Here is a 531,469-nt window from a genome sequence, read left to right as displayed (position 1 = left end):
CATTCAACAAATTACACATAATTGGAAAAATTGGAATAGATTAAATTATAATTTTTGGTGGAACTCCTTATGTCATATTTATAAAATGGAGAGACTTATTGCAATACAACAGGGTTGTTTCAGGAAATTTCAAGATATTTGGGAGCCATTAACAAAGTATTGTAATGATTAGAAAAATCTTGTTTCCCTTAAATTTACAAGTTCAATTATGGGGTGGGAGGGAGGGTATTTTTATTGTTACATGTTGTATAAGTATTGATTATATGATAGATAAGGGTGGGGAGGGGGGAGATAAAAGAATATTATATGTATCATTGTTGATTATTAAGTGATATATTTATGGTTATTTGTATGGATATGTTATCATACTTCTTATAAGTTTAAAAATGAATAAAGATTTAAAAAAAAAAAAAAAGAAAGGCAGTAAAACAAATTTAATAAACCATAAGCACAAAATTTAGCAGCACTGGAAGATAGTCTCATATATATAATTTGAAGTGATGGCTGGCTGATTACGCCTTCTGGAAGCATCAGAGTTTCTAGTTTGCTCATTTTTCTTTTGCTCATAATCTACGTGAGAACCCGCAGGGACTGAATGCTGGGGACATCTCTCATCGCATCTATAGACCATCACATAGGAAAACAAAATCAGAACATACTGCTACTGGCAGGCAACCAGCTGCTGTCACTAGACGGATGAATCAAATTTAAGCTTGTTAGCCAGAATCAATCAGTCATACAGGGCTTAATTTTGTAACTGTGCTTATGTGGAATATCAAAAAAGGTGCGTATTTTATAAAGATTAAGTAGCACCTCTATGCCTTTATCAAATATATCACAAAAAATGTATTATATATAAGACAGACTCAAAAGTATATATATATACAGTCAAACCTTGGTTTGCGAGCATAATTCGTTCCAGAAGCATGCTTGTAATCCAAAACACTCGTATATCAAAGCGAATTTCCTCATAAGAAATAATGGAAACTCAGACGATTCGTTCCACAACCCAAAAACTTTAATACAAAATACTATTTGTACTTGTATTGCAAGACCTCGCTCATTTAGAACAGTCACTACACTCCTGCAGCGTCAGAGAGAGAAGAACCATTGGTTCAGTTGTGATGTGTGTATACTGTATGTACTTGTATTGCAAGACATTGCTTATATATCAAGTCAAAATTTAATAAAATGTTTTGCTTGTCTTGCAAAACACTTGCAAACCAAGTTACTTGCAATCCAAGGTTTTACTGTACTTTGTAAATAAGGAAGGGATTTTCTATAAGTTAGTTGAGCCTCAACTCATGAACTTAAAGTACTGTATATGAATTTCTCAAAAAATCACCTGCTCATAACAGCTCACCAACATCATGTAACCTCCCCCCTTCCATGCTCCAAAGTGAAAAACACTAATCAAGTATTTATGGTGAAATCCAAAAGTATCTTCTTTTATATACTTTTCCATCCATCACCCAAATGTTAGTGTAAAAACCCATAAACATATTTGAACTTCTCCAATTAATTATTTCACAACTGTTCAAAGCCACTTTTCTGTTCAGTCTTGGCATTGGAATGACCCAGCACAGTATCCTATTTCAGCTTTTCCTTCTTCTGGGGCTATTAACCTGCCAGACCACTTTTCCTTAAATTGATGGCATCTTGTTCAAATATCAAAAACGGTAGTGGGGGGGGGGGAGCATTAGAAAATAGGCACATAGAACCAGCCCTTATAGCGCACAAATTTCATCAAACAAATTTTATTACACCTGCTGTAATGTACGCAGTGGCATGGTAAGGGGGGTTGCAGTCTGTCCCGTGCGCAGCCTTCCTAAGGGCACGACAGCAGTCCTCCTCCTCTCCACCCGCCCGCCTGCTCCTGGCTCCTCTCCTTGCTGCGTGCACCCCTTGCCTTCCCCTGTATCTTTTTTACTTCCCCGGTGCGAGGTTGCTGCCGGCATCGGCATTGGTGCTGTCCCTGATGTCACTTCCGGGACCATCACCTAAGAAGTGACGTCAAAGGGCTTGTTGACACTGAATTCATAGCGCATATGTTACCCAGTTAAGTCATCAATTGCACGGTCTCCTTCTCCCTTTTTATTTTTTGGTTTTCTCTGTTGCTTTATTTGTTTTATTTAGTAGCTCACTTTGTTTAATTATCTTTAATAATTTTTATTGATCTTTATTTAATCTTATTTTTGATTTATATTGATTTATATTGACTCCCTGGTAAAAAAATGCTTCTTTAGCCTCCATATGTTGAGGAAAGTAAGATCCTACTTTCACCATTCTCATTTCGCCATCCTCGTTCAATCCACCATCCTCTCCAGACTGGACTACTGCAACTCCCTCTATATATGCCTAACTAAGAAAAACCTCCACAGACTTCAACTAATTCAGAACGCTGCGGCCAAGCTTATTTTCACAAAGGGCAAGTTTGATCACGTCTCCCCTCTCCTCTCCAAGCTTCACTGGCTCCCAGTATACTCCAGAGTCCTCTACAAATGTGCCTGCTTATCCTTCAAGATTCTACATGGCATCCTACCCCCCGTTATCCCACTCCTTTGGAATTCCTCTAACCCACTCTCCTCTAGATCCTCCCAAAAACTGAAACTATCTTTCCCATCTACAAAAGGTATATCCCGCGCGGGAAAACTTGGAACATCCCTCCCTTTTAGAACCACAGAACTCTGGAACAACCTCCCATCCCCGCTCAGAAATGTTAGCTCCTTCCAATCCTTCCGTAAACATCTGAAAACTTGGCTTTTTTCAAAAATATAATCACCCCTCGTTCTCTAGTACCCTGTTCCCTCCCTATCTTCTTATTCCCTCTCCCATATCCATCTTTGTAGTTTCCTTTTCCTCCTAACCTCTGTAAACCGTGCCGAGCTCTGCGCTTGCGGAGATGATGCGGTATACAAACCTAAGGTTTAGTTTAGTTTAGTTTAGTTTATATTGCTTAAGACTCCACTCGTGAATTCTAGTCTGAAAGCTACTGATTTGACCCTTGGTTTCTGGTCTAACAATTTGAAATGCCTACATCCTACCTGTTATTCCTTGCACTTCAAGCAGGTTTAAGTTGAACCTGGCAGCTGAGCCATTGCAAGTAATACTGATGTTGGAGAGACACAAGGGGAGCAGCGCTAAGGTCAGCGGGGGTGGTTGAGACTTCGTGAAGTGGTTGGCTATTTAAGATCTGGAGGCGCCATATCTGAAGTGATCTGCATGAACACTGAAGTCGGCGAGGATGCAGCTTCACATTTTTCTACTGACAGAGTGACACCATCAGGATGGGAGGTCCGCTGAGCCATTATGTTTATCTGAAATTTCACCACGACCGATTCCTCGCCAACCATAGGAGTGGTGTGGTGAGAGGTGGTGTCGGCAGCTGCGAGGGCTGGCAGAGAGGAGCGATGCCGTACCTAGGAGCGGAGAATTGAGGTCGGCGAGATCTGTGTGAAAGCTGAACTGTCCAGCGCACTGGTCGTCGACCTGGAAACCGAAAGATGTTTTCTTTTTCATCGGAGGAGGCATCCTGTGGTTGGTGTACATTGGATGAAAACAGCGGCTGATCGTGTATAACGGTGAAGTGCTTGGGACAGTGATTTTGTTAGTCTGACTGAAGTGATTCTGTGTCCCTCTTGACTCTTATATCATCATGTTTACTATATCTTTATTTTTACTGTTTTTTATTTATTTGTTTTATATCTTTATTTTAAATTTTCTTCAGAATTCCATTGCTCAACGGTTTTGTCTTCCACTCATATTCCCTTGTTATTCATTCTTTACACATTTATTATGTCCATATATTTTCTTTTAAATTTTTCCATATTTAGTTTTAATTCAAAAAAATTTAATTTTTATTTTGTTTAACCATTTAATTTATTACTGAGTTGTACACTTTACTTTAAATAGAATTATGACCTTAGAGAGATCAGTGTACTCTTGTTAGGATGTTTCATATCTTGTTTATTATCTCTGTCTTTATTTTTACTCCTATTGCTCAGTAACTGTCTTCTAGGTACTTTAGTTAGATTGTGAGCCTTCGGGACAGTAAGGGAATTCCAAGTACCCATTCTTTATTTATCTTATTTTTATTGTATCCTTTAATGTATATTTCTCTGTAAACCGCTTCAAACCTAACGGATTTAGCGGTATATAAGAAATAAATTACATTACAATTACAACTTCAGCATTTGGAACCTAGGACAATGCCAGACGTTATAGTCTATGGCCCAGAAATATCAAAGAAGAGACAAGTTAATTTAATCATGTATTTTTAGTGGGTATAACTAATGGGCAGACTGGATGGATTGTTCAGGTCATTATTTGCCGTCATTTACTATGTTACTTGGCAGAAACCCAAAGAGTAGCAACATTCCAGAGCTGAGATTGTGATGTCATAATGCCTCATTCCACCAATGCCTAAGAGCCAACCTCAGCAGTGATGTCATAATGGCTTGATTAGATGGCAACTTCAGCATTTGGAACCTAGGACAATACCAGACTTTACAGTCTATGGTCCAGAAATATCAAAGAAGAGACAAGTTAATTTAATCATGTATTTTTAGTGGGTATAACTAATGGGCAGACTGGATGGACCGTTCAGGTCTTTATCTGCCGTCATTTACTATGGGGTCCTTTTACTAAGGCGCGCTAGCCGTTTTAGCGTGCGCTTAACGCTAACGCGTCCATGGACTACCATGGACGCATTAGCATTTAGCACGCCTTAGTAAAAGGACCCCTATGTTACTATTACCACGACTTCCATGCAGTATAGCACACATACCTGTAGATGGCAGATATGAATGAACAGAAGATCAGTGACAGTGACATAAGAAGCACCAAGGCCACCTTCTCTGCAAAAGACATGTCTCGACTGACCTCTTTGTAAAAGGGATGATTCTATCTTTACAGACATAAATTGTAACTGCCTGGCACTTCACTAACAGCTAAACAATTCAGATATACCCTTTCAATAAACTACTTAGGCTCCTCTTGAAGTACTACCAAAATAAATAATGGTAAAAAGTCCCCAATGTTTTACAACCAAGCAAACTCGGACTTGCTGAGGATCGAGTCGGTTCAGCGAACGGCCACCAGGATGGTCTTGGGGCTCAAGGATCTCACGTATGAAGAAAGATTTAAAAAAATTGCGGCTGTACTCACTTGAGGAAAGAAGAGAACGGGGAGATATGATTGAAACATATAAGTACATCACGGGACGCATCGAGTCAGAAGATGATATCTTCTGGCTCATGGGACCCTCGACCACCAGAGGGCATCCACTGAAAGTCAGGGGAGGGAAGTTTCATGGCGACTCCAGGAAGTATTTCTTCACCGAAAGAGTAGTGGATCATTGGAACAGACTCCCACTCCAGGTGATAAAGGCCAGCAGCGTGACGGATTTTAAGAGAAAATGGGATACTCACGTGGGATCTTTAAGGGAGTAAATTCAGGGGAGGGGATACTTGGAATGGGCAGACTTGGTGGGCTATAGCACTTTTCTGCTGCTTTTTTCTATGTTTCTATGTTTCTATGTTTTGCACACGATTGTCTACAATGCAGAGTGTGTCTCTATGGTGTGAAGCTCTCAGATTCCTGCGCTGTTCAATATAAATTGATACAACAATTGGCAGGCTTAGCAAGCTCATTCATTGAGCTTTCCACAACCAACTATTCTGCCAAATGTGTCAAAATTTTCTAAAAAAAAAAAAATTGAATCACACTCGATAACTTCTTATTGAAAAGAATACTAAATGTAATAGCGACACTTATCTTAGAGCTGAAGTATGTCATACAAAGCACTTTTTAGTAAACCCTGATTCCAATTTTCTACTCAAAATCACTTGAATAGTCCTAGTCACTAAGGTAATTTTCTTTTCCTTTTAGTCTGTGATAGCTCTCCTTCCTTCTTTTTGCACTTCAAGACCCATCAGTGGTGGTATCTTATAACACCGTTAGCTGGTCAGGGACTACTCGACAGCTTCTCTCGAAATATAATTGCTCTCTTTTCAATATGATGAACTTCTGGAAATACCTACTGTGCCTTGAACTACTATTGAAGAGGTGTGAACTAAATCCTTATATTAAAATGACTAATAAAATAAAAAAAGTTAAAGTTGTATCTGGATTTAGGTAATTAAAATTGAGCTTAGTTAAGAAGCACATAGGATATTCTTATTAGAGAATGACACGGTGACAAAATTCATCACCGTTCCCGTCCCTGCGGATAACCGCGGAAAACCATCTTCATGTCATTCTTTAAGGAGAGAGGGAAGAATCAGAGTATGAATGGCCACAACCACTGACCCGCAAGCTTTGCTTTGAAGAATGCTGGTGTAGAAGGATTGAAGTTGAGATAGACACTATAGAATGACAGTCTCTGATATCCAGAGCAGATATTGTGATGTCATAATGCCTCATTCCACCAGTGCCTAAGAGCCAATCACATCAGTGATGTCACAATGGCTTCATTATCCTTGGCTCCCATAAGAATCAGAGTATGAATGGCCACAACCACTGACCCACAAGCTTTGCTTTGAAGAATGCTGGTGTAGAAGGACCGAGTTCGAAATAGACACTAGAAAATGACATGAGATTATTTCCCGCAGGTATCCGCGGGGACGGGAACGGTGATGAATTTTGTCACCATGTCATTCTCTAATTCTTATCTCAGGCCTAATATACCAACTGCCTGATATTTTAAACTACTACTACTATTTATAATTTCTAAACCGCTGAAAGGCATATGCAACATTGTACACATGCATTTAACATGTTAGATGGTTCATTCTCTGAAGAGCTTACAGTCTAATTTAGATAAACAAACAGGACATATAGGGGTTGGGGAGTTTCTCACACAGAGAATAGTAAGATGGGCGTAGGTATCTTAGGTTGAGTGGGAGTTAGCAATACAAGCAGCCTTGAAAAAGTGAGCTTTAGCTTGGATTTGAATACTGCTAGCGATGGAGCCTCTCATAATTTCTCAGGCAGTCTGTTCCAGGCATATGGCGCAGCAAGATAGTAGGGATGGAGTCTGGAGCTGGTAGTGGGGGAGAAGGGTACGGATAGGAGGGACTTACCCGATTAACGGAGCAAAATCAATCATGAACATAGTTGTACATCTGTTTCCCTACCAAAACCTCTAGGATTACTACCATTCAGTGGCGTACCTAGGGGGGGGGGCGGGGGGTGGCGGGCCGCCCCGGGTACCAGCCCTGAGGGGGTGTTCCCGGCCTTGCCGCTCAGTCCCCCCCCACGCCCGAAGGACCGCTCGCCCCACTGACCTTCCAGCACACCTATGAAGCAGCCCGCAGCAGGATCGCGACGTAAGCAATCCCTCAGCTGCTTGGGCGCTGCTTCCTGCGCCGCGGTCCAGTCCCTCCTCTGACGTCAGAGGAGGGGGCGGGACCGCGACGCAGGAAGCAGCTCCTAAGTAGCGCAAATATAGCTGACGTCGCGATCCTGCTGCGGCTGCTTCATAGGTAGTGCGGGGAGGCCAGGGGGGCGAATGGTCCTTCGGGGTGGGTAGGTGATCTGACCCAGTTCTAATACCTCTCCGTCTCCGTGCCGACCGACCCCCTCAAGGACCGACCCTTGGAAACATGTTTTCAGGCTTGGAATCCAGTTAAAAGGCAATAGACGCTCTGTCTATACCTGGGACCAAACTGAAAGAAATTTGTCCAGCCCTGGCAAGTTCAAACCCAACTCAAACCAAATTCTGCACTCCTGGGGAAGGGGGAGGTTTTGCTTCTGAGAAAGTGCTCCTTAGTACATCAGAATCTCTGTCTGCTTCTTGGCACCAGCACTGGAGAAATAATGAGACGCCCTACTTTCTTTCTGCATGTGAAGCCATCTGGAGGGGGGGGGGGTGTGTTTGTGAGTACCAGAAGGCACTGCGAGGAAGGAACGGGGTATATTAGTAGATCTGTGTGTGATGGAGGGCACTAGGGCCAGCAGGAGTGAGGTACATAGTTAGAGCTGTAGAGGGGGGGGGGGGAGAAGGAGGGTGTCCCTATTGCAAGGGAGGAGTGAGGTTTTCCCTCGCCTTTTCTTCAGTCCTAAAGTTCACATTTTCTGGCTTTGGCTGCCTTCAGCAGTCATGCGACCGGGTAACAAAGCCCCCCTGACCCTGCACGCTGTCTGATTCGGCTGCTGTTGAACAGTTTGCGTGCCGGAACCCTTCTCAGGCTGAGTGGAATTTGGGTTATGAGCTGCAGGGAGTGGTTGTGAATTTCTCCGTGAGAACCTTGTGCATCCTCCTCCAGCTTGAGTCCGCACTAGACGTCCCCACGTAGACGTCCGCAATAGACGTCCCCACTAGACGTCCGCAATAGACGTCCCCACTAGACGCCCGCACTAGACGTCCGCAATAGACGTCCGCACTAGACGTCCCCACTAGACGCCCGCACTAGACGTCCCCACTAGACGTCCGCAATAGACGTCCCCACTAGACGCCCGCAATAGACGTCCCCACTAGACGTCCGCAATAGACGTCCGCAATAGACGTCCCCACTAGACGTCCGCAATAGACGTCCCCACTAGACGTCCGCAATAGACGTCCGCAATAGACGTCCGCAATAGACGTCCCCACTAGACGCCCGCACTAGACGTCCCCACTAGACGTCCGCAATAGACGTCCCCACTAGACGCCCGCAATAGACGTCCCCACTAGACGTCCGCAATAGACGTCCGCAATAGACGTCCCCACTAGACGTCCGCAATAGACGTCCGCAATAGACGTCCCCACGTAGACGTCCGCACTAGACGCCCGCACTAGACGTCTAGTGCGGACGTCTACGTGGGGACGTCTAGTGCGGACGTCTACGTGGGGACGTCTAGTGCGGACGTCTAGTGCGGACGGCTACGTGGGGACGTCTAGTGCGGACGTCTACGTGGGGACGTCTAGTGCGGACGTCTACGTGGGGACGTCTAGTGCGGGCGTCTACGTGCGGACGTCTACGCGTGCGCGTCCTCGTGCGCGCGTCTTACATTCAGCACCAAGTGGCAGAAACCTAAACCCCAAACTCAGATAAATGCATTCCCAGGCCTTGTTCTCCCCTCCTCCAGGTCAGATTGCTGTTGAAAGCTGAGGCAACAGGAAATACGTCAGCCTCGGGGAGGATCGGAACTCAAGCTGGAGGAGTAGGATGCACACAAGGTTCTCACGGAGAAATTCACAACCACTCCCTGCAGCTCATAACCCAAATTCCACTCAGCCTGAGAAGGGTTCCGGCACGCAAACTGTTCAACAGCAGCCGAATCAGACAGCGTGCAGGGTCAGGGGGCTTTGTTACCCGGTCGCATGACTGCTGAAGGCAGCCAAAGCCAGAAAATGTGAACTTTAGGACTGAAGAAAAGGCGAGGGAAAACCTCACTCCTCCCTTGCAATAGGGACACCCTCCTTCTCCCCCCCCCCCCCCCTCTACAGCTCTAACTATGTACCTCACTCCTGCTGGCCCTAGTGCCCTCCATCACACACAGATCTACTAATATACCCCGTTCCTTCCTCGCAGTGCCTTCTGGTACTCACAAACACACACCCCCCCCCCTCCAGATGGCTTCACATGCAGAAAGAAAGTAGGGCGTCTCATTATTTCTCCAGTGCTGGTGCCAAGAAGCAGACAGAGATTCTGATGTACTAAGGAGCACTTTCTCAGAAGCAAAACCTCCCCCTTCCCCAGGAGTGCAGAATTTGGTTTGAGTTGGGTTTGAACTTGCCAGGGCTGGACAAATTTCTTTCAGTTTGGTCCCAGGTATAGACAGAGCGTCTATTGCCTTTTAACTGGATTCCAAGCCTGAAAACATGTTTCCAAGGGTCGGTCCTTGAGGGGGTCGGTCGGCACGGAGACGGAGAGGTATTAGAACTGGGTCAGATCCCTGAAGAAGCTCATTCTCCTTCTATCAGTTTGGTTCGGTGCAGTGGCGTACCTAGGGGGGTGCGGGGGGGGCGGGCCGCCCCGGGTACCAGCCCTGAGGGGGTGTTCCCGGCCTTGCCGCTCAGTCCCCCCCCACGCCCGAAGGACCGCTCGCCCCACTGACCTTCCAGCACACCTATGAAGCAGCCCGCAGCAGGATCGCGACGTCAGCAATCCCTCAGCTGCTTGGGCGCTGCTTCCTGCGCCGCGGTCCCGTCCCTCCTCTGACGTCAGAGGAGGGGGTGGGACCGCGACGCAGGAAGCAGCTCCTAAGTAGCGCAAATATAGCTGACGTCGCGATCCTGCTGCGGCTGCTTCATAGGTAGTGCGGGGAGGCCAGGGGGGCGAATGGTCCTTCGGGGTGGGTCGGGGCATCAGGCCTTCAGGGTGGGGCGGGCGGGCGGGCAGGCAGACTTTCAAGGGGGAGGGGGGTGACAGGCAGGCAGGCAGGCCTTCAAGGGGGGGTGCAGGTCTTCGGGGGGGGGGGGTGCAGACCTTCAAGGGGGTGCAGGCCTTCAAGGGGGGGACAGGCAGGCAGGCCTACAAGGGGGGGGGACAGGCCTACAGGGGGGGGGGGACAGGCCTACAAGGGGGTGCAGGCCTACAAGGGGGGGGACAGGCCTTCAAGGGGGGACAGGCCTTCAGGGGGGGTGCATGCCTTCAGGGGGGGTGCCGACCTTCAAGGGGGTGCAGGCCTTCAAGGGGGTGCAGGCCTTTGGGGGGGTGCCAACCTTCAAGGGGGGGTGCAGGCCTTCAAGGGGGGGGACAGGCCTTCAAGGGGGGACAAGCAGGCAGGCCTTCAAGGGGGGGACAGGCCTACAAGGGGGTGCAGGCCTTTGGGGGGGTGCCAACCTTCAAGGGGGGGACAGGCCTTCAAGGGGGGACAAGCAGGCAGGCCTTCAAGGGGGGGTCAGGCCTTCAAGGGGGGACAGGCCTACAAGGGGGTGGGACAGGCAGACCTTTAAGGGGGGACAGGCCTACAAGGGGGTGGGACAGGCAGACCTTTAAGGGGGGATAGGCCTTCAAGGGGGGGGACAGGCCTTCGGGGGTGCAGGCCTTCGGGGTGGGTGCAGGCCTTCGGGGTGGGTGCAGGCATTCGGGGTGGGTGCAGGCCTTCGGGATGGGTGCAGGCCTTCAGGGAGGGACAGACCTTCGGGTGGGGGGTACAATCCTTCGGGGAGGGTGCAGGCCTTCAGGGGTGGGGTTTAGGCCTTCAGAGGGGGACAGACCTTCGGGTGGGAGGTAAAGTCCTTCGGGGGGTGCAGGTCTTCAGGGGTGGGGTGTAGCCCTTCGGAGGGGGGACAGACCTTCGGGGGAGGGGGGTCCTGGTGTAAAAGTACACAGAGGGAGAGAGGGAAGGGGGGGTTCAAAGATACGTGCATATGCCAGACTTTGGGGGTTAGAAATAATGGGTCTAAAAACAGAGGAGTGGGAGAGAGATGGTGCATAATGGGATTTAGGGAGGGAAGGAACAGAAAGGGAGAGAACTTGGAAACAGGGGATGGTGTGGAGGGGGGATAGAGCTACTGGATAGGAGGATAGTTGGGAACAGAAAGGGAGAGATGGTGGATCCTGGGGTGGTGGGGAGTTGAGAAAAGGTGAATCTGTGGATGGAGACAAAAAAAAGGAAAGATGCCAGATCTCCGGGAGAGGGAAGGGAAACGGAAGGGGAGAACAGAGATGGCAGACGGATGGTTAGCACGGAGAAAGGAGACCCTGGCAAGCAAGACAACAAGAGCCTGGGACCAACAAGATTTGAATATTGATCAGAGAACAAAAGGTAGAAAAAATAATTTTATTTTCTGTTTTGTGATTACAATATGTTAGATTTGAAAAGTGTACATGAGACAGCTTGAAATGGGAACTTTTCTATTTTTGTGAATGGCAAGGCTGAGTTCAGTTAAAATATATGCTTTATAAGAAAATATAATAATGTGTTTTATAAAGTTTATAAGCATTGCTGGCATACTCGGTGAGGTGTTCCTAGTGTTGGTGGTGGTGGTAGCATGTCAGTGTGTTGAGAGGAAGAGGTAGTCTGGGAAATTCTGCTGAGCAAACTCTGGGCCCATTTCCACCCCCAGTTAGTCCACTCCACTCAACTGGTTCACACACTGAGTGGGTCTTTGGGTGTTATTTCTGGGTAGTTGTTTTAGAATCTCTTCCAGTGGTTTGTCAGTATCTCCTTCTGGTCCAAGGAAGGAAACTTTGTCAACCTTAGCATTGACCTTCAGAATATGTTTGTAACAGCGCTGCTTGTGTGGCATTAGGCTATGTAGTGATCGAAAGAAAAAAACAGACCTTTGCACATTTTTGCACTATATGGTGGGTGTATGAGGAGATTCATTTCCTGCACAGTTAAGTCCATGTGAAGTTACCTTGTGCTGTATTTGACATCTAGCAAGGTCTCTGTTTGGAAGGAAAGATCTAAGCTTAAAAATGAAGTGGCCAGAAGTTATGTTAAAAGTAGATAGCGTAGCTGGTTTTAAGAAAGGTTTGGACAAATTCCTGGAGGAAAAGTCCATTTTCTGTTATTAAGACATGGGGGAAGCGTCTGCTTGCCCTGGATTGGTGCACTCAGTTGTTCCCACTTGGAGAACCTATTGACTTTTACTGCTTTTCTGTGTGGCTTTAACATTTTTGCTATTCAGTATACCTAAACTATTATTCAGTAGAAAAAATTTGTTTGTTCAATCAAATCCTGTGTGGACATTGGACTTCTATGAGTGAATGTTCTGCTTGATTGAACAAACTAAATTTTTTCTACTGAATAATAGTCTAGGTACAATGAAAGTAAATAGCAAAAATGTTTGAGTAGATAATTAAGGAAATCTTTTTCATATTGCTTGCTTATGGACTGGGAAAAAAGACTGTTCAAGCAAATGTCTCCAGAACTGCTTTAATGGAAAAATGTGATTTTTTTTTTTTAAAGTACTTTGTGAAATTTATTGTTGTTGTGAAATTTATTGTTATACTTTGTTTAAACTTAAAAAGCGGTGTCATTAACAGTGAATCTAATCGAAAAATCGATTCAACAGGGTGAATCGGATCGAATGAAATATTTTTCTCTGAATCGGGCAGCACTATTGGCTACCATGAGAATGGGCTACTGGGCATGATGGACCATTGGTGTGACCCAGTTAGGCTATTCTTATGTTATGTTCTCATCTGTAGGGGCCTTTGTTTTCACTTCTTATTTTAATGTATTTTTTTCCTGGGAACTTATCAGTGTTTTTTTATAATGGGAACAAAAATGGAAGAGAATTAATGTGTGTGGAATGGGGGGGGGGAACTAATTTCTTCAGCTAAATAATTCAATCCACTTCAAACAGACATAGGAGAACTCACGCACCATTCACACACCCTCCAACCAAAAACGTCAAAAGAAAAAAACTGTTCGACAACCTCCTAGCCATTCGAGCTGCAACACTTGACCCCCAACTCTACAACCTATTGACCTCGACCACAAACTACTAAAACCTTAAAAAAAGAAATAAAAACCCTTCTATTAAAAAAACACATAAAACCAAACTAACATAATCAGAACTGTCCCAAGCATCACCTGCAACTACTCCATATGTACTTCTGATGTCATGACAATTCAGACATAATTTATGTTATGTTATGTTTGGAATAATGGTTACATAAATGAGGTTCAATAAAAGAAAATTTTCTGTGGGAGCATTTGTTGGAACTTCTGTTATCCTGATTTCTTCTATCTGTGGGCTTTCTTTAGCTAACCTACTTATCTGGGGCTTTCCACTTCTGCAGCTGCCCTTTTCACGGTCCACTTTGCGCTTGCACTCTCTGGGGAGGGGGGGTTGGGTCTGGGCTTGGTGGGGTAGGTGTGTCTGGTAGTTTTGTCTGGGTGGTGGCTGGGTGTTTCTTGGGTGCTTGTTGTGCGGATTGGTGTGTCTGGTGAGCGGTCTGGGTGTTGTTGCTTGTGGGGGTTTTTTTCATTATAAAATATGGCTGAGGGTCTAGTCCGGCTTATTATTCTTGTGGGTTCTGGGGTGGGATTTGTTTGCTTGCCCCAAGTTTTGGCCTTTTGTTGTGTATTGCTATGCCTCTCATTGGCAATTTTCTCTTGGGAGAGGCTTGTTCATGCTTGTTGTTGCTGTTACTCTCATTCTGTGTTCTTTTTGATAATGTATAAGTTTCTGTACAGACCATGGTTGCTTGTCTGGACCTTTTGCCATTCTCAATAAAAATACTTTGAAAAAAAAAAAAGAAAATTTTCACTGCCTGTTTCTATTCTGACCATTTATTCCATTTCATGGTTATTGCAAAAAAAAAAAAAAAAAAAAATTTACATGAGGGGGGGGGGGGGGGGTGTCAAAAAATGATGGGCCCCGGGTGCCACATACCCTAGGTACGCCACTGCTACCATTTCTGTGCCAATGTTTCCTAAATAACATCCCTCAACTTCCAAAAGTTCCATAACAAACATGCTTTCACACAAAGAAAACAACTTGTTGTAAGGTTGATTAGAAAGGTTTCCCCCAAAATTGGCCAACTCCGCTTCTTTATCAATTCCCTCCTGGGTCAGCTGTGCTATGAATTTTCACTCTAGATTAGTGGTTCCCAAACCTGTACTGGGGGACCCCCAGCCAGTCAGGTTTTCAAGATATCCCTAATGAATATGCATGAGAGAGATTTGCATATAATGGAAGTGCAAATCTCTCTCATGCATATTCATTAGGAATATCTTGAAAACCTGACTGGCTGGGGGTCCCCCGTCCTGGGGAACCACTGCTCTAGACAGAGTGGATGAAATTTCTTAATCTGTTCTAATGACCCTGCATGCATCTATGGAGAACAGAGACGTCTCAGAATGTGGCTGACATTCACATCCTTCCCTTGACATTTCCAGAGTGTGAGCATGTCACTGGAACTCTTCCTGACATCCCATCAGCCTTAATATGGCTGCTTAAAGGCCATCAGAAAATGTCTTGCTTTTTAAAATTGTGTCTAAGGATTCTATTTCCCCCCATTAACTCCAGAATTATATTATCACAAAGATTAAATACTTAGAGGTTCATCCAATACCATAGACACAAAAGCAAACAATTATAAGGCCTGGGGGGGGGGGTGTCTATATTGTGTCTAAAGCAGGGGTAGGGAACTCCAGTCCTTGAGAGCCGTATTCCAGTCAGGTTTTCAGGATTTCCCCAATAAATTTGCATTGATAGCAGGGCATGCAAATAGATCTCATGCATATTCATTGGGGAAATCCTGAAAACCCAACTGGAATACAGCTCTTGAGGACCGGAGTTCCCTACCCCTAGTCTAATGCTTGCAACCTAGAAGCTAAGATTTCTAACCCCTTTGTTAGGTACTCTGGTTTACTGAGGGACCACAAATGAATTTTATGGAGCATTAGTGTTACAGCGCCTTTTCTACCCATGGTGAAGGCACCTGCTCTTTTTCGTTGAGATATTTATCATCTAAAAATTTAATTTATTCTTTTTAAAAATAACAGCAGAACTGCAAGTTTTCTGCACACAATGTAGAAACATAGAAACATAGAAATTTGACGGCAGAAAAGGGCTATAGCCCATCAAGCCTGCCCACTCTTCTGACCCACCCCATTAAGTTTGAGTACTAATGACCTAGTTCCTTAACTCTACCCTCGTAGGGATCCCACGTGTATGTCCCATTTATTCTTAAAGTCAAGCACGCTGGTGGCCTTGATCACCTGCATTGGAAGTTTGTTCCAGTGATCTACCACCCTTTCTGTGAAGAAATACTTCCTGGTGTCACCATTAAATTTCCCTCCTCTGAGTTTGAGCGGATGCCCCCTTGTGACCGAGGGTCCTTTGGGAAAGAAGATGTCGTCTTCCACCTCGACACGTCCTGTGATATATTTAAATGTCTCAATCATGTCCCCCCTTTCCCTGCGTTCCTCTAGAGTGTAGAGCTGCAATTTGTTTAGTCTTTCTTCGTACGGGAGACCTTTAAGCCCGGAGATCATCCTAGTGGCCATCCGTTGAACCGACTCAACTCTAAGCACGTCTTTATGGTAATGTGGCCTCCAGAATTGCACACAGTATTCCAGATGAGGTCTGACCATGGTTCTGTATAGTGGCATTATGACTTCAGGTTTGCGGCTGATGAAGCTTCTACTGATACATCCCATCATTTGCCTTGCCTTGGATGAGGCCTTCTCTACTTGTCTGGCAGCCTTCATGTCTGCACTGATGATTACTCCCAAGTCTCGTTCTTCTGAAGTCCTAGCTAATGTTTCTCCATTTAAGGTGTAAGTTTTGCATGGATTTCCGCTGCCGAGATGCATGACCTTACATTTCTTAGCGTTGAAGCCTAGCTGCCATGTCGAGGACCAGTTTTCCAACGTAAGCAGATCCTGCGTCATACTATCCTGCCGATTGCTTTCACTTACTATATTATATATTTTGGCGTCATCAGCGAATAGTGTTACTTTACCCTGAAGCCCTTGGGTCAAGTCCCTTATGAATATGTTAAAAAGGAATGGACCCAGGACTGAGCCCTGTGGCACTCCGCTGGTCACATCCGATGTCTCAGAAAGGGTGCCGTTGACCACCACCCTCTGAAGTCTACCACTCAGCCAATCATTAACCCATGCAATTAGTGTCTCACCTAACCCCATCGATTTCATCTTGCTTAACAGTCTACGGTGTGGGACGCTGTCAAAAGCTTTACTGAAATCCAAGTACACTATGTCCAGAGATTCTCCCGAGTCTAGCTTCCCTGTTACCCAATCAAAGAAGCTGATAAGATTGGATTGGCATGACCTACCCTTAGTGAATCCATGTTGACTGGGATCCCTTAGATTCCCCTCGTCCAAAATCGTGTCTAATTTTCCTTTAAGTAGTGTTTCCATGAGTTTACACACTATTGATGTGAGACTCACTGGTCTGTAATTCGCAGCCTCTGCTCTGCATCCCTTTTTGTGCAGAGGAACGACGTTGGCTGTTTTCAAGTCCAGGGGGACTCTCCCCTTACTTAGGGAGAGATTGAAGAGCATGGCCAATGGTTCCGCCAGTACATCACACAGCTCTCTGAGCACTCTTGGATGCAATTTGTCCGGTCCCATGGCTTTGCTCACCTTGAGTCTTAACAGTTCGCTGTAAACCTCAGCTGGCGTGAATTCAAAATTCTTAAATGGGTCTTTCTTGCTTGGCTTTGCTTCCAGCTGTGGCCCGTGCCCTGGTGCCTCGCAGGTATAGACTGAGCAGAAGTAATCATTCAGTAGTCTGGCTTTATCGGAATCTGTTTCCACATAATTCCCGTCTGGCGTTCTAAGACGTACTATCCCGTTTGTGTTCTTTTTCCTGTCACTAATATACCTGAAGAAGGATTTGTCCCCTTTCTTAATGTTCTTTGCTAGAGTTTCTTCCACTTGAACTTTGGCCTCCCTGACTGCTGTTTTGACCACTGCAGACCTTGTCCTGTATTCGATGTTAGCTTCTTTTTCCCCGGTTCGTTTGTATGAAAGAAACGCTCTTTTCTTCTCCTTGACGAGGTACGAGACCTCATCAGTAAACCATCGGGGTTTCTTTTTCCTTTGTTGTTTATTTGCCGATTTTATGTAGCGGACAGTTGCCTCGTGAAGGGTCGATTTTAGGGTTGACCACATGGCTTCCACATTATCAGTTGCTTCTTGGGCCTGCAGCGTCTGTTGGACGAAACCTCCCATACGTGCAAAGTCAGTGCCCCGGAAATTGAGTACCCTCGTTTTTGTTTGTGATCTAGGGAATCCTTTCCTAAGGTTGAACCATACCATGTTATGGTCACTGGTGGCCAACGTTTCTCCCACCGAGACCTCCGAGACGCTTTCCCCGTTCGTAAGTACCAGGTCCAGGATGGCCTGGGCCCTAGTGGGCTCTAGTACCATTTGTTTGAGCCGTACTCCCTTCATGGACGTTAATATCCTCCTGCTACCACAAGTCGTCGCTGAGAGTGTGTTCCAGTCTACATCAGGCATGTTGAAGTCCCCTAGCAGAACAACATCCCCCCGTAAGGTGATATTCTCAATGTCTTCAATTAATTCTGCGTCCTTGTCCTCCGATTGTCTTGGAGGTCTGTATACCACACCAAGATACAGGCATTTTTCTCCGCCTCTGGCCAGGTTTACCCAGATGGATTCCCCAGTGTATTTGACATCTATGATCCTGGTTGTCTTGATGTTCTCTTTGATGTAAAGTGCTACCCCTCCTCCTAGCTTACCCTCTTTGTCTTGGCGAAGCAGGTTGTATCCTGGTATAGTTATATCCCACCCATGAGAGTCTGTGAACCATGTTTCAGATATTGCTACCACGTCTAGGTCTGCATTTACTATTTCTGTTTCTAGCTCTAGAAATTTATTCCCTAGGCTGTGTGCGTTAACATACATAGCTCTCCACTCTTTGTGTTTACTAAACTCCTGTAGAGAGTTACCCATCTGAGTTGAAGTGTCTCCTATCGAATCTTTAGCAGTAAGGGTACTTACCTCGAACTTAAAATTGGAGTTTTGGTTCACCTCGTCAGGATTGTTACTTACTGCTCCGGTACATAAATGGATACCCTCCCCCAACTTACCTAGTTTAAAGCCCTTCGAAGCAGACGGGCTAGTCGATGTCCGAAGACGTTCTTACCTCTGTTGGTCAGGTGGAGTCCGTCTGGTCCCTGTAGTCCCTGTAGTGCCTCTCCGTGATTCAGGAATCCGAAGTTCATTTCCCGACACCATGGAGCAGGGGTAGGCAATTCTGGTCCTCGAGAACCGGAGCCAGGTCAGGTTTTCAGGATCTCCACCATGAATATGTATGAGATGGATTTGCATGCACTGCCTCCTTGAGATGCAAATCTATCCCATGCATATTTATTGTGGATATCCTGTAAACCTGACCTGGTTCCGGCTCTCGAGGACCGGAATTGCCTACCCCTGTACTAGAGTGAAATGCCTTGGGGAATTTTATGACTGTTCGGTCATTAGCCCCTGTGGTTAGACAGCAAAATTGGATGCCTGATAGAGGAAATGGTGAGTGGTTTGTTTTTTCCTGATACAAGCACACCATCAATTATAAGCGGATTGATACTACAGTATACCTTCTAGCCCCCCAACCAGACTAGGAGGGTTCATACAGGATTAGAGTCTGCTCTGAAAACTTAAACAGGGATGAGAATAGAAAACAATTGAAACTGTTTTAATCTTATTTTCCACGTCATAATGGGCTTGGAAAATTAACAACATGGCTCCAAATCTTGACTAACGAAACAGTAAACGGCCCGTATCGAGGTGGAAGATGATATCTTCTTTCTTAAAGATCCCACGGCCACAAGAGGGCATCCGCTGAAAATCAGGGGCGGGAAATTTCATGGTGACATCAGGAAGTATTTCTTCACTGAAAGGGTGGTTGATCATTGGAATGAACTTCCACTGCAGGTGATCGAGGCCAGCAGCATACCAGATTTTAAGAGAAGATGGGATAGGCATGTGGGATCTCTTGGGGGGGTGAAGTTGGGGGATGGGTAATTAGAGTGTGCAGACTTGATGGGCCGAGGCCCTTTTCTGCCATCATTTTCTATGCTTCTATGTTAAAGGACAGTCTGAAACGGAAGGTGGTAATACAGTACTTGTAAATTTATTGTTAAACGTTTCCTGGATTTAACATCCAATCCTCTTAAAGGCATACTGTTATTGAAACTTGGGAATTTTTAATACTATAATCCCATTTATTCAGGCGTTAGAAGTTAAGCAGCCGTTTCAAATGCATCTAGCCAATTCTTTTCACAGTATAGTACTATCTTGCAGGATAAAAACCTGGCCTGAGTCAGCTAACTTTGTATCATTGCTATGATTTACTAATGAAATCTTTGATAACTATTTATTTCACATCACAGTATTGAATTTTCAATTGTTTATCTATAGATGCCCAGCTGAGGGTATTTCATATGGAAGGAATTTTGCCACACTTTCAGTTCCTCACCGAAACAACCCCCCTTTCTCCCCAATACTCATGTTTAATAGTCGATATCTTAAATCAGGGGTCCCCAAAGTCCCTCCTTGAGGGCCGCAATCCAGTCGGGTTTTCAGGATTTCCCCAATGAATATGCATTGAAAGCAGTGCATGCACATAGGATCTCGTGCATATTCATTGGGGGAAATCCTGAAAACCCCACTGGATTCGGCCCTCAAGGAGGGACTTTGGGGACCCCTGCCTTAAATCCAGGTACATCCTGTTTTAAAATCCATTTCATCCCACTCACAATCCTACCTAATTCCACCTACAATCATCTAGTCTAGAGTCTATGAATGATGGAGTAGAAAACGGTCCTTTTGCAATGGCTTCTCTCAAGGTCCCCTTTTAGAAGTCGGTCTGGAAAAGGCAGGGGGCATGAGATTTTCCGTGATGTAGGCCACCAATAAGCAAATGATTACTAGCATGACACATATGGAACCCCCGACTGCAGTCATGGCAATGACAATGTCCTGCATTCCGGCCGGCTCCACCGCAAATTCCACGCACTCGCCCGCAGCGCTCCCGTTCGCGTAGAGAGTCTGCAAGCAGATCCTGTACTTGACATTGTCATGGACGTTGGCCAACAGGTAGTCCCTGCAACTGGCCCCGAGCTGCACGCTGTCGCACTGGAAACGGGTGTAAGCGCCCTTCCAGGAGCAGTTCAGGGCAAAGCCTTTGATGGGGCGGGTCTGGACCTCCGGAGGCTGCCACTGCAAAAGCGCGCTGCCGTTCCTCAACACGCTGGCCCGCAGCACCTCGCCCGAGCGGTAGGCGCGGCAGTCCCTTCGGTGGCAGAAGAAGTCGCTGTCCGAGGTCCTGAAACAGAGGCGGCCGCCCGCGTCGCCCTCTCCCGTCACTTTGTAAGGGCACAGCAAGTCCTCGGCTTGCGCGCCGGAAAGGTTTCGAGCCGCAGCCCCCCTCCGGTCTCGCTGAGCGAGGGGATGCGCTCCCGTGTCGCCAGCTGCGGGAGAGCGGTTGCCCCCTGACGGTTCCCCGGGATCGTCCCACGTCCCCTCTCCCTGCAGCCCTGGGAAACTTCTTCTCCACCTCCCCCCAACAGGAGCAGGTCTCCATTCACACAGCCCAAGGAAAACCAGTGACTGCAGCGTCCCCCAAATCAAACGGATCATGTCGGTTGGAGGTAGAACCAAAAATGCAAGGCTGATTGTAATGCAAAGAGAGGCAAAATCAAGGTCATTCAGCCACAGATCTGAAGCAAAACTGATGCGTCCTAGAGTTCAGTCTCTTCTAAGGGCTTGCTTGCAACAGCATCCTCTCAGGTAGCGGTAGTGCTTTCATAAAATGCCTTTACTGTAATGCGAACTTTGGGCAGCCCCTGTTGAAGTTTTTCTCCTGGAGCCAAATCCCTTTCTTTCAGAAACCGAGGGAATAGCAAGATGCACATTTCAAAATAAAAAAAAAAAAGCCCAACTGGAGATAGAAGGGCTACATCATCTCTAGGCTGCTTGCAAGCACATTCTGTGCAGCTCTTACAGGCTGCCAATAGGGAGCCAGAAACATTTTAACCAGTTAATGACTGTTTACAAAACGGTTGTTGGGACTGCCATGAATGCAAAAGAAAAAGTTTTGATATTTTTAGGGCCTACTGACATAGGATTTAAAATCCTTTATTATCTACCTCCTCCCTCCCCCCCTTAGAGTCCAAAAGGTCACTCAGATCTATAAAATCAATGCTGTAAATATTTCAGTCCCAGTGGGAAGTATCTTATTTAAAGGTATAAGGATGAATGAAATCCTTCCGATCGAATTTACTTTTATTTGCCTTTAAAAAAAAAAAAAAATCACTGAATGAATGGGGAAGGGTTATGAATTTGATATACCGTCTTTCAGTAGTATGACCAAAGTTTTAACGTCACCTTTGATTGAAGGAAGTAGCTGTGAAGGGATTTGCATCTTTTAATATACTGCTCTTTCACAAGACTTTCAAAAATGCATCTTTCAGACAGAATATTTAGGGATAATTCGTCCAGCTTATTTTACATGAGGAAAGGGACTTTTATAAAATTACTAGCTGATTACCCGGCAAGGCCCGGATATTTATTTATCCCAATCATCTGTCATTTTTGAGAATTTTTACATCACCCCCTTCCCACCCCCACAGCATTTTTCCCCAGATAGTAAGTCATATGTATACCAAGTTTGGTTGAAATCTCTGCATGCGTTCCAGAGTTATGCTGGAACTTCATCTCAGTGAGGCCGAAAACTATGGGGTAGACAATAAAATCTGTCTTTTTCGATAGTTTTTACATGTCAGTTCCTCTCTCTGTCTGACTCTGTAAGTGGAACCTACCATGGCAGGCGCCCAGAAAACTGGCACCTGCTGCATGTCAATCACGGACAGATGCTGCTTCCAGAATCAGGGACACTGGCACCTAGCAAGGTCCCTGGCACCAGAAATGTAGTTCTAAAATATTTTTTTCCCAAAAAATTGTCTATCAGCGAACTGTCAAGGCTCAAGGTGAGCAAATCTATGGGACCGGACAAATTGCACCCAAGAGTGCTCAGAGAGCTGCGCGATGTAATGTAATGTAATGTAATTTATTTCTTATATACCGCTACATCCGTTAGGTTCGAAGCGGTTTACAGAAAATATACATTAAGATTAGAAATAAGAAAGGTACTTGAAAAATTCCCTTACTGTCCCGAAGGCTCACAATCTAACTAAAGTACCTGGAGGGTAATAGAGAAGTGAAAAGTAGAGTTAGAGGAAAAATAAAAATAAAATAAACATTTTAACAAGACAGCATTGATCTAAATACTTTGGAAGGTAGAAGAGAGGAGAGAAAGGAATAGAAGCAGAAGGGGGAGCCGTTGAACAGTAGAATTCTGGAGAAATTTAAATGATAGAAATAGAACAAAACAAAGACAAAAGGCAAAACAATAGATAAGATTAAAGATAAATCATAAGCTGGAAAGAAAAATAAAATAAAACTTTGTACTGGCGGAACTGTTAGCCATGCTCTTCAATCTCTCCCTAAGTAAGGGGAGAGTCCCCCTGGACTGGAAAACGACTAACGTCGTTCCTCTGCACAAAAAGGGTTGCAGAGCAGAGGCTGCGAATTACAGACCAGTGAGTCTCACATCAATAGTGTGCAAACTCATGGAAACTCTACTTAAAGGTAAATTAGACACGATTTTGGATGAGGGGAACCTAAGGGATCCCTGTCAACATGGATTCACTAGGGGTAGGTCATGCCAATCCAATCTTATCAGCTTCTTTGATTGGGTGACAGGAAAGCTAGACTCGGGAGAGTCTCTGGACATAGTGTACTTGGATTTCAGTAAAGCTTTTGACAGTGTCCCACACCGTAGACTATTAAACAAGATGAAATCAATGGGGTTAGTTTCTCACCTAACTGCATGGATCAATGATTGGCTGAGTGGAAGACTTCAAAGGGTGATGGTCAATGGCACCCTATCTGAGACATCGGAGGTGACTAGTGGAGTGCCGCAGGGCTCAGTCCTGGGACCATCCCTTTTCAACATATTCATAAGGGCCTTGACCCGAGGGCTTCAGGGTAAAGTAGCACTATTCACCGACGACGCCAAAATATGTAATATAGTAAGTGAAAGCAATCGGCAGGATAGTATGACGCGGGATCTGATCACGTTGGAAAACTGGTCCTCGACATGGCAGCTAGGCTTCAACGCTACAAAATGTAAGGTCATGCATCTCGGCAGCAAAAATCCATGCAGAACTTACACCTTGAATGGAGAAACACTAGCTAGGACTTCGGAAGAACGGGACTTGGGAGTAATCATCAGTGCAGACATGAAGGCTGCCAAACAAGTAGAGAAGGCCTCATCCAAGGCAAGGCAAATGTTGGGATGTATCAACAGAAGCTTCGTCAGCCGCAAACCTGAAGTCATAATGCCACTTTACAGAACCATGGTGAGACCTCACCTGGAATACTGTGTGCAATTCTGGAGGCCACATTACCGTAAAGATGTGCTTCGAGCTGAGTCGGTCCAGCGGATGGCCACCAGGATGGTCTCCAGACTCAAGGGTCTCTCATACGAAGAAAGACTGTGCAAATTGCAGCTCTACACTCTAGAGGAGCGCAGGGAAAGGGGAGACATGATTGAGAAATTTAAATACATCACAGGTCGTGCCGAGGTGGAAAAAACATTTTCTTTCCCAAGGGACCCTCGATCACAAGGGGGCATCCGCTCAAACTCTGAGGAGGAAAATTTTACGGTGACACCAGGAAGTATTTCTTCACAGAAAGGGTGGTGGATCACTGGAACAAACTTCCGGAGCAGGTGGTCAAGGCCACCAGCGTTCTCGACTTTAAGAATAAATGGGACATCCACGTGGGGTCCCTATGAGGGCTGAGTTAAAGTACTAGCATTAACACTCAGACCTCATGGGGTGGGTCAGTAGAGTGGGCAGACTTGGTGGGCTGTGACCCTTTTCTGCCGTCATCTTTCTATGTTTCTATGTTTCTATCTGTACGTCCAGGCATTTGATCGTCCAGACCACCATTACATCTCTTTCTATACCACATTATCGACCAAAAATTTATCCAAGTCTGAAATGTCCAGAACAAGACCATTTGGACGTGGGAACGGCCAGCATTGTGATAGTCTGGCCACCCAGACATGGCAACAGAGCAGTGGGGCACCTTACAGGGCACTGCTCTGAACTTCACAAATAGGGTGTCACATAAACATCTCACCAGCACTGCCTTATAGATTATGGTGAGCCCCCTAAAACACTCCCCAAACCCACTACACCTACCTGTCTACAACCCCAAGAGCCCTTATGGCATCAGGTGGCACCTATGTGGCAATAGAGTATGGTTTGGGTTTATTTTGGTGGGCTCACATTTTCCACCATGTATGTAGTGATTAGAGTAGCTTATGGGCCTGGGTCATTCTTTCTATGGTTCACTAGCCCCCCACCCAGGCTACTTAAGCCACTTCTGTGCAGCTCTAGTAGGCTTTCCTATGCCAGGTGCTGATGTTCCAGAAACAGGTATGTACATTTTTATTCTGAACTTTGTGGGGTGCAACAGGGTCAGTAAAGACAGGGGAGGGGTCTTTACCTTGTCCCTGCAGTTGTTATCTGGACACTTTGGATACCTTTTGGGTACTTATATGTGTCTTTACATCATCTAACTCAGCGTTCTTCAACTTTTTGACATCTATAGACCGGTGGAAATAAAATAATTATTTTGTGGACCGGCACCGGTCCACAGACCGGCAGTTGAATATCATTGGCTAAGTCGTGCCCGTCTCCACTCAAGCTCCACCCCAGACCCCGCCCCCACAATAGTACTAATTGTAACACCATTTTTTCCATTCATTTTTCATATATACACACACAATAAAATTATATTAACAACACAGCTGAAGAACGCTGTCATGGGCCCGATGGACGTGCCGGCCCTGTGGACTGGCAGAAAATTTCTGTGGACTGGCACTGGTCCACGGACTGGCGATTGAAGAACACTGGTCTAACTCACAACGTATAAGTTCCATCTAGGCAGTCTCGTCAAACATTCGATTATTCCTGCAGGATGACTAAGTCTAGGTCGGCCCACATCCCGCCCTAATCACTCCTCCAAATACACCCCTTTCAGCTCTGGTCGCACAGCAGGATTCAGATGCCCAAAAAGTCCCTGGATACATCTATAAAGCTGTTTTGATTATCGGCACTTGGAAAACCTGTCTTTTAGATCGTCCAAATGCCGAATTTGGCTGATTTTTAGACGTATTTTTTTAAAAGCTTCGATTATGAGCCTCATAATGACTATTAATAAGCTAGATTTCTGTACAGCTGGTCTCAGTGGCAGAAAACTTGCACATTTTTAGTTATTTCGAAAACCAGACCTGGTTGAGATTGCTATTAGCACACAATTGATGGTTCCCAGTATGCTAGTGTAATTTGTACACTAAGTCAAAACAAAAGTGTGCAGGGGTAATTTTTGCACAATAAAGGTTACTTGAGTGACTCAAGGAATCGGTAGCACAAAAAATAAAGTCACCACATACAGCAATATGTGTAGTAAGCTTAATTCTTACTTAGAACTCTGCTCAGAGACATGAAGGCTGATTACTCGGCCTCACCTACCAATCATTGCAGTGTTCAAAAAGAAAGCTTTTTATCTTTAATACTTTTTTAATTGCGCTAGCTTAACTGCTATGCTAGAAATAATGATATTTTCATAAGTTCTTATAAACTGTACCAAAAGTACTTATCTTTAAACAGTGACTGGTTCAGTGACTTTTGGTACAGTTTATAAGAACTTATGAAAATATCATTATTTCTAGCATAGCAGTTAAGCTAGCGCAATTAAAAAAGTATTAAAGATAAAAAGCTTTCTTTTTGAACACTGCAATGATTGGTAGGTGAGGCCGAGTAATCAGCCTTCATGTCTCTGAGCAGAGTTCTAAGTAAGAATTAAGCTTACTACACATATTGCTGTATGTGGTGACTTTATTTTTTGTGCAGTGTAATTTGTACAGCACAGATTGTACTATCCTGCTCAGCCAGTCAATGATGTCTCTGATTGCATCTCTTGCTCCTTTGCCGTCTGTCTCTCTGTAACTAATACAGAAAAGGCATCTATCTAGTTTGCCTGACTGGGAAGAAGGGTGATGTCACAGACTTCGAAGAATGAGCATCAGACCGAGGGAGGCAAGTTGCTATAGTTTCTCCCAGAGCCTCCTGTTACTCATCTCACCTATAACGTACTATAAAGACTTCTCTTACATGACAGTCGCTCCATCCATCTCTGGAGAATGATCACCCACGCTAGGAGTCTGGAACTGGCAGGAAAGGCTGAAGACCGCAGTTCATTTCCCTCTGCTTGTCAGTTTTCCAACACCGTGCCAATTCTTCAACCCCCCCTCCCCCCGATTGTTGTCTAGACAGATAAACACTTGCTGGGTCTCCCTGGGTTATTTATTTTCGGAGTGAGCATTGTCGTTAGGGGAAGGGTTGAACTGTACAAACTCGCCATTCATAAAAAAAAAAATTCAAATTCAGACTGAAGAGAAATGGCGGAGAGTGCCAGCTGTGAGCACTGCGCTCTTTCACACAATGCCAAAGAATGAATAGTTCCAATAATTCACCTCTAAAAATGTTTTCATAGAGCCATCATCCAATAAGAGATGATATAAATAAATTATCTTCTGATGTGCCAACCTATGAAAGGACAGAGTCATAGAACCTTTCACTGAACTGGCAGTAATTAACAGGTGAGGCAATATATCTAGGATCTTGCCAGGCACACACTGTTCGCCAATAATTTTCCTGGCTTAGTGCCATGATGATAAAAGTGATAGTTGTGATGAAACAAATGATTTCTTGTTTTCTTATGAATCAGGGCATTCAACATACCCCCTCCCCCTCTTCTATGAAACCGCGCTAGTGATTTTTAGCACAGAGAGCTGAGCTGAATGGCCCGCGCTGCAACCGACGCTCATGGGAACTCAATGAGCATCGGGAGCAGTGCGGCCTTTCAGCGCAGCTCTCTGTGTTACAATCCACTAGCATGGTTTCGTAGAAGAGGGGGATAGTCTGTGTAGCTGAAAAAGGTTTATTAGTGTCTGATTCGTGTAATAAGAGGTGCATACGGTAACACTGGCTGCAGAGCATGCTTTAACATGCTTCACGTTATACAAGATGTGCAGTGGCCTAGCTAGAATGGAATGGGCCATGGGCAGAAAAGTTGAGGTGCCCTCTCCCCGATAATACTATTGCTCTCAAGATAGCTGGGACTGGAGATTGGAGGGGTGGGGATAACATAAGAGCATAAGAATTGCCGCTGTTGGGTCAGACCAGTGGTCTATCGTGCCCAGCTCATGTGGCAGCCATTGGTCAAAGACCAGCGACCTGAGACTAGTTCTGGTTCAGCAGGAACTCGTCTAACTTTGTCTTGAATCGCTGGAGGGTGTTTTCCCCTATAACAGCCTCCGGAAGAGCGTTCCAGTTTTCCCGTCCCGTCTCTGAGTGAAGAACTTCCTTACGTTCGTACAGAATCTATCCCCTTTCAACTTTAGAGAGTGCCCTCTCGTTCTCCCTTCCTTGGAGAGGATGAACAACCTGTCCTTATCTACTAAGTCTATTCCCTTCAGTACTTTGAATGTTTTGATCATGTCCCCTCTCAATCTCCTCTGTTCGAGGAAGCATATTTTCCAAAGCTAACATATTACAATTAATCAATTCAAAGCATTAAAAAAAAATATATACTTGTTTGTCTGAGCCAGTGGCGTAGCGAGGGTAAGAGGTGCCCGGGGTGGTGGCGCCTCTTCCCACCCTCTTCTTCACCCCTCCCATCTCCACATGCTACTTCCCCATCCCCTCCTGCCATGCATGCCACTTCCTGTCCTCCGTACCTCTGTAATGTTCCTGGTACGAGTAGCACCCCCCCCCCCCAAAAAAACTGCTGTTGCGCCAGCGTCAGCTCTTCCTCCGACGTCACCTCCTCGGTGCGGGTCCAGGAAGTGACATCAGAGGAAGAGCCAACGCTGGCGTGACAGCAGGTTGGGGGGTTGCTGCTCACGCCAGGAACGTTACAGAGGTACAGGGAAAGGGAAGTGACAAGCACGCACGGCATTAGGGAGCAGGGAAGGAGTGGGGAGGGTGGAGAGGAGGATGGGTGCCTGTGCCACCACCAAGACAGCCCCCCACCCACTCCACCCCCAACTCCCCCCTTACTACACCACTGGTCTGAGCATTGCTTTGGTCTTAGTTAGAGTTATCAGCTTTGTTCATGAAAAAAAGAGGACACGTGGGTCCGCCCTGTCCTGCCCCCAGCCCCACCCCCACAGAAACCTCGTCTCTTCTTTCCCGAGTCCAGGCCATGTCTGGAGGGCCTCTGAGCGTGCACGGATTCTATAAATAGTGCTGTAAGTTAGGTAGCGGTACATGCCCTACCGCTGCCTAACTTAACTGTTTTAATTGGCACAGTAATTGACCGTGCCATTACAAACTAATTAAAAAGTCATTTAAAAAAAAGTAGGTGCCATAATCGCAACTAAGCATGGTGCCTAGTGGCACCTAAGGTCAAAGTAAGTGTGGTTAGGGGCAGAGATGACCTTAGGCGCCCCTATGTGTGATTGTCCAGCAAACTTAGGCGCTGGTAATATAGGCTTTTAAAACCCTGGCCTACATTATCGGCGCTTAAGTTTTTCAGTAGCTGTAATTTTGTTAATGGCACCTGTGTGGGACTGACATGCAGCTGGCGCCATTTTTGAAGGCGATGGCCAATGTAGGTGACTTTTACAGAATCTGTGACCTATTCAGTAAAGGGTGCTACAAACTAGGTGCCAAAGCTTATTTATTTAATTGTCTATACTGTTCTCCCAAGGGAGCACAGAACTGTTTACATGAATTTGGTCAGGTACTGAAGCATTTTTTCCCTGTCTGTCCTGGTGGGCTCACAATCTATCTAATGTACCTGGGGCAATGGCGAAATTAAGTGACTTGTCCAGGGTCACAGGGAGCAGCATGGGTTTGAACCCAGCACCTCAGGGTGCTGAGGTGCTGAGGCTGTAGCTTTAACCACTGCACCACTCTAGAAACCAATATGTAGCAAAAGTGAGTCAAGTAAAAGGCAATCAAGCCATTGTTACATCACTGATGAGGTTGGCTCTTAGGCATTGGTGGAATGAGATATTATGACATCACAATATCAGCTCTGATTACCAGAGACCAAAATTTTTCACAGGGGAGGGCTTCAATGGCTGGGAGGGTGTAGATGGGCTGGAGTAAGTCTTAACAGAGATTTCGGCAGTTGGAACCCAAGCACAGTAAAGCTTTGGATTCTTGCCCAGAAATAGCTGAGAAGAAAAAAAAAAAATTTTTTTTTTATTGAATCAGGTTGGGCAGACTGGATGGACCATTCGGGTCTTTATCTGCCGTCATCATCATCATCTACTATTTATTTATTTAATTTTCTACACTGTTCTCCCAGGGGAACTCAGAATGGATTATATGAATTTATTCAGGTACTCAAGCATTCTTTCCCTGTCTGTCCTGGCAGGCTCACAATCTATCTAATGTACCTGGGGCAATGGGGAGACTTGCCAGGTCACAGGGAGCAGCATGGGTTTGAACCCACAACCTCAGGATACTGAGGCTGTAGCTTTTAACCACTGTGCCACACTCTCTCCAGTTCTGAAACAGCAATATTATTTGTAGTTGTCATTATAGAATATTAATGCGCGTTTGCATTTTGGCACCTAACTCTATGAGCGTCAGAGCAGATACCGCCGCTGCTGGCCCTAAAACCTGCGCTCTGCGTTCGTAAAAGAGGGGGGCATACTACTTATGTTTATGGCTGTCACTTCATTCTGAGGCTTTTTTTCTCCACCTGCTACCATTGCAGATAGATTGTTATTCACTCTCCCTGTAGTTTCAATCCTTTTCAACAGTAGAGTTAATATTGTTATTCTGTTGAAACCCTTGTTTGCGGTTTCGCACACATTACATTACATTACGGATTTCTATTCCGCCTATACCTTGCAGTTCAAGGCGGATTACAAAAGAATTGACTGGACATTTCCAGAGATGTAAACATTTCAGAGGAGATTACTGGACATTTTCCAGCGAGGATGCAATTTTTTTTTTTTTTTTGGGTAACTGGAATTTTCTGGATGAAGGTGAGAGGTTGGTGAAGTGAGCTGGTGGTAGGTAAGGGGGTTAGGATTTTTGGATGAATTTTTTTGAAGAGCAGGGTTTTGATTTCTTTGCGGAACGTTTTGAAGTCGTCCGATGTTGTCAGCAGGTTGGTGACGGATTGGTTGAGTTTTGCTGCTTGAGTTGCCAGAAGGTTATCGAACATTTTCTTGCGATGTGTGCCCTTGAAAGGGGGGAAGGTGAAAGGGTTAAGGGTTCTTCTGTGTCTTTTTGAGGAGATCTGGTTTAAGCGGTTGGTTAGGTAGGATGGGGAAGAGCCGTGTAATGCTTTGAATAATAGGCAGTAGAATTTGAATTGAATTCGTGCTTGTATGGGTAGCCAGTGGGAGTCTAAGAAGGCAGCTGTTATGTGATCATATTTTCTAAGTGAGTAGATTAGTCTGAGGGCGGTGTTTTGTATGGTCTGGAGTTGCTTTATCATAAAGGCTGGACAAGGGAGATATAGGGAGTTGCAATAGTCCAGTAGACCTAGTACTAAGGATTGTACACGCTAATTTTCCCATCAGTGCGTGGTCATTAGCATCCGAGCCCCTACCAGCACTTATTTTCTAGGTGACAAGAGCTCATACACTAATCCCAGGTTAATTGGTTAGCCCGCAGTGGTGTAGCTACTCTTAGTGCAGTACTCTCTACCCCTGACCTGTTCCCAGCACTGAAAAATAAAATCTATGTTTTAGCATGTGGGAAATGCACAGATGCCCAAATCACCATGGCTTTGTGGCAAGTATTAAATAACAGTCCAAAGCAAACCAGCTATCTTGCCAAATGCAAAGAACTAAACGTTGATATATAGATACTGAGGATATCTCAGAACGCTACTCTGAAAGATATCAGCGTAGCAGCACTCCTCACTGAGTTCACCCTGTGTATATCAAACCTAATATTTTTTTCTTTTTCTACAAAGTAACATAGAAGATGATGGCAGATAAAGACCCGAATGGTCCATCCAGTCTGCCCAACCTGATTCAATTTAAATTTTTTTTATTTTTTCTTCTTAGCTATTTCTGGGCGAGAATCCAAAGCTTTACCCGGTACTATGCTTGGGTTCCAACTGCCGAAATCTCTGTTAAGACTTACTCCAGCCCATCTACACCCTCCCAGCCATTGAAGCCCTCCCCAGCCCATCCTCCACCAAACAGCCATATACAGACACAGACCGTGCAAGTCTGCCCAGTAACTGGCCTAGTTCAATATTTAATATTATTTTCTGATTCTAAATCTTCTGTGTTCATCCCACGCTTCTTTGAACTCAGTCACAGTTTTCCTCTCCACCACCTCTCTCGGGAGCGCATTCCAGGCATCCACCACCCTCTCCATAAAGTAGAATTTCCTAACATTGCCTTTGAATCTACCACCCCTCAACCTCAAATTATGTCCTCTGATTTTACCATTTTCCTTTCTCTGGAAAAGATTTTGTTCTACGTTAATACCCCTTATATTTTATAGTTCAACTCGTAACTTGTCATGAAAATTTTCTTTAAACATATTAATTTTATAAATATTTCTTCATCTTTTTTGCTTATAAAAACTTCATCTTATTATTAAAGCATTCCATTTTCAAAATTTCACTAATGGATAATGCACTTATCTTATATATATCAACTGTGTGGCCGCACTATTCCCCACCAACGCGTTTCGCCTTCTTCTTCAGGATGGGGCTAGTGTTGCAACTACACCAAAAAACAACAGATTACCTTATAGTGTACTTACAAAACTATACCATTCAATAAAAACCAAACACACCAACCTGTTGGCTTACACCATTCCATTCTGCGGCCGTTCTAACATTCCGCGGCTGTATTTCAAATCCATGATTTTTGTTGGCGTACTAACAGCAGAATATACTTGTCTATTTAAAATGTAAATTAACAGTAATTTTCCTAAGAATACTTCCAGCGATTAACTTCATTAAAATAGTTGCTGGCTGTGAATTTTCACTGTCCATCTTATTTTACTGCACCGTGAGAATGTAATACAAATTTCGAGCTAATATGTGCCTGTGCAGAAACAGTCCCTAAAAACACATCCTGGGCTTCACAGTCCATTTTTACCCTGCAGTAGCCAAAATGCATAATAAAGCTACACAGTACATCTCGCAATAAGGCTAATTGCAGGTTCTCTGACAAACTGGTGGACAGAGTGTGGGCTTGAATCAGTAAGGCTGTTTTGCTGTAGACAAGAGAGAATTGGGAAATAAAGGTCCTTAGAAGTGGAAAATGTTTCCTTAAATTCTTCTCTTGCCTTTTGCTCACCCCAAGAACTTTAAAGGTCAGACATAAGACACTATAATCACATTGTAAAGGGCTGGGCCAGATTAAAAGGAACTGGAGGATTATTATGGGTTTTGTTTTTCTCTCAGGAGAGAACAAAAATTCTATTTTAAGGTGGAGATGTAAAAATAGAAGCAGAATACAGCGTGACAGCATTAGGACTGACTCATCAGCAAGAACAAATCCCCTAACCTAAGCCAACAGCCCTTTCCACGTCCAGTTCATGTTTATTAAATTTGATATCCCGCAAAATCTTACCACAGTTCTCAGCGGTTTACATAATAATAAAAATTCAAAAATGTAGAGAAAAGAATGGCATACAAAAATAGGACAGTCCTAAAAGAAACACAGTCCCACAGCAGTTGTGAAGCTAGGTATACATCACCATCTTCTTGGGAGAATGCTAGTGCCATCAGCTGACTCCATTCTCCTCCTCAGAAACTAAGCCAGTCCTGATTTAACACAGCACATGGAGTCACCCTAAGTTCTGAATTAAAAGTTAGGGTTATAAATCCCATAAATGTGATAGAATGCAACCAGGCTTAGATTAACCCCTCCCCTTTTACAAAATCGTGATAGCGGTTTTTTTTAGCGCAGGTATATCAGTGACAGAAATAAGAACTCGGGCGGGATAGTACATCTCAGAAAACCAGACGGAGACTATGTAGAGACGGACTCGGAAAAAGCCCAACTGTTAAATGAATACTTCTGCTCAGTCTTCACCCGCGAGGCGCCGGGAATCGGCGTTGAATCAGTTGACCCGTTTAGTAATTTTAAGTTTACACCCAGCAGCGTCTACTGCAAGCTATCAAAAATCAAGGTTAACAAGGCAATGGGGCCTGACAACCTACACCCCAGGGTGCTCAGGGAGTTGTGTGATGTCTTGGCGGAACCGCTATCCGCGCTCTTCAATCTGTCCCTTAGTACAGGTAACGTCCCGATGGACTGGAAGATGGCTAACGTCATTCCACTCCACAATAAAGGCTCCAGGATGGAGATGGCAAACTACAGACCAGTCTCACATCAATAGTGAGCAAACTAATGGAAACTCTAATCAAACGCCAATTGGATAGGATCATGAATGAGGAGAATCTACAGGATCCCCAACATGGATTTACTAAGGGGAGATCCTGCCAATCCAACCTGATCAGCTTCTTTGACTGGGTGACGAGGAAGCTGGATGTTGGGGAGACCCTGGACATCGTTTACCTGGACTTCAGCAGAGCATTTGATAGCGTACCACACCGCAGGTTGCTGAGCAAGATGAGTTCTATAGGATTGGGCGACACATTGACCAAATGGATTGGGAACTGGCTTGGAGGTAGGCTTCAGAGGGTAGTGGTGAACGGCACCCCCTCCGAAATGTCGGAAGTGATAAGTGGAGTGCTACAGGGCTCCATCCTGGGTCCGATCCTGTTCAACATCTATATAAGTGACTTGGCAGAAGGGCTCCGAGGTAAAATAACATTATTCGCTGATGATGCCAAACTAAGCAATGTAGTGAGCAAAAGCACAACAGACAAAAATTCAATGGCAGACGACATGATGCATGACCTACTTCTACTGGAGCGCTGGTCTAGGTCCTAAGCAATGTAGTGAGCAAAAGCACAACAGACAAAAATTCAATGGCAGACGACATGATGCATGACCTACTTCTACTGGAGCGCTGGTCTAGGTCCTGGCAACTCAGTTTCAATGCCAAAAAATGCAAAATCATGCACCTGGGAAGCCAAAATCCATGCAAGACTTACACCCTAAATGGCAAGATCCTGACAAGAACTGAAGCAGAAAGAGACTTAGGGGTGATTGTCAGTGAAAACATGAAGACTGCAAATCAAGTGGAGCAAGCTTCATCCAAAGCAAGGCAAATCATAGGTTGCATACGCAGGAGTTTCGTCAGCCGTAAACCTGAAGTCATTATGCCACTGTATAGATCCATGGTGAGACCACACCTGGAGTACTGTGTGCAATTCTGGAGGCCGCATTACCGTAAGTTCAAGTTCAAGTTCAATTTTATTTGATGAATCGCCTATAACACTTTCTAAGCGATGTACAGTTTAAAACAACATATAAGATAACAAACACTATTAAAAACAAAAATTTTTAACAATTTTTAAAAAACAAAAATTTTTAACAATTTTTAAAAAACAAAAATTTATAACATACGGTGTTAGAACTTAAGGGGTTACTTCACTAACTAGAATACATTAGGGAAACTCACGCATGCGCGGTGCGGCCAACTAGAACTTTCTAGTTAAAAAGGTCCATACCGGGGCTCCGTCGGTGACGTCACCCATGCGTTAAGAATATGCTGCCTGCTTGTCCTGGGATAACTATATAATTAATCTTCTCCAGATAGAATGGCAGGCTGTAGATAAGTTAGACTTGGCACATGGGTTACTTTAAATTGCATGAGAGCCCTTTTGGAACTCATTACCACATGTAGCACATAGTGAACTATTGAACCTGTAACTTTAATACTGTATATATATTAGAAGCACCAGCTAATGGAACATGTCAGTCTTGCTTTGGATGAGGGGGAGGGGAAACAAATATACAGAAATATATGTCAGGCACTGTGCTAGATATGCATTCCTTTGTATTATTTTGTTCCTATGTATTTCACTTTGAATTGCACAGACTCGGCTTATAAAAATTATTTACTCATTAAAGGATGCACCCTCTGCCCCAAAGGCCTGATCTTGGCTAGCAAACCTCTCAAGACCCTGCCTATCTCAACCCATTGCATTGCTTTCTCCCCAACACCCACTGACTAATCATCATTGGACCACTCCACAGGGTCCCCCCCACCCTCTGTTCCCGAGTGATCTGCTCTTCGCTCCAGGTCATAAGCCAAGCTCAATAATCACTTTGGGGTAAGACGCAGAGGTTGCATATGTTGTCCAGAGCTGAGTGTTGTTTAAGCAATGGCCACTTAGTGCAAATCATAGTGCTACTGTCTTTATTTATTCTTTGTGAATTTGTTTACACTTTTCTTTATGTAAATAAAATCTTTATTATTCCTAGTAGTTCCATTTTGTCAGTTTAATAGTAAATATAGATAAGGATGGTTTATGAGAGGTATGATTTTTATTGTACAAGTTCCAGAGTGCTATCAAAATATAGTATTGCAAATCTCTGCCTACACTGTTCCACAAGGGTCGATGTGTGAATTATTGCCTTACTCCTACATTTTAATTTAAATTGTAAACTTTTTGAATCACTAAGATCATATGATGTGCCACACAGCGTAACACCAAGGTCCACCATGTCTACAGCAATTTGTCCCCAACAGCAGCCAATCCAAGTCATAAGTCTCCCAAAAAACAGAGCTCTTCCTCCTTGTTCAACTCCTGGATCAGTGGTAGCTTTATTGGCCATGTACTGTAAAATTAGTAATGTGACTCTGGGCAAGTCACTTAACCCTTCATTTCCCCCCTATAAACGGCTTTGATTATGTAAACCACACAGAAAAAGTGGTATATCAAGTCCTACCCCTTTATCCCCTCTTTTAAATTCAGCTATGTTAACTGTCTCAGATCCATCTTCTGGCAACAAATGCCACAACTGTATTGAGTGAAAAATACTCTCAGCTTTGTTTTAAATGTACTGCCTATTAGTTTCATAGAGTATCCCCTAGTCAGTACAATTAAAAGGGTAGATTAGGGAATGACATGGGGACACATTTTTGTCTCATCCCGGCAAGTCCTTTTCTTGTCCCTCCCCATTCCTGCAAGCTCCATCCTCATCAGCACATGCCTCAAACACTTTAAAATCATAAGTTTTTGAAGCTTGTGCAGTTAAGGCAGAGCTTACAGAAATGGGGCAGGGGCAGCAACAAAACTCATGGGGACAGAATGGGGAAATTGAATTCCTGTGGGGGACAAATTTCTCCCCGTGTCATTGTTTAGGGTAGATAACACTTCTCTATGAACAGACCTCTCGCATACCTCCTCTTGGCTCTCTCTTCAAACTGAAGAATCTTAACTTCAGCCTTTCTTCTTAAGAGACTCACTCCATTCCCTTTCTCATTTTGACAATACTTCTCTGTATCTCTTCTAATTCTGTCCCACTTTTAAGTGGGACAGTGCAACCAGAGCTGCAGCCAGTATTCAAAGTATGGTTAGGCTGCAGCTCATCATACAGGCATTACAAGATTCTTTTTATTCTCCATTTTCTTTCTGAAAAACTCCTAATATTCTATTTCCTTTTTTGATCACTGGCATGCATATTGTCCAAAATAACTCCCATCCTTACATCTCTGTCTTTAGGGATGAGCTGGATCTTGCTGAAATCCAATATTCAATTCCTAGCTTAGAGTCAACTTCCATCCAGGCCTGCGGACTCAGTTGTCAACATACACAAGGGCCTGGGCCTGGCTTTGACCTAAAGCCTGACTGTGTGTTAGGATAAAGAGGAACAGTAAAATAAAGACAGCTTAGAAAAATCTCTCTTTACTAGATTACAGTGACTAACAGTTTGAGCCAGACAGATACCTTTAGTGTAATATCACGCAAGTATTTGGCAAAGGTCAGTAATAAAAATAATTTTCTTCATATTAAAATTAAAAAAAAATCCCCACAGAGAAAACACATTGGAAGAAAATCTGCACAACAGCTTTCCTGCTCTAGGTAGAATTTGGTTTTTAAAATCACCCCATATACATAGAAACCATCTTTTATTTACACTTGCAAATGTTCTTCCAAGTCCATGGCTTGTGGGCCCAAGTCTGAGCTCTCCAAATATAAATTTTTGGCTTAGAGATGCGAGTACTCAAACTGTCCTGTAAAACAACACTGTCGAGGCATGGTGCACCTACAGGATCCTTACTGGGATGGGTAAGACCCAAAGTTCCTCAGTGGCAGTGGTCAGCACAGCACACACGCTCAGTCATATTCTTCCTTGCTGCGCTTTCTTTCTGGATTGTCACCAGGCTCCTCCTTTCCTTGGATGAGCTCTAGATCTTCTGTATCATCTGTCTCCCCATCGGGATCCTCCTGCCATGTTGAAGAAGAGACATACAGCAGTCGGTACTCAGTAACAGAAAGCGGTACACAGCAGACAGTGACTAGAGAAACTGGGCCTCTCCCCCCTCTAGAAGACTGAGAGGGGACATGATTGAAACATTCAAGATATTGAAGGGAATTGACTTAGTAGAGAAAGAGAGACCGTTCACCCTCAAGGTAAAGAGAACAAGAGGGCACTCACTAAATTAGAGAAGAAAAGATTCCGTACAAACGTAAGGAAGTTCTTCTTCACCCAGAGTGGTAGAAATCTGGAACGCTCTTCGGAAGCTGTTATAGGGGAAAACACCCTTCAGGGATTCAAGACAAGGTTGGATAAGTTCCTACTGGAACAGAACATACGCAAGTAAGGCTAGACTCAAATTGGGCACTGGTCTTTGACCTAAGGGCCGCCGCGTGAGCGGACTGCTGGGCACGATGGACCACTGGTCTGACCCAGCCGTGGCAATTCTTATGTTCTTGTCCAATACACACCTCCTATTGCTCTCTGGGAGACATTTCTGGCTCAAAAGAAATAGCAAACAAAGTCTTTACATAATGAAGGTAATTTTCTAATAAATGCCTGGTTTAAAAGGGCAAATAAGCACTAACTTAAGGCGAAATTCTAAAGAAACATAAGAACCTATATGCCGTTATAAAATACGGGCATTAGCAGCAGAAACTGTGCCTATGCTACACATTTAGATTTAGGTATGCTTGTAAATTAATATAGTCTATAATCCATGCATACACTTATGAACTCTGCCCAAACGCCACCCTGTAAAGTATGAACCATCATATCAACATGTGTACCTCTATGCCAAGTGAAATTTTATAACAGCAAAATGACTTCATAAAAATATCCCCCCTCCCCCAAGGCTAATTTTGTACTAGATGCTCAGGCAACAGAGCAAGGGTGGGCAACCTTTATAAACAGAGGGCTGCAATATTTCATAATGTCGGAACCCTAAATGCTTTATGAGGGGCAGCTGAAAAGTTCTCAGTCCAGCCAACAAAGCTGGGGCAGTTTCCATCGAGGACCTTCTATGACAAATAAGTAAGAGCACATTTAACTAAAAATTATAAAAATAAACTGCTGGAGTGGCTATTTTGAAAATATTTAACATACATTGTTTATAATTGCCAAAACTCTGGCTTGGATAATTTTCTAAAAAAGAAGTCCATAGCCATTAATGAAATGGCTTGGGGAAATCCACTACTTATTCCTAGGATAACCAGCATAAAATCTGTTTTACTACTTGGGATCTAACTAGTGACTTGGGACCTGGATTGGTCACTGTTGGAAAGAAGACACTGGGTTTTGATGGATCTTTGCTCTGTCCCAGTATTGCAATTCTTATGTTCTTATGAATACTACAATAACTTCCCATACATGTGGAGGGGCATTTTTCAATAGGACATCTAAGTCAGAGTTTGGACATTTTGGGAAAGATGTCCAGAAATCCGTTAGAGAAAATGCCCATCTGCAGCATCCACTATCTCATCCTCAGAGATCCCACATTCCTGTCCTATGGTTTATTGAATTCAGTCTTTGTCTCCATCACCTCTACCGGGAGACTATTCCATACATCTATCACCCTTCCTGAGCCTATCACCTCTTAACTTCATTCACAGCTATTTTTTCACTTTTGCAGCAGGCCAGGCAGTGTTTACCTCCAAATATTCAAGTCACACTCAGGCAGCCTATTGTAAAACATCTGACCCCATGTCTTACAAAAACAGTGTCTGTCAGTCCTGGTTTTTTAAATGTCCCTTTGACAGTATTCTAGAATGTATTGATATGAAAATCTTGAAACAGACTTCTTTCTATTCCTAGGTTGTTGTTTTGGGTTTAAAAAAAAAAAAAAATATTTCCATCCTTTCTGGTGGATTGTGGAATTTTTATACCCCTCTCTGTCTATGAGAAATAGTAGCACCCTTATTGAAATGCATCATGAGGGTGAGGAGGAAGAGTGTGTCAGAAAACTACCTCCATGAACACGGTTACTTGGTCGCTGTGTTTCAGTAACAAATTCCAGAGCCTCCTGGGTGATTCGTTCCAGTGTTTAACTTCCCTCACCGTTAAAGTTCTTCACAACATCTAACCTAAGCCTGCTCATTTTTGGCCTATTCCCAGCTGCATAGGAACGCTCTTTTTTGTGTGTGTGTGTGTGTGTGTGAGAGAGGGAGGGGGGGAGGAACCAAGAGCTCTGCCCAGCAGGATCCTATAGCATGTCTCTCCAGCTCCTGACTTTCCAACCCACCTCCTCTCAGTTGATGTAATTTTAAGTCTTTGGGCAGCTGTCATGCAGCATCAACGAGCAGGCCTGCTTCGGAAGTATTCATTCTGCGGCAATGCTCATTGACACTACGCGGCGGCTGCCCAAAGACTGAAAATTACAGTGACTGGAAGGGAGGTTGGTGGGGGAGTAGAGCCGCCCATAACTGAGTTCTGACCACCAATCTTTGGGGAGGCCATGGTCCCTGTAGCCTCCCCCGTTCAGACGCTCATGGCCAACTGAGAGGGAGAACAATCACTGTCCTGTTTTAAAGCTCAACATTCCCAACTGAGTAAGATGTCTTACATTTTCCTGCTGAAGATCTTCCTCATACTCCAGTGGTCCACCTCCTGCTTTATCCGCAACAGTAGAATCCTATCAAGGTAGGAAGGACAGACTCAAGATGCTTGTGAAATACATTAGTTTAAAAACTTCTTTCACCACATTTTCAGCAATGGAATTAGAATTTTAAGAAAAAAAACATCAGCATTTAAATGAATACATATTATATATTCGGCATTACCAAATCCGTTTCTTCCCATATACAATTTAAAATTCTCATGCGCACAACACAATTTTTCAAGGGCTGGCACTGTATTTGCCCTCATTATTAGTTCCTTACAAACCTATCCATTACCTCTGCTCCTTGAACAATTTTCTTCCTCGTTTGCAATGAGCCTGATTAGATTTTACAAGACCAGTGGCGTAGCTAGACCTACTATGTTGGATGGACTTGTAGTTAATTCAGGTGGGTCCTTTCCCTCTGTCTTTTCCAAACCTCCAACCCCCTAAAGACTGGCATCTGACCATTCTTTGAATTCACCCATCTCTCCTTGGTGTACCTCAGCTGTCATCCAAGTGGTCACAGCAAATCATCTTTGCTGCCACAGGCTTCCCTCTGTCTTGTCCTGCCAGTCAGGAAAAAGGAAGTGATGTCAGCTAGGGTGGGACGTGACAAAGAGAAACCTGCGGGGGCTGGCACAGGTGGCCAAGATGAATTGCTGCAGCTGCTAGGATGCCTTTGAGGTACATCGGAGAGGGCCAGGGGATTTAGCGAGGAGTCAGAATCACACCTCCGTAGGTGCTTTAGTTTCAAGCTTATTAAAAAATTTTTATACCGCTCAATCAGACTGAGCGGTGTACAATAAAAAATACAGTTTGTGACAAAGATAGGATTTGCAGTTGACAATTAAAATATACATAACATATTCAGGCAAAGACAAACGGGAACAAATGGAAAAAAGGGTAGGAACTACAATATTTTAAGAAAAGAGTACAATTAGGGAGAAAACAACCGGGAAGGCTGCCTAATGCTACTGTGGGCGTGGCTAATGCCAGAAGTGGTGTTATGCAACCTAAAGCGCCTAGGGAGGCATGATTCACCTCATAAGTAGGCGCTGTAAATGAAGGCGAGGAACATCCTGGCTTACATTTTCAGCGCCCACCTTTGCCAGGGGCACGATTCTGTACCTGGTGCTGTCGTGGGACTGACATGTGGTCAGCAGCCACTTTAAGGCCTAACTGCTCATTTTTAGCAACAATAACCAGTTAAAATGCCACAGAAAATTAGTGGATTGCCCCATACAAGTAATTTAACCGGTCAATCGGCCGTTTCTGGCCTGTTAAATCGTTTTAAATATCGACCCGCTTTAATGCTTATGGCAGTATAGTAAGTATCAAATAAAATTTTTAAAAAGCAAATAAAAGCAACAGTTACATCAATACTCCCAGGTATGACATTGCAAGGTTGGACAATTTTTCCGTCTATTTTTGTGTGAGATTGACAGGTCTGTTCAGAGATTGTCCTTCACACTTTGTAAGAATGTATAATTCATATTGTTCTGTATATTTATTTATTTAAAAAATTTATATACCATTTAAAACTAAACGGTTTACATAATTTACATAAACAAAATTAAAATGGAGACAGATGATGGAACAATTATTTCTTTATAGTTTCCCACCCAGTTTTGTACCTATTGTGGGCCTTGTGTCCTTGTACTGTTGGATTTCTGTACACTCTGTTTTGCAATCTCTAATAAAAATATTATATATATTAAAAAATAATGTTACCAATGCAATGTTGCTCTAATAAAAATATAATTAGAAAATAAAAAGCAAAAGGTCAGAAATTACATTTCCCTTCCTGATTTTCTGTTCATCCTTGAGGCAGTTTGAAAGCTGAGCTATTACTGGGCTATTTATCATCAAAACTACAAACAATACAAAATACAGCCCTAAGACTCATCTACTCATTGAAAAAATATGACCACATCACAGAGGCATAACACGACTAACACTGGCTCCCAATACAAGCAAGAGTACACTTCAAATTCTATTGCCTACAAGGATCCTTAACGCCCCTTCCTTGTTAACCTCACCTTCCCCCCCAATGACCCCTCCCCCGCCCTACCACCCCCCAACTTCAACTTCGTTGTTCACAACTTTAATCAATTCTGGTATAGAATCGCCTGTAACTCTGTTTAATTGATGTGAACCGCCTAGAACACTTCCGGGTATGGCGGTATACAAAAATAAAGTTATTATTATTATTATTCAAAGCTATCAACGGAGACAGCCCAGCCTACTGGAACAAGCGACTAATTCAAGCCACCTCAACCAGACAGAAGAACCCACTCACTATTCACACACCCGCCAACCAAAAACGTCAAACGAAGAAAATTATATGACAACCTAATGGCCACCAGAGCAGCAAAACTAGACAGACAAATCACCAATCTGCTGTCTTCAACCACAGACTACAAAACCTTAAAAAAAAACAAAAAACCCCAAAAAACCCAAACTCTACCCTTCAAAAAAATACATAAAACCTATCTAACACGACCAGTTCCTTCCCAAGCTCCACCTACCACACAGTCTACTCCTATCAAATCTAAAATGTTCTAATTACCCAACACTTTACCTTAATTTCTCCAAATATTCTTTTCACTATATCCTTTAACCTTCATTGGAGTTCCATTCTCTCCCAGCTCTTGTAAACCGTGCCGAGCTCTACGATTGTGGAGAGGATGCGGTATACAAACCTAAGGTTTAGTTTAGTTAATTTCTCGACAATTCTTATGTAATCCACCTATATCTTGTAACTTCATGACAATTCTTATGTAATCCGCCTTGAACCGCAAGGTAATGGCGGAATAGAAATCACTAATGTAATGTAATGTAAAACTGATAACACCCCCCCCCCCCAAATGCAGCTTAATGTGATACAGGTATCTTGGACAAATATTTTATTTCACATTATTTATATTTCTGTGAGGCTCCTTGTAACTAACACCTTAATGGGACATTTTCTGAATTCAGATGATGTAGAGGGAGCATTTTTGATATGACACGGAAATCTGAGTTTAGACATTTTGGCGAAGGTGCACAAAAATCCAGTACCAAACATGCCCATCATCAAAACTGCAAAATGTCTATCTTGGTTTTTCCCAAAATGGATGTGTTTGTGCTCAGTGCATCTATCTTTTTGAACCATTTTCAAAGAAAACATTTCCTAAACAAAAAGGCACAAAACAAGCCATTGGGATATAGGATGGGGCCATGCTTCCTTAAAAAGGAGGAGCAGGACCAACTAAGCACCTTTCAGCAGCAAAGGAGCTGAAAAATGTTGCCAGAAGTTCCAGGACAGTTCAGAGTGCTGTATCATACGTCAGAGAAACTATGTGGGTAAAATTAGACCAAAGCCCACTTGCTACACAGATTTCTATCAATGGAGTGCTGTGATTGGTCACGGTTATCATGTGTCCAAATAGTAACATTACATTAATCATCCAGTCATGTCACTTAAGAAATGACCAGCTGTAGGGATTTTGTGTTAGCCACAACCAGTCATGGTCTATGACCTTCCTGGCGTGCCCCTGGTATTGCTAAAGACTATTCTGCCACATACCTTTGCCTCCTTGTTTTCTTCTCCCTTGAGCAATTTATGACTTCTGTCTGCTCCTCCCACCTTCTCTTCAAAGTCAGGTCTCTCCAGCTCAGCCTCCTCAAACTCATCTTCTCCCTGGTTATTGGGGTCCTGGGCTGGGTCAGCAGCAGCTGCCATCTTAAGCATTTAACAAAGAAAGAGAAAACCTTATCACCCTATCAGCACCTTTATGCGACACACAGCACAGAGAAAGAGAGAGAAGCACCCTCCTTAAGGCAAACTTCACACAGGGAACAGAAATAATTCTCATTCTTCTCAAACTTTACTCCAAAAACATTCTTTCTGAGTTCATGCTATTATGGAAAGAGCTTGGTCCATCAGGCCACGGAATGAAATTCTGAAGCTGTATGGCCTTACCTCTGGTTCCTGTGTAGCAGGATCCCTTGTAAGATGTGAATGTTCTTCTCCTTCAAGCCTTTCAATGCCTGCAGATAGAAGGGCCAGTTACATTTAGAGACTCCCAAGAGAGGAAGGTTATATCCTGAGTACTTCCAGACTTCTGCCACCCCATGTCTTTCTCAGGGCAAGAATCCACAGACAAAATCTGCTAAAGGCCTGTTGCTCTATAACAATGACATTTAGGTTACCCCAACACCCCAACTGCAACTGTAGATGCAGCTTAAGAGAAGGTGCATCATGAAGAGGCTGACCCTTCAGGTTAACATCATAAAAACACAGATTAGATATACTCTAGAGATAATAATGGAATCAACTTAGTAAAATTGTGGACTACTACTTCCAAAACTTTATTTATTTTAAAAATTTCTATACCGTCTAAACCTAGATGGTTTACAAAATATTACATACATAAATTTAAGATAAATTAAAAGACAAATAGACAGCAATAATTAAATCCTCAGGAAATCTTCAAATCAGAAGAAATCAGATTCTATAAAAAGGCATTTCAAACAGTTGCATTTTGAGTAATTTCCTAAATGTATCTCTTTCCACATATTTCCATATCTGCCCTACAAGTGAGTTCCAGTTTCACCCCTGCACAACAGAAAGACATTGTGCTGGTTTTGAAACCGTAGCGCTCCTTCCTTGGGCAAATTGCTCAAGAAGAATATAAAATAAAGAAGTTTTTTAAACAAGCAAAGGCGTTTTGAGTAAGGTGGGTGAGGATTAGAGGATAAATGAATGAAACTTGGAACCTGTCAAGTCTTGGCTAAAAGGTTGATTTACCAAATTCCCAAGCGGGTTTCTGAGATCCTCATTCTCCCTTTATCCACACTCCATACTTTGTATGGTGGGATCTCTTTGTATTATTAGAGAATTTCTCAGAGGGAATGATAAATCAGACACTGGTGAGAGTTAGGAGTTAAAAACAGCCTCATGAAAGGCTAGAGCAGTATTAACCAGCATCACACAGCAGTAAAGAATGCATATATTGTGCATTTTGACCTTTGAATAGTATATGAAGTATTATTGCTTTAAAATATCATAAGCAATAAGGACTGATGAAGAACTTTTACTAATTTTCAAAACTGGATTACATTAACATACATAGATTTTTAATACTTGCATTTCTTGGTTATTTGGGGGAACAATGTTATTATAGAAAAAAAAAAAAGAGCAAATAATGAAGGGTGTATAGGGAGAGGTATGGCCATAGGAAAAAGGAAACATTGATGCCCCTGTATAAGACTCTGGTGAGACCTCATTTAGAATATTGTGTGCAGTTCTGGAGATCGCACCTTCAAAAAAAGATATAAAAAGGATGGAGTTGATCCAGAGGAAAGCTACCAAAATGGTGTGTGGTCTTCATCATAAGGCGTATGGGAACAGACTTAAAGATCTCAATCTGTATACTTTGGACAAAATGCGAGAGAGGAGATATGATAGACACGTTTAAATACCTACGTAATGTAAATGCGAATGAGTTGAGTCTCCTTCATTTGAGGGCATAGGATGAAGTTAAGAGGCGATAGGCTCTGGAATAATCTAAGGAAATAGGTTTTTTTTTTTACAGAAAGGGTGGTAGATGCATGAAATAGTCTCCCGGAAGAGGTAGTGGAGACAGAGACTGTCTGAATTCAAGAAGCATGGGATAGGAATGTAGGATCTCTTAGAGTGAGGAAGAGATAATGGTTACTGTGGATGGACAGACTGGATCAAAATATTCTATAAAAATTAATTTTAGGAAAATAGTTTTGTTTAGTTGGTTTTGACAGAAATTCAAATTCTATATACTTTTCCAAGATAATAAAATATCAGGAATGTTAAAAATGAAATAAAAACACACAGGACAGACAAATCCAGGCACTGGAATGTTAACAGAGATGGTACAACACAATTACAATCTGCTTCTGATCTGCCGGAGGGGAGGGGTGCCAGCAGGTTAAGTTCAATGGAGTACAAAAATATGAAGCCAGGAGTGGTCCAACTCAATGCTTTATTTGGAGACCAGTAATGCAGTCAAACACAGGCAACTCCACTGTTTTCATAGGCTACACTGGAAAACAAATTTTTCCTTAAAAATTTTGCTTCCTTAAAACAAACTGGTGATTATAATAGACCCCTTCAAAAGAAATACAAATATAATTTCCCACTGACTTATCATGTAGGAATTTTGAGAAATATGATGGTATCTATAACATGTTTTAATGCACAAAGTTTCTGATATGCTGTAATAGTTTGCCGTGGCTAAAAGTGTTTTCCTGCTGATTTCCATTTGTACTCAGTGTCCGGTCTATCTTGTTGCAGTGTCCAACAACAGTCAACCAGAAACGATGGATTCCAGCTGTCCCGAGATCTTTTTTCCATAGTGGCAATGTCCTGGTGAAACCTTTCGCCACGTTCGTCACTTGACTGCACCAAGATTTGCAGGGAAGAAATCCAAGTGTGAATGTAGAAAGTGCATCTTCAGTGACATGTTGCACTTCATGGTGTTGTACGCGCTAAGAAGTTTGTCAACCAGTTGAATACAGTTTGGTGCTCTTTAACTGCGACATCCTTGAATGCTTTCCAGGCGATTCTCTCTGGCCCGACTAACAGATCTTCAAATCTCTCGTTGTTGATGACGTGTCTGATCTGTGGACCTACAAAAATGCCTTCCTTAATCTTGGCATCAGTTATTAATTATTAATTCCATTACCCTGAAAGTATAACTAGAAACTGTAAAAATGTACTTTTTTTTTGTTAAAATGGTTCGTGATACGTAATTTTAAACATGATTTTCAGGTTCAGCAGCCAAAAATCTGTAAGATACACCCAAAAGTGTTGAAGAAGCAAAAACTTTGCTGTCCAGTGCTATCGGTGCTGTATAGTAACCAAGAAAAAGTAACTAGTTACTGTACTCACGTAAAAGTTTTCTAAAGAAGCAAGTCAAGAAATTTTTATTTTCGTGATCAGCAGCCAAAAATCTGTAAGATACATCCGAAAGTGTTGAAGAAGCAAAAACTTTGCTGTCCAGTGCTATCAGTGCTGTATAGTAACTAAGAAAAACTAATTATTATACTCACGTAAAAGTTTTGTAAAGAAGAAGTCAAGGAATTTTTAAAGTAGTGAATGGGGAGGAGAGTAGAGAATGCAAAGGGCCTCTAGATGCATCCAAATATTCACCTGTGGCTACGCTACTGTTTGCAACTAGTCTGAAGACTTTCCCGTTTTATAACTCCTCTTCAAGAAATCTAGCCACTGCAATGATAATCCTCAGGAAGAAGCCACAGTTCCCTAAGTCTGACTAGTGAATACTGCCATGGGGGCTAAGAATGCCGTCTCCACAAGATCTTGGACTGGAGAGAACTGGGACATAGAAGACTTGAAACAGGCCCTTTGCAAGGCAGCATCTGGCACCCCCTGACATTTTAGTGACAGGCAGTTCCAGTTGTAAGAACCTAAGCAGTATCTTGTCTCAGAATCACAGGAAATCACCTATCAGATCCTACAGGGGAGAGCACTCCCAAAAGAGACACACTACAAAGTCAATCATTTTAATACATGTGTCCTCAAAAAGTTGTTCAAGCTTCTCTTAAACCCAGCTCTAGGATATCAACCTTGACCCCAACTCTGACACTACATGCACACTTCAGGTATTCATGAGATGGAGGCACTTCATAGTCATCTATTGTATGCAAGACTTTCACATGAATTTTCACTTAGGATATCACAAAAACCTGACAGGTTGGCTGTGTTCTAAGAACTGGACTGAGAACCACTACTACTGTATAAAGTGATTCCCATACTGCGAGGGGGGGGAACCATACAGCTTTGGAGGGAGGGAAAGGCATCTTGACTAGTAAGTTGAATACTGTCAGCGATACATCACGTTATCATCCCCATCATGTTTGGCATGGTGGCGACTTCACAACCAGCATTTAAATATTAGTGACCCAAGTCTACACAGAGTGGTTGGCAAGGCTCTGGTCATCTTTTTGGTCAGGATAGATCACAAGTGTTTTTTTACAGCCATCATTCACTGTGTTACTGTATTACAGCCAACTTCAGACCTCAAGAACCTCAGCCAGGTCTGATTTCCTGAGTAATCAGAAGATCCAAATTAACCCAACATTAAATGTTGATATCCTAAAAGCCATATCCAGTTGCAGGTTTCGAGGCCACTGCGATTCACAATAGCACTCTCCAGATCTAATTTCTCTACACCTAGTTTCCTCTGGCTCCTCCCTTTCGTTAATTTCCCTCCTTTATTGTCCTTAATACATATTGTAACCTTCCCTACCTTTCCTTTTACTTCTGTAAGTCCTATGATGTTGTTTATTTAGGTACTTGTGAACGTGCCTCCTCCCCCTGGCTTTACTTAGTAAACCGCTTAGATTTAACATTGTTTTATATGTGCGGTATATCAAATAAACTGAACTCGGATCCTAAGATTCAGTGCATTGAGGAAGCAGCAAAATGAACCAGGGCTTGACGTAATCAGAGAATCCTAAAGTGATGTATCACCGCACAAACTGTCTGGAAGATCTTACCCATCTCCCCGTCCTCACCATCTGCTCCGCGTTGGGCAGCTTCAGCCTGGACTTGGGTTTCTCTTCCTTGCTCGTGCTGCTCCCTTTTCTGATCTGGGTCATCTGGTGGCTCATGCAGCTGGTCCTCTCCTATCCTGATACTGGCTTTATTCACTACGTCCCGCCAGCTGCAGCCATAGTGAGAGAAAAATAAACAGCAAAGATGTTCACAGGATAAAACAGTAGTTAAGTGTTCCTTTTTACCTTCAAACTTTTCCCAGTTTTCAGAATTTTTTTAGCTGGTTTCACACATAGGCAGGAGATATAAGATTGCACATAAAGCACAGTTACTTACCGTAACAGGTGTTATCCAGGGACAGCAGGCTGCATTCTTGACTGATGGGTGACGGTACCGACGGAGCCCCGGTACGGACAATTTTAGAGTGATTGCACTCTAAGAACTTGGAAAGTTCTAGCAGGCCGCACCGCGCACGCGCGAGTGCCTTCCCGCCCGACGGAGGCGCGTGGTCCCCAGTTAGGATAAGCCAGCTAAGAAGCCAACACGGGGAGGTGGGTGGGACGCAAGAATATCTGCCTGCTGTCCCTGGATAACACCTGTTACGGTAAGTAACTGTGCTTTATCCCAGGACAAGCAGGCAGCATATTCTTGACTGATGGGTGACCTCCAAGCTAACAAAAAGAGGGATGGAGGGAAGGTTGGCCATTAGGAAAACAAATTTTGCAAAACAGATTGACCGAAGTGTCCATCCCGTCTGGAGAATGCATCCAGACAATAATGAGATGTAAAAGTATGAACTGAGGACCAAGTAACAGCCTTGCAGATTTCCTCAATAGGAGTGGATCGGAGGAAAGCCACAGATGCTGCCATAGCTCGAACTCTATGGGCTGAGACAGAACCTTCCAGTGTCAGTCCGGACTGAGCATAACAGAATGAAATGCACGCTGCAAGCCAATTTGACAACGTACTTTTAGAAACAGGACGTCCCAATTTATTCGGATCAAAGGACAGAAAGAGTTGGGGAGATGATCTGTGGGGCTTAGTACGCTCCATATAGTAAGCTAGAGCCCGTTTACAGTCCAAAGTATGCAGAGCCTGTACTCCAGAATGAGAGTGAGGTTTCGGAAAGAAGACAGGCAGAACAATGGATTGGTTGAGATGGAATTCAGAGACAACCTTCGGAAGAAACTTTGGATGGGTACGCAGAACCACCTTGTCATGATGAAAAACTGTAAAAGGTGGATCCGCAACTAGTGCATGTAGCTCACTGACCCTCCTGGCAGAGGTTAGGGCAATAAGAAAGACCACTTTCCAAGTGAGAAATTTGAATGGAGTCGTAGCAAGAGGTTCAAACGGAGGCTTCATTAAGGCGGAAAGAACCACATTGAGATCCCAGACTACAGGGGGTGCTTTAAGAGGTGGTTTCACATTGAAAAGACCCCGCATGAATCTGGACACCAAGGGATGAGCTGAGAGGAGTTTTCCATGGACTGGCTCATGAAAAGCAGCAATAGCACTGAGGTGGACTCTGATGGAAGTAGACTTGAGACCAGAGTCAGACAAAGAAAGAAGGTAATCCAACAAAGTCTCCACAGCAAGGGACGTAGGATTATGATGATGAAGAAGACACCAGGAAGAAAATCTTGTCCACTTCTGATGGTAACATTGCAGAGTGGCAGGTTTCCTGGAGGCATCCAGACAGAACGAACAGACTGAGACAAAAGAGTATCATTTGAAGTCAGCCCGAGAGATACCAGGCTGTCAGGTGCAGAGACTGGAGGTTGGGATGCAGAAGAGTCTCCTGATGCTGGGTAAGCAGAGAAGGAAATTGTGGAAGTAGAATAGGTTCCCTGGAACTGAATTGAAGTAGAAGGGAGAACCAATGTTGCCTGGGCCACCGTGGGGCAATCAGAATCATGGTGGCCTGTTCCCTCTTGAGCTTGAACAAGGTCCGGAGCATGAGAGGCAGAGGAGGGAAAGCATACAGGAAGAGATTGGACCAATCCAGGAGAAATGCATCCGCTGCCAGACGGTGAGGAGAGGAGAGTCTGGAGCAGAAGTGGGGCAGCTGATGATTGTGAGGAGCTGCAAAGAGGTTTATCTGAGGAGTGCCCCACTGAGTGAAGATGGACTGTAGAGTGAAAGGATCGAGTGTCCACTCGTGAGGCTGGAGAATTCTGCTGAGTTTGTCCGCTAAGGAATTCTGTTCTCCCTGAATGTAGATAGCTTTCAGGAATAGATGGTGATCTGTGGCCCAAGCCCAAATCCTCTGGGCTTCCTGGCACAAGAGGTGAGAGCCTGTCCCACTCTGCTTGTTGATGTAGTACATCGCAACTTGATTGTCTGTGCACAGCAGGAGGATCTGAGGAAAGAGAAGATGTTGGAAGGCCTTGAGAGCATAAAACATCGCTCTGAGTTCCAGGAAATTGATGTGATGTTTCATTTCCTGGGCTGTCCAAAGGCCTTGAGTTTGGAATTCGTTCAAAAGAGCTCCCCAGGCATAAGGGGAGGCGTCGGTGGTGATGACAAGTCGATGAGGAGGTAGATGGAACAAAAGACCTCTGGAGAGATTTGAGGATATCAACCACCATTGTAGAGACTGACGAAGAGATGATGTCACAGATATGTGTCGTGAGCAAGGATCCGTCGCTTGGGACCACTGGGTCGCTAGGGTCCATTGAGGAGTGCGCAGGTGGAGACGTGCGAAGGGTGTGACATGAACTGTGGAGGCCATGTGACCCAAGAGTATCATCATTTGCTTGGCAGAGATGAAACGTTGAGGAAGCACCTGCTGACACAGATATTGGAATGTGTGAAGACGGTTGGACGGCAGAAATGCTTTCATGAGGACTGTGTCCAGCACCGCTCCAATGAATTGAAGTCTCTGAGTGGGGATAATATGAGATTTGGGTAGATTGATCTCGAACCCCAGAATTTGTAGAAACAGGATGGTCTGGTTGGTGGCCTGGAGTACTGTCTGAGAAGAATTGGCCTTTATCAACCAATCGTCCAGGTAAGGAAACACCTGAAGGTGGTGGGAGCGTAAAAAGGCAGCCACCACAATCAGACATTTGGTGAACACTCTTGGAGAGGAGGCAAGACCGAAGGGTAGCACCTTGTATTGGTAATGACAATGGTTGATCATGAAGCGGAGGTACTGTCTGGAGGCCAGATTGACCGGTATGTGAGTGTATGCTTCTTTGAGATCTAGGGAACATAGCCAGTCGCCTTGATTGAGAAGAGGATAAAGAGTAGCTAGAGAAAGCATCTTGAATTTCTCTTTTACCAAGCATTTGTTGAGATCGCGAAGATCTAGAATGGGTCTGAGATCTCTTGTTTTTTTGGGAACTAGAAAGTAACGGGAGTAGAATCCCTGCCCCTTTTGATCTAGAGGAACTTCCTCTATGGCGTTCAGGAGGAGGAGGGATTGAACCTCCTGAAGAAGGAGGGAAGACTGAGGAGTGTTCAAAGCAGACTCTCTTGGCAGACTTTGGGCAGGAAGAGTCTGAAAGTTGAGAGAGTAGCCGTGGCGGATGATGTTGAGGACCCACTGATCCGAGGTAATGATTTCCCAACGGCTTATGAAATGAAGAAGGCGTCCTCCTATGGGCTGTGGAAGGTGGACAGAAGGAGGAAGACTGGCTATGTCCTGGAGAACCAAGTCAAAAGGGTTGAGTGGAATTTTGTGAAGGGGGAGGTTTCACCTGTTGCTGTGCTGGTCTAGCAGCCTGCCTTTGTTGTTGCCTCTGACGCCTGGGTTGTTGCGGGGCCTGTGGTAAAGGACAAGCCACAAATCTACGCTGATAGGCTGACTGCTGGCGAAAAGGCCTGGTAGGTGGGGTCTTCTTCTTTGTTTTAAGGAGAGTGTCCCATCGAGTCTCATGAGTTGAGAGCTTTTGAGTAGTGGAGTCCATGGATTCTCCAAACAGCTCATCCCCCAAGCAAGGTGCATTGGCCAGCTGATCTTGGTGATTGACGTAGAGTTCTGAAACTCTGAGCCAGGCCAGTCGCCGCATGGCCACCGACATAGCCGTGGCCCTAGAGGTCAGCTCAAAGGTGTCATAGATTGATCTTACCATGAACTTGCGCAGTTGTAAGAGCGATGAAGAAGTTTGGCGAAAGGCAGATCTTTTACGGTCAGGGAGGTATTTCTCAAAAGATGACAAATTCTGAATGAGATGCTTGAGGTAGAAAGAAAAATGGAAAGCATAGTTCCCTGATCTGTTTGCTAGCATCGCATTCTGATACAACCTCTTGCCAAACTTATCCATGGCTTTACCTTCTCTGCCAGGAGGGACAGAGGCGTACACACTAGCCCCCGTGGATTTCTTTAGAGTGGATTCCACTAATAACGATTCATGGGGGAGTTGTGGTTTGTCAAAACCTGGAATAGGTATGACCTTATATAAGGAGTCCAGTTTGCGAGGTGCTCCTGGGATGGTCAAGGAAGTCTCTAGATTTTTGTAGAAAGTTTCTCGCAAAATATCATGGAGAGGTAATTTGAGAAATTCCCTTGGAGGCTGGTCAAAGTCCAGTGCATCGAGAAATGCCTTGGATTTTTTAGACTCAGCCTCCAAGGGAATAGAGAGAGAGTCACACATCTCTTTGAGAAAAGAGGTAAAAGACGTTGCATCAGGTTTGGAGGACGGATCTAAAACAGAAGGGTCCTCTTCCTCTGACGAACACTCTCCCTCCGAGAGAAGAGGCTCCTCCGAATCACCCCACAGATCAGGGTCCCTCACTTGAAAACTGCGGTTCGGGGACTCCGGTGTGGAGGGTTCTAGGTGTCGAGTTTTATGCATCGACTTACCAGACCTCTGTGAAACGGTACCGGGAGATGTTATAGGCTGTGTCGGAGCCGAAGTCTGCACAGCCTGGTGAAAAGATCTCGGTTCCGGCGCTAAGACCGGCATGGACACCGATGAAGCCGTATGCACCGGTACCGACAAAGTGGATACCGATAAAGGAGGCTGCTCCACTGCCGGTACCGGTGGCTCAGACCGGACCGGGACTGGAAGGCTCGGTGTCAAAAGAGCAGGGAACAGCTACTGTAGTTGTTCTTTAAGCTGCACCTGCAGGACGGCGGCAATGCGCTCGTCCAGTGAAGGCACCGGTACTGCTTTTTTCTTCTGCGGTACCTTGGGTGCCGCTCTACACTCCGAAGAGGAACCCGATGTCGAGGGGCTTACCTCAATCGGAGCGGAGCGCTTCCGCGGGCGCCTCGAGGTCGGCAGGATTGGGCTCGCTGCCACTGAGACCGGAGGGCGCTCCAGTGGGGAAGGCTTCTTAGCCGGCTTACCTGAGGGATGCGACGCCGGCGCGGTGTCGATGAAGCAGGTGCCGACTGCGACGGGGTCGAAGTCAGGACCGGTGCCGCCGAATCCGACATCTCGGTACCAAATAATAATCGCTGTTGGATTTGGCGATTTTTTAAAGTTCTCTTTTTAAGAGTGGCACAGCGGGTGCAGGTGGACGCTTGATGGTCAGGACCAAGACACTGCAGACACCAGTTGTGCGGGTCTGTGAGTGAAATTGGTCGAGCACACTGCTGGCACTTCTTAAACCCGGGTTGAGGGGGCATGAAGGAAAAACGGCTTCTGCCAAATCGAAGGCCGAGTCCTCGATGGTGGCAACAGGCCCCGCTGGGGCGAAACCGAAAAATGAAAAGAAAAACAAAATAAGTTTTTTGTTTTTTTTTTAAATAAATAAAATAAAATAAAATGAGGGAAACAATATTTCCCAACGAGTTTACGCGAGCGGGAAGGCGAAAGAGAAAAAAGTTTTCCAACAACCGTTGAAAAGTGCGTCTTCTTAGTTCCGCGGAAACTAAGAAACTGGGGACCGCGCGCCTCCGTCGGGCGGGAAGGCACTCGCGCGGTGCGACCTGCTAGAACTTTCCAAGTTCTTAGAGTGCAATCACTCTAAAATTGTCCGTACCGGGGCTCCGTCGGTACCGTCACCCATCAGTCAAGAATATGCTGCCTGCTTGTCCTGGGATAACATTTTAATAGCAATATTTTTTTCACATGCGCCATAGCATCATAACATGTACTATTAAAGCACTTTAATTTGTATTTTAGTGTGCATCAAGATCACTTTAGTGCACCCTACATTTTTAAGATGCACTAACAAATAAATACATACCCCTAAGATGTAATCATTTATTTATCAAGAAAAAACTGTTAAGGTTCGGTACATGTGTACATCTTTGAGCTGTATCCCGATGCATCTTAGGGGCCAAATTATTATTGCAAGAATAAAAAAGCAGTTTGCCTCTTAAGTCTGAAGTTACTGGTTTCTTGCTCTGATAGCTAGTATCTGGTGCTCATTGGGGAAGCCTAATATTACAGGCTGACTTTCAGTTTTGGTTTCGGCCATTTCCAACTCCAAAAAGGTGGTTATGGGAAGCCATTTTTTTTAATTTTAAAAGTGCAACCAACAGGAGCAGGAATAACTGGGGATGCTTCTGCCCTAAAGACGCCACTAAACCACCAAGGCCTTTTCAAAGTAGGCCAAAGAAAAGCCTAAGGAAGAAGGAGGGCAGAGAGGTGGGCCACCCTGGGAGTGAAGGACTGCCCAAAGTGGACGTGCTCTCTAACAAGGGGTGAAGGGAGGCTGACTTGTGGTGAGGGGCAAGGCCAGACCATGTCCGGCTAAAGCCGCAAAGAGCCACAGATCTGAGGCCGGATCCAAAAGTGTTCATCTAGGGTTATCTTTTTTTTTTTTTAAAGTAAAAATGAGGATGCATGGCCTCACCCCATTCTTCACACAGCCCCGCCCCATTCCGCCACCCCCACCCTAGCCCCATCACAAACCTCGTCTCTTTGGGGCTGCATATGGAGGGTACCCATGCATGTGCGATTGCCCTCCAGATGCAGCCCCAAGCTCAACAGTTTTCAAAACTCAGACAAAATGTTGAGTTTTGAAACCCCCATTTGGATAGTCCTCTAAAAAGAGGAAATGTCCAGGTAAATCTGGATATCTGGTAACCCAATGTTCTTCACCCAATCACTATCTTATACGTACCTGTGCACCTGTTCAGCTCCTGTTTGCTGGGGCTTTGGTGTCACTGAAAGCAGCACCTGTGTGGAAACTTCTTTTGCTGGTGGTTTATTTTCTACTTTGTTTTTGTCCTTCAAGGCTGGTGGTAGCTTCCAAGCCTATAGACAACAGTCAAAACATCAGCCTATGTCATTTTTTGGAATGTAATCTCTAACATTAGACCCATTGTTATGGCGGAAGAAGTGACTAGCATCTGGGTAACTCACACTCAGAGCACTGTTCTCTCAAAGCCGAGGAGTCCTCCTCCACATACAGTGGAGGGTGCCGTTTCACTGTCACGTTTTCAATTGCAAGGGACAGACGAGATCTGCAGGACTCCAAGGAAGCTGCCAATCTCCAGCAATTAAAAATACAATATTGAAGTACTGCCTCCTGGCAGCAATGTAGCTGGAGAAGTGGCCTGCCCTAAAATTTTCCACTTTTTTCATTCCGTCAGAAAAATACGGAATGAAGAAAGTGTGGGGGGGGGGGGAATATTCAATGGATTGTGTATAGCCCTCGATGGAGGTTGGGCTGAGAGCTTTTCATCAGCCCCTTGTATAGAATATTATCACCTATATGCGTGACTGCAAGTCGCCCCTGCCTATGCACACACCCCCTTCGTAGTTGCAAGCTGCAGCATTTAAATGCTCTGTTTAGTTATACACCTAGCAAAAAATTAGTGACAACTGGCACTGATTTTCGCTTACTACACCGCCACAAAACTGACGTGCAGAACTATGCGGTTTTCAACGTTTAAGGGCTATTATTGGTATTTCAGGCCAATTGGCACCTAATTAAACAATTAAGTTAGGCATACAACTGGCAGTGGTGTAGTAAGGGGAGTGAGGGGGCAGACCACCCTGGGTGCCCCGTTGGTGAGGGCGCCGACACCCTCCTCCTCCTCTTCCCATTCCTCCCCTCCACACAAGCGCCCTCCTTCCCTTCCCTCATACCTCTAGTTGAAGAAGTTGTTTGTGGAGGTCAAGAACGTGCTCTGTGCGATCCCCATCAGCTCTCTCGCAGACATCATTTCCGGGTGCCGCACACAGGAAGCGACGTCAGAAGGAAAGTCAGCAGGGTCTTGAGGAGCACATTGTTGACCGCCAAAAGCAACAACTTCAACTAGGGAAGAGGTACTGGGGAAGGGTGGGGTGGGGAGGCCCGTGCAGCCAGTGGGATTGTGGAAGGAGCGGGGGGAGGGGTACCACTGCCTCGGGCGCCTCTCACCCTCTTTACGCCACTGACAACTGGTATTGCTCTATAATTTGTACATGAAAATTTGCAAGTTAGTCAGAAACTTGGGCATGTAGTTTTACAAAATAAGGAAGTGAATATCGATCATAATCTGTCAAGATACAGCAGCAGCATTTTTATTAAGGCCCATATTCTATAAACGGCACCAGTAAGCGCCCAAGCTTAGGTGAAAACTGCCTTTTAAATAAACAAATTTATATTTTTAGATCATTCCTATTTGGAGAAATTTCTATTGGAACATGAAAAAAAACAACCAAAAAACAGGCTAATTAAAACAGAAAATTGATCTCAATGTTTATAGTTAGGATGCTAACTGGATTTCCATCAGGAATTATTTATTTTTAGTTTATCCTCTCAAATCTCTCCTTGAAGTGGACTTTAGAATTCGTTTTTCTATTTGTAATATTTCTTGTAAACAAATGTTTCACCAATGTTATTCTTTTCTTGTATACAAATGTTTCACCAATGTTATTCTTTTCTTGTATATCTACATTTGATATGTATAATTGAAATTACTAAATTTAAAAAAAGCCATTTAAATGACATTTGAAATTGGATTTTTCAATGCGCCTAAAAAAACCAGTACCAGAATTGATTCACGTCAAAGGTAAGAGTGTGGCGCAATGGTTAAAGCTACAGCCTCAGCACCCTGAGGTTGTGGGTTCAAACCCACGCTACTCCTTGTGACTCTGGGCAAGTCACTTAATTTCCCCAGGTACATTAGATCGATTGTGAGTCCGCTGGGACAGACAGGGAAAAATGCTTGAGTATCTGAATAAATTCATATAAACCGTTCTGAGCTCTCCTGGGAGAACAGTATAGAGAATTGAATAAATAAATAAATAAAAGGTTGACACCGGAATTGTAGGCCTTGAAAGCCCTGGCCTATATTTCCGGTGTGATTCTCTAAACGCTGCCATAGCCCTAAGACTCATCTTCTCATTGAAAAAATATGACCACATCAAAGAAGCATATCATGACTCTCGCTCCCTATACAGGCAAGAGTACACTTCAAATTCTACTGCCTACTACTCAAAGCTATTAACGGAGAAAGCCCAACCTACTGGAATAACCAACTAACTCAATCCTCCTCATCCAGGCACAGGAGAACCCACTCACTTTTCACACACAACCTAATAGCTACCAAAGCAGCTAAACTAGACAGACAAATCACCATTCTGTTGTCATCGACCACAGATTACAAAACCTTCAAGAAAGATACTAAAACCCTACTCTTCAAAAAATACATAAAACCTATCTAATACGACCAGTTCCTACCTAAACCCCACCTACCCACTCTACACCTTTAATATACTCTAATATGCTTCTAACTACCCAACTAATGCTAAAATGTCTCTATTTACCCAACACTTATCACCTTAAGATCTCGACAACTCTTTGGTAATTTTAAACATATTTTTATTAGAAGTGGAAAGGCCCCCGAAGGGCGCAATAACAAGGCAAAGGTGAAAACACAAATACAGTCAAAAGCAAAAGCCAGAAAAGACAAAAAACAGAAAAAACACCTGAGCCCCCCCCTAAAAGGCCCTCACAGGGAACCTCCGCAAGGAGGAACCAATCCAAGATCATCAGGGGACAGGGGCAACAGGCAAAACAAGGCCCTCATGACAAACATGCCCAGACCCCAACCACTAATTTTAAATAAGCCCCCTAACACGCAGACAGCACGCACACCCAACACTCCCATACGCAGACACACCAAATGAAACAAAAGAAAGCCAAGCCAATTTACCAGGTTCCCATCTTGTAGGCTGTTCATAGTTCTCATAAATCTGCCAACGTGGCTCTCGCTTTGCTCTTTCTTTGGCCACACTGGAGAGGCAGTCTGCCGATTGGCATCTTGAGGCTGGGCCTGTGGCCTGAAAACCGAGCCACCTTGCAACTGGTTCCCCGGGTCACTCTGTAAGGGCTGACCCAAGAGATTCAAACTAGGGTTTTCTTGTCCTCCCTTTAAGACCCCCTCCAATTGTTCCCCTCCTCCGATAGGATTCAAAGCTGCACCGGGACCGTTGTCTCGGAAAATCTGTAAAACAGGTAAGACAAAGGATAATCTCCGAGGTATGCCTGCATGTAGAATCTGGGACTCTTCCCAAGAGGCAAATCAGATACAGACATTGGGATCCATATTTAAAGAGCAAAAATTCAACTTTCAACGGGGTTAAATATGTAACTACTTAAAAAGCTTTTTCCTCTTCCCAGAAAAATATCTATTTGCACAAAATTGCACACAGACAGGGATTTGAAGTTGCCAGTTTTCACAAAACAGAGCAAGTCAGATCAATTTATCCTCCTAAATGCAGCTACACAAGTCCCTAACTTGTGTAGCTGGATTTAAGGCATGTCCCTTCCCCACCCCCTCCCCGATATTCACCAGGAAGCACTTTGGCTGCCTACTACCAGCATTAAAACCAGATATTCAAGCCAAGGTTTCCAACAACCAACAATGAATATCCCCTTTTTTTGGCCACTAAACATTGGTTAAGCCAATATTTAGCGGCTGATGGTTAAGTTATAGCGGTTAAAGAAATGAGTTATATATTTCTTCCTTACTTTACATAAGTGTGTTTGTTTACATTGTCTGTTCCCCCTCCCCCAAGTGTCATGCCATCGATCTAGTGCTTTCCACACATATTCATGGCAGATTCAGGATAACACACCTGCTTCTCAGCTATCCCAAACCGTTGCTGCGAGTGCCCTTGAACTGCTCCGGCCACCTTGAAACTCGGTATCCTTTGGAGGGCTTCCTTCAACTGCCTGAACTCGTCCATCTGTGACTGATGAGAGGACAGAGGTATGTCACGTCATGGTGCAGAATGTCCACGTTTCTACATGCTCCTGCACAGCTTTTCCATTTCACAGCAAAGTGTATATACCTGTAGTGCAGCCAGACCTCTTATTTTGGGTGGGCCTTCCTAAACTACAACTGTCACACATACACTTTATCCTCTCTTTCTGACTCTGGATCCACACCTAACTTTAAGCAAGACTATTTGCACCGATGAAATCATGGTGCAGAACCTCAAACTGAGAATGGGACAATTCAGCACGGGACAGTTTATCATGGCCATTTCATCTCTTAATACCAAGACACCCTCTTAAAGTTAACCTTTTACCCCAGAAGTCATCCCTCTGAATAACTTTCTGTTCCAATATAAAGAAAAACCTTACGATGCGCCCAGTTAATCTGTGATAATGCCCCCCCCCCCGCCCTTCAAACCTTGAAGTCACCAGATGATGTGGTGGCAGAAGATGACCGCAGCACTACCGCTAAGCTTCCTCATCAGCTCAACATTGCTTGTAAAATGTTGCTTGAAGTGTTCAGCTAGTAAGGAAGCTTAGCAGCGATGACTCAAACTAACGACATGTAAATTTTAGGATAGCGCACCTAAATTTGCACGTGTAAATTTAAATAAAACAATTAATGCTAATTGCTTGTTATAAAGCAAATCAGGATTAATTGGCTCATTATTCAATTAAGTTGCATATGAAAATTGGGCGCATACGTATACACGCACACACACAACTCAGAAGCGCCATTTATAAAATTAAGGAGATAAAGGGCATTGCCACAGTATAATTATGCATCGACAGTTACTCACCTGTAGTGTGTGTAAAGGATGTGAAAAGTTCCACAAGCAAATACCCTAAATGCATACCAGCAAGAGGAAAGCTCATTAGAAATGACTTCAAATCCCTCTCCCATCGACTCCTTATGTCTCTTTGAGCCAAGGCCTGTATCTTCCCTGTGTCCCTGCAGACTCTAAAAAGAGCAAGGGAGAAAACACGACTGTTGATCTGAGCAGCTACCTCTTACCTGAGCCGTATGGAGCTGTAAGTGGATTTCCTGATGCGCCTTCCTTAGAAGCTTGTTCTCCTCCCTCAATCTGGACACGGCCCCTACAAGGAGCGACAGAGAATTCAGTGTATTTCCTGAGCATCAGACCTCCCTTGTGTTCTCGATGTCCTCTGGTCACAGCCCTGAATTCACACAGCTCTTCAAAAAACTGTTGTCTCCTAAAGAAAGGATACCACATCCTTGTAAAAGGTTTCCCAAAAGCAACTCCTCAAACCCTGCAAAAACAGCACTATAGGGAAAGAAGATTCTTTTCGTAATACAAGGCCATCTGTGTCCACAGAACTGTGCAGAGCCCAAGAAAACAAAAGCCACATTACATCTCTGTTAGTGACTTTACAATGTCAGGTTCAGCAGAAATGAATATCAGGCTTGAGTGTTCCAGCATAACTCTGAAACGCATGGACAGATTTCAACCAAACTTGGTACACATATGACTTATTATCTGGGAAAAAAATACTGTGGAGGTGGGAAGGGGGGTGATGTAAAAAAAAAAAAAAAAAAAAAAAAAAAAAAAAATCGATCCGATACCGGAAGATTGGAATAAATAAATATCCGGGCAATGCCGGGTGATCAGCTAGTAAGTTTATAAATTATGGACAGAGTTGCAGATTCATAGCCCTCAAGGTAATTTTTTTTTTTAATCTTTATTCCTTTTTATTTCTCTCAACAAGTGAACAATATTATTACAATTAATTCACATAACTCACTTGACATTTTTAAACAATATTATTGTACATGTTTTAATTCCCCCCCACCCACCTCCCATCCCTTCCCATATCAATAAAATAATCTATCCAAACATATACATACTTAGACATCCCTCTTCCATAATACAATTAATCATACATTAACCTATCCCTCCCCCCACCCTTACTGGTGCGGGAATTCAGCAAATAACGACTAATTGGAAAGACTGTTCTAGACTGAATTGTAGTTTCTGGTGGAACTCAGTATGCCATATGTATAAGATGGAAAGATTTCTTGCAGTACAGAGGGGGCATTTTAAAAGGTTTCAGGAGGTGTGGAGGCCATTAATTGAATATTATAATGATTAAGGTTTATTCTTTTTCCTTAGGGGATAATTTGTAGAAATGGGGGGGGGGGGGATAGGATAACCCTCAAGATAATTTTATAACTGTTCATACTGGTGGAAAATGTACGAAGACAATTGTACAGCAGTACACCCATACATAAGTGCCTACAGGGCACCTGACTCAGACATACAGTATTCAAAGCAAAGTAGGTGCCTCCTTTCCTTTATAATCAGTTAAGCTGGTATTCTATAAAGCAGAGTTCTTACTCCAGTCAGGTTTTAAGAATACCCCCAATAATTATGCATGAGATAAAATTTGCATACTGTGGAGGTACAGCATGCAAATTTCTCATGTGTTTATTGCGCCTTCTTTAGAAGCCTGTTCTCCTCCCTCAGTCTGGACACGGACCCTATAATGGAGCGACAGTGAGAATTCTCCTAAGGTAATAGCCAGATTAGCAGTATTTAAATGAATTACGTTAGATAGAATTGGTGATCCAAGTAGCAAGGAGTTTGATATGGGTTTATAGGGTTATTTAAAATATGGGATTTTAATATTGTTTTTGTTTGTGAATTGTAGTGGGTGTCCCCCAACAGAAGCTGCCCAAATCAGTGAAACTTGAGTCAGACAGTGCTGCTGCTGGCGGCGTTAAACCTGGAAATTCAATGTTGGGTTATGTCCAGACAATGTTAGGCACCTATTTCGGAGGTGCCTATCCAAATCGATTAACAAGCTCAATTAAGCTTTTTAATCAGCAATAACTGAAACATAGGCGTCTATCAAGAAAGAGCGATTCTGCAACAAGGCACCTCTAAAAATTTAGGCGGCCTCCAAAAAAAATAGGTGCTATGCACATTAGGCGTGGGCGTGGCTACATGTCAGGCGCCGTTGCCGAATCGCTGCTCTTGAGCGCGCTTAAGTGCTCAGCGAGGCGCCCAACTTAGTTGGCCTATGTCTTGGGCGCCTCCAAAATAGGTTCCGCTCAGCGCGATTCATTAAACAGCACCCGATTTTACTTGAATTGCGCTGAACACTAACTTTTGGGCGCTTCTTATAGAATTTTCCCTTTAATTTCTGGGTTTCAGCTAACACAGCCAATATTCTGCACTTAAACGATGGGTTACTGCATAAATATAGGACTTTTATGTGGTATGGAGGACCTCTCATACACTGACAGACTGAAAAAGCTGGGGCTGTTCTCCCTGGAAAAGCGGAGACTTAGAGGAGACATGATAGAAACCTTCAAGATCCTGAAGGGCATAGAAAGAGTAGACAGGGACAGATTTTTCAAATTATGGGGCACCACAAGTACAAGGGGGCACTCGGAGAAATTGAAAGGGGGAGAGGTTTAGAACAAACGCCAGGAAGTTTTTTTTCACCCAGAGGGTGGTGGATACATGGAACGCGCTACCGGAGGATGTGATAAGTAGGAGCACGCTACAGGGCTTCAAAGAAGGTTTGGATAGATACTTGGAGGACAAAGGGATAGAGGGGTACAGATAGGAGTAGAGGTCAGTTATAGGGAGAGGATTAGAGGTCAGTTATAGGGAGAGGAGTAGAGGTCAGTTATAGGGAGAGGAGTAGAGGTCAGTTATAGGGATAGGAGTAGAGGTCAGTTATAGGGAAAGGATTAGAGGCAGTAGAAAAATTAGACAGGGGCACTGTTCGGGCAATTAGGCCTGATGGGCCGCCGCGGGTGCGGAACGCTGGCCAAGATGGACCTCTTCTTGCCTCAGCGGACGCAACTTCTTATGTTCTTATTTATGCAGTTAACCTGGTGGTTAAATGCAGAATATTGGTACAACCTGCCAAGTGCTGGATCTGCCCATGGAATGTCCCCAAAATAGACGGGTCTCACTTTGGCGCTACTAACCATTGATTCTGTTAAGTGCTGCTGATTAGTGATAAGCCCCACAGGTGATTTAACCTACCAGGAGCCATTTCTGGACAGTTAAATCACTTTGAACATTAACCCCCATTGATTTATAACAATTATTTCCTAATGCCGTCACAGGCTCGATTAAATCAGCAACAGAAAGAGAGCATGTGGTGAAGTTTGTATGCAATAACCCGGAGGCTAAAAAAAGTAATTTCAGTCAGTTGCTCAAGCAGAAAGGAGCTGGAAAGTACAGATAAAGTCTCCTCTCCTGCCCGGAAGTTCTCTCAAAGGGATCTTTGCTATGCGAATATGAATAGTGAAACCCAAAGATGCAGGGTTAATGCAGCTGTTGTAAAGTCATTGGCTGGGAGGAGGCAGGGGACAGAATGGCCTGGGGAGCTGGTTAATTAGAGACCATCTTGTTGATTAAGAGATGTCTTTGATTAAGATGGTGATTCTCAAGTTTGATACTCAAGGCTTCCCTTCCCACCAAAAGGTCTACAGTAGTTTGTGGGATAACAACCTGGTAAAAAGGCCAAATACATGCAAGTGTATCTTACGGGCGGGGGGGGGGGGGGGGAGGAGCTAGAGATAAAAATCACCAGGCCTAGGGAAGGCTTCTCAGGTCTCAGACACAAAAAAAAGTGGGGATCACACACCCTGTAAGCTGGAGATATCATTTTCTTTCTCCCTTTGCAACAAGGAGTACTTCTGGTTGTGGCCCTCCAGGGTCTTGCGGTGCTCCAGCTTCAGGCTGTTGTGTTGCATCTGCATGTCCAGCAGCTGTTTCTTCACATCCTCATGCTGGTTCTGGACAGGATGCAAAATGGCACCAATCAGAGAAGCAGAATAAAATTGGTCTCTCTTCTTGGCCAGTCCCATGACTCCCCAGGCCTGCCTTGTAAAGGCTCTGGTAGTTAGTGATGTCTTCAGGGCAGGAGCACCCCAAGTTGCTCCCGCTCCTGTTGGCTGTGCTGTAAAAATGGCAGCCTCGCAAGACTGCTACAGGAGGTCTCTGCCCCATTTTAAAATTTGGAATGGCTTGAACAGCAGTGACTTGCTCCTGCTCAGGCCATTCCCAATTCAAAAATGGGGGCCGAGACATCCCAGGGCAGTCTCACAAGACTGCAACGAGAAGTCATGGCCGCCATTGTTATAGTGCAGCCAACAGGGGCAGGAGAAACTTGGGATGCTCCTGCCCCGAAGACACCAGGGCCTGAGGAGAGGAGAACAAAGTGGTGGGGAAAGTGCTTTCTATCAAGGGTGGGGGGAAAGTCCCCTTCAGGTATGGTTTCAGCTGAAACCAATCTGCAGATTTTAGCCACAGATTTTGTTTCAGCCCAAATCCAAAATGCCACTATTAGTTGGCCTCTGCCCACATACTAAGATCTAATAAACAACCATCTCTTAACAAGGCAGTTGAGGAAACAAATTGTCTACTGCTGGGGCTCTCTGACTGACGAGAAAAAAACTTGACCAAAAAGTAGCGAGACATTTTTGAAACATTTCTTTTCAATGCATGCTGGAACTTGCAGTTCCTTATTTTCTTTGGAAAATCAAAGCTACAAGTCCCAGCATGCATGGTGATGAAATCAGAACAAACCAAAACCAAGGAGAATTGACCCCAAAGTATCCAGTGAAGAAAATCCAGAATAAACCAAAAAAGCACTGTGGAGTGACAATGTTCCTTAATTGGACTTTATTAAGAATATCAAAGTTCCAAATGTACAATAAAAATCATATGCATAGAATGATATCATCCACATTAAAATGATCCACATAAAAAACCATAAAGGACCTAGTCCACTAAGGGCGCAGGACCCAACATGACTTTCGACAAAAAGTCTTCTTCAGGGATCCCCAATGGTCCTATGGTGGTAAATATGTGGAAAAGCTAGTATGTGGAGAATCTCAAAGTGAAGCGCTGGAGTTCGCTTCGTTGGCTACTCCAATAGTCGGTACCTAAGGACATTACTGGGTGGACTTTATGGTCTATGGCCCAGAAATATCAAAGAAAAAAAAAGGACAATTGAGTTTAATCATGAATATATATAATATATAATGCATGTAACTAATAGGCAGACTGGATAGACCGTTCAGGTCTTTACCTGCTGACATTTACTATGTTACTATGAAGAGAGATAAAAAGCAAGTTCTACATTCGAACAGTCTCAAACTTTCCTCCCTCCTCCTTCCAAACATAATTTAAGGAAGCAGCTCGGCAAGGGATCTGGGCTGGCATCTTATTGTGCTGTCAATAAAAAAATAATATGCACTCAGCCTGTCCTACATATATGGAGCCCACCTGTTTCTAGTCACAATAATTGAGATGATTCAAATATATCTGGATGACTCATCAAGTTGTTTGTTCTACACAGAGAATCTGAAACAAGACTACTCGAAGAACGCCAGGAAAAAATTATTCAGTTACAGATTAAGGGGAAGACTACACAAAACTTTCAGCGTCTTTCACTATCTCTTGGGGCACTATCAGATCTATCATTGTAAAATGGAACTAGCTTGCTTCAGAGATCAGTGGCCTAGGCAGGCATCAGAGCCTAAGTGGACCCCAAAAAACAGTGTCCCACAAACATTTTGGCCCGGCGGTACACTAAACCTGGTGCCCCAGCCGGAAGGCACCCGGAAGTGCGCAGACGCCATCCAGCTGTGATCCTGAACCTGTCACTTTGCCAGCGGGGAATCTAGAAAGAGGAGAGGCGCCGGCTATCTGCCTACAAGATGTGCCTCCCACCGCAAGAGGGACATCCTGTAAGCAGTCAGCCGGCACCAGCACTTCCCTTCTTACCAGCGTCTCGTTGGGGCATACAGTTTGAGATACACTGCCATAGAACAAAGATGGGAGGAGTAGGATACTTAACATAAGAATAGCCATACTGCATCAGACCAAAAGAAACGGAAACATGACGGCAAATAAAGCCCAAATGGCCGATCCAGTTTGCCCATCCGCAGCATCCACTATCTCCTCCTCTCCCTATAGGCTAAAGCTCTTTACATCTGCATTGTGATGTCATAGAACATTATTGTTATAAGCTAAGGCTCTTAACACTTGCATTGTGAGGTCATAGAGCTTTATGGTTATAGAAACATGAGGGCAGATAAAAGGCCAGATGCCTTAAAATGTAGGCCTGTAAAATGCTGACTACATTTAAGGTGTCTACAAAAAAAATACATAAATAAATAAATATGCGTTCTGAGTGTGGCACTTATCAGTGATGGACACATGATAGGTGCCCGTTTGGCAGGCGCCGTTTCCAGAATCAGGCCCTGAATGAGCAAAGCATGTTATATAGCTCAGTAAAACTAATTCCTACTTTAAAGCATTTCAAATTTTATTTTTTTAAAACACCAAAACATAAATAAATGACAGTAAATACTTCCTAATAAATAAGGCCCACTGAGTGAAAAGGTACCAAAAGTAAGACACATGACTTATTTATACTACAAGAGAGAGGGATATCAAATGCATAATCTTGCCACCTTGATTCTAAGCACATATCTGGAAAACAGAGTTTACATACCTTCAGAATTTTATGCTGAGAGCTCAGCGCTTCATATCTGTTCATGGCATCTTGCTGTAACACACATCATAAGAGTCGATGAAAAAACATGTGGATACACAGCACACATATAATGAAGATAGGCCAAAGCAGAGCAAAATACGTAAAATCCTGTTATTTTCAGGATCTTTCAATTCTCCAAAACTAGTGCTGGGGCATTTATTTATTTTTTAATTTTGCAGTTCCCTTCAATACAAGGTTTACATCTTAGGAAACTGCCAGACAGCTCCTTTGGCAACCAAGCACCCATCTAATGCCCTTATACAGAAGAAAAGGGATTGAGACTTGTATACTGCCTTTTTGTAGTTTTACAACCACACTCAAAGTGGTTTACACAAAGATATTTCAAGCATTTTCCCTATCTATCCTGGTGGGCTCATAGTCTATCTAATGTACCTGAGGCCGTGGAAGATTAAATGACTTGCCCAGGGTCATAGGGAGAAGTGCGGGGTTTGAATCCACAACCGCAGGGTGCTGAGGCTGTATCTCTAACTACTGCACCACACTCTCCTCCTAGAAGCATGACCCCCTAGCTGTAACACCACGAGTGCCACTATGGAAAAAGATGCTGGAAAGAGCAGGAGCAAACAGGGGATTGCTCCTGATTGTTCCACCAGAAGTCAGGGGTTTACTATGAGGTCGGCTACTATTGTGAGTAGGCAGTCAGCTCAAGCAAGGTTTTCTGATGGGGGGGAAAAGAAGAGATACTATGATCCCCTCTTTTACTGCCAGTTGCTGGCCCCCTTAAAAGACTACCTTGGGAGCACTGTTATACAGCCCAATGGCCCAATGTTTTCAAGTGGAACAATAACACTGCTTGTGAGGTGGTTTCCATGTAGTCAGCAGTCTGTGGTTCTGAGATATTGCAAATTGGTGTTCCCATGGTAAATCAAGATGCAATGAAAGCTTGCCTTTTATTTATTTATTTGTTCATTTTTATAGGAGTCCAGAACGGGTTACAATAAAATAAAAATAAAAATTAGGTACTTGGAACTTCCCTAACTGTCCTGAAGGCTCACAATCTAGCTAAAGTACAATTATTAAAAAGTAAAGATATTACAGAGCAAGGGATTATTTACTGCCCCCTTTAATTTACCTAATCATTAAGCCAATCTTGGTTTTACCTTCTCTTTGTTTAGAGCTAACTGAGCTTCCAACTTGTACACCAAGAAATCTGAAGAGAAAAAGAGCAGGAAAAACACACCCATCATTTTAAGAACAAAAGAATTCAAGTTTACAAAATGCCAGTATTTGAGGAAACTAAAGATGGACTCTAGGAATCAATTTAAGCATATATGGGATAGGCCAGTGTCTCAAACTTTTTTAGTTCTGGCACACTAAATGGGAGGAAATGTTTTTTGTGGCACATTATAATTGAAATAAGATTGCAAAACCGGAAATAATTAACCCCCCCCCCCCCTTTTACAAAACCATACTGCTGGCCATGGCAGTAACAGCTCTAAAATGCTAGGGTGATTTTGTAGAAGGTGAAGTAAATTTGAGTTATTTATTTCAAATTCTTTAAGCTATGTATGGGTAATTGTAACAACAGTCAAACTAAAGTAGATAGGGGAATGCACCAGACCTAAAGCTTTTTTTTTTTTTTTATCTGGCACCGAGTTCTTGGAACCAACTTCCTAATAATATTCGTCTGACTTTCAAAGCTTTCGAGACAGTATTAAAGACTTACTTTTTTTCCAATCTGCCTTTGGGTCTGATATTTCTCAAAATGAGCATATTTATTAAGAAGATATTAACATTATTTTTTATGGAGTGTTTTTCCCCCCCCCCCTCTTGTGTGATTACATAGGCCTTTCCTATATGTCATGGAAATCCTCTCTTACCTCTATTGAATATATATGTTTTAATTGTTAGCTGCAGAAAACTGTTGCAAGCTTCTGCGGGATATCAAAATTTTAATAAACATATCACTACCTAGTTATACATAGAATTATAAATGCTACATACAATATACATGTTCCATAAATTATACATGTAATGTATCTAAAAGAGAAGTAACCACCAACATTGTAATAAATGTTTACACTATAGATTCCATACAAACGTAAGGAAGTTCTTCTTCACCCAGAGAGTGGCAGAAAACTGGAACGCTCTTCCAGAGTCTGTTATAGGGGAAAACACCCTCCAAGGATTCAAGACAAAGTGGACAAGTTCCTGCTAAACCGTAAGGTATGCAGGCAAGGCTGGACTCATTAAGAGCATTGGCCTTTGACCAAAGGGCCGCTGCGTGAGCGGATTGCTGGGCACGATGGACCACTGGTCTGACCCAGCAGCGGCAATTCTTATGTTAGAGAATCAGGGGGGGGGGAGGGCATCTGTTCTTTAGGACAGATACGATTCTGTATTGGATGCCAGTGTGCGATTCCTAGCCGTTCCTTAGTTGGCCCCCAAATCCGGAAGTGACACCAGAGGAAGAGCCGAGGCCAGTGTGAGCGGCAGGTTAAAGATGTTCTCGCTGGTGAAAAAGTAAGAGGGAAGGCGTGCAGAGAAGAGGAGAGGTGCCAACACCCACACCAAGACAGCGCTCGGGGCAAACCGCTCCCCCCTCCCCATTACTACACCACTGGATCTCAGTTTTGATCATTGGTCATAAATCAAAATTTAACTGAATTATTCCATATGTCTTTCAGCAAATTTATCAGAAAAAATATTTTTTTTTGCTTATCAAATTGCACAGTTTAAGAAGTGCAACTGCTTCAATGCAAAAAAAAAAAAAAAAAAATCACTTACCTTGCTAGTGAAGTTCTTTATAAAATACCAACAGAAATCCTTCAGAAATCATGAATATAAAACCACATACATTGTACCTGCTTGGAAGCAGCTATGAATGTACATACATGAAGTATGTGTATATTTTATCAACAATGCACATAAAACGCAACTGTGGCTACACTCCACCCAAGTCATATAAAAGCACATATTCTCATCATTGCATGCATCTTCATGTGGAGAGGAGAGCTTAATTGTATAAGAGGCATTTCACACATTTATAGGCTGAAATACTGTTTTAAACCCATAAAACAGCCATACTAATTCATATTATACTACACAAATCAGAAATGAGGTCCTAAAGAGATGCAGCTTAAGTGAGCAAATTCCTGATGTAACTCAAACTACTACAGAAAAAGGTGCGAGTTAAATCCAAATAAATACATGAAAAGTGATGCGAATGGAAAGTTAACTGGAGGAAGAGAAGGACCTGGATCATAAGAGAATAATTTAACATTCCACCGCAAGAATTTTTATCAGGCTGGAGGAGAAGAGCAGCAGAAGATAGAGAATGCAGAATACTAATTGGAAACAGTCAAGGGATTATAAAAAAAAAAAAAAAAAACAGTGATCCAACAAGATATATCTTACTCGGCCCTTTGAAGAGAAGATACAGAAGAAATCCTGACAGCTGAGAAAGTAACCAGCTACAGAAAGACACCGCCAAGCTCCAAGCACACAATCCATCAGTTCCTCGGAAGATCTCACTCTAGAGAGGAATGCCTCTCTGACGTGGGTCTGCCTTTCTGTCTGTGTGTATGTGTAGAGCAGTGTCTCAAACTTTTTTAGCTCCGGCACACTAAACAGAGCAAATGTTTTTCACGGCACATTGTAATTGAAATTATAAAATTGCAAATCAATAAAAAAAATTAAATTTGACTGTTATTTAAAAGTTCTTTAAGTTATGTATGGGTAATTGTAACAACGGTGAAACTAAAGTGGATAGAACAGAATTGCTATCAATGCGATGGATGTGCTTATTTTGGAGTGCAAATTTAACTCAAAACGTGACTCGATTGACTGCAGATGGTGGATTATGAAATGCGTTGTTTGCTTGACTTTCTCTTTTTATCGATTTAATTTCTGTCAAGAGCTGAAAATCCAACTTTGTAAAGATAAGATCCAAGTGGTAACAAAGCCTTGATTGCTTTGTTGCTTAAGTTAGGATAACTACTGCATAAAAAATAAAATGACTTGCCGTTAGTTTTCAAGGACCAATCACGTCAAAGAATGATGTTTGTCTGGGCGGTTGTATACTGAAGCACAGACGCTCATAACATTGACAGACTCTTGCGTATACGATGTATATGTCATATATTCTAATGAAGGGGATTTTTAAAATAAAGTTAGATTCTGGACTCTCTCATGGCACACCTGGTGTAGAGAGATGGAAATCTTACCTTCCTTTGTCTTTTTATGTTCACCTCTTTCTTTTTGGATGGAGCGTTCCAGCCTGGATCGGTGCTCATACACAACTGTGAAAATACAAAGTAGAAACAGAGATGAAAAGAAGGTGCTAATACAATTTGATGTCCTTTGGCTAAGGAAGAAATACTGTACTACACTTCTCCCTCCGGATTCGCAGGGGATAGGGGCAGAGCCGGACTGCGAATGGCGAAAAACCGCAAATATCCGGCTCTGACCCACCCCCGCCTCCCTCCCGCCTTCCCGGCCTTACCTGGTGGTCTAGCGGGCTTTCGGGGCAGGAGCGATTTTCCTACGCTTCTGCCCCTTGCAGATCGCCATTAGGAAATGGCTGCTGTGAGTTCCTGTAGTCTCTCGAGACTACGACAGGAACTCCCTACAGCTATTTCCTAATGGCTATCTGCACGGGGCAGAAGCGTAGGAAGATCGCTCCTGCCCCGAAAGCCCACTAGACCACCAGGTAAGGCCGGGATGCCGGGGGGAAAACTTAACGATGGGGTTTTTTTTTTCTTTTTCCCCTTCCCCCAAAAAATCACGAATATGTGAAACCGCGATTACCGAAACCACGAATGGGGAGGGGGAAGTGTATTTGGTAAGCCTCTCAAACTAACAAAATGTTACAGTTTGATATGGCCAGTCCATCTCTCCCTCCCTCCCTGCAAGCCTGTCCTCAGTGTTTTCTCTTCTCCCTACCCAATGGAGACCCCAAAGATCTAGATCGAAGGTTTTCAACCCAGTCTTTGGGGCACACCCAACCAGTCAGGGTTTTCAATGGGATACCCAGAAAACACAAACTGGATGGATTTGCCCTGAGGACTGGTTTGAAAACCTCTGATCTAGACTGATAGAGCACAAATCTTGCCTAAATGGAAGGCCCGCCAGTAGCACAATGTATTAGTCAAGCACATCAACTCGAGGGCTTACGGTGCACAGTTAAACGATTTGAACATGGTTGGTTGTCAAAATAGGGATGTGGGCAAATTACAATTAAGACAAGAACACAGGTCAAAAGCACAAGAAATAATAGCCAAAGAAAAGCATCAAGAGCCTCGATGAAATGGGACTAGTCTTTATTGACCCAACACGAGCTGTGTTTCAGCGCCCAGTGCCTGAAACACATTGAGCAATTTCAACCAAACTTGGTAAACAAATGACTTACTATCTGGGAACAAATGCTGTGGGGGTAGGAAGGGGGTGACATGTAAAAATAATCAAAAGAGACACATATTAGTACTAATCCATAGTTTTTGGGGTCTCTGAGATGAATACTGACACTCCAGATGCCGTTTAAGTCCACGTTCAGCCCCATAGAGAGGGCTAATCTTGCTGCTAAAAATTAAGATGTCCATGAAATAAATAAATACCCGGGCAACACTGGGAGATCTGCTAGTGAATGATAAAAATGTACATAAATAAAATATAAATACACTAAGAAACAAAATAATATAAATATACTAATATGAATAGGAACATATTAATTTCATACTTCTATTTCTTGCAATAATAAAAGAAACCGTATAATATTAAAAAGCAGTATTTAAAATTTTTTATTCCGCTTAAAACCTAAGCAGATTACATGAGAAAACATATCTGAAGACTCAAGTAATTGTGCAATGTTATTAAAAATTTTTATTCCGCTTAAAACCTAAGCGGATTACATGAAAAAACATATCTGAAGACTCAAGTAATTGAGTAATGTTATTAAAATTAAACTGGACGTTGCGGATTCATGTTAAAATCCAATGTGAAAATAACATTGGAGGAAGTGTGTATAAGGTGAAGGATTTTTACATGTGTGTGTATTTGAGTGAGATGACATGTGAATGGTGATTTGATATAAATGTCATATAAGATAAAATCAATCAAAGTGAAAAACCCTGAGGAAGAACACCTCAAAGTTAAACTATATGATAGCTCAAGTATGCACTAAGGGGGTCTTTTACTAAGGCGCGCTAGCCGATTTAGTGCACGCTAAATGCTAATGCGTCCATAGAATATAATGGGTGCGTGCACTAAATCGGCTAGTACGCCTTTGTAAAAGATTCCCTGAGATACAGAGTCCACTCATAAAATTATATAATTATTAATAATAATTTTGTGATTTGGAAATCCTTGGTGCGGGTTGCATAAGTCAGATAAATGCAAAGTGTTCGATGCTTATCTCGTGCAGGAGCCCAAGGCTCAATGCAGCACACCATCACAGGATCTTCCGAAGTGCATAAGTAATAATAATGCAGAGTGTAAAAAACACTCAAATGATAGAATGAGAGCAAGCAAATAATAATAGAATGAGTGAAGACCAATCTCCCGAGTGCTAGAAAGTACAATAATCAAAAAACCACCTTATCTTGTGCTGGAAAAAAACGGCCAATATGCTGCCGTATGTGAACTTTTTGTCAGTCGCCCCGGAAAAAGGAAATTTTTGCAGCTCCCGATTCTACTGAGCTCAGTTTTCGGAGCACCCCTTCGTCAGGAACCTCCAAATTGCTGCTGTATTAATAACTCCCAAGATTCGCTCTGCTGAAAATTCTTCTCTTTTATAAAACTCAGTTTATCTATTAGACGCCTATGTGGAATGCTGTCAAAGGCTTTGCTAAAATCTAAATATACCACATCTAGTGCACTCCCTGTATGGTTTGGTTTGATTTATTTATATCTCACCCTTACCCAGGGTGGGTTACAAAATCACATACAAAATTGGCAATAAATTACATAATTACATACAAGAATATATACAAAATCAACAATAAATACACACACAATACAAAACACTATTAACACAAAGCAAAAATAAAAACAATAAAATACATAGGCAACCAGCACCTTAATGTCATCTATCCAATTCTCTGATCACCCATTCAAAGAAGTTGATCAGATTTGTCTGACAAGACCTACCTCCAGTGAATCCATGTTGCTTCCAGTCCTATAATCCACCAGATTCCAGAAACTTCACCATTCTTGGTTTTAAAAATGTTTCCATTAGTTTGCTTACCACAGAAGCCAGAACTTACTGGCCTATAATTCCCTACTTCTTCCTTACTTCCACTTTTATGGAGAGGTACCACATCCACCCTTCTCCAGTCCTCTGGTACCACTCCCAACTCTAGCAAAGCATTGAAAAGGTCAGTCAGCGGAGCCACCAGAACTTCCCTAAGTTTCTTCAGCACTCTTGGATATACACCATCTGGCCCCATCCCTTTGCCTACCTTTAATTTAGCTGGCTCCTCACAAACACAATCCTCTGAAAATCGATCAGGGTCTACCACTCCTCCATTCCTATTCACATTTGTCTTTTGTGGTCCCGCTCCCAGAGCTTAAGCCATGAACACAACAGATATTTGTTAAGCAATAAAGCCTTTTCTTTATCAGCTTTTATATATTTCTCCCCTTCACTTTTCAATCTCACAATGTCACTTTTGCACTTCTTTCTATCACCGATACATAGAAGAAGAAAAAAAAAAAAAAAAGTCTTGTCTACCCGTTTTACCATGTCAGCTAATTTTTCTTCCATTTGTATCTGTGCTTTCCTGTCTACTTGACCAGCCTCTCCTAACTTTTCCAGATATTTTTTCCTGGCTTCCTCTTTCTGCGATCTCTGGAAAAGGAAGTGATAATTAAATCAAGGAAAATTTTTTGTTGTTTACCTGCAATTACATCACTTTCTTTTCCAGAGATAAATAATAAAAAGATTTGACATTGATATGTGAATATTTCTTAAGAAACAACTGAACAGTTCATGGGGTGTCCTAATTTTTTCACATGATTGTAGTCTGATGTCTACTATTACATCTCTGTCCACTTCTTCCGTCTGTGAAGGAGGCCTGTATAACACACTAATATAAATATATTTATTATTCCCTCTTTCCAAATTGATCCAATGAGCCTCTTCCCTGCCCTGCAGATCAGGCAATTGTTGTGGCTTTAATATGATCTTTAACATACAATGCTACTCCCCCCTCCTTTTCCATTCAGAAATCCTACCCATTACAGCTCAGTGCTGAACTGCTGTAATGAGTATGTTTATGTAATGGGTAGGATTTCTGAATGGAAAAGGGAGAAACATGCCTCAAGATTTAGGAATTAACTAAGGACAGTAATTTCCCTCCCATTGAAAGTACAGACAAAAACAAAACAAACCATGAAGTAACATTTCAGCCTCTTTCAGTAAAATAAAGCATGGTAAAACTTTATAAAGATTAATTTAAAAAAAAAAAATAAGAACATAAGAATAGCCACACTGGAGGGGGGTTGGAAGGAGGGAAAGAGACTATAAAGTTATATTGTGTGTGTGTATATGAAGAATGAAATGGAAGAAATGGCATTACAAATTAGTACTAATATTGTGGAGGTGGGGTCTGAAGCAGGTCTATGGCAGAGCTTGGGCAGAGGTCTAGGGTGGGGGTGGGTGGGCGGGGAACAAAGCATGGGCAGGCGGGGGAAGCACTGCTGCTGCCGGTGACTAGGGCTTATTTTTGGGGAAACACAGTTCATACTTTGTACTATAAACACACATTGTCTTGAGTGGTTGAATGCTGGGATTTCACATGCCCAAAGGCATCTGACTTTATACAAGGAAAAGGACTTTGCTTTTCACCCTCTCTGAAAATCCCCCACTACCAGTTATGCAGTGAGGGTAAAAGGTACCCAGGAAGTGATTTCAGAGGGGAGCCAGGCTGGTTATAATTTGCGGGCAGTAGACCGGAGAAGTTGCTCACGCTGGCGAAGATCTAAAGAGATGGGGGGAGGGAGGGCGCAAGTGTGGCATGGGGGATGCAGAGACAGAGAGAGAGGGGCTGGCACCCCCACCAAGATGGCACTTGGGGTGGTGCCCCCCCTTAGTACACCACTGGCTTTCTTCAAATCATGCTGCTAAGGAAGTTTATTGTAATAACTGTCCACCTGCTTTCCTCCCATTCTGTCAGTAAATTAGGCCATAGGTTTGTGTTCTTTCAAACATCAAAACAGAAAATCGCAAATCAAGAATGAGGCAAATTATAATCTGCAACCTGGGTACCTCAGTGCATTTCAGCACTGAAGTCAGCTCTTAGCAGGTTGTTGCTATCTGAAAGCCATTTAGTGAGCCCCGAAGTGGAAAAGTAATCGTTAACATCTTGAACTCGCAGACTCTCAAAGCAACTCAAGTGGCAACTTAAATAGGTCCAGAACTGTATCAGCTTATTGGCTAGGCACATTAGATCGCGACGGGGAAAAATGCTCGAGTACCAAATAAATTCATGTAAACAGTTTTGAGCTCCCCTGGGAGAACGGTATAGAAAACTGAATGAATAAATAAAAGTGGAAAATACTGATGTCTTTCAGACAGGTCCAAAGTTGTCTAGTACCAAGACTTACAATTACTATTGCCAGGGCTGTACCTGGTCTGTGGATAAAGGAGTTTGCAAAAGTATTAAAGACTGACACCTCACCAGGTATATTCGAGTCACATAGTATATTGAATCTAACGTGAAGCAAGATTGGCTCCAACCGATTAACCCTTTCAGGACCATAAGGATCGTAGGCCAATTTTTGTGGTTTTGACGACATTTTTATGGTAAAAAGGGCTTGCAGATGCCAAAAAATTGATTTTTTTTTTGTGAAATATCATTATTTTTATTTTAAAAAAATCACACTTCTGGCTTATGGACAGTGTGGCAAGTGAATCTTCTCGTCAATCTGGCAACGACGCTAATGAATGAATGTCGGAACCAGTTTGTTTACATAAAGGCAGTATCCTATGGAATCCGTACATATCAAATTTAGAACTGTAGACTATCCCAATCAAAATTGATAGGATTTTAAAGTTATGGGACAAATATGTCCCTTGGTCCTGAAAGGGTTAAAGAACAATCTGCCTCCCCTTTTCTTCCATTGAGTACTCAGCCCCTGCAAAGCATTGCAGAGTACAGACTTTGTGAACAGTATCCACAAAGCTCAGTGGGCATCACAGGTACAGGCAGTCCCGGGTTAAGAACACATTACATTTTTAAAGCTGTTCTTAAGTCGGATTTGTATGTTAACTCAGAGCTTGTAGCTCTTAAGATTCTTGCTGCTTACCTCTGCTCCCAGGTGACAAAAGGGCCAACTGTCCCTACCAGTGTTCCCTCTAATGTGGCCATGATCTGCTGCAGAAGAAATGTAGGAGTCTATGCCACTGGAAATATTGCTCAGCAAAATCAAATGAGGCCACAACCGCATTCTTAAGTACGAGTCATACTTAAGTCGGGCGTCTGTAACACGGGGACTGCCTGTATTATCAAGGGATCTTTTCTGACCCTTCCAAATGGCTGAGATACCAAGTGCAAATGTTCAAAAACAGCACAGAGAAACTCTCCCATTCAGAAAGTTGTGATTAGTGTGTGAACCGACATTTTATTTCTTCACTGACCTGATAATAATAATAATAATTTTATTCTTATATACTGCCAAAGCCATGGTAGTTTGAGGCGGTTGACAACAAGAAGAGCTGGACAATCAGCAAAAATAATTACAGTGACATCGTCAAGTACAAGTGGAGAGGGCGAATACAAGTTGAGTGTGAGTAAGTCAGAGTGACAGACACAGAGTAGAGGCGTCACTTAAATGTAGGAAGTGTACATGGTAAGGCATTAAGAGTTCTTGGTTACAAATCGGTTGAACAGGTTTGTTTTAACTAGTTTTCTAAAGTTAAGGAAGGATGAGGCATGCTTAATGATGATACCCAGCCAACCGTTCTGTTGGCCTGCCTGGAAGGCAAGAGTTCTGCCCAGATATCTCTTGAATCGGCAGGCCTTTAATGTTGGGTGGCTAAACATGTGTACCCTGTGAGTAGGCCTGATGGAACAGTCCAAGTTGAAGTGGGAAACCAGACAAAAGGGGGCCAAACCTTGAATGGATTTGAAACAGACAGGCAAATTTGAACAGTACTCTTGCTTCCAGGGGCAGCCAGTTAACTCTCAAAGTTAACGCTCAAAAGCTTGTCAAAAGATACAGAAAAGCTTCCCTACAACCTGATTAAACACTGACTAAGTTTGTCCACTGCTTTCGATGAGATCTGGTCAATTCTATCCAAAGTGGGCCTGGTTTCTGGCCTCTTCAATGTTCTTAAGAGGGCAAGGGGAAAGAAGCCTATGGGATGTTTCTATCGGTGAGAGTTGTTTTCCTCTCCTTCTATGAGACAGAACATAAGAATAGCCTTAATGGGTCAGACCAATGGTCCATCAAGCCCAGTAGCCCGTTCTCACGGTGGTCAATCCATGTCACTAGTACCTGGCCAAAACCCAAGGAGTAGCAATATTTCATACTACCAATCCAGGACAAGCAGTGGCTTCCCTCCCTGACTTTGTCAATAACAGACTATGGACTTTTCCTCCAGGAACTTGTCCAAACCTTTCTTAAAACCAGTTACACTATCCGCTCTTACCGCTGAAAAATTTCATAAGATCCAAGAAATTTGGCTGGGGTACTGTAGTGCCTGCAACTAAGCAGATAAGTGCATTGCCCTTATCAAATGTTTATGCTCATTATTTGTGTGGGGATAAGGGGACTTGGAAGTGTTATGATGGTCCCCAGTAACAATTAGCAGCGGCTTGCATGCAGTTGGAATAGTACTGAACACTTCAAATGTTCAGAAACATAAGGTTGGGTGCTGAAATCTAATATAAAATAATGTTCACTGAAGCATATCCTATACTATATAAAAAAAAATAGAGAGAGACTGAGTGAGTGAATAGGATTCATAAAAATTGGACTCCTGTTTGGCCTAGTCTAGTAGCAACAGGTTCAAATCCCATGCTGCCTGACCGCTAAAATTAGCAGAAAGCTGCTCCACAGGAACGATCAAGTTTTACAAAAAGTTTTCCTTTCACGATTTTACACACAGGATCCCAGCTGCAAGAGCAGTAGTACCCGAGCCAACAAGCAAGGTGCAAATCCCTCAATGCTCTTTATGACTTTGGTCTAGATGCACTAACCTCACGGACCCGATAGGTGGCCGGGTGCCCGATTCACAACGCGTCCGCATGCTAATTAGGCCGAAGGGAGGCACACCCCAAACCGACCACATGGATCACTGAAGAGCGATCCTGACGAATGCATCGACCATCTTCTTTGCCCGTAGATGGTCTGCACATGCCCTCTGTAGCAACTTTTGGTGTTTTTTTTAATTTTTTAAATATGCTTTTTTTTGTTTTGTTTTAACACGGCTGTTCCTGTGGTGGTTTTCTTAAGGCCCTTTCGTAGCTCTTTCTTTATTCCACTTTAAACAGAAAAGCGATGTAATCCCCATCATGGGCTCAATTTGGCGTTTATTAACCACAGTTCTGGCACAGAAGGGGAAGAGGACCACGCCAAAGGATACTGAAACGGCAGCTGACTCAGATGGTCGGTTGTTTTAAAAAGGAGACCGAAATGAAGTCCGTGCCGCCCCGACTCTCCTGCTCTCTGCCGCCTTTCCCCCAAATGCAGCCCCGCTTTAAACCCGCGGGTTAAAATCAGGGGCTGGCACTGCGAGGAAGGGCGGCACAGCGCAGGACAGTGAACAGGCGATGTGCCTCAGCTAGTTGCTTACAGGGGACCATAGGAAAGAATGCTCAAGGGAGTCAGCAGTCGCTTATTTTTTGATCGGCCAGCCCAGTCGGTGTTCCTGAAATTTTTTTAGTGAATCGCTGCCTTCCTCCATTTGCATGCCACTCCCTCCCCATTTGCATGCGCGGATCGGATTGGGAGTAAGGTTAGTGAATCAGGGTGGCAAAGTGAATCCAAGTCGGTGTCCTACTGACAAGTCCCTCAACTCTCATTTGTCTCAGGTATTTGTACCTACGCTGCCCATGGACAGACAAACTGCCAAGAGCTTCACCCAAATAAATGCCTAACCTCTTCTTGGGCAAACTTGTCTCCTCAAGAACCTCTAGGAGCCAACTTTTCCAGATGATTTGGGGGGGTGCTAAACCAAGTGGAAATTGCCTCTGCCTGGACACTGCCAAGAAGTTTGGTTCAACATTTGGGGAGTGGGGAGTGGGCCTCAAGCATCCACAAAGCCATGGCACCATAGAACTAGTAAAGAGAGGAGGGGGCTGGGGGGGGGAAAGAGTACCGACCTTGCAGCTGGCCCGACAGGGCTTCCTGCTGCTGCTTGTATTTCAGCGCCAGCGATTCGGAATTCGTCATCTGCTGCTGCAGGTGGGCGTAGAGGAAAAGGCCGGAGCCGAGGCAGAGCAGAGCCAGGAGGCAGAACGCCGTCTGGACGAGCCCCTTCTGCCGCCTCGGGCACGCGGACGACCCCATGTTCACAGCGCCGCCGGGTTTCCCGCCTTCGCTTTTAGCATCTGCCCCGCCCGCTCCGAAACTCCAGCGAGTCCCCCGGGGAGGGTGGGCGGGGACGGACGGACTGCTTTCGTTCTTCAGGGTCCCGGATCCTCCAAAGCTAAAGGGCGGATTCCATCCACCTACCCTCCCCCCCTGGCTGGAAGAACCTTCCTGGTCCAGTCGATGAGTCGAGCAGAAAGGTTACACAAAACGCTTCAGCTTCCTACGCGCTGTGAGGAAAACGGTCGCGTCGTCGTGTGTTTTTTGACTGCCCGCGCTTGGGGGGAGGTCAATCGGCAGCTGGGGAGGGGGCAGCGCCGGAGCCCCTCCCCATTTCGGCATGTGGCCAAATTGGCGGCGGAACGCTCGACCTAAAATGGGGGGGGGGGGGGAGAGGGGGTAGTGGGCCGCTTACTTTCTCTCGTTTAGTGATAAGATAAGACCGTCCTAAAACCAGGATCGGGGTTTTGAGTTTTGTTTTTTAATCGCATAATGAATCATCAAATTATACTGTTTTGTCACCTTCTCTTCACCCATCCATTTCTTCTTGTTCCTCACCCCCCCCCCCCCGCCTCTTCCTTCGTATCACTTCTGTACTCCAAAAGTTTTCATCTTTGCTCAGAGATTGTTCCGACCGCAGGGAGGTGGTTCTGGCCTTTCAAAGCCAGGCCTAAAGTGCATTAATTCAGTAAAAAGGTCGTTCTTGGGAGGTGGTTCTGGCCTTTCAAAGCCAGGCCTAAAGTGCATTAATTCAGTAAAAAGGTCGTTCTTGGGAGGTGGTTCTGGCCTTTCAAAGCCAGGCCTAAAGTGCATTAATTCAGTAAAAAGGTCGTTCTTGGGAGGTGATTCTGGCCTTTCAAAGCCAGGCCTAAAGTGCATTAATTCAGTAAAAAGGTCGTTCTTGGGAGGTGGTTCTGGCCTTTCAAAGCCAGGCCTAAAGTGCATTAATTCAGTAAAAAGGTCGTTCTTTTTTAATTTATTTATGCATTTTAAACCAAATTTACAAGAATCCCCTTGTGACAGGAAATCGGAGCATTCATATTAACAATAATCAAAGGAAAAACTAGAATCACATGTTAGAACAAAAAGAAAAAACTCATTTTCTTTTAGTCACTTATCTTTTTTAAACTCCTCCTTAGACCACCAAAACACTCCCATGGGAAACAAGTATATTAATGAGACAAGGAGATCTCTATTTTAACTAATAACACTAAAGAAAAGGCTTAACGTGTAGGTCGTTCTTGGTGATTAAGTACTTTATCATCTTTTCAAACATAAATTCCCTCTTTGTATTCGTTACTTATTTTAACCAGGTCGGATTACATTACAAGAGGTTGAGTCAGTTACCCAGGAGGTCACAAAAGTTTGATGCGGAAATTCAATAGAGTTGCTAGTACAGGTAGATCAGTACAGTTATTAACACAGTTAGGTCATAGATACAAAAACATAGGACTCCTTTTACAAAGGTGCGCTAGCGTTTTTAGCGCATGCACAAGATTAGCGCGTGTTATAGCGTGCACTAGCTGAAAAATTACCGCCTGCTTAAAAGGAGGCGGTAGCGGTTAGCGCGTGCTAAAACCGCTAGCGCACCTTTGTAAAAGGAGCCCATAGTTGCAAGTACAAGTAAGTCATCGTTGGTTCTTTGTTGTTTTTTTTCCCATGGCTTGCATTGATTAGACAGTTTAGGAATGGGCTTTTACAATTACCATTTCGGTTACTTCAGGATTGGTTCCTCTTGGTACATAAATGCTTTAAAAAGTTTTCTGAACGTGAGATAATGGTCACAAGATCGTAGTTCATTCCAGCATTTTCCTAATTGTATTTGGATGGATAAGGTAATTTGCCAAATAGACTTTATATTGTTGCCTGCTGGGAATTTTAAGTGGAAAAGATTTCTGATGGAATATCTGTTGGAGGCACCCTGGAGCAGGATAGCCAACTCTGTTAGGTAGCCAGAGGCATTGCCTATCATCAAGGCTGTTCTATAATGAGGCCAACTGAGGTGGCAGCCTCAGGCGGCACTCTTGGAGGAGCGGCATCTTACTGCTGGCCCTCTCTGCCACTCCCCTTTTTGGCATCTAATGCTTTCACCCTTCTCCTCACAATTAGCATTTTTCCCATTCTACCTCCCCCCCCAGCTGCATCTACCTTTGGTTTTCTGTAAAAGTTGCCGGGCAGCGGTAGCGATTTCCTGCCGCCAGTGTCTGCATCTTCTCTCCACTGCAATCTGCCCCAGGATACTGGTTTGGTAGTACAGGTTGGGGTTTGCTTGGTGTCTTTTTGAATAAAGATTAGATCTAGGATGCCATTTTCTCATCTGACTAAGAGGGGTCTGGAGATGTTGGGAGAATGGGGGGCAGTGGAGATGTCAGGGGCTTAACTCAGGTTTCAAAACTCGCTTCTTTTTTTTTTATGGAGAGCAGGAGCACAACTGTACTGAGCTATAGCTGTGCTCTGGGTGATTCACCCACTGGCATCCCCTGCTTTCTTGCCCACAACCCTGCCACCACTAGTGAGTGGAGATTGTGGGCTAGAAACAATTTTGCATCCTTTCATATTTGCCCATAAGCAACTGCACTGCTTGCACAGTCTATGGTACAGCTCTGAGCAGGAGCAGTGTATATAAATGTCTGTGCTTTCTTTTCTATTTTAAAAGAATCAGGTGGCTTGGTGAAAACAGTAAAAGGAAGCCCAGACAAGAGCACTAAACTCTCTTAGATGACCTGTTATCTGACCTTAGCAAACTGGTCATCACATACAGCCACATCATCATACTTGGGAGACTTTTAACTTCTAAACTACCCAAACGAGACCGGATCCCCAGCAGACTTCATCACTTCACTATCAGACCTAGGCTTCAAGCAAATGGTCCCCTTGCCGACTCACTCTGCAGGCCACATCCTAGATCTAATCTTTATTCAAAAAGACACCAAGCAAACCCCAAACCAGTACCCTGGTCTGATCACCAACTGATCACATTCAACCACACTTACACAACAAATCATCCGTCAACCAGGAAGCAACCCCTGCATAAGATAATATACAACAATGACACTATTAACTTAGAGGATCTCTCCACCTTTCAAACCTAGTGGGAACATCAAAACCAAATTCTCAGTCTGTTTACAAGGCTGCCATAGACTGGCACACTGAGGTAAAAATCCTATACGAAGGGCTAGCCCCAGTCAAAGAGATCAAATACTATCCCCATAAATACTCCTCCCCTGGTTTACCGATGACTCAAGAACTAAGGAGAGCAGAAAGGAAATGGTACAAATCCAGGCTTAACAGTGACAGGTCCAAATGGAAGGTACTGCATGAAGAATATAAAAAAGACACCCTAGAGGCTAAAAAGAAGTACTACTCCAAACAACTAACTATTAAGGACCCCCCAACAAATCAAAAAAAATTATCAAACTAACAAGATACATCGCAAGGAGACAACCAATGCCTTAACACCACACTCGACAGCGAAATGCTCGCTAACTACTTTGTGGATAAAGTAAACAAAATAAGGTCTCACCTTGACTCCACCGTGCAACAGTCATCATCCTTCCGCAACTCAGACAAACTACAACTGGGAACCTAACTCACTTCGAAACGGTCTCGCATGACGACATCACCAAGATACTAGACACTATTCGCTCTTCCAACTCCAACCTGAACCCTTGTCCACCTCATCTTCTAGTGGCGGTGAAAAACGCTTTTATAGACTCCATCCTTCCTCTCATCAACACCTCTCTACAAACAGGCATAGTGCCTGCAAACTGGAAGTCAGCGGTCATCAGACCAATCCTGAAAAAAAACACTCTTGACCCTAACGTGCCTGGCAACTTTAGACCTTAACCTAACCTACCGTTTGTCTCCAAGATCCTGGAAAAAACCAGTATTAAACCAATTGCACTCCTTCACTGACAAACAAGGAGCCCTACCCACCTTCCAATCTGGATTCAGGAAATTCCACAGTACTGAAACCGTCCTTCTCAACATCATCGATGACTGCTGGAAACTCAAATAAGAACATAAGAACATAACATAAGAACATAAGAAGCGCCATCTCCGGATCAGACCTTCGGTCCATCAAGTCCGGCGATCCGCACACGCGGAGGCCCTGCCAGGTATACACCTGGTTTATTTTATAGCCAACCATACTTTATATGCCTCTCTCAAGGAGATATGCATCTAGTTTGCTTTTGAAGCCTAGGACTGTCGATTCTGCAATAATCTCCCCTGGGAGAGTATTCCAGATGCCAACCACTCTCTGTGTGAAGCAGAACTTTCTGACATTAGTCCTGAACTTGTCCCCCCTGGTCCTTCTGGTGCTACTCGATCTCAGCACGGCATTCAACACTATTGACCATCCTTGCCTCACTGAACAGCTCTCTCAAGTTAGAATCCAAGACATTCCACTACAGTGGTTCACCTCTTTTCTAACTAACAGATCCCAAAGTGTTCTGCTCAATGACATGCTATTGAAACCAAAACCAATCAAATACGGTGTTCTGCAGAGGGCTCTGCTATCCTCCCTATTATTCAATAAATACGTTAGACCTGTCTTAGACATAGCCCACAAATATCAAATACAGATTCACTTCTTCATGGATGACATCCAACTGTACCTACCACCGTGTCATTCTCTACTACAGACACAATATGGCCCTGGCTGTGGCTTCTCCTCTTGAGTGCAGCCCTACTATTACTACTACTGTATAATTTATCACTTCTATAGCACTGAAAAGCATATGCAGTGCTGTGCATTCAACATGCAACAGACGATCCCTGCTCAGAAGAGCTTACAATCTAATTTGGACAGACAGGACATATAAGGGAGTTGGGGGACTTCTCATACAGATGTCCTGTTATAAAATTCAGGTCCATAAATATCGAAGCTGAGCAGTTCCATAATGAAGAGGACATTTTCCTTACTTCTAGGTCCTATATCTAAGTACATTTCACCTATGTTAAGTTATTAATCTTAGGTAAAAACATACTAAGAATGTGCATGCACCTTGTAAAAAAAACCACTAAAATCTTGGTCCTCTATATCAGTACTGCAGGCCATTTTCTGCCAATATGTCTCTGGCACCAACATGATGTGTGACAGAGGAAACTGGAACAAAATGTGTTATTCAGACCCCAGGCATCTTTAAAATTTATGCACTCAGGGGCTAGCTCAGTGGTAGCACTTCTCTCAAGGAAGACTGTACAGGAAAACAATACTTATGGAAAAAATACAGAAATTAAAGTGAACGTCAGGGCTAGCCCAGTGTAAGTGCTGGGCTCAAAATCATGAGCCTAGTGGTTAAAGCAGCAGCCTGAGAATCAGGGAAGCCGACATTCAGTCCCCACTAATGTCTCTTGTGGCACAGCCTCCATTGAGGACGTCAGTTCAACCAATGAGAAATCCTATATTCATATATATGCCTTCCTCAGGGGACACTTGCAATACAACTCATTCAACGCGCTGAGATGCAAAGCCACAGGTAGTGCCAAGCAGACGCTCTGAGCACTTTTCCACTGCTTGAATTGTATTTGCCAGATGTTAGACCATTCTTCTAACTTTTGCAGATCCTTTTTCATGTTTTCCACTCCCTCTAGAGTGTCCACTCTGTTACAAATCTTGGTATCATCTGCAAAAAGGCTAATCTTACTTTCTAACCCTTCAGCAATGTCGCTCACAATATTCTGTAAAGGTCATTCCATGTAGGTCATCCTTTGCACAATACAGTTTAGTGTGGATCTTTCTGGTGCCTAATTTTGGGCGCTGTTTATAGAATTCTCCCCCATAATACATATTATGCATTAATCAACTGCCCTATATAAAGTCACATAAGTTAATAAAGAAACTAAATCACAGATACAGCAATATAGCTTCCCACCCAAAACCATCTACATCTCAGCAAGCTGTGGAAATATATGGAAAAAAACTGAAGATCTTTTTATCTGTTTGTGTCTCCATCTCTATCCATCCAACTGTTCAGCTTTGGATATATGTATATTTGTATGCATATAGATATATACCCCCTCCCCCCCCCCCCCCCCACAGAACTTTGTATACATGCATACACACCCATACAGATATACAAAACTGAAGGGTTGGGAGAATAGATACAGACAGACAGATATATGGACAGAATACTGAAAAAACTTGATCAGACCCTACGTCTACAACCACCACTGGACTACTGTAACTCTCTCTCCTCACTAATGCGCAAACTTTAATTGATACAGAACACAGCAATAGGACTAATTTGTAATCTAAAATATACGACACCATATCAGATTACTATCGCACACTTCACTGCCTACCAATAAATGCCCAAATAACATTCAAACTATCATGCATAATGTTTCATTCCCTTCCTGCCAACACTTCTGAGTCAATAATCTTCCTCTTTTCCAAATCTTTTTTCTCATCCTTCAGAATCCATGAAAGCCACTAAATGATCATACTATCCTCCAAAGGAGTAAATACAAATGAATATTTAATTCACTATTCACACACACTGTCACCAGGATTATTCAGAAAGACATGAGGGAAGACACTACTTGCCCTGGATTGGTAGTAGAGAATGACACGGTGACAAAATTCATCACCGTTCCCGTCCCCGTGGATAACCACGGGAAACCATCTTCATGTCATTCTTTAAGGAGAGAGGGAAGAATCAGAGTATAATTGGGCACAACCACTGACCCACAAGCTTTGCTTTGAAGAATGCTGGTGTAGAAGGACTGAGGTTGAAATAGACACTAGAAAATGACATGGGATTATTTCCCGCGGTTATCCGCGAGGACGGGAACGGTGATGAATTTAGTCACCGTGTCATTCTCTAATTGGTAGCATGGAATGTTGCTACTCTGAGATTGTGGAATGTTGCTTCTCATTGGCATTCTGGAATGTTGTTTCTCTTTGAGATTCTGGAATGTTGCTACTCATTGGGTTTTTGCAGGTACTAGTAACCTGGATTGGCCACCATGAGAACGGGCTACTGGGCTTGATGGACCATTGGTCTGACCCAGTAAGGCTATTCTTATGTTCTTATGACCTGGAATGACCTACCTACATCTATTAGAACAGAGGCAAACTACCTCAGAATTCAACATAAAACTGAAAACATTCCTATTCGACATATTCCTATCTGATAGATCCCTACAACCAACATCATCTCTCTATTGAACCCCTAAAGAATTCAAACTGCTCAACTCTGTTATTCAACCACTTAAACACTTTACCAAACACTTCAATATTCTTGCAAACCCCTCCTCCGACTATGTATCCTGTTAAGCAACTGTAAAATGTAATTATCATGTTTCTTATTGACTATATCTGCATACTAATATATCTGTAAGTCTTCTCTACTGTCTCTGTACTCACTTGTGCAACTAAAAATGTAATTATCATGTTCTCAACTGTGTAATTCCCCATGTACTGTATGGGTCTCTTTGCTTGTAAATCACCTTGAATCTGTACTGGAAAGGTGATATACAGAAGTTCAGATTTGATTTGATTTGATATGATATAGTTCTAGTATAGTAAACTAAGAACCCATTATACTACCTCTCTATTATCTGTTTGTGGTGGCATTTCCATTATGTATTTCTCTAGCACCTGCATCTATCCATCTTCTGTCTGTACACTGTCATCCACTGTGCTCTGTCTGGAAATTCCTGTCTCTAGCTACAGATTCATCTTGGAATTCAAGAAGCAATCTGTGCGTGCACCGAAGAAATACATAAACTGACTCCCCAGCAAAGGGATAGAATTACAGGTACAGAAGAGTTAATTACAGCAACAGTTCCTGGGTCCTGATCAAGTTCAGACTTGTCCCTGGTCTCGCTTTCCAATTATTATCACTTAGGAGTTAGGGCAGCCACCGCTGCTTGCAGAATGATAGATCACCCTGCTGCACTCAGAAAATATTCCAATTCATCTCTAGAAATGATTTCCATGGTCCTTCAGGGTGCAATGAAAAGAAAAAGCATTCTTTCCTCTGTGCTAGATACTCCATAAGCTAGACAATATGATTCTCTTGTGGGGTCAAGTAACTAATGGCCAGAAGGGTTTGGTAAGGTAAGTCTGATATCAGAATGCATCTTTCCTTATCAGCTCAGGTCGGCTGCGGTTATTCAGAACATTTGCTTGGTTATGAATGGGAAATAATCCCCCTATCTTGTACTCACTGAGTAGAACAAGCATCTCATAGTAACATAGTAGATGACGGCAGATAAAGACCCAAATGGTTCATCCAGTCTGCCCAACCTGATTCAATTTAAATTTATTTATTTATTTTTTTCTTAGCTATATCTGGGCAAAAATCCAAAGCTTTACCCGGTACTGTGCTTGGGTTCCAACTGCCGAAATCTCTGTTAAGACTTACTCCAGCCCATCTACAACCTCCTAGCCATTGAAGCCCTCCCCTGCCCATCCTCCACCAAACGGCCATACACAGACACAAACCGTGCAAGTCTGCCCAGTAACTGGCCTAGTTCAATATTTAATATTATTTTCTGAATCTAAATCTTCTGTGTTCATCCCACGCTTCTTTGAACTCAGTCACAGTTTTACTCTCCACCACCTTTCTCGGGAGCGCATTCCAGGCATCCACTACCCTCTCCGTAAAGTAGAATTTCCCAACATTGCCCCTGAATCTACCACCCCTCAACATCTCATCATTGATGCTATTGTTCTCCAAACCTGTTGCACACATTTGGAGAATGGCAACCATGACAATGCTCAGTATGGCGAAGGGAGACATTTTTAATGGGAGTCTGTCTTGCACCTGTGTCTCCAGACATGAGTCAAAAGCACACGTCGGAAACGCTTTTGAATAAATCAGAACATGGAAATCAGTGGCTGTTTGCTTGGATGCATTTGCCTTTAGGGTGGCTTGAAGCAAATAGCCAGCTGTCTCTATTATTCTGCACTGGGTTACATCAAGTCAAAGGCATTCATACTTAAGGGAAGGAGCCCCTGGCCAGCGCTCCACCCTGACCATGCCATGGAGAAGAAGAAGGGATGCCAAAAGCTGGGCAGATTTATATTTAATAATTTATAAAATCATCAATTACTTAAGGTTTTGTAAAAATTTGAAAAGTTTTTTCTATGACTTGTAATATTCATGTTATGATGATATTTTAATTATTGATTGTTTTTGGATTTTCCTATAGATTTTACAGCTTCTTTGAATGTAAATCGCCTTGAACCTTTTTGGTATAGTGCGATTAATAAGTTGTGTATTAGATTAAATTTTAAAAATTATACCATTATTTTGGCAAAAATTTCATTCAGAATTGTTTACACTAGACATAAATCACTCCTGCACAAATCTCGGGACCTTTGCTCTGTTCTAAAATGTCCTGGTTACATTATTCATAGAGCAAATCCAGCAAGCTTTCCTGTAATGTTCCAAAGATAGGATTTCTTTCATTTAAAATAAAGAGGCACAATTTTCAACAGTCCATCCAGACACCCATTTTCAACATTTTGTAGCTAAATTTTCTGAGAGAAACCCCTTCCCTTTTCATGAATATAATGTACATTCGCTTATAGGACCTGTGCACTTTCCTCCTGTTATTTGCGCCAGCAGCCAATAGCAATAGCAAACCACTGAACAACTCGTAAACTTATTCATCAATTTCTGGTCAACATCAATCAAAAAACTGGAATCGCTTCAACTACTCCTTCCATCTCCCAAAGGAGTTAAATACAGATGCACATTCAACTTGCTTTTCACTTATCTTGGCACCAAGACCTGGAACAACCTCCCAACTGACATCAGGATGGAAACATTCTACAACAGATTCTGGAAAAAAATGAAAAACTCTCTTCTTTGAAAGCATACATACCAAAGACAACTAACTCAAAATACCTAGTGTCTCTAAATTCCATGCTCAACTCAAGTGTTACACCAGTACAGTCATGGAACCTCAATCCTCCCTTCCCCATTACTCTATTCATAACTCTCCTCTCCTTAAACTGCTATAATGTAGCATATACATTCTGTTATTCCTTGTATTGTAAGTCACCTTGAACCTGTTTAGGCATAGCGTGACTCAAGAAATACTAGATTAGATTAGAACATACATTTGAATAACAAATGCATATGTCATTTTCCTACCCCAATCTAAACATACCTCCCAATAGAGCCTCTTTTAAACTTTACTAAATGTATACCTCCTATGAAAATATAGGCTTAAAGTTTAGGGGGTGAAGAACTTTTGTGCTCGAAAGAAGAGCAGGAATTGAGTGCAATAGTATGTCTTAAGGTGGCCAAACAGGTTGAAAAAGATGATGGTGAAAGCTAGAAGGACGTTTGCGTGCAAAGGGAGAGGAATGGCCAGTAGGAAAGAGGAGGTATTGATTAGAGTCACCAGATTTCCTCTATATAAAAAGAGGACACCTGGTCCCACCCCATTCCGCCCTTAGCCTCGCCCCATTCAGCCTCCAGCTCTTTCCCGTTCTGCCCCCAGCCTCGCCCCCACATGAACCTCCCCGAGCTTGGGACCACGTCTGCTCATGCGCGGACGTTGATGCAATGACATCATGCGTGCATATGTATCATGTCATTGTGTCAATGTCCACATATGAGCAGATACCCTCCAGGTCAGGGACTTCCAAAACCCAGACAAACCTCCCCCCTACACCCGCTACAGATATAAATAAATCTCTCTTCCAAAATAGGAAAACATTAAATGACAGAAACTCAAACCTACAATCTAACACTCTACACTCCATTACCACAGCATGGGGAAGAAGACCAACACACACTAAGACTAAACCACACCGGCACCCCAAATCACTTATATAACCAAACACAACTCAAAACTATCACACAGAGATATCCACACTCACATGCACCTACTTAAATATCAGAGCGCTAGGTCCAAAAACAGAGCTTATAAAAACCTGGATAACACACGAAAATCTGGACTGTCTTTTCCTCACAGAAACCTGGCTAACCTCCGACACAGACCCCAGAATAACTGAAGTCTGCCCACAAGGATACAAAATTACAGTGGTCTGCAGAGAATTGAAAAAACATCTAACCCGTACATGGACCTATTAGCTTGCCAACTCTCAAGCACCACAATAAAAGACACACTAAACTGCATGCTCTGCTACATAGCGCCGGGAAACTGGTCTTTAGCAAGAACCGAAGTGGAAGACTTCATATACCAAAACTCACTAATAGCAACCTACAACCTACTCCTAGGAGACCTAAATCTACACCTAGAAGATCAATCATCCAAACAAGTAGACAACTTTCTCTCATTTCTCAAAGCCTTATCCTTCCAAATGCTAAATCCACAAACAACTCATGAAAAAGGCCACCAACTTGATATCGCAGCCTTCATGACCCACCAACCATCCTTTACATCTAACGGAACATAATACTTCCTTGATAATTCTTTTGTAATCCGCCTTGAACTGCAAGGTAATGGTGGAATAGAAATCCCTAATGTAATGTAATGTAATAAAACAACACTCGAAAGGAAATATTGAAAAAATTGAAAAAAGAAACCAATAATCGAGCTATAAATTAATTCCACATTAGTAGCTAAACCTAAAGTCCACACATGAGGAGAGAGAATCAATCACATCCAAGGGAAGTTGGATTCCAGGAAATAATCTAAATTAATTCAGATTACAGAGTGCAGTTGAAGTCCATTAATTAATGGCCTGGTTAGATGATTCCATGGAAGTCTCTGGAATTCTTTTAGTTGCTTTACCCTCAAGGAAAAAGTTCAATTGATCAGGTTCATAAAAAATATTTTTGTTACTCTGATATGTAATGCAACATTTACAAGGAAAACGTAACTGAAAAGTTTCTCCTAAACTCAAAACAGATTGACGATAAGCCAGAAATTTCTTACGTCTGGATTGTGTCCACTTCGATACATCAGGAAAAATCGAAATTTTGAATCCATGAAATTCCACATTATCAGTCCTATAAAATAGACGAAGAATTGCTTCTTTATCTTGAAGTCACCAATAAAGTGGCTCTACCCACAATTTCCTGGGATGTCTCCAGCATACCAGTGAAATCCAATTCTCCTGGTGCTGCTTCTCCTTTTTCTTTATCCTCTTTAGGCAAATTAAGAAAATATAACTTTTGTAACGGTGGCATATTATTTTCATGAAATTTCAAAACTGAATTTAAAAGGGAATGAAGTAAGTCTCTAGGTGATTGAAATTTGGAGACAGGAAAATTTAAGAATCTTAAGTTCAAATTTCTATTTGCATTCTTCAAATTTTCTATTTTCCTAGTGAGCAAAAGTTTTTCCTTCAGTTGTAAATTAGAAGAAACCTTCACTTCTGCCACTGTTTTCTCCAATTTGTCCATTCTATCAGACTGTTTTTGGAATGTCTCTTCAAAAGTTTTAAATTTAAAATTAGTATTCTGTACTGAGGCAACAAACTGGGAGCATACCTTGTGTAGGGTTTCCAAGCCACTCCAGATCGCCTCCATGTCGATCACCGCTGGTCTTATCAGGGGAGCAGGGAGAGATATTCCAGGTGGCTCCCCACATGGTTTCGCCTCCTCCTTCCCTGCTTCATTCCGGGTTTCAGTTCCTCTGAACTCCAATGCCGACTGTGGTAAAGTCGGCAAGCTATAATCCATATCTGGGGTCAGGGGTGAAACTTGCAATGCCGACAAAGACATCAGCTCCAGTGCTTCCTGCGCTGTTGAAGGCATCCCCGACATCGTCCCAGGACGCAGAGAAACTCCAGGCCCCAAAGGGCTAAGCAAAACTTCGCCCTCCAAGATTGAGGTCTGCACACCTCAGTCAGTTGATGCACCCGCTCCAACTGGAACAGCATACGCTGTTATTGCCACCTGTCACATCAAAGAAGTGGAAGAGGAGGCAGGAAGAATGCTCCTCCACTTACCCCTGCGCTTAGGCATGCTAAGAGGTAAAGTTCCTGTGGAAAAGCTAGATTAGCCAGTATAGTGCAGGAGCCACTTGAAAGCGTGACTCACTCGGTCGCCATCTTGATTCCCTCCCCTACGATGGGATATTTTATTGCTTAATCACAGGAGAAACAAAAGGTTGATGGAGGCTGCTATTACACAGTTGTAAACCATCTAGTACAGTGGTTCCCAACCCTGTCCTGGAGGACCACCAGCCAGTCAGGTTTTCAGGATAGCCCTAATGAATATGCATGGGGCAGATCTGCATGCCTGTCACCTCCACTATAAGCAAATCTCTCTCATGCATATTCATTACGGCTATCCTGAAAACCTGACTGGCTGGTAGTCCTCCAGGACAGGGTTGGAAACCACTGGCTTAGTACTACGGATAGTGTGGCACAGAGACTGGCAAATAAATAAATACAGAAAGATGGAAATTGTCATAAGTTATATGTAACAAATAGATTGCTGAGGCCCTCCCACATAAAGGCCGACAGAATTTCACTTATTATGCCAAAATTGGCCCCAAATTTGTTTTCTGCCAGGTTTTGGCTGAAAGGCTATGGCCAAAACTGACTGTACGTGTTTGGTGGAAACCGAAAATTTTTACTTTGTCCTGTTTATCTCCCTCCTCTCCAAATAGGAGTTCCCTCTCTCTCCCGTCCACAGGTAAATGCCCCCCTTGGGCCTATCTTACAATTCCTGGTGGTCTTAGGGCATAGTCAGGGCAGGAGTGATCCCAAGTTGCTCCTGCCCATGCTGGCTCTGCTCTCAAAATGGCTGCTATGACCTCTAGTGGTAATCTCACAAGTCTGCTGCAAGAGGTCATGGGCAGTGGCATAGTAAAGGGAGGGAGGGGGGAGCGGTCTGCCCCGGGCACCGTCTTGGTGAGGGTGCCGGCACCCATTCTCCTCTCCGCCCCCACCCACCCCCACTGCTGCACACGTGCACCCCTTCCCTTCCCCCATACCTCTTTAACATTTTTGGAACGAACAGCAACCACAACCTGCTGCTGAGCCAGCTTTGGCTCTTCCTCTGACATCACTTCCTGGATCCGCACCTAGGAAATGACGTCAGAGGGAGAGCCAACGCGAGCAACAAGTTGGTGATGCTGCTCACACCATGAATTTTACAAGAGATACGGGGGAAGGGAATAGGTGTGGGTGCATGGCAGGATGGGGCGGGGAAAGAGCGGGTGAGGGTGGAAAAGAGGGCAGGGAGGGGCGCCTCTCACCCTCGCTATGTCAATGGTCACGGCAGCTATTTTGAGAGTAGAGCTGACACGAGCAAGAGTAGCTTGGTATAAAGTCTCCTAATACTCTTGCAGGTACCATGCACTAATGGAAAAATTAGCATGGGACCTCCCAAAAGAACAAATAAAAAAAGCACTATTTTAGGACTGCATTAAGACCCCATCTGAAATTCTGTGTACAATTCTGGAGGCCACATTACCACAAAGATGTGCGGAGAGTTGAGTCGGTTCAGAGAATGGCCATCCGGATGATCTCAGAACTCAAGGATCTCCCGTATGAGGAACAGATCGATAAGTTGCAGCTTTACTCACTCGAGGAACGCAGAGAGAGGGGAGACTTGATCGAGACGTTCAAATATGTCACGGGCTGTATCGAGGTGGAGGAAGATATCTTTTTTCTTAAAGGTCCCACGACAACAAGAGGGCACCCGTTGAAACTCAGGGGTGGAAAATTTCATGGTGACACCAGAAAATATTTCTTCACCGAAAGAGTGCTTGATCGCTGGAATAGTCTTCCACTAGAGGTAATTGAGGCCAGCAGCATGCCAGATTTTAAGAAAAAATGGGATTGGCACGTGGGATCTCTTCATGGAGGGAGTTAGGGGGTGGGTCATTGGTATGGGCAGACTAGATGGGCTGTGGCCCTTTTCTGCCGTCAGTTTCTATGTTTCTATGAAATGCTCTAAGCTGATTTCTTAACGTGTTTTAGCAAAAGGGCCCCTAAATTAGGGTTACCAGATTTTACAGGAGTAAAATCTGGACTTATGGCCACACCCCCAGACCTGCCCGCCCCCGCCCTGTTCTGCCCGAGTTACGCCCCAGCCCTGCCCCCTCAAGCTGTTCACTTATTTGGAGCAGCGTCAGGAGGGCATCTGAGCATGCGCAGGTGGTGATGCAACGACATCACCCGCATGCGTGCATGCCTGTGACATCACCGTGATGCATCTGTGCATGCGCAGATGCATTCCTGATGTCGCTCCCAGCTCAAAACTTTTCAAAACCTGGACAAAGTACCGGGTTTTAAAAAGCCGTCCGGACATGTTCTCTACAAAAGAGGAAATCCGGACGTCTGGTAACCCTACCCTAAATGAACTGGAGGGGGGATCACAAAGCACGCTTGCTGCCTCTGCCTGCGTCGCTGGATTTGGGTTAGCTGATGTAGATCTGGAAATAATCTACCATTACAGGTTTAAAAACAATAAAGTAACATTTTGGCAAAAAGTAGCCTGCAGTGATAACAAATGCACTGGTGAGGATGGTCATAATGTAGAGAATAGAACGAGCCTTATCTTTTAGATTGGCGTGAGCAGGGACAAAAATAACCCAGATGACAAGGTACCCCAACATTGAAAAGGTAATATCTCGAGCCAGGTTGTATTTTTTAAGAGGCTTTTGTGCCAGACAAGTACACACAAAGGAAGAAAGACCTAGTAATCCATTATAGCCATACATATAGGCAAAGTTTAGCAAGGGGGTTCTGCCACACATCAGGTATTGTTCCAGAAAAGTGACTGGGGAGTATGCTTCGGACAAAGGAACTATGATGCGCAAATGCCAGATGCAAAGCAGACCCTGACCTACGATGCTCAAGGTGATAATTATCCACGCGCCTCTGCGTTTCAACCAGTCAAGGTAGCAGGGAGGCAGGTTTTTAAAATCTGTGACGACGATGAGCTGGAGGGACTTCACCAGGAAGGTTGCGAGGCAGGTCGTGATGCTGAGAGCCAGAAATGGCATCTGGATCTGGCAGACCAGGTCAGTGGGTTTTCCGATGAAAAGGCTTACGCCACTGCACAGTGCCATCAGGGACAGAAGGATCAGGAAGCTCATCTTACCCCCTGCGGCCTGCACGACTGGCAGGTGCAGATGTTTCAAGAAGAGGATGGCGATGGCCGTGAGCAAGAGCAGGAGCCCAGCAGTGAGAAGCAGAAAGACTATTGCTACTGCACTGCTCCATTCCATGTAAGTAAAAGTTGGCTTGTTGCAGCTAGTGCTCCTGTTACTGGACCACTCACCCTTAGGGCATGGCTTGCAATGGAAATCATCTGGAAGAGATTGGTAAAAATATGTGATTCTGTTTCCAACATGCATCTCCAACATGATCATTCTTTATCAGTTCTATTGGTCAAGACAATTATTAGTGGTTGATACATTCGTGTCAAACTCATGCAAATAATTGTGGATCAGTCTTAAGATTTATTACGTACAATTGATCACATCACCAGCAGTCAATAATATTCAGTATCGACAACTTAAGGTCTATGCTCCTCCTAATCTGACAAAGAGAGAAAATTAAATATTTTGAGGTGTCTGCATCACTTGGAAGTTTTCATGTGACATTATGCCCATCTTAGGTGTAAACCAAACTGCTAATGTGGTCCTCTATAGCTCATAAAATGCTGATCACTTTAGCTATTCACCTTCGGCAGTTTGGAAGGTTCCTTCCAGGCAGTCGATACAGTCAAAGCAGCAGGAATGGAAACCCTTCACAGTTTTAATCTGGCCTTGTTTGCAGGCTTTGGAGCACCGTGATGGAGGGACCTAGAAAAGAGAGAATTCCTTTCTATAGCAGATTCTCACTGCAGTAGGTGAGTACTAGTATCATGGAGAGAGATACAAAGGACTAATAATTAGGGCTGCACATTGATTAATTGCGATTAAAATTTTTAATCGCATAAAGTGTATGTCTCTCCACCCGCATATTTCCTTCTATACTCGTACAGTGGCAATATATATAGCAGAAGTAAATTCTCAGAACCGACATATTGCAATTACTAAAATTATAATAAATCATTTTTCTTACCTTTTGTTGCTTGGTGATCATATTTTTCTAAGCATTTTGTTCCATCTTTTAAATTACCAGGCAATAAAGGTAAGAAAAATGATTTATTTTCATTTTAGTAATCAAAACGTGTTTTTAGTGCCGGCCGTGGCAGTAACAGCTCTACTCTCAAAATAGCTGCCGTGACCATTGACATAGCGAGGGTGAGAGGCGCCCAGGGCAGTGGCGCCCCTCCCTGCCCTCTTTTCCACCCCCACACGCTCTTTCCCCGCTCCCTCCTGCCATGCACGCACCCCCATTCCCTTCCCCCATATCTAAACTAAACTAACTAAACTAAACCTTGGGTTTATATACCGCACCATCTCCACGAATGCGGACCTCGGCACGGTTTACAGGAAGAAGGATGAGAGAGGAACTACAGTGGAGAGATTAAAGAGTTAGGTGTAAAGGGGGAAGGTGAAAGGCCTAAGAGGGAGGAAGTGTTACAGTTTTGAGAATAGCCAGGTTTTTAGGTGTTTGTGGAAGAGTTGGAGGGAGCTTGAGGTTCGGAGTGGGGAGGTGAGGTTATTCCAGATCTCAGTGATTCTAAAGGGGAGGGATGACCCAAGTTTGCCTGCATGGGAAATACCTTTTATGGAAGGGAAGGATAGTTTAAAAATTTGGGAGGATCTGGAGGAAGTAGGGGTTGGGGAGTTCCAGGATAGAGGGATAACGGCAGGAAGGATGCCATGTAGGATCTTGTAGGCCAGACACGCACATTTGAAGTGGATTCTGGGGATTACTGGGAGCCAATGGAGCTTAGACAGGAGTGGTGAGACGTGATCAAATTTGCTTTTCGCGAAAACAAGCTTAGCTGCGGCGTTCTGAATCCGCTGAAGTCTGTGGAGGCTTTTCTTGGTTAGGCTGAGGTAGATAGAATTGCAATAATCCAATCTGGAGAGGATGATGGATTGTACTAGGACTGCGAAGTGTTTTTGGTGAAAATAGGGTCTGACTTTCCTTAGCATGTGAAGGCTGAAGAAGCATTTCTTCACCAGGGATTGGAGATGTTCGTTGAAGGATAGAGAAGAGTCTAAGGTGACACCCAGAACTTTGCTTGAGAACTCGAGCTGTAATGGGGGGCCGGAGGACAATGGGATGGAGGAAGGTAGATGGTCTAATTTTGGGCCGAGCCAAAGGAGTTTTGTTTTGGACTCGTTTAGTTTCATATGCATTGTGAATGCCCAGGATTGGAGGTTCTTTATGCATGAGGATATGTTTGTGGAGAGGTTAGTGAGGTTCGAGTCGGTCTCAAGGAGGACGAGGATGTCATCAGCGTAAGTGTAAAGAGTTTCAAGGGGGGATAGTTGGAGTAGTTTCAGGGAGGACATGTATATGTTAAAGAGGATTGGGGAGAGGGGTGAGCCTTGTGGGACACCACAAGACGGGGTCCAGGGGGAGGATGAGGTGCCGTTCATGTTAACCATGTAAGAGTGGGAGCGCAAGAATTTGGAGAACCAATCAAGAACTATGGAGCTAATGCCTATCTCGGAGAGTTGGAAAATTAGAATGTCGTGGTGGACAACGTCAAAAGCTGCGGAGAGGTCGAATTGTAGAAGGACAGCAAACTTGTTACGAGAATGCAGTTGCTGAACCTTAGAGATTAGAGAGGCCAATAGGGATTCAGTGCAGAAGTTGGGTCTGAAGCCATATTGGTAAGGTAAGAGGATGGAGAATCTTTCTAAGTAGGAAGAGAGCTGGGTAGATATGATAGACTCGAGCAGTTTGGTGAGGAGAGGGATATTTGCTATTGGACGGTAGTTGGATGGTATGGAGGGGTCTAGGTCAGCTTTTTTCAGTAAAGGGGTCAATGCGATGTGTCCCATTTCAGTGGAGAATAGGCCTGATAATAGGGCAGAATTTATGAGTTTGGTAAGAGATGTGATGGCCTGTGCAGGGATTTTCTCAAATAGGTAGGAGGGAAATGGGTCCAGGATGCAGTTGCATGATTTTAACTTGAGGCAGAGTTTAAGGGTCTGAGAATCAGATATGAGCTCGAAGACAGTCTTTTGTAAAGTTCATGGCGTGAGCAGCATCAGAGCTGTTACCGCCACGGCTGTGCTACGGTTTTGTAAAAGGGAAAGGGTAAATTTTATTTATTTAAAAAAAAAAAAAAATCATGCACAGCCTACAACTTAGGTGGTTTCCAAAGAACTGTACATAATTAGAAATCTCTAGGAATTCAGCAATTCCACCCAAGCCCAACTAACCTAATGCAATGCCTAATCCAGTTCAGACAGCTACAAAAAAAAAAAAAAAAGTGCCCCAGAGTGGACACATAATTACATTAAAATATGAAGAGATAAACAGGTTGTATAGCACAAAATGGGACCTTTACCGTGTTCCCCGCTGTCTGCCAGTCGATCAAGCTGCTATTGATGTCATCCAGCGCTTCGCTGTACTGACTAATCTTGTCAACGCTCAGCTCCTTCCCCTTATGTATCCAAGTAACAACGTCATACCCAATGTTGGGGCTGCCATTTTCATCAAAGTAGAAGGTGGTGTTTAATACGGTGAAATTAACTTCTTTAATCCCTTTCAACAACTATAAAAAGCACATAATGCATAGTTAAAGAACAAGCTGGCACCTTCTGTATATTACAAAAAACAACTCTTACGCATGGGGCTTTCTTCTGCTTGTTTGTGCTTCTAGTTTTGTGGTGCCGGGAGGCTTCATTTGCAACTCTCCAAAGTTTTCCCCTATTTCTATATCCTCCTCTGAACACCTCCCAATAGCAGTGATTGGTTAGAATCCACATATGTCTGCTTACTCAACAAATAATTTAAATGAATAAAGGATATGCAGATACTTTCTCTGTCCCTAGTGGGCTCACAATCTGTGTTTTTGTACCTGGGATAATGACGGGTTAAGTTACTTGCCCAGAGTCACAAGGAGCTGCAGTGAGATTTGAACCCCGTTGCCCTGGTTCTTAGCCACTAGGCTACTCCTCTACTCCAAACACAGCTAGCAGGAATCCTAAATCTGTCCACTCTGAGAGTTAGTTTATAATAAGCACATATTTGCGGCACACCGACAAATCCGCTAAAGACAATTGTGCCCCAACAATTGCGTACAGGGACAAGTGCACGCACGACAATTACGCCCCGTCAATTGTGCCCCGTGAAATGCAAACACCAATCTGAATCTGCCATATGTGGATATGTGGAAGGCCCTGATTTGCTCAGACTCCTCAGGCCCCGTCCCTTGGGAGGGGCTTGAGGTGCCTCAGGCACTTAAAGAGCGATTGGACTCCTGACGCAGGCATTATTTTGCTGAAACACAGCCATGTTGAGTTTTCACTTTTCTGCCACATTATATTTTGATGAACTGAAGAAATAAACACCACTAATTGGAAGACTTCATTGGTTCTTTTTCTTTACCTTACTTTTGAAATGTTTTGATGTGTTTGACATGGGATCATTCTCTCTTTTGGTTTTTGCTTCTTTTGTAAATCCTGACATGCAAGTTGGGCATGGATCCCTGGAATTCTGTAACATTGTATGCATTTTTTGAGAATGCCTCGACCAATTCAGGCCCTTCCCATGGGTTGAGCACTATGAGAGTTGGAGGCTCAGGACTATAGAGTAGCATTCAGCAAGATGCATATGCAACCCCTAATTGGTGCCAATTAACGACAATAATTGTTAGCGTTCAATTATTGATGTTAATTGGCTCATTAATCAATTAGATTGCGTGTACATCCTGGTATTGTACCCAAATTTGGGCATCCGTTATAGAATCCAAGGGTTGGCTTCTGCCTTATTATTAAATAAATGCATTATTGTGCATTCACTCTGCAGCCCCTCAATATCTCACCTCACTTATCTAGCCCTATGATTCCCCCCATGAACTCCATTCATCAGGTAAGTCCCTCCTATCTGTATCCTTCTCCTCCACTGCCAACTCCAGACTCCGTCCTTTCTATCTTGCTGTACCGTATGCCTGGAACAAACTGCCTGAGTCAATGTGTCAAGCTCCGTCTCTAGCAGTACACTAGATAGATAGATTGTGAGCCCACCGGGACAGACAGGGAAAAATGCATGAGTACCTGAATAAACCCATGTAAACCGTTCTGAGCTCTCCTAGGAGAACGGTATAGAAAATTGAATAAATAAAAAAAAATAATTAAAAAAAAAAAAATTCAAATCCATGCTAAAAGCCCACCTTTTTGAGGTTGCTTTCAACTCCTAACTCCCACTAATCTTAAAATACCATTCTCTCTGCAAGATACTCTCCAACTCCTATATGTCCTGTCTGTCCAAATTAGTTTGTAAGCTCTTCTGAGCAGTGACTGTCCATTACATTTCAGTGCTGCGTATGCCTTTCAGTGCTATAGAAATGATAAATAGCATTAGTAGTATCACATGAATTTGCCTATGCTTCTGCTTTAAAAAGCAGGCTACTAACATTTAAAAAAGCAAGTTCTTATTACCTGCCAAGAGTACATCTGGGAACATGTTTTCTGGCATCTTCCTGATTGGCATTTGAGCATCTGGTGCAGAGTATGAGCCACACTGTACACTGCGGTATACACACTGTATGCATAGTGTCCTAGCAAAGCATACAGCATCTCTGGCAAATGGTAATTATCCGAGTCTAGAAAGGGATCAGGTCTTTCATAGAAATCAAAGCTCTCTGCTACAGTTGTGGAGAGCCCTGAAGAGGCTTTCTGCCTCATTTTAGCAAGTACGCGGCTTATGTACTGCTGAAATCCGGGGACAACTTCAGTTCTTGGCGAGAATCCAATCACTGTTCCAATAGTATCAATGCCAGGTAGGTATAAAATCTGTTCAGATATTACCCAAGATGCACTGGCAAGCCACACCTTGGTTAACCCTTGTTTGATGACTTCTTGAAAAAGAGCTTTAGCCTGGGAGACAGAGGCAAAGACGACAGTGACATTTACATTAGTCTGCTGGACTCGGCGCAGTGTCTCACGGATCGCCTGAATTGTTTTGGCACTGCTCAGATAGAGCGGTAGGAAGCCTTCGTAGGCAATGCAGATTTCTTTAGAGGCAGCCAGTGCCGAAAACTGTCTGACGCCCCTCCCATAGTCATCATCACTTGCAATCACTGCTATCCAATTCCACTGGAAATGGCTTATGAGCTCAACCATCCCTTCCATCTGCCTTTTATCGTTCGGTACTGTCCGCAGAAAGGATGGGAAGTTTTTCTTATTACTGAACCTTTCTGATGTGACTGCATAGCTAATCTGAAAAATAAAAAGGCAATAAGAGAGATCTAAACTGTGGCCTGCATATGCTATGTAGTGGAATGAAAATTCATGTGTTGTGTCTGTCTCCCTCCTCTCCCCCACCATCTATAACTTTCATCCAAGGGCTAAAATTGTCAGATGGACTAAACTGTCAAAAATAAAAGTAAAATCCAATACACAGACAGAATGTAAAGACGGCTGTGATAGGCCGGAGCACGTTACAAGGCTTCAAAGAAGGTTTGGATAGGTTCCTAGAGGATAAAGGAATTGAAGGGTACAGATAAGAGTAGCGGTAGGTTATAGGGATAGTCTGGGACCATTGCTCAGGCAATGGGCCTGATGGGCCGCCGCGGGAGCGGACCGCTGGGCGAGATGGACCTCTGGTCTGCCTCAGCGGAGGCAACTTCTTATGTTCTTATGTTCTTACAAGAAACAGCAGTATGGTAATGAGCTCTTTACTAGAGCTTATTCATCTGGTGTAAAAGGATCTTACGTTTCAGATGACGCCTGCATCAGGGGCAAACATTAACATCCAAATTTCAGTGGTCATAGTGAAAGAACAAATGCACTTCCCACAGTCATTCATGGAATGTGAATCATCCCTTCAAAGACAGAGAGGACAACTCATATCTCTAGCGTACCACGAGTAGGGGTGTGTGGACTGGTTGTGGGGCCGTGGTTTGCATGCGCGCAGACGTCAGCTCCACCAGCCCTCACCTATTCTGACATCAATTTCCTGTTCTAGGACAGGAAACCATCAGAGCTGATGGCTGCGGGCATGTGGACTGCAATCCTGCGACTGTTCCATGTCCCCGTTTCCCCCCCCCCCCCCCAAGCAGTCTGCCCAGGGTGACCACCAAGCCAGGTATACCACTAATTCATATAGTTGTGTCACACTCTCTCTAACATTAGCTTAAGGCAGCTCTTTTGTAAGCCAGTGCTGGAAAGAGGGTGACACAACTACACAAGCTGTTTTCTCTATCTTTGAACAGATGATATATGAGGGTTCTTCAAAAAGTTTCCGCACTTTCAGATTTTCATGGGAAATGGTTGTGGGAGAAATGGTAAGAGAACGTGTCATGGAATGTCATGTGACTAGTCAGAGAAGCCGATTCACCTTATGTGGAAAAGTGATGTAATTTGCTTTTGAGATATTTAATAAATAGAGGGGTATCATCAAACCACATGTCTAAGTCTGATTGGGATGTTTGGTGCTAGACGCCCAAAATCGGCAGTAGGAAAATGCCCATTACATCTATCTTTATACCACATTCTCAACCAAATATTCATCCAAGTCTCAAATGCCCAGAACAAGACCATTTGGGTGCCAGTATTGTGATGGACTGGCCAACCAGACATGGCAACAGAGCAGGGCACTGGTGTGAACTTCACAAAAAGGGTGCCACATAAATATCTCACCAGAACTCCCTTATAGGTTATGTTGAGCTTCCCAAAAACACCCCCAAAACCCACTATACCCACCTGTCTACAACCCCAATAGCCCTTATGGCTGCAGGTAGCACCTATTTGGCAGTACAGTAGGGTTTGGTGGGATCACATTAGCCATCATGAATGTACTGGTTAAGGTGGCATATGGGTCTGGGTCCTCCTCTCTATGGTTCACTAGCCCACCCATCAGGCTATTTAAGGGACGTATGTGCAGCTCTACTAGGCTTTCCTATACTAGGTGCTGATGTTCTGGAGACAAGTACAGTAAGTACATTTTTATTCCAATCTTTGCGGGGGTTTAAGGAGGTCAGTAAACACTTTGTCTCTGCAGTAGTTATCTGGTCACTTTGGATACTTTTTGAACACTTATACCTGTATCCCTGCAGGACAACTAAGTCTAGGTTGGCCCCCCATCCCGCCTTAACCACTCCTCCAGATACGCCCCTTTTAGCTCTGGGTGTACAGCAGCTTTCAGAGGCCTACAAAGTCCCTAGATATGTCCAAAAAATAGGTTTGATTATATCGACACCTGGATGACCTGTCTTTTAGGTCATCCAAGTGCTGACTTGGGTGGGTTTTTAGAAGTGTTTAATTTTCGATTATGAGCCCCATAGTGTTTAAAAAAATAAAAGTGCAGAAACATTTTGAAGATTCTTTGTACATTCTATAATTGACTGTGGAAAGTGCATTTCTTTTTTCTATGACCATTAATGTTTCCCCCTGGTGCAAGTGGCAGCCAAAACATGACAACACTGGATTCCTTTTTACATCAGATGGACTGAACCTACACACTTCTACCCATCTACCAAATCAATCAATACCTGTGGAATCAGGAAAAAACTGAGCAGTTTCACACTGGCCAAAGCCATCTCAGACGTTGAGGGGCCAATCACTGCCATGACTCGGGTCCGGTACTCTGTGAAGTTGCAAAGCAAATTGATATTCTGAGTTCCATGGCTGGTGATGAAGAACATGGATGAATGTATTGTAGCCACAGACTGCAGGCAGGTGTCATAGATCTCATAGCCAAGTCCTATTTCAGGCAGTAAGGTGCTGGAGTTGTTGATTTCCTCCACTGTGAATTTCATTGCCATGGCTTGTATAAAACCTGCAGAGTTCAAGCTGAGTCAAGAATAATGGGGGGAAGAGTCATGATTTTGGAAATTATTATCATGTGAGAACCTCTGTAGTTTAAAAATCATTGAAATTCACCCCATATCATTTGGGCCTTTGGAGGACTAACATCTAAAACTCCCAAAGAACTGTTATGGGAAATATCCAGAACAATAAATCTTCTAGCCCAGTAGTTCCCAAACCTAGTCCTAGAGGCATTCCAGCTAGTCAGGCATATGTCAATGATTCTTAAATCTGTCCTGGGGGACCCCCAACCAGTTGAGTTGTAAAAATATCCCTAATAAATATGTATGAGGCAGATTTGCATGCCTGTCACCTATTTGCAAATCTCCTCATGCATATTCATTAGGGATATCTTGAAAACCCAACTGGCTGGGGTGCCCCAGGACAGGTTTAAGAACCACTGGAATATGTAACAGGGAAAGAGAGTCATCAGAAATGTCCCCCACACCACAAATCTTTCTAAAAAGAGCAGGCCGCCCATAATCAGCATTCAAAATCTATAGGCCATATGGTCTTTATCTGCCTTCATTTTTCTGTGTTTCTAAGACTGCAGGTTTCTATGAGCTAGGCTGAGAATAGGGTTATCAACTAGACCAGATTTACCAAGGGGGGAGGAGTTGGCTAGCTCTCCTTTGAGTGCCTCCGTTTGGATCAATGATAGCATGCAGTAGCCAAGGGGCCATGGCAGGGGACTGAGCAAGGAGGCAGGCCTACCTTTTACACTTCAGGGGCTCAGGCTTCCAGTGGTTTTCCATGCTGTCTGTTGAGAAGTAGATGGGAAACAAACCTCCTAGAGTACAGTCACCAGCCTGCTGAAAGATCTGATAGGCGACATGCTTCTTAGCTCCTATGTCTTCTGCGATAAATCCACACCCCAGCAAGACAGCTACAGCCTGAGCCATGAGGCAGAAACCCATGTTTTCTTCTTAGGGCTGCTGAGGCTTCAGTAATAGTCTGAGAAAAAGCCCTGAAGGGAATGGAAAAGTTAGTGAGTTGGGAGAATTCTTGGCTGCCTTGTCCAATTAAAGTAATGTAAAATTATAGCAACTAGCACAGCACCTCTCTTGGAATTCCAGAATTTGCAGCATATAAGCAAGTTTAGATAGATAAAGCTTCTGGATTTGCAAACTTAAAGTGTAGCTGAATCTCAGCCAGAAAACAACAATTTTTAAACAGATAAAGAAAAAGCAAGAGAATTTGATTTCTTTCCTCTAAAGGCCGTATTCCAGTACTCACACGCTGTCCCTTGACAAATGGATTAGGGGAAATGTCAATTAAGCTGATAAATGGGAGATCTTTAGCATATTCAAAGCAACTAGAATCCCATTTGGATATTCTCTGATAACCTCACAGTGGTTTCAGCATTGTACTAAGGCAGCTATATTTAAAAAGGTGCAGCAAGAGAGAGAGCATTCAGGCAGGATGTGTGCAGTAAAAGTATGAGGTTGGCAGAGTCTCAACCAAAAGGAAGAACAGGGAAAAATAAATATTTTCTCTTGCATGATTTTCCTGCTGTAGTGATGGCCATATGTTCATTTGGTTGTAGGCTACTTTTATTTATTTAATCTTTGATGCTTCATAATAGGAGACGTTATAGCATAATGCTGCAGTAGAAAAGATGTTGGAAGGCAGAGAAAGGATGCCAGGCCCAGTGGTATACTAAGGGTAGGAGGCGTCCGGGACAATGGTGTGCCCCCTCCTCCCCACTGGGGAGGGAGGAAGGGAGAGCACAAGTGTGGAGTGGGGAACTCCACACTTGCGCTTTCCCTCCCCCCCAATACCTCTAAATCTTCGCCAGTGCAAATGGCTTTTCTCCATGCTCCTTGTGCCAGCTTTGGATTTCCTTCTGACGTCACTTCCTGGCCCCTTGACCCGGAAGTGATTCAGAGGGGACCCAGGCTGGCTCCAGAAAAAGGACAGATAGAGAGACATCCGGGCTTTACTTCTACTGAAAGCAATGGAAGTAAAACCCAGATGTCTCAATCTGTCCTCCTTTTTCTGGAGCCATATGGTAATCCTATCTGACGTCGGAGGGAGGGCTTAAGCAAAGCCTGCCCTCCGACGTCAGCGCTGACATCGGGGAAGACTTCTGGTCGGCTCTGTGTGCGCGGCAGGAAAGGTAGGAGCAGAAGACGAGCCTCGCGGCTCGAGTTATATTTAACCCCGCGGGTCCCCCGTCATCCCCGTTCAGTTCTGTCTTGTGCACCCCCTTGAGGCGTGCACCCAGGGCGGACCCCTCCCCTAGGTACGCCACTGGTTGTTCGAAAACTACAAGAACGAGAGGGTTTTTGGCAAAATTAAAAGGGGACAGATTCAGAACCAATGCTAGAAAGTTCTTCTTCACCCAAAGGGTGGTGGAGACCTGGAATGCGCTTCCAGAGGGGGTGATAGGACAGAGTACGGTATTGGGGTTCAAGAAGGTATTGGATAATTTTCTGAAGGAAAAGGGGATAGAAGGGTATAGATAGAGGATTACTATACAGGTCCTGGACCTGATGGGCCTCCGCGTGAGTGGACTGCTGGGCACGATGGACCTCTGGTCTGACCCAGCAAAGGCACTGCTTATGTTCTTATGGGGAAACAACATGCTCTTCGTTATCCTGTCGGCTCTCCTGCTGACATCACTTTCTGGTGCCACGCATAGGAAGTGATGTCAGGAGAGCCAAATGGGCCATGAGGAGCATATTGTTGAGCGCTGTGAGCAACAACTTCAACTAGAGGTACAAGGGAAGGGAGAAGGGGGCGCGCGGGCAGGCGGGATTGGGGAAGGAGCGGGGAGAGCGGAGACAAGGGCAGGGGAAGGGCCTCTCATCCTCGCTATGCTACAGCTTCCGCACAGTCCTCACAGCTGAAACAGCACTTGTGTGTTCCTTTTGGCTTCTTCTCTTGGCCGGACAGACATTTCCTTGAACAGACTGATGGCGGAACCTCTACTTTACAGGAGAAAGAATAGTTAAAAATTGAGAAGATAATATCCATCCTGCAAAACAAACTCTGGGGGCCTTTTACTAAAGCTGTGGCAAAAGTGGTCTTAATGCGCCCTTACTGCAGGTCTTTCTACAGCAAGACCACTTTTGCCGTGGCCAGAGATAGGCCAATTTTCCTATTTCTGGAATTAATGGTCATGCACTAATTGTGCAATTAGAACACAGCTATTAAAAATATTACTGTGTGAGCCCTTACATTGTAGGCAGTAAAGGCTCGCACGCTAACCCCATGCTAATCAGCCGTCGCAGAAGACTTTTGTTTAAAAGTGTTCTTCTCATTCATGATAATGCACGCCCTCACATGGCCACTGCAACTCTTGACACCATTCGGAGCTTGAGATTTCAGAAATTCAGATCTTACAGCATCCTCCATACAGCCCTCTTCGTACTCCCTTTGATCATGTGTTTGGCCCCTTGAAGGACACTTTGAGAGGACGAAGATTTGGAAGCGATGATGAGGTCAAAGAAGCAGTGCATTCCTGGCTGAAGGCACAACCAAAAATGTTTTTTTTTCTAATGGCATAGAGAAGTTGGTTTAATGGTGTGAGAAGTGTGTTGAAAAGGCAAGTGATTATGAAGAAAAATTACATATAATTTGTATCTGAATTATACGAGCATATTTCAAAATATTCAATTTGCTGTTAACTTTTTGTAGATCAAGGGTTCTCAATATATCCTCAGGACACATCTAGCCAGTCAGGTTTTTCAGGAAATACAATGAATATGCATGAGATAGATTTACATGCAATGGAGGTAGTATATTGACATTTATCACATGCATGTTCATTGTAGGTATCCTGAAATCCTAACTGGGTTGATAACCCTTGGTCTAGATCAGGGGTAGGGAACTCCGGTCCTCGAGAGCTGTATTCCAGTCGGGTTTTCAGGATTTCCACAATGAATATGCATTGAAAGCAGTGCATGCAAATAGATCTCATGCATATTCATTGGGGAAATCCTGAAAACCCGACTGGAATACGACTCTCAAGGACCGGAGTTCCCTATCCCTGGTCTAGATCAAATGTCAGCCCAGGGTCATCTGAGAAGCTCTTCATTACTCAGAATTGCTCCATCAAATGATGATCACAGGACTATAAAATTGTCATTAGCACTCTGAGGTTAATGCTAATACTGTAGCCCAGTGAATTTTAGTGGCAAATAAAACAAGAGTGGTGACATAAAACGCTCTGCTCTGCATCTTGATGCTAAGAATGACAAGCTGTATTTTTTCATCATTCAAATGAAGGAAGGTTTGCCAGATTTTAACAGTGAACTTGATGTACTCAATTCAGGATTCACTCTACATTTCAAGACAGTGTGCTATGCAAGAGTGTGGGCAGTTGTTAAAAGCTTTCTTATTGTCAGTGCATGCCATACCAAGATTTTGATTTTCTTATAGCTGGTCATATCTTTATTCTGGATCAATTATTCCATGTGCTCCTTTTCTGTTGCTCTTCTGTTCATTCATTATATCAGTGATTCCCAACCCTGTCCTGGAGGAACACCAGGCCAATCGGGTTTTCAGGCTAGCCCTAATGAATATGCATGAGAGAGATTTGCATATGATGGAAGTGATAGGCATGCAAATTTGCTTCATGCATATTCATTAGGGCTAGCCTGAAAACCCAATTGGCCTGGTGTTCCTCCAGGACAGGGTTGGGAACCACTGCATTATATTATTAAGAAAATGCTGCAGTCAGGCTGATTTTTAGGTTGAAGAAATACGATCACGTAACACCCTCCTATCGAGTACTGCATTGGCTGCCAATGGAGGCGCAGGTGAAGTTTAAGTTTGGTTGCTACTGTTTTAAGGCTTTGTTTGGTTTAGCTCCCAAATAAATAATTGAGCTTTTCTCTTTTGCAACCAACAGATATAATAATAATAATAAGAGAAACTCACATCTGAATTTTGTTTTTCCACCTGTCGCAGGGGTAGGGAACTCCGTATTCCAGTCGGGTTTTCAGGATTTCCCCAATGACTATGCATTGAAAGCAGTGCATGCAAATAGATCTCATGCATAGTCATTGAGGAAATCCTGAAAACCCGACTGGAATACGGCTCTCGAGGACCGGAGTTCTCTACCCCTGTGTTAGAGGATGTAAACTTAAAAAACATCATCAAAATCTTTTTTCATATCAAGCAGCGTTATGGGGTAAGGATTTAGAACAATTGCTTTTGCTTACTGACACTTATGGGGAATTTAGGAGACATCTAAAAACATATCTGTTTTCGAAGTATTTAGGCAGCTAATTCGTAAAAATTTTATTAAGCACTATTTTGATCATTTTAGTGTCTCTAATTATTGGCTTTTAACTTTTTTAGTTCTATTCAACTTCTTTTCTTTTCTTTTTTTTTAACTATTGTAAACCGCATAGAACTTTACGGCCTTGCGGTATATAAACTGATTATTATTATGGTTCCTGGCTGGCCAAATAACACATAGCCGGCTATCCATTGATATTCAACAGGAGACAGCCAACAAAGAGTTTAAGAAGTATGGAAGGGAAGGGAAGGTATGCGAGCAGTGGTGGGGGTGGGGAAGAAGCGAGGTGCGAAGAAGAGGGCGGGGTGGGAGGGCGGTGAAAATTATAAAAGGGGTGGGATGGCTATAGAACAGACATAGGCAACTCTGGTCCTCAAGGGCCGGAATCCAATCTGGTTTTCAGGATTTCCCCAATGAATATGCATTGAAAGCAGTGCTTGCAAAGAGATCTCATGCATATTCATTGGGGAAATCCTGAAAACCCCAAAGTTGCCCATATCTGCTATAGAAGGTATGGGGGAAGGGAAGCGGCATGTGCACGTAGCAGGAGGAGGCAGGGTAGGAGCATGTGAAGATGGGGGTGGAGAAGGGTGTGGGAGGGGCACCACCACCTCAGGCACCTTTCACCCTTGTTACACCACTGCTTATAGCATAAAGTACGATGTGATACTACATATGCATACTTGATCTTGATTTGTCATTTTCAGGGCACAGACTGTAGAAGTCGGTGACAGGTCAGATGCGTGCAAGATAATAGCGCGCCGACAAAAACGCAAAGACAATAGCGCATGAGACAATTGAGCGCAAGTATAACTCAGCGCAAGACAATTGAGCGCAAGCATAACTCAGCGCAAGACAATTGAGCGCAACGATAACTCAGCGGAATGACAATTCAGCGCGCCTCAACATGGCGCCTAGCGAATGAAGGGCACGCGCACATTCAGCACGTTCAGCACATTAACACGTCATCACACAGTTATCAGTATGGTTCCCTTGCCTCTTTGCGTTTTGAATAAAAGTCAGTTGTCCCGCTCGTGCATATTACAGAAAATAATTTGCGCTGAATTGTCTTGCGCTCAAATGTCTTGCGCTAGGTTGTCTTCGCGCTCAGTTGTCTTTGCGCTCATTTGACTAGCGCTCACTTGTCTTGCGCTAAGTTGTCCGCGCCTCTTTGTCTTGCGCGCAATTGTCTATGAACCATAGAAGTCTGTCTGGCTCTAGCCTTGTTCTCCAACTGAAGAGTCAAAATAGAAGTAGAACTCAAGTATGCATGGAACAGACACGAAAAGGTGATTCTATAAACGAGCACTCAATGTTTGGCACCCAAAATGCATGTGCATCATTAACATGTAACCCAAACCAATATTTCTCAAGGTCATCATGAAGTGATTCCTTACCACGCTGGTTTTCAGGATATCCACAATTAAGATAGATTTCCATACACTGTCTCCATTGTATGCAAACCTCTTTCATGCATATTCATTGTGGATAACCTGTAAGCCAGACAGGGAAAGAAACATAAGAACATAAGACTAGCCTTACTGGGTCCATCAAGCCCAGTAGCCCATTCTCACGGTGGCCAATCCAGGTCACTAGTACCTGGCTCAAACCCAAGGTGTAGCAATATTCCATGCTACCAATACAGGGCAAGCAGTGGCTTCCCCCATGTCTTTCTCAATAACAGACTATGGACTTTTCCTCCAGGAACTTGTCCAAACCTTTCTTAAAACCAGCTACGCTATCCGCTCTTACCACATCCTCTGGCAATGCGTTCCAGAGCTTAACTATTCTCTGAGTGAAATAAAATTTCCTCCTATTGGTTTTAAAAGTATTTCCGTGTAACTTCATCAAGTGTCCCCTAGTCTTTGTCATTTTTGACGGAGTGAAAAATCAATCCACTTGTACCCGTTTTACTCCGTGATCCAATTGAGAAATGCTGGTGTGCAGTTTGAAGAAAAGAATATGAGGACTGGGTGAGAGGGATAACACTGAGTGTTGGATTAAATATGAGTTCTTGTACAGAGGCAGATTGCCCTACTTGGGGACTGGGACTTCTTTGTTGGGCCACTGAGAAACCCAAAACAACTACTGAAATTAGTGAGACTGTTGCTTTCTCTCCCTATAGCTTTAATATGTTACATACTAAGAACTGAGCCCTCTCCCTAGCAGTTCTATAATTCTCACATGAGAAGAGACAGGTCAAACTAGTCTTGGTCTGAACTTAAAAAAAACTCTGCCAAAATGGGATATGCTGGTTCCTTCTCAATGAAAGCTTTGAGAGGTCTTCAGTCTCCATCATGTGGCCAAAGTGCAAGATACATTTATCTTCTATGTAAAAAAAAAATTTGAAAGAAACTGAAGTATTTTTTCAGTGCAATTGACATTTTCAGTTGTTATTTATTTCTCTAGCCCATTTAATCCAAAGTGCTTTGTATGTGGGAAATCTAGCAACCCGCAAGATGTTTAAGATCTGAGGGAGGGATGTTGCTCATCAGTTTAAAAGAAAATGGGAGTCGTTATGTTACATCTAGAATATCTATTTTCTCACTTGCCGGTAAAAATATCTGGAATTCAATTCCAGGTATAATTAGATTATACAAAGATCGTATGTCTTTTATGAAAATGTTAAAAACAATTATTTATGGACGCCTTTCTCTAACTCTGTGGTTATTTGTTTTAGATTTTAAGAATTCTGTATTGAGGAAATTTGTAGGGATGACTTATTTGTTTACTGCATTTTATAATGTTTGTTTGTGCTTGAAATTGTGGATGTAAATGTTTTGTACATCACTTACATTTAAGCAATTCATAGATTTTTAAAATAAATAAATAAAAGCATGAAATGCAGTAAAACATTTCTGCAGATAGGAAAAAAAAGCCAGAGCATAAGTTTGAGAACGAAGATAAACATGAGAGGAGAGGAAGGAAGAGATATGATAGGAAGGGACTGAAGGTAGATTCTTTGGTAAAATCCGACGGACCGCTGTTGCAGCTGTTATTGTAGTGATTTCAAAAAAACAAGTCATTCTAAAAAAAAAAAAAAAGTACATGCAAATGAGGTTTGTGGAGCTTTACAAAGGGTCGCTAAGTTTACATGTAATGAGTCGCTGGTGATAAGTGATCGGCACATACGCAGAATACACCACAAAAAGAGGCTTAAATGTGCGCATGTGCCGGGAAAATCAATGCCGTCATCTCCCCTGCCCCGCAACAATGATAAAACAACTACAAACAGTACAAAACACAGCCCTGAGACTAATCTATTCACTATGAAAACACGACCACATCACCGAGGCAAACCTTGACTCACACTGGCTCCCAATTCAAGCAAGAATACTATTTAAATTCTACTGTCTACTATTTAAATCCATAAATGGTGACAGCCCAGTCTACTTGAACAACCGCCTAATCCAAACTACCACAACCAGACACAGGAGAACCCAGACACCATTCACATACCCTCCAATCAAAACATCAAATGGAAAAAACTGTATGACGGCCTTCTAGCCACACAGGCAGCAAAACTAGACCACCAACTCTCCAATCTACTAATTGTGACCCCAGACTACAAAACTTTCAGAAAAGAAATAAAAACCCTGCTATTCAAGAAATCCATGAAGACTAACTAACTTAGTCTTTCAATCCTCTGAAGCAACCCGCTCTACTCTGTAACACCTCTGGACATGTCCAGAAATCCTCTTCTGTAATCCGCCTTGAACCGCAAGGTAATGGCAGAATAAAAATCACTAATGTAATGTAATCATCTTTAGGTCTCATTGCATATCTTCTCATCAGGACAATATGGAAAGCGCGAGTATAAGAACCACCATCTGTAATGCTGAACGCTATTGAAGCACAAAAACATACGGCTCACAAACTCTTGTAATATATGGACTTTTGAATTTTGTAAATGTCAAATTTTATCATGAGCCACAGCCAGAAACACATGAGACATGCCTATAATATATGCACTCAAGAAGCATGTTTTTGTTCCCCCACCCCCCAAAAAAAACCCTGACTATAATTCATGTGAATCTTGTAAATGTTTTTTTTAATATCAAATTTTATCATGAGCCACAGCCAGAGACACAGGCCTGAAATGCGATTTTCACTACCAGCACCTCCAGAGAAGTTGGTGATTTTGGTCACAAAAAAGTCCGCACCATGGAATCACAGGGCAATGATAGAGAATCACCTGGAGTGCTCCTTTGAATATTGATGAGCCCATTTTAATATTAATGACCTCATTGTACATTTGCAAGGCAGAGTTGTAAACTGCTAGAAAGCTCGGAAAAGACCGTGGTGAGCCATTTTGATAATTGACTGCTACAATAGATGAACGCTAATCCGGCTGGAACAGGTTTAGCAACCACTGTTAAAGGCACGGATAGTTTTGAGAATCTTCCTCTTTGTATTTAGGTCACAACCTTTTTTCAGTAGTGTCGGGAGAGGTGGCATTGATGAAAATTGAGAGCTTACCTCAAAGCTAAGTAGCTATGGTTACTATTAGGACCATGAATTGTAAATGAATTGAAAGAAATTAATCAAAATGAAATGAAAGGATACATAAATGAAATATAATTGAAATTAAGAATGAATTATTGAAGCTAAGAGCTGGTTTTATATATATTAAAAACTTTAGAAATAAACAATAAATTGGACCGACGATGACGTGTTGCAGCTAGTAATAAAATCAATATCTAGCTACATTCTGAAGGTCCATACAAAAATATAAAATATAAAAGGCATACAAAAAGAATCAGCTTCTTATCTATTTATGTGGTGCCGCTGAGAATAAGCTGGTATCATATGGTTTTACATTGAAAATTGGGAGAATAAGAATTCTGGAATTGCAGTTAGTTCTAAGGTTATGAGATTCTCACAACCTATTTCATATACAGTGTTCTCCCAGTCGTTCGCAGTCGGCGGTTCGCGGTCCCGGTCATTCACGGTATTTTCCGACCGCAAACCAATGACAAGGAGAGGGCAGCAGGAGAGGCAGGAGAGAGCAGACAGAGCGCCGTGAGTGCAGGAAATCACTCGCAGCTTTGACACGCAGCTCCTGATTGGATAAGGCCCGACTTAGTGCAGGAAGAGGCTGTCGGAGCGTACCGCAAGTGATTTCCTGCACTCGCGGCGCTCCGGCTGCTCTCCTGCTGCCCTCTCCAGGCTCCCCCATGAAAAACCGTATTCGTGGTTTTTCGAGATTTGCGGGGGTTCCTGGAACGGAACCCCCCGCAAATCTCGGGGGAGTGCTGTATGATATATTTTCAAATAACATTGAAAAATTTAAAATTTAAATATTTTTTTGAAAATTAAACATTCTATAAGAAATTTTAAAGCAAAAAATTCCGCCATCCTAGTGAGAAAGAAAATTGTCTTACCTTCCAGAGTTTTTTGAGCAGTGTTTGATGTGAAGTGCCCAAGGTTTGTCTTGATCTCCAAGAATTATGCTGAAATATGCCTTGTTAGGCAGTGGCATAGTAAAGGAAAGGCAGACCTTCCCGGGCACCATCTTGGTGGGGGCGCCGGTTCTCTCCTGCTTTCTGCCCCTTCCCACTCCTCCCCTGCCGTGCACGTGCTTTCACTTCCCCCCCCCCCCCTCCACTGTACCTCTAGCTCTTCGCCACGCTCCCCTCTGACATTATTTCCAGGTCCCGCAACTAGGAAGTGGCATCAGAGGGAGAGCTGACACCAGTGTGGGCAGCAAGTTGGAGATGCTGCTCATGCCGGAGAAATTAAACAGGTACAGGGGAAGGGAATGGGCTAGCGGGTGGCAGGGGGGATGGGGAAGGAGCAGGGCGTGGGGGGTGAAGAAGAGGGCAAGGGGGAACCACCGCCCTGGACATCTCTAACCCTCGCTATGCCAGTGCATGTAGGCATTGCACATCTTAGCAGATGCTTCTATGGAGCAGTTTCCCTCTTGTCTTGATAAATTGGCATACATAGGAAAATGCATCTGCCAAATGTTTGCAACCTCTGGATGCCATCCAAAACAATGCAGCTATGTTACCACTTAGGCAGCTGGAACTGAACTGATCTGGTAGGCTTATGATCTCTATAGTTATACTGTACTACTATTTATATTGATGGAAAGTTCTAGAAAGTTCCTGAAGTTACTCTACGAGGCCCTTTTACTAAGTAAGGCCTAAGGGCTCCTTTTACAAAGCCGCGTTAGCGGTTTAACGCGCATAATTGCGTGTGCTAATTTTCCGGCCACGCTAGCTGCTACCATCTCCTCTTGAGCAGGCGGTAGTTTTTCGGCTAGCGTGGGGGTTAGCGCGCGCTAAAAATATGCATGCAATAAAGCCGCAGGAAATTACCGAACCGCTACACCACACGCTACGCTTCTAGAACTAATGCCAGTTCAATGCTGGTGTTAAGGTCTAGCGCCCTCGGGGCAATGTAGCTCGCGTTAAAGCCCTAGCGCACCTTAGGGCTCCTTTTATCAAGGTGCGCTATGGGGGTTAGCGCGTCTGACAGTTTATCACGCGCTAACCCCCTCGGCAGCCTAAAATCCTAATGCCTCGTCAATGGAGGCGTTAGGTACAAGTGGGTGGGCAGTTTAATGCACGGTATTCCGCGCATTAAACCGCTACCGTGCCTTTGTAAAAGGACCCCTTAGTAAAAGGAGCCCTAAACGTATGCTCCTAGCTTCTCTAGGTTACTGAATTTAGAATCCTAAAAAGTCAGCAGCCACAGAGGTGGCTTTATGGTAGAGAAAACAAAGTTAGGAACTCAGCACTGATTTTCAGCATTAGATATCCAAGTGATGGTCTTAACTCTAAACAAAAGACTGGCAGGTATAAATTTATCCCCCTTTTTATAAAACCATAGCGTGGTTTTTAGCTCCAGCCGCGACGGTAGCAGGTCCGACACTCATAGGATTTCTATAAGCGTCAGAGCTAAAATCCACACTACGGTTTTATAAAGGAGGGGGGGGATTATTTATTTATTCATTCAGTTTTCTGTACCGTTCTGAATTTATTCAGGTATTCAAGCATTTTTCTCTATCTGTCCCGGTGGGCTCACAATCTATCTAGATACCAGAGGCAGTGGGGGATCAAGTGACCTGCCCATGGCAGCATGTGTCAGAAGGTTATCATGCCGCTGTACCGGGCCATGGTGCGCCCTCACCTGGAGTACTACGTCCAGCACTGGTCACCGTACATGAAGAAGGTCACGGTACTACTCGAAAGGGTCCAGAGAAAAGCGACTAAGATGTTTAAGGGGCTGGAGGACTTGCCGTATAGCAAAAGATTAGAGAAACTGGGCCTCTTCTCCCTCGAGCAGAGGAGATTGAGAGGGGACATGATCGAAACATTCAAGGTACTGAAGGGGATAGACTTAGTAGATAAGGACAGGTTATTCACCCTCTCCATAGTAGGGAGAACGAGAGGGCACTCTCTAAAGTTGAAAGGGGATAGATTCCGTATAAACATAAGGAAGTTCTTCTTCACCAAGAGAGTGGTAGAAAGCTGGAACGCTCTTCCGGAGTCTGTCATAGGTGAAAACACCCTCCAGGGATTCAAGATAAAGTTAGACAAGTTCCTGCTGAACCAGAACGTACGCAGGTAGGGCTGGTCTCAGTTAGGGCGCTAGTCTTTGACCTAAGGGCCGCCGCATGAGCGGACTGCTGGGCACGATGGACCACTTATGTTCTAACCCACAACTTTGGGGTGCTGAGGATGCAGCTCCAACCCCTGTGCCACACTCTCAGACATAGTAAGGTGGAAGATAGCATGGCAAACATTGTCTTACACGGACGTCAAAACATAGTTAACGGTATAGTGAGAAATAGTATGGTGAGCATAGTATTACAAAATATGGATAACATAACCATAAGCTAAATTTTCAGCTAAAAACAGTGGATATGTTTAGGAGTTCAGCTTTTTTTGAATACTGAGCCCTATAAGTCAGACTTAAAAAAAAATTAGCTTATACCTTATCAGTACTAGTTCAAGGCAAGTTACCATAGCAGTTGGCGCTAAAAAACCAAGCGTGGCTTTGTAAAGGAAGGGGGAAGTTAGAAATCAAGATATTCGGCTATGCTGATGATATAACAATCCTGATTCCTACTGAAGTTTCAATTTCCCATTCAAGGTCTTTAGTTGCAGAGGTATTTTTTAATAATTGAACAATGGATGATTGAATTTAAATTGAAACTTAATTCAGAGAAAACTAGACTGTTTTTTGCAACCCATGTCAGAATTGCACTGAGGCTTCCCTGACCTTGAATGCAATAACTTATCCTTTTCACTCCACCATCAAAATATTGGGAGTGATTTTGCATCAGAATTTAACCATGAAAGATCAGGTGGATGCTTTGGTAGAGAAGTGTTTCTATACTTTGTGGAAATTGCGAACTATTAGAGAATATTTTGACGTTTCATCCTTTAGCCACTGGCCTTGAGCCAGTTGGACTATTGTTTACCTTGCTGGTTATCAAAAAAATCTGTGCAGATTGCGCATAGTCCAGAATGCTGCTGTTTGACTGATCTTTAATCTGAAAAAGTTTGATCATGTCACCACTTACTTTCATGAACTGCACTGGTTGCCAGTTGAGGCTCAGGTGAATTTTAAATTTGGTTGTACACTTCCCCCTCCGAATCCGCGGTTTCAACATTCGTGGATTCGGTTATTCACAATTATTTTTTAGGGAGGAAAAATACCCAACAACTTTATTTCGGACCTTCCCCGCCTTCCCCCCGGCATCCCGGCCTTACCTGGTGGTCTAGTGGGCTTTCAGGACAGGAGCGATCTTCCTACGCTCCTGACCCGTGCAGAGCGCCAATAGGAAATGGCTACCGTGAGCTCCCGTCGCAGTCTCGAGAGACTACGTGAGCGTAGGAAGATCGCTCCTTCCCTGAAAGACCACTAGACCACCAGGTAAGGTCTGGGGGTGGGTCAGAGCCGGCACAAAGTTATTCGTGATTTTTCACACTTCGTGGTCCGGCTCTGCCCCTAATCCCCGCGAATACCGAGGGAGAAGTGTATTTGTTATAAAGTTTTGTTTGGCCTTGCTCCTATCTGTCTCATGGATTCGTTCACATTTGTAAATTCAAAGCACTCTTGACGCATGCATAACTGTATTTACCTTTCCTTCAATCAAAGGCTGTCAATATAAAAAATACCATCAACATCTTTTATCGCATCAGGCTGCATTTTGGGACAAAGATTTGAATTCTCTACTAGCGACTTGTTCATATCAGCATTTTAGAAGACAATTGAAAACATACTTATTTGCAAGATTTTTAGGAAAATTAATGTATCATATTCACTGCTTATGTGCAGTTTTCTTATTCTATTTTGTAAACTGCATAGAAATAAACTTTTATGTTATGTTATGTAACCCTTCTTCAGATCAGAAATAAGCAAATGTTGAGAAATATCAGTATATATATAAGGAAAACATGAAAGCATTTCAGGGATAGGAAGAGGGAGGTGTGAGTGGGCAGGAGACAGAGAGGTGACAGAACAGTTTTAAATGTTTTTGTAATGGGAAAGAAAGCCTAGATCTCTGAAAAGTTCTGTCTGGTAGGTGTCAAAATATTTAATCATTTTGATTTCAAAGGTTTTACGATCTTGGATTGTCTTAAACTTCCCTTTTAGTAAACTTACCATAAAATCATTGGTGCAATGGTCAGTTTTTCCAAAGTGTTGTCCGACAAAGGTGACATTCTGGTTAGTATTGCAATTTTTAATATGATATCTATGTAGGTTGATTCTGGTCTTTAGCATTTGGCTTGTTTCACCAATTAACATCCCTCTGTGCACTTTTTGCACTGAATGATGTATACCAGTTTTAGCATGTAATATTTAGAAAACACTGCACGCAGCCATCTTTGGAGTGGATGATCTCTTAGTCACTTATGGTATACTTCTGGTACTGGAACTGCATGAGGACTTATTTATATCCTCTTAGTCATTCCTCCATATTTACATACCTATGTAAGAAGTTTAAATCTGTTAGTGTTCATTTTTAATGCAGTTTATACTGTTGCTTCTTTGACAGATATCAAAATTAGCAACCCAGTCTATACCACGTTTTGTATAATAATATTAAGCTGAAATGGAAGACTCTAATACAATGCTATTTCCCAATCTGTCTTGATGTCCCTACAGCAATCTTACCAATCTTATTTTGACCATTATCCTGTGACTGTAGCGACATAAAATTGAGCAACACCCCTCAAAAGTGCAGAATAATGACACACCTGTGGAAAGCCCACCTACAGTAGGTTGTGACCATAAACAAGGGAATGTTTGCCCTACAGTTTTTTGGTTTTTCAGGATATCCATAGTGCACAAGATACATTTATATACAGGGCCAGAATTCTATATATAGCACTCAAAATTGCACACAGATTTGTGTGTGCAATTTAATTGGCTGACAGAATTAGCACTAATTGGGCCCTAACAACCCATTATTAGCATTAATTGGTACATCTTGCTAAACACGATTCCTTGAAGATGCACACATAGTGCCACGGGTGGGTCAGGAGTGTTCACAAGAGATAGAAAATGATGGCAGATGATGGCCCATCCAGTCTGCCCATCCATATCATCCGCTATCTCTCCTTCCTCCTAAGATGTGCGCATTTTTGAGGGAACCACACCTGATGTACATGCCAGGATTTACACCAGCTTAAAAGTTGGGCTCGGATCTCAGGGGGTGCCAAAAAGTTATCAGCCCAACCAACCAACTTCCTAAATTCTGAGCGTTAATTTGCCACCGTAGCTGAAAAGAGTGTTATCTTATTTCGTTAAGTGCCAATTTGCAGAAATGAAATTCTATGCTTTTTGACATTGTTTCAGATCATTGATTGAACCATACCCATGTCACTCTCTTCTTGGTTGGGCTGAGAACCTTTCAGCACTCCCTGGTAGTGTAAAGAGTTTCAGTCTCTGGTTACCAGAGCTAAGATTGTGATGTCATAATGCCTCATTCCACCAATAAGAGCTAACCTCATCAGTGATGTCACAGTGGCTTGATTGTCCTATACTTGGCTCACTTTTATTACATATGAGGGGTGCTGAAAAGTTCTCTGCCCAATTAACCAACTTCCTAAGTTCTGTGCATTATTTTTGCCACTGTAGCAGAAAAGAGTGTTATCTTATTTCACTGACTGCCAATTTGTTTTGACATTGTTTCAGATCATTGATTGGACCATATTCATGTCATTCTCCTCTTGGTTGGGCTGAGAATTTTTCAGTACCCTCTCGTATGTGCTATTCTATTTGAATTTCAGTGCTGTTATAAGTACATTTCTGAAACTGTTTAATGGTAGTCCTATTATTTTCAATTTGCTGATTTTGAATTTACCTCACTCACTGTATTTGTTTACATTTGGTCTTTTTATTACTCTTACGCTGTTAACAAAATTATATGATAAATTGTACTTGCTTTACACCGCAACAAAAAAGGAAGGAGAGGTCCAACCTTATCTGCACAAAAAAAACCAACCAGGAACAAACAAAAACCAACTGCAGATGTGTACAAGATGCAGGCAGAATTTATTGTGACAAATATAAATTTATAAAAACCTTTTTCCCAAACAAGGGACCCGACACGGTCCGTGTTTCGGACAAACCTTCGTCAGGGGTCCAATATGCAAAAAGATTTGAAAAATATGCCACAAAAAATATGGAATAAAAAATCATAAACCAAAAGGTCCAATGTGCCGAGAATCGCCAACTCCTGTAAAGCGTCTCACTTTGGACGCACATTGGACCTTTTGGTTTATGATTTTTTATTCCATATTTTTCAAACCTTTTTGCATATTGGACTTGCTGTACACCGCCTTGGATGAATCTCTTCATAAAAGCAGTTAATAAATCCAAATAAATAAATATAAACAGCATTCAATTCAGAGCACCATTTATAAGAATAGGGCTGAGTGTGTTTTTTGTGCAGTGCCAAATCTGGGCACCATTTAAAGAATTTCCCCCCTACTATATAGGCAGAGGAATAGGGTGAGTTATTGAGACTATGGCCCAACCAATAGATTGGCCAACATAGCACCAGCATCTAGAGAGCAAATGACAGGGCTAGAGGTTGGTTTGTTGACTCCCTCCATCCAAATATATGAGCCTTGCTGCCACCGATATACTGAGGAGCTCATTTTCAAAGCACCGTAGGAAACACATTGGCGTTTACAGTACTCCCCAGGTATTCCTTATACATAGTCTTGCAGAGAGTGCATGGCTGAATCTGACTCTAGACCACATTGTCAGAATTACTGATCACAGTCCCACAGGTGCCACAAACACAATTCTAGTGAGGTTTGAGCATCTCAAATCCTGAATAAATTCCTTCACAATGTATATGGAAACTTACCTGGTTCTGCCTTTTGTACCACTAATCATTTCAAAATATTGGCCAGACAGGTGTATTTATATGGAGCATTCTATGCAAATCTTCAGCCTTGTCTTCCCCTCCTCCACCCTCACCCCATTAACTTTTAGGTCTAGTAGCCTCCCAGTAATCATGATCACTCCAACATCACCCTTAATAGACTATTTGAAAATTACCTACCCTCCCTGTTATTGTTTCTTTTTAGTTCATGACCTATTGTTTTGGGGCTAATTCCTAACGGTTAGACTGACTCTGGTTGTTGCCCATTGTTTTCAGCATACTTTTCCAGAGATGCCAAGTTACCCAATTGCAAGCTGGAGATTTTGGGCGGTCTTGGATTTCTGACCACCCCATTCTGGTATATTATGCGACTTGCAGCACGGATTTAAATGGGCAGGATCGGGCACTACAAATTCCACACTGTTTGGGGGTTACTATGTAAGTTCCAAAAGCAGGACTGGCCAAAAAGTCTCCAGCCTGGATCCGGGCATCTCCGCTTTTGCCCCCACGCCGCCCCCTTTCCCTCACAGTCGAGCCCGGCGATCGTTGTTGCCCCTTTAATCAAACCCCACCCCCTCCCCCGACCGACTTTCTTGCGCGAGGCACGTCGGGAGCTGTAGTTCCGGCGGCCGCGCTTACCCATAGAGCGAACGCCGGGGCGGGACTACAATTCCCGCTAGCCTCGGGGAGCCGCTGCGTGTGTGACCTCGAGAGGGGAAGAGTGCGAGCGGCAGGACTTTTGGGCCGGTGAGTGAGCGCTCTGGCAGGGCCCGCGCTTGGGTGGCGGGCGCGGGGCTGGCTCTCGGTTTTGGAGGGCTGGTTCCGAGTCTCTTCCTCCTGAAAAGAAGGCGGGGGTTGCCGGGGGGCAGGTGGGGCGCCGCGTTCGTTGCTGCTTCCAGTCAGCGGGTTTCCCGTGTGAAGAGGTTGCCCTGAGGGGGGCAATACGGGGCGTGGGCGTGGCTTGGGCCGCGGGACGCTCGTTCTCCGTTGTCAGCCCCGGATGTCTGTCGGCACGCTTCTTCCCCTTTTTTTATTTCGGGGTCTTCATTTCAGTTTGTAACTTGTGGAAAGAGATAATAGTGCGGGATCCTCTTAGCAAACCTTTAAAAGCCGACTATTGCCTGGTTTGCCTGCAGGACGACATCCACTGTCTGTCTTCAAACTGAAATGTTTCCTTGATTACCCTATATAGCTTTTTTTTTTTTTTTTTAAGGGGGCTTTAGTTAACTTTACATCACTTTCTGTTTTACACCGGAAATCTGCCCATGAACAGAAACTGTGATCAAATGAGAACTTCAGAACGTTGCTGGTTTCTTTGGGGGGTTTTCCTTCTACTTTAAAGGTAAGAGGGTGCTTGCTCTTGACCATTGTATAGCATGTTATCTGATGTTTGTTTGAAGCATTGTGATGAATACCAGTGGCTCCCAACCCTGTCCTGGAGGACCACCAGGCCATTCGGGTTTTCAGGCTAGCCCTAATGAATATGCATGGGAGAGATTTGCATATAATGGAAGTGACAGGCATGCAAATCTGCTTCATGCATATTCATTAGGGCTAGCCTGAAAACCCGATTGGCCTGGGCTGGGAACCACTGATATATACCACCTGTGTAAGGTATACCTGTCTCCTTGCAAAAGAAATACTGATCCACTACAAAGCATGTTAGGTTTTGTTGTCTCTGCCTCTCAGGATTAGGCTGATGAGATGAACATCTGCCAGTAGTTTTCCTCAAACCTCTTTTGTCTTGCAGCAGTTGTACCCTTTTCATTTTGCCCTCCCCTATCTTAATCTGCCTTTTGTTTGTCTAAGCTTCCAAGATCTACAAAGTTTTGTTGAATTGTTTTACAATACCCTGCTTCATGGTCTCCTTGGGCTGTCAGTTTAATATCCTGCAACTTGCAGGCGTCCCAACTTGGCCTAGTAGTGATCCTATGCAGTATTGCCTGTCATGTTTTCAGTATCTTCTCATTGAATACAGTCACACATACTGGAAATATTTGAAAATCTGACTTAAGTACAGTATAAGCAATATTTTTCATGCCCGATTATGGTTGTCCTGAATATCTGATTAGCTATGGGTAAGTAGGGTAGGTTCTGAAAGCTCTTCCTTCATTGCATTTTGGGTCCTGAATTGCCTTACCTGACATTTTTTGTCATCTCTGTACTTTGCCTCTTTTCCCTGCAATAGTCTTTCTTACTGTCTTTGCTAAATATAACATTTTTAGCTTTTTTTCCCCCCAATTTATTCAGAAAGCTCTTTTTTTGTGCCTTGCCATTTTCTAAATTGCCATCAGTAGATTTGTTTCTGTACTTAACTAACTGTAAGTAACGCAAGGCTGCCAAGTTACTTGGTTCCAGGAGAGAGACCTTTTGGCCTACCCATTGAAAATAGAGCTGTAGGTCCCATAGTTCAGAACTGGCCTCAAATATCTCTCCTGGAATTGAGTGACAGAGAAGTATCATAAAGCTTCTTTCCGGTCCTCAAGTATTACTAACTAATCAAATTATGTATTTGCATTCACTGTCTTAGTACATGCAAAATATCATACATAACCTTTATGGACATCCTTAAAAACTTGACCAACATTGCTTATCTCCCTCCATTCATTAGATGCTCAGAAAATAAAGAAACGATAACTCATTTAGAGTCTGCCTAAGTGGGACCCGTAAAGGCACAAGAAGGTAGAAGTTATGCAGATGAAATTTGGGTGGGGAAATTTATTAAAATCCTTTTATCTAAAATGTATAAGTATTTCATTTCCAAAAAGAGTACGGTAATTTACACACCCTTGATAGCGCAATCAATTTGTGAACTATTCTGTCTAATATGAACTAGGAGAACTCTCCCAGCTTGTTCTCAAAGTTCCAAGTTCAATTTAATTGATATACCACAAATATAAAACCAAGGTTAAAATCTAAGCAGTTCATATAATGAAAATATATAAGGGAAAACCAAATCTAAATATGCAGTCATATTAAGAAACAAACAATAAATACGTACATTCAGACGGATTCTGTATTGGTCACCCAAATCTGGGTACAGATCACAGATCTGCACGTAAACTAATTAGATGTTAATAATCAATGGCTTTGGACAGATCAAGTGACTCTGTTACCTAGCCTTTTAGAATGTGTGATGACTGCTCGGTGGAGGGGGTAAGGAAGGGAGGTTGCATAATGTATTGTAATCTTGTTGTCTGTTTTGGTTTTGGGTTAAAAATGCAATAAAGAAAGTTAAAAATCAATGGTTTTAACAAACATTTAATTGGAAGTAATTAGAAGTTACACATAGATCTGCCATACTCCCTAGTCTATAACATGCAATGCAACTCCAAAAGGGGCATTCCCTAGGCTCAATGTTACAGAATACCTGCACTTGCATGTCTAAGTATCATTACTTGGGCACCAGCATTTATACCAGCTTTTGGTAGGCTTAAGTGCTTGCACTCAAAGTTAGGTGCAAAATGCAAACTAAGTTGCTAGTCTTTAAAGGGCACTCGGTGCAGAGCTCCCTTACAGAATACTCACTTAGCAGGGATCATTCTGGTGCTTAACTTCGGGTGCCATTGACGGAATCTACCTCTATAAGGGCACTTCTGTAATCTAGGTGCCCATATTTATGTACTTCTTGTGCACATAAATGTATAAAATCACACGTAACCACAAAAATGCTAGCAGAGGTCCCCAAGTGCTAATATGCAACAATGCGTGTAAGTGGTATAGCATGTAAATGCAAAGGGGACATGTACATAGGTGGGCGCAAAGTGGGGATCTTACTTATGTGCATAACTTACTGAATACTGTAAGCTAACCGCATCAAAGCCACATTTACATGCTGCAGTTACACCAAGTCTATGGCAGGTGTAGCTGCAGATGCATAAATGTTAAGGCTTACTAATGCAGGGTTATGCTAGTATTCTGTAAAGAAATCTGGGTATCCAGATGCCATTCTAAAATAGGCTTTTGCCACACATCCTCAGGAGTGGTTAAATGGAGATGCCCAGTTGTAGAATTGCTCCTCAAGGGGATAACTGAAAAGACATGTCTGTGGGTAAAGGTGTTCTACAGGCAGAAAGCCTTTTTCTAAAGCAGTGGTTCCCAAACCTGTCCTGGAGGACCCCCAGGCCAGTCGGGTTTTCAGGATAGCCCTAATGAATATGCATGGAGCAGATTTGCATGCCTGGCACCTCCATTATATGCAGATCGCTCTCATGCATATTCATTAGGGTTATTCTGAAAATCCGACTGGCCTGGGGGTCCTCCAGGACAGGTTTGGGAACCACTGTTCTAAAGAATATTCAGAAAAATTAGTATGCGCACACACATAAGATTGTGACCTGAGTAGAAGTCCTCCTAGTGGTGGAGTTGGAGGGTTACATATTTGTAAAACGCGTACAGAATAAACTAGCCAATCTGTGCACACTATAGAGTAGGGGTAGGGAACTCCGGTCCTCGAGAGCCGTCTTCCAGTAGGATTTTCAGGATTTCCCCAATGAATATGCATGAGATCTATTTGCATGCACTGCTTTCAATGCATATTCATTGGGGAAATCCTGAAAACCCGACTGGAAGACGCCTCTCGAGGACCGGAGTTCCCTACCCCTGCTATAGAGGGTTGTAATTTTGGGCATGTATTCTCCATGAAGTAATTTTCAAAAGGAAAGTGTGCAGATCCTTTGGGTTAATTTTCAAAAGGAAAGTAAGTACACAGGAGACTGGAAACAGCACTATCAACAGGCTGTTCCTGTATCATGTGGCTGAAGCTGCTGAGAATTCAGCCATTTGGTATAAAAAAAACAGGAAACATTAGCAACAGTAAATAGTGAGGGGAAGAGGGTGACTAAGTGTTCATCAGCCGGCTAAGGCTGGTTACCTGAGTGGGAGTAACAGGCATGAGGGGGCTGAGACTGCTGAGGACCAGCTGGGGTTTGTAAGAAAGACAGGATGAGAGAGAGAGACAGACATGAGGACATAAGGAATGAGTGAGACACTGGCTAAGGACAAGTGGGGGAGGTAGGAGTGAGAGACAGCCTGAGTAAAGACAGAATTGGGGTGGAAAAGGGGATGAGTGACAGAGGCTAGTGGGGTTTGAGCTTCAGGTACAGCTGATGGGAGTATGGGCTCATATGTTGACAGCGTGCTTTGGTTTCTGCTACACAGGGCTCCCAAAACAAGCAAGAGTACACTTCAAATTCTATTGCCTTCTTTTCAAAGCTATAAATGGAGACAGCCCAACCTACTGGAACAACCGACTAACTCAATCCACCTCAAACAGACACAGGAGAACCCACTCATTATTCACACACCCGCCAACCAAAAATGTCAAACGAAGAAAACTGTATGACAACCTAATGGCCACCAGAGCAGCAAAACTAGACAGACAACTCACCAATCTGCTGTCTTCAACCACAGACTACAAAACCTTCAAAAAAGAAACAAAAACCCTACTCTTCAAAAAATACATAAAACCTATTTAACATGACCAGATCCTTCCCAAGCTCCACCTACTATACTATCTACTCCTTATCAAATCTATAATGTTCAAATTACCCATCATGTATTACCTAATCTCACGATAATTCTTATGTAATCCGCCTGTATATTTCGTAACTTCATGACAGCTCTTATGTAATCCGCCTTGAACCACAAGGTAATGGCGGAATAGAAATCACTAATGTAATGTAATATCAATTCCCTTCTTCACTCAAAAAAAAAGGAGTTGAGATGGATAATTTACTAACATTCCATAGTCATGTTCACTGGGTAATATAAAAGAGCTTTTTATACTCTGAAGAAACTATGAACAATTTAAAAAAATACTTCAAGCCAGAGGTGTTTAGAATTTTTGTTCAAGTCAAAGGGTGACGCAAGCCTAAGTCAACCCTTAGTACCCTGGAATATTGGTAAACTTTTACCCCGATCCTCAGCGGCACCACTTGAAGCTCAAACCAATCTCATTGCTCCAAGCTTTACGTGTCAAATCGTCACTGGATCGTTTATGTTATAGTTTTTCATAGATTTTTTCTTAACTATTGTATACTTTAAAAATATTCACATTTTAAAGATAATTTTTAAGCGTGTCACTTAGCTTAATTCTGTGGTCTTTGGCAGGGGATTGACAGGGGGTGCCTTAACCTCACTTTTGATAGGTTGTTAGAGGTCCATGACCCATTTGTAGGCGGTTCTCCTGCCCCTTCAGGAGTCCTGGAAAGTGACATCCTTCCCTCTGGCTGGCTGGCTGCCCGCCCAGTATTACATGTACGCCGCCGCAATCGCAGCGTGCTCCCTCTTCGTTCTCCAGCTAGGCAACATCGAATTTGGAAAAAGAAAATGAAAGAAAAGCTTCTGGGCGAAATCTGCCTCTCAGTTTCCGCTTTATCGGAAAAGAAAGGAGAGGCGTGGCTGTCGCTGGGAGGCTCAGCGGCTGGTGTAAGGGACGGGAGTTCTCCGCTCCATTGCTCGCTTGCTGTTTTATATTCGGAATGATGCGTACGTGCATCGAACGTATTGAGAGAGCGGAATGAAAAGGATCGGTAGGTGCTCGCGGGGGGGGGGGGGGGGGGGGGAGCTAGGTCCAGCTGAGCAGATTCCAGATCTTTGTTTACTAGCAGCGGTTCAGGAGGAACCCACTGGCTTCCTTGACGTACAAATGGAGATTGACCGACTGCTTTTTTTCCTGTGTTGTCGATTCTACCTTAACTGGGAATTCCCCAAATCGTTCGAGGCGAACTGCTGCTTTGTACGCACGTCCTTAATGTTTGGCGCATGATCTGCATTTCGGGGGAGAGACTGAGAGAGCGTTGCCCTTCCTGGAACCAAAGTGTGACAGGTCCCGGTTGGAAACCCCCCCTTTTTCTTTTTGCCACATTCGGCAACAAAGAAACTTGCCAGCGCATGCGGCTGCTCTTTTGAGTACCAAAGGGGGTTTCCCCATTTTGTAACTATGGCGAAATTGGCTTAGCGCATCTGGTCCTAGTGATGAGGTATATTTATGCGTAAAAGCGGTTTCTCTTTAAACAATGGTTGAAATAAAATGAACGGGGAACATTAGCTAAGGCAAGAGGAGATTGTAAAGTTATGTATTTGAAAACTGATGTGAATCCACTGACGAATTGCAAGCGTTTACTCTTTGTGATCAGCTGGTGTCATGTACTAAATACATTTACTTAACCCTTTTGTGTTCATTAAGCCTAACCATGAGGCTTTTACTAAAGGTGCTGAAACCCCTTGTTTTCTGGTATTGGACATTTTTTTTTCTCTTTCCTGAATTTTTGCTGCCATTTGGTCACTCTAACTGAAATTCTGAAGCAAAAATTGTTAACTTAGAAAACTCTACAAATGATTTTTCGCATTTCAGTATTTATTGTACTTGATCAAACAGGCAGTAGTTTTCTGTTTTATATAGAAAGGACAGTTTAATGCCTTCTATATTTTAATGTTATTTGAAAATTGTGTATTTTTATGAACTGCTCCATTATAACATAGCTTGCAATATAAAATCAAGCTTTAGGTCATTTTTGGACCATACAAATGGGGGAAAGACTGTAGATCATGTCTCATGGAGTATTTTCTAACCCCTCTGTGAATGCTTGAAGGAGCAGTTTGCAGGTTGTAGTTGTGTAGTTGCAGAAAAGATGATTTTTGGGCATAGGACCAGTCTGGGGGATGGTGGGGCAGTTGCAGGAGGTAGTTTTTGGGAGGGTGGACAGTTGAAAGGGGTAGTTTGGAAGTGGTGGAGCAGTTTCAGGGGGCTAGTTTTGGGGGATGAGGTCAGTTTGCAAGTCGATGATGCATGGAGATATGTTGTTAGGGGTGGACTAGTTGGGGTTGTGGAAGTTTGTGGGATGGTGGGGGCACTAGTAGCAAAGTAGGCTGTGAGGGTTAGTTTTAGGGTGGGGCAATTGCAGGGGGTAGTTTTTAGAGTTGGAGCAGTTTGAAGAATGGTCTGTAAGTTGCAGGTGGGTAGGTTTTGAGTTTTTTTGTGGTTTTTTTTGAGCTGAGCAATTTACAGGGTGGAAGGTGGTTTTAGGAGGGTGAGAGCAGAATACAAGGTGGTGGGACAGTTGCAGGAGGTAGTTTGGGAGCAATTTGGAAGAGCAGAGCATGGAGCAAGGAAGTTTCTAAAAGGTAAAATTCCATAACTGCTATTTTTTCACTCTTTGTAAGTTTCTATGGTTTTCCTAACAATACACTAGAGCAGTGGTTCCCAACCCTGTCCTAGAGGACCACCAGGCCAATCGGGTTTTCAGGCTAGCCCTAATGAATATGCATGAGAGAGATTTGCATATAATGGAAGTAAGAGGCATGCAAATCTGCTCCATGCATATTCATTAGCTCTATCCTGAAAACCCGATTGGCCTGGTGGTCCTCCAGGACAGGGTTGAGAACCACTGCACTAGAGAATCTGGAACTCCTTCTCCTATAGAAATGGATTTGGCTGGGTTTTTTGGGGGGGAGGGAGAGGGGGATGGCAGTGTTTCCTCTAGACGAGCTTCCAGTTTGATTTAGCCCATTTTTAAATTCAACGTTTGTTTGTTTTTTAATTTTTAACCAATATTTCACTCTTTTCAAGTGTCATCCTATTTCTAGGATGGCCCAACCATTAAGCAAGACTAGGTGGTTGAATAGGACAAAAACATTTTGGGAGCAGCAGCAAACAACTACGATCCAAAGCAAGACAATAAGGCCAGGATTTTCAAAAACCCGCATTATAAAGCAACGGTTTGCTACCGCAGCCGTTTTGATACCGAATCTAAAAACCCGAGATATTCTTTAAAAATCACACATGCAAATAAGATCAGCGGACAGCAGTAAAGATTTCCTACATTTGAATGTCCCCATCGCTGATGGGCACATGCGCAGAAAAATGCCATACTCTCCTGTTGCACTATTGGACAAATGGAAGGGATAGGAGGGGAGAAGCAACGTCGACTTTTTTCAATCGCGCATAAAACATGCCTTTCTCTCCAAAAAGCTATTATAATTCAGGTAAATCTTGTAATTTGTTTTTAATGTAAAATTTATTTAAGACCCACAGCCAGAAAAACACAAAACAAGGGTATTATACACATGCTCAAGAAGAAACGTTGGCTTTTAACAAGTGCGCATAAAACATGCTTGTCTCTCCCAAAAACTCAAAAGAAGCGTGATTTTACTACCCTCCACTAAAAATATGTAGATACACTTTTTTTTTTTTTTTTTTCATTAGCCACAGTCAAAACACAAGTGCTGGCACTGTAACGGCATCCCTGGACCAGTTGCTGCTTTTTGTCGCCAAAAGCTGACGCCGCTCTTAGAAAAAGCCTTGGCGATTTTTAAGACCACCGGTGGGCTCATTAGCGACGGCGTTAATGTTTTGAGAATCTTGCCTTCAATAGATCCTGACAGTCAATCAAACTCAAAAAACCAACAGCACACACTTTTTAATCTGTATTTTTATAGGATCTGTGTGTGATGATCATGATTGTTAAATTTAATTGTCAAAACTGGGGGGAGCTTTGAACCAACTCTGCCCATTCCCTTTTCAGAGTTATTTTGTATTAATCATTGGTTTCAATTAATAAACATCAAAAAAGTAGAGTTTGATTGCTCACAATGTGCCCATGCATTTCAAGATAAGATACCGAGGATAGTAAAAACTTTTGATTTTGAACAATTCCCTAAGACTGATTGAGGTTGAATCATTGTGGTCAGAATTTTAAATGGTTGAGAGCAATCGAGTAATGAAGTGTTTTTAAAACATTAAGGGGGGAATTATCAATGGGGGCTACTGTTGGGTTATTTTATGCAGCGAGACCCTGTGCGAAAATAATTTTATGCAACGAGACCCTGTGCGAAAATAATCCAACAGTCGCCCATGTTGATAATCCCCCACCCCCAATAATTCAACTTGTCCTTTTAAATCATGTTCAACATATGTGTTTAAATCTTTAGATGGGGGTATTACAGGCTCAATATCTGGTTTGGTAAACATCTTTTAGAAAAGGGTACTGTACTGAAGGTTGTGAGAAGGGTGACTGTTCATTCCTTTTTAAAGAATCCCACTTTGAACTGAACGGGCTACAGAGAATTAAGACCAGATTCTGTAAACAGCGCCTACATCAGGCGTTGACTGCAAAAATGGTGCTGTTTGCTTGTCAATCATGTGTAGGCACCTTTAACAGAATTGTAGCTACAGAAAAACTTAACGCCGGTAATGTAGACCTTTAAACCCCTGGCATATGTTACTGATGCCTAAGTTTGATTGAGAATCATGGCTAACTGTGCCGAAGGTTATCTCTGCCCTTAATCATGCCTACTTTGATCTTCAGTGCCGTTAGGCGCTATGCTTAGATGCAATTCCAGCACCTATTTTTTAAATTTTCAACTAGGTTTTAGTTGGTTTTTAATAGTATGGTCAATTACTGCGCCAATTAAAACCAATTAAATCAATTAAGTTAGGCAACCTAACTTATGGCGCCATTTCTAGAATCTGGGCCTAATTTGTTCCTTGGTATTTTTTTAATAAATGGTAATGGAAAATATTTGGTTTTACAACAATGGTTGGAGTTTAAGATTGAAGAAATCATTGACCCCCTTTCAATTTGGATATAGGCTTAAACATGGAGTTGAAACCTTGTCTCTTTCAGTGTTTGATAGAATTCAGTTGGGTTTTGATAGAGGAAGACAATACTTTTTTAGGGTCATTGGATGTTGCTTTGGCATTTGACTTGATAAATGATTTATTAAAATGGCATGACTGAAGATATTAAAGGATTACAGATAAAATATCCTGAACTGATTTCAATCATATTTGTCTGAGAGAGTTTTAAGTTTGTTGTATTGGTGGGTGATCAAATTGGGTGCTGATGTCAGGTGTACTCAGGGTTCAGATTGTTCACTCATTTTATTTGTAACTAGAGCTGCATTTTTATATTTTATTTCCCACTCTGGGCAAGTCACTTATTTATTTATTCATTCAATTTTCTATATTGTTCTCCCAAGGGAGCTCAAAACGGTTTAAATGAATTTGTTCAGGTAATTCAAGCATTTTTCCCTGTCTGTCCTGGCAGGCTCACAATCTATCTAATGTACCTGGGGCAATAGAGGGTTAAGTGACTTGCCCAAGATCACAAGGAGCTGTTGTGGGAATTCAACTCAGTAATAATATTCTATTGGTCCCCAGCAGTGGCCTGCTCTGAAGCTTTCCCTCTGGCCCATCCCACTTTCTCTGACATCACTTCCTGTTTCTGCATGGGCAGAACCAATCAGAGGGAAAGCTTTAGACCAGGCTGCAGGTAGCAAATGTGCAGTACTGCTTCTGCTATGGAGCAACAGAAGACCTTCTTTAAGGTAGACTGGTGCAGGGGGCTGATGAGGTTGAATTGTGGGTGGGGGAAAAGATGCTGGATTGCACCAAGGACAGAGTTTGGGAGTGGAAAAGAGCAGAAGAGATGTTTGGAGGAAACAGGAGATGCTGCAATGTGATTATAAATTAATGCATTAATCACAGAGTTAATTGTTATTAACTTGCTTCCCTATTTGCAGCCAGTATATGTAATGAATTAACAGCATTGGATGTTCACTATCATCCTTATACTGATTTGCAGTTTTTGTTAATGATATATTGAATTTTGAGATGTTATGTATTCAAACCATACAGGCTTGGTTGACTGTAACTCAGTTATCACTGAATAGGGCAAAAACTCAGTTATCGCAGGAAAGGAATGATTATATGATACGATCAGTTACGATAGATGTAGAACTTACTCGTTATTTGTATGTTGATCCTCTCAGGGCTCAGCAGACACAAGGTTTGCATTGTGGATGATACCTGCAAACAAGTGGCTAAAGTGAGGTGAGTGAGCTGTATAAAAGGTGAGGGGGAGCAGGATCAGTGCACAGTTGATGTACAGTATTTTAAAAATTATATATACATATATAAAACCTAACAATTTTAAGAATGAACATCTATAGATGGATAATAGGGATTTTCTTATCAAATTACTATAGCTGGATATATGAAGCATTTTCCCCATAGACTCAAAACGGGAGAATTTTAGTCTATAGACCGCTCAGGATCTGATTCCTAAGACTTTTCTCCTAGTCTGTATCTGTGGAGAAATGAGTTTAGTGATGATAATAACCCTTAACTGTTAGTTATAAGCCCTTTGGGGAAGGGAGGCTCATGTCCTCTTTCTAGTTTGTTGTATTGGTCTCCAAATTTGGAACTTTGCACTTCAGTGGTTGTGCTGTGTTCTTTCTCATCGGTTTCTCTGCCTTTGCTGCTTTGTAGTATTTCGGAAATGTAGCAAGAGCTGCCCATTTATTCGTTTCTCACATTGGATTCACATACCTCACCAGGTAAGTTACAAACTTTATTGTTTTATTGTGTTAACCGTTCTGATGTTTTACTGAAGGGTGGTTTTAAAGTCATTAGACTAATCATAAAACAAAAAAGTTATTCCACGGGGAAGACAGAGTAAGTTGAAATTTTCTAGAGCAGTCACTTTTATGCGATTCAGATAATGAACCTCTGCCCTACACTGTAAGTCCAGCTTCATACATGTGCAGACTTTCACCCTTCAGCTTAGATCTTTTGCCTAGGTGCTAAAGAGCAGAGATGTGTGAACATTTAGTCAGCCAGGTTATAACAAGAGGCAGAATAGCTGCCATGCGTGCAGCCTGTGTGGATGACAGCTGCAAAAGCTGTAGCTCTTTCAGCGGGAACATTCAAGGTAGAAATCCAGTGGCACGGATGGGTAATCAAGTATTACACGAAGGTCATCACGCTTCTTAATAACACACTCTAGGATAAAACTGTAACAGCCTAGCAATTCGTCCAGAAAATTTGAATTCCTCACTAGGATTACAGATTGTGAAAACAGGCCTCGCATACTCTGACTTGCTTTTGAACCAGAGTTGCTATTCAAACATTCTCAGCCAGTGGTAGCATGTTTAATAGATCAGTTACATGGAGAGGTCAGTCATATGCCCACTTTGCAAATCTTAATTGAGTAAAATGGAGAAGACCAGGACAAGGATATTTTTTTATTAGTATTTGCAAGATAAATATTACATAGGGTTACTAACCACTGTACCATGGAGTGGGAAATGAGTGCAAAGCAAGAGAAAGTTAACATCGCTGGCTACTTTGTTTAAGTGCAGGCTCCAAGACACTTAAACAGCAGTAGCCTGAGAGCAGCAGGAGGCAGAGTACAGAATATTTTAAGAGCATTTATCTACTGCATGAAATCTGCGGGTTTCAGTGACCTACTTCAGTCTGCTCAACCAGCAACTGGCACTTTTTCAAAGCAGAAAGCAAAGCATCTGTGCCTTCCTGGGCTCTGCTTGCACAGATACTATCATTTTATAAAATTTGTACCTCGCTTGCCAGTAAAACGTTTGTGTTAGGGTGTCTTTTAGTAACCTTTTCATCACGATGGTACCCTAGAACATTTGAATGTTAAGTTATTGAATCTGTTTGGCTTAGGTTGATTCAATGTAACCCTGCCTTGACGTCTCTCTGACTGTGTGTGCTGTAAAGATAAGTAACATGGGGTTAATGAGTCATCTAGGCCAGAGGTCCACTTCCCAGCCTGGCTTTCAAGATTTCAAAAGTGAGTATGTATGAGACCTGTTTGTATGCAATAAATATTCATTGTGGAAATCTGAAAAACAGGCTGGGTTTTGGACCTTGCAGACTGAATTTGACAGTCCCTGGCCCTCAAACTACCTAATGTGTAGTTAACCAGAATATGGATAACTCCTATATATAAACAACTAGTCTTTAAGCCCGTTACATTAACGGGTGCTAGAATAGATGTTGTGTCTGTCTGTCTGTGTTTCTTTATCTCTCTCTCCTTGGCCGCTGTCTGTATCCTTCTGTTTCCCCCCCCCACCCCGAGCAAAGCTGTCTGCCCCCAGCACACACCTCCCCCCCAAAGCAGCCCCCTTTCCCTCTCCCTAACTGTCTCTCCATGGCCCTCTTCTGTCTTCCTCCCCAGAGCAAAGCTGTCTGTCCCCAGCACACCTCCCCCCAAAGCAGCCCCCTTTCCCTCTCCCTATCTCTCCATGGCCCCTTCTGTCTCCCCCCAGCACACCCCTTCCCCCAAAGCAGCCCCCTTTCCCTCTCCCTGTCTCTCCATGGCCCCTTCTGTCTTCCCCCCAGAGCAAAGCTGTCTGCCCCAGCACACCTCCCCCCTAAAGCAGCCCCCTTTCCCTTTCCCCCTGACTCCCGGTATTGATCCCCTTCTTACCCTCCCTCCATCCCGGCGTCTTCTGGCCTGCTCCTCTTCAAAGCAGCCTGTGATCGTGGTGGCTGGCTTTAGCGAACCTAGCAGGCCGCTCTCCAACTCGGTAGCACATTCCCTCTGACGCGATCCCATGCGTCAGAGAGAGTGTGCTACTGAGGTTGGAGAGCGGCCTGCGAGGTTCTTTAAAGCCAGCCACGATCGCAGGCTGCTCTGAAGAGGAGGATCAGCGGCGGCAGCAGTGGTGGCGGCATGTGAGGGCGGGAGGTGTGTTCCCTGCCGAGGACGCGGGCAGGGAGAGAGCACAGTCGCGCGCCTTCAGCCACCACACGCGCCTCCAGCCTCTGCAAGCGCCATGAGGTGTCAAATAGAATACTGCCACAGAAGCACACCTCACGGCGCCAGGAATCATGAATTTTCAAGAGTGCATTCGCGCTCTAGGGTTTTATTATTATAGATATTTATTAATTGGGACCAGAATCATCTGGGAGGCCAGGCAACACCAATGCTATGTTCTGAAGCAATTGTTTACTAAAGTCACTTCTCTGGCATTCAAGATACAAAATGGCGGAGGCAGCAGTAGTGTTTTCTGAATAAGCTACCATACCAATAATTGTCCAACCCTATTCCCAAACTCAAAATAATCTCTCTTGATTTTCATTAGTAAAAATTCTATTTAGTGTCCCTCTCTCTTGAAAAGGAGCGCCTAAACAGAAAAGGATATTTGGATAAGGTGATCTCAACAGTTTTTGACTTCCCGTGCCTATGTGCACATCTGGTGCCTCTTTGAGGATTGGTATTCTATTTGTGTGGTGTTTCCTCTTTGCGCATCTTTATCTCCCATCTGGATTTTTTGCAGGATGGCTTAGAGAGGAGCCTTGCCTGGTCCTCCTTACGGGTTCATGTTTTGGGCTTGACGTTCTTTAGAGGTTTAGTGCAAGGATGGAAGTTGTCTTTTCTCCCTGCTGTCATCCTTTTCTTAAGAGCAGTGAAGTTGCTTTGGCTGCCGATACGCCCTTCAGTTCCAGCTTGGAATCTCAATTTAATCCTGGCAATGTTGGTTCGTCCTCCGTTTGAGTTCTTGCACAATAAAAGACCTTACTTTGAAGGTGGTTTTTCCTGTAGCCATTACTTCAGCGAGATGTGTCAGAATTGCAAGCTTTTTCTTGTCGAACTCCAGACGTCGGGCCAGGATGGTCTGAAGAAGACACGGATGGCGGCGGAGGGAGCGATCGTAGAGTCCTGCCGTTGAGACGGCCCCTGCCCAGTATGGCCCCTGCACAGTACGACCGAAATTATCATGTTCAAGAGCGTGTCCGCCAGCTGGGATTATAACACCAACCTGACCGCGGAGAACCAGCAGAAGCAGGTAGTTCGGCGCGGAGGGAGACCACAAGTGTTTTGCAGTGGATTTTGTTGTGGGGGAGGGGAAGGCAAGGACGATTGAGTAAGAAAAACGGTAGGGGTGGGGAAGGGGGTTAAACAGATCCTTACAAAATAAGCCTCCAATGGGAAAGTCATTTTTAGATACATATTCAAGGCCAGTTTCCAGTTCTTTCATCTGTGCTCCTCTGTTAATGAAGATATCGTGTATTTTGATGCCTACATAGGAGTAGGGGCAGGGATTGGGGAATGACTACTTCCCTCTTCCTGGCTAATGAGAGCTAGCAGGTGGAAAATAGCTAGCTGGATGGGGAAGTTGCATATGGAGATGAGGTGCTACAAGTATGCATCTGGTGCATCCCCAACCCTATATGTCATGTCTGTATTTCTAAGTTAGATTATAAGCTCTTTGGAGCAGGGACCATCTATAAATGTCAAAATGGCTACATCAGGTCACCAACTTCGGCTTTATTCTTCCCACCGAAAAAGTGACCGTTTTTTTAAAAAAAAGCCCCATACACAGACAAACCGGCTTGAAATCTTTGCGCAGATCAAAACAAAGAGCCAGACAAACAGCAGGCAGGGGGAGGTCTTTGTGGGGGCCGCCGGCACGCCTTCTCCTCTCTGCATACCTCTTTAAATGTTCGCCAGCGCACAGAGCATATTCCGTTCTTCAGATAAGCTACTCTTAGATTTACCCTTCTCCTCCACTGCCAATTCCATAGGGGACATTTTAGGGAAGGAGGCTTTACTAGCATCCGTTAATGTAATGGGCTAAAAAACTAGTAGTTAAATAACTTATCTGTAAATCTTTAACTCAGTGATACCTTTTCCATAACATATAAGTAGTTTTATCCTGATTGACCTCAAGTTGTTTCTGCAAATATGCTATTTGCTCTAGGAGCTCCTGTCTCTTCCTGTGCTGCCTGTTTGCATCAACACTCCCTAAAGATATTCTTTACCCATCACCCAAACCAGGGAACAGCTGTTCAGTATTGAGAACCGATTTTGACTATTACACAAAGCTTTGTGCTATTGCAGGGATCTCAAAGTCCCTCCTTGAGGGCCGCAATCCAGTCGGGTTTTCAGGATTTCCCCATTGAATATGCATTGAAAGCAGTGCATGCACATAGATCTCATGCATATTAATTGGGGAAATCCTGAAAACCCGACTGGATTGCGGCCCTCAAGGAGGGACTTTGCTATAGTATAGGATGGGAGGGTGCTGGGTGTTAACCTAAGTGGGAAATTTTGTACATTCCTTCACCCAGAATGGTTGATTATAGATGAGGATGACAAGAGAAATGGACCTGAATAAGAAGAGATGCTTACAAGTAGTCAAACTATGTGGCTGACAGCTGGGATAAATCCTTACAGTGAAACAGGACTAGCTGAGCAGACTGCGTGGTCCTATTGTTTCTGCTGGCAACTACTGTGTTATAATAGTACTTAACCTGTTTCTGTATAAAATAGTCTTTGCCCTTCTGCTGATAAGTATTAATTGAGCAAAGCTTTACTTTTCTGAGTGCTACCTCTTGCTCAGGATGTAGTATTTACTTTTAGGGTGTAAATTCTTTATTCACTGCACTGCATTTATTTACAAAATGAATGCTTTCATCAGTCTCTTCTGGATTTTTCTTGCATCCTTGATAATAGCTTTGTCAGGTAAAGCTGCTCTTCTAAATATGGAAAAGGGGGTGTCAGACATTTGTGAATATGAAAGAAATTGACTACGAGAGAGGCTTCAGTGAGCCCTAGTTAAAACTAAAACCCAGATAATGAGTGGGAAACCCCAGAATGGCCTTCTGGACTATTTAATTCTCTTATCAGTTATCACAATAAAAGAAGCAGTCCTGACCTTTGGACATTTTGGCCCTGATTCTGCAAAGTGTTCTCGATTGTAGGCAGCTGTAGGCGTCCTACAGCTGTCTAATCAGCCAATTCGGAGGCACTTTTTCTAAAAAAAAAAAAAAAGCTCCCCAGGCAGGCTGCCTATATTGAAGGCGCCTCCAGGGAGCCTAGAGAGGCCCACAAGCCCGCTTAAGCTTGCCTAAGGCTAGGCAGTAGCCTTAAGTGAACCTAGGCGGCCCTCCGCATCTCCCTAGCAGAACGGGAGACGCTTACAATGTAGGCTACCAAAATGCTGGCCTACATGGTAAGTAGATGCGGCCGCTGTACTTAATCGCGGCAAGGATCTCCCTGCCGTGATTAGTATAGCTGCCGCAGCTACAGCTGCAAGTTTCCCCTCCCCCCAGTGATCACGGCAGGAGGGTGCCCAACCCCTCCTGCCAACAGAACCTGCCCCCCCCCCCGATGATCGCCGGCAGGAAGGTACCCAACCCCTCCTGCCGACCTCCCCCAACGGTCCTCCCGAAGATTGCGGCAGGAGGGTACCCAACCCTTCCTGCTGGCCCCCCTAAGATTGCCGGCAGGAGGGTGCCCAACTCCTCCTGCCGGCCCCCCAACAGCTGCCCCTAAGATCGCCGGCAGGAGGGTGCCCAACCCCTCCTGCCAGACCCCCCCCCAACGAACCCCCCACAGCCTGGAACCCCCCTTGGTCTTACTTTCAAGTTGGACTGGACAGCTCCTCACACGTCCGGCCAGCAGGCCCGCCTCCGTCCAAATGAGGCGGGCCTGACCCTCCCCTGCTCAACCCACAGGATCCTAGGGCCTGATTGGTCCAGGCGCCTAAGGCCCCTCCCGCTATAGGAGGGTCTTAGGAGCTTGGGCCAATCAGGCTAATTCTACCTTTCTTTGGGGGACAATTCTATGTAAAACTTATTACTCTTATGAATGAAGGAAAATTGACTTTGTGGACCCCTCATGTAAAAGGGTTATGTGTCTTGTGCTGTCATAAAATAAACACTAGCTGACAGTCTGAGAGTTTCTACTCAGGAGTCCATTCTTACTGTTAAATAACTGAGTCAGTGAAGTTGCGAGGAAAAAAAAATGACTAAACTTCTGTAGATAGCCAGAAGTTCACAAAGCTGTCTCTCTTTTGGACATTCAAGAGGGAGTTCTCTCATTGGGAAGCTGCTTCAACCCTTCCAAACCTGGAGCTATATTCTTAGGTTACTATCTCTACAAATCGTATATGATGATGTAACCTCTAATTACACATTTGAAAGCATATATTAAACCTCTAAGCTGTACCTTCAGAATGTGCTTTCCTTGTGGTTAGTTATTGCACCAACAGGAATCTCACAGTGCAGTCTACATCAACTCTTGTTTAAATTGATATACTGCACTCCTGTAACACCCTCCTGAGGGAGATGGTGGAGAGGAAAACGGTGATGGAATTTAAAAAAACATGGAATGAATACAGAGGATCTCTAATTAGAATATGAACGGATAGATTTTCATGATGTGAATCCCACATATGAAATGGTTTGGATAGGCTGGAGTGAGCTTCAACAGCAGCTCCAACAGTTTAAACCTAAGGACAGAAATAACAAAGAAACAAATACAATTTAATCATCTAATCTAATCTTGCATTTGTGAATCGCACAAACCTCAACAAGCTCAAGGCGACTGAAACAGAGGTCAGGAGGGGAAAGGAGAGGAAAGTGGGGGGATGGGTTGTAGAGGGGCGACCAGGTAATTATAGAGCGGACTGGATGGACTGTTCAGGTCTGTATTTGCTGTCATTTACTATGTTAACCATTTCAAATGCTTTGCTTTCAGATAGGCCACCCGGCACCTACCTGGATTATTTTAGCTCGCATCTGACGGGTGTTGCTGGTGCGTTGAAATGGACTTGGATCCCTATGCCAGTATGCAGGTGGGAATGCGGGTAGTCCGTGGACTGGATTGGAAATGGGGTAACCAGGACAATGGAGAAGGGAACATTGGCACTGTGGTGGAGATTGGTCGTCAAGGCTCCCCAACAACACCAGACAAAACTGTGGTGGTTCAGTGGGATCATGGAACAAGAACCAATTATCGAACTGGATTCCAAGGAGCCTATGACCTCTTGCTATACGATAATGCACAAATCGGTAAAGAGAAGACGGCCCATGTATCGGTCTGTTTTGCTTGTGTACATGTTCCTTGTCTTTGTTTGTGCTACAGAGAATGCTAGCACCATGTTGGTCCCAGAAAAATTAATTTGTTGCAGGTTCAGATGCCCCATATTGACATAGTATAAGAATTATCCAAAGTGGTGATCATGATCTTTCCAGGTCATGTAGAACCCTTCTTCAGAAATGATTCGTACTTGGCTTGAGAGTCATCAGTGATGTGGAAAACTCCTTTGTAGATTAGACCATGAAAGAACTTCTAAAGGTATAAATAAAAGGAGTAAAGTGTATGCTCATATTAGAATTTCAAAATTTTTCTTTTTAGTTACCTTCTATGTGTTTGTTTATTTTTCTGTATTTACTAGAGAATGACACGGGGACAAATTTTTCCCCGTTCCCGTGGGAACTCATTTTCCTGTCCCATCCCTGCGAGTTCTTTTCCTGTCCCTGCCCCATTCTTGCAAGCTCTGGCCTCATCTGCACAAACCTCAAACACTTTAAAGTTGTAAGTATTTGAATCTTGTGTGGTTAAGGCAGAGCTTACAGGAATGGGACAGGGACAGTGACAAAACCTGCGGGGACAGGATGGGAAAATTGAGTAACTATGGGGACACACTTGTCCCCATGTCATTCTCTAATATTTACATAAGAACATAAGATTTGCCATACTAGGACAGATCCTGTTTCCAATAGTGACTAACCCAGGTCACAAGTACCTAGCAAGATCCCAAAAGAGTAAAACAGATTTTTATGCTGCTTATCCTTGGAATAAGCAGTGGATTTTTTACACACACATAAAGTTACTATTGAAATGCTAACCAAATAGTAATGCTCATCCGTGCTGATTTCTGGATATTCAGCATCAGCTAGTATCCATATACCAGGACTAAAGATCTATTGGAAGGGGAGGGGTCCTCACAGCAGCTGGCATTTAAAAAAGGCTTTCAAGTTTCCAATTTATGTGTTAACTAACCTTCTAATGAGCAGTATATGGTTTTTATACAAATAGTTTCAATATAAAATATATGAAAGAAAAAAATAGTGAAATCAAATCCAGGAACTTTATTACAATTCACAAGAATTTGCAAGGACTCAACATGGGCTTGTGTTTTGGCTAGATTGCCTTCATCGGGAGTCTTAAGAATTCTCAATATAAGTCAATAAACTCCAAAACATCTTGTCACCATCAGCACACACTCTATTGAAGACAGCACGCTAATTGTGGCAAAAAGTTTTGGAGTTTGATTTCTACCAGTACGTATTTTTATCGAAGATAAGGGATTGTAGGCAGGGGGGAAGGTAATAATAATTTTATTTTTATATACCGCCTAACCAAAAATGGTTCTAGGTGGTTTACAACGAATAAGCACAAGTCATACAGTGGAGAGCACAATTTAAAAGGAAAAAACAATTCAAAACAAAATACAATAAATAAGAATTGGTCCTACAGTAGAAAATATGATTTAAAAGAAAAATGCAATTAAAAAAAAAATGGTTCTAAGCGGATTACAACAAATAAGAACCTGTGTAGACGGTTAACAGAGGCAGAATAATATTAGGCAATACCTGGGATAGTCTAGAAACCAAGACCTTTGCTTAACGTTTGGCCTCTTTTTTTTATCAAGCCAAATAGTGAAATAGTGTAGGCTGGTGGGGTAAATGTACCAAAGCCTATAGGGATTGAATGGGCTTCAGTGTATTTGCCACGTGGCACTTGCTACCATGACTAGACAAAAGAGGCCCTTTGAAACCAAGCTGTTAGCTAAGAAATTGTTCAATTAAAATTCCAGTAATCCCTAATCCTTCCCAGGCTACAGCAATACAATGATTTGAACATTATTCAACATCTGAACAAGCCTTTCTTGATTAATAAACATATCTGTGAGGGGTGCTACAACCTCCTTTTTCAATAGCTTATAAAATTTACAATGAAAACCATCTAGTCCTGATTCCTTCCCAAGGGGGCTTTGCTTAATAGGCCACGCCGCCATTTCAGAAGCGAGCATTGCATTCTGCATCGCCGGATCTTCCTGAGTTACACTAAGCAAATGCATATTCAAGAAAATATCACTATGCAAAGAGGAGTTTCAGGTGCCAAGTACAGTGTTTTGGAAAAATGTTTAAAATTTTTTATTAATGGCCTGATCAGTATTTGCCAATACCTCTCCCTATCCCATCACCTCAGAGAATAACGATCTTTTTAGGACCTTGCCACTGTCTGGCTAACTTTGCCAACAGTTTACTATTTGGGTTTTTGCCAGGTACTTGTGACCTGGATTGTCTACTGTGGAAACAGGGTACTGGGCAAGGTGGACCATTGGTCTGACCCAGTATGGATATTCTTATGTTCTACCAAATGTTGAGAGCACTGTTGTTTTGACTTATTAAAGCCTGCTGAAGCTTCAAAAGCTGCTTTTTATGTTGCAATGTAGAATTTCTGCTATACAAATGATGCTGCCTAGTAACTTGCTTCTCCAGTTTTCAGAAGCTAAGCTTCTTTTTGTGACTTGCAAAAGCTAAAACATCTACCCTTAAAACTGCTTTGGCTCCTCCCAGGACAAGATGGGTTCAGCCTGGTGAACCTGGTTGCATGCCTTATAAAGATTCCATTTAGTTGCTAAAAACTCATGGAATTGCCCATCCTCCATACAAAGAAACAGGAAGTTTTCCACTGAAAGGTTCTCATTGGGTTGGTTCCCAAATCCAACTCTACCCATTCAGTGGCGTGGTCTGAAAGTGTGATTGGACCAATCTCTGCCAATTTGATGTTAGTGAAAATATTCTGAGATACGAAAATATTGTGTATTCTGGATATAGTAGAGTACACCCTCAAAAAGTGGGTATAGTTCCTTTTCATAGGATACAGCATTCTTCTTATATCCACCATATCTAGCAGATCACACATCAAAAGGAATGCCTCTGGTGAAATCAATAGGCTGTGTTGTTTTACCATAGGATCTACCCATGTACGGATCGTACACGCCATTAAAATCCTCCCTTCCACAATCCCAATAGGTATGTCCCCAAAACCTTGAAGATGTTTTGAGTATTTGCTTATAGAAATTTTGCTGTGCCATTGCTTTTCTTTCTATAATTACTGATCAATAGCAAATCAACTCTTATTTATAACTTTGTGAGTAACTAAATATAATTCCTTTTGTACTAGCATTATTGCTCTTCTATTTTTTTTTCCATTGGCTGAAAACTCAAAAATATTGGCCCACCCATTATATGCACAATTTAGCATGTTCTGCATCAAAATGATTTTCTTTTAGATATGGTTTTATTTTATTTAATATACTGCCCTTCCTTATACAATAACAGAGCAGTTCACATAATTTATAAAAGATACAATAAAATGAGTTACTACTCCAAAAAAGAAAAAAGATATTGAAAATTAAAATTGCAGCTACAGTGCTAGTGAATCTGAACCATATCAGAGCCATCCAACTGAATATCATTGCATATTTATTGTTCAAAACCTGCAAACTTTTCTTGCTTCTTTATGGTGAATTAATACCTCCTAAATACCAGGTTATTACTTTCAACAACATGCTATCATTGGGTTTTGTGTTTTTTTTTTGGGGGGAGGGGGTTAGTAGTAATTAAAAAAAAAAAAATGAAAATACAGAGACAATGTCTCCAGCCATAATCCCCCACTGTCACTTGGCATACATAACTCCAGAAAATCTACTTTTCCAGAATACCATACTTCCCAGCATTCCTTACCATGAAGATCGAGGCTCCAAGGGTTCCCTCTGAGCACCCCATACTTAAAAAAAAAAAAAAATTTATATACCACATATAGCCTAAGTGGTTTTACATTTAGGTACTAAATCATTTTTCCCTATCTGTCCCAGTGAGCTCACACTATCTTGTACCTGTGGTAATGGGGGATTAAATGACTTGCCCAAGGTCACAAGGAGCAGCGTGAGATTTGAACCCACAACTTCATATCCATCTACCCCATCCATTCCTCCTAATCCCCAGTTACCATCCTTCCCCATTATTGCTAATATAATGCATCTAATGGTGCCATCACTCATGGTGCTCCAGCCTTCCCTAGTCTTATAGATATTGTAAATTAAGAACCCCTATTACATCTCTACTAAACTACTTCTTTTCTTCACCCTACCCCCACTGTATCTCTCAAGTAGATATAAAAAAAGAAAACCACCATTTCTGCTTTTCTGATATTAGATAGCAAAGTCCTTTTGCACAGTATGTCCTGTAACTGTGCTCTCAGTCAACTGTTGTTCATCAAGCCAAGCATCAGGATTTCCCACAAAACCCTCAACTTGTGCTCCATTCAAAGCTGCCCAGCACTAGGATGCACGCTTGTTTCTCTGGGAACAATCCAAGCCCTTCATTGTGGCAATTCATATACTGGAATCCTCCAGGTCAAGTCATTCAACACCATCATGAATAGAAATCTGAACAATATCATAACTTGCAAAACTTATGACTTCAAAGTCAACTGGATCAACAACTGGCAAGAACCAATGTGTCTTGCAACTTCTTCACACTTGTACCCTGCCGAGCAAATTATAACACTTTACTGCAGTCTGATTATAGACTTCTCACCCCAAAATCTTTTGCCCTCATTTCCCATATTCAGGAGGTTCCAGCCTGCTGGTCCTGCTCCAGCTTCTCTAGTTTCAAGTTTAATATATCTCTTGATTAATCGCTTAGTCAGATTTCAAAGCAATGAACAATTTAAAATACATTCATTAGCAATTACAAAATAAACAATACAATACAAACTTTGAATAGTAACATCAGGTTAAAAAACTAGGACATCATTTAAATCTGAGCGTATCATTTACCACATTGAAAAATTTTACTAGGCCACTCTTCATCATTTTCGGCTTAACCGGATATATTAAACTGAATCAAACGTGCAATTTTACAAGTTTTGTTCAGTGGCACTGGGTGACCTCCCCATCTAAATTTTAAATAGATCATCCTTTCTTATCCAGCTGAATTTGGGCAGATACCCAGTTTGCGTGAGTAAAATTCCTAAGGTTTACCAAACTAAAACTCCGTTTTAACAACAAAATCTTTTGTAAAGCTGCCTCTGTGTGTGTGTTAAACGCTATTTCACTAGTGTGGGTACACCAGTGGGCACATTGCTTTTCAGTCGTGCACCTTACTGAAGATTTACCCCAGTGGGGATGCCCATGTTCTATCTTAGCTAAAGTAGTGTGGTTGCTGTTTAGTCTACTTTTAACGATATAAAAATAAAGCGGGAAAAGAAGAACATAAACTCCTTTTATTGGCTTACTGAATATATTTTTGACCAGCATTCCTGACTTGAGGAAGAAAGTTCTGGCTGTCACAAGCTAGTCAAAAATGTACTTAGTTAACCAAATAAAGGAGAGATTATCTTCTCTTTGCTTTTGTTAGCCATGATCTAACAGTGAGTGTACCCTGGATAGATATTCTATTAGAGGATTTCCTATTGCCCTACACACACAGTTGAGGTGTCTTTCAAAAGATTAAAAAGTGTAGTTAGTTCATTCATTCATTCACCATTTCCCCCATCCTTCCAAAAGAGCCCAGAATGGGTCACAAATTTACATACATAATATAGGTTGGCGATAAGATAGTTGGAGTAAGGAAGTGTTCTTAAGGGAAACGTGATGCATTGGCTGATTAAAGCAACCATTGTGAATATAATTAATGTATAATGAAGCACAGATGCCATAGCACATGGCTTCCCTGTCAAGATTCTGAAAGCAGAAATTGTGAATGAGATTCTGGAAGGGAAGAAAGTTAGAGAGGGACCCTCTATGGGGTTTATGGAGGAAATACATTACAGAGCCAGGAATCCCATCCACAGGACTATCAGAGGTGAAATTATACAAACTAAACACTCCTATTTTTTTTTCTACTGGATTCCACAACTGTTTCCAAATGCTCGCTAAGAACGAAACCAAAGCACAACATTTTCAACTCTGTGCTTGAAACGCTACCTGGTTTCTGTTAGTTCACGTTCATAGAAATGTCTCCTCCTCCTCCTTTACTGATTCCTCTCTAGAACAGGCAAGTGTGTATCCTTAGAATATTCTCACTTTTTTATGCTGGATGCTTCTCTTGCTTATGCAGGGTTTGTGAGGTGAAATGAATTGTCGCAGGTTACTGAACACCTAAAACTAGCATCACACACATTGTGTCGTGGCAGTAGTCATGCAGCTTGAGGCATCCATATTTTTCTTGGTACTGACTTCCGCCTTCTATGTTCCAGGTGTGCGCCACCCTAACATTATATGTGACTGCTGCAAGAAGCATGGGATCCGGGGCATGCGCTGGAAGTGCAGGATCTGCTTTGACTATGATCTATGCACCCAGTGCTACATGAACAACAAGCATGATGCCTCACATGCCTTTGAGTACTATGAGACTGCACACTCATGCCCGTAAGTACACGTTAGCAGTGACCAAACAGTACCAGGAGGTTTCTGCAGTATTAAACTATCAGTCACGGCTCTTCTGGTGCATTTACCGTAACATATATGGGAATTTTGCCAGTAATGTAGAAGTGAGTGGTAGACAAAAAGACACCTGGGGTTAGACTAGCCACCATTGGGACTGCACAGTCATTTAACGTTCTTCTGCCCTCCCTAAGCTCTATAAGGGTCCTCCACCCACATTCCTGCTAGTGGGGACTAGTGCTTCAATATCACAAGAAATAATCAGGTGATTCTGCAGGACTCCCAGGAGACCTGCCTGTATTTGCAATTGAAAATGCAGTATTGAAGTACTGCCTCCCACTGCAAGGAACATAGATTGAAGACTCCTGCAGGCTTAAAGAGAACTATTGCATATAGGTACACTTAGAATATCTACAGTTTTGTCGATCCACTAAAAGGAGCCAGGGCAATGTCCAGTGGCTCTACACAAATAACAAGGTGAAAACTTAGAAACAAAACAAATAAAAAACCCTTTCCACTGTATTCTGGAAATATGGAATCATCATTCAGAGATGTTGCAAAGTAGTTTTGAGATTATGCTTGTCCCATCTTCAGATATGAGCAGAAAGGGGGAAAGAAGAGAGCTGTTGTAATTACATGTGTCGTCCTGGGTTTCTATCCAGTCTTCTGGTTCTTTGGTTGTGTCATTCATTTGGGAATCTGGAGAGAGGAGAAGGTGCAGGGCAGAAAGCAACGGTAACATGATTTTGGGAAAGCTGTGAAACAGCTTAACTTTCCTTTATAAAAACTGAAACACTTTGAGCATTGGCTGAGTTGTAGTTTTTCTACACGTTTGAGCACAACTAGGACCTGTGGCACATGTGCAGTATACACATGGATTTGCTGTTCAGTGGACATTGGAAAAGTTACCCAGGATGACTTGGGGAGGAAAAACCTATCAACCCAAATTTACAACCTCTAAATGACTGGAAAAAATTTGGAGTCAGACTTCCAGTGATTGGGACTTGCCAGAACCAATAGACATCGATTTCTACTTCCATCGATGGCAAATTAACACTGACTCCGGTTGATGCATGTCTTTCTTTAACCGATGTTTCTACCATGTCAACGCAGATGCATCGTGTTTAAGCATTGGGTCCATTTGATGCATGGCTTCATGGGAGATATAGGTTATCATTTCTGAAGCGCATCGCTTTTTCAGGCATTCATGCTTCGACACCTGTGGCACCTTCAGTACCGCTTGATGTTATATGGTCATGGTGCATCTTCTTCATTAATGATGTCATAGGTCTCAACAGCATCGAGTCCCTTGATGCAGACTGAACAGTGATGCCATCTTTCTCCACCCTTGCAGGTGTCTCTCTACGGTATGCATCCTCATCGAGGTCATCCATTCCAAGACAACCTGCTGCACTAATGATACAGGTACATGTTTTCAGGGAGAATCTCGATGAGTTCTTCCAAGGGGAGTTAAAAAAAAAAGCCAAAAATGAACGACTCCCTCGGTACCGGCCCAGCTAAGCATACTACTATGAAGCTTCAGGGTACCATTTTCAGCTATCCATTGGAGCATCATGCTACTTCTCATGGATTTTCAACGAGATATTATTGCTCTCCTTCTCTGCGATGTTCTATCTCCAGACATCGATCTTTGCATTGATGTTCTAACTCATCTCATCAATGTTCTCCATCGACGCATTGATCCACTACTATGAAGCATCGACGCTCTTCTTCAACAAGGCTTCGATCTCCTGCTTCGACACGAACAGCTCTTCTTCCAGACATCATTGCCATTCATTTCACAGCATCAGTCTGTATCCAGAGGACACCAACACTTGCTGTATCGTCTGTCTGCATTTCCAATGTCTGACTGCTCATCATCTTTTTTTCCTGATGTATGAAGGGACTTTTCCATATCCAACTACCTCTCAAACTGCCTCCAGTGGTTTGACATCTTAAATGAAGGTCTCATCAGACTGATGAAACCTTCATTTGGGCATTGTCTTCTACTCACCTTAAATATATTACTTGGAAGGTTGTAATTTTAATCTCCATCACTTCTGCACATTGAGTCACTGAGATCTGTTTTTTTTAATTTCCAGCAGCTTCCCTACTTCTTTCCTATGGACCCCGCTGTGCAAGCTTGCATATGGACGGAAATTGATGTTCCTCATATTTGTCACATTCACGTCAGTAAATTTTTTCCATTGGGATACCGTGATAGGAATCCACCATGGGTGAGAGCCTGTAAGGTGGTTTGTTTCCTGTGGTCTGGACTCTATCATGCAAAGACTAGTGGAGGAATCTAACATGGATGTAAAGCCTGTTAAGTTAGATTCCTTCCATGTGTTTAGACAATACAAAACCAAATGGTCCTTCAACCAGCATCGCTCCACGTTGAAACTGACTTTCCATACTCCTTCAGGATTCCGCCATGGGTGTAGAGCCTTTAAGGTGGTCTTTCCTGTTGTCTGGATACAAACATGCACAAATAAGTGGCGGAATCTAACCTGGGTATAGAGCCTATTAAGTTAGATTCCTTACCGTGACAAAGTACAAAGATAGGCAGAGTTTCCCTTTGTGCTTTTGCACTATCAATGAACATTCTTTTTCTTAACCATTGCAGCAGAACGGTTCTCTGCTTTATTTTTTAAGCATGATCAACCAGGTTATTTTTGCTGATATACGCCTTCTACTGTTCCACCAGTGTTCATACAGTACTTTCCAGGAGGCACATACAAATATTTTGAAGTATTTTTCCCTACATGTGTTGCTCCTATTGTTAGAAACATAGAAACATGACGGCAGATAAAGGCCAAATGGCCCATCTTGTCTGCCCATCCACAATAACCATTATCTCTTTTTCTCTCTCTGAGAACATTGTTAACGGACATTATCCACAACAACCTTTACTCTAAAGGACTCAGAGATTTTATTCTAAAGGACCCAGAGATATGGGAAGTGGCTGTAGGAGAGGAGGAGGCCACTGCATCCTTTTTAGGGTGTTTTGTTCTTTTTCCTTCCAGTTATCTCAAACAGAGTCTCTGGACTGAAGAATTCATGTCCACAGTCTAAAATTTGAGGGTTGTGCTCTTGAACATCAGTGCGCACTTCCAAAATCCTACTACATTATGATTGTAATTCAAGACCTGTTCCTGCTCAGCATGCTATGCAGGTCACTTTTATATTTTCAGTTTCATTTTTATTCTCTGGACAACGCAAATGGATATGCTCGGAGACCTGTACCATATGCAATTTTATAGCATCTCATAATTCCATTTGAAGTAGTTCCAATACTGATATCAAGCCATACCTTCCTCATAGATCCTTGGTTCTTATATCGATCTTCATTCACTGTGTTGCTGTTCTACTTAATATACGAGGATCTTGTTAATCTGCTTTACATGTTGTGCTCTAGTCTACTCTTAGGTCACTTCTATATTACCTCTTTTATCGAGAGTATATTCATTCTTACTAATGTAATACAGTTTCATCTTTATAAGACTCATTACGTTTTTCGATATTTGTCATGAGAAGACTTAACACCCCTCCATGGTGGTAATGATAGCCTGTAATCTTGATCCACCCTCTGACTCATTCTAAATGACCTGCATTTTAAAAAAAATCACAAGATTTGTCTTAGTTGATGACCTTGTGTACTTTCTTGCTACAACCAGAAGAAAGCATTAGTCTATACAGACGGAGGAAAGCTTTTGTCAGATACAGTCCGTGAGAAGCGGTCTAATTTCGAGTTTGGGACAAACAATTTCAAACAAGAGAATTGAATGACAGAAAACAAAAAAGACCCCTGAGGCAGGCCAAGAGCCGAAACACTGGCATTGTTAGGTCTTTTACTAAAATAAAGAATTACTGATCCCAGTTCTGTAGGCGTTTATACTTCTTTGTGGGCTGTATTGTCTTTTGCTGTGTATTTTGATCTCTTTCTGTCTGTTGTATTATACTCTTTTGCTACAACCATTTTCTAATGGTCTAGCAGTGTTAATTTTCCTCTTTTCTTTACCTGGAACAGAAGTTTCAGGCTGCTGCAGGAGGGCAGAGTGGTTCGTCTGTCGACTTCTTTTTACTATTATGCTTCTGCATTTCTGTAGGAAGTATCCTAGTGTGCATTTCACCCTACTTGTAGTTCCTTCAATGGGGTTGGCTGCGAGAGAGATTCTCGCACGGTTCTCTGGTTTCTATTTCTGAAATTCATTCATAACACCTTGTTCTGAGTCTACGTTGTTTTGTAGTTGGCCCTCTGGGATTCTGCTTATGCATAGGCCACATGTTCACAGTCCATGTTACCCCCATTTGCCTCAATGTTTCAATGATCTCTGGCATCTCAGTGGTCTCCAGCTTTTGACCTCTTATCCGAAAAGATCAGGGTCAATTCACCACTTCAACAGTATCTTTAGTGTTGGCTGTGTACTGTCAACTCTCCATTGCGTATTTCTATGTGCAACACTGAGGTTTTTTTCTCCTGGTTGCCTTTTCCTCTCATGATTTTTGGTACTGTGACCACTTTCCGTGGAGCACATCTGTTGCTTCCCAGGCAAATTCTCAGCACCTCAATGCCTCTTTTCGTTGAATTAGCTCACATCAACTCTCTGGCATCTTCTTACCGTCAGTTGGTACCACTGGTTCAGAAGAACTTTCTTTGCTTGTTTGGATACTACACGGCCAATCTTTTTTACCCATGGTCTCGCTTCTATTGCAAAGTAAGAGAGTACAGGAATTCAATGACAAGGGATTGTTACTTTGTTTTTCCTGATCACCTTCTTGGGTGCAAGTGTTTTCATGTGGTACTTATTTACTACTTTAGGCCAATTATATTTTTTGATTCTCCAGTTTCTAATGTAAATTAGCAAGGGACACTAGTTTGAAGATTTAACTTCTTTCCTTCTAGAAATATGCTTTCATGGGCACAGGTCCCAATTTTACTAATGCACTTTAGTTATGCTCTAATCTTACTAAGCTCCACTTTTTCAGTACTTATGGAGTCTTAATAAACAAAACAAAACCCCAAACATTTGACAAACTTTTTGTTTTTATAAGGATCTTAAACAATTCTGTTCCCTTTTTAAGTGTCTGAGGGGATTTTGTGTTTACTGGCATGTTGCCCGTGTCATATGCTTCCCCTTTCTGTTCTCTGCTGATTTCTCATTTAAGGCTTTCTTACAGTCCTTTCTCAGTCTTCATGAGATAAAAAAAATACTAATCACTCACTCACACACACACACACACACACACACACACACACACACACACACACTCACTCACTCACTCACTCACTCACTCACTCACTCACTCACTTTGTATCAGGAGGTCTCTGTCGTTCTAGTTTTATACTTCATAGCATCATCTTTTCTTTCCTTCTAGGATGGTTATCCTTTTTAGCATCTACGTGTATTCTTTTCATGTGAATCATGCTTTCGTTACTTAGGAAAGCCCATTCCCTTTTTCATTTGTCTCTACTCTGGGACATGACTGGTGTCAACGGCTCATTGGGACTCCTGCTCCATTTGAGTGCATTACCAGTAGTCTTTCTTATTTGATTCTTGAATCTTTTTGGCATCTCCATCGCCTATATTTAGATTCACCTGACTCTAGGAGATCTTTTGTTATTTTATCAACCTTCATACATATACGGTTTCTGGGAATTCTCCTTTTTATCTAGCAGAGCATGGAATTCCCCTACAAATTTTTTTCCGTTAGGTTCCTTCCCTTGCCTTCGCGCTCTCGTATAAGACATTGGGTCTAGGTTTTTGCGAGGCAACTCAAATTTTTCTGAGTACTTGGAACCCAACTCTCCCTCCATCCCCTTTCTAAAGCTAGGGAGTCCCTCATGTGAGAATACGCTGCCTGCTTGTCTAAGGATAAAGCACAGTTACTTACCGTAACAGGTGTTATCCTGGGACAGCAGGCAGATATTCTCACAACCCGCCCACCTCCTCTAGTTGAGTTTATTTGCTTGGGCCTAGAACTGACAACCTTGCGAGCTGGTGTAGGAAGGCACTCGCGCATGCGCAGTGCAGGCTGTCTAAAAGCTTATTAAAGCTTAAAATGATTCCTTAACTGTCCGTACCAGGGCTCCATAGATGACGTCGCCCACATGTGAGAATATCTGCCTGCTGTCCCAGGATAACACCTGTTAGGGTAAGTAACTGTGCTTTCAGAGCACTAGACCATGGTTGGTCATTAGGTATCACTGCAAAAGTAGCTCTGCACTTGGCCACCTTCCAACTGTGAAACCTATCGTATCTCTTTGTCATGAAGAGGGTGAAAAAGTGAGCCATTCATCTATTACCTTTAAAATTTGGGGAAGCTGCTCCTTGTGACCCTGGGTAAGTCACTCAGTCCTCCAGTGCCCACTACTTTGAATATCATCTTTGAATGTCAAAGCCACAAAAGATGGTATACAAGTCCCCATTCTCCTTCCCCCTTGTTTTGAGGAAGAATATGATAAATCTAGATCTGAAACTGTCGGTCTGTCTTATAAAGTTGCAGATACTTGATTCTCCTTTGTCCTACCATAAAGCGCCTCCTGATATTCCAGTATTAAATCCCCATACCACATAGATCTGACATTGCAGTTCACTGGTCTGTCAGTAGTGAAGCCTTTCACACAGCTTTGCCAGTGCATCTCACTCTTGACCAGTAGTATCTCCTGCTATTCCAGTACTGACCCACACAGCTTTGCCAGTGCATCTCACTCCTGACCAGTAGCATCTCTTGCTATTCCAGTTCTGACCCACACAGCTTTGCCAGTGCATCTCACCCCTGATCAGTAGCATCTCCTGCTATTCCAGTACTGACCCATAGAGCTCTGCCAGTGTCTCACTCCTGCCCTGTAGCTTCTCCCATCTGCTCCAGTTCTGAGACCTTTTCTGCAGCCCTGCCAATAGGAGTTCTGTCCTCTAGCACTCTCCTCTGACACTTTGTCCTGAAAAGATAATTCTGATCCTACCAAACTGTGCTGATTATACTTATTTCACACTAAACTCCTGTTGCTGTTGCTGTTTCTGTTTGACTGAAAGCAGTTCATTTCAGGCTTGGGTCTTCCAAGTTTTATTTCTCCTGTCATTATTCTGACCTGGCAGACATGGCCACCAGCTTCTTGTGTCCCCATATCTCATGTCCACGTGTGCAGCATAAGACAGAATGCATTCTCGTCCTGAAAGCGGTATATTATGTTCATGACCCTTTACCTTTATTAAATATTAGCTTTGAAAGCCTTTCACGGGGGGGAGGGGCATTTGTATGACACTTCTGGTTTTTAGTTTATTACCATGGAAAGTGACTGAATATAAAACCTTTTGGGTGTAATTCAATGACCTAGGTGCCAACATTTATGTGCCATCTGTACCTATAAATGATTAGAATGATGGCATATGTATGCATAAACGCCTAAATGCTATTCTGTAAATATCCGCTTAACTTACAATAGTGTATGTTGAACAAGTGACCAAACACATAAATGAAACATGAGTGGGGGCTCATGGGTGTAACAGGTACTAGGGACCACCGTGATAACGGGCTACTGGGCTTGATGAACCATTGGTCTGACCCAGTAAGGCTATTCTTAGAATGTTGTAAATTAGCACCTAAATGACACAAATATGAGCATTACATCAGCTTTGTGCCTGGCATAAATATTTATTTAGCTGGTTACACTAGTATTCTGTAAGAGAAAGTAGGTTCTTATGTTCCTTTATGAAATAGGGTCCTATCAGGTGTCCAGTTTATAGAACTGCCCTCTACATGTGCAGAGAGAAATTCAGATTTCAAGGATCCCCTGCCCCTTCTGGCTTAGTGTTGAACATAATGGATACTGCACATCTGTTTAGGACTGATGAGTGGACAAATGCTTAATTAAGCCTTATTGGAATTCATTTCCTCTGTCTTTGTGTTTCAGAGTCACGCTGAGTCCCCGACAGAACCTGCCCCGAATCACAATCAGAGGGATCTTCCAAGGTGCTAAGGTGGTCCGAGGCCCCGACTGGGAATGGGGAAACCAGGATGGTGAGCAGATCTCATCTAGCACAACAAAGCCATAGCAAAAAAAGTGAATTGACACAGAAATGAACAAGTCCAAGGCAGCTGCACTTCACCGATTTAAGCAGGGTTTGGAGGGGAGGGTGTTGCTATCCCTTATTCTGCAGGTAACAGTAATTAATATAACTGTGTTTGTATACATACGTTGCCCTCAGAGAAACTTATTTCTTATCAATAAATAAATGATGAACTCCAGGACACTAATGTTCCTGATATCTCATCCTTTTGTGATACAAGCTGATGAACCTCAATTTGGAATGCAATGTTCAAAAACAATGCATTAGTAAATCCAGCATTTTAAAATAGTTCTTATTTTCAGTTAGAAAAACATAGGAATCTGTCCAGATTTTTTTGACCTCCAAAGTTTACAGCTGATCCTTGAATCCTTAATTAGGCTACTGATGAGGACTAATTAAATTATAAAAGGAAGCACTGCCAAATGGATTATGGATAAGTTGTTTAATTAAAAAAAACAAACCCTGGGTGAAGTCATTTGATGGCCCCAAATAGAGGACCTAGAAGCCATAGCCAGCTCCCAGCCGGGAACGAGGTCTGACTGGATTCAGGCCTGACACAGCCAGAGTTTGTTCCCATTCCAGAGAACCTTCTTGTTGGGGAAGGCAAAATTTTTATGTAACTTGGCCTAGTTTAAACTTGGACATTTGGTTCTTGGCATAATACAGAACAAGTACAGATTGTTTTTTAGAAACCCCACCAGATTGTCCATCGAGTGTATCATGATCCTTCCATGCCTTGAACCTGTTTAGGCATAGCTCAGCTCATAAATACAAAATTAGATTAGATTAGTTTGAACTGTATGCGAAGGCTGATAGGGAGCCCCTGCTGTACGGTCTCGATGGTCACATGTAAATGATGTCATGGCATTGCATTGGCTGCCTATGACTGACGTAACAAATCTGACACTTGTTTACATTGTTGCTGTATCAACTGGACTATTCTGCGCATGTGTGAGAGTCACTCTCAAAGTGATCAATCGGATGGGATCGAACTGAGATTACAGCTTAACTCCGCATAAATCATTTGCAAGCAAACTTGTTTCGGAATTGGCCAAAAAATTGGCCCATAGCGATCCACACGGTCTTACTGACTGTGCTTAGTGCATCTAAGCCTGGGTGTGGGATTCAAAAGAGCTTTAAGGCAATATGTAACGATATCAACCTTTTTGCCAAAGAGTCATATAAAGGGGACCAAAGCATCAACAACTCTTCCAGCAAATTACAATTGATTATCTCTGCTAAGAAGGTTATTTTGAACACCTGAAATCTAACTCATAGTTACTAATAATTTTCTCTCTTTTTTTTTTTTTCTTTTTTTGTAATCTTAACACAGGTGGAGAAGGGAAGGCTGGGCGGGTGATGGATATCCGTGGATGGGATGTGGAAACAGGTCGTAGCGTGGCCAGTGTGACTTGGTCTGATGGAACTACAAACGTCTACAGAGTAGGACACAAGGGGAAAGTGGATCTTAAATGCATCACTGATGGCTCTGGGGGTTACTACTACAAGGACCACTTACCCAAACTAGGTGTGTGTGTGGAGGAGACAAGAAACTCGGGAGTAGTCTAGCCATTCTCTTGGGTTTATACTGTAGATGGAAACTCTTGTACCCCATCCAGATGAAATCCTTCTGAGGGTTTGTTTTTAGCCGCTACCACGTTGGATAATTAGATTATAAGCCTACTAGGGACAGAGAAAGTAGCTGCAGATTCAGTAATATTTGTAAACCGCTTTGTTGTACCACAGAAAGGTACCGTATTTTCTCGCATATAACGCGCGCGTTATACGTGGTTTTTACAAACCGCGCATACCCTTGCGCGTTATACGCGTGAGCGCGTTGTACAAAAATTTTTTTACATAGTTTCCCCCCCCCCCCGACGCCCGATTCATCACCTGGAAGGAGCGCTCGCACTCCCACCCCGAAGGACCGCTCGCACCCCCACCCGAAGGACCGCTCGCACCCCCACAGCCTCACCCCCCTCCCCCATGGAGAAGCTGTCTACCTTGTTTCCGGATGCCAGCCCAGCTGCTTCCTCTGCCGGCAGTCCTGCCCCTTCTCAGAGCCCTGTGCTGTGCTGCTTCCTCTTCAGGCGGTCCCGCCCTTTCTCTGATGTCAGAGAAAGGGCGGGACCGCCGGAAGAAAAAGCAGCACAGCAGGGCTCAGAGAAGGGGTGGGACCGCTGGCAGAGGAAACAGCTGGGCTCGCTGGCATCCGTAAACAAGGTAGACAGCTTCTCCATGGGGGAGGGGGGTGAGGCTGTGGAGGTGCGAGCGGTTCTTCGGGTGGGGGTGCGAGCGGTCCTTCGGGATGGGAGTGCAAGCGCTCCTTCGGGTGGGGGTGCGAGCGGTCCTTCGGGATGGGAGTGCGAGCGCTCCTTCGGGGTGGGGGTGCGGGTGCGTGCGAGCGGTCCTTCGGGGTGGGGGTGCGAGCGGTCCTGCGGGGGGGGGTGAATCGGACGTCGGGGGGGGCATCAGGCTTTCAGGGTAGGGACAAGACTTCAAGGAGGAAAGGAGAGTCGGGGCGGGCGAAAACAGAGTCAGGGTCTCCAGAGGAGAGTCGGGGCGGGCGAAAGGAGAGTCGGGCAGCATGCGCGGTGTACGGGTGTGCGCGGTATATAAAAATTTATGTACATAAATATGTGTTTTTTTGCGCGCTATACCCATGTGCGCGTTTTACACGGGTGCGCGTTATCTATGTGAAAATACGGTAGTATATCAAATCTCATGACCTTTTACCATTTTATTTGGTTGATTGTGCCAGGGCGTTATCCTTAAAGCAGATTTCAGTACTACCTTGTACAAAACTGATAACTTATTATTTAATTCAGATAGTTTACCTTGTTCTCTATAAGGTTTATATGTTGTGAATGAAAACACAAGATGCATGCATATGGGTGGACAGATTGGTGTGAAGAGCAAACTCTGAGAACCCTGCAGCATTCAAAGGACATGAGTGCACCAGGGGTCCTCAGATAACCATCTGTCAGAGCCACACTCATTGAGATGCGTTCGCATGCATTGCGAACCAAGTATATGCAAGCTACTTTGTGTATATGCATTGTGATACTTAGAGCCTGATATTCAGCCGACAGGTCAGCATTTTATTGCTGCCAATGTTAAGCCTGGGAATTCAGTACCAGGCCATGTCTGGGCTTCGGCATTGAATTTCCATGTTTCTTGAGCCAACTAATACATAGCTGGTTAATTGTGATATTCAGCACTTGACTTTTAACTGAAAAATAGGCCCACATAAATTAGCCAGTTAAATGCTGAATATTGGCACTTAACCAACCAATGACAACTCCACCCCCAGAATGCCCCAACATAGTTGGTTTTTAGTTCAGTACTAACTGGTTATTTTCAGTAGTACTAATTGGTTAAGTGCTGCTGAAAATTAGCAGTTTACAGTGATGTAACAGGCCAGGAGCCATTTTTGGCTGGTTAAATCACTTTGAATATTGACCCATTTAGTGTATGGTGAGGTCAAGTAGGGGTGGAGAGGTTGTTTCTTGAGATGCAGTAGGAGTTAGAGGAGAAAAGTTGCTATTTCTTTAGAAGATGGTCTTGGGAGAGAGGCATTTACAGTAAACTACATTTATGTACCATAAAATTCTTCAAGTTCCATAATGCTTATTCTACTCTTTCTGAAGAGGGGAGTAAGGAAAGCCTTGCAGGACAGGATTGTTTTTTGAAAACTTCCCTCTAATTAAACTGCAGTGCAACTTTTGGATGGATCTTAGGGTGTAACAGGATGATTGCTTTTACTCTTCATTCTCCTATCCCTGCCACATATAGGAAAGCCAGCAGAGATTCAGAGGAAAGAGAGCACCGAATGTCAACCCTTTCAGCCTGGGGACAAGGTGAAATGTCTGCTAGACATGGACATCTTAAGGGAGATGCAGGAGGGGCACGGCGGATGGAACCCCAAAATGGCAGAGGTAGAAAGAATGAACCTTTGGGCGATCCTTTCTGCTCTATGAGCATAGATAGAAAATGATAAGCAACATGACTGTGGAAACTGAATGAATGCCATTTTTAGCTCTGTTTTTTTTTCTCCTCCATCAGTTTTCTCCCCATCCCCTCTCTTCCCTTCTTTCTCAGTAGTGGACATGGTGCCATGCTATATAAAGTTACTGCCATTTTATTTGAAGGCCTAGCATTGAATAACAGTTTATATATTATAAATAATGACATATGTTTCTGTTAGTTACTTTATGAACATGTAGTAGCTGATATGTTACTTCCAGATGCCAGCCAGATCACCATTTTATCCTGAAACTGTGCAGCTACAGTCTTTGTCTACAGTTCTCTGCCTGCATACAGCATCAGAGGACTTACAGATAAAAGTGTCTTGAAAATTTAGTTTGTACTAAAGAATGACACGGGGATAATTTTTTTCCCCGTCCATCCCCACGAGTTTTGTCCTGTAAGCTCTGCCTTAACCACAAATGCCTTGAGCACTTATGATTTGAAAGTATTTGAGGCTTGTGCAGATGAGGACAGAGCTTGCAGGAATGGGGCAGGAACAGGAAAAGAACTTGACGGGAAAATGAGTTCCTGCGGGGATGGAGAAAAATTTGTCCCCATGTCATTCTCTAGCTTGTACTTCAGAATCAATGTTCATACTACAGCAGTGGAAACCTATTAGAATTCTTGAATTTTTCAGGAACCTAGTGAAAATAGCCAAGCAAATTGAATTAAATCAAAACTAGAGGGTTTTATGCTTTGCCAATGATGACTGTCTCTCTCTTTGCCTATTTGCTTGTAAAGTTCATTGGCCAAACAGGAATTGTTCACAGAATCACAGACCGGGGTGATGTGCGAGTGCAGTACAACAGCGAGACCCGCTGGACCTTCCACCCAGGTGCTCTGACCAAGGTACAGGCTGACTGCCTAAAGTCATGAGTCTTGAAAAGTTGAATGTGTTAGAAACATTAAGGGTTTTCTCGAGCATGCCCCACAACCTAACCTTGGAGTTCATAGCTGATAATGAGGCATTTGTGGGACCTTCAGCCATCTTTACCCCTTTCATGAGTATTCGCCAAGCTCACTGCAAGTACGTGTTAAAATCCACTCCCCGTTTCTGCACTAAAGCATTCTTTGTGATACTCCTGAATAAACAGCTATCTGGCCTGAAAAGCTTATGAACGCCCCATCATCACTACATTTGAACAGTTTTATCTTGGTCTGCGTGCTGTTTCCTTCAGGTCTGCTAGAACCCTGGTCTAAGACACCAGCATGTTATCACTATCATCTCTATGGGAGAGTAGGAATGTGCATTAATTTAAAAAAACATTTCTCATGTCATTTTGTATTATAAACCAAAATGACAGAATAAGACTTTTGTATTGCTAAATATCAGAGGGGTTTTTTTTTCCAGTACTGTTAATAGCTCTCAAGCATGAGTGAACCCAAACTAGTGACCCTTGAGGATGAGAGCACATGTCTTCCAGGAAGAGTTATTCTGCCTCCTGGGGATCTGGCTGTAGCCAGCCCATCCCTAGCTGTTTCTTATATTTCTGGTAATTTTAGTTCTCGTTTCCCAATTGGCCCACTGGAGACTAGCCCAGGACAGGCCTAGATATTTCTGCCCTGCCTTTGGACTTATTCCCTGAGCTTCAGTCTTTTTGTCTTGTCCAGTCATATATATATATATATATAAATATATATGGGTAAACAAAGATCACTGAAACCCATATATATATATGGGTAAACAAAGATCACTGAAACCAAACAGCTTAACAAGAAGCTGGAATCTTGAGGCATCATAAAGCATGCATTTGTTGCTTTATGATGCCTCAAGATTCCAGCTTCTTGTTAAGCTGTTTGGTTTCAGTGATCTTTGTTTACCCATATATATATATATATATATATATATATATATATATATATATATATATATATATATATATATATATATATAAATAAAGAAACAAATGCATGACTGGACAAGACAAAAAGACTGAAGCTCAGGGAATAAGTCCAAAGGCAGGGCAGAAATATCTAGGCTGGAATCTTGAGGCATCATAAAGCATGCATTTGTTGCTTTATGATGCCTCAAGATTCCTGCTTCTTGTTAAGCTGTTTGGTTTCAGTGATCTTTGTTTACCCAAATGTTAGAAGCACTTCTTGGAGGTACAGTGACATTAAAACTGTACTCTGACAGAATAAACCAGCCAAAGTAACACAGTCATCTAAATTAAGCTAAATTATCCAGTTTTAGGAGTGAGTATTTATCCCAGGACAAGCAGGCAGCATATTCTTGACTGATGGGTGACGGCACCGACGGAGCCCCGGTACGGACAATTTTAGAGTGATTGCACTCTAAGAACTTGGAAAGTTCTAGCAGGCCGCACCGCGCACGCGCGAGTGCCTTCCCGCCCGACGGAGGCGCGCGGTCCCCAGTTTCTTAGTTTCCGCGGAGCTAAGAAGACGCACTTTTCAACGGCTGTTGAAAACTTTTTTTCTCTTTCGCCTTCCCGCTCGCGTAAACTCGTTGGGAAATATTGTTTCCCTCATTTTATTTTCTTTTCTTTGTTAAAAAAAAAAAACAAAACTTAATTTGTGTTTTCTTTCATTTTTTTCGGTTTCGCCCCAGCGGGGCCTGTTGCCACCATCGAGGCCTCGGCCTTCGATTTGGCTGAAGCCGTTTTTACCTTCATGCCCCCTCAACCCGGGTTTAAGAAGTGCCAGCGGTGCGCTCGACCAATTTCACTCACAGACCCGCACAACTGGTGTCTACAGTGTCTTGGTCCTGACCATCGAGCGTCCACCTGCACCCGCTGTGCCACTCTTAAAAAGAGAACTTTAAAAAATCGCCAAATCCAACAGCAATTATTATTTGGTACCGAGATGTCGGATTCAGCGGCACCGGTTCCGGCTTCGGCCCCGACGCAGTCTGCACCTACTTCATCGATACCGCGCCGGCGTCGCATCCCTCAGGTAAGCCGGCTAAGAAGCCTTCCCCGCTGGAGCGTCCTCCGGTCTCAGTGGCAGCGAGCCCAATCCTGCCGACCTCGAGGCGCCCACGGAAGCGCTCCGCTCCGATTGAGGTTAGCCCCTCGACATCGGGTTCCTCTTCAGAATGTAGAGCGGCACCCAAGGTACCGCAGAAGAAAAAAGCGGTACCGGTGCCTTCATTGGACGAGCGCATTGCCGCCGTCCTGCAGGTCCAGCTCAAAGAACAACTCCAACAGCTGCTCCCTGCTCTTTTGACACCGAGCCTTCCAGTCCCGGTCCGGTCTGAGCCGCCGGTACCGGCAGTGGAGCAGCCTCCTTTATCGGCATCCACCTTGTCGGTACCGAAGCATACCACTTCCTCAGTATCAATGCCGGTCTTAGCGCCGGAACCGAGATCCTTACACCAGGCTGTTCAAACCTCGGCGCCGACTCAGCCTTTAACATCTCCCGGTACCGTTTCACAGAGGTCTGGTAAGTCGATGCATAAAACTCGACACCTTGAACCCTCCACACCGGACTCCCGGGACCGCAGTTTTCAGGTGAGGGACCCTGATCTGTGGGGTGATTCGGAGGACCCTCTCCTCTCGGAGGGAGAGTGTTCATCAGGGGAAGAGGATCCTTCTGGGTTAGATCCCTCCTCTAAACCTGATTCAACTTCTTTTACCTCTTTTCTCAAAGAGATGTGTGACTCTCTCTCTATTCCCTTGGAGGCTGAATCCAAAAAGTCCAAGGCATTTCTAGATGCTCTGGACTTTGACCAGCCTCCAAGGGAATTTCTCAAACTGCCTCTCCATGACATATTAAGAGAGACATTTTACAAAAATCTTGAGACACCCTTGACCATCCCAGGAGCTCCCCGCAAACTGGACTCCTTATATAAGGTCATACCTATTCCAGGCTTTGACAAGCCGCAACTCCCCCATGAGTCTTTACTGGTGGAATCTACTTTAAAGAAATCCACGGGGGCTAGTGTATACGCTTCTGTCCCTCCTGGCAGAGAAGGTAAGGCCATGGATAAGTTTGGCAAGAGGTTGTATCAAAATGCGATGCTAGCAAATAGATCAGGGATCTATGCTTTCCATTTTTCTTTTTACCTTAAGCATCTCATTCAGACTTTGTCATCTTTTGAGAAATACCTCCCTGACCGTAAAAGATCCGCCTTTCGCCAAACTTCTTCATCGCTCTTGCAACTGCGCAAGTTCATGGTCAGATCAATCTATGACACCTTTGAGCTGACCTCTAGGGCCACGGCTATGTCGGTAGCTATGAGACGACTGGCCTGGCTCAGAGTTTCAGAACTCGATGTCAATCATCAAGATCGACTGGCCAATGCACCTTGTTTGGGGGATGAGCTGTTTGGAGAATCCATGGACTCCACTACTCAGAAACTCTCAGCTCATGAGACTCGATGGGATACTCTCCTTAAGACAAAGAAGAAGACCCCACCTACCAGGCCTTTTCGCCAGCAATCGGCCTGGTAAGTGGCACGTCCTTTACCTCAGGCCCATCAACAACCCAGGCGTCAGAGGCAACAACAGAGGCAAGCTGCTAGACCAGCACAGCAGCAACAGCAGGTGAAACCTCCCCCTTCACAGAAATCAACTCAACCCTTTTGACTTGGTTCTCCAGGATATAGCCAGTCTCCCTCCTTCTGCCCATCTTCCGCAGCCCATAGGAGGACGCCTTACTCATTTCATAAGCCGTTGGGAAATCATCACCTCGGATCAGTGGGTCCTCAACATCATCCGCCACGGCTACTCTCTCAATTTCCAGACTCTTCCTGCCCAAAGTCTGCCAAGAGAGTCTGCTTTGAACACTCCTCAGTCTTCCCTCCTTCTTCAAGAGGTTCAATCCCTCCTTCTTCTGAACGCCATAGAGGAAGTTCCTCTAGATCAAAAGGGGCAGGGATTCTACTCCCGTTACTTTCTAGTCCCCCAAAAAACAGGAGATCTCAGACCCATTTTAGATCTTCGCGATCTCAACAAATGCTTGGTAAAAGAGAAATTCAAGATGCTTTCTCTGGCTACTCTTTATCCTCTTCTCAATCAAGGCGACTGGCTATGTTCCCTAGATCTCAAAGAAGCATACACTCACATACCGGTCAATCTGGCCTCCAGACAGTACCTCCGCTTCATGATCAACCATTGTCATTACCAATACCCTTCGGTCTTGCCTCCTCTCCAAGAGTGTTCACCAAATGTCTGATTGTGGTGGCTGCCTTTCTACGTTCCCACCACCTTCAGGTGTTTCCTTACCTGGACGATTGGTTGATAAAGGCCACTTCTTCTCAGACAGTACTCCAGGCCACCAACCAGACCATCTTGTTTCTACAACTTCTGGGGTTCGAGATCAATCTACCCAAATCTCATCTCATCCCCACTCAGAGACTTCAATTCATTGGAGCGGTGCTGGACACAGTCCTCATGAGAGCATTTCTGCCGTCCAACTGTCTTCACACTCTCCAATCTCTGTGTCAGCAGGTGTTTCATCAACGCTCCATCTCTGCCAAGCAAATGATGATACTCTTGGGTCACATGGCCTCCACAGTTCATGTCACACCCTTCGCACGTCTCCACCTGCGCACTCCTCAATGGACTCTAGCGACCCAGTGGTCCCAAGCGACGGATCCTTGCTCACGACACATATCTGTGACATCATCTCTTCGTCAGTCTCTGCAATGGTGGTTGATATCCTCAAATCTCTCCAGAGGTCTTTTGTTCCATCTACCTCCTCATCAACTTGTCATCACCACCGACGCCTCCCCTTATGCCTGGGGAGCTCATTTGAACGAATTCCAAACTCAAGGCCTTTGGACAGCCCAGGAAATGAAACATCACATCAACTTCCTGGAACTCAGAGCGATGTTTTATGCCCTCAAGGCATTCCAACATCTTCTCTTTCCTCAGGTCCTCCTCCTGTGCACAGACAATCAAGTTGCGATGTACTACATCAACAAGCAGGGTGGGACAGGCTCTCGCCTCTTGTGCCAGGAAGCCCAGAGGATTTGGGCTTGGGCCACAGATCACCATCTATTCCTGAAAGCTATCTACATTCAGGGAGAACAGAATTCCTTAGCGGACAAACTCAGCAGAATTCTCCAGCCTCACGAGTGGACACTCGATCCTTTCACTCTACAGTCCATCTTCACTCAGTGGGGCACTCCTCAGATAGACCTCTTTGCAGCTCCTCACAATCATCAGCTGCCCCACTTCTGCTCCAGACTCTACTCTCCTCACCGTCTGGCAGCGGATGCATTTCTCCTGGATTGGTCCAATCTCTTCCTGTATGCTTTCCCTCCTCTGCCTCTCATGCTCCGGACCTTGTTCAAGCTCAAGAGGGAACAGGCCACCATGATTCTGATTGCGCCACGGTGGCCCAGGCAACATTGGTTCTCCCTTCTACTTCAACTCAGTTCCAGGGAACCTATTCTACTTCCACAATTTCCTTCTCTGCTTACACAGCATCAGGAGACCCTTCTGCATCCCAACCTCCAGTCTCTGCACCTGACAGCCTGGTATCTCTCGGGCTGACTTCGAATGATACTCTTTTGTCTCAGTCCGTTCGTTCTATTTTGGATGCCTCCAGGAAACCTGCCACTTTGCAATGTTACCATCAGAAGTGGACACGGTTTTCTTCCTGGTGTCTTCTTCATCATCATAATCCTACGTCCATTGCTGTGGAGACCTTGTTGGATTACCTTCTTTCTTTGTCTGACTCACAGATTCATGCGAGGTCTTTTCAATGTGAAACCACCTCTTAAAGCACCTCCTGTGATCTGGGATCTTAATGTGGTTCTCTCAGCCTTAATGAAGCCTCCGTTTGAACCTTTGGCCACGGCTTCTTTCAAATTTCTCACTTGGAAGGTTCTTTTCCTGATTGCTCTCACCTCTGCCAGGAGGGTCAGTGAGCTCCATGCACTAGTAGCAGGCCCACCTTTTACTGTCTTTCATCATGACAAGGTGGTTCTGCGTACACATCCAAAGTTTCTCCCTAAGGTTGTCTCTGAATTCCATCTCAACCAATCCATTGTTCTGCCTGTCTTCTTTCCGAAACCTCACTCTCATTCTGGAGAACAGGCTCTGCATACTTTGGACTGTAAGCGGACTTTAGCTTACTATTTAGACCGTACTAAGCCCCACAGATCATTCCCTCAACTCTTTCTGTCCTTTGATCCGAATAAATTGGGACATCCTGTTTCTAAACGTACGCTGTCCAATTGGCTCGCAGCGTGCATTTCTTTCTGTTATGCTCAGACCGGACTGACACTGGAAGGTTCTGTCACAGCCCATAGAGTTCGAGCCATGGCAGCATCTGTGGCTTTCCTCCGTTCCACACCTATTGAGGAAATCTGCAAGGCTGCTACTTGGTCCTCAGTTCATACTTTTACATCTCACTATTGTCTGGACGCATTCTCCAGACGGGATGGTCACTTCGGCCAATCTGTTTTGCAAAATTTGTTTTCCTAATGGCCAACCTTCCCACCATCCCTCTTTTTGTTAGCTTGGAGGTCAACCATCAGTCAAGAATATGCTGCCTGCTTGTCCTGGGATAAAGCACAGTTACTTACCATAACAGGTGTTATCCAGGGACAGCAGGCAGATATTCTTGCGTCCCACCCACCTCCCCGGGTTGGCTTCTTAGCTGGCTTATCCTAACTGGGGACCGCGCGCCTCTGTCAGGCGGGAAGGCACTCGCGCGTGCGCGGTGCGGCCTGCTAGAACTTTCCAAGTTCTTAGAGTGCAATCACTCTAAAATTGTCCGTACCGGGGCTCCGTCGGTGCCGTCACCCATCAGTCAAGAATATCTGCCTGCTGTCCCTGGATAACACCTGTTACGGTAAGTAACTGTGCTTTTTGGTCAGTCCTGGGCTTTGAACTTAATATCTTGGGATATGTAGTTATAATTCTATCCATTGAAATCAGTGCTGCAGATCCCATAATGCACCAGGATGAAGTTTTTGGAAATCCAGGACTGGCTGTCTCCTTCCTGGAACTGCTCTAGAGACTTGCTTCTGTAAGTTATGGAGAGAGTACTTTGAAACCCTTGATGAATTTTTGGGCTTACAATCCTGAATTTGTGTGTGAAAGTTCCACATCTTGGCTTTCCAGTTAATGGCCCTTATCTGCCGTCTGTTTCTATGTTTCTAATGACCAACTCAGAAATTTTGAGAAACCATCTCTAAGAAGAAAAAGGCTGCAATTAGCCCCTTTGTCTGGAATGGAACTGCAGCTTGAATTTCAATGGGTAGAATCATGGGGGGAGGGTAAATTCAAAACCAGTACTAGCCAAAAAGTCTCCCTCCAGAAACTGGCTAATGGCGGGTCTTCATTAGAGAGATTCCTTAAGTGTTTCCAAGGTTTCCTGACACATCCAGGTATATTAGTGATAGGAAAAAGAACACAGAAGGGATAGTACGCCTTAGAAAACCAGATGGGAACTGCACAGAATCAGATTCCGATAAAGCAGAACTACTGAATGAATACTTCTGCTCGTTCTTCACCTGCGAGGCACTGGGGCACGGTCCGCAGTTGCAGGCAAGGCCCAGAGTGGAAGACCTGTTTCAGAATTTCGAGTTCACACCTGGCGACGTCTACTACGAACTGGCAAGACTCAAGGTGAACAAAGCCATGGGACTGGACAATCTACACCCCAGGGTGCTCAGTGAGCTGCGTGATGTCCTGGCAGAACCGCTATCGGGACTCTTCAATATCTCCCTAAGTTCGGGGAGAGTCCCCATAGACTGGAAAACAGTTAACGTCGTTCCACTGCACAAAAAGGGTTGCAGGGCAGAGGCTGCAAACTACAGACCGGTGAGTCTCGCATCAATAGTATGCAAACTCATGGAAACACTAATCAAACGTAAATTAGACGCAATCTTGGATGTGGAGAATCTACGGGATCCCAGTCAACACGGATTCACCAAGGGTAGGTCCTGCCAATCCAATCTCATCAGCTTCTTTGACTGGGTAACAAAACAGCTAGACTTGGGAGAATCCGTGGACGTCGTATACCTAGACTTCAGCAAAGCTTTCAATAGTGTCCCGCATCACAGGCTGTTGAGCAAGATGAAATCAATGGGGCTGGGAGAAACACTAACTACATGGGTCAATGACTGGCTGAGTGGCAGACTTCAGAGGGCGGTAGTTAACGGTACCCTCTCTAAAACATCGGAGGTGACTAGTGGAGTACCGCAGGGCTCAGTCTTGGGCCCGCTCCTTTTCAACATATTCATAGGGGACCTAACTCAGGGGCTTCAAGGTAAGATAACGTTATTCGCTGACGACGCCAAACTATGCAATATAGTGAGAGACGGCAATTCACCCTATAGTATGACACAGGACCTACATTTGTTGGAGCTTTGGTCCTCGACCTGGCAGCTGGGCTTCAACGCTAAGAAATGCAAGATCATGCATCTCGGCAGCAGAAATCCGTGCAGAACTTACACCTTGAATGGTGAGACCTTAACTAGAACTTCAACAGAACGAGACTTGGTAGTGATCATCAGCGCAGCCATGAAAACTGCTGATCATGTGGAGAAGGCTTCATCTAAGGCAAGACAGTTGTTAGGTTGCATCCACAGGAGTTTCGTCAGCCGGAAGCCTGAAGTCATAATGTCATTATATAGAACCATGGTGAGACCTCATTTGGAATACTGTGTACAATTCTGGAGGCCACACTACCGAAAAGATGTGCTGAGAGTAGAGTCGGTGCAACGGATGGCCACCAGGATGGTCTCGGGGCTCAAGGATCTATCGTACGAAGAAAGGCTGAAAAATTTGCGGCTGTACTCACTCGAGATACGTAGGGAGAGAGGAGACATGATCGAGACGTTTAAATATATTACCGGCCGAATCGAGATGGAAGAAGAGATTCTCTTTCTCAAAGGACCCTCAGCCACAAGAGGGCATCCGCTCAAACTCAGGGGCGGGAAATTTCATGGCGACACCAGGAAATATTTCTTCACTGAGAGAGTGGTTGATCCTTGGAACGAGCTCCCGGTGCAGGTGATCGAGGCAAACAGCATGCAAGAATTTAAGAGCAAATGGGATGCCCATGTGGGATCCCTTAGAGGGTTAAGCCAAGGGAACCTGTCACCGGAAGTGGGATCCCTAGGATAGTAGACTTGGGGGTGGGTCAGTAGAATGGGCAGACCTGATGGGCTATGGCCCTTATCTGCCGTCATCTTCTATGTTTCTATCCACAGGTGATTTTTATAGAAGATGCTCAGGGGGTTTAATTTGCCTGCTCCTAAAAGAAAACTTATGCCAGGTTAACCTTAACCCCATGCTTATGCAATCCGAAAGACACTGCAACTGCCATGACTTGGGTTTAGGGTGCTTCAAAGCCACATGCTTCAAGACTCTAGTTTTTGGTATTCCAGTCCAGAAGCTATAGCTATCTTTATGTCAGTGCAATGGGGCTGAGAGTGAATGGGGACTGCATCTGCCCAGACACTATACTACTGAATTTCCAGTAAAATATCAGAGGGGTCATCTGCCACTTCAGTGGTTGCCTAGTGCTGATACTAGAGGGAGTTGAGGGTTTTGAGTTGAGTGTTGCTATTAAGGGAGATTCGGGTTGTGTGGGGATGGAGGAGTTGTCATGAGGTTTTTTTTGTTATTTGAGATAACTGGTACATCCACATGCCTTTAAATAAAATTGCCCTAAAAGATAACTGTATAAAACCAAAATGAAAAAAACCTGCAAAGGAGACAGGAACTAAAACAAAACCAACTTTTTTCCCCCTCGCATCCTTTGGGAGAGAAAAGATTGGTAAAATGTGCTGAAGATAGGTGCTTTTGATCAAGGCTGTATTTTTTTTAATTATGGGTGCTTATAAGCAATGAAGGATGGGGGGGAGTGATTCAGAAATAATCAAAGGGTGGGTAAAGGGAACGGGAAATTGACCCTCTAGGCCAGGTCTTCCATTCTTCTCCCCCTCCCCTTAACTCCAAGTTACTCCAGCGTCACTTGCCATGCCGACCCAGCCATAAATTCAGCGCAGGACCTGCAGACTTTTTCATGCTGACTGGCCCTTCAGCACACCCTTCATAGAGGTTCACATGGAACCAAATAAGCAACACAGTGTGTCAGCACGAGAGGCATTACAAGCCTTCTGCCGAATTGTATTGCTTTGAGTTGCTGCTATGATTCAGTACCTCTGCTGTATGGCATGACAAGTGGCGCCACAGTGACAGCACAGATGGAGGCCTGACAGTAGTGGCAGCACTCCAGGACTTATGAAAAGTTGGCACCATAGGCAGTTGCCTGTGTGGCGTTCTAGGCATGCTTCCATTGTAAGAAATTTGGCCACATTAAGACAAATCAAATTTAAAGCAGGTCTTGGGTTTACACCGCACTGTGAAGAGAAGCAGCTCTATGATTTTTGTTTCCCTCAGTTGCACCATTTTTCTCTCCCCCCCCCCCCACTCACCTTTCATGCTTCTCTCTTTTTTTGTTTGCCTTTCATCTTGAACACGTTTTTTCTGATTTTGGAAATTTTCCCCTCCCCTTGTAGCTCAACAGCTTTTGGGTTGGTGATATGGTACGCGTGATGGATAACTTGGAGACAGTGAAGAGGCTGCAGGCTGGCCACGGGGAGTGGACCGATGATATGGCACCTGTGAGTGCTCCCTATTTACTACCCAGTGCTTTTTATCTGCTTCTCTTATTACTGCTACTGTTATTATTAATTATTTCTATAGCACTACCAGTCGCACACAGCGCTGTACAGAGTCACAAGGAAGAAAACAGTCCCTGCTCAAAAGAGCTTACAATCTAAACAGGATGACATGGAACAGTTAAGGGGAACGGTTAATCAGCTGGCTGGGATGGTGGGCAGAGGAGTAGGGCCATATCAAAAAGGTGGGTTTTCAGTCTGCTTTTAAACAAGGGAAGGGAAGGGGCTTGATGGGGACAAACTCAGGTAATTTATTCCAGGCATAGGGGGCAGCTAGATGAAAGGAACAAAGTTATCCATTTAAAGCAGCAGCCCTAATGATAAAGTGATGAAAACTAATTTAATCTGCAGATAACATTGTATTTTCATACTTTCGAATCCGTATCTGAAGAAAAAGCTGCATATTTAAAGCTTGTGAAAATTCCTGAGACTTGATCATACATTACCTTTATGAATGTAAGCAAATTTTGGTGTGCTGGGCTGAAAGAACAAAATGATCCATCTGTTCTGTCCAGAGAAATGCATTATGTCATCAGCCAATGCCCAAAGAACCTTATAGAACCCAACAACTCCCCCATCCCCCCTTCCAGTCTGCAATATCCAAGCCATCACCTGGGCTCAGGTATTCTTTGAGAAGCGAAAGGAAGGGGGATAAAAATGAAAGATGGATCACAACTAAAACAGACTCCACCCCTCCCTCTTCAATGGGTTCAATATAATCAACGCAGCAGTATGCACCCTCTTCATCGTGTTAACCTTGCGTGCCCATTTCTTGTGATGGCCATCCTTTCAGGATGCTTGCATTTTCTATCCAGACATGTTTTCAAAGACAAATTCCCCATAGATCAGGGGTGTCAAAGTCTCTCCTCGAGGTCCGCAATCCAGTCGGGTTTTCAGGATTTCCCCAATGAATATGCATGAGATCTATTTGCATGCACTTCTTTCATTTTATCTAATAGATCTCATGCATATTCATTGGGGAAATCCTGAAAACCTGACTGGATTGTGGCCCTCAAAGAGGGACTTTGACACCCCTGCCATAGAGTCTCCAACTGAAAATCTGGGTCCAGCTGGCATCATGAATACATTAATTTCTTTGAATTTTATAACTGCTTAGCTCAGGAACAAAGTCAGCACAGTAAACCAAGCACAAGGATTTCAAATTAAATCCCTACAAATTGTTGACTGGTTCCATCCTTCTCCAGCTTTTCCCCTTTTCTGACTGGGTGAAAGCAGCATAGACACACTTAGTCAAAAAGGGGGCCAGGCAACAGGAGGAGCAGAACACTTTTTTAATTGGGGAGGCCAAATAATCTAGTCATTAGCCCTGCTCTTATGTTCTCTGGTGGTGGGTTAGACTATGGCCCCATCCCGTTCCACTGTCTATGCAGGGCACTTTTTAACCCTCAGGTTTATCTAGGTTATTTCTTAATGACCCAGGTAAAATAATTTGAAAATTGACTGCTGAGTGATGAGCTGAAATCAGATAATTTAAGATTGCTTATTATACCTGTTTGGCTGTGAGTGTAGTACATATAACTGCAAGCCAAGATTTCAGTCCAACTCGCATAAAAGTAGAATGGAACTGCCACGCTGAAAACAAACAAAATGAAAGTGTTTTCTGTGCAAATGTTAGCATAAAAGATAAAAGCAGCGAATGTCAAAACTGTAAATAAAAGAAGCAAATCTTGCCATAAAAGTAGTACGGTGGAACCTTGGTTTACGAGCATAATTAGTTCCAGAAGCATGCTCGTAAACCAATTTACTCGTATATCAAAGCGAGTTTCCACATAGGAAGTAAGGGAAACTTGCTTGATTCATTCCCCCCAACCCCCGAGGCCACCGGTGCTGCTCTATCTTACACCCCACCGCCGAGGCCACCGGCGCTGTTCCATCTTACACCCCCACCCCCGAGGCCGCCGGTGCTGCTCCACACCCCCTTGCAATCTGGCGGGCCGCCCCCTCCCCCCCCCCACCGCCGCAATCCGGCATCCCCCACTCACCCACCTACCCGGAGAATCTTGGAGAGAGCGAGAACTAGAAGGCCTTGAGCATGCGCAGATGCTCAAGGCCCAGCCCAAGCAAGAGCGAGGATCTTCCGGCACCAGCATATCCTGTGCGTTGGTGCTGGTGCCAGATCAGGGTAAGCGATTGTGTTTGGGTGGGTGGGTGAGTGGGGGATGCTGGATCGCAACGGGGGGGGGGAATGCGAGCAGGGGGGATGCCAGATCGCGGGGGGGCCTCACAAATCGAGTCAAGCTTGGTTTCTGAGGCGCAGATTTAGAAAATGTTTTGCTCGTCTTGCAAAACACTCGCAAACTGCGGCACTCGTAAACCGAGGTTTGACTGTAAATGGAACCGAATGCACTCTCAAAAGCAAAATTAAAGTGCTGCGCTGAAAAGCAAAATTAAGTGGGACATTGCTGAAAAGCCAGCGCTGAAACGGTCAGGAAGGAACGTCTCACAAACTGAATCCTCTCCCTCTGGTGTTGGGTTGATTTTTGATCAGATATACCTTGTGTAGTGGCTTAAGGAATGTCTTTGTTTCAAGTGCACTCCTTGTAATTTCTTCTCAAAGTGCAGTTTTGGAATGTTAGCACCATTCATACATTTCATAGCCATCCAAAGGCATTTCAAACCATTCCTGCCTCTTTTAATAGCCAATTTATAAATAATCTGTCAACACTATTTGTGAGTGACTTTGGGGATTCCTGATAGCTAGTTGTCAAGAGGCAGCATCCTTGTGTTCCGTTTTTCTTTTCCTTTTATACTCTGGTGGCCTTTTTGGAATTTAGTTTTTCCAAACGGTCAGAATCTGAACCAACACTGTCAAAAGCTGTTCAATTGTTTTCTGCTTTCTCTTTCTTGTATTCAAACCATGGCAGGTGCTGGGGCATATTGGGAAAGTAATCAAGGTTTTTGGTGATGGGGATTTGAGAGTGTTGGTCGGAGGTCAGTCCTGGACATTCAATCCTGCCTGTCTGACAGCTTATCAGAGAGAAGAGGACGCAAACCTCATGACTACTGAAAATGCCAAGGAATCTAAAAGTAAGGAAGCTATCATTTATGTCTATTGGATCTTCTGAGATACTGAGGAAGAAGCAGAGTAATGTCCTCAAAGATAGCCTGAAATAAACAGGAGGTCAAGTTGTTTTCAAATGCGCAATCATTCCCTAGAGCAGGAGTTCTCAACCCAGCCCTTGGGACATAGCCAACCAGTCAGATTATCCACAATGAATGCGAGTGAGATAAATTTGCATACCTTATCTCCATTGTATGCAGAGCTGTCTCATGCATATTCATTGTGGGTATCCTGAAACATGACTGGCTGGGTTGAGAACTCCCGCCCTAGATTTAAAGCTTTATATCTGTGGTCTCAAACTCAAACCCTTAGTGGGGCCACATTTTGAATTTGCAGGTACTTGGAGGGCCGCAGAAAAAATAGTTAATGTCTTATTAAAGAAATGACAACTTTGCATGAGGTAAAACTCTTTATAGTTTATAAATCTTTCCTTTAACAGTTAAAGGAAAGATTTATAACCTATAAAGAGTTTTACCTTATGCAAAATTGTCATTAACTATTTTTTCTGCGGCCCTCTCAAGTACCCTATTTTTTCTGCAGCCCTCACATTTAAAGTATAATATCTTTCCTTTCTCAAAACTGACACATTTCAATCACTATATTGAAAATAAAATCATTTTCCCTACCTTTGTTGGCTGGTGACTTTATTTTTCTGTGCTTTTAACTGTTTCCAGGGCCTTCTTGTCCTTTGACTGTTTTTCTCTCCGTCTTCACTTTCTGCCTTGCATCCATCTTTGGCATTAACTTAATATTCAATTTTTCTGCTTTCTTTTCAAAATCTACATTTCCATGTCTTACCTTCCCTTCTATCTCTCTCTTCTTCCGTCCCTATTTCCATGGTCTGACATCTCTTTCTTTCCTTTCTCTCCCTCCCTCCCTTCCTTTCCCCTGGTCTGGCATCTGTCTCCTTCCATCCCCCAACTTTTTATTTCTTTCACCCTGCCCCCTTCTTTCTTTCTCTCTCTCTCCATGCCCCCTTTCTTTCTATATGTCTGTCTTTCTCTCTCTCTCCGTGCCCCCTTTCTTTCTATTTTTCTTTCTCCATGCCCGCCCTTTCTTTCTGTCTTTCTCTCTCCATGCCCCTTTCTGTCTGTATCCCGTCTCCATTCTTTCTTTCTGTCTCCCTGTCCCCCCCTTTCTTTCTTTATTTCTCCCTGCCCTCCCCCAAGCCACCGCCATTGGGGAACAGGCCGCCACCGCTGCAATCGGGGAAAAGGCCAGCGCCGAGGTCTTAGCTCTCCCTGCTTATCTTCCCTAGCGTGGGGCCGACCAATTCTCGCCACCTGACGTCAATTCTAATGTCGGAGAGGAAGTTCCGGGCCAGCCAGACAGTGAATAAATCTTTACTAGTGAATAAATCTTTAAATGAAAAAAAAACCCTTTTAGGATAAAATATATTCTCAGGAGAACTTTTTTTTATTTTCTATTTTTTTAATGTTTATTGGAAGCAATTGTGTGTGTCAGAATGTTACATTTGTGTTGGCTGTTTTGATAGGTCCTGGCAGTGGTTGAGAGATAGATATCTAAAAGAATTTCAATAGTAATAGCTATTTTCACTAGAAATTTACCTTTACTTTATAAATGTACAACTCTTCAACTGAGAGGGATAGGTATGATATTTTGAATCTAAAGCTGTGGTTCAGTCTGGTTAAAAGTTAAGGTTTATTACTATAGTTGTGGAGTCTTTGGTCTTTTCTTTGCAGCTCTCGGGGTTTAGATTTGATTTATGTGGGAGGGGGGGGGATAGGAAAGAGATGTTCCTTGAGTGATTCTGGTAGTAAATCAGCCATTGCACTTCTAACCTGCGGCTGTCTCTTGCTCCCACAGTCAATCTCGTCTCTATACTGGAGAAGCTGCTAGCCCAAAGGCCAGACTCCGAGAATCCAGGCCATCTGGTTATTGAAGCAGCCCATGGCAATGCTGCAAAGGTGTGGGACCTGCTTCAGAAATACCCAGACAAGGCAGGTGGCACCAGTGTTAAAACCTTAGACATTTCAGTAGGCAGCCGCGGAGTATAGCAAATAATAATAATTTTTTTTTTTATACATTAAAAACTTGGTTTGCGAGCATAATTCATTCCGAAAACATTCTTGTAATCCAAAACACTTGTATATCAAAGCGAATTTCCCCATAAGAAATAATGGAAACTCCACAACCCAAAATCCTTAATTCAAAATACTGTATGTACTCGCATTGCAAGACTTTGCTTGTTTAGAACAGTCACTACACTCCTGCAGTGTCGGAGAGAGAGAAGAACCATCGGCTCAGTTGTGATGATGTGACGCGTGTATACTGTATGTACTCACATTGCAAGACCTCGCTCATTTAGAATAGTCACTACACTCCTGCAGCATCGGAAAACAACCATGGGCTCAGTTGTGATGATGTGACGCGTATATACTGTATGTACTCGTATTGCAAGACTTTGCTTGTTTAGAACAGTCACTACACTCCTGCAGTGTCGGAGAGAGAGAAGAACCATCGGCTCAGTTGTGATGATGTGACGCGTGTATACTGTATGTACTTGCATTGCAAGACCTCGCTCATTTAGAACAGTCGCTATATTCCTGCAGTGTCAGAAAACAACCATGGGCTCAGTTGTGATGATGTGATGCATGTATACTGTATGTACTCGTATTGCAAGACCTCGCTCATTTAGAACAGTCGCTACACTCCTGCAGCGTCGGAAAACAACCATCGGCTCAGTTGTGATGATGTGACGCGTGTATACTGTATGTACTTGCATTGCAAGACCTCGCTCATTTAGAACAGTCGCTATATTCCTGCAGTGTCAGAAAACAACCATGGGCTCAGTTGTGATGATGTGATGCATGTATACTGTATGTACTCGTATTGCAAGACCTCGCTCATTTAGAACAGTCGCTACACTCCTGCAGCGTCGGAAAACAACCATCGGCTCAGTTGTGATGATGTGACGCGTGTATACTGTATGTACTTGCATTGCAAGACTTTGCTTGTTTAGAACAGTCACTACACTCCTGCAGCGTCAGAGACAGAAGAACCATCGGTTCAGTTGTGATGTGTGTATACTGTATGTACTTGTATTGCAAGACATTGCTTATATATCAAGTCAAAATTTAATAAAATGTTGTGCTTGTCTTGCAAAACACTTTTAAATGAAGTTACTTGCAATCCAAGGTTTTACTGTATATCATTTTTATTAAGGAGTCAACAAGAGAACAGGAATAACACAATCATCCTTCTTATTACTTAAAAGGCCCTAGAAAGCATGAGCTTACATTACCAGCCTTTAACACATTTGAAAGTTTCAGCTATTAGTTTCACTTTTTCAGGTTGCTTGGTATATCTGTTTGTTGTCTCATATTTGGGCAAAACGAGAACTGCATCTGGTTCATACTAAGGGGGTGAGAGTGTATGTTGTATGAGACACAATAGATAAATAAATACACTGATTTTCCTCCGAGCATGCAGTGGACTGAATAATCAAATCTAAATTTAGCTCTTGGGGAAATGTAAGTTAAACTGTATTGCATAAGGGATTTACTGTTATCTCATATAGAGTTCCCCACAGGAACTCAATTTCCCCGTCCCTGCCTCATTTCTGTAAGCTCTGCTTTAACCACACAAGCCTCAAACACTTATGATTTTAAAGTGTTTGAGGCTTGTGCAGATGAGGACGGAGCTTAGGCATTGGTGGAATGAGACATTATGACATCACAACCTGAGCTCTAGAATGTTGCTACTTATAATTTTAAAGGGTTTGAGGCTTGTGCAGACGAGGACGGAGCTTAGGCATTGGTGGAATGAGACATTATGACATCACAACCTGAGCTCTAGAATGTTGCTACTTATAATTTTAAAGGGTTTGAGGCTTGTGCAGACGAGGACGGAGCTTAGGCATTGGTGGAATGAGACATTATGACATCACAACCTGAGCTCTAGAATGTTGCTACTTATAATTTTAAAGGGTTTGAGGCTTGTGCAGACGAGGACGGAGCTTAGGCATTGGTGGAATGAGACATTATGACATCACAACCTGAGCTCTAGAATGTTGCTACTTATAATTTTAAAGGGTTTGAGGCTTGTGCAGACGAGGACGGAGCTTAGGCATTGGTGGAATGAGACATTATGACATCACAACCTGAGCTCTAGAATGTTGCTACTTATAATTTTAAAGGGTTTGAGGCTTGTGCAGACGAGGACGGAGCTTAGGCATTGGTGGAATGAGGCATTATCACATCACACTCTGAGCTCTAGAATGTTTCTGCTTATGATTTTAAAGTGTTTGAGGCTTGTGCAGACGAGGACAGGGCTTGCAGGGACAGGAAAAGAACTCGCCGGGATAAGAAGGGATAACGAGTTCCTGCAGGGACAGGGAAAAATTTGTCCCTGTGTCATTCTCTAATTATATCTCAATTACATCCCCAGGCAGAGGTAGAAGTTATTTTAAACTCCTCACATATGACCTTAGATTTTGAGCTCATTTTATAGTGAACCCGAATTCTGAAACCTGTGTTTCTGGTATCAGAAACCCAGTGATGGCTTCCTACACTCTTTCTGCAATGTGCTCTTCCCTTGCATGTATCTCATTGTCATGGGTGACTATTGCAGAGAGCGGATCCTGATGGAGAATGTTTTGACTGCAGGTTGATACCAAGAACCAAGGCAGGACGGCTCTGCAAGTGGCTTCCCACCTGGGCCGTGTGGAAGTGGTGAAAGCCCTTTTTCAAGCACAGGCAAATGTGGATCTAAAGGATGAGGAAGGAGATACTGCCCTGCACTATGCTGCCTTTGGGTGAGAGGCAAGGGACACCGTTATTGTTGATTGGGTTCACTAGCTTTAATGGTGCAGGTAGTACTTGGGATCAGTTATCCACTGCACCCTTCGTCCTTCCAAGCTGAAACAAGTTTCATTTACATAACAACACATCTGTAGCGTTAATCTTAAGAGTACAATAATATTTATTAACTCTGTATTTAGCTTTAATGTCTGTTTATTCATCTAACTTGTCCCTTCCCAGAGGCTCAGGATGAGAACATTTTTTATTTTTTTAGTGTAATTAGGAGTTTTTAAACTGTTGAGTCCATATTTAAATACCACTGTCTGCATATTATTTTCTTTTATCATTTTATTTTAATAGCCAATAGTAACAGCCAAACAATCCAATTAACAAGAGAACATCATAAAATAAAAAGAACATTGGGACAAAAATGATGATAAAAACAATTAGTGGCTCATTGTTTTGCATACAAAATATCTTCCCTTTCTCCAGCCTCTATATTACACATCTAAACCCCCCCCCCCCATCACATACTCCCGCCTTCAAAAATAACTATAACAGAGTAACCACTAGTATTGTTTCTTCACTGCAGTCACAAAGTTGGCATGTGTTTTAAATGCTGGCCACAATGTTTACATTATTCATGTATATTCAGGGCCAGAGAGAGAGCAAAGAATGGTCTATGCCATGGCTATATTTGAATAGCAGCAATATTCAGTCTGCTGTTCAAATAGCTATCCTGATAAACGTAGGACAACTTTCCTGCTGACCTAAATTTATCTGGATAACTAAAGGGGAATATTATTGCTGCTCTCCATATTGCTGGATGCAGTGGCCATGTTGTACCCTGGCACTTTCTAAGTAGTAATGCTGAGGTGGTTTTGTAAAGATTTTCCTCTGAATGTTAGCAGATAGGGCACTTACCCACATAGCTGGCTGCCTCTGACTTTTGTCCATGCAAATTCACCACTTTGGTTGAATCTCTTCATAGAGGCAGTTAATAAAGCCCAATTAATATATTTAAATGTTTGTGTTTTAGCTAAATAAGGGTTCTTTGAGGGTATAGGAAATTAATGGCTTTGTGCTACAGGTTCTATTGCTAGGAGCCTTTTCTGGTGGATTTGAATTTGTACAGTACATTTGTTTCACTTAAGATCTATCAGTTTAAAAAGATACAGACAAGTCAAGGGAGAGGAGAAGAGTACCGGGGCCTTTAGCTCTTAACTTCCTTCCTCCTGATGGCTCCTTTTCTTCTGTGTGGGCAGATTTAAATTCTTTGTTCCCTCCCTTACCATGTCGTTCATCTCTTTCCCCAACCTTTTTATTTTTCTTTTAATCCCCGATTCCCTCTTTCCCCATGTTCTTGATCGTTTTCCTTTACGTTTTGTCTTCTTTCTGTTCTTACCCTATTTAATTTGGTTTTTGACTTTTTCAATTTTTAATTTTAAACCGCTTAGATTTGCCTTCTGTTTTTATATTAAATAAATTGAACTTGGAAGTGATGGTTACTGATGTTTATCCAGTCAACACCTACTTCAATATTTTGCACAGGGATGTTTGTTTGGTTCCATCCAAAAATCAGAAGCCCTAAATATGGCAACCCAAAAGGTCGCTGCATTAGGAAATATTTTTCCTCATTACTTCTTTTCTTCTCCGTGGGCACAGTTTTTGATTCTTGTAATCACTGATTAGAATCTTTCTGTTTTGTGGCCTAGAAACCAGGCTGAGGTGGCTAAAGTACTGCTCAGTAAAGGAGCAAATGCTGACTTGCAGAACAACGTCAAGTGTACGGCCTTGTATGTTGCCGTCAGCAAGGGCTTTACAGACGTGGTGAAAGTCCTGTGTGCTCACAACTCGGCTGTCAATGTTCAGGTAGGAGAATCTTAACGTAGATGGGTTTAAAAAAAGGTTTGGACAAGTTCCTGGAGGAGAAGTCCATCGTCTGTTGTTGAAACAGACATGGGGAAGCCATTGCTTGCCCTGGATCGGTACCATGGAATGTTGCTACTATTTGGATTTTTGCCAGGTACTTGTGACCTGGATTTTAGATAGACCATTGGTCTGACCCAGTTTGGCTGTTCTTATGTTGATCAGACTTGACTTACAGCTTGAATCTGAGTTTCTTGTGCATGTTATGGGAAGTGTAGGGTGCCAGGAGATAGGCAAACTCAAGACAGTCCTATCAATCCACTTCACTGCAGTCTCTCCTGCTATTTAAATATTAAGACCTCCATACACTGTTCTGCCAATCCACCTTGTTCCTTCCCTGTAACATCTCCTGCTGTTCTAGTCTGAGATGACAATCCCCCCCTCTTCTTCCGCCCCCATAACTTCTGTGCTGCAGCACCACTGAAACCTACATACAGCGGTATTGTATGGATGGTATAGAGCATGTTTCTTATTCCCCTAAACTCCTCCCATCCTATGGTTATTCCTTTAGGACTCCTCCAGGGACACCCCCCTCCATTATGCCATCACTGCTGACTTCAAAGGCATCATTGAAATCTTGCTAGAGGTCCCGAACATTGACTTCACAGTACAGAACCGACAGGGCTTCAACCTGCTGCACCACTCAGCTCTGAAAGGCAACAAACAGTGAGTAAGAGGCTAAATAGCATTGGGTCATGTTTATAGAGAATAAATATGTTGACTGAAGTTTTCAGAGGGATGACAGCTATCTGGTAGATAAACTGGAGCTGAAGGGTAGCAGGTCAGTAATTTTGCCAGGGCTTGGAACTTTGGCTTCCAGTCCCAGACGCCCGCAATGAAGGGGATATTCCAGGCATGAATAGTTGCTGTTTGTCCCATAGCTGTCTGCAGATTCACGCTGAAAGATAACATCTTGTTGAGAGAAGCGTGGTAATCCCTGGAAGACAGAAGACATACACATTATGAATCTTGGGTGGGGGAGAAATATGGTAATCCCTGGAAGACAGAAGACATATACATTATGAATCTTGGGGGGGGGGAAGAGGGTAGATGCAGTTTAATTTCCTAACTAGTATCTGCACAAATTACATTGCATTTGACTAAGGGGTTTAGCTCATATCTGAAGGTGACTGAAGCCCAGCTTAGGGTTTGACTCTTTATAGCACTTGAGCAAAAGAAAAAAAAAAAAAATTCTCTTTGCTGTCCTGTTGTATTTGACACACAGTACTGGGAAGCTGATCTTAGCTAGTTTTGGTGTTGCCAGAATAGATGACAAAGGAGGCAGTATGAAATATTAGAAATCCTAATGGAAACTCAGGTGGTCATGTGCCTGGGTCTGCCAGGCTGTAATGCTAAAATTCAACAGCAGCTAGGTCTATCTGGCAAGCTGCAGGGATAGGAACATGAAGACCTGGTGACAGCAAGCCTTTGTGTAGCTCGGTCTGCCTGGCAGGTTATCTAGGAGGCCAGATGGTCTGGTAAATGCCCTGCTACTATGAATAGCATTTAGATTATCACAAAGTTTTGAGATTACACAGTGAAGGAGGAGGAGAGGAAAGGAAGGGGTGCTGGGTATGAATTAGTGGGAGATCTTGTATGCTTAAGTGTTTTAAAATGGCAGAGTACAAATGAGAGAGGTGGCAACCAATAAGGAGAGAGATCTCATGAATACAGCGGTCACTTACTGTTGACAGGAAGAACAAGACAGACCAGCTGGCTCATCCAGTATATCTCCTATCATCTAATATGCCATTGTGACAGTCAATACTCACAGGACAATGCCAGTCACTGAAATAGATTTGTCTCTTTTGTGGAAGCTGCCTTGGGCAGTCTTATCTGCCATCAGTGTCTTACATTGGTAATTGCAAGTACAGAGCATGGTCCCTAATTGAATTATAGCAAAGACACCCTTGACAGTTTCGTAATATCAACACATCATGCTCATGCTGCACTGAAGTCCTCAAAATGGGTCTTTGTGCCATGTAGTTTGTAAATGATGTGTTCTCAGGTTTCTACGGTAATAACAGAAATCCCCTGATACAGAGAAGTACTTTGCTGAATGTTTCTGTCTCTTGTTTCCTGTGACATGCTATAATTTTTACCTTGAAGACATTTGTCACCTCCCCCTCCTCCCAAGTTCTTTCTTCTTTTGGTTATTATTATTATAATTTTTTTTTTTTTAATCCCTTTCACTTGCCTCTCTAAGAGCCGTGCAAAGAATAGTAGGACGGGCGCGGCAACTGGTGGACGCTAAGAAGGAGGATGGGTTCACTGCTTTGCATCTGGCTGCTCTTAACAACCACCAGGATGTCGCTGAGATCCTAATTAAAGAGGTATGTGTGAATCTGGAATGGGCCAGTAGGTTCTCTGTTGGAATTTGCCATACCTATACTGTAGGGTACAAACACAGTGCCCTGGTACCTTTACTTCATTTGCTGGCACTGGTTGCCAGAAATACCAGGCTTGAATTAAACTTGCAGAACCCCTTGGATTTACCAAGAGGGAGGAGTTGACTAGTGGTTAGATTACTGGGCTCAGAGTCAGAAGTCCTCTGACTGTGTGACCTTGGATAACTCCTTTTGAGCCTGATGTAATAAAGTGCACCAGACTTCATGTGTGTGTTACCTTCTGTTTTAGTGTGTATTTTTCAGGGCTTATTTTGCAGCCATATTTTAACATAAGTTTTAGTGCTGTGATAAATGCAGGTTCCTGTGTATGGACTTTCTTCCCGTGCAGGCAAACGTGCTAAATTTAAAGCACTTTTTAACTGCTGGTCACTAATGGTGAAGTAGTTCCTAACTTCAAATTCACTTCCTTGGAAATAATTTTTTTTAAAAAGCCAACAAAAATATACTGTGACCTAGGCTCCTCAAGTTGGGAACCCCTGGGCAGGCAATCCCCAATTAGGGCACTTAGAAAAATCACATCTAGGGTCCCCAAGTCAGAAAAACTCTGACCCAGGTTCACAGAATCCCCTAACCCACACATAAATCTACCCCCCAAAAAACCCTCACCCACTCTTCAGGTCACCCCTGTGGTCTCTACTTGCTTACCAGTGCCAGTGTCATCTGGACTGCCATCAATTTCAAAACGGTGCCAGTTCAGTTGAGGTAACTGACTTGAGCTGAACTGCTAGGAACTTGCCTAGGGTCAGTGACCCCAACTGAACTGTCAACATTTAGCAGTGGCAAGTGAAAGAGGCAGTGACAAGTGAAAGAGGAAATATTCATTGTTAATTATATGGAGACCACTGGGGCTGGTGGGGTTTGTATGGTGGGTGGAGTTAGGAGTTTTCTGGTCCTGGTACAGAGTTGTTTAAAAAGCAAAGCAAAGTTAGTGCATTTTTTTAGCATTACTTCCATTTCTAACAAATCATGTGCCCTTTTTGGTTTTTTTAAGCTGTGGCATACTAAACTTGGGGCCGTGGTTGGAAAGCCTCCAGACATGCACAAACGTCGACATCCATGCATGCGCGGAGGCCCTCCAAAAGGGGCCCTGAGCTAGCTAACCCTGGGAAGAGAGGTCCGGCGAGGAGGACAGGTGTCATGCCAGCTGACTGCCTTCAGGAGGTGCCTCTCGCCGGTGTCTCGCAGCACACCCTGAATCTTCCTTCAGCACACAGTTTGCAATACACTGGCTTATGGCATCTGATGATAACACTTTTTTAAAAATTTTAGTCACATGGTTAAAATACAGGCTAAACTGTAGCCTCCTGAGCCTCTGTACCCTGGGAGAGTCACCGTGGTAATTCTGAAAGGTTACCAAAAGTTTGGTGCTTGGATGCTCTGCGCTAAGCCCAAATTCTATATAGACGATTACCTGTGTAATGTCATTATACTGTAAAATACTAGTGTAAAGGGGTCATTTTATTTGCCAATACTGATCACGGCCATTTACACCATGTCAATGGCTGGTGTAAATGACCGTGACTAACTGTTGTAGTTATGCACATAACCGACAGTATTCTAGAATCTTAGAGGATCTGTGCTGGGCATGCTCCTGACCTGCTTATGCCCCTCCCACTTGAACACTTTGCCCCTTTGCATTTACGTGCTGTAGCAATTCTGTGCTAAATTTGTAGAACAGTGAAAGTGTGCTTATGTGTGAAATTGCAAATTGGTAGCAATTAATTCCAGTTATCAGTGATTATTGGTTGTTGGTGCCAGCTAGCTCCTAATTTATCAATTAACTTATATGCATAACTGGCACTATTCTATCATCTGCATACGCCATTTTGCACACTAGGCTCAAATTCTGTATATGGCTTTCTAAGTTGAGTGCCCAAATCGGTGCATATATCTGATTTGTGTGTGCAGCTTAATTGTTTAACAAGTCAATCAGCGCCAATAAGACAATTAATACCTAATTGATGCTAATTAAAAGTCACGCAAACAGCTTTGTAGGCGCGTTCTTTAAAGTGGTGCTTGTCACTTCTAGTACAAGAATTTCAAAAGGGGGTGTGGTCAGGAGAAGAGCATTGGTGGATCGTGGGTATTCTTAAAAGTTAGGCACACTGTAACAGAATTCATTCAATCCACGCACAACCTAGTTTTCCTTGGCCTAAATGCGCACGCCTAAATGTTAGGCCATTTATGACCACTAAGCGCAATTCTATATAGAGTGGAAGGCTTTTATAGAATCGCACTAAGGCTGTTTCGATTGGTGCCATTTTTTTTTTTTTGTATTGTATCGTATGTAGCAAAAATATGTACACTTCTCCCTCGGTATTTGCGGGGGTTAGGGGCGGAGCCGGACCGCGCATTGAGAATATCTTCTCGTCTGGCTCTGACCCACCCCCGCTTCCCTCCTGCCTTCCCCTCCAGCCTTACCTGGTGGTCTAGCAGGCTTTCGGGGCAGGAGCGATCTTCCTACGCTCCTGCCCCGTGCAGATCGCCAATAGGAAATGACTGCCGTGAGTTCCCATAGTCTCTCGAGACTACGACGGGAGCTCATGGCAGCCATTTCCTATTGGCGATCTACACAGGGCAGGAGCATAGGAAGATCGCTCCTGCCCCGAAAACCCGCTAGACCACCAGGTAAGGCCGGGATGCCGGGAGGAAGGCTGGAGAGAAGCGGGAATGTGCTAAACTACCCCCCAAAAAATCACAAATATGTGAAATCGCAATTTGGCTAGTTTGCACCAATTTTCAGTACTATGTGGCTAAATTTGTTTTTTTTAACTTGGGTCACCAAAATGGCAGATTTAAATTAAGGCGGTAAAGCTAAATCACCAAAATATAGGCTGTTATTTCTGTGCCTGAAAATGTTGTTAACTTCAGTGGCTGTTTATAGCTAGTGGATCTTAGGAGTTTGGGAGCCAGTAAAATCATACTGTCTCTCCGTGTGTCTGGAACCCAGATTACAGCAAGGTTCGTTCTTAATCTGACTTTGTGTCCGCAATTTAAAACACTGTAATAAATCTAATATTCCTCAGTTTTGGCGGCTATTAGGACATGCTCTCACCAGTAGTTTGAGCACCAAGAGCTTGTGCAAGTTGAGTATCAGGTTATCATCTGGATATGACTTTAGGTTATATCGTGCAGCCAGCTTTCATATTGTTTTTTTGTTCTTGGTAGGGTCGTTGCGATGTGAACTTGCGAAATAACCGGCTGCAGTCCCCCCTGCACTTGGCAGTGACGCAGGGGCACGCCGGGCTGTTGCAGCTGCTTGTGCGAGAGGGTGCTGACGTGAATGCAGAGGATGAAGACGGAGACACGCCCATGCATATCGCACTGGAGCGCCAGCAGCTGTTCTCTGCTATGGCTGAGAGGGAAGGGGAGGGCTCTTCCCTCCTCGCCAAGGTGAGAGAGCAGGAGGCAGACAGAGCAAAAATCATCCTGAAGTCAGAAGAGAGAGCAATGAAAGATATACACCATGGAAAGACAGAGAGATACACATAGAAAGCAGAGCGTGAAGAATGAGCTGGTGTGGTAGTTTTTACTGAAATTCTATACATGCACAAATCTAATAAGCCTGATGATCATTTTAAGGGGGTGCTGCTAGGATGTGTGAAATAAGAAGCTGAAAACCCCTAGAACACAAACTTATTTATGTTGCTGGCTGTGTAATCTTGTCTTGTGTCTGATGGAATCTTTTGGATATTTTTAAAAATCTTTTTAGGGAAAATATGGGGACATGAGCGTGGCACTGTGCTGCATACTGAAAAAGATCTTTAATTTCAGCTCTGGTGCAGCAGAAGGAATCTGAAAATTTAATACTGTTATTGCCATCGTCATGAGCCAGTCCTCTTGTGTTACTTGGCATCTGCTCGTTGCTGCACCACAGTTCTAAGCATGTGGGGAAAGCACGCAACTTCTTGTTTCTGCATAGGTGGGAATCAGCCAAGGGAAGCTCTGTGATCCAGCCAGAAGCCGCCTAACTGACTCACTGTGATTCCTGAATCTATATCTGTCTGTTAAGGGATATTTTCAGGACCTGGGAGAAGGAGGGAGGGGAGAGAATCCTCGTAATAAGACTGAGGGGAAGAGATACTGGCACTTCTGGGCCACGACATCAAGGACAAACCCCGCCCCCAGCACTCCCTTATCCACTGCACCCAGGGCAGACTGTCCTCAGCACCCCACCCTTGGTACACCACAGTGCGTTCTTTTGCTAACAGACATTATCCTAGGACAAGCAGGCAGCATATTTTCACACGTGGGGTGACGTCATCCACAGAACCAGGCACGGACAGTGTTAAAAGTGAACTGTCACTTTAAGTTTTAAGAAACTTCGCAACTGCCCGTACTGTGCATGCGCCTGTGCCTTCCTGACCAACGTAAGCTTGTGGTTACTCAGTTCTTTGTTTTCCGCAGAGTAAAGAAGTGCTTTCTTCTGGATTTCATCCAGTTGGCATTGCTTTCAACCCATATCGTTTTCTTATATTAAATAAATAAATTTTTTTTCCTCACTAGGGCCTTTCAGCCTTCGTGTGGGGCTTTTCAGCCTTTTTGTTATTCTTCGGCGGCTTTTCTCCTCTATTTAATCATTGAGTTTAATTTTTCTGTCCATGTCGAAACTGTTGACTGGCTTTAAAAAGTGCTGTAGGTGCCAGTGGCCTATTTCAATCACTGACCTGCATAGTTAATGTTTGCAGTGTTTGGGCCCTGAGCATAGTGTTGATACCTGCACATACTGTTCCACCTTACAAAAGCACTCGCTAAAAGCTCATCGCATTCAGCAAGAAAAGCTCTTCGGTTCAGCCATGGACACCGGAAAACACTCTGAGCCTACATTACCGTCAGTACCAGCATCGGCATCCAATGAGATTCCAGCATCAGATAAGCCAGCTAAGAAGCCATCCTCTTCCCAGCAAGCGTTGCAAGCCTCTACACTAGATTATGACGAACCTCCTAAAGAACTTCTCAAGTTACCTCTGCATAATCTTCTTAAGGAGGCCCCCTTTTGAAACAGGGAGAGTCCTCTTTCTGTCACTGCAGCCACAATAAAAATTGATTCACTCTACAGAATAATTTCTTGCCCTGGATTTTACAAACCGCAACTACAACGCCAATCGTTGCTTGTGGAGTTGACCCTTAAAACATCCTCTAATATCAGGGTTTAAGCTTCTGCACCACTGAGATGTGAGGGTCGTACTATGGACAAATTTGGTCACTTGTTGGCCAATGGAATGCTTAATTACAACTTCTACATGTTATTTTATTTTAAACATCTTGTAAAGAAGTTGGCTGACTTCGAGCAGCAAATTGCTCCAGAACATCTTGAGGATTTTCAGCAGACCACACATAGTCTTCTACAAACCAGGAAATATATGGCATCTTTCCAATTCTGACCTAAAAATTACTTTGGTCAGAGTTCACCTCAGTGTTGTTAGTGCTTTTCACGTTCCTGTCAACAATAAATCTCTGGCCTCTCATCCTCTTGTTTCCAGGTTTATGAAGGGACTTTTCAATTCCAAACCTCCACTCAGACCATCTCCAGTTGTCTAGGATCTTAATATAGTCCTAGCCACTTTTATGAAACCACCATTTGAATCAATGGCTTCTACTCACCTCAAGTTTCCTACTTGGAAAGTAGTCTTCTTGATTTCTCTCACCTCTGGCTGTCGAGTGAGTGAACTTCAAGCATTGGTGTCTAACCCGCCATGATTCCATCATGATAAGGTGGTTCTCCACACTCATCCCAAATTCCTCCCGAAAGTGGTCATGGAATTTCACCTCAATCAATCCATTGTTCTACCAGTTTTCTTCCTAAAGCCTCATGCTCATCCTGGAGAAACAGCTCTTCACACGTTAGACTGTAAATGTGCCTTGGCTTACTACATATAATGAACTAAGCCTCTTAGGACTTCACTTCAACTGTTCATCGACTTTGATCCTAACAGATTGGGCAAATCAGTAACCAAAATAACTATTTCCACATGGCTAGCGACCTGTATTTCTTTCTGCTATGTACAGGTTGGGCTGCAACTCAAGGGTTGTGTAACAGCACACAAAGTCGGAGCTATGGCAGCTCCACTCTCATTGATGAAATTTGCAAAGCTGCTACTTGGTCCTCAATTCAAACATTCACATATCACTACTGTCTAGAATCGTTTCGGCCAAGCAGTATTACAGAATTAATTTTCTTCTTTATGGCCAACTCTCCCTCCATCCCATTTCAGTAAGCTAAGGCATCCCATGTGTGAGAATATGTTGACTGCTTGTTCTAGGACAAAGCATAATTATTTACCATAACAGGTGTTATCCGAGGATAGCAGGCAGATATTCTCACATCCCTCCCACCTCCCCTGATTGGCTTCTTAGTTTACTTACGGAACTGAGGAACCGTGAGCCTATGTCGGGCGGTAAGGCACTCGCGTATGTGCGGAGTGGGCAGTTGCAAAGTTTCTCTAAAACTTAGTGAAAGTTCACTTTTAACACTGTCCGTACTGGGTTCCATGGATGATTTCACCCCACATGTGAGAATATCTGCCTTCTGTCCCCGGATAACACCTGTTACGGTAAATAACTGTGCTTTCTTGACCCCTTTATGTATAATTCTTTCCAGCTTCTGCTGGGTTGGAAAGAGTAAGAAAGGTCAGACAGTTATTTGGTTTCTGTTATCTCAGTGTCCTATTAATTCATTTTAACTTTAGCTCTATTAGGACATGACATAACACAGATCACAGATATACATAAGCTTATCAAAGCAATCATAACATAAGATTGCAAAATACAGTTCTCGCAGGTCTTGCCACTATCAGACCTATATCTAAAGGTCAGAATTTTGAGTTTTTATATTTATTTATTTATTATTTATTTATTTATTCAATTTTCTATACCGTTCTCCCAAGAGAGCTCAGAATGGTTTACATGAGATCATCCAGGTACTCAAGCATTTTTCCCTGTCTGTCCTGGTGGGCTCACAATCTAACTAATGTACCTGGGGCAATGGGGGGATTAAGTGACTTGCCCAGGGTCACAAGGAGCAGCATGGGTTTGAACCCACAACCCCAGGATGCTGAGGCTGTAGCTTTAACCACTGCGCCACTCTCCCCCCTGCGCCACTCTCCACTCTTCGCCCTGCTTATTTCTTCTTATTCCAACTTCATCTGGGATTTGAGGTCTACATGGTTCAATATATTATTTTAAATAGAAAATCCTGCCTAATTATTTGATGAATCTGCCTGTTTTGCTTTGTTTAAGGAAAATAGAGGAACCTAGTCAGGGCAGAACAGTTGTGCAAACAGTTCATTCATTCCGTAATCACATCTGTGTCTTAGCCTCCTCTCTCCCTGAACTGGTCGAGGGCTCAGCACCAGGACAGAATCTGCTGCTTCTCATGAGTTTGTCTTCATTTTCAGCTTCAGGCATCCGGTTTGATCGGCAACACAGAGATGAATGTAGGAGCTGCAATGGCGTGTTTCCTGGCACAGGCGGGGGCAGACATCCACTATGCTAATCACCGTGGGAAGAGCCCAATGGACCTTATCAAAGATGGGCGTATTCTACAGATTGTTAAAAACTTCACCCAGAGTTTCAGGTGCAGTAGACATTATATCTTTTCTAGCAATAGTTGTAATGTTAACTAGTGGTGTTCCCCCCATTTTGTATGTGAACATCGGGTTCTTTTTGCACGTGGGGAAAAAGAACCCGATGTTCACATACAAAATGGGGGGAACACCACTAGGGGTCAGTAACCTGGAGAGAGACCTGGGAGTGATGGTAGACGCAACACTGAAGGCATCGGCGCAGTGCGCCACAGCCTCAAAGAAAGCAAACAGAATGTTGGGTATCATTAAGAAGGGTATTACGACCAGGACGAAGGAAGTCATCATGCCGCTGTATCGTGCAATGGTGCGGCCGCATCTGGAGTACTGTGTCCAGTACTGGTCGCCGTACCTCAAGAAGGATATGGCAGTACTTGAGGGAGTACAGAGAAGAGCAACTAAACTGATAAAGGGAATGGAAAATCTCCCATATACCGACAGATTGAAGCAGTTGGGACTTTTCTCCCTGGAAAAGCGGAGACTTAGAGGAGACATGATAGAAACCTTCAAGATCCTGAAGGGCATAGAAAAAGTAGACAGGGACAGATTTTTCAAATTATGGGGCACCACAAGTACAAGGGGGCACTCGGAGAAATTGAAAGGGGACAGGTTTAGAACAAATGCTAGGAAGTTCTTTTTCACTCAGAGGGTGGTGGATACATGGAACGCGCTTCCAGAGGCTGTTGTAGACAAGAATACATTAAATGGTTTCAAAGAAGGTTTGGATAGATTCCTAGAAGAAAAGGGGATTGAAGGGTATAGATAGGTATAGACCACTAATCAGGCAATGGGCCTGATGGGCCGCCGCGGGAGCGGACCACTGGGCAGGATGGACCTATGGTCTGCCTCAGCGGAGGCAACTTCTTATGTTCTTATGTTAAGAATAGAAAGTAAAAGAGAATGACATCATGGGGCAACATTTCAGTGGCAGCCAGTTATCTTGGCAGACAGAGCTAGTATACTAAACAGAGGCAGCTACCTTAACTCCATTATATATGCAGCTGGCATATTTGGTAGACTTTACCTGAATAACTACCGAATATCCAGCTAAAGCTTAAACCTGCCCCTGCTACATCTCCTAATCTTAAACAAATAGGAGGTGATTCTGTATTTGGGTGCATCCATATAGTGCCTCAAGGGTGTGCAACAGTAGCATACTCTATAATGTAACCTAGACATGTAAGCAATGCCGGATTTACCTATAAGCTAAATAAGCTACAACTTAGGGCCTCATAAAAGTTCAGAATTTTGGGCTCAGAAAATTTTATGTGGCTTTTTATCAAACTTATTTCAATGTTTGAAAGGAAGAATTACTTTCATCCGTGCTTTTAAAGTAGCTTCATACGTAATGAATTTAGGTAATATTTTAAGCATAAATTTTTGTCTTCAGGCCAGTGACATAGTGAATGTACGCCCCCGCTCCTTCCCTGATCTCCCCCCTGCCACACACACGCCCACTCCCTCCCCCTCTTACCTCTAGTTGTTCACCGCTGCAAGCAACAAGAACTTCAACCTGCCAGGAATTGCTTCCTCTTCATTTGAGTCTGCTTAGAGACATCAGGAAATATAAGAATTTGTTGGCCACAAAACAGAGCCTGTTTTTTGGTAAAATACAATTTCAAAATAGTTTGTTTCTCTAACTCCATTTTGAAAACTACCAAGAGTGTAGCACGTTTTGCACTTCCTGGCATTTAGGCCTAAAGCCTTAGCAGTGGGTGCAACCTTCTTACTAAAAATTTCCCTGTAAATGCCTTATCTCATATGCAAGTGATAAGTACATCTTTTTAGATCCAGTCCAGTTAGAAGGTTTTCTGAAAAATAAACCGGTTCAAACAAAATCCTAGACTTATAATTTTGGTTAATTTCCAACTAGGGAGGATATTTGAAGAAAAATATAGAAGTAGATGCCACATTTTGCCTGCTTAGTTGTTTTTTCCTTATGCTAAATTTAAGTTGCTAAGGAAAGATACTGTCAGCCAGATAAAGTGGACTAGATCACTGAATGATTTTATTTTTCTTTTTTGTAAATGTCTATGATGATGGTTGTGGATTTTCCTTAGTTTGTTATATAACTTGTAATAAATGAATAAATAAAGAAAGAACTTCAACGTGCTCATGGCGACCCCCATTGGCTTTCCCTCTTACGTCACTTCCTATGAGCGGCATCTGGAAGTGATGGCAGGAGAGACGATGCGGTCACGAGGAGCATGTTGAAGTTGTTGTTCGCAGCGGTGAACAACTAGAGATACAGGGGAAGGGACTGGGGGGGCGTACATATGGCGAGGGGAGGACTGGGAAGAAGCGGGGGGGGAGGAGGGGTGCCTCCCCCTTACTACGCCACTGCTTCAGGCTTATCAGTTTTCTGATTTTTGCAAACTAGTTAATTATTAGTTATACAATGGTACCTCGGTTTACGAGTGCACTGGTTTTGCGAGTGTTTTGCAAGACGAGCAAAATATTTGCAAAATCGGCGCCTTGGAAACCGAGCGAGGCTCGATTTACGAGCACCCCCCCGTGATCCAGCACCCTTTCCCCGCGATCCGGCACATTTCCCCCGCGATCTGGCACCCCCCCTCCCCGACGCGATCTGGCACCCCGCCAACGCGATTGGGCACCCCCTGCCGTGATCGGGCACCCCCCGCCGTGATTGGGCACCCCTCGCCGCTTCTTACCGTCACCCGGGCACTGGCACCGGCATGTCCTGTGCTTGGTGCTGGTGCCCGAAGATCGGCCTCCTCTGCTGGGCCTTGAGCATCTGCGCATGCTCAAGGCCTGCGAGTTCACGTTCCCAGGTGACGGTAAGAAGCGGCTGGGGGTGCCCGATCACGTCGGGGGTTGGTGCCCAATCGCAGGGGGGAGGTGCCGGGTCATAGGGGGGGGCCTTCGGGGGGAGCAATGCCGGTTTTCGTTGGGGGGGGGAACCTATCAAAGCGAGTTTCCATTATTTCCTATGGGGAAACTCGCTTTGATAAACGAGCATTTTGGATTACGAGCATGCTCCTGGAATAGATTATGCTCGTAATCCAAGGTACCACTGTATTAATAAATGTGATCTAAATTACTAATTTTGTCAGTGTATGTATATACAGTCATGTGAAAAAATTAGGACACCCCATTAAACATTCAGTTCTTTCTTAAGAGATGTTTACATATCAATGTCAAATCTTTTTTTTAATTATCTCTGGAAAAGAAAGTGACTTAATTGTGGGTAAATAACAAAAGTTTTCCTTGATTTACTCATGAAACAAAAGATATTCACAAAAATATGTATTCTGAGGAATAAATTAGGACATCCCCACATATCCTCCCACTTTAAGTGGCTCAAATTGCACACAGGTGTATCACATCAGGTGCACGTAATCAGAACATCATTACTCAGCATTTTGAAGGAGGTTTGCCCTACTTAAACCTCAGACATTTAGTTTGGTGTGCTCATGATTGCTGCAGTGAGATCAAAAGAGCTGTCTGATTCCTTCAGAAAGAAGATTGTAGCAGTTTATAAGTCTGGTAAGAAATTTAAAAAGATCTCGAAAGAATTTGACATTAGCCATTCCACGGTCCGGAAAGTAGTGTACAAGTGGAGAACTTTCCAAACAACTGCCAACATGCCCAGAACTGGCCGACCAAGCAAGTTGACCCTCAGAGCAGACTGCAAGATCTAAAATAAGTCTCCAAAAATCCTGAAATGTCATCACAGGACCTACAGAAGGCTCTTGATACTGTTGATGTGAAAGTGCATGCCTCTGCTATCAGAAAGAGTTTGCACAAATTTAACTTGCATGGGAGGTGTGCAAGGAGGAAACCTTTGCTGTCTAAGAGAAACATCAAGGCCAGACTGAAGTTTGCCAGAGAGAACGTAAACAAACACCAGGACTTCTAGAATAGTGTTCTATAGACAGATGAGTCTAAAATTGAATTATTTGGACACCAGAAAAGAGGACATGTTTAGCGTACACCAAATAAATACTTGTCAAACACGTATTGTAGATAATAGTTAGTAGCAGGGAATCATTCAAGCCACATAAACATGAATTGCTGACACAACACAAACTGTATGAAAAATCATAATATGACGGAGAAAAATAAACCTCAATTGTGGAAGGCTGGGACTACACAAGTGCCCAGCCCTCAACACATCATCACGGGTTTATAAAAAAACTCCGTATACATGTAAATAAATAAATAGATAAATCACTTCCATTCATACAGAATCAAATATCTTCAAAAACTTTTTGTAGTGATAGCAGTGTGCACAAAATTCAATGCATTATTCATATCCAAAAAGTGGTGACCAGAATCCCAAACTTAACTCAATTATTAGCGAGGGCTACAGCTCAATTTCACTTATGTAAGCGGTTATGTGGCGGCATGGAGCTAAAAGTCACAATCATAGAGAAAATACACTCATCTGAAGGTGTAGAACTTCAAAAGAGGCTTTAAACACCTAGTCCCTAGTTTTTGAAGATATTCGATTCTGTATGAATGGAAGTAATTTATCTATTTATTTATTTACATGTATACGGAGTTTTTTTATAAACCCGTGATGATGTGTTGAGGGCTGGGCACTTGTGTAGTCCCAGCCTTCCACAATTGAGGTTTATTTTTCTCCGTCATATTATGATTTTTCATACAGTTTGTGTTGTGTCAGCAATTCATGTTTATATGGCTTGAATGATTCCCGGCTACTAACTATTATCTACAATACGTGTTTGACAAGTATTTATTAGCTATTACGATTGTATTCCAGAAACTTTTTAGCGTACACCAAATACAGCATTCCAGAAAAAGAACCTCATACCAACTGTGAAGCATGGAGGTGGAAGTGTCATGGTTTGGGGATGCTTTGCTACAGCAGCACCTGGCCATGTCATCATAGAATCCACCATGAATTCTACCATGTATCAGAGGGTGCTTGAGGAACATGTGAGACCATCTGTAAGAAAATTAAAGCTGAAGCGGAATTGGATCCTGCAACACGACAATGACCCAAAACATACCAGTAAAACCACCAGATTGGCTGAAAACTAGGAAATGTGGAGAGTCCTGGAGTTGCCGAGTCAAAGCCCTGATCTTAATTCCATTGAGATGCTTGAGGTGATTTGAAACGGGCTGTACAAGCAAGAAAGCCCTCAAACATTTCACACCTGAAAGAATTCTGCATTGAGGAGTGGGCCAAATCTTCCTCAGACCGATGACAGAGACTGGTAGATGGCTACAAGAAGCGTCTCCCTGCAGTTGTTTCAGCCAAAGGGCGTAACACATTTTTTGTGGATATCTTTTGCTTCATGAGTAAATCAAGGAAACTTTTTGTTGTTTACCTGCAATTACATCACTTTCTTTTCTAGAGATAAATTTAAAAAAGATTTGACATCGATATATGAACATTTCTTAAGAAAGAACTGAATATTTCATGGGGTGTCCTAATTTTTTCACATGGCTATATATATACATATGTTTAAATTATTTTAAAAAGTCCATTTACGTATTGTTTCTAGGGTAACTTATTAATGAGGGGCCTCCAAGCTTTATATAGCTTAGGGCAAGTCTAAATCTGGTACTGCACGTAAGCTCTGCTATATAATACTAGAGTAACCTGGTATTGACATGCACTTACACTTCCATGGAGTTGGAACAAGAGTGGACACCTAAGATAACTTAGAGCACATAACTTAGAGCTGCCCAGGTAGTCAGTGAAAAGACTGCAATCAAACTGCTATTGAGCAAGAATGCTTCGGTGTGAATGATGACAGGGTGCTGTGAGGTGAATTCCAATGTTCATGCCTTTTTCACCCATTTCCCCCCTCATTTCAGGGAGCAGCAGAACCAGACGGACAGCCCCATGGTGAACTGCAACCTGCGCCGAGTCCATACCACACCCAACACTATGACCAACCTCAGCATTGCAAGCATGACAGCCCCTACTGAGTGCCTGGTCTGCTCTGAGCTGGCTCTGCTGGTGAACTTCTTCCCCTGCCAGCACATCATTGTTTGTGAAGGTGCGTCCTAGGCCTGCCAAAGTGTGATCTGATTGAAGCCCAAGGCATTAAATCCTCCTCTTTTATGATTTATGAATTGAAAATATTCTTATTTGAACAGGCTGGATTGATTTGATACACCGTCATTTACATAAGTGTTAGGCGGTATAAAAAAAAACTTGCAAATAGCATAACAATCTAATCAGATCATACCATAATAACAATTAAAATGTGCTAATTTTATTTAATAATTACATTCAAGCTAAATGTTCCACCTACAAAGCTTTCATTGAATGCAGTCTCACATGAACATTAAAAATGTGCAGGAGAGCCTCAGGTCAGCCAGCACTACCACGGAAGAAGCAAATGGGGATTTTCTGACTCAGGGGAGCCTACCATCTCTCACATTTCAAGGAAAGAAGGAGGAAATCCTATTGCTAGGTGGGAAGGGGTGTGATGTGCTTGAGGGAGGAGAGGTATTAAGGGTAGGGAGACAATTAGAGTTTTTAGCCTTGTGTTAGCTTTCTTTATCAGCCCCTCAGTGAGCAACCACAAGCCAAACCATTTGGTTACTGTGGGATTAATGTGAAAGTTACTGGCTGAGCAGTGCAAAAAGGGGTTGAGCAGAAACTGTGACTTCACACTACATTTTTAAAATGAATGGTAATAAGGATTTTCATTTTTGAAATCCTCAGCAATTATGTGGCACATCTTCAAAATATGCTTGTATTTGCTTTTTTCTAAACTTTAAAACGTTATTTTCCTGGCATGATTTGTGCGCTTTATTTGATCCCCTTTTTTATGGAAGAAAGGGATCATAGTGATTGGTGCTGGAAAGTAGGGGGGGGAGATAGAAAATAACAGAAAGGAGATGGGGATGGAGAAAGAAGAGGAATCTCAGAAGGAGCACAAGCTGAAGGGGGAAGGAAGGAGAGAAGCAAGAATGAACAAGGGATTAGAGGTAGGAGAAGAAAGGGGAGATCAGAGAAGGGGCGGTGATCCTTGATCAGAATAAAGAGGCAATGTACCCCATACACTTCAGTGCACCCTCACACCCCCACTCCTCCTGAGTGCCGCAGATCTCCCTCCCTCCCTTGCTCTCCTTTGCCACACTTTCCCATCTACTTGCTCTATCCTTGCTGTCCTTCATCCTGTACCCTTCAATTCACCCCCAGACAAGCTCTCCCTTATACCTCCATTCTTTTCTTTGGTCCCTCTACCACTCATCCTCTACCTGCAAGGCCATCAGAAGTTCAGCCCTAAATAATATGCATTCTTTAGCACTCTCCAGACCAGTAGAGGTTAACTTTACGAATGGGTATATATCTAATCATGACCAGCAGGTGGAGACTGAAAACAAAACTTTGGGACAGTATATACTATCCTCCCTTCTCTATTTCCCTCAGTCTTCTTTCAGTCTCCAGCAGGTGTTGAGTGATCTGTACCCATCTCTCTTGGTAGGGCTGTTGGAATTTGTTTAGGGGTTTATTGTCCCTGTTTTTGGCCGGACGGAGCTTGGTCGGGCCCTGTTTGGGGGTCCGTCCGACCTCGGGGGAGTCAAACCCGGCGGGTCACGAGCGGGGTCCCTCCCCCCACTTCCTCCACCTCCCCACATTTTTTTAGAGGAGCCTCAGCAGTAAGCCTTGCCCCCTAAGTCAAGCAAGGCATATTGCTTCGAGAGCCTGTGGAGTCTGTTCTGTAAAAAAAAAATAAAAATAAAAAATCCTGAGGTAGTGCTGGTCTGAAGGGTTGTTTCCCTTTAAGAAAACTGTATTTTACTGTATTTTTTCATGTAACCAGCACTTTTTTATAGCTAGGTCGCGTCTGGAGCAATTGTGCCCTTCTCCGGGGGAGTAGGCCACAATTTTAGTCCAGCCGCGAGGCACTCGCGGCCGGCCTGAACTCGGCGGTTTGGGTCGGTGAGGTGGTGGAGCTCCGTCGGCAGCGGCTGCAGGCGCCCAGAGCTCCCCGCCGATGGTGCCTCGCGAGTCGGCTTGGAGCAGTGGGGAAGCCCGGTCTTCCACAACCGCCCACGGAGGGATTCCCCGAAGGATTCCCTCTCAGCTGATTTTTTGACAGCTGATGCCGACTTGCCTGTCTTAGCGGCTGAGACTGTTCAGTCTTCTCAGCCGCTACAGGCCATGGAGGGAGCATTTTTGGCGGGAACTTCGCCATTTTCTTTGTCTGGCCCCTCCATTTTGTCTGCAACCTCAGGTGACCTTCCCCCTGTATGGCGAACACAGGGGCAGGTTTCAGCATGGACCCCTGCTGGGGCAGGGAGTCCCTGGGGACCCCCAGGGGTTTTTTGCCCCCAATTTATTTTCTTTCTTTGTGCGGACTTTTGGGGGTCCCACGTGCGCCTGGGGGGTTTCGGGGGGGGTTTCCCTCCGCGCCCCCTATGGCTTTGCCTCCCTCTTTTCGTTTGGCGTCCCCTCTTCCTCCTCCCTCATCCAAGCGCCCGCGGGGGGGCTTGGATTGCAAATTGGTGGGCGGAGGAGCGTGTTGGCCTGGTTGAGGACCTGGCTGCTTTGGCGGGCTTCCAGGATCCTCTAGAGGGGACGCCTGTTGGCAGCGGGGCGGCGGGTTTCCCGTCTTCCAGAGCAGATGCGTCCGTGGTGCGCTTTTTTATTCAGAGGGATGAGCTTTTAGACCTGTGTAGCAGGTCTCCTTGGTGCTGCATTTTTGCAGTGGCGCCGCCGGAGACCCCGCGTATGGGGGCCCCTCTGCTTCAGGGGGTCTGTCCTGGTTCCCGCTCTTTTCCTGTGCGTCAGGATTTGCGGGATTTTGTGTTGGCGCAGTGGCCTATGGGCGCAGTTTCGTTTGGTGTGCGCCTTGGCTCTTGGGTATCCCGTCCCGGAGGGAGGTAGGGCTACCTTAATTTCGCCAATGGGGAACGCGGTGGTCTCGGCACTTCCTAAGCGGCATACCGTGCCTGTTATGGACGGTTCTGCTCTTAGGGTCTCGGAGGCGCGTGCGTTAGAGACTCTTCTTAAGTATGATTTTGATGTCTCTGCCTTTGGGGTCCAGGCGGCTGTTTGTGGGGAGCTAGTCGCTCGCGCCGTGTTTCGGTGGGCTGAGCGTGTCCTGGATCGGGAGTCTGATGACTGGTCTCTAGTGGATCAGGAGGTAGCGAAGATTGCGATGGCTGCCTCGTTCCTCTCAGATGCTCTTTATGACTTGGTGCGGATTTCGGCTAAGTCTATGGCATGGCCGCGCGGCGTATTTTGTGGCTGCGCGCTTGGGCGGCGGATTCTGCGTCCAAAGCTAAGTTTACTAAAGTTCCCTTTAGGGGGTCTTGTTGTTTGGAGAGGAATTAGATGAGTTGATTCAGACTCTGACGGACTCGAAGGTGCCCCGTCTGCCTGAGGACCGTGCCCGCCCTGCGTCTAGGTGTGGGGCTGCCCGGGGGCGTTTGCGGGAATTTCGCAAGTATCGCCCGGGGCGTGGGGCTGCTTCTTTCCCGGCTCAGGGTTTTTCCCGGGGTCGGTTCTTCCAGCGCATGCAGCCCTTTCGGGGGGCCCGTCGGGGGGCAGGGAATCCCTCCGCCGGTTCCCCCGCTTCCCGTCCTGCGCAATGACTCCTTGCCGGCGCCCCCTTTGGTTCCGGTGGGGGCCCGGCTGCGCAAATTTTTCCCCAAATGGGCCGAGATCGCGTCCGATCAGTGGGTCCTTGAGGTGGTGCGGGACGGTTACGCTCTGGAGTTTACCCGCTCTCTGCCGGACCTTTTCCTCGCTTCTCCATGTCAGACTCCATGGAAGACGCAGGCTTTTCGTCAGACCCTTCAGCGTTTGCTAGATCTCGAGGCAGTGGTGCCGGTGTCCCCTACGGAGTGGGGCACCGGCAGGTACTCCATTTACTTTGTGGTGGCCATAAAGGAGGGGACCTTTCGGCCCATCCTGGATTTGAAAGGGGTCAACAGAGCTCTCAAGATTCCGTCTTTCCGCATGGAAACGCTGCGGTCGGTCATTCTGGCGGTTCAGCCGGGGGAGTTTCTTACGTCTCTCGATCTGACGGAGGCCTACTTGCAGGTTCCAATTCGGGCCTCTCATCAGCACTTCCTTCGCTTTGCGATCTTGGGGCGGCACTTTCAGTTCTGTGCGCTTCCCTTTGGTCTGGCCACGGCTCCTCGGACGTTCACCACGGTAATGGTGGTCGTCGCGGCAGCCTTGCGGTCGGTGGGCATCCTGGTTCACCCCTACCTGGACGACTGGTTGATTCGGGCAAAGTCGTTGCAGGAGAGCTCCCGGGTTACGGCTCGGGTGGTGGAGTTTCTCCGGTCGCTGGGCTGGGTGGTCAACCTTTCCAAGAGTCGGTTGGTCCCGGCTCAGCGTCTGGAGTGCCTTGGGGTTATGTTCGACATCTCCTTGGGGAAGGTCTTCCTTCCAGAGGCCCGGGTGAGCAAATTGCAATCTCAGATTCGCCTGCTTTTGGCGTCCCGGGGTCCTCGGGCGCGAGATTTCCTCCAAGTCCTGGGGTCAATGGCGGCGTCCCTGGACGTGGTGAGGTGGGCGCGGGCCCACATGCGTCCTCTTCAGTATGCTCTGCTCCGGAGGTGGTCTCCCCGGAGGCAAGATTTGGATGTTCCGGTTCCCCTGCGAGGCTTGGCGCGCTGCAGTCTGCGCTGGTGGCTCCGGACCCCTCACCTGGTTCAGGGGGTGGGTCTGGATCTCCCGCAGTGGACGGTGCTCCTTACGGATGCGAGTCTCCTCGGTTGGGGGGCTCTGTTTATGGGCCACTCAGCTCGGGGCACCTGGTCCGCGGAGGAGGCCTCCTGGTCGATCAACGAGTTGGAGACCAGAGCGGTCAGGCTGGCGCTGTTAGCTTTCCACTCCCTTTTGCTGGGCAAGTCGGTCAGAGTCCTGTCGGACAATGCCACGGCGGTGGCTTATGTCAATCGTCAGGGGGGCACCAAGAGCACTCCTGTGGCGCAGGAGGCGGCTCGGCTCATGGTTTGGGCGGAGTCCCATCTTCTGGACCTCTCGGCTTCTCATATAGCCGGGGTAGAAAATGTTCAGGCAGACTTCCTCAGTCGTCACTTCCTGGATCCAGGAGAGTGGTTTCTCGGCGCCGGAGCATTTCGGTTGATAGTGCAAGATTGGGGGCAGCCCCTGATGGACCTGATGGCCACGAGTGGCAACGCCAAAGTGCCCCGCTTCTTCAGTCGTCGCAGGGAAGGGCTGGCCGAGGGTCTGGATGCTCTGGTCCAGCCGTGGCCAACGGAGGGGCTGTTGTATGTGTTCCCTCCTTGGCCGCTGGTGGGCAGAGTGCTTCTTCGCATTGTTCACCATCCGGGTTTGGTGGTGCTGGTGGCTCCGGATTGGCCTCGACGTCCGTGGTATGCGGATCTGGTGAGGCACCTGGTGGCGGTTCCTCTTCCTCTGCCTCTCTCGGACGACCTTCTGATGCAGGGTCCCATTCCCTTGTTCGACCCGTCTCTCTTCTGTCTTACGGCGTGGCTCTTGAAAGGGGTCGCCTTAGCAAGAAGGGATATTCAGACAAGGTGATCGCTACACTGTTGGGGTCCCGGAGGCTTTCTCCCTCTCGGGCTTATGTGCGGGTTTGGCGTCTCTTTGAGGAATGGTGTCGGGCGCGGGGAGTGACCTCTTTTCGCGCTTCTCTGCCTAACATTCTAGAGTTCTTGCAGGATGGCCTGGATAGAGGCCTGGCTTGGTCTTCTCTCCGGGTTCATCTTGCGGCCCTGTCGACCTTTCGAGGGTTGGTGTCAGGTCAGCGTTTATCGGCTCTTCCTGATGTGATTCGGTTTCTGCGGGCGGCCAAGTTGCTTAGGCCTCCCCTACGGCCCTCGGTTCCCTCTTGGGATCTTAATCTGGTTCTCTCTGTTTTGGTGCGCCCGCCTTTCGAGCCCTTGGACGACTGTTCTTTGAAGGACCTTACTTTGAAGGCGGTCTTTTTGGTGGCCATTACTTCTGCTAGGCGTATTTCTGAGCTGCAGGCTTTCTCTTGTAGGGCTCCCTTCTTGGAGTTGTCTAGGGAGCGGGTCGTCTTGCGGCCTGTTCCTTCCTTTCTGCCGAAGGTTGTTTCTCCTTTTCATGTCAATCAATCGGTGGTTCTCCCGGTCTTGGGTGGTCGGGAGGGCTCTTCTGAGCAACGGCAGCTGCGCAAGTTGGATGTCGGTCGGGTCCTTCGCTCTGATGTGCAGCGGACCCAGGAATTCCGGAAGTCCGATCATCTCTTTGTCCTCCTGGCTGGTCCTCGTCGGGGAGCTGGCGCTTCTAAGGCTACTATTGCGCGCTGGATCAAGGAGACGATTGCTTCCGCTTATCTTCTGAAACAGCAGCCTGTTCCGGAGTTTCTCAAGGCTCATTCCACTCGGGGTCAGGCGGCTTCTTGGGCTGAGTCGTCGCTCGTGCCTCCGGTGGATATTTGTAAGGCTGCGGTTTGGTCCTCCTTGTATTCTTTTGTTAGACATTATCGGGTAGATGTTCAGGCGCGTCGGGACGCGGTGTTCGGTGAGCGTGTTCTGGTATCGGCCCTTCGGGGGTCCCGCCCGTGAGAGGGACTGCTTTGGTACGTCCCATTCGTAAAGTTAACCTCTACTGGTCTGGAGAGTGCTAAAGAAGGAGAAATTAGGTTCTTACCTGCTAATTTACTTTCTTTTAGCTTCTCCAGACCAGTAGAGGTCCCCACCCTGTCTGTTGTTGTTGTTGTTGTTGGGGCTGTTTTCGCGGGCAGTTTTTGTTTTTTGCTGCGGGTTCTAGTATTTTTCTAGGGCCGGGGAGAATTAAAGAACAGCGGCTGTGGCTCGGCTGGCTTAGCTGGCGAGCTGTGGGGACATTTTCCTTCGGGTATTTCTCCTCTGCATTTTCCAACAGCATTTGGGTATGTTATTTGTTACTCCTGTTCGGAGTATTGTTTTCTTCCTGTTTTCCAGTTCTTGGTTCTGCTTGGCTATTCGGCAGACTGAGGGAAATAGAGAAGGGAGGATAGTATATACTGTCCCAAAGTTTTGTTTTCAGTCTCCACCTGCTGGTCATGATTAGATATATACCCATTCGTAAAGTTAACCTCTACTGGTCTGGAGAAGCTAAAAGAAAGTAAATTAGCAGGTAAGAACCTAATTTCTCCTTAATGGCATATTAAGTTCCAGATTGTACCTTTACATAAGAACATAAGAATAGCCTTACTGGGTCAAACCAATGGTCCATCTAGCACAGTATCCCATCTTCATGGTGGCCAGTCCAGTTCACAAGTACCTGTCAAAACCCCATAATAAATAGATTTCTTGGGTTTGTTTGTTTCTTTTTAACTAAATCTCTTTCCCTATGAGTGTTTAATATACTTTTATTCTTGTTTCCTTAAAGAGTGTTCCAAGAGAATGAAAAAGTGCATCAAATGTCAGGTGTCTATCTCCAAAAAAGTCAAGCAGGGTAAGATCTCAATTTCTTTCCTCCACCCGGAGACTTTCAACTGTGGCTGCCAGAGTTCCTTGAGCTTGATCTAGCCACTTTCACTGGTCTAACTTAGATGTAGAAATTGTACATAAACAGCAGGCCTGACTTATGCATATGAACCGCTCATATGTATATTCAGTGGCACCACTGAATATATCCACAAAGTTAAGCCCCAGTGCCCTCAATATGACCTAGTCCAGGTAGGTTTCTCTAATCAGAAAATAATGGGTATATATTGAAGGAACTAAGGCCTGTGTCACGTATGTGGACATTCAGTTGAGGACAGGCTGGGGAGGGTTTCAATGGCTGGGATGATTAAGATGGGCTGGAGTGAGCTTTGATGGAGACTCCAGTAGATGGAACCTAAGCACACTACTGGGCAGGGCTCTGGATTTCTGGCCTAGAACTATCTAAGAAAAAGGACCATTTAAACTAAATAATTTATGGAGCATGTATGATTGGGCAGACTGGATGCACCATTCGGGTCTTTATCTGCCATCATTTACTATGTTACTATGAATCACAACTACAGTCTTCAAGGGCTGTACACAGGGATAGATTCCAGGCTAACAAGGCTGCAAAATTTAGGTTCTTGTACAAAAATATATTGGCTGAATCTTCAGTGTACATGTCATGTAAATTAGCCTTGTTAGTGAAGACTGTATCTGAATTCAAGAAAGCAATGGGACAAGTGCATAGGATCTCATGAGGGAAGGGACAGACCATATAGTTTTTATCTGTCATCATTTTCTGTGTTTTTATTCTGGCTGCTAAAAATGCCTTGCTATAGTGCAATGTGAATCTGCTTCCAGTCTGTCATATGAGAGTAGATGAAGACGATCTCTGACGTGTGGTTTTGTTGCACAGATAATACAGAGGTGGAAGGAAGCCTCCCGCCGGAAGCCTCAGGCCAGCGCAAAGTGATGGAGGAGCTGCAGCTTCGCTACCGGCAGATGGAGGAGCGCATGACCTGCCCCATCTGTATTGATAACCACATTAAGCTTATCTTCCAGTGTGGACATGGCTCCTGCCTTAAATGTAGCACAGTGCTGGCTAGTTGCCCCATCTGCCGGCAAGCTATTCGAGAAAGGATCCAGATTTTTGTGTGAGAGGGCCCCTTTCTATGTGAAACTCAAGATCTTTAGCGTGCCTGGATGAACTTTTGTAAAGCACTTAGGACATCGTGATGGAATTAGAACTACAAGCATGGCTAGTACTCTCCCCCTCCCCTGAGGGCGAGCAACAAGGATCTTGGAGAATGAACTTGCTGCTATACACATTCAGACAAGGATATGAGAGATGCAGATGGCCGTGTGGTCACATCTTATTCAATGTGGGGGTGATGTCTGAGCAGAGGGGACCGTACCAGCTTTAGCATTCAGTCAAGGTCTTCTTGAGTGCCAGTACTCTTACCTCAAGGCAAGGAATGTCTGCAACTCTGAGGTCCTCACTTGTGACTCCCCAGATTGCAGTTCTTCACTGTCAAAAGAAATATCCTGCCAGAGCCTAAGGTGGAACTGATCTATTATGGAACTATCAAGCAGAGGGAGGACACATGCCCAGGCTGCAGTAAAACTGCAAGGACATTCTTTAAGCTGTACTTTTGGTGGGGGAGCAGGGGATTCTCAAGCGCTTCACCTTAGTTTGTTTTTATTTTATTCTGGGTCTGAAATGATCCCAAAAGAAGTTACATGCACAGGTCAAAATGGTGTATATAAGTGTTATTTAAAGCATCACTGAACAAAGATTATAAAAAACAAAATGTTTGTGAAAGAAAGCTGTAATCTAGGCAACCTGGAACCAGCTGACACTTATATCGGATATAAAATTATTAGGGTTTATCTGCAAAACTTGTTTTGAAGCATGGTTTGTAGCAGAAGAAAGTCCTTTTCCTAGTTAAAGGATCCTGAGGAGGACACATGAGCCGAACTGTCCTCTGGGTCTCTTCCCCACCTTTAATGTGGTGTCCTTTTGAAGCACTCTTATTAAGGAGGGTCGGCACAATTATATAGTATTGCACTTCCATCAGTGTTTTCAGGCACCTGTGCTATGAACAGCACAGGAAGTTCAGTTATTAGTGTTCAACTGATTAAAATGACCAGTCTCTAACTGCCTCTGGTGTCACTTTTGGATCCTTGTATGAGTGATTCCCAGGCTCCCACCATTCTGCATCCCGCAGCACCTCACACTATCTTCGCCAAGGATCACAAGGCTAGAACCTACCCATTGGGCTGCTGAGCTAAAGAAATAGCTGCCCTGGCATGCTGAGCAGAGACCCTGTGTCTTTGGCCTGCCATGTGTTTGCTATTGCTGCAGTTACATCAGGCGTAGACATTACAGGACCCTTATTGCTGGTTTTCAAGTAAGGTCAGAATAGGGCTTCTCTGAAATTAGATGGCATGGACTGTACAGCTAAATGCATACAAATTGGAGTTCAGGACTGTGCTTGAGATCAAAAGCTTACAGCTACAAAAAGATATTGCCTTCAGGCACTTGAAGTTAATCTCTTGAAAGATGAGCTTGTCGGCCTTTGCTGTGCAAAAAAGGCCATAGCACTGAAGGAAAGAGAGCTTTCTAATCTAGTCACTGTCTGCAGGAACTGAATGTAGGATAAATGACATGGATAAATAATCTAGCAAGCAGAGAAGAAGCATAGTTGGCCTTCAACTAAGTTGTCCTCCTTAAGGCCGATTGTGTTTCTTTTGTGCTTGCTATGCTACTGCGTTCGGAATGGATCCCTCTCCTTTTGATGTTTTCTGGATAAATGGCCTACCATGACTAAGGGATCCCACTACCCAAGACATATCCCACCCCTCTGGGTCCTTTTGTGGGCTTGGTGGACACATCTGGCATGGCCTTTGTATGCCACAGAACAAAACTACACTTAAGCTGACTGCCTGAGTTCAAATGTAATGCCAAAGCAAAGACAGAGATTGAAATTATTGGGGTTTTATAGTCAACCCAGCCAGATAAGTCCTCCTTACTTGATTCATATCCCAGTCTTCAGCAGCATTATCCTTATAATGCCACTAAAATTCTGGACAGACCATCTTGGCCAGAGCACTACAGGAACAAAACTAAGGAAGAACTGGGAGTTACCTGGTTAGCGGCACTATTCATTCAACTAAATGTATGAATATCTAGCTAAAGTTTGGACAGCAAAAAGGCTCTCGTAACTTTATTCAGATACACTGAACATCTGGATACAAAAAAATCCCCCACTGCAGGCTTAATATTTCTCCCATAATTTTGTAGAGTAGAGAAGCTGCAACTGCAGCCTGCCTGTCACTGGTTCTTACAGCCTGCTTTTAAAATGCTTACCTTCTGTTCTGTGAGGAGAACTAGGATGTTAAACACTTGTGTTTGTCTCCCTCTAGTGGATGGTGCATGTGACGGTCTGAAAAATTTGTTTACTGGAAATAAGCCTGTTTGTGACTCTTCTTCTTGCTGCAAAGAGCTCAGAACAGGCTGAAATGACTGATAAAAGAAAACCTAATGTTCTGAAAAACTGTATTTTGTAGCTTGTATTTATTTTTACAGGATGGTTGTGTATTAAGCACAGGGTGCTGAGGGGCTGGAGATATTGTACTCTGAGCTGAAGATGTAGGGTTACCAGATTTTCCGGAATGAAAATCTGGACCCATGGCTCCACCTTGTTCAGCTCTACCCCATCAGCCATGCCCCCTCAACCTGTTCGCTTGTTGGGAGGGCATCTGCGCATTTGCTGATGTGATACGTTGACATCATACACATGTGCCGTCCCGACATTGCTGCTAGCTGTAAGCTTTTCAAAACCCGGACAAAGTGCTAGGTTTTGAAAATCCGTCCAGTGAAATCCGGATGTCTAATAACCCTATGAAGGTGGACTGTAATAGAGTGCACTGGCACCCAGCTGGTGGTGATGTAATAGTCTCCTTGCATCCATTTGCAAACAAAAAATAAGTGTCAAGCCATCAGCTATGCAATGCTTTGTTCTCCTTTTCTTGGAGGGGGGGGGGCAGATTGATGTTGCAATTTTTCCCCTTTTTTCTTGATAAAGATTTTACAGGTAAAATCTCATTTCTGAGAATTTTTTTCTATACCAAAGCACATGTTTATTATGAGGATTTTGTACTTTTCAGCTAAGCATGAAGTGGTGGGAGGGAATAAAAATAGTGATAAGGAGGCAAGTTTGACCTGTAGAAAAGAAGCTGCATGAACTGGGAGCTTGTTCATCTCCTAGTGCCACAACAACTCCAGGGACCTTCAGCAGGCAGCCACATATAATTCACTAATGCAAAATAAAAATACTAATTGCATTCACTTCTATTGGTGAAAAACTTTGCCGATTGCTTTTCACAACTATATGTGTTCAGTAAAATATATAACTAGACTGGTGTATAGGTACTATAGAGCCAAATGGATTAACTGTGCATGTACCATGACAAGAATGAACTTTACTCTAAAGCTAGGGTCTGCTGGTACAGTTTCAGTTTCTGAAATATACTTGTTCTAGGCCGAGGGGAGCTTCCTTCAGGATCTCATTGCAAATATGCACACACAGGCAACAAACCAATGTGTGTGTTCCGTAGAGAATGACTGACAAATTCATCACTGTTCCCATCCCCGTGGATAACCATCTCCATGTTCTTTAAGGAGAGAGGAAAGAATCAGAGTATGAATGGGCTCAGCCACTGACCCTCAAATCTTGCATTGAAGAATGCTAGTGCAGAAGGACTGAGGTTGAGAGAGACACTAAAGAATGACAGTATCTGGAATCCAGAGCAGATATTATGATGTCATAATGCCTCATTCCACCAATGCCTAAGAGCCAATCACATCAGTGATGTCACAATGGCTTCATTATCCTATACTTGGCTTAAATAAAAATCAGAGTATGAATAGGCACAGCCACTGACCCTCAAGCCTTGCATTGAAGAATGCTGGTGTAGGAGGACTGAGGTTGAGATAGTCACTAAAGAATACCATGGGATGATCAGGGACAGGAATGGTGATTAATTTTGTCACCGTGTCATTGGAAGTTCATTATCAAGGTGGTGCTACTTTTGTGTGGCTTTTTTTTTTTTTTTTTTTTCTATCCCATCCTCCCCAAAAAGCCCAGGACAGGTCACAGGTCAACATACACAATATACAGTTAACAGGTTACAATACAAGTTTTTATCCTAACTCAACACATACTAGGGATCTAATACCAATATCCATAATATGCCGGTTACAAATTAAATTAGTCATAGTTACAGTGCAAGATTTTTCAATACAAGTTTTTATTCTAACGCGACAACTATCAAGGATTTTGTATCAATATACATTTCTTTGTCATCAATCGGTCGTGGGTGGGGGAGTTAGTTGAACAGGTATGTTTTTATTACTTTCCTAAAGTTAAGGAGTCCTTCAAAGGATCTGATCTGCAGGGAGAGTTGATTCTGGTGGCTTGGTATGAAGTGAGAGTAAGAACGTCATTGGCAGTTTGCAGTGAAGGGCATGGCCAGGGGGCGTTTTGACACGTATTTCATCCTGGGATCGAAGGGACCTGTTCAGCATGTATGGAGGAAGCTTGGTTGTCATGTAGCCTGGTGCCATGTCGTGCAAGAATTTGAACGCTAGCATCAGGCCCTTGAAGATACAATGTTTGGCTAATGGCAGCCAGTGAACTGACAATAGAGAGCCTGGGAGACAGAGTCACAGGGATGGAGGTTTTTTAGAAGTCTGATTGCCCTATTTTGCACACACTGTAGTCGTCATATGTTCTTCATCGTGAGACCGTTAAATAGCGCGTTTCAGTAGTCCATGCGGGAGAGGACCAAGGTATAGAGTAGCTGGGTGAAGTCATACTCAGAAAAGTAGTTCCTTATTATCTAAAGTTGGCGCAGGTAGTAAAATGAGGAAGATACCACCTGAGAGATGTGGTCGGAAAACTGCAGGTTGGAGTATTGCTAGGCTGTGCACTTGGTCTTTCACAGTTATGGTAGTCGAGTCCCTGTGTAGCGAGGGATGGATGTAGTTGTAGTGTTCTTTGCGAATCCAAAAGAGTTCAGTTTTATTGACGGACACCCATTTGTGATTATCCCGATACAGAGATAGAAGTCTCTGAATCTAGCAGCAGGGCTACTCCTGATCTTGCTGGAAAATAAGTAATAGCAAAGACATTCACTGGGCCATGTCCTCCAACAATTTACTTGACTGCAGTCTATAATTTCACTAGGCACTGGATGATGCAGCAGCTGATGAAATCACAACTTGTTCTATTCACATATGATGTCGTCAGCCCTACATTTTCCCCTTGTTTGGAGTTGAGAGTTGCGCGGCGACAGAAATCCCCGCCCATTCCTGTGAGGAATCCCCTCTGTCTCACCCTTCCCCGTCCCCCATAAAAGTTACCTGTCCCCATAAAAAGCATCAGACACTGTAACTCAAGGACTGCCTGTATATGCAGTTACCCCCCACCCCAATACACACACACACACCATACTAGGTTGCTCTTGGTACAAAAACCTGCACCACCCTCATTAAAGGAACATTAGTTATTGGGGGGAGGATAATGTGAAGGGATACAAGGACAGCTGTACCAATGTACTGTGAAGAAGAATGAGAGCATCAGTTTATAATCCAATATTAATCTGTGTAGGAAACACAAGGCTATGTGTGTTCTGTTAGTGGATTTGTTCCAACATGCTCGAGAACAAGTCTAAAGAAGGGTGATGAAAGGAGGGAGAGAGAGATACAAGACCATGGAAAGGGAGAGGGAAGGATGATAGAAAGAAGCCTAACTATAGGAGGGGTAAGGGGGAAGACAGATGTCAGACCATGGGAAGGAGAGAGAGAGAGAAGAGATGTGCACAGGGATGGAGGGGAAGGGGGGAGAGAGACGAGATGGTGCACAGGGATGGAGGGGAAGGGGGCGAGAGAGAGGGAGAAGATAGTGCACAGAGATGGAGGGGAAGGAGAGAGAGAGAGAAGAGATGTGCACAGGGATGGAGGGGAAGGGGAGAGAGAGAGAAGAGATGGTGCACCGCAATGGGAGAGAGAGGGAGGAGAAGAGAGATGGAAGAAATGCTGTTTATGGATAGAATAGGGGAGAAGAAAGAGGGAAGAGATGGTATACATGGATACCATGGGAAGGGAAGAGAAGACATGGAAAAGTAGATAGATTATGAGAAGAAAGCAGAAAAAAAGGAAGAAAGTTGAATGTTAAAAGTTAATGTCAAAGATAGATATAGGGCAGAAAGTGAAGAAGGAGAGAAAAACATAACATATTAAAAATGGCAATAAAAAATATAATCCAAAGAGGATAAAATCAAGCCATAGACCAAAAAATGCATAAATAAGAACATATGTAAAACAAATAAAAGGATCTAAAATGTACAATATAAATAACATGCACAGATGGAACTGTGTGAAGCAATATATAAATGAAACGCATTACATAGTATGGACATATGGAAATCCAACTGCAAGAAGTAATATATAAATAAAACATACATATATATATAGTATAAATAAGCAGAAAATCACAATGAATAAAATACCAAATGTATGCATAACTAGTGTAACAAACCAAAATAAGACCCAAACTCAATTAGACAGAAAAGCCAAAGACATTTCTAAAATCTGGCCACATGATAAATGAGAGAATCTAGCAATGATAGCATAGGGACAAAAATACATAATATATGGATCAAGGGAAACAAGTCAAGCAAAAACCTAGAACACAACTTAAACAATAAAATAAGTAATGTAAAACACTGGATTCTGTAGTTTAAAAAAAGAGGATTCTATAGTTTTAAAAAACAAAGCAAAATCCCATATAAAAGCCATCATCGGGTGTAAAACCAATAAATGTATGTTATCAGCTAAAGAACAGATAATGTGTATATAAAATTGTTCTAAAATAATATTGTAAAATTAAATAAGCCAGACAAAATAACGAGGAAGCATAGAAAAGCCAACTGAGAAGACAAAAACATGTGCAATTGTATATAAACCAAAACCAGACTAAAATGTAATGAGAAACCAAGGTAAAACCACAGGGTAACATAATCAAAATGAAAGTTTGAAACATGCGCTAAACAGAAGAAAAGGCAATGAAACCAGATACAGCAGTGAGTAAGACAGAATAGACGATGATGCCAATACAAAAAAAACAAAACTAGACACTGGGACAAACCAAAACAACTGAAGCGACGAATATGACCAAAATAGAGAAGTGCCAGAAGCAAACGGAAAGAGAAGTGTGAACCAGAGCAGAGAGTAAAACAAGACATCAGGGCAAAATAAAAGGGATTTACCTGATTAAACTACATTCAACGTGAAGCATTTTCCTTGTTTGCGCTGCCGCTTCTGAATCAGGTCTTCTCATCCTCCTCTCAGTCGCCGGTATCGGGGCCTTTGGGGGACTCGGGCAGCTCACCAAATACAGGCTGACTTCCTGCTCTAGCCTTGCACGTGACACCACCTGACCAATCAGCTGCAATGCAGTGAGCTCAGCACGTAGGCACACTGAGCGATTACATGCTGAGCTCACTGCTCAGTATGGCTGTTCCCGCCATGGCGCTGGACCCGGACCAGTCTCAACTTGAAAATTTCAACGATCGACATTAGGTAGGCCTCGGAATGGGAACCCCGGATCCATCCCCTGTGGGCCTGGGAGGGGTCCCCATGGGAGTCCCGTTGACCTTGGGGGGGGGGATCCCCGCGATTCCCATTCCCGTGCAGACCTCTAGTTTGGAGGTAGGTTAGAGCAGTCTCAAACTTTTTTGGCTCCGGCACACTAAGCCGAGCAAATTTTTTTTTTGCGGCACATTTATAATTGAAATTATAAAATTCAAAACCAACAAAAAATTAGAGAGTTGTTTATTTAAAATTCTTTAAGCTATATCTATATGGGTAATTGTAACAATGATGAAACTAAAGTAGATAGAATTGCTAATCAATGGGATGGATGTGCTTGTTTTTGAGTGCAGATTAATTCAAAACATGGCTAGATCGTCGACAAGCAAAAGTATTTTATCATCCATCTGCAGTCATTCTCTTTTTAAAAAAAAAAAAATAATAATTTCTGTCAGCTGAAAATCCAAGTTCACAAAAATAAAAAGATCCAAATGGTAACCAAGCCTTAATTGCTTTTTTGCTCAAGGGATAACTACTGCATAAAAAAATACAAATAAAATTATTTGCCATTTGTTTTCAGGGATCAATTACAACAAAGAATGATGCTTGTCTGGGCAATTGCATCCTTATGCACTCAGATTCTCTTAATATTGACAGACCGGCATTTCATCTATTCTGGAATCTCTTTGGGCCACATTACGTTGCTGGGAACGTAGATGGAAATAAAACAAATGTCCTGTTACCCACCCATTATGTGCTATGGTTCACAGGAGCTCATTTGTGGGCACCTGGATGTCAGAACATTTAATTTAAAAGATATTGGGTTTGTGTCACATTAAATAAAGACTTTTAAGCTTTCAACCCTGCAAACTATTCCATTAGCAAATACTGCCATAACTCACAGAGATGCATGCGCTGAGGAGGCTGGGATACTGCCATGCTGATTTATAATTATGCTTCAGAGCAGATCAGGCATGTAATTAAACCTATCAAAGCCAATTTAACCGAGCCTAACGCAGCCATAAATGGTCCTCCCCTCTTTGCCCTGCACCGCAGGCAGCAGGAGATGGGATGGTTACTATCATTAATGAACTAAGGGAAAGGTTCTCAAAACTTAAGGTTGCCTTTAATGCGGTTGCTAAACTGGTTCCAGCCAGTGCATGTATTGTAGTGGCGGATTATCAAAACGGCTTACCGTGATCTTTTCTGAGCTTCCTAGCCATGCTGTCGTCAGGAGTGCTCATTTAAATACCGATGAGCCCATTTGTGCCTCAATATTTAAATGAGCACTCCGTATGATGCTTCATCCTCGTCAAGTGGTTCTCCAAGCGTGGTGTCGACTTTTGGTGACCAAAAATCAGCAAATGGCCCGCAGGGATGCCGGTACTGTGAAAAGCGCCTCTCTGGCGTGTGTTTTGACTGTGACTAATGAAAAAAAAATAAAATACATGATTCACATACATATGCTCAAGAAGCTTGCTTTTGTCCACCCTCTCTTTTTTTTTTTTTGGGGGGGGGAGGGTGGACAAAGCACGTGTATTATAGCCATGTCTTATGTGTTTCTAGCTGTGGTTCATGATAAAATTTGACATTAAAAATAGAGAATGACACGGTGACAAAATTCATCACCGTTCCCGTCCCCGCGGATAACCGTGGGAAATAATCCTATGTCATTTTCTAGTGTCTATTTCAACCTCAGTCCTTCTACACCAGCATTCTTCAAAGCAAAGCTTGCGGGTCAGTGGTTGTGGCCATTCATACTCTGATTCTTATGTGAGCCAAGGATAATGAAGCCATTGTGACATCACTGATGTGATTGGCTTTTAGGCACTGGTGGAATGAGGCATTATGACATCACAATATCTGCTCTGGATACCAGAGACTGTCATTCTGTAGTGTCTGTTTCAACCTCAGTCCTTCTACACCAGCATTCTTCAAAGCAAAGCTTGCGGGTCAGTGGTTGTGGCCATTCATACTCTGATTCTTCCCTCTCTCCTTAAAGAATGACATGAAGATTGTTTACTGCGGTTATCCGCAGGGACGGGAACGGTGATGAATTTTGTCACCGTGTCATTCTCTAATTAAAAACAAAATTACAACATTTTCATGAATTATAGTAGTTTGGGGGGGGGGGGGGGGAGAAAAGGCATGTCTTATGCTTGCTTGTTCAAAGCCAACATTGCATCTCCCTTCCCTTCATCCAGTAGCTCTGGCATGCCTATGATTGACACGCCGTTTACAGCGTTGCTTTTCCTGACACATGCGCACATTTACACCTCTGGTGGTGTATTCTGTGCATGTGCCGATCACTATCACCAGTAACTCATCTCAAGTAGATTTAGCGAACCGTCGCTACTGTCTTACGACCTCATTTGCAGGTACAGTTTTTTTTAGAATGACTCACCTTTGAAATTGCTATAATAACAGCGGCCCATTGTGTTTTACCACAAAGTTTTGAGAATCTAGCCCTAAGAGTGTGTGATGTTGGATGGAAGAAACAATCACTGCTTCTAGCTTTTGTGATTAAAAGAGGCTGTGTGCCTGGTACAGATTCCATCGCTCTCCCAAGTTCCTTTCCCTTGGGGTTGTAGCCTAGTGGTCAGAGCAGAGGGCCGAGTTCAAATCCCATTTCTGACAGTGATAGAACTCTTTGTGCAAGTCCCTTCACCTTTAATTATCTCAGATGCAGCTTAGATTGTGAGCATATTTGAGTGGAGAAATAACTAATGTCCCTGAATAAGTAACTCTGCTTCAGTTGGATTTGGAAAAGGCAAATAACTTACAAAAACCAATCTAAAAGAGCTCACATTTGGAACGTGCAGACTGGGGGTATCATTAAGCCTGGCTGCATCTCTCGAATGAAAGCCACAGTTTACTCTACATATACAGTTCAGGTTTGCAAGTATCTCTGAGGGACAGAAAAGTGTTTTTCCACTGATATATTCCAGGCAGTAATTGTAACAAACCAAACAGCATGACGGCCCAACACACACGAACCTTGTACTCTGTAGGCTGCTGGTAAAAATTAGCTTTTTTTTTCATCTTTGCCACGGCTATAACATTTAATGGCTCAATATTCAGTTGGTGACGGCGTAATTTAGGTCCAGATACTCAGTACTGAATATCTGGGCGTTTGGTAAGGTCTGGAAATTATTTGGGAATGGCTGATATAATGCTGTTTCCAGGAAGTAGTTAGGTATGCTGATTAGCGTTATCAGTGGTGCCCATATAACTTCTGGCTCTTCCCCAGTGCTAATTAGATAGCGCTATAGAAACTTAGAAAAATGACGGCAGAAAAGGGCCATAGCCCATCAAGTCTGCCCACTCTATTGACCCTCCCCCTTAACCCTCTGAAAGATCACACTCTGATGACCCATCCCCTTAACTCTACCCTCTTAGAGATCCGACATGGGCATCCCATTTATTCTTAAAATCTGGCACGCTGCTGGCCTCGATCACCTGCACTGGGAGCTCATTCCAATGATTAACCACTCTTTCGGTAAAGAAATACTTCCTGGTGTCGCCATGAAATTTTCCGCCCCTGATTTTCAGCAGATGCCCTCTTGTGGCCGAGGGCCCTTTAAGAAAGAAAATATCGTCTTCCACCTTAGAAGTAATAGAAGGGGGGGGGAAGAGTGTGATGCCTCAGCACCCTAAAGTTGAGGGTTCAAACCCACACTACTCCTTGTGGCCTTGGGCAAGTCACGTAATCTCCCATTGCCCCAGGTTCATTAATGGTGGAAAATGTGAGCCCACCAAAACCCATATAAGTGCCACCTGCAGCCATAAGGGCTATTGGGGTGGTAAACAGGGGGGGGTATAGTGAGTTATGAGGTGTATTGGGGGGCTCACCATAACCTATAAGGGAGTTCTAGTGAGATGTTGATATGGCACTCTTTTTGTGAAGTTCACAGCAGTGCCCTGTAAGGTGCCTCACTGCTCTGTTGCCATGTCTGGGTGGCCAGTCCATCACAATGCTGGCCCCTCCCCCGTTTGGGACTTGGATGAATTTTTGGTCGAGAATCTAGTATAAAGAAAGATGGTGGTCTGGACAATCAAACACCTGGACGTACAGATAGATTGTAGGGTCATGAAATGGTTAACTGTTGTTTAAAATATTGCTCTGGCCTACATAGCTGAAGAAAGCATACAATCTCTTGACTTCATCTGCCTAAAATGTATGTCCCTGCCTTACCACATTGTAAGCTAAATAGATAAGAGTTTGAGCCATGATGTACCCTGCCCTTCTGTACATTTAACATTTAGAACTGTAAGAGTTAGATAAGTGACCTGCTAGTGTGAGCTTAGGACCAATAATAATTGTAGAAAGTTATAGAAGTAACAAATGAAAATTGTAGTTTTTGCATATATTAGTTTGCAAAAAGGGCATAAAAGTCCGTGTATTTCCTGTTTCTGACACTCTAGTAGGCAGGCTATTAACTGCACTAGAGTCCCGGCATGCTGTGAATAAAACTCTTGTAATTTCTTCACGCCTCTGACTTTGCGTATCTAAGTGACCTTTCAAGATGATTTCCCCCCCAAAAAAATTTTAGACGTACTTTTCAAGAATGGACATTTTACCACTGCTGACTCTGTGTGACTAGCACCCTACGTCCAAATCTGACTTAGACTTTTTATTATTATGCCCCTCCACATGTACACATTGAAAAGTCAACCAAAAGTAGCTCCCAGCTGTTACTTGCACCAGGATTTTACAAAAAAAAAAAAAAAAGTGATTTCTTCACCAGATCTTTAGGAAGACCCATATATAGGGCATTACAACAGTCCAGGTGCGAAATCAACATTGCCAAATATGTAAGCAAATGCCTAACCATCTTTAGAACATCATCTTCATTACTGGCTGAAGCTGTAAATCTTTGACACTCACCTTTTGACACCCCTGTACTCTATTCAACTCTGATCATGATATATCAGGTTCTTCCACACACTTTCAGAATTTCTGTTTTAACTGTACTACTTCTAAATCCATGTTTCAAGAAGCACTGAACCATCGCATCATCGCATCATCTCATATCTCCCTAGGGGTCAATGATTCCTGCATCATCAGCATAAAGCAGCTTTCTATCCCAAACCTTTGAATCAATTCCTTCAAATACATTTTTAAAAGCAGGGAGGGGGATAGGGCAGATCCTTGAGGAACCGCTAATGTCACAATTGCTAGGTGGAGATAATCGAGCCTGCATTTCCATCCTATAAGTATCTACAGTGATACCTTGGAATCCAAACGCCCCAGTACTTGAACAACTTGGAATCCTAATGAAAAGTACCCCGGAATCCAAACGCTGCTTTGGAATCTAAACACCCTGCAAGTTGTTCGTGTGTGTTTGTGTGTATGTTTCCCCAGCGCTCGGGCCACCCATACGTCGTTCCATTCATTGTCAGAAGCTGTAGTGAAAGCATCTCAAGTGATTTTCACCTTTGTGTAGTGTGGTGAGGAAAATATTATATTATTATTATCTATCATAATAAAACCCTAAGCGCGCGTGCGCACTTCAAACGCCGTGATCCGTGCTTCCGTGGTCAGACATGCGTAGTACAGCATGTGAGATGTGTGCGGCGGTGGAGCCTGTGGCAGTTTGCGGCATGTGTGGTGGTTTGCGGCGCGTGCGACGGTTTCCTCAAGCTTCCTCCAGCTGGAGCCTGCGGCGGTTTATGTGCGGTGGGTTCCCTAGGTATACAACAACCCTGCGTCGGACCCTGCCACAGCTGCTTCATTTTTACAAGGTAGGTGGCACGAGAAGCAGACGGGCAGGGAGAGAGACAGACAGAAAGGAAGACAGACAGACAGCGGCCAAGGAGAGAGACAGAAATAAAGAAAGACAGACAGCGGCTAAGGAGAGAGAGACAGAAAGAAAGACAGACAGCGGCCAAGGAGAGAGAGAGAGACAGAAAGAAAGACAGACAGGGGGGCCAGAGAGAGAAACAGAAAGAAAGACAGACAGAAAGAAAGAAATAAAGAAATGCCTAAGTCTAAACATCTATTCTAGCACCCGCGGCGGTTTGCGTGTGGCTGTTTCCTCCAGCTGACTAAGGAGCCTGCGTCTGAACCTGCCAGAGCTGCTTCAGAAAACGGGAGATTTCTCAGATAAGTCAAAACCTGTGTGCTTGGGGCAGGGAGCGATTTTGCTTTGGTTTGGGGGAAGGGGGTATACTGGGGGAGCAGTGACTGATCTTGCATTGGTTTGGGTGAAGAGTGTGCTGGGGAGGAGCTAGGGAGTGATCTTGCTTAGCTTTGGGGAAGGGGTGTGCTTGGTAGGGGGCAAGGAATGATCTTGCTTTGCTTTGGGGGGAGGGGTGTTCTGGGGAGGGGGGCATGGAGTGATCTTGCATTGGTTTGGGGGAGGGTTGTGGTTGGATGGGGTCAGGGAGTGATCTTGCTTTGCTTTGGGGGGAGGGTTGTGCTTGGTTGGAGTGCCAGCAGTCAGTGTGCCTAAAAAAACAGTGCAAGCAGTCAGTGTGTCTAAGAAACCAGTGCCAGCTCTCAGTGTGCCTAAAAAGATTTTGTGATTTGTTAAGTCTACACATCTATTCTAGCACCCATTAATGAAACGGGCTTAAATACTAGTTTGTTAATATTTTACCTTAAAATCCAGTGTATTAACTGTTAAATTTGAGTTTGTGGGACCCAGGAACAGATTAAACCAGTTTCTATTATTTTAAATAGGAAAAACTGTCTTGGAACTCAAACAATTTGGAACTTGAATGGGGTTCTGGAACGGATTAAGTTCGGATTCCAAGGTATCACTGTAATTTATTTTTAAAGAATCTAACCAAGTCAATATTCTCTGTCCTAGTTCTTCCCTACAACGTTCTTTCTTTAAGCAATTCTAACACACCTAGCGCCTAGGAAAGGTATATAAACACATGCATAAGATAAAACTTTAAAAAAAACAAAAACCCCCGAGATGCTCCAAACCAAACCAGTATCTGATGGTCCACCAAGTCAACAGCAGCAGACAAACCATCTCCCTTCTCCAGATATCCTATCCCAGAGTCCATTACTGCCACCAGTCCTCCCCTCCAAAATCCTGATTGTCAATCATACACTCTTCTAATCATCCAAAATACAGTGGAACCTTGGTTTATGAGCATAATTCGTTCCAGAAGCATGCTCGTAAACCAAAATACTCATATATCAAAGCGAGTTTCCCCATAGGAACTAAGGGAAACTCGCTTGATTCTTTCCCATCCACCCCACCCCCTGAGGCCAGCGGCGCTACTCTACCCCCCCCCAAGAACTGACATTGCCCCCCCTGCTCATGAAGGCCCCTCCTGCGTGATCCACCATCCCCCCGCTCGTGTGCCCCCCCTACCCCCGCGATCCGGCACCCCCTGCTCACGTCGCACCCCACCTGCCGCGATACGGCATCCCCCAGGCACCTACCCACCCGATCACATTCCTTTCCCCTATTTGGCAACGGCAAAGGCACCAACGCACAGGACATGCGGGTGCCGGTGCCTGAAGATCTCCTATCTTCTTTGTGCTGGGCCTTGAGCATCTGTGCATGCTCAAGGCCTTTGGGTTCCCGTTCTCTCTGAGATTCTTGGGAACCCGAAGGCCTTGAGCAAGTGCAGATGCTCAGGGTCCAGCACAAAGAAGAAGGCAGATCTTCGGGCACCGGCACCCGCATATCCTATGCGTTGGTGCCAATGCCGGTGCTAAATAGGGGTAAGGAAGGTGATCAGGTGGGTGGGTGCCTGCGAGATGCCGGATCGCGGCAGGGGAGGGGGAGTGCAACGCGAGTGGGGGTGCCGGATTGCGGGGGAGGGCCCTCATAAATCGAGGCATGCTCGTTTTCCGAGGCGCCGATTTTGCGAATGTTTTGCTCGTCTTGCAAAACACTCGTAAACCGGTGCACTCGTAAACCGAGGTACCACTGTATTCCATAACCAGGCAATAAACTATCTTCTCTAATAATTTTGCCAAAAATTCTCAGAACCTATCCCTTCACTTGCCTGCTAAAGTCTATAAAGTGCCGTTTTGCTAGCCTCCACCCCCTTCTATGTCCATTAGAGAGATGAATTCCAGGACAGGTCTTACCCACGGATTGTATAGAATTATTAGTGGCTTATATAGCAGTGTGCCTCTTGTTGGATCTGGTGCACTATTGTAAAGAATAAGTAATAGGAAAACCAAAATGTTTATGGTAAACTGATTTTGTTTTAGTGATTGTGAGAGAGCCCTCCACAAAATCATGGCTTAGCTACGGCACTCTTCTGTCATCTATCCTCATTTTTAGCTGTGTAAACACATCCGTGTCTTAAATACAGTACAGAAAGGAATTTAGCCTGATGTGCTAAGGTGCTTGGTCCATTTTTTTTGCAGACTGCTGCCTCAGTGCACTGAAGCTGTTACGATCAAGCAAGCATAACTTATCCTGTATATCTGCTGGCCTGATGCATACTCATAGCCCTGATGGTCTGTGAGTCACTGGAGGAGACTGCATGCAACCCCTCCTTCCACAGGAGAATCTGTCCTGTCCTCCTGTCAGCCACTGCATTACATTCCAGTGCCTTAAATTGATGTATTTTTTTTTCTCATTTCCAAATGGAAAAGCAAAATTTGTATGTTTGTTTTTCTGTTCCCTGCCTTTTTAGAAAATATTGTAAGGTTTTGAAAGAATGCTGTATTTTATTTTTCCTCTAGTACAGGTTGTCCTAAAAGATTACACAATTCCTGGTAGTCATCCTACCCGTGAAGAACCCCAGCTCCACTTTATCATTAATAGTTTTAATGTCTTATCTAGAACCTAAATGCTCACATTTACATTTAACTCTGATTTGGTCAATCATGGGACTAACCTTCAGCCTGTAGAGTCTTTTCTCATCCAGTCCCTTCCCTATTTCCTTCTGCCATACATATTGTCACATTTTGTGATTCCATTTAATAATCTTTCCCAAGACATGGCCTGCATAGAAGTACAGGAATTCCTCTTAGGCAATAAAATCTCCTTTGGGACTCGATCCAAATCTTTCTGTAGCAGGAAAGAGTTGCATTTAGAATGATGTTTTAATAAAATAGAAACGGTCTGACAGTTGGAAGTCCTATAACTAGAACCTTTATATCATTTCAAATCTAAATGCAGAATAGCCTTGAAAAAGCAATCCATTTCTAGGGCTGTTCCTGTCCCGACAGGCCTGCACCATTTGTTCAACTTCAAGGAAAAATGCAAAAACAATTTACAAAACACAAGGAAAGGAGAGCCCTCCCCTTGTAGCCATGGAACCTTCCAGCAGCATAAACAGCCAGGGCCAAACTTCATGGAAATGTTCAAGATTTACAAATATTCCATGATTCCAAATTCAGAAATAAAAGATGCTTTCCTGACTTTCCACCCTCTGTTTTCAGGTATTTACAAAGCTTGGCAGTTCATATTCAGACTGTTTCTCGCCTAACCCTGCCAGTAGTCTAAGGCTTGGTTCACGGCTGAAGATAAACTTGAAGACAAATGAAACTTTCCCGAAGGTAGGCTTTGTGTGTTTTAGCTGGAATACTTCAGCTGCCATTGGATGATTTTACAGACAGACTGGCAGCATTGTTAACAAGATGTATGGTCCAGGAGTCCCCCCTTTCCCCATAAAGCAGTAGGCCCCAACCCTGTCCTGGAGGACCACCAGCCAGTCAGGTTTTCGGAATAGCTCTAATGAATCTGCATGAGAGAGATTTGCATATAATGGAGGTGACAGGCATGCTAATCGGCTCCATGTTCATTCATTAGGGCTATCCTGAAAACCTGACTAGCTGGTAATCCTCCAGGACAGGGTTGAGGACCACTGCCATAAAAGACCCCCACCTCTCTGAAGATTAGAAACATAGAGGCAGAAAAGGGCTATAGCCCACCAAGTCTGCCCATTCCAAAGTATTCGCTCCCAAATTTACTCCCTTAAAGATCCCACGTGAGCATCCCATTTACTCTTAAAATCTTTCACGCTGCTGGCTTCAACAACCTGCAGTGGGAGTTTGTTCCACTGATCCACCACTCTTTCGGTGAAGAAGTACTTTCTGGAGTCTCCTTGAAACTTCCCTCCTCTGATCTTCAGCGGATGCCCTCTGGTGGTCGAGGGACCCATAAGACAGAAGATATCATCTTCCGACTCAATGCGACCCGTGATGTACTTAAACGTTTCAATCATGTCTCCCCTTTCTCTTCGTTCCTCAAGTGAGTACAGTCGCAACTTCTTTAGTCTTTCTTCATACGTTAGATCCTTTAGCCCCGAGACCATCCTGGTGGCCATTCGCTGAACCATTTATTTATTTTCTACATTTCTATTCCGCACCATCCAAAGTTATAGGTGGATTACAACAGAACAGAGCATTAAATGAAGCAATAGACAACGAACAGTTAGTGATAATTAACAAAAACACTGAACCAAAACAGTTAGACAGTGGGTAAACTCATAAAGGCTCCATAGGCATGAAGGAAAAGAAAAGTCTTGAGTTTTTTCATGAAAGATCCAAAGTTGGAAATGTACGGAGCTTTGAAGGCAGAGCGTTCCAAAGTTTAGGCTCCATGACATTGAAAAGAGATTTTCTATAAGTTTTTAGCTGGACCAATCGTATGGAGAGAACCATCAGAAGATGATCACCAGAGGAATGTAGCGTCCTGGTAGGCTGGTAATGCTCCAACAATGCGGAAATCGGCAGGGGGTTAAGTTAGGCAGAGAAGCTTAACCCTTTATTTGGCATTATTGCTCAGATCTCCCACATGGCTCTTATGGGAGATCTGAATCTCCAAACGCCTGTTACTTGGCACTGTTGCTCTCATTCAGCATCAAGTTACGTAAAACAGCCATTTCACCATCTGCCAATTAAAGGGTTAAAGACAATTCTCTGTTCAATTGGAAGCCAGTGAAGTAAGGTCAAAGCTGGAGTTATGTGGTCAAATTTCCCAGTATTAGTGATGATTCTAGCTGTGGCATTGTAGGGGGAGGAACAACTGAGGATTGCTTCTGCTCCATGACCCCTAGACCACCGATGATTACATAACATGGGCCCCCGGGGGGGGGGGGATCCTATGGCTGTGTGCTTTGCTTCCCCACTCCCACCCCCACCCCCACAAACACTTTCTCTTATACTCACTCGCTTTCCACTCAAAAGTATAAAAGAAAGTTAAACGTTGTTTTAAATAAATTAAACCAGATGAGAAAACAACCAGCAGGCTCTATTAACAGCCTGGAAGAGGAACTTCCTCTGTCATTTGCCTCAAATTCCAACAAAGTATTGCAAATTATGTTCAGTACACGAGTGCTCTCAGTACTGCCAGCTGCTGAGATGTTCCTGTAGATATGTGCACGAGAGGACTACTATCTTATGCTGGTTTTCCACTAACATTAATGACGTGTACATTTAGTTCAACTTCTCATGTGCCAAGATGTGAAGCACAGTGATTGGAATTCTGTGCTGTCCAGTCGGAGTCAGATCAAAAACAGTAAGACAAAGTCTTTGCCAAATATGCACAGTTTGGAGCTTAAAAGCTTCCCTAATCAAAGAATATTGTGTATCTGCTAAGCAAGCTTTGGGCTTCTGACTCACTCTTTGTTATGTAGCTGGGTTATTTAACACATTCCTGCCCTGGCCCAAACTATGGGCTGATACCCCAAATAGGGTCACAAAGCCCATATTTGGGGACACGACCCGGGTGAGCTCTCTATAGGTGCATCATTATTCTGCGTCTCAAGGAGGTCACTTAATTATTTTTGGCCACAATCATGGGGCCACAGCCACAAAAAGGTTGACAAGCACTGGTACATTCAGTCTTTTTGGGGCATTTTCCTATCCTTTGAGTAGTTAATGGGGTCCACCGTGGTGAAGGGTGCCATAAGACACCTTAAGTCTGGTCATCTTAGATGTTTTATTGAATGTACTATAATTGTCAAATGTCTAGAAGAGTGGAGGACAACTGGGACAGACTTCCAGTGGAGCTGGTAGGAATCAGCTCCATAACAAATGACTGTGAAGACTGATGTTACTGATGTAGACTTTTATTTGATAAAAAGAATCAATAAACCATTCACAACGTGATGCAAGAAACTCAACATGGACCATGTTTCAACCTAAGTGTCTTCCTCAGGGGTCCAGGTGTGGTATCTTCAAAAATGCGTATATAAGATCATAAAAGCAAACCAGGTGTTGATCAAAGTATCCCCTCTCCAACCCCCCTCCCCCTACCCCACCCAGTGGTATGCCTCAAGGTTTGGTTCTTGGGCCTGTTCCTGTTAACATTTTTGTAAGTGATAATACCGATGGGCTGACTGGTAAGATTTGCCTTTTTGCGGATGATACCAAAATTTGCAATAGAGTAGACACCCCTGATGGTGTGCAATATATGAGGAAGGACCTAGTGAAGCTTGAGGAATGGTATGAAATTTGGCAGCTAAGATTTAATGTTAAGAAATACAAGTAATGCATTTTGGCTGCAGAAACCTGAGGGAATGGTACAGTTTAAGGGGTGAAGAACTTTTGTGCATTACAGAGGAGCAGGACTTGAGAGTGTTGGTATGTGATGATCTGAAGGTGGTCAAACAGGTTGAAAAGGCAACAGTGAAAGCTAGAAGGATGCTTGGGTGCATAAGGAGAGGAATGGCAGGTAGGAAAAAGTAGGTACTCATGCCCCTGTATAAGACTCTGGTGAGACCTCATTTAGAATATTGTGTACAATTCTGGAAACTGTACCTTCAAAAAGATATAAACAGGATGGAGTTGGGCCAGAGGAAGGCTACTAAAATGATCGGTGGTCTTCATAATAAGGCGTACGGGGACAGATTTAAAGATCTCAATCTGTATACTTTGCAGGAAAGGGGAGATTTCATAGAGTCATTTAAGTACCTATGTGGCATAAATACACATGAGGCAAGTATCTTTCAATTGAAAGGAAACTCCAGTGTGAGAGGGCATAGAACAGGGATCTCAAAGTCCCTCCTTAAGGGCCGCAATCCAGTCGGGTTTTCAGGATTTCTCCAATGAATATGCATTGAAAGCAGTGCATGCACATAGATCTCATGCATATTCATTAGGGAAATCTTGAAAACCCGACTGGATTGCGGCCCTCAAGGAGGAACTTTGAGACCCCCTGGCATAGAATGAGGTTAAGAGGTGATAGGCTCAGGAGTAATCTAAGGCAGTGGTTCCCAACCCTGTCCTGGAGGACCACGAGCCCAGTTGGGTTTTTGGGATAGCCCTAATGAATATGCATGGGGCAGATTTGCATGCCTGTCACCTCCATTATATGCAAATCTCTCTCAAGCATATTCATTAGGGCTATCCTAAAAACCTGACTGGCCTGGTGGTCCTCCAGGACAGGGTTGGGAAGGGAACCACTGATCTAAGGAAATACTTTTTTTACAGAAAGGGTGATGCGTGGAAAAGTCTTCTGGTAGAGGTGGTGGAGACAAAAACTGTGTCTGAATTCAAGTAAGTGTGGGACAGACACGTGGGATCTCTTAGGGAAAGGAGGAAATAGTGGATGCTGCGGAAGAGCAGACTGGATGGGCCATTTGGCCTTTATCTGCTGTCATGTTTTTGTGTTTCTATACGAGGAGCCACTGAAAAGTTCTCAGCCCAACCAACAAAGTTGTGTCAGTCTCCATTGAGGGCTATATACTTAGTCCAGTGATTTTCTACTTTTTTCGTTCCGTATTTTTCTGACAGATAGGCAAGTTAGCCATACCTAGAGTAGTGTGGCAAGCAGAACTGATGATAGTGTGGCCTCATCCGCTCCTTAGCTTTAAAAAAAGCAACATTTCATTTTACAGAACACAGGCAAGGAGATGGCTTCTTTTCAATTTCAAACTGGTATCACCTTATCATTCACTGGACCTTCCCAAAATGTGAGCATAGTCTTAAATGAGGACAGACACGGATTTTTCTTATGTTAAGAAACTCCCCATAAGGGTTAATGTAGTAAACTCATTTAAACTGTGGGCATGTGGCTAGCCTCTTTTTGCCAGGAATAAGGAATCGCTTGGACAGTCCACAAGCCATGGTAACCAGGCTGGTCTTGGCCCTGCTTAGTCAAACAAATTAATTCCAAGAAAATTAAACACGTTGGCCCAGCATCCAAAGTCAACACTTGAAACGTCATCCCAGCCAGCAGCTAATCACCCAATGTTATACAGAGACACCTTTTCTGTATAATCAAAATATTTAGCCAGGGATAATAAAACAGAAGCGGCTTTCCAAGAACTGGTTTCCATTCCAAGACAGTGCTGTGCCAGAGGTAATTATCCTTCCCTGCCTGTCCCATAGATACCAACTGTAATGCTGGATGTTTAATCTTTAGACTAAGAAACACAACAAAGAAACATAAGGTGCCTTCAAGTTCTGAGTAGTCAAACTTCCATTTATTGAAGGACTCGACACGGTCTGTGTTTCGGTATATCCGCCTGCCTCAGGGGTCATTCAATATAATCCATACAAAGAACAATCAGTATCCAAGGTATAGCAAGAGTGAAGTTACACTTGCGTATTTTAATCCATCAAGCCCATCATCCTGTCTCCTTTAGTGGCCAATCCGGGTCACTAGGCCAGTCCTCGAGGCAAGCCCTGCCAGTTGGGTTTCAGGACATCCACACTGAATATGCATGAGATTTACATACACTGTCTCTTTGGTATGCAAATCTATTATAGTGGGAGGAATTAGAAGCATAGGAAATATTTATTCTTTGAGGAAATTGTGTATGGCAAGGGCCTAATGGAATTACCTTAAATTTGAACTAGCACTCTGTAAAACACTTGAGTCATAAGACTGCTCTGAATCTTACTGTCACGGAAAGCTTTTGTGCATCTGGGCCCAAGTGTTTATATCCTGGATTTGGTAGCCCTTTTCAGCTATCTACTGTAGAATCACTTACAGCAGCATGGAGAGACCAGAGTTGGAGAAGTATAAAAATGTCTTCAAATTAGAAAAGCTAAACAAGTTGATGAATCTGGAAAATTTTCAAACCTTACTTTAAAAAAAAAAAAATAAAATAATTTCCAATTCAACATTAATAAGTATATCTTGCAAAGAAGCAGCATTTAAATTAGAAATACACAAAAGAAACCAACAAGTAAAATGAGCAATTATAATTCATGGATTTTGCTTCAAAAGAGTCTATCAATGAAGAGGGAGACCAAAGAAATACCTGGTAGAAAGGTAACACAGAAGAAACAAAATAAAAACAGACAAAACATAGTAACATAGTAAATGACAGCAGATAAAGACCCGAACGGTCCATCCAGTCTGCCCATAAGTTATACCCATTAAAAAAATACATTATTAAATTAACTTGTCTCTTCTTTGATATTTCTGGACCATAGACTATAAAGTCTGGTATTGTCCTAGGTTCCAAATGCTAAAGTTGCCATCTAATCAGGCCATTGTGACATCACTGCTGAGGTTGGCTCTTAGGCATTGGTGGAATGAGGCATTATGACATCACAATCTCAGCTCTGGAATGTTGCTACTCTTTGGGTTTCTGCCAAGTAACATAGTAAATGACGGCAGATAATGACCTGAACAGTCCATCCAGTCTGCCCATTAGTTATACCCACTAAAAATACATGATTAAATTAACTTGTCTCTTCTTTGACATTTCTGGGCCATAGACTATAACGTCTGGTATTGTCCTAGGTTCCAAATGCTGAAGTTGCCATCTAATCAAGCCATTGTGACATCACTGCTGAAGTTGGCTCTTAGGCATTGGTGGAGTGAGGCATTATGACATCACAATCTCAGCTCTGGAATGTTGCTACTCTTTGGGTTTCTGCCAAGTAACATAGTAAATGACGGCAGATAAAGACCCGAACGGTCCATCCAGTCTGCCCATAAGTTATACCCATTAAAAAAATACATGATTAAATTAACTTGTCTCTTCTTTGATATTTCTGGGCCATAGACTATAACGTCTGGTATTGTCCTAGGTTCCAAATGCTGCAGTTGCCATCTAATCAAGCCATTGTGACATCACTGCTGAGGTTGGCTTTTGTTGTCTTAAATTTTGCTAGTAAAAATCCAATGGATATGCTCGGGGCTGGCATTAAGTGTGGCAAACGGAGTCCCTAAGCCTGCTTCTAACTGGAGAAGGCACAGAATCAGGGCCTGAATGCTTGAGTGTTTGGAACGCCATTGGGAGATGACTACACCAAAGTGTAACCCCTTTTTTTTTTTTTTTTTGACAAAGGTGCGCTAAGCTTTTTAGTGCACGCTAAATATTAGCGAGCACTAAACACAAGCTAAATGCTAACGCGTGCATGTTATCCTATGGACGCATTAGCGGTTAGCTCATGTGTTGATTTAGCGCGTGCTAAATCCGCGCTAAAAGGCTTAACGTGCCTTTGTAAAAGAGGCCCTATGTGTTTAGCTATTAGCAAAGTATGTTAAATTTCTGTTAATTTCCACAATAAAGTGCAAATATTGAAGCTTCATTTAATAAAATACTGCTAGTTTTTATGCATAAAATGTTTTGGTTTTTTTTTTAAATCAATATATCATTACTGAGTGTGAAACTATAAAAGGTATAGCTATGATACCAAGACATTTGCTCCATTAAGCAAAACTAATAGCAAATTTTAAGAAAAACTGAGTTTTATGTAACCAGTGGCTTTCAGGGACCCCAGGATTGGCTTTAAAAAAATTTCTTACATTATTTTCTGATCAAGCACAACCAAATTTATGGGGAAAACACCAATTTGCACAGTTTTCCAACTTTAGGTCGTTCTGGACACAACCCTTGAGGCACAGCCTCTTCAGTTTCTGCTCTGGGCCCCTGAATACCCAACATCAGCCCTGATTTGCACCAGGAAACCCAAGAGAAATCCCCCCCCCCCCCCCAATTGTCAGCCTTAAAATCAGGCTGCAGTTGCTTGCTTTGTATTTGTAAATCTTAGCTGTGTCTGAAGCATTGTGCACATCTGCAAACAATTTGAGTAATATCATCTTGGGCAGAATGCCGGCTTTTTCTTCTTTTTGCTTCTCGCTGACAACTGCAAATTTGTCCTTCTTGGACAGGCAGGCAGTCAGCTGAAAGGGCTCAGGGCCATCCCCGTTTCTTTCCGCTCTGCTCTCAAGTAACAGGGATCTAGCTGGCAGACAGCATAAGTATCTCCGGAGCATCCGAAGAAGTCTTCTCAGAATCTGCCGCCGCTGCTGCTGCGACAGAAATCAATCAGCCACTGACAGGCGGCAGCTGTCAAGTCGTCCAGCTTCCAATGGCAGGCGAAAAGGAGAAGGATGCACATTTTTGCTGTCTTGGAGCCCCTTTTCTGAAGGAGAGCATAAAGGAAACTCAAGAACCTTCTGCAGAAGATGGCAAGGGTGATTGGCTGCCAGCTCACAGGCAAGGCTGTACATCCACTGGGAGCATTTTATGTCTCTCTGCCCTTGTGGCTTTGTTACTTATTGGTCTTTTTTACACTGTGGGATTTGCTGCTCAGGTAATTATTTTCTCCCTCTCTCTCTCTAATGAATTTAGTGAGCATAAGAAGGCAATTGATTGATAGGATTAAACCAGGGGTCTCAAAGTCCCTCCTTGAGGGGCCGCAATCCATTCGGGTTTTCAGGATTTCCCCAGTGAATATGCACGAGATCTATGTGCGTGCACTGCTTTCAATGCATAGTCATTGGGGAAATCCTGAAAACCCGAATGGATTGCGGCCCTCAAGGAGGGACTTTGAGATCCCTGGATTAAACAATCCTTTTATCCACAGAACAGGAAGAGCAGTCAGGCAGTGAAAGTTTCTCCCAAGCACCCTGCCAAGGTGGCAATGTTCTGCTCTAGGGGGTCCATCATTAGAGCTCAGAGGGTAATCTTGGCTCCGAGCCTGCTCAACCCTTCAGATCTCTCTTAGGATCAGCAGCAAGTGTGCCAGTAGCATCCATTGTAATCCTGACCTTAGCAATGTTATGGGATGCTGGCTGAAATAAGAATTTCCTGGCAAACAAAGGGCTTTCGGGTAGTAACAGCTGACCTGAGTCACTTTGTACCAGCTCTGCCATTAAGCTAGCCAGGCTGGCTTAAAGCCATAGATAGGGTTACCAGACGTCCGGGTTTTGAAAAGCTTTTCTTCGCGTGCATGCATGTGTGTATGGGTGACATCATCATGACACATGCTTGGATGTCCTACCCGACGAAATCAGGCAGCAGGGGGGGGGAGGGGGATTGGAGGCGGGGCTGAGGCGAGACCAGGGTGGGATTAGAGGCGGGACCAGGGCGGGAATGGGTAGAACTGGGCGTGCCTGGGGGGGGGCGGGTCTAGGGGGTCCAGATTTTCCACACAGAAAATCTGGTAACCCTAGCCATAGAGGCCAATTCTATAATTTGGGGCATGCTTAGTGCCAGTTATAAAATGGCACTTAAGTGGGTGTTAAATGCTAGCACCCGCTTACAACTATGGCTTGTGTAAGCTGGCACGCTTAGGTATGTCACACCAAGCTCGCAACCGACAGCATTCTATAAGTTGCGCAGGTCACTCAGTGACACACCCGTGCGTTTGCCCTTCTCATTCACAAGCTAGCCCCCTGATTCTGTACACTGCAGCCACAGTTGCATTGCTGATTTGCACGGGCAACTTAATTAACGAGCCAATCAGCACCAACAATTGCCAGTTAACAAGTAATTACTGGCTCTAATTAGAATTTCTTAAGTGATTTCTATAAAGCGGCGAACATAAATTCTAGTCTATGGATCTCACAAGGGCCCAAGGCCAGGGGAGGAGCAAGGGTGGGACGTGGGCATTCCTAAATGTTAGACGCACTGTTACAGAATACGCCCGATGTGCGCACAACATAGGCGCAGGCATTCAGGCCTGATTTTCGTTGGCATCAATGCCTGTCCTAAATGTTAGTCATGATGGATAAGTGCTACATGTGATTCTATAAACTACGCCTAACTCTGGAGGCGGTTTATAGACTCACGCTAAGCGCTGATCTTTTCGGCAACGTATAGTTTACCCCTATGTGACCTGGAAGGCATGTACTTTATAGCAGTGGTTCCCAACCCTGTCCTGGAGGAACACCAGGCCAATCGGGTTTTCAGGCTAGCCCTAATGAATATGCATGAAGCAAATTTGCATGCCTATCACTTCCATCATATGCAAATCTCTCTCATGCATATTCATTAGGGCTAGCCTGAAAACCCGATTGGCCTGGTGTTCCTCCAGGACAGGGTTGGGAATCACTGCTTTATAGAACAGTGTCTAGCACTGATATGCTTAAATGCCATTGTTGGCAGCTGTGATGCACATAATTAGAGGAAGCGTTGACGGGAACTCCAGTAACTTGATACATGTGGACGGTGCTGGACAGACTTTTATGGTCTGTATCCCACAAACGATGAGATGGTGTGGATAGGCTAGAGTGAGCTTTGATGGCAACTCCAGTAGTTGGAACTGTTCAGGTCTTTATCTGCTGTCATTTACTATATTACTATGGGTAGAGAACGACATGGGGCCAAATTTGTTCCCAGCCCCATGGGATTTCAAGCCTGCGAGTTCTGTCCCCCATCCCTTTCCTGCCAGCTCTGCCTTAACCGCACAAGCTTCGAATACATTGATTGTAAAATGTTTGAGGTTTGTGCCGATGAGGACGGAGCTTGCAGGAATGGGGCAGGGACAGATCTCGCGGGGACGGTGAAAATTTGTCCCCATGTCATTCTCTACAAGTTAGCATTTTATAAACTATCCCCCCCCAATTCTGTATTTGGCATCTTACAAGTTGTGCTCACAAATTGGTGCACACAGTCGAATTGCATACATAACTTAGGGCTAGATTCACTAAGCAAATCAATCGTGTACTGATCGGTTTACGATCACTTTCAGACTACGGCTCAATTCACTAACCTTCCTCCAGACCCCCATCCACACCCTATCCGATCTGCGCATGCAAAGGAGTAAAAAGGCATGTAAATTTCTTAAGGCATCGATTCAGGAAACCATTTTTTTGAAGGGGCGGAGCATAAGTGTGGAATCCCTATTCAACTAGTACGCTAACTGGTTAGTGCTTCCATAACACGGGAGCCCTTATTGCCTTTTAAGTAGGAGGCGTGGCCAGGGGAGGAGCATGGCCATGCACTAATGCTAACTGCGCAGGAAAGAAATGTCTTCTTTTATGGCATTCTGGAAATGGGCTTAGTCAGTGAGAAAATCCCGTGCTAGGCTGCATTGAGCCCATTTGCTAGCTCAACTTAGTAAAAGGGCTCCTTAGAAAGGAGTCTGCTTCTAGATATCAGACAATTCTTGTGAGAAATCAGGTCACCTAAACCAAAATTCTTTCCCTTGTTAGGGTTACCAGATGTCTGGATTTCTCTGGCCATGGCATCCTTTTCGAGAGTCCAGGGTCCAAACGGGACTTTGTCTGAGTTTTGAAAAGCTTCCCTTCAAAATCGCGCTGGGAAGGGGCATGCTCGTGCGACATCATTGCGTCGCGTGTGCAGATGCTGTCTGGGGGGCGGGGGCTGTTTTTCTTTTAAGACAAAAGATGTTAATGTATGAGTTGTTTTTTTTCTAAACTAAAACCTCAGTATTCAGGCTAAATTGCCGTGTTGGTACTTTGCGATAAAGAAAAGGGTTTTGGGTAGCTGTTGGGGACTCGGTCTCTAAAAGGTTCGCCATCACTAGTCTAGGGAATCCTTGCCAACAAAAAGACTGAAAGAACACCTCTTCAGAGATACTTTTGGAACTGTAAGGGGCCACCACAATAAGTATTCTATCTCCCTCCCCAGGACTGGTATATCACCTGCGGCATGCCCAGAATTGACTAGACCCAATAGATAATGGAGCCAAACCTGAATGTTTGTGACACGGGACCAGCTCAGCTTCAAGTTATTTTGAGACATATTTGAACATGACATTAAAGAAAAGAGCATGTCATTATGTCCCACTAAATTATTTTGGTTTGGACAAATTGGCTTTCTTTTTCTAACCACAATAGGGAATAGTTTCTCCAATTGCAGAAATATAAGTACATAGTTGGTGGATCTGTGGTTGCCTTCAAACTATCCAAAGTCATTGTCTGCCATCTCTTCTCTTCTGTTGTCTCTTGTTCTATAATGCACATCTACTCTAACCTGTTCTCTTTAAGGAAGATGCTACAACGCACAGTGTTTTGGGGGTCAGAAGTATAGCCTTCCAGCTTCCGTCCCATTTGAGAGCCAAGCGGTATACTTTAACACCATCCCTGCTAAAATGGAACCACTTTGACCTCACGTACAGGTAAGTATTCAATATTCAAAGTAAATGTACCTGAAGGCACCCCAGACAGTCAGGTTTTCAGGATACCCGCAGTGAACTTTCTTGAGAGAGATCTGCATGCAATGGAGGCATGCATAGATGCTCGTAGAGATAAGTATCTTGCACTTTGCAATATCAAATATTAAGTTGAGCACCCACATGTTTAGGACACAAGAGAGAAAAGCTTTAAGAGCAAAAACAACAAGGGGGCAAGCGAGTCATGGGTTTTGTCCCCTCTGAAATGAGTCACCACTGAGGTCTGTGCTAGCTGCTGGCCCCTTGAATGTTCTGAGTGCCGGGCATTGCAATCCAGTAATTCCCCATGGTTTACATCTTGGACTTAAAATAAATTTATCTAATGGACTCCTATAGAATTCACGTGGGGCCCAGCCGGTCTATTACTGGTGGGGATCTCTGCTAGAGAAAGCTTGTTAGGCCTGGGGACAGAGATGTCCTCTCGTCCTCTGGTGATGAGGGAAGTTCTGAGTGACACAGATGGATGGTGTCTCAGGAGCTGAATGAGTAGTGGCGAGGTCTGATTGGAGGTGCTTTTGGCTGGAAGAGTGGAGTTCACTTTGGATGGAGCTGTAAACTGGAGGAACGCCGAGGACAAATTTGACTGGTAGGGAAGGAAGGAGGAACAGGTTTGATGCGCGTCTCAACTTTGCTTCCAATAGGTTTGGGTTACAGCTGAGATTTTTGGCTTTGGAGAGTTTATGAAAGGTTATTGCAGGCCTTGAGAGAAATCTATCTGCTCAAACGTGGCAATTCGAGAAGTGGTTGCCTCCTTGTAGGTGCCCTGATGTCCTGCAGGGAATACTCCTCCTACAGCAACAGCTGGGCGCCTAGATTTTGTCGCAGAATGCTAGTATAATCCAGCATCAGTGCATCTTATATTTGGGCATTTGGAGTTACTGGTGTAACTGAGTACACCTAAATGTGGCAAGGTCATCCATGTTTCAGTGATGTCTTCTGTAGTGTCACTGTTAGTCTATTAGTTTTTATTCCCTCCTACAATTTTATTATATTGTAAACAGCTTATAATTAACCTTGGTTTTTACACTGGCAATATATCAGATAAGTTGAACTTGAATATTCTATAAATTGCACACCTAAATGGGAGACATATCCACGTCTTAACATAGTAGATGACAGCAGGTAAGAACAGATGTACACATCTCATTTATTAAAAAAAAACAAAAGACTCTGAGGAGAGTTGATGTTCAAGATGTAGGCTTTATTAAAAATCCAACTTTGCAATCCACATAAAAGTATCTAGGACCCAATCCGCTCGTTGCTAGGGACCCAACACGTTCCGTGTTTCAACAGTACTTCTCATCAGCGCAGTCTTTTCAGGATTTGGTATATTAGGACTTATATATAATCCACGAGGTATTGTTATTTGATCTACATGGACCCCTGAGGAAGACGGCATTGTCAAAACATGGACCGTGTTGGATCCATAGCTGCTAGCGGATTGGGTCCTAGATACTTTTATGTGGATTACAAAGTTGGATTTGTAATAAAGCCTACATCTTGAACATCAACTCTCCACAGAGTCTTTTGTTTGTTTTGTGGATTTCTCTTCTGTGGAGCACCAGGGTCAATTTTTTGCTTGCACATCTCGTTTATAACCATGTCTCCTTAAACATCTCTATCCCTGACACCAGACTTTGACTGTTTATATATACTTGGAATGATTTATCAAGGGTTCTCAACCTGGTCCTCAGGAAACACCCAGCCAGGCAAGCTTTCAGGATACCTACAATATTCATGAGATAGATCTGCATGCAATGGAAGTAGTGCATGCAAATTTATCTCATGTATATTCATTGGGGATATTCTGAAGACTTAACTGGCTGGGTGCGTTCTGAGCACTGAGATGGAGAGCTACTGCTATATGACGATGAGCAGCAAACACCCTGCTTTCTTCAAATTGATATTATTTGAAGTGGATAATTAGAAAAAAAAAAGTATGCACAAGCCAAATACCTGAAGCTCTGCAAGTTGAGATTGGTCCTTTGAGAGTTTCTTGTTGGCATGGGGGGTTTCCATTCCCAGGGTGGTGTCATTCCCAAGAAATCTGATCAATGAGAGTGACACGAGGAGAGGATTGGCAGCTGCTTTCCAGATGTGGAGCGACATATCTCCCTTCCAGTTCAAAGAGGTTCCCCCGGACCAGGAGAGTGATCTGAAAATAGGTAATGACAATGGGCACAGGAAAGAAGGGTAGGTTGCTGCTCCAGTACTTGTTTCTTGTCTTTACATATGGTGTACAGAAAGCTCCATGTCAGGAAGAATAGGCAGAACCAGTCCTGGTTTCATCTACCATTTCACTCTTGCTAAGAATAGCAAGACTATATGTTCTCTCAGGGTTCCCGTGTCTCGCTGCATCTTTGTCAGGTAGAAACCAACGTTTCAGCCACCATGCTGTGGCTTGCTTCAGGGTATGCTCTTAAATCTGCATTGTGACTTTGGAAATAGTGGGTTCACTGATCTGGTTGGGAACAGGGCAGTCCACCAATTTGAATTTTGGCGGGAAAGTCAGTTGGTCAGAAATTTGAATTTTGTTGTGAAAGTCCAACAAAATTCAAATTTCTGACCAACGACTTTCCCGCCAAAATTCAAATTGGTGGACTGCCCTGTTCCCAATCAGATCAGTGAACCCACTATTTCCAAAGTCACAATGCAGATTTCATAGCATACCCTGAAGCAAGCCACAGCATGGTGGCTGAAACGTCGGTTTCTACCTGACAAAGATGCAGTGAGACCTGGAAACCTGCAATAAGAGTAAGACTGTATGTTCATAGATACCATGGAGAAAAATTAGGAGTGGTTCTGCATGTCCTACTTAAACAGAACTAGCTAGTCCCCCTAACAGGGGGTTTTACTTCATAGAGATCAATCCAAACAGGCTAATCCAGTCTCGGTTTTCCCTTATTACATGCTATGCACTGATTGTCCTAGGAAAAGTAAGAACTATAATAATAATATATAATAAGACAAACAGGACTGATTCAAGCTGTTGGACATGATCCGGGCGAGGTGGCAACCCTAACCATAACATCCTTATTGTAGATATATTCCTACCACTGCATGCTGGTTAAAGTATTGTGCCCCTATGAAAATCAGACTACTGTGATATCACAACCCTAATGTGAATTTTCCCTCTTAAAATTGGCTGAGGACACACTGAGATACCACTTATGGACTAGTGAAGTCATCAACTGTGGGACAGTGCAGTGTCCCTTACTCTTGGGATACAAAGAGCAGGAGGTGGGAGTGTGTGGTGCAGTGGTTAGAGCTACAGCCTCGGCACCCTGAGGTTGTGGGTTCAAATCCTTCACTGCTCCATGTGACCCTTGGCAAGTCACTTAATCCTCATTGCCCCCAGGTACATTAGATAAGAGTGTGAGCCCACCGGGACAGTTAGGGAATAATGCTCAAGTGCCTGAATAATTTGCAATCCACATGGAATTGTAGGATATGTGAAATATAAATTATTATTAGGTGTCATTTGATCCATGTTCAAGTGAACATTATAACTGTTTCAAGAAGAAAATATGATGATCATCAGATGAGTAAAGCAAAGGAACTCACTGTTCATGGTGACTCCAGAAAGTATTTCTTCACCGAGAGGGTGGTCGATCATTGGAATGAACTCCCACGGCAGGTGATTGAGGCCAACAGCGTGGCAGATTTCAAAAATAAATGGGATATTCATGTGGGATCTCTAATGATGTAAAGGCAGGGGGGGGGGGGTGAACAAATTCAAGGTGAAGGGTCACTAGAGTGGGCAGACTTGATGGGCTTTGGCCCTTTTCTGCTGTCATTTTTCTATGTTTCTAAGATTTATTTAGGATGTCATCTCAGGAATCTTTTTTTTTTTCTCTTTTGGGGACAGGCTTCTATCCCATCAATCACACAGACTGCTTGGAGTCCCTCACCCATCATTGTTTCGATGGGACAACGGGTGAGCTTGCCCATGCATTCTTCCCACGCACAGGGGAAATACATTTTGACGACAGTGAATACTGGATCTTGGGAAATACGAGGTTCAGTTGGAAGAAAGGTATTCCCATTCTTACAATGTACTTTTCAAGCAAAAAAATGTTGTTTCAGCATTAGGATAGGACGGGGATTGCTCAACCAGACAGAGGCTCAGACCCAGCTCCATGTCTAATTCTTCTGAGTCAGTTCAGGGCTGTTATCTAGACTAGTGAGTCCCAAACCTATCCTGGGGAACCCCCAAGCCAGTCAGGTTTTCAGATTTCCACAATGCATATTCATGAAACAGACCATGCACTATCTTTATTGCGTGTAAATTTCTGTCATGCATGTCCATTGTAGCTATTTTGGAAAATCCAACTTATTCGGGAGAGACAATGCTCTGCACACTTTCATAAGAAAAAGTCACATGGCTATACCCCATGGGGTTCATTTTCAAAAAAGAAAGACGTCCAAAAGATGGCATACACTGGCATTTGGACGTTTTAAACACCAAGACATCCACGTGTTGATTTTCTAAAGTTATGTAGCTGTCTTGTTAGGCTTTTTATCTGCAGTGCATCCAAAGTTCAAGAGGGTGTGTTAGAGGCATGCTTAGCACTTGGATGTCTTGAGGAGATAATCGAACATTTACATCCAAAGCTAGACCTGTTTTAAAAGCATCTAAGGGCCAAAAAGGTACCCAAACTGACCAGATGACAACTGGAGGGATTAAGTCATGACCCCTCCCCTCCCAGCTCCTCAAAGATCTGAATAAAACAGGACATATCTGTCTCTATAATAGCAGCACCTGGTATGGGAAATCCTAGTAGAGCACCCGGTGGAGTAACCTGGTGGGCGATGTAGTAAAAATAACTCAGAGACTGTCACCCAAAGTGGCTCTAAAAAATATTCTACCAAAAATGTAAAGAAACACACCACTTATAGAGATGCTACAACCACCTAAGCTTTTTTACTTATTTTTTACTTTTTAACAAAAATTTCCTTCAGAAAAACTTCTTCAGAAAAATTATTATACTGTATTCACTCAGGAAAAAGCCTCAGAGTAGGAGCCCACGCTCAGTCTTATCATAGACTTATCTTTCAGCGTGGTTTTTTCGCTCCATGGTTCCAGTCATTGGCTAAAAAACCTGAGACTCAATTTTTAATAATAAATAGTTCAAAACGTTTTTATCATAAATATCTTTGCAAATTTTTAAATCTTTGAAATAACTACTTTTTTTATATCTAGCTGTGGATGCAACACTTCCTTAAGTGATAAGATATGATAAGACTGAGCGTGGGCTCCTACTCTGAGGCTTTTTCCTGAGTGAATACAGTATAATAATTTTTCTGAAGAAGTTTTTCTGAAGGAAATTTTTGTTAAAAAGTAAAAAATAAGTAAAAAAGCTTAGGTGGTTGTAGCATCTCTATAAGTGGTGTGTTTCTTTACATTTTTGGGCGATGTAGTAAACCAAAGAGGGGGGAGACCCAAGCCCATATCCAACTCTAGCCACTACATTTGTGGTGGAAAGTGTGAGTGCACTAAAACCCTACTGTACTGTCATATAGGTGATACCTGCAGCCATAAGGGCTATTGGGGTGGTAGATAGGTGGGAATAGTAGGGTTTGGGGGAGTCACCATACATTATAAGGGAGTTCTGGTGAGCTGTACACCTGTCATCCTTTATGTGAAGTTCATAACAGTGCCCGCTAAGGTGCCCCACTGTTCTGCTGGCAAGTCTGTGTGGCCAGTGTAGTATAAATGGTGGGCCCTGCCTACGTCCAAATGGCTTGGGTATTTTTAACTTGGACTATTTATTTTTCAAAAATGGCCAAAATGGTTAGATGTCCTAAAGGCCAAAACGCCTAAATAGGTCATTTAAAAAAAAAAAAAAAGACAGTCATCTCGCAGTTTCAAAAATGGTTGTCAAGCATTTTTCTCCACCTGATTTTTGGGTGCACTTCTCAAGATGTCCAAATCGGACTTAAACAAACTATCGACCAGGTAGAAAGCGTTCCAAGAAGATTTCACATTCAGAACCTTGGATGTTTTCAGATAAAGAATTTCTTGCAGATTGGAATGGTATTTTAAATAAATGTTCATTAGGCCTGAAGATTTTATTGAAACGTCAAAAAAGAAAGTATGCTTGTTAAGAAAGAGAGAAGTTGCAAGATTATAAAAATAAAAGATTGTTTTGGAGCAAATCTTGTAAGGAATTAAGGCCCCCTTTTACTAAACTGCGCTAGTGGATTTTAGCGCAGGGAACTGCGATGAATGACCTGCGCTGCTCTCGACACTCATAGAGTTCCTATGAGCGTTGGGAGCAGCATGCGGCATTCAGCGTGGCTCCCAGTGCTAAAAGCCGCTAGCGTGTTTTAGTAAAAGAGGGTCTAAGTATATTATTTTACCTTTATGAATTGGGATAAAAGGATTAGTGAAACAGATACTAACTTTAAAATGGAAGACAAGGGGAAAAGTGGTCTCTCTCTCTCTCTCTCAAATGACTGGCAGGCCTGAGTTGCTTAATTCAGTTGTTTTTCGGTTTAGCAGAAGCCCTTTGTGGCTTTGAAGCTTTATGAACTCCAGTTATTTTCTCATGGTTCTATGATGGCCTTATTTTTTTTTTTTTATTATCGGCGCATTGTCTGTATTATGTCCGGTGACAATATTTAGCGTACATGTACATGCCCCTGAGACAGAAAGAAGCACTGAAACATATTGGGTTTGTTTGATTTGAACCCTGACTGAGCTGATGCAAAGTTTGTGTTGCTCACTTTCCACCGGGCCAGTGTGTTTTTATTGCAGGAACTTTACATAGAAACATGATGGCAGATAAAGGACAAATGGCCCATCCAGTCTGCCCATCCGCAGTAACCATTATCTCTCTCTCCGAGAGATCCCACGTGCCTATCCCAAGCCCTTTTGAATTCAGACACAGTCTCTGTCTCCACCACCTCTTCCGGGAGACTGTTCCACGCATTTACCACCCTTTCTGTAAAAAAAGTATCTCCTCAGATTATTCCGGAGCTTGTCACCTCTTAACTTCATCCTATGCCCTCTCATTGCAGAGTTTCCTTTCAAATGAAAGAGACTCGATTCATGCGCATTTACATTACATTACATTTAAACGTCTCTATCATATCTCCCCTCTCCCGCCTTTCCTCCAAAGTATACTGATTGAGATCTTTAAGTCTGTCCCCATATGCCTTATGACGAAGACCACACACCATTTTAGTAGCCTTTTTCTGGACCGACTCCATCCTTTTTATATCTTTTTGAAGGTGCAGCCTCCAGAATTGTACACAATATTCTAAATTTATTTTTTTTTTAATTATTTTTTTTTAAATCTCATTTTATTGTACACCGTTTAGACCAGAGGTGAGCAACTCCGGTCCTTGAGGACCAAAATCCAGTCAGGTCTTCAGGATTTCCCCAATGAATATGCATGAGATCTATTTGCATGCACTGCTTTCAATGCACATTCATTGAGGAAATCCTGAAAACCTGACTGGATTCCGGCCCTCGAGGACCGAAGATGCCCACTCCTGGTTTAGACACATGTTTGTTAAACGGTATATCAAAAATAAAGAAACTTGAATGAGGTCTCACCAAAGTCTTATACAGGGGCATCAATACCTCCTTTTTCCTACTGGCCATACCTCTCCCTATGCACCCTAGCATCCTTCTAGATTTCGCCATCACCTTTTCAACCTGTTTGGCCACTTTAAGAACATCACATACAATCACACCCAAGTCCCGCTCTTCTGTTGTGCACATAAGTTCTATGCCTGAGTTGCATTGTTTTCCTTGAAATTTACCTGCAAATGCATTACAAATATCACTCAGACATATTTTCTTTGATCCAGCACACTCATAAGAACATAATAGTCAGATCAATGGTCCATCAAACCTAGTAGCCCGTTCTCACGATGGCCAATCCAGGTCACTAGTACCTGGACAAAACCCAAAGAGTAGCAACATTCCATGCTTCTGATCCAGGGCAAGCAGTGGCTACCCCATGTCTTTATCAATAACACAATATGGACTTTTCTTCCAGGAAATTGTCCCAAACTTTCTTAAAACCAGCTACGCTATCTGCTCTTACCACAACCTTTGTCAATGTGTTCCAGAGCTTAACTATTCTCTGAATGAAAAAAATATTTCCTCCTAATACCGTACTTTTATAGCTGCTAGGAGGGTATCTTACCCTCTCTCTGCCTATAGCCTATGAAGAGCTCTCATAAGTAATCTTGACCTAGAGCTGACTACCTGTTGTGGCTTTTGCGTGTTCTTGTTTTTAGATTATATTTGCTACAAATTGTGGGCTTTGAGCCCTTCATGTCTGTGGATTTTGCTGCCTTAGGGATCAATATACAGCCACTGGCAATGAGCGTTTTGCTCACCACTGACGGTGTTATTCCCAGATATTCAAAGTTAGGACCTGGGCGGGGCATCAGCTTTGAAGATCCGGTTATTTTTAAACCAGCTAACACACAGCTGCTTAAGTCAACATTCATCACTTAAGCAGCCATGGGTTTCCTGCATACAAATAGGACAGACATTTATGTGGTCCCATCTATTTGATATACTTGGCCACTTAAGTACTGAATATTAGCACTTCCTGCAGCCACTGAAATGTGTACGGAAATGTTTGTGCCTGAAGAAACGTAACTGTTCTCTTAGGTTTTGGAGGTAGCATCAGGATTGTTGCAGATGTCCAGGTTTCGCCGCGTCTGGGTAGGTTGAACTGACGTTTCAGCCATCATGCTGTGGCTTTCTTGAAGAAAGTCAATAGATAGAAATAAAAGAAAGGAAATATGGTAATACCCTTTTTATTGGACAAACAATGCATTTTATGATGAGCTTTCGAAGATAACCCTTCTTCTTTAGATCAGAAATAAGCAAATGAGATATGATTCAGACGTTCAAATACTTGAAGGGTAAGAACAAAATCTTTTCCAGATAAAGGAAAATGGTAAAGCCAGAGGACATAATTTGAGGTTGAGGGGTGGTAGATTCAAGAGCAATGTTAGGAAATTCTACTTTACGGAGAGGGTGGTGGATACCTGGAATGCGCTCCCGAGAGAGGTGGTGGAGAGGAAAACGGTGACGGAGTTCAAAGAAGCATGGGATGAACACAGAGGATCTAGAATCAGAAAATAATATTAAATTTTGACCTAAGGCCAGTACTGGGTAGACTTGCACAGTCTGCGTCTGTCTGTATATGGCCGTTTGGGAAAGGATGGGCTGGGGAAGGCTTCAATGGTTGGTAGGGTATAGATGGGCTGGAGTCGATTTTAATGGAGATTTCAGCAGTTGGAACCCAAGCACAGTACCGGGTAGAGCTTTGGATTATTGCCCAGAAATAGCTAAGAAGGAAAAATTTTAAAAAAATTTAAATTGAATCAAGTTGGGCAGACTGCATGGACCATTTGGGTCTTTATCTGCCGTCATCTACTATGTTACTATGTTAGATAAGGAAAACATGAAAGCATTGAAGAAAGGCACAAACATTTCTTGGAGAAAGCCACAGCATGATGGCTAAAACATCGGTTCCTCCTACCCAGACGCAGCGAGACCTGGACAACTGCAACAATCAAGAAAATTGACTGTCCAGAAATAAGCTGAGACACTTAATGGGAGCTTGCTCTCTCTGTTCAAGTGCTTTTTTTGCTTCTTCTTCTTCTTTTTTTTTTCGTTCCTTGGGCTCCTGCTGGTTAGAAGGACATAGTAACTTCATGGCACAAGGGATGGAAAATAAATTTTATGCAGAACTCAGGTAACCAACTATCTGATACCAGAACTATTTAGTAATTAAATTGCTAAACTTCCGCTATGTAACTTATAAAATGTGCCCAGTTTTCATAAAGAGATGATAGGCGTCTCTCACAGCAGTATGCTATGCAGACTGGAAGACATCTTAGGTTCAGTTGTCTCCCACTGGTCTACAGCTGGCTGCTGTATAGTCCTCTTGATTGCCTAAAAAATCTGGTCTTGGTGGAAAGCTGGAACACTCTTCCGGAGTCTGTTATAGGGGAAAACACCCTCCAGGGTTTCAAGACAAAGTTGGACAAGTTCCTGCTAAACTGGACTCAGGTGAGGCTGGACTCATTTAGAGCATTGGTCTTTGACCTGAGGGCCGCCGTGTGAGCGGATGGACCACTGGTCTAACCCAGCAACGGCAATTCTTATGTTCTTATGTTCTTCCCTCTCAGGAGTATGGCTTACGGACCTGGTGCACATTGCAGCCCATGAAATTGGACATGCCCTGGGGCTTATGCATTCACTGAACCACAATGCACTGATGCACATCAATGCTACTTTGACAGGGAAAAAGACTATTGCACAGGACGATCTGTGGGGGATTTACCGGCTCTATGGTAAGAGAAAGGAAAAGCATGTCTTAGGATATGAATGCAAAGAATTCTATATCTATACAGAGTATGTGTGCCCCTACTTGGCTTTTCCCAAAAAGTCAATGAAACAAAGTTGCCAGAATGACTTGGAGGAACATCCCTTTACCTTTACCACTGTCCAATGTGCTGTATGTGGTGTGTGTTTAGTACTTGATTGCTGATATAAAGCACTTACCGTAACAGTTATCCAGGGACAGCAGGTAGATATTCTCATACATGGGTGACGTCACCGACGGAGCCCCGATACGGCCACTTTAAAAGTTTATCGCCACTTTAAGACTTTATAAAGTTTGCGATAGCCCACACCGCGCATGCGCGAGTGCCTTCCCGCCCGAGACAGGGCACACGTATCCTCAGTTTTTTTGTTTCCACGGAGCTATGAAGACACGTTTAACGATCATTTCTTTAAAAAAAAAAAAATTAATCAACACTAAAGAAAAAAAAGAGAAAAAAACTGATTAAAAGTCAGAAAGCCGCGAGAGCGGGAAGGCAAGAAAAGTTAAGCAATTGTTAACCACGTCTTCTTAGCTCTGTGGAAACGATAAAATCGAGGAGACATATGCCCTGCGTCGGGCGGGAAGGCACTCGCGCATGCGCGGTGCGAACTATCACAAACTTTATAAAGTCTTAATGTGGCAATGCACTTTTAAAGTGGTCCGTAACGGGGCTCCGTCGGTGATGTCACCCATGTGTGAGAATATGCTGCCTGCTTGTCCTGGGATAATATACTTAACGTACACTGCAAACCACTGCGATAAGCTCTGTGTGCTTGAAGGGCAGTCCAGAAAAAAATTTGGAATAAATTAGAGAATGACACGGTGACAAAATTCATCACCGTTCCCGTCCCCGCGGATAACCGCGGGAAGCCATCTTCATGTCATTCTTTAAGGAGAGAGGGAAGAATCGGAGTATGAATGGCCACAACCACTGACCCGCAAGCTTTGCTTTGAAGAATGCTGGTATAGAAGGACTGAGGTTGAAACAGACACTACAGAATGACAGTCTCTGGTATCCAGAGCAGATACTGTGATGTCATAATGCCTCATTCCACCAGTGCCTAAGAGCCAATCACATCAGTGATGTCACAATGTCTTCATTATCCTTGGCTCCCATAAGAATCAGAGTATGAATGGCCACAACCACTGACCCGCAAGCTTTGCTGTGAAGAATGCTGGTGTAGAAGGACTGAGGTTGAAATAGACACTAGAAAATGACATGGGATTATTTCCCGTGGTTATCCGCGGGGACGGGAACGGTGATGAATTTTGCCACCGTGTCATTCTCTAGAATAAATCAATCAGTGTTCCCTGAGGCCAGTGCCAAGTCTAGCACTAGAAAAGAGACAAAGGATTTCTTAACTTTTTGGAAAACACTGCACAGGTTACTTTTTATGTCTTTGAACACGCTACCGGTTCCTAGAGTTTATTCTCTACCCTTGTTCCTGCAGGCTGCCAGGACAGACTTTTTATCTGTCCTTCGTGGGCTCGGAAGGGATTTTGTGACATACGCAGGAGATTGATGAAGAAACACTGTCCTTACAGCTGTGATTTCTGCTATGGTATTATTTTTCCTGTGCCTTCCTCACCACTCTGTTTAGGAACTGGAATTTGTGACGCGTGACTTTTTTTTTTTTTTTTTTTATCATTCCCTAATAGATGTACAGCACGGCTGAATATGTTGGACATGGATTTTGTTAAAGCCTTTTACATGTACTTTACGATAAATGTAGCACATGACATAGAACATAAATCTTTAGTTATATACCGTGAAAACCTTTCGGTTCGAGGCAGTTTACAGGAAAAATGGCTGAGAGTCGGCGAGCTACAACAATGGAGAAAGGACTGAAAATTGCATAGATCGCCTAGAGGGAGTTTAAGCAGGATTTTATGAGGGACATAAATATATAGGTAAGGATGTTCATAGAGCAGCAAGGGGGCATAGGGTGGCAATGGGTTGGGAGTCTGTTCAAGGAGAATTTAAGGTGGGTCATTTTTAGGAGCTTTCTGAAGTGCAGGCAAGAGGTCGATGTTCTGACCAGTTGGCTCCATTCAGGACGCCAGTAATTTGCTGTTTGACCTCTCTTTTTTTTCGCCAACAGAATTCCCCTTCCCAACCATGAAACCAACAATCGCGCCTCCCAGAACCAAAGTAAAGATAGTCCCTGAAGGCAGGAATGTCACCTTTCGGTGCGGGAAAAAGATTCGTCATAAAAAAGGCAAAATTTAGTAAGTGCAATTTTCAGCTTCTTAGCAGACATTCTATATTCTCACCTGCTCCAACAGTGGTCTTAAACTCGGAGCCCACCAGGTACTATTTTGAGGCCCTCAGTATGTTTATCATAATCACAATACACTAAAACAGTTTCTTAATCATATGCTCTTTAGCTATAAATTATAATCTTATTATTAAGACTTAGCCAAAAAGAAAGATTTATAAACTATAAAGAATTTTACCTCATGCAAAGTTGTCATTTCTTTAATAAGACTATTTTTTTCTGAGGCCCTCCAAGTACCTACAAATCCAAAATGGGGCCCTGCAAAGGGTTTGAGTTTGAGACCACTGTACTACATTTTACTTCTAAAACGTGGGGAAAGCAGGCAGATCATGAATCATGAATTATTTACAACTCCTCTGTGCATGTGTGCACATGTATCGTATATGCATGTAATGTAATGTAATTTATTTCTTATATACCGCTACATCCGTTAGGTTCTAAGCGGTTTACAGAAAATATACATTAAGATTAGAAATAAGAAAGGTACTTGAAAAATTCCCTTACTGTCCCGAAGGCTCACAATCTAACTAAAGTACCTGAGAAGTGAAAAGTAGAGTTAGAGGAAAAATAAAAATAAAATAAACATTTTAACAAGACAGCATTGATCTAAATACTTTGGAAGGTAGAAGAGAGGAGAGAAAGGAATAGAAGCAGAAGGGGGAGCCGTTGAACAGAATTCTGGAGAAATTTAAATGATAGAAATAGAACAAAACAAAGACAAAAGGCAAAACAATAGATAAGATTAAAGATAAATCATAAGCTGGAAAGAAAAATAAAATAAAACTTTGTCTTCAATCCACGGTTTCAGCGTCAGTGATGAAGTGGAGCAAGTAAGTTTAGGAGGAGAGATTGACGTTTCCAGAAAGGGCTTCTTCAGGGAAGAGACTTGGCAGACAGTCCCAGGATGCCTATGTCTCCTCCCCTGCGATGTTCTCCCATCCATGCATTCCCTCCCAGACACACTGCCCATGCCCCAGCCGCTCCAAGGAGGCTGCCCCAGATGAGGCCCACGGTGAATGCAGGATTCTCTCCTCTGCGGGAAAGCCGCCCGGAGCCGACAGTCGATCTTCTTAGCGGATTGCATCTGTTTTCTTTGTGTCTTTTGAATAGCAGGGTTTTGATTTCTTTTCGAAATGATTTGAAGTGGCATGTTGCTGTCAGCAAGTTAGAGATGGAGGGGTCTAGTTTCGCTGCCTGCGTTGCTAGTAGATTGTCATACATCTTCTTGCGTTGCGTTCCTTTGAGTGTGGGATAGCTCTTAGCCAGAAACTATCTGAGCTCTATTAGCATTTGCTTCTGCCTTGTTCTTGTGAGCCTCTGCATCCATGAGCAAGAGAGCCTGCCAAGGCTTATCTGTGAATTTGAAACACACAAGACTTGTAAAAGGGATTTCAGGAATAGAATCCATAGGGAAACTCATTTCAGAAGGCGGTATCGGTAATACCAACACACAAATTAATATCGTTTGGGTTAGAGCGATTGATATGATGGATCTTATATGGTAAATCCTAGCCAAGGTCTGAATCAGATGTTGAATTGAGATCGGCATGTGGCTAAAAGTATTGGTAGCATGTTCCGAATTACACTCCTACTTTGCAAGAACTTAGGTGCTCTTGTCTAGACGCTAAGAGATCGGGAGGTGCATGGAACACTGAATTATCAGGTTGAACGTTCATTCCTACTCTTAAGCCCTCATTCTATAAAGTCTGCCGATATCAGCATCTAATTTAATTGAGCAATAGGCTTAATCAGTGCCAATACTGACACTCAGCACCTCACAACTGGCTTTAGTTGGACTTAATTGAAAGTTAGGCACCTAACTCAAAAACTTCAATTCTGTAAAAGTAAGGTACCTAGCCCAAAGTGCTTACACGGTTAGGGGTGGATCATGACTGTGTTTTAGAATTAGGCGCCTCTTTGTGAATCAGGCTAGACTCTGAGATCAGCACCTAACTTTAGGCATAGAAAAGCCCGCCTAAATGTGATGACAAGCACCGTTTAAGCATGCTTAGGCAACGCTGAGCCTGATTCTATAATGGGTGCCTAAGTTTTATAGAATTGCTGCTGCTATCAGTGTCTAAATTTAGGCAGACTTTCTAGAATCAGGGCCTTAGTTTTGGTAAGTAGAAGAGTGCTCTGTGTCTAAAAGATTTTTCCTCTGCTTATGGAGCTCTTTGCCAGCAGGATTCATTTCATGTTTCACCTTTTGTTTGATATACTGCTGCAATCATGATGCCAGCTGCGGAAGCCTAAGAGAACAGATTTAATGCATAGCAGTGGGGAAATCTTGAAAACCCAAGTCGGTCCTTGCAGACCAAAGGTGCCCACCCCCGACCTACATTGACCAATCATGATTGCAATTCTGAAACTTCTGGCTACAGTGGGGCTTGGCCCCTGCTTGAACTTGCACTGCTAGAGCTGGTGGCTCAAAGATGTGTATACCCTTTGAATAAAATCACTTTCAAACAACGGTGTTCTTCTTGAGTATAGAGTATTCCCCTGAAATTTGCAGGGGTTCCGCTCCAGGAACCCCTGTAAATTTTGAAAAACCGCAACTATATTTTTTAGGCAGAGGAGACAGGAGAGGGCAGGCGGACCTCCAGCGAGTGAAGGAAAATTACTCGCTTTATGCTCTGACTGCCTCTTCCTGTACTAAAGCCGGGCCTCACCAATCAGGAGCTGCTTTGACACGCAGCTCCTGATTGGTAAGGCCTGACTTTAGTACAGAAGAGGCGGTCAGAGCATGTAGCATAGAGCAAGTGATTTCCTTCACTCGCCAGCGCTACAGCTGCCTTCTCCTGCCTCCTCTTTGCAGTCGGAAAATACCATGAGTTGCGGGGGAGCACTGTATACACTATGAACCACCATCTGTGCCAAAAGGTCACAGAACCCCATTCCCACCACACCTCAAAGTTCTGTCACTTATTCTGAAGACAGTCTGTACACCAAACCTGATAAGTCACACAGTAACCTGCTACTTGCAAGCTTACTGTGCCCCATCATTCTACTCAATTCTTCCATCGATTAATCAGATGTTTCCATCATTATAGATATGATTTCTATTTATAGATGCAAAAGCACACTTTTTAAGAATTGTCATCTTCATATTTTTACATGATGAGATTGATCAACCCACATGAAGTGTGAATCTATCTTCAAAGTTTGCAGGTTCTTATAGCTTAGACTTCACATTACTCTAGCAGCATTTGCAAGTGAAAGCTTCCGAGTTCAGAGAAAAGATTATGACAATTCTATCATTCTGCAGGAGTGAAACTTGTGACCAGGCATTTTCTGCAGAGCAAAAACCACAAACATCTAAGACCCAATAGCAGTAATGAGAAACTCAGCTCTCAAAAGCCACAGACAGATCTTGTTTTCAAGAAACTCACAGTATCCTTAATTATATTTGAATATATGTTTGTTAAAAACAATCTAGTTGTTTTGGTAGATTTGGGCTTTGCAGAAAAGCAGACCCATTTACAGTTCTTGAGAACTAGGATTAGTCATCACTTTATGATATAACAAGCTGGAGGGGGGGGGGGGTGACCCATTTAATGCATGCATGACACATGCACGCACTGAATGGGAGGTGACCTGTCAAAGGTGTCCCGATGCTGGATACTATTTTGTCTTTTGAGGGTTACAAAGTAACCCTATTTTTTTGAGGGGGGCAGGGCCATTACACTTAAAACATTCACTTGCTATCGAGTGTTAAGGTAAGGTTTACATATGATTATGAGAATCCTTTAGATAACTGGATATCTGGAAGGCCCTGATTTGCTCAGACCCCTCAAGCCCCTCCCAAGAGATGGGGTCTGAGGAGTCTGAGCAAATCACAGCCTTCTCGATATCCACTTATGGCAGATTCAGTAAGGAGAAATTAGGTTCTTACCTGCTAATTTACTTTCTTTTAGCTTCTCCAGACCAGTAGAGGTTAACTTTACGATTGGGTATATATCTAATCATGACCAGCAGGTGGAGACTGAAAACAAAACTTTGGGACAGTATATCCTAGCCCCTCCTCTCTATTTCCCTCAGTCTGCCGAATAGCCAAGCAGAACCAAGAACTGGAAAACAACAGAGAGAAAACACAATACTCCGAAAGGAGTAACAAATAACATACCCAAAAATGCTGTTGGAAAATGCAGAGGAGAAATTCCCGAAGGAAGAAGGTCCCCACAGCTCGCCAGCTAAGCCAGCCGAGCCACAGCCGCTGTTCTTCAATTCTCCCCGGCCCTAGAAAAATACTAGAACCCGCAGCAAAAACCAAAAACTGCCCGCGCAACAGCCCCAACAACAACAACAACAGACAGGGTGGGGACCTCTACTGGTCTGGAGAAGCTAAAAGAAAGTAAATTAGCAGGTAAGAACCTAATTTCTCCTTCTTTAGCACTCTCCAGACCAGTAGAGGTTAACTTTACGATTGGGACGTACCAAAGCAGTCCCTCTCACGGGCGGGACCCCCGAAGGGCCGATACCAGAACACGCTCACCGAACACCGCGTCCCGACGCGCCTGAACATCTACCCGATAATGCCGAACAAATGAATGCAAGGAGGACCAAACCGCAGCCTTACAAATATCCACCGGAGGCACGAGCGACGACTCAGCCCAAGAAGCCGCCTGACCCCTAGTGGAATGAGCCTTGAGAAACTCCGGAATCGGCTTCTGACTCAGAAGATAAGCGGAAGCAATCATCTCCTTGATCCAGCGCGCAATAGTAGCCTTAGAAGCGCCAGCCCCCCGACGAGGACCCGCCAGAAGCACAAAGAGATGATCGGAGCTCCGAAAATCCCGGGTCCGCTGCACATAAGCATGGAGGACCCGACCGACATCCAACTTGCGCAGCTGTCGTTGCTCAGAAGAACCCTCCCGACTACCCAAGACCGGGAGGACCACCGATTGATTGACATGAAAAGGAGAAACTACCTTCGGCAGAAAGGAAGGAACAGGCCGCAAAACAACCCGCTCCTTCGAAAACTCCAGGAAGGGAGCCCTACAAGAGAAAGCCTGTAGCTCAGACACCCGTCTAGCGGAAGTAATGGCCACCAAAAAGACCGACTTCAGCGTAAGGTCCTTCAACGAACAGCCATCCAACGGCTCGAAAGGAGGGCGCACTAGAACAGAGAGAACCAGATTGAGATCCCAAGAGGGAATCGAGGGCCTTATGGGAGGCCTGATCAACTTGGCCGCCCTAAGAAAGCGAATCACATCAGGAATGGCTGACAAACGCTGACCTGTCACCAGCCCCCGAAAAGCCGACAGGGCCGCCAGATGAACCCGAAGAGAAGACCAGGCCAGGCCCCTATCCAGGCCATCCTGCAAAAACTCTAGAATGTTAGGCAGAGAAGCGCGAAAGGAGACCACTCCCCGCGCTCGGCACCATTCCTCAAAAAGACGCCAAACCCGTACATAAGCCCGAGAGGTAGAAAGCCTCCGGGACCCCAAAAGAGTAGAGATCACCTTGTCGGAATATCCCTTCTTACTCAGGCGGCCCCTTTCAAGAGCCAAGCCGTAAGACAAAAGGGAGACGGGTCGAACATGGGAATGGGACCCTGCGTCAGAAGATCGCACCCGAGAGGCAGAGGAAGAGGATCCGCCACCAGATGCCTCACCAGATCCGCATACCACGGACGACGAGGCCAATCCGGAGCCACCAAGACCACCAGCCCCGGATGGCGAACAATGCGAAGCAGTACTCTGCCCACTAATGGCCAAGGAGGGAACACATACAACAGCCCCTCCGTTGGCCACGGTTGGACCAGAGCATCCAGACCCTCGGCCAGACCGTCCCTGCGACGACTGAAGAAGCGGGGTACTTTGGCGTTGCCACTTGTAGCCATCAGATCCATCAGGGGCTGCCCCCAAGCACGCACTAGCAACTGAAACGCCTCGGCGCCGAGACACCACTCTCCCGGATCCAAGAAGTGACGACTGAGGAAGTCCGCCTGAACGTTTTCTACCCCGGCAATGTGAGAGGCCGAGAGGTCCAGAAGATGCGACTCCGCCCAAACCATGAGCCGAGCCGCCTCCTGCGCCACCAGAGTGCTCTTGGTGCCCCCCTGACGATTGACATAAGCCACCGCCGTGGCATTGTCCGACAGGACTCTGACCGACTTGCCCAACAAAAGGGAGTGGAAAGCCAACAGCGCCAGCCGGACCGCCCTGGTCTCCAACACGTTGATCGACCAGGAGGCCTCCTCCGTGGACCAGGTTCCCTGAGCTGAGTGACCCAGGCACTGGGCCCCCCAACCCAGGAGACTCGCATCCGTAAGGAGCACCGTCCACTGCGGAAGATCCAGACCCACCCCCTGAACTAGGTGAGGGGTCCGGAGCCACCAACGCAGACTGCAGCGCGCCAAGCCTCGCAGGGGAACCGGAACATCCATCCCGTGCCTCTGGGGAGACCACCTCCGGAGCAGAGCATACTGGAGAGGACGCATGTGGGCCCGCGCCCACCTCACCACGTCCAGGGACGCCGCCATCGACCCCAGGACCTGGAGGAAATCTCGCGCCCGAGGACACCGGGACGCCAAAAGCAGGCGAATCTGAGACTGCAATTTGCTCACCCGGGCCTCTGGGAGGAAGACCTTCCCCAAGGAGGTGTCGAACAGCACCCCGAGGTACTCCAGACGCTGAGCCGGAACCAACCGACTCTTGGAAAGGTTGACCACCCAGCCCAGCGACCGGAGAAACTCCACCACCCGAGCCGTAACCCGGGAGCTTTCCTGCAACGACTTGGCCCGAATTAACCAGTCGTCCAGGTAGGGGTGTACCAGGATGCCCTCCGACCGCAAGGCTGCCGCGACGACCACCATCACCTTGGTGAACGTCCGGGGAGCCGTGGCCAGCCCAAAGGGAAGCGCACAGAACTGATAGTGCCGACCCAAGATCGCAAAGCGCAGGAAACGCTGATGAGCGGCCCGAATGGGAACATGCAAGTAGGCCTCTGTCAGATCGAGAGAAGTGAGAAACTCCCCCGGCTGAACCGCCAGAATGACCGACCGCAGAGTTTCCATACGGAAAGAGGGAATCTTGAGAGCCCTGTTGACCCCTTTCAAATCGAGGATGGGCCGAAAGGTCCCCTCCTTCTTGGGCACCACAAAGTAAATGGAGTACCTGCCCGTGCCCCACTCCGGGGGGGGCACTGGAACTACTGCCCTGAGATCTAGCAAGCGCTGAAGGGTCTGGCGAAACGCCAGCGTCTTCCCGGGAGTCTGACATGGAGAAGCGAGGAAAAAATCCGGCAGAGAGCGGGCGAACTCTAGGGCATAACCGTCCCGCACCACCTCCAGGACCCACTGATCGGACGTGATCTCGGCCCATTTGGGAAAAAAGTCGCGCAGCCGGGCCCCCACCGGAACCAAGGGGGGCGCCGTCAAGGCGTCATTGTGCAGGACGGGAAGCGGGGGAACCGGCGGAGGGATTCCCTGCCCCCCGACGGGCCCCCCGAAAGGGCTGCATGCGCTGGAAGAACCGACCCCGGGAAAACCCCGGAGACTGGAAAGAAGCAGCCCCACGCCCAGGGCGATACTTGCGAAATTCCCGCAAACGCCCCCGGGCCGCACCACCCCGAGACGCCGGGCGGGCACGGTCCTCCGGCAAACGGGGAACTTTCGAGTCCGACAGAGTCTGAATCAACTTATCTAAGTCCTCTCCAAATAAAAACGACCCCCGAAAGGGAAATTTAGTAAGCTTAGCTTTGGACGCAGCATCCGCCGCCCAAGCGCGCAGCCACAACACACGCCTTGCGGCCACGCCAAAAGCCATGGACTTAGCCGAGATCCGCACCAAGTCATACAGAGCATCCGAGAGGAATGAGGCAGCCATCTCAATCTTCGCTACCTCCTGATCCACCAGAGACCAGTCGTCAGACTCTCGATCCAAGACCCGCTCCGCCCACCGAAACACGGCGCGAGCGACCAGTCCCCCACAAATAGCCGCCTGGACCCCAAAGGCAGAGACTTGAAAATTTTGCTTAAGGATGGTCTCCAATTTGCGCTCCTCAGAGTCCCGCAAGGCAGAACCGCCCTCAACAGGCACGGTATGCCGCTTGGAAATAGCCGAGACCACCGCATCCACGACTGGCGAAGCTAACGTAGCCCGATCCCCTTCAGGAATGGGATACAGGCGAGCCATGCTGCGCGCCAGCCGAAACGGCGTCTCCGGCGTTTTCCACTGCTCAAGAATAATATCCCGAATATCCTGATGCATAGGAAAAGAGCGGGAAACGGAACGGATCCCTCGTAACAGAGGGTCCCCCACACGCGGAGTCTCCGGCGGCGCGTCCTCAAAACGCAAAGCCGAAGAAACCTGTTGAATAAGGTCAGGCAGCTCATCTCTCTGAAAAAGGCGCACCACGGACGCCTCGTCACTGGAGAACGGGAAACCCGACAACCCGCCGCCAGCTTCCGTCCCCTCCAGAGGGTCCTGGAATTCCTCAGAAGGGTCCAGGTCCTCCTCCAGACCGACACGTTCCTCCGACCACAAATCCTCGTCCCACGACACCCGCGGACGCTTGGACAAGAGAGGCGGCGGAGGGGACGTCACGTCAGACGAGAGAGGCAAAGCCGCAGGGAGCGCGGAGGAAACCCCACCCCCCGAGACCCCCTGGGCGCAACCGGGACCCCCAGCCGCCTGAAAATAGGCTTTGCATAATGAAAAGAAAAAATCAGGGGAAAAACCCCCCGAGGGTCCCAAGGGACTCCCTGCCACAGCAGGGGACCCAGCAGAAACCTGCCCCTGCTTAGCCAAAACAGGGGGAAGGTCACCTGAGGTGGAAGACAAAATGGAGGGGCCAGACAGAGAAGATGGCGTCTTTCCCGCCAAAACAGCTCCCTCCATAGCCTGCAGCGGCTGAGAGACCTGAATAGTCTCAGCCGCTAAAACAGGCAAGCCGGCATCAGCTGTCAAAATATCAGCTGAGAGGGAATCCTCTAAAACCCGACCGTCGGCGGCTCGGGGAATCCCTCCGTGGGCGGACGGAGAAGACCGGGCTTCTCCACCGTTCCCTGCCGACTCGCGAGGCACCATCGGCGGGGAGCTCTGGGCGCCTGCAGCCGCTGCCGACGGAGCTCCTCCACCGCACCGGCCTGAACACCGCTTGCACAGGCCGGCCGCGAGTGCCTCGCGTCTGGAGCACAATGAGCACTTTTTCCCTTTAGAAGTGCTCATTGCTCCATACGCGACCTAGCTGTAAAAAAGTGCCGGTTAGTTGAAAAAATACAGTAAAATACAGTTTTCTTAAAGGGATACAACCCTCCAGACCAGCACTACCTCAGGATTTTTTTTTTTTTTACAGAACAGACTCCACAGGCTCTCGAAGCAATATGCCTTGCTTGATTTAGGGGGCAAGGCTTACTGCTGAGGCTCCTCTAAAAAAATATGGGGAGGTGGAGGAAGTGGGGGGAGGGACCCCGCTCGTGACCCGCCGGGTTTGACACCCCCGAGGTCGGACGAACCCCCAAACAGAGTCCGTCCAAGCTCCGTCCGGCTAAAAACAGGGACAATAAACCCCTAAACAAATTCCAACAGCCCTACCAAGGGAGATGGGTACAGATCACTCAACACCTGCTGGAGACTGAAAGAAGACTGAGGGAAATAGAGAGGAGGGGCTAGGATATACTGTCCCAAAGTTTTGTTTTCAGTCTCCACCTGCTGGTCATGATTAGATATATACCCAATCGTAAAGTTAACCTCTACTGGTCTGGAGAGTGCTAAAGAACGGCAATAATCCTTTAAACTCTTGTGAAACACACTATGAGACTTGGCTAAACCACAAGTCACTATAAACCCAAACTGGGTACTATGGAGAAGTGCTTGGGGTCTCAAGCACTCACAACTATAAGCCTGATATATTTTTCAAGCTAATAACCATAAAGTGAGCTATCATCAGTCCCATATATTCTCCTATTTTTAATATTTTCAATGTTTTAATTGCTTTAATGGTTTTATTATATAATGATCTTCATTTATTAAGCGATACTCTCCCACTATAAGATATAGTCATGAAGTACTTAGCTTCACCAAATGTGCTTGACGACGGAAAATCTCCGTTTCGCTCATATTACATTTAGAAGAGCTTCATCATAGTACTTAGTTTGGGTTTATAGTGACTTGTGGTTTAGCCAAGTCTCAAAGTTTCTAGTGTGTTTCACAAGATTCAGTAACGGGCCACAATTGTTGGGGAGCAATTTTCGTGCGCAGATTTGTCAGTGTACCGGGGTGGGAGGATTGTACATAGTGAATGGGATGTCAGGCCCTTAACTTCTGGCAACAATTTCTCATCTCCACTTACTGTGTTGATGTCATCTTACTCTCTGATCTTGCAGCTGGTACAAAGACAAAGAGCTCCTAGAATATTCCTACCCGGGATACCTCTCCTTAAATGAAGATCACATGAGCATCATTGCCAATGCCATTAATGAGGGATTCTATACCTGCCTGGTGAAGAGAAAAGATCAAATTCTCACCACCTATTCCTGGAGGATAAAAGTTAAAGCATGACCAGGAATGTGACTTTCTTGGCAATTTCAGCCGCCACACAGAATGTTGTGCGTTTGAGCTGTCGCCCTCCGGCCGCAGCAGTGGTTAGAGCAGCTGTCAGCCTTGCAGGAGAAGACAATCAGGGAATCTGGGAGTTTGCCAAAGCATCAAAGATGTGATTATAAAATATTGCTTTCTATTCCACAACGCCAGCATTAAATATTAAAGGACAATGCAGGAGACTCCGCTTTCTTTTCATGAATTTTAGAACAAGAACATAAACTCAGCTCTAAAGGATCAAGAAAATAAAGGGGGAGATGGGACTTGTATACCGCCTTTTTGTGGCTACATATTCAAAGCAGTTTACATATAAACAGGTACTTATTTTGTACCTGGGGCAATGAAGGATTAAGTGTCTTGCCCAGGGTCACAAGCAGCAGATCTGGGATCAATCCCACAACCTCAGGATGCTGAGGCTACTCCTCCCCTGGTACTAAATCTCCATTTTGAGAATTGCAAAATGTATTCTCTGACAATCTGAATGCACAGCTGATAACTAGGTTCATAGACAAAACCGCCAAAGACAAAGGCGCGCGCCGACAACTGAGCACAAGACGGAAGCGTGTGCCGAAGAAAAAGAGTGTTTTTAGGTGCTCCGACGGGGGTTTTGTTGGGGAACCCCCCCCCCACTTTACTTAATACAGATCGTGGCGGTGTTTCCCTGTTTTTTAGGGAAAAAGTGAAGTTGTCAGTAAAATGTGGGGGGTTACAACCCCCCAAAATGCCCCCACAACGCAGCGCGATCTGTATAAAGTAAAGGGGGGGGGGTTTCCCCCCATACCCCCATCAGAGCCCTTTAAAAGTCATTTTCTTCGGCGCGCACCTCCACATTGCGCTCAGTTGTCTGCACGCGCCGGCACGCGTTTGACCTGACACCGATAACTAACCCCTGCTTTTACAAAACTGTAATGCGGATTTTAGTGCTGGCTACGGCAGTAACATCTCTAATACTCATAGAATTCATATGAGCATTGGTACTGTTACCACCAGGGCCAACGCTAAAAAGCACGCTAGTTTTGTAAAAGGGGTGGGGTTGGGGAGTAAGTTATCTAACTCCATTTTTGAAAGTGCCTTGCCTATAGAGGACACAGGTATGGAGTGTGCACAGCTTACAAGTCAGCTCTTTGTTGCAGAAAAGCAAAACATTTGATCACAAATGAGGACGTGTAGGAGCTCAAGGGAAGCTAAGATACTGCAAGTTAATGAAATGGCTTTTTACCTGGTGAGGCCTAAGATCTCATTCCAGTTGACAGATATGTCATCACAGCCTTGCTGTTCCCATCCTAATGTGCCACTGGACTTTTTGTTCATGCAGTAAGATATAGAAACATGATGGCAGATAAAGGCCAAATGGCCCATCCAATCTGCACGTCCACCCCATCCACATTCTCCTCTTCTCCGTAAGAGATCCCACATGCCTGTCCCACACTATCTTAAATTCAGAAAGTTTCAAGTTTGATGAATCGCTTATTTAGTTTTACTAAGCGAGATACAACATTAAGAAACAGTCTTCATCTCCACCACCTCTACCAGGAGACTATTCCACGCATCTGGCACCCTTTCTGTAAAGAAGTATTTTCTTACATTACTCCCGAGCCTATCGCCTCTTAACTTCATCCTATGCCCTCTCCTTTTGGAGTTTTCCTTCATTTGTAAAAGACTCTCCTCCTGTACATTAATGCCACAGAGATATTTAAATGTCTCTATCATATCCCCTCTCTCCTGGTTTTCTTCCAGAGTATACAAATTAAGTTCTCTAAATATGTTCCCTTAAGATTTATGGCAAAGGCCACTAACCAATTCTGTCGCAGCCCTCTGGACCGACTCCATCCTCTTTATAGCTTTTTGAAGGTGGAGTCTCCAAAATTGCAAACAGTATTCCAAATGGGGCCTCACCAAAGACATATACAACTGCATCATCATCTCTCTTTTCCTACTGGCCATTCCTCTCCTTATGCACCCAAGCACCTTCCAGGCTTTGACCGTCACTTTTTCTACCTGTTTTACCCTGAGATCATCAGACACTATCACCCCCAAGTCCCGCGCTTCTTCCACGCACATAAGTTCCTCTCCTCCCATACTATACTGTTCTCCTGGATTTTTGCAGCCCAAGTGCGTGACCCTGTATTTTGTTAGCATGAAATATCTTTGTTGCCAATTGTCTTGACCATTCTTCAAGCTTCACCAGATCCCGCCTTTGGGGTGGCTAGCCTATTACAGAGCTTGGTATCATCCGCAAAAAGACAAACTTTGCCAGACAGTCCTTCCGCAATATCACAATATCTGCAATATTTGAGGCTCCAACCCTCAAGTATCATGGGGTGCAGAGCTATGGGAATTCTCAGTACAGGAAGATCAGGAGCTACAGCAGACAGGTGTATTGCTAGGACTAAGGGCAGCAATACTTACTTATCCCCAGAGGCAGCGCCTGGTAAACCATATTGAAATCCTGCAGCTTGACTGGTGGAGGGCTCTGTCAGTTGCACATGATGGCAATTGGATTTTGAATTAAGAAACTTGCTGCTGATGCCCTGCCTCCCAGCTTTGCTTTTTTCTTAAAGATAACTTCCCCACTTTGGCAGTACCAACCATGTACAATTAACATTGCTATGGACCCATGTTCTCTATACAAAACTTTCTTCTGTGTCACTACTGCATTAGACATACCAAATCATATACATTTGTATCTGAAATTTTTCAATAAAGATCTAACAAACAAAAAAAGGATTCTTTTGAGTCCCTTTATCTAATCTAATCTGTAATTTTTAACCCACTTAATCCCTATAAAGGTCCAAAGCAGTTTACAATGTGACATATCATTAAACAATTTATAACAGATTAAATAGTAAAAAACAATAAAGATCTAATCTTCAGTTAATTCAGAACAATATTCTAATTGCATTAAGATTCAGAATGTACAGCATGGTCAACAAAAGAAAAATAAAGAGCATTGTCTGGACGTCACTTAAACAGAAAGGGCTCATTACCAGAGTAAAACTCAAGACAGGGAAAGCACAGAAGTGCAAAAGTATTGACATTAATGGTAAGTTTCAATCAACCAAGGAATCATCCTGAGGAATGGTGAGGCATAGTGGAGTATTCCAAAAGTGGTTTAAAAAAATTAATAAAACATTTTTTAACTTAAAAAAAAATAAATTTCAGAACGTACATTTCTCAAATAGTAAGGTTTTCAATCCCTTCCGAAATAGGATTCTTTAAAGTGGTAGATTGTTCCAAATTTGAACTGATTGATAGGAAAAAGAATTTACTAAATATCTTCTAATCTTTATTCCTCAAAATATGGACTAACTAAACCCATTCGATGCAAGGAATGACTAAATTCTGCTCACAGTGAACTGCCTGTGTTGGAACTAAGCCATAAAGAATTTTTAAAACAATACAATTAGACTTCATAATTATTTGAGTCTGAGGCTAAGGCTTCTCAGCGCGTGGAGGCAGCAAGGGCAGGCAGCAGCTGAGGAAGCAGGAGAGCCAGAGGGAGAGGAAAGGAGGCGTTTTTCAGGTCAGAGGAGGAAGCAGGGGCTAGCGACAGCGCAGAGCGGGTGGCGAGAGGTAGCTCCGCCCACTCGCACCGTGTCACAGCAGCGTCGGTGCCCGGACTCCCCCCCTTAAAAGGAGGGGCCAGCGGCGCTAAGGCTTCTCAGCGCGTGGATGCAGCGAGGGCAGGCAGAGGCTGAGGAAGCAGGAGAGCCAGAGGGAGAGGAAAGGAGGCGTTTTTCAGGTAGCTGCGCGCCGTGCACCACTCATACACACCGTGGGACATAGGAACGAGAAAGGAGCAATGGAGGCTGTGGGAACCCAGCAGAGCTACCCAGTATACTGCATCGGGTGCCATATGTATGACTACCTCCCCTCCGGGAGGCAGGCATACATATGCGGTCGATGCCAGGAACTGGATAGCCTGAAACAGGAGGTCGGGAGACTGCAGGTTAGAGTCCAGGAGCTGGAGGGACTCTGCACCATGGAGCAGCAATGCTGGGAAACTAAAGACACCACCAGAGAGAGCCACATCGCGGAACAAGTTAGGGAGCTCGAGAAGTTCATTGAGGAGGCCTGCAGGATGGTGGAGGCACAAGAACACCAACACACCAGGAGAGAACCGACAGTTGGACGACAGGAACCACCAGACACCATGGGAATAGGACCTTGCGGAGGACCTGGGCAGACAGAGGAGGAGGAGACCCAACAGAGCCAGGAGAAAGGACTAGCGGACTGCGCAGATGACACAGACCTGAGACCTTGCGGAGGACCTGGGCAGACAGAGGAGGAGGAGACCCAACAGAGCCAGGAGAAAGGACTAGCGGACTGCACAGATGACACAGACCTGAGACCAGGGGCGGAGACACAGCAGAGCACTGTCTCTCTGGTCTCAGATCTGTGTCATATGTGCAGAGGACGGACAAATGGACTGCACATATGACACAGATCTGAGACCAGAGAGACAGTTGAAGAAGGGGAGATCGGCTATCGTGGTTGGAGACTCAATCCTGAGAGTAGACAGTCACATAGCCGGAGGGAGAGAGGACCGACTGGTAACATGTCTCCCGGGGGCAAGAACAAAAGACATCATCAACAATATCGAGAGGATCCTGGAGGGAGCCGAGACGGAGGAGACAGCAGTAGTGATCCACATCGGAACCAATGACATCAGCAGGAGAAACTTCAACAGGACTACACTAACTGACCAGTTCAGGATCCTGGGGAGGAAACTGAGACTGAGGGCAAGGAAGATAGCCTTCTCAGAGATCCTGCCAGTACCGAGAGCGGACACAAGGAGACAGAGCGAACTACAAGCAATTAACGTTTGGCTGAAGAGATGGTGCGATGAGGAGGGTTTCCACTTTGTTAGGAACTGGACTACTTTCTTGGGGAAGAACAAGCTCTACAGAAGAGATGGACTGCACCTTAGCACAGCTGGGACGAGGATGCTGGCACGCAACGTCCAGAACGTCATAGACTTGGCTTTAAACTGAGGAGAAGGGGAAAGCCGATAGTTGATTTGACCTCGACACATTGGACATCAGTACCTGACAAGGATACTGATCTGGGACACTGTAAAGGAGGGCTCGGGACTGAGTGTGTATTTTTTGAAAAAGGACCTAAGGACGCATTGCAGGGACTGAGGGCACAAATGGAACTGGTAAGCGGCACTAACACAGAACAACAGGAGCCAGAGGGGCAAAGACTTTGTGAAAAAGAGCCCAGGACTGAGTGGGAATTACGAGAACAAGAGGTGCAGGGGAAACAGGCTGAGGACATCACAGACACACAGCAGCAGGAGGAGGATGAAGCTCGGGGGCTGGCAAACCATGAGGAGGACTGCAGGGGTACCAAAACAAGAGGAAAACAAAAAGATAGGGCAAAAAACTGGGTCTTAAACTGCCTATACACAAATGCTAGGAGCTTGAGGGCCAAAATGGGAGAACTAGAAATCACTGCCAGCAAAAAGGACCTAGACATAATTGGAGTCACAGAAACGTGGTGGACTGAGGACAATCAATGGGATGTGGCCATACCAGGGTACAAACTATACAGGAGAGACAGGACACATAAAAAGGGTGGAGGAATAGCGCTGTACATAAAAGACTCCATACCCTCAACCAGGATGGAAACAACAGTACGGATGGATGGCTTGGAATCACTATGGGTGAAGCTACAGGGAGGAACTGGGGCAGACATTAAATTGGGACTGTACTACCGCCCACCAGGACAACATGAAGAAATCGACCAGGACCTGGAAGCTGAACAGAGGCAGGTATGCGGAAGCGGAAATGTGGTGGTGATGGGGGACTTCAACTATCCTGGGATAGACTGGAGTATTGAGCACTCAAACTGTGCAAGGGAGAACAAATTCCTAGAGGTCACGAGGGACTGTTTCATGGAGCAACTGGTCACGGAACCAACACGGGGTGATGCCATTCTTGACCTAATCTTCAACGGACTAGGGGGGCCAGCAAAGGAGGTGGCAGTATTAGCGCCGCTAGGTAACAGCGATCACAACACGATCCAGTGCAGGCTAGAAATTGGATCATCAAAGGGGAAAAGAACCACAACGACGGCACTCAACTTCAAAAAAGGAAATTATGATGCCATGAGGAAATTGGTGGGAAAGAAACTCAAAGGCAACATAGGGAAGATGGAATCCGTAGAAAAAGCCTGGACCTTACTCAAGGGAACTGTGCACGAAGCGCAAAACCGGTGCATCCCCAAGTTCAGGAAAGGGTGCAAAAAAAATAGAACAAAAACCCCAGTGTGGATAACAAATGCAGTGAAGAAGGCGATAAACGACAAGAAAGCATCGTTCAGAAAATGAAAAAAAGACCAAACAGAGGAGAACCAAAAAGTGCACAAAGAACACCAGAAGGAATGTCACCGAGTGGTTATAAAAGCAAAAAGAGAATACGAAGAGAGACTGGCAGAGGAAGCAACAAACTTCAAGTCGTTCTTCAGATACGTCAAGGGGAAGCAACCGGCAAGAGAAGAAGTGGGACCATTGGATGATGGAGACAGAAAGGGAGTAGTAAAAGAAGAGAAAGAAATAGCTGACAGTTTAAATGAGTTCTTCATGTCAGTCTTCACGATGGAGAATACAACCAACATTCCGGAACCCGAGGAGATCGCAATAGGAGACCAAGATGATAAGGTGGTCAATTTAGAGGTAAGCTAAGAAGATGTACTCAGGCAGATAGACAGACTAAAGAGCGACAAATCGCCAGGTCCGGACGGCATTCACCCAAGGGTACTCAAGGAACTAAAAAACGAAATAGCGGAGCCACTTCGACAGATATACAACCTATCCTTAAAAACCGGAGAGATCCCAGAGGATTGGAAAATAGCAAATGTTACGCCCATCTTCAAGAAGGGCTCAAGGGGCGACCCAGGAAACTACAGGCCGGTGAGCCTGACCTCGGTCCCGGGAAAGATGATGGAGGCACTGATTAAAGACAGCATGTGTGAACACACCAAAAAAAAATGGGCAGCTAAAACCGAGTCAACATGGCTTCTGCAAGGGCAGGTCATGCCTCACAAACTTATTGTACTTCTTTGAGGGGGTGAACAGCCAGGTGGATAAAGGGGAATCTATAGACATCATTTACCTTGACTTCCAAAAAGCCTTCGACAAGGTACCACACGAGAGACTGCTTAAGAAGATATGGAACCACGGGGTGCAAGGGGAGGTCCACCGATGGATTAAAAACTGGCTGGCAAACATGAAGCAGAGGGTTGGCGTAAAGGGCCATTACTCAGACTGGAAAGGGGTCACGAGCGGAATTCCGCAGGGGTCGGTGCTAAGACCGCTCCTGTTCAATATCTACATAAACGACCTAGAGGTGGGAACCAAGTGTGAGGTCATTAAATTTGCAGATGACACCAAACTATACAGCAGGGCTCAAACCAGGGAAGACTGCGAAGATCTCCAAAAGGATCTAACGCAGCTGGAAAAGTGGGCCGAAAAATGGCAAATGAGCTTCAACATAGGGAAATGCAAGGTCATGCACGTGGGGAAAAAGAACCCGATGTTCACATACAAAATGGGGGGAACACCACTAGGGGTCAGCAACCTGGAGAGAGACCTGGGAGTAATGGTAGACGCAACACTGAAGGCATCGGCGCAGTGTGCCACAGCCTCAAAGAAAGCAAACAGAATGTTGGGTATCATTAAGAAGGGTATTACGACCAGGACGAAGGAAGTCATCATGCCGCTGTATCGTGCAATGGTGCGGCCGCATCTGGAGTACTGTGTCCAGTACTGGTCGCCGTACCTCAAGAAGGACATGGCAGTACTTGAGGGAGTACAGAGAAGAGCAACTAAACTGATAAAGGGAATGGAAAATCTCCCATATACAGACAGATTGAAGCAGTTGGGACTTTTCTCCCTGGAAAAGCGGAGACTTAGAGGAGACATGATAGAAACCTTCAAGATCTTGAAGGGCATAGAAAAAGTAGACAGGGACAGATTTTTCAAATTGTGGGGCACCACAAGTACAAGGGGGCACTCGGAGAAATTGAAAGGGGACAGGTTTAGAACAAACGCTAGGAAGTTCTTCTTCACTCAGAGGGTGGTGGATACATGGAATGCGCTTCCAGAGGCTGTTGTAGACAAGAAAACTTTAATGGTTTCAAAGAAGGTTTGGATAGATTCCTAGAAGAAAAAGGGATTGAAGGGTATAGATAGGTATAGACCACTACTCAGGCAATGGGCCTGATGGGCCGCCACGGGAGCGGAACGCTGGGCAGGATGGACCTATGGTCTGCCTCAGCGGAGGCAACTTCTTATGTTCTTATGAAATGGCAGCCTTACTCAACAGTAACACGACTATTTCCCTTGTTTACTAGTTGATTGGTAAACCACAGGATCTTGGTTTAAGTGGTGTTCAATTTGAGTTTATGAGCAATGGCCCATAGTTTTAGTTTATCTATACATATGAATATTTTGGAGTAGAAATTGTCATTCGTTATTCTGGAACTAACATAAAAATAGCAGCAGCATTTGAATAGCAAAGCTCATACTTTTCTAGAGTTCAAGATTCCAAGGAACTCATGAAAATGTTAAAATAAAATTGGCAACAATAACGAATCCTGTGGAATTCTACATGGTGACTGCCAAGTCTTGGATATATTATTCTTCATCTTTACTATATTATCTACAATTGGTCAAAATTTTTTTAAACCAGTACTAGGCCTGTGCTGCCGATGGTTATGTCTTCAAGTTTACAAAGCATCAGTATGTGGTCTATCATATGAAAAGTCACTGATGGGTCAAAATGTAATAGTATGGCTTGAGTGCCAGCTGCTAACAGATCCCTAATCTTTGGTACTAAAACTCTGCCACTAAGGACCCCTGAGTAGATTACTAGGGTTTCCATTTACCCCTTTGTCCTAGCTGAAAATGGTGACCCTGTTCCACCAATAGAATCTGAGAACTGAATATATTTGTAATCTGGGAATTAAATACTAAAATGTATCTTTCTCACTAGCAGCAATCTGTTAAATTGAACAGCATTTGCCTCTCCATCACAACACCTTCCCTTTCCTCTCTAGCTGCAAGCATTCCGTCGACTCATCATTTTTTTTTCTGTACACAAAACATTAACATTATAGTCAATTGTGAAAAAGATTTCTGGATTAGCAGAGAGAAGTACCGTATATACTCAAATATAGGCTGAGATTTTTGGTCCAAAAAAATGGCCCAAAAATAGAAGTCTCGTCCTATATTCACGTCATCACCCAGTGACCACCCGACACCCTCCCGGACTTGCTGACGGCCTGCCGTTAGGCTGGGACAGGAGGGATCCTTCCTGTCTCCCGTCTGATACTAACAATTTTTTATTTCCCCTCCGCCCCCCCGCGTACATTTTCCCTGGTGGTCCAGCGGTGTATGGACAGGAGCAAGCTTTCTGCGTTCCTGACCTTCCTTCTGATCTCACAGCCAGCGGCGCACCCGGCCGGCACGCAGGAGCGAGCTTTTTGAGCTCTTGCCTGGCCCTGTGCAGCTCTCTGAATGGCTGCCGCCAGTTCTCGTGGCACTCTCAAGAACAGGTGGCAGCCATTCAGGGAGCGGCGGAGGGCTGGGTGGGAGCTTGGAAAGCTCGCTCCTGCGTGCCAGCCCAGGTGCGCCACTGGCCATGAGATTGAAAGGAGGGGCAGGAACCCGGAAAGCTTGCTCATGCCCATACACCGCTAGACCTCCAGGGTATGCGTGGGTGTGTGTGTGTGTGTAAAAATATTGTTAGTAATGGCCGGGGCGGGCCTGTCCCGGCCTACCACTAGACAACTCGAGGGGGAAAAGAGTACAGGGAAGGAAGGTGGGACAGGGTGCAGAGCCTGGCAGGGAGTGAGGGGGGCTAAGTTCAGTGCTTGGTAGGGCAGGGAGGGAAGGGGGCTGGTTGTAGAGCCTGGTAGGGAAGGGGGCTGAGTTCAGAGCCTTGCAGGGCAGGGAGGGAAGGGGCCTGGGTGCAAAAATTGGCAGAGAGAGGGGCTGAGTGCAGAGCCTGGCAGGGGAGGGCAGGGACACTGGGTGCAGATCCTAGCAAGGCATGGCACTTGAATATTAAGCCCCCGTCTTATATTCGAGTCAACCATTTTTCCTCCTTTTTGGGGGGAAAATGGGGGTCTCGACTTATATTCGAGTATATACGGTATTTTAAATAAAAACAAACAGTCACACCAACCTCTATGAACATACATTTACGGTACTTTCTTTTTGCTTGCCATGTTGGCAGTGAAGACGGATACCCTGCATAGTTTTCACTACACGCCCAGGCTTTTGGCTGTTTGTTCCAAGTTGCTCTGCAAGTTTGACTCCTGAGGAAGGCGTCTTTTGGCATCGAAACGCTTGTCAGTGTTGAGATTTGTGATGATTGATGACATTTCAAATAAAGATCCTACCTGGAAAAGCATCTCGTTCCCTTTTCCCTCTTTTTACTATGCTTCTAGCCTTCGTAGAAATTTTGTGCTGTTATTGTGTTTTCCATCTATACACACGCTGCAGCTCTGGGTGCTCTTTTCTAACCTGGTCACCTGTTTTACAGCCTCTATTTAGTCCTGCAACTGTTTATGTTAACAAGTCAAACAGGATTGCAAACACAATGTAGGGTGAAACCTCTTGGTGAGCTTGAACAGCACCGACAAACATAGGGATTCCATAAAGTTCAGTCCTAAACAAGCTATCCATATAAAGACTAATTTTGTTTGTTTTCCAGATTCAGCACTTGATTTATAAGTTCACTAACAAAACTAGCTTTGTTTTCTAAAAACTCTTTTGTTTCCTAAATTAAAGTGAAAGAAATTTCTCTCTCCAGCAAAACTCATGAAATACAATAGGATAAAAAGTTTCATTTTGAGTGGTGCAGGGGAAAGAAGACAAAATTCTTTCACAAGCCATAGAAAAAATAATTAGACTTTTGCCTGTGGGAACCACCTGCCACAAGTTTGGTTTGTTATTTTTTTTTTTAAATTAAGATTTTAATTCTACAAATTTACAACCACAAAAGTATGAAACATGAGTCCCAGACGGTTTCAGGCCTGTCTGCTAATATTTTTTAAATGGTCCTTGCCATCAGTCAATAATCTCCATAGTACAGTAACAAAAAGAGGCTCCCTACACACACCCTGAAGGGAGCTCTGACGGTATCACAGTCTGAACATTTTGAATAAAGAACCATATTATGGCCTGCAGAAGGATCTATAAACTGTTTCCTTCCAGATCTCGCTCCAGTCTCCCAATTTGTCAAGATTTATTTTGCTTTCTCCTGTGCTTTGGTTTTAAAACTTGAGGCTGAAGCCAGGTCCAGCTGCAGAGGCGCCTTGATTCGTGGTGGTGAGGTGGAAGCCGCTGTCCTTCAAGTCATCGTCACCCTGTGAAATGAAGAACATCTATTCAGCCTGCTTTCACTTTAGCTGCTAATGAGGATTTAGCATACCAGTAGGTTTCAGTGCAGGCAGCAAAGGATAAACCCTTGACTGTCCACAAGTTTTAAATTGTTGCCAATTCAATTATCATATAAGGAAAAAGAATAATAAATTAACATTAATTATTATGATAATTATTGGCCTCCACACATCTTTAAATCTATTAAAATGACCATTTTGTATTGCATGTAAACGTTCCATTTAATAATTGACAGAATGGGGGGATGGGGGATGGGTGGGTTATGATAATTTAATATATATGTGCATAATTTAATTGATTAATATACATAGGAATTATATTATTCATGTATAGATATGAGATGGGGGTGGGATATAAATCTTTTAGGTATATATTGTTAGGGAATTATCAAGTGATAATGTAATATGTTGTGTTCATATTTTAAAGTACACTTGATGTATATGTTAACATGAATAAAGATTTGGAGAATACTATTGTTGGAAGGGATGGGAGGGGGAGGGGTTTTTATTTATATATTTATGCTGATGTTTGATTAGATTTTCAAGTGATTTGTATGATCTAATTGATATTTTATTGTACACTTGATGTAAGAAATGAAAATGAATAAATATTTGGAAGTAAATTGTTGACAATTCAACTATTTTTTTCAGCGTGATTATAGTAAAAGCCACGCCACGCCTTGCAGATGCTGGCCAATACTGATACACAACTGATAATACCCCATTGTATATGAAGAATAATGAACCATCAGCAAATACCCTTCTGGTTGATCAAGAAAAACTAAGAATAATTGTCAGCTAATATAACCTAACAATAAACTGTCAAGATTCCAAATTTTTTGTTTTAAGGTCTAAGTTAGTTCTAATATGCAAGGAAAAAATATCACAATTTTATCTTGGAATAACAGCTTACTTTTATGTTGACTGCTGTTGTGTTGAATTATTTTAGTATTTTGTTTTAACTGTAGGATTCTACTTTAATTTTAAATAAATACTGAAAAAATTTCAAATTAACTTATTTACAGGTGCAACATATCTGATAATAAATCATGTGCATTGATTCCCTTGGTTTTGTATTTAGTGCTTGAACTGTATTTTTCGATGTTTGTATTTGTGTTGCATATTATATTGTATTATTTTGATGCTTTTTTTTTTTTAAATATTCTACTAGTCGTTAATGACCTAGCAAGCTAAAAGTCAAACAAATAAATGAAAATCAAATCTGCTGTAATGTCTACATTGCTTTCACCGAGTCCTGAATCTTACCAGCTGACTATATCCGAGACCCCCTTCGGGGGGCCGAGGACTTGTGCCACGCTTCACCCTTTGTTGTTCACTCTTTGCTGGCCAAGTGGGAAACATGGAGGGATCAATGGGCAGCGGAGTCTCCCGAAAATACTCATGCTTCAGACCATCTTCTGCATTGATTCTACGAGCTGGACAGTATGTTAAGAACCTGGAATAAGGAAGGGAAGAAAGACAGAGCTTAAAGCAAAAAAGGAACACTGAATTTAATAACAAAACTCAGGCTAAATGGGAACCCTTTCTTACTCACTGCTCATAGAATTAGTTTATGGACATTCATTGCTCATTTGTTTTATTGCATAGTCAGGTGGAGGAAAGGGGATTTTAGGGTGGTGGTGTTTATATGTATATAGCTCTCTAAAAATTAGAGGTTCCTATTTGGGCCTTTATGTCTGAGAAGCAATTTGTTTAACATAGTGTGTGTTTTGAACTGAAAGGTACTGAGATTCATAAATAAATATTTATGTTATGTTTTGCTTCTTATGTTTGATGCATATTGGTTTTTCTTTTTAACACTGACTTGAACTTCTAATAAAAAGTCCTCTAAAAATAAAAAAGCATAAAATGGAAAATTAAATAGTAGAGCAGGATAAGGAAAAATGTATTTGCCAACTAAATATTTACTGCCCTTTTTAAAAGATAAAAAAATAATAAAAAGTTTAGGTTCTTACCTTGCTAACATCTTTTCTAGTAGATAGAAACATAGAAAGATGATGGCAGATAAGGGCTATAGCCCATCAAGTCTGCCCACTCTATTGACCCACCCCTTTAAGTCTACTGACCCCCTTAATCATACAGCCACTCTACTGACCCGCTCCTTCAAGTCTATACCCTAGCGACCCTATTCCTTGACTTGACCCTTGTAGGGAACCCACATAGGTATCCCATTTATTCTTAAAGTCTGGGATGCTGCTTGCCTCAATAGGTGTATCATTCTGGACGGATGGGTAATATCGCCTGGAGGAAGGCTAACACTATCGAAATTGGAACAAAGAAAGGCCCTGCCTTCTCCTTAATGCATCAGTGCTGGAAAATTTCCCATGCCTTAGCATAAGCAGAGACCATCAAGGGCTTTAGGCTGAGTAGAGTAGCAATGACTACTTCTGAGTATCCCTTGTGTGCTAATGCTGTGCGCTGAGAGAGCAAAGCCATGAGAGCAAAGCAATCCGGATCTTCTATGACTACTGGACCCTGAGAAAGAAGGTCTGGCTGTACTCAGTCTGAGACTTGTGCCCATCTGAAAACACACTAGCTCTGCGTGGCCAATCTGGAGCAATAAGAATGACTGCTCTCCAAGCTTGCAATCCTGTGGAGAATTCAGCCTATCATGAGCCATGGAGGAAACACCTACAAGAGCTTGCTCTTCAGCCACGGCTGGACCAGAGCGTCCAGACATGTGCTTTCAGGCTTAGATCTTCGACTAAAGAATCAGTCTGCCTTCTTGTTTCTTGCTATCATCAACAGATTAAACATTGGGCGACCCCAATGATGAAAAATGGCTTGGAACGTTGGAAGGCTGCCGCAGTCATTGACCATTTGCCCAGATCCAGTGTCTGTCTGCTGAGGAAATCAGCTTGGACACTGTCCACTCCCGCTACATGTGCCGCTGAGAAAGCCTGAAGATGAAGCTCCACCCAACTGAACAGTAAGCAAGCCAGAGTGCCTTGGTGACTCAGCTGTGCAATCTTGGTGCCTCCCTGGCGATAAACATATACCACAACTGTAGCATTGTCATAAGAACATAATAGCAGCCATACTGGGTCAGACCAATGGTCCATTCCTGCCCAGTATCCCGTCTTTACGGAGGCCAATCCAAGTCACAAGTATCTGGAAAAACCCCAAATAGTAGCAGCATTCCATGCTACCATCCCATGTCTCCCCTGAGCTGTCTTTTCCAAGCTGAAGAGCCCTAACCTCTTTAGTCTTTCCTCATACGACAGGAGGTCCATCCCCTTTATAATTTGGTCTCTTTTCTTTGAACTTTTTCTAGTGTTGCTATATCTTTTTTGAGATAAGGAGACCAGAACTGAATGCAAGACTTGAACTGCTTCTTCTGCAGCCTCTGCAACGCCAATCAAATGGCTTGAAGTTCCAATCTGTTGATTGACCACTTCCTCTGGAAGGCTGAACAACACTCCTTGATCGAGTGTCCGTTGCAGAGAGTCCTCCAGATGAACAGGCTGGCATCTATTGTCACCATTACCCACGAGACTATTCTGAGAGGCATGTCTTTTGATAACATCTGTGGGCACAACCACCAGTCCATATTGGCCTGGGCTTCCAGGGTCCGTGGCAGAAACATCTGCAGGGAGTCCGACTGAGGTGACCACCATGATAGCAATGTGTTCTGGAGAGGACGAATGTGAGCCTTTGGCCAGGGGACGTCGTCTATTGTGGCTGCCATAGAGCTTAGCACCAGGAGGTAGTACCATGTGGACGGAGCTGGTTTGGCCAACAAGCTCACTATCTGGATGCAACGCTTCTGTCTGTGTGCCTCTGGAAGACAGACAAGACTTTCTGTTGTGTTGAAGAAGAGCCCCAGGTATTCCAGGGATTGGGACAGAACCAGCTGGCTCTTTCTGAAATTCACTATCCAACTGTGGATCTGCAGGACCCGGACCATGTGCGCCATCACTTGTTCTCCTTCTGGGAATGATGGAGCTCTGATAAGCCAGTTGTCCAAGTATGGAAAAACATGCAAACCTATCTTGCATAGATGGGTAGCTACCACCACCATCATCTTAGTAAACGTGCAAGGTGCTGTTGCCAGTCCAAAGAGAAGGGCTGAGAACAGGTAATGATTTTCCAGAAATCTAAGGAACTTTCTGTGGTCCGGAAATATGGAGTTGTGCCAGTAGGCTTCCGTCAAATCCAGAGAGATCAGAAATTCCCCCATGAAAAAGACCAAAAAAATAAAGAAATAAACTGAGCAGATCAGAAAGACTTCTGGCTTAAGTGCAACAGGAAAAAACTGAAGGGTGTAGCAAAGCCCTCTAGTGACAGAGGAGGAATTCAAAAGCTGGAGTGGATTCCTTCAGCACGGCTTGCGAGCACTGGGATATTACCTGTCTGTCAAGAATGACACAGCTATTGTACTAGAAAATGAATTAAACAGATCCAAGCAATCTGTTCTAGTTCTGTTCTGAACAGCTGTAAACAAAATCTTACAGATGCCAAGGCCTAGCCTGCCAGCAGGACGTGAAAAGTTCTACAGATGCCTTACAAGCACATACTTGTTCATAAGATCAAATCCCTGGTCCGAGAGGAGTGCCCCAAATCTCTTGCGCAGGTTATTATATGGGTACTCAGTGAATGTCATCTTCTTTACCGCAGGAAGCTCATTGTAACCAGGCCATATCTTCTCGCTGGGGCTTCCCAGGTCCTACAGCATAGTCATAGCATCAGGATAAGAGACAGCTATTAGCAGAAGCATGTAAACTTTATGCAATACGTACTACACTTCTCCCCCTCAATATTTGCGGGGGTTAGGGGCAGAGCAGGCCCGTGAATATTGAAAATCAGCAAATAACTTTTGGGCTGACTCTGATCCACCCCTGCCTCCCTCCTGCCTCCCCCCCCCCGGCATCCTGGACCTTACCTGATGCTCTAGCGGTCTTTCGGGGCAAGAGCGATCTTCCTATGCTCCTGCCCAGTGCAGATCATGACAGGAATTCACGGCAGCCATTCTGGATGAGTGATCTGCACAGGGCAGGAGCGTAGGAAGATCGCTCCTGCCCCGAAAGACCAGGTAAGGTCCGGCAGGTGGGGGTGATTCCGGTTTTAGGAAATCAAAAATAATTGAAATCGCAAGTCCTAAAAATGCGAATCGGGAGGGGGAAGTGTACACTCATTCTCCTGAACATTAGGCAACACCCCCACAATTCTTTCTTTCTTTTTTTTTTTTTTAAATCTTTATTCATTTTCAAATCAAACAACAACTCCACAATTATTTCAAGGATCTCTTAGAATCTTAAAAAACATTTACAGTTCTCAGAAGACTTTACCTTAAAAACTTTGTTAATTTGATCAATTTCAGACTTCCCAGGGAACAGCGGCTTCTGTGTCAACAGCTCTCCAAATATACAACCTACCGACCACATATCAATAGCCGTAGAATATTCCTGTAACAAAAAGGAGCAAATTACTATTATATGTACAGTATCCATGCTTACCATATGAATATCTGCATTCTGCTTTGGATGTGTCATGTCAGAGAAGGCCCTCAATCATCCTCCTTTTTTCTTTATAGACATCTCTTGATCCCTCTCCCAATTCCATACTTTCCAATGATTCTCTTTAAAGAAGAATCACCTTGTGGTTTTGTTGTGATAATCCCTTGAAATTTGGTAAACAAGTTAATCATGTCCTTAAATTCTGTTATTTTCAATTACAACAGATTCAACTGTTGAAGCCTCTTCTGATGCAGGCCAACTTGGAGAAATTGGTACATGCATTTGTCACAAAAGCAGGCTTGATTACTGCAATTCCTTATGTCAAAAACTGTCAGAAATGACTTCAGCTCCCCAAAATACTGCAGCTCGCCTAATAGTTGGTGGCAAAGGATAGGCCGTGTAACACCAATTTTAACTGATTTGTACTGGCTACCTGTAACAACCAAATTTACTTTTACAATCTTGTGTTAAAATCACTATTGTATTTAGACACACCTAAATAGCTTTCAGATATATTAGTCAGACAAAATCAACAACATACTTTACATTCTTTGCAATGTTGTTTACTACAGCTTCCTTCACTTCTGATGATTAAATTAACAACCACAAGAAAAAGAGCATTTAGTTCTATGGGACCAAACTTGTGGAATCCATTACCTGGTGAAATCAGTAGTTCAACTATTTACCTTGGATTCTGCAAGATTTTGAAAACCTGGATTTTCCAGAATGTTTATCAATGAACTTTTCCGTTTTAATACTATGTTTGGTTTTTTGTTTTTTGTTTTAAATCTTTATTTTTGTTTAATACTATGTTAATATCTGTTTTGTATGAATTGGTTTTTGTTTATTTCATTTTAATTGTGAATTGATGTACTTTTGAAGATGGTTCACCCACCCTTTCACTGCAGCATCTGGGCTTTAACAATATGGGTATAAACATGTCATGCAGAAGACCCTCATTGCAAAACTTCGGATATCCACTCAAATTAAAATCTGTAAATAGGGCTGTATGTTGATTCAAATTTTTAATCGCATGAATAATCGTGATTATAAATCATCCCTTCTAGGGTGCAACAGATAGCAGATGTACACTCAAACTGACATATTTCAATTACTAAACTAAAAATAACAATTTATCTTACCTTTGTTGTCTGGTGATTTTCTTTCTAATTTTCTCATTCCCTGTGCTTGCAGCAGACATCCAGCATCTCTCCCATCTTCTTCCTCCTCCCCACCACCCCCGTGTCTACCATCTCTCCCTTTCTCTCTCCCTCCCCACCACTCCTGGGTCTGCCACCTCTCCCTTTCTTTTCCCAACTGCCCTCCCCCATTCAGCATATCGCCCTCTCCACCACCCCTGGGTCCACCATCTCTCCCCCTTTCTACCACTCCTGGGTCTGCCACCTCTCCCTTTCTTTTCCCAACTACCCTCCTATTCAGCATCTCACCCTCTCCACCTGGGTTTGCCATCTCTCCCTTCCTCCCTCCCATCTTGCATTTCTGTTTAATGGGAGGTCTGGCAAGGGAGCTCCAGCGGGCCCCAACAGGCAGCCAGGAGTTACCCTGCTCGACCTATCCCCCCCCAAACCTGTATTAATCATGTTAATTTTTTAACATGAGTTATTAACACATTAATCACGTTATTAACATGTTAATTGTTCAGCCCTACTGTAAATGCTTTGATGCCTAACAAAAGGCTCTCTACAAGCTAAATATATTAATTTTAATTTACTAGAGTGTACAAAAAAAAAGAGGGAGATAAGATGCATGGGCAAACTTTTCAGAGGGACATGAGCTATTCTAGAAGACACCAAGTCTACCATAGCAGCACTAAAGGACTGACCTTAGCTCCCAGTAAGAGCTCTGGTGCTCTATACCACAGTGTGACAACTACCGGTGTGTAGGGTTTCAGTGGGGAGCCATACTCTCTCGCCAGTCCAAAATCACCAACCTAAGCAAACAAGCACACACAGAAACAATGTGTAGAAGCAGTATGAAAAAAACCTTTCCAAGATTAAATTTTGTAAATGAGACATCAGAAGGAAACATTTCTCTCCCTCAACTACATGCAACATATATCGTTTCCATACAGTTTGGAAAATGATCCACATTTTTTCCAATGTATATACTAAGCTCAAATTTTATCACTGCAACAGAAGTCTCCATTGCCTAGTTTTAAAATGAGAAGTCAGCAGTTTTTGACATAAAATACCAAGAGCTCCTTTTACAAAGTTGTGCTATGATTAGCGGTGTACTGAATTTGAAGAAGCCCATTGGAACAGAATGACCGTCTTCACATTCAGCGTGCCACTATTGGTGGCGTAGCTTTGTAAAATGAGCCCTAAGTGAACAATTAAAATAAAATTCAATGATCTTGTAAGTATTCCAGTGTGTGAAGTGACAGAGTACGATCACCTGACATGAGATCCCTTCCCACAGATGAGTTCCTGTGCTCTAGGGGGTTCCCAAAGCTATCCTAGTGACCCAATAGCCAGTTGGGCTTTCAGAATCCTCATTATTAACATGCTTGAGATAAATTTGCCATAGCTACTACTACTACAGGTACAAGATCCTGTCTAGTGTTACACTCATCTTTTTGTTTTGAATATCTTTCCAGCTGAGAAGGAAGAAAGGGGTCTCAGCACAAGGTATACCCCCTTGGTAGAAGATAAAAATGGTCTTCTGCCTCCTCTCTACCACAATCAACTGAAACAGGAACTAGCTTCAAACAAGCATCCAGGAGCTCCACATAAGATCCACCTTCTGGGGATAGAGAAATACTGATATGTGGAACCTGCAGAATGCCTTTTAAGGTTCAACACACAATTCTGTATTATCTATCTCCATTTGCTGGTTGATAGATATAAACCACAAATTCAGGACTGGTTTCTCGAGGATGCTAGGGAAGGAGAAATTAGGTTCTTACCTGCTAATTTACTTTCTTTTAGTTTCTCCAGACCAGTAGAGGTTAATCTTTACGAATGGGTATATATCCAATCATGACCAGCAGGTGGAGACTGAAAACAAAACTGTGGGACAGTATATAATATACTCCCTTCTCTATTTACATCAGTCTGCCGAATAGCCAAGCAGAACTAAGAACTGGAAAACAGAAAGAAAACAATACTCCGAACAGGAGTAACAAATAACATACCCAAATGCTGTTGGAAAATGCAGCGGAGAAATACCAGAAGGAAAATGTCCCCACAGCTCGCCAGCTAAGCCAGCCGAGCCACAGCCGCTGTTCTTTAATTCTCCCCGGCCCTAGAAAAATACTAGAACCCGCAGCAAAAAACAAAAACTGCCCGCGAAACAGCCCCAACAACAACAACAACAACAGACAGGGTGGGGACCTCTACTGGTCTGGAGAAGCTAAAAGAAAGTAAATTAGCAGGTAAGAACCTAATTTCTCCTTCTTTAGCACTCTCCAGACCAGTAGAGGTTAATCTTTACGAATGGGACGTACCAAAGCAGTCCCTCACACGGGCGGGACCCCCGAAGGGCTGACACCAGAACACACACACCGAACACCGTGTCCTGACGCGCCAGAACATCTACCCGAAAGAGTCTGACAAAGGAATACAAGGAAGACCAAACCGCAGCCTTACAAATGTCCACTGGAGGCACGAGCGACGACTCAGCCCAAGAAGCCGCCTGACCCCGAGTAGAATGAGCTTTGAGAAACTCTGGAACGGGCTGCTGCCCCAGAAGAGAAGCGGAAGCAATAGTCTCCTTGAACTAGCATGCAATAGTAGCCCTAGAAGCGCCAGCCCCCCTAAGAGGACCAGTCAGAAGGACAAAGAGATGATTTTATTTCCTGATCTCCTGGGTCCGTTGCACATAAGAGCGAAGGACCCGACCAACATCCAACTTGCTCAGCTGTCTTTGCTCAGAAGAGCCCTCCCAACTACCCAAGACCGGGAGGACCACAGATTGATTGACATGAAAAGGAAAAACTACTTTCGGCAGAAAAGGAAGGAACAGGCCTCAAGACAACCTGCTCCCTAGAAAACTCCAAGGGAGCCCTACAAGAGAAAACCTGTAGCTCAGAAACACGCCTAGCGGAAGAAATGTCCACCAAAAAGACCGTCTTCAGAGTAAGGTCCTTCAAAGAGCAGCCGCCCAACGGTTCGAAGGGCGGGTGCATCAGAATAGAGAGAACCAGACTGAGATTCCAAGAGGGAAAAGAGGACCGCACGGGAGGCCTGAGCACCTTGGTCGCCCGCAAAAAGTGAATCACATCAGAAATGACTGTCAAACGCTGACCCGTCACAAACCCCCGAAAGGCTGACAAGGCCACAAGCTGAACCCGGAGAGATGCCGAAGCCAGGCCTCTATCCAGGCCATCTTGCAAGAACTCTAGGATGTTAGGCACAGAAACGCGAAGAGAGACCACTCCCCGCACCTGGCACCACCCCTCAAAGAAGTGCCAAATCCACACAGAAGCCTGAGAGGTAGAAAGCCTCCAGGACCCCAAGAGTGTAGAAATCACCCTATCTGAATACCCCTTCTTACCAAGGCGACCCCTTTCAAAAGCCAAGCCGTAAGACAGAAGGGAGACGGGTCGAACATGGGAATGGGACCCTGCGTCAGAAGGTCATCCAAGGGAGGCAGTGGAAGAGGATCCGCCACCAGAATGTCACCAGATCTGCGTATCACGGATGCCGAGGCCAATCTGGAGCCACCAGAACCACCAGACCCGGATGGCGAACAATGCGGAGAAGAACTCTGCCCACTAATGGCCACGGAGGGAACATGCACAACAGCCCCTCTGTTGGCCATGGTTGAACCAGAGCATCCAGACCCTCGGCCAGTCCATCCCTGCGACTACTGAAGAAGCGGAACACCTCGGCATTGCCACTCGTGGCCGTCAGGTCCATCAGGGACTGACCCCAAGCCTGCATTATCAACTGAAGAGCCACAGGGCTGAGACACCACTCTCTGTGATCTAAGATGTGACTGAGGAAGTTCGCCTGAACATTCTCCACCCCGGCCATGTGAGAGGCCGAGAGGTCCAGAAGGCGTGACTCCGCCCCAAAGCATGAGCCGAGCCACCTCCTCCGCCACCTGAGCGCTCTTGGTGCCTCAACGATTGACATAAGCCACCGCTGTGGCATTGTCAGACCGGACTCTGACCGACTTGCCCATCAAGAGGGAGCGGAAGGCTAACAGCGCCAGAGGGACGGCTCTGGTCTCCAACATGTTGATCGACCAGGATGCCTCCTCCATGGACCAGGTGCCCTGAGCTGAGTGACCTAGACACTGAGCACCCCCAACCGAGGAGACTGGCATCCGTGAGAAGCACCGTCCACTGCGATAAATCCAGACTCATCCTCTGGACCAGATGAGAGGTCTGGAGCCACCAAAGAAGACTGCAGCGCGCCAAGCCTCGCAGAGGGACAGGGACCTCCAAACTGAGCCTCTGGGGTGACCATCTACGGAGCAGAGCATACTGAAGAGACACATGTGGGCCCGCGCCCACCTCACAACATCCAGGAACGCTGCCATCGACCCCAAGACTTGGAGGAAATCCTGCACCCGACGACACCGGGACGCCAAAAGAAGGCGAATCTGAGATTGCAATTTGCTTACCCGGGCCTCTGGAAGGAAGACCTTCCCCAAGGAGGTGTCGAACAGAACCCCAAGGTACTCCAGATGCTGAGCGGGGACCAACCGACTCTTGGAAAGGTTGACCACCCTGCCCAGTGACCGGAGAAACTCAACCACCCGAGCCGTAACTCGGGCGCTCTCCTGCAACGACTTCGCCCGAAACAACCAGTCATCCCAGAAGGGATGCACCAGAATGCCCTCTGACTGCAATGCTGCCGTGACGACCACCAACAACTTGGCAAACGTCCGGGAGTCGTGGCCAGGCCCAAGGGAAGCACACAGAACTGATAGTGCAGACCCAATATCGCAAAGCAAAGAAAGAGCTGAGGAGAGGCCCGAATGGAAATAGGCAAGTAGGCCTCCGCCAGAGCGAGAGAAGTCAGGAACTCCCCCGGCTGAACCGCCAGAAGGACAGACTGCAGTGTGTCCATGCGAATAAAAGGGAATTCTGAGAGTCCTGTTGACCTCAGTTTAAACCAAGGATGGGCCGAAAGGTCCCCTCCCTTTAGGGCCCCATAAAGGAAATGGCATACCAGCCGATACCGCAGTCCTGAGGGGACACTGGACAACTGCTTTGAGATCTAGCAAGCGCTGAAGGACTGGCGAAAGGCTAGCGTCTCCCATGCCACCTGACATGGAGAGGCTAGATATGATCCGGCAGAGAGCGGGCAAAATTCAAGTACATAACCGTCCCGCACCACCACCAGGACCCACTGATCGGACGTGATCTTGGCCCACTTGGGAAACAAGTTGCGAAGCCGGGCACCCACGGGAACCAAAGGGGGTGCCGGCAAAGAGACATCGCGCAGGACGGGCAGCAGGGAACCGGGGGGGAACTCCCAGCCCCCCGACGGGCCCCCTGAAAAGACTGCATGCGCTAAGCCAACCGGCCCCTGGGAAAAACCGGAAGCCTGGAAAGAAGCAGTCCCATGCCCCAGGCGAAACTTGCGAAATTCCCGCAGACGCCCCCGGGCAATGCCAACCCGAGATGCCGGGCGGGCACGGTCCTCAGGCAGACGGGGCACCTCAGAGTCCGTCAGAGTCTGAACCACCGGAACTAAGTCCTCTCTAAACAAAAAACAACCCCCGAAAGGGAAATTTTGGGAAGTTCAGTTTTGGACACGGCAACCGCCGACCAAGCGCTGAAGCCACAAGGTACAGCATGCGGCCACCAAAAGTCCCAGACTTAGCAGCACCAAGTCACAAAGAACAACCGAGAGGAACGAGGCAGTCATCTCAAACTTCACCACCTCCTGATCCACTAAGGACCAGTCATCAGACTCACGATCCAGGACATGCTCAGACCACCGAAACACAGTGTGAGCCACCAGCCCCACACAAATAACCGCCTGGACCCCCAAGGCAGAGACATCAAAATTATACTTAAGAAGTGTCTCTAACGTACGCTCCTCAGAGACCCTAAGAGCAGAACCGTCCATAACAGGCACGGTATTACATTACATTACATTAGGGATTTCTATTCCGCCTGTGCCTTGCGGTTCTAGGCGGATTACAATAAAGATGATATCTGGGCATTTCCAGTAGAATTACATTACAGGTATGCCGCTTAGGAAGTGCCGAGACCACCGCGTCCCCCATTGGCAAAATTAAGGTAGCCCTATCCCCCTCCGGGATGGGATACCCATGAGCCAAGGCGCACACCAAACGAAATGGCACCCGTAGGCCACTGCGCCAACACAAAATCCCGAAAATCCTGACGCACAGGAAAAGAGCGGGAAACAGGACAGACCCCCTGAAGCAGAGGGGCCCCATACGTGGGGTCTCCGGTGGCGCAACTTCAAAAATGCAGCACCAAGGAGACCTGCTACATCAGGTCTAAAAGCTCATCCCTCTGAATAAAAAGCGCACCACGGACGCATCTGCTCTGGAAGACGGGAAACCCGCCGCCCCGCTGCCAGCGGGCGTCCCCTCTAGAGGATCCTGGAAGCCCGCCAAAGCAGCCAGGTCTTCAACCATGCCAACACGCTCCTCCGACCACCAATTCGCAATCCAAGCCCCCCCGCGGGCGCTTGGATGAGGGAGGAGGAAGAGGGGACGCCACACGAAAAGAGGGAGGCAAAGCCATAGGGGGCGCGGAGGGAAACCACCCCCGAAACCCCCCAGGTGCACGTGGGACCCCCAATTGCCTGCACAAAGAAAGAAATTAAATTGGGGACAAAAACCCCTGGGGGTCCCCAGGGACTCCCTGCCCCAGCAGGGGTCCCTGCTGAAACCTGCCCCTGTGTTTGCAATACAGGGGGAAGGTCACCTGAGGTTGCAGACAAAATGGAGGGGCCAGACAGAGAAAATGGCGAAGTTCCCGCCAAAAATGCTCCCTCCATGGCCTGTAGCGGCTGAGAAGGCTGAACAGTCCCAGCCGCTAAAACAGGCAAGTCGGCATCAGCTGTCAAAAAAAAAATCAGCTGAGAGGGAATCCTTCGGGGAATCCCTCCGTGGGCGGTTGGGGAAGACCGGGCTTCCCCACTGCTCCCAGCCGACTCGCGAGGCACCATCGGCGGGGAGCTCTGGGCGCCTGCAGCCGCTGCTGACGGAGCTCCACCACTTCACCGGGCCAAGCTACTGATTTCAGTCCGGCCGCGAGTGCCTCGCGGCAGGACCTAATTGTGTCCCACTCCCCCGGAGAAGGGCACAATTGCTCCATACGCGACCTAGCTATAAAAAAGTGCCGGTTAGATGAAAAAATACAGTAAAATACAGTTTTCTTAAAGGGAAACAACCCTCCAGACCAGCACTACCTCAGGATTTTTTTTTTTTTTTTACAGAACAGACTCCACAGGCTCTCGAAGCAATATGCCTTGCTTGATTTAGGGGGCAAGGCTTACTGCTGAGGCTCCTCTAAAAAAATGTGGGGAGGTGGAGGAAGTGGGGGGAGGGACCCCGCTCGAGACCCGCCCGGTTTGACACCCCCGAGGTCGGACGGACCCCCAAACAGGGCCCGCCCAAGCTCTGTCCGGCCAAAAACAGGGACTAGAAACCCCCTAAACAAATTCCAACAGCCCTACCAAGGGAGATGGGTACAGATCACTTAACACCTGCTGGAGACTGAAAGAAGACTGATGTAAATAGAGAAGGGAGTATATTATATACTGTCCCACAGTTTTGTTTTCAGTCTCCACCTGCTGGTCATGATTGGATATATACCCATTCGTAAAGATTAACCTCTACTGGTCTGGAGAGTGCTAAAGAAGCACCATTTCCAAATGGATGCATATTTTTTGCAGATATGAGAAAATATGGCCGAGGGGTAGACCAGGACAAGTTAAGCCAAGCTGTGCTGGGTTTAATTTAAGTGCAGGATTCATGGACGAGAAGTACAGGGCCTTGTTTTGCTCACTTTTAAGATGCCAGCATGACTGAGCAGCAGGTTGGAGGTCTTCAAGTCTCGGTGTAATATCCAGTTGTCATGAAGATGCTTGACACCACGCAGTAGTTGAATCATCAAAGTTTTCACCTCTCCTGCAAATAAAAATAAAAAAAGCTGTGGGAAAAATCTCTCCCTCTCTACAAAATGGAACCTGCTTGATAACGGACAACATTGGGTTGGGTTTTCTTTTTTAAATGTAGATCAACACATTTTTTTATTATGTAGAACAGCCGTCATGTGGCTCTACAGTTTGCTTCTCTGGCTTATACCTGGTAAGAAAGGCTGCTTCATCGTTTCCATCAAGCTCTTCAGATCATGCTCTACATAATTCATTACAATGTAGATTTTGTCCATGTTGCTGCCAACCACTATTTCCTGAAAAGTATATCAAAATAAAATCTTGTGAAAAGGGTGGGTGGGGGAGGGAGATATTTTATATATTTAAGTTGACAATTGAAAGAATTTCAAGTGATGTGTATGATTTAATTGATGTAATATTGTGTACTTGAAGAAAGATGAAAAATGAATAAAGAATTTGAAAAAAAAAAAAAAAAAATCAAAATAAAATCCATAATCAAGAGAAAAGAAAAAAATAAGGAATAAAAGGGACAAAAAAAGCCAAGATCTGTTATCCAGCAAAGGTCATGTCATATTTAGAGACAGGACAAGCATGCATCTACAAAAGGTATTATAGCTCACAAGGAATTCAGTTTCTTAAAGAACACTGCTAGAATAACCTATTTTAAAAATGCACACACATAAAAAAAGCCAGTACAGTAATAAGAGTGAAAAAAACATTTTCTAAACTAAAAGCAAAGCCTGAATTCCTGCTTCTTGTTTTCTATCCCCATTCCCATTGGCTGGGGTTGCAGTGTTGCTCACCCGGACAGTGACTATATTTGGGTGCTGAGCTTTTAGGATAGTGTTGATTTCTCGAAGGGATGTTATTGGGAATCCTTCCTTCTCTTTTTCCATTTTAAGCCGTTTCAGAGCCACTATTTCTTCTAAAACAAACAAAAAGAAGAGCAAAAAAATAAATATTCTAAATCTAGAACAGTAAATGCGTAAGTCCATTATACACTGTAGATTATTTTCCTTGTGCATGACAATTTACGAGATAAGTCTGCATGAGAAAGGTAAGGAGAAATGAGGTCTTATCTGTTAATTTTCTTTCCTTATATCCACCAACGAGAAGATGGAGACAGAGAAAACTGTGTTGTCATCTCTGCCCTGTAAGAGCACCATGCAGCTTGAGCTGTTTCAATAACAAAACAATGATACTTCCAACCTGATTTCCAGTTCCCCTCCGTAACAAGGTTGCCATTGTTATACTAGGAATACTAGGACTGAAGGATAACCAACTTTCCAAAATGAAACTCATACTTCTATATTTAGAACAGAAAACAGGAATGAAAGCAGGAGCTCATCAAGCGGACAGCATAGGCCTTGGAACAAGGAGGGAACCAGGATTGTTCGGTGAGACCTAATTTCTTCTTCCTAAGCATCCTCCTCAGACCAGTCCAGAACCTACAAAATGCAACAAAGCAATCTTTGATTTGGAGGGATTCTGTACCTCTGCCCAAAGAACCTGTAAGTGTAGCTTCTGGTCTCACAGCCACATTCAGGTTATAGTGATCTGTGAATGTATGCAAGGAGGACCATGTTTTCACCATGGAAAACTGAAAGGGAGCTACCTCATGAAGTTCCAAACACAACATATCTGAATAAGTCTGCCAACCAAGGTTCTCTAGGCCAATCTGAAGCCCCCAGAACCAACCTGCAAGGGTAAACAGCAATCTTTTGCAATAAATGAATTATCATCAGCCAGGGAGGAATTATGCACAGGATACTCAACTCTGGGCCACCATATCCAGATTCTCAGAACTGTGATCTTTTCACAACTATAAAACAGATTTGATGTTAGCCTTTGTCATAACCAGGTTCAACAGGAGAGCACCCATCCAACTCTTATGAGACTGAAGGACTTTCTGTACAATTCCCAATCCCTTGGAAAAATATCTGTTGAGGTATGCACCTGAATGTTCTGTATTTCTGCAAAGTGAGCTATCAAAGAGCGACAAGATATGATTCTGACCTTTTGGTGGAATTCAGTATGTCATATTTACAAAATGGAGAGGGTGCTTGCTATGCAACAAGGAAATTATCATAAGTTTAAAAAGATTTGGGGGCCATTGATTACTTATTGGTACACCTTGGTATTAGATAAGGTATAGGGGGGGTGGGATTGGGAAAGATAATAATTGTCAATTGTTCTAGTATTAATAAATGGGTGGGTGGGAGGGGTTTCTTTTATATTTATATATTTAGGGATTATAAGTAAGATTGTCAAGTGATTTGTTTAAAAATTTTTCTGATTGAATATTATACACTTGTAAGACTTGAAAATGAATAAAGATTTAAAAAAAAAAAAAAAAAGACTGGCGCCAGTTTTCACAATCAGCAGATTATTCTTCTGCGCTGGATGGGCAAGTGAAGCCACTGTTTCTTGCTTACTACACCCCTGGGAGATGGCACACATAGCTCTGGAATTAAGCAGACGACTGGCTAAGTAGAGAGCTCTGTAGAAGGCAAATGTTTGCAACTATGGTTGCAGCTCTCAACACCAGTGTTCTCCCCAGGGCCTTTCAGCCGGGCGCTCCGCCCAGCTAATTTAGATGAGCGCCCAGCTGTAATCTCGATGGCAATCCTGCTGCTGCTGCCTTCTGCTCAACATAAAAAAAAAAAAAAAACCTTCTCACCGGTTTGGAGATTTACCGGGCTGACTCGGCACAGCTTGAATCGCAGGAGCCTGACTTTTTTTTTTTTTTAGTTTTTAACGCCAGCAAGCGACTTGAACCCATGCTCCGGGGCTCTAACATGTGAATGCCGCTTCTCTCCGAAACCGGAAGTCACGTCCTGAGGGGGGAAGAGAAGGGAAGTCGGCATGCACACGCCCCGGAGCATGGGTTCGCTATAGGAGACAGGTCAGCTTACAACTTGCTTCGGGACTTTGCCACAACTCCCTGCGTCTGCCGGGTCCACCCCCTCCAACGTAACTTACTTCTTCCAGAGCAGAGCCAGCAGATGAGTCATCACGGGCCCTTCCAGCATGCGGCTGCTGAGTCCGCTCTAGAGCAAGTACATCAGAGTGGGGTGGATTGGCAGCAGGCAGCTACAATCATCGCGGGACCTTGCTGCATGAAGGGAGAGAAAGGAGCAGGACTGCTGGAATGGAAGAGTGGTGGAGGGAAAGAAAGGGGGCAGGGTGGTATGGAAGGGTGGTGCTGATGGAATTGATCTACAGAGAAAGGGGAGAGACATAAGGGGGAAGGATATTGGAGGGAAAGAAAGGGGGAAGATGCTGATTGAAGAGGGGTGGATGGAGGGAGAAAGGGCAGACATTGGATGGTAGTGGGGAGCCTATGCTGGATGGAAGTGCAGATGGGAGAGATAAGGGAGCAAATGCCAGAAGGAAATGGGACGAGAAAGAGGGGAGCAGATGCTGGATGATAAGTGGACAGAGAGAGGAGAAGGTACTAGATGGAAGGGTTGGAGAAAGAGGGTACATGATGGAAGGAGAGGATAAATAAAAGGAGGACACATGATGGGGAGAAAAGGATTGAGTTAGGGAAACACTGGAGGGGTGAGGGAAAGAGGTGGCAAGCTTTAGGTAGACAGTAAAAAAGGACATTGATGAGAGGGTAGTAAGAACATAATCTAGACAGATGCAGAAAATAAATTGAAAAGGGAAATGAGGGAAAAAAGGGAAAGGGATTGCAGAGGAGAGGTGTGGGAGAGGGAAGGCGAGGAGAGAGATGCCAGACCAATGGGGGTGAAAGGAGAGATGGAAGGGGGAGGCATACAGTTTCTGGAAGGGGCATAGAAGGAGAGAAGATGCCATATAGGTGAAGAGAGACGGCAGACAGTGGATGGAAGGAAGAGAGTTACAAGAAGATGAGGAAAGCAGAAACCACAGAAGACAAAGGTAGAAAAAAATTTCTATTTATTTATTGCTTTAGGAGACATGTGTCACTGTTTCTGTGAAGCATTGTATGCAGAGTCCAACTTCTTGCTGGTTCAATTTAACCTTTGTCTATGTATTTTTATTTTATCCCCCCTTTTACAAAACTGTGAAGCGTTTTTTAGCACCAGCCATGGTGGTAGCAGCTCTGATGCTCAGAATTTTATGAGCATCAGAGCTGTTACCTCTGTAGCTAAAATCCACACTACAGTTTTGTAAAAGAGGGAGGGGTTAGTTTGTGATTACATATTCCATACTAGGCGAAGGTGTGTTCTGTGTGTTCGAAAGACATAGTTTTCTGTTAGGATTGACGGTGTAGGATTGATCTGTGCTGGTCTGGCTTGTTTAGTTTTACAATGGGTGTATTGATGTACTGTTCACTGCAATATGTAAGATGCTGCCTTTTCCTAGGTACTCATGTGTGACATGTGGCTTGTTACTAAAAATCATGTTTTTCGTAAAGATGGGGGGGGGGGGGTGCCAAAAAATGATGGGCCCCGGGTGTTACATATGCTAGGTACACCACTGCATTATGTAAAGATACCAGAAAGCTGGCGAAGCAAAAACTTTAAGTAAATTGTTATTCTTCTAAGTTTTGAGTATTTAACCCTCCCACAATCTCATGGGCACTCGTTTCAAGTTTATTGAGATTTTGATTTAAACGCAATATCAAATATTTTCAATGTGTATAACAAAAATAAATTTTGGGAAATAAATAAAACCATTTGAACAATAAACATACAAACATATCCATAGATGATTAAAAATACATAAGGAGTACAAGGATAAACTACATTTGTTTAAAAATGCGTCCTCCGTGCCTGCTCATAATTTTGTGGAATATGTAACTTGTCGCTCATGCATATTTTTTTTTGCACACACCTCATCAATCCTTAGAGGGAACATTGGTCCTGCCTACTTTCTGTTTCCGTGAAGGCAGGAACGGCAATGAGGAAGGCCCGAAGCAAGCGAGAGCAGCGAGTTGTAAGCTTCCCTCCGTTGCTGACTTATGGAAGTTAGGTCAGCGATAGAAGGAAGCTTACAACTTGCCTTAGTCCAGCCCTGCACAACATGCGGCCCAAAACGGATCTCACTGCCGATATGGCTCTCACTCCGCTCTCCTTTGAAGATCAGCTCAGGAGGCAAGATTTAGCCCGAGATCAGATGAACATTAAAGGGCATCTGAGCAGATTGAGGAGAACATGTCCTGTTTTTCCATGCCTAAAAATACTACCTTGTCTAATGTAATCTCTGACCAGATCCTTAAGAGCGATGCAACTATGTATGCTGGACAGTCTCCTCCAGTAAACAGAGCTTTAAAGCCTGCAGCCATACAGAACCAGATGGTCAAAGGGCTCCAAAGTGTAGTATTGCCAAGGGATCTGTCTCACAAGTTTCTGCTGCTGGCAGATGTAAACACAGCACAAGAAATAAAGACTTGTGGCATTCTGTGTGGAAAGCTGATGCATAATGAATTTACTATTACCCATGTAATAGTGCCAAAGCAGTCTGCTGGACCAGACTACAGTACAGTGATATGGAGAATGTGGAAGAATTATTCAGTGTTCAAGATCAATATGATCTCCTCACAGAAAAAAGACGGAGAGAAAGAGAGAAGCCTGGACCAAAGGGGAAAGACAGGAGGCAGATACTGGAGAGGGGGGAGAGAAGGGAAGGAGATAGAGATGTCAGATCAAGGGGTGGAGTGGGAAGGAAGGAAGGAAGGAAGGAAAGGAGAAGAGAGAGATGCCAGAGCATAGGGGAAGGGTGGAGACAATAAATGGAGAGGGGTTGAAGCTGAAATAAATCATGTACAAAGGAGAGAAAGGGCACAGGATATAGAGTTTATTGAAGGGACATAGAAAGAGGGAAGATACCATATGGAACAGAGATAGGGCAGACACTGGATGGAAAAGGCAGAAAGGGTGGACAGTGGATGCAAGGGGCAGAGATAGGATGGACAGTAGATGGAAGGGGTAGAGAGAGAGAGGGCAGAGGCAGGGTGGAAGAGGCAAAGAGAGAGGACAGATATTGCATGGAAGGGAGCGAGGACAAATGCTAAATAGAAAGAAGAGAGTGAAGAGAAGATGACTAAAGCAGAAACGACAAAAGGTAGAAAAAAAATATTTTTGTTGCTTTACGTAGAATCAAGTAGTATTGTAACTGTATTGATTAAAATTTATCAATAGGAAATGGAAATAAGGCAATTTTGGGGGGGGGGAATAAACCCCTTTCCTCAGGTCAGGACAGGATACCATAACAGATGTATACTGTACTGTCTTGAAGAAAGATTTGGCCTCTGAAAGCTAATTGAAAAATGGATTAGTCCAATAAAATGGTATTTTCATATTTCTCATTATTTTATTTCTATTTGTTAATTTGTAAAGTGGTGACTTATGTAGAAGTTTTTTTCAAATTTACATCTACTGTCTTTATATTTTGCACAGTATTAGGGGACATGTGTCACTGTTTCTATGCTGTTGCATTGTATGCAGAGTCTGGTTTCTTTGTTCAGTTTAACTTTTGTCTACATATTTCTATTTTTAGTTTGTGATTATTCCATATTGGGCGAGGGTGTATCTGTGTTCTGTGTGTATGAAAAGGACATGGTTTTCTGTTAGCATCGACTACGGGATCAATTGACTGTGTAGGATCTGGTTTGTTTAGTTTTACAATGCGTGTGTTGGTGCTATCGTGCTCACTGCAGTGTTTAAGATGCTGCCTTTTCCTAGATGCACCCTTATTGTGTGACTCATGGATTATTACTAAAAAATATATTTTTTTATATAGAGGAGGGTTTGTTAAAAAAATGATTAGCACTGGCTGTCATATATACTAGGTACACCACTGGATTTAATGACCCTATTCTAACTTTACTGTTGACATAGGTGTTGTCCCCCCAACACACAGACACACCCATTATAAAGAATTAAATTAAAGTTGTATTATCATCAAGCAGCTTTCAAATGACATTATAAGCAAATAAAAATAAAATATTTTTTATACATTGCTAATTATTACCTGCATCTTTACCTATACTGTTTTGCCCTAGCTCTTACTTTGCAGTATAGCAAAATAAAAAAGAAGCAGATAAAGATCAATCACACAGGTGCCCTTCAAGGCTCAGTAACACCTCTGCATAAATTATGTGGAAGAGGTCTGGAAGTGGGGATAGCATCTATTTCATATCCTCAGTGAGACCTCAGGAAGGAACCTAGTGATCAAAACATTATTAGAGGTGTTGTACAGCCATTTCTTGTATGACTGGATGAGCTATATTTATCTTTTTTTTTTTTTAGTTGTTTAAATTCATGCAGAAATAAATGGTTAGATTGAACCTAATGACTTCATTAACGCATTTCCCTTTTTTAAACCTCTATACTATTTGAAAGAGAGTGAATATCTAATTATTCACTTCTAGAATTGGATACTTCTTAAATTTAGTAAAGTGTCAAACCTTAAAAAAGGAAGTCATATCGAGCATTGGAAAATAATAATAATTAACTAATAAAAATAGTATACATTTAATTTTCCCCACTACCAAATTTCCCCACCCCGCCCACCCGGCTACTTTTTCATGCCACCCAGCTGGAAAAAATTTCTGGGGAGAACACTGCAACACCTGTGGGTATATACAGGAAAGCCCAAAGCCTGAGGCTGCCAACTGGACAAGATGAACCTGCCTATTAGATTTTACTATCATTTGCTGAAGGAGGAACACATTCTACCACTTTGTGATGAAACTTGTTCCCAAATAATCCAGGACTGTGAGGGAACTAGTTTGCTCCTGATGATATTAAATCACCCCACTGCAATAGTGAAGCAGCTGTACAAGACATGCCACTCTTACTGCGAACTGTGTGCTTGCTCTGATGAGTCAGGAATCAAAATAGAAAATGTCAGAGAAAGGCTGTGAACACCACTATCACTTTTGAAAATGTCCCTGGGGCTGCTGTGAGATCAAAGGCCATTACTGGGAAAAATACTGGTTGTCATACTGCTTCAATGCTTTGGATCCTAGCTGCCAATACTTTATATTATTTCTCGCATATCAAGAGTTACCAGTGGAATGCACTGTATAACAGCACTGCAGGATTATGAAAAAGGGGCTCAACATTTTATCAACTGTACATTAGCTCTGAAATGCAGAGGAGGGATACTCCAAGGTGAGGAGATAAAAAAATACTCCAAGATTAAATGTCCAGAGTACTAACTCTTAGTGTAAATCATTCAGACAAAGTGAAGAGCCAATATAGATTTACAATGACAAAAATCACAAAGGCAGTGCAGCGAAGAGACATAGCTAAACACGAGTCTGGAACAGACCACTCAGGAGGAAAAAGCCTCAGAAAAGGCCTTCCCACCGCCACAACAATGGCTTAAGGTGTTCAGGCGGGGAACCTCATAGGCATGAAAAACCTCCTGCGGGTCTTTCAAGACTCTGTGCAAAAAAGGTGATCAAAGTGATGCGAGTAGAATATAACTCAAACTTGTCTTTGTAAAGCTCGGTCAGAGCACTCCCTTTGTGATTTTGTCATTTTAAATCTAAAAAGAGTACTAACTCTTACCAGCTCCAGGTGAACCAGCTTGATTTCGAAGCAGCACTTGGATGCAAACTCTAGTTTAATCTCTGTACTAGAGAATGACATGGGGACAAATATTTCCCCGTCCCCACAGGAACTCAATTCCCCTTTCCCATCCCCGCGAATTCTGTTGCTGTCCCTGGCCCATTCCTGGAAGCTCTGCCTTAACCACACAGGCCTCAAACACTTATGATTTTAAAGTGTTTGAGGCTTCAGCAGATGAGGACGGAGCTTAGGCATTGGTGGAATGAGGCATTATGACATCACAATCTGAGCTCTAGAATGTTGCTACTTATGATTTTAAAGTGTTTGCGGCTTGTGCAGATGAGGACAGAGCTTGCAGGAATGGGGCAGGGACAGGAAAAGAACTCGCGGGGACGGGATGGGAAAATAAGTTCCTGCAGGGATGGTGAAATATTTGTCCCCGTGTCATTTTCTACTCTGTACTCTATTTCCACTCACCAGTCTTTTTATCTCTTGCTCGGTAAACTACACCATAAGTTCCCTCTTCAATCCTGTTCAAACAATGGAATTCCTCCACACTGCGACAGCCCTAGGAAAACAGGTACCCATGATTAACAGCAATATACATATCCTGAGCTGGCAAAACAAACTGCTTGATGCTAATTTTTTAATTATGTTTCAATTCATTTGTGGAGAGGAGAGCCCAATTAGAGCATGGCAGCAGAAAAATATAGTTATTGAAACACTCTTTGCTCTATAGCACAAATAATCAGCACCGACAATCAGAATATAACTAATGCAGTCCCAGTTACTAAATACAGTCATGAAAATAATGAAAGGGAGAAACTATTAAATCTTGTATCATGCATTACTGTAAGATGAGATTTATACAGGAAGATTCCATGTGCTGTCACAGTAACCCTTGTACACTTCTCCCTCCTTATTCGCTGTGATAGGGGATTAACAGAACCGCAAATACAGAAAAACCATGAATAACATTTTCATATGTTATTTGCTGTTTTCTATTAAAAACCATTATGAATATAGTGAAGCCACGAACAACATGGTGGGAGACCTGGCCTGTTCTGAAGGAGAGGCAAAACACGGTGAAGAAAGTGCCGGGAATCAGCGATTTTCTCTGTAAACGCTTGGAATCAGCGATTTCTCTATGCAAGCTGATGTAATTTGGGGGGAGGAACCAGCAAGCTAAAAACCGTGAATAATCAAAACCGCGAATGCTGAAACCGTGAATGCGGAGGGAGAAGTGTACAATGAGATATGTTTTCCAAGAACAAACCTGAAGTGCAGGCAGGTATCTTGGTAATTCCTGTTTCGACTCAATGGGGGAAATAGCTGGAGAATCAGGTGCATAGTCTCCTTCGGTCACTGCAATGGAATGTGGGGACACCTCACCAACTTCATCTTCATCTTCCTCCCCATCTTCACTCTCTCCTGAGTCATGGTCAAAACGTGACTCTGTAACTGTGAGGTCAGAATAAACATGTGGCCAAAACCCAATCCCAACTTGGAGAACCCCTGAACTCCTGGAAAGCTTTCCTCAGTGTGCCAGAAAAAAAAAAAAAAGTTCATAATGATAAAAGCTTTATCTTAAAAGCTAAGGAAAAATTAGCGCTTAACTGCAAGTTCTATTTCCTTGAATACTTCCAGACCAGTTCAGACACATGAGTTTATGCTCTCCTACCAGCAGATGGGATTGCTAATAGGAGAAACATTGGATTGATGATATCATCCTATATAGAGATTCTGTGCAATCTTCAGATTGCCAGTTTTTCTGATATGACTGCTTTCAGGAAAATGTTGCGAGGAATTACCCAAGACCAGACTTGGGTTGCTTCTTGGCAGAGCCTGCAAGTCCCCGTACCACCATTGTTTGTTCACATTGTACAAGGCTACTTGGTTGTCTGTACGAATGAGTACTATTTGATTGAGGAGACGATCCTGGAATGTGCATAGAGCACTGTGGATTGCTCGAAGATCAAGGAGATTAATTTGGAGAGTTTTCTCGTGAGGAATTCAGCTGCCTTGAGTCTGTAGGCCATTGAAATGAGCTCTTCAACCGATCATGGAAGCAGCCATTGTTAATATTTTTTGATGTGGTAGAGTTTGGAAGATAAGGCCTCTGGAAAGATTGCTTGGTGATAACTATCATTGAAGGGGCTGATACAGTTCTGAGATCACTTGAAATCGTCGGGATAGTGCTCCGGTGGCTTGAGACCATTGGGTTGAGAGTGTCTACTGAGGATCCTTGAGATTAAGATGGGCAAATGGAGTTACATGAACTGTAGATGTCATGTGGCCTAGGAGACGCATTATTTAGCATGCCGTGATGCGTTAAAGAGAGACCTTCTGGCAGATATGAATCAGAGTGTGGAGTCTCTGTTGTGGCAGAAAGGCACAAGCTTGAGTTGTGCCCAGAAGTGTTCCAATGAACTCTAGAATTTGAGTGAGTTGGAAGTGAGATTTCTGGTAGTTGACTGCAAATCCAAGAAGTTCTAGTAGATGTATTGTTGAATTCATAGCTTGGTGAGCTTGTTGAGCTGTTGGGGCCTTGATCAACCAGTTGTCCAGGTACAGGAACATGTGAAAACTGTGTGAGCAGAGGATTGTAGTCACTACTACTAAACATTTCGTGAATACTTTGGGTGCTGATGCTTGTCTGAATGGGAGTACTTTGTACTGGAAATGAGTATTTCCCGAGTGCCAGTAGGATGGGAATACGTGTGTAGGCTTCTTTGAGATCTAGAGAGCAAAGCCAGTTCTTATCTAACAGAAGTAGTAGGGTCCCCAGACAGACTATTCAAAATTTCTCCTTCTCAAATATTTTTCCAGTCTTTTCTGGTATGAGACAATATTTGGAGTATAACCCTTGTCCTTTCTCCTGTAGAGGAACTTTCTCTATAGCACTAAGCTGGAGGAGGGCTGACAACCCCTGATAAAGGAGGGTCTTATGATGGAAATTGAAACTGGATTCTCTTGGAGGTCTCTTGTGGAGATGAAGGATATAGCCTTGGCTCACTACTTGAAGGACCCAGTGGTCTGATGTTACAAGGGTCCAACAAGGTAAGAGTGAGTGAGATGGCCTCAAATAGGAAGAGATGATGAATGCTGGCTAAGCTCTCTATGAGAAAGCCAAAGAGACTGTTGAGACTTTTGCTGAGCCTGGGATTGTGATTTTTGAGTACAATGCTGTCTGGGACGCCTTTGAGCAGGAATTCTAGAAGACATAGATAGTGGATTATACCTGTGATTTGAATAATAAGTAGAGAAATTGGGATTATAAAAACACTTTGTAGTTTGAAGTTTAGATGCTTTAGCAAATGACAAGGTGGTCATATAATCCTCATGTCTTCTGACTTTCTGAGTAGCTTCTTCTATCTTGTCACCAAATAATTCATCTCTGGCATAAGGGATGTTAGCTAAATGCTCTTGAACTTTTTTGTGTCTAGATCGGATACTTGAAACCATGCCTGCCTCCTAATGGCAATTGAAACTGCTGATGTCCTAGAAAGGTAACACTGAAGGCATCAAAGACTGAACATGGAAATATGTTGAAGATCACTGGAAATATGTTGAAAAGTGTTGAGGTGATCTTCTGGGATATATTCAGATAACTGGGATATAGTGAGATAACCTGAATCAGATGCATTGTTGCAGGTATCGGTACAGAGTGCGTTTGCAGCATCCCAGCCTATTCCTTTTGTACAGTTCCCTGATCTGGTCTTGTAAGGAAGGCACTGGTACCAAGGTAGTCATCGGTACAGATTGTGTTGGGTGTCGAGGTGTTGGTGACCTCGATGACAAAGCATGCCTATGAGGAGACACCACTTGCAGTGATGGTGATCTTGTCACACTGCGTTCGTGTTTAGAATGCATGGATGGAGTAGATGCTTGAGACGAGGCAAATGCATGTTTAGATGGGGAAGAACTTTTGTGTTTCGCCTCCTTTTTTAGCTAGTTCCCCTAATAGAGGCAGCAGTAATGATGTAGTGTGGACCACGGTGTCAATGCCTGCACCAGAACTGATGCAGAAGATAGTCTTTGGGCGCTATTGTCAGAGTCTGAAGACATCCTCGATGTTCCGAATGTTGTACCAAAAAGCTTTTTGTATTGGGCTTGCCTTGCCTTAAAGTGACCTCTTCTGCAGAGTAGATCAGCGGGGAACAGGACTTGGCAAGGTGGGCAGGACCTAAGCACTGAATGCAACAGTTATGTGGGTCAGTAGCCGAAATGGATCTGATACACTGAGTGCACTTCTTGGAGACACTGGCAAGCTTAGTCATCAAGGGGAATATCGCCGACGCAGGGTCGAAGGACTCACTGGTCCAGGAAGGTATAGGCTGCTAAAAATACTTCGATGCTCTCATCCTTAAAACAGGCTTCGAAGTGCCCAAGGCCCAAAAATGAAAAACAGTCAAAAATGAAATTTTCTTTTAACCAGGAATAAGGTAAGAAGAAAAATGAAAGTCTATGACTGAAAAACACAAAAATAATAAACAGGAATACACAAAGGCCTGGATTCTCTATAGGGTGCCGATATCAGTGGCTGCTTAAAAAGTGGCCACCAATTACGTCAATCATGCGATGACGCTCTACATGGAATCACACCTCCATGAAAGATAGTCACTGGAAATGTAGGCCACGGTTTCTGGGCCTACATTTCTGGTGCCTATCTTTGTCATGAATTGCGCCTATGTAGGTGCTTTAGGCTGCCTAATACTATTTTCAGCGTTAGCCACGTCCATAGTGGTGTTAGGTAGTCTAAAGTGCCTATGTAGGCGCGATTCCGGCGTCTATTATTTAGATGCCGGTAGGCGTTTAATGTTGATTTTTTTTTTTGCTGTTTCAAACAATGTTCGTTAATTAACTTAGGTGCCGTTTCTAGAATTTTCCCAATAATCTCAAAGTTTGATGCACTTGGAAGAGCTACAAGCAAAACAGCTCCACAGAAAGCTGAGAACTGATGGTCATGCAAGCTCACATTGGGTGGAAAGGAACTGGCGCACTCTTGAGACTTTGAAAATTTTTTAAATTTAATATTAACACTTTAATTTAATTTAATTTAATTAATTTAATTTAATATTAACACTTTAATATTGTCCATCTGGACTCCATGGATGACATCACCCACATGTAAGCATATACAGCCTGCTTGTCCTAGGATAAGAGAGTATAAACCCACATGTCTGAACTAGTCTGGAAGGATGATGAGGAATGCATGACATAAAAAAAAAGGCAATGGAAATCAAGCCATTAACTATAGCTAACATCCCTTAGACTTACGAACTGGGATATGGTTTCCATTCTCACGCTCATCCTCCTCACTCATCTCTTCTTCGCTCACTTCTTCTGCAAACCAAAATGTTGAATTCATGAAAAGGCTTTGATTTATACAGTCCCCTCCTCCCCTGATAAGGCAGCCCCTTCACACATGTACTATGTACTGCTTGGAATAACAACAGTGATAAATATTTTAAAACATGCTTTCAATAACTTTAAACTTTACCTGCTGACTGTTCTGACATCTCCTCAGAATTGCTTCCTGTCTCCTCTTCTTCCTCTTCCTCTTCTTCCTCTGATTCTTCACTGCTGGTATCTTCCTCTTCTTCCTCTGTTGCTGACCCAGATCCTGTAAAGAGTGACAGAGTAACTTAGGTATTTTTAGGTCTAACGGTTCTCTGGTATGGATAAATAAGATGAAAAATTAAACACAATAAAATGAGACTGCATTCAGGACTTGAAACAACAAGAATCAGTAGTAGTAGTAGCAGCAGCAGCAACCCCTATGTAGTGCTCATCAGGGATCTTCTCACTATGAAGGATCTTCTGAGCAGGTCAACTGCTACCAGTATGTGCAAATCACAGAAATGGTGTGGCTCCAGATACCTGCCCTTAACATCTCTAAAAACCTGAAAGTCGTAGTTTAAAATCCTAGAATATGTGACTTAAGTTTTCAGCCTTCTGAGGTAGATCAAATAAGCAACAACTGTATCAGAGTATTATGTCAAACATGTCCTGAGACCATTAGATTTGTGGAATTATCAAAAATGCTGGATTACTAATGCTGCTCTTTAAGAATTTATTTCTCCTCCCTGGGAACAAACCTAAAGAGGTTTCAGTAGAGCTTTCTTCTCTCATTGATGTCCTGCAAGGGGTCTCTATCTACATTTTTCTTCTTTTACTGGGAGATAAATGTCACGAAAGATCTTACTTTGAATCAAGCACCCCCTCTGAGAAATGGATTTCCAAAAATATAAAATACAAACATATCCTACACTTCACCAAGCAGAAATGACATTGCTAGTGTAACATGTAACATATGACAGATAAAATGCTTGAGTATCTGAATAAAGACATGTAAACCGTTCTGAGCTCCCCTGGGAAAACTGAATAAATAAAATATCCTGCTAGTGAGGGCAATGGAAGTCAGTGACTAGCCAACTGATTTCAAGATTCACAAAGCTTGTGATCTGACAGCAGAGATCCATGGCAGGGAATGCTTTTAAGAAGATATTTTTAGATATGTTTAGAATTTGATTAGAAGGGAATGGGGGGAACATATTTTTGAATAATATACAATATATAAAAATTAAAATGTATAATATAATTAATGGAATTTTGATTGAAAGGGAGGGATGGGATATTATTATTATAATTAATAAGAAATATGTAACTTTAAAATTCTGATATATTAATTGCATCTATTTTTTTAAATAATTTATCAATATGTAAGCTTATCAAGTGTGTATATATAAGTTTGTATAAAGAATATGTAATTCACTTGTTGTAACATAAGAAAATGAATAAAAAAATTCAAATCAAAAAAAAAAAAAAAAAAGAAGATATCCATATAAAGAAACTGCAGACCACCACATAGTAAGAGGCCTCTGCATGAACAATGACGAAGCTTCATACTTGTTTCAAGAAAAAAGAAGTGCCAGAAATCATTCTTATGAGGAAGCAGAGTCCCATAGGCAGTAACATAATGAGAAGACATATCAAAATATACTTAGAAAAGTCCAACTATTGTAATGGAATGATTTACTTCATAACTAATACCTTCAAAGGCAAACAGCGATATTAATTTGAGGCCTATGTTAGTAGTAGTCTGACAACTACTACTAACAAGCAGCAATAGCATACACTCATTTCAGTGTAAAAAGCACAAGAAAAAAACAGGCTGGGAGGAGAAGACTGTACAGCTCCCATCAGTGGGACAGTGATTGCTGGAGGAGGAGAAAGCTCTAAAGAGGAGTCTCTGCTTGCCTTCGCCATATTAATATTGATAATATCTGCAAGATCATTTTGACTGAAATAAGAGTAACTCACGCAAGGCACTAATAGGTATCCGACTGGCTGGATCCCTCAACTCCGTTTTGAATGCTTACGAATGGCAGTGGTTGTTTGCGCTTGTTGCTAAGCAAGGCAGTTTTCAGCTAAGGGAACATTGGGACCATTCCGATTCCAGAACTACTGGATGAAAGGATGCAGTGGGATGTTAAAAGTCAGAACGTGGAATATTAACCATTAGCCAATCAGCTGTGAGGTGCCAGCCTGCTCCATCTGATAAGTCTCAAGTCTTGGTGAAGATATTAGCCAGAGCAATAAAAATATTATGTGCTCTGCTGTGTATGACGATGTGCTTTATTATGATTCTATGCTGTAATGTTTGTTTTCAGATGCTGTGAATACTGATTGCTGTGTTTCACTTACAATAAAAATGGTTTGAAACTAAAAATATTATGTGCTCTGGATGTTTAAATTTTACCTCATTTTGCAGAACTGGAAGTTCCTGCAACGATAGCTGTGCTGTTGTTTGGCTCAGAACCTCTGAGCAAAAATGATCATGTTGAGGCAATCCCACTTTTAGGATTCTAGCTTAAAAACAGAACTGTTGCAACCGCTGAGGCATCTTCATTAGCCTTGTGAGACAGCAATCTCAAGGATCGTCTGCATACTGTTTTGAACTCGTCAGATAACATGCAGAGTCAGTGAAAGATCAAAACCATAAAAGCAAAGCAACACTGGAGTTATTTAAATTTTATAAATTCAGAATACTTTCTAGCGGACTAATAATGCTGTTAAGTGAAAATTGAGCGGGTTACCTTTTCCCCATCCTATCGTTTCATTACCTATGCCCTTTTATTTAATCTTTTTTTTTTTTACCTTCTGTGTTTGCTTGGTCAAAAGTTGTATCAACTGTCTGGTTTGATCTATGTGTTTTTCTTTTTTACCCAATTTTATCGTTATTTATAAATCACATTGATGATGATTTTGCAATCAAATCAAATTTTTAAATAAACTTGAAAGATAACTGACATCTTTTAAAGGATTAATTACAGAGAAATGAGATAGAGGAGCCATGGAAGAGTTTGAACTCAAACACAGAAAGCAGTGGAGGCAAATAGTCTGGCTGGTTTCAAATAAGGATCAGGTAAGCCTACAAAAGATATGTTTAACAGTTTAAGTATTTGACTTAAAGAGTCTGGCATATCATCACATAGTTCATGGCAACTCCAAACTACATTGACCAAACTGGATTTCATGCAAGTGATTAAACTCAGTTCATCGAACAGCGTAAAGCTTCGAACAGGCACCTAGCCCTGGGCTGCAGACCAAAGGGGGGGCGAGATCTAAAATCTGAGCAGATACGGATTGGTAGAGAGCAAAACACACAAAATCCAGGAGACACTGACTAGTATATGTGACCTCTGAAGCAGGCGTACTTTAAGCCAAAACACAGTGCTGTGTCGGGTGCAGACTACTGCGAATGGATATAATAAATATTTATTTTACATAATCCTTTTTGGCTCCTATTGTGGAAAGTCCATTGTCCCATCCCTTTTTTTGCTTGTTTTAACTGTAATCCACAACCACTGGAAGGAAATTAATTTCTCCATGTTTGCCCCATTCTTGTATGCTTCCACCAAGCGCTTGCTGCTTGGCCCTTTCAATCCACTTAAAGATTTTTCAAACTATTGTTTAAATTTATATCATGCTTTATGAAACAGCTTATAATACTTTTAAAAGACACAAGGGGAATCTCAGAATGCCACTTGTCTGCTTGTTGGTTCCTGCAGTACAAAGTGGCTCACCCAAATGTGCCCTCTATTCTAATCTCTTTTTTTCTTTTTTATATTCTTCACACTGTTTCTAATTCTAATTTTTCAAATTGTTTCTGTGCTCTTTAATAAATAAATATGCTAATATCTTTAAAGTCATTACCAAAATCTCAATTCATTGAGATTCATTAGGGCAGGGGTGTCCAATGTCGGTCCTCGAGGGCCGCAGTCCAGTCGGGTTTTCATGTTTTCCCCAATGAATATACATGAGGTCTATTTGCATGCACTACTTTCATTGTATGCTAATAGATCTCATGCATATTCATTGGGGAAATCCTGAAAACCCGACTGGATTGCGGCCCTCGAGGACCGACATTGGACACCCCTGCATTAGGGCATAGTGTAACAGCGACATTGCACTAACAAAGCTAAGTTATCTAGGGCAGTGGTTCCCAACCCTGTCCTGGAGGACCACCAGGCCAGTCGGGTTTTCAGGCTAGCCCTAATGAATATGCATGAGAGAGATTTGCATATAATGGAAGTGAGAGGCATGCAAATCGGCACCATGCATATTCATTAGGGCTAGCCTGAAAACCCGATTGGCCTGGTGGTCCTCCAGGACAGGGTTGGGAACCACTGATCTAGGGGACAAGAAATGTTCAGTATATATTACTTGAAAATGAATCAGAAAGAATGATAAATTATTGAAATGAATGAAATGACTAAGAAAATATATATGGAAGAGATAAAAATTAAATGAATTGAGATTTTGGAAATGACTTTAAAGATATTAGCATATTTATTTATTTATTAAAGAGCACAGAAACAGTATGAAAAATTAGAATCAGAAACAGTGTGAAGAATATAAAAAAGAAAAAAATAAATTAGAATAGAGGGCACATTTCGGTGAGCCAGTGACGAGTGCTGCCACATTGTACTGCAGGAACCAACAAGCAGACAAGTGGCATTCTGAGATTCCCCTTGTGTCTTTTAAAAGTATTATAAGCTGCTTCATAAAGCATGATATAAATTTAAACAATAGTTTGAAAAATCTTTTAGTGGATTGATATTATGGAGTGCCTAATAGGATTGTGGCCCTCTCAATGACAGGATGCTGGGCACCATGATTTGATCTAGTACAGCAGCTTTTATAAGACTTCTCGGTTTAAATCCTCCCTCTGCTATTGACATGCTTTGGCAATTTTTCCTACATCAGTTCACTCTTCTGTGGTCAAGGAACAGTAGTTGACTGCTAAAAACACCTTTCTACCTGGCCTCCTGCAATCACTTTGCTCAAATCTCTCTTTCTGCTGCCGGAAGGGACTGTGGGTTCGATAGGTCACTTTCACTTTGTCTCCAGGTTCTTCCCTCGCTGTTCTATGATGAGCAGCCACTAGTGCAGAACAACAAAGAGAAAAAAAAAGGAGAAGAAAGAGACAAGATTACTATTGGTTTTCTCTGCTAAATTATTTTAGTCACTAAAAATCAAGAGAATATTTCCTTTGCTAGATTTTGCTTTGAGGCATCTGTTTCAGTCTTTGTCCTGTTTTACAGTAATATTGACATATAAAGACCACTGTAACTAGTTTGGCACTTATATATGAAACTTAAAATTCTTGTTCTCTTACAAAAGAATTGCAGGTAGAAAACTCTATTGCTACCCAGAGTGTCAGAAATCCGGTGGCCAGTGTTAACTAAAGAAATCTATCTGGATGCCAATTTCTATTAGCCTTCCCACTGAAGAAGGGTTTCTGCTGCTCAGTGTTAATACAAAACCAAGCCATAGCTTTCCTCTCTAACAAAAAAAAAATGCATCTGGGGAAGGGAGTGAGTGAAAGCAGCCTTGTTGGAAGTTGTGTTTTGCTGCAAGACACACAGCTGAAATTTACTAGACCCAACTATATACCCTCCTGCTCAAGGCCCAAGTATGACCATTATTCCATAATCTACTGCTGAATATCATATCATTTATTAATGGAATTTTGATTTATTTTCTTTTTTATTTTGCAAATTAATACAAAGAGCTTTCTATACCACCTTTTGGCCATTAGCATCAAAGTGGTTTACAATTTACTAAGCTCTATTCAAGGCTTAATTTCAGGGATAGTTTGGCCACTTCATTTCAAATGCCAGTCTCAGAACAACAGGGGTGTTCTACTTCAATCCCTCCCTTCCAGGAAGCTTTCAGGGAAGGGAAAGGGAGGGGAGGGAGTGGGCCTAATCCAGCTTCTGTTCTCTCTTACTTCTGACATGGCCCCCTTCCCCAGCTCAATTCACATACATTTGGGCAGGGGAAGTTTCCAGTTAGAAATGGCACAAAAAATAGTGTGGCAAATGCAAGGGATGGGAGGGGCGCGAGAATATTAGGGAAAGTAATGTTTTCCCACTGTTTACCAAAACACACCTATCTTACTTTTTGTATTGGGGTGATTTATCAGCATTTATCAGTTAAAACCTAAAATCAGAAACCCCAGATATGATAGAGGTCTGTAAGATAATGAGCAGAGTGGAACAGGTACATGCAAAACAGTTGTTTATTTTTTACAAAGTACAAAGACTAGGGTATACACAATGAAGTTACTAAGGCCCTGATGCCAATTAAGGCCTTAAGACTCTCCCAGTGCATCCCAGGATGCACCGGGAAGGAGAAGGCCCACCATTTTGAAGAAGTAGGCCTGCTGGCTTGAGGGAATGGACATCCCTCCTGTTAGTCTTCAGTAGAAGTTATGAGTGGGGGGTACTGGGGGGGACAGCAAGTTCAGCTCCGCCCCCTTTTACCAGCGATGCTCCTCAAGAATAACATGCATATAATTTGCCTGCCAGCAGAAGAGAGTGGCCATCCCTACTTCTAGTCTTCAGTATAATATGGAGGGATGGATTTGGAGGGGGGTCATGTCGGGGGGGGGGGGGGGGGCAAGTCCAAACTAGCCCACTAGACTACCAGGGATTTCTTTTTGGAGGGAGAAAAGCCCCCCCCCCCCCCCGCTGGCTCTGAAGCCCCAGCTGATCGGGGATTCCCCTGCTGGCGAAGCCACGATCAGTTGATCGGGGCTCCACTGGCAGGGAAAGCCCCAATCAGCTGGGGCTCAGGAGCCAGCAGCCACTGCTCTCTCCTCTGCCCAGCTCTTTGAAGCAGAGGGCAGAGGGAAGAGCAAGAGCTGCAGGCAGGTGCTGTGCCTAATGATTGCTCTTCTGAGCAGGCACCAAGTTCAGCTCCGCCCCCTTTTACCAGCGATGCTCCTCAAGAATAACATGCATATAATTTGCATGCTATTGTACTGAGCATTGCCAGTTACAAAAAAAAATAGCTCCCCCCCACAGTAATTTTTACTGTGGTGTCAGAGCTTTGTGTATCCTGCCTTAAGTAATACACTGGAAACAAATCTGAGAAGATTTATTTAAATTCAACTCATAACTAAAGTCCTAGAATTCATTGCCAGAGGATGTGATGAGTTAGCTACAATTAAAAAATGATTTGGACAAGTTCCTGGAGGAAAAGTTCATAAATCATGGACTAGATCTCTAGAATAAGCTATCAACTGGACACTGTTAGAAACAGGATACTGGACTTAATAGACCTTGGTTTGATCCTGTGTGGCAATTCTTATGTTTTTTTATAAGGGGCATTTTTAGACTTAATTGTTCTGCCTTCCTTTCAACCTGCCCTTTTGCAACACAGGCAAAAAGTACCCATAGAAAATGAGGGCAAATTTTAAAACAAGAATTTTACTTGGATAATCTGTTTGATAAATTGCTCTCATGATTGAATAAATTAAAAGGATTTGCTCAGGATGGAAACTGTAGCTTGAAAAATTCAGGGTTTTTTGTGACACCCTGTTCCCTTCACATGGAAATATTTAAGAAAGGTTCAGCCAAGAGCTGTAGGTATGCCCCTAGGCAAGCAACTACCCACTGCTAGTACGCATGCTCCTGGACCAGAGCTTCTCAACACAGTCCTTGAGGCACACCTAGCCAATCAGGTATTCAGCATATTTTCCATTTCTAAACTGCAAATACCTTTCAGTTCATTGTGGTGTACAAAAGAATAAAGAGGCTTCACAATAACAGTGATTTACAAAATTTGTGAAAGACAAGATTCTAGTGATAGAAAATTACCAGGTTTTCAGTTACCCATAAATCTAACAAAAAGAAACAATTTCAGTAACTTTCTAAATTGTAATTATGAAAAGGACAGCCTTAACAGCTTTCAAAATTCGTCGTCCCAACTAGCAGCCTGAAAAGAAATCAACCTATGTAAAAACCTCTTTGAGTACATCCTTTTTACCGGTGGAACAGTGAAAATGGACATAATCCGTAAAGGACGGTTTATAATAAAAAAATTAAATTGTGCAATTAAATATCCTGGAATTTGTCCCTGGAGAACTTTATAACAAATAGTTCCAAACTTAAACATGACCTTTGCCTCCAAAGATAACCAATGAAGCTCTTTATAATATTGCGTTATACGATGAGACTTCTTCAGGTTAAAAATCAGGCAAACAGCAGCATTTTGTACGAGATAGACTTTTGCATACAAAGGAGGCAGTTCATGCAAATCTCTCTCATGCATATTCATTGTAGATATCCTGAAAACCCAACGGAACGAGTGTGCCCCAAGGTCTGGGCTGAAAGGGGACAGGTTTTGATATATTGCCTTTATATGGTTACAATCAAAACGGCTTTCATATTATATACAGGTTAAATAACTTGCCCAGAATCAAAGGAGCTGCAGTGGAAATTGAACTGAGTTCCCTGGGTTCTCAAGCCACTGCGCTAACCCTTAGGATATTCCTCCACTCCTGCTGCCCTAGGTAAGCAAATAAAGCACCACTGGAGCAAAGGAGTATTGCACCTCTCAATAAGTAAGCTGTGTGTCAATGGCAGCTAGTAATAAGTGCTGTGTCCCTTGGCAAGCCAGCATTGTACTACTGGCTAAAAGTGAGTGAAGAGTCACTAACACCACTAGCAGCTAATGTGCCATTCAGCTAGTGATAAGGCAGGCCATTCTCTGGTCAAAGAAAATACAGGTGGTAAATGGAGTGCAATGACACTGAACCCTCAGCATCCTGAGGTTATGAGTTCAAATCCTACACTGCTCCTTGTTACCCAGCGCAAGTCACTCAATCCTTCACTGCCCCAGGTACGTTAGACAGATTGTGTGCCCTCTGGGACAGAGAGGGAAAAAGGCCCGAGTACCTGATTATAAACCGCTTAGATAACATTGATAGGTGGTATATAAATATCTAAAATAAATAAATTAATTTAAAAAAAAACAAAAAACAAAAAAATAATACCAGGTTAGGAGTAGCCCAGAGCGGAATGATATTCTGCAGTCTCTGAGCCAAACACAACTTCCAACAAGGTGTTTTCTCATATGACTGATGGTTAGCAGACAAGGCCTTCCTATTGCCTCCACAGAGGACTAAATGTTATATTTGGATTCTCCTTCCCCACAGGGTATTTATTACCTGCTATAATCATAGTTACTCAAGGCAATATTACCAATAGTTCATCTACAAAACAGACTGTAGGTGTGCATTTTCTGATTTAAGTCCATTAAGGGCATGGCTTGTGTTGAAATATATCCAGGACAGAGGGATTACTAGTTATTCCTGGAATAGGTGTCCTAGGATCTTTAATGTCAAAAGAACAAGCAGAAATGATGCTCAATGACCCAGCTGAAAGAGAGGACCTCTGTCATTAAAAGTACTTATTAAAGAATAATGAGGTGCTACTACCATACATAATATACTGGAGGGTAGCAGGCACCCTGGAGAGAACTCCTATCATAAAACTGTCTGTGCTTAGCATCTGCAGCCTCATGGGCAGCTCTGGCACAGATGTCTAATGAATCCAGTAAATAAAAAACTGCAGTCTAGTGCAGAACTCTGACAGGCCGAGCATCGTGCTTTTTTTAGTTAAACGTTCTATCCCCAAACACAATTTCAATTAACATAGCAGATATCCTAATAACTATGCTTCAGTCTTTAGTATTTTGCAGGATAAAAATGTAAGTTTCTTATAGTAGATGGTTCTGAGCATGTTCATCTCTTAGATCCAAGAGAGAGGAAAGCATCATCTATGGGAGGGGTTACCGCATGACAAACAGGATAGTCTGTCAAAATCTGAGATCTGCATTCTCTTAAAGGAGCTCCCATGCTTTAACAAGTTTATGTCACTGTATGCTGACTTCAGTACAATGTGCACTCAGTAGTCCCTGCATTAAGGAATGTCTGTTTTAAGCTCTTATTGAGACTTTTAAATAAAGTTGTTTCCTTAATAGTCCTGAGGGCCAATGTACTAAGATGAAGCCACAGATTACATCATCCACACTGGCTTCTAGTTCATGCAGTGCACACATGATGTGTGATAACATACTGGAAACAGATCTAAGATGTGTGTGCCAGTCCATGGCATACCTTTAAATAATGTGGCTCCAGAAGAGAGGACCATTTTACTGATTTTCATAAACAACCCAGAAGTCAAACTACATGACAAAAAGGAGATTATGTACTTACCCTGGTAAGCTCTTTTCCAGTAGATAGGTGAGACATTCTAGACTATAGGGTTATTTCCCCTTACTCGCATGAGCTGCAGAAGAAATCCATTCCAGGTTTATCACTCTACCTCCAAAGTACATCATAGGCTAGTTTAGCACCCTCTAGCAGTCAGTTTCCAAGCATAGACAGACTAAACCAGGGGTAAGGAATAGAGAATGACACGGTGACAAAATTCATCACCGTTCCCGTCGCCACGGATAACCGCGGGAAATAATCCCATGTCATTTTCTAGTGTCTATTTCAACTTCGGTCCTTCTACACCAGCATTCTTCAAAGCAAAGCTTGCGGGTCAGTGGTTGTGGCCATTCATACTCTGATTCTTCCCTCTCTCCTTAAAGAATGACATGAAGATGGTTTCCACGGTTATGGGAACGGTGATGAATTTTGTCACCGTGTCATTCTCTATTCCCTACCCCGGACCCAAATTCGCGCTAAAAACAACACTTCCCAAAATTACAAAAATAGCATATTTCAGGTGGGAGAACACAGAAGAACACTAGGAAACCTTCAAAACCACTCGAAATACTTTTAAAAATCATTGTTGGTGCCTGTCAGCTCCTCTGTACTCTGCTACACCTGCTTCCAGCCTTTTCAATGGACGGTTCAGAATTCACTACCACACTGCTGGAAATGCATCCTTGAAGCTGATCTTTGGGCTGCTAGTCAGACTCCACTGTCTGACTATGCCTACACTCCTGCGGACCACTGGATGCGCACCTGGACATGCGGAGGCATGAAAATGCAGCCAGCGAGCTTCGGAACACTGCTGAGCACCCTAAGTGTGCTACACAGTCTGCGTTCAACTCCCAGCTTAACAGGGAATGAGACTAGGTCAGGGACGGCCCTGAGCTCCAAGGAAGACTAAGCAGACTGGCTAACAAGTATCTCCGAAGGGATCAGCCTTTCAGCTACAGACCGATGTCTGTGAATTCTCAAGCAGGCAGAGCTTCAAATCTATTTCAAATGCGAAAAAAACCCCATGAAAGGGACGAAACTACGTTGAATTAAAATATAAAAAGGGGGAATGCAGAATCCACACAGCTGCAGTCATGCTTGCAGAAGAAAAGACTGCTAGAGGGCGCTAAACTAGCCTGTGAAGTACTCTGGAGGCAGAGTGAAAAACCTGGAATGGATGTCTTCTGCAGCTCATGGAGTAAGGGAATATAAACCTATGGTCTAGAACAGTGGTCTCAAACTTGCGGCGTGGGGGCCACATGCGGCCTGCCAGGTACTATTTTGAGGCCCTCGGTATGTTTATCATAATCACAAAAGTAAAATAAAAACAGTTTCTTGATCATATGTCTCTTTAGCTATAAATTACAATATTATTATTAAGACTTAGCTAAAAGGAAAGATTTATAAAACTATAAAGCGTTTCACCTCATGCAAAATTGTCATTTCTTTAATAAGACATTAACTATTTTTTTTCCGAGGCCCTCCAAGTACCTATAAATCCAAAATGTGGTCCTGCAAAGGGTTTGAGTTTGAGACCACTGGTCTAGAATGTCTCACCTATTGCACTGGAAGAGTGGGGATGTATGTTTTCCAAAGACATAAGGTCAGTATCGTGCTGCCAGCTTTAGTCACTCCAGGAAATGCTTAATTCTGATCAGAGGAATCTGACACAGTGTACATGAAGCTGTTCCGGACTGGAGAGACTGGCTTACTAAACATCAAATCTCCACAGCTCTTCTTTATCCCAGGACAAGCAGGCAGATATTCTTGACTGATGGGTGACGGCACCGACGGAGCCCAGGTACGGACAATTTTAGAGTATTTGCACTCTAAGAACTTGGAAAGTTCTAGCAGGCCGCACCGCGCACGCGCGAGTGCCTTCCCGCCTGACGGAGGCGCGCGGTCCCCAGTTTCTTAGTTTCTGCGGAGCTAAGAAGACGCACTTTCAACGGCTGTTGAAAACTTTTTTCTCATTCGCCTTCCCGCTCGCGTAAACCTTTTCAGAATTTGTATTTCCCTTTTTTCTTTTCTTTTTTTATAATATATTAAAAAAAAAAAAAATTCTGTTTTTTTTTCCTCTCTTTTTCGGGTTCACCTCGGCGGGGCCTGCTGCCACCATCGAGGCCTCGGCCTTCGATTTGGCAGAAGCCGTTTTCATGTTCATGCCCCCCCAACCCGGTTTTAAGAAGTGCCAGCGGTGCGCAAGGCCCATTTCCCTCACTGACCCGCACAACTGGTGCTTACAGTGCCTGGGTCCTGACCATCGGGCGTCCACCTGCACCCGCTGTACCACTCTAAAAAAGAGAACGTTAAAAAACCGCCAGATCCAACAGCAACTTTTATTTGGTACCGAGATGTCGGATTCGGCGGCACCGGTCCCGACTTCGGCCCCGACGCAGTCGGCACCTACCTCATCGACGCCGCGCGACACCGTGCCGGCGTCGCATCCCTCAGGTAAGCCGGCTAAGAAGCCTTCCCCGCTGGAGCGTCCTCCGGTCTCAGTGGCAGCGAGCCCAATCCTGTCAACCTCGAGGCGCCCGCGGAAGCGCTCCGCTCCAATTAAGGTTAGCCCTTCGACCTCGGGTTCCTCTTCGGAGTGTAGAGCGGCACCAAAGGTACCGCAGAAGAAAAAAGTGGTACCGGTGCCTTCGCTGGACGAGCGAATTGCCGCCGTCCTGCAAGTACAGCTCAAAGAGCAATTGCAGCAGCTCCTGCCTGCTCTTCTGACACCGAGCCTTCCAGTCCCGGTCCGGTCTGAGTTACCGGTACCGGCAGTGGAACAGCCTCTTTTATCGGCATCCACTTTGTCGGTACCGGTACAAACAGCTTCCTCGGTATCCATGCCAATTTTAGCTCTGGAACCGAGGTCTTTACACCAGGCGGTGCAAACTTCGGCACCGGCACGCCCGATGACATCTCCCGGTACCGTTTCTCAGAGGTCTGGTAAGTCGACTCACAAAACTCGACACCTAGAACCCTCCACACCGGAGTCACGGGACCGTAGCTTTCAAGTGAGTGACCCTGATCTGTGAGGTGATTCAGAGGAGCCTTTCCTCTCTGAGGGAGAGTGTTCGTCAGGGGACGAGGATCCTTCTGGTTTAGATCCATCCTCCAAACCTGATGCAACTTCTTTCACCTCTTTTCTCAAAGAGATGTGCGACTCTCTCTCTATTCCCTTGGAGGCTGAATCCAAAAAGTCCAAGGCATTTCTCGATGCACTGGACTTTGACCAGCCTCCAAGAGAATTTCTCAAATTGCCTCTCCATGATATTTTGCGAGAGACTTTTTACAAAAATCTGGAGACACCCTTGACCCTCCCAGGAGCTCCCCGCAAACTGGACTCCTTATATAAGGTCATATCTATTCCGGGCTTTGACAAACCACAACTCCCTCATGAATCATTGTTGGTGGAATCCACTCTAAAAAATCCATGGGGGCTAGTGTGTACGCTTCTGTCCCTCCTGGCAGAGAAGGTAAGGCCATGGATAAGTTTGGCAAGAGGTTGTATCAAAATGCGATGCTGGCAAACAGATCAGGGAACTATGCTTTCCATTTTTCATTCTACCTCAAGCATCTCATTCAGACTTTGTCATCTTTTGAGAAATACCTCCCTGATCGTAAGAGATCCGCCTTTTGCCAGACTTCTGCATCGCTCTTACAACTGCGCAAGTTCATGGTCAGATCAATCTATGACACATTTGAGCTGACCTCTAGGGCCACGGCTATGTCAGTGGCCATGCGGAGGCTGGCATGGCTTACAGTTTCAGAACTCGATGTCAATCACCAAGATCGACTGGCCAATGCACCTTGCTTAGGGGATGAGCTGTTTGGAGAATCCATGGACTCCACTACTCAAAAACTCTCAGCTCATGAGACTCGATGGGACACTCTCCTTAAGACAAAGAAAAAGACCCCACCTACCAGGCCTTTTCGCCAGCAGTCGGCCTATCAACGTAGATTTGTGGCTCGTCCTTTACCACAGGCCCAGCAACAACCCAGGCGTCAGAGGCAACAGCAAAGGCAGGCTGCTAGACCTGCACAGCAGCAACAACAAGTGAAACCTCCTCCTTCACAAAAATCCACTCAACCCTTTTGACTTGGTTCTCCAGGACGTAGCCAGTCTTCCTCCTTCTGTCTACCTCCCACAGCCCATAGGAGGACGCCTTACTCATTTCATAAGCCGTTGGGAAATCATCACCTCGGATCAGTGGGTCCTCAACATCATCCGCCACGGCTTCTCTCTCAATTTCCAGACTCTTCCTGCCCAAAGTCTGCCAAGAGAGTCTGCTTTGAACACTCCTCAGTCTTCCCTCCTTCTTCAAGAGGTTCAATCCCTCCTTCTTCTGAACGCCATAGAGGAAGTTCCTCTAGATCAAAAGGGGCAGGGATTCTACTCCCGTTATTTTCTGGTCCCCAAAAAAACAGGAGATCTCAGACCCATCCTAGATCTTCGCGATCTCAACAAATGTTTGGTCACAGAGAAATTCAGGATGCTTTCTCTAGCCATTCTTTATCCTCTTCTCAATCACGGCGACTGGCTATGCTCCCTAGATCTCAAAGAAGCATATACTCACATTCTGGTCAATCTGGCCTCCAGACAGTATCTCCGCTTCATGATCAACCATCGTCATTACCAATACAAGGTGCTACCCTTCGGTCTTGCCTCCTCTCCAAGAGTGTTCACCAAATGTCTGATTGTGGTAGCTGCTTTTCTACGCTCTCACCACCTTCAGGTGTTTCCTTACCTGGACGATTGGTTGATAAAGGCCAATTCTTCTCAGACAGTACTCCAGGCCACCAACCAAACCATCCTGTTTCTTTGACTTCTGGGGTTCGAGATCAATCTACCCAAATCTCATCTCATCCCCACTCAGAGACTTCAATTCATTGGAGCGGTGCTGGACACAGTCCTGATGAGAGCGTTCCTGCCGTCCAACCGTCTTCAAACTCTTCAATCTCTATGTCAGCAGGTACTTCCACAACGTTCCATCTCTGCCAAGCAAATGATGATACTCTTGGGTCACATGGCCTCTACAGTCCATGTCACACCCTTCGCACGTCTTCACCTGCGCACTCCTCAATGGACCCTAGCTACCCAGTGGTCCCAAGCGACGGATCCTTGCTCACGACACATATCTGTGACATCATCTCTGCGTCAATCTCTACAATGGTGGTTGATATCCTCAAATCTCTCCAGAGGTCTTCTGTTCCATCTACCTCCTCATCAACTTGTCATCACCACCGATGCCTCCCCTTATGCCTGGGGAGCTCATTTGAACGAGTTCCAAACTCAAGGCCTTTGGACAGCCCAGGAAATGAAGCATCACATCAATTTCCTGGAACTCAGAGCGATGTTTTATGGCCTTCCAACATCTTCTCTTTCCTCAGGTCCTTCTGCTATGCACAGACAATCAAGTTGCAATGTACTACATCAATAAACAGGGTGGGACAGGCTCTCGCCTCTTGTGCCAGGAAGCCCAGAAGATTTGGGCTTGGGCCACAGATCACCAATTGTTCCTGAAGGCTGTCTACATTCAGGGAGAGCAGAATTCTTTAGCGGACAAACTCAGCAGAATTCTCCAACCTCACGAGTGGACACTCGATCCTTTGACTCTACAGTCCATCTTCACTCAGTGGGGCACTCCTCAGATAGACCTTTTTGCAGCTCCTCACAATCACCAGCTGCCCCTCTTCTGCTCCAGACTCTACACTCCCCAACGTCTGGCAGCAGATGCATTTCTTCTGGATTGGTCCAATCTGTTCCTCTATGCTTTCCCTCCTCTGCCTCTCATGTTACGAACCTTGTTCAAGATCAAGAGGGAACGAGCCACCATGATTCTGATTGCTCCACGGTGGCCCAGGCAACATTGGTTCTCCCTTCTACTTCAGCTCAGTTCCAGGGAACCTATTCTTCTTCCACTGTTTCCTTCTCTGCTTACGCAGCATCAGGAGACCCTTCTGCATCCCAACCTCCAGTCTCTGCACCTGACAGCTTGGTATCTCTCGGGCTGACTTCACATGATTCTCTTCTGTCTCAGCCAGTTCGTTCCATTCTGGATGCTTCTAGAAAACCGGCCAACCTTCCCTCCATCCCTCTTTTTGTTAGCTTGGAGGTCACCCATCAGTCAAGAATATGCTGCCTGCTTGTCCTGGGATAAAGCACAGTTACTTACCGTAACAGGTGTTATCCCGGGACAGCAGGCAGATATTCTTGCGTCCCACCCACCTCCCCGGGTTGGCTTCTTAGCTGGCTTATCCTAACTGGGGACCGTGCGCCTCCGTCGGGCGGGAAGGCACTCGCGCGTGCGCAGTGCGGCCTGCTAGAACTTTCCAAGTTCTTAGAGTGCAATCACTCTAAAATTGTCCGTACCGGGGCTCCGTCGGTGCCGTCACCCATCAGTCAAGAATATCTGCCTGCTGTCCCTGGATAACACCTGTTATGGAAGTAACTGTGCTGTTTCAGCTTTCTTTTTATTTACACCAACTATATCGGGCACCTCTGAAAACTGCACACCAAAGCCCCCAGGAAAAGGATCATTTGGGAGACACTGGATCCGGCAGAGGAGAGAAGCTGGCTATGGTGAGAAAAGGATCTGAAGCCAGATGGGAGATCTTTGGCATGGCTGACATACCCCATCTTCTTTTGTGGCTTTCCACAGAAATACTTCCCTTTCTCCATTTAGTTGGGTATGAAATTTTCTCTTGACTTCTTGCGGAAGCAACTAATCATGATGAAGTTGCTTGGAATAACCACTAGATTCCCTTCACAACTCCCTTCTCCAGAAGCCCTGGCAGACAAAGGGTGCAAAATGCTAAAGCACTATGGTGCAGCCCTTTCATCTCCAAACCTGCTAACAGTTTGTGTCTTTTGTTCACAAAGGAAGCCTGGAAATAACTGTTAAGATGTGTCTGCATTAATGCAAAACTCATTAATTATATCAGAATTAATTGTTTGGGAAATCAGTTTTCCATTCACTATTATACTGAGATGCATCATAAACAGAGTGCAGCATATACAGTGCCTGTTTCCAGTTTGTATCTACAGTGCAGTACAAAAATGCTACCATATTGTTACAATAACATTATTAAAAAAAAAAAAAGAAATCCAGCAAACTTACTTTGCGTGCTAAATTCTACAAGTATCCTTGCATCTGCAATGGGAAACTCAGTACTGCACTGCATTTTCTCACCCTCTGAGTCTTGCAAGCTTTCTGCCTTTCTGCGCAGATGAAGCGCAGGTCCTGAGAGCCCTGGAAGGCAGGTATACTGTACGTTTACAGGTCGGAAAGCTAAACTGGCACGTTTGTTACATTGTGAGGCAGAGGTGATTGGAAAAAAAAAATTAAAAAAAAAAAAAAATCACATAACAAAATGCTGTTTGCAACATCAGGCTAGACCCAATGGCACCTTACGTCAGTGGTTCTGAAACTGCAGCAAGATGAGTGATGAGAAGACCCAAAAGAAAACCATGTCAAATGCAAGAGGGCCAAGACTGCAGCAGTATGTTGATGATACCTTTTGTGATACAAAAGGAAGCTGCCAGTTTTGCATCTATATTGTCTTGAGAATATGACAAATTTGCACTGTTCATGACAGTGAAAATTACTACCACCGTAACATGTCAGTGAGTTGATTTCACAACAGACCTTGTAATTTGTCACAACTTTTTGGGCAGTTTCTAAAGGAAGAAAAGTTTCAGAACCACTGACTGAAATTATTGCAGTGGACTGGGGCCACTCTCCCTGTATCACAGGCTCAATGACCACCTGAAGAAATTCCCTCTGCATAAATCATGTAGAGGCACATAGGAGAGGGGACAAGGCACCAGGTTTTTCTGGACCCATGTTTCTTTTCTTTTAAAAGCAAAGAACACCCATGCAGGAAAGAAAGGTGCCATAAAACAAAAAAGGTCACTGAAATTAAGACAGAAAGAGCATTAAATCACTACCTGGAAAATCACCAACAGCTGATTACTAGTAAATCCCAACCAACATACCATTTTACTTCACTGTATATGGCATAGAATATATAGAATTTTACAACTGTTGTTAACTCCATGGATTGATTTAATGTTAGATCAGGGCTTTTCAAAGCTATCCTAGTTACCCCACAGTCAGTTAGATTTTCAGGATATAGACAATCAATATTCATGAATAAATTTGAAGACCTAGCATATGTAGGTTGATAGTCATAGTTAATATGCTCAAGATGAATTTGTGTATGGGAAAATTTGGGCTTACCAGATAATTTTCTTTCCTCAAGTCCAACCAGGCCAGTCCAGAAGGTGTAGGTCATATTCACCAGTCAGCATGGAGACAAACACTACCTTATATTAACCACAGCTTTTCAGCAAGCTCTCTATTAAAGCTGACACAGAGCAACCCTCTTCTCAAATGGATGGCATAAAATCCTGGGCTTCTCATAAGACTACCTATTCCCAAGGACCTAACAAATCCAGGATTTCACCCTTTCCACTCGCAACTTACCTAAGGAAGTTCAGACTTGAAAGGGATGAAAAAGAGAAGCCTCATATCAACTACCAGAACACAAAGAGGGAATCTGGATTGGTCTGGTTGGACTCGGGAAAAATTTGGTAACTGGTAACATTTTCCCTTTTTTTTTTCACCCCAACAGACCAGTCCAGAATTTGTGGTATGAAGCAAATCATTTTTCAAACTGGATGGCATGAAGACATTCTTGCAGAGTGGTCTCATGTCCCAAAAGTTGCGTCCTCTCTGGTCTAAAGATCCAATCTTTAACGCTTCACAAATCAATGCAAAGTTGACCAGGTGGTGGCCCTGCAAATCTGCACCGGTGAAAATCAACTACGATTGTATACAAGACATCATTATCCCCCTGGTCAAGTTGACCCACACATTCTTTGGTGACTCACAACCCTTGAGTACATATGCTGAGACAATTGTCTTCTTAATCCAACAAGCTATAGATGCTTTAATAGTTGCTTTGCTTTTCCTGGCCCCTCTAAAAAAATACAAAGACGATCTGTTCTGCAAAACTCATTAATCACTTGCAAATACTACAAATCACCTTGTGGACATCCAAACTCTTCAAGCGTCAAAGCTCCCTCTCTCAGTCTTCATGACGGAAGGACAGTAAGGAATCCACTTGACTGATATGAAAGGCCAAGACCACTTTAGAAGAAAGGAAGGTAAAGGGGGAGGGGACTTGATATACTGCCTTTGTGTGGTTACAATTAAAGTGGTTTACATATTTTTTTAGACAGGTACTTATTTTATACCTGAGGCAAATGAAGTGTTAAGTGTCTTGCCTAGAATCACAAGGAGCTGCAGTGGGAATCAAACTCAAAACAGGCTGTTGAGGTAGCTGCTCTAACTACTAAGCCACTCCACTGAACTGTTCAAATGAACATCCCTGCTTTGGTAAACCACAAGAAGGGGTTTCTGCATGACAAAGCTTGTAACTCCAAAATCCTTCTGGCTGAACAAATGGTGACCATTAAGACCATCTTCAAGGTAAGATTCTTCATGAAAATTAACAGTAAACTGCCAGTGCCTGCAAACTAGATTGCCCTTCCATTTTGTCACAATATCACATACAGGGGGAATTCAGGTGTGCCACTCCTTTAAGGAAATGTAGAACATCTGGATGGGCCCTAAGAAGATGACCATCCAAATCTGCCCTTTATACAAGCTAACATCACTACCTAGACTTTCAATAAAGTCAAGGCCAAACCTTTCCTAAGGCCTTCCTGCAAAACCCATAAAATCTGAGCTACCAAGGCTCAAAACAGAGACTGCCTGCGCCATACAATGGCTTTCAAAAATCCACCAGACTTTAGCATGCTAATGCCAAGAAACTGAAACGCTTCCTCTGCCTACAGGAGAGTGGTACTCACTGGCTTTGACTAACCCTCACACAGTAGGCCACATAAATTTTGTTTCTGCATGTTGGGACAATGTAGCCCTGGCTTATGGATACTGGTGACAGTGCTGTCAAGCTGACAAGGGGGAACCCAGATGCTGCCTCATACATTTGCCAGCAGAGTCAGTGATATGCTGCTCTTGGTGAGGGAGGCAGCACAGTTCCTTCGCTAAGCTGTGCACTGGCTGTCAGGGTCAGTCCCAGCTTGTTGAGACGTACAGAAGATTGTAGGCAGTCATTGCTCGCTGGGGTGGTTCAAGGGCTAGTGCCCCAGCATATGGAAGGCAAAATTGCCTTGTTGGACCCTGTGGAGGTGCAGCAACAGCAGGGGGCACTCCCTGGCAGATGAGGGTGCAGGGGTGGCAGAGTACCTCACTAGAGGCATAGCAAGGCACGGGATACTTCCCCCCCTAAGATGGTACCATTGTTCCACAAGACTTTATTTTGCTGTGGAAATCTTCAGACGTCCTATGCTTGTGGAAATTCATCTCGGGGTTAAAAGGACAAGATTCTGAGGATGTGGACAGTCATTCAATGGCCTCTAGGGGCATGGACTTGGATCAGTGGTCTGGAGACAGAGACTGTGTCTGAATTCAAGAGGGCCCGGGATAGGTACGTGGGATCTCTCAGAGAGAGAGAAAGAGATAATGGTTACTGCTGATGAGCAGACTAGATGGGCCATTTGGACTTTATCTGCCATCATGTTTCTATGTTTGTGCCTTGGGCAGGTCTTTGTCCGTCATGGATCTCTTGGAAAAGGAAGAGATGGTGAGAATGGATGGCACTGTTATACTCTATCCCAGCAATGGTGTGCTTGTTCGCAAAGACAAACTGCCAGGTATGATTCTGCAAGTCTAGGAGGCCTTAAGTATCATGGAGTCAGTGCCTAGAAATTGGAAATTGTGGGGGGATCCGATTCTTGAGGGTATCTGAAAGTCCACTAAGGCAAATTAAACGCTTGCTTATGGGTTTAGAGAGCTATGGGGAAGTTCTTATTTCCAGAGGAAAAAGAAAAGCTGAAGCTCTCAAAAGGTGAATGTTTTGATCTCCACAGTGTCTGTACAGTTTCTCTTCATTGTAAACCGCCTAGAAGTCACAAGATTGTTGGCGGTATATAAGAATAAAGTTATTATTATTATTATTATTATTAAAAGGACAACAATCCTGTTGGAAGATGGTACAGCTCTTATATAGGACCATAAAATGGATATTTGCCCTTCTTATGACATTTCTTTTCTTCTTTTTTCTACATAATGGCATTCTATTCACTTTTATTTGAACTGTACACCACTTTGGCTTATTGAAGAAAGGCAGTCTATTGAATCTAAAATAAACAAACATATTTAAATAGACCTTTGCCTAAACATCCAGGACCTACATTAGATGGATTCAGCCCATGGGTGAGTATGAGCAAGAAGAGGACCACAAGAATGCGGCCTGGCTAGAGTTAGGGATGGCATATGTGAAGGATATTTCATCCAACATTATTAGGCTCTCTGCCAAGTCCATGGCAATTGCTGTTTTCGCAAGGCTGGTTGTGAAACTGGTCAGCTGACATGGTCTCAAATACACAGTTTACCAACCTCTTCTTTCAGAGTAAACTGCTGTTTGGAGAAAATCTGGAGAAGATTTTATGATTTTGTTCATTTGAGACTTGTAAGATTGTGAATAACCTTAATGAGACCAGACCCCACAGGTTCCCAGAGGATAAGTTTAAAAACTCCTTGCCTTCTACAGGAAATTTGTGTTTCAGAGAAGCGATACATTGCCATCTGGGCAGGACAAGTTCAAACATGTTCTCCCAGGTGTCCCAATGGCAGAAGGCTGCAAGGGGGCTCAAAGGGCTCCCAATGACTGCTTAGGAGTCCACTCCTCCATGAAGTGGATAAAAGGTCAGCTGTCCAATTTTTTGGGAAAGTGGACCCATGTGGCTTCTGACCAGTGGGTCCTGGATATGGCCCAGAGTGGGTATAAGCTAGAGGCTTCTCACCCATGTGCCAATGCCATTATGATGTTGCCAAGTCACGCAATGGTCAAGCAGGCAGTGGTGCAGTCAACCCTTCAGAACTTATTGGGCCTCAGCACAGTAGTGCTTGTTCCAGCAGAGGTCACTAGTTCATTTTCTTTGTCATGCCAAAGAAGGAAGGCTCCTTCTGGCCCCTTTGTAGACTTGAAGACAGTGATTCAGGTGTGCCAGTATCTCATTTCAGGATGGAGATCTTGAAGTCTATAATTTCAGCAGTACATGCAGGAGAGTTCCTCATGATTTTGGATCGCAAGAAAGCCCACTTACAAATTTTATATGGGAGTTGTACCAATGGCATAGAGTATCTGGGGACTCATTTTGATACCCACCTAGGGAAGTGTTCTTGCAAAGCAAAAGATAACTACAGCTTCAGGAGCAGGTGTGGGGGTTGAGGACCAAGAAGTCGTAAACCAAGAAGTCGTAAACCAAGAAGTCGTAAACCTGAAGTCATTATGCCACTGTATAGATCCATGGTGAGACCGCACCTGGGAGTACTGTGTGCAATTTTGGAGGCCACATTACCACAAAGATGTGCTGAGACTGGAATCGGCCCAGAGAATGGCCACCAGGGTGGTCTCGAGACTCAAGGAGCTCCCATACGAAGAGCGGTTAGGGAAGTTGCAGCTCTACTCACTCGAGGAACGTAGAGAGAGGGGAGATCTGATCGAGACATTCAAGTACCTCACAGGTTGCATCGAGGTGGAAGAGGATATCTTCTTTTTCAAGGGTCCCGCGGCAACAAGAGGGCATCAGTGGAAAATCAGGGGCGGGAAACTGCACGGTGACACTAAGAAATTCTTCTTCACCGAAAGGGTGGTTGATAGCTGGAATAGTCTTCCACTTCAGGTTATTGAGGCCAGCAGCGTGCCAGATTTTAAGGCCAGATGGGACAGACATGTGGGATCTATCCGCAAAGATAGATAGGGAGGGTCATTTGAGTGGGCAGACTTGATGGGCCGTGGCCCTTATCTGCCGTCTATTTCTATGTTTCTAAGTTTCCACAAGCTTAGTACTATATACAAGTTCTAGGGTTGGCGATAGTGACCATAGACCTAGTGCCCTGGCTCAAGCCATGAGCTCCCTGCAGTCATCCTTTGTCTTGGTGGTTTCTGCAACACCAGAGCTACAACATTCACCTGCTTTGGAAAGAGGCTTTGTCCAGCTTGAAGTGATTAGTTGTGGCTGCAGAATCTAAGGGAATGATCTTGGAGTCACCCAAGTGGGTGGTTCTCACAATAGATGAGAGTTTATTTGGCTGGGGAGCTCATTGTCGGGGCAGCTACAACAGGATGAAGATGGAGGTGCAGTGGTAAATCAATCGCTTGGAGCAGAGGACCATCAGGAGAACTGTGGTCTCCTGGACCTTGGTGCTTGGCAAACTGGTCAGGGTGTTTTCAGACAGTACCACAGCAGTGACTTAAAGTCAATTGTTGGGGAGTACAAAGAGTTGGACTATGACAGCGGAAACTACTATTTTTTTCTGGTAGTGGAATGGTATCTTCTTGCACTGTCAGCAATGCATACAGCAAGGTCTGAGAATATACAGGCAGATTTTCAGAGAGCCTCACTCCACAGCTGCACTTTCTCAGTGACCAGCAGTCCTAAGTATACCACTACACTGTCTGGCCCACCTAACTTTTCCAGGCTATGACAGATGCAGCCCCTCTGGCAAAATAATATTGCCTTTGAAACAGAGATCTGACTCACCCACTGTGGGGGCCTCTCTCTGTCCATGCTGCTCTGAGCCATAGGATTCTCACCTAGAATAGGCGGTGGACCACAGCCTTGGCATACTCCTCTCAGCACAACTTAAAGTGTGTGGGGGAGCAAAAATACCCAGGAGCTTCCTTCTGGCAGCTAAGCTTCAAGTCTTTTTCCTCCTCCTCGAAGCCCCTCTTATCACTGCTGTTTCACTAAAACCTCTTTTTATTTCTTTCTGGGGAGAAAGCTGGGGAATCTGTTCAACCTCCAGATAGCTGGGCTGAGGAACGTGGAGGGTCTGAACTCCTGGTATCTCCGGAGGTGTGATAGACCCCCAACAGAGCCAGGATACCCTCTGTCCACTGAGATTCTAGTGGATTAATCAGCTCTCCAGCCAGGCTCAGGAGTACCATACCAGATCAGAATAAAAGCTTCCGGAGATACTCATTATTACCTGCTGGAAGCAGAGAATACTGCATAATAGTTAATATAGGGAAGAGCTCACAATTCTGCAGTGTCTCCAACTGCTGGCTGACTGATCTGTCGGGACAAAAAGGAAGCTAGCTCTTCAGTATATGCAAATTAATCTCAAGCATATTAATTGTGAATATCCTGAAAATCTTGTGTGGTGAACAAGACTGGTTTGGGGAGCCCCTGCCTTTGATGGTTCTGTTAATATGAATATGCATCTTCTGTAAGATGTCTGAACTCTAACATCAGTTTGCATAGAGTGGTATAGAGATAAATTATCTGTGCCTCACAACCTTTCCATGTACTGGGATTTCACCTATCTGTGCAAGGTAAAAGCTAAAACATTAGAGTCAGCAGTAGCCCTACTGACCTTGAGAAAGCAGCACTTTCTAGATCTGATAAATCTAAGAAGGTTTGCATTAATCTTAAAAAGCAGTTTAGATAAATTATTATGTTGGCCCATAAAAAGCATTACAACCTCCATCATTTAATTCTTGTGACTGACACTATTCATTTTAATTTAGCTCCTCCTTGGATATACTGAGCCAAACATGCATGTGAATGATTAGACCCCTGTATGTGCATATGGAAGTACATACACTCATAAATGCCAAAATATCCAAGCACTATTCTGTAAATATAAGCATATCTTACACAGGGCATGTCTGACAGGTAGGTATAGCCATGGGCAGAGTGTACAGTCATATGTGTAAATTAGAGAACACTTATTTATGCACATATTTTGATAATTTAAGTGTAAGCATTTACACCAGCTCTATGGTTGCTTGAGTGCTTGTGCCTAAATTATAGCAGCTTATTTTACCTGTCATGCTAGCATTCTAAGGTGTGATGCCTAAATATAAGCTCACTGTTATATAATAGCCTTCAGAAATTAGGTTCTTACCTTGCTAATATCTTTTCTAGTACATAGGTGTGCATTTTGGATGGACGGATATTCTCCCCATGTTTGCAAGCTGTGCAGGAGTCCACACTAGCTTTTCAACACTTCATTCTTCACTAGAGGGCTCTGCTGCCCCCTTTAGTTTGTACCGAAGCAGGTAATAGCCCTATATAGAAAGACATGCGAAGGAGGGGTACAGGGAAACTCCCTGAACTATAACACTGTTTTGTTCTGAAAATATAACAAACATGTTAAACATTGCAATTGAACCATCAAACAAATTGAACTAATCATACCAATCAGAAACATATATGAAGCTCACACATTCCTCCAATGTGTTATAGCAATAGATTATTCTTCATACCCTTAAGGTCTGACGGATATCCAAAATTTCAGTTTCGACTCACACTTCCTGATTGAGATAATAGACAGGTGCAGGAGCAAACTGACAGGGCGAGGCTCCAGAATAACACACTTATCTACTAGAAAAGATATAAGCAAGGTAAGAACCTAATCTCTTTTTCAGTGCAATAGGCATGTTCTTCTAGACGGATGGGACATACAAAAGCAGTCCCAGAAAGCTAGGGTGGGACTTCTGTGTCAGTTCATAACACTGGGAACTAAAAGGCAGCCATCCCTTGCTGTCATATCCACTCTGTAAAACTTAGAAAACCTACAAAGAGTGGATCAGGGCACCACGCTACAAATTTCCTCAGGTGAAACTGCCCAAGCTTCAGTTCACAAAGAAGCCACGGCAAATGTTGACTGTTTTCCACAGGCCACATATATGCTGATGAAATGGCCCTGTGGATCCATCTGGAAATCATGGACTTGGACGCTGGTATGCCGCGTCGAGCCTGACTGGTGAGCACCAAAAGAAAGGCAGACAGTCGGAACTCATTATTAACCTCAGGATATCATAGGAAGACTCTCCTCACATCCAACCTTTTCAGAATCCAGTCCTTCTTTGATCCTGTGGACTAGAACACCGGTAATCTTACTTTCTGATTGACATGGAAGACTGAAAGAACCTTTGACAAAAAGGATAGAACACACAAATCCAGCCTCAGTGTTCTCGAGGAAGGGCTCCCTGCATAAAAGTGCCTCTAGTTCCAAGACTCTTCTCCCAACGTAATGGCCACAAGAAAAACCATCTTGACTGTAAGATCCATTAAGAACACTTCCTTAAGTGGCTTGCATTGAGACTGACTGAGGCCTTGCAAAACCACGTTAAGGTTCCATGATGGAAATGGGTGATTTACCTGTGGTCTGAGCCTTAGCGCCCCCTTTAGGAATCTGGATATGTCCAGATGACACACATAAGAACATAAGCAGTGCCTCCACTGGGTCAGACCCAAGGTCCATTGTGCCCAGCAGTTCACTCATGTGCCGGCCCAACAGATCCAGGACCTGTGTAGCAATTCTCTATCTATACCCCTCTATCCCCTTTTCCAACATAAAACTGTCCATTCCCTTCTTGAACCCCCAATACCGTACTCTGTTCTCTCATGCCCTCTGGAAGCGCATTCCAGGTGTCCACCAAACGTTGGGTGAAGAAAAACATCCTAGCATTTGTTTTGAATCTGTCCCCTTTCAACTTTTCCGAATGCCCTCTTGTTCTTGTAGTTTTCGAAAGTTTGAAGAATCTGTTCTTCTCCACTTTCTCTATGCCCTTCATGATCTTGTAAGTCTCTATCATATCCCCTCGAAGTCCCCTCTTCTCCAGGGAAAGAGCCCCAGTTTCTCCAATCTCTCGAGCCCTAAAACAAGTGAGTCCCACCACATGGACTCTGAGGAATGCCACTGTAAGAACCTTGTCAAGGCCAGCTTGGACTAGGAAAGCTAACTCCATCAGGATCGGCGCTGAGAACAATTCCACCTTCTTAACACACCAGTGCTGAGATGTTTCCCATGTCTTAGCATAAGCAGAGACCATTGTAGGCTTTTTGGTTCCGAAAAGAGTAGCAATCAAGTATCCTTTGTGCGCCAACACCGTGTGCTCAAGAGCCATGCCATAAAGCAATTCGGACCTTCTATGACCACGGACCCTGAGAAAGAAGGTCCAGCAGTACTCACAGTCTGCGACCTGTGCCCCTCTGAAGATGCACTAGATCTGCATACCATGGTCAATCTGGCGCCATGAAAATGACTTTCCCCGGATGGTTTGCAATCCTTTGGAGTATCTGCCCTATTATGGGACACAGAGGAAACAAGTACAAGAGCTCATTCTTTGGCCACGGCTGGACCAGAGTGCAGAGACCTACACTTCCAGGCTCGACCTTTGACCAAAGAAGCAGACTGCCTTCTTGTTACTTGCTGCCTCCATTAGATTGAATGTTGGGCAACCCCCAGTGATGAACAATGGACTGGAAGGAAGCGACAGACAGCATCTATTCTGTCTGCTGAGGAAATTGGTCTGGGCATTGTCCACTCCCACTACATGTACCACTGAAAGAGCCTGAATATGAAACTGCCCACCAAAAGAGTCACTCTTGGTGCCTTCCTGGTGATTGACATATGCCACCATAGTAGCATTGTCCGAGAAAACTCGGACTGCTTGTCCCTCCAGACTCTTCTACAGCTTCTGCAATACCTATCAAATGGCTTGAAGCTCCAATCTGTTGATCGACTACTTCCTTTGGAAAGCCGACTAAGGCCTGTGGATCAGGCTTCCATTGCAGTGAATTCTCCAGTCGAACAGGCTGGCATATGTTGTCACAATTATCCACAAAGCTATACTTAAGAAGCCTATCCTTGAGAATGCCTGTGGGCAGAGCCACCAGCCTGTACTGGCATGGGATTCCAGAGTCCATGGCAGAGACCACTGGCTGGTGGTCCACCGATCTAGAGGACCGGAGCATGACCTCCAAAACAGTTTCTGCAGGGTGGCCAACAGGTACCATAGAGGGATTAACCTGTCAGCTGCAGACCTCAATCTGCTTCTTCTCCATGCAAGCAGAGTTTTCCCCCAATCTGAGGAACTCGGCGCACCAAAAGCCACCAAAAAATACAAAAACAAAAAACAAATAAACAAAAGCAGATCAGAAAGACTCCTTCCAGCTTGCATGAAGAAGGAGAAACTGAAGGGGGCAGCAGAGCCCTCTAGTGAAGAAAAAGGTGTTGAAAAGCTGGAGTGGATTCCTTCTGCACAGCATGGGGAGAACACGCATCCATCCAGAATGACATCTATTATAACAGAATATATTTTATATAAAGTGTTTCTGATATAGCTGAGTGTTTTAGTTCAAAGGATATATATATATATTTATTTCTTTACACACATACACACACATTCAACAAATATTAGATTAATACTGAGAAAAATGTAAAGTTTTTCAATATCACCAGACTTCATCCCTGTCCTCAGATGTGAAATAAAAAGAAATACTGCTTCATGGAATGATGTTTCACTGAACTACAAACTGTTGATCAAATTACTACCGTAGTTTGTAATTCTGTCAGTTTGGACTGCAATATCAGTAAGCCCTGAAGCTGAAGCACACCTATATTTCACAGAAATGATATTATTCCCTATACCACAGTGAACCCATTCAACACTTAGGCCCTCACCTTCTCGCCGGATCTCACGCTCCTTCCGCCTCTCCTCAGCTCGCTTCTCTCGTTCTTTCTGCTCTTTCTGCTGTTCTCTCATCTTTCGTTCCCGCTCTCGTTTGCGTTCTAATTGTTCCAGCCGATCCCTGCAAACAGCAAACTGCTCCATGATACGTGGCATTGAAAGTCAGATTAAAAAGGGCTGCAGACATTCTCTTTTCTTCCGTGTCACAAATTTCAGTGCTACTAAGTCGCTTCCTTGTGCCTGTTGCTCTGCATTTGTCTCCACAAGAAACTGCTAAATATTATGAAAGGAAAGTATTCAAAGAATTCAATCCAATTCTAAATTTTAATGATAGACAATAAGGTAATTTCAAATGAAAACTGTTTAGAGCAGCAAAGTTTGAGAACTGTCTGTCTTTCTAAAACTTACTTTAATCATTGCTAACTGTTTTTCTTTCACTGTTTCTTTCACTTTATTCCAGGCCTCATAAAAAAAGCTTGAAACTAGTTACAGGATAAAGACTCACACAAATTAATTACAGTCATAAATTTAACCTCCCCCAACAACCCTTGATTAAGGAAATACTTTTCACTAAAGCCAAACCATGCTGATCAAAACAAACTCTAAAATTCCAAAAACAAAATCATTATACGAGATCATCCAACCAAATTTTAGTAAAATTTACTCTTCTTCCCCACTTCACCTCTCATGGCTGACACTTTTAGTAAAAGTCAGGTACCAGATGCAAGTCTGGTCCATATCACATTGGCAGGTCCTGTTTCGGCTTATTCAGTGACGAAGACGCTACATATTTTGAGGCAGCTAAATCAGTATATGCTGGGAGGAGAGAAGCTGATATGCACGGACGGGGAGAGGGACCTTGGGGTGATAGTGTCTGAAGATCTAAAGGCGAAAAAACAGTGTGACAAGGCAGTGGCTGCTGCCAGAAGGATTCTGGGCTGTATAAAGAGAGGCGTAGTCAGTAGAAGGAAGAAGGTGTTGATGCCCCTGTACAGGTCATTGGTGAGGCCCCACTTGGAGTATTGTGTTCAGTTTTGGAGACCGTATCTGGCGAAAGACGCAAGAAGACTTGAGGCGGTCCAGAGGAGGGCGACGAAAATGATAGGAGGCTTGCGCCAGAAGATGTATGAGGAGAGACTGGAAGCCCTGAATATGTATACACTAGAGGAAAGGAGAGACAGGGGAGATATGATTCAGACGTTCAAATACTTAAAGGATATTAACGTAGAACAAAATCTTTTCCAGAGAAAGGAAAATGGTAAAACCAGAGGACATAATTTGAGGTTGAGGGGTGGTAGATTCAGGGGCAATGTTAGGAAATTCTACTTTACGGAGAGGGTGGTGGATGCCTGGAATGCGCTCCCGAGAGAGGTGGTGGAGAGTAGAGAATGACACGGGGAAAAAATCTGTCCCCGTCACCGCCCCGTCACCGGCCCACCATCCTCTGCACCGCCCCGTCACCGCCGTTCCCTTCACCGCCCCATCACCGCCATCCCTTTCACCGCCCCGTCACCGCCACTGCCATCCCATTCACCGCCCCGTCACCGTCCCCGCTGCATCCATATAAGCCTTAGTACTGTAATATTTAGCTTATTCCTTTCTTATAAATCAAAGTTCCTGCTGCTGAACTAGAGAAAGAGATGTTCAGCTGGCAGGGCTTTGTTTATAAATTTTTATCAACACAACTAAAGCAAAAAATAAATAGAATTTTTTTTCTACCTTTGTTGTCTGGTTTCTGCTTTCCACATCTTCTCATTCAATTCCTTCCATCCACTGTGTGTCTTCTCTCTGCGTCTTCCATTTGCTGTTACTGTGCCTCTCCCTTCACTCCCCCCCCCCCAATTGGTCTAGCACCCATCTTCTTCCCTCCGCTCCCCCATAGTCTGGCATCTGTCTTCTTCCCATTCTGTCTTCCACATTTCCCTTCAGGGTCTGTTCCTCTCCACCCTCCTTCAATGTCTGTCCTATTCCTTTCCACCACCACCCTTCCCTCCCTCCTTTACCATCTGTTCCTTTCTACCACCCTTCAGCTCCTCTCGCGTGGCCTATCTATCTACCTTCCTCCCTCTTATTTTCATGGCACGTTACAATGTAATTTGTGCAAGCCACTGGAGCCTGCGAGCTCGGTCCCTGTCCCATCCCCACAAACCATCTCGCTTCTGTGCTCCTATTTTCCCCATTTCTAATATCTCCCCTATGTATCTGCCATTGCCCCCCCCCCTGTGTCAATATACCATCCCCATGGCATGTCCCCTTTATGTCTCTGTCCCTATGCCCCATGCACATAATTTCCCCTCTTTCTGTTACCTTCCTGTGTCCAGATTTCCCCTATCTTCCTCTTCCATACCAGTGTGTCTCTTCTTTTCAACCCCATCTAGCTTTTTTCCCTCTTTCTTCCTCTCCCCACCCCCCTCTGCTTCTAGCATCTGGCTCACCTGCCTGTCCTTCCCTTTCTTTCCTGCTGTGGGTTTTTCTTTCCATCTTCATCCCCTTGGCCCAGAATCCTTTTCCCTTTCACTCCCTCCTTCCAATTTGAGCCGGGAACACTAGCGATCGCACGGTCCCCGCAGCCACTACCTGCCTGCCCAATCAGTCCTAGTGTTTAGCCAGCTCTCTCCCTTCTCCTCACCTTAGTTTATAGGTTTTCTTTTTCGGCGACCTGCACGCTTTCCCAAAGAGCCGCGCACGCGCGGCTGCTCAGTGTTCAGTCTTCTGCTCTGCTGCAACTTCCTGTTTCCGGTTGCGTCAGAGCAGAAGATCGAAACTGAGCAGCAGCGGTGCGCGGCTCTCTGATAGCGTGCGGGTCACCGAAAAAGAAAATCTACAAAGTAAGGTGAGGAGAAGGGAGAGAGCTGGCTAAACACTAGAATCGATTGGGCAGGCGGGTGTGAGCTGCGGGGACCGCGCGATCCTTCATGCCTCACTGCGGGGACAAGACCATTCACTGCCCCGCGGGCGGTGAATGGCCTTGTCCCCGTCGCCGCAGCGACTGCTAGTTTTCTTCCCCGTTTTCGGCGGGTGACCCGCGGCTAAAATGCAGTAGCCGCGGGTAAACCGCCACCGTGTCATTCTCTAGTGGAGAGTAAAACTGTGACTGAGTTCAAAGAATCGTGGGATGAACACAGAAGATTTAGAATCAGAAAATAATATTAAAGATTGAACTAGGCCAGTTACTGGGCAGACTTGTACGGTCTGCGTCTATGTATGGCCGTTTGGAGGAGGATGGGCAGGGGAGGGCTTCAATGGCTGGGAGGGTGTAGATGGGCTGGAGTAAGTCTTAACAGAGATTTCGGCAGTTGGAACCCAAGCACAGTACCGGGTAAAGCTTTGGATTCTCGTCCAGAAATAGCTAAGAAGAAAAAAAAAAAAAAAAAAAAAAATTTAAATTGAATCAGGTTGGGCAGACTGGATGGACCATTCGGGTCTTTATCTGCCGTCATCTACTATGTAGTATGGCAGTCTCTTTAGCATAAGTCTCTCTTACCTTTCTCTTCTAGAATGCTCTCTGGCCAGCTCTCGTCGCTTCTGCCTCTCCCACTCCCGGCGGGCTTTGTCCTGCTCCTCTCTGTGTCTTTTCCTTCGCTCATGCTCTCTTTCCTTCTCTTTCACTCTGGTATGCTTCCCTAAAACAGTAAGATAGTACTCATTAATCTTCTAGTACTTTCAGCTTTATTACAATTTTTTTTTCTGCCTCTCTATCTATAAATATATGAGGGTGAATCAAAAATTAAAGGCAATTGTTAAATTACATGATAACTGAAACAGAGCTTGCAAAATGCAACATATGTACTCGTACATTGCCTGTTGGATAGTTCGTCCACCCACAGTACAGCGCTTGGACTTTAGTCTTGCGGCAGCCACGAGGTCAGAAACATGGACGCTCCTTTGCAAGATTGCACCATCAAAGAACAATGTGAAGTGGTGCACTTTCTTTGGGCAGAGGGAGTTAAACCTGTGGAAATTCACTATCGGATATTAACTAAGTATGGACATAGCACCATGAATCAAGGAAAGGTTTATGAGTGGGTAGTTTACAGCGGGAAGAACAGGCGTAAGATGAAGGTCGTTCTGATTGCCCTTCAACACTGCGCACACATGAGCACACTGACAGGGCTTATTTAATGATTAGAGAAGACTGATGGATAACGGTTCTCTCAACTGGCTGCAAATTTGGATATCAGCTATAGATCTGCATTTGCCATAATGCATGATGACATGGGATACAGGAAAGTCTGCGCAAAATAGGTTCCCAAGCAGCTCACTGATCTGCACAAGCAACAGCTTGTGGAGGTTCCCGAGACAGTATGAAGAAGATCCGAGTATTCTGGAAAGAATGTCACTGGTGACGAGACATGGGTGCATCACTGCAACCCGGAGAGCAAAAGACAAAGCATGATGAAGTAAAGGAAGCGGTCCTCACTTGGCTTTGAGAGCAGTCGAAAAACTTCTTCTCTGTAGGAATGCAGAATCTAGTTGAATGATACAACAAATACATCATCTTGCATGGGGATTATGTGGAAAAGTGATATGTTCAGTTTCTTCTATTAAAGCTGTTAAATGTATTTTGCTTTTACTTTTTGATTTACCCTCGTATATATTGGTATTAATCACATGACTGATCAAGCAGTCAGCTTTAACAGTTTTCAAATTATGTGGTTAGGATTACAGAAACTGCTGAATTACTCTGGTAACATGAGCAGTAAATGAATTGGCTTGCTGTCTCCATATTTCTAAGTTTAGATGTGGGAAGCATTTTTCCTTCAAAATGACCTCAAGCACTTTTGCCTTCCTCATAATACATTGGTTCCTAGCATCAGATTTTCCCAGTCTGATTTACTTTCATTTATTCTGCTTATGTTACCTGTTTTAGTGTAGGATTTGAACATGGTCACCATACAAATGCCGTCTTGTGGCTGAAAATAAAACAATTCTTCCACCAGTAATGAAGGTCCTGGCAGGATCTGATACTCTTTGAATAACTTAGGCATTTTACAACATCTCAGTCAGTAGGTGGGAGGAGGAATGTTTCTGTTTTATAACTCAAGAAAAGGTACTGCCTTTTATTTTATATTTTTACCAGCTTTTGTAGATAAAATGTGAATAGTGTAAAATGGGACCCTCCTATATGCAACAAAAGATTTAACTGTGTATATTTAATCAACTACCTGGAAGGATTCCCCAAGAAGACAATCAGATTACATCTCTATCAATCGCTGTTCATATCCAGTCTTTAACTCTGCCATGTAATTTAATTTTCATGAGTAGGTTTTCTTTCAAGAATAGATGATGGGATTTGTTAGAAGGGGGTGCATGAGTAAGGGGTGTCAAATTTTGTAATACCTCCTTCAGCAGAATGACTGCGATGTCTGCGTTTTTCTTTCCTCTTCTCTTCTTTCCTGTGGTGTGCTTTTTCCTTTCGGGTTGTCTGCTGAGGGGGTTTGATAGCTAGAGAGTCATCTTCCTCTGCCCTGTAATGTAAACACATTCAAACAGTGGAATAGTTTCAATTTTATGCGGTAGGTTGAATATTATTTCAGTTTTGTTTAAATTATGCTTTTATGTTCATATTATGTTCTATGCTACTAGATTATGTAAACTATTTGGTTAGTTCAGATTTGTTAATAGGCAGGATATAAGATTATATAAATAAACAAAACCTCTCTATGGCCTAATATAGTAAAATTTTGTTCTTATCTACTACTGTCCTTTCCTTTAGTCCTGCCAGACCAGTTCAGTCTGCGGCGGTCAAAACAGCAGTCAGGGAGGCCAAACTTCGAATGGAAGAAACTCTAGCGAAGAACATTAAAAAAGGGGACAAATCCTTCTTCAGGTACATTAGCGACAGGAAAAAGAACGCAGACGGGATAGTACGCCTTAGAACGCCAGACGGGAATTATGTGGAAACAGATTCTGAAAAAGCCAAACTATTGAACGATTACTTCTGCTCAGTCTTTACCTGCGAGGCACCAGGGCACGGGCCACGGCTGGAAGCAAAAGAAAGCAAGGAAGACCCATTTCTGAATTTTGAGTTCACACCAGCTGATGTTTACAGAGAACTTTCAAGACTCAAGGTGAACAAAGCCATGGGACCGGACAATTTGCACCCAAGAGTGCTCAGAGAGCTGTGCGATGTTCTGGTGGAACCGTTAGCCATGCTCTTCAATCTCTCCCTAAGTACGGGGAGAGTCCCCCTGGACTGGAAAACAGCCAACGTCGTTCCTCTGCACAAAAAGGGTTGCAGAGCAGAGGCTGCAAATTATAGACCAGTGAGTCTCACATCAATAGTATGTAAACTCATGGAAACTCTACTTAAACCCCTCCTCTTTTACCTCCAGAAGATTCACCTACCTTCAGATAACCTTCCCCCAAATTACCCACCTTAACACCTTCTAATTAAACAAATACCATCAATAGATTGTAACCTACCCTCTCTAACTGCATTCCATATGTATTTTTCATACAGTTCTTCACTGTCAGTTTAATTTCCATCCTATAAGTTCACATAGAATTTTTCTTTTTTCAACCATCTTTATTTTCTCTTCTTTATTAATTTCCAGGTACTTTAGTTAGATTGTGAGCCTTCGGGACAGTAAGGGAATTTTTAAGTACCTTCTTACTTCTCATTTATAATCTTAATGTATATTTTCTTCAAACCGCTTAGAACCTAACGGATGTAGCGGTATATAAGAAATAAATTACATTACATTACATTACATTAAAGGTAAATTAGACACGATAATGGATGAAGGGAATCTAAGGGATCCCTGTCAACATGGATTCACCAGAGGCAGGTCATGCCAATCCAATCTTATAAGCTTCTTCGATTGGGTGACAGGAAAGCTAGACTCGGGAGAGTCTCTGGACATAGTGTACTTGGATTTCAGTAAAGCTTTCGACAGTGTCCCACACCGTAGACTATTAAACAAGATGAAATCGCTGGGTTTGGGTGAGAAACTAACTGCATGGGTCAGTAATTGGCTGAGTGGAAGACTTCAGAGGGTGGTGGTCAACGGCACCCTCTCTGAGACATCGGAGGTGACTAGCGGAGTGCCGCAGGGCTCAGTCCTGGGACCATCCCTTTTCAACATATTCATAGGGGACTTGACCCGGGGGCTTCAGGGTAAAGTAGCACTGTTCGCTGACGATGCCAAACTGTGTAACATAGTAAGTGAAAGCAACCTCCAGGATCGTATGACACAAGATCTGATCACGTTGGAAAACTGGTCCTCGACATGGCAGCTAGGCTTCAACGCTAAAAAATGTAAGGTCATGCATCTCGGCAGCGGAAATCCATGCAGAACATACTCCTTGAATGGAGAAACGCTAGCTAGGACTTCAGAGGAACGGGACTTGGGGGTAATCATCAGTGCAGACATGAAGGCTGCCAAACAAGTAGAGAAGGCCTCATCAAAGGCAAGGCAAATGATGGGATGTATCAATAGAAGCTTCGTCAGCCGTAAGCCTGAAGTCATAATGCCACTCTACAGAACCAGGTGAGACCTCATCTGGAATACTGTGTGCAATTCTGGAGGCCACACTACCGGAAAGATATGCTTCGAGCTGAGTCAGTCCAGCGGATGGCCACTAGGATGGTCGCGGGGCTCAAAGGTCTCTCATACGAAGAAAGACTGGGCAAACTGCAGCTCTATACCCTAGAGAAGCGCAGGGAAAGGGGTGACATGATTGAGACATTTAAGTACGTCACGGGTCGTGTCGAGGTGGAAAACGATATATTCTTTCCCAGGGGACCCTCGGTCACAAGAGGGCACCCGCTCAAACTCAGAGGAGGGAAATTTAGTGGTGAAACCAGGAAGTATTTCTTCACAGAAAGGGTGGTAGATCACTGGAACAGACTTCCGGTGCAGGTGATAAAGGCCACCAGCGTGCTCGACTTTAAGTCTAAATGGGACATCCACGTGGGATCCCTATGAGGGTCGAGTTAAGGAACTAGGTCATTAGCATTCAGACTTAATGGGGTGGGTCAATAGAGTGGGCAGACTTGATGGGCTGTAGCCCTTTTCTGCCGTCATCTTTCTATGTTTCTATGTTCTATGAGAGGATTATGTACCCATACCAGCAGACAGAGGCAGAGAATACTCACAATTCAGTGGCATGATACTAGTATAAGGGGTAATACAGACTAGAGTCTATTAGTAAACTATTGAAGATAACACCCATGCTAAGTCAGAACCAAATACCCACTCTGCTCCCATCTTCACAGGGCCACAGCTCTTGAAACAAGAAAAAGCAAAGAGCCCTGACCCAAAGAACTTGCAAAGCACAGGATCAGTTGCCATGGGGAAGACAATAACCCTCTAATCAGGTGTATAGAGACCCTCCTCAGAACAATAGTTCACACTGGGAAACTGCAGATACAAAGGCCCTAATGGAGGTTCCCCATTCCACTGGAGATATACTCTCTTTGCACAGGCTAACAACTGATGTTCAACATAAGTGGAAGAGGCCAGTGGTAAAGAACTCAAAAAATAGAACCTCAGAACCCAAAGATTCTCCTCCCTAGGATGCACCCAAAATCAGAAGACGTGGGAAATAGGAGAAATACCAAGATGCCATAGGATGAAAGTACTAGCGAAGGAGGAAGGGGAAGAAGAGTCTACCCCCAAACTTAGAGAACTTAACCCCTCTCATGAAGGCTTGCCACAAAGTTTATTCATTTGTATTCTGCTTTATTCAAAGCAGGTCACAACAAGTATATACACAATAATATAACAAGTGCATACATAGTAAAATAAACAGACAGTTACAAAACTGATCAGCTTCCAATGTACATCCATACAAAGGGAAACTCAAGTTCCATATTTCATCTTGCTAAACAAATATCTTTTCAGTAATCTTTTGAAATTACTCATATTTCTTTGCTGGCGTATATAGGACACTATCACATTCCATTCCTGTGGACATCTTCCATCCTAGAGACACACCCATAGGCAAAAGACCCCTCAAAAAAGCATCTCAATAGTGGAGGAGGGGGTAAAAGGCCTCAACCTGTGCTGGCCAGCCATGATGATCTGAAACCTATAGATGGAGGCTTGGGGCTGCAGAAAACACAGCACCTTCCAAGCTCAACCAAGGAAAATGTCTGTGGACTGATTCCTGGCAGCTCACACTAGGCAAAGGACTTTACCTCAAGGGATGCAACCCATGGATGGCTCCCTGAGGAGAAAGGCCTGCACCAAAGAAATCCTGCAGTACTGGACCAATCTGCACCATCTAACAGAGGCAGAAAAATACTGGCAAGCTCCAGGACCACACCATGTACGGATAATGATGTCAATGAATTGTCAGTGTTCTCTGCTTCTATCTGCCGGTGTGCAGGAATAACCCACTTGTCTGGACTGGTCTAGCAGAATAAGAACATACAAATTTAATAGAGAATCGTGAGGCAAATTTATTAGGGTGTAATTCAAAAGAGAAAGAGAAAATGATCACTTATTGTGTGTTCGTTATCCAGTGACACTTGGGAGCAGTTTGATATAGCTCTTTTGATATTTTGGTAAATGACTGTCCAGAATAGTGCCAGTTCAACTCAAGTGATCTCCTGGTTGAGTGCACCATATCAGGATGTTCCCACAAAGAAAAGAGATGTTTTAGATCTGATATGGTGCACATAATAACATACTAAAGCTCTTAACACAGATACTGGAGGCTAGAGAGACTGATTTGCCTTCTTGACCCTACCTGTCTTCCATGGAATCTTCTCTCCTATAAGGAGAATTTCTGATTGTGATCTCCATCCTATGGTCTCTTAACTCTCCCTCTTCCAGGGAATCTCGCTTTGAATCCCGCTCATCAGACTAAGAGAGTGAAAAAAAGGTAAAATAAATGGTTTCGATAGTGTGTACTGTATATAAAATATTAGAACAGGAGGGATCCTCAATTCAACATTACATTCTTATTACTTTTAAGGTAGTAAATATTTTGTCCTTTTGTTCCAATGAAACTTTTGCAGATTACTTTAAGTCAAAAAGTGATCAAAAGTGCCAAAGTAAATGTATCCGATATCTTATTCAAAGTGATAAAATATAATTTTTAGATCAATCAAATTTCCTGTTAATTGCTAAATTTGTACTTTCAACGGAGTAGGCTCCTATAGATTTTAAAATCTCCCCAAGCAGTGGGCTAAAGGCATCATAAGTTCACTCACTGGCCAACCGTTGGAAAGAAAATCTTCCAAAGTTAACTTTCACCTTATGCAACAGCGGTAGCTGCCTTCTCTCCCTCTCCAAAGCTTAAGTGCATCTCTTCCACACACACTCAAATTCAACTTTTCTGTGCAACAACCATGCCACAGTCTTGGTCTTTATAGTAACCACGAAAAGAAATATGAAAAGAAAGAACATTTATTGTGAAACTTTAAGATGATGCTTCTGTAACGTCTTCTGTTACACATCAAAAAAAAATATACATAAAGCAGAAGAGAGAAGCCTTTATTCTTAGATTCTACTAGCACAACTGCCCAACAAATACAATTTGTTCTTCTAAAAGATATTTCGGGGGAAAAAGGAGAACATACTTGTTTTTGGCTGTTCCATAAACATCAAAGAAAGTCAGGGTGACTAAGACAGCCCACTGGATAACAAGATAATCAAGATTTTTCTCATTAAAAATATGTTTTAAAAAAATATATAAATTATAGATAAACCAATTATTCATCTTTCCAATTAAATACAATATTCAAGGTGAATTACAATCACAGGTGACAAACACACAAAACAGAATTAAAACAGGGACTCAAAAATACTACTAAAAAGAAAGATTAGGTTCTTACCTTGACAATCTTCTTTCTTGTAGATGTATCTAGTGGTCCAGAACGCTAGGTTATACATCTAAACCCACGAGTTGCTTGCAGAATGCTGTCCATTATCTCTTGAACTCTGTATTTTTACAAAAGCAATCAAGTAGCACAGTAATGAAAGACATAACTGGAAGGAGGGAAACGGGGAAAAATCCCTGAAACTACAATTCTGTTCTGCTCTGTAACAAACATTACCAACTGCTCAAACCAGACACAAAAACGTGTGCAACCAGTACTAATCTTATATAGAGCTCGTAAGTACTTGCACGTCCTGCTATCAAGCAGAGACTTAAACCAGACATTACATTCTTAAGCATTTCCCTTTTATCTATCTATCTATCCATCCTCTTAGTTCATTGGAAAGACAGAGAATTCTACAAATTCAGACTGATTTTAAGACAGAAGGCAAACCCTGCACCAGGAAGGGGGAGAGGACCATGCAGCTGGCCTGCTATTAAGCTTGGCCAAGCCGTTACGGAGCCAAACAGTCTGCGCTCAAGCTCCTGATAAATCAGGGATGCAAACAGATACTTAGGGGAAGGGGACGGCCCGTGAGCTAAAAATAAAATTACAAAAAAAATTACAAAAGCAGGCAGGCTAGCTAGGTGTCCCCAAGGGCTAATCCTGCTAGCAGCAGACTTCCAAAGCACAAGTCTTTGAGGTCCCAACTAGTGGGAACCTCTGGGCACCAAGCCTCCAACAAACACTTAGAAAAAAAAAATACCTGAAAACAATAAAATCATAGAACAGAGCAGAAACACTTCTGAGCAACTTGCTTGCAAAACCCCCCAAAAAACTAAGGAGGCAGGAACAGCTCCCTGAGAAGGAGGCGGAGTTCAAAAGACAAAGTTAGACAAGTTCCTGCTAACCCAGAATGTACTTAGGTAGGGGGCTAGTCTCAGTTAGGGCGCTGGTCTTTGACCAGAGGGCCACCGTGTGAGCGGACTGCTGGGCATGATGGACCACTGGTCTGACCCAGCAGCGGCAATTCTTATGTTTTTATGATGAATGACAGCTTTCTGCAAGCAACTTGTGGGTTCAGATGCATAACCTAGTGTTCAGGACCACTAGACTTACTGCAGAAGAACAGTAAATTAAAACCTCATCCTGACTGGAATAAAATTCTTTATAAGCACAATAAAACAGAGTTCATACGTAGAAAGCCTATTGAAAGAGCTATGTTTTGACAAAGTTTCTAAAACAATGCTTCCTAAGATTTTCAATCCCAAGGTACACCTGCAAAATTGTGCAGCAAATCAAGTTTCATGGAACATAGAGGAAGCTTATGCCAAAAGACAGACTAGGGAAGAAGCCCTTGCAAAGACTGGAAGGAAGCAAAGTAACTGGCTCAGAAATTAATTTAATTCCAATTTTGACATTTCTTTGACTGGGTCATAATTATTCTTATATAGTAAATTTAAATTCTTAATTAAAATTTAGATATTTCTTATCCACTTACCCGTACAAAAGGAGATTATGTACTTACCCTGGTAAGCTCTTTTTTCCAGTAGATAGGTGAGACATTCTAGACAGTAGGGTTATTTACCTTTAGCCGCATGCTGCAGAAAGAATCCACTCCAGATTTTTTACTTTGCCTCTGTTACATTTTATTGGGCTCTGTAGCACCACCTTCAGTCAGTATCCAAGCATGTAGAGCCACCCAATACATGTGAAGTAGAGGCCTCTGTAGCAACAGGCTCAAACAGTAAATATACAGTACTATTAACCACCAACATAGGCTTCAAAAGAGCTCAGAAACAATTCCCCAATAAATGGAAAAATATATACAAATTCTTCCCAGCCCCCAAAGGCTGACGGGTATTCAAGAATCAGCTTGGAGAAGCATAACAGACTGAAAACTGTAAGCAGGCGCAGTAAAGATAGGGAGGAAGTCTAAAATGTCTCACCTATCTACTGGAAAAAAGCTTACCAGGGTTAAGTACATAATCTTCTTTTCCAGTGCAATAAGCGAGACATTCTACACAGTAGGGAAATATAAAAGCAGTACCCCAAAAAGCTAGGGCGGGCTTGCTCAACCCATAAAACAGAGGATCAGGCAAATCTCCTCAGGGGAGACAGCTAAAGCTTTGGCCCATGAAGAAGCCACACCTGGTAGAATGCGTCTTGACGGAAACAGAAGACTATTTCCCAGCAAGAATGCAAACTAAGGCTAGACAACACCAAGGCTAGACAACACCACGTTAAGGTCCCAGGAAGGGAAAGGGTGCTTAACCAGCGGTCAGACATGAAGAGCCCCCTTCAAGAATCTAGCAACATCAGGGTGAGATGCCAAGGAAGACTGTTGCTCAAGGGATCTAAAACAGGAGAGCCTGGCCACTCGGACCCGAAGAGAAGTCACAGTGAGGCCTTTATTCAAACCAGCCTGAAGAAAGGTGAGAATTAGCGAGATCAAAGCTGAATAAGGGTCCACCTGGTCCTGGGCACACCAATATTGGAAGGCCTTCCGTGCTTTAGTGTAAGCTGATACCGAAGATGACTTCTTAGACTTCAGAAGAGTGTCAACAACCAGGACAGAATATCCCTTATGCTCCAAGGCTGCGCACTCAAGAACCATGCCATAAGAGCAAAGTGACCCAGATCCTCCATGGATACTAGACCCTGTGCGAGAAGGTCCGGATAAGCACTCAGCTGAAGGTTACGACTCTTGAGCAGCCTCATCAGATCTGTGTACCATGGTCTGCGAGGTCAATTTGGAGCCATCAGAATGACACGGCCCGGATAAGCCACGATCTTCTGAATGACTCGGCCTATCATAGGCCAAGGAGGAAAACATACAGGAGAATCTCCAGAGGCCATGGTTGAACCAGAGCGTCGAGCCCCTCGCTTCCGGGTTCAGATCTTCAACTGAAGAAGTGATCTGCTTTCTTGTTTCTTGCCGTGGCTGTGAGGTCGAAGTGGGGTTTCCCCCAGCGCCCCATTATCGCTTGGTACACCTCTGGGGACAGGTCCCATTCACCTGGATCTAGAGTCTGTCTGCTTGAATGTTGTCTACTTGCGCCACATGCGCTGGCATCAGCGCTAGATGACACTCCACCCAAAAAAAAAGAAGACAGGCTTCCTGAGCCAGAGGAGTGCTCTTGGTGCCTCCCTGGCGACTGATGTAGGCTACTGCTGTTGCATTGGTGGAGAAGATCTGGACCACTTGGCCCTCCAGTGTCTTCTGTAATCTCGCCAGAGCTAGCTGAATGGCTCTAAGCTTCATCTGGCTGAGTGACCACTTTTACTAAGAGGGTGTCCAACACAGGAAAAATACAATCCCATAGATTGAAGCATAGTGTATTAATACAGGGTAGTTGAGGATATCAGAAACCAGCTTGGACTAAAGTGAATAAATCTCTAAGCCAAGACTTACAGGTTCCAAGTTTCTATCATTGATCCTCAAAACCTCCCCCTCCTTCTTTTAAAACTCTCTAATTATAAACTCAATTCTTTATTGCTTCTTTCTTAAAAATACTTCAATAGTGGATCTTTGTTTCTCATATACTATAAATTATCATCCACCCAGTGGCTGAGTGACCACTTTTGCTGAGAGGGTGTCCAACACCCCTGAACAGGACAACGACTGCAATGTGCTCCCCAGCCCTGAAAGTTGGCATCTGTCATTACCTTGATCCAGGAGGCAATGTGTGATGAGCGCCCCTGCAGAGCGATTGTGTGAGAAGCTACAAGTCCATGCTTGCTCGGGCTTCCAGAGTCCAAGGTAGATGAGTGTGCAAGGCATCCATGTGTGGAGTTCAACAAGAGAGCAAAGCATGTTGAAGAGGATGCATGTGCGTCCTCACCCAAAGAACCACATCCAGTGTGGCAACCCATTGATCCCATACCCTGAAGATAATCCCATGCTGAAGGAGCTTACCGCTCCAGAAGGGAAGAAATCTGGGCACCCAGTTTCTGCCTGCGGACTTCTGGTAGATAGATGCAGTACACTACTGTGTCAAAAAGAACCCTCAGGTATTCCAGCGATTGTGTGGGGGTCAGATGGCTTTTCCTGAAGTTGACAATCCAGCTCAGAATTTTCTGTGTGGCATTCCTTGGCCAATGAGGGAGTTCTAATCAGCCAGTCATCCAATTAAGGATGTACTTGGAGACCCTTCTTCAGCAGGTAAGCTGCCACCACCATCATCAGCTTGGTGAAGGTCCGGGACACTGAAGCCAAAGGGCAGTGCTGAGAACTGGTAATGCTGTTCCAGAACATGAAACAGTAAGAACTTGTAGTGGGCTGGAAAAATAGGAATGTGTAAATACGTCTCTGTGAGATCCAGAGAGGCAAGAAACTCTCCTGGGGTCACTGCTGCAATAACCGAACACAAGATCTCCATTCAGAATCGGGGAATCTTGAGAGCTGCATTCACATGCTGAAGATCCAGAATAAGCCTCCAATCTTCTGAACCTTTCTTTGGTATGATAAAGTAAATGGAGTATCTGCCTGAGCCCAAGAGGTTGGGTGATACTGGCTCTATAGCATGAATAATCAGCAAGCGCTGAATGGTAGCTTGAACCCTGAAAATGGGGAGAGTAGAACAAACAGAAAAGAACTGAAGGTGGAACTACAGAGCCCAGTGAAGTGCAACAGAGGCAGAGTGAAAAATCCAGAGTGGATTCCTTCTGTAGCATGTAGCTAAAGGGAAATAACCCTACTGTCTAGAACAGGGCTGCCCAAGTCCGGCAGCCCTGGTCTAGAATGTCTCATCTATTGCACTGGAAAAGTGGATTACAAAAGTAAGATAAAGAACAATGAAATATAAAATTTGTCAACAAGCCCACCACATACATACACACACAATTTAATAAGCAAAATGCAATACTGCAAAACAAAACAAACCCAAGAAGAAACAAAACAAATGTAAAAAGATCATAAGGAAATAAACTTAAAATAATCACAAGAATCTCTGAAATAACTACCATATATACTCGAATATAAGACGATCCAAATATAAGTCAAGGTACTCTTTTTTCCCCCCAAAAAGGAGGAAAAAAGGTTGACTCGAACATAAGCCAGGATGTATGTGTGTATGTTAATATTCATGTGCCCTGCCCTGCACTCCCCCCTCACTCCCTGCCCTGCTCTCCACCCTGTCTCCCTCCCTCTCTACCAGGCTCTGTATGCCGTCCCACCTCCCTGCCCTGTACCCTGTTCCCCCCCCCCTCTCCCGATGTCCTGTAGGCCTCCACCAAGCCTGCCGTATGACCTGGTGGTCCAGTGGTAGGCCGGGACAGGAGGGATCTCTCCAGTCTCCTGAACGAATCGTGACAATTTTTTTACCTCCCTCCCGCCTCCCCCTGCGAACCCTTTTGAATCCCTGGTGGTCCAGTGGTGTACTGGGCAGGAGCGAGCTTTCTGCGTTCCTGCCCGGCTGTGAGCCTCTCCCTGAATGGCTGTCACCAGTTCTCACGAGTTGTGAGAGAACTGGTGGCAGCCATTCAGTGAGCGGCTCAGCGCCAGGCTTTAGCACAAAAAGCTCGCTCCTGCCCGGTACACCACTGGACCACAAGAACTCGCAGCAGCCATTCCGAGGAGCTCAGCGTGGGTTTGGAGCTCAGAAAGCTCACTCTTGCCCAGTACACAGCTGGACCACCATGGGATTCAAAAAGGTAAAAGGTACGCAGGGGGGGGGGGGCAAATAAATTGTCAGAGTTGGCTGGGATAGGAGACAGAAGGGATTCCTCCTGTCCCGGTCCACCAGGTGGTACAGGGCTGGTGGAGGCCTGCAACAAGTCTGGGAGGAGGAGTGGGCGCTGACCCAAATATTAGACAAGACCCCCATTTTTGGGCCTTTTTTTTGTCTCAAAAATCTCATCTTATATTAGAGTATATACGGTAGGTCTTTAATAAGAAATCTGAAAGCCACATAGCTGTCTGAGATCTTAGGACATTAACTGACTTAGTCCAGTATCGTGGGGCTGTTCAACTTATAATCTTATCAAAAATTCCCTCAAGATGAAGGAAGCATAAGTTTATAAGCACCAGAAGAACATAAAATCAGAGTGGAAAATAGAAATCCAATATTTTAGCCATATAAAATGGTGTCAGACCATGCGGAACCTTAAAAGCAAAAATTAGAAATTTAAATAGTATTCTTATTTGAAGGGGTAACTAGTGAAGTAAGGATGTGGAAAAATAAATCATGCCACGTGCAAAGCATTTACTGCACAAATCAAGGCTTGATTATATATGCCATGCATGCCGCCCATTCTGCTACTACAGAGAAGAGGTATGTGTTACTACACATGTGCTCAAAAACAGCTCCCTCATACTGCTCTCTCTTTTTATTCCAAGGTGCTGAAAGCACAGCTCATATGATGGCATGGATAGAGACTCTGCTATGGCCCATCTAAACAGGTATGAAAGCACAGTGATTGGGAATTACTGTCCTTAGGCCTTGCTCCACATTCCTGTTATCATTATAGATGGTGGTGATAGCACCGAAACAGGCATAATTTACAGCAAATAAGTTTATAAAAGAAGGTTATAAATAGATTTGACAGACCCCCCAACTTACTAGACTAGACAGAAATTATATGCTAGGAAAGGATAACTTACATTTTTTGTGTGTTTAATCTCGGCTTTTTCTTCTTGCTCTTTCCGTCGTTTCTTTTCCTGCAAGATTTCATCTAACGTTTTTACTTTCCAATTATCTTTTTCATCCCCCATTTGAAGTAAAACAACCTGAAGAAGAGGAACAATAGAAAATCATACGTATGCCAAGATCAATTTATAAATTTATAGCAACTGATTATTGCTAAACTTATTGAAGCAACTCTGTTAGTCTGAACACATTCATAATTGTGAATTTACAGTTAGCAAAGTAAACAATCCAGTTTAGATAAATAACTCTCCTTGTAATGCATGACAGCATTCTCATACTTATAACAAGAAGAAATTTTCTCTTACCTGATATTTTCCTTTCCTTGAATCCTGCGAGATCAGTCCAGACTAGTGTGTTGTGCTCCCCAACCAGCTGATGGAGATTGAGAACACTGATTTTCAGTGACATCATCACCACTATAAGCACTGGAGCAGTACTGGAAATCTTCAGTGTGTTCTTGCTAAAGCTGATCACCAAGACCCCCCTGGAACCCATAACAATCATGAAAAACACAAACACTAGACAAAGAACAACACTGAACAAATGATACTGTTCCCCCCACTCAGAGTGCAATTACAATTATATGTAATGCAGAAATTAACCATACTTGCAGAAGCCCCACCTGCTCCACTCTCTATGGCAGAAACCAAATACAAGTAAATTCTGACACCAGAAAGGACCTGGACTGGTCTAGCAGGGCTCAAGAAAAGAAAATTAGCAGGTAAGAACAAATTTGTACTTCCTTAACTTTCTACTAGGCCAGTCCAGACTAGTGGGACTGAGAAGGAGGAGCGCACTCCCCGGAGGGCCAATCTGTAGTACCTGACAAATGAAAGAAGAAAAGATCAAAAGTCAAGTTCACCTGCACTTCCATCCAGAAAGTCACCTGTACCCTGAGTGTGCTTTCAGTACCACTGGCATTTCTTTCTTCCTCATCATAAGTAGAACTAATTGCTTCCTTGGTCCACTGAGCAAACAAAGCCTTGAATACCAGTCGCCTGTTCTTTTTTTCAGACCACTATACAAAAAAATCAGACTTCCAGGTAGGAAAACAACACTCTATGCCCTCCACAATCCTCTCGGAGAAGACTGCAAGATAGATCTCCAAATTCATATGAAAGAGTGAGAACCCTTTGATAAAAAGGAAGTCACTGTTCTCAAAGATTCACTGAAAAAGACAGAAAAGGATTTCTCCAAGATAAACCTGCAGTGCCAAGATCCTCCTGGCAGATCAGATCACCACTAGAAAAAGAGCCTTTTATGAGAGATCCTTCAAGGATGCCCTCAAGTGACTTGAATGAAGGGCCTGTAGTACCAATGTCAGGTCTCACTGTGGAACCACTGGCTGCATGGGTGGATGCAGCTGCTTGACTCCCCTCAAGAAACATACAATGTCTGGATGAACTGCCAGAAAAGAACCTTTCACTTACTCCTGATAACATGCTAAAGCCACGACCTGGACCTTTAAGGTACTAAGAGACAGCCCTCTCTCAAAACCTTGTAAGAATGTCAAAACTGTTGTTGTGTCCAGTAGCTGTACCATGGATTCCATCTGCTGACTCATAGGTACTATGGTCCTTTTTGTCTAAGTGCTTTGAAAATGAGTTCCTAAGCCTCCAACTTTACAGATTCTAAATGTATGACAGTGAAGTAGAAGATCTCTAAGCCTTCTGGATCAGTCTGTGCCTCTCAAGGGCGAAGCCATAAGTGAGAAGGGATCTGGATCCTCCATGATGGGACCTTGTTTCAGGAGACTGGGTCTTCTGAGAAACCTAATCAGCTCTACAACCAGTAGAACAAGCTTTTTCACACTGATCATATGGTCCTCCAGTCTCTGTCTGCTGCCAATCCTTGAACCCTTGTCTCCTTCCTTTCCCTTTACCCTATTATCCATTTTATTTGTTTATATGTTGAGCTAGTGTGGTTGGTGTTTGTCCTATCCAAAAACTGTAGTTCTTTTCCTTTAGTGAACCCATAGAGTAACTGCAAAAGAAGAACAGGCAGTGTAGTAAATCTACATTAAATAAATAGATAAGAATCATGAGGTTTGTATACCAGGGATGCTGTGGCCAATCCAGACTTACTAGAATCACTAAAAAGCAATGCTGCCAAATCTTACATACTACACACCCAATTAGACACCACGGCAGAAACAAAAACAACCCTGCTTACCTTGTTGCCCTAGACCAGTGGTTCCCAAACCTGTCCTGGGGGACCCCCAGCCAGTCAGGTTTTCAAGATATCCCTAATGAATATGCATGAGAGAGATTTGCATATCTGTCACTTCCATTATATGCAAATCTCTCTCATGCATATTCATTAGTGATATCTTGAAAACCTGACTGGCTGGGGGTCCCCCAGGACAGGTTTGGGAACCACTGCCCTAGACAATTGAAAAACTGTGCTTTTGCCATTTTGCTGAGAAACTATGAGAACTAACACAAATGGACTGCAAACACTTCACCAAAAACTGAAAGGCTCGATCCTCCAACTCTCGCTCACCTGGGTCTAGAGCAGGGGTCGCAAAGTCCCTCCTTGAGGGCTGCAATCCAGTCGGGTTTTCAGGATTTCCCCAATGAATATGCATGAAATCTATGTTTATGCACTGTTTTCAATGCATATTCATTGGGGAAATCCTGAAAACCCGACTGGATTGTGGCTCTCAAGGAGGGACTTTGAGATCCCTGGTCTAGAGTGTTTCAGCTGAAGAAATCTGCCATCATGTTCTGCAAACTCGCAATGCATGCCAATGAGATGGCTACTAAGAAAACAGTGGTCCAATCTCTGTAGATCTCTTGTTCATTCTTACTTGATGATATAGGCTACTCAACAATACCTGAACTAATGACCCTCCAAGCTGGAAACAAAAGGACAGTAGCACCAGCTAGATCACCCAGACCTCCAATCTGTCGACAGAGCAGGCGGCCTCATGGTTCATCCAAATTCCTTACACCGATGTTTCTCAACTCAGTCTTGGAGTATCCAAGTTTCCAAGAAATTTGCATATTATGGAGGCAGTATATGCAAATCAAGTTTATGCGTATTCATTGTGGATATCGTGAAAACCTGACTGGCAAAGGGGTTCTCCAGGACCGAGTTGAGAAACACTGCCTTATACCACCTGGCCCTGACAATATGCCTCCCTCCCCTCTTCCCCAGCCAGAAAGATTTCCAGCTGCTGTGAGCACTACCTAAGTGGGGGACTCCAGGGGTACTATTATCTATAAAAAAAAAATTAGCAAAAAAATTAGTAAAAAAAAAATTAGTTACAATAATCACACACAAATCTCAGTTCTACCAAAACATGAAGCTAAAGCTTAAAACACAGTGAGATGTATAAACAAAAATTATGTGAAAAATGTGTGAAGAATGTAAGATATCTATGAAAATCAGTATTCTCTGCCTCCATCTGCTGGTTGGGAAGAATAATCTACTAGTCTGAACTGGTCTGGCAGGAAGACAGGGAAATGTATATAAATTCTAATCAGAGATTTCACATCACTGACTTTTCATCAGCTCTCTGTCTTACTCAAGATCTGGCAGATCACTTACTTTAGAGGACAGTCTGTGCTGGCTGAAAAAGTTATCTTTAACAAATTCTGTCAAGACTTTTTATATAATACTGAAATATTTGCTGAGTGAGTCTACAGCACCTTCTGTACTTGCAGTTTGGATTATTTCCTAAGGCTGATCATTTTCTGTTTGATCAAGAGTGAGGTATCAATGAAGCATTAAAGTATATACTTGTAAAAATGTTTTAGTGCATGAATGCTGTTCACTGGGTTAATTTATGCTAATGATACACACACATACACATTGTACTGAAGTGAGGAACGGCTCTTCAGTGCCACACTTGACTATTTAACCAAAGATGTAATAACATATGTAGAATATAAACATGAAATAAGAATCAGATTAAACTTCTGCATCTTAAGTGCAAGGGTATGGGATGTCCATCTTGTACAAAGAAGTTTCACTTGGTTTGCATGAGTGAATGAATGAGTTTAAGCGTGAAAGTATATGAGTATATCTGTCTTTTCTTGTCACATATTCAATTGGATTAACATACAAACCAAACTGCGAACAAATATGAAAGTTCAGGGTGGGCTATAGATTAGCAAGTGCCTTGTGTGAAAACTGAAATTGATGCCTTCATTCCTCATCAATGGTAGCAACTCCAGGACAGCTCTCTTTCCTTCAATAGTGGCAATGTTTCTAGCAAAGCATCCTCTTTTGTCCAATGACAAGTAGGATGTGTCAACCAATATAAATGTTGTCATCAACAGCAACAAATTCAGACTTGTTCTCCCAGAGCCCAGAAATGTCTACGTAACTTTCTGAAAATGCAAGCCTATTGCCATCAGTTATTCTTCCCACTCAGTGTTTTATCCACTTAACTGCCTACATAGATTTTTTTGTTCTCTTCACTTTTCTCGCCATAGTGGACAATGCCACAAAAACACCACTCAGATGAATGCCCTGCTACCCGTAGCAAAACAGCTATACAGATCCATGAGGGCAGAGATGCAAAGCAACAGAAGTTGGTCTAGCATTATGAAATTTATGATTTCTAGGTCCTCCATGGGTTACCACAGGAAATACTAACCAAATAAATAAAAATAAAATACTCTATCCATCTCAATGGACTAGGACCCATTTCCTCCCACTTTTGCATCTCAGACTATGGCACCTTTCACCAGACCGCCTTCTCTTGCCATTACTCCAGTTACTGAGTCATAACCCAATTTTCTATACCGTTCACCCAGGAGAGCTCAGAACGGTTTACATGAGATTATTCAGGTACTCAAGCATTTTCCCTGTCTGTCTTGGTGGGTTCACAATCTATCTAATGTACCTGGGGCAATGGGGAGATTACGTAACTTGCCCAGGGTCACAAGGAACAGCGTGGGTTTGAACCCACAACCCCAGGGTGCTGAGGCTGTAGCTTTAATCACTGCGCCACACTCTATAGAATAAATTTATGCTGAAGCATCTCTGACCTACCATTCCATGAAGAGAGACCTCCAATTCCATAGCAGAGAACCCATTTACAACAAAATATGCTCTATACACTCTGCAACCCATTTTCTCTCCTGAAGATAATTTTAGTTACAGTGGACAAATCCAGATTGCTTTGCTACATCTCATCCATCTGGATTTATCTGCTGCTGATGACAGGGAAGGTAAAATTAGGTCTTACCTGATAATTTTCTTTCCCTTAGTTACAGCAGGCAAATCCAGGGCCTTTCCTGTTTCTATGCAGCTGCTTGTTTCTGTTTTCTCTCTAGTGTTCTACATTTCAGGTTTCACACAGATTTGTTCCAGGGGTGATCGTGTTATGCGATGGAATGCAGAGAAGAGGGAGTTGATTTGGTCTCAATGGTTCACAGAGTATGTTCTGATTTCTTATGAGTAGTACTGCAGAACCAGGGAGCATGCTATTCTATGTAGTTCAGTGCTCTCTTTCTCCGTCTACTGGTAGATGGACATAACCCATCCATCTTTAACTAGGGCGGGAAGAAGACACTAAGTAATACTTCCAAGAGAACAGAGGCCCCGAAGGAAGCATCGCTCCATGCCGCAACATCTACCCTGTAATGTCTGGAAAATGTGTGCACTGAGGACCAGGTGACCGCTCAACAGATTTCCTCCAAAGAAAATGGCTGCGACTCCACTCAAGAAGCCATCAGGACTCTGGTTGAATGTGCTCGCAATACCTGTGGAGTCAATCTACCCGCCAAAATGTAGACAGATAAAATAGCCTCTCAAGTCCATTGAGCAATAGAGGTTTTTGAGGCTGCCCTGCCCTGAGACAGGTACTTGCACACAATCAAAAGATGTAGCTGGCCAAAAGTCTCCGGATAATCGTCCTTGCAAAACAATGGGACAAACAGCGACTGATATAAATGAAAGACTGTCACCACCTTGGGCAAGAAAGAGGGCACTGTGTGAATATTAACCTCAGCCTCTGAAAAACAAACAAAGGGGTCTGAAGCTTGGAAAAACAACTCGCGGAGGTAATCACCACAACACCACCTTCAGGGCGAGATCCTTAACAGTAGCCTCCCACAGGGACTCAAACGGTGCTTTCTGAAGTGCAGTAAGAATCTGATTAAGGCTCCATTCTGGATCTGGTGCTGCTGCTGGGTGCTGAGCAGCTTCCTTACTGGCTCCCATGAATTCTCATGAGAATTCACGGAAGCCAGCAAGGAAGCCGCTCAGCACCCAGCAGCAGCACCAAATCGTACTCCTGCTGGTGCCACTCAGCAGCCGAAGAAACTCGATCTGTGGCAGCTGGTTAACAGCTGAGCAGGAGTTCAGAAAGCTTGCTCCTGCCTGCTACACCTCCACTAGAAATCGGCAGAGGTATGAGGATAATGAAGGGAGGAGGGGGGGGCAGAGCCTGGCGGTTGCCTGAAAAATTCTGGGAGGAGGAGTTGGCTCGAATATAAACCAGGACCCCCATTTTTGGGCCAATTTTTTGGCCCCCAAGTCCCGGTTTATATTTGAGTATATATGGTAAATTGCAAGAATACCTTGAGACTGGAAGACTGGGCATAAAAATGGCAGATGACGTTTAATATAAGCAAATGCAAAGTGATACATGTGGGAAAGAGAAACGCAAACTATAGCTATGTGATGCTGGGTTCTGTGTTAGGAGTCATTGCCCAGGAAAAGGATCTAGGTGTCATTGTTGAGGATACATTGAAACCCTCAGCTCAATGTGCAGCAGATGCTAAGAAAGCAAATAGAATAAGAACATAAGAATAGCCTTACTGGGTGAGACCAATTACATTACATTAGTGATTTCTATTCCGCCTTTACCTTGCGGTTCATCTAGCCGTGTAGCTCATCCTCACAGGGGCCAATCCAGGTCACTAGTACCTGGCAAAAACCCAAAGAGTAAGAACATTTCATGCTACCAATCCAGGGCAAGGAATTTTAGGAATTATCAGGAAAGGAATAGAATGGAAAACAAAGATGGAAATGTTATAATGCCCTTGTATCGCTCTATGGTACAGCCACACCTCGACTACTGTGTGCAGTTCTGGTCACCATATCTAAAAAAAAATATAGTGGAATTAGAAAAGGTACAGAGAAGAGTGACAAAAATGATAAAAGGAATGGGATGACTTCTATATGAGGAGAGGCTAAAGCAGCTAGGGCTCTTCAGCTTGGAGAAGAGATGGCTCAGGGGTGATACGATAGAGGTCTATAAAATAATGAGTGTAGTGGAAAGGGTAGATATGAATTGCTTGTTCACGCTTTCCAAAATATTAGTAGGGAGACATATGATGAAGCTACTAAGTAGTAGATTAAAACAAATTGGAGAAAATATTTCTTTACACAATGTGTAATTAAACTTCGGAATTCGTTGCCTGAGAATATGGTGAAATCGGTTAGCTTAGCGGGGTTTCAAAAAGATTTGGATAATTTCCTGAAAGAGTAGTCCATAGAACATTATTGAGATGTCTTAGGGAAATCCACTGCTTATTTCTAGGATAAGTAACATAAAATCTGTTTTACTACTTGGGATCTAGCTAGGTACTTGGGACCTGGGTTGGCCACTGTTGGAAACAGGATATTGGGCGATGGACCTTCGGTCTGTCCCAGAATGTTCTTATGTATTGTCACTGTCACTTATTTCTAGGAAGATGCAACCCTTATTCAGTCCAGCCACTAGTTTCAAGATACATATGAAGTTTAACCAACCTGGAACCTCCCATCAAGAATCTAACTCCAAAGCAGTTCTCATTCAATTCATGCAATTATTCTATGAACTATTTCTTCTTAATTGTTCACTTTTAAAACTGACTCATGGAAAATGCTATTTTCAGATGCCATCACATCAGCATACCATATTAGAGAGCTAGATGATAAATAGCTTATAACCCACCTTATTTGCAATTTCAAAACAGGAATGTAGGTAGAAACAAGCCTAATTTTGGTGGTATTGGATTTTCACATTAACCAATCCATAGTGCTTCATTCTTTCTTTCACAGACACACGCAAACCAGACCAAAGAATAATTGCATATTCTTGACCGAATATGAGCTCTTTGCATAGCCCATCTTCCATGAAGACTCTAAATTTTCCTGCCTTACAATAACCAACAGACTCAGTTTAATAATCACAAAGAGAACAGTTTCCATATGGATTTGTACTACCGTGTTTCCCTATAAATAAGCCCTAGTAGGATTTTTGGGGTAGGTCTTAATATAAGCCCTACCCCCCAAATAAGCTGTAGTCCCGGGATTTGCCAGCAGTTTCCTTTTCCTCCCATCCCTTGTGGAGCAGAACCCTTGAGAGAGCACCCCCTCCCCCCCCAAGCACCCACCATGCAGCCAAATCCCCATCCTACCCTCCCTCCCATTGGAACCCAGCCGTGAGCCCTACTTACCTCCCTAAGCAGCGTCGGGCCGGCAGCACTCTTAACAGGCTGCTTCGGCTTTGTCCTCTCGTGAATTCACTCTGCCGCGTTACTGATGACGTTGGGCTATAAGTTAAATGCTCTTCTTAATAGTTTAATTACAGCACTATAATGATTAATTTGGATCTTACTTGCACTAAAAGCAATAAAATCAGACCAATGATGAACACGTCACCCCAGTAAGGACACAAAAACAATAAAAAAGTAGTGTCTTGGGTGTTTGAGGTCTGATAATAAAAATTTAATCTGCATGAGTTTGCTCACATTCCAACTTCGTTTCCCCCCCAGTGAGAGATTGTAAACTGAAAAAACACCATGAACATCTTCTCTCGCACCAAGCAGCATCATGGGGTAAAGACCTAGAACAATTGCTTTTGCCCACTACTTATGAAGAATTTAGGAAACGTCTGAAAACACACCTGTTCCTAAAATATCTAGACAACTGATCCTCTCTTCTCTCTCCCCTCTATAGCGATTAACTTATTCTATTGATCACTCTCTCCTCAAAAATGGATTTCCTGTCCTATTAACCCTCTTTCTTCCTCCCCTCTTGAAGTCAATCAATTTGTACCTTTGCTTAATCTTTGTAAACCGCATAGAACTTTGTGGTATTGCAGTATATAAGCTGTTATTATTATTATTATTCATATGCAATTGTCTGCCCTGGATCGGTAGCATGGAATGTTGCTACTCCTTGGGTTTTGGCCAGGTACTAGGGACCTGGATTGGCCACCGTGAGAACGGGCTACTGGGCTTGATGGACCCAGTAAGGCTTTTCTTATGTCCTTAACCTGCTAGTCTTTCATTCCCTATCCAGTAGCACGTTCCCACTATCCCCTCTTCCATGACGTGCTAAGAGTGTCGGCATTCAAGCAACCTTATAAGTTATCCAACCCACAAATAAATATCATCAATCCATAAAAAGGGGGTATAAAGGATAATTTATGTGTTGGGGGGGGGGGGCAGTGTGTTGTTAAAAGGGGGTATAAAGGATAATTTATGTGTTGGGGGGGCAGTGTGTTGTTAAAAGGGGGTATAAAGGATAATTTATGTGTTGGGGGGGGCAGTGTGTTGTTAAAATGGGGTATCATTTGAATGACAGAAAGCAGTGGGTTAACAGAAATGGCAAATTAACTGCAAAAGAGAAGCAAGACACCGATGTGCAAAAAAAAATTTCTTAAAGCAAGTATCGCATACATTATCCTTTATACCCCCTAAGAGTGCCGGCATGGCAGCACCCCTAGTCCATCACGCCGGGGAAGCGAATGTGTCTGTGAATGAAGTGGGACAGATCAGCCCTACCGCAAGCAGGGCCTCCACAAGGCACGCTGTTAGGCGAAGGCGGGCGGCACTAGTCACCTCACAGTCCCACGTCTAGGGAGCCGATAGAGGCGCCGGAGGACTTTCACTCCGGCTCCGCCAGCTTCCATCGCGGCCTGAAAAAAAAAAAAAAAACCCCACACACACAACAACCCCGCGACCCGAAACTCACCGCCCGAAGAACGCAGCCAGGCCTCGCACGCCTCACGTCACTTCCGGCACTGCAACGTCAGACGCACGGCGCACACGCGAGGCAACTCTGAGAAGCTAGAGCGTCTGTATATAGACGATAGAGAGGGTTTTGTTAGTGTTCTTGGAGGACGAATGGATGCTTGGGTAGCTGCAGTTCTTTTTGCTTTAAGGGTGCTAAAATAAGTTAATCATTGGTAAATAAAGCATATTTTAGAAAATTGTTAAAGACTCAACTCTTTGATAGGCTGGTATCGTAATGCATTCTGCTTCATTTTTTTTCAATCAAGTTCCTTAGATTCAATCAACTTGATGTATTTTACATGTTCTATGTTTTTAAGTCCATTATTCTAAATAGTATTTTATCTGAATCCCATGGATTAGCTCACCTTGTTGTGAACCGCCAATAACTTTTTCGGTATGGCAGTATATAAGAATAAAATTATTATTATTATTATTATATCTGCTGTTTTAAGTGCATTAAATCGAGGGGGGGGGGGAGATGTGTGCCCATAGCTTAAATGCATGTTTCGGTCACAGATTCTTGCCTCTTTCACAGATGTCACAGGTGTTAAGGTCCTCCTCGTAGTCTGAGGCCTTGGAGTGTGGTGAGAGAGAAGGAATGTCGAGCTTAAACGGTTTTGTTTTGTTTCTTTTATTAATTGTGTACCAACATAGGAGCAGATATAACAAGCAGCTGTGCAAAACTTTCTATAATGTATCCAACAACAGCCATTGTTAACAGTGACCAACAAACGCAGCAATATGACCAATAACTTGACAAGTCTTCCAGTTTGGAGGTGCAGAGGAAATCTTTCCCATCTTTTCTTTGTTTCTGGAATGATTTCTATGCAAGAGGCTGTTGATGTGTTTTAGTCCTTTGTAATTTCTTGATTGGAATTTTCAGGAGAGGAGTGGGTGAGAGTGTGGAGCAGGTTTGCTAGTGGAAGAGCAACTTGTTGTAGAAACTGTAGAAAGAGGGATGCCCACTCCTGCTTGCCAGCAGGCCCGCCCCTTCTAAATGGCAGGTCTTTCCGGTGCACCAGGGAGGAGCCTAAGGCTCTGAGTGGCCTGGATACCTAAACGGCTTGGATACATATGGCCCCTCCCACAGGAGGGGCTTAAGGTATCCAGGCCACCCAGTGCAATGGGATTAGGAAAGGTTTGGCTTTCGTTTGTCTAGTAGCACTATAGAAATTATTATTAATCAAGGAGTGAAGGAGAATCTATACATAGACTGTATTCTAAAAGCAACTGTTCAAGAGTGTGCTTCTTCCTGGTTTCAAGTGGTCTCTTACCTTTTTCAAAGGGGTGAAAGGAATGCCTGGTGCTTTCTTTCTTTGAGACTCCAACTTTTAAGTTGGTCCCAGCCCTGCTCTTAACAAATACAAATGGTGTGTGCCCCTTGCCTGCATCCGGGAGAAACAAGGGGTTACAAACATATTTGTGGAATTGATGGCTTTGATATTTTAATATTCTATGTGCTTCCTCTGGTCTCTTTAACATCATTTCAGGCACTTTTAACCTAACAGCTTTCTCTTACTCCTGACTTATTGGCTGAGGATGATTTGAACTTACACTTGACCAGAATGCTCCATTTTTGATGATTTTGGTTCTTTCCTCTAGGACAGTGGTTCTTAACCTGGGTTCGACCGAACCCCAGGGGTTTGGTGAGTCAGTCTTGCGGGTTCGGCGGAGGTCAAAACACACCTCCGACTCATATAGCGCTTCGGTCACGTTCAATCATCTATCAGTTATTCAGTGATTTTGATCAAGACTGATCTTGTACTCGGTTTCTTGATCTATCAATCTGTAACTAACGCCTTATATACATCAATCAATTCCTGATCAAAATTTGTGATTTAACTGATAGATGATTGAACGTGACCGAAGCGGCGCTTATGATTCGTGATGATACGCCCCGCTTGTCCATAATTGGCTGCAGGTGATCACGCAACATCGCTTGGCCTATCTGTGCTGCAGGGGATTTGATGCACACAGTAGTCGAATTGTTGTGATGGTACATCGTGTGATACCTATCTTAATATTTTAATCCCTTACTAACTATGTCGAGCAAAATACGAAAGTGGTCGGACGAATATGTACAATATGGATTCACATGTATAACGGAACGTGATGGGAGTCAGTGTTCTAATTGCATGATTTGCAATGGCAATTTGAGTAATTCTAGTCTAGCTCCGGCAAAACTAAGGGAATAAAGAAGGGTTCGGTGAACACGCATATGAAACTGGTGGGGTTCAGTACCTCCAACAAGGTTAAGAACCACTGCTCTAGGAAGTGTCTTCTTTGTGACTCTATACAGGGCTGCGTACATCTGGTAGCGCTATATAAATAATTAGCAGTATTGGTCTGGAACTGCATGTGTTGTTTGATATGGATATATAAACCAAGAACTTTATTGTTTAAATATAAAAGCCAAAATAAGAGGGGTTTACTGTTGTGCATGCTACAAGCAGTTTTAGAAGCTTAAGTGGAGTTTTTTTTAACAGACCTATAATATGAGCTCCAATAGATTTCTTATGAATCAAAGAGCCCACTATATTGAGGTCAGCTTATTATTATTGAGGTCTCCACATATTATTATTTATTTTTTTGTCTTTGTTTGTACTGTATGGTGCTTTGTATGCATTATAATCCAGCAGTATCTCAAATCACAGTACGTTTCAGGTTTTGAGTACCGGTAGTATTATTTGGTTATCCAAAAACATCTGTGTCCAGATTTATTTAATGGAATCACAATGTTAATTTTATAAAAGTAATTTTACGCCCATAAAAAGAATTTACACATACAAAAAAACCCTTGATGCAATTTGTCTTCATATTGCACGGTTAAATAAACATGGTAGTGCAAGGAACTGAAGCAGCAGTCTGAATTAGTCTTAAATTAAGACAGAATTTCCTGATAATATAGATGATAAAATAACTACAAACCATAAAAATTAAACAAGTTTAATTTTGTACCAAAACAACCTGTCGGAAATACTTAATATAAACAATGACATTTTTTATTTTTCTACTACTACAGAATAAAGACACTGTTGGGTTCATATAAAATCCACAGGATGAACATTTTGTACAGTTCTTGAATTAAAGGAATTACAATTTTTATAAATTTGATTTAGAAAGATTTTACAGTTATATCTGGAAATCTACATCAAGTTAAATAAAGAGTATACAGAGGGAAATTCTGTAAATGGTGTCTAAAAAGATAGATACCTATCTCTTGTCAATCACACTTAGGCGCCTATTACAGAATTGCGCTTAACTTTAAACCTGTAGTATAGGCCAGAGTTTTAAAGGCTTACATTTATAGGTGCCTAAGTCCTTTAGAGAATTGTGCCTAGAGGCACCTAAGTTATACTCAACCCCTATGTTTAGGCCTACTTTACAGTTACCATTAGGCGCCATGCGATAAGCACCTATCTTTTGTAGAATTGCACCTAAGAAGATAGGCACCTATTACCCAATTAATTAATTGAAGCTAAATAACTAATTAACACCCCCCTTTTACAAAACCGTGATAGCGGTTTTTAGCGCTGGCTACTCCTGATGCTCATAGGAACTCTGAGTGTCGGAAGCAGCGCAGAGCATTCAGCCTGCGCTAAGAACCGCTATCGCAGTTTTTTTAAAAGGGGGGAGGGGGCAAGTTAGGTGCCTAACTTATCTTTAGGCGTCTCTTATAGAATTTCCCCCCAAATGCTCTCACACAAACACATAAAATTCTGTATGCACATTTAAGTCCAGTTTATATACCCAACTAGAACAGGACAGTCATAGCTGCTCAAGTGTACCGGAAGGGTTGGCTTCTGAACAGCCAATCCATTTATCATTCCTTAAAAGTAATAACACTTTTTGGCACAACATACAAAACAAGTCACATTTCTATCCTATCTCTAAATTTGCAAACTTCTGAGGTGCATCCATATGTTGCTATGTGTCACAAAATAGCTGTTAATGTGTGTAGTGTGTAATGTCATGAAATTTAACAATAGAACTATTCTGTCTGCCCAGACTGTGGTCAGACTCTTATTCACCTAAGTGTGTAGAAAGAGGACATTAAACTGTCATTTTTGGTGACATTTCTACACATTCTTACCAAGGTAACCGCTCACCTTCTATCACGTCACACACAAAGAGCTGTGATTCTATTATAGGGGGAACATTAAGTTCATAGGAGAGGAATTGGAATTTTACATACATTACTGTGGTAGGCTGATTTAATGAGTATGATTTGTGATATATAGTGACGTTACAGTGCTCTTAAAGCAAGGAACAGGATTTTGGAACAGATTTGAACAGGGCTAAAAAGTTTGGTTAATTTGGCCTTTTACCAGATTTTTGTTAATTTTCATTAAAAAAAAATAAAAAATGAATGTGCACTAATTGACTTAAGGTGCATTAATGAATTCACATGCAATGGGGGGGGGGGGGGGACAAGTTCAGGACAAATGTCAGGAAGTTCTGCTTCACGCAACGAGTGCTGGACACCTGGAATGCTCTCCCAGAAGAGGTAATTGCAGAATCCACCATTCTAGGATTTAAGGGTAAGCTAGATGCACCTCTCCTTATGAGAAGCTTAGAGTGATATGGGGACTAAAACTATGCCAGGGTACACCTGGCGGGGCCTCCGCGTATGCGGATCACCGGACTTGATGGACCCAGGGTCTGATCCGGAGATGGCAGTTCTTATGTAATGCTTTGACTCTGTGAGCTAGACAGTTTTAGGTAGCCTGTGACTTCTCTATTCAATTTCATTTGTTTCCAAGGGAGACAGAGTGCGTTCTCGCTATTCCCTGTGAATACTGAAAATGCAAATATGGAACGATTGATCTTATGGGGAAAAAGGGGGTTAGGTTCCTTTGCGACCCCGTTCACATTGTTTCCTAACACCAAACACTCATCATTTCATGCACCTTTCTTGTAAAGAACAGCTTAGTTATTATATTGTGCATTTTATAAATGTATTTTATATAGTTTTTTTTTTTGTAAAAGTACAGTATATACAGTCTTTTGGTTTAACCATACTCATGCACAGCTCTGTTAATGTCTTCATCCTCATGGAAATGCACTGTATATGGCTGTGAATATGCGAAAATGGGTTACTCTTTATTTTGTGTGAATAAATGAAACCGTAAATATGGAACAAGGAGATAGCGACAACGCATTGTAGTTAAGGTGTGATAACACATACCCCCCCTTTTTATGAAGCCACGTTAGGCTTTTTTAGTGCCGACTACGGTTGTATTAGCTCCTATGAGCATCGGAGCAAAGTGTGGCTATAAAATACCTTAATATTTTGTGGCCAAAAAGGCATTTGCGTGACTGGAGGTCTTGGGGGAAAACAAAGAGAAAGCAGCTTGCCCCCATCAACTAGTACAGAGGGACTTCTGAAGGGAGTCACAAGCAACATTTTGAATTTGGGGCTTTGATAGAGGAAGAGCAATTGGAAATTGATCCTGCTTCCTACTGGACACTAGAGGCCCCTAGTTAGAGCTAGGGGTGGGATTAGGCTCTGACCAGGATAATGCAGACACACTTGGTAGCCTTCTCTATAGGTTGCCTGTTCGGATGTGCATTCCCTAGCTTGATTGCAGAGTTTTGAACCAATCATGTTTGGCCCTCTGCTTTCTCACTGCTGCAGCAGTGAACCCAGTTTCTCCGTCACTCACTACGGACATGTATCACCCTTAGGAAAGGAAAAGCTGTCAGTATATAGTTTTCTCTACTCTTACTCTCGTGGAACCACCTTGTGCCGACACAAAGTGCCTGTTTCAGGTACCGGTGGAAATAACCCACACACAAACACAACTTGTTCACCTTCTAACCCGACGGACTCATCAGTAGTACCAAAGAGTCATGGCACCATCGCACTAATCCCTCAGAGGGCTTTAGACTCGACACTCACTATGTGAAAGGAACTCCGTAGTAATCAGAGCAAATCTCTGACTGCAGTTTCTGGAGCCTCGGAGTTCATTCAGTCGGCTCAGTCATCTCAGCACTCCAAAACACCAGTCTCTTCAAAGTGACCATGGGACTCCATGCTTTCATAAACATCAGTGCAGAGCTCCCCACCCTGCAAGAAACTTAAAAAATAAAAAAAATCAATCAAAACACAGCTTGCCTCCATAAGCAGATCTTGCTACAAAATCTAAGAACATTTTGCCATCTCACACTATTCCTCCTAGGCTTATCTCTGCAAAAGTATATAAGAATAGCCTTACTAGGTCAGACTAATGGTCCATCAAGCCCAGTAGCCTGTTCTCACAGTGGCTAATCCAGGTCACTAGTACCTGACCAAAACCCAAGGAGTAGCAACATTCCATGCTACCGATCCAGGGCAAGCAGTGGCTTCCCCATGTCTTTCTCAATAACAGACTATGGACTTTTCCTCCAAGAACTTGTCCAAACCTTTCTTAAAACCAGCTAAGCTATCCGCTCTTACCACAACCTCTGGCAATGCGTTCCAGAACTTAACTATTCTCTGAGTGAAAAAAAATTCCTCCTATTAGTTGTTTTGGGGTTTTTTTATTTTTAAAAAATTCTTTATCATATTATTCACAAGTAATACAACTTGTTAAAATAATAGTCATAATCCATCATGTAAAAAGAAAATCACATTTCTATCAGAAGCAAAACAAATTCTTAATGGATATAACTCTTTCCTAGACCTCAATTTAGAGGAACAATCTAAATTATAGAGAGATAATCAAAGTAAAATTACGAAATATAAGAAAAGAAAAGGCTTAATACATCTATCCCCCGGATTTTAATTTTTAGAGCTAGACTCTCCACCTTAAGGTCCAAAAAGGATCTTAGATGATCAGGTGCATAAAAAACATTTTAAACAATTATGCACTTACAAGGATAAGCTAAAGTAAAAATAGCCCCCAACTTTTTTATATCTTCTCGCATTGCTAGGAATAGAGTAACCTCCTATTGGTTTTAAAAGTATTTCCCTGTAACTTCATCGCGTGTCCCCTAGTCTTTGTAATTTTTGACGGAGTGAAAAATCAATCCACTTGAACCTGTTCTACTCCACTCAGGATTTTGTAGACTTCAATCCTATCTCCCCTCAGCTGTCTCCAAGATTCAGCTTCTCCTATAGCTTTTTCAGAAAGTACTCCAACAGCCGGTAACTTCAGCTCATCTTCCTCCTACCTTAGCAGCTGTTCCCTTTCCAATACCATATGCACCATTTCAAGCACCATTTCAGACCTCCAAGTCCATCCCTTTTCTTTCAGCAGTGGGATTTCTCTCCCCTCAGAATCAATAGAGTCATTTTCCTCTGATGGACAGCACCTTCATCTGAAAATCCATCCACTTCCACTTTACATCCTCATTTGTCTGACTATAAAGTCAGAACATCATCCAGAAGACAATAATTATAACAGTCATTCAGAAGCTCCTCAAAGTATTAGCGCTAGGGGCTAATTCTACCACTATGAACAAAAAGAACTTTCAGATGATCTTACTTTCCCTAGATTCCCCTTTAGGGCCAATTTTAGTGCCTATCCGTCCTCCAGGGGATGCAAAGAAAGTCTGGATGCTAAATATAGAGTCAGCCTTCGGGGCATGACAAAGCTCAGCTTCCATATCACTCTACAGTGTTTGAAGCAGTGATAAATAAAACTAAATCTCTTAAGTCTCATCCATCTTTTCCTCTTGGTAAGAAGCCAAAAAACCTTGATACAGTGCACAGGAAAGTCTTTTCAGGAGCCATGCTCGCTTCCAGAATTGCTACTCACTAACTTAGTAATGAACTGGGGTGTTGGTAATGAAGAATTTTAACACCTATGATTAATATGACGCAACATCCTGACTGGGGGCGGTATCCATTGCAGCCAGAAGAATTGCATGGCTCAGAGCTTCAGGACTAAGAGGTGACCTTTATGATAAGCAAGTGGATGCCCCATACCTAGGAGATAAGCAAGCATTTGGAAAGTGAATACGCTCCGGTGTGAGAGAGACTTGACACTGCACAGTATCTAGAAGGGGTCTTATGAACTGAAGATGTCAAGATGGAGTCAGGTTGGACTTTGGTAGATTGATTATAAATCCTAGAGATGTCAATCGTGGTTTCAAGAGAACGAATGAGAGTTTGTGCTGTGTGCCCACATATCAGCCAGTTGTCTTAAGAAGGGAAAGACAAATATGCCTTTCCTCTTGAGATAAGCTGCTACCAGTGACATAGGGGGACGAACCACTCCGGGCACAATCTTTAGGGGGGATGGGGTGCTGATGCCTCTCCTCTTTGCCCCCCTCCCCATGTACCTCTTTGAATGTTCGCCAGCACAAACAGCATCTTCCACTTGCTGCTCGTGCTGGCCTCAGCTCCCTTCTTACATCACTTCCTGGTCGCAGGACCAATATCATAATGCAAATTCAACAATAAGGATTACATTACTAATCTAAATTATGCTTGAGAAAACATGCTTTTAAAGCTTTGCATAAGAAGATAGTTTCTAGTGCAATAGGTGTGTCATTCTGGACGGACAGTAATATCCCATTGCCCATGAACCGTGCAGAAGGAATCCACTCTGGCTTTTGAATCCCTCCTACTTCACCAGAGGACGCTGTTGTCCTGATGCACGCAAGCCTGAAGGAGTCTTTCTGATCTGCTCTGCTTATATCTTTATTTTATTGTAGGGCAGCGACTTGGTCCACTCTTCATACGTTTTCCAAGTTTTATAGATTGGATGTAGCATTAAGGGAGAACTCTGCCTTTGGGTCCTCAGTGTCCTAGATTTCTTGGGACTGCTTTTGTACTCCCTGTCCATCTAGAACAGGGATCTCAAAGTCCCTCCTTGAGGGCCACAATCCAGTCGGGTTTTCAGGATTTCCCCAATGAATATGCATTGAAAGCAGTGCATGCACATAGATCTCATGCATATTCATTGGGGAAATCCAGAAAACCCGACTGGGTTGCGGCCCTCAAGGAGGGACTTTGAGATCCCTGTTCTAGAATGACATACCTATTGCACTAGAAAAAGATTAGGTTCTTCCTTGCTAATATCTTTTCTAGTAGATAGTGTCATTCTGGACTGCCACCCTCTCATTTATTTCTTATGCCTGTCTATTGTCTCACTCAGAATGTTCGTTGCCAGTCAGTCCTCAAAAGTATGAAGAATAGGCTATTGCTAGGTCACTTTGGGGTTTTATTTGAGCTCCATTAATGTTTCTGTTTGGCATGATTGTTTTGATTGTTCAAGGTTAACCTGTTTGTAATAATTTCAGAGGAGAACAGACTTGTTCTTCAGGGAGATTCCCCATAGCCCCTTCTAGAAACACTGGTGAAGGAGGGGTATCGCCTGCTTTGGAACTAAACTGAAGGGGGCAGCAGAGTCCTCTGGTGAAGTAGGAGGGATTCAAAAGCCAAAGTGGATTATTTCTGCACAGCTCGTGGGAACTTGGATATTACCGTCAGTCTAGAATGACACATCCAGCTACTAGCAAGGTAAGAACCTAATCTCTTTATGGCGGCCATGGCTACACCCCATTTTGAGATTTTGGGCATAGAGCTTTTTAGAATAGCACTTAGGCAGATGAACCGCAAAGTAATGGCGGAATAGAAATCACTAATGTAATGCATGCATAAACTCCAATTAGTGTCAATTAACTCCAACAATTGGCTGTTAGTACTCAGTTGAATAATTAGTTTTTAGGTGCAGCCGGGCTCCATGTCCAACTTTGGGCAATTTATAATCAGGGGCATAATATGTCAAAATAAAATTCCCACTACAAATTAAAAAATGAAAGCAACCAGAATCAGAGGTAATACATTAAGACTTTTTGGAGGGGGATGCAAAGGTCAAATCTGAGCAATTTTTGGTTATGTTAAGCTGTGCTACCGTTTAATTTATTTAATATAAGACAAAGTCCACATGTATCTAAGCACTTAACATAAATAAGAACAGAAGAATTGCCATATTAGGACAGACTGAAGGTCCCTACTTCTTTCTGATTCTGCAGATGGAACTTTCCAGTCCACATACGGCAAATTGAAGTCACCCAACAGTAGCACCTCCTCTTTCTTTCTGAACTTTTGGATATCTGCAATCAGATCTTTATCAATTTCCTGCGATTGAGTCGGAGATTTGTAGACTACACCCACACAGATAGAAGTTTCATATCGCTTCTTCCTCTCCCCAGGTCCCCTGCATTTCAGTCGCTTGGATATCGATCTTTACATAGAGAGCTACTCCTCCACCTTTTTGACCATCTCTGTCCTTCCTAAAAAAATTATATCATGGTATGTTGGGAAGGCAATGTGATTTTGACAGAGTTCAAAACACAACTTTGCTCTGCAGAGAATGAAAAACTGAGGAGCCACGAGCTGACATTGGGTGTGAAGGCATGCGCACGGCAGTCTCGAAGCGTCTTAAGAAATTTAAAGTGACAGTACACTTTTAGCACTGTCCGTACCAGGCTCCATGGATGACGTCACCCACATGTTAGAATATGCTGCCTACTTGGCCAAGGATAATATAAATATACACAGCTAATCCTACACCTCCTTTATAAATTGTATTTAATCCTTCTTTTTTTCCCTGTTTTGTTGGTCAAAAGTTGTATTAACTGTGGTTTAATCAATGTGTTGGGTTTTTTTACCCCGATTTTATTGTTATTTGTAAATCGCATTGGATTATGATTTTGCAATCAAATCAAATTTTTAAATAAACTTGAAACCTGCCACTGAGACTGAAAGATGGAACGTTACATTAAGCATTTTTTAAAATTATGTTTCCTCATTTTCAAACTCCACCGTTTAATTTCTATGCCTCCTTTGTTTTGTGGTTTAATGTGATTGAAGGGAATATGCTCGGTCTTGTGGAATGTTGATTCTTTTCTTTAGCTTTTTTTTAACTATAGTTTTCTCCTTTATCAAAATTTCTGTACCAAAGTGGATATTTGTAAATATTTCAAAATTTCAATACATATAAAGTTAAAAAGAGAATGTTTCTTGGCATTTTTGCGCCTTAATTCAATAGGCTTAAAACAGGAGTGTTTTGGGCCATTTTACAGGTACCCTGTACTGCTCATGATTTACAAAATTGGTAGAAGGACAAAGACCAATATCCAGGTGTTACCAAGCTAGAAGAGTTAAAGGTCACTTGTAGATAAAAGAAATTCCCAGCAGTATAGACCATCAATGTATAAACATACTTAATCATATCCCAATAAAACATATATGTTTATAAAATGTTGTATTTAATTACCATTGCTTTATTTCTTGTGTGACATTCATTTGTATCATACTGTTTTATGGAAGTTTTTATTTTATATGTTTGTCATTTTAGTGTTATGATGCTTCTTACCCCTGATGCAGCCTGAGGGCAAAACATTGCCACATAAGTATTTTTTTATTGAATACATTTTTGTTTGACTCATTTCTAGCGTGGTAATACCCACATTACCCAGCCTCTTATATTATTTTTATCAAAATTTGTAGAAAAACATTTTTTTCCCCAGTAGGAAACAGGGTCAAGGGTTACACTGAATTATCTAGTATTAAGGGATCTTAATCCTTGGGGCACACTCAGCTAGTCAGATTTTCAGGCTATCTAGAATGAGGATGCAGGAGATAGATTTGTATACCTAAATCTTCTCTCATACATAGGCATTGTGGATATCCGAAAACCTGAGTGGCTGGATGTGCACTGAGAAGCACAGGTATAGAGAGATGATGGACTTGGAAAGGGAAAAGGTTTAGCATTTGATTACTGCATTTTCTTAACTGACAAAATAACAGGTGTGATGGGAAAGAGGTCAATAAGGGGGTTGTTGAAAATTGTGGATGGTTAGCAATGATAATGTACTGATCCAATATTGAAGCAAATGTATGGTGTGAAGTATCTTGAAAGTTAATAAAACGTTAAAGTAAAAAAAAAAAAAAAAATTGTTTCAGACAGAATACACAGCAAAAAAACTATACTGTGGGTTGTACAGTACCTATACAGATACTATTTTGCAAAAGACATTTACAGAATGCACAACAGCAGATGGATACTTATGGAGTTTTCTGGAATTCTCCATTTTAAATCTCAGCAGGGATATGCTCTGTTCATCTATCACAGGCTTCATACCAAAGTGTTCTCTTGTGCTTGATGAACTAAGAGTGGTTTCCCCAAATCATGTAAGGTCACATTTGTCGTAACCAGCCTTCTTAGCCAAAATTTGTAAAAATTCCTTTTAAAATGAAATGTTTTGGGAATATCCTGCCCCAGTCATGCAGTTGAAAAGGACAGTGCAAGACCCCCTTTTCATATTATATTCAAAGAGTCAATAAGCCAACTTTATACGACAGTGTCATCTGGGAAGCAGCACAACTTAACGGGGCGTAATGCTTGTTTATATATTTGATGGTCTCGTAAGAGGTTCTCTTATCAGTCTTACAGTACGAGAGCTTCAAAGTGAATCTGAGCGGTTAGCTTCCTCTTAAAAAAGTTAAAACTGGAAACAAGAGTACTATTATTAACCTCCAATTCATCTAGAGGCCGAGTCACAAAGTTGTGCTGGTAAAATTTTAACATAAATACGACATATTAATAGCGAATAGGTCCTACTGCTAAATATACATTTTTCTCACCAGGATGTGTACCAGGACTTAGTACATATCACAAACTCCTCACATCCAACAGCAAATCCCCAGCTCCTCATTCAAAAACTACTGTGTCTTCATGAATTAGGCTCTAAGGTGCAGGTAAGAGGAAGAATGATGTGCACAGATTTTTTTTTCAGCTTTGAAATCAGTGGTTATAAAAGCCATCTGGTATGTCCACTTGAGCTTCAAAGGCAAAACTCAGCTCCTCTCAGCAATTCCATAATCAGAATGTGCTAACTTTCCTTAAGGACCAGCATTTGATATTATACTGGAGTAGCACTAGTAAAAACATTGGTCCTGAGATCTGGCCAAGTCACCTTTCACATGTTTTCAAATCTTGTGGAATCAGCATCTCTGAATCTTCAGCCATGTTCTGCATCACCAGCCCATGGAGGGTTTCACGCTCATACTGCCTGGCTTTGTTATACAGCAGCACCCCGATTGTCACCAGAACCGTGCCCACTGCTGAAAGGCTTGTGATTTCATTACTGAAGACGATAACACTTAGCCAGATCGAAAGTGCATGCTTCACAGTGCTAGCAACACTGGAAGAAGATAAAATACAGACAGATTAAAAACAGACAGAGCAGGGGGTGAATGAGAAGACAGAAGTTAAAATGTTAATATTTTTTTAGTGTATATGAAGGCCAAGCAAGGAAAGAGAGCATACATATGCATATACACAAGATAAATTTCTATTTTTTTTTCTCTATTTAAAACCTCTCTCTTATATGAACCACCAAACAAATCACATTTTCCATATCGGGGTTTTTTTTTTTAAGGGTTAGGGTTAGTTGTTTCATCTAAACAACACATTTTCCATCCTCACTGAGCTTCAGATGCAGATAGTATTTTTTTTCCATCTCTTCACTTACATACCACTTCAGTTTATGTTAAGAAATATAAGGTACTACACTCTTTTATAATGAATGTCATTGATAACCAGAAACTATTGTTGGGGGGTTGTTTGGGGTTTTTTGTTTTTTTTTAACAGAAAGCACCCTTTTACCTGAAAGTTACAGGAGAAATTTTTCCCATCAGGGCATAGGCTGTGACACTCTGAAGATGGAACAAGGCACCATCTATGAGAAGCAGCACCACGATATCCTGGCTGTAACTGAACCCTCTTCCATTCTTCTGCAATAGCGGTATATCCTAGGCCAAGCAGACAAGATGAAAGACCTACTTAAGTACTGGCCCCAAATTAATAATTTATTAGAAAATCATGTTGGACTATCATATGATACAATATTATTTGGAACAGCAATGAGAACAAAAAGTCCGATTTCAGCTAATAATAATAAACTTTTATTAATTTTAACAGGGGTCGCCATACAGCAAATTACTCAGAACTGGAAGGATTACACTAAATTGAATTACACTTTTTGGTGGAATTCAATTTGTCATATATATAAAATGGAAAAAGTATTGGCATTACAACAAGGTTATATTAAAAAATTTAATAAAATATGGGGACCATTGACAAATTATTCTACTGATCAGATATAATAACACATGTATAGAATATATAGAAGGGGTAGGGAGGGAAAACTATGATATAAAATTCTGATAAAGGGTTTATTTAATTCACATTGTAAGAACATTTAATAATAATTTCAAGTGTTTTTTCATAATTGAATGTATTACATGTATTTCACTTGATGTAAGAATTTAAAAAAAAAGAATAAAAAATATTTATTAAAAAAAAAAAAAAAGTACTGCTTACAAATGAAAGCAAGATTTTAACACAGCTTTGTGTCAAGTATGTAAACCATGCTGATAAAGCTACGATCTGTGTTTTAAATATGAGTTTCAGAGTGCTTTTTTTTTTTTTTTTTGCTTTGCTGCGGTGATGTTGGTCAGGAAACAAGTTGGTGAAAGCACCAAAACATGTGCAGTCCTATCCATGTATCAGACTTCTGATTAGTTAATACAGTGAAGTATTAAGTAAAGCAGGGGTGTCCAACCTTTTGGCTTCCCTGGGCCGCGCAAACGCTGCAGCAAGCACAGAGGAGGGAGCCGGCAAGACAGTAAACACCCGGGGGCAGCAGAGGAAAACACTGCATTGCCCTCGACCGGGGCCGCACAAAATACTTCACGGGGCCACAGGTTGGACACCCCTGAAGTAAAGTAATCATATATTTGAAACTTACAGGAGAGGGTGAGGGGAATACTTTTTAATAACCAAATTTAAAATTAATTTATAGGATTGCAGTTTTTTCTTGAGCTAGCTACAGTACTGTACTTCCTTTTCCACAGTAGGAACAGACTTCTACTATCCTTTACTGGATTATGAGTGTTTTCCCCAGATTTAACTTATTCTCCCTTCCAAGTTGTCAGCCAGGAGCCAGCCCATGGATCCATCCAGAACCTAGCACACGTGTATGATAAGTCTGGACAACAGGTGTTGCTGTTGTGTGACAGTAAGGCCTTTATCCTCACTCAGCAGGAGCCATGACCGTCTAAGCTGCAGCATTCCCAGGCCAAACAGCAAAACCTGGGCTCTAGAATGGAATCCAGATCTTCTAAGCAGTGCACAGCATTACCATTGAACCAGGGGGCAGCCCCTCTAAAGTCTCACTTGTTTCTATGTTATAATGATTAAAAGCTATTACAAGTACAAAAGAAAAAGAACAGTATGTAATACATACCATGCTATTATAAGAAAAAATTGTGCCGCTTCACTTTGAAATACAACCGGGCACAAATCGGTGAACAATGATGCAGGCTCTCAAAGATTCTCCAGGAACTCCCAAATGTAATACAAGCGTATTAGCAAAGTAGTAGAATAGTGGACCCATCGTAGTGTTTTGTGACCCTGGGCAAGTCACTTAATTTACCAGTGCTCCAGGTAAAAATAAAACTAAAAAATTATGAGCCCACCAGAGATAAAGTAGCTGCGTATAGTAAATGTAAACTGCTTTAGCTGTACCGGTAATAAGATCCTTTATTCGAAATCCTTGGGACCAGGAATATTTTGGTTTTTGGAACTTTGGGGATTTTGGAATGGTAAGGTTCAGTCAGAAAACAAACCATAAAATTACCACCAGATCTTTTTATTTCAAAATAAGGTAAACAATCATGTTCCAAACTATGGGACTGGAGCAATACCTTCAAACGTAAATGAAGAGTAAAATTTTGGTTTTCAGAGATTTGGATAAAGGATCTTGTACCTGTACTATAAAGGCAATATTCATATTTTTTTTTTTAAATGTGGTTGCTACAAGCCTTGTTCTTCAGGAAGATGTGAGCTCTGAAACCCTCCTACTGTCTGCATATGTAGGCAAATGATACAAGCCCATTTGACATTTTATATGCACTCATCAATGCATGTTCACTATCGGTCTTTACAGATATCCCTGTTCAAATATACATTTGAACCCAGTGTAGTGGGATGTATCAAGGGCACAGGAATAGATCAGGCTCACTGGGGCACTGATTGGGCCAAGAAACCTATCTGCCAACAACTACATTTCTATGAGGATATACCTCTAGGTGTGTCCTAACTTTACAAATATCTTGCCTCCCCATTTTGCTATCCATATGATCGGTGAATCGAATATAATATACAGCCACTTTTAACTGGTAATTACTCTTTACTGGTAGAGTATGAGGCCACTGGGACAGATAGGGAAAAATGCTTGAGTACCTGAATGCAAACCACTTTGGCTATAAGTGGTATATAAATACTAAAAATAAATAGATAAATTCTATTCTAGAATCCATCTGGATGTATTATTATCTTCTATATGTTCTTAAATAGCATAAGTTTGTTGTTTTTCAAAGCATTTGATTTAACCAAAGTCAAGAAACAGGAATGAAAAATCCTGCTTTCACCAACAACATTTCGCTGTCCTTGTTCAATCCATTATTGTATCCAGACTAGATTACTGCAACTCCATCTACTTAAGCCTAACAAAGAAAAGTCTTCTCAGACTTCAGCGGATTCAGAACACCGCAGCTAAACTAATCTTCGCAAAAAGCAAATTCGACCATGTCTCCCCGCTTCTGTCTAAGCTTCATTGGCTCCCAGTCATCCTCAGGGTTCACTACAAATGCGCCTGTCTAGCCTTCAAATCTCTCCACGGCATCCTTCCTCCCCTCTTTCCACTATCTTGGCTCTCCTCGAGTCCTGACTCCTCCAGATCCTCTCAAAATTTCAAACTATCCTTCCCCTCTTTAAAAGGCATATCCCAAACAGGAAAACTTGGAACATCCCTCCTCTTCAGGATCACCGAGCTGTGGAACAGCTTTACTGCCCATCTTCGGAGTTCGTCCTCCCTCCAACACTTCAGAAAACATCTGAAAACTTGGCTTTTCTCCAAAATGTAACTCCCTCCCTCTCCATTATTCTAAGTCCCCCATTTCCTTTCTGTTTACCAATTCTCTTCCTCTTTCCATTGTAGTTCCCTTCTTGTTTTAATTCCTGTAAACCGTGTCGAGCTCCACTCCTGTGGAGATGACGCGGTATATAAACTTAAGGTTTAGTTTAGTTTAGTTTAGAAAAAGGTAAGTGCTATATTAACACTCTTACCATGAGAAATATCCAAGCAGGAATAAGCATGATGACAGCAGCAGCGCTGGTATAAAATTGAAGCTCTGGGGGGCTAGAAGGAAAAACAGAGCTGTATAAACAGACATGAAGAGCTGCTTCAGTAACAATACAAGTGATTTAAAAAAAAAAAAAAAAAAAAAAAAAGCCTGATATGGAAGGCCTCAATTGTACATCTCTCATTGTGTAAAATGTTCTGCATGATTTTTATCACAGTATTTTTTATCATTGTACTTTTTTCATTGAATTTTCATGGTTTTTATATGTCAGTGTTTAATAAATTATCTCCAGAACATCTGTATCCACAGTTTTTGTTTTCATCGGTGGATTGTTTTCACTGTGGATCATTGGGTCTCCCCATTTTTCTTTGTTGTGCTGCATGTTAACCAACAATAGTGGCAATCATTTATTTTAATTCAGCTCTTTCCCAGAGCACTCTGCACTTTATGTGAGAGCATAGAAGTCAACTTTTCAAAATGAGTTGGGGTGCTAAACCCAAAGGAAATTGCTCCTCTCGGGGTACAAAGAGTTTGCCCAATACTTGGGGTGCTTAAGCACCCACAGAGCTAGCTGAAAGTACAATAACTGGATACAATGCTCAGTCAGTGGTTTATGATACCTGGGCTCATCAAGCTGCTAGGACAGCTCACAATATTTGAGAGTGCTGGAAAGCAGCTGCATAAATTCACCAAAAGCGGCCCAGCACTGCAGGGATGGAGACAGCACAGCAAATGTTACTTTTAAAAACACTGCCTCCTGTCAGCTTTATGTGATTAAATTACTTAGGCTTCACCTCCAGTGGCTGGAGAAGCGCTTCCAGGCCAAAGTCTTGCAATAAGAGCAGCAAAATCGCATGGATGTTATTGCGAGACTTCAGCTCAAAAGCAGATAAAGTGCGCCTCTCTGGCTGCTAGTCAGCCTCAGAATTTTAACTGAAGAAAGCTGATGGGAGGTAGCGTGGCAACTTTGATAAAAGGAAGTAGTACTTGCCCTCCCACAAAATCCAAAAAAGGAAAAATGATAAGAGATAATGTTTTCCCACCACTACATCACGGAGAAGGCCTTCATTTAAGCTTACACTACTGCTGGCAAGAAATGGGACTTGTTGCCACAACAAAGTGAAGGCTCAGAGGAGCATAATCAAAAGAAACATCTAAGTCTGATTTGGATGTAGGGCGCTAATCGCCCAAAGTCGGCAAAGTCCATTCTCGAAAAGTACATCCAAATATTTTTTTTCCTGAAAATCGTCCATCTGTATGTCCAGGCGTTTGATCGTCCAGACCGCCACTAGGTCTATCTTTATACCATATTGTCGACCAAAATTTTGTCCAAGTCCCAAATGCCCAGAACAAGACCTTTTGGACGTGGGAGGGCCAGCATTGTGATGGACAGGTCACCCAGACATGGCAAGAGAGCAGCAGGGCACTGCTGTGAACTTCACCAAAAGGGTACCACATAAACATCTCACCAGAACTCCCTTATAGGTCAAGGTGAGCCCCCCAAACATCCCAACAGTCTTTATGGCTGCAGGTGGCACCTTTATGGCAGTAGAGTAGTGTTTTGTTGGGCTCACATGTTACACCATGAATGTAGTGGTTAGAGTGGCTTAAGGGGCTGGGTCCTCCTCTCTATGTTTCACTAGCCCCCCCTCCCCAACTACTTAAGCTATCTCTGTGCAGTTCTACTAGCTTTCCTATGCCAAGTGCCGATGTTCCGGAGGCAATACATTTTTATTCTGAACTTTGTGGGGGTACAATGAGGTCGGTGAACATGGGGTGTGTATGGGGGGGGGGTCTTTACTTTGTCCCTGCAGTAGTTTTCTGGTCACTTTAGATACCTTTTGGGCACTTATACATGTCTTTACATCATCTAACTCACAACGTATAAGTTCGTCAAACTTTCAATTATCCCTTCAGATAGACTAAGTCTAGGTCGGCCCACATCCCGCCCTAACCACTCCTCCAAAAACGCTCCTTTCAGTTCTAGGCCTAAAAAGTCCCTGGATATGTCTAAAAAGCCTTTTCGATTATCGGCACTTGGACGACCTGTCTTTTAGATCGTCCAAGTGTCAACTTGGGCGGATTTTAGACGTATTTAACTTTCACTCTGGTGGAGGAGTGACAGAAGCTTGCATAGAGCTGGACAGATTGCTTCTTCACTCTGTAGACAATGGAGAGCTTTAGATTTGATTTCCTATTGATGTATGGAGCTGGATCACATAGAAAATCTGAAATGCACAAATTGAAGGTCCAAACACAAAGATACTTACGAGAACTTGTACTTGTCTCCACTGAGAAGTTTTTTAGAAAATACATTCTGCAAGCTGAAAAACAAATTGCACTAAGCTGAACCTTATGCATTTGTTAAAACAGGGTAACCAAGAGAAATGCTGATATATTTTAGCCCTTTGACTCTTATTGGATCCTCTCTAAACAATTTACACACAGTTTTCTGCACCGATATGACTGCCTTAGGCAAAGAAATTTCATACACTAGAAAACTGTGCAAACATCAGTGCATGGCTCATTTAAATTCAGTGGTAATGAAGGTATTAGCTATTAAACCTAGATGCCAAGAAGTACACAGAAGACTGTGGCAGGCTGACCTGGTTTAGCAGGCTGGCCTGGATTGCCAGGAGAGATCAGCACTTGGACACAACTGCATATGATCAAATTTTATTCTTTTCCTGGCCTGAGCCTGTTTCCTCACAAGCTCAAGGATTACAACATAAATGCTCTCTTATCCAGTACACTGTTATTGTGGTCAGTACTATTCAGCTCTGGGGTCTTGTCACCAATAGTTCAACCAACTACCGTCTCCTCTGGACCCGTGCTCTTTAATATCTTTATAAATGATCTGGACATAGGTACAATGAGCGAGGTGATTAAATTTGCGGATGATACGAAGATGCAGGGGGATTGCGAAGATCTGCAACATGACATAATCAAGCTCGAGGAATGGGCATCGACATGGCAGATGAGGTTCAACGTGGATAAGTGTAAAGTGATGCATGTCGGTAACAAAAATCTCATGCACGAATACAGGATATCCGGGGCGGTACTTGGAGAGACCTCCCAGGAAAGGGACTTGGGAGTTCTGATCGACAAGTCGATGAAGCCGTTCATACAATGTGTGGCGGCAGCAAAAAGGGCAAACAGAATGCTAGGAATGATAAAGAAGGAGATCACGAACAGATCAGAGAAGGTTATCATGCCACTGTACCGGGCCATGATATGCCCTCACCTGGAGTACTGCGTCCAGCACTGGTCGCCGTACATGAAGAAGGACACAGTACTACTCGAAAGGGTCCAGAGAAGAGCGACTAAGATGGTTAAGGGGCTGGAGGAGCTGCCGTACAGCGAAAGATTAGAAAAACTGGGCCTCTTCTTCCTCGAACAGAGGAGATTGAGAGGGGAATGATCAAAACATTCAAGGTACTGAAGGGGATAGACTTAGTAGATAAGGACAGGTTGTTCACCCTCTCCAAGGTAGGGAGAACAAGAAGACACTCTCTAAAGTTGAAAGGGGATAGATTCCGTACAAACGTAAGGAAGTTCTTCTTCACCCAGAGACTGGTAGAAAGCTGGAACGCTCTTCCAGAGGCTGTTATAGGGGAAAACACCCTCCAAGGATTCAAGACAAAGTTAGACAAGTTTTTGCTCAACAAGAACGTGCGCTGGTAGGGCTAGTCTCAGTTAGAGTGCTGGTCTTAGACCAGAGGGCTGCTGTGTGAGCGGACTGCTGGGCATGATGGACCACTGGTCTGACTTAGCAGTGGCAATTCTTATGTTCTCTCTTAGTGGGAGTTCTCCTCCTAGATCTCCTCTCCTGAATGGTACTTCCCAAGGCTTGCATCAGCCTATAGCTAGGGAAACTTCCTATCTCTCTCAGGGACCTCTCTCTCCCATTAACTCCTGCTATGCTATTTAGCCCTCATCTTGGCTGAGCCCCGCCCTTTTGACTCAATGATATCATTGAGTCCATGCTGAGGGAAAATCCCTGAATCTGTTAACAAAGACCTAAAGGTCACATGTATGGTATTTTAGTTGTCTTTTTTTTCTGTCTCTACCAGCTGAGGGGTAGAAGAAGAACAAGAAAGGGGTGACAGCACAGTCTAGGACAATGAGATAGAAGAAAGGAGGAGGAGGAGGAGGACCAGACAGCCATGGCTTAAGCTATCATCGGATTTATATATGGAAAATATATTTGGCATTTCAGTTGTGCACATAATCTTATACACAGAACCTGATACACACCTAAGACTAAATTCTATAAATGGCACCTAAAAAAAAAAGCCCCCAAAATAACACAGCATCATTCTATAAACAGAGCTCAAAGGTAGGCACCATTTATAGAACAGGACATAGCGCTGGGAACCACGCCTGATTTTAGATGCGGCCATTTATACCAACTGAAATGTGGTGTAAATCCTTGTGCCTAAATTACGCATGGATTCCCCTTATTCTATAATTACATGTGTAAATTCAAGGGACGTCCTCGATCTGCCCATGAGTCTTCCATTTCCATGCCCCCTTTTTTGACTCATGTCTAAATTTAGGTGCTAATTGGTTTTAATTCAATTTATACAGAACTGAGGGCTAGATTCACTAGCCCTCATCTGGCCGACACGGATCGCAAGTGTGAGATCCTGTGCATGCACAGACCATCTGTAGATGGTTTGCGCATGTGTCAAGAGACATCCGGGACGCGACTTTTTTTAAATTTTTACTTTTTTGCAGCCTAGCAAGCCCATGGTTTTAACCCGCTTTAACCCGTGGGTTAAAACCACAGGCTCGCTGTGCGGGGAAGGGCAGGAGAGATTCAGGGCAGCAGGCAGGAGAAAACTGGGCCAGAGCAGGCAGGAGACATCAATGGGGCAAAGCAGGTAGGAAACATCATTGGGGCAGAGCAGGGCGGCGATATCGGGCCAGAGCAGTGCAACGATATCAGGGCAGAGCAGGCAGGAGACATCATCGGAGCAGAGCAGGGCGACAATATCGGGCCAGAGCAATGCGGTGATATTGGGCCAGAGCAGGGCGGCGATATCAGGACAGAGCAGGCAGGAGACATCAGGGCAGAACAGGCAGGAGAGATGGGGACGAGCAGGGCGGCGATTCGGGGCAGCGCATCGGGGCTGCAGGCAGGAGAGATTTGGGGCAACAGAGAACAGGGTGTGCAGAGAGCAGGGCTGGAGAGTTGGAAAGACGTTTTCAACTGGTCCCCAGCAGTCGCTTCTTGGGTTGATCGGCCAGCCCGAAATTTCTTTGGTGAATCGCGTCCCTGTCTACTTTGCATGCGTTTCTCCTCATTTGCATGCATGAATTCGAAGCAGATCGCAGGAGAGGTTAGTGAATAGTGCAGGAGGGAAATCTGGTCGCAAACCGATCGGTACACGATCGGTTTGCTTTGTGAATCTGGCCCTAATTGCTTAAGATCCCAATTATCAATGTTAATTAGTTCATGCAGTTGACAATGCTGAACTCTCAGCACATCTAGCTAAAACTGTACAACCTGGACTGAGAAAGTGGGATCTCACCTCTCTTCTCTAATCAGGGCTACCATCTAGCACCTCCTTAATTTTTTTTTTTTTTTTTTTTTGCACCAGACACACTGTTTGAGACGGGCCCCAAGGCTTATTTTTCTTAGAGACTTATGCAGGTGGATAAAATTAAGACCGGATTAGCCTGCTGGATAAAATTAAGCCAGCATCAAAAGACTGTTAGCTCCAGAGAACTAGTAAGGAGGATATCCCAGAGTCAGTTTTCATTCAGGAATATTAACTGAAAGAGCATCTTTGGCCCTGGTAAACCTTCCTGGCTCTGGTAAGATGAATCTTTTGCCTCACACAAGTTTAACATAATGTGCTTGCTATGAAAAAAGCCTTCCTTTACATGGATTCTCCTCTCTCTACAAGATCAGCCAGCTATGATATAAACTGTTTTTGTTGAATGGTTTCTAGTAGCTGCCTTCTCACATCCTTCCCTGTTCCAGTGCTCTACACAAACTTGGACCTTACCAGTCCATAATGTTAGTTGACAAGGCTGCAGAGAAGCCTAGTACATTAAAGCTGAGTTCAGTTGCTGTACAAAGTGCCAGACCTCCCATTACAGGTATTAGTGACAGATTCACCATCAGTCCTAGAAAGCAAAGAGGAAACATAGAAATTCTTTCACCGTGATAGTGTAAACAAACAAATCATGGAACTTTAGATTCTTTTCTTTTTTTTTAAACCTGGTGATTTCTTACTGCCTTCTTGTACTACCCACTCATGTAGAACTAGGACTGGAAATTGGTGCCACAAGCCCTGGGGATTTTTGCTGAATTTCATACCTGGACTGGTCACTGCAGTGATGGTCCTGGGCCATGCACCAAGACTCCTTCCTGAATCAGGCCATTAAGGGGGTAATTTTAAAGTAATCTGAGCTAAAACTGCCCAGGAGTACGAGTGTATAAAGTAGGACCTTGGAAAATGTGGAACTAACTTTATAATAAATCTTGGAGCACAACTGGTAAACTTTCCTGTGATAATGCTTAAGTCAGGGGCGTCAAACTCAAATACACAGTGGGCTAAAATTAAAAACTTGGACAAAGTTGCAGGCCAACCAAAACAAGTGCTGTGGTCGTAACCATGTTTAAGGACAAGGTTTGACAAAAGAAATTAAAAAAGTGTAAACATAAAAGTGGCCAAAGAAGCATCGCGGGCACATAATAAACTAAAACCCATTAAAAAAAAAAAAATTGTATATATATAGATATATATATATATATATAAATAGCGAAAAATAAATAACAAAACCTTGTGTGCGGAAAGGTTTAAAAATGCATAAATAAAAAGTCTCTGCTGCATAGCGTGAAAAAAGTGTAGCTGTCCTGCACTAATAAGCGTCACAGTGTGGCAATAGACTATAGAAAACATAAAAACCATCAGCTAATATTTTATGGGAACTTAAGATAATTTAAAATAACAACTATGTGCAAATTAAAAATAAAAAGGAAGAATGAAATAAAGCCGTGGTGGCTCTTACCTAGTAGAGACAGAGACAATCTGTAGCGGTCTGAACTGAGCAAACCAAAAGTAAAACCGGCTTGAAAAACGCTGGCAATTTAAAAAAAAAGGGGGGGGGGTCACATGACAAGTGCCATAGTCGCAATCATAAGCAAAAAGTGGCACAAAAAAAAATGCTAAAGAAATCGATGGTCACATGATGAATTAAAACCTGATTAAAAATAATAACTAAAAGTGAAAGGTCTAAAAACAACTGATACACATCGTGAAGATAAGTAAGTATAGCTGTCCTACATTGACATACCCGATGGGCCAGCTCTAGTAGACATTTGGTATTTTCTCATGGGCCAAATATAATTACACTGCGGGCCAGATTTGGCCCACGGGCATGAGTTTGACACCCCTGGTGTAATTGGTTGCACCTAAATGCAACAATTATGTACACTACTTGCAGTACTGTGTAAGCAGCTGGCATAAATGTTGGCTACGCCTAGGACACAACCATGCTCTGCCCATGTGAATGTTTATGCACATAATTATAGAACAGCACTACTGCCACTTCAATGTATATGTGTACACTCATCTGCATGATGACAGTATTTTATAAATTTTAAGCATACAACTGGGCTTAAAATTAGACTCTCTTGAGGGATACAATAAGGGAGTATTTGTATTCAAAATAACAAAAAAAAATCCCACTGTTCAAAGCATAAGGTGTGAAAAAAAGAGAGGAAAAGGATCAAAGAAACCTGCTTGGTGACAGGGAATAAAGCTCAGCCATGGTTGAAAAGGTTCCACATTTCATTCATTGATCCTGAAAACCCTCCCCCTTCCTTTTTTATTCTATTTCTTATGATTCTTTCTTCCTTTTGATATAAATTTTTCTAAAATCTTCTCCACTGAGTCTTCTCTTAAAACTATATTTGTTTGAATTCCTGTTCAATGTATCTTCAAAATTCACCTATCTCAACTGTTGCAGGCTGTTTTGAACAGTGGGATCTTTCTGTTATTTTGGAGTTGTTCCAGTGGGTCTCGCTTACCTTCTTTATTATGTATATCAGTTTATGTATTCACCCACATCCAAAATAATTGTGTTTTCCTATTTTGCTACGGTCAGCTTATCAAACTTTCTTCCATAGAGTAGCTGGGAAGCCCTGAAATCCCATTCCTCCAGTGAAATCCAGCTTACCGGTATATTCTCCCAAAATCAGCCTGGACATGATGACGGTGAAAATAGGCGCCGAACTTTTTACAGTTTCTGCAAATGAAACTGCCACATTTTTCAAGCTCACCAGGCCTAAAACTACTGTGGCAAACCTGAAAAGAAAACAGAGACACATTAGGACAATTCAATCCACATCAGTAAAAACAAGCATTTAAAGTAGAGAATGACACGGTGGTTGTTACCCGCGGCTCGCCGCGAGTAACCTGCCGAAACGGGGAAGAAAAAATAGTGGTCTCTGCGGGGACGGGGACAAGGCCATTCACCGCCTCGTGGAGCGGTGAATGGTCTTGTCTCCACAGTGAGGCAATCACGGATCGCGCGGTCCATCAGCCCCACCCGCCCCATCGCAGTGTTCCGCCATTTCCCTTCCTCCACCTCACCTTATATGCCGAGTTTGCCGGCTTTCTTTTTTGCCCAGCCGCACACGCGGCTGCTGGAGTTGATCAATCTTCTCCTCTCCTGCAACTTCCTATTTCCGGTTGCGTCAGAGGAGCAGATTGAACAACAGAGCAGCCGCGCGTGCGCGGCTCTTTGAAAGCGTGCAGCTGGGCGAAAAAGAAAGCCGGCAAACTCAGCATCTAAGGTGAGGTGGAGGGAGATGACGGAAAGCTGCATTCGGGTGGGAGGGGGCTGCTGGACCGGCTCACATTAGGAAGGAGGGAGTGAAAGGAAAGAGATTCTCAAACAATGTAAGTCTCCCTCCAACTTAGGAATCAAGGAAACTCATATCTTGGCATCCCAAGTCCTTTAAATTTTCTTCACACTTCTACCTCTAACCCTCTGTTGTAGTTCCTTCCTATTTCTCCTACTGTAAACCGCGTCGAGCTCTACGAATGTGGAGATGATGCGGTATACAAACCTAAGGATTAGATTAGATTAGATTCTGGGCCAAGGGGATGAAGATGGAGAGAAAGAAACCCACAGCAGGAAAGAAAGGGGAGGACAGGCAGGTGAGCCAGTGGGAAGAAAGAGGAAAAAATGCTAGATGGGGTTGAAGAGAAGAGACACATTGGTGTGGAAGAGGAAGAGAGGGGAAATCTGGACACAGGAAGGTAACAGAAACAGGGGAAATTATGTGCATGGGGGCATAGGGACAGAGACATAAAGGGGACATACATGCCATGGGGATGGTATATGGACACAGGGGGGGGGGGCAATGCCAGATATATAGGGGAGATATTAGAAATGGGGAAAATAGGAACTCAGAAGCGAAATTGTTTGGGAACTGAGCTTGCAGGCTCCAGCGGCTTGCACAAATTACATTGTAATGTGCCACGAAAGTAAGAGGGAGGGAGGTAGATAGATAGGCCGCGCGAGAGGAGCTGAAGGGTGGTAGAAAGGAACAGATGGTGAAGAAGGGAGGGAAGTATGGTGGTAGAAAGGAATAGAACAGACATTGAAGGAGGGTGGAGAGGAACAGACCCTGAAGGGAACTGTGGAAGACAGAGTGGGGAGAAGACGCTGGAAGGGAAGAAGACAGATGCCAGACTATGGGGGAGCAGAGGGAAGAAGATGGGTGCCAGACCAATGGGGGGGTGAAGGGAAAGACACAGTAACCGAGCAAATGGAAGACACAGAAAGAAGACACACAGTGATGGAAGGAATTGAATGAGAAGATGAGGAAAGCAGAAACCAGACAACAAAGGTAGAAAAAAAATTCTATTTATTTTCTTTTTTTTTGCTTTAGGATAAAGTAGTATATTAGTTGTGCTGATAAAAATTTTTAAACAAAGCCCTGCCAGCTGAACATCTCTTTCTCTAGTTCAGCAGCCAGAACTTTGATTTATAAGGAAGGCATAAGCTAAATATTGCAGTACTGAGGCTTATATGGATGCTGTGGGGACAGTGACGGGGCGGTGAATGGGATGGCAGTGACGGTGACGGGGCGGTGAAGGGGATGGCGGTGACGGTGATGGGGTGGTGAAGGGAATGGCGGTGACGGGGCGGTGAAGGGGACGGTGGGACGGGGCAGTGACAGGGACAGATTTTTTCCCCGTGTCATTCTCTAATTTGAAGCATCTGATGACTGCAACATTAATTAACCAGAGCAATAAAAGATCCTGGTCTGCAATACATCCTGTTAACATCACCCCTAAAGTAAAGCATGGACATGGCAGCATTATATTGTGGGGACGCTTTACCACAATGGGGAGAGTGAGGCTTGTAAGAACTGAGGAACAATAGTACAAAATACAGGTAGATTAGAAGAAAAACCGCTCCAATTCTGCCATAGACCTGGAACTTGGAAGAAGAGCTATATTTAAGTAAGGTAATGGATCCTAAACACAAAGGAAAAGCAACAGTGGAGTGACTCAGCAAGAAGAAAGTGGATGTCCTTGAGTGCCACAGACGGCCCCATCCAACTTGAAAAGACATGAGCTATTCTACCAAAAGAACACACAAAAACCACCCCGTCCTATTGAGGAAAGCTTGTAGATAAGATTTATCCTAAACAACTCCTGGCTGCTACTGCTACCAATGGGGCTTCCACCCAGTACTGAATCAGAGTGTAAAGCCTGCAATTGAGAATGTTTGGTTTATTATTCTTAATTATTTTGAGTATTTCTATAATTATTCTTTCACATGGATATAAGCATGGGGGGGGATTCAACAAAGGGTGCTAAGAGCGTTAGTGTACAAAAGCGCATGTTAGCAGTTAAAGACATCCTCTATAATAAAATCCTAAGTGCGTGTTCCCTGACAGCATGCTGTGTCCTTCCGTGCCAAATTCCATTTTTGAACACGGAGGCAGGGAACACACCGGCGACTCCCCCCTCCCTCCCGCCCTCACTCACCAACCGCTGCCGCCGCCGCTGCTGCTCCTCTTCAAAGCAGCCTGCTGAGGTTTGTGGCCGGCTGTAGTGAACCTCGCAGGTCACTCTGCACCTCCTTAGCACGTTCCCTCTGATGCAAGGGATCGCGTCAGAGGGAACGTGCTATGGACGTGCAGAGCGGCCTGCGAAGTTCGCTACAGCCGGCCGTGATCCTCAGCAGGCTGCTTTGAAGAGGAGGGGAGATGCGAATGGACCAGGAAGCCGGATGCTGACAGGGGGAGCAAGTAAGGGTGCTGCTGGACAGGGGCAGCAGGGAAGAGGTGCTGCTGGACAGGAGGGGAGGTAACAAGAAGGGAGACCTACTGCTGGACAGGGGGGAGGTAACAGGAAGAGAGGCCTACTGCTGGACAGGGGGAGCAAGGAAGAGGTACTGCTGGATGGGGGGAAGTAAAATGAAGGGAGAAGAGCTGCTGCTGGACAGGGAGAGCAGTGAAGGGGTGCTGCTGGACTGGGGAGACGTAAAACAAAGGGAGAAAGGCTGCTGCTGGACAGGGGGAGCAGGGAAGGGATGGTGGTGGACAGCCGAGGAAAGAAGGAGACAGAAAGAAAGAAAGAAAGACAGACAGAAAGCGGCCAAGGAGAGAGAAAGAAAGAGAGAAAGAAAGGCAGACACACACATCTATTCTAGCACCCGTTAATGTAACGGGCTTAAAGATTAGTCTATTCTATTTCCATTGGAGTCTTTAACGGTTAGTGCACACTAACATGATTGCTAACTTGCTTAGCGCCCTTTGTTGAATTCCCCCCTATATCAGTACAGATCAGTAAAACAACTTCCTACTTAAATGCATTTTGAATTGCATTTTTTTTTTAGACAGCAGAACATGAAAAATACACAATATTTTTACAAGACACTGCACTGCTTCAAAATGCAAAACGGTCTTCTGGAATTTACCTCATTACCCCAACAAACAGCATTGTCATTAAGAAATTAGGAGGGTAGGAGAGGCGTGCTTTGTGTTGATAGAAACAGCATGGTACAAAGAGCTTTATACAGCCAATAAAAGTGGTCATGAGCATCTGAACAGCACCTACAAAACAAATCAGAAAGCAGAAGTGAGAGCTGGGAACATGCCAGCGAGACTAGCAAAACTGGAAATCCAACCTCACCCTTCAATGCAACCCTCCCTAAGTTCAGGCTTCCACAACACTGTGAAAATCATTTTCAGACATGCAGAGGGTAAATTTATAAGGGAAACCTAGTGTAAGAGCATGTCTAGGTATTTGTTTTAGGTTGCTTTTATAAAAGACAAGTAAGCACTTATGTCTCTTTATAAAATACTAGCAGAAATGGTGCCAATCATTTTTCAGCAAGCACTTAGATTGACATTTTATAATCTATGTGCATCCATGCATGATCTGCCCAAACTCAAATCTTGCACATACTTACCAGATCTGCTTCCCTCCACCCCCCACCCCCAATCAACTGCATTGTATCCTGAATCTACCTGTGTTCCCACTACCACCAGCCTGGGCTGAAGAATCTACATCTTTCTCCCTCCTCTGTGGTCAAGATCACCGTCACTGCTGGCTGCCGAGAAGGAGTAAGCCTCTTCCCTTTACATCTTCTCTTTCGGCCAACTCTGATCAGAGTGGAGAGTGTGAGCCTAACAATAAGGACTGTTAGGAGGAGGGGTGGTGAAAGAGGGCATGCATATGGGTGGGGAGCACAGGAAAGGGGTCAAGAGAGCTTGTGGGGCATGACAGAAGGTATGTTTAAATCATATTTATTGAGCAACAGAGAACAAATACAGCCAACACGTGAACCAGTAATACAGAAGAAAAATGTCACAACCAAGAAATAGCAAGCTCAAACATTTTACTATTTCAACTGCCAACCCCAATCCCAGCCCACCCCATCCGCCCCCCCATCAACCAACTACCCACCCCAAGACAAGGGAGCAAAGAAATAAAGGAGAGAGGAAAAGAAAAAGGGGGGGGGGAAGAAAGCGGAGGACAAGAGGCAATAGTGACAGAGAAGGTATAAGACTATTTATTGCAGTGGTGATCAGTGGCAGATGTCCCCCTGGAAAAATGACTTTCAGGTTTCAGATTAGGTGCAGGCAAAAGAGAATAAAAAAAACTCATGGATAAAGTGGGGTCTCAAAAGGACTGGGCAGGACTGTGGCCAAATGGGGATTTGGAAATGTTGGGAGTGGGCATCAAGGAGGTCAAGGCAACTGGGTACGGTACACGTAAGGGTGGGATAGATGAGCCCAGATATTGGACAAGGCATAGAAAGGTGGAGTAGCAAATGGTGTGAAACTGTGAAGAATATGGAGGTGCTAGAAAAGGGGTAAGAGGAAAGAGATGGGTCTATGAACAGATGATAGAACGTGGAAAGAAAGGAGCTGGAGAAGAAGTGAAAGGGTGGTATGGAAAGTAGGGGATAATTTAGGAGAAAGGGTTGGAGGCCAGGGAGAAAGAATGAGTGACAGGCTTCAAACATTAGACTCACAAAATCAGGGATAAAGCTCTAAACAGGATGCCCAGAGGACCTTTACAGGGACTCATCTTGTCTCCTTGTGGACTCAGGCATCTGCGTATTTGTAAGCTTTACGGGGAATTTCTGACCCCAAAACGAGCCACCTATGACTCCATTGCCCTAGAGCAGGGACGTCAAACTCAATCACATAAGGGGCCGAAATCTAAAACATAGGTCAAGTTGCAGGCCAAATTTTTTTATTAAGATACTTAGGGGTTCTTTTATTAAGGTACGCTAACCGATTTAGGGAGCATTAAATGCGCACCTTAATAAAAAGGACCTCTTAGTCTTAGTAGAAGTATAGGGTTACAACTTCTCCAATTCCATGCCGGCTCTGTGATGTAAACAAAACAAATAAAAAAGACTTCTCCTCTGTCTATTAGGTCCTAGTCCACGCTTGCTGTCTATCTGACATATTGTAATCACAAAACAGAAAATAAAATGATTTTTCCTACCTTTTGTTGTCTGGTCATTATTCAGATCATGTTGGGGGTTCCAGGCTCTGGATATCTTCTGGTAACTCGCTTGCCAGGGCCCCCTCTTTCTTCTTCCCTCCCTCAATCCCGGCAGCTGAAGACAGGCACCTCCCCCCAGGGGTCTGAGACAGAAGGGAGCATCCACAACGCGCAGATACTGAGGTAGGAGAGGGCTTGAGGCCGAAGAGCAACAGAGCACAACCACCTTTCCTTCCCTCCCTCCATCAGGTGCAGCACAGCTCCACCAATGTTAAAAGGAGCCACGTCTAAATCGGAGCCCTGCTGCTGCCATAGCACGTTCCCTCTGCCTTGGTCCCGCCCCTCCTCTGACATATGGGACCGTGGCAGAGGGAATGTGCTACGGCGGTGGCAGGGCTCCAATTTCAAAGCGGCTCCTTTTAACATTGGCGGAGCTGCACTGCACCTGATGGAGGGAGGGAAGGAACGGCAGGCCAAATCTCGGCAACGGAAGGAATTGTTTGGCAGGCCAAATTTTAGTACCCCGCAGGCCAGAGTTTGACATGTCTGCCCTAGAGGGACCAGAGGGGGCTAAGCCCAGTGCTCTTGCCCCCACCCCCTCACATGCCCCGTGGCACATGGATGCTCCTCAACTGGCCATCCAACACAAATCTAGAAGAATCAGGGATAAAACAGCCTAAGGAGTCCATTTCTATCAATTTTAATCCAAATCAAGGTGTTTTGAGGCAGATGAAGGCTTTTAAAATTAAATCAGAAAATCCAAGTTGGCCACCATGGCAACGTTGTGACACCAAAAAATGACCCAGGAGAGCTACACCAAGGTTCAAAATGTCAAGAAAAGGGTTTTTGGAGGTTGGATACCCTAAACCTAGTCCAAGAAACCCCCCAAACTGAAATTAGAGCCTCCCAATGTCTCTCATAGACAGCAATAGAATATACTCATGTGCTGATTCATAACATAACATAACTTCATTTTTCTATACCGCCTTAATCAAAAGAATTCTAGGCGGTTTCCACAAAAGAGAAACACTGGACAATCAGTTAAATACAAAATAGTAAAAAATGAATACAGCTTGTTGTATAAAACAAAAAGTTTAAAATTGATAGGATAAGATTAATTATGTTTAAAAAGTAAAGATAAAAGCACAGATTAAAAAATGAATTGATCAAATAATATTGTCTTGATTTCTTTTCTAAAAGCGCCACAGGACAACATGGCTCCGCTGATTAGTTACCCAACCAGGACTGTTTGCTAAATAAGACCTGAGTTTACAGCCTAAAATCTTCGGGTAAGCAAATAGGTTGCAGTTCCTGGTTATCTGCACAGGGTTATATTGCCTGCTTTAGCTGAATCAGCAGCTGGTATATGGAGAATACTGCCTAAGACAAGCATGTAAAAATGATCCAGATGCTTGTATCTTTGGGCTGCCAGTCAGACCCTGAGAGAGTCTAAGACACCAGATCCCTACAGTTCCAAATGTGTCATGGGGGAGGGGAGGGGAAGGGAAAAGCAGCCAGCACCCGATAAGAGTCCTCAGGACCAACATGGGCCACACAGCCTGTGCTCAAGCTCTGGAAGTACCAGGAGTGAGCCTTGCTACCAGGAGCATGGACCCCAAGCTACCAAAAAAGTGTTAATGCTGGCTGGCCAAGCAGGTGTCCTGTAAAAGGGATGCCCTCCCAGTTACAGGCTTCTGATTCAAAGAGTCTGTGTCTTTTCTCAGGCAGAGCTACCCCAGTAATCAAAATCTAGATAACCTGAAAATAATAAACCAGAATCAGAAAGACATCTTCCAACTCGAAATGTAGAAGGAAAAACTGAGGAGCTACAGCAAGGCCCATGGATGCAGGAGGCGGAGCTGAAAAATGTAGATGATACCTTCTATGCAACTCACGATTAAAGGAGAGTAACCCACTGGTTCAAGACTCGTATGCCTTTTGCACTAGAATTTGAACGTATATGGTTTTCTACAGCAAGTTGTAAAGAGAAACATCCTAGCTCTGCATTGCATAGACTCCAGAATAGGCAGGATAGACAAGCTTAGTGTGAATTTGTTTATCATTCAACCACATATCATAAAATTGTGTTTAGCACATCAGTCCCAGGTTTCGTACTGATAAAGTAAGGTGAAATTTGGACTTACCTATTTATTTCCTTTCTTTGAGTTCTGCCAGACCAGTCCAGATGAATGAGTTGTCTCCCTGCCAGCAGATGGAGTCGGAGACAAAAAGCTCAGAGCTGAGTTCACTGGTGCTTCCTTCAATTCCTTAGTATTTCTCTGGCTCCAGCAAATGGTTAGTGTAATCATGTGGCCCTGGTGCAGTAAATATGAGTAGGCTGCTCATGAGAAGATTGTAGGCCCAGATTCCCATTGCCACATATACTGAATACAGGGGATGTCGCAGGCCAACTTCTCATACCAACTGATCTAGTGCCAGATGATGCAGATGACTTTTCACCCTTAAGGAAGAATTCATCAATGGGTGCTAAACGCTAAAGATGGCCATTATATTCCTATGGGCATCTTTAGCGTGTGTTAGCACAGCAGCGCCTGTTGATGAATTCCCTCCTTATTGGATCTGACAGCAGGCACTATTAACAGCACGATTTGTTCCCAGATTGCCGTCCACTCTCCCTATTGTGCTGTATTGCATTTGGACTAAGTAACTAGACTTCCCCTCTACTTGTTTCTAGTATGTCTGGTGGGTGGGGAAGGGAGATGGCATGCTGCAGATAGATCATGGCAGTTCAGCATGTGCGTTTGGCTTGGGAGAAAGCAGACAAATAGGCACCAGATAAGCGAATGCAAACTGCTCTCCCTCAAGTTTCATTAAAATTTTGATGTATCGCAATATCATAAATTCAAAGCGATTTACAATTAAAAACAGGGTCACAGCTACTTACTACAACAAACACATAAACATTACAGACTTATACATAGGGGAAGTGGGGAGAACTACAATAAGCATAGGAAAGGAAACAAGAAAAGTAAATACAATAGGGAGGGATAAGAATTTTAAAAGTGTAATAATTAAAAAAGAAAAAAAAAAAAGTATTTTCATCATATCTCTTCTTTTCTTCTTTACACATCCAGGGGGGTGGGGGGTTTGAGGGAGGGGAATAAATATTGATAATGATATTTGGGTAACTTTATTCTTTATTTGTATTGTATATTAGCATATATTATATTATTATACTAGTCTTTAAGCCCGTTACATTAACGGGAGCTAGAATATATGTCTGTCTGTCTTTCTTTCTTTCTGTCTCTCTCTCTCCATGACTCCCTTTTTCTGTCTGTCTTTCTGTCCCTCTCCCTGCCCCTGTGTCTTTCTTCCTTTCTGTCTGTCTCCCTCCCTCCTGCTGTCTGTCTGTCATTCTTTCCCTCCATTTTCCTGTGCAGTAGTATTTCCACCCCACTTCCCTGCAACAGCATTTCCCACCCCCCCTCCCCGACTTCCTTGTGCAGCAGCAGCGGTATTTGTCTTCCCCTCCAGGTCCCTGTGCAGCAGCTGCAGCATTTCCCCCACTCCTTCCCTTCTCTTACCGCAATCTTGCCTACTCCATTTGGCCCTTCCCCCGCGTTCTGGCTTGCTGCGATCTGGCTGCTCCGTTCGGCTCCTCGCGGCTGGAGTCCTCTTCTTTGTCGCCCCCCCTTCCCTTTCCTTCCCGCAGTCTTGAGCTTCGGTCTGGTCTGGCCTGCTCGCCTTGCCGTATTTTTTTTTTTAGTTGAAAGACACGGCTGTGGCTCCTCTCATGATCCCCACCTGCATCGGAAGTCCGACGCAGGCGGGGATCGTGAGAGGAGCCACCGCTGCGTCTTTCAACTAAAAAATGGAATACGGCAGGGAGCAGGCCAGACCGAAAAACAGAACCGTAAGCCGCGCATGCGCACTTCCTATGGGTCGCTACAGCTCACGGAAAAGTGGCGCATGCATAGGAAGTGCGCATGCGCGGCTTACCGTTTTATTATATTAGATGCAGGAAAATGAAATTATTGAATGATATTTATGTTACCTATATAGATAATAGTGTACTATGTGGAATATCTTTTGTTCTTTCATTTATATGACACTGTTTTTGATTAAAAATCAATAAAGAATTAAAGAAAAAAAAAGAAAGAAGTAAAAAGAAAATTTAAAAGATTTGTATTTATTTATTATAAATTTCTCGAGGCCTGGGACAAAGGAGGTGAAAGTTTCTACAATGAATGGGGTCAAAAAGAGAATCTGGTGATTATGGCTCAAAGGCATCTTTATATAACCAGCATTTTAACAGTCCTTTAAATTTATCCAACGATTTTTCTTCCTTAATAAGTGCTGGTAAAGAGTTCCATATCCTGGGTGCTGTAACAGCAAAGACTGTAACATCTTGTCTTGTATTTATTATACTAAGCGATGGAATTACTAGAAGGTTTTTGTCCTCTGATCTCAAACTTATGGTAGGAATATATGGAATAATATACCTTTCTAGGAATGATGGGGCTTTAGTTGTTAATATTCTGAATGTTAATAATGCTATTTTAAAGGTGATTCTGTGAACAATTGGCAGCCTATGAGCTTCTTTGAGGAGAGGAGTTACATGGTCAAATTTTGTCCTATTCGTTATAATTTTTATTGTGGTGTTTTGAATTAATTGTAGTCGACAGATTTCATTTAGAGCGACTCCTTTATAGAGTGAATTGCAGTAATCCAACTTTGAAATGATCAGTGAATGTACAAGGACATTCAGTGAAGATGAATCCAAGAATGGAGCAATGGATCTGATCATTCATAACCTCTGAAAACAACTTCTCACTACTGCGCTGATCTGGTTGCGATATGTCAGTTTTTGATCAATAATCTAACCCCCAAAACTCTAATCATAGTAACTTCCTGAAGTTGAATGTTGCATCTCAAAAAAAAAAAAAAAAAAAGAAAGGTGACACTGCAGGCGAGTCATAGCAATTCAGCACTAGTAGCCCCATATCTAGGGAACTGCTCTGAACTGTTTTATCTCTGACACAAACTGCTGGCAGAAGAACATAACTCATCTAGACCAGTGTTCTTCAACCACCGGTCCATGGACCAATGCTGGTCCACAGAAATTTCCTGCCGATCCAGAGGGCCAGCACGTGCGTCAGGCCCAAAACAGTGCTCTTCAACCACCGGTCCACGATGCGATCGATGCGGCGTTATCTTCGAGCAAGCTCCCTCTTCTTCACTGATTCAGTGCACAAAGCCACGGGCAGAGGCTCCTACGGGCATCTTGTGCCTGAACCGGAAGCCTTCTCTCTGACGTCGCAACATCAGAGGGAAGGCTTCCAGATGAGGCATGGGACGTGCAAGGTGCAATTAGTACTATTATGGGGGTGGGGTCTGGGGTGGAGATGGGCGGGATCTGGCCCACGACTTAGGCCAGTGTTCTTCAACCGCCAGTCCACGGACTGATGCCGGTCCACAGAATAATTCTTTTATTTCTGCCGGTCCTTAGGTGTAAAAAGGTTGAAAAACGCTGATCTAGACTGGTCTGGCATGGATGAGAAGGATACAAAGATTAAAGTTTATAAGAAAAATTAAATTAAATAACCAGGGTGGGCAACCTGCAGCTTGCCAATTAATTTTACCTAGCTTGTAAGACCATGGGAATTAGTCACAGAAACAACATTAACCAAGAGTTTTGTTGTGGAACTTTTGAAGGATACAACAATGGGACAACATTTGTTTGACAGTGTTAAGAAGCTGTTTTGCAAAGACCGAAGTACAGGGTAACAGACCAGACCATTCCAGTAATAATTTTTGTTCAGTTGATCATCACATTTAGGACTCCTTTTACAAAGGTGCGCTAAAATGCCACGCGCGCTAGCCGCTACCGCCTCCTTTTAAGCAGGTGGTAATTTTTCAGCTAGCGCACGCTATAGCATGCGCTAATCTTGTGCGTGCGCTAAAAACGCTAGTGCACCTTTGTAAAAGGAGCCCTTAGTTTTGTTGGCAGTGAATTAGATGGCTCACCACACAATTGTTTCCCACGTACTCACCTTTATAGGACCCCCAGGGACCCCTGAAGAAGACTTTTTGTCGAAACGCGGACCATGTTGGGTCCTGTATCCCTAGCAGACTAGGTCCTTTAAGGCTCTTATGTGGATGATTTACTTTTATGTGGATGGAATTATTTTATGTGGATGATTTTAGTGTACCTTTGGAACTTTGATACTTTCAAATAAAGTCCATTTGGGAACATCGTCACTCCACAGAGTTTTTTTGGTTTTCTCTGGATTTTCTTCTTTGTGGATATTTTGGGGTCAATTCCTTTTTTTTTTGCTACTCAGGATTTTAAAGTGTTTGAGGCTTGCGCAGATGAGGAAGGAGCTTAGGCATTGGTGGAATGAGGCATTATGACATCACAAGCTGAGCTCTAGAATATTGCTGCTTATGATTTTAAAGTGTTTGAGACTTGTGCAGATGAGGACGGAGCTTAGGCATTGGTGGAATGAGGCATTATGATATCACAGTCTGAGCTCTAGAATGTTGCAAACACAAGCAGTGTCTCACTTCCAGCTCACCACACAATTGTTTCCCACGTATTCCCCTTTATAGGACCCCCCAGGGACCCCAGAAGAAGACTTTTTGTCGAAACGCGGACCGTGTTGGATCCTGTATCCCTAGCGGACTAGGTCCTTTAAGGCTCTTATGTGGATGATTCACTTTTATGTGGATGAATTATTTTATGTGGATGATTTCAGTGTACCTTTGGAACTTTGACACTTTCAAATAAAGTCCATTTGGGAACATCGTCACTCCACAGAGTTTTTTTGGGTTTTTTTTGGTTTTCAGTGAATTAGATGTTGCATTTGTTAATTTTCTATGCAGCTTGCCAAGGAAAGAACTGACATTAATGTGTCCCTCTATGTATATTGTTAACCTATGGCAGTTCTTCAAAGATTCTAATGAAGGGCTATACTGCATATATGTTTTTCTGTGTTCAAAGATTATTAATTAAGGGGGAGAGGGGAGATAAGTTTTAAACTGATTTTTTTGCAGATTATTAAGGGGTCCTTTTATCAAGCTGCGGTAGAGATTTAATGTGCAGAATACCATGTGTTAAACCGCCTGCCGCGCTAGCGCCTGCATTGAGCAGGCATTAGTTTTTTAGCCGGCCGCGGGGGTTAGCGCGTGATGAAATGTCCGACGCGCTAACCCCGCTAGCACGGCTTGATAAAAGGACCCCTAAGTGTTGTATTTAAGTTAAAAATGTTTTTATTTGCTTATTGTAAATCCTAAAAATGAATAAAGAATTATAAATAAATAAATAAATTGGAATTTACATTACATTACATTAGGGATTTCTATTCCGCCATTACCTTGCAGTTCAAGGCGGATTACAAAAGACTTATCCAAGATGTATTACAACAAGAACTTACAAAAAAAAAAAAAAAATTGGTCATTTTCAAAAAGAGTGAGAAATGGGTAAGGTTATTTGTTTGGGGTAGTTGGCTTTAGTGAGAAGTAGAGTTTGAGACTTGCGGTATTATTTCTTTTTTCAGAGTTTTCTTGAAGAGTATGGTCTTTATTTCTTTTCTAAAAGTCTTGTAGTCGAGGGATGCCATCAGTAGATTGGCAATTTGGTTGTCTAGTTTGGCTGTTTGAGTGGCCAGGAGGCCATCATATAGTTTTTTCCGTTTGACCTCCTTAATTGGGGGGTATGAGAATGGGGTGTGAGTTTTCCTATGTCTGGTTGCGGTGTTGTGGATGAGGCGGTTATTCAGGTAGTTTGGACTGTTTCCGTATAAAGTCTTAAATAGTAGGCAGTAGAATTTAAATTGTATTCTTGCTGGGATCGGAAGCCAGTGCGATTGGAGATATGCTTCTGTAATGTGATCATGTTTCTTTAATGAGTAGATGAGTCTTAGTGCTGTGTTTTGGATAGTTTGTAGTTGTTTTGTTATGGTTGTAGGGCATGGGAGGTAGAGGATATTACAGTAGTCAAGTAGGCCTAGTATTAAGGACTGAACTATGAGCTGGAATTGAGTTTCCTCAAAGAATTTCCAAAAACTCAATTCCAGCTAGATGTAATCCCGCATTCGTATTGCACCTCATAGACTTAATATCCTATATATTTGTCTTCACGATCCTCAGCAGGGCCACCAGGCACTCAAGTATTTTTCATAGTGCTTGGCTTTATGCTCCAATTCGTCATCGGATCATTTCATTTTATATTTATATTTGGTTTTACTTTATATTTGTTTAAATAAATATGTACTAAAAGTACTTAGCTGTATAGTGACACTTCATACAGGGGTAGAATCACCACCAACATTTTTCACCCGTAAAACTTTAAGAGTTTTTTCAAGGCTACCACTCCCTATAAATAAACAGAGAACGCACTTAATCCCTGTAATTTACAGCTAGTCAGCAAAATAAACATAAATCTCATTTGCTATTGTTCAGTAAAGCCTCTCAAACCTCCCTTTCTTACCTATCTAGTTTTAACCATTTCAAGCCGACCATAGCGTCTGGTGAAGAATGGCGCCATTGTTCTTTCTCCGTGAATTTAAACACACCCTGGCTCCATTAGCCGACGCTAGGCTTAAACGTCAACAAACTTTATTTGATAATATAATGATTTATTAGATGACATCAAAAAGAACACGTCCCCCAGGACCGCACCCTTAAACAAAAGTGGCCCATTCTAATTCATTGTTCAAGGGGTAACCGTGTTAAGTCAATAGATCCAGCGTTGTAATATATAGTTTAGCCTCCCCTCCCAGTTGTCATCCATTTTCCCAGCTTCCAGGCTGTCAATCACCCTCCATCTCAACTGTTCAATTTTATGATCTTTGGCTAGCCAAAGTTGTACTAGAGGGGCTTGTAAGGACTTTATCATAATGCGAGATTTATGTTCATTTAAATCAGTGGTCTCAAACTCGCGGCCCGGGGGCCACATGCGGCCCGCCAGGTACTATTTTGAGGCCTTCAGTATGTTTATCATAATCACAAAAGCAAAATAAAAGTTTCTTGATCCTATGTCTCTAGCTATAAATTACAATATTATTATTAGGACTTAGCCAAAAGGAAAGATTTATAAACTATAAACTTTGTAACCCATTCTGAGCTACTGGGAGGATGGGACAAAAATTGAATTAAATAAAATAAAGAGTTTTACCTCATGCAAAATTGTCATTTCTTTAATAAGACATTAACTATTTTTTTTTTCTGAGGCCCTCCAAGTACCTACAAATCCAAAATGTGGCCCTGCAAAAGGTTTGAGTTTGAGACCACTGATTTAAATGTATATTAATGGGGCGTTTTGTCCGTCCCACACATACCAAATTGCAGAGGCATATCATTATATAGATCACTCTAGTTCCAGCCCGTGCCTTAACAATATATCCTGTTTTGGGGGGGGTGGGGATGGGTGCTTTTCCCTCTTTTTTTCTTTGTGTTCTTTCGCATTGTACTGAAGAGTTCCTGTACAACAGTTTAGCTGGGAGCTGTGAAGGGAAGACCATTGAGCTATTGTGTATTGATATTGCATTTTATGGCTTTTTGTATTGCTTTTATATTCTCAATAAAAATTTGGAAAAACCCCCCCAATATATCCTGTTTGAGGATTGGTCCATTGTTGCCCTTCCACAGTGTTACTGCACCATTGGCATTGGTGGCATTTTTCATGACTTTCATTCACTGATCCTATACCATCTACCCTATCAGATTTTCTTAATGCTTGCCCAATAGTTCTACCTCTTAGAAAGAAAACACGGAGATTCTGAAACCCTTCATGGAGATTAAGAATATGCCAATGCTGTTTTATAAGAGAAATAAGTATTTTTGATGCTTTTGAATATGGTAGCACACATATTAGTTTCGTCTCTTCTACTAAAGCTGGATTTTCTTTCAATAGTAGATCTCTCTGGGCATATCTTGCCCGCAGATATATTTGCCGGATAGAGCTCCTAGGGTACCCTCTATCCAAGAAATGATCCCCAAAATCTTTTGCTATTCTTTTATATTCATCTAAACATGTCTTGCCCTTAAATATTGACTTATTGGAAGACTGTATTTAAAACGGTAGGGGTGGAAACTACCAAAGTGTAACAAAATATTCTGAGCCACCGGCTTGCTATAGAGCAGGGGTGTCAAAGTTCCTCCTCGAAGGCCGCAATCCAGTCGGGTTTTCAGGATTTCCCCAATGAATATGCAAGAGATCTATTAGCATATATTGAAGGCAGTGCATGCAAATAGATCCTGAAAACCTGGCTGGATTGCGGTCCTCGAGGAGGGATTTTGACACCCCTGCTATAGAGGGTAGTTTTTAACTGTGATCCCTTCTTACCAATTAATATATCCAAAAATTCAATTTGGTGTTTACTATAAGTTGCCGTGAATTGTAGATTAGGATTCCTTGTGTTTATCCATTGAATGAATCTTTCTAGATCTTTTTTGTTCCCTCCCAAAGAAAAAAAGATATCATCCAGGAACCGCTTCCATAGGAGTACCGTATATAGTGAAAAAACTCTGAAGGGTAGATTTCTTCCATCTCAAATTTCCCCACATATAATGTCGCTATAGACGGGACTATAGTGGTCCCCATAGCCACCCTTGGATCTGTTGGTAAAAAGTCTCATTGTTTTCAAAAAAGTTTCTCTTAATTACCCACTCTGCCAGTTGAACCAGAAAAGAAGTGCAAATCCTCTGGTTTCCTATTCTAGTATCCAAGACTTCTTTTATGACTAGCCAAAGATCATAAAATTGAACAGTTGAGATGGAGGGTGATTGACAGCTTGGAAGCTGGGAAAATGGAGGGCAACTGGGAGGGGAGGCTAAACTAAATAGAACAACGCTGGATCTATCGACTTAACACTATTACCCCTTATGGGTTGAACAATGAATTATAATGGGCCACTCTTATTTAAGGGGGTGGTCCTGGGGGGCATGTCCTTTTTTATGTCATCTAATAAATCATTATATTATCTTCCAGAGTCTGTCATAGGGGAAAACACCCTCCAGGGATTCAAGACAAAGTTAGACAAGTTCCTGCTGAACAACAACGTGCGCTGGTAGGGCTAGTCTCAGTTAGGGTACTGGTCTTTGACCAGAGGGCCGCCACGTGAACGGACTGTTGGGCATGATGACCACTGGTCTGACCCAGCAGCGGCAATTCTTATGTAAATAAAGTTTGTTGACGCACACTTTGTCAGACGTTGACGTTTGAGCCTAGCATTTGCTAATGGAGCCAGGGTGTGTTTAAATTCACGGAGAAAGAACAATGGCGCCATTCTTCACCAGACACTATGGTCGGCTTGGAATGGTTAAAACTAGATAGGTAAGAAAGGGAGGTTTGAGAGGCTATACTAAACAATAACAAATGAGATTTATATGTATGTATTGCTGACTAACTGTAAATTACAGGGATTAATTGCTTTCCTCTTGGCACCCCAGAATGTCAGCGAGATGAAAACCACAAATAATCAAAGTTGCAAGTGCTGAACCCACGAATATGGAAGGAGACCTTTACAACGTTTTATCCTTTTTTTTTAGACCCCATAGGGTAAAAAGTAGGCAAATGGGATTCCTGATTGACGTGGAAGGCAGAGACAACTTTCGTTAAAAAAAAGAGGATCTGTGCGTAAGGAAAGCCTTGCTTCTGTAATCTTAAGGAACGGCACCCTACAGGACTGAGCTTGTAACTCAGAGACCTGTCTTGCTAATGTAATTGCCACCAGAAACACCAACTTGACCATAAAATCCAGAAGGGAAGCCTCTCATAAGGGCTCATATGAGCTCAATTGAGACCTTACAATATTGTGTTAAGATTCCAGGATGGGAATGGGAGACACACTGGTGGACGTAACTGAAGAGGCTCTTTAACAAACTGGACAACATCTGGGTATAAGGCCAGAGAGCTTCTTTCCCCCCGAGCATGGAAACAGGAAAGACCTGCTATTTGCACTTTCAGCAATCTGACCAACAAAACCTTCTGAAGTCCTTCTTGCAAAAAGTCCAGGACTACCGAAATCGGAGCTCGTAAGGGCTCTACATCATTCTCAGCACACCAGTGCTGAAAGAACTTCCAGACCTTAGCATAGGCTGCCACTGTCGATGGCTTCTTAGCTCTAAGCAGCATGGTGTCGACCCTTGCTTGTCAGAGCAGCTCACTCAAGAGCCATGCCGTAAGCCCAAATTGTTCCAGATTCTCTATAGGAATCAGTCCTTGAGTGAGAAGATCTACTTGGACTGGCCTTCTGAAAACTTCGTCCCTTTGGAGGTGAACTAGGTCTGCATAACATGGTCTTCGGAGCCAATCAGATGCCACTAGGACTACCAACCCCAGGAATGACTCAATCTACCATGGGCCACAGTGAAACACGTACAAGATCCCCTTCTCTGGCCATGGTTGGACCGATGTCGTACTGAGCCTCAACCCACGGAAGACCTCATGCCATGAAGGGGAGAGGACTACATAGCTAGCCCACTATTAAGCCCAGCCAAGCCTGGAAAGAGCCAAAAAGTCTGCATTCAAGATCCTGATAAATAAGGGATGCAAGCAGTTACACAGGGGATGGCCCTTGAGCTCCAAAAAATACAAAAGTAGGCTGGCTAGCTAGGTGTCATCCAAGGGCTAATTCTGCTAGAAGCAAACTTCCGAAGCGCAAGTCTGTGACTTCTCCCAAGCAGAGGTTCCAACAAATGAGAACCTCTGGGCCCTGAGCCTCCAAATGAACACAGAAAAAAATACCTAAAAATAATAAAACTGCAGAACCCTGCTGAGTAACTGGCTTGAAGAAAAATAATGAGGGGGCAGGAGCAGCTTCCTGGGAAGAAGACAGAGTTCAAAGATGATTGACAGCATTCTGCAATCAATTTGCGGGTTCAGATGCATAACCCTAGCGTTTAGGACTACTAGACACATTGCATTAGAAATGTTAATTTTTGTTGTACAATGCATGTAAATTTATTTATTTGAAACATAGTCAATAGTTAAAGTACATAAGTAGGATAGATATGGGCCAATTGTATTCAAGTTTATACTGGAAAACGACTATTAATTCTAATACAGACACTTCACAGGCTTTCAATGTGGTATACTGATGGGTCAGTTTTGAAAGGGTTTAGATTTAAGTTTTATTTATTTATTTAAAAAAGATTTGAGTCCAACACAGTTCCACTGTTCTAGACAGGTTACAATAGAGCATTGATGGAAAGAAAGCACATCAAGCAAAATGTGTCTACTGAGTGAAAGCAACGAGCTAGAGATGTGGAAATAGCAAGGGGGCATCACTGTTTGGGAAACAAGTATCTAAATCAGCCCCTTTCAAATCTAAGGCCGAGTTCATTTGTTCAGTAGTCTTTTTCCATTACGTATCTGAATGTAAGTTCCTAAATAGTGGGCAGGTATGGGGGGGCAGAAGTTAGATGGGGAGAAATAGGTGCTTGGCACTTAAGATCCTATATCTAGGCAAATTATTTTAAGCTTAAATTCAACTGAAAATCCTCATAAATTGATACATTAAGCAGTCTTTGAAAATAGATTCCTAAGGGTCTGAGTCAACTCCTGACGTTGGGTTTGGCAGGGTGCCAATACCTGCAAAATTCTTTAATTGGCCTATCAAAACTGGCAGTCTGTCAAGATACAATTTCTGAAATCCCCAGTAACATCTAATGGTTATTACCTTAGAATCCTATCAAGCAAAAAAAAGGATAGACAGAGATATATTAAAAGCTAGGGGCCCCATGGTCCTGCATGCAACGACCACAGTATGCATTTAATCTGATTGCATAATCTTCATAATCCCACACAATTAATCAACCAGCAGTTCTTTAAAGCATTACTCACATGAATTCCCTCTCAAATGTCTGCAATTAGTATTCCTATAGTTTAATGATAATAATTCAGAAATAATTTTATGAATTGCAATACCTACATAGGAGCAGTGTAAGAATACTCTAGAGATGATGCAATGCATGGGCTTTCTTATTCATTCATTCAATATTCTATACTGCTCTCCCAGGGGAGTTCAGAACGGTTTACATGAGTTTATTCAGGTTCTCAAGCATTTTTATTAGTGATTATCCCTCTTCATATTCAGCAATATAAATCTGCATCACAGGTTGTTGTCTTTCAAGTTCTATTGTTCCTTTCATTATATCTATAACTGGGACCCCCATGATCTCATCAGCTTCTGTACCCCAGGGTTGGCTAACTATTATGTCTGCAAAGATTTCAGCTCTTCCCAAACATGACTCCTGCAACTTTACAACAAATGACACACAATTTAAAAAAGAAACCAGAAATTACCTAGCATGCTGGGCTCTCCTTCCAAGAGCGTCAGTATATACTTATTGAGGAAGAGTGTACAGAAACTGAAGAAAAACCAAAAGGTGAGGTAGGTGAGTGCTCGTGAATTCCATATGCCTAAGTCAGACTCAATGACTGTGGTTTCAGTGATGGTTATCTTAAGCACATGCTCCTCGGGTGCACTGTCACTCCGTGCAAGTATAATCTTTTCACTTCGATGTGCAAAAAATGGGCTCTGCGGCAACTGGGCTTTCCCTTTGGGACTCTCTTCAGTATGGAGAGCCCTGGAATCTGTCAAAGTCTGTGCAACAGTTACAGAAGACATGATGGCATCAAGAGAAAGAAAAGATTTCTGGGCTTGAGAAGATGGAGCATGGAGATCAAAGAGAACGCACCCTCATCATTTCATCAAGTAATTAGTCCTGCAGCTTTTAGGTCCCACAAAAGTATAGGAAGTCCCCAAGTCAACATCTTTCTTAGAACTTCAAAAAGCAGTTTCTGGTCTCTGGTTATACCCTGTGCAGAAAAACAGTTAACAGACAGGTAAATCACATTATGTTTTTCATGAGTATTCTGCAGTAGTCAACATGTTTCTTAGATAACCAATTTATTTACACATTTATTAGAGAATGACATGGTGATTGTTACCCGCGGCTGGCCGCGGGTAACCCGCCAAAATGGTGACAAAAAAAAAAGGTCATTGCGAGATCGGGGACATGGCCATTCACCGCCCCGTGGAGCAGTGAATGGTTAGCATGCGCGGTGAACGAGCGTTTGATCCGGCAGCTCTCTCTCTCCCGCCGGCCATGTATCTCCCTCCCTCCCTCCTTTTCCCTTACCTTTTCTTGTTGAAACTGGCGATTTCTATAAGGCTATGAGCTGTATTACAGCCGGAGCCTTGAAGTTGCGTTGCGTTGCCTGCTGGAAAAATCTCCTGTTTCCGGTTACATCGGAGGAGGCTTTTCTAGCAGGCAACCCGACGCGACTTCAAGGCTTCGGCTGTAATACAGCGCATAGCCTTATACAAATTGCCAGTTTCGCCACAAAAGAAGGTAAGAGGGAGGGAGGGAGAGAAATGTACGGCTGGCTGACGGGAGGGAGCTGCTGGACCGCGTGAAGGGTGCTGGGGGTGGGGGGATGGAGAGGAGAAGATGCTGAAGACGGGGACGGGGCGGTGAAAGGGGACGGCAGAGACGGGGACGGCGTGGTGAAGAGGATGGTGATCCAGGGATGGAGCAGTGATGGGGACAGAATTTTTCCCCATGTCATTCTCTAATATTTATTTACTGCTTACAACAGTGGTTCCCAAACCTGTCCTGGGGGACCCCCAGCCAGTCAGGTTTTCAAGATATCCCTAATGAATATGCATGAGAGAGATTTGCATATAATGGAAGTGACAGGTATGCAAATCTCTCTCATGCATATTCATTAGGGATATCTTGAAAACCTGACTGGCTGGGGGTCCCCCAGGACAGGTTTGGGAACCACTGGCTTACAACAAAAACATACATAAAATTTGATCATGTGGTATCTTTGCTAAAGATCCTACATTGGCTTCCGTTTTAGAGTCCAGTTTAAATGTGCTTGTACAGTATTTAAAATTATACATGGACTCTTTGATTCCTTTGTCCTTAAATTTTTCAAGATTTTTGGGTTGTAGAACCATTCATACATACAAACTCTCTTCCCTCTGTTAAAAGGTATCATCAGTCAGTAAAATGTCTCATTCTTTTTCATTTTTATTAACTGCATTGTGGAATGATCTACGTTCTCAAAGAAGATCTTGTATTTTGCTTCAGGTCTTCCGAAAAATCTTAAAAACCATGTTGTTTCAATGTTTTGAAACAATAATTTTTAGGGACTGTAATGTTATCCCTTTTAGATAAACTGTTGTAAACCGAGTCAAGCCCTATTTTATTAGGGATGACTCGGTATAAAAATCTAAGATTAGATTATTTGAAATTTTGTTGTTTTTAGTTTTATGATTTTATCTAAAGTGTTGCTGTAGGTGCCTCACGCCTGGTCATATATTTTCAGTATTAGCTTTCCCAGAAAATATTCTGAAATCACTGAAACTGCCATCACACCTGACTTAACTAGGATCCCTGCTAGTGGCCATTTCAGCAATGACACGGAAGAGGGTTTCTTCCTTACTGAAGATGGGACACACTTATAAGAGCTGTGTGTGTCCAAAGGCCTCCTTTCAGTCGATAATAAAGAATTAGTTGTTTCTTTTTTTTTTCCACTATTATACTTGCACTTAATCATCAGAAAGCATGTACTGTCAGTCTTTACTGTATGTCTGAGATACATACACTTATAACAGAGGCCTGTCCATGTGTAGATTAGTAGGGGGTCCAGGAGTTTCCAACGCAATTTGACATGTTTTTTTACAAATGCCAAATTTACAAGACATAAGATAAGTGCCCATCTAAAGCACAAAGGTCTGCATCTATTCCTACAAATTCACACATAACTTACTAGAAAGAGAGAGAAGACCTGGACCCCCTACTAATCTACACATGGACAGGCCTCCTAAACTTACTTGCTCCACTTCATCACTGACGCTGAAACCGTGGATTGAAGACAAAGTTTTATTTTATTTTTCTTTCCAGCTTATGATTTATCTTTAATCTTATCTATTGTTTTGCCTTTTGTCTTTGTTTTGTTCTATTTCTATCATTTAAATTTCTCCAGAATTCTACTGTTCAACGGCTCCCCCTTCTGCTTCTATTCCTTTCTCTCCTCTCTTCTACCTTCCAAAGTATTTAGATCAATGCTGTCTTGTTAAAATGTTTATTTTATTTTTATTTTTCCTCTAACTCTACTTTTCACTTCTCTATTACCCTCCAGGTACTTTAGTTAGATTGTGAGCCTTCGGGACAGTAAGGGAATTTTTCAAGTACCTTTCTTATTTCTAATCTTAATGTATATTTTCTGTAAACCGCTTAGAACCTAACGGATGTAGCGGTATATAAGAAATAAATTACATTACAAATAAATTACATTACATTATAAGTGTATGTATCTCAGACATACAGTAAAGACTGACAGTACATGCTTTCTGATGATTAAGTGCAAGTATAATAGTGGAAAAAAAAAAGAAACAACTAATTTGTTTCGACAAATCTTTCTCCAAGGTCCCACCTAAAATTCTGTGCAATGGTATCATGAACAGTTGGCTTAATGCCTATAGTCCAGAACGGCATCAAAGCTTAGCACATCTATACTGACCAGAAAGTACAAGGAGTCTTACCCTTTCCTAAGTCGGTGCATCTTCAACTAGCAGCAAACTGTAAAAGGGAAAGGGAAAATATGGTGACAGCAGCAGGACCAGTTTAACTTCTTTTTTTTAAGCTACCTATTTGTAGGTGGCCAAATGCCAGATTGTATAACTTAGATACAGACAGTGAGGAATGGGCAAAGTCTAGTTTTGAGTTGTCTGGGGTTAACGTTTTTGTATGCTTACTTTTGGTCACTCTGCAAATGTTTGCTTGGAAATAGTAATTTAAAAAAATGATTGAAGAAAAAATAAAAGAAATGCATATAAAAGAATCACCTTTTTCTACAGATGGTTCTATTTATTGTACTCTAAGCCCCAGGCTCTAAGACACAATTTCCAGTCATAGCAACATTAAAAATATATCCATGGTGGATAAGGGTGAAAAGAGGCCACTGCTCATCACAAATTTCAAGTCCAACAAGGATTACTTAAGAACAAGGAAACGCAGAGATTGATAACTGGAAGATCAAGATATTACATTACATTAGAGATTTCTATTCCGCCATTACCTTGCGGTTCAAGGTGGATTACAAAAGAGTTATAAACGGTGGGTTACAATGGAAGATCATTTGTCATTTCTAGAGAAAGTAAAGAGTAGGTCAGGTAGTTTCTGCATGGCGGAAGAGGGAGGGAGGACAGTGTATATGATATTAGGACTGTTTCAGGAATTTCTTGAAGAGTATAGTTTTTATTATTCGTAATTATTTTATTAATTTTCAAATGACATACCAAGTAATCACTTGTACAGAAAGTTAGTTAGTATAGATATGACCTATATCTAATATAAATCATATTCAATCTAAATAAAAAGAGAAAAATACAGGATATTCTTTCAACCAACTCAACTCAAGTCCTCAAAACATGGATCCAAGAATTCATTAAAGCGAACAGAGGAAATTATTATTAGAAGATAAATTACAGACACAACTGAGAGATAGGCAGATATATAATTATGGAGCTGTTAATTTCTCTTTATCCAGTCGGGACATAGCCAGGAAAGCTGTTAATTGTTGTGGCTCAAAGAAAACATATTTAAGTGAACGGTAGCAAACAATACACTTGCAAGGATGTCTCAAGTAAAACGTTGCTCCCAGTGAAGTGACTCCAGATTTCAACAGCAAAAATTCTCTACATCGCTTTTGAGTTTCTCTAGAGAGGTCAGGAAACATTTGTATTTTGCAACCAAGAAACTCTTTCCGTCTATTTTTAAAGAAAAGTCTCAATAACCATGTTTTATCCGTGGCGAGAGCTACAGTCAAAATCATTGTAGAAGGTACAACTGTTTCTCTATTTGAAGTTTCTAACAATTCAGAAACATTAAGTAATGCTTGATCCGATATTTTAACTTGCGTTGGGGCCCCTTCTTTATTTGGCAAATAGTACACTTGAACAAATGGTGGTAAAGTTTCTTCTGAAACTTGCAAAGTTTCTATCAAGTATCTCTTAAGCATTTCCCTAGGAGTAACCGAAGTCAATCTAGGGAAATGAATTCATCTCAAATTGTTATTCCGAGAATTATTTTCAAGTGTCTCCAATTTCTTCCTTAAGTTAATATTGTCTTTAATTAGGGACTCCTGTACTTGTTTGGTCAAAGAAATTTCTTGATCAAGCTTTTGAATTGTATCCTTTGAAACAGTCACTTCCGCAGACAAATCTTTCAGCTCTCTAGAATGTTGAATCAATTTCCCCTCAATATATTGGAAATTGGGACTAATATTCCTAGTAAAATTTGCAATCAAATCCCATAGTGAATCTAAAGTCACTTGCGCTGGTTTCTCCAAAATTGGAAGACTTTGCCGAGTATAAAAATGCTCACCGTCAGAAGAAGAAAAGTTCCCCTGGTTAGGTTCTGGCTGGAATCCTACACCTCCAGTTGCTTGTCCCAGCCCGGCTTCTCCTGCAACTACTCCCTGGTCAGAGAGTATTGCCTCCTCAGTTTCCCATGATGACCCTGCTGCCTCGAGGGGAAGTACTTACCCCATCTCCAGGGTTTCCTCCATCCCTGGGGAACTGGCTGACTGGAGACATGGAGATGGTGCTCTCAAGTCGGGGCTCAAGGTAGTTTCCAGCCCTGGGAGTATAGTTTTTATTTCTTTTCTGAACATCTTGTAGTCTGGGGTAGTTATCAGTAGATTGGAGATCTGGTTATCTAGTTTTGCTGTTTGAGTGGCTAGGAGGCCATCGTATAGTTTTTTCCATTTAACTTCTTTGATGGGGGGGAGGGGTGTGTGAATGAGCATATTACTCCATATCTCCGACAATTGCATTGGCTGCCAGTTGTATTTAGAATTCAATACGTCACCAATTTCTACATGGTACGATCCCTGAATTTTTAAAGAGTTTGATGTCTGGGTATTAACCATTAAGATCATTGCGCTCCGAAAGTTCAGCATTGCTGAAAACGAAGGCTAATCCTAAATATGTGGAAATGAATGTGAGGACTTTTACATGTTGAACAAGAAATAAACCCCAAAACAAGGAAAAGGATTTGCAACTAGAAAAATTCCTCCTAATAATAACAAATACACTGGGAAATCACTATCAAAGATGTAAACCACATTAAATGATCGTGTTATACTTAATATATATTAATACATTAAAAATTTTGTGATAATGAGTCCTCAGTTTACTCAGCTCATATAGAGCTGAGAGGTTATTCACAGAGTAACATCCCTGGACTCATTGTGAATTTTGTGAAAAATTTGCAAAAAACACAAAAATGTTCATTGATATAAAACTCTCCAGTGTATTATGTGGAAAACGCTACTAATTTTAAATGGGAGAGGTTCCAAACTAAAAAAACACCATGAACACCTTCTCTCACACCAAGAAGCATCATGGGATAAAGACCTAGAACAATTACTTTCGCCCACTACTTATGAGGAATTTAGGAAACGTCTAAAAACACACCTGTTCCTAAAACATCTTGACAACTGATCCACTTATCTTTCTCCCCTCAATAGCGACTAACTGTCCTTTTGATCACTTTTCTCCTCAACAATGAATTTCCTGTCTTATTACTTCTCTTTCTTCTTCCCCTCTTGAAGTCAGTCAATTTGTACCTCTGTTTAATCTTTTGTAAACCGCATAGAACTTCACGGTAATGCGGTATATAAGCTGTTATTATTATTATTATAATCAATCTAAATCAGTAGTGTCCAACCTTTTGGCTTCCCTGGGCCGCATTGGCTGAAAAAAATGTTTCTGGGGCCGTGCAAACGCTGCAGCAAGACAGAGGAGGGAGCTGGCAAGACGGTAAACACCCGGGGGCAGCAGAGGAAAACACTTCATCGCCCTCGACCGGGGCCGCACAAAATACTTCACAGGGCCACATGTGGCCCTTGGGCCGCAGGTTGGACACCCCTGATCTAAATATTCCATTAGCCAAAAGCAATGCCAAATCTCAAATGCTAGTGAAGGAAAAAGCCTCAGATTTAAACTGAGCAAAACTGAATGCTCAGTTAATTGATCCAATCATTTATTTATTTATTTTAAAACACTTATATCCTGCATATCAAAACAATCTATGACAGCAAAAACCTTCATTGGGCATATAATACTACTTTAACAGCTCAAAAATAAAGCAAAATCAGGCATTTATCTTTAATAGTGGAATTGTTGTGTGTCCTCCTGATAATATTTCGCGGCACAAAAATTGTTTCGCGGCACAAAAATTGCTGCTTTAGGGCATGGGATGCACAGGAACTGAACTGCTACTTCTCGCTGTTCACTGCAGTCTACATTATATATATACATGCCAATATCAAGGTGTTAATTAAATCACCATCCCTAAGGACCCAATCTCAGATGTTGGGTTCCCGATCCTCAGAGACAACACACTGGGGTCAAGTCAATCATTTACCCAATGATTAACATGTCACTTCGTAACAGGATCCTATCTAATGTATTAAATACGTTTAAATATTTTTAGTTCATGGGAATAATACCCTTAAATATTGAATCATTTGATAAATAGTTTTGTAAACACCATAAACTTTGAAGTAATAGTATACTTAGCTTATTTGTGGTCAGTTTTGGGATAAGCACTCGCTCACTGCCGCTCAGCGGCAGAAAAAAAATAGCCGCGACTGACCGGATTAGCAGCGGGCAGGAGCGCGGTAAGCTCGCTCCTGCCCGCTGCACCTCTGGACCACCAGGGATAAAAGTGGCAATTTGGGGGGAGGCCACGGCCCCTGTGCCCCTCCCCCCACCGTTCTGACGCCTATGGGGTGGAGGATGGCAATGCTGCTGGCTGGCTTCCGTGTTTTAGTTTTTAATTTTCTATTGTTGGTGTTGCTTTGTACATACCCTTGGGCATGTTACCTTTTAATTTGGCAAAGTTGCCTTTTAACTCATATTAAATACTGTTGACAGTACCACAGAGTGAGCGTATAACAAACAATGCAGCAATTGTAACCGGGTGGAGAAAAAAAGCCTCAGAGTTAAATGGCAGTTCATAAGCATAAATAGTAAAGTAGTTCATAAGCATAAATAGTAAAGTCAGTCATCGGCATTAAAAAAAGCCCTCAAACTCATGCAATCAATCTTGCAGCATAGATGAAATGCTCACAAGAAGTCACTTATCTGATACAGTCCTGTAAATCCAGGCACTTCTCACAGTGATACAACTTCCATATGCTGTCTGAGGATCAGTTCCAGTCAGATGAAATCTAACAAGCCGGCAAAGGGTTGGTGAATTTTCCCCTGAAGCAGCTGGCTTGACTGGTGAAACAGGAATTCTTGTTGGGGTTCATTTTGATGGAACTGATCCTTGGGCAGCATTTGGAATAGACATTTAAATATATCGCAGGCCGTATCGAGGTGGAAGATGATATCTTCTTTCTTAAAGGACCCTCGGCCACAAGAGGGCATCCGCTAAAAATCAGAGGAGGGAAATTTCATGGCGACACCAGGAAGTATTTCTTCACCGAAAGGGTGGTTGATCATTGGAACGAACTTCCACTGCAGGTGATTGTGGCCAACAGCGTGCCAGATTTTAAAAGTAAATGGGATATGCATGTGGGATCTCTAGGGGGGTAAAGTCGAGGGGGTGGGTCATTAGAGGGCAGATTTGATGGGCTATGGCCCTTTTCTGCCGTCATTTTCTATGTTTCTACAGTACAAAACACAGCCCCGAGACTAATCTCTTCACTAAGAAAACAAGACCACATCACCGAGGCATACCTTGACTCACACTGGCTCCCAATTCAAGCAAGAATACTATTTAAATTCTACTGTCTACTATTTAAATCCATTAATGGTGACAGCCCAGCCTACTTGAACAACCGCCTAATCTAAACTACCACAACCAGACACAGGAGAACCCAGACACCATTCACATACTCTCCAATCAGAGATATCAAGCGGAAAGAACTATACGATGGCCTACTAGCCACACAGGCAGCAAAACTAGACCACCAACTCTCCAATCTACTACTCATGACCCCAGACTTTTCTTTTAGAAAAGAAATAAAAACCCTGCTATTCAAGAAATCCATGAAGACTAACTAACACCATATGAAACATTTCAATCCTCTGAAGCAACTCGCGCTACTCTGTAACACCTCTGGACATGTCCAGAAATCCTCTTCTGTAATCCGCCTTGAACCACAAGGTAATGGCGGAATAAAAATCACTAATGTAATGTAATTTAAAGGCTACCTTAAAACCTCTCTTCAAGGATGCATTCGATGTTTTTGACTAAACTCAGTCAATTAAAAAAAAAATAAAAATAAGGATAAATTCTCTTTTTTAGCATTTCTTTTTTAATACTATATTACTAATTTACGTTTCCCCACCCTTTACTCAATCCTTAATTGTCTTTCTAGCTATAAATACTGTAGTTCTCCCTCCTTTCCTCATGTTTCTTTTTGGGAGTTTATTTAGGTCTGTCTGAGTTTGTCGTGTGTACTTAATTGAATCCCCGTTTTATTAATATACAACGTTTAGACATGCCAATAAGTTTCCAAGTTTATTATAAGATTTGATTAATCGCCTATTCCAGGTTCTAGGCGATGTACATCATCAATTACAGAGTTAGGGTAAAAATACATATTTAGAACAACTTAAAACAAATCAAAATAGCCTAAAACACGTAACATGACTAAACATATACAATAAAACAATAAAGCGTTAAAATACAATATACAATAAAACATGACTAAACATATACAATAAAACAATAAGCGTTAAAATAAAATTTTAAATCAACTTGAAACTTGTATCACTGCGAGAAGTGCTCGGATTTACAGGACCGTATCGGATAAGTGACTTCTTGTGAGCGTTTCATCTATGCTGCAAGGTTGATTGCATGAGTTTGAGGGTTTTTTTTAATGCCGATGACTGACTTTATGGCGGTACTTTACTATTTATGCTTATGAACCGCCATTTTACTCTGAGGCTTTTTTTTCTCCACCCAGTTACAGTTGCTGCATTGCTCGTTATACGCTCACTTTACTTTCAAAATACTACTTCTTACTTTTAAAGTTCAATCTAATCCCATTCCATCCTTTATAGATAGGATGATAATCCCATTCGACCCACATAGGACGCTCCGCTCCTCCCAACAACATCTTTTAGTGGTCCCCTCAGTCCACCAATTGTTTTATGATACAACGTGTAAAACAATCTTTTCTGTAGCCGCTCCAACATTGTGGAATACTTTACCTCTTACCCTGAGACAAGAAAAGAATCTCAATAATTTTAAATCTAATCTTAAAACACTTCTTTTTAGAGATGCTTTTAAGATCGATACTTAACTTTTTGTTCAAAAAAACTCAGAGGCCTTATATCAAAGACTCCCTTTTTACTTTTTTTTTCCTCCCCTTTCTTTTATTTTAAGCAATGTATCCTCCCTATTTGCCCATGTGTATCATGTTGCATCTGTATTGTAATTGTTTATGCGTTCCCTTTATGTTATATATATATATATATATTTTAAACTTTTTAACACTTTGTATTAATTGGAAACTGCTTTGATTATAAAAGCGGTATATCAAGACTTAAATAAACTTGAAACACTCTGTGGTATTACTCTGTCAACAGTATTTGATATGGAGTTAGAATTGGTATTGTTGAAACCCTTATTTTTTGTGGCTTAATTACTGCATGTGTAAAAGATTTAATCTGGGGATATTATTTAAAGTTCCTTCTCTGCAGACAAAACCCAGATATCAAATAAATCCCAGTATTAGAAAGGAAAATTTGTAAGGATAGCATTGTCTGGGAGTGACTGCAAACCATGACCGCCTACAGGGTATATAGCTGAGAGGCACCAGCAAAAGATAAAATGAAATTCTGTATGTTAATACATCAACACTGGTAAAAATAAATGGAAAGCTAAACCCTCCAATGCCGTAAAGTTACATAGTAAATATTGGCCAAACTCCTTTCTGGACAAACAAACACTGTATGCCAAATGTGCAGAAGGACCTAGAAACATGCAAGTTATTCCCAACAAGTACACAAATTCAGTTCCAATAAAATGTCAAGTCAAACCAGTTTGCAAACAGTGAATTATGGACAAGGGAAAAAGATACAGTATTTTGCACAGAAGACAACTTTTCATAATTACTGGGGAGAACCAAACTGAAAATAAACTAGCCTTCCCTGAATAGGATGAAGGAGTCTTGTTAACAGGGGTGGCCTGAGCATCTCCGTTTACTAACCAAGATACACTTATTTGCTCACTCCATAATCTCTAAAATACACTTGGGGCTCCTTTTACAAAGCCACGCAAGTGGTTTTAGCGCACGCTAGCCGAAAATCGACCGCCTGCTCAAAAGGAGGCGGTAGCGGCTAGCACGCACGGCAATTTAGCAGGCGCTATTCTGCGTGTTAAGGCCCTAGCGCAGCTTTGTAAAAGGAGCCCTTGGTGGGGGGGAGGGGGGCCCTACCATTTCCTGAGCACATCTGAAAGTCTCCTTACACAAACTGCTGAAATTCCACGTACTTGCAAGCAAAAGTATCCACAGCAGGGTGCCCCTTTTTGTTATAAAGAATTCAACACAGAGATTGCATAGTCTCACCGAGAAAATCACATTTTACTAGTTTGGCAAACGTCTTTTCTTTAAAATGTTAAAACTTAATGAAGCAAAAATCAAACGTTTCTGAAGCATCCAAACCAAAAGCTAATTTTCATTCTTCGTCACTGGTGCACTTGGTTTGAAGTGCCCCCCACCCCTCCCTCCCAAACATCTTTGGATAACTTTGCCCACTTCCATTAAGCATAAATAATACAGCAAAAGAATGGATTGAAAAAGAGACTGTATTACCTTCCTGTTTTAGATCAGTTGAAAGAGAATCACAGCTCCTCCTCTTTATCTTTTTTGTACTGGGCAGTTCTTAGACACAGATGAACTGAAACGTGGCAGTCATCGAGGGATTAGAAAGCCAAACCCCCAATCCAGGACAAAACCAAAAGCAAGCCACGCTTTGCTGCCTACCACATGCTTCTCTTAACATTTGAAGCAGTAATTTTACTCCAGGAATAAAACACATTTTAAAAGGCTTGGAAAAATACAAATCGCAACAGAATTTGCAATTTTGCAATCCGATTCCTACCGTCCCGTCCCCCCCCTCCTTCCCCAGCCCACTGGATTGTTAGACGGAGCCTGCCCAACTGCTAGGCAGTCGCCTAGAGCAGCAAAATGCTTCTGCAGCCAAAGCAACACACCAGGTCCTGACAGCCACACAAACCGAAAGAACATTATTTGAATAATGATCAGACAACAAAAGGTAGAAAGCCGGGAGGGAGGGAGGGAGGGAAAAAAGGAACGGCAGGCCAAATTTAATTACCCTGTGGGTCTGAGTTTGACACCCCTGCACTATGATGTGTGACTTAGCGCCGGAGTTTTAAGCATTGAGCCTCTTGAGTCTAGAAGGAGGAGTGGCCTAAAGGTCAGCGATGTCCTTGAGAACTGGGTTTGATATCCACTGCAGCTCCTTGTGACCCTGAGCAAGTCAACTAACCCTCCACTGACCCAGGTACAAACAAAGAACCCCCTCCCCCCTTAGACTGTGACACAGAGAATAACACAGTGACAAAATTTGTCACCATCCTCATCTCCGCGGACAACTGCGGGAAACCATCCCCATGTCATTCTTTAAGGAGAGAGGGAAGAATCAGACTATGATTGGGCCCAGCCACTGACTCTCAAGCCTTGCATTGAAGAATGCTGGTGTAGAAGGACTGAGGTTGAGATAGTCACTAAAGAATGACACCGGATGGTTAGAACATTAGACCATAAGCATTGCTATACAGGGACAGACAGAAGGTCCATCAAGCCCTGTATCCTGTTTCCAGCAATGGCCAAACCAGGTCCCAAGTAACTGGCAGAAAACCAGAGTAGCAACATTCCAGAGCTGAGATTGTGATGTCATAATGCCTCATTCCACCAATGCCTAAAAGTCAACCTCATCAGTGATGTCACAAAGGCTTCATTATCCTATACTTGGCTCACATAGGAATCAGAGTATGAATGGGCCCAGCTACTGACCCTCAAGCCTTACATTGAAGAATGCTGGTGTAGAAGGACTGAGGCTGAGAAAGACACTAAAGAATGACACGGGATGGTTAGAACATAAGACCATAAGTGTTTTCATACTGGGGAGGCGGGGTGTTTCAGGTGTCAGGCAGGAGGAAATGGGCATCCCTCTTGCCAATTGGGGAGGGGGGGGGGTTTCCTCTGTCAGCCACAGCAGACTCAGCTGATTGCAGCAGGGGAATTCCCCTCCCCCCGGTCAGCTGAGCCAGGACAGAATTTATCCCGGATCAGCTGAGCCGGCAGGGTGTATAGTACCCTGGCTCAGTTGTTCGGGGATAAATTCCCCTTCCACCATCAGCTTATGACTGCTGCGGTCTAGCAGCAAAGACAGGGGGCTGAAATGGAGACCAGGGTTTTCCAGGCCTACTTTTTAGCCACTTATCTTGGCATGAATCGCAGCTAAGTAGCTGCTTTAGCCTACCTAATGCCACTTCCGGCGTTGGCCACATCTACTTTGGCATTCTGCTACCTAAAGCAGCTCCCTAGCCACGATTCCAGCTGCCTTTTATTTAAGCGTCAGTAGGCACTTCAACACTGGCTGTAGAATTTTCCTTGTAATATTCTATGTGTATTACTGAAATTACTAAGGGCTCCTTTTACTAAGATGCAACAGTGTTTTTAGCGGCTAGAACTAAACGCCAGCTCAATGCTGCAAACTGCAATAACAATAGCAAATATCACTACAGAAAAATAACACTGGGATAATCAACAAGGCAAAATATATACCGTATCTCTTCAGTATATGACAAAATGACTCCAATCAACCCCACTTAACCCAAATTTTAAAAAAACCCTCTCTCACCTTATAACAGCATAGCCACCCCCACTCCCGTCCCCCACTCTTAGGCCCGAGAGTGAGAGTTACCAACTATTACTCAGCAAAGAGAAAGTTGAGAGGACATAAGGTTCCCAAAAAGAAACTCATCAGGGAGTCACAGCAGGAGCTGCTTCCTTCCAAGAGATGTAAGGCAGACCAAATTTTTTGAAAGGATCCCATATGATTCTTACTTAATGCAGTCAATTTAATAATAATAATACTAATACTAATAATTTTATTTTTATATGCCGCCAAAGCTGTAGAAGTTCGAGGCGGTTTACAGCAAGAAGCACTGGACAATCAGCGAAGAGGTTACAATCAAAGTCAGCAATACAATCTTACATAATGAAGGAATATGAAAGCTATATAGTTCATTAGGGTTACTGGTTGAGTAAGCAGAGCTGAGTAGATTCTTAGTTAACAAATCGATTGAACAAGCTTGTTTTTAACAGTTTTCTAAAATTGAAGTAGGATGATGACATATTATAAACATACTGTAGATGACATATTATAAACATACTGTAGTTCACTTTCTTTTGCACCACACTGAATGCAGCATACGTGCCACCGTCATCACCAAAGCAATCAACTGGCGTTGGCACTGCTTCAAAGCATGTGGAGCTACACTTAGCAAACAACTGGCAATACCCAAAACATCCGAAATGAAGCCCATTACCCCAGACCACTAGGCCTGCACCTTAGGGCAAAGCCACCAATTATACATAAAGGAACCCTGGGCGCCACAAAGTCTCCAACATTGATCTGTACCCCTGCCAAACATTGCTTTCAGTCGTACCGGTGTATAATACCACTGATATAACATCTTGTAGCCATTTTCCACCATGTTGCTAGAAATTGATACTCTAAGCAAGAATCTCAATTGCCGTTCCCACACCTTATCATCATAAATTATTCCAAGATCTTATTCCCAGATCTGCTTCTATTTAACAGGAATCGGAACCAAATGCAATAAAGCAGTATAAAGTCGGGTGATCGCTCCCCTGCAGTGGCGTACCTAGGGTATGTGGCACCCGGGGCCCATCGTTTTTTGACCCCCACCCCCCATGTAAAAAAATATTTTTTGTAATAACCATGAAACGGAATAAATGGTCAGAATAGAAACAGGCAGTGAAAATTTTCTTTTATTGAACCTCATATATGTAACCATTATTCCAAACATAACATAAATTATGTCTGAATTGTCATGACATGAGAAGTACATATTGAGTAGTTGCAGGTGATGCTTGGGACAGTTCTGATTGTGTTAGTTCGGTTTTATGTGTTTTTTTGAATAGAAGGGTTTTTATTTCTTTTTTGAAGGTTTTGTAGTCTGTGGTCGAGGTCAATAGGTTGTAGAGTTGGGGGTTGAGTGTTAGGAGGTTGTCAAACAGTTTTTTTCTTTTGACGTTTTTGGTTGGAGGGTGTGTGAATGGTGCGTGAGTTCTCCTATGTCTGGTTGAAATGGATTGAATTATTTAGCTGAAGAAATTAGTTACCCCCCCATTCCACACACATTAATTCTCTTCCATTTTTGTTCCCATTATAAAAAACACTGATAAGTTCCCAGAAAAAAAATACATTAAAATAAGAAGTGAAAACAAAGGCCCCTACAGATGAGAATCCCTACGAGGGTCGAACTAGAATATCAGTCGCCAGGTACAGACTTAAGAGGATAGGTCAGTAGGGTGGGCAGACTTGATGGGCTATAGCCCTTTTCTGCCGTCATCTTCTATGTTTCTATGTAACATAACATAAGAACAGCCTAACTGGGTCAGACCAATGGTCCATCATGCCCAGTAGCCCATTCTCATGGTAACCAATCCAGGTCACTAGAACCTGGTCAAAACCCAAAGAGTAGCAACATTCCATGCCACCGATCCAGGGCAAGCAGACACTTCCCCCATGTCTTAATAACATACTATGGACTTTTCCTGCAGGAATTTGTCCAAACCTTTCTTAAAACCAGCAATGCTATCTGCTTTTACCATAACTTCTGGCCACTTCATTTTTAAGCTTAGATCTTTCCTTCCAAATAGAGACCTTGCTAGATGTCAAATACAGAAAGAACAAGGTAACTTCACAAGGGCTTAGCTGTGCAGGAAATGTGAATCTCCTCATACACCCACCATATAGTGCAAAAATGTGCAAAGGTCTGTTTTTTTCTTTCGATCACTACATAGCCTAATGCCACACAAGCAGTGCTGTTACAAACATATTCTGAAGGTCAATGCTAAGGTTAACAAAGTTTCCTTCCTTAGACCACAAGGAGATACTGACAAACCACTGGAAGAGATCCTAAAACAACTACCCTGGCACAACACCCAAAGACCCAGTGTGAACCAGTTGAGTGGAGTGGACTAACTGGGGGCCCAGAATTTGCTCAGCAGAATTTCCCAGACCACCTCTTCCTCTCAACACATTGACACACTGCCACCACCACCACCATTAGGAACACCTCACCGGGTAGGCCAAAGTTGCTGCAACAGATACTGCCTGCTGACTGAAACTCGAACACTTTTTCTGATCCAGAGGTAATTTCTGGATTGGAGGGATGCAATACTGAACATGAAAGTGTAAGATTCTAGCATGGTCACCCAGACTTCAACACTTTGACCTGTGACCATAACCTGAAGATATCTGGAGTAATCTAGTCTGCACTAATCACAGCCTCTCTTAGGAGAGCACAGAAAACAGTCTTACTTGAAGTGAAGAGTTTTGTTAACTTATTTCTTTAGGTGCGGTAAGCTCTTGGCAGGATGAAACAAAAAAGTATATTTAATTGTACAAATGTATAAGAAGAGTATTTTATGTAGATAATATGTTTGAATAAGAAAATTATTTCACACAAATTAATGTAATCCCTCAACAATTGACTATGATAATACTGCAAACTGTGATAAAATTATGTACCCTCTTCTGTGTTCATCCTATGCTTTTTTGAATTTTGTCACCGTTTTCATCTCCATCACCTCTCTTGGGAGGGCATTCTAGGCATCCACCACCCTCTCCCTGAAAAATAATTTCCTAACATTACTCCTAAGTTCGTTAATCCTCAACCTCAATTCATGCCATCTAGTTTTACCATTTTCCTTTCTCTAGAAAAGATTTGTTTCTATATTAATACCTTTTAAATATTTAAACATCTGTATCATATCTCCCCTGTCCCTCCTCTCCTCTAGAGTATACATATTCAGGTCTTGCAGTCTCTTGTTATATGTTTTTAGGCACAAACCCCATACCATTTTTGTTGCTTCTCTCTGGACTGCTTCAAGTCTTTTTACATACTTAGCCAGATATGGCCTTCAAAACTGAATACAGTACTCCAGGTGAGGCCTCACCAATGACCTGTACAGGGGCATCAGTACCTCCTCTCTATATAGCCCAGCATCAAAGCCTCTCTCTATATAGCCCAGCATCCTTCTGGTTACAGCCACCACCTTGTCACACTGTTTCGTCATCTTCAGATTCTCAGACACTATCACCCCAAGGTCCTTCTCCCCATTTGTGCATATCAGCCTCTCACCTCCTAGCATTTATGGTTCCCTTGGATTTCTACTGCACTTCTTCACATTGAATTTTAGTTATCAAACATTAGACCATTCTTATAAATTTTGCAGATCCTTTTTCATGTTTTCCACTCCTTCTGAGATGTCCCCTCTGTTACAAATCTCGGTATCATCTGCAAAAAGGCAAACCTTATCTTCTAATCCTTCAGCAATGTCGTTTACAAATATATTGAACAGAATCGGCCCCAACACCGATCCCTGTGGCACTTCTCTATTCACCTTTCCTTCCGCTGAGTGAATTCAATTAATCACCACTCTCTGGCTTCTATTTGTCAACCAATTTCTAATCCAGTTCATTACTTTGGGTTCTAAATTTTGCTTGTCAAATTTATTCAAGTGCCTCCTTTGCAGAACCTTGTCAAACAAAGGCTTTGCTGAAATCTAAGTAAATTACATCTAGCGCACAACTTCCATATCCAGTTCTATGATTGTCCAGTCAAATAATTCAATCAGATTCATTTCGCATGATTTACCTTTAGTAAAGCCACGTTACTTACCTTGGATCTTTTAACTCATTGGATTCTAGGAAGTTCATTATAAGAGCATAAAAGACTTGCCATACTGGAACAGAATGAAGGTCCATCAAGTCCATCACTGTTTCCAACAGTGGCTAACCCAGCTAGATCCCAAGCAGTAAAACAGATTTTATGTTACTTATCCTAGGAATAATCAGTGGATTTCGCCACGCCATCTCAATAATGACCTATGGACTTCTCTTTCACGAAATTATCCAACCCTTTTTTTTAAACCCTGCTAAGCCAACTAATTTCACCACATTCTCCAGCAACGAAATTCGCAAAGTTTAATTACACATTGTGTGAAGAAATATTTTCTCCGATTTGTTTTTAAATCTACTTAGTAACTCTATTGCATTATTTAAGGAAAGGAAGACTACAAGTTCCTGCATGCACAGGGGTAAATCTAGTCGGGGCGAAACCAAAGTCAAAGAGTCACCTCACCTAGTACTACTAACTAGCAAGCATTTTGGAGACAGGAAGGCGACACCACTTGCCCCACCGCTACCGACGTTTTACGATCCCTCTCACCTCCATCGCAACATCGCTCCACATCCGGCAGCAAGCAACGCTCCTCTAGGCTGCCCATGATCACTTCTGCGCAGGCTCAGAAGCCACCGCGCCGCGGGAGGCGGGGTGAGAGTGGAAGTGACGTAGAAACGCCCACCCCGGAAGGAATTACAAAAACCAGAAGCGGTCCTGCTTTTAGTCTCTAGTTCCAAGCTAAAGACCGAGCGGTGCCGATCTGCGGGCTGGGAGCACCGAGCAGACATGGAACATGACGACAGGTCGGTCTGTGAAAACTAGAAGCCCCTTTTATAGTCTCAATTGCCGTTCACGTTTCCAAATGAGAGTGGAGTGATCTCATTTCAATTTAAGCCTAGATGGGGGGTCTTTCACTCAGCCCTGACAGCTAGTCTTCAGAAGCAGGGGGTCTCAAAGTCCCTCCTTGAGGGCCGCAATCCAGTCGGGTTTTCAGGATTTCCCCAATGAATATGCAATGAAAGCAGTGCATGCACATAGATCTCATGCATATTCATTGCGGAAATCCTGAAAACCTGACTGGATTGCGGCCCTCAAGGAGGGGCTTTGAGACCTCTGCTTCAGAGTAACTTCTATTCTCTAGGCCAGGGGTAGGAAACTCCGGTCCTCGAGAGCTGTATTCCAGTCGGGTTTTCAGGATTTTCCCAATGAATATGCATTGAAAGCAGTGCATGCAAATAGATCTCATGCATATTCATTGGGGAAATCCTGAAAACCTGACTGGAATATGGAGTTCCCTACCCCTGCTCTAGGCACTAGACTGCATTCTACCTAGGGATTTGGGGGAGTAGAATTAAAGTTTTAGGATTGTATCAAAGTTTTCTCTCTGCTGTGCACAGTGAAATTTCTTTCATAAGAAGTGGGTCTCGGGTTGAGGAGAGAAAGTATAAGAGGTCTCTCTGACTATAGGTGGAAAGAGAGATCAACAGCAGGGGCTAGCTCTTAAGATTTGAGGGGGGGTGTAGACTTTAGGGGGTGTGGAAAGTAAAATAGATGCATTGTTGGTCTTTCACTCCAGACATCTTGCAACAGTGTTGGGCGTATATTGCAGGGGATGGTCCTGGGGGAACACTGGAGGGCTCAGGTGGACACATTGAATGGAAGTTCGGGGTGGGGGGGTGGGCACAATGTATTAGTACTCTAGTCAAAGTTTTGCCTGCAGTGCAAGGTGGTCATAGATCGTTCTGTATGGGCTTAGCTGCTGCAGTAATCAAAGTGCTGCATTTAGGTCAGAATGTTGCTGTGTGGATTGTAGGCTGTAAACCAGGGCTGCCCAAGTGCGAGATCTGCTGGCAGGCCAGGTTTTCAGGATATCTACAATGAATATGCATGAGAAAGATTTGCATACCAAGAAGGCAGTGCAGGCAAATCTCTCTCATGCATATTCATTGTGGATATCTTGAAAATCTGGCCTGCCAGTAAGAACATAAGAAGTTGCCTCCACTGGGTCAGACCGGAGGTCCATCTTGCCCAGCGGCCCGCTCCCGCGGCGGCCCACTAGGTCCTTGACCTGTGAAGTGAATTTTTGACCTTTATAATCTACCTCTACTTCTATAACCTACCTCTGCTGCTATCTGTACCCCTCAATCCCTTTATCCTTTAGGTACCTATCCAAACCTTCCTTAAACCCCTTTACTGTGTTCTCGCCTACTACAACCTCCGGAAGAGCATTCCATGCGTCCACCACCCTCTGGGTAAAAAAGAACTTCCTAGCATTGATTCTAAACCTGTCCCCTTTCAATTTCTCTGAGTGACCCTTGGTGCTCGTGGTCCCTCGCAGTTCGAAGAATCTGTCCTTATCCACTTTCTCTATGCCCTTCAGGATCTTGAAGGTTTCTATCATGTCTCCTCTAAGTCTCCTCTTCTCCAGGGAGAACAGCCCCAGCATTTTCAACCTGTCGGCGTATGTAAAGTTTTCCATACCTCTTATCAGCTTAGTCGCTCTTCTCTGGACTCCCTCGAGTACAGCCATGTCTTTCTTGAGGTACGGCGACCAGTACTAGACACAGTACTCCAGGTGTGGGCGCACCATTGCACGATACAGCGGCATGATAACTTCCTTTGTCCTGGTAGTGATACCCTTTTTGATGATGCCCAGCATTCTGTTTGCTCTCTTTGAGGCTGTCGCACACTGCGCTGATGATTTCAAAGTTGTGTCCACCATCACCCCCAGGTCTCTTTCAAGGTTGCTCGCCCCTAGCAATATTCCCCCCATTTTGTAGCTGAACATCGGGTTCTTTTTTCCTATGTGCATGACCTTGCATTTCTCTATGTTGAAACTCATTTGCCACTTTTTTGCTCACTCCTCCAGTCTCGTCAGGTCCCTTTGCAGGTCCTCACAATCCTCCATGGTTTTGACCCTGTTGCAGAGTTTGGTGTCATCAGCAAATTTAATGACCTATAGGACTGGACTTGGGCAGCCCTGATGTAAACTATATGAGCATATGATGCTAAGTTTAATGCCAATGCATGTGGCTTAAGACTCAGTTTTTGACTTTTAGAAAAAAGAAAACAAATCTTATGCTGGTTTTTGGCTAAATGTGCTCTAGGTCTATTTGTATTTTATAATGTCTTGTTTTTAAGGGCCTCTTTTGCAAAGCAGCGCTAGTGGCCCCAAAGCCCATAGAGATTTAGGGCTCCTTTTACAAAGGTGCGCTAGCGTTTTTAGCGCACACACTGGATTAGCGCGCGCTAGCTGGAAAACTACCGCCTGCTCAAGAGGAGGCGGTAGCAGCTATCGCGCAGCATTTTAGCGCTATTCCACGCGCTAAGGCCCTAACGCACCTTTGTAAAAGGATTCCTTAAAGGGCTTCGGGGCTGTTGCCGTGCGGCAGCCGCTAGCGTGGCTTTGTAAAAGAGGCAGTAAGTTTCAGTTTTGCCTGTTGTTTTTAAGGGCTGTTTATTATATTTTATACCACCCTAGAAAATTTGATAGGTATAATGCAAATGTTTTAAATAAAAGTTAGGCTAGGCAAAATGGAAGAACTTGACTGCACCTACATCAAAATCTCTGAAACAGCTGCCAGGAGCCTAAATAACACTAGCCAGTGACTCAGTTACATAGTTGGCCTACACAGTGTACAGGAAAAGGCAAGAAAAATAGATCACTTCAAAAATTGGGTTTCCAGATGATCCAGTTTTATTTACAGTTGTGTAGAAATGTTTAGGTATCCTTGGTCAAACTGCATGCTTTTGTGAATTCATTTACTTTTGTGCCATACAAAGATTGTGGCATCTTTCTGCAAATTTTAATATATAATTACTAGTTGATTGTAACATTTATAAAATGTAAATATGACAAGTGTGAATGTTTGAAACACCAAATAAGTGTGTAAGGTAAAACTGAACCAAAACTCCATTTACAAAAGCAGAAATACTGTGGGTCAATTCAAAAAAACTCACTTATCTGTATTTTTTTTATATTTTAAGGATTTTTAAAAATAGATACGAGTATGTTTGAAAATAGAGAAAAAGGACCTTGGACACACAAACTGGCACTACAATCTTTGTTCTTTTAGGACTGTCAAATTTTCGTCATTCATTGGTCCCAAAAAATCCATGCAGTTTTCTTATTTTGAATGTTTAAAAAAAAATTAGAAATAATTATGTGTTCAAATTTGCAAAAAGATGTTCTGCTTTTAACTTCATATGATGTAGAAGTTGTGTTCATATAGGAATTCATTGAAACATACAATTTGATTAGGGATGTCTGAACTTTTGCGTTAAGGCTTTTTTTAATCACCAGCTATGGTAGTATTAGCTCCGAAGCTCATAGAATTCCTATGGCGATAAAAAAGCCTAACGCAGCTGGGGTATTTTATTTACTATGAATGGTCAATAATAGGTTGATAGAAGGAAGAGATCACATTATGATAATCATAGTTCAGTTTATGTATTACCTTCCAAATAGCATCCGTGACCTTTTAACGTCAATTACTTCTGAAATGTGCATACAGCCCTCTTTGAAGCAGTTAGCGTTGCAGCACAGTTTTCTTGCACATGACCATTATCTCAGACACATGATCACAGACAAATGGGCAAAAAAATTGCCATCTGCAATCATGATCTTAAGCTTTGTGTTATCCAGAAGCTTTTACGCTTGAATTACAATGTAAGAATAAGGCCTTTATAATCAGAAGAGCAAAATGTTAAGATCTTGGATGGGCTGCTGTTCATTCAGACTGTGATTGTAGTCTTGGACCTCCTTGCAAGTTTATTTTTTAGTTCCTTTCTCTTACATCCAAAGTCAGCTGGATAATGGGGAAACACTAAATCAGAGAGTAGAGTGGGAACACGGAACTTCCTCACGATGCAAGATTTCTTTGCACTTATTATTGGCCAATCTCCCATCTTGCAATGTAATTGAATTTCTGCTTTGCAGTTTCATAATTTGTTCTGTTTTCTATTGAGTACTTCTTCTTTAAAAGAAATGATAAATTAAGAAAGTTATAAGTAGCATCTGAAAGCTGGCGACAATGAGGGGCATAATCAAAAAAACCCGTCTAAGTCCCCTTTTGGCCTAAGGCCTTAAATGTTGAAAGTAGAAGCAGGGAAAATGTCCATAATCAAAAAAAACACCTAAAAGGAGGTTTTTTTGATAATGGCCTGCCTCTACGTTCAGCTGTTTAAACGCCCAGACCACCACACTACATCTAAACTTATACCCCATAATGAACCTAAAAAACGCCTAAGCCCCAAACGTCCAACACAAGGGCTTTTAGGTGAAGGAGGAGCCAGTCCTTCGCCTAAAAGCTGGATTCTGTAACCGGTGTCTGTCAAAAACAACACTGGTTATAGAATCTACCCCAACCCCCCCCCCCCCCGACATCGGGGCAGTTCGGGTAGAGGAGTGATGGCATCGCGGTAGGGGAGATGAGGCATTTCTCCTGCCGCGATCATTGCTATAGGGGGTAGGCAGGTTGCTGGGGCCACTGAACTGATCGCAGCAGCCACGATCAGCTCAGCGGCCCCTTTTTCGGCACTTAGACATGTTTTGACTTCGTCTAAGTCAAAACGTATAAGTGCCGACTAGGTAACCTGCCTAAAGTTTTGATTATACTTGCTGCACGCCTAGGTCTAGGTCGGCCCACCGCCCGCCTTTTCCCCTCCTCTAAAAACGCCTCTTTTCTCTCTGTGCGTTTAGAGGCAGGGGAAAAGCCTAAGCTGGTTTTAGATACGTCTAAAACCAGCTTTGATTATGGGTACTTGGACGATCAGGCTTTTTGATCGTCCAAGTAGCCATTTAGGCCACTTTTTAGATGGGTTTTTTTTTATTATGAACCCCAATGCCTTTTTAAAAGTGGCATCCACCGGATTTATGATGCAGAAGCTGTCTTTAAGAAGATGGAGTATATGAAACAAAGGTTATGAAAAACCTACCCGAAAAAGGTCTTTATTGTCATTCGCATTCTTGATGCTTTCTTTTCTGCTGTGTGTTTGTGGGGGCAATTTCCTGCCTGGTGATGTCACATACCATAATAATGTATATGTAAAGGGAGTCCTGTATACTCAACAGCCTGTCCTTTTCCAGAATTAAGTTATTCCATCATCCAGTGAAGAAATAGGCCAACAGGAAGCCAGATCGGCAAAGCTTAAAAAGGCATATTAAAAAAAAAAAAATTTTAAACGATCAAATGAATTATATTTATGGCATTTGTTAAATTGCCTTAGTGCTGCTTTAAGAACTTTCAAAGTTTCCTCCTACTGTAATTTCACTTTGTAACTTTCATTTTGCTGTTTGGAAATTCTGCAGACATGGAACTAGCCTTCCATGGAAGGAGAAAGAAACCCCACCTGTACACCCATTTACATACCATAACGTGCTATGGACCCGCATGTGTTTTGTGCAGTTATTTTACTCTGTCTCTGGGTTGTTTCTGTACTTGAAATTTTTAAAAAAATAGATTATTAGAAAACAATATAACTAAAATATACTCTGCCGCACATCTGTCAATTCTTACTCCACAATAACTGATCATTAACTTTTAACTCTGTTAAGTCCACTCAATTTGTACCATCTTTTAATCATTGTAAACCGCATAGACTTCACAGTCCTGCAGTATATAAACTGTTATTATTATTATCTGTCCTTTAGTGAATGTTTTTGTGTTTTGTTTTGTTTTAATTCTTTATTCATTTTTAAACTTTCATCAAGTGTACAAAAATTCATAATAAACACAATTAATTTAACCACTTGAACATCTTATCATTATAACCTATAAATACATATGTAACCCCCCCACCCTCCCTCAAAGCCCATAAATCATTATAAGATCATATACTTGAAACCCTCCCCCACCCAATACTAAGTGGTGTATAATTAATAGAAAAATGTTAACATGTGCTTTTGTGGATTTTGTAACTTGTTTTGATCTGCATTGCATGGTAATAAAATACTTTTCTGTTTTATTTTTCTTTTCATAACTGGATTTCAGGATTCCGTCTATCATTCACCAAAATGAGAATGTTGATCAGCCCTTGCCAAATCTCACCCCCAGGCATCAACAACTTATTCCTACTCCCTTTGGGCCTGTAAGTATCGCTAGAGCTTAAACTGATGTTTTACAGATGTAAGTTATGAAAGTATGGCAAGATATTGTGTATTTATTTCAGTTTATAAGAACATAAACTGGGTCAAGCCAAAGATCCTTTAAGTCCAGTATCCTGTCTCTGATAGTGGCCAATCCTGATCATACATGAGCCAGACACGTTGTGTCACTTAAGGATAGATCTGTTCTTTGATATTCACTCCCAGAGGATAATTAGTGTTTTATCAAATCCTTGATGGCTAATGATTTGTGGACTTTTTCTCTAGGAAACATGCCTAGGCTCTTAATAAGCCCATATACATTAACTGCCATGACCACACGCTTCAGCAACAAATTCTACAGCATAATTGTGCGCTGAGTAAAAAAATACTTCTTCAATTTTTTTGTTTTAAATTTACCACCTTATTAGTTTCACGGACGATACATCCTGGAGAGATATTCTGCATGTGAAGGGTACTGCTTTTCCTGGAAGGTAATTCCTAGATTCTGCATGGGCTTCCTGTTCTCATGGCACCACAGGGGCCTGTCAAAGTGTGAAGGCACAAAGTTAATTTCAAACTTGATACCTCTGCCTTGGGGTTGGCATGGAAGAACAAAGGGCAGCCCCAGATTAGAGGCATAGTAGCAACACTTCAACCGCCAGCAAAATTTGGCACTGGAGGCAGTTGCTGACTAACCCCTCCCCCCACCACCACGCACACACACACACTTTTAAAAACCGTAGCACGGTTTTTAGTGCCGGCTGCTGTGGTAACAACTCCGACACTCCTAGGAATTCAATGAGTGTATGAGCTGTTTCTGCCCTGGCTAACCCAAAAAAAACCACACTACTGTTTTGTAAAAGGGGGGGGGGGGTATATCCGTCTAGGGATTAAGTTTCTGTGATTGATAGTTTTAATTGTGTGCAACAAAGCTTTTGGTTCCATTTTTCTTGTTAGTGCTATTTAATATAGAAAAAAATTAAAATAAGAGGAGAAAGGCAGTATTAATGCATTTTCCAAAACTGATATATTTTAATTAATCAATTTGATTAATAAATTAATATACTTTTTTCTACCTTTTGGTGTCTTTGTATTTTACTTAGGTTTTAAAGGGAAGGCAGTATGTCAAAATATGACTGCTACCAGTGTCTTTCTTCTGCGTTCCCCTTCTGTTTTCTCCCTCTCCCACAGTCTAATATTCCCCTGTGTTGTCCAACATCTTCTGTCCACCCACCAGAAGAGGCGGCTTCGCCTTTCAACACTCCCTCAGCATTATTTTCCAGCACCACACCATAGAACACTCATCATGATTTATTGCAATAGTAAAAATATAGCTTCTTTATCCTGTTAGACCAGTTCAGACAATTGCCACCCTGCCCGGTGATGGAAACCTAGAAAATACTTATCTCTCACTTTATAAGGGCATACGCTACTTTGGATTCAATAGCTTCCCCCCCAAAATGCAGAAGCTTCATGTCAGGAGTTAGGGATGGCCTATTTGGCTCATTCCTTGTACGATTTGATTAGATTTGTCTTCCAGGTTGGTGATTTCCTTGGTGACAGCTTGTAGATTCCTATAGCTAAGGTACTGGGCTGCAGATACTGTCTTTTAAGCTAAGGATCTGGGGGAGCCAAGAGGACAAGTTGCATGTAATGGTGAAAGGAGTGGGAGGCTCAGCTTCAAGATTCTAGGCAGTTTAAACCAGGCAAACAGTTTTCCATGTGAGCTAGTAAAGGATATGGGAAGACTTTTTTTCAGGGAACGAGGAAGTCCAGGTACTACGTCTCTCCAGCACATGGTGGTGCTCATTCCTCCCAAAGAGAGACAACAGGGTCCCCTCCTTGTTGGTCCTGGTGGGTGGTTGCTTCTGGCAGGTTTACCGGGAGTGGACCCATATCACCGAAGACCAAACATAGCTGGAGAGGGCTGTGTCCAGGAGTGTGCCTTTTTATTCCCAGTGTCTTTATGATTTCAGTTTGCATTTCAGTCCCCCAAGCGACTTGCAGTAAGAGAGACCACGTCATAACATCTTCAACTTTAGGCTGATGCACCTACAGTCCCCTAAGAAAGATATTCCAGGTGATATTCCATCTATTTTGTATTCCCAGAGAAAGATGGCTCCTTTTGGCCCATGCTGCACTTAAAGGGAGTGAACAGATGTTTTTGGGTCACCTGATTTCTCTTGGAAACACTGGAGTCCATCATTGTGGCAGTCTGACAGAGAGAGTTCCTCTCCTCACTGGACTCATTGCAGGTATATTTCTGCATTCCTATCGGGGAGATCAGCAGAGCTTTCTTCAGCTTGCCATCTTGGGGAAACAGTTCTATTCTTGGGCCCTTCCTTTTAATGTAGCCATGGCCCAAAAGGTTTTCCAGTGGTGGCAGTTTTTCTTCTGAAGGGAAGGGATCATGGTTCACCCATATCTGGATGCTTTGTTTATACAGGTCAAGTTTTTCCAGGGCAGTTAATCTGCTACTGCCAGTGTAATTCAGGTACTCTGGTTTGAGCTGGGTAGTAAATTATGCCCAGATAATGCTGGTAAACCTATTTTGATAAAAGTTTTAGGAGATTTCAGGATGTTCTCTGGCATTTGAAGTGACAAGCTAGTCACTTTAAAGAACCTTTGGTCTGGAAGCCAGTCTTCAGCCTTAAATAGCTGGAGGAAGCTGTTTTAAAGAAAGCTTCTTTAAACTTTATTGTCTTTTGCTGAATTTAGCTACAGAAATTTCTGGTGGCAAGGAAGGGCAGCTGCTCTGGTCAAGGGGGCCTTGGTAGTAGCTGCAGTAGTAGCTGTTAGGTTTAAATTGTTCCGCATTGTAAAGCTGAATGGGTGATAGCAGTGCATGAACCTGAGTGAGAGAGACTGACAGAGCTGTGAATGCTGGTACTGGCCTGTAGGGGGGGTGAATTCTAGGTAGGGATTCCCTCTATTTATATAGGGTCTTTGCATTTTCAAGATTTTATTAAAAAAACAAATGAATAGACAAATCTGTGGAAATTATTACAAAATGAGGAGTAGATATTGAAGTGTTTTTTTGCCTTATTTAATACACCTCTATACAGAAAGGTTTTGAAGGAGAACGAGCAAAGGATTGTCTTACACGATCAATGTTTTCCTCCGATATTCTTTGTCGTTCACTCCTTTCTTTATCCAATACTGTCCCTGTCTCCATAAATTGCTTGTGCCATGCACGAATTGACGGACGCGACGGTGGATGTTTTCCATACTTGGTCCTGTAGTTTCGCTGAGTCTGCGTATCTGATTTTGTTACAATAAACCACGATACACATTGTGCCTTTTCTTGAGGAGTAGCCATTTTTTTAGGGGTTTGTTCAACAGCCTCTCTTTCATCAACAGGGTCCCTGAAATACCCAAATGCAATGTGATTACAAACTTTGATAACGACCGAGTACATAGAACAAATTTGATTAACATATCTCATCAATTGCCTTTTTAGTAATTTTTTGAAATTGTAAAGAGACTTTGTGGACTCCCTGTATTTTATTTGCTGGAGTTAATTGTCTACACTAAAGGCCTCTTCTATCAAACTGCACTAGCAATTTTTAGCGCAGAGAGCCATGCTGAAAGGCCCGTTCTGCTCCTGATGCTCATAGAATTTGCAGGGCAGCAGCTTGGTCCTCATTGCACACATTTTCCAAGCATTATAGTTTGGATGTGGCGGCGTGGTCCAATGTTTGCTTTGTCGCGTCAGTTATTGTGGGGGTGGTGACTTCTTCCCTTCCTTCTTAAGGACTGCTTTGCTACATCCCACTAGTCTTTGGATTCATCTTCTGATAGCACTAAAGCAGGGATCTCAAAGTCCCTCCTTGAGGGCCGCAATCCAGCTGGGTTTTCAGGATTTCCCCAATGAATATGCATTGTAAGCAGTGCATGCACATAGATCTCATGCATATTCATTGGGGAAATCCTGAAAACCCGACTGGATTGCGGCCCTCAAGGAGGGACTTTGAGACCCCTGCACTAAAGGAAGGAAAAATTATGTCTTACCTGATAAATTTTCTTTTCTTTAGCACAGAAGATGAATCCAGAGTCCCACTCTATCTTTAAGATTTTTTTCTCGAGAAAGTAGTTACGCAGTATTCCTCACTGTCAGGGTTGGTAGTTGGTTGTTTCTTTGATTGGTTATATGTTCAAGTTTGCCTGTATGGGAAATAGTTTTTTTCATGGTTATCAAGTTCCTTATGCTTTGGCAAGAGCAATTCTGGTTGACCAGGAGGCTTTCCATCCAATAAGACAGAGTTCAACTCAGTACCCTCTATCTCCACCTGCTGTTATATGGGCACAACCCACTAGTCTCTGGATTCATCTGCTGCATCTGAAGCAGCGGTCTCAAACTCCAACCCTTTGCAGGGCCACATTTTGGATTTGTAGGTACTTAGAGGGCCTCAGAAAAAAATAGTTAATGTCTTATTAAAGAAATGCAAAACCAAAAGTGGATCTTGTTAATTGCCAAAAGATTTTCAAAATAAAAATATTAATATTATCTAATAGATCAACTCCAAGAGATTTTTTGGAGGAAAGATCTCAGATAGGTTGCTAATGAATTCAAGTCAGCTAAAATAGTTGTTCAACCAAGACAACCATATTCTAATCATTGATCTTCTACCAACCTCCTTAAAGCTTATAAAAGTGCAAACTGCAACTATATCATTTGGGTGTGCAAAAAATGCAAATCTTCAACTATGCAAAAATTGATTGTATAAATAATTTTTAAAGTTTTTTTTTCTTTCTATTTGTTAACATTTCATCTGTATAAAAGGCATTATAATCATTGTCCAGCTATCAGGGCCATTTCATATATAAGTGATTCAAAGGCCACTTATCTTATATAGGTGATTCTGACGGGCCTGTTTCGCCACGCTTCTTCAGAGAATCACTTAGAAGAACAAATCTCAAAAGTGTCAGCCTTTACCATTACAGTCAAAATACCTGTTCAGAGGGCATCGCTGTAAATCATAAAAGTACTCGACAGAAAGTTCAGAATTGCTTCTTCTTAAATAGCTGCTGGCAAATAATGGCGGTTGTTTTGTTGTGTTCTTTATTAAAGAAATGACAGTTTTACATGAGGTTAAACTCTTTATAGTTTATAAATCTTTCCTTTTGGATAAGTCTTAATAATAATATTGTAATTTATAGCTAAAGAGGCATGGTCAAGAAACTGTTTTATTTTATTTTTGTGATTATGATAAACATACCAAGGGCCTCAAAATAGTACCTGGCAGGCCACATGTGGCTCCCGGGCCGCAAGTTTGAGACCAATGATCTGAAAGAAAGAAAATTATCAGGTAAGACATAATTTCTCTTTTGCAAAACAAATTAGCCTTTGTATGAGGAAATGTGTTGGTCTTGTAAAGTTTTTTTTTATTATAATCTTCCATTTTGCAGACGGGGGGGGGGGGGGGGGGAAGGGGCTTCTGCAATCTGTCATGCACTGTGTGTGAAAATATTCTCTCTCTCTCTCAACAGGTAAAACCCTGGTCCGAGTTGTCATGGCCCATCAGGGGTTATTTCTGTCTGACTATCTCCTCGCTTGTAATTGTGTTGGGACTTACCATTGTGAATATAACAGCCCAGCAGGGGGAAGATTTCTCTGTCTCCCTCATTCAACTAATTGGTGTTGGTGAGTAATCTGGCTTTCCAGGAACACCTCCAGTATTCCTCCCTTTACTTCACAAGAAAGAAACTGCAGATGAAAATTTACAAGGACAGGAATCTTTATTAAAAACCTTATAAATCTGTAGTCCTTTGAAAATGACTCTCATATACATGGAGTGTGGATCCTACACGGTCCGTGTTTCGGAGAAACATTCCTTCCTCAGGGTTCCAAGATGTCCAATCTATCACATGTGATGCGGAAAACAATGTAGTAATATGATCATCAAAATTTTCGAAATATATGAAAAATAATCTCCTTCTGAGCTGACGCACTGAGTCCAGCAGCAGAAAGTGAATGGTATCATTGCAATCTCTCTTACAGTCAGAATGTATGTGCTGTTACCATTTGCAGTGCCTCTTGCACAAACTGTATGGTGAACCATTTTATGCAGCTAACTGGGCACAGAGAGGCTGGATAGGCTGGGGCTCTTCTCTCTGGAGAAAAGGAGGCTCAGGGGAGATATGATAGAGACTTTCAAGATCATGAGGGGCATAGAGAAGGTGGATAGGGACAGATTCTTTAGACTGAAGGGGACAGCAAATACGAGGGGACATTCTGAGAAACTGAAGGGAGATAGGTTCAAAACAAATGCAAGGAAGTTTTTTTTTCACCCAAAGGGTCGTGGACACTTGGAATGCGCTACCGGAGGAAGTGATCAGGCAGAATACGGTACAAGGATTCAAACAGGGATTGGATGGATTCCTGAGGGATAAAGGGATCGTGGGATACTGAGGGAGGAGCTGGGAGGTAACACAAGTATAGGAAGTAAATCAGGTAATGAGTATAAACTAACCTGGTCGTGCATGTGCAAGACCGGAGGGCTAGGACTTCGATAGGAAGGCAGGATTTAAATGGGAAACCAAGGTGGCAAGGGAGCCCCTTCTGATGATTCAGACAGGTCTTGACCTGTTTTGGGCCGCCGCGGGAGCGGACTGCTGGGCGGGATGGACCTGTGGTCTGACCCGGCGGAGGCACTGCTTATGTTCTTATGTTCTTAAGGTTTTGCATTATACACTACACCTGTAGACATTTAACAGTTTAGCAATTTAATTTAAAAGTCAGTTTTCTTTTTAGTTATTATCAGTAACGGTATTGCTGAGTTCAAATGGAAGGTTCAGGCCTATAAATATAGCCTTGCTTTGGAAAATATGTTCCAAAACCAGGACTTTCCTGAAATCGAATGCAGCAGCTTTGGAATGTTTCACATGCATCTCTAGGTTTCCTGAGTAATTTGAACCCCCTGGAAAAGCACAATTTTGTTGAGCTGTTGGAAGAGGAATCTAAGATTTATTGCAGTTCCTTGTTCTCAGTGCAAACTACCGTTTGTGTGAGAGTAGAAGCCTCACCCTCTAGTTTGCATAATATTTTCCTAAGTTACTTGGAGGATAGGATAGTGGGAAAGGTCAGAGGAGCATGTGACCATTGCCGCTCGACAGATGAGGAGTAGGAAAAAGGAGGCCATTTAATACAGAAATAGATTCTACAGGTTTCCTGGTGTTGGGTAAGTTTGTATTTTTATTCAAATAGGGTTAATCCTCTAGTTTCACTTCAAAAGGAAGTGCTAACTGTGGCCATAAGGGTACCATGAGTTCATTCACTCCACAGTTTAGCTCAATCAGAGACATTTTGTTCAGAGGCATTCTACTGCTGATTTAAAAAAAAAAAAAAGTGGGAAGCTAGTTAGTAAAACAATTGGTCAGTGATGCCAATGAAAGCTTGCCCACTATCCACTACTTGTCCCTAGGGTCAGCAGCGTGGTATTTTTTGGATTTAAAGCTACTTGTGACTTGGATTGGCCACTTTTGGAAGCAGGACACTGGGCCTGATGGCCCATTGGTCTGACACAGTGTGACAGTTCTTATTTTCTAAACAGTGCTAAATGACTGACGAGATGCATGAACAATACCCAGAGGGACTAAATTACCACATCAGGTATCGCCCACTAAGTGGAAATTAAAACATTTTGTGATTGATTTGCAGGAACTCTCCTGTTCCACAAGAACTGTGCTATCATGAAAGGCGTCAGACTGGAATTGATTGGTCGATATATGCTTATCAGCATTATCATAAGAACATAAGAGTTGCCATACTAGGTCAGACCCAGGTTCCATTTACCCATTATTCTGTTTCCAGCAGTGGACAATCCAGGTCACAGGTACTTGACAGAAATCCAAGCAGTAGCAAGATTCCATGCTACAGGTCCCAGGAATAAGCAACAGTTTTCCCCAAATCTACTTTACCTACAGGAATTGATGGTTTGGACAAATGGGACTGGCTGGACAAAGTAGATCATGTCTTATGACCTCATAGCCAACATCAACCAATCGGATACCTGTTTGTGAGTGTGTTCATCATCAAGAATTTCATAAATGACACTGGACTAGATTTACTAAATGTACTTCCAGATTAGTGTGCATTAATGCTGTTCACGTGTTTCTGTGGTAAATAGGTTCAGTTAAAAAATTGGGATCTGCAGTATATTATGTGCATTGGTGCAGAGTAGCATACTTCAGAAAACAGCCCATTCCAAATAAGGGAGAAGAACAGAAATTTTCCACAATGTTTTTCCTAAGTGATTGGATCACAACTCCTGTAAAAGGTACACCGACGAAGGCGTGCAGGAGATTGGCGCGCTGACATCTGCATTGCCGGTTCCACTGCTTTCATGCCTTACTGTTAGTGTTCTGAGGGGGGGTGGAGGGAACCCCCCCAGTACACTTAGAATTGGTCGGAACTCCCATTGGAGGGGGGGTTGGGGAGAGGGAACCCCCTAGTACACTGAAAACTTCCGTTCTCTCACTGTTTGGGAGTTTTCAGCGGGAGTGCAAACAGTTATAAGTGTAGTGGGGGGTTCCCCTCCACAAACACACCCCCTCAGAACGCTAACGGTAAGGCACAAAAGCAGTGGAACCAGCGGCGTGTATTCGGGCGACGTGCAGATGTCGGTGCACCCAGTGTCCAATGCGCTTTTGACGTGCCATCCTGTAAAATGACTGCATCACCTGGCATTAGGTCACTGGAGGTAGCTTGCTGCATATGGCATTCCTGCTTATGGGCTCTGCTTCTTGTTCTCTGCAGTGTTTTGCATGTATTATGTGACGCGAGGGATTCTGCAGGAGAACCGTCAGGAGCTCATCATCTTTGTGCTTTCTGTCCTGCTGGTGATGGGCCGTGCTATCGTTAACTTCATCGTCTTGACTGATAAGGGAAAAGCCAGCCTCCTGGTCAGTAGCTGTGTAATTGGGAAAACAACCACCCACCCACCCACCATACTAGAGAAAGTAGGAATACATAGCCCTGCTGTCCTAAACCAAATTTCTTCACCTGATCCATTCCTTTAAGAAATATTGACTTGATGTTTTTGCAGGTGTGTGTAAGATACTTGGAGGCAGCACAGGGCATATTTTGTAGTTGGATTCCAAGCTTTGAACACAAGGTACATTTTGTGCTTAACTCTGGGTGCCAACATTAATGCCTGCCAAAGCTTGGTGTAAATGTTGGTGCCCAATTTATGGTACTTGTGCACACAATTGCTAAACATGGTGCTACAGAATACTAACTTCTAGTACAAAAGGCATATGAGTCTTAAACCAGTGGGTTCTCCTTTACTCGCCAGTTTGTAGAAGGCATCATCTATCTTTTTCTTTCGGCTCCGGCTCCTGCATCTCTGGGCTGTGCCCCAGCTCCTCAGTTTTTCCTCCTACAAGCGAGTTGGAAGGTGTCTTTCTGATCTGCTTTGATTAGATTTTTAAAATATTTTTGTGTACTGATCTGAACTGCAGAGTTTGCAATGTTCCAGAGATTTCCAGTTCGGCTGGGACAGCTCTGTCTGGGAGAAGACACAGACTCTGGTCTGTAGCCGGAAGGGAAACCCTTTTACATGGAACCTGCCTGGCCAGCCTGCCTTAACGCTTTGGTGGCTTGGGGACCATTCCCTTAGGAACATGGCTTGCTCCTGGTTTTTACCAGAGCTTGAATACAGGCTGTGTGGCCTTGTGCTTGTTCTGAGGGCTTTAGTGGGTGCTAGCTGCATCCCCCCTCCAAGAGCTGTGGAGGTCTGGGGTCTCAGGCTTGGTACATCAGGTTCTGTCTAATCAGGTTGGGCAGACTGGATGGACCATTCGGGTCTTTATCTGCCGTCATCTACTATGTTACTATTCATGCTGAAAGCCCACTTTTTTGAAGCTGCGTTTAAGTTCTAACCCAACCCGCCTCGTCATTTCCTGCTTAATTCCCTATCTGAGCAGCGTGTATAGACTCATCTTTTTTGTCCTGTTTGTCTATCATAATTGGATTATAAGCTCTTTTGAGCAGGTACTGTCTCTTGTGTGTTTAATGTACAGCGCTGTGTGCATCTGGTAACATTATAGAAATAATAAATCAAAAACCTTCAAAAAAGAAACAAAAACCCTACGCTTCAAAAAATACATAAAACCAATATAACACAACCAATAATATTCCGAATTCTTTCTGCATTATCAACTACTCCTTAGCAAATTAGAAAATGTTCAACCTATTCCTTAAGTACTTCTTAATATCTTATCAATATGTACTTCTTAAGATCATAACAATTCTTATGTAATCCGCCTTGAACCACAAGGTAAAGGCAGAATAGAAATCACTAATGTAATGTAAACAGTACTAGTAGTTCAGGGTCTGACTGGCGGCCCGAAGAAACAAGCATTTGGAGTGGAATTTCATGCTTGTCTGAGGCTGCTTTCTTCTCCATTGTCCAGCTGCAGTTTCAGCTGAAGCAGGCACATCAGCACAACTGCGAGTTTAGGCTATTGGAGCCTATGGGAGACATCGGGGTGGTCTACAAATTGGTCTACAAAACCCCTGCGCAATCCACAGATGGTGCTTTCAGCCCCCAATAAATTAATTAGGTTGCGAACATTAAACTCAGAAAATCTGGAGTAAACCCCTGAACAGGAAATCTTGAGGACTCCTGCAGGAACTCACCTTGTCTCCTCTCGGGCCCAGAAGCATCTCCGCATCTGTGCTCCGCCAAATCTACCAAGTTTCTAACTAAGGGCTCTAGGGGGGATTTTTGACTCCTAAATAGTGCCACCTGTGACTGAGACTCCCTAGAAGGACCATAGGGGGCTAAGTCTAATGTTCCTGTACCTCCTCACATGTCCCGTGGCACATGAAATACGAATGCTCTTCAGCCAACGTCAATCTGGCATGAATTCATCTCAAAAACAGCCTGAGGAGTCCATCTGGAACAATTTTAATCAAAACAGATGTTTTGAGGCTTTTAAAAATCAAATCATGAAATCCATTTTAGCGCCAAAAAACGGCTCAGGAGAGCTAAACAGAAGCACAGAAAATTCAGCAAAGAGGTTTTTGGAGGTGGGGGAACCCAAATACCAACCCCAGGAACCTCATTTGAGAGAGATACAAGCTCAAATTTTTTTCACTCTACTGGACTTATTTCTAAACTCTCTGGCCAGCTGACCAGAGAAAGTGGTCAGAGTCCGAGCAACGTTGAAATGGCTTCTTGATATTCAGGTCATAGAACCTGTACCAGCCAAAGAATCGGGCTTGGGCAAATACTTTATATATTCATTGTATCCAAGATAGACTCAGATGACCGGAGACCAATTTTGGATCTGAAGTCGGTCTATGCAGCACTGAATGTGCCATGTTTCCAAATGGAGACTGGGCATCCAGTTATTGCTTCGGTGGCACCAGGGGAATTTCTGGCCTTCCTAGATATGACAGAGGCTTATCTTATATATTCCCATATTTCTGGCTCCTTATAGGAATTGTTAACTGCTTTGATATGAACTGAGGAGCTGGTGCACAGACCAGAGATGCAAGAGGCAGAGCTGAGAGAAAAAGGTAACTGATACCTTCTACAAACTCGTGAGTAAAGGAGAATAACCCACTGGAACCTAATATTCCCTTCTGGAAACGCCCTTTGGTTTGCTCTACCCTTCCCATGGCCACACCCCTTTGGAGCTGTGCGTATAAATTTCATCATATGCTATAGAATAGGGCGCAAGGCAGATCTGTGAGTAACTCCTAATTAATACCGATCAACACCAATAATTTATTCTTATTTATTGATTTTATTATTTATACATCACTCATAACCTAAGCAGTTTACATTTCCTGATTTAAATAATTTAGTTGAGGTTTGAGCTATATACTGTTGTCTAGTTATATATGATCTCTGTGTTTATGTATGTTTGTACTCTTCTCTTGTACATGTTTGATTGTAATCTGCCAAGGAAAATAGATTGTGCAGAATATACATTTTTGAAGAAAATTAAAATATATAGAGGCTGGTGAAGAGTTTGGACTGAAAAACCCAGCTCAGAAGGTGCCAAAGTATCTTTATAATATCATAGCAAGAAGAAATTATTCCAGTCTTATATTAATCCCCAGATTCATGAGGAGAAATTATGATACTCGATCCTCAGAGGGTCAAATTACCCAATGGTTCCAATGAGCGGAAGCTCACAGAACCCGATCTTCACAGGATCCAAATATATCCTTTTTTTATCTTTTATCCATATATATTTTTTAACACATTTTTTCTTTTATCCATAGATTGTTGATATAAATAGTTTTTACTTAGCTTTTATCTAGTTTTTAAAGGGGAGCGCCTCCACCTTTAAAAACTAGATAAAAGCTAAGTAAAAACTAATTATATCAACAATCTATGGATAAAAGAAAAAAATGTGTTAAAAAATATATATGGATAAAAGATAAAAAAAGGATATATTTGGATCCTGTGAAGATCGGGTTCTGTGAGCTTCCGCTCATTGGAACCATTGGGTAATTTGACCCTCTGAGGATCGAGTATCATAATTTCTCCTCATGAATCTGGGGATTAATATAAGACTGGAATAATTTCTTCTTGCTATGATATTATAGATTGAGTCCAGTCATCAGTATAGCCATTTATTGTAAAGTATCTTTATAGGCAGCGAGTGTTACAACAATTCCATCCTTAAGAGCAGTATTTGATTATCTGACGAAAGATAAAAGGTGATACTCCTATCTTAATATTTGGTGACCCGTGTACCTTTTATATCCGCAACTAGAAAAAGTAGGGTAAATAAGATGATTTATCTCCTGGTAATTTATCTTCAGAACGACTTTATTGTATTCTCAAGTAACCCAACATGGATCCATGTTTTGGCAATAACATATCTTTCTCAGTGGTGAAACATTGAATTCCACATATTGTAAAAATTCCACAATTATAGGTCTTGTCAAATAGAGGTTGCAATCAAGCCATCAAATGTCATAAGCACCAATTCTGCAACAGCCTCTCCTAAGACAATACTTGGGACTCAATGTTTACCCTTGAGGAATACCGAACAGGAGAGTTGCCTCCACAAATCGGTCGCAAGCAAACGAACAGTGGAGATGTCCAAAGAAAACAGGTGAGCTAATGTGTTTCACGACTCTTTTTATTCGCCACCCCAGACGCTTTTGGCTTTAGCCACTATGCCAGAGTATTGCATGAGTTTGCACGTGATTATACTATACACAGTGAGCTAGTCCTTGAACCATCAACTGTGAGCTTTGCTTTTATACAGCACAGACTCCTGATGCAGGCCAGGTTGGCCGAAACATGTCTTTGTCGAGTCCATGACTGAATAAAGAGCGTCGTGAAACATATTAGCTCACCTGTTTTCTTTGGACATCTCCACTGTTCATTTGCTCGTCCCTGAGGAAGGCACGTTATTGCTGAAACATGGATCCACGTTGGGTTTCTTGAACATATAATAAAGTTGTTCTGAAGCCATATTACCAGTTGACAAGACATCTTATTTACCTTACTTTTTCTTGCTTCTGAGTGTTTTGTAGGGGCTTTGCTCTCTTTTGGGATTTTTGCATTTTGCCCTTTACATATTCATCTTATAGCGCAATTTTAAGCAGGAAAGACACACAGGGGCATATGCTGTGCTACTTTATGAAGGCAATGGATACGCCTATTTGCTTTTGTAGAACTACTCTAGGAAAAGTACACGCATGAAGCGGATGTGATTGCGTATGTGCCAGTAGGAATAGGCACATAAAAGCATATTTTATAAAGCATACGTAAGTGCTGATCCTACCTTCCACTCTACCTATTCTCTGCAACTGAGAATGCTGACACAAAAGACTAGTTGCAGTAAATGGCGCTGAAAAAAATCTACGTGGCGCACTATTCTATAAATAGCGCTCTGAGTTGCGTGCCTTGTATAGAATAACGCTTGAAGCCAATTTCCAAGGCAAACTTTGGGAAGTGTGGATTTACACCAACTGAAACCTATTGTATTTTAGGTGCGGATCCCAGTATTCAGTAATACTGCACGCATTTATTTATTTTTTAATTTAATTAAAAGCTTTTATTGAAAAAGTAAAAACACAAACAAGTAAGATACAAGGTCTCTCAAGACTCATACAGAGGACATGCCCAGGAGCAAGATAACCAAATCATAAGCAGGACAATCTTCCAGAGTCTCACAGAGACCAAACCAGATCTTTTCAACCCCACCCTCCTCCCCTGTGACAGATCCCAGACAATAGTGAATCCACCCAGTAATTGAACCCCCGCATTAGCTCCCTCACACCCAGAAATCCCTACCGCACGCATCTTTTAATGAACACCCCTGACCCGCCCATGTTCCTCCCATTGCCACGCACCTTTTAGTTGAGCGCTGTAAGATTTGCGCACAGATCTTTATAAAACAATGCATACAAGATGCGCGCGCAAGTCCAAAATGTTGCCAATTAATAATTGATAGCATCCAATTATTAGCGCTAATTGACTTGTTAGCCAATCTGGTTGCCCACAAAAATGTGTGCACCATTTATAAGAATCCGGGGGTTGTTGCATAAAAGTAGTCATCGTGATTTCTAAACGTCTACTTATACGCTTATACCTTCTGGCAGTTTTATACGTGTCTACTTGAGTTCCATATGAAATGAGATTGTGAGGGAGCCCTTCAAGGACAGGGAAATACCTAATGTACCTGCTGACAAAGATAGGAGCTAAGTCTAAATAAGTAATTAAAACTTTTCTTTTATTTTGCACCCAATATTCAAAACCAAAAAAGAGCTGAGTGCCTAAGTTTAGCCGTCTAAATTTGTGCCCTATTTTTTTAGCCAAACATAAGGTTTCCTCTGAAAAATCATCTTAATTTAGGAGCTTAAAAGTTATATTTTATAAATGTCGGACTGCTATTCATTTGCCTGCTATAGATTTATAAACCCACATTATGAGCTTACTGCTGAAAATCAATGCTAAGCCCCTATATCTTTTCCCCACCCTAAATCCGCCCCTGCTGTTCCTAAGTTCAGGAGTCAGTGAAATTGGGCATAAATAGCCCTTGCACATTTTTGAAGAGGTTAGTTTAGGAGGAAACGGAAGCATAAATAATTTAAGTTCTGAGCCCTAGCTTATGCCTATTTTTTTAATGGTGGTATATTTGGTATTTCCCTGTCCTAGCTTGCTTAGAGTCTAAGACAGTAATTCCCAAACCTGATCCTGGATGCACCCCAGCCAGTCAGGTTTTCAAGATATCCACAATGAATATTCATCAGAGAGATTTACATGCCAGAGCCCTGGAACCTTTGGCGCAATTGCTTCTTGATGTCTTGGGGGTTTTCTCTTTTCCTTTGGCTTTGACCTTCTTATTTCTGTTCCTGGAAGACTGTGCATGCTTTCACGATATGAGGAACTAAAAATGACTCATATGTTAGGCCAATGAGAATTCTGTAAGCAACAATAGATCTGCCTAGCCTCCTGACTCTTCATGGTTTCTTTTTCTGCTCCCTCCCTCCCCCACCCACCAGCCACGCTTTGTGCTAATCCTGGTGTTCGGATTATTCCATGTGGTATGTGCTGCCTTCCTGCTCCGGAGCCAGAATATGATGGCATTCAGAGTAGGCGGAGCCCTGGAAAGCCTGCAGCACCAGTACTTCATGCTGAACCTCTGCTTCTCCATGCTAACGTTTGACCTTCAGGCACAGGTAGGCTATGTCTAAATAACTTCTGATGTAGGGCATCTCATGGCTTGCTTGATTTGCAGTGTTACCAAATAAATGAGATGCATTATGGCACAGTATTTCCAGTTGCTTGAATATTCACAAAAGTCTAGAATATTTTCTACTCGGGAATTCCTACGGTCTTGCACCATGAGAGCCATGATCAAAAATGCCTGCCGCGAGCTCCCGTTGCAGTCCTGTGAGTTTCCGCGGTCTCACAAGACTGCAACGGGAACTTGCGGGAAGCATTTTTGATTGTGGCTCTCACAGGGTAGGAGCATAGGAAAATCGCTCCTGCCCCACTTCACAGCTAGATCACTAGGGCTTTAAAGGTAAAGTCTGCAGGGGTCAGGGAGGTAGGAGGGAGGCAAGGTGGTTTAGAGTCAGCTAGGACAGGATGCGGGAAGGATCGCTCCTGTCCCGGCTTACCAATGGATGATATGGATGAAGACTGAGGGAGAGAGACTAGTGGGGATCCAGGCCGTGGTGATATGTGAAACTAAGAGGCAATTCACCTTCAAGGAAGTGCTGTCACAGAGCTGACAACTGTTTCAGTTAGAGAGCTTGCAGGCTTCTGCCAGTGAAGTTCAGTGTCTCCTTAAGGGACTGATCTACTGAAACTTCATTTGCCACTAGACACAGAATGGGGCAAAGAGCTGCTGCTGATCTTGGCAGGGTTCCCTCCCCAACTTCACTGGGGGCAACGTTGGAGGGTGTGGAAGAGAAGTAAGAGAGATCTCAGCTGTTGCCTCCTAAAATCAAAGAAAATTTGTTGAGGCTTGATTTCTTCCTCTTCAAAATTTTAAGTACATGTGCACATATATAATTTAAAAATATTTATCCATCTTTTAAAACTCTCCCTTAGGAGACTAGTGTGTACTCATGGTACTACTGTGGGCCAGAAGTGATTGGTGCAGAAGACTCAGGCCTCCACCTCCTAGAAAAGGATGAGCCACTGAAAGCTGTTATATAAAAATAATCCCATTACAATTCATTTCGGATTATGGGAAAATAACACAATGTTTTCAATAAGTTGGATAGAGCTTCTCTTCCCTCCCCCCCCCCTAAAATCAGAAAGGTGGGCATCTCTGTCTGTAGTTGCTTTCCAGATTCTTTAGTAGTTTTGTAAAGTAGGTTGGGAATGAAAGGCACCACAGAGATGTAAAATTATTGCTGGAAACAAAAGAAAAATATGATAAATTGTGTAAACCCTAATGCACTAAACATTTTGGAAGAAATATGAAGAAATATTGGAATTGACAACTTGATGATCTTTAAGACTCAGCAGAAACAAGTATGAATCATATAAAGCTGTTTCTAATGGTCTTTATTGGTTGTGCAGTTGTTTTATTCTCCATATATTACAACTTCCTTGTCATCAGCAGCAGATAAATTCAGAGACAAGTGGGTTGTGTCCTTCTACTAGCAGGTGGAGATAAAGAGCACTAAGCTGAGCTCTGTCATATAGAATGGCATGCTCACTGGTATTCTCTATCTCCACAGGTGGATGGATGGGTTTTGGTTTCTTCTCCAGCACAGCGTGGTCTATGAAAGGTGGCTCCTACTTTGGATTTGCCATTTAAGTTGAGCAAGGGGATTAGGCTTCCTGGGTGTCTATTGCAGGGTCTAGTTGATTGGCCAACAAATTCATAAGACCTGAGATGTGATGACATCTCAGATTCTGTGTCTTTTGTATGTCTCTCTTTAAAAACTGAATGGCATCAACTTTTCATTTTGTTCTTTCCTCCTCTCCAGCTCTGCATCTGTCTTCTGCTTCTAGTTTTGGGCCTGCATGATGTCTCCCTCCTTCATAGCATTATCCCGGGCTTTGGACTCATCTGGGCCTGCCTAAAAGTAGTCAGTGGTATCATGGCGGTGAGTACCAAGGGGTGTGAAAGTATGTGCTGCATGCAAATTTAAATCCTGTATCTAGGTTATTCTTATTATAATATTACAGGATACATATTTCAAATCTGATATATTCTAATCACAAAATACCTTTTGTTGTCTGGCCATTTTATTCTTCACATCACATTGGTCTCAGGCTCTGGTTTCTATTTCCATCTGTCTACTCTTAACTCACTTTCCAGGGTCTCCTGGCTATTTGACATGTCTTCTTTCTCCATTCATCTTCCATCTGTGTATGTTTTCCCCCCATGTTCATCAAGTATCTCCCTTCTCTGTCTCCTATACTTCCTTTTCTAGTATTTCTCCTATGCTCATCTCCCTACCTTCATCATCTCACCATTCTATGATTCCCTCTTCCTGTATACAGTATCACTCCTCTATATCCCTATGCCCTGCCTGTCCAGCGTCTTCCTTCTGCATGCTTATTCTCCCCCATATCTAGCCATTTTCTCTCTGTGTCCATATACCCTCCCATGTCTAGCATTACCCCTCTGTGCCCATATATCATCCCCATGCAGATGCAGCATTCCCCTTTTTATCCCTGTTCCTATGCTCCCATCCATGCACACCATCTTCATGCTTTTTGTATATCTCCCTGGTTCAGCTTCTTTCCTCCCTTACACCAACGTGTGTCTCACACTCTCTCTTTCCTCCTTCCCTCCCTCTTCTATGTTCAATATTTCACTCTTCTTTCATCCCCTTGGTTCAGCTTTTCTCTTTCCCTTTCCTTCTCTCTCTTCCTCCCTGCAGGTCCTGCACCTCTCCCCCTTCCCTCTAGCCCCCTTTCCATATGTCCTGGAACATATACAGGTGAGGCTGGACTCATTTAGAGCACTGTTCTTTGACCTGTGGGCCACCGCGTGAGCGGACTGCTGGACACGATGAACCACTGGTCTAGCCCCAAAATACATCACAGACCTCTTCTCATTCCCAACCAACAGACATGAAAGAAAAACACACATGAAATTTGTCTCCCCACCGGCTAGAGGGTGCAAATATAAGAGACACCATCAACAACTGCTATCATATCAAGCAGCCATATGGGGTAAAGACCTAGAAAAACTAATTGCGCACACAAACAACTATGAAGAATTCAGGAAACACCTAAAAACTTACCTATTCGTGAAATACCTAGGTAACGAACCGGAACATCAACCCCCCTCGTAACATCATCACATACCTGAACTTGCAAACTGTTTAACCCCAACCCCTAATCACTAACCATGAACACTCTATTCAATTTACGGAATATGTCTACTTCTGTGTAAACAGCTTGGCACTTCCTGGCCTTGCAACACACAAACTGTCGTTAACATTATTAATGTCATCAGATGTATATTGCTATTCTCTATAATTCGTTGTACGAGATGTACACTGCTATACTCTTTAATTCATTGTACGTATAGTTTCTCTTTATTGTATTTACAGTTTCTTATATTGTAAACCGCCTAGAAGTCGCAAGATAGCTGGCGGTATATAAAAATAAAGTTATTATTATTATTATGTTCTTATATTTTTATGTATCCTCTCCCTTCAATTAAGGGCTGAATATTGCACTTAACCACATAAGCTTTAGCAGTCAACCCATAACCAGATATTCAGTGCAAGTGCCTGGACACAACCTGGGATTGAATATCCAGGAATACAGTGAGCGGTGGGCATAAAAAGGCTGACTGCCACCAGTTGAATATCAGCTAGATGACGTGTATGTCAGAAACAGGATGTGCAGCAATACTTAGCAACTTGAAAGTTTTTTCTGCTTGGACCCATTTATCTGGTATTTCTTTTATATTTCTTGTTCATAACAACAAGAATAGCTATATTTGGTCAGACCAGTGGTCCATCTAGCCCAGTATCCTGTTTTCACAGTGGCAAATCCAGGTCACAAGTACTTGGCAGAAGCCCAAATAGTAGCAACATTCCATGCTACCAACCCCAGGGCAAGCACTGGCTTCCCCCATGTCTGTCTCGATAGCAGACTATGGACTGTTCCTCCAGGAACTTGTCCAAACCTTTTTTTAAACCCAGCTATGCTAACCACTGTTACCACATCTTTTGGCAACAAGTTCCAGAGCTTAACTTTTCTTTGAGTGAAAAAATATTTGACGAGAGTAAAAAATCGATTCACTGGGGTTTTTAGATTGTCAGGTGGAGAAGGGCTAGCAGAGACCTGAGAGAAAAACACCTTGTTTTGTTTCACACTCAACTACTGCTCACTGAAAATATGTTTCTTGTCATCGGCTGGCTAAATAGGCCTTGTGTAGTGCCAGCTAAATGTTTGACTGTAGCTGTGGATGGTATGTTGCTTGAGGGCTGTAAATTTAAACCAAAAAATGGGGAGAGAGGTGAGGGGAAAATAACATATTTACATCTACATGAGCAACTATATTGTGTAGGAGATCAAAGGACTCATGATTGCACAGAGATATTAAGAATACATATATATATATATATTTTTTTTTTTTTTTTGCTTTAGAAATAAATAGCCATATCTGATTGTCTGTTTCATTGCAGATTTTAAGAGAAGTGAAGTCTCTTGTTTGGATTTTCTTGCTCCAGAATCTGCCAGAAGTTGCTTATCTCATCTATCTGCTGTACAGGGTAATGGTCTCCTCATCTCTATTCTTTTTTTGCAAAGCCTTTGCTCTAGATCAGGGGTGTCATAGTCCCTCCTCGAGGGCCGCAATCCAGTCAGGTTTTCAGGATTTCCCCAATGAATATGCATTGAAAGCAGTGCATGCAAATAGATCTCATGCATATTCATTGGGGAAATCCTGAAAACCTGACTGGATTGTGGCCCTCGAGGAGGGACTTTGACACCTGTGCTCTAGTTCGTATTGTCCAGCCTGCAAGTGCTACTGTATTTTGTAGCTGCCATTAGATGTGGATAGAAATAAAAAATGGGATGGGACAAAAGGCTTTCCACAATAGAAGGAGCAAAGAGGATTATATAAAATAGAAATTCATTATATCCATCCTTATCAATCTATAGAGGCTGTCTTCCTGAGTGATATTTTTGCTCAGTATACATGACCCTGAGGCAGGCGTATTTTGCGCCAAAACACAGTGCTGTGTCTGGTCAAGATTATTGTGGATGGATATAATAAATGTCTATTTTATCTAATCCTCTTGGCTTCTTCTGTTGTGGAAAGCCAGTCATCCCATCCCACGTTTTGTTTCCCTCTCTTGCTGATTTTGTGGGCTTGCTTTCTGCTGGACTTCTTGTGGAATTAGATGTGGATAAATTAATAATAATAATAATAACAGTTTATATACCGCAATACCGTGAAGTTCTATGCGGTTTACAAAAGATTAAGCAAAGGTACAAATTGATTGACTTTAAGAGGGTGGAAGAAAGAAAATTAATAGGACAGGAAATCCATTGTTGAGCAGAAAGTGATCAATAGGACAAGTTAATCGCTAATGAAGAGTGTTCCAGTTTTCTACCACTCTCTGGGTGAAGAACTTCCTTACATTTGTACGGAATCTATCCCCTTTCAACTTTAGAGAGTGCCCTCTCATTCTCCCTACTTTGGAGAAGGTGAACAACCTGTCTTTATCTACTAAGTCTATTCTCTTCATTATCTTGAATGTTTTGATCGTGTCCCCTCTCAGTCTCCTCTTTTCAAGGGAGAAGAGGCCCAGTTTCTCTAATCTCTAGCTTTCACATCACAAGAAAATATTGTTTTATTATCGATTGTACATGGCTCTTTATGGACAGATAGTTATTTACACAGAAAATTACTTGTGGGAAGTGTGGTTGGGGGGGGAATAAATTAATGTATGTAAAATCATAATTGTATGAATATCAAGTGATATGTAAAAGTTAATATGATGTAGTATTGTGCACTTGTTGTAAGATGGAAAAATGAATAAAGAATTAAAAAAGAAAAAGAAAAAAAAGATGTGGATAGCCAGTTCCCAGAAGTGGACCCAGAGAGGTGGAAGAGTCCAAAGCAAGGCCCAAGGTGCTATTACAGCTACCAAGTTACTACAGCTTCCTGAGAACCTTCTGTTTCACCAGAGGTAACTCATTTGAAGACATTTTCCAGCTGATATCAGCCAGGGATGGATACACTTCTCCCTCGGTATTCGCGGGGGATATGGGCAGAGGTGAGGTCATAAAAACATAAGAATTTCCGCTGCTGGGTCAGACCATCGTGCCCAGCAGTCCACTCCTGCATTGGCTCTTAGGTCAAAGACCAGTGCCCTAACTGAGACTAGCCTTACCTGCGTACGTTCTGGTTCAGCAGGAACTTGTCTAAACTAAACTAAGCCTTAGGTTTATATACCGCATCTTCTCCACTGAAGTGGAGCTCGACACGGTTTACAGAGTTTAAAAAAATATGGGAAGAGAAAGAGTTTACAAAGCATAAAAAGAGGGGATGTAATCAGGAGAAGAGATTATTATATGCTAGAGAAAAGCCAGGTTTTCAGTTGTTTTCGGAATAGTTGGAGGGAGTCCAGGTTCCGCAGCGGGACAGTGAGTGTTTAACTTTGTCTTGAATCCCTGCAGGGTATTTTCCCCTATAACAGCCTCTGGAAGAGCGTTCCAGTTTTCTATCACTCTCTGGGTGAAGAACTTCGCTCTGGTTGTTATGCCTATCTTTGTATTCTCCACTTCTGCTTGTATGTCCCTTTGCAATTGCTAATAAAAATATTTAAAAAAAAAAAAAAAGAGAACTTCCTTACGTTTGTACAGAATCTATCCCCTTTCAACTTTAGAGAGTGCCCTCTCGTTCTCCCTACCTTGGAGAGGGTAAACAGTCTGTCTTTATCTATTAAGTCTATTCCCTTCATTATCTTGAATGTTTTGATCATATCCCCTCTGTCTCCTCTTTTCAAGGGAGAAGAGGCCCAGTTTCTCTAATCTTTGTTTATGCATCCTACTGGCCAAATAGTTATCCAGTCACTAGTACTAAATATTGCTGGTGCCCAGAAAACTTTGAGGACTGCCCCAAATTGGCCAGACTGCCATGGCATTAACGTTCAGTGGCAATAGCTGGATAAGTTTACTAAATATATAGGTTTGGGCCGTCAATATGATTTAACTGGGCAGGAGTGTCTTCTTCCCAGTTTAAATTGTTTTCTATATCAGGCCCTTGGTTTTTATAGACATCTTACAGCTTGTAATATTAACCTTTGTTTATTACACTTGATATCATCTTTCATTTAAAAAAAAAACGGACATTCCAGGAAACATTACAAGAATAACTAATACCAACTATTCAGACAGGAGACATGTGCTTAGACGGGGTTCTCCAATGTTTCCATATTTGCTCCCTAATGGGTACAAGCTGGTTTCCTGGCAAGGACACAAAAGGTAACAAGCAGTATCACATACTTTGCCTTCTTCACAGGATTAGTTATAAAATTTTACTTTTAACACTAACAACTAAACTGAACAACCAACCTAATTTCATTAACAGTCTTCTAATCCCGTATAGTACACCAAAATCTCTTCGCTCAGTTTCCCAAAATCTTCTAGTTATACCTTCGCTAAAATCTATCAATACGTTGCGCTCCTCATCTTTTTGTCACTCTCTTCCTTTCATCCACTGTCTACCCTCTCTCTGCCCCTTCTATATGGCATCTTCTCTTTTTCTATTCCCGTTCTAGAAACTTTATGCATCCCCCTTCCATTTCTCCCTTCACCCCCATTAGTCTGGCATCCATATTCTTCCCTTCCCTCCTCCAATGTTCTGGCATTTCTCCTCTCCTCTTCTTCCCTTCCCTCTCTCATACCCACATGGTCTGGCATTTCACTCTCTCCTCTCCCTTCCCTTCACTTCCATCAGCATCTGCCCCCTTTCTCTCCCTCCAACCCAATTCCATACAGTATCCTTCCCCCTTATATCTCTTTCCCCGCAATTCCATCAGCATTTGCCTCTTCCTCTCCCTCCACCACACTTCCATACCACCCTGACCCCCTTTCTCATCCTTCACCATGATTCCATACCACCCTGCCTCCCTTTCTCACCCTCCACACCCTTACCCCCTTTCTCACCCTTCACCATGATTACATACCACCCTGACCCCCCTTTCTCACCCTCCACACCACCCTGACCCCCTTTCTCACCCTTCACCATGTTTCAATACCACCCTCCACAACACCCTGACCTCCTTTCTCTCCCTTCACCACCCTACTATGCTCCTTTCTTTCTCCATCCCAAATCAGCAAGGCTCCGGATGGAAGAGGTAAATGACATCAGAGGGGGCTGGGCCGGCAGACGCAGGGAGTTGCGGCAAGATCCCGCGATGACTGTGGCTGCCAGTCTACCCCTCCCCCCCCCGACATCACTTACCTCTTCCGGAACAGAGGTGGTAGACGGCGCAGTCATCATAGGACCTTCGTTCACTTCAGCGCTGTTGCCGACTCTGCTCTGTTATAAGTACGGCAGCCGCGCTGAGGTGCTGTTTGGAGCAGCGCGGGAGGTTCCAGATCCGGCCGGCTGTGCACCTCCTTGGAGTGTGCACCGGGGGTGGACCGCCCCACCCCCCCTTTGGTACACCACTGATTATATTACTCAGTGGTGTATTTGTCAGAACATGTTTTGATGTAATTTTGCAGGGTTTTCACTGCTTCTCTTGTTGTGAACCGCTCTGAACTGTAAGGTATTGTGGTATACAAAAATAAAGACCCACACGGTTCATCCAATCTGCTCATCAAAGTGATCAGAGTTGAATCTGGCACTCTCCACAGATGGCACTTCTTCATGGTATAGCTTATCTCTATTCATCTTTGCCAATTTTGGGCAAGGAGACCGTAGACGTCTGCCCAGCCCTGATCCTACTTCCTAACTACTGGAGTTGCCATTGAAGCCCGCTCCATCCTGATCTGTTTTTGCCATTTATAGTACCCAGACTGTAGAAGTCTGCCCAGCATTGGTCTTGCTTTCCAACCTCTGAAGTTGCTGTTAAAGCTCACTCCAGTTACAAGGCCATTTGTTTTGCTTTAATTGGATTACATTTTTTTTTTTCTATATAGAACAAGTAGGATCATGGAGCAGGAGATGCCATCCTGACATGAAACAGGATAGGACCAAGGGCAGTGGAATATCTTTGTGGTTGGAAGAGTCAAACCAATGTCTAGCTCTGCCCCCACCCCCAGAACTCTAGTTATTGATGTGGTGTTGGCTAATATACTGATGGGGTCATGGCCTCTGTGTCCCATGCCATTCTGCCGCCTGTGGATAAAACTAATAGCCAGCAACGCACCACAAAAGTAGTTAATTGCAACAATAAATGTGTGTGAGGTCACTATAGAATTTGAAGCTATCATTGGTATAGTGTTAACTAGGTCATTAACCAGATTCTGACCACCTTCCTTTGAAGTGGAGGAGGTGGTTTAGTACTTCTAGCTATGTGTTACCAGGTAGTAAGTGGGGTTTTTTTTTTCCAGGTTCCCACCTGTGATCTCACTATTACCCAGGTAGTCCAGATACCATCACTTTCTTGTATGCTTTGGGAAGTAAAATAATGTTGCTGGACTTCCTTCCCCATCCACACACTGTGGCCTAGATTATCTCCTTGGGATAGGCTTTCTGGTTCCCTTTCACATACAAACAATTTCAGCTCAGATTCATGCAAGTGTGTGTTATCTGTGTACTTTAACCACACCCACGTGCTGGAACAGAATGACACAGCAACTTGTAATCATTTGTGATTTAGCAGCACCCAGCCATTTCTGTAGGAAACTATGGAGATGGGGTTTGCCAAAGCAAGGGAGGGAGGTTTAGGATTAAGACACGTTTGGTCTTGCAGCACCGTACGCCTTGCACAGTCTTCCTGAGCTGGTGCTTTTTGCATTCTAACTAGTCCGTAATCATCCTGTTGAAAAAAGGGATAGGAGTGATGTGATTCAGACGTTTAAATATTTTAAAGGTATTAATGTGCAAACAAATCTTTTCCAGAGACTGATAATTAGAGGGCATGGACTGAGGTTGTAGGGAAGGAGGGGGAGGGTCAACTTCAGAGAAATATCAAAAAGTACTTTCTCGTGCAATGTATCTAGTAGTCCTGAACCCATAGGGTTATGCATCTTTATTTCTTAGTGTTTGGTTAGAGGCTCGGTGCCCCGAGATCCCACTTGTTGGGACCCTTGTCAGCTTGCAACCTCAAGGTCATCTTTGACTCATCTCCTTTTTTCTCTTTGCATATCCAACAGACTGCCAAAATCAGTTGTTTCTTTCTCTACAACGTTGCTAAAATCTGGCTTCTACTGCCAAGACCCTCATCCAAGCTCTCGTCACTGCAACTTGCTTCTCACATAGAAACATGATGGCCCATCCAGTCTGCCCATCCGCAGCATTCATTTTCTCCTCCTCTCCCTAAGAGATCCCATGGTGCCTGTCCCATGCTTTCTTGAATTCAGACACAGTCTTTGTCTCCACCACCTCTACCAGGAGACTAATCCACACATCTACCACCCTTTCTGTAAAAAAAGTATTTCCTTAGATTACTCCTGAGCTTTTCACCTCTTAACTTCATTCTATGCCCTCTCATTCCATAACTTCCTTTCAAATGAAAGAGACTTGCCTCATGCACATTTATACCACGTAGATATTTAAACATCTCTATCATCTCTCCCCTCTCCCGCCTTTCCTCCAAAGTATTTATTTATTCAATTTTCTATACTGTTCTCCCAAGGGAGCTCAGAACGGTTTACATGAATTTATTCAGGTACTCAAGCATTTTTCCCTGTCTGTCCCGGCGGGCTCACAATCTATCTAATGTACCTGGGGCAATGGAGGGATTAAGTGACTAGCCCAGGGTCACAAGGAGCAACGTGGGTTTGAACCCACAACCTCAGAGTGCTGAAGCTGTAGCTTTAACCACTGCGCCACACTGTCCCTGCAAAGTATACATATTGAGATCTTTAAGTCTGTCCCTATACTCCTTATAACATAGACCATCAACCTTTTTAGTCACCTTCCTCTGGAACGACTCCATCCTGTTTGTCTTTCCTCTTCAATCTGTTCAGAATTCTGCCTCATAGTCTGCCAGTATCATTATGTTCACATTACACCTCTCCTCAAGTCACTTCACTGACTTCCTGCCCATTTCTGCATACAGTTCAAACTCCTCTTATTGACCTACGAGCGTATTTACTCTGCAGCTCCTTAGTATCTTCCCTCTCTTATCTCTCCTTGTACTTTGCCCGTTCTTTGGGTAAGTCTCTCTTGTCGGTACCCTTCTCCTCTACTGCCAACTCCTGACTGTCCCTTCTACCTTGCTATACTGTATGCCTGGAACAGCTGGCGTATGTTGGGCTCTGTCTCTGGCAATATTCAAATTCAGGCTGAAAGCCCACTTTGTTGAAGCTGCTTTGAAGTCCTAACCCAACCAACTTGTAAAGCACCCGTATCTGTTTGTCATTCCCTCTATAGTCCCCTACGCTATCTGCCTCGTCATTCCCCTTAAATCCCTACCTGATCAGCATGTATAGAATCACCCTTTTTGTCCTGTGTGTCATAATTAATTGTAAGCTCTTTCAAGTAGGGACTGTCTCTTGGGTGTTTGATGTACAGTGCTGCATTCATCTGGTATCGCTATAGAAATAATAAATAGTAGTAGTAAAGTGGAAGAATGCATTTACTATTGTGTTGAAAATTTGGGCAAATCCACATGGAGAAGACTTAACTTTTTCTTGACCTGTATATGTACAGTGGAACCTCGGTTTGCGAGTGTTTTGCAAGATGAGCAAAACACTCAGCAAACTTTTGTCTCGCAAACCAAGCACTGCCACGATAAACGAGCACTTACAGCTGCAGGAAGCGCCGCTTCAGGGGGATTCCTCTTCCGTCCGCCAGCCAGCCTTCCACGCCGGGTGCCTTTCGCATGTTGGAGAGCCTCTATCTGAGCCTACGCAACCAAGTGCCGTCCCACCTGCACGTTGCGTATGGTCACGCACGTCAATCATCGACTTTGTGCGTGATCATACTCAACGTGCAGGTGGGACGGCACTCGGCTGGGTGGGCTCTCATAGGCTCTCCAACATGCAAAAGGCACCCGGCGTGGAAGGCTGACTGGCGGACGGAAGAGGAATCCCCCTGTAGCGGCGCTGTGTGGGCTCAGGGTTTCTTCAGCAGCTGGCGGACAGAAGAGGCATCCACCCAAAGCGGCACTTCGGGGTTCTCCCGTGGGTGGTGGACGGAGGAGGTGTTTCCTGCAGGTACACACCCCTGGGCCACCCCTCGCCACTTCCTCGGCACCTTTTGGGTTCTGGAACGAATTGTCAGCGTTGCCATTATGGCCTATGGGGAAAGTTGCTTTGATATACGAGTACTTTGGATTACGAGCATGCTTCTGGAACAAATTATGCTCGTAAACCAAGGTACCTCTGTACTTATAATATTACCCCCTAAATGTAGAGGATTTGGGTCTGTGTGCTCTTTTCTCTGAAAGATCTAGAAATGCCTTTAGAGACTATACCGGGCTGGTGAAAATTGAATGGCTGACAGTGATTTACTGCAACCCAAAAATAAGAACATAAGAATTGTGTGCATTCAAAAGTATTCTGCGATTTCTCATGTAAAAAGAAACTTCATATTCTGTTCCTGTGTGATGACTAAATGCTTTTTCAGTCTTCACATGCTGAGGAAAGTTAGATCCTGCTTCCATCAAAAACATTTTACCCTCCTTGTCCAATCCATCATCCTCTCCAGATTGGACTATTGCAACTCTATCTACTTAAGCCTAACTAAGAAAAACCTCCACAGATTCCAATGGATTCAGAATGCCGCGGCCAAGCTCATAGCTCATCTTCGCTAAAAGTAAATTTGACCATGTCTCCCCGCTCCTGGCCAAGCTCCACTGGCTTCCGATAATCGCCAGGGTCCACTATAAATGCGCCTGTTTAACTTTCAAAATCCTATATGGCATTCTCCCTCCCTTTATCCCTCTTTCTTGGAATTCCTCAAACCCTAATACCACCAGATCCTCCCAGAAATTAAAACTATCCTTCCCCTCGCTAAAAGGCATTTCCCACACAGGAAAGCTAGGGACCTCCCTTCACTTCAAAATCACTGAGCTCTGGAACAACCTTATCTCCCCTCTTCGGAACTTGAGCTCTCTCCAAGTTTTCCGCAAACATCTGAAATCCTGGCTTTTCTCAAAAAATGTCAGTCTCCCTCCAACTTAGGAATCAAGGAAACTCTTATATCTTGCCATCCCAAGTCCTGTAAATTTTCTTCCCCTTCTACCTCTAACCCTCTGTTGTAGTTCCTTTCTATTTCTCCTACTGTAAACCGCGTCGAGCTCTACGAACGTGGAGATGATGTGGTATACAAACCTAAGGATTAGATTAGATTAGACTATTTTCTATTAAAAGTGCGTAAACTGCTATTTTTGATGCTGTGGTTGCACAGGATCCTGCAGGCCCAAGAGAAATCTGTTCATGAGGCAAAGGGATATGCTGTGGTTCCAGTGGCTCCAAGCAAGAGGGGAAGTGGTGTGCTCTGGTTTCTGCAGGTGGAAGTTGTTCATTTGTCATCTCATCTCATTTTCCCTGCTATTCTGCCTTAGGTGGTGAGCAAATGGGGTTCCGGCAAATCCTACACCCTGGAAGCTGCAACTGTGATTGGTTCCTGCGTCTCTGTGCTGATAAAGTCTGTGCTGTTTTGGGCTCTGTTTCACGTCTATCGCAGTTTTGGCCAGGGCCTGAGAGAGAGAAGTAAGTGCTTTTCAATAAGATATCTGGAACCTAAGCTTAAGGGTTGTAGTGACTGTGTCTTGGATAGTAATGTGTTACCAATTTCTTATCATGAAGGTCTGGACATCTCTGGGCCACACGTTGGAAATCTATTTTATTAAAACAATTGTACAGGGCAGAAATCACTGTTGCGGGGTTTCAGCAAACAAGTCTTTCTGACAAGAGCCAGAGATATAGTCTGACCCACAGTGTGACATCATGTTTTCAATTGAAAGAAATTAATAACAATCAAGTACATGGTGAATGGGATAATTTTACTCCTAAGGTACTCAGTGTTGTGAATACATTACTGAGCTTGATGTTTTAGGGTTGAAGTGAGTATAGGAACATAAAACAGACAGTTCTAGGTGGACAAACAAATCCATCCAACAGAATCCAATAAATATCCTAAGAGGAACATCTAATCTAATTTGGGATTTATGGATCGCACTATGCTTAAATAGGTTCAAGGCGACTTACAGTACAATTTAAGGAGATACAATTTAATACAGTATAAGGATGCTACAGAAGATGCATTACAATACAGATTGAGAAATGGTACAAAACAGGAAGAGATGTCCAATAGACATTTGTGGTCCTAACTAGATAGCTAATTACTTAATCATGGAATACTAGTATTGGTCTCTGTTTTTTCCATGTGAAACAGCGAGCAGAAAGAAGAGGTAATTATAAAAATAACCTAAGTGAGAAGGAAACACACTGGAGGTCTATCCATCAATCAGGAGACAGGGGAGGGTGCAGTGCCAGACAAGGTGGTGCTGGTGGCCTTGAATTGATTACATTACATTAGTGATTTCTATTCCGCTTGTGCCTTGCGGTTCTAAGCGGATTACAAATTAGTAGTCTGGACATTTCCAGGAGCGTTACAATACAAAGAATCATGTATATAGCAGGTTACAATTGATAGTCTGGACATTTCCAGGAGAATTGCAAAGCAAAGAGTAAGTATATAATAGGTTACTGTGATGAATAATAATACATTTGGGATACAGTAGTGAGTTGTACAATGTTGAAGGTGTTGCTGTGGTGGTGGTGGTGGTGGTATTTATGAGAGTATATTCTAGTGCTATAGTGAGGTTAGAATGATGGGAAGTGTTTTTTGAAAAGATGACTTTTGATTTCTTTTTGGAATACTTTAATGTCTGTTGATTTGATCAGTAGATTGGAGATGGTAGGGTCAATCTTCACTGCCTGTGTCGTCAAAAGGCTGTCGTATAGTTTCTTGCGTCGGGTACCATTGAGAGGGGGGTAGATGGTGTCTGTGTCTAACTGTATCTTCCTGTGTGGTAGTTAGCTGGGACTGGCACTTAGACCAGACTGCTTTGAGACAGGGGTATAGGAGTAGCAATGCTAAATTTTGAAGCTCTTCAGGATAGCATTATTTTTCTCAAGCTATAGAAGTACCTATTATTATCCTAGATTAAGGAATGCATTTAAGATAAAAGGAATAAAGGTAGAAACATAAAAAAATGACGGCAGAAAAGGGCCACAGCCCATCAAGTCTGCCCACTCCAGTGACCCTTCGCCCTGATTTTGCCGACCCATCCCCTCCTTTACATCATTAGAGATCCCACGTGAATATCCCATTTATTTTTAAAATCTGCCACGCTGTTTGCCTCAATCACCTGCAGTGGGAGTTCGTTCCAATGATCGACCACCCTTTCGGTGAAGAAATACTTTCTGGAGTCACCATGAAATTTCCCTCCCCTGATTTTCAGCGGATGTCCTCTGGTGGATGAGGGTCCTATAAGACGGAAGATATCCTCTTCCACCTCGAAACGGCCCGTGATATATTTAAATGTCTCAATCATGTCCCCTCTCTCTCTTCGTTCCTCAAGCGAGTACAGCTGCAATTTATTCAGCCTTACTTCATACAGGAGATCCTTGAGCCCCGAGACCATCCTGGTGGCCATCCGCTGTACCGACTCAATTCTCAGCACATCTTTCCGGTAATGTGGTCTCCAGAATTGAACACAATATTCCAAATGAGGTCTCACCATGGATCTGTAAAGTGGCATTATGACTACTGACTTCCTACTGACAAAACCTCTTCAGATACAACTCCTCATTTGCCTTGCCTTGGAGGAAGCCTTTTCCACTTGATTGGCAGTTTTCATGTCATCACTAATGATTACTCCTAAATCCCGTTCTGCCGTGGTCCTAGCTAAGGTCTCACCATTTAGCGAGTAAGTTCTACACAGATTTCTTTTACCCAAGTGCATCACTTTACATTTTTTAGCATTGAAGTTGAGCTGCCAAGTCGATGACCGTTGTTCCAATAGTAGTAGGTCCTGCGTCATACTGTCAGGCAAAGTGCTTTTACCTACTATGTTGCACAGTTTGGCGTTGTCGGCGAACAATGATATTTTTCCTCTAAGCCCTTTGGTCATATCACTTATGAATATGTTGGATAGGATTGGGCCCAAGACCAACTTAATGCATTGTTTGATTAGCTTTCAAAAGTGACTCTTTTTCCTCAGATCAGAAATAGGCAACATTTGCCTATTTCCGATCTGAGAAAGAAGGATCACCTTCGAAAGCTAATCAAACAGTGTTCTAATTTAGTCCAATAAAAAAGGTATTACCTTTATTTTCTTTTAATTGTATATACTGTATAATATCAAACAGTGGACTAACAAGGCTACCACACCTTTTCACTTCAGATAATTCTAGAATGTAGGATTGGAACGTTGGATTTTCTTCGCTTTGTCTCTATTGAGGAACTTGGGTTTAGAATTGGGAAGGAGGAATGGGATAGAGGGGATAATGTGGTAGGGATTTTCAAGGTCAGGGATACCATATAGCTTATAAGAAACAAGACCTCCCAACCTCTGTGGAGATTGTCTATCATTGGAATGGGAGGAAGGGAAGTGGCATTATCGTTTTCAGTTATAAGATTTGGAGATATTTGTATTTACTAAGTGAATGTTGTCAGTTTCTACATTCGATGTTCTTTTGCAAGTAATTAACAAAAAATTGTTTATAAGGTAAGAAACATCTAAAAGCTATTCTCCTGATTCACAGAACTGTGTAACTTATTTTCTCTTTCTTTGACCTGCAGTGTTTTCTTCCTATGGAAGGATCGATTCTTGAGCAATACTTACTCATCTAAATGAGTCAGAGTGCTCTTAGAGTAAAGATGCCCACTGCAAAGAGGGTCACGTGGACGTTGAAAAGGACATTCCACAGTGGGTAGAGCCCAAGGAGCGGATACTGAAAGTATACTGGACTTGCAACAAGTGGTTTTCGGGAAGAGTTCTGATTTTGTGCATATTCAAAACGGGAGCAGATACTTGACCCCCTTGTAAAAATTCCATGTTTCTGCTTTTTCTTTTGTTGCCTGTGCTTGTGCAGCGAGCCCGTGCCATTGCAGGCTGCCTTTCCCTTTCATTTTGAACTAAAGCAGAGCAGACCAAAAGGCCATAGTGAGCTTCTGTGTCTGTTTCCAGTGAAGGTGATGTTCAGTCAAGAAAGGGAAGTATACTGATAGATGGTACAAGCTTTGCTTTTCAGAATAAGCCTTGTATTTTTCCTTCTTGTCTAAGGCACATTAAGGCTGCTCTTCTGGTGCTGATTTTTTCAGTGGCAGTCCAGAACAGCAAGCAGTGAATTTGTTTAAAATCTCTTTTTATATGTGTATTTAAGTGGAAATCCAAGGGGGATGGGGTCATACCTAGGGGATATTGTCGAGATCTCTGTTATCCTGTTTTTTTTGTGCTGTTTGGTCATCCCTTTTATTCCCAGGTCATAACTGGGAAATGATGAACTAATTACATGGAAAAGTAAAAGAGAGCAAGTTAATATTTTACATTTGTGTAGCACTTGTCATCCAGACTGTCCTCCCATGCACTTTATAATTCCAGAGCCAAGTGTCTGTACTTGCTATAATATATAAGATTTATATAAAGATACTGGGGCCATGCCCTAAAACTCCAGGTAGCATGCAATTGGTATTTGGAGCAAGAACACAAGCCTAGTGAGACTGTATCCATCTATAAAGGGTTGGTTTGGTTTTTGTAACTAAAGCTTTATTCTAGTGCAAAAAGCATACGAGCCTTGAACCAGTGGGTCACCTCTAATCGCGAGTTGTGTAGAATGCAACATCTACATTTTTTTCACGGCTCCACCTCCTGCATAGCTGTGCTATAGCTCCTCAGTTTTTCTTTCTACACGCAAGTTGGAAGGTGTTTTTCTGATATGCTTTGATTGAGTAGCGACCCATCCAGGATTGGTAATCCTGGTTGCCCCATATTATCCGTGTCTTCTTTCTGTAGATGAACCAGATTCGTATACCATGGCAGACACGGACAATCTTGGGCAACCAGGATTACCAATCCTAGGTGGGTTGCTACTCAATCAAAGCAGATCAGAAAGACATCTTACAACTTGTGTGTAGAAAGAAAAACTCAGGAGCTACATCACAGCCCAATGATGCGATGCAGGAGACAGAGCCGGGAAAAAATATAGATGATGCCTTCTATACAACTCACGCTTAGAGGTGAATAACCCATTGGTTCAAGATTCTTATGCCTTTCTACTAGAAAGAAAATTTATTGAGGTAAGAACCTAATCTTCCCTTGATGCAATACAGTAGCACACTAAGCAAATGCATGTGGTTTCTTCAGTAGACTTTTCACTCAAAATACAAAAGCCCAATATTTCTCTCCAAACTCCATGAACAAGCAGTCAAGAACAAGATCTGCATCAGGCCTGAAAGTTCTTCCACTTTTTCTCAAACATTAGCACAAACCTCCAACGAGGCTCAAAAGGCTCAACACAGGCAGTGATTTTTCTCTTTCTTTAAATATATATACTAGTGTTTTAGCCCGTTATATTAACGGGTGCTAGATGCCCTTTCCTTTGTCCTTAGTGCTTCCTTACCATGTCCTTAGTATTCCTTCCTACGTCCTTAGTGCCCCCATTGCCTCGGTCCTGTGTACTTAGTGCCCCAGTGCCTCCTTCCCATGTCCTTAGTGCCCCCATTGCCTCGGTCCTGTGTACTTAGTGCCCCCAGTGCCTCCTTCCCATGTCCTTAGTGCCCCCAGTGCCTCTGTTCTGTGTCCTTAGTGCCCTCAGTGCCTCCTTCCTATGTCCCCCTCACTACCTTCCAGATTTTGTCACACCCCCCACCCCCCCGAAGCCAGCCTGCCTGCCTCCCTCCCTCCCATCCCCCTGTGCAGTAGAACCCTTGAGCAGCATTTGGTAATCTCCCCAATCCCCTGCTATACCCCTAGAACTGGAAAGGCTTGCTATTTTGGCCTACTCATTTTCCAGAACTCTGTCACAGAGACCTATTTAATGCAGGCGTTTTCAATCTATTTCTCAGAACTTAGGCAGCCAGTCTTCGTTTTAAGATATCCACATGAATATGCATGAGCTAAATTTGTATGTACTGTTGCCACTGTATGCAAATCTCTCTCATGCATATTCAATATGGATATCCTGAAAAACCTCAAAATATATTGGGAAGTGGGAAACAACACATATATATATATATATATATATATATATATATATATATATATATATATATATATATATATATATATATATATATATATATATATATATATATATATATATATATATATATATATATATATATATATATATATATATATATATATATATATATATATATATATATATATATATATATATATATATATATATATACACACAAGCACACTCTTACCCGCGTGATCCGTGATCAGTAGGTCCATGGCCAGTAGGAGTGCGCATGCGCGCATACAATGGTCCCTGCGGTCTTGCCGGCTCCCTTACAGTTTATGCCCGGCGCAGCTCCCCCCTCACTGTAAGGAAGTTCTTCGTCGGTGCACCCCCCCCCCCCCCCCCCCCCCCCACCCCTCCTCGGCGCACCTGAACCCCCGCTGACCCACCCATCCGACCCTCCCACCGTTAGACGATCAAAAACCTCCCGACTCCAGCAACGTCCACAGCACTGTAAACACGCTGCTTCGCGGCAGAGGAAATCATGGGCAGTAGAAGGCCGCGAAGCAGTGTGTTTACAGTGCTGCGGATACTGCTGGAGTTGGGAGGTTTGTATGTCGTCTCGCAGTAGGTCAGATGAGAGAGCCAGTGGGGTTGGCTGCATGGCGGCGGTAGTGGGGGGGAACAACGGTTCTACTGCACAGGGGGATGGAAAGGAGAGATAGAAAAATGCTGGGTTCTACTGTACGGGGGGATGGGGGTATAAATGGAAAGATAAATTGTGTCTAAGATGGCAAAAGGAGTGAGTCAGAGCCCTGCTGTTTTGTCATTCCAAGGGCAAAAAAAAAATGAAGGGTAAAGGTGGGCACTGCCTCGAAAGACCTGGAGTCAGGACTCATTTGTAGCTGGGCTCCCATAATTATACCATGTTATGCAGTTTCCATCTCTATGCTGAAGTTCTCAGTGTCTCAGTTGCTATAGGTCCCAAAACTCTTAGTCTTACATTCCAGTTCCAAACATTTAACCAGTGCATTCCATAAATTTGGAACCCCCGCTGACAATGCAGATTGACTGGTAATCATATAATCTACTGAATCTACCATTAAGCACACAGCTGTTTCAGATCTTAAATTTCTGCTGGGTACATATACCTGTATAGACAATACTTGCTTTAAGACATTATATTGTGCTCTACAATTTATGGGCAAGCCAACATAACTGCTTTAGAATGGGAGTCGTGTGTGCATCGATCTACTCTTTCTAATGCTCTCGCTGCTAACATAAGAACATAAGAACATAAGAAGTTGCCTCCACCGGGTCAGACCAGAGGTCCATCCTGCCCAGCGGTCCGCTCCCGCGGCGGCCCATCATGTCCGCGACCTGTGAAGTGGTTACTGACCAATTCAATAACCTACCTCAAGTTCTATCTGTACCCCTCTATCCCCCTATCCTCCAGGAACCCATCCAAACCCTTCTTGAACCCCTGTACAGAGTTCTGGCTTATCACCTCCTCTGGAAGCTTGTTCCATGTGTCCACCACCCTCTGGGTAAAAAAGAACTTCCTAGCATTTGTTCTAAACCTGTCCCCTTTCAACTTCTCCGAGTGACCCCTAGTGCTTGTGGCTCCCCACAGTTTGAAGAATCTGTTCTTATTCACTTTCTCTATGCCCTTTAGGATTTTGAAAGTTTCTATCATGTCCCCTCTAAGTCTCCTCTTCTCCAGGGAGAACAGCCCCAGCTTTTTTAACCTGTCAGCGTATGAGAAATTTTCCATACCTTTTATCAGTTTAGTCGCCCTCCTCTGCACTCCCTCGAGTACCGCCATATCCTTTTTGAGGTACGGCGACCAGTATTGAACACAGTACTCCAGGTGCGGGCGCACCATTGCGCGATACAGCGGCATGATGACTTCCTTTGTCCTGGTTGTGATACCTTTTTTGATGATGCCCAGCATTCTATTTGCTTTCTTTGAGGCTGTCGCACACTGTGCCGATGGTTTCAGTGATGTGTCTACCATCACCCCCAGGTCCCTTTCAAGGTTACTCACCCCTAGTAGTGTTCCCCCCATTTTGTAGCTGAACATCGGGTTCTTTTTCCCTACATGCATGACTTTGCATTTCTGTACGTTAAAACTCATTTGCCACTTGTTTGCCCAGTCTTCCAGTCTCGTTAGGTCCCTTTGCAGGTCTTCACAGTCTTCCGTGTTTCTAACCCTGCTGCAGAGTTTGGTGTCATCAGCAAATTTGATAACCTCACATTTTGTCCCCGTCTCCAGATCGTTTATAAATATATTGAACAGTAGAGGTCCCAGCACTGACCCCTGCGGAACTCCGCTCGTGACCCATTGCCAGTCTGAGTATTGGCCTTTTATTCCAACCCTCTGTTTCCTGCCTGCCAACCAGTGTTTGATCCATCGGTGGATATCCCCTTGCACCCCGTGATTCCACAGCTTTTTATGTAGCCGTTCGTGAGGTACCTTGTCGAAGGCTTTTTGGAAGTCAAGGTAAATGATGTCTATGGATTCCCCCTTATCCATCTGGCTGTTTATTCCCTCAAAGAAGTGCAGCAAGTTCGTGAGGCACGACCTTCCCTTGCTGAAGCCATGCTGGCTCGCCCTCAGTTGTCCATTGTTTTCTATGTGTTCACAGATTGAATCCTTTACCATTGCTTCCATCATCTTTCCTGGAACCGAGGTCAAGCTCACAGGCCTGTAGTTTCCCGGGTCACCCCTTGATCCCTTCTTGAAGATGGGCGTGACATTTGCCATTTTCCAGTCTTCTGGGATCTCCCCAGTTTTTAGGGAGAGGTTACATATTTGTTGAAGTGTCTCTGCTATTTCGTTTCTCAGTTCTTTTAGTACCCTTGGGTGGATGCCGTCCGGGCCTGGTGACTTGTCGCTCTTTAGTCTGTCTATCTGTCTGAGGACATCCTCTTTACTTACCTCTAGTTGAATCAGTCTTTCGTCGTGTTCTCCGTTTATAAACACCTCGGGTTCTGGGATATTGGATGTGTCCTCTCTGGTGAAGACTGACGAGAAGAAATTGTTTAACCTGTCAGCTATCTCTTTTTCTTCCTTTATCGCTCCTTTCCTGTCTCCATCATCCAGTGGTCCCACTTCCTCTCTGGCTGATTGTTTCCCTTTCACATACCTGAAGAAGGGTTTGAAGTTTCTTGCTTCTCCTGCCAGTCTTTCCTCATACTCTCTCTTTGCTTTCTTGACCTCTTGATGGCATTTTTTCTGGTGTCTTTTGTGTTCTTCCTGGTTTTCCTTTGTTGGTTCCTTTTTCCATTTCTTGAAGGATGATTTCTTGTCGCTTATCGCCTTTTTAGCTGCAGTTGTTATCCATGCTGGGTTTCTAGTTCGATTTTTTTTTCTCCCTTTCCTAAACCTTGGGACGTACAGGTCTTGTGCCTCGAGCACTGTGCCTTTAAGCAGTGTCCAGGCTTCCTTTACGGTCTTCACCTTCCCTGAGCTGTTTCTGAGCTTTTTCCCTACCATTTTCCTCATGTCCTTGTAGTTTCCTTTTCTGAAGTTAAGTGCTGTCGTTGTGGTTCTTTTCACCTTTGGTGTTCCCATGTTTAATTTGTACTGGATCATGTTGTGATCGCTGTTCCCTAATGGTGCTAGTACCACCACTTCCTTTGCGGGTCCCTCTAGCCCGTTGAGGATTAGGTCTAGAGTGGCCTCCCCTCGCGTTGGTTCCGTGACTAGCTGCTCCATGAAACAGTCCCTTTTTGAATCAGTTGTGCCTACAGTTTAGATTTTGCAATGCCCAAATATAATGCATTGCAATAAATCAATCTAGTACTAAACGCTGCAAGATATTACAAAAATGAGTCAATGGCCAGGAGTTTTAGGGTATCGTCCTTAATATTTTTATTTAAATCTTATCACAGGAGTAGCAGAAACTAATTTGTATAGAGCTTTGATCTGTTTGTAGCTTCTGTCATGAACAAATTCTGCTACTGTTATTCCTGCATATAACCAGAGAGGCTTTCATTACATCTTAAAAAAAACATCAGTTGTACAATATGAAATGCAAACTGTCAGGTGCAAGCTTTTGATATATTAATTGAACTCTGTAAGTTTGCATTGCTTTATAAGAGAACAAAGCAGAGCCCCAGGGCAGCACAGATGGATCTGAGGGGCATGAACAATCTTTCTTTCATACATGTGGATCAGAAGCATATGTTAACGTCACCCAGTTTGCTTGTTCCCTGAGCATCTAAATTGAAAAGTTCAGACCTTTTCCTTCGCATAATCCCAGCTCAGAGTCTTCTGTCTAGCTGAGTGTTTAGAAGATATGAAAAGTAGAGAATGACACGGGGACAAATTTTTCCCCATTCCCGCAGGAACTCAATTTCCCCGTCCTTTCTCTGCGGGTTTTGTCCCTGTCCCATTCCTGTAAGCTCTGCTTTAACCACACAAGCCTCAAACACTTATGATTTTAAAGTGTTTGAGGCTTGTGCAGATGAGGGCGGAGCTTAGGCATTGGTGGAATGAGGCATTATGACATCACAACCTGAGCTCTAGAATGTTGCTACTTATGATGTTAAAGTGTTGGAGGCTTGTGCAGATGAGGGCGGAGCTTAGGCATTGGTGGAATGAGGCATTATGACATCACAACCTGAGCTCTAGAATGTTGCTACTTATAATTTTAAAGGGTTTGAGGCTTGTGCAGATGAGGGCGGAGCTTAGGCATTGGTGGAATGAGGCATTATGACATCACAAGCTGAGCTCTAGAATGTTGCTACTTATGATGTTAAAGTGTTGGAGGCTTTTGCAGATGAGGACGGAGCTTAGGCATTGGTGGAATGAGGCATTATGACATCACAAGCTGAGCTCTAGAATGTTGCTACTTATGATGTTACAGTGTTGGAGGCTTTTGCAGATGAGGACGGAGCTTAGGCATTGGTGGAATGAGGCATTATGACATCACAATCTGAGCTCTAGAATGTTGCCACTTATGATGTTAAAGTGTTGGAGGCTTTTGCAGATGAGGACAGAGCTTAGGCATTGGTGGAATGAGGCATTATGACATCACAATCTGAGCTCTAGAATGTTGCCACTTATGATTTTAAAGTGTTTGAGGCTTGTGCAGATGAGGACGGAGCTTACAGGAATTGGGCAGGGACAGGAAAATGAGTTCCTGCGGGGACCGTGAAAAAATTTGTTCCCGTGTCATTCTCTAATGCAAAGAACACAAGTATAACTGAGCCCACCTCTTTAGCTAATCTATCACTTTCTTCAGTTGTTAACAAAACATAATTGGAGAGGTGCATATTAACTTGGTTCTGTTCCGCATTCTGCCCTTAGATTTTTGTTGCCTGGATTTTAAAATGCCTTTAATACTTTTTAATAAATGTAAAAGGACATTTAATTTTAATGTTTTGATACTGGCTTTTTATATTTTTTAATAAATTATGAACAATGTACATGTTTATAGTTGTGCTTATGAATAATGCCAAATGTGGGGTTGATACTCACTGAGATTTTATCAGGGTAGGAGTCTTTCTTACCCAGATAAGTCCTGAACAGGCAATACCTAGATTTCCAGAAGCACATTCAGTACTTATTGTGAGCTTCTATACCACTACTAACAATTGGGGAGTCAATTCAGAGCAGTCTACATGAGCTTCTGTAGAGATGTTACCATACAGAGCTTCTCTGAGGTGTTATTTATTCAAGTTCAAGTTTATTTGTTCTTAATGAATCGCCTATTTTAAATTACTAGGCGATGTACAATACTATAAAATATACAAATAAGACATTGGTGTCAACATATAAACAACTTTTTGTTATACGATATAATTATCCTATAAAATACACAGAGCTCTGGGTTCACAGTCATTCGTGCGTGGGACAAAGCCGCCCTGACAATTGGGCCCAAGACTGCAGCGCACCGCCAGAAAAGTTAATTTTAAAGAGCTCCGATGGGGGTGTGAGGGGGGAACCCCCCCCCCCCCCCCAGTTTACTTAATAGTGTTTGTGCTGCTGTTGGGGGGGGGTTGGAACCCCTCCATTATAGAGGAAACTTAACTTTTTCCTGATTTTTTTAGGAAAAAGTTGTTTTTTGTATAATGTGGGGGGTTGCACCCCCCACCCCAACAGCAGCATGAACCCCCCACCCCACCCCCATCAGAGCTCTTTAAAATTAACTTTTACAGCGGCACGCTGGAGTCTTGTGCGCAACTGTCTGGGCTGAAATGTCGGCACGGCTTTGTCCGGCGCGCTTTTGTCCCGTCACCAGAGCTCTGTGGTGGTGTTGCAATACAGAGTTGTTAATACCGGCATGATTTTGCCATAAACCATCATCCTACTTATATACACGTGTTTATACCAAATCAATTGTCCTACGTACACATGTAAGACTAGGTTTACTATTGCAGCTAAATACTCCTACCACTATTTTGATATACCTCCTAAGGAGGTTGGCCATTTCAACTAAACATAATCTATTTACATGCAACCCTGTAAATTCTAGTTTCCTCTCTGTCAACTTCATAATTCCAGTTCCCTTGCTTGAATTTCCCGGTGCTTTAATTCCTTCGGTAGGGCATTCCACCTCATTGGGGCCATTACCAAGAAGTTTCCAAGTTTTATTAGTGCTTGATAAATCGCTTATTAAATATCTAAGTGATGTACAATTCAATTAAAATAGAAATACAAATACACTGACTTTTAAATAAAAAAACATACTGGATTAACACACATGAAACATGAGGGTAGAGGGGAAAAGTTACAATAAATTTGAAGAAGAAAATATACATTAAAGGGAGAAATAACTCAGGGAAAAGAAAAAAGCAAAATTATAGGATATTAAACCTAGGGTTAAAAAAAATTTGTATAAGAGTCATATATTAAAAGCATCCTTGAAAAAATAGGTTTTTAAAGCTCTTTTAAAAGAAATGAGGTCCTTTATGTCTCTAATGTACTGAGGTATAGAGTTCCATAAGGTAGGGGCGATAACTGAAAACATGTCTTGTCTTCTAGTACCAATAATTTTTAAAGATGGAACTGTTAACAGATTGTTTGAAGCTGAACGGAGAGTTCGAGAAACGTTGTATGGTATGAGCAGTCTAGTGATGAATTGGGGTTCATTATAGATCATAGATTTAAAAACTAGCAGTAATATCTTGTACGAAATTCGATGAGCAATAGGAAGCCAGTGGGAGTCTATCAGCAGAGGGGTGACATGGTCAAATTTCTTTGCGTTGTAAATTAGTTTGATTGCAGTGTTTTGGATGATTTGTAGCCTCCTTTTTTCTTTTTGCGGTATATTGAAAAAAAGGGAATTGCAGTAATCGATTTTGGAAATAATCAACGAGTGGATCAATATATTGATAGACTTAGGTTTAAGAAACTTGGAAATAGAACGTATCATACATAATTTATAGAAACATGATTTAACTGTATTCCCTATGTTTTCGTGAAATGAAAGCTTGTCGTCCACGATGATACCTAAAATTTTTAATGAGGAAACGGAATCTAAGGGAATGTTGTCTAGGACAAAGGCAGTGTCCAATGAAATGTCCTTTTTCCAAGGGAATAGCATAGATTTTGTTTTTTTGATATTTAAGGCTAATTTGTTGGTGTTCAGCCATTTTTTTATTGAGTCTAATTTCTTGTTGATTATCGGTATTTCCTCTGGGTTTCCTGGATCAATGGGGTGCAATAGTTGAATATCATCGGCATAAGCGAAAGATGTAAAACCGATTGACAGATGTTTAGAAGTGGGGACAAAAAAATATTGAAGAGAAGAGGGGAAAGAACATTCTTGCCCTGGTGCTTTTGTATTTGATGTCTTTGAAGGAAGGTAGTTGTAGTAATGACACAATATATGGGCAGATTACTGCAGTAACATCCAGTTAGTGGACTGGAGTTGGGGCAGATCTGGACGTTATCTGATCACCACTGATATTCAGTGCCTTGATAACTAATTGAGCCTGTAGTGTCTGAGCCAATCAGGGCCTTAGGCCCCTCCCAGTGAATCACATGATGTACCAGAGAGGGGCCTAAGGCCCAGTATCATAGTCTGAGGAAAGAGGAGCAGGAGGTGTTCTTAGTACCTCCTGCTCCCAACTTTTAAGAGGTATGGGGCAGGGGAACCTCGAGGGGGAGGGGGGCCTCCGGTGGCAAGAGGGAGTGGGCATCCCTCCTGCCTTTTTTTCAGGCAGAGGGGAGCTCCTTCGTGGCAGGAAGTAGTGGGCATCCCTCCTGCCATTTTGCTGCGGGTCAAGGATGTGTGGACGGTGACTCAGGGTGCTGACACAGATGGGGAGGGCATGACAAGAGGTTTTTTTTTTAAGGGACATGTTGTGTTTAACACACGCACATCTGTGCCATTAAAAACAATAATAGGAAAAATGCATTAAATTATTCCAATACCGAGGTATTTATCTTTATTTTTTGTTTTTTTTCTTCACGGTTGTATCTCTGACATGTTCCTTATACAGTAGTACAGGAGTAGCATAGCGTTTAGAGCAGTGGAATGAGAATCAGTCTCTGGCCTCAGGTATGAGCTTATGCAATTCGCCTTGACCTACCACTGAGAAGGTATGACCGAAAAAAATCAATCAGTCTCTGGCCTCAGGTATGATTATGCAACTCGCCTTGAACTACCACTAAGAAGGTATGACCTAAATCAATTCAAACAATTGACCTCTTCTCTACCTCTTCCCTCTGCTGTATAGTTGTTGGGGGGGGGGGGGGGTCTGTAAATCATTGTCTTAAATTCTAAAACATGACAGTGAGGTAATGGTAAGCATATTTTAGAACTGATTTGTACATTCTTTTAATCTTAGCTCTAATTCAAGTTTGTTCTGCATGCATCTATTTTAAAAGGCAAGAGTTGGTTCACTAGAGGCAGGTCTTGTCGGACAAATCTGATCAATTTCTTTGACTGGGTGACCAGAGAATTGGATAGATATGGTGTTTTTTGATTTTAGCAAAACCTTTGACAGTATTCCACACAGGTGTATAAACTGGGTGCCCTCGGGATGAGCCAGGAACTGGTTGAGTGGAAGGCAACAGAGGGTAGTGGTCAGTGGAGATCGCTCTGAAGAAAGAAATACAAGGTCATGCATTTGGGCTGTAGAAACCTGAGGGAACAGTGCAGCTTAGGGGGTAGGGGAAGGCCAGGCTTCCTGGCACCTGAAGGCAACGAGGATTCCCCCACAGTGGCCGGAGCATTTCATGCAGATGCTGGCTGCATCAACCGCTTGACGGGAGCACAATGCACACTTTTTAGTTTCTTTAAAATGCTCATTGTGAACCACTAGGGAGGAAAAATAAGTGCTGGTTAGCAATAAAAAATCAAATACACACAATTAAATATTTCCTTTCAGAACATCAGACACACCTACTATCTGCTGGAGAAAAATCTGACCAGAGGCTTAAGCCTGGATAGGAATTCCTTTATCTCTTTCTGCTGGTAGAAGGATATTATCCACATATCTGGATTGGTGTGGCAGGATGAGAAGGAAACCTTAAGAAGGATATGGCGTTACTCGAAAGGGTCCAGAGGAGAGCGACACGTCTGATAAAAGGTATGGAAAACCTTTCATACGCTGAGAGATTGGAGAAATTGGGTCTCTTTTCTCGGGAGAAGAGGAGACTTAGAGGGGATATGATAGAAACTTACAAGATCATGAAGGGCATAGAGAAAGTGGAGAGAGACAGATTCTTCAAACTTTCAAAAAATAAAAGAACAAGAGGGCACTCGGAAAAGTTGAAAGGGGACAGATTCAAAACGAATGCTAGGAAGTTCTTCTTTACCCAACGTGTGGTGGACACCTGGAATGCGCTTGCAGAGGACGTAATAGGGCAGAGTACGGTAATGGGGTTTAAGAAAAGATTGGATAATTACCTACTGGCAAAGGGGATAGAGGGGTATAGATAGAGGATTACTGCACAGGTCCTGGACCTGTTGGGGCGCTGCGAGAGCGGACTGCTGGGCACGATGGACCTCAGGTCTGACCCAGCAGAGGCATTGCTTATGTTCTTATGTTCATTTAAAAAAAAAAAAAGAATGCAAATTTAAAAGAAAATAAACCTCTACCTTGTTCTGAGGCAATTGCTATTTTCAGCTCCCTTTTTTGGTGCCTACGCTGTATAAAGATCTGCCATTCTGCACCGTTCTGTTTGAACATCAGAAAAGGAGGATGCTTCTAGTTTCAAGGTAGTGGTGGGTTTTTTTTTGTAACTCGCAGTATTCATGGGCAATTTTTTTTTTTTTTTTAAGAAATCAAATCTGTTTAATGACATAGGGCTCCTTTTACTAAGCTGCAATAGCAGTTTTAGCACGCAAGCTAGACGCGAACGCCAGCATTGAGCTGTCGTTAGTTCTAGCCGCGTAGCACAGGTTTAGAGTGTGCTAAAATTCTGTGTGTGCTAAAAACACTATCGCAGCTTAGTAAAAGCCCATAGTGTGCAAAAATATCAACATGGAAACTAGAAGTTTGAATGTTCTTTTTATTGAAATAGATACATGGATACATTTCTTGGAACTTCTTTTCTAACCTAATGGTTAGAGCAGCAGGTTGAGAACGAGGGAAGCCTGGTTCAAATCCCGCTGTGCTCTTTGTGCCCTTTGGCTTGGTCACTTAATCCTTCTCAGCTACAAACTTAAATTGTGAGCCTTCTAGGAAGAGAGAAATATATATTGTGCTCCAATGTAATTCATTTTGAGCTGCAAATGAAAAAAAAAAAAAAGAAATCATCATGAACCCAATCCAAATAAATAAATCAAACTTTTGAGCCCTGCTTTTGAGATTGGCATGGAATAGTAATAGAGCAGGGGTGTCAAAGTCTCTCCTTGAGGGTCGCAATCCAGTTGGGTTTTCAGAATTTCCTCAATGAATATGCATGAGATCTATTAGCATACAATGAAAGCAGTGTATGCAAATAGATCTCGTGCATATTCATTGGGGAAATCCTGAAAACGCAACTGGATTGCGGCCCTCGAGGAGGGACTTTGACACCCCTGCAATAGAGGATGAAGTGTAGAAACCTCTGCACAACCACCACTTCCCTCTCTGACTCTCTCTCTCATACTATCTAGGCCTGCCTAGTATTCTTTCTTCCTACCACCAGGTCCAACTCTACTAGTCTTTAAGACTCTCCTCTGTTCAAGTGTGGATGCTGCTGGAGACCTGGCAATTTGTGCAAAAATCTAGAGGCTTTGGGTCAGATGGCTGAAAATAATATGTAAATACCATATTTCCCCGCATATAAGCCGCCCTGGAGTATAGGCTGCAAAAAGAAAACCATTTTGTTTTAAACCTGCTAGTTAAGCTGCCCCTTGTTGCTAGCCATGGCTTATCTAGATTAACTGAACGTTTTTTTTATTTTTAATCTCCCCCCCCCCAACCTTTTGAAATCAGCCCCCCTGGTACATTTTTAAATCCTTCTCGCATACCTCCTTTGCTGGACGCTGCCGGCTTTGCAGGGCAGGAGCGATGTTTTCGATCGCAAGCCTGGCCTTGTGATGCTTCCTGAATTGCTGCCGAGAGAACTGACAGCCATTCAGGAAGGAGCACGGGACCAGGCTTGCGATTGAAAACATCGCACATCGCTCCTGCCCTGCACAGCTGGCAGCATCCAGTGAAGGAGGTATGCGAGAGGGATTAAAAAAAAGGACGGGGGATGATTTCAAAAGGTGGTTGGTTGAAGGGAGATGGGGGATTCATAGACCTGAGGGAGATTCCTTTGGGGCTCATAAGAGTACAGGGCCCTGATGTGTTTTGCTGTTGCTTTCTCACCGCTGGTGTTTGGGGGGGGGGGGTGCAGAGATTAGATTGGGGACTGTCCTTTGTTCCTCTTGGTAATTGTTGAGATCTGTTCCTTACCAGGCTGATGTTCCCTTATTATTTGCCTTGGATATAGAGTTGGAGCCTCTCCACTTCTTTCTCACTCAACTTCCCTTGTACACTTCTCCCTCCATATTCGTGGTTTCTGTATCTACGGTATCAATTCGCGGTTTTTCGGCCGCTGACTCTGCCCCCTAAAAACATCATCACTACAGGTTTTTCCTTTTATTGTACAGTATTGATAAAAAAGTTTATCACTTACCATTACTGTACTGTAACTCTGAAAATTGCTGCTTCCATGCTTTCTCTCAACTCCATCTGCTGCTTTCATGTTTCCCAATGTGCACTCATAAAAACGCTGTTTCCCAGCATCCCTAGAGAGAAAGTTTTCTTCCCAGCATGCATGAAATCACTGGTTAGCTGCCCAGAAATCGCTGCTTGCTTGCCTGCCCGGAAATTGAGGTTTCAATAGTAAAAACGGTGGCAGATTCCTAAAACCGCGAATAACATATTGAAAAGTTATTCACAGTTTTTGCATATCCGCGTCTATATCTGGAAAGCATCCACCGTGAATACGCTGGGAGAAGTGTATTTCTTGGGGTTTTGAGGGATGGGTGGGGTGGGGGGATTCTTGAGTTATTGTGCTGTTGATCATTCTGGCTATTTACTCGCTTGTTGAAGCTCTACTATTTCTATTTCTTGCAATGGTCTCTTTTTATTGTATTATTCTGCTCTACTGCTCATTACTTTACCACTATGGGGGGATAACAACCAAAACTTTGATGCTGGAGCTGCATCCTTGTTTATTTTCATTGCTGCCTGTTCTTGATGTTTGGCTGTGTTTTTGGAATACATCAATAAAAAATTGTCTGAAACTAAAAAGGTGGGGGTGGGGGGATGATTTTAAAAGGTGGGGGGATGATTTAAAAAGATACAGGGGGGATGATTTTAAAATATATTTTTTGTACTGAATTATACTTTTTGCAAATGAGTTTTAATGTCTTTAGATAAGCCGCACCCAATACACAGGTATGTAAAACCCATGTATAAGCCGTGGCCCATATATGGGGAAATACGGTACTTGTTTTAATTTTTTTTTTCAAAGCACCACTGGAAACGTGAAAACGTGCATGATACAAATCTTTTAGAGTAGAGGAATATAATGCTAAAAAAAAATCTTGCATGCTTTATTTATTTGAATTGCCACTGAATGGGAGTCTCAAGATTAGATAAGCAAGGCATGTCTGATCTCACAAGATGACAATAACCTTCAAGAGGCAAATTATAATCCTGGAATCAATGGCTTGACTATCCAGGACGTAGGAAGTCTGAATTGTACATACATCCACAATCAGCCACTTTCACCAAGACTCATACAAAGGCTCTACAAGCATGCTTTATTTGCACTGTTCCCACTCTGGCCAGGGGTGGCAATTGCTAAGTGTCCCTTTACAAAATACCCAGACATGCCAACAGGTTATATTTGGAAAGGAAAACAAAACAGTACAGAAAAAAAGATCAAGAAAAGTTACAAGATTTGTGTCAAATTTATATTCTGAAAATTACAGTTTTACATTTTGATCCATTTAATAAAAAGATAGATATTATTGAAAATAAAAATATAAAGTGTAAAGTCACCCAATCATGTACACAGGGGCAGATTCCATCACTAGTATTTCTTTTAGACATAACAGATAAGGCAGGATTAATAGCAAATATTAAAACATACAAGTTTTCTAAACATGGATTATTTTATTTTGAAAATAGCCCAAGTGCAAAACTTTTAGTCTGCTGCCCCAGCTAAATTCAGACTAATAATGTAAATCAGAAACAAAGTGAAGTAACAGCACAACAATGTGACAACCAAAGGTGAAGGAAGGGGACAGGAGAGAGATGGATACACATCTCACTAATAAACCCTGATTACCGTTAAGTGTTGCACCATCTTTGCCATGTATAGAGCTGACAGCTTCAATATTCACTCATTTTGATGGCATTAAAATAAGTTTATAAAAAAAAACAGGTACTAACTGCTTTAACACATCAATGGGCAACAATGTCCGCACCATGGAACGAACACTGGTTTTGACAAAATGGAGCAGACTGCATCAGTCAAGGATATGCCATTGTCACCTTGTGGGTCAAGTTGGTTTACTTCAGAAAACTATGCATAAGCAAATCGGTGAGCAGTTTTCTTATATTCCCACTAGCTGGAAGCTAGTATGTCATCTTGTAAGAGGTTGAACTAATTGGATTCAAAATTGCTGGGTTTTCCTCTCAGGGGGAAAACCAGAAGCAATATTAGTAGAATGGGCCTACTGCGGAATGCCAAGCATTCCAGCCTTTACTCAAGAGTTTAATTAGGAACATTTGGATTCCTCACCTGTATTGCCAGGTAAACCCAGATTAAAACACCAGCATAGTTCAAACTGCTAGGCCAATGGAGAAACAGGATTTTTAAACACTCCTTTTTATTAAAAGACACATATGAGTGCTAAAATCTTTTTCGATTAACTGTTAAATGTGTTCATGTTGAAAATGACTGATGCGGTCGAACTCATACACAGATAAGGACTGACTACAGGGTCTTCTGCACATTATACAGCACTATCAGAGGATACAGCAGAGGTGAACCTGCTCTCACCATGGGGAAGAATTTCAACAGGGCACCATAGGAAACGTGGATGTAAACATACTTTAAGTTGGGTCCAATAGTAATTTTTTTAAAGTGTTCTTAGTGCAAATGTATTTTTTTCAGGCTAAATATTTTAGTGAAAGCGCATTCAGTATAATACAAAATGTTTAAAATGAATTTTTAAAAAAAGCATATACAAGAGTTAAAATGCCTTGAAGAGGCAACAATGCTACTGTACAGGGAATGTCTGGTTTCTGATCAATCCTCCAATGCAGTATCCCTTCCTAGCTAAAGAATACAGCATCAGAAGGCAATTAGTTGCCATTGTCCAGAGATGTGCTACATGTAGGTGCTATTTTTGGCTGTATCTACATCACTGTGAGCCCTGGCCACTCTGGATGAGCTGGCATTTAAATGAGCTATAAAAATGCTTAAACCACAGCACCATTGCCTGTGAATTTTCTGCTCTTACTCATTTCCTTAGTAGATTTCAAAGACTTAATTCTACATGTTTACCCCACAAAATAGGCTTTAGCACAAAGTGAGGGCAAATCAGTGTTTCCAAATAACTTTCAAGACCAAGTCAGTGTCCAAACATATATGGTTTGATTTTCAAAAAAGCAGTATCCTTAATAAAAAGGATGACAAAATTGTGTGACAGCTGAAGCCTCTGCATTCATCTACTCCTAGCTTTAGTAAGTGTACGCAGAGATTTACTGGAAAACTTTCATTGGTTATATGATCTTTCTAGCACATTACCACTGGACACCATCATTCCAAACCTTAAAATGCTGACCACTACTGCTAAAAATACTGGAATCAAGTATATTACATATGTAGGTTATTGCTTGGAACTACAGATTCTTTGGGTCTCTTCTTCACTCAAAGTGGCATGAGGAAGCTGAAAGGGTGATATGGAAGTGTCGTCTCTATTGAAGAAAAGTCATTATTTTCTAAAACAACCTGATACTGCTGTCAAATCCCCTGCCAAGAGTTATTCTTTTATCGGGATTTTACACATCTCTCCTAATTATTATTGCCCAATAATACTGGTTTATGACACACAAAATATAAGATGTACTAGTTAAGATGAGACTTTTTCTTTTGCTATGCATATGTGAGAAAACATATGATCTTTATCCTCAAAGAGAAAATATGAAAAAAAGCAAATTTACTGTCAACAGACTTTCTTTGACACAAAACATTTAGAATTCTCAACTCATCAGAATGCTGATCTATGCTTTTCACTCCACATTAAGTGGTTTCAATGGGTTTCAGCTGCCAGAGAAAAGTGGAAGCTGAACAATTTCAAACTGTTTTCTTCCACGTATATATATAGTTTCATGGTATATATTCTCAAATGCATAGCAAAAAATGGACTAAGAACTCACCATATAATTACAGCTAAAATTAATGGATTGCAACAAAGGCAAGAACACATCTTATGCCTTCGAGACCCATTTGCACAGTGCATGACTTAATATTTTAAATATATTGGTCTATTCCCAGTAGCTTCAGTGTTGGGCAAAAAAACCCAACCCACTGCATTCTTAAAAGGGATACTGCAGCTTTCAGTCCACACCATTCTCTACAAAGTGCTACAATATGTCTTAAAATTCTCCATCGTCAACACTGAAATCGTTTTGCTTCTTTCGAACGTTCCAGTGTAAACACTCAGCTAGGCTGTCAAACCAGTCATTGATAGGGTCCCGGAAACAGATGGAAGGAACAGGGTAACATGAGGTAGTAATGCTGATACTGCAAAGGAAAAAAGAAAGCAGAATTAGGGAAAGGGACATCAGAAGTTTGTTTTATATATTCAGATGGCAAATCAGAGACTTAAGTTATAGTGAATACCATCACCATAAAGCAACCTGTTAATTAACGTATACACTGATAACTTCTATTTGCTCAAGTACAGAATATTTTGAAAGTTAAACTCCTGCGATGTCCATGGTGCTAAAATACAGAGACCAAGTGAACATCATTCAAAAACATAAAAGACACATTTAAACTTGGATACTTTCATTTCTTCTTTGCAATATTATATGTAGTTTTCCTTGGATATGGCTCCAATAAGCCTAACTATTCTTTACCATGAGGGCATTTTCAAAACATACTTCTAAGTCCGATTTGGACAAATAATAATAATTTTATTCTTATATACCGCCATACCGAAAAAGTTCTAGGCGGTTCACAACAAGGTGGCGCTAGATGTCCAAAGTCAGCAGTAAGAAAATACCTATTTTCAAAAGGCAAACCACCATACGTCTAGAAATAATTTTATTTTTTAATCCTCTGCGATTAGGATGTCCAAGTGCCGATTTAGGAAGGTTTTTAGACATCTGGATGTTTTGATTATGCCCCTCCTTGTGTACTAACAATAATCCTCCTATAGCAAATGTTTACTATCAATATTAGGATTTTCAATGAGTGACTCAAGAACTTAACTAGACAGCAAATATTATCAGATATAAAAGGAAGCTCTAAAATAATCAGGAAGTGACTCCCTCTCATTTTGACTGTTAGCATTTTCAAAAGGGCTAAGGGGATCTGTTCTTCCTCCCTTCAGTTTCTCTTTGGCTCTAAGGAGTATTGTTTGGTGAGTCAGGAAAACTGGGCTTGATTAAAATCCTACCCCCTACTTAAGGATTGGGGCCTTCCCTTCCAGGTGGGCATTAGTTCCCTAGGGCTGCTCCTTTCCCAAGGACTGACCCAGGCATTCCTTTCCCTTAAGAGTTCTATGCCCATCTTGGGAGGGACAGGACCCATTACATTTATGAAGGACTTGGGACTAATACTGTAAACCTGATGACCTGATCACAATATTTTAGAGCTTCCATTTATATCCGATAATATTTACTGCTTAGTTAAGGTCTTGAGTTACAATAGAGGCACGAATAATGTTTTAAGTTTGCTTGTATTTGTTTCAAGCAGGCCTGGGGACAAGCTCCTTCCTATCTCCTACCTCACTTCGTACTATACAGCCCCACACAGTCAACCAGAAACTGTAACTTATCTGCATACTCAAGAATCACTAGCTGTAAATATAAGTCCTTCTTGGATAGGTCTTTCATGTTCCAAGCAAGCAAACAGCAGTCTTGGTTAAGTAACTACATCAATGGAGCCATACTGACTTACGGCGCCTTTCGGAAAGAAATCAAAACCGTACTATTTGACAGATTTATCTCCTAAACAGAAACCACACCAAAATTGTATATTTCCTTCTGTCTATTTCTTGTGTAATATGTTGTACCTTCTCTATTTGCACTTTGTAATTCACTGATTGTCCAGCTCTCTTCAGTGTGAACCGCCTAGAAGTCATCTGACTATGGCGGTATAGAAGAATAAAGTTTATTATTATTATTGAAAATCCTAATATTGACAGGGGAAGCCACTGCTTGCCCTGGGATCTCGGTAGCATGGCATGTTACTACTATTTGGGTTTCTGTCAGGTACTTGTGACCTGGATTGGCCACTGTGGAAACAGGATTCTAGGCTAGATGGACCATTGGTCTGACCCAGTATGACTATTCTTATGTTCAGTTATTAGATATAAAGAGGAACAGGGGTGGTTCTGACCGTCACATTTCTCACCTGTCTCCATGGCAGATTTCTTGTCTCTTCCTTCCATCAAATGAAACCCAGGCTGTATTCCTGGCATCTGGTGAAAGCATGATCTGAAGGAAGTGAAAAGCACAAGGCAATTAATATATCAGATCCCACTAGGATAGCAGTGAGAAGGGACAAACTGACAGCACTTCATTTCAGAGGACCAATCCAGAGGAGAGGAGTAGATTAATGATTAGAGCTAAGAAATAGGGAAACCAAGTTGATATCCCACTGCTTCTAGCTGTGATCTTGAACAAATCATTCAGCCCTTCGTTGCCTCAAGTATAAATTTAAAGTTCTCAGGGGACAGGAAAATATCTACTGTACTTGATGTAGCTCACCTTGAACTACTGAGGAGGGTGTGAGCTACATCAAAATCCGCCTTACAAAACATTGGATACCTAGTAAAAGCCTCAATGCCGCAAATAACACTAAGCTGATTTAATTTCTCTGCTTCACCTCATTTGACACGCCTCTCACTCTTTCCAGTCTAAGCTCTACTACATCAACACATAAATAACCTGCTCAGTTTACCACTAGCTGCATACAATACATTGAAAATATTAACTAATTATGTTTATTTTGATGTATATTATGAGTTAGGGTCATTGCAACCCGTGTTTCTCATTATTGATACAGAAGTGTATTTTCAAAGCACTTAGACTAACAAAGTTCTGGAAAATATTCCAAAATAAGGGCTTCCTTTTTAAAGACGCTTTTAGTGATTAATTACATTTTTTCATTTTTAATATTTTATATTCAATTTCTTCCTCTTTTCCCAATGTTATTTTACCTTAATTGTTTCTTTTATATTGAATTGTATTTCTTCCCACAACTTTACCTTTTTCTGATCATGTATGTTAAATAGTCTTGTTGGTTATGTTTAGTCATGTTATTTTATGTTATGTATTTTTACGATATTTTAATATGTTTAATATTAATTTTTATTAGTTATGTATGTTTACCCTAACTTTGTAATTTTTAGCTGTACATCGCTTAGAATCTGGAATAGGTGATTAATCAAATTCTAAAATAAACTTGGAAACTTGGCAAAATAAAAAGTTGTTCAAGGAGCTTTATTGAGACAGGAAACTAACCTCAACAACTTTAAATCTAGTCTTAAAACCTTTATCTTCAAAGATGCTTTTGAGATCTATTCCTAATGAGATTCATACAATAGCCACACATTAAAAATTGCCTTTTTCTTTCGTTTTAGTTTTATGCAATGTATCCTACCCACTTTCCTTATGTAGCATGTGTCTTTCCCATTTTTATATTTTAAATTATTAAAAAAATTTTGTACAAATGTAAACCGCTTTGGCAATTAAAGCGGGATATCCAGTCTAAATAAACTTGAAATTTAATAGCCCATATTTGCTCCTGACCCAGGCAGTAGGGCTGAAACGTACTGATCAACTCATCAGAATTACAATTACTCTCTCTTGACTTTTGGATTCCTCCCTCCTCCAATTCCAGGCTTCAATTTTAGTGTCTTTTCTTTGTGTTTAATAAAGCCATCTAACAGCACCTGCTGCTTCCTGTTCTTTCTATCACTTCAGTCTTCTCCTATAGTTGGGTATGTCTCTATTGTAGAGGGCAGCCAAAACTAGTTTCTTCAATTTCTGCCAGAAACCAAATCTGTGGTCAAAACTGCTGATTGATTTTGGCCTAAGGCAAAACTGGAAGCCAGGTTCCTGGCCTGGTCTCTGAATGGAACGAGCTGTCATATTTCCCTCCTCCCCATACACAGAATGAGCTTCCCTCCCAGACAGCCCCCACTCCCGGGCCTACCATCCATCCTGGTGGTCTAGTAGGTTTTTGGGGCACAGGAGAGATTTCTCAGTTACTCCTGCCCATGTCCCCTCTGCCACCAAAATGGCTGCCACTGCCACTAGAGATCATGGCAGCAATTTTGAGATTGGAACCAACATGGGCAGGAGAGGGGTGGGAGGTTTGTTTCGTTTGTGGAGAGGGAGGGGTCTTGTTTTGTGTGCCGGGGTGGACAGAGAACGAAAGGAGCCAGCATAAAGATTTGGTTCCAGCTGAAAATGGACTGGCATTTTTTTTCCAAAAGTGAAACAAGGTTAAAACATTAATTTTGGGCTGGTTTCAGTGCTGAAGCCTAAACCAAAACTTGGTTGGCTTCTATTCTATTGTTCCTGAGTATACTAAAGTAAATCTGGTTTCTTTTACAAATTGGATCTCTTTATTTACTGGAAGACTAAGTAGCATAGGAGTCAAACTTTTTTAAATGACTGGGGTTCTAAACCCAATGGAAATATTCATAATTTTTAAAAAATATGGGGGACCATTGACTAATTACTCTAATGATCAGACATCTTAGCACATGGGTAGTATATATGTGGGGTTGGGGTGGGGAATGTATATCATATGAAATAGAAATATTGATAAAAAGGGGGTATTTATTGTATCATACAAGTTTTTTTTTATTGCAAATACAAGTGATATGTGAAAATTGTTTTTATTATATTTAATTCACTTGTTGTAAGATTCAAAAATGAATAAAGATTTATGAAAAAAAAAAAAAAGGAAATTACATCTTCCAGGACACAGTCCAAGAGTTTGCTCAATACTATAGAGACTCAAGCACCCATAGCACTCTATGAACTGGCTCCTATGCTGAGCAGGAAGTGTATATATATATATGGAGGATGTCTCTGATGTACTTATAATGGCAATTCTGTTTTGTTTTCTCTAGACTGATTTTTTTTTTTAATTTGTTCCATATGTTTCTACAAGTTTAAAATTTATTAAAGAAATGTGTTTTAATGAAAATAATGCCAGCTTTCTGTTACATAATGTAACTGCTATGTGTGTTTGTGTTCTTTATAGTCCGAGAATTATATTTTGAACTCATAATACTAAGGCCCTCTTTCACAAAGGCGCGCTAAGCGTTTCAGCGCAGATTTAGCGCGCGCTGAATCAACGCGTGCGCTAACTGCTAACGCGTCCATAGGATAACATGCATGCGTTAGCGTTTAACGCACGCTAAAAAGCTTAGTGCACCTTTGTAAAAGAGGGGGGGTAAGTAAAGATTGTAGAGATCAACTTTTGTCAAAAGGGATAATTTTGTTTAGAATTAAAGTACATATACAGGCTTTATGTCTGTAATCAACACTACAATTGGAATACAATGAATGTTTATATCGATCATCCTCTTAAAACAGTTTTACTTCTGGGTGCAAAATATTTTATTATTTAATAAAAAATGAAAAAAAGAAGTCTTCTGACCTTGACCTCTACACCGGCAGGGACAACAATGGGTCTGAAAGATAATGAGTGTGGACAGATGGGGGTAATCATTATTGCAGGGACATTGGGATGGATCATGGAGGCTCCTGCAGCAGCAGCATAGGCGGTGCTACCTGTTGGCGTCGACACAATTACTCCTGTGAAGAAAAGAAATCAAACGCATTGCATATTAAGACAAGGTTAACAGGTTAATTTATGTTTTAAAGATGACAATAGATAAGAATGGCAAGTGATATCTATGAACTTAATTGATGTAATATTGTACACTTGATCAAAGATGAAAAAATGAATAAAAAATTGGAAAAAAAAAAAAAAAGACAAGGTTAACAGAAAGACCCAGGTTCAAAAAAGATACAGTAAGGATAAAAGGGGTGGGGGGGGGAATAATCACACATTTCCTTACCCAAGAACACAAAGTAGTTCAACCCTTTTTCCTCTCGTTTCCGTTTGTCTGTCTTTGGCTCTATGGGCTCCTTTTACGAAGGCGCGTTAGGGCCTTAACGCGCGGAATAGCGCGCGCTAGCCGCTACCACCTCCTCTTGAGCAGGCGGTAGTTTTTTGGCTAGCGCGCGCTAATCCGGTGCATATGCTAAAAACGCTAGTGCACCTTTGTAAAAGGAGTCCTATGTCTTTGTAATTTTTAACCTTGCATTACCATTTTATATTGTAACTCGCTTAGCATTCAAGATAGGCGATTAATCAAAATATATATTAAAAAGACTGCGCCGCTATAAACGAACCTGGCAAACTGCCTACAGCTCATGCCACATAGCTCCAATCCCTTAGAAAAACTGGATTCGGCTATAGAATGTATTACTCTCAAGGCCTCGGGAAAAATAAAAGTTGAATATATGTTTTGACATCTTAAACCTACTGTTGAGAGGATCTTTATATGCAACATCATAGCAGACACCAATGACCTGATTATAAAATACAAGTAGTACTTGGGGGTCAAAATTCTGACTCTCATAAGAAATAGAAATTGATCTTTTTGCTGTCACAGCAGCTCTGTATTTGTGGGCCGGTGGACAACACAGGAGTTCTTGTTTTGTAATCGGTTAAGGATTTATACCATCTCCTTGCACTGTTGTTATGAGGTGTCCATCCAGAAAGACGTCTACGTTGGAGAGATACGATGAAGGACCTCGGTCCACAACTACTTCATTCAGGACCTGTACAAGAAGAATAGTAGCACTGGTAACCCATAAAAGTAAATCATGATTCCTATTGGCTTTTGACTGAATGATTTAGACAAAAAGAATAGCAGATGTGGCATTTTCCTTCAGTTGACAGAATATTTCCATTGACCACCATTTTTCTTACTGAAAGAATGCATCGCTTGCTGTCTGCACCAGCACTCCACGATTCAGAAGCAAAGGCTCCGGATCAGGTAACTCAGTGATTAAGATACAAGTTCTTATCATTTGCTGGGGCTTATTAGGGATGGCCAATAATATCCAGGAAATGTATATTGAATAAAATAATTATTTTTATCTAGAGAATGACACGGTGACAAAATTCATCACCGTCCCCGTCCCCGCGGATAACCGCGGGAAACCATCTTCATGTCATTCTTTAAGGAGAGAGGGAAGAATCAGAGTATGAATGGCCACAACCACTGACCCTCAAGCTTTGCTTTGAAGAATGCCGGTGTAGAAGGACTGAGGTTGAAACAGACACTACAGAATGACAGTCTCTGGTATCCAGAGCAGATATTGTGATGTCATAATGCCTCATTCCACCAGTGCCTAAGAGCCAATCACATCAGTGATGTCACAATGGCTTCATTATCCTTGGCTCAAATAAGAATCAGAGTATGAATGGCCACAACCACTGACCCACAAGCTTTGCTTTGAAGAATGCTGGTGTAGAAGGACCGAGGCTGAAATAGACACTAGAAAATGACATGGGATTATTTCCCGCGGTTATCCGAGGGGATGGGAACGGTGATGAATTTTGTCACCGTGTCATTCTCTCTTTTTATCCATTTGGTAAATGGCACAGTAATACAAAGGAAGATCACGCCTCTTTTTACAGCTGATGACTGTTTTGTATTAATGCAGATTTCACAACCTGTATGTACATCATCTCTAGTATGTATCATAATCCTTAAAATAGGAAGCTTCAGGTCATGCTCAAGATTGGGATTTCCCATTTGGAAACACATTCCCTCCCAGCAGGGATAAAATACACACATTGTTTTACTTCCCGGCTTGTACATTTCATAAAATACCATCCAGGGCTTGAACTGACCTGATACTTTGTTTGCTTACACAGCTCCTTCTCCAGGATTCCATTTTCTTCTATATGATTCTTAATGGCCAGTTTCTTCTCTCGGTGCTCCTTTACCACTTTTACTTTTAGTCTGCTACGGAGAACAAGTGCAGCATTGCCTGAAGTCAGAATTTAAAACCAAAGGAAAATTATGATCAAAGGAGAAGACACTTGCAATAGCATCTGTTTGCAGCTTTAAGTACAATTCTGAGGTTTAAAAACGATTGCAAAAAACTGGGACTTTAAAGGACCAGAAAAACCAATGTAATCTTCTTCATGTTAAGTAGAAGGTTTATGGTGGAGATAACCAACCTATCCCTTGTTATTTTTTCACTCCATATAAACTACATTCATGATAAACTATCCTGTCTCCCAATATCAAGAAGGAAAATATTGGAGTTGAAGAGGATAGCCTTAATTAACATATATGGATTTGTCCTGAAAACCAGATATTTTGGGGACCTATATATTGTGAACACCTAACTTAACCTCAAACATAAGTGTCCTACTGGTCCTTTTCGATATTAATGATATGCTATACCACAGGATCTAACACATTTTATCTTGTTTTAACAGATTTTTTTCCTTGCTACACTGAAACTATCATTTCAGATAAATCTAAAATAGCATGCCCCAAACCTGCCCAATTCATAAGGGGATGATCCAGGGCAATTAGGTTAAAAAGAAAAAACCCCAAAAACTCACAACTATCTCCAAAAAGATTCTAAGCCTTTCAGAGCTTTTATTTCACAAGACCTATTAACGGTCCCTTCCTTGAAAATTGTGGGCACAAGAAGAGATGACAAGTTTTCTGTTATAGCTCCACAATTGTGGAATTCATTGCCACTCTATATCAGAAAAGAAAAAGATCTTATTTCCTTTAAAAAAACTTCTAAAAACTTTCTTATTTAATGATGCTTTTAACAATTAAATTCTGAGACCTGTTAACTTAATCCAGAATTCAATTTTTCCCTTCCTCTTCTTTCCTCTTTTATGTTTTTTCTACCTGAGAGAATTGTAACTTTTCCCCTCCTATCCTCTTATATCATGTCTGTCCTTAATCCACATGTATGATGAAATTTGTAAGTGTTATAAGTATATTAGCTTTTTACTTGTGTTTTAAAGCTGTTTGTCCTCTAAATTGTTGTTTTTTATAAAACTGTTCATCGCTTAGAAACTTTGTATAGGTGATTCATCAAATGGTAATAAAACTTGAAACTTAAAACTTGAAACTTTACCTTCTATAACCTGAGTTACTTGGGTCTGAAAGTTGTCAAAGTTAAACGGGGTAAGGAAGCCAAGCGATCCTAGATGAAAGGCCATAACAGGAGGCACGCTACCCTGCTGACAGAAATGGAATTCAAGAGATGTTACAGTACTATACAAAATCATCCCGTTTAACACAAATTCAGGATATGAGTGTATTACAGGCTATGCAGTTGGGCCTGAGGAGCAAGAATAAGCATGCTCAGACTTCAACAGGAGAAACAGAATGGCAGTCTCACTGAAGAGAAACCTCAACAGGAGAAAATAAAGTTCCAGCCACAGCCAGAATTCAGGAGCTAGTTGAATAGCGACCTTTCCCTGCTGGGAGATAGAGAATACTGGATAAACAGGAGGAGTGCCAGCCAATAGGACCACCTGTTAATCAGTTTCTCTATCTCCGCCTGCTGGTAGATGTGAGCTATCCCACTGGTCTCTGGATTCATCTGCTGCTGTTGCTAGGGAAAGGACTTGTCTGACAAGTAATACAACAGGATAAGGCATAAAAAAAAACCAACCCAGCAGCAAGCAGTATGTAGACACTTCTAATCCTTCAGGGGGTTTGTTTATTTTTGTACCTCATTCTGAAATTCCTAGCTAAGTATCTCATCTCATAAAACAAGAATGAATAATGTCAGGTGCCAATGTACAAACACAAGAGAGGAATATGTTGTTAAAAGACACTGAGAACAGATGCCCTTAAACTAGTGGTCTCAAACTTGCAGCCCGGGGGCAACATGCGGCCCGCCAGGTACTATTTTGAGGCTCTCGGTATGTTTATCATAATCACAAAAGTAAAATAAAACAGTTTCTTGATCATATGTCTATGTAGCTATAAATGACAATATTATTATTAAGACTTAACCAAAAGGAAAGATTTATAAACTATAAAGAGTTTTACCTCATGCAAAATTGTCATTTATTTAATAAGACATTAACTATTTTTTTCTGAGGCCCTCCAAGTACCTACAAATCCCAAATGTGGTCCTGGAAAGGATTTGAGTTTGAGACCACTGCCTTAAACAATGGCTGGCTTGTGAGATCAGAAAATATTGGCAAAAAAAGAGCGATTTAAAATTCTCCTTATCATATGAGAAGATAATTCTTTTTTTTGGAAAAACATTTCTACAGACATACCTGAAACAGTGAAGATGCATACAACAAGGTCCCATCTCCTCCAAGGCATATGATAAAATCTATTTGATCTGAGATGTCATCATAATCTAAACAAAAATACACATACATATTTTATCTAAAAAAGCTCAAAGGACTCAAATTGTGATGTGCAGAAATTTATGTTTCTATTTTCAGATTCCCTTTTTCATTAGGCATTCTAGTACAAAGTTACAAACACAGACTCCCTTTTATCGAACCATGGTGCAGGTTTTTACTGCAAGCCGGCGAGGTAAATGTTCTAACGCTCATAGGAATTGAACGAGCATCAGAGCATTTACCTTCCCGGCCCGCAGTAAAAAGCTCTACAGCAGTTTGATTAAAAAAGGGCCCACAGTAGCCAAATAAAAATGAAATGCATTAAAGGGGTAGATTGTGTCTGTCTATCAATCTGTTGAGGGGATTAACAGGAGAAGGCATCTACTTGCCCTTCGGGCTATGCAAGTTCTTTTACGCTTCCTTTTTAAATTTCCTCTATTTCATCCAAATGATCACGAAAAACTGGAAATGTCATGACAGACTTAATTACACATTCTGGTGGGCAAGTGTGTGTAACACATATAAATATGAAAGAATGCATGCAGAATGTTCGGGTTTTAGTAACGCATTTAATAAACTATGGAGCCCATTGACTGAATTTGTTAACATACAAAAATGGTAAAGTATCTTTTCTTTTTTAGATTTCCTTGCACATCCAGGGTGGGGGGAAGGGAGGAAGGGATTTTTATTTGAAGATTAAAAATTATTTAATTATAATGTTGTAATACATAATATGATTTGGTATATAAATAATTGGGAGAAGGGTGGGGAAAATGATTGTTTTCTTTAATATTTGTGTGAGAATGGTGCATTTTATGTAATCTTTTTATGTTATATTATAAATAATACGCTGTCAAAGATTGAAAATTAATAAAGATTTATAAAAAAAAAAAAATTCCTCTATTTCAATCCCTATCGTTTAGGTGAAAGAATGTAACAGCTAATGATGAGAGAAACCAAATGTTAATTAGGGAGAAAGGCAAATGGATTGAGAGAAATACTGGATAATGGATGAGAAGGAGAAGACAAGACTGCTAGAGGGAGAAGAGGGTAGCTCCTTACTGTGCAACAAAATATGACATGGTTTATGTGCTAAAATATTACTCTCGCATTTATAAAAGGCTCATCCTTTAAACTTGTTGAATTCTCTGTTTAAGAAGCAAAGGCCATGCATTCTTTCATCGAACAACTGTCTGGTTTTAGAAGAAAGGGACATTTTTGAAACAACAATTGTCACTTAATATCTTTACCTTCCCTGAAAGTGCAAAATTTCTTCTTCACTGGCCCAAATATATCATCATTCATGATTTCAGGGTCTTCTAGCACTTTTTTTTCTACATAAACTATCATATTCTTCTCCTACAAGGATTAAAATACTACATGTTAATAAGAAATCCAGTTTTTAAAATAAGCCAATTTTATTACTCAAAGTTTTGATTTAAAAACTGCCGAATTAGCAAAAATTAACCCATCAATTTAAAAGCTAACTGCAGTATAATTACATGGTATAAGGTGGTGTATGTGGACTTGATCTATCGGACAGTATAAAATTTGACAGTCTATATGTTCTTTCCATCCATGCAAGAAGATGTGATTGCTCTTTACCTCCGTAAGATATACACAAAGATCTTTAAAAGGCTGCAATAGATTGGCATCACGGATCTTTTTGATAACAAGCACACTCTTGGGAGGTTTATTCCATGTTAGCCGTTGGTTTGCTGGGTCCTGAATGTGCCTGTAAAGAAGGTAAGAAAGTGAATACTCCTCAATCATGATACATCTAGAGCACTAACAAAACATTAAGGGCTGTTTTCACAGCTTTAGCAATGGCTATTCCAAATGGGGTTTTAGCAATCGTAAAAACCTATTTGTCTAGATCTGGCTCCTCCCAGGGGCTAGGGCCATAGGTTTGTTACTGACAGGTCTGCCTGGCTTTTTTTCTTTTTTTTTTTTATGGTACAGATATTTTGCATTTGTTACACACGCAAAATATCTGTCCCCAACAAATGGCAGGAGGGATGCCCAATCTCTCCTGCCACGCAGAACGCCACTGGTCCCCCCTCCCCCGACCCCCCCACCCCAAAAAAAAAAAATAAAACGGCAGGACAGATGCCCACTCACTCCTGCCACCAGATGCCCCCCTCCACCCAAAACGCAGGAGGGTTACCCACTCCCCTCCTACCACCGGACACCCCTCCACCCCCATACCTTTTTAAAATGCTGGAAGCAGGAAGCCCACTCTCAGGCTCTTGCTTCGGACCTGCCTGTCTAAAAGCCTTCCCTATGCATCATGTGATGCACAGGGAGGGGCCAAAGGGCCTGACTGGTTCAGACGCCTAAGGCTCCTCCCAGGGGGTAGGCCATAGGTGTCTGTATCCAGGATACTGAGGAAGGAGCCTAAAGCCCTAATTGGTTTGACCAATCAAGGCCTTAGGCTCCTCCCTCAGTATCCTGGATACAGAGGGAGGTGCCTAAGGCCTGATTGACTCAGATGCCTAAGACCCCACCCCTTGGGAGAGGGCTTAGGCATCTGAACCAATCAGTGCCTTTGGCTCCTCTCTGTGCATCACATGATGCACCGAGGAGGGGAAGGCCCGTCATTTAGACAAGCGGGCCCGAAGCAGGAGCCAGAGAGCAGGCTTCCTGCTTCCAAATGTTTTAAAAAGGTACAGGGGAGGTTCGGGGGGGGGGAGGTAGAGTGTCCGGTGACAGGAGGGAGTGGGCATCCCTCCTGCCATTTGGGAGGGGGTTTGGTGGGGGGGCAGTGGCTCTTGGGTGCCTGGCGCGGGGGTGTTCTGTATGGCAAGAGGGATTGGGCACCCTTCCTGCCATTTTTTTGGGGGGGTTCAGGGGGATGGTGGCTGGGGAGGTGCCTGGCGCTGGTTGGGGGCTTTTATCTTTTTTTTTTTAATGGGATAAATTGTGCGTATGTAACACACACAAAAAATCTGTGCCATTAAAAAAAAAAGAAGCCCTTCAGCAGTGACAGGAGGCTGCTTCCCCTGTCATTGCTGTTAGGGCTCTGTGCATGCGTCAATAGGGATTGATCAGTTATTTGCATGCAAACCTGATAGTGCATCGATTGCTGCTGGAGAATCAGTCAAAGAATCGGCCAACAGCGATCGAGTCGGTATCTTTAGTGTATCTAGCTTTAAATTCTGACCCAACAAATTCTGAGATGTAAAGTTTGCATTAAACAAAGATAAAATCCAAAATTACACATCTACCAGCTTGAAAGATTATACATGCAAATACCTTTCAAGATGGGATCAAAACCAACAAGCATAAAATAAAAGCATTGGCCGTTAAGAAATAAGTCAGACCTTATCTACCATAATATGTACTTCTGTAGAACCCAACCAGAAAAAATGTCAAGGGCTGTGTTTTTCTCCTGCTATTCAAAATCACTACTGTAAAACAAAAAAACAAAAACAAACCAAACCATGAAACTTTGTTCAGTCTACTTGTGAAAATAATTGCATGCCTGCACATTGTCTTACAGATCCCCACTTTTGTTCTCAGAATGCCAATTGCGTTTCATTTCAAATGGTGTGAAAAGAATGATGTTAACACTGCACATTACGCTTAGGGCTAAATTCTCAAAACTTTGCGGTAAAAAACGATGGGCCACTGTCGCAGCCGTTATTGTTGTGATTTCAAAAAGGCGAGTCATTCTAAAAAAAAACAAAAAACAAAAACATATGCAAATGAGGTTGGCAGAGAGTAGCGAAGGTTCACTAAATTTACATGAGATGAGTCGCTGGTGATAGTGATTGACACATGTGCAGAATACACCATGAATACACCATGAAAGAGGTGTAAATGTGCGCCTGTGCCAGGAAAAGCAACACCATAAGTGGCGTGTCAATCACAGGCATGCCAGATCTATTGGATGAAGGGAAGGGAGAAGAGATACGTCGGCTTTTTCTCCCCCCAAAAACTGCTATAATTCATTTAAATCTTGTGATCTGGTTCATGATAAAATTTGGCATTAAAAACAAAGCCAGAAACACACAAGATATGGCTATAATGAATGCACTCAAGAAGTTTCCACCAGCCCCCCTCCCCCCCAAAACACCCCCCCCTATAATTTCTGTGAATCATGTAAATTTTTTATTTTCATGAGCCACAGTCAAAACACACTCCAGAGATGCACTTTTCACAGTACCGGCACCCCCGGACCAGTTGCTGATTTTTGGTTGCCTAAAGCTCAGAGAATCACTCGGTGATGATGAAGAATCCGCCAGAGTGCTCGTTTAAATACTTATGAGCCCATTTGAATGGCAGAATCAGAGACTGCTAGGAAGCTCGGAAAAGACCACGGTAAGTCATTTTGATAATCTGTCACTAAAATATATGTCAGCTAAACTGGCTGGAACCAGTTTAGCGACCGCATTAAAGGCAACCTTAAGTTTTGAGAATCTGGCCCTTGATCCTTCCTTTGTTTACTTCCCAGATAAAGGCGATGTATACCTGAGAACCTGTCTTTTCATAAGCCTCAACTCTATGTACTTATAAAATATTAAAAAAGCCACGTCAATTATTCTTTTTGTGGCAGGATACGCCGCGGTCTTTGAAGCACAAATTTCTCACTGCTTCAGATTTCAGCACTAGCATTTAAAACAATTTCCTATGATCAAAGAAAAATATACATAAAACACCCACACATTTATTCCTTTATTCCAAATCCAAGCTGTGCTATAATTATGATGATCCTATGTTTGGGGGGGTTTTTCACCTCACTAACCCCTGATTAGACAGCTAAGTGTTTTTTTCTGCTGTAAATATTTTATCTTTCAGCTTACATGAAATGCCAGCTTGGTAGGAAGGATGCTGTTTGAAATCTAATGTTCTTTCCATTGAGGTTTGTTTATTTAAAATAAACACTAAAACAGCTTGGTTGAATTTGCTTGGTCTTCAGTTTCTAAAATGTTGTATCCTCCATTTCCCCCCTCCATTTCTTTTCGCTGTAGCCTCCATTCCCCACCCCCATTTCTTTTCTGTGATAATACTCACCAATTTGTGTTTTTCCTGTAGCAAGTGAAGTCTTTTATAACATTCTCAAAAATCTTCATGGTTTTCTTCATAAAACAGACCACAGTAAGTAACTTCACAGCACCCCAAGACCTAGTCACTTCGAGTCAAGATTTCAAACTGCTAGAAAAGCATGCTTGCTTGATAACTAAGTATATTAGCGAGACCTTGCCGATAATAGACTTTGATTCCCAGAACAGATTCCAGGTTACTGACCATGAGTGGAATGCTTGATAAATTACAAAAGCACAATGTTCAAATTATCCCTCAAAATGGCAACTGGAATAAAATTCTTCTTCGAGCAAGGAAATACAATACTTAAAATTACAAACAAATGAACTACGGCTATGCGATGCAATAGTATTTCACAGACAAACCTTTCAAAATTCTTGATAAGAAAAGCACAAAGAGAGAATTCCAAATCCTTCACTTTCATATAGATTAGTGCCATCACACTCTCTAAGTTTAAATCTTCTTACTTAAAATCATTCCCAAGAAAAAGCCAGCCAACTAAGTAAAATAAAAAATAAGCCAGTTTAGATGCTGAATACTTTAAAACATCTAGTGTAATCTGTCTGTCTTCTCAGGCTACAATCCCAAATCATTTGTCCCTCTAGTTCTCCCAAGTGCTGTATTCTTTCTTCCTGCAAAACACTCCCTCCACTGCCGACCTTGCTCCTACTAAAATGCAGTCATCCTGCAGGCTGCTCACATCTGTAGCTGACTGACAATCCAGAGATATGGCAGCATATCACATAAAGCTGGTCCAACCCAGGGGGAGGAGTACTTGCCAGTGTGGGGTGGTGCAACATACTATGAACAGTTTAATAAGGTCTTCAAGTTACAGCTGAGCTCAACCCAGCACTACTGTAAGCACAGGACGAATTACTCATGGGGAAGTTCCTCCAGATCTTCCCTGAACTTTATTTCCTCTTCAGTTCCCAAACAGCAGCTGAAAACAGAAAGAGGGCTTCACAAGAAAGCAGGCACTCCATGCAGTCCATCCATTTTGTATTTAAGGGGAAGAAAATTTTAGGTTATGAATGATTTTGTTCATTATTAATGGCTTGTTTCATAGACAACGGCGCAAAAGACAAAAGCGCGCGCCGACAATTGAGCGCAGCACACGCCGCTGTGCCGCTCTAAATTACAGTTTTTAGGGGCTCCGACGGGGGGTTTTGTTGGGGAACCCCCCCAGTTTACTTAATAGACATCGCGCCGGCGTTATGGGGGGTTTGGGGGGTTGTAACCCTCCACATTTTACTGTAAACTGAACTTTTTCCCTAAAAACAGGGAAAAAGTGAAGTTTTCAGTAAAATGTGGGGGTTACAACCCCCCACACCCCCCACAACGCGGCGCGATGTCTATTAAGTAAAGTGGGGGGGTTCCCCCCCACGCCACCCCGTCGGAGTGCTAAAAACAGTAATTTAGAGCAGAGCGGCGGCGCACTCTGCGCTCAATTGTCTGGGCGCGCCTTTGTCCCAGTGCGCTTTTGACCTGACACCGTTTTATCTTTGTCAATACTGATGTACAGTATGTATTTTACAGTTCACAGTAATTTGCTTGCGAGCAAGTCATATGTTAAAGTAAAACCAAACTAGTTTGATTACTGATATAAAACTCATGCTGTATGCCAGTGATCCTGAATGTGGTTTTTTTTTTTTTTACAATATGCAAATTGGAATCGTTGTTCAGTGTGCTTGAACTATTGCTTCAATGGGGTCATAACATCATGCTATTGAACTCTGAACTTTCTCTGATAAGCTACTTGAAAATAAAAAGCTGAGCAGTAGGTTACAAAAATGTACCATTTTTATTGGCATTCTACATCCAGAGATGGAGTTATACATTAAGGCTAAATATGTCAGCATACCTGCTCAACATCCAGAGATGGAGCCATGCGTTGATGTCAAGACCAAACAAGCCAGCATACCTGCTCAACCTTCCAAGAAGGATCCCCTGGGTTAAGTACAGCCTGAGGCTGAAAAAATACAACACAATCTCCAATTTTCTCAACAATTGCACTGGCTACCCATCTCATCTCAAATAAATTTCAAAACAACCTGCATCATAGAAACATAGAAAGATGACGGCAGAAAAGGGCTATAGCCCATCAAGTCTGCCCACTCACTGACCCACCCCGTTAAGTCTGAGTGCTAAAGACCTAGATCCTTGACTCGACTTCTATAGGGATCCAACATGGATGTCCCATTTATTCTTAAAGTCAAGCACGCTGGTGGCTTCGATCATCTGCACTGGAAGCTTGTTCCAGTGATCCACCACTCTTTCCGTGAAGAAATACTTTCTGGTGTCACCATTAAATTTCCCTCCTCTGAGTTTGAGCGGATGCCCTCTTGTGACCGAGGGACCCCTGAGAAAGAAGATGTCGTCCTCCACCTCGACACGTCCTGTGATGTATTTAAATGTTTCAATCATGTCTCCCCTTTCCCTACGCTCTTCCAGAGTGTAGAGCTGCAATTTGTTTAGTCTTTCTTCGTACGAGAGACCCTTGAGCCCTGAGATCATCCTAGTGGCCAGAAACTCCGCCGCACCACTCATTCACTTATTCTCCCAAGTCTGGCTCTCTCTACCCAGCAATCTTGACAGCATACAGCTGAACCTCCCTTCAACTAAAAACCTCAAGTATAAATGCATTTTCAACACAATGTTTACATTTTCTGGCGCAAAACTATGGAATGATCCCCCAACCAAAATACCTTACGTTTCGCAAAAAACTAAAGACTTATATTTTCGACTCCGGATACTCTTAACAAGAACTAAATCCTTCAATTGTTAGAGTCAAACCAGGCTTGGTCATATCACACTTGAGGAAACTGACTCACATAACCATTCTTCACCCCACTGCCACATTGGTACCAAGTACACTATCAACTGCCAGCTTGTGACTTTAGCAGACTATCTACCTCATGACATCTTGCATCTACTATAATAGATCTTCTCACTGTGTTGTATGCAACATAACCCTATGTAATCTTTATGTAAGATGGCGGCCAGTTAAGTCATCAGCTGTGCCGTCTCCCTTCCTTATTTTCATTTTGAATTTATTTTTAAGTTCCCCCTACATCATTAATTTGTATGTAACTTGGATCCTGTACAGTACAGTCTATAAAAACATTAAACATTAAAGAACACGATTAAACATTAAAGAAACAGTCTTCAAAAATAAAGTACTGTAGTTTAAACAGAAAGAAAAGATAGGAGGTTTACACTTACTTTGTTTTTCATCCGTCCCACTATTCCCTCTCCACCACATCCAACATTTCTCCCTCTCATCCCCATGCATCTGTACCTAACACCTCTCCCACCACCATGTCCAAAATTTCTCTCCCTCCCTATGCCCAACAATTCACCACTTTCTTTATTTCTCCATGTGCATCATCTCTCTTTCCCTCTCACTCACAGATATCCATGCCCAACAATTCTCCCTTTCTATTTCCTCCCCACCCCAGTCTCCCTCCATTCTTCCATCCTATGTCTCAAGTTCATGCTCCCCTACCTCCATTCTGTGTCCCAAGTTCATACTTCCTCCCTCCTTTCTTCCTTCCATCCTTTGTCCGAAGTTTGTACTCCCTCCCTTCCTTCTGTGCCCCAACATGATCCTGCTTCTCCCTCCCTTCCTGTCCCAACGCAACCCTCCTCCTCTCTTCCATGTCTGAACACTCCCCTCGTTGTCCTTCTCTCCATTCTGCGTCCCAAATCCATGCCTCCCTCCTGTAGGCATTTACCTTCTCTGGTCAACTCCCTCCTCTCCGACCCGTGGCTGACCTGGAAGCCTTCCCTCTGACATCAGAGGGAAGGCTTCCAGGTCAGCCGGGTGCAGAATCCACTGCTTGTAGCTTTGCAAAGAGAAGTGTAGTTGGGCAGAGGGAGGCAAGAATTTGGGATGCAGAATGGAGGGAATGACGAGGAGGGGTGCATTGGGACAGGAAGGGAGGAAGAGGGGGTGGGTTGGCACAAGAAGGGAGAGGCAGGACCCTTTTTCATAAGTTCGAGGCTTGTATTCTTTTTTTTTTAATTTTTAATTGATTTTTGAAAATAAATATATACCAACTCAACAACAACAAAGATGCATCAAATAGGCAAGAAACTGCAATCAAAAGGTCAAAATATAGCAACACTACACATTGCACTAAGTCCCCCAAACCCCATCCCCACAGACAGCAGAGTTGATTCCCAGAACACCATTCCAGCAACAGTGTTACAAAAAAACAGAGAGAGAGAGAGAAAAAGCTTTCTCCACCCCACCTACCCCCCTACCCCCCCCCCAACAAACACTGTAGGAACTGTTCAGGTAGTATTTACACTACTGTTTGCCATTTAATACAGCAACAAGTATTAATTCTACAAAGGTAAGACAATGACAACTAACAAACAAGGGTCCCAAAAGCAACACTGAATACCTTACCCTTAGTCAATAAACAAAGAATATGGCACCAAGGTTGTCATCTCAATACTGTAGGTGAAAAAACGTCTTTACATGGAAGCTGATCATCCATTCACAAACATTAATACAAATTTCCATTCCAGTGTACTATTAGGTTTGTAAGGTTCAACAAAATACCTACATGATAGTTTTGGGGTTCTGAAGCATACAAGCTTTTGGTCCAAATGTTGTCACTGGGCATGGTCCATGCATGGAGCGTGTCCTCCTGAAGGAAAAAAATACAGGTATGTATTTAGTATTTAATATACTTGCATGCATTTAATTATTTTGCTTGTAATTTAAAATTTTGTTCTTTTGTTTTCCAATATCTAAGCCAGTGGTTGTCAACCAGTGCTTAACGACACACTGGTATGTACCTAACAATTTTAAAGAAACATCAAGCTCAAGATTTCCTTAACAAATCATGTGTGCCTACAAACTGGAGAGTCAGGTGCTTATTATACATCATCAACTGCCCCCTAATTCTGCTTTCTTCCACCATTAAAGATCACTCTTGCCATCATTTCAAGTTGGATATGTTGCAGGTCTGCTTCCATCCCCTCTTCTGCCTCAGAATCTAACTATGCTTTTACTGTTATCACTATTGCCAGCCTAGCCTAGAATGTGGGGTCTTGCTCACTTCCCTGTACCACAATCACTGCTATTGCTGGCTGCAGAGAAGAGGGCATTAGTGCCCTCTTCTGACAATTCTAATCACTGGATGGAGAGGGTAATTTGCAAAAGAAGTGGTATTGAAAGGGGAGAGGGAGAAAGCATAAGCGTAAGTGTGGAGAACACAAGGATTTGAGAAAGACTATATAAGCCTGGGAGAAAAGGGATTCAGAGATTAAGTGGGGATGCTGGGAGTGGGGACTCAAGAGACTATGGAGCACTGAGAGCATCCTTTTGTGGCTCATTTTAAATTCAACAGACAGTGAGGATCTACGATCCTACAGAAAAGCAGGGAGGATGGGATATTTTAACTTCTTTCAGCCTCCCTAGAGAGCGTGAGCAAGGAAGAGAAGTCTTGTGGCACTGGCTTAATGGAGATCACCCTGAAAGAGATTTGAACTGGGAGAGACAATGTGGGTCTGAGCCCAAGGTACTACAAATCGGTCCCCCCTATCACAAACCTAGAATCCGCTTAGCTAGGGTGAGGATATGCGGGGCTGCTGAAAAGTTCTGAGCCCAACCAACAAAGTTGAGGCAGTCTCCATCGAGTGCTATACACTGAGTCCAGTGATTTTCCACTTTTTTTTCATTCCATTGGGAAAAATCGCTGAACTAAACGTATAGCCCTTGATAAAGACTGGCCCCACTTTATTGGTTGGGCTGAGAACTTTTCAGCAGCCCCTCATTTACAAAAGTGTGTGCTACTTGGGCTGAGGTACTTGAGAAAAAGCAAAGAAAGGTAGGGGCGAGGTAAAGAGATGATATGAAACTATGAAGAAGATGGAACCACTGGGGAAGGGGCAAGAAAAGAAAGGGATCAGTCTCTGAAGGAATGAGAGAAAGTAGAAAGAGAGGAGGACAGGATAGCGATGCTGTTCAGCGGGGAGAACGAGGACGACAACCGTGCCGATGGTAGCTAGAATATAAATCAAACCCCCATTTTTATTCTGCCCTTGGTTTATATTTGAGTATATATGGTAAGTAGAGGATAAGAGACACACGAAAGGGCTGAGGCCAAGGAGGAGGGATAAATGACATGGGACCATCTGGGACTGGTGAGGGAAAAAGAGAACATAAGAATAGCCATACTAGATTAGATCAATGGTTCATCTAGCCCAGTACCTCGGCTTATATTTGGGTTAGCGCCCACCTACCCCCCCCCCCCTCCCGGACTTATTGCAGGCCTCTATGGTGGTCCAGCGAAGTACTGGGTAGGAGCGAGCTTTCCGCGCTCCTACCCCGCTCTGAGCCCCCCTATGAATGGCCATCTTGAGTTCTCATGGCCCAGCAATGTACTGTGCATGAGCGAGCTTTCACGCTCCTGCCCAACACTGAGCTGCTCGCTGAATGGCAGCCGCAAATTCTCACAGGACTCGTGAGAACTCACGGCTCAGTACCAGGCAGAAGCGCAGAAAGCTAGCTCATGCCCGGTACACTGCTGGGCTGCGAGAACTCAAGGCGAACATTTTGGGGAGGGGCTCAACGCGGGGCAGGAGTGCAGAAAGCTTGCTCCTGCCCGGACCATGGACTACCAGAGATTCAAAAAGGTACGTGGGGGGAGGAGAGAGAGAGATTAAAAAAAATTGTCAGAGTTAGCCAGAACAGTAGGGATCCCTCCTGTCCTGGCCCACCAGATCATACAGCAGGCCAGGTAAAGGCCTGCAGGACATTGGAAAAGAAGGAGGAACAGGGTAAAGGGCAGGGAGGTGGGACAGGGTGCAGAGCCTGGCAAGGAGGGAGGGGGTACAGGGTAGAGAGCCAGGCTGGGAGGGAGGGGGGCTGGCAAGGAGGGAGGGACAGGGTGGAGAGCCAGGCAGGGAGGGAGGGGGCAAAGGGGGGCAGAGCACATGAATATTAAACCCCCTCCTATCTCCCCTTATATTCAAGTCAACCTTTTTGCCACCTTTTTGGGTGGAAAAAGAGTACCTCATCTTATACTCAGATCGACTTATATTCGAGTATATACAGTATCCTGTTTCTACAGTGACTAATCCAGGTCACAGGTACCTGGCAAAAACCCAAATAGTAGTAACAGAAGATATATGCTGGCAATGGAGAGGGTTGGGTAGAGGGCTACAAATGGGGTTCTAAGTATTGTGTGAAAGATTGGCGAGGAGTAGAAAATGGAAAGTTAGTGGGTAGGAAAAAGTAAAAATAGGAGGACTGAGATAATGGAAAATTCACAAGTTGTGGCTACCACAGCTTGATCAGCAAATGGGTGTGTGAACTGAAGGAAGTACATAATTACAGGTGTATTAGGTTTTGTAATTGAAAACGGACCATGAATCAGATAGGACCTGGTTTTGATAGACATGCTTTTGAGATAGTCTTTTAAACTAAGTGTATATCCTCAGAATGTTAAAAATGAAGGGTTCACGGTCCCCATTCCAACAATAGCTCAAGCTAAAGTTAGAAGATCAAATGAAACTGTTGACACAAAATAAAACATACAATAGCAAATAGTAACATAATAAATGATGGTACATGAAAACTTGTATGATCCATTCAATCTGCTCGGAGTTGTACCTGCTGCTCTGTGCAGCTTTTACCCTTCAATGTCCTGTTTAAAGCATGAAGCTTATTTAAATTTTGCTTTGACTCCATCTTCTCTCAATATAGGGATCCTCTGTTTTTATCTTATCCATTTTTTTAATTCCACCACTATTTTGGTTCCTACCACTTCCACTAGAAGGGCATTCATACCCTCCCCACGAAAAAGTATTTACTGATGTTATTTCTAAACCTACCAGCCTGCAATCTCAATTCATGTCCTCTACTATCACCTTCCCATCTCTCAAATAGGTCTGTATCTTCACTGTCCCTCCTTTCCTATAAGATATAAATATTCAGATTGTCAAGTCTCTTCTCAAACATCTTGTGGTGTAAAATCCTTACCATTTTTTTTTGCCTTCCTCTGAACCGCTTCAAGACAATACTCCAAGTGGGTCCTATATGGAACATTTATACCTTCTCTCTTTTGCTGGTTAAGCTTCTCTCTGCAGTTTAACATTATTCAGGCTTTGGTCACTGCCTTGTAACATTATTTATCCATCTTGAGATGTACCCAACGCTACAAATTAGTATTAATGAGTTCTACTTGACAATGTAGCAGTAAAATATATCAGTTTGGGTTTGTCCTAATATTTTCAAAAACTCATAATTTCATGTTTGTGTTCTGTATTTGAGCAGATGTGATGCACACTAGTGGATAGGATTTGCAAGCAGGCAGAAAGCTGAGTGCAAATTGTAACTGGATTTGGATTAGATTACTTGTCTTTCTAAATTTGAGATCAAGGTAAATTCCTTACAGATACAGTAGGTATTTCTCCGATAACATGATTTGCAATCTTAACTTTTGCTCCTGGCAGGAAAGGATAGGTTCATAGATAGCCAGTTGGTTCTTTGGCAAAGGTCCAAGGATTCTTAGTGACTGGTCTTATTGCTGATTTATTAGTGGGATAAGGGTAGTAATTTATTTTGAATGTATAAAAGAATGAATGTGCAAATGGGATGGGGTGTTTTTGGTATGACCACAGGGAATTCTTGTGGTTTGTGAATATTTATTTATTAGGTTTTGTGTGTGTCATAGTGCTGAGGCTGGAACAGTCAGCATATATGTTGACAGGCTGGAGTTTGATGCTGTGGATGTGAGGAAGAATGGAATGGTACCAATGGGACTTGAAGATCAAATTGCTGCTATGGACATTTCATTAACTGATATTTGGAGGTCAGATCCTAGGATAGGGGCTAAGCTGAGGATTTCTGTATCGCCAACTGCGTGATTTTTTTTCCCAACTGAGTTCTCTTAAATTTCAGATTTGTGACTTTTTGATGTGAATAAGTGCCTTGAAACTCTTGAGCCTAAGGTAATACCTTTCAGGGATTTCAAATAATTTGATGTTTCACAGGAAATACAACTAGTATCTAAATATAGGACCGGGTAATAACAAATTTTCATCAGAACTTTTTCAAATGAGTAAATGTGAACGCCTCAGTCCCACCACTCCACCGCTGTTAATCCTTGAAACTGCGGGAAGAATTACGTAGCGACTATCATCATTGGCCGTTCCGCATTTGTCAATTCTTAGTTTCTATATAGCTTTCTAGTACGCTTTGTTATACATTCATTTTTTGGTATTTTATTTTTTTATATATTCATATATGCATTCGATAATAATTGTGCACTTATCTCTGCATCCTGCCAAAACCTGGGAGCCAGACCCAACATGTTTCGCGCTATGGCGCTGTATCAAGGGTCTCCCGGGTGGCCGCTGTCATCCGACTCCACAAGAAAAGTTTAAAGCGGTGGAGTGGTGGGACTGAGGCGTTCACATTTACTCATTTGAAAAAGTTCTGATGAAAATTTGTTATTACCCAGTCCTATATTTAGATACTAGTTGAGATTGTTGGACGGATAGTAAAGATAAGATAATAGTAGCCGAACTATATTGAGTTCACAGGAAATACAAGGCATTTTTTCCAGATATTTATTAGCTCCTGTGGTTTTGTTACACATTGCCCAATGCAGAAAATTTCTGTATCTAACTTATATTACTTGCTTAATAAGAAATTAATGAGGAAGAAGAAGGTGTGACTTTTGATGTGACAAATCTAATTCTGAATTTGATTTGGCTAAGTTCTTGGTGACTGACTATTTTCATCATTTGAAGTTTCCGAGCCACATTTCTTGTTGCCTTCGTTTCTGCTGTGAATAAAACTTTTGATTTTGAGAACTTACTTCAAGAAATAGGATTTTTGTTTTATGGTCAAAAACTTCCATGTATTTTCTCAATGTTACTCGAACAACCCAATTAAGATAGAAAGTTTTTCTTTTATCAAAGTCCAGGACTCTTGCTTTGGAAGCTAAGGTGCGCTAATCACTAACGCGTCCATAAACTAACATGCACGTGTTAGAGTTTAGCGTGCGCTAATCGGTTGGTGCACCTTAATAAAAGAGGGCCTTAATTTTTGTTTTCTTGATTTCTTGTTTATTATTTAAAACTTGCTATATACTTCTCCTTCGTTATTCGCGGGGGATACGGGCAGAGCCGAACCGCGAATGGCGAAAAACTGCAATTATCCGGCTCTGACCCACCCCCACCTCCCTGCCGCCTTCCCGGCCTTACTTGGTGGTCTAGAGGGCTTTCGGGGCAGGAGCGATCTTCCTATGCTCCTGCCCCGTGCAGATCACCATGAGGAAATGGCTGCTGTGAGTTCCCATAGTCTCTCGAGACTACGACGGGAACTCCCTACAGCCATTTCCTCATGGCGATCTGCACGGGGCAGGAGCGTAGGAAGATCGCTCCTGCCCCGAAAGCCTTCTATACACCGGGTAAGGCCGGGAAGGCGGCAGGGAAGTAAAAAATATGTTTTTTTTTTATTTTTCCCCTCCCCAGAAAAAAATTGCGAATGCAGAAACCGCAAATGGGGAGGGGGAAGTGTACTACCTTTCCATAGGTCAAGGCAGTGTACAGGCTTTAATATTGTAAACTCTAGCTTTTCATAATATGGACTAAGATATATATACTTCTCCCTCCATGTTCGCGGGGGTTAGGGGCAGACCGGTCCGTGAATATGAAAAAATCATGACTAACTTATAGGTTGACACTGACCCACCCCCGCCACCCTCCCGGACCTTTCCACACCTTACCTGGTGGTCTAGTTGGTGAAGCGGGGCAGGAGCGATCTTCTTATGCTCCTCCCCCGTGCAGAGCCATTAACAAAAATGGATGCCGTGAGTTCCCTTGGTCGTCCGAGACTACAGCAGGAACTCATGGCAGCCATTTTTGTTGATGGCTCTGCACGGGGCAGGAGCATAGGAAGATCACTCCTGCCCCGCTTCACCGCTAGGCCACCAGGTACAGTGTGGTGAGGTCTGGGAGGCAGGGGTGGGTCAGGGTTTAGAAACTTGCAAATAACCGAAGTCGCAAGTTCTAAACCCACAAATTTGGAGGGAGAAGTTTAATATGGTGTGAGTGCGAGTGCCATTTATTTATTTTCTTTTACTTTTGTTTCAACAAGTATATCGAAACTTATTAGATTTTCTAAATAAAAACATAAAAGGCATGCGTGTCCATCTCTAGAAAAATCACCAGAAATAAAAAAATGAGATTTTAATGAATTCTGTTAGAGAAAACAATTTGTAATACAACAGTCCAAACCTTAAATCATATACTGCTTTTAACTCCTAACCCCCATTCGCTTTTAAAGCACCCATGCCTGAGAAACTCCCTAAGCCCCTAGTCCTGTTTGTATGTTTGATTAGACTTAAGTTCTACTGAGCAGGGACTGTCTCGTGAATGTTTTAATGTACTGCGCTGCAGTAACTTTTGCAGACTGCTTATGAACCCACGATATGAAAAATCAGCCAAACATTTTGAATCTGCTATTTTAGTCACCTTTGCCTAGAGATGGTCGCATTCATAATCTAGAGCTAGGATAAGTCCACTATATGAGGCTTTATGAATGTTAAGAAGTATTGAGGAAGTGAGAGGAATAACTGGACACAAAAGTTACAAATAAGAAACAGAGAAAACTAATATAATTATCTACTGATGATCCATATCTGTCAGTGCAATGTGAACAGCAAAATTCTTTACGACTCTGGATAGACTAAAAGCAATCTATGATGGAGATTGTATGGGGAAAAGTGTATGCTGTTTTAGAAACAGAAAAAAAATGAAGGCCCAAAAGTGAGTGACTCTTGGAATGACATAAATAAAAAGAGTGAGATGAAAAGAACATAGGAGGGACTCTGCCATGTCAAGATCAGCTGACATGCCTTGAGGACTAAGGAAATACATACACAGTAATACAGTAAATGAGGGCAGATAAAGATAATCAAATAAATACACTAAAACCAAACATTAACTTTCTAAAAAACATGGAGCTACAGCATCCTTTTTATACAGACAGTGAGATCTAACCTATCTCAGAAAAGCAAGAAGGAGGGGATATTTTAATTTCTTTCAGTCTCCCTAGAGAGAGTAAGCAAGCAAGAGAGGGCAAACAAGCGAGCGAGGGTGAGAAGCCTTGTGGAACTGGCTTAATGGAGAGTACCCTGAAAGAAGTCTGTATTGTGAGAGACAATGTGGGTCTGAGCCCAAGGTGCCACATATCGGTCCCTGTTATGAAACCTAGAATCTGCAGAAAGGATGAATGAGAAGACGATCTGGACACTAGGAGTGAGGTCTTGTTCTCTTAACATCCAAGGCCACAAGATCAAATTCTTCTTTGGTGACAAGAGGGCTCCTTTGGATGGAAGAGAAATACTGAGGAGCTGAAAGCAGCACCAGCTCTCCCTTAAGAGGAGTGAAATTAGCTTTGAGGTTCCCCCCCCCCCTCCCTCTGGCAAGGAAACATAACTCACTCCTCTGAATCAGTCTAACCTGGACAATAAGGAACTTGCCAATGCTAAAATAGCATAGGCAGTAGGATGAGATACAACATCCTCTGGGGTCACTTGAAGAATATTGGTGGCAGTAACTCGAGCCATCTGAGGCAGATGCAGTCCCTTAGACTCTCTTGATAAGCAGTCTTGTCTGCAAGGACACTTGTGAAGATAAACAGTTGTAGCTAGCACCTCCTTCTTCTCAGTACCATGAATCAACAGAAACCAATGCTGAAATAAAATCTGTTTTCGTTGGGCATGAGGAGCTAAAAAGGTATACTATCCCTCTAACCTTTATCAGTGGACCAAGGATTCTTTGATGCTGATGCACCACCAGGGCTCTTCAGGGTCAACGCCACCAATGCCATTGCTTTTAAATCTAATTCGTTGGAACAGGAGAGCTGCTCCATAATCTTTTTCGTTAGGAAAACCCCTGGGGTACATCTTCTGACAGATAGCATAACCACAGGGTATCACTACCAGAACGAAAGAAGTTATCCTGCCGCTGTATCGAGCGATGGTGCGCCCGCATCTGGAGTACTGCGTCCAATACTGGTCGCCGCACCTTAAAATGGATATGGCAATACTCGAGAGGGTCCAGAGAAGAGCAACAAAGATGATTAAGGGCATGGAAAACCTTTCATATATTGAAAGGCTAGAGAAACAAGGGCTCTTTACCCTGGAAAAGTGGAGACTTAGAGGGAACATGTTAGAGACTTATAAAATCATGAAAGGCATAGAGAAGGTGGAGAGAGACAGATTCTTCAGGCTAGCGGGGTCATCAAAAACAAGAAGGCATTCAGAAAAACTGAAAGGAGACAGATTCAAGAAGAATGCTAGGAAGTTCTTCTTCACTCAGAGGGTAGTGGACACCTGGAATGTGCTTCCAGGAGAGGTGATAGGACAGAGGACAATACTGGGTTTCAAAAAGTGATTGGATGACTTCCTGAAGGAGAAAGGGATTACAGGGTATAGATAGAGGGTTACTATACAGCGTACTACAGGATTAGGGTATAAACATTTTAGGCGGTGGAGAACTTACAGGTCATGGACCTGAGGGGCTGCCACGGGAGCGGAGTGCTGGGCATGATGGACCCCTGGTCTGACCCGGCAGAGGCAGTGCTTATGTTCTTATGTTCTTAACCCCATTTTAGACAGGTCGTAAAAGTTGGAACTGAGACATGTAGACCTGTGCATCTCAAGTTTCACCTATATTTTAGCCAGAGAGCCTATTCTGAAATACAGGATAAATGGGCATTTCTGTGCTGGGTGAGTGCAGCATAAACACCCATTTTAGAAAAATTAACATATGTAATATTAATGGGTTAAAAGTCAGCACATAACCGGTTATCTCTGTGATCTTAGAAACATAATCAAGTATTATTAGATGTTATCAAAGTGAACGGTTTGCATAGGGAGGTGCAAAAGTCACTAGGGGACTAAAGGGGCAGCCCCCCAAAAAAAATCTTCCAGTGGAGCTCTGCAGTTGTTTATTAAATCCTAAAACAAGCTTGGTAGCAGGTGTAACTCCCAAAGTCAATCTTTTAGGACAAATATATTTAGTTTCCTTCTGAAATGAGGACTAGACATCTATGAACTTGCTGCAACTTTAAAATCTGCCCCTAGATAAATACTGCAAACAGGAAAATACCAGTTAGAAAAAAAAAAATAAACATATGCCTAAAATAAAACAGTCTAACTTCCTTTTTATTCCTTGTGGGTTCAAAGCTAGAAGAGAATAGCTGCAAATCTGTTCAGTTAGATAACTTCATCTACAATGTGATCAGGCTGTTGTTGTCTTGGCCAAGCTCCCAGTGGACTTTGGTCCACACACAAGACCAACATTCATCATAATTAGTGAAACCTATATTTACTCTTTCTTCACTTTACTGCACATCTTTAATAGCCCAAACCAAGAAACACCGCATCACATTATTTCTAACCTGAGAACATTCGGTGACGGGTCAATAGCGTGCGAGGACAAAGGCGTGCAGACAACCGAGCATGGACAACTGAGCGTAGGGCTTAATCGCGCAGAAGAAAACCCGTATTTTAAATGGCTCTGATGGGGGGTGGGGGGGAACCCCCCACTCTACTTAATAGGGATTGCGCTGCCTCACGCTGCCATGTTGGGGGGGAGTGGGGGGGTAACCCCCCACATTATATTGAAAACTTAATTTTCCCTAAAAAACAGGGAAAAAGTTAAGTTTCCAGTATAATGAGGGGGGTTACAACCCCCCAAACCCCCCCCCACGCCAGCGCGATCTCTATTAAGTAAAGTGGGGGGTTCCCCATCAACACCCCCCCTTCGGAGCCCTTTAAAATAAGGTTTTTCTTTGGCACGATGAAGTCCTGCGCTCAGTTGTCCACGCTCGGTTGTCAGCGCGCCTTTTTCCTCGCGCGCTTTAGACTATGAACCGACCATTCTGCATAATTTAATTTTAAACCCCTCAAATATTACTATATTTTTAAAAAGTGGACACGAACCACATAGAAAAAATGATCATGTAGCAATAAAACTACATTTATGATTCTTAAAAATACATTTTTAGCCTTTTAAAACCTTTTTAAATGAGACACCACCAAAATCTGCCTTACCACGACTTCATTTTGAATTAAATTAGTGTTCTTCATTCCATCGGTGTAGCTTGTTGAGCTATATAATTTAAGTGATGTCTATAGTGTAAATGTTTTATTTAATGTTCTTCACTTATTGAAATTATTTTAAAATAAATAAAGATTATTTTTAAAAAAATACATTTTTAGATAGTACTTATAAATCTCAAATAGCATTTTAAAGTGCAGTTCAGAAGGGTCCTCTGTGGATCATAAGTCTCCTAGCTCGCAAATGTATACTGCAATCTTGAACTTCCTCAGGTCCTCCATTTTTTTGGATCACTAATGCATAATTTGGCATCTTGGGAGGTCCAGGAAGCAAAGGGTCATGCTCACAGGTGTAAATGTTTCTTGCTTATTTGGGAGGCCTATTTGGCTTCTTTGTCACCTACAAGTCGTAGCACAATCTTGAATAATCTTAAGAGGTTTTGCAGGCAACAGGTTGTTCTTCGGGATCAGATACTGTTTTTTTTTCAGTTGGGAAAGAGTTTCTGGATGTTGCCCAGGGGCCACAAGTGTACGTACAGGCCCCTGGAAGGGGTTTGCCTTTTATAATGCTTTCTCATCCCCTAGTTTTTTTGGGGGGTTTCTTTTAGTGGTTTACGGGGGGGGGGGGGAATTGGTTAGTTGGGGAAGGGTTGGGATGGGGGGAATGTATAAAAATTGTATTTGTTGGATCTTGGTTTGGATGGATTCTGTTCTGGTTCCTGTTTTGAACACAAAGCGCAGTTCAGATTACAGTACATAATGTGTCCCATTATGCACCATATGATCAGTTCAAAAATGCAACAGTATCCATGCATTACCATTATGTAAACTGATAGTTTTAACTACCTTTATTTTTGGTCTAGCATTCCTCTTCCTCCTTTTTACTTGTTCCTTGATCAGAACCAATTTCTGCTGGTTTACAATACCATAAGCCTTCAAATCAGAACCACCCAAGAAGTTTTTCTTAAGTTTGTATCCCTCTACCACTTACCTAGCCCAGTTAATGCATGAGCAATCAAAGTCACACATCAGGGGTCTCCTCCAGTAGTCCCCGAGTCCTATCACTAGGCATTTCCTAAGAGATATCAATTAGAGAATGACACGGTGACAAAATTCATCATGGTTCCTGTCCCCGAGGATAACCGCGGGAAACCATCTTCATATCATTCTTTAAGGAGAGAGAGAAGAATCATAGTATGAATGGCCACAACCACTGACCCGCAAGCTTTGCTTTGAAGAATGCTGGTATAGAAGGATTGAGGTTGAAATAGACACTAGAAAATGACATGGGATTATTTCCCGCGGTTATCCGCGGGGACGGGAATGGTGATGAATTTTGTCACCGTGTCATTCTCTAATATCAATCTTCAGCAGGGGTCCTCAAACTATGGCTCGCATGCCGGATATGGCCCTCCAAGGTTATTTACCTGGCCCCTGCTCGAGAGTTTACTGCTCATATTACAAACCATTGCTGATCTGCTCCATTGTGGCTTTCTCACTATAGTGCTCTGCAGTTCTCACCAATCCTCTCTGTGCACCGCCAGTAACCCCCTCACATGAGCTGGACGGCCAGACACACAACATTGATGTCACGCTTCCATGCCACGTGACCCATCCGCTGAGCGCGTGGGCTGGTATGCACAGCCCTGCTGCCACTGGAGGGTTTACTGGAAGTTTAGTATGGCTGGTGGGAAACCTGGCATTAGTGAGTTACTGGATATTTGGGCTACTTTATTGCAGGAGCTTGGTAGTACTTCACTGAACGTTCCAAACTTCAGTATGCTGTTTCGGCTCATTTTGTGAATTCCAAACTTCATTCTGGTGCTCCAATAGCTTTTCTCAGTATATTTCAAGCCTCATGCTTATGCACACTTACATCACATGCTACGACTGGCAGTGACAAACATGGAACCAGACACTGATTATCTCATCAGCCAAAAGCAGGCCCAAACTTCCCATTGAAATACTGGTAAGTTTATGTTGGTTAAAACTGTTGAAAGTGAAAAAACAAAGAGAAAAATCCAACACAGTCTGCAGTGAAAACAAAACAGCACACGGAAAACAAGGAAAAACTGCAAACGTTTATTATATCTATTATTAAATGCGGTTAATGTTACCATCTTTTAACAAACTAAGGGACCAGACATGGTCTGTTTCAGTTAACATACCTTCATCAGGGGTCCAAGGTTGATAAGGTTTCAAATTAAACCGCAAATAAAAATAAACATGAGCCTGTGTAAATCAAGGGTAATCGTTGACCAACGGTCTCAGTGTAAACTTGCTTCGTAGCAAGTTTACATTGAGACCATTAGTCAGCAATTACCCTTGATTTACAATATCCAATTAACAAAAATAAAGGAAAACTCAGAAATGGTTTTGATTCCAAAAGAATCTTAACCATTCCCTACTATTTGGGAATCTTAAATCCACCTATATTCTCAGTAATGAGTCATTGATAAACATTAAAAAGAAAGTCATTTCTGTTCTCGAGATATTAAGAATTGTTGCAATTGAATTGGATCCCAAAATATATATTCAATGTCTTGTAATTTAACAAGACATTTGCATGGAAATTTTAAATAAAACGATGCCTCAAGAGCTAAGACTCTTACTCTTAATTTCAAAAATTCTTTCCTTCTTAATTGCGTAGCTCTTGAGACATCAGGAAAAATTCTGACTAAATCTCCACAAAATTTTGTCAACCTATTTTTGAAGTAAAGTTTCATAATTAACATTTTATCTATCTCACTCATGCAAATTAATACCATAGTGGACCCACTCTGAATAACATCCTGAGTATCTTCCAAAAACTCTGTCAGGTTTATTTCACTTGCTACCAGGTGATCCACTTCCTGGTCGGATTGTATTTTCTTTTGTGGAATATAATAACAATTATTAATTGGGAAATTCTCCAAATTGAGTAATCCCAGTATTTCCTTAAAATATTTCCTTAACAAAATTTCAGAGGAAAGTGAGTCACTGGGAAATTAACCAAGCGTAGATTCCTCACTCTATGCATGTTTTCCAACATTCCTATTTTAGAATGTAACATCGTAGAATCCTTAACCGCAGAAACTGAGGCAGCTTGCAATGTATTACTTTGAGTTTCAACCATAGTTAATCTTTTATCCAAAATACTTAAATTGGAATCCACATTCTCAAACTTTTGAGATACTGAATGTGAATAACTCACAGATTGTTTCAATGACTCTCTGAGAAACCCTTCAACTCTAGATATACCTAACCATAAATCCTTAAGGGTAATATCTTGTTTTTCCACCGCTAGTGGTTGATCTTCTACTACACCTGAGAAATCAAGTGGTTTAGGTATTTCAGAAAAATCTAGTTTACTTATCTGAGTGGAAGATACCCCTAATTCAGTGGACGTAGCGGGCATAATATTCCCGCTAACACAAGATACTGGATGAAGAGGGGGGGTCCTTTCGAGGGGACTCATCGATGCTCCTGATATGGGAGAGTTCATGTCTAGTGGAGGTCGTGAGGTAATTTCTGTAGAAAATGTTAAATGTCTGTCCATAGGTCCCAAAACAGCAGGCGTTGAACTTTTAGGCTTAATTTTTCTTTTTGCCCATGGTAACAAACAAAAGTTAAGAACCAAAAGAAGATGCTTCCACTCCCCGGCTCCTCGTTGCTCCAAGGGGCTCCCAAGGGGCGGGACCAGCCCCTTAGGGCACGCCCCTTCGGCCGCAACTGCGGCAGCGTTTCAATTTAAGGCAAAAATCACGAGCAGGGAAGAAGGACCCGATGACGTCAGGGTTCCATCTTGCTCGATGCCTGCCCGATTTTCCTCCAAGATCAAGTGCTGCTGCAGGGGCACAGGGCAGCGTTCTGAATCTCCTCTGAGTGTCCCAACAGGTAATTGAATGCACTCCCAAAGACTCTGCAGGCAGCGTTTCAATTTAAGGCAAAAATCACGAGCAGGGAAGACGGACCCGATGACGTCAGGGGTCCGTCTTGCTCGATGCCTGCCCGATTTTCCTCCAAGATCAAGTGCTGCTGCAGGGGCACAGGGCAGCATTCTGAATCTCCTCTGAGTGTCCCAACAGGTAATTGAATGCACTCACAAAGACCGTTAGTCAGCAATTACCCTTGATTTACACTGGCTCATGTTTATTTTTATTTGCGGATTAATTTGAAACCCAGTTAAAATTGTTCTTCATTTTAAATATTGTATTTTTCTTTCATATCTTTTTTGCACTACAAATAAGATATGTGTAGTGTGTATGGGAATTTGTTCTTTTTTTTTTTTTTTTCAAACTATAGTCCGGCCCCCAACAGTCTAAGGGACTGTGAACTGGTCCCCTGTTTAAAAAGTTTGAGGACCCCTGATCTACGGGATGTCCAGACCCACCTGGCCCGGGGAAGAGACCTGGTACAGGAATCAACCTCATTCTGATGATAATGATAATACATATGCAATGTCATGTTTACTTTTGAAAGTATCCTGGATTACAAGACAGGTCTTGATCCCAATCATTTCTTCAACTTTTTTGGTCATATACTCCCCACAGAATCTTCTTTGAAAATTTTGGCCTGCTACTTCAATCCACAGCTTTCTTTTGAATACAAGTATCTAAAGTGGTCAAAATGTGTTTTGAAACTCTCCAGAATATATGAATCAAATTTAAAATCTTAATCTTGGCTCATGAACAAGCTTTCAAGATTGGTCTTCTCCGTTACAGTACTTATTTAACCTTCTTATTCTGTATGTACCAAAACGATCGTTACATTTTCAGGAACAAAACTAGTTTACATCGTACCTCTTCCGTCTATTAGATTTGAAAGAATGTGGACAGACATGATTTCATTTGACACCAATCTTATAGAATGCACTTCCTCTACATCTCAGGGCAGGAACTAATTGTATACATTTTAGAAAGGAGTTAATAAGGCTACCCATGAGGAGTAATGGAATATTGGCCACAGTTATGGCTACAGGAAGATTCCATTTCTTTCTGCCTCTCTTTTTATCTCTTTTTCCAGATCTACTCAGTTTTCTATCTAGTCTACGTAAGTCTCCTAATTTTTGGAATGTAAACTATTTCAACTGGATGATTAAAAAAACCAGCATAGCAAATGTGCAAATAAACAAACATCGGGAATATTTCAATGTGCTAGAAAAAATGTTAATAGAAAACCTACACAACACAGGTTCACTTACAAATGATTAAGCAAAATAACATAAGACGTATCACAAGTTCAGAATCCTATAATCCTTTAAATGCAGAGAAATAAGTGAGCATAGATAAAGAGATATAGAAACATGATGAAAGATAAAGGCTAAAATGCCCATCCAGAGGATGCTGTAGATCAGCACCCTATCTCCTCCTTTCCCTAATATTCAGAGTGAACTCCTCCTCAGTTAGCCCTCATTTGTCAAATACATTTTAAAGTTTTAAAATACTTTCCAACATGGTGACATCCATAAAGTGATGGTCTCATAATCAAGAGGAAAGTCACTAACAGACTTCAAGATGGTCTGGAATTAGCAGAGAGAATTCTTAAAGTTAAGCAGCACAGCTTCAGGGAACTTACAGAGTCCAGAATCCCTCTTACTAGAACTAACTTCAAAGGCAAAATCCTATCTTAGGAAGGGCAGTCAGTTCTGCTACAATTTGATATTTCAGCTGCTTTTATGCAGTGGACCACTTGCTTCTAATTTTAAAACTGAATGAGCTGGGTATGCAAGGAGTGGTACTTAAATGGTTTTCAGAATTCCAGGAGAATAGATCATAAGAAGTATGGAAGAGAGGCAAGAAATCCCAAAACTGGAAGGCCATATGTGGAGTTCCACAAGGCTCTCCCGCTGTCTCCTTTCCTGTTTAACGTCTATTTGTAGGCCTTGGGCAACAGCCTATCCTTCCATCAGGTTCCCTTATGTTGACAATATTTTCCTCCTTTGTGCAGTCCAGGAATCCATTGAAGACACTCTGCGTGGCCTCAGAAAAACTTTCTGAGCTAAACAAATCTAAGACCAGGGAACTATGACTTGGAGATTATAATTCACCACCATGCAATGAACTGGCGTTGTCGACAGGAGAGAAACTAATAACAGAAAAATCCTCTAAAGTGCTAGGCGTTACGCTGAATTCCAATCTAACCTTTAACGATCAAATCACTTACTTAGTCAGAAAATTATTTTTTTAAACTGATGCGACTAAGAACAATAAGATCTGTTCTAACAGTTTTAGGATAGTTGCACAAGCAGTCCTACCACCATACCTGGACTACTGCAACTCCTTGTACTGTGTCATTACAGAGAAAGAAGTTAGGAGATTGTAGCTACTCCAAAATACTCTATTAGACTAATTTTTCAATCAAGTAGATCTAAACGGGTCAATTTGCTATTGGAAAAACTCCACTGGCTGCTGGTGAAAAAGTGAAGATGGCTTGCATGGTTTACTCTCGCCTCCCAGGCAGGTAAATGGAACGACTGGCTGGCTAACATCATCAACCAGTCCTCATCTTACCTCAATTTTAGAAAATCAATAAAAACAAATTTGTTTAACCGATTGTAACCTATGAATCTAGTGTATCACTCCTCCCAACCTGAACCTTATTTCCAACGACTTTGCATTGTAACTTCTTCGACTTTGTATTGTAACTACTTCGATGACTTTGAATTGTAACTCCTTCGCTGATTGTCCAGCGCCTCTTGTTGTAAACCGCCTCGAACTATCATGGCTTTGGCGGTATATAAAAATAAATTTATTATTATTATTATTATTACAAAGCCATCTATGGAGAAATTTCTATTGGATTAGTACTATATGGTATAGTATGGTATGAAAAACAAGTTATCAAATTGATCTCCAGAACTGTAAACTAAAGCAACTTATGATCCTTGTCAGATTCCATATTCTGTCATATTTTGACTCATTACTATTGTAGTACAATGGGTGACAATTCAAATTTTATTTCAATCCTGCACCTCATCTGAGATGACATACTAAAATCTGGTATTTAAATTGGAATTCTCCAAACTAAGGGGCCCTTTTACCAAGCAGCGCTAAAAAATGACCTGCATTTGCCCCAATGCTGGTCTCTTTTGTATTCTGAAGCCACTCTCAGCGCTGTCAGTAAAAGGCTGATTTTTCTATTTTTCCAATAATGGCCTTTACCACTACCACTATTTACCACTACCACTACCACTATTGTAGGCAGTAAGGGCTCCTGCACTAATCAGCGCATGGTAATCCCACAAGCTAAGCTTAGCTGCACCCACTCTCCAACCCCAAATGCCCCAGCGCTAACATGTAAATTTTATATTTTAGCGTGGGCCAATTCCAAAACTATTGCAGAATGCCTAAGCGCCCCATGGTAGTGCACTGTAATCGGTTGTAAGTATGTGTTAATTTACATCATTCTCTAAAATAAATAGAGCCTCCAGAGTTTATAACAAAAGTATGATTGAAGTAGAAAAATCATAGACATTTCTTTTATTTTTATTTTGTGCATCCCTGACAACTAGGAACTTCCACCCAGTGCTTCAATTAACCTCAGTTGTGCATTTCATAAAAGAGGAAGGAAAAAAATGCTGAGAAATTCCAGCCTTACACAAAAGAAGTCACCTGCTCAATTAGAAACATCATGAGGCAACAAGCCAGGTCTTCAAGGAAGTTAACCATACTTAATATTCATTTCTCAGTTTACTTGTAGGCAATGTAAATGTCAAAATAGCACAATTACTTGCCTGTACAATTCTCCCTCCCTTTTTGCGATTTTCGTATCTACAGATTCACTTATTGGGGATTTTAAACCTAAAATTCCTTTTTCAGGCTATTTTAAACCCTGTGCAGATCGCTCACAGGAAATGGCTCGAGAGACTACGGGAGCTCAAGGCAGCCATTTCCTGTGAGCGATCTGCATGGGGCAGGAGCATGGGAAGATCACCCATGCCTGAAAACCCGCTAGACCACCAGGTAAGGCTTAAGGGGAGGCTTTCAGGGCTTAAAATAGCCGGGGGAAGTGGGGGTTAGGGGCTGAACCGTCCCGAATATTATTCGCATCTTTTTTTTTAATATTCGCGGGCCGGCTCTGCCCCTAACCACTGTGAATACAGAGGGGGGAAGTGTAACAGGTGATATCTGTATGTCAAAATTTAATAAAATAAAAAAGATACAGTTGGGGACACATACACACATTCCTTACCTAAATTCTTTAGTACTTCCTGTGCCAGGGGAGACAGACAAACTACGAGATTTTGCTCGACCTCGGATAGGGTTTCCTCGCCTCCAGTCCTCTTCACAATTGCATGGTGAAAAACCAAAAGTAGCACATTCTGAGCCTGCATCTTGCGTACTGCTTTGAAACATTTCTTGAGCTTTCTCCATCATGAGAGTACAGAGAAGGGAGTTTTCTTTCCTTTTGTATCTACAATTAAAAACAGAAATAAGAACAAATCCATTATTTGGTGAAATTTTATTACATTTCATACTTAATAAACCAGTGTTTTTCAACCGCTGTTCCGCGGCACACTAGTGTGCCGCGAGATGTTGCCTGGTGTGCCGCAGGGCCGCTGACAGGGGGCCCGAGGCAGGGGCGCCAGTAGCTCGCCAAGGCAAAGTGAGTCGATCACCCAGGACTCACTTTGTCTTGGCGATCTAATCTATCGAGCCGATAAGTCTTCTTCTCCCCGAGGTCAATTCTGCAGTCGGAGAGGAAGTTCAGGCCAGCCAATCGCTGCCTGGCTGGCCGGAACTTCCTCTCCGATTGCAGAATTGACGTCAGGGAGAGCATGCGTCGGCGTCGGCTTTGGGGCCTGTTATCCCATGGTGGGTCCTGTTCCCCGATGGCAGCGGCAGTGGCAGTGGCTTGGGGAACCGCAGGGAGAAAGAAAGAAAGGGGGCAGGCAGGGAAACAGAAGGAAAGAAGAGAAACAGAAAAAAAGAAAGAAAGGTCAGGGAGAGAGGAAGAAAAAGTTGGGGGAGTGAATGAGGTGTTGAGGAGAGAAAGCATACAGGCTGATAGAAGGGAAGAAAGATTGGATGCACAGTCAGAAGAAGAAAGTGCAACCAGAAATCACCAGACAAGGTAGGAAAAATGATTTTATTTTAAATTTAGCAAAGTGGAGGCAGTATTACCACAGTTTTCAAAGGAATTTGCCCAAATAACTTAATAGTTAACTGGGTAAATTCCCAGAGATGAAAACTTCCCTTCACTTACTATGCACAGTTCTGAATTTATATCTGCTGTCTATATTTTACAATATGGTCAACTTTTACTAAACCGCAATAGTGGTTTTTAGCGCAGGGAGCCTATGAGCATCAAGAGCAGCGCTGGGCATTCAGCGCAGCTCCCTGCGCTAAAAACTGCTATTGTGGTTTAATAAAAAGGATGGAGGGTATATTTGTCTATTTTTGTATGCTATAAAAACCAAATACAGAGAGAGACTGAGAGCTGTTGACGAAGAGCTACGTGTGTGTCTTTCTTCGATTCCAGCCAGAATATCAGCTTTGTGTTCAGCCAAACAGGCCCAGGTTTCGCACTGAATAAAGTATTTTATAATTTTTCACTATTCTGTTTACTTAATATTTCATAATAAAGTAATTATAAAATACTTTCTTTGTGTTTATTTGATTCCTATTCAAGAGAATTACTTTATATATAGTCAATATAGGCACAGAGTTAAATTTTTTAACATTTTCTAATGGTGGTGTGCCTCGTGATTTTTTTCATGAAACAAGTGTGCCTTTGCCCAAAAAAGGTTGAAAAACACTGTAATAAACAAGTCACATTCAAGCCATATACATTTTGCCTGTAGTGCCTTCAGAGCTCAGATGGAAAAGTAAACTCAAACTGATTCTTTCCTCTAACACTAACTTTACATATATTTCTGACAAAGTACCTTGAATTGAGATTTGCCAAATGTCTATTTATTTCTGCTAATTTACTGCCCTCTGTTTTCATAATTAGAGCAATATACAAAATCATACATTAAAAATACAATTCAAAAAATTAATGAGACTCACAGACTTTTTACTTCTTTGCTATCTTTCACTTGTCAAAATATGTAACTTGCTTTAATAGCTTTTCCTTTTTTTTTCCTGTCTCAGCTCTCTTTTTATTAGCTAATATTTAATGACTGCAAACTGGACAGATAAATTATCAATGAGTAGTATATCAAATACTAAATAAATCTAAAAGTAACATGTGCTAAAAAGAGATTAGGTTCTTACTTTGCTAATATCTTTTCTAGCAGATAGATGTATCATTCTGGTTGGACAGTTATGAGGGGCGTTCAATAATTTATCTACCCACGTATGAAAGACAAGCATGTTGAAATAAGTCTGTGCATGTTGTGACATGTCTCAAGGTTACTTATGCATAGTTGTGTTTCAGGGCGAGTCTAACATTCCAAGAGACAGGATATCAGGAAAGTCCTCATGCAAATTAAGAAATGTCTAGATTTGGAGCACCATTCAATTATAAAAATCTCTCACAAAAGAAGAGAAAAAGCCAAAGGTGATCCATGAACACATGACTGCAGTTTATGGTGAGTCTGCCCCATTATCCTACAAAGTAAAATTTTAGAGAAAGTAGTTTAAGTGGGAAAGAGAGTCCATTGAAGATGACCCTCACACTAGATGGCATTAGAGCTATCCAGAAAACCCAATTGGCCTGGTGGTCCTCCAGGACAGGGTTTGGGACCACTGCATTAAGGAGAATGCGGAGCCATTCTCTGCTTTGATCTCGATGGTGTTAGCTTTCCTCCAAGCTGGCCTTGACAAGGGTCTCTCTTGTTTCATGACATGGAACAGATTTGCATGCCTGTCACTTCCATTATATGCAAATCTCTCTCATGCATATTCATTAGGGCTAGCCTGAAAACTTGATTGGCCTGGTGGTCCTCCAGGATAGGGATGGGAACCACTGACTTAATGCACCAATGGTGAAATATTTCCCATGCCTTAGCATAACTAGAGATCGCTGTAGGCTTTTTGGCTCTGGAAAGAGTAGCAATCACTACCTCCGAGTATCCTTTGTGCGCAAACGCCACACGCTCAAGAGCCATGCCATAACAGCAGTGCTCTGGATCTTCTATGACCACTGGCCTCTGAGAAAGAAGTTCTGGCTGTACTTGAAGTCTGAGACCTGCACCTTTCTGAAGATGCACTGGATCTGAATACCACAGACTGCATGGCCAATCTGGTGCCTCGAAAATGACTTTCCTCAGATGGTTTGCAATCAGGTGGAATAGCCATCCTATCATGAGCCACGAAGGAAACACGTACAAGAGCTCGTTCTTTGGTCATGGCAGGACCAGAGCATCCAGACCTGTGCTTCCAGGCTCAGGTCTTCAACTGAAGAAGCGGTCCACCTTGTTTCTTGCTGTCACCATCAGATTGAACATTGGGCGACCCCCAGCAATGAAAAATGGATTGGATGGCTGCAGCAGACAGCGTCCATTCTCCTGAATCCAGTGTCTGGCTGCTGGAGAAATCAGCCTGGACATTGTCCACTCCTGCTACATGCACCATTGAAAGAGCCTACAGATGAAACTCTGTCTACCAAAATAGTGAGCAGGCCTCCAGACTCATCTGTGCACTCTTGGTGCCTCCTTAGAAATTGACATATGCCACTGCAGTAGCATTGTCTGAGAAGACTGTACTTACTGCTTGTTCCTCCAGACTCTTCTCCAGCTTCTGCAACGCCAGTCGAATGGCTCAAAGCACCAATCTGTTGATCGACCACTTCCTTTGGGAGGCCAACCAACGGCCCTAGATCGGGTGTCTGTTGCAGTGAGCCCTCCCAGCTGAGAAGACTGGCATCCATTGTCACAGTTACCCACAAAGCTATTCTGAGAGGCATGCCCTTTTATAACGTGCAACCAGCCCATACTGTCATGGGCTTCTGGAGATCGTTGTGACACAACACTGAGCACTGCACTGGCCCAACTTCACCAACTGCTGGAGGTAGAGAAATACTGAAAGATTCCAGCCTGCACCAGCCCTTATACCTACAATGTCACTGGAACAGGTCAGTATCTCTACCTCCCATCTGCTAGTAGAAAAGGGGTTACAACCCAGCTGGACTGGTTTAACATGTTGAAAAAAATGAGATTTTAAATAATTACACCTTCTATCAGAAGCTCTACTGAAAACATGTACAATTTTAATTGCTTTTTGGTAATTGCATACATCTGTCATTATACATCATGAAATCAATTAAGAATTCTACACTTTTAATTTTAGCCCATCCCAATATGTCAGTGTAGTAAACAGGTCAGTTCTTTATGACTAAAAAGAGAGGAAGAAAATTTTCTAAAGGACTAGTGTACAATGTCTATAACGTCATAGCCACAAAAAAACCTTGACCCAGGATCAGCTCTCTGCTGTGAAGATTAACCAACATGAAAATTAAGTAAGAACTAGAACTATTGAACACTAACAAGTTTAATGAGAACTCATTAAATTTGGTAAGCCCCCTCTTATCTGTACCCATTACCTCCATCACTAACTCCAGACTCTGACCCTTCTTTCTTTTCCTGCCGTATACCTGGAACAGGCTGCCAGAGTCAATACATCATGCTCTGTCTCTAGCAGTATTCAAATCCAAACTAAAAGCCCATTTCTTCAAAGCTGCTTTCAACTCTTAACTCCCACTTACTATTAGATACTATGACAGGCAAGAAATTGTCTCATTCAGAGACTCTGCTGCTAACCCTATTTTTGGCAAACCAGTGCATATTCCCAGAAAATGAAAGCAAACTGTAAGAACTGGCAAGCAAAAAGGGGAGGAGTCAACAGGGCTGATGTGCATCAAGCAGGGCTATAGCCCGGAAAGAATAAAGTTTCCACATCTGAGAGCTGGAGAGAGGAGTGGCAAGAACAGGAAGAGCCAGAGGAGCAGGAGAAATGGCAAGGCAGGGCTGCAAAGCTGAGAATGCTGCAGGGCACCTTAGGAAACATTGAGAAAGTTTCCATCCCAATACTACTACCTCGTTGGAAACTGCAGTCAGGAACTCCCAGGCAAAGCAAGAGTTAATTTCCCAGAGCAAGATTAGCTTGGGAGGGGGAGGATTCTGAAAAGAAGTTTGCATAGGCTGTAAGAATCGAGGGCTTTTACAGAATTCGAGAGGGGAGCCATATTGCAGAGAAGTAGCTCCTATGGAAGTGAGCCACCGATTAATTGGTTAATGGGTGGTGTACAGGGTCCATTAATCTGTATTTGGGTGGTGCAAGTTTCCACACATACTAGCCCCAGCTAGAGAGAGAGTCAGGGCAGTATTGTGAGTGCTCTTTGGAGATGGGCACAAGAGAGTGTCCTTTATTGGACTGTGGATAGTAGTAGCAGTCTGAGAATTGAATGCAGGCAGGAGCACTGCCTAGAGTTGCCTGTGGGCAATAAGAAGCAAACTTTGGTCCTATTTGCAAAGGCTGCTTGGACTGTGTTAAAGCAGAAGCCCAGGGGACAAAAAGCTGGAATACTGAAATCCTGAACTGTTGGATATTTGAAAAGTTTGCTGTATTTTTGAAGCATGAACTGTGTTGAAAGCAGCAAAGAAATTCAGAGGAAAATAATTTTTTTTTTTTTGCACTTTCAAAAGCAAAACAGAGACTGTTTATTTTGTGAAACCTGCACACCTCATTGGTACTGTAGGGACTAGATCCGAGCGTGCATGGCTTGACCCCGCCACAATACCTATACCCATTGTATCATTCCTTCTACCAGAAACTCCCCAACCATGAGATGTCCTGTCTGTCTATATTACATTGTAAGCTCCTCTGAGAAGGGATCATTTATTGAATATTAAGGAGCAGATTCTATAAACAGCGTTCCGACTGTAGACAGCAGTAGATGTCCTATCGCTGTCTAACCTGCCAAACAGGATACACATTTTCTAAAAAAAAAAAAACAACAACAAAAAAAACCCTCCGAGGCAGGCCACCTACACTGTAGGCATTTGTCACGGTTGAAAGAGATGCATCGGGACACTTAAGCTCGCCCAAGGCTGGGCATGGGTGTGGTTTCATCTTGAGGTGGCCTTCGGCAAGCTAAAGTGGCCCTAGGCGTCTCCCCAGGGCAGTGACAGACACGTGAAGTGTAGGCCAGCAAAATGCTGGTCCACATTTCAAATAGATACGGCTGCTGAGGTGATCGCAGCAAGGGAATCCCCCTGCCCCAATCAGCCGAGTGGCTGCAGCAGGGACCCCTCCCCGTGAAGTACTCAGCAGTAGGGATGCCCACTCCTTCCTGCCAGAACCCCAGAACCCCCCGTGAAGTCCCCTGCAGAAGGAACCCCCACACCCTCCCCCAGCAGGAGGAATGCCCACTACCTTTTGCTGGAACCCCCCCCAACTTCTGAACAAGCCCCAACTGATGACACCCCCCTCTAGACCCTCTCAAGCTTCTAGACACCCCCACCTCTCCATACTTTTTTGCATTAGTCCAGCCGGAGGGATGTTTACACCCTCCGGCCAGCAGGCCCGCCACTCCAAAATGGCGGGCCTTCCCCTTCCCAGTGCAACCTGGGCCAATCGGAGTCTTAGGCCTCCTTCCCAGTGCATCCTGGGAATCACTGTGCAATCCTGGGATGAACTGGGAAGGAAAGCTAAGACTCCGACTGGCCCAGGTGCCTAAGGCCCCTCCTATGGGAGAAATATTAAGTGGAAATATGAAAAACCAACATATCCCCTTCCTTTACAAAGTCGCGCTGGTGTTTTTAGTGTCGACTGGGACGGTAACAGTTGAACGCTCATAGGAATTGTATAAGCACTGGAGCTGTTACCAAAGCAGCCAGCACTAAAAACGCTAGCACAGCTTTGTAAAGGGGGGGGGGGGGGGATAATTAGGCTGGTATAAGGTAAACAAGAATTTGTTCCATCTGGATATTATTTTTGCTATACTTTGAAAAATATCATGTTTAGCAAAAAAGTGTTACTTTCTGAAATACTGGTCTCTTTACTTACTTACTAGACATATAAATAAATGGTGTGATATTTATCCAGTGGTGACTTGAAATAAATTAAATGCTGGCTGTAGCATTTAAGTTACTGTATTCCATAATTTTAGTGGTACTGAATATAGGCACTATTTAGTACCTGAATGCTGCTGTGAAAGATAATTCTTAAAGCTGATCTCCTTCTAGACTTCTCTTATATGGATAGTATGAAACCATTCAGATTTCATCTCAATGTAATCTATATAATTCTTTTGGTTTTTATTATAAACGTACAAAGCATACAATCCTTACAGCGGTGGAGTGTTTGTATTATATGATTACCAATTTTAATAATAACAACCAGAAAATCATTCATTACAGGGAATCTATGTAATTTTTTTAAATACAAGGATACCGAATCGATATTATTGTCAAGTGACTACAGGTAAACAATATCAGCCTTCTAGGTCTGGAATGACATTATGGTAAGTCACTAGAAAACATGCTTAATTAAAATGTACTCCATTTTATTTAACAACTGCCAAGAATAGAAGCTGAATCTGTGTTGATGATTCATGTTATGAAAAACTAGTTCACAGCTTTTGCCTTGTGGTTCTTCTACATTCCCAAATGATCATTACTTTAGTTCCATAAGTGAAATGGTGCGGCAGCCCTTAGTCCACTGTTTAAGGTTAATATATACAAATAAACAAATCAAAACAAAAGCAATGCAGGTGATACAATGCACTAAGTTAATTAAGGCATCCCCTTTGTTTTATTTCTACTGTATTTATTTCCATGAAACTCATCATATTTGGTAACCCACATTATGCAATGACACACACAGAGCACAACTCAAAAGCTGAAAAGAAACCCAGGAAAGTACTCCAGAACCAACAATGAAATACCTACTAACAACAACAAAGTACAGAAGCCAGGAAATTAGGCCACACAACGAATGACTTCAAATCGGGGGCTCGACAAATCCCGGGTGCTAGGTTGCCATGGCACCCGGGCTTTCACGTCCCCCCCGTCCCCGTAGATAGAAGGGGTTTTGTTTTTTTTTGTTTGTTTTCCTTCTCATCTTCCCACAACAGCGACGTCCTGCTCCTCCCCGGCCGGCGAGCCCCCCGGCCTCCCTAACGCCCTTCTCCCCCTCAACCCCCATCCCGGGTTTACCTCTTTCAAAGTTGCTTTCGCCCGGGCGAAACCGCTGGCAGCGATGCAGCGGCGCCGCTCGTGCCTTCCCCGTCGCCTTCGCTCTGACGTAACTTCCGGTTCCCGCACTTGGGCGTGGGAAGCGTCCAGGAAGGCTGAACGGATGAAGCCCGTGGCCGTATTTGCTGGTCGCTGCCAGAGGTTTCCACAAGCAAGAATTGAAAAAAAAAAAAAAGGCACCGCCAATGGGGCGTTTGAGATAGAGAATGACACGGGGGACGAATTTTTTTTCCGTCACCATTCCTGCAAGCTCCGTCCTCATAGAAACATAGAAAGATGACGGCAGAAAAGGGCCATAGCCCATCAAGTCTGCCCACTCTACTAACCCACCCCGATAAGTCTAGATGCTAGTGATTCGTGCTATGTAGGGATCCCACGTACATGTCCCATTTACTTTTAAAGTCAAGCACGCCGGTGGCCTCGACCACCTGCACCGGAAGCTTATTCCAGTGATCTACCACCCTTTCCGTGAAAAAATACTTCCTGGTGTCACTACTAAACTTCCCTCCTCTGAGTTTAAGCGGATGCCCTCTTGTGGTCGAGGGTCCCCTGGGCAAGAGGATGACATCTTCCACCTCGACCCGTCCTGTGATTTAAATGTCTCAATCATGTCCCCTCTCTCCCTGCGTTCCTCTAGAGCACAGGTGTCAAAGTCGGTTCTCGAGGGCCAGAATCCAGTCGGGTTTTCAGGATTTCCCCAATGAATCTGCATGAGATCTATTTGCATGCACTGCTTTCAATGCATATTCATTGGGGAAATCCTGAAAACCCGACTGGATTCCGGCCCTCGAGGAGGGACTTTGACACCCCTGCTCTAGAGTGTAGAGCCGCAGTCTGCTCAGTCTCTCTTCGTATGAGAGACCCTTGAACCCCAAGATCATCCTAGTGGCCATCCGCTGAACCGACTCGATTCTAATCACGTCTTTACGGTAATGTGGTCTCCAGAACTGCACACAGTACTCCAGATGAGGTCTCACCATGGTCCTGTACAGCGGCATTATGACTTCTGGTTTCCGACTGACGAAACTTCTTTTGATACATCCCATCATTTGCCTTGCCTTGGATGTGGCCTTCTCTACCTGCTTGGCAGCCTTCATGTCTGCACTGATGATTACTCCCAAATCTCGTTCTGCTGAGGTCCTCAGCTTCACAAGCCTCAAAACACTTGAAAAATCATGAGCGTTTGGAAATTTGCACGGTTAAGGATGAACTTTACAGGAATGGGACAGGGACTGCAACAAAACTTGTGGGGACGGGTGTTATGCTGGCTGGGTAGGAGGCAGGAAGGACAAAAGCAGGACCTTGAGGGGGTTGAGAGAGCAGGAGACAAATTCAGTCCTCTTTCCGGACGGGGGTTTTGGGGTGTTTTTTTTAAATGGGGGAGTCTGTCAGGGTTTAGCCGGCTCTCCCATCTCCGCCACTGACCTCTTCCCCAGGCCGGCCACCATAATTGCATCTTCGGGCAGCCAGCAGCAGCAACTGAGGTTGCTCCCTGGACAGCTGACACATATGGTGTGGTCACCCTGCGCCCAATCCCGGCTAGTTCCAAGCAAAGAAAACTCTAGAAGAGCTTTCTGCCCTGGTGCCAGGCTTCCCGCCTACTGTACCGCCTGTAAGTATAGTTACCCAGCCCTCCCCCCACTCAGGCCCAGATTCTCAAAACTTTAACGCTGCCGCTAAACTGTTTTCCGGCGGTTTAGTGACGGATTATCAAAAGGGTTTATCTCCCTCTTTAGTGAGGATTCTAGCAGTCTCCGACACTGACATGCAAATGGGCTCTTCAACACTGAAATGAGCCCTCCTGAGGATTCTTAAAAAATGCTGAGCCATTTTTAAAAAGCGGCGTCAGCTTTTGGCAGCTAAAAAAAGCGACTGGTCTGGAGGTGCCAGTCAGTGTCAAGACTGCTAGAAACCCCTGTGTTGTGATGCAGCGGGAGAGATGCTCATTCTCTCCGCTGCATCACAACACCCCTTCCTGGCATCAGCGGTGGCAAACACCACCCTCCTCCCGGAACGACAGCACCCCTCCCCGCCGCTACCGCCGCAGTGGGAGAGATGCCTACACTCTCCTGCTGCACTAAAATCCCCACTGCGACTGACCCCCCCACCCCCCAAGCAGGAGAGATGCCCACTCTCCCCTGCCTCCCTCCCCTCAAAGTTGAAGAGCAGAAGGGACACAGACCCACTCCTCCCAGCTCCCCTAAATGAGAATTCCCCTCCCCTGTGCATCTTGGGATGCACCGGGAATGGGCCTGAGGCTCTGATTGATCCAGGTTGTCTAAGGCCACTCAAAATATTTGCTTAGCTTTTTTTTTCAGACTTGTTAATTGTACTTTATTTTGAAATAGTCTACAGCACTCCCATGGCATAAGAATGCAATCAGTGGTCTTGGAAAAATCTGTAACCTCTTCCCTAAGACAATACACAGCATGGTGGATAGTTTTAATGGTTGATTGGCTGTGACATAGCATAATATTAAAAAGCCAAATTCTCTGATGCCTCTGCCACAAATCCTCAGCTACTTGGTAAATTTCCCACAAAGACAATGTTCATTGCAAAAGAATAACAAAAAGAACCCATAATTGTTAAGCTCAAGTGTGAAGATTGAGGTAATGTGATTGCAAACTCTGATTTGGTAAGTACATTCTGAGGAAACATTTCAGAACTTTACTGTGGTGGACAGAAAAAGGAAGTACATTGGATTTACATCATCTTACATAAAAGGAAGTGGAGAAGAAGTCTGGCATGAGGAGAAATTTAGGGTAGCTTGCACCATCCCAGGAGAAATAAAAAGAATAGCTCAGATAGCAGTGAAGGACTAATAGGATATTCATAGTTCCATTGAAAAGGAGATCAAAGAGCTTCTGCATTAGCAATGTAAGAAGATCACAGTTAACATTCTACATAAGCAAAGAGATCCTATTTATCATGGGGAAAGCCTCTGCTTGCCCTGGATCGGTAGCATGAAATATTGCTACTCCTTGGGTTTTGGCCAGATACTAGGGATCTGGATTGGCCACTGTGAAAACGAGCTACTGGACTTGATGGACCATTGGTCTAACCCAGTAAAGCTATTCTTATTAATATTCACGTATAAATGGAAACATTCATTTCTCTGTAATTTCTGGCACAACTTGGATGACAACTAGCGAGCAAAGACATAATGATAATCCTAGGGTTACATTATGATCAATAGAAGCAATTGCTCCATTTTAGAGAGCTGATATATCAAATGTTTTTGAACATAAGAGTTGCTAAAACCGCTAGTGCTAAAACCTTACATCCTGCATTAGGCCATTTTTCTTGCATTAAGCATGTGTTAACGCCCAGTGCAATTTAGTAAAAGGACCCCTAAATCCTTCAAATTCATGTAAAAGAAAATAATAAACCTATAAAAATGCAAATGTTTCATAGTACTAATATCACTGCACAACAATTTTTTGGTTAAGTCTTGATTCCTGAAAAGTTTTTGGTGATTATGACAGGTACCAACTTGGTATGCTCAAATATGGTTTTGGTTTTACTGCATCACGTAAGAACTATGAGAAATAGACATTTTTATGTTTACTGACAATAAAATATATAGTCAAGTTTACGTTTCGCACAAGCGACTAAATGAAACAGAATTAAAAGTGTTTTGCTCCCGAGTTTCTTTTATATTCAGTGTCTGGTGCATCACGTTGTAGCATCCAACAATAGTCGGCAAGCATTGACGGATTCCAATTGCCCTGGTATCGTTTCTCCATCGTAGCTATGTCTTGATGAAACCTTTCACCGTGCTCGTCACTCACAGCACCGAGATTTGCGGGGAAGAAGTCCAAGTGTGAATGGAGGAAATGAATCTTGAGTGACATATTGCACTTCATTCTCTTGTATGCTTTGAGAAGTTTGTCTACCAGCTGAATGTAGTTTGGGGCTCTGTAATTGCCCAGAAAATTGTCAACAACGTCTTTCAAGGCTTTCCAGCCAATTTTTTCCGGCCCAACTAACAGATCTTCAAATCGCTTGTCACTCATAACATGTCTGATCTGGGGGCCAACAAAAATACCCTCTTTGATCTTGGCATCAGTTATTCTTGGGAACATCTGTCTTAAATAACGAAAACCTTCCCCTTCCTTGTTCATTGCTTTCACAAAATTCTTCATGAGTCCCAGTTTAATGTGAAGAGGAGGCAAAAATATCTTTGTCGGGTCAACAAGCGATTCATGTGCTACATTTTTCTGTCCTGGAACTAACTTTTTACGGAGTGGCCAGTTCTTTCTAGAATAGTGCGACTCTCTGTCTCGGCTGTCCCATTCGCAGATGAAACAGCAGTACTTTGTATAGCCAAGCTGCAGTCCTAGTAACAGAGCAACGACTTTGAGGTCTCCACAGATATTCCAGTTATACCTGGTTGATAAGACACTTATGGGAGAAAAAATTGTTTGCATCCAAATATAAGAAAAAATCACGACAAAATTGAAGATTTCTCTGAAATGGTACGTGATGGGTAATTTTTGATGTAATATTCATGATCAGCACCCAAAATTCTATAAGAAACACCCAGCAGTGTTCAGGAAGCAAAAACTTTGTTGTGCAGTGTATTCTACAGCTCTAAGAAAAGTTAGAATACCAATAAGCTGCTTCTCCATACAAATTTCCTTCCTTGTTACAATAATTCTGTCCCTGTTAAAATTTAACTAGCCAGGAAAGCTCAAATTAAAGTAGAATTGTTCACTGTCATTCTAATTACCGGTAAGTTATTTTAGTATAAAGATTTATAATTTTTTTAAAAAGTTATTTTAGTACATAGTTTCTGTCATCTGTGCCGAACTCTTATATGAAACATTTAAGTCTGCATTCAACTAAACAAAATTCTGAGAGCTCTGGCACTTACCTGGAAGTAACTTTGTGTAAGAAGGGTGTTGAGTGATTTTGCAAAACCTTTAATACTGGAACCTATTACCCAACAGCTGAAGAATTTCAACATGCTAGTGAAATACACAGCATGGAAGCTAATACTGGGGAAGGGCTACGATTGGGGATTGGACTGGAACAAGACTGATGCTGAGGCTGGGCTGGGCAGGGACTGATAGTTGGAGGGGTGAACTCTTGAAGGAAGGGGGTTGATGGTGTGGGGCTGATGTTGGAGGGACTAGGATTGGAAGGGAGCTGATGCAGGATCTGGGAAGTTAGGATTGGAAAAGAGGTGATGCCGGGGAAGCTGAGATTGGAATAGGGCAGGGCTCGGTGATTTCAGGGAGGAGGGGGGCTAGGACTTAAAAAGCCTCATGCTAAGGTAGCTGGGATTGGAAGGGACTATTGATGTGACTCATGTTATGATTGCTCCCAAGATTGGGGTGGGGGAAAGGGTGCAAAAGCAAGGGATACCTTGGTATCTATCACAAACTATGGCAATCTTCCGACCGCTCAGAACTTTGCGATCTGAAGGTGCGATACGATTATCATTGACAGACTTCTCAAAAATGCATTTCCATCTTGGGAGTAACGCTGCGGAACAAATGAACTGGACCGCTAAGGGCGCTATCTGATATTCATATATATATATTTAAAACTACATTATGTCTAGAAGCATTTCAATAAAAGATGTATTGGCTAATGCTGGTTTTAGGATGAACTGTTCTGTGAGGATTTATGAAATTATGATTCACTTGTGATTTACGATGTCTGTAAAAATCTTGTCTGTTACTTTTGTATAAATAGTGCCACAATCCCTTGAGCTGGCCCTAATGGAATCTACTGTAGTTCAATACTAACAATAAGCAGGATGGTTCATTCAAAATTGAGGGAAAGATTTCAAGTTGTTAGCTGGATGGAAAAACCTAGCAGACGTGATAAATTCTATGAACAAAACAGAAACAAGATGTAAGAAAAAGAAACCGTTTTTTTTTTTTGTTTTTTTTTATTTTTAGGAAAGTAAAGAAGAGCAAAAAGAGGCTATTATGGTTTTTGAAAGCAGCAGTTGAAAAAGTTAAGAAAAAAGGCAAACATTCATAAACTGCAAGAGATTACAGAGAGAACACCAGACAGCCATAATCTGAAAAAGCTAAGAGATGTCGCAAAAGTAGTCAAAGCAAAGATGCAAATGAAATGGAAGACAAAATAAAACTCTAAAATGCAGGGGGAGGCTCTTTCAGATATGTTAATGAGAGGAGGAAGTGCAAACATTGGGGTTATGAAACTCAAAAAGTGAAAGGGAGGAATGCGTTGAGGCTGATAAAGGAAAATAATTGCTTAACTGGTATTTGTTCAGTGTTCACTGAGGAAGGGTTGGAAGCGCCACTGCAGAAAACACACAAGCAGGAATAAAAATGAGGTAGACCTCGCCACGTTTTCAGAAGATTATGTTTGTGAGGAACTAAACCTAAAAGTAGGTGGGGGGGGGGGATGAACAGCAGCGCAGTGAGAGAAGGAGGCACCATGTGCCCCTGCACTCTTTCCTGCCGCAGCTGCCCATCCCCCACATTCCTTTCCTGATGCGCAGGCCCCTCCAGCATACCTCTTCAAATGGTTGCAGGCAGCGAGCAGCATCTCTGACCTGCTGCTCGCGCCGGCCTCAGTTCTCCCGCTGACATCATTTCCTGGTCCCATGACCTACCACTTTCACGATGCCACTGACTGAGGGTGTGCCATGAAGGTATGAAGAGCAAGCTTTGGGGTGTGCCATGGGGATAAAAGAAGCAAACTAGATAATGTGGGGGGAGGGAGAAAGACGGTGAGGTGGGGAGTATATGTTGGGGTATGTGCCTGGGGGTAGGAAGAAGAGGTGGATGTATGTACATAGGAGGGTGAAGAAAGGAGAGGAAGATGCTTAAGAGGCAGAGACCTAAAACATGCTGCTTCTTCCTCTATAATATTACTAAAATCTGGCCCTTTCTCTCTGAGAACACTACCAAAACACTTATCCATGCTCTCATCTCGTGCTTAGACTACTGCAACTCGCTACTCTCAGACCTTCCACTTAGCCATCTTGCTCCCCTCCAATCCGTCGGCTGCATGACTCGTATTCCGGGAGAGCCACTATACTCACATTACCCCTCTCCTAAAGTCACGTCATTTGCTTCCCATCCGTTTCTGAATACAATTCAAACTTCTCTTACTGACCTACAAATGCACTCATTTAGTTGCCCCTCACTATCTCTCTTCACTTATCTCCCCCTATGATCCTCCCACCCAGTTGGTAAGTCCCTCCTTTCTGTGCTCATCTATTCGGCTCTCTTCTGCCTTGCTACGCCATATGCTTGGAACAAGCTGTTCAAATCCATACAGCGGGTTCCATCTCTGGCAGTGTTCAAGGCCCAGTTAGACGCCCACCTCTTTAAGAGTGCTTTCGACTCCTACCTCTCACCTTGGGTTCTGCATCCACAACTCATGTCTGTCTGTCCAAGTTAGGTTGTAAGCTCTTCCGAGCAGGGACCATCTATAAATGTCAAAATGTACAGCACAGCATACGCCTTTCAGCACTATATAAGTGATAAGTAGTAGTAGTAGTGGTAGACCTAGGGGACAATAGAAGTTGGGATCTTACTGGGTTAGAGAGAGTGAAAACTGAGAAGGCAGAAAAGACTTGTGGGAAAATGACTCGTTGAAGTGAGCATGAGTGCTAAAGAGGACAAACATTTTGTGTGTGTGTTGGGGGGTGCTGTTTGGAAGAAGTTGAGTGTTACGAATGGCAAATTCTGTGCAAAAAAATATGAAAGAAATTATGAATATATTGTGTGCAGAATTTCCCTAGAAATAGCTTTTGGATGTGAAGAAAGAACATAGGCCTAATTAGCTAGAAGCAGTGAGGAGGTGCAGAATTGCCTCCACTCCACCATAACCCAAGTGAGAGGTGGAGGCGTCAGCATCAGTGGTGATATGTTAAAGATATGTTTGTTTTCCCAGACACAGTGCCGGGAAATGGATTCTGCTTTGAGCCAGCAAAGAAATTAATAATACAGGGTGATTTTAAATGGTTACAAAATCAAAACTTATTGGAATATGTTTATAAATAAGATGTGTGGTGCAGTGGTTAGAGCTATAGGCTTGTCACCCTGAGGTTGTGGGTTCGAATCCCGCACTGCTCCCTGGGCAAGTCACTTAATCCCCATTGCCCCAGGTACGTTAGATAGAGTGGGAACCCAATGGGACAGTTAGGGAAAAATTTGTAATCCGCATAGAATTGTAGGATATGCGGAATATAAATTATTATTTATGTAAAAAAAAGACAGCAAATACAAGTTCCAAAAAGCACGGTAAGCAAGATCTTACACAATCGCTTGCACTTTCACCCTTATAAGCTGCAATTGGTGCAGAAGTGACAACCTATAGACAATGCAATGCGACAAAATGACCAGGTGTTTCTCAAGTGGCCCCCGAGATCACCGGACAATACTGTTTGTGACTTTTTTCCTTTTTTTTTTTTTTTTTTTGGGGGGGGGGGGTACATGAAAGACAGAGTATACGTACCTCCACTACCCGTAGCTATGGATGATCTGTAGGAACGCATCACTGAAGCTATAAACGCGATCACGCCGGATATGCTTCGGAGAGTCTGGTGCGAGCTCGATTATCGCATCGATGTTTGCCGAGTAACAGGCGGGGG

The 531,469-nt window shown here is 43.1% G+C and overlaps 9 protein-coding genes across 43 annotated transcripts; 3 read left to right on the top strand and 6 right to left on the bottom strand.

The window, feature by feature from the left end:
* Nucleotides 1-20,226: 20,226 nt before the first annotated feature.
* On the bottom strand, nucleotides 20,227-21,024 carry FNDC10 (fibronectin type III domain containing 10). The gene has a single exon (XM_033922429.1). It carries the CDS (start codon nucleotides 21,022-21,024, stop codon nucleotides 20,227-20,229), a length of 798 nt encoding a protein of 265 aa, XP_033778320.1.
* A 14,891-nt stretch (nucleotides 21,025-35,915) lies between these two features.
* LOC117349356 (Golgi integral membrane protein 4-like) lies at nucleotides 35,916-81,473 on the bottom strand. 7 transcript variants are annotated; one of them, XM_033922713.1, is made up of 14 exons: nucleotides 80,952-81,473; nucleotides 71,853-71,927; nucleotides 68,787-68,836; nucleotides 67,624-67,677; nucleotides 64,744-64,894; nucleotides 61,130-61,212; nucleotides 59,973-60,089; nucleotides 59,048-59,338; nucleotides 56,023-56,156; nucleotides 48,999-49,165; nucleotides 44,425-44,492; nucleotides 44,029-44,184; nucleotides 40,425-40,493; nucleotides 35,916-37,833 (listed from the first exon to the last, which is right to left on the bottom strand). In XM_033922713.1, exons 1-14 carry the CDS (start codon nucleotides 81,136-81,138, stop codon nucleotides 37,723-37,725), a joined length of 1,713 nt encoding a protein of 570 aa, XP_033778604.1. In that variant the 5' UTR covers nucleotides 81,139-81,473; the 3' UTR covers nucleotides 35,916-37,722. The 7 variants fall into 7 exon arrangements, with proteins under 7 accessions (XP_033778604.1, XP_033778606.1, XP_033778610.1 ...); XM_033922715.1 differs by having other exon boundaries at nucleotides 49,017-49,165; nucleotides 80,952-81,472; XM_033922719.1 differs by lacking the exon at nucleotides 80,952-81,473 and adding an exon at nucleotides 79,827-79,846.
* Nucleotides 81,474-96,474: 15,001 nt separating this feature from the next.
* On the bottom strand, nucleotides 96,475-124,100 carry TAS1R3 (taste 1 receptor member 3). The gene is made up of 8 exons (XM_033921380.1): nucleotides 123,540-124,100; nucleotides 120,821-121,146; nucleotides 106,663-106,915; nucleotides 105,633-105,933; nucleotides 102,580-103,359; nucleotides 100,485-100,691; nucleotides 97,746-97,866; nucleotides 96,475-97,370 (listed from the first exon to the last, which is right to left on the bottom strand). The coding sequence occupies exons 3-8, from the start codon at nucleotides 106,863-106,865 to the stop codon at nucleotides 96,475-96,477; spliced, it is 2,508 nt and encodes an 835-aa protein (XP_033777271.1). The 5' UTR covers nucleotides 106,866-106,915; nucleotides 120,821-121,146; nucleotides 123,540-124,100.
* Nucleotides 124,101-124,198: 98 nt separating this feature from the next.
* MIB2 (mindbomb E3 ubiquitin protein ligase 2) lies at nucleotides 124,199-210,547 on the top strand. 7 transcript variants are annotated; one of them, XM_033921378.1, is made up of 23 exons: nucleotides 124,199-124,304; nucleotides 124,771-124,899; nucleotides 135,333-135,393; nucleotides 135,832-135,899; nucleotides 137,029-137,155; nucleotides 142,856-143,169; nucleotides 149,438-149,609; nucleotides 157,540-157,646; nucleotides 159,030-159,224; nucleotides 161,492-161,634; nucleotides 162,467-162,574; nucleotides 173,175-173,279; nucleotides 176,222-176,384; nucleotides 178,246-178,379; nucleotides 181,047-181,195; nucleotides 182,897-183,053; nucleotides 183,622-183,776; nucleotides 185,317-185,443; nucleotides 188,687-188,911; nucleotides 192,916-193,094; nucleotides 198,913-199,097; nucleotides 206,399-206,464; nucleotides 207,356-210,547. In XM_033921378.1, the coding sequence occupies exons 6-23, from the start codon at nucleotides 142,923-142,925 to the stop codon at nucleotides 207,595-207,597; spliced, it is 2,859 nt and encodes a 952-aa protein (XP_033777269.1). In that variant the 5' UTR covers nucleotides 124,199-124,304; nucleotides 124,771-124,899; nucleotides 135,333-135,393; nucleotides 135,832-135,899; nucleotides 137,029-137,155; nucleotides 142,856-142,922; the 3' UTR covers nucleotides 207,598-210,547. The 7 variants fall into 7 exon arrangements, with proteins under 7 accessions (XP_033777269.1, XP_033777270.1, XP_033777263.1 ...); XM_033921372.1 differs by lacking the exon at nucleotides 137,029-137,155 and having other exon boundaries at nucleotides 124,200-124,304; XM_033921374.1 differs by lacking the exon at nucleotides 137,029-137,155 and having other exon boundaries at nucleotides 124,257-124,304; nucleotides 124,831-124,899.
* An 11,271-nt stretch (nucleotides 210,548-221,818) lies between these two features.
* MMP23B (matrix metallopeptidase 23B) lies at nucleotides 221,819-260,118 on the top strand. Its single transcript, XM_033921350.1, has 9 exons — nucleotides 221,819-221,854; nucleotides 224,466-224,582; nucleotides 236,173-236,303; nucleotides 238,383-238,522; nucleotides 240,226-240,393; nucleotides 246,528-246,692; nucleotides 248,176-248,286; nucleotides 248,827-248,953; nucleotides 259,334-260,118. The coding sequence occupies exons 1-9, from the start codon at nucleotides 221,819-221,821 to the stop codon at nucleotides 259,506-259,508; spliced, it is 1,170 nt and encodes a 389-aa protein (XP_033777241.1). The 3' UTR covers nucleotides 259,509-260,118.
* Nucleotides 260,119-269,463: 9,345 nt separating this feature from the next.
* On the bottom strand, nucleotides 269,464-355,672 carry LOC117349186 (cyclin-dependent kinase 11B). Of its 12 annotated transcripts, none has more exons than XM_033922341.1 (21): nucleotides 345,552-345,677; nucleotides 338,963-339,068; nucleotides 338,708-338,763; nucleotides 337,873-337,988; nucleotides 333,514-333,641; nucleotides 331,658-331,796; nucleotides 328,167-328,294; nucleotides 316,713-316,844; nucleotides 304,350-304,472; nucleotides 299,524-299,646; nucleotides 299,301-299,366; nucleotides 295,297-295,481; nucleotides 294,498-294,588; nucleotides 286,314-286,435; nucleotides 285,701-285,806; nucleotides 285,402-285,523; nucleotides 278,280-278,387; nucleotides 276,269-276,385; nucleotides 275,498-275,646; nucleotides 272,226-272,415; nucleotides 269,465-270,926 (listed from the first exon to the last, which is right to left on the bottom strand). In XM_033922341.1, the coding sequence occupies exons 4-21, from the start codon at nucleotides 337,926-337,928 to the stop codon at nucleotides 270,834-270,836; spliced, it is 2,178 nt and encodes a 725-aa protein (XP_033778232.1). In that variant the 5' UTR covers nucleotides 337,929-337,988; nucleotides 338,708-338,763; nucleotides 338,963-339,068; nucleotides 345,552-345,677; the 3' UTR covers nucleotides 269,465-270,833. The 12 variants fall into 12 exon arrangements, with proteins under 12 accessions (XP_033778226.1, XP_033778227.1, XP_033778228.1 ...); XM_033922338.1 differs by lacking the exon at nucleotides 338,708-338,763 and adding an exon at nucleotides 338,382-338,492; XM_033922335.1 differs by lacking the exons at nucleotides 338,708-338,763; nucleotides 338,963-339,068 and adding an exon at nucleotides 355,332-355,520 and having other exon boundaries at nucleotides 269,464-270,926; nucleotides 295,297-295,451.
* Nucleotides 355,673-360,132: 4,460 nt separating this feature from the next.
* On the bottom strand, nucleotides 360,133-419,463 carry SLC35E2B (solute carrier family 35 member E2B). Of its 6 annotated transcripts, none has more exons than XM_033922346.1 (11): nucleotides 419,160-419,463; nucleotides 404,246-404,282; nucleotides 400,990-401,505; nucleotides 384,673-384,808; nucleotides 380,908-381,035; nucleotides 378,729-378,849; nucleotides 374,982-375,035; nucleotides 372,695-372,767; nucleotides 369,170-369,315; nucleotides 368,478-368,705; nucleotides 360,133-361,642 (listed from the first exon to the last, which is right to left on the bottom strand). In XM_033922346.1, exons 3-11 carry the CDS (start codon nucleotides 401,312-401,314, stop codon nucleotides 361,552-361,554), a joined length of 1,302 nt encoding a protein of 433 aa, XP_033778237.1. In that variant the 5' UTR covers nucleotides 401,315-401,505; nucleotides 404,246-404,282; nucleotides 419,160-419,463; the 3' UTR covers nucleotides 360,133-361,551. The 6 variants fall into 6 exon arrangements, with proteins under 6 accessions (XP_033778237.1, XP_033778238.1, XP_033778235.1 ...); XM_033922347.1 differs by having other exon boundaries at nucleotides 419,247-419,463; XM_033922344.1 differs by lacking the exon at nucleotides 404,246-404,282.
* Nucleotides 419,390-459,019, top strand: LOC117349189. The gene is made up of 9 exons (XM_033922350.1): nucleotides 419,390-419,503; nucleotides 425,693-425,789; nucleotides 431,278-431,431; nucleotides 434,546-434,691; nucleotides 441,272-441,448; nucleotides 443,219-443,338; nucleotides 445,886-445,972; nucleotides 454,898-455,045; nucleotides 458,146-459,019. Exons 1-9 carry the CDS (start codon nucleotides 419,487-419,489, stop codon nucleotides 458,175-458,177), a joined length of 978 nt encoding a protein of 325 aa, XP_033778241.1. The 5' UTR covers nucleotides 419,390-419,486; the 3' UTR covers nucleotides 458,178-459,019.
* Nucleotides 459,020-473,625: 14,606 nt separating this feature from the next.
* NADK (NAD kinase) lies at nucleotides 473,626-527,768 on the bottom strand. 7 transcript variants are annotated; one of them, XM_033922149.1, is made up of 12 exons: nucleotides 527,759-527,768; nucleotides 514,932-515,153; nucleotides 496,236-496,319; nucleotides 488,221-488,350; nucleotides 487,866-487,974; nucleotides 486,541-486,626; nucleotides 485,379-485,484; nucleotides 484,120-484,259; nucleotides 482,939-483,038; nucleotides 481,846-482,003; nucleotides 478,579-478,661; nucleotides 473,626-476,739 (listed from the first exon to the last, which is right to left on the bottom strand). In XM_033922149.1, the coding sequence occupies exons 2-12, from the start codon at nucleotides 515,114-515,116 to the stop codon at nucleotides 476,592-476,594; spliced, it is 1,329 nt and encodes a 442-aa protein (XP_033778040.1). In that variant the 5' UTR covers nucleotides 515,117-515,153; nucleotides 527,759-527,768; the 3' UTR covers nucleotides 473,626-476,591. The 7 variants fall into 7 exon arrangements, with proteins under 7 accessions (XP_033778040.1, XP_033778041.1, XP_033778039.1 ...); XM_033922150.1 differs by lacking the exon at nucleotides 527,759-527,768 and adding an exon at nucleotides 523,264-523,304; XM_033922148.1 differs by lacking the exon at nucleotides 527,759-527,768 and adding an exon at nucleotides 523,213-523,272.
* Nucleotides 527,769-531,469: the final 3,701 nt, after the last annotated feature.

The sequence above is a fragment of the Geotrypetes seraphini genome, chromosome 15 (genome assembly GCF_902459505.1).
Source record: "Geotrypetes seraphini chromosome 15, aGeoSer1.1, whole genome shotgun sequence".
In the NCBI taxonomy this organism is placed as follows: Eukaryota; Metazoa; Chordata; class Amphibia; order Gymnophiona; family Dermophiidae; genus Geotrypetes; species Geotrypetes seraphini.
This window is presented reverse-complemented; position numbering and strand designations above follow the sequence as displayed.

Bases quoted from the DNA above. Each gene is read 5' to 3' on its own strand.
- FNDC10 (XM_033922429.1), bottom strand. From the start codon at position 21,024: ATGATCCGTTTGATTTGGGGGACGCTGCAGTCACTGGTTTTCCTTGGG.
- LOC117349356 (XM_033922713.1), bottom strand. From the start codon at position 81,138: ATGGGGTCGTCCGCGTGCCCGAGGCGGCAGAAGGGGCTCGTCCAGACG. The intron at 64,895-67,623 runs GTATGTAAACTC...CATCCTGTCCAG, and splicing joins CTCAGCATAAAATTCTGAAG to AACCAGCATGAGGATGTGAA. The intron at 44,493-48,998 runs GTAAGATCTTCC...TTCTATCTGCAG, and splicing joins TGGTGAGGACGGGGAGATGG to GCATTGAAAGGCTTGAAGGA.
- TAS1R3 (XM_033921380.1), bottom strand. From the start codon at position 106,865: ATGGGTTTCTGCCTCATGGCTCAGGCTGTAGCTGTCTTGCTGGGGTGT. The intron at 105,934-106,662 runs GTAGGCCTGCCT...TTCTTGACTCAG, and splicing joins GAGCCCCTGAAGTGTAAAAG to CTTGAACTCTGCAGGTTTTA. The intron at 97,867-100,484 runs GTAAAGGTCCCA...TCTCTTTTCTAG, and splicing joins GGCAGACAGCGGGGAACACG to GTCCCTCCATCACGGTGCTC.
- MIB2 (XM_033921378.1), top strand. From the start codon at position 142,923: ATGGACTTGGATCCCTATGCCAGTATGCAGGTGGGAATGCGGGTAGTC. The intron at 181,196-182,896 runs GTGAGAGGCAAG...TTTGTGGCCTAG, and splicing joins CTGCACTATGCTGCCTTTGG to AAACCAGGCTGAGGTGGCTA. The intron at 185,444-188,686 runs GTATGTGTGAAT...TGTTCTTGGTAG, and splicing joins CTGAGATCCTAATTAAAGAG to GGTCGTTGCGATGTGAACTT.
- MMP23B (XM_033921350.1), top strand. From the start codon at position 221,819: ATGGGGTTCTGGAACGGATTAAGTTCGGATTCCAAG. The intron at 240,394-246,527 runs GTATTCCCATTC...CTTCCCTCTCAG, and splicing joins GAGGTTCAGTTGGAAGAAAG to GAGTATGGCTTACGGACCTG. The intron at 248,287-248,826 runs GTATTATTTTTC...TTTCGCCAACAG, and splicing joins CAGCTGTGATTTCTGCTATG to AATTCCCCTTCCCAACCATG.
- LOC117349186 (XM_033922332.1), bottom strand. From the start codon at position 345,662: ATGGGGGATGAAAAAGATAATTGGAAAGTAAAAACGTTAGATGAAATC. The intron at 331,797-333,513 runs GTATTACAAAAT...TTACTGTTTTAG, and splicing joins CAGTCATTCTGCTGAAGGAG to GGAAGCATACCAGAGTGAAA. The intron at 295,482-299,300 runs GTAAGTCTAAGG...CTGACCTCACAG, and splicing joins TGGAAACCATATCCCAGTTC to TTACAGAGTCACGTTTTGAC.
- SLC35E2B (XM_033922346.1), bottom strand. From the start codon at position 401,314: ATGTCTTCTGTAACTGTTGCACAGACTTTGACAGATTCCAGGGCTCTC. The intron at 372,768-374,981 runs GTAAGTATCTTT...TTTTCCTTCTAG, and splicing joins GGAGACAAGTACAAGTTCTC to CCCCCCAGAGCTTCAATTTT. The intron at 361,643-368,477 runs GTGACTTGGCCA...TTATTTTTTAAG, and splicing joins GATTTGAAAACATGTGAAAG to TTTCTTGCAGGGTGGGGAGC.
- LOC117349189 (XM_033922350.1), top strand. The intron at 445,973-454,897 runs GTAATGGTCTCC...ATTCTGCCTTAG, and splicing joins TCATCTATCTGCTGTACAGG to GTGGTGAGCAAATGGGGTTC. The intron at 455,046-458,145 runs GTAAGTGCTTTT...TTTGACCTGCAG, and splicing joins CCAGGGCCTGAGAGAGAGAA to TGTTTTCTTCCTATGGAAGG.
- NADK (XM_033922149.1), bottom strand. From the start codon at position 515,116: ATGATGGAGAAAGCTCAAGAAATGTTTCAAAGCAGTACGCAAGATGCA. The intron at 486,627-487,865 runs GTAAAGATATTA...ATTTTTGTTTAG, and splicing joins ATTTTGCACTTTCAGGGAAG to ATTATGATGACATCTCAGAT. The intron at 484,260-485,378 runs GTAAAGTTTCAA...TTCTGACTTCAG, and splicing joins AGTAACTCAGGTTATAGAAG to GCAATGCTGCACTTGTTCTC.